We start from the raw sequence: 576716 nt of genomic DNA, 5'->3' as shown, positions 1-576716 counted from the left end.
GGGGACCTTCGTTCCTTAAAGAACTGGCGTCCGGTCTCCCTCCTCGGCACGGATTACAAAATCTTCGCCAGGGTGCTGTCTTCTCGCCTGGCCTCCGTGCTGGCCCACATGATCCACCCGGACCAGTCCTACACGGTCCCGGGCCGGAGGATACACGATAACGTCCACCTGGTCCGGGACCTGATCCATTTCTGTCGACGGGCTGGTCTGCCGAGCGCCTTCCTGTCTCTCGACCAGGAGAAGGCGTTCGACAGGGTCGATCACGAGTACCTGCTCGGGACTCTGCGGGCATTCGGGTTCGGGGCGCAGTTCGTCGCCCGGATCCGACTTTTGTACGCCGCCGCAGAGTGTCTGGTTAAAGTTAACGGGTCCCTGACGGCGCCCCTTCGCTTCGGGAGAGGAGTGCGTCAAGGCTGCCCCCTGTCCGGCCAGCTGTATTCCCTGTGCGTGGAGCCTTTCCTGCGCCTCTTGCGGAGGAGGTTGTCGGGGCTGGTTCTGCGCGGCGCGGGCACGGGGGTGGTCCTCTCGGCCTACGCCGACGACGTGCTCCTCACTTTCACCGACCCGGCTGACCTGGGGAGGATGCGCGAGTGCCAGGCCGTGTACTCGGCGGCGTCTTCCGCCAGGATCAACTGGGCCAAATGTTCCGGACTACTGGTCGGCCCGTGGCGGGTGGACTCTCTGCCGGAGGAGTTACGGGGGTTCAGCTGGAGTACCACCCATCTCCTCTACCTGGGGGTCTACCTCAGCCCGGCTGAGGAATCCTGGCCGGCCAACTGGCAGGAGCTGGAGGCCAAAGTCTCGGCTCGCCTAGGCCGCTGGACAGGACTGCTCCGAGTGCTATCTTACAGGAGTCGAGTGCTGGTCATAAACCAGCTGGTGGCCGCCATGCTGTGGTACCGGCTGGTCACTTTGGTCCCTCCTCTTGGCTTTGTCGCTGGCATCCAGAGAACGTTGGTCGATTTCTTCTGGGACAAAAAGATGCACTGGGTCGCCGCGCAGGCTCTGAGTCTCCCTATTGAGGAGGGCGGTCAGTCGCTGGTGTGCGCCCGCACCCAGGTCGCGACGTTCCGCCTTCAGACCTTGCGGCGATACCTTTACGTCGAGCCTCCTCCTAGATGGTGCGCCCTGGCGACGTATTTTTTCCGCCAGGTGCGTAACCTCAACTACGACACGCAGCTCCTGTTCGTCGACCGTGACGGTTTGCAGGTCGCCCTCAGGACGCTGCCTGTCTTTTACCAGGACCTGATCACTGTCTGGAACATGGTCGAATCGCGTCGCGCCTACCCTCCGGCTGGAGTAGCGGCTGTCGTCAGGGAGCCGTTGCTCAGGAATCCGCACCTCCGTACTCGCGGGTTCGAGTGGCTGTCGGAGGAGAGGGCCGCGGCGGCGAGGGTGACCAGGGTCGGGGACGTGCTGGGTGCCGGGGGCCTGGGCTGGACGCTGCCGCAGGACATAGCAGGCAGGGCGGCGGTAGACGTCCAGTACGTGGCCACCGCCATCCGACGCCTCAAAACGGCGGTGCTCGGACCCGACGTAGTACACCAGTTGGAGGACGCTCAGGTGTGCGGTGGGATCCCGTCCGAGCTCACCCCAGCCCGGACGGAATTTCACATTGGCCCCAAGGTCCCGTACTTCCCGCGGGAGCCTGTGCCCCACAACCTGAGCCGCCTCCGAAATTTTAACTTTGTTTCGTTTAGGGAGGTGAACAGGAGAGCCCTGTACAGACTGCTGCTGCACACCGTCCACCTCTTCTCCCTCATCCACCGTCCGGACACGCCTTGGCGTGCCCATTTGCCACCGGGCGGTGGGGATCCCCAGTGGAGGGCTCTCTACGCGGGAGTCCTCCCCCTTTCTCTCGGGGATCTGGGGTGGAGGGTGCTGCACGCAGCAGTCCCCTGCAACCGCAGATTGCGGTGGTTCACGGACTCCCAGCCCAACTGCTTGTTCTGTGGCGCTGTGGAGTCCGTGGACCACGTGTATATTGGGTGTGGGCGTTTGCACTCCCTTTTTGATTTTCTGAAAAACCTTCTCCTCTGTTTTTGGCTGCACTTCAGTCCCACGCTCCTGATCTTTGGGCACCCGGTACGGAGGAAGGAGGGCAGGTCTGAAGACCTCCTCGTGGGTCTGCTCCTGGGCCTGGCCAAACTGGCCATCAACAGGTCCAGGCAGCGGGCCGTGGAGGGGGTCGTTAGGGCCGACTGCCTGCCCCTCTTCCGCGGTTACGTTAGAGCCCGGGTGTCCTTGGAGAAGGAGCACGCGGCGTCGACCAACACCCTGGAGTTGTTCAGGGAGAGGTGGGCGCCGCAGGGAGTGGAGTGCATCATTTCTCCCTCCAATTCTATTTTGATTTAGTCCCTACCCTCCCCTTCACTGTTTTGATCACACAGCACTGTCCTTTGATGTGAAGGGCAGTGTTTGTCACTGGCCACCCGGGTGTTTTCCTGTCTTCCTGGTGGTGGAAACTGAATAAAGATTCGTGCACTTTAAAGAAAAAAAAAAAAATAAATAAAAAAAAAGAAAAAAAAAAAAAAAAGAAAAAAAAAAATAAAAAAAAAAATAAATCCCCCCCGGTCTCTCTGCCGCCTGACGACCTGAACTTGGGGCGTTCCGGGAAGGGGTGCGCTGAGGAAGGTACTGCCGGTGACCCTGGGGGTGGGGTCGCCGGGGGTTTGAGGCCGGTTGGCGGTGCCGGACCAGCCCCCATCCTCTCGGTGGGGGAGGGGTCGGTGACCGAGGGCGACCTCCCGGAGGAGGGTTTGGGATCGGTGGCGGACACCGGGGACGAGGCGGACTCCGTCTGCAGTGACATTTTTGAGTCCCAGGTGCCCCCCACCGATCTCCCCCTCATCCCCCTCGAGGAACTCCGGGAATTTGTCGAGGAAACGCGGCGATGCCGGGATAGAGCCCAACTGGTGCTCGACCGCTGGAGCTCTTTTGAGAAAGCTTACTGGTTGGCCCACGCTGCCCGCCAGGCGCCTGGGCTCGACATTAATGAGCGAAAGCAAGTCAGGAACTTCCTGGGGGTGCTCCTGGTGAGGGTGAGGGATTTCAGTGCCCCTCCCTCGTCCTCCCTGTAAATATGTATACAGGTTTGTTAGTTGTACTGGTGGTGGTTGCACAAAGCTTCCGACATGGAGACGACTATAGCCAGCCTCAACATCAACGGCAGCAGGGAGTCACAGCGCAGATTCCAGACCCTCTCGGTCCTTCGGGACGGGAGGTATGCGGTGTGCTTCCTGCAAGAAACCCACACTACCCCGGGAGACGAAGCCACCTGGCTCCTGGAGTGGCGTGGGGGGGTCTACATGAGTCACCTCACCCGCAGATCTGGCGGGGTGGCTATCCTGTTGGCCCCGCATTTTCAGCCGGAGATCTTGGGGGTCAGGGAGCCAGTGCCAGGCCGTTTGCTTCACCTGACGGTTCGGCTGGGGGGCGCGGTGCTTCACTTGGTGAACGTCTACGCTCCCTTGGCCGGGCCGAGGCAAGCGAGCTTCTTCGAAGAAGTGTCCGCTCATCTCGCTTCCATTGACGAGAACCAGTGCGTCGTCCTCGGGGGAGATTTTAACTGCGTCCTCGAGGGCAGGGACCACGGCGGTGCCCGCACTGGCTGCGCGTCGGGGAAGAGGCTGGGGGACTTGGTCAAGTCCTTCGACCTGGTGGACGTCTGGCGGAATCTCCATCCCGACTCCATCGCCTTCACCTTCGTGAGGCCTGGGGTCGGAGTGTCCAGAATCGACCGCCTGTACGTTTCGCGGGCGTACGCCTCCTGTTTCCCGAAGGCCTCCATGCGGCAGGTGTCGTGCACGGACCACCACCTGGTGTGGGCGGAACTCCTTCCGTTCGGCGCCAGGCTCGGCTCCGCGTACTGGCACTTTAACAACCTGCTGCTGGAGGACGAGCGGTTCCGGGACTCGTTTCGTCGCTTCTGGGCCGGCTGGAGAAGGAAGCGGGGAAGCTTCCCCTCCCTGAGGCTATGGTGGGACGTGGGCAAGGCTCACGTCCGCGTCTTCTGTCAGGGGTACGCGAGGGGGTCGACGAAGAGGCGGAAATCCAGGATCGGGGAGTTGGAGAGGGAGTTGCTCGACCTGGAGTCACGCCTCGGTCAGCCCGACGCGGACCCGGCCCTGCGCGGGGTGTACGAAGAGAAGAAGGCCGCGCTCCGGGACCTGCAGCTCGTCGGGGCTCGGGGCGCGTACGTGAGGTCGCGGATCCAGCTCCTCCAGGACCTGGACCGCGGCTCCCCCTTCTTCTACTCGCTGGAAAAAAGGCGTGGCACCCGTCAGCAGCTCCTTGTGCTGCTGGCCGACGACGGGTCCCTCGTCTCGGATCCGGAGGGCGTCAGGGCCCACGTCCGAAACTATTACACAGCCCTGTTCTCTCCGGATCCGTCCAGCGAGGATGCTCGCAGAGTTCTGTGGGAGGACCTGCCGCAGCTCGGCCCGGAGGACGCCGGAAGGCTCGACGCTCCCGTCACTTTGGAGGAGCTGACCGGCGCCCTCGACCGGCTCTCGAGGGGCAAAACCCCGGGGCTGGACGGGCTGACTGTGGAGTTCTTCAGGGCGTTCTGGGACGTCCTGGGGAGCGACTACGCACAGGTCCTGGGGGAGTGTTTAAATGCCGGACAGCTGCCCCTTTCTTGGCGCAGGGCGGTCATCGTCCTGCTGCCAAAGAAGGGGGACCTTCGTTCCTTAAAGAACTGGCGTCCGGTCTCCCTCCTCGGCACGGATTACAAAATCTTCGCCAGGGTGTTGTCTTCTCGCCTGGCCTCCGTGCTGGCCCACATGATCCACCCGGACCAGTCCTACACGGTCCCGGGCCGGAGGATACACGATAACGTCCACCTGGTCCGGGACCTGATCCATTTCTGTCGACGGGCTGGTCTGCCGAGCGCCTTCCTGTCTCTCGACCAGGAGAAGGCGTTCGACAGGGTCGATCACGAGTACCTGCTCGGGACTCTGCGGGCATTCGGGTTCGGGGCGCAGTTCGTCGCCCGGATCCGACTTTTGTACGCCGCCGCAGAGTGTCTGGTTAAAGTTAACGGGTCCCTGACGGCGCCCCTTCGCTTCGGGAGAGGAGTGCGTCAAGGCTGCCCCCTGTCCGGCCAGCTGTATTCCCTGTGCGTGGAGCCTTTCCTGCGCCTCTTGCGGAGGAGGTTGTCGGGGCTGGTTCTGCGCGGCGCGGGCACGGGGGTGGTCCTCTCGGCCTACGCCGACGACGTGCTCCTCACTTTCACCGACCCGGCTGACCTGGGGAGGATGCGCGAGTGCCAGGCCGTGTACTCGGCGGCGTCTTCCGCCAGGATCAACTGGGCCAAATGTTCCGGACTACTGGTCGGCCCGTGGCGGGTGGACTCTCTGCCGGAGGAGTTACGGGGGTTCAGCTGGAGTACCACCCATCTCCTCTACCTGGGGGTCTACCTCAGCCCGGCTGAGGAATCCTGGCCGGCCAACTGGCAGGAGCTGGAGGCCAAAGTCTCGGCTCGCCTAGGCCGCTGGACAGGACTGCTCCGAGTGCTATCTTACAGGAGTCGAGTGCTGGTCATAAACCAGCTGGTGGCCGCCATGCTGTGGTACCGGCTGGTCACTTTGGTCCCTCCTCTTGGCTTTGTCGCTGGCATCCAGAGAACGTTGGTCGATTTCTTCTGGGACAAAAAGATGCACTGGGTCGCCGCGCAGGCTCTGAGTCTCCCTATTGAGGAGGGCGGTCAGTCGCTGGTGTGCGCCCGCACCCAGGTCGCGACGTTCCGCCTTCAGACCTTGCGGCGATACCTTTACGTCGAGCCTCCTCCTAGATGGTGCGCCCTGGCGACGTATTTTTTCCGCCAGGTGCGTAACCTCAACTACGACACGCAGCTCCTGTTCGTCGACCGTGACGGTTTGCAGGTCGCCCTCAGGACGCTGCCTGTCTTTTACCAGGACCTGATCACTGTCTGGAACATGGTCGAATCGCGTCGCGCCTACCCTCCGGCTGGAGTAGCGGCTGTCGTCAGGGAGCCGTTGCTCAGGAATCCGCACCTCCGTACTCGCGGGTTCGAGTGGCTGTCGGAGGAGAGGGCCGCGGCGGCGAGGGTGACCAGGGTCGGGGACGTGCTGGGTGCCGGGGGCCTGGGCTGGACGCTGCCGCAGGACATAGCAGGCAGGGCGGCGGTAGACGTCCAGTACGTGGCCACCGCCATCCGACGCCTCAAAACGGCGGTGCTCGGACCCGACGTAGTACACCAGTTGGAGGACGCTCAGGTGTGCGGTGGGATCCCGTCCGAGCTCACCCCAGCCCGGACGGAATTTCACATTGGCCCCAAGGTCCCGTACTTCCCGCGGGAGCCTGTGCCCCACAACCTGAGCCGCCTCCGAAATTTTAACTTTGTTTCGTTTAGGGAGGTGAACAGGAGAGCCCTGTACAGACTGCTGCTGCACACCGTCCACCTCTTCTCCCTCATCCACCGTCCGGACACGCCTTGGCGTGCCCATTTGCCACCGGGCGGTGGGGATCCCCAGTGGAGGGCTCTCTACGCGGGAGTCCTCCCCCTTTCTCTCGGGGATCTGGGGTGGAGGGTGCTGCACGCAGCAGTCCCCTGCAACCGCAGATTGCGGTGGTTCACGGACTCCCAGCCCAACTGCTTGTTCTGTGGCGCTGTGGAGTCCGTGGACCACGTGTATATTGGGTGTGGGCGTTTGCACTCCCTTTTTGATTTTCTGAAAAACCTTCTCCTCTGTTTTTGGCTGCACTTCAGTCCCACGCTCCTGATCTTTGGGCACCCGGTACGGAGGAAGGAGGGCAGGTCTGAAGACCTCCTCGTGGGTCTGCTCCTGGGCCTGGCCAAACTGGCCATCAACAGGTCCAGGCAGCGGGCCGTGGAGGGGGTCGTTAGGGCCGACTGCCTGCCCCTCTTCCGCGGTTACGTTAGAGCCCGGGTGTCCTTGGAGAAGGAGCACGCGGCGTCGACCAACACCCTGGAGTTGTTCAGGGAGAGGTGGGCGCCGCAGGGAGTGGAGTGCATCATTTCTCCCTCCAATTCTATTTTGATTTAGTCCCTACCCTCCCCTTCACTGTTTTGATCACACAGCACTGTCCTTTGATGTGAAGGGCAGTGTTTGTCACTGGCCACCCGGGTGTTTTCCTGTCTTCCTGGTGGTGGAAACTGAATAAAGATTCGTGCACTTTAAAGAAAAAAAAAAAAAAAATAAAAAAAAAGAAAAAAAAAAAATAAAAAAAAAGAAAAAAAAAAAAAAAGAAAAAAAAATAAAAAAAAAAAAAATAAATCCCCCCCGGTCTCTCTGCCGCCTGACGACCTGAACTTGGGGCGTTCCGGGAAGGGGTGCGCTGAGGAAGGTACTGCCGGTGACCCTGGGGGTGGGGTCGCCGGGGGTTTGAGGCCGGTTGGCGGTGCCGGACCAGCCCCCATCCTCTCGGTGGGGGAGGGGTCGGTGACCGAGGGCGACCTCCCGGAGGAGGGTTTGGGATCGGTGGCGGACACCGGGGACGAGGCGGACTCCGTCTGCAGTGACATTTTTGAGTCCCAGGTGCCCCCCACCGATCTCCCCCTCATCCCCCTCGAGGAACTCCGGGAATTTGTCGAGGAAACGCGGCGATGCCGGGATAGAGCCCAACTGGTGCTCGACCGCTGGAGCTCTTTTGAGAAAGCTTACTGGTTGGCCCACGCTGCCCGCCAGGCGCCTGGGCTCGACATTAATGAGCGAAAGCAAGTCAGGAACTTCCTGGGGGTGCTCCTGGTGAGGGTGAGGGATTTCAGTGCCCCTCCCTCGTCCTCCCTGTAAATATGTATACAGGTTTGTTAGTTGTACTGGTGGTGGTTGCACAAAGCTTCCGACATGGAGACGACTATAGCCAGCCTCAACATCAACGGCAGCAGGGAGTCACAGCGCAGATTCCAGACCCTCTCGGTCCTTCGGGACGGGAGGTATGCGGTGTGCTTCCTGCAAGAAACCCACACTACCCCGGGAGACGAAGCCACCTGGCTCCTGGAGTGGCGTGGGGGGGTCTACATGAGTCACCTCACCCGCAGATCTGGCGGGGTGGCTATCCTGTTGGCCCCGCATTTTCAGCCGGAGATCTTGGGGGTCAGGGAGCCAGTGCCAGGCCGTTTGCTTCACCTGACGGTTCGGCTGGGGGGCGCGGTGCTTCACTTGGTGAACGTCTACGCTCCCTTGGCCGGGCCGAGGCAAGCGAGCTTCTTCGAAGAAGTGTCCGCTCATCTCGCTTCCATTGACGAGAACCAGTGCGTCGTCCTCGGGGGAGATTTTAACTGCGTCCTCGAGGGCAGGGACCACGGCGGTGCCCGCACTGGCTGCGCGTCGGGGAAGAGGCTGGGGGACTTGGTCAAGTCCTTCGACCTGGTGGACGTCTGGCGGAATCTCCATCCCGACTCCATCGCCTTCACCTTCGTGAGGCCTGGGGTCGGAGTGTCCAGAATCGACCGCCTGTACGTTTCGCGGGCGTACGCCTCCTGTTTCCCGAAGGCCTCCATGCGGCAGGTGTCGTGCACGGACCACCACCTGGTGTGGGCGGAACTCCTTCCGTTCGGCGCCAGGCTCGGCTCCGCGTACTGGCACTTTAACAACCTGCTGCTGGAGGACGAGCGGTTCCGGGACTCGTTTCGTCGCTTCTGGGCCGGCTGGAGAAGGAAGCGGGGAAGCTTCCCCTCCCTGAGGCTATGGTGGGACGTGGGCAAGGCTCACGTCCGCGTCTTCTGTCAGGAGTACGCGAGGGGGTCGACGAAGAGGCGGAAATCCAGGATCGGGGAGTTGGAGAGGGAGTTGCTCGACCTGGAGTCACGCCTCGGTCAGCCCGACGCGGACCCGGCCCTGCGCGGGGTGTACGAAGAGAAGAAGGCCGCGCTCCGGGACCTGCAGCTCGTCGGGGCTCGGGGCGCGTACGTGAGGTCGCGGATCCAGCTCCTCCAGGACCTGGACCGCGGCTCCCCCTTCTTCTACTCGCTGGAAAAAAGGCGTGGCACCCGTCAGCAGCTCCTTGTGCTGCTGGCCGACGACGGGTCCCTCGTCTCGGATCCGGAGGGCGTCAGGGCCCACGTCCGAAACTATTACACAGCCCTGTTCTCTCCGGATCCGTCCAGCGAGGATGCTCGCAGAGTTCTGTGGGAGGACCTGCCGCAGCTCGGCCCGGAGGACGCCGGAAGGCTCGACGCTCCCGTCACTTTGGAGGAGCTGACCGGCGCCCTCGACCGGCTCTCGAGGGGCAAAACCCCGGGGCTGGACGGGCTGACTGTGGAGTTCTTCAGGGCGTTCTGGGACGTCCTGGGGAGCGACTACGCACAGGTCCTGGGGGAGTGTTTAAATGCCGGACAGCTGCCCCTTTCTTGGCGCAGGGCGGTCATCGTCCTGCTGCCAAAGAAGGGGGACCTTCGTTCCTTAAAGAACTGGCGTCCGGTCTCCCTCCTCGGCACGGATTACAAAATCTTCGCCAGGGTGCTGTCTTCTCGCCTGGCCTCCGTGCTGGCCCACATGATCCACCCGGACCAGTCCTACACGGTCCCGGGCCGGAGGATACACGATAACGTCCACCTGGTCCGGGACCTGATCCATTTCTGTCGACGGGCTGGTCTGCCGAGCGCCTTCCTGTCTCTCGACCAGGAGAAGGCGTTCGACAGGGTCGATCACGAGTACCTGCTCGGGACTCTGCGGGCATTCGGGTTCGGGGCGCAGTTCGTCGCCCGGATCCGACTTTTGTACGCCGCCGCAGAGTGTCTGGTTAAAGTTAACGGGTCCCTGACGGCGCCCCTTCGCTTCGGGAGAGGAGTGCGTCAAGGCTGCCCCCTGTCCGGCCAGCTGTATTCCCTGTGCGTGGAGCCTTTCCTGCGCCTCTTGCGGAGGAGGTTGTCGGGGCTGGTTCTGCGCGGCGCGGGCACGGGGGTGGTCCTCTCGGCCTACGCCGACGACGTGCTCCTCACTTTCACCGACCCGGCTGACCTGGGGAGGATGCGCGAGTGCCAGGCCGTGTACTCGGCGGCGTCTTCCGCCAGGATCAACTGGGCCAAATGTTCCGGACTACTGGTCGGCCCGTGGCGGGTGGACTCTCTGCCGGAGGAGTTACGGGGGTTCAGCTGGAGTACCACCCATCTCCTCTACCTGGGGGTCTACCTCAGCCCGGCTGAGGAATCCTGGCCGGCCAACTGGCAGGAGCTGGAGGCCAAAGTCTCGGCTCGCCTAGGCCGCTGGACAGGACTGCTCCGAGTGCTATCTTACAGGAGTCGAGTGCTGGTCATAAACCAGCTGGTGGCCGCCATGCTGTGGTACCGGCTGGTCACTTTGGTCCCTCCTCTTGGCTTTGTCGCTGGCATCCAGAGAACGTTGGTCGATTTCTTCTGGGACAAAAAGATGCACTGGGTCGCCGCGCAGGCTCTGAGTCTCCCTATTGAGGAGGGCGGTCAGTCGCTGGTGTGCGCCCGCACCCAGGTCGCGACGTTCCGCCTTCAGACCTTGCGGCGATACCTTTACGTCGAGCCTCCTCCTAGATGGTGCGCCCTGGCGACGTATTTTTTCCGCCAGGTGCGTAACCTCAACTACGACACGCAGCTCCTGTTCGTCGACCGTGACGGTTTGCAGGTCGCCCTCAGGACGCTGCCTGTCTTTTACCAGGACCTGATCACTGTCTGGAACATGGTCGAATCGCGTCGCGCCTACCCTCCGGCTGGAGTAGCGGCTGTCGTCAGGGAGCCGTTGCTCAGGAATCCGCACCTCCGTACTCGCGGGTTCGAGTGGCTGTCGGAGGAGAGGGCCGCGGCGGCGAGGGTGACCAGGGTCGGGGACGTGCTGGGTGCCGGGGGCCTGGGCTGGACGCTGCCGCAGGACATAGCAGGCAGGGCGGCGGTAGACGTCCAGTACGTGGCCACCGCCATCCGACGCCTCAAAACGGCGGTGCTCGGACCCGACGTAGTACACCAGTTGGAGGACGCTCAGGCGTGCGGTGGGATCCCGTCCGAGCTCACCCCAGCCCGGACGGAATTTCACATTGGCCCCAAGGTCCCGTACTTCCCGCGGGAGCCTGTGCCCCACAACCTGAGCCGCCTCCGAAATTTTAACTTTGTTTCGTTTAGGGAGGTGAACAGGAGAGCCCTGTACAGACTGCTGCTGCACACCGTCCACCTCTTCTCCCTCATCCACCGTCCGGACACGCCTTGGCGTGCCCATTTGCCACCGGGCGGTGGGGATCCCCAGTGGAGGGCTCTCTACGCGGGAGTCCTCCCCCTTTCTCTCGGGGATCTGGGGTGGAGGGTGCTGCACGCAGCAGTCCCCTGCAACCGCAGATTGCGGTGGTTCACGGACTCCCAGCCCAACTGCTTGTTCTGTGGCGCTGTGGAGTCCGTGGACCACGTGTATATTGGGTGTGGGCGTTTGCACTCCCTTTTTGATTTTCTGAAAAACCTTCTCCTCTGTTTTTGGCTGCACTTCAGTCCCACGCTCCTGATCTTTGGGCACCCGGTACGGAGGAAGGAGGGCAGGTCTGAAGACCTCCTCGTGGGTCTGCTCCTGGGCCTGGCCAAACTGGCCATCAACAGGTCCAGGCAGCGGGCCGTGGAGGGGGTCGTTAGGGCCGACTGCCTGCCCCTCTTCCGCGGTTACGTTAGAGCCCGGGTGTCCTTGGAGAAGGAGCACGCGGCGTCGACCAACACCCTGGAGTTGTTCAGGGAGAGGTGGGCGCCGCAGGGAGTGGAGTGCATCATTTCTCCCTCCAATTCTATTTTGATTTAGTCCCTACCCTCCCCTTCACTGTTTTGATCACACAGCACTGTCCTTTGATGTGAAGGGCAGTGTTTGTCACTGGCCACCCGGGTGTTTTCCTGTCTTCCTGGTGGTGGAAACTGAATAAAGATTCGTGCACTTTAAAGAAAAAAAAAAAAATAAATAAAAAAAAAGAAAAAAAAAAAAAAAAGAAAAAAAAAAAATAAAAAAAAAAATAAATCCCCCCCGGTCTCTCTGCCGCCTGACGACCTGAACTTGGGGCGTTCCGGGAAGGGGTGCGCTGAGGAAGGTACTGCCGGTGACCCTGGGGGTGGGGTCGCCGGGGGTTTGAGGCCGGTTGGCGGTGCCGGACCAGCCCCCATCCTCTCGGTGGGGGAGGGGTCGGTGACCGAGGGCGACCTCCCGGAGGAGGGTTTGGGATCGGTGGCGGACACCGGGGACGAGGCGGACTCCGTCTGCAGTGACATTTTTGAGTCCCAGGTGCCCCCCACCGATCTCCCCCTCATCCCCCTCGAGGAACTCCGGGAATTTGTCGAGGAAACGCGGCGATGCCGGGATAGAGCCCAACTGGTGCTCGACCGCTGGAGCTCTTTTGAGAAAGCTTACTGGTTGGCCCACGCTGCCCGCCAGGCGCCTGGGCTCGACATTAATGAGCGAAAGCAAGTCAGGAACTTCCTGGGGGTGCTCCTGGTGAGGGTGAGGGATTTCAGTGCCCCTCCCTCGTCCTCCCTGTAAATATGTATACAGGTTTGTTAGTTGTACTGGTGGTGGTTGCACAAAGCTTCCGACATGGAGACGACTATAGCCAGCCTCAACATCAACGGCAGCAGGGAGTCACAGCGCAGATTCCAGACCCTCTCGGTCCTTCGGGACGGGAGGTATGCGGTGTGCTTCCTGCAAGAAACCCACACTACCCCGGGAGACGAAGCCACCTGGCTCCTGGAGTGGCGTGGGGGGGTCTACATGAGTCACCTCACCCGCAGATCTGGCGGGGTGGCTATCCTGTTGGCCCCGCATTTTCAGCCGGAGATCTTGGGGGTCAGGGAGCCAGTGCCAGGCCGTTTGCTTCACCTGACGGTTCGGCTGGGGGGCGCGGTGCTTCACTTGGTGAACGTCTACGCTCCCTTGGCCGGGCCGAGGCAAGCGAGCTTCTTCGAAGAAGTGTCCGCTCATCTCGCTTCCATTGACGAGAACCAGTGCGTCGTCCTCGGGGGAGATTTTAACTGCGTCCTCGAGGGCAGGGACCACGGCGGTGCCCGCACTGGCTGCGCGTCGGGGAAGAGGCTGGGGGACTTGGTCAAGTCCTTCGACCTGGTGGACGTCTGGCGGAATCTCCATCCCGACTCCATCGCCTTCACCTTCGTGAGGCCTGGGGTCGGAGTGTCCAGAATCGACCGCCTGTACGTTTCGCGGGCGTACGCCTCCTGTTTCCCGAAGGCCTCCATGCGGCAGGTGTCGTGCACGGACCACCACCTGGTGTGGGCGGAACTCCTTCCGTTCGGCGCCAGGCTCGGCTCCGCGTACTGGCACTTTAACAACCTGCTGCTGGAGGACGAGCGGTTCCGGGACTCGTTTCGTCGCTTCTGGGCCGGCTGGAGAAGGAAGCGGGGAAGCTTCCCCTCCCTGAGGCTATGGTGGGACGTGGGCAAGGCTCACGTCCGCGTCTTCTGTCAGGAGTACGCGAGGGGGTCGACGAAGAGGCGGAAATCCAGGATCGGGGAGTTGGAGAGGGAGTTGCTCGACCTGGAGTCACGCCTCGGTCAGCCCGACGCGGACCCGGCCCTGCGCGGGGTGTACGAAGAGAAGAAGGCCGCGCTCCGGGACCTGCAGCTCGTCGGGGCTCGGGGCGCGTACGTGAGGTCGCGGATCCAGCTCCTCCAGGACCTGGACCGCGGCTCCCCCTTCTTCTACTCGCTGGAAAAAAGGCGTGGCACCCGTCAGCAGCTCCTTGTGCTGCTGGCCGACGACGGGTCCCTCGTCTCGGATCCGGAGGGCGTCAGGGCCCACGTCCGAAACTATTACACAGCCCTGTTCTCTCCGGATCCGTCCAGCGAGGATGCTCGCAGAGTTCTGTGGGAGGACCTGCCGCAGCTCGGCCCGGAGGACGCCGGAAGGCTCGACGCTCCCGTCACTTTGGAGGAGCTGACCGGCGCCCTCGACCGGCTCTCGAGGGGCAAAACCCCGGGGCTGGACGGGCTGACTGTGGAGTTCTTCAGGGCGTTCTGGGACGTCCTGGGGAGCGACTACGCACAGGTCCTGGGGGAGTGTTTAAATGCCGGACAGCTGCCCCTTTCTTGGCGCAGGGCGGTCATCGTCCTGCTGCCAAAGAAGGGGGACCTTCGTTCCTTAAAGAACTGGCGTCCGGTCTCCCTCCTCGGCACGGATTACAAAATCTTCGCCAGGGTGTTGTCTTCTCGCCTGGCCTCCGTGCTGGCCCACATGATCCACCCGGACCAGTCCTACACGGTCCCGGGCCGGAGGATACACGATAACGTCCACCTGGTCCGGGACCTGATCCATTTCTGTCGACGGGCTGGTCTGCCGAGCGCCTTCCTGTCTCTCGACCAGGAGAAGGCGTTCGACAGGGTCGATCACGAGTACCTGCTCGGGACTCTGCGGGCATTCGGGTTCGGGGCGCAGTTCGTCGCCCGGATCCGACTTTTGTACGCCGCCGCAGAGTGTCTGGTTAAAGTTAACGGGTCCCTGACGGCGCCCCTTCGCTTCGGGAGAGGAGTGCGTCAAGGCTGCCCCCTGTCCGGCCAGCTGTATTCCCTGTGCGTGGAGCCTTTCCTGCGCCTCTTGCGGAGGAGGTTGTCGGGGCTGGTTCTGCGCGGCGCGGGCACGGGGGTGGTCCTCTCGGCCTACGCCGACGACGTGCTCCTCACTTTCACCGACCCGGCTGACCTGGGGAGGATGCGCGAGTGCCAGGCCGTGTACTCGGCGGCGTCTTCCGCCAGGATCAACTGGGCCAAATGTTCCGGACTACTGGTCGGCCCGTGGCGGGTGGACTCTCTGCCGGAGGAGTTACGGGGGTTCAGCTGGAGTACCACCCATCTCCTCTACCTGGGGGTCTACCTCAGCCCGGCTGAGGAATCCTGGCCGGCCAACTGGCAGGAGCTGGAGGCCAAAGTCTCGGCTCGCCTAGGCCGCTGGACAGGACTGCTCCGAGTGCTATCTTACAGGAGTCGAGTGCTGGTCATAAACCAGCTGGTGGCCGCCATGCTGTGGTACCGGCTGGTCACTTTGGTCCCTCCTCTTGGCTTTGTCGCTGGCATCCAGAGAACGTTGGTCGATTTCTTCTGGGACAAAAAGATGCACTGGGTCGCCGCGCAGGCTCTGAGTCTCCCTATTGAGGAGGGCGGTCAGTCGCTGGTGTGCGCCCGCACCCAGGTCGCGACGTTCCGCCTTCAGACCTTGCGGCGATACCTTTACGTCGAGCCTCCTCCTAGATGGTGCGCCCTGGCGACGTATTTTTTCCGCCAGGTGCGTAACCTCAACTACGACACGCAGCTCCTGTTCGTCGACCGTGACGGTTTGCAGGTCGCCCTCAAGACGCTGCCTGTCTTTTACCAGGACCTGATCACTGTCTGGAACATGGTCGAATCGCGTCGCGCCTACCCTCCGGCTGGAGTAGCGGCTGTCGTCAGGGAGCCGTTGCTCAGGAATCCGCACCTCCGTACTCGCGGGTTCGAGTGGCTGTCGGAGGAGAGGGCCGCGGCGGCGAGGGTGACCAGGGTCGGGGACGTGCTGGGTGCCGGGGGCCTGGGCTGGACGCTGCCGCAGGACATAGCAGGCAGGGCGGCGGTAGACGTCCAGTACGTGGCCACCGCCATCCGACGCCTCAAAACGGCGGTGCTCGGACCCGACGTAGTACACCAGTTGGAGGACGCTCAGGTGTGCGGTGGGATCCCGTCCGAGCTCACCCCAGCCCGGACGGAATTTCACATTGGCCCCAAGGTCCCGTACTTCCCGCGGGAGCCTGTGCCCCACAACCTGAGCCGCCTCCGAAATTTTAACTTTGTTTCGTTTAGGGAGGTGAACAGGAGAGCCCTGTACAGACTGCTGCTGCACACCGTCCACCTCTTCTCCCTCATCCACCGTCCGGACACGCCTTGGCGTGCCCATTTGCCACCGGGCGGTGGGGATCCCCAGTGGAGGGCTCTCTACGCGGGAGTCCTCCCCCTTTCTCTCGGGGATCTGGGGTGGAGGGTGCTGCACGCAGCAGTCCCCTGCAACCGCAGATTGCGGTGGTTCACGGACTCCCAGCCCAACTGCTTGTTCTGTGGCGCTGTGGAGTCCGTGGACCACGTGTATATTGGGTGTGGGCGTTTGCACTCCCTTTTTGATTTTCTGAAAAACCTTCTCCTCTGTTTTTGGCTGCACTTCAGTCCCACGCTCCTGATCTTTGGGCACCCGGTACGGAGGAAGGAGGGCAGGTCTGAAGACCTCCTCGTGGGTCTGCTCCTGGGCCTGGCCAAACTGGCCATCAACAGGTCCAGGCAGCGGGCCGTGGAGGGGGTCGTTAGGGCCGACTGCCTGCCCCTCTTCCGCGGTTACGTTAGAGCCCGGGTGTCCTTGGAGAAGGAGCACGCGGCGTCGACCAACACCCTGGAGTTGTTCAGGGAGAGGTGGGCGCCGCAGGGAGTGGAGTGCATCATTTCTCCCTCCAATTCTATTTTGATTTAGTCCCTACCCTCCCCTTCACTGTTTTGATCACACAGCACTGTCCTTTGATGTGAAGGGCAGTGTTTGTCACTGGCCACCCGGGTGTTTTCCTGTCTTCCTGGTGGTGGAAACTGAATAAAGATTCGTGCACTTTGTGTCTTTCACAGTGTCTTACACCTGCACACACACACCATGGGTGCTGGGGATAAAATAAGCACTACCGCACTTAGGTGGTAGTGTGGGGGTTAAATTTAAAAAAAAAAACAAATAAAGACATAAAAAAAAAAAAAAAAAAAAAAAAAAAAAAAAAAGAAAAAAAAAAAAAAAAAAATAAATCCCCCCCGGTGACCTCCTCGTGGGTCTGCTCCTGGGCCTGGCCAAGCTGGCCATCAACAGGTCCAGGCAGCGGGCCGTGGAGGGGGTCGTTAGGGCCGACTGCCTGCCCCTCTTCCGCGGTTATGTTAGAGCCCGGGTGTCCTTGGAGAAGGAGCACGCGGTGTCCACCAACACCCTGGAGTTGTTCAGGGAGAGGTGGGCGCCGCAGGGAGTGGAGTGCATCATTTCTCCCTCCAACTCTATTTTGATTTAGTCCCTACCCTCCCCTTCACTGTTTTGATCACACAGCACTGCCCTTTGATGTGAAGGGCAGTGTTTGTCACTGGCCACCCGGGTGTTTTCCTATATTCCTGGTGGTGGAAATTGAATAAAGATTGGTGCACTTTGTGTCTTTCACTGTGTCTCACACCTGCACACACACACCATGGGTGCTGGGGAAAAAATAAGCACTACCGCACTTAGGTGGTAGTGTGGGGGTTAAAGGGGAAAAAAAAAAAAAAAAAAAAAAAAAAAAAAAAAAAAAAAATCCCCCCCGGTCTCTCTGGGGAAGAGGCACCAGCCCTTGGAGGGGAGGAACTTTCCAGCAGTGCGCCGGTGGTGCTGCCCCTCTCCGGGGGATGAACCAACGGTGCCCCTCAACTATCCCGCACCATAGCCTGACTTACCAAAACCCCTGACTTACCAAAACCCTGCTGCCTCGACTCCTCCGGCCCCTGGGGAGGACCTCAATAACCACGAGGGCTGTGATACGGGCGACGACGGAGGACCCTCTGCTGGGTTGTCGAGCGGTGGAGGGTGTTATCCTCGCTCCTCCCTCACAGACTGTTTTTCCGGGGGCCTTGGCCCTGGGGGAGGACCTTTTCCCCGAGGAGCCGGGGGTCCCGGTGTCGGGAGAGGAGCGGAGCTCCGAGCCTCTGCCGCCTGACGACCTGAACTCGGGGTGTTCCGGGAAGGGGTGCGCTGAGGAAGGTACTGCCGGTGACCCTGGGGGTGGGGTCGCCGGGGGTTTGAGGCCGGTTGGTGGTGCCGGACCAGCCCCCATCCTCTTGGTGGGGGAGGGGTCGGAGACCGAGGGCGACCACCCGGAGGAGGGTTTGGGATCGGTGGCGGACACCGGGGACGAGGCGGACTCCGTCTGCAGTGACATTTTTGAGTCCCAGGTGCCCCCCACCGATCTCCCACTCATTCCCCTCGAGGAACTCCAGGAATTTGTCGAGGAAACGCGGCGTTGCCGGGATAGAGCCCAACTGGTGCTCGACCGCTGGAGCTCTTTTGAGAAAGCATACTGGTCGGCCCACGCTGCCCGCCAGGCGCCTGGGCTCGACATTAATGAGCGAAAGCAAGTCAGGAACTTCCTGGGGGCACTCCTGGTGAGGGCGAGGGACCTCTGTGCCCCTCCCTCATCCTCCCTGTAAATATATATACAGGTTTGTTAGTTGTACTGGTGGTGGTTGCACAAAGCTTCCGACATGGAGACGACTATAGCCGGCCTCAACATCAACGGCAGCAGGGAGTCGCAGCGCAGATTCCAGACCCTCTCGGTCCTTCGGGACGGGAGGTATGCGGTGTGCTTCCTGCAAGAAATCCACACTACCCCGGGAGACGAAGCCACCCGGCTCCTGGAGTGGCGAGGGGGGGCTCTACATGAGTCACCTCACCCGCAGATCTGGCGGGGTGGCTATCCTGTTGGCCCCGCATTTTCAGCCGGAGATCTTGGGGGTCAGAGAGCCAGTGCCAGGCCGTTTGCTTCACCTGACGGTTCGGCTGGGGGCGCGGTGCTTCACTTGGTGAACGTCTACGCTCCCCTGGCCGGGCCGAGGCAAGCGAGCTTCTTCGAAGAAGTGTCCGCTCATCTCGCTTCCATTGACGAGAACCAGTGCGTCGTCCTCGGGGGAGATTTTAACCGCGTCCTCGAGGGCAGGGACCACGGCGGTGCCCGCACTGGCTGCGCGTCGGGGAAGAGGTTGGGGGACTTGGTCAAGTCCTTCGACCTGGTGGACGTCTGGCGGAATCTCCATCCCAACTCCATCGCCTTCACCTTCGTGAGGCCTGGGGTCGGAGCGTCCAGAATCGACTGCCTGTACGTTTCGCGGGCGTACGCCTCCTGTTTTCCGAAGGCCTCCACGTGGCAGGTGTCGTGCACGGACCATCACCTGGTGTGGGCGGAACTCCTTCCGTTCGGCGCCAGGCTCGGCTCCGCGTACTGACACTTTAACAACCTGCTGCTGGAGGACGAGCGGTTCCGGGACTCGTTTCGTCGTTTCTGGGCCGGCTGGAGAAGGAAGCGGGGAAGCTTCCCCTCCCTGAGGCTATGGTGGGACGTGGGCAAGGCTCACGTCCGCGTCTTCTGTCAGGAGTACGCGAGGGGGTCGACGAAGAGGCGGAAATCCAGGATCGGGGAGTTGGAGAGGGAGTTGCTCGACCTGGAGTCACGCCTCGGTCAGCCCGACGCGGACCCGGCCCTGCGCGGGGTGTACGAAGAGAAGAAGGCCGCGCTCCGGGACCTGCAGCTCGTCGGGGCTCGGGGCGCGTACGTGAGGTCGCGGATCCAGCTCCTCCAGGACCTGGACCGCGGCTCCCCCTTCTTCTACTCGCTGGAAAAAAGGCGTGGCACCCGTCAGCAGCTCCTTGTGCTGCTGGCCGACGACGGGTCCCTCGTCTCGGATCCGGAGGGCGTCAGGGCCCACGTCCGAAACTATTACACAGCCCTGTTCTCTCCGGATCCGTCCAGCGAGGATGCTCGCAGAGTTCTGTGGGAGGACCTGCCGCAGCTCGGCCCGGAGGACGCCGGAAGGCTCGACGCTCCCGTCACTTTGGAGGAGCTGACCGGCGCCCTCGACCGGCTCTCGAGGGGCAAAACCCCGGGGCTGGACGGGCTGACTGTGGAGTTCTTCAGGGCGTTCTGGGACGTCCTGGGGAGCGACTACGCACAGGTCCTGGGGGAGTGTTTAAATGCCGGACAGCTGCCCCTTTCTTGGCGCAGGGCGGTCATCGTCCTGCTGCCAAAGAAGGGGGACCTTCGTTCCTTAAAGAACTGGCGTCCGGTCTCCCTCCTCGGCACGGATTACAAAATCTTCGCCAGGGTGTTGTCTTCTCGCCTGGCCTCCGTGCTGGCCCACATGATCCACCCGGACCAGTCCTACACGGTCCCGGGCCGGAGGATACACGATAACGTCCACCTGGTCCGGGACCTGATCCATTTCTGTCGACGGGCTGGTCTGCCGAGCGCCTTCCTGTCTCTCGACCAGGAGAAGGCGTTCGACAGGGTCGATCACGAGTACCTGCTCGGGACTCTGCGGGCATTCGGGTTCGGGGCGCAGTTCGTCGCCCGGATCCGACTTTTGTACGCCGCCGCAGAGTGTCTGGTTAAAGTTAACGGGTCCCTGACGGCGCCCCTTCGCTTCGGGAGAGGAGTGCGTCAAGGCTGCCCCCTGTCCGGCCAGCTGTATTCCCTGTGCGTGGAGCCTTTCCTGCGCCTCTTGCGGAGGAGGTTGTCGGGGCTGGTTCTGCGCGGCGCGGGCACGGGGGTGGTCCTCTCGGCCTACGCCGACGACGTGCTCCTCACTTTCACCGACCCGGCTGACCTGGGGAGGATGCGCGAGTGCCAGGCCGTGTACTCGGCGGCGTCTTCCGCCAGGATCAACTGGGCCAAATGTTCCGGACTACTGGTCGGCCCGTGGCGGGTGGACTCTCTGCCGGAGGAGTTACGGGGGTTCAGCTGGAGTACCACCCATCTCCTCTACCTGGGGGTCTACCTCAGCCCGGCTGAGGAATCCTGGCCGGCCAACTGGCAGGAGCTGGAGGCCAAAGTCTCGGCTCGCCTAGGCCGCTGGACAGGACTGCTCCGAGTGCTATCTTACAGGAGTCGAGTGCTGGTCATAAACCAGCTGGTGGCCGCCATGCTGTGGTACCGGCTGGTCACTTTGGTCCCTCCTCTTGGCTTTGTCGCTGGCATCCAGAGAACGTTGGTCGATTTCTTCTGGGACAAAAAGATGCACTGGGTCGCCGCGCAGGCTCTGAGTCTCCCTATTGAGGAGGGCGGTCAGTCGCTGGTGTGCGCCCGCACCCAGGTCGCGACGTTCCGCCTTCAGACCTTGCGGCGATACCTTTACGTCGAGCCTCCTCCTAGATGGTGCGCCCTGGCGACGTATTTTTTCCGCCAGGTGCGTAACCTCAACTACGACACGCAGCTCCTGTTCGTCGACCGTGACGGTTTGCAGGTCGCCCTCAAGACGCTGCCTGTCTTTTACCAGGACCTGATCACTGTCTGGAACATGGTCGAATCGCGTCGCGCCTACCCTCCGGCTGGAGTAGCGGCTGTCGTCAGGGAGCCGTTGCTCAGGAATCCGCACCTCCGTACTCGCGGGTTCGAGTGGCTGTCGGAGGAGAGGGCCGCGGCGGCGAGGGTGACCAGGGTCGGGGACGTGCTGGGTGCCGGGGGCCTGGGCTGGACGCTGCCGCAGGACATAGCAGGCAGGGCGGCGGTAGACGTCCAGTACGTGGCCACCGCCATCCGACGCCTCAAAACGGCGGTGCTCGGACCCGACGTAGTACACCAGTTGGAGGACGCTCAGGTGTGCGGTGGGATCCCGTCCGAGCTCACCCCAGCCCGGACGGAATTTCACATTGGCCCCAAGGTCCCGTACTTCCCGCGGGAGCCTGTGCCCCACAACCTGAGCCGCCTCCGAAATTTTAACTTTGTTTCGTTTAGGGAGGTGAACAGGAGAGCCCTGTACAGACTGCTGCTGCACACCGTCCACCTCTTCTCCCTCATCCACCGTCCGGACACGCCTTGGCGTGCCCATTTGCCACCGGGCGGTGGGGATCCCCAGTGGAGGGCTCTCTACGCGGGAGTCCTCCCCCTTTCTCTCGGGGATCTGGGGTGGAGGGTGCTGCACGCAGCAGTCCCCTGCAACCGCAGATTGCGGTGGTTCACGGACTCCCAGCCCAACTGCTTGTTCTGTGGCGCTGTGGAGTCCGTGGACCACGTGTATATTGGGTGTGGGCGTTTGCACTCCCTTTTTGATTTTCTGAAAAACCTTCTCCTCTGTTTTTGGCTGCACTTCAGTCCCACGCTCCTGATCTTTGGGCACCCGGTACGGAGGAAGGAGGGCAGGTCTGAAGACCTCCTCGTGGGTCTGCTCCTGGGCCTGGCCAAACTGGCCATCAACAGGTCCAGGCAGCGGGCCGTGGAGGGGGTCGTTAGGGCCGACTGCCTGCCCCTCTTCCGCGGTTACGTTAGAGCCCGGGTGTCCTTGGAGAAGGAGCACGCGGCGTCGACCAACACCCTGGAGTTGTTCAGGGAGAGGTGGGCGCCGCAGGGAGTGGAGTGCATCATTTCTCCCTCCAATTCTATTTTGATTTAGTCCCTACCCTCCCCTTCACTGTTTTGATCACACAGCACTGTCCTTTGATGTGAAGGGCAGTGTTTGTCACTGGCCACCCGGGTGTTTTCCTGTCTTCCTGGTGGTGGAAACTGAATAAAGATTCGTGCACTTTGTGTCTTTCACAGTGTCTTACACCTGCACACACACACCATGGGTGCTGGGGATAAAATAAGCACTACCGCAGTTAGGTGGTAGTGTAGGGTAAAGAAAAAAAAATATTAAAAAAAAAAAAAAAAAAAAAAAATAAACCAGGGGCGGAAAAAAAAAAAAAAAAAAAAAAAATAAATCCCCCCCGGTCTCTCTGGGGAAGAGGCACCAGCCCTTGGAGGGGAGGAACTTTCCAGCAGTGCGCCGGTGGTGCTGCCCCTCTCCGGGGGATGAACCAACGGTGCCCCTCAACTATCCCGCACCATAGCCTGACTTACCAAAACCCCTGACTTACCAAAACCCTGCTGCCTCGACTCCTCCGGCCCCTGGGGAGGACCTCAATAACCACGAGGGCTGTGATACGGGCGACGACGGAGGACCCTCTGCTGGGTTGTCGAGCGGTGGAGGGTGTTATCCTCGCTCCTCCCTCACAGACTGTTTTTCCGGGGGCCTTGGCCCTGGGGGAGGACCTTTTCCCCGAGGAGCCGGGGGTCCCGGTGTCGGGAGAGGAGCGGAGCTCCGAGCCTCTGCCGCCTGACGACCTGAACTCGGGGTGTTCCGGGAAGGGGTGCGCTGAGGAAGGTACTGCCGGTGACCCTGGGGGTGGGGTCGCCGGGGGTTTGAGGCCGGTTGGTGGTGCCGGACCAGCCCCCATCCTCTTGGTGGGGGAGGGGTCGGAGACCGAGGGCGACCACCCGGAGGAGGGTTTGGGATCGGTGGCGGACACCGGGGACGAGGCGGACTCCGTCTGCAGTGACATTTTTGAGTCCCAGGTGCCCCCCACCGATCTCCCACTCATTCCCCTCGAGGAACTCCAGGAATTTGTCGAGGAAACGCGGCGTTGCCGGGATAGAGCCCAACTGGTGCTCGACCGCTGGAGCTCTTTTGAGAAAGCATACTGGTCGGCCCACGCTGCCCGCCAGGCGCCTGGGCTCGACATTAATGAGCGAAAGCAAGTCAGGAACTTCCTGGGGGCACTCCTGGTGAGGGCGAGGGACCTCTGTGCCCCTCCCTCATCCTCCCTGTAAATATATATACAGGTTTGTTAGTTGTACTGGTGGTGGTTGCACAAAGCTTCCGACATGGAGACGACTATAGCCGGCCTCAACATCAACGGCAGCAGGGAGTCGCAGCGCAGATTCCAGACCCTCTCGGTCCTTCGGGACGGGAGGTATGCGGTGTGCTTCCTGCAAGAAATCCACACTACCCCGGGAGACGAAGCCACCCGGCTCCTGGAGTGGCGAGGGGGGGCTCTACATGAGTCACCTCACCCGCAGATCTGGCGGGGTGGCTATCCTGTTGGCCCCGCATTTTCAGCCGGAGATCTTGGGGGTCAGAGAGCCAGTGCCAGGCCGTTTGCTTCACCTGACGGTTCGGCTGGGGGCGCGGTGCTTCACTTGGTGAACGTCTACGCTCCCCTGGCCGGGCCGAGGCAAGCGAGCTTCTTCGAAGAAGTGTCCGCTCATCTCGCTTCCATTGACGAGAACCAGTGCGTCGTCCTCGGGGGAGATTTTAACCGCGTCCTCGAGGGCAGGGACCACGGCGGTGCCCGCACTGGCTGCGCGTCGGGGAAGAGGTTGGGGGACTTGGTCAAGTCCTTCGACCTGGTGGACGTCTGGCGGAATCTCCATCCCAACTCCATCGCCTTCACCTTCGTGAGGCCTGGGGTCGGAGCGTCCAGAATCGACTGCCTGTACGTTTCGCGGGCGTACGCCTCCTGTTTTCCGAAGGCCTCCACGTGGCAGGTGTCGTGCACGGACCATCACCTGGTGTGGGCGGAACTCCTTCTGTTCGGCGCCAGGCTCGGCTCCGCGTACTGACACTTTAACAACCTGCTGCTGGAGGACGAGCGGTTCCGGGACTCGTTTCGTCGTTTCTGGGCCGGCTGGAGAAGGAAGCGGGGAAGCTTCCCCTCCCTGAGGCTATGGTGGGACGTGGGCAAGGCTCACGACTGCGTCTTCTGTCAGGAGTACGCGAGGGGGTCGACGAAGAGGCGGAAATCCAGGATCGGGGAGTTGGAGAGGGAGTTGCTCGACCTGGAGTCACGCCTCGGTCAGCCCGACGCGGACCCGGCCCTGCGCGGGGTGTACGAAGAGAAGAAGGCCGCGCTCCGGGACCTGCAGCTCGTCGGGGCTCGGGGCGCGTACGTGAGGTCGCGGATCCAGCTCCTCCAGGACCTGGACCGCGGCTCCCCCTTCTTCTACTCGCTGGAAAAAAGGCGTGGCACCCGTCAGCAGCTCCTTGTGCTGCTGGCCGACGACGGGTCCCTCGTCTCGGATCCGGAGGGCGTCAGGGCCCACGTCCGAAACTATTACACAGCCCTGTTCTCTCCGGATCCGTCCAGCGAGGATGCTCGCAGAGTTCTGTGGGAGGACCTGCCGCAGCTCGGCCCGGAGGACGCCGGAAGGCTCGACGCTCCCGTCACTTTGGAGGAGCTGACCGGCGCCCTCGACCGGCTCTCGAGGGGCAAAACCCCGGGGCTGGACGGGCTGACTGTGGAGTTCTTCAGGGCGTTCTGGGACGTCCTGGGGAGCGACTACGCACAGGTCCTGGGGGAGTGTTTAAATGCCGGACAGCTGCCCCTTTCTTGGCGCAGGGCGGTCATCGTCCTGCTGCCAAAGAAGGGGGACCTTCGTTCCTTAAAGAACTGGCGTCCGGTCTCCCTCCTCGGCACGGATTACAAAATCTTCGCCAGGGTGTTGTCTTCTCGCCTGGCCTCCGTGCTGGCCCACATGATCCACCCGGACCAGTCCTACACGGTCCCGGGCCGGAGGATACACGATAACGTCCACCTGGTCCGGGACCTGATCCATTTCTGTCGACGGGCTGGTCTGCCGAGCGCCTTCCTGTCTCTCGACCAGGAGAAGGCGTTCGACAGGGTCGATCACGAGTACCTGCTCGGGACTCTGCGGGCATTCGGGTTCGGGGCGCAGTTCGTCGCCCGGATCCGACTTTTGTACGCCGCCGCAGAGTGTCTGGTTAAAGTTAACGGGTCCCTGACGGCGCCCCTTCGCTTCGGGAGAGGAGTGCGTCAAGGCTGCCCCCTGTCCGGCCAGCTGTATTCCCTGTGCGTGGAGCCTTTCCTGCGCCTCTTGCGGAGGAGGTTGTCGGGGCTGGTTCTGCGCGGCGCGGGCACGGGGGTGGTCCTCTCGGCCTACGCCGACGACGTGCTCCTCACTTTCACCGACCCGGCTGACCTGGGGAGGATGCGCGAGTGCCAGGCCGTGTACTCGGCGGCGTCTTCCGCCAGGATCAACTGGGCCAAATGTTCCGGACTACTGGTCGGCCCGTGGCGGGTGGACTCTCTGCCGGAGGAGTTACGGGGGTTCAGCTGGAGTACCACCCATCTCCTCTACCTGGGGGTCTACCTCAGCCCGGCTGAGGAATCCTGGCCGGCCAACTGGCAGGAGCTGGAGGCCAAAGTCTCGGCTCGCCTAGGCCGCTGGACAGGACTGCTCCGAGTGCTATCTTACAGGAGTCGAGTGCTGGTCATAAACCAGCTGGTGGCCGCCATGCTGTGGTACCGGCTGGTCACTTTGGTCCCTCCTCTTGGCTTTGTCGCTGGCATCCAGAGAACGTTGGTCGATTTCTTCTGGGACAAAAAGATGCACTGGGTCGCCGCGCAGGTTCTGAGTCTCCCTATTGAGGAGGGCGGTCAGTCGCTGGTGTGCGCCCGCACCCAGGTCGCGACGTTCCGCCTTCAGACCTTGCGGCGATACCTTTACGTCGAGCCTCCTCCTAGATGGTGCGCCCTGGCGACGTATTTTTTCCGCCAGGTGCGTAACCTCAACTACGACACGCAGCTCCTGTTCGTCGACCGTGACGGTTTGCAGGTCGCCCTCAAGACGCTGCCTGTCTTTTACCAGGACCTGATCACTGTCTGGAACATGGTCGAATCGCGTCGCGCCTACCCTCCGGCTGGAGTAGCGGCTGTCGTCAGGGAGCCGTTGCTCAGGAATCCGCACCTCCGTACTCGCGGGTTCGAGTGGCTGTCGGAGGAGAGGGCCGCGGCGGCGAGGGTGACCAGGGTCGGGGACGTGCTGGGTGCCGGGGGCCTGGGCTGGACGCTGCCGCAGGACATAGCAGGCAGGGCGGCGGTAGACGTCCAGTACGTGGCCACCGCCATCCGACGCCTCAAAACGGCGGTGCTCGGACCCGACGTAGTACACCAGTTGGAGGACGCTCAGGTGTGCGGTGGGATCCCGTCCGAGCTCACCCCAGCCCGGACGGAATTTCACATTGGCCCCAAGGTCCCGTACTTCCCGCGGGAGCCTGTGCCCCACAACCTGAGCCGCCTCCGAAATTTTAACTTTGTTTCGTTTAGGGAGGTGAACAGGAGAGCCCTGTACAGACTGCTGCTGCACACCGTCCACCTCTTCTCCCTCATCCACCGTCCGGACACGCCTTGGCGTGCCCATTTGCCACCGGGCGGTGGGGATCCCCAGTGGAGGGCTCTCTACGCGGGAGTCCTCCCCCTTTCTCTCGGGGATCTGGGGTGGAGGGTGCTGCACGCAGCAGTCCCCTGCAACCGCAGATTGCGGTGGTTCACGGACTCCCAGCCCAACTGCTTGTTCTGTGGCGCTGTGGAGTCCGTGGACCACGTGTATATTGGGTGTGGGCGTTTGCACTCCCTTTTTGATTTTCTGAAAAACCTTCTCCTCTGTTTTTGGCTGCACTTCAGTCCCACGCTCCTGATCTTTGGGCACCCGGTACGGAGGAAGGAGGGCAGGTCTGAAGACCTCCTCGTGGGTCTGCTCCTGGGCCTGGCCAAACTGGCCATCAACAGGTCCAGGCAGCGGGCCGTGGAGGGGGTCGTTAGGGCCGACTGCCTGCCCCTCTTCCGCGGTTACGTTAGAGCCCGGGTGTCCTTGGAGAAGGAGCACGCGGCGTCGACCAACACCCTGGAGTTGTTCAGGGAGAGGTGGGCGCCGCAGGGAGTGGAGTGCATCATTTCTCCCTCCAATTCTATTTTGATTTAGTCCCTACCCTCCCCTTCACTGTTTTGATCACACAGCACTGTCCTTTGATGTGAAGGGCAGTGCTTGTCACTGGCCACCCGGGTGTTTTCCTGTCTTCCTGGTGGTGGAAACTGAATAAAGATTCGTGCACTTTGTGTCTTTCACAGTGTCTTACACCTGCACACACACACCATGGGTGCTGGGGATAAAATAAGCACTACCGCAGTTAGGTGGTAGTGTAGGGTAAAGAAAAAAAAAAAAAAAAAAGAAAAAAAATAAATCCCCCCCGGTCTCTCTGGGGAAGAGGCACCAGCCCTTGGAGGGGAGGAACTTTCCAGCAGTGCGCCGGTGGTGCTGCCCCTCTCCGGGGGATGAACCAACGGTGCCCCTCAACTATCCCGCACCATAGCCTGACTTACCAAAACCCCTGACTTACCAAAACCCTGCTGCCTCGACTCCTCCGGCCCCTGGGGAGGACCTCAATAACCACGAGGGCTGTGATACGGGCGACGACGGAGGACCCTCTGCTGGGTTGTCGAGCGGTGGAGGGTGTTATCCTCGCTCCTCCCTCACAGACTGTTTTTCCGGGGGCCTTGGCCCTGGGGGAGGACCTTTTCCCCGAGGAGCCGGGGGTCCCGGTGTCGGGAGAGGAGCGGAGCTCCGAGCCTCTGCCGCCTGACGACCTGAACTCGGGGTGTTCCGGGAAGGGGTGCGCTGAGGAAGGTACTGCCGGTGACCCTGGGGGTGGGGTCGCCGGGGGTTTGAGGCCGGTTGGTGGTGCCGGACCAGCCCCCATCCTCTTGGTGGGGGAGGGGTCGGAGACCGAGGGCGACCACCCGGAGGAGGGTTTGGGATCGGTGGCGGACACCGGGGACGAGGCGGACTCCGTCTGCAGTGACATTTTTGAGTCCCAGGTGCCCCCCACCGATCTCCCACTCATTCCCCTCGAGGAACTCCAGGAATTTGTCGAGGAAACGCGGCGTTGCCGGGATAGAGCCCAACTGGTGCTCGACCGCTGGAGCTCTTTTGAGAAAGCATACTGGTCGGCCCACGCTGCCCGCCAGGCGCCTGGGCTCGACATTAATGAGCGAAAGCAAGTCAGGAACTTCCTGGGGGCACTCCTGGTGAGGGCGAGGGACCTCTGTGCCCCTCCCTCATCCTCCCTGTAAATATATATACAGGTTTGTTAGTTGTACTGGTGGTGGTTGCACAAAGCTTCCGACATGGAGACGACTATAGCCGGCCTCAACATCAACGGCAGCAGGGAGTCGCAGCGCAGATTCCAGACCCTCTCGGTCCTTCGGGACGGGAGGTATGCGGTGTGCTTCCTGCAAGAAATCCACACTACCCCGGGAGACGAAGCCACCCGGCTCCTGGAGTGGCGAGGGGGGGCTCTACATGAGTCACCTCACCCGCAGATCTGGCGGGGTGGCTATCCTGTTGGCCCCGCATTTTCAGCCGGAGATCTTGGGGGTCAGAGAGCCAGTGCCAGGCCGTTTGCTTCACCTGACGGTTCGGCTGGGGGCGCGGTGCTTCACTTGGTGAACGTCTACGCTCCCCTGGCCGGGCCGAGGCAAGCGAGCTTCTTCGAAGAAGTGTCCGCTCATCTCGCTTCCATTGACGAGAACCAGTGCGTCGTCCTCGGGGGAGATTTTAACCGCGTCCTCGAGGGCAGGGACCACGGCGGTGCCCGCACTGGCTGCGCGTCGGGGAAGAGGTTGGGGGACTTGGTCAAGTCCTTCGACCTGGTGGACGTCTGGCGGAATCTCCATCCCAACTCCATCGCCTTCACCTTCGTGAGGCCTGGGGTCGGAGCGTCCAGAATCGACTGCCTGTACGTTTCGCGGGCGTACGCCTCCTGTTTTCCGAAGGCCTCCACGTGGCAGGTGTCGTGCACGGACCATCACCTGGTGTGGGCGGAACTCCTTCTGTTCGGCGCCAGGCTCGGCTCCGCGTACTGACACTTTAACAACCTGCTGCTGGAGGACGAGCGGTTCCGGGACTCGTTTCGTCGTTTCTGGGCCGGCTGGAGAAGGAAGCGGGGAAGCTTCCCCTCCCTGAGGCTATGGTGGGACGTGGGCAAGGCTCACGACTGCGTCTTCTGTCAGGAGTACGCGAGGGGGTCGACGAAGAGGCGGAAATCCAGGATCGGGGAGTTGGAGAGGGAGATGCTCGACCTGGAGTCACGCCTCGGTCAGCCCGACGCGGACCCGGCCCTGCGCGGGGTGTACGAAGAGAAGAAGGCCGCGCTCCGGGACCTGCAGCTCGTCGGGGCTCGGGGCGCGTACGTGAGGTCGCGGATCCAGCTCCTCCAGGACCTGGACCGCGGCTCCCCCTTCTACTCGCTGGAAAAAAGGCGTGGCACCCGTCAGCAGCTCCTTGTGCTGCTGGCCGACGACGGGTCCCTCGTCTCAGATCCGGAGGGCATCAGGGCACACGTCCGGAACTATTACACGGCTCTGTTCTCTCCGGATCTGTCCAGCGAGGATGCTCGCAGAGTTCTGTGGGAGGACCTGCCGCAGCTCAGCCCGGAGGGCGCCGGAAGGCTCAACGCTCCCGTCACTTTAGAGGAGCTGACCGGCGCTCTCGAGGGGCAAAACCCCGGGGCTGGCGGGCTGACTGTGGAGTTCTTCAGGGCGTTCTGGGACGTCCTGGGGAGCGACTACGCACAGGTCCTGGGGGCGTGCCTAAATGCCAGACTGCTGCCCCTTTCTTGGCGCAGGGCGGTCATCGTCCTGCTGCCAAAGAAGGGGGACCTTCGTTCGCTAAAGAACTGGCGTCCGGTCTCCCTCCTCAGCACGGACTACAAAATCTTCGCCAGGGTGTTGTCTTCTCGCCTGGCCTCTGTGCTGGCCCGCGTGATTCACCCGGACCAGTCCTACACGGTCCCGGGCCGGAGGATACACGATAACGTCCACCTGGTCCGGGACCTGATCCATTTCTGTCGACGGGCCGGTCTGCCGAGCGCCTTCCTGTCTCTCGACCAGGAGAAGGCGTTCGACAGGGTCGATCACGAGTACCTGCTCGGGACTCTGCGGGCATTCGGGTTTGGGACACAGTTCGTCGCCCGGATCCGACTTTTGTACGCCGCCGCAGAGTGTCTGGTTAAAGTTAACGGGTCCCTGACGGCGCCCCTTCGCTTCGGGAGAGGAGTGCGTCAAGGCTGCCCCCTGTCCGGCCAGCTGTATTCCCTGTGCGTGGAGCCTTTCCTGCGCCTCTTGCGGAGGAGGTTGTCTGGGGTGGTCCTCTCGGCCTACGCTGACGACGTGCTCCTCACTTTCACCGACCCGGCTTACCTGGGGAGGATGCGCGAGTGCCAGGCCGTGTACTCGGCGACGTCTTCCGCCAGGATCAACTGGGCCAAATGTTCCGGACTACTGGTCGGCCCGTAGCGGGTGGACTCTCTACCGGAGGAGTTACGGGGGTTCTGCTGGAGTACCACCCATCTCCTCTACCTGGGGGTCTACCTTAGCCCGGCTGAGTAAACCTGGCCGGCCAACTGGCAGGAGCTGGAGGCCAAAGTCTCGGCTCGCCTAGGCCGCTGGACAGGACTGCTCCGAGTGCTACCTTACAGGAGTCGAGTGCTGGTCATAAACCAGCTGGTGGCCACCATGCTGTGGTACCGGCTGGTCACTTTGGTCCCTCCTCCTGGCTTTGTCGCTGACATCCAGAGAACGTTGGTCGACTTCTTCTGGGACATTAAGATGCACTGGGTCGCCGCGCAGGTTCTGAGTCTCCCTATTGAGGAGGGCGGTCAGTCGCTGGTGTGTGTCCGCACCCAGGTCGCGACGTTCCGCCTTCAGACCTTGCAGCGATACCTTTACGTCGAGCCTCCTCCTAGGTGGTGCGCCCTGGCGACTTATTTTTTCCGCCAGGTGCGTAACCTCAACTACGACACCCAGCTCCTGTTCGTCGACCGTGACGGTTTAGAGGTCGCCCTGAAGACGCTGCCTGTCTTTTACCAGGACCTGATCACTGTCTGGAACATGGTCGAATCGCGTCACGCCTACCCTCCGGCTGGAGTAGCGGCTGTCGTCAGGGAGCCGTTGCTCAGGAATCCGCACCTCCGTACTCGCGGGTTCGAGTGGCTGTCGGAGGGGAGGGCAGTGGCGGCGAGAGTGACCAGGGTCGGGGACGTGCTGGGTGCCGAGGGCCTGGGCTGGACGCTGCCGCAGGTCATAGCAGGCAGGGCAGCGGTAGACGTCCGGTATGTGGCCACTGCCATCCGACGCCTTAAAACGCCGGTGCTTGGACCCGACGTAGTGCATCAGTTGGAGGACGCTCAGGTGTGCGGTGGGATCCCGTCCGCGCTCACCCCAGCCCGGCCGGAATTTCACATTGGCCCAAAGTCCCGTACTTCCCGCGGGAACCTGTGCCTCACAACCTGAGCCGCCTCCGAAATTTTAATTTTGTTTCTTTCATAGGTGTAAAAAGGAGGGCCCCGTATAGACTGCTGCTGCACACCATCCACCTCTTCTCCCTCATCCACCGTCCCGACACGCCTTGGCATGCCCATTTGCCACCGGGCGGTGGGGTTTCCCAGTGGAGGGCTCTCTACGCGGGAGTCCTCCCCCTTTCTCTCGGGGATCTGGAGTGGAGGGTGCTGCACGCAGCAGTCCCCTGCAACCGCAGATTGCGGTGGTTCACGGACTCCCAGCCCAACTGCTTGTTCTGTGGCGCTGTGGAGTCCGTGGACCACGTGTATATTGGGTGTGGGCGTTTGCACTCCCTTTTTGATTTTCTGAAAAACCTTCTCCTCTGTTTTTGGCTGCACTTCAGTCCCACGCTCCTGATCTTTGGGCACCCGGTACGGAGGAAGGAGGGCAGGTCTGAAGACCTCCTCGTGGGTCTGCTCCTGGGCCTGGCCAAACTGGCCATTAACAGGTCCAGGCAGCGGGCCATGGAGGGGGTCGTTAGGGCCGACTGCCTGCCCCTCTTCCGCGGTTACGTTAGAGCCCGGGTGTCCTTGGAGAAGGAGCACGCGGTGTCCACCAACACCCTGGAGTTGTTCAGGGAGAGGTGGGTGCCGCAGGGAGTGGAGTGCATCATTTCTCCCTCCAATTCTATTTTGATTTAGTCCCTACCCTCCCCTTCACTGTTTTGATCACACAACACTGTCCCTTGATGTGAAGGGCAGTGTTTGTCACTGGCCACCCGGGTGTTTTCCTGTCTTCCTGGTGGTGGAAATTGAAAAAAGATTGGTGCACTTTGTGTCTTTCACTGTGTCTCACACCTGCACACACACACCATGGGTGCTGGGGATAAAATAAGCACTACCGCACTTAGGTGGTAGTGTGGGGGTTAAAGGGGATTTTAAAAAAAAAATAAAAGAAAAAAAAATTGATCACACAGCACTGCCCTTTGATGTGAAGGGCAGTGTCTGTCACTGGCCACTCGGGTGTTTTCCTATCTTCCTGGTGGTGGAATTTGAATAAACATTTGTGCACCTTGTGTCTCTCACTGTGTCTCACACCTGCACACACACACCATGGGTGCTGGGGAAAAATAAGCACTACCGCAGTTAGGCGGGGGGTAGTGTGGGAGTAATTTTTTAAAAAAAGAAAAAAATAAACAGGAGTGTCAGAGGCTCTGTTCACTCTGAGAGCTGCCTCTGAGGGTTGCCTCTGGGAAAAAAACATACATAAACAGGGGATTTAAAATCTCCCTTGTCCAAGGACTGACTCTGAGCTGCCTGGCCTTAGCCAGTGTACTTTGCATAAGTAAATAAAGGGTGACTTGGTGACGGGATAGTGGCCTTGGTACAGTTTTTTCACTCCCCAAACTTTACAAGTTCCCCATCTGGGTCCATTAATTTTCCGTGTGTGAATTTTTTACTTTCATTTACCCAGCCCCAAGCCTTCCCAATTTGCTGAAATTACCTTTCTTTCTGTTAAGCTTTTTGTTTCAAGTGCAACTTTTTTTTTCTCCCTCCTAACTAATCTAAACCATACAATACAACAATCACTGTTCCCAAAACGCTCTCTAACTGCAATATTTCCCTCTGGCACCTGGTTAACACTCTAACTATATTAGTGATGGTCAAGATTTACACAACACCAGGTTCGAATCCAATGGGTCTATTTGAAAACGCTAGCTTTGGAAGCACTGCTCCTTCATCATTGGCACCTGACAAAGGAGCAGCGGTCCGAAAGCTTGTTACTTCAAATAAACCCGTTGGGGTATTGTGTGACCTTTGACCTTGTCCAACCCAGCCCCAAATCAGCAGCTCCACCTCACACATTAGTGAAGAATGTATGGTGGTGGAACTTGATTTTGTCTAAAAGGAGCTGATAATGTGTCAGTAGTCCTGAAGGTGGCAGCAGGATAATTACCGATTCCTGATTTCTCGACCTTAACTTCACACACATACGGGCAACAGAAAATTCTGATCGCTTTCTCCGATCACGACCAAATAAAAATGCAAAACAAGGGTAAATTGATTTTTCTTCTAATTACAGACACTCAGTTCTGTGTAGATAAAATGTGTGCTGTGAGTAAAGCATTCTGCTTGGAGTAAATAGCCATTCCATGGTGAAGGTTGTGAGTCTTTGGAACTCCTTGCCACAGAGAGCTGTGGGTGCAGAGTTCTTGTGTAGGTCTAAGGCTGAGAGAGATAGATTTGTGATCAGTCGGGGAATCAAGAGTTATTGGGAAAGGGCAGGAAAGTGGATATGAGGAATGTCGAATCAGCCTGATCCTACTGAATGGTGCCAAACAGCCTATTCCTGTTCCAATTCCCTGTGTTTTTTTTAGATTAGATTCTCTACAGTGTGGAAACAGGCCCTTCGGCCCAACAAGTCCACACCGCCCCTCCGAAGAGAAACCCACCCAAACCCATTCCCCAACCTCATATTTACCCCGACTAATGCACCTAACACTGTGGGCAATTTAGCATGGCCAATTCACCTGACCTGCACATCTTTGGATTGTGGGAGGAAACCGGAGCACCTAGAGGAAACTCACGCAGACACAGGGAAAATGTGCAAACTCCACACAGACAGGTGGGAATTGAACCCAGGACCATGGTGCTGTGAGGCAGCAGTGCTAACCTCTGATCCACACATGCCACCCATAAAACAAAGGACGCAAGCAACGCTGTGTCAATCTTATAGTGGCCTCAGCAAGTGAAGGTGTTTTAATCATCACTTGAAACCAAATGCGACAAAATCATTTGAGTTTAACCACTTTCTTTTCACATGGTCAGACATATTCATAGATATGTTCTGCATGTCGTAAGTTTAATTTTCCTTTCAATTGTGTTATGACATGGAGCTGAACCCCTTTATTGATTAAACCAAACAATCAGAAAAGCTCACCTCACCTCCTAATCTGTTAAAGTATGAGTGACAGACAACTCCCAAATTCCACTATTTAAAGAAAATAACATCAATTTATTTTTAACTCTAAAACTGAACATTAAACAATAACTATTCACAACTCTAAGCCCCCCTTTCTCTTAACTGCTTACTCTCTGCCTCCAACTCTCTAACAATATGCTATTCCAATAAAACACTCATTAAAATTACATCTACTTAATTTCAAAACCACAATTGCTGTCTTCTTCTGTGTCTTCACTCTTCCGGCTAAGGATCTCCCTGGGTCATCTTCTTTCTTTTTACTGCGAGTATGTTTCATAAGTAAAGGTACCCTTGATAGAGAATATTTCCTAATTTCTTGGAGAGAAAGATGTTAGATGGTCAATTAGTTTTCTCTCCCTCTCTCAACAGCAGTTGATCTCTGACCAATTTTCAAAATGTCCGCATTTTATTTTGCCGACATCAAATTGTCTTGTTGTTTCGATGTTGGCAAAACAATAAATTCAAAAGTGATTGGGTTTTAGTATTATGGGGCATAGTTTAAACTGATTGGTTAAATTTGAATTCTTGTCAAAACAACAACCAAAACTCAGGTGTCCATTTCACAGCCAAATGTTACATATTTTCAAATTTCCAGTACACTCTGGGACTGCCATCTAGTCATATACACAGCTGCTTGTAATTTCTCAGTTCAGAATAGCATTCTCTCTCTCTTAAAAGTGCAGTACATTCCTTCAACTTCATAACAATTGTTCAGGCAAATATCACTTAAATTTACAAAAAGAACAACACAAATTAGTGAAGAGATAAAGTAATTGTTTTGGGATTGCATTAGAGGTTATATAGGTAGTTACAAGGTGGATGAGAGGAAAACTAGTGGTGTATCTGTATCTTAAAATAAATATTCAATCTGCAGTTAACTGGCCATTTTAAGGATGACTATTCCTGTCCCTTTAGTAGGTTTACTGACATGTGTGCCCAGACTAGCCTTCAGCCCTCTCAAAGTAGCCAGACATTTCTGTTGCATGGAAAAGTCGGACAAGTTGTTCAGAATCTCGCAATATGCATGTGTTGGATCAGCCAGGCACACCTTAGTGGATTTGCTGTCTTCAGTTGATACTGGACTGAGGCAGGATAGCTGGAGTCAGTACGACTGAGCTCAGCATCTATCACTTCCTGTTGATGGTGGGATGAAGGCATGCAAACATTAAAAACAGGGTCAAACTTCTCACTTTCAAACTGATTCACAAAGTGGTTCATGGAATTGTTTAATTCATTCCCAAACTGCTCCTGATTAAGTGAGTTTCTGGTGCAGGCATATTTTAAATGGGTACTGTTTATTTTTTTTTTAGCCGAAAAGTATGTTTTCTTTCTTTTTTGTTATTTAACCCCCACACTACCACCTAAGTGCAGTAGTGCTTATTTTTTCCCCAGCACCCATGGTGTGTGTGTGCAGGTGTGAGACACAGTGAAAGACACAAAGTGCACGAATCTTTATTCAAATTCCACCACCAGGAAGATAGGAAAACACCCGGGTGGCCAGTGACAAACACTGCCCTTCACATCAAAGGGCAATGCTGTGTGATCAAACAGTGAAGGGGAGGGTAGGGAATGGGTACTGTTTAAAGTGTAGTCAGCTATTGAAGCAATATTGATGGATCAAATTGAAACAAAAAAGTAATTTGTGCACTTCTGACCAAGCACAGCTTAAATTAGTAACCCAATTCCCAATATAGAGTCATAGAGTCATAGAGATGTACAGCACAGAAACAGACCCTCCGGTCCAACCCGTCCATGCCGACCAGATATCCCAACCCAGTCCAGTCCCACCTGCCAGCATGCGGCCCATATCCCTCCAAACCCTTCCTATTCATATACCCATCCAAATGCCCCTTAAATGTTGCAATTGTACCAGCCTCCACCACTTCCTCTGGCAGCTCATTCCATACACGTACCACCCTCTGCGTGAAAACGTTGCCCCTTAGGTCTCTTTTATATCTTTCCCCTCTCACCCTATACCTATGCCCTCTAGTTCTGGACTCCCCTGGGGATAAAAAGACTTTGCCTATTTATCCTATCCATGCCCCTCATAATTTTGTAAACCTCTATAAGGTCACCCCTCAGCCTCCGACGCTCCAGGGAAAACAGCCCCGGCCTGTTCAGCCTCTCCCTGTAGCTCAAATCCTCCAACCCTGGCAACATCCTTATAAATCTTTTCTGAACTTTTTCAAGTTTCACATCATCTTTCAGATAGGAAGGAGATCAGAATTGCACGCAATATTCCAACAGTGGCCTAACCAATGTCCTGTACAGCCGCAACATGACCTCCCAACTCCTGTACTCAATACTCTGACCAATAAAGGAAAGCATACCAAACGCTGCCTTCACTATCCTATCTACCTGTGACTCCATTTTCAAGAAGCTATGAACCTGCACTCCAAGGTCTCTTTGTTCAGCAAACTCCCTAGGACCTTACCATTAAGTGTATAAGTCCTGCTAAGATTTGCTTTCCCAAAATGCAGCACCTCGCATTTATCTGAATTAAACTCCATCTGCCACTTCTCAGCCCATTGGCCCATCTGGTCCAGATCCTCAGATTTTAATCTGAGGTAACCCTCTTCGCTGTCCACTACACCTCCAATTTTGGTGTCATCTGCAAACTTACTAACCGTACCTCTTATGCTCGCATCCAAATCATTTATGTAAATGACAAAAAGTAGAGGGCCAAGCACCGATCCTTGTGGCACTCCACTGGTCACAGGCCTCCAGTCTGAAAAATAACCCTCCACCACCACGCTCGGTCTTCTACCTTTGAGCCAGTTCTGTATCCAAATGGCTAGTTCTCCCTGTATTCCATGAGATCTAACCTTGCTAATCAGTCTCCCATGGGGAACCTTGTTGAACGCCTTACTGAAGTCCATATAGATCACATCTACTGCTCTGCCCTCGTCAATCTTCTTTGTTACTATGTTCAATCTCATCGCATCATAAATGCCTGATCAATCAGGGGGAGGGGGGCACAGGCTCACTTGAGCATTGTCAATTTAAATATGCAGCCAGTCTCTGGGTTGCAAATGGGTTCTATTCTTGAGTCCGCTCGCGAATCAGTTTGTACACATGTAGGAACACAACGTAGGACAATATAAAATAGCCATTTGCAAGTACAGGAAACATTTGTCTGTCAGCTTTTTAAAATGATGCCCCTTTATGGGATTGCATTTATGAGTTAGTTGGTCAATCAGGCAGTGCCTGTACTCTATTACCGATCACAATGTAGTTCTACCTGTGCTGAGGAAATTAAACACAGCTCATGTGATCGTTTTGTGAAATATGTTCTTTCAGGCCACAATGTGATCTTAAGCCTCTGTTTGCATGTCATTTTAATTCTACGCCCTATATCCACACTGATCTCTCTGCCCTTAATGTCCTATACTGTTCTAATGAAGTTCAATAGGAGCTTAAGGAACAGTATCTTTTAATTGGGCGCATCATACCCTTTGAGATTCATATTCAGTGCAACAATTCCAAATTATAACCAAATATCCAACTGTTCCCTTGGACATGCATCACTACTAATTGTTCTGCTTTTATCACTTTCAACTGAACAAAATAAGAAGGACATTGTTAAACTTGAAAGAATACAGAAAAGTTTCACAAGGATGTTGCCAAGACTGAAAGGCTTGAGCTATAGGGAGAAGCTGAAAAGGCTGGGGCTTTTTTTTTTCTGGAGCATCAGAGGCTGAGGGGTGACCTTATAGAGGTTTATAAAATCATGAGGGGCATGGGTAGGGTAAATGGAAAAGGTCTTTTTCCTAGGGTGGGGGAGTCCAAAACCAATGGGCGTAGGTTTAAAGTGCGAAACACAGAGAGTAATATATACATATGGAACGAGCCAGAGGAGGTGGTAGAAGCTGATACAATTACTACATTTAAAAGACATCTGGATTGGTGTATGAATAGGAAGAGTTGAGAGGGATATGGGCCGGGTGCTGGCAAATGGGATGAGATCAGATGGGATGTCTAGTTGGCACAGATGGGTTGGACAGAGGGGTCTGTTTCTGTGCTATATGACTCTATGATTCTATGAAGACCCAGAGCCTAGACAACTGGGATTTAGAAGATGCATTTCGAAGTGAATTAGATAGTTTTTTGCGGGAATAGATACAAAGTCTGTTGAAATTAAGTTATTTTGAATAATGAAACCATAGAGCATAGAAGACGTCCTAAAATATGCCATGACCTAAAGTAGTCCCACTTTCCTGCCCTAGGCTCATAGCCTTGAATGTCATAACATTTCAAGTGTTCATCATATATTTTTTAAAGATTGAAAGGTTTGTCACCTCAACTACCCTCCCGAGCAATGCAATCCAAGGCCCCACTTGCCCCTGGGTGAAAATGATTTCCTCAAAGTGTGAGCTAAAACACACCCATTGATAGAATTCAGGGGAACTGAAACAGCAGAAGAGAAATTTGATGGATGGCAAATAATGGATAGCTGTTAAAGGCCACAGTTAGACATGCACAGGGAGGAACTCCCGAGGGAGTGATAAAGGGCTTTTGCCCGAAACGTCGATTTTACTGCTCCTCGGATGCTGCCTGAACTGTTGTGCTCTTCCAGCACCACTAATCCAGAGTTGAATACAGCAGCCATCTTGAATCCAATTGTGTACTTACTGAAAAACAGCTACATCCCTAACTTTTTCCAGTTTAGGTAAAAAGTCATGAAGTTCAAATACTAACCTTAATTCTCTTTCCATGGAAGATGTCTGACATGTTTTCATTTTGCTTACAGTGCAACTTGAGATGCTGAATTTTCAGTATTACAAGGTTGTTTATCTCCTGGTCCAGTCAGTGGTCCAAACGCAAGGGCTGCTGCCAGCTGCTGAAGGTTGGGCATATCTGATATAGGTGAAAGACTATATTCTTTGACCTGTGATAGAGTTAGTTCCAGAACTCAGCAACACTCAGCCAAGTCTATTTGGTTGCTCACTGGCAATCCATGCAAGAACAGAGCTCAAAACTCTACTGTTGCATAAACATTCCTGTGGCTGTAATCTGTAAACAAATTCTTCAGTGGAATTTCTGGAAAGCGGGAATTGTTTCTAAAAGCTTCTCCGTTGATTTTGCAATGAAGAAATATGATGAAATGCAAAACATGGTCTTGTTAATCAACCAAAATGCAAATACCCCAACTAAGTGATCAAAGATCATTAGGCAAATGTCATATTTACTTACAAGGTGGTTCCACATGTGTTGGCATGAACAGTAAACAAGAGTAAATGTTGGCAATTCTGCACTCTGTATGAAAATTTAACCACTGAATGCATATTTATCAGTCAGACAGATAAACCCCATTACTTTCCATCCAGAATGACTCCATGTCAGGAGTGTTAAACTGGAAAATTAAAGTCAAGCAGTTTGACGCTGGCACTGTCTCTCACAGCACCAGGGACCCTGGTTCGACTCCAGCCTCAGGCGACTATCTGTATGAAGTTTGCACATTCTCCCCGTGTCTGTGTGGGTTTCCTCCGGGTGCTCCAGTTTCCTCCCACAGTTCAAAGATGTGCAGGTTGGGTGCAATGAGCATGGTAAATGTGGGATTATGGGATAGGGTCGGGGATGGGTCTGGGGGAGGATGCTATTTGGAGAGTTGGTGTGGACTAGATGGGCTGAATGGCCTGCTTCTGCACTGCAGAGATTCTGTGACAACACAAGCATACATGTACATCCTCACAAAGACAAGCACACACACCCACATATGCGCACATTCAAAATGACTGAATCTAGTTTTGCAACCATAAAGTCCGCGAGTTATTTGCAGCACAGAAGAAGGATGTTCAGCCTTTTGAATCAATTCCACTCATTGGTGGAATCTAGTCAGTCCTTTGCCCTGCTGTATCCACAGAAACCTGCAGGTTTCCTTTCTTCAGTGCCCATACAAATCCTTCTAACACCATTAATCATCTCTGTTTCCATCACTCGCGTGAGCAGTGGGTTCCAACTCCTAACCACTCACTGCATAAAGACATTCCTTCTCATATCTTTCCAATATTTCTTGCCTGAAGTATATAACTTCCCTTTTTAGTTTCTGTCAGCAAATGGGAGCAACATTTTCCTTGTCTACTTCATCCAATCCTACTGCAATTGTGTATATCATTATCAATCCCCTTTGTTCCAGGAAGAACAAACTCAACATCCTCAATCTCTGCTTTTATACTCAATGCCACTACTCCTGAAGCCCAAATTACCAGATGTTTCACTAACCACACTCTCAATATAGTCTATCAATTTCAAAGATCTATCTACATGCACTGAAAGGTCCCTCTGTTTTAGTACACGTTTCAGAACTGTGCCATGAAGTCTATATTGCCTCTTCTGGCAAGATTCATGACTCTAGCCTGCATGAGGTTCCATCTTCCACTTCCCTGCATCCTATTGCAGTTGATTAGTATCACCTCGCTATTTGTCACGTCCAAGAAACTCCAAGTTTTGAGATGTCACTCTTTATTCCATTATCCAAGTCTTTTACACGTAACAGAAAAAGCAGTGGAACTCACAATGACTTTTGGGTCTAACTAGTGTCTATGCCTACCAGTCTGAGAAGGTGGCTGGCTTAGCTCAATTAGCTGGACAGCTGGTTTGTAATCCACATTGGTGCTAACAATGTGGGTTTAATTCCATGCTAGCTGAGGTTACTAGGAAGGATTAACCTTTGAGAACTCTCCCTTTCCCTGAGGTGTGGTAGTCCTCAGGTTAAACAATTGCCAGTTATCTCTTTCTAAAGAAGAGATATTGGTGATTTTACTTAAGTCTGAAAAACAGCCATTTAACACAACTTGCTACTTTCTGTCCTTAAGCCATTTTTTTAGTTCAATTGGAAACTGACTCTCCTATTCCAGATTTGGAGATGCCGGTGTTGGACTGGGGTGTACAAAGTTAAAAATCACACAACACCAGGCTATAGTCCAACAGGTTTAAATGGAAGCACATTAGCTTTCCTTAGGAGTGATGCTCCGAAAGCTAGTGTGCTTCCAATTAAATCTGGTAAAAACAATGACTGCAGATGCTTGGAACCAGATTCTGGATTAGTGGTGCTGGAAAAGCACAGCAGTTCAGGCAGCATCCGAGGTGCAGTAAACTTGACGTTTCAGGCAAAAGCCCTTCACCAGGAATACAGGCAGAGTGCCTGAAGGGTGGAGAGATAAATGAGAGGAGGGTGGGAGTGGGGAGAATGTAGCATAGAGTTTGGCAGTAGGAGGGGCGGAAGTCACTGAGCGTGTGACATCAGCGATGATGTAAGGGGTGGAAGTGATGTCACGTGTGGTGCATGAGGAATTGTGAGGGGCGGAATTGGCTGTGGAAGCAGTCATGATGGGGGCGGAAGTGATGTCATCAATCAGCGTGGGGATGGTGGCTGCACCAGCCGCATGGCTAATGGCGTCCGAGAAGTTCCAGACGCCAGGGGAATCAGCTGGAATGTTTCTCCCCACCCCCACCCTCCTCTCATTTATCTCTCCACCCTTCAGGGGTCTGCCCGTATTCCTGATGAAGGGCTTTTGCCTGAAACGTCAATTTTACTGCTCCTCGGATGCTGCCTGAACTGCTGTGCTTTTCCAGCACCACAATTCCCATTAAACCTGTTGGACTATAACCTGGTGTTGTGTGATTTTTAACTCCTATTCCAGAGCATTCAACTGTTAACCAGCGTTTTAGGTAACACTCTGTTTTAAACTCCATTTAAACAATAGGCATTCCAATTAATGACCCTGTTACTCCACCAAAATGTCAATAGATTTGTTGTTTACAAATAATCTATCTTTTAAATATCTGTGGCATCTATCCTTAATTAAGTCAAAACTTTCCAAGTGCTGATTTTCTTATTTGCTCATGGATGTTGATGTCACTGGATACATTAGCATTTATTGCTCAAAAGGCAATGAAGTGTCAATCACATTGCTGTGGGACTGGAATTATATGTAGGCCAGACCAGATAAAGACAACAGATTTCCCTGCCTATAGGACATTAGTGAACCAGATAGACTTAAATGACAATCGGCAGTGGTTGACCCGTAGCCATAATTTTGTTCTGAATTCGGATTTCACCATTTTCCATGGTGGGTTTTGAATCAATATTCCCTGGAACATTAACTTGGCATTCTGGATTGCTAGCAATAGTGGCTTACCACTATTCATCTCCTTTATTTCTAAGTCTTATCAATCACTCTTGATAACCTGTTGTTGCTGTGACTACCCTCACAGACTTTGGTTAGCTCAGTTGGCTGGATAGTTAGTTTGCAATGGGGTAATAGATGCTGACAGTATGGGTTCAATTCATACACACCAGCTGAAGTTACCATGAAGGATTCCCCTTCCTTTGCCTGATACATAGTGACCCTCATGTTTAAGCCATCACCAGTCATCTGGAATAATGATGACTTTACTTCTTACTCTAATCACTCCAAATGTCACTCAGGATTATTTCGAAGAACCCCCAAAATCATTACCTGTTCATTCTTGTACCTCTATCTGATTTCCACAAACTGGCTCTTTTGTTTCACACGATTTTGAGGCCCAGAGAACACCGACAATGGTGTAACCATACCATTTTCAACTTGAAACAAATAGATTCTGTCCTTGCACTCTCAAGACCAGACATGACAATACTATTACCTTTAAACATTAATTGTCCAGTTCTCATCATTTTTAAGCTGTTTTCCTGCTGTGGCCATCCATCATTCTCCCACATGCTGTTTGAGCATTTTGAAAGCTTAGAAACCGCAAAGTAGTAATGTTGAATTTGTGTTAAATGAAGCTTCAAAACTTTCAAGGACCCATGCAACCTGGTTTTGCATACAAATGTGCTTGATGTCAAAAATATAAAATAGAAGCAGTGACATGGTAAATCTGTGAACACTGGCATTATTTTGCAATATGTTCACACCTTACAATAAAAGGTACTTTGTACAGGAGAAGGTACAGACAAAAGGTCAGTGTTAGCTCAGAAAAGAATCAGTGATCTTTTTCTACTTAGCATACTTACAGTCCAATATCTGCTGTCAATGCAATTAAACGCTTTTTGCATAGTTCAGTGCACATTCCCAGAGCAAGTTCCAAGGCCTTTCTGGCTTCAGCTAGGGCTAGGGTGATGTGAGCATTCATCAGTCTCCCCGGGCTCCTTGGTTGAAGGACCTACTACATTTTTGATACACTTATCTAGCAATTCCATTGTGCAGTGAACACTATTGTCCACCTCCGTGTAAGTGGCAAATATATGAAATAGGAGCAGAAGGAAAACATTTGAGCCCTCAAGCTTGCTCTGCCAGTCAACAAGATCATGCTTGATCTGTTTGTGTTTTGAATTCCATTCTCATTTCTACCCCAATAATTCTTGATTCCCTGGCCTCACAAGAACCTATTCACCTTTACACAGAGGGTGGTTCGCGTGTTGAATGAACTTCCGGAGGAAGTGGTGGATGCGGATACAATTACAACATTTAAAAGACATTTTGGATAAGTACATGAATAGGAAACATTTGGAGGGATATGGGCCAGGGGCAGTCAGGGGGGACTAGTTTAGTTTGGGATTATGGTTGGCATGGTCTGGTTGGACTGAAGGTCTGGTTGGCATGGTCTGGTTGGACTGAGTGACTCATCTCCACCATTTCAGAGACAGAGAGTTCCAAATTCTCTGAGTGAAAGAAAATCTCTGTCCCAAAAATACAACTTCTAATTTTAAAATAGTGCCAGCTCGTTCTGGACTAAAGAGGAAACATCTTTTCCACGTCTGCCTTGTCAAGACCAGTCAGGGTCTTACACGCTTCAATAAAGACAACCATCACTCTCACAAACTCCAGTAAAAACAAACCCAGCCTGTCCAGTCTGCTTTCATAAGACAGCTCACTCGTTCTGGGTATCAACTGAGTAACCCTCCTCTGAACCATTTCCAGTGCATTGACATCCTTCCATTAAAAAGATTAAAACAGCACTCAGGATGTGTTCTCACCGATGCCATAAATAACTGAAGCTAAGATCCTTACTTTTTATTCTTTTCACTGTAAAGGATATCTTTCTATTAGTTTTCAGATTATGGGCGATGCTTGCCTCGTGATTTTTTGTGACCTATGGTCCTAATTATACAATACAGTACAACACAATACAATGTAACATAGGAACAAGGCCTTTGGCCCATCAAGCCTGCGCTGATTCCTTGTCCTTATTTAGACTTATTGCCTAGACGTGATTTCTATCCCTCTGTTTGCCTCCCATTCTCAAGATACAACTTAAATGTTGCTTACATCCCTGCTTCCACCATCTCTGTTAGTATCGTTTTCCAGGCACCGTCTGTGTGAAAGACTTTCCCTGCACTTCTCCCCTTTCACCTTGAACCTCCACCCTGGTTAAAAGCATCTGTCTAACCACTTTATCGATGCCTCTCATAACTTGATTGATCTCTACCAAGTTGCCCCTCGGTTTCCATCTTTCCTGTGAAAACAATCCAAATTTATCCAACCTCTCCTCATAACTGAAACCCTCCTGACCAGGCAACATCCTAGTAAACCTTCTCTGCATCCTTTCCAAAGGCTCCCTTTTAACCACATCCACATCCTTCTGGTAGTGTGTCGAACAGAACAGCACATAATATTCCAAACATAGCCTGGCTAAAGTTTTATACAGTTGGAACATACTCACCCTCACTACCTTACACACACCACACCCTCACCCTCACTGCCCCTTACACACTCCTTACCCTCACCCTCACTACCCCCTTACACACTCCATACCCACACCATCCTTTTACATTCAGTGTCTCGGCTGATGAAGGCGAGCATACTGCATGCCTTCTTGACCACTTTATCCATCTGTGTTGGCACTTTCAGGCATCTGTGGACCTGTACAATGACAATGCTCCTAAGCGTTCTACCATTTATTGTATAATTCGCACCTGGATTTGATCTTCCAAAATGCATCACCTTGCATTTATCCGGATTTAACTCCATCCACCATTGCTCTGCCCAAATCTGCAATCTATGTGAATCTCACTGTATTCTTTAACAATCCTCCTCACTATCTGCAACTCTGCTGATTTTGGCGTCACCTGTAAACTTACTGAACAGACAACCTACGTTTTCCTCCAGATCATTTATATGTGTTGCAAATAACTAAAGTCCCAGCATTGATCCCTGCAGAACACCCTTAGTTACTGATCTCCATTCTGAAAAGCACCCTTCTGCCTCTATTCTCTGTCTTCTATGACCAAGCCAGTTTTGCATCAATCTAGCCACCTCGCCCTGGATCCCATGAGACTCTATTTTTTGTACTAGCCTGCTATGAGGGCCCTTAACAAATGCCTTACTAAAGTTGAACACCAAAATCTCTCTCTGTTATTCAGATGTTCTGCAGATGTTCTCCATTTAATAGTACTCATTTTTTATTCTACCTGCCAAAGTGAACAACTTCACCTTATCTACAGTACACTCCAACTGCCAGATTTTTACCCACTCACTCAACCTATCTATATTCATCCACAACTTTCTAATGTCCTCTTCACAACATACTGTTCTACTATTTTGATGTCATGTGTGAATTTAGTTCACGTGACATCACTCCCTTTGTCTAAGCTATTGACGTAAGTTGTACAAAGTTGTGGCCTCAGTGCAGACCCTTGTAGGAACCCACTTGTCACAAAAAACCCATTCCTGCAGACTCTCCATTTTCTGCCAGCTAACCAATCCTCTATCCATGCTATCCAAAATCAGGAATTTCTACTTTGATGTGGCACATTATCCAATACCTTCTGGAAATCTAAGTTTGGAAGAGCAACAGGCTCCCTTTTAACCACAGCACATGTTATACTTCCCAACAACTGTAATAAAATAAGGTTTCCCTTTCACAAGTGCTGACTCTTCCTGATTACATTGAGATTTTCCAAGTGCTTGGCTATAACCTTTCCAATGATCAATTCTAACACCTACCCAATGACAGACACCAAGCCTTTAGTTCCTGCCTCCCTCTTTTCTTGAATCGAGGAGTTATATTTGCCATTTCCCGGCCTCATGGGACTTTTCCTGAAAGTAGGGAATTTTGGAAAATTAATATCAATACATCCACTACCTTATCGGACACATTGTGTAACCACTTAAGGTGAAATCTAATAGATTCCTACAAAAATTCCAAACAAATTAGACCACGTTAAAACCTCAAATGTTTCTTTCAGCACCATTTTCTGCAGCCACTTGTTCACTGTAAGATGATCTGAGCCATATTGTACACCTATTTTGTGTTTTTTTGTATTTGTTCGTGGGTTGTGGGTATCGCTGCCTAGATCAGCATTTATTACCCAGAGGGCAGTTAAGAGTCAATTGCATTGCTGTAGGTCTGGAGTCACATGTGGGCCTGAACAGTAAATTTGGCAGATTTCCTTCCCATTAATGAACAAGACTTTTTTAAATGACAATCAACAGTGGTTACATGTATATAACGTTTTATTCCAGATTTTTTAACGAGTTAAAATTTCACCATCTGCCATGGCAATATTACCACGGTGTAACTGCCTCTGTTAATTAGGGATGCATTGGTTATTAGTGTCCCAACTATTTCCTGGTCAAGTTATGACACAGAACATGAAATGCACTTTAATACAAGAAGGCCATATGCAATATCCAGCAATTCTGAGCTGTTCAAGTGATAGCAACAGATAACTGGGAGAAAATAATTTGTCAAATATTAACTTGTCTTTCAATCTGGTTGTGCAAGGCTTTCTGATCCACAGAACACAACTCAAATCATAAAGTCACTTCAGTGTGGAAGTCCATCTTATCCACACGGACTCTCTGTAGAGCATCCCACCCAGGCCCACCTCCCTGTATTTGTCATGGCTAACCCACCTATCCTGTACATCTTTGCAAACAGCAGATGCTGGATCTCACAGTGGATCAGACAGCATCCATGGAGACACAGCAAACTAACATTTCAAGTCTAGGTGACTCTTCAGCTGTCTTCATCAAAGTCATCTCAACTCAAGACATCAACATACTCTCTCTCAATGAATGCTGTCTGACCTGCTGCCATATGCAGCATTTGTTGTTTTCAGTACAGATTCCAGTATCTGCAATACATTTTTCCTACACATGTTTGGACTGTGGGAGGAAACCTGGAGCACCCGAAGGAAACCCGGGGAGAATGTGCAAGCTCCACACAGAGGCTAGAATTGAACCTGGGTCCCTGGCGCTCTGCAGCAACAGCAACAACCACTGAGCTACCATACTAGTGGTCTGTCAATCAATACTGAATCTCTACCATGCACCTTTTTTATTTCTTGAGGCAAAAGTGGATGTTATTGGTGAGGCCAACACTTATTGCCTGCCCCTAATTGCCCGAGAGAAGGTGGTGGTGAGCTGTCATTTTAACAATCTTTGTATTTATTGTGTTCTAGGTGCTAGTACCAATAATCTGTTTTAAAATTATAATAGCAATTTCGGAAGGCTTTTTTTTTAATGAAGAGATGCCAAATCTAATCTAAGCAAGAAATTGAAGTGTGATATAATTGTGACAAAATGCCAGATGGTTTTCTCCCTGTTACTTGTTCCAAAGACGCAAGCCAAAAATGTTTCCATGATGACTGCACTTCTGTGTAAAGTTGCAGGAATTCAACTGATGCAGGTCTGCTGGAGGTTATGAAGGAAAAATAGTATAGCATTTATATAGCAGCTTTCACGGTCTCAGGGCATCCAAAAGCAATGCAAAGATGATAAAGGAAGTGTAATCACGATTATAACAAAGGGAGGAACGAAGCAAGATCCCACTGAGTGTGGTAATGAATAGATAATGCTTGTTTGATGTATAACAAGATAATTCAAATAAAATACAACCAGCATTTTATTAGGAAATTAATTATTAACTTAGGCTTGAACCAATAAAATCTTCCAAATGGATTTTCCTTCAAATTGTTTATTTTTTTAATCCCTCAATGAAGACAGAAGAGTAAAGTAACATCATTTTTCTGAAATAAATGTGGTTTTCCATTCCATTGAATTTACGGTGTAAATAATCAAGCCCTGTGATAAACAACACTGAATCTGACAGATCAAGGATGCCACAACAATGCCGCCCCACACTGGGGTTCTTTTAGCTCAGATATCCCCTGAAAGGAAATTGTGTGGCACACAGAAGTGTCCATGCCATTATTCTAGAAGTAGCTATCCAATTCCCACTCCAGAACTTGATGGCCAAGGAATGTGCCCTCAAAATAGGTTCGCACATGCTGAGGATCAACTTGCCATTCCTCCCAACATTGTGGATGTGATAAGAGTGCATGAGATTTCTGGTCAGCCATGTCATAGAAATAAGTTGGAGCCTCTATTGTCACTGTCTGTAACTCCAGGCTACAACATGCTTGTAAAGGTCTGACGCAGCAACTCGGATTCCTTGTCAGGGAGTGTGGTGTTGAATCGATAGGTAGTGGGGATCAGAATGGTTCCAACATCATCCATCAGGCTGCTCTCAAAACGGTTGTTGAGACTACCACACGTCTCCTGCTGGAATGTGCCTTTACAAAGGAAGTTTGGAGAGAGATGCAGGAGTCTGTGCATCCCAGGATGCACACCAAGACAAACATCGACTGAGCCTGGAGGACAATCAACTCAGTGGTAGATGCTCTTTGGTCTGCCCAAAACATGTTGGTCTTCCAGAACAGGGAGTTGACCCTGACCGAGTGTTGCAGACTGGCACATTCCAAGGTCCAGGACTGCGTGCTGAGGGATGCACTCAATCTTCTGAAGGTAAATGGAGGTCCATTCATTTATCCTAAATCCCAGTGCCTCATACGCATGTAAACACAACCTTGTATAAGTAAGAGATGACTTTGGTTCATTTGTTGGATAGAGTCAAACTCCAATTTTTGCTTGTTTTCTTTGTATGACTAAAGATTTATTTTTAATGAATAATGTATATTTTTGAAATAAAAGAAAAGATTCCAACAGCACGAGGTTCAATCAATGTTCTGACTGGGGTCAATGAAAGAACTAGATTAGAGTGGTGCTGAAAAGGCACAGCAGGTGGGCGGCACGGTGGCACAGTGGTTAGCACTGCTGCCTCACAGCGCCAGAGACCCGGGTTCAATTCCCGCCTCAGGCAACTGACTGTGTGGAGTTTGCACGTTCTCCCCGTGTCTGCGTGGGTTTCCTCCAGGTGCTCCGGTTTCCTCCCATAGTCCAAATATGTGCAGGTCAGGTGAATTGGCCATGCTAAATTGCCTGTAGTGTTAGGTAAGAGGTAAATGTAGGGGTATGGGTGGGTTGCGCTTCGGCGGGTCGGTGTGGACTTGTTGGGCCGAAGGGCCTGTTTCCACACTGTAAGTAATCTAATCTAAAAAGCAGGTCAGGCAGCATCTGAGGAGCCAGAAAATCAACATTTCCGGCAAAAGCCCTTCTTCAGGAATGAGTCAATGAATTCTCTGATCTCCAGCATCTGCAGTCCTCACTTTCACCTCAGTGAAAGAATAACCTCCGTGCTCCATCACACCACACTGCTTTGTGTGTTGTCCCTGCCTTCAGGCAGAGAACTGAAGACAAAGATTATTCTGAAATGACCTTTTATTAGCAAAGCAGAACTTTCAAGTTATGGAAGGACCTAATTTTCTGAGATTGGCTGAAACATGATGAAATTTCAGAAAGAAGAAGAAACTGATGACCTTAAATATTAAATCATTCATCTGAACAGGAAACATTACTCTCCCTGATGTTTCAGTGAGTAAATGTAAAGCCCAGAGCAGAATTCAAAATTGCAGACAGACCAATTTCTGTTTCAAGCCCTATTCTGCCAGCTAGCAAGTAAAGTCTTTTACAATTGCACTCAATGCCTGAAAGCTGCAGAAGAGAAGTATATGAATCAAGTTTCCTGATACTGATTGTTATTCAATCGCTCCCGTTGAAAACTGAACAGGTGATGGTAGCGTGAGGCTCACTAACGTCAACAATGGCCACCAGAGGACTTGACAATGTGGGCAAGACCATTCCTCAGCCATAGTCAATATCCATGAGTAGGAACACAGAAATTACAGAAGGTTATTTCTCACCATTAGCTTGTTCTGGCATTCAATTTGATTACTTACTTAATCTGCCTTCCTTGATTCAGTCATCTTTAATATTTCTCTGCTGAATTAATGTCTATCATCCTCAGTTTATTTTCAATGTATCCAGCCCCACCAGCTTTTTGGGCAAGAGAGTTCCAAAGTTTCCTGACCCATTGTGTGGGGAAGTCCTCACTGTCATCTCTCCCTAAGTGCCTTGCCCTAATTCGAAGGGTTTGCCATTTAATCTGGACTCACCAGTATAGGAAATAATTTCTGTCTTTTTCTTTCCTATCGATGCCTTTAATCCTCATAAACCACCTCAACTAGATCCCCCTTTGCTCATCTATATTCAAGGAAATATGAGCCAGTTTGTGACTTAATCAGTTTAGCTGCAGATATCTTGTTGCTCAATTTTCACAGCACCTTCCAATGGTATACATTCTCTCTGAAATACAATGCCTCCCTCTCAGCACAGTCCCCTCAGTGGTTCTCACCAGAACTTCATGTAACTGTCGAATAACATTCACCTGTTTGTGTTTCAGACTTCTGAAATAAAGAACAACGTTTCATGAGTCAATTAAATTATTTTTGTTACCTATCCAATCTTTATTTTTACATTTTTCATACTGGTATCCCTAAATCACACAGACTGAAGTGGCAGCTCAGCACCACCTTCTCAAGGGCAACTAGGGATGGACAATAAATACTGACACAGCCAGTGATGCCCATGTCCTGCAAGGAAATGAAAACAAACTGTGGATTCTCCTCAGTTTCTTACTTTAAAACATTTTTTAAAATACGCAAGTCCAAAATGTTTGACATCACACTTCCTGACGTTGAACTCCATCTGGCATTGTTGAAGAGGTGACAAATGAAGAGGAAATGTAAAAGAGAATTAAGGAAATAGCTTTTGAACTTACACATACCACTGTATTAATATGAAATTGTTTTGACAATGGTTTTGAAAACAGTTGGCTAATTCAGTGATTCCATGGGAAAATGTCAGGCACTTAAAGGAAATAAACTTACATGGCCAAGGGTATAGAGTGGGGGAAAGAGTTTAACTGGATTGCTCTACAGATGCCCAGCATAGAGTCGATGGGCCGAATAGCCTCCTGCCATGCTAGCTTGGCTCAAATTAAATGAGTTGAGGCCTTTACTCAAATCTTTCTTCCAAAATAATTTGACAAGAATATGTGACATAAAAATACTGATTCAACGTAAAATAGTCTAAGTGTTAAACATCAAATGAAAGATGTTTAAAGTGTACTTTGTCCAAAGATGGATGTGCAGAATAGTAGTAGCTTTCAATGAAGAATTGGACCACTTTTCCTGACCGTGGGTGTGCTCTGGCAGAAATAGCCAAATCAATAAAACGACATTCATCATTGCCCATCAACCCAGACTGATTTCTGCTGGGGCTGCAAATTAGATTCAGCTCTGAGGTCGCTCAGTCAATGGAATAGCCTCTTCTCCCACACTCAAAACGTGTGTGTGTGTGTGTGTGTGTGTGCATGTGTGTGTGTGTATATGTGTGCATGTGTATATATATGTGTGTGCATGTGTATGTCTGTGTGTCTGTGTATGTCAATGTATGGTTATGTCTGTGTATGTCAATGTGTGTGTATATGTCTGTCTGTGTGTGTATGTGTGCATGTGTGTGTATATGTATGTGTATGTGTGTGTGTATATGTGCATGTGTGTGTTTATAAGTTATCCTCCCTCACAATCTCACTAACTCCCTCTCTTACACACACACCCCCAGTGTCACTTCTTCTCTCTACAGGAGCTGTTCCCCTCCAGCCCCCTCCCCCTCTGCTTTCACATTCTGCTGCCAACTTGGATGGAGTTCACGAGCTGCTCAAGGCTGAAGACATTCTTTGTCATTGCTACCTCCAGCTGCAAAGTTGACCTCAGAAATCAAGTGGGTAAAAGGCCCGCTGAAATCTAAATATTAGGATGATTAATATTTAGATTTAAAACAGCTTTATCCCCTACTCCTGCATCATGGAGGGATATGTACGAATTCTAGCAGCTTCTCTGATATTCGCTCCAGTGATTATTTTGGGTCTAAGACGTGTGCAAGGCCTGTTGTATAATAATCGGTATGATGGGTGAGTAGTTTATTTTGAGTGCTGTTGAATTGTTGTTCAGCTTTCTTTGGTATCTCAAAGTTACTGGTTATTCCAAATTGCCCTGGAGAAGGTGGTGATGAGCTGTCTTTGTGAGCTGCTGAATTTATTGTGTTCTACCAGTAAGTATTTTAAGCTGTAAGTGTAGTTTTGGAAGGACTTTTTAAAAATGACAACCTGCATATGACAATTCTGTAAAAACATGTTTGATCCCTATGTAAATATAAATTAATGTGTGTCATTTAAAGTTTATGCTTGGGAAGTGCCATTAAGTTGGAAATCTGATCTTTAAGTTTGGGTGCTGTTGTAAATTGTGAGAAAGGGGTAATTGAGTTTTTAATTTCTCTTGAATTATTGGTTTAAAATTGAAAATATCTTCATATAGTTAGCTTAATGAAGTTGTTTTGCATGATTTGGTCTTCTCTGGGGCAGTAATTAATATTTGTAAATGCTTGAGATTGCTAGCATTAGAAGCAGGGCTGTTTTGTTACTCATGTATCTATGAAATTAATCAACTTAATAACTGAGGAATAGCAGAACTGTATCCCCACCATTTATTTAAATTGCCACAAAAATAAGCAACTATTAGATAAACAATTAAACAGCAAACATTTGTATACCTTACATAATGATGAGAGAGGAAAGCAGTTATACGAATACATTTGAGTTCGTATGTTACAAGTTAGGAAATATGTGTAAGTTTCTAATATTTACACATTCCAGTTTTGAAAAGTCACCATTGTATGACCAGGCCATAGGAATGCGCTCTCTCTCATTCAGAGAGATGATTGGTGGTGGTTTAACCTGAGGGTCATCACTTCTCAGGTGAGGGGAGAGATTGGGAAGAAGAGTCTTTCAAGGTGACCTCAGTCAGTGAAGGAATTGATTACAAACTGTTGGCATCAATCTGCATCACAAAAACAGCTGTCCAACTAACAGAGCTACCTGACACCATTCCAATTTATAAGAACACAGACATAATAAATATGCATCTTTATTGTACACTATTGATTGAAGCTAAGATCAAATGATAAACAATAATGACCAAATGTAACTGAAATCACCATTGTCACAAAGACCATCAATATGTCAAGTCAACCGAAAAGCTCAGTTAATCTTTGAATAATATTTTGAGCCTAATTTAGTTATTTGATGACAGATATGCTGGGATTACAATTTGTGTAAAATTGTATGTAAAACTTTATTGGATGAAGAGTAGAGCTGGAAAAAGCACAGCAAGTCAAGTAGCATCAGAGGAGGAGCAGAGTCAATGTTTCAGGTCAGAATCTTTCATCAGGATTCATGCCAAAAATTTTATTTCTAATCTTTGTAATTCCATCGACTCATTCAATAATTTAAATTAAACTAAATTAAAACAAAGATAGAAAACAACACAAAATACAATTTCACACAAAATGATTTAGACATAAAATGGACACCTGTCTTGAAAGGAACTGTGATTGTGGACTAATTATGTGATAAAGGTTCAACAGAGACTAAGAGATACTATGGATAAGTCCTTTTTATGAACATCTAAGGGCTTGTGCCAAAGTTGGAAGAGCCATCCCAAAGCTAAGCCTGATGGCTGATTTTGTAATACTCACAGAATCATAACTTGCAGACAATGTCACACGTTCTACAATCAATGTCCCTGGCTATGTTCTATGAGCAAGACAAACTCTGAAGAGATGGCAGAATTGTGACACTCAGTTGGGCGAGAGTTGCCCTGATAATATTTAACATTATCTCCAGATCTCATGGCTTCAAACCAAACATTGTCAGAGATGCCCTCTGCTGATTATCACTGACCATCCCTCACCCCCTTTGGCTGATTAATCAGTACTCCTTGACGTTGAATACTAAGGGGAAGAAACACTAAGTATGGTAAGCTAACAGAATGTACTCTAGGTGTGGAACCTCAATGTCTGTCACTGAATGTGACTTGATAGCATTGCTACTTATTAGGCTGATTGAGTCCTAAAGGACATAACTGTTGGAATTGGTCTTTGCCAGATGGTGAGTGATCCAGCATGAGAAATACTTGACCTTGCCCTCACCAGTCTATCTGTTCCTGATGATATTGGCTGGAAAGACCACTGCACAGTCTTTGTGAAAATAAAGTCCTATCTCCATGTTGAGAATGCCCCCTTCATTGCATTGTGTAGCAATATCACTATGCTCAATGGGATAGACTTTGAACAGATTGAACCACTCAAACCTGGGCATCCATAAGATGCTGTGGGCCATCAACAGCAGCAGAATTATATTCAACTACAATCTGTGACCTTGTAGCTCAACATATGCACCCACTCTAGTATTGACACCAGGTAAGAAAATCAACACTGGCTCAATGAATAAAATAGGAAAGTATGCCAGCAATAGAACCATACATGCTTATAAATGGGAGTGTCAACATATTTATGCCACAACTCAAGACTACTTGCATGCAAAACAGCGGAAGCACAATGCGACAGACAGAACTAAGTCATCCCACAACCAACAGAAGGGTCTATGCTCCGAAGAACAACCCACCCAGACCCATTCCCCTACACCTAACACTATGGGCAATCTAGCATGGCCAATTCACCTGGCCTGCACATTTTTGGACTGTGGGAGGAAACCGGAGCACCCGGAGGAAACCCACGCAGTCGCCTGAGGTGGGAATTGAACCCGGGTCTCTGACGCTGTGAGGCAGCAGTGCTAACCACTGTGCCACCATGCCACCCATATTTAAGGGCCTGATTTTCATGCAGAGGGTGGTGTGCGTATGGAACAAGCTGCCAGTGGAATTGGTGGAGGCTGGAGGATGCTCCAGAAATATCCTCACCTTCAATGATGGGGGAGCTCAGCATATCAGTGTGAGAGACCAGGCTGAAGCATTTATACCAACCTTCAGCCAAGTGCTGAATGGATGCATCATCTCAGTCTCCTCCTATAGTCACCAGTATCACAGTTGCCAACTGTTGGCCAATCTGATTCACTCATAGTGCCATGGAGCTGTACAACAGAGAAATGGACCCTTCGGTCCAATTTGTCCATGCTGACCAGATATCCGAAATTAATCTAGTCCCATTTGCCAGCATTTGGCCCATATCCCTCTTAACCCTTCCTATTCATATATTCATTCAGATGCCTTTTAAATGTTGTAATTATACCAGCCTCCACCAATTCCACTGGCAGCTTGTTCCATATGCACACCACCCTCTGCATGAAAAAGCTGGCCCTTAAGTCCCTTTTAAATCTTTCCTCTCTCACCTTGAACCTACACCCTCTAGTTCTGGACTCCCCTACCCTGGAAGAAAGACCTTGTCTATTCATCCTATCCATGCCCTCATGATATTATAAACCTTCGTAAGGTCACCCCTCAGCCTTGGATGTTTCAGAGAAAATAGCCCCAGTCTATTTAGCCTCTCCCTTTAGGTCAAACTCTCCAAACTTAGCAACATCCTTGCAAATCTCTTCCGCACCTTTTCAAGTTTAACAACATCTTCCCTGTAGCAGGGAGACCAGAATTGAATGTAGTGTTCAAAACATGGCCTAACCAATGACCTATACAATCGCAACATGACATCCTAATTCCTATACTCAGTTTGCTGACGAATAAAGGCAAGCATACCAAATGCCGACCTACCTGGGACTCCACCTTCAGGGAACTGTGAACCTGTACCCCAATGTCTCTTTGTTTGGCAATATTCCCCAGGACCCTACCATTAACTGTATAATTCCTGCCCTGGTTTGCCTTACTAAAATGCAGCACCTCACATTTATCTGCCACTCCTCAGCCCATCTGCCCAACTGGTCAAAGTTCCATTGTACTTCGAAATAGCTTCACTCCATATGATATTGAGCAATGACAGAAGGTGCTGAATACTACAATGACAATGGACCCTGACCACATTCCAATAATTCTATTCCTAATTGGCTGTGCCTCTAACCAATCTGTTCCACCACAGATACAACAACGGCCTTTGCCCACAAGTGTGTAAGGTTGCCCAGGTATTTCATGTTTGCAAAAACGAGAACAAATCTGACCCAGCAAATGACTGCCTGAGTCTATTTTCAATTATCAACAAAGGTACAGTGAAAGGAACTATTAACAGTGTTATCCAGTGGTACTTGATCAGCAATGACCTGCTCATTGATGTTCAGTTTGGGTTCCACCCAAGGCATAAGCTCTGACTGTATGTGACCCTGGTGTAAACATGATTCAAAGAGCTGAACTTCAGAGCTGGAGAGAAATTAACTGCCTGACACATCAAGGCAGCATTTCTTTGAGTGTGGCATCTAGGAGCCTGAGCAAAACCTGGAGTCAATGGGAATCTGGGTCAACCTCTCCACCACTTTGAATCATGCTTCATGCAATGGCTGTGGTTATTGGATGTCAATTGTCTCAGTTCCAGGACATCACTGCAGAAATGCCCCAAGGTAGTACCCTAGGCCCAAGCATTTTCAACTCCTTCATCAACTCCTTTCCTACTATCATAAGGTCAGAAGTGGAGATGTTGATGATTATTATTAGACAATGTTCAGCACTATTTCTGACTTCTTAGACACTGAAGCTATCTGTGCCCATCTGCTGCAAGGGCGAGACAATATTCAGGTCAGTGCTGGTAAGTAGCAAGTAAAATTCATGCCAAAGAAAAGTGAGACAATGCACACCTCCAAAAGGAGAGAGCATAACCATCACCCTTGACATTGAATGACATCACCGTCACTGAACACCCCCCACCCTGACTACCAGCATCCTTGGGGTTATCATTGACCTGAAACTGAATTCAACCAACTATGGTTCCAAGTGCAGGTCAGACCCTGGGAATTCTGTGGTAAGTAACTCACCCCTTGACTCCTCACCTATAAGGCACAAGCCAGGAAGGTGATGGAATATTCTCCAGTTGCCTGGATGATTGCAGATCCAACAATGCTCAAGGAGCTAAACCCATCAAGGTCAAAGCAGCTTGCTTGTTTGGCACCCCATCCACTTCCTCCAACATTCATTTCCTCCACTGAGGCACGACACTGAGGTACCGTCAATAAGTTTTACTGCAGCAACTCGCCAAGGCTCCTTAAGTAACACCTTCCAAATCCAGAAACACTGAAACCTGCAAGGACAAGGCCAGCAGATGCTGTCACGTGATACGTGATGTCATTCTGATAATATTTCTGGCCCTTTAATCCTGCAATCACAAACAGTAAATTGGAGAATTCATTCATTTGTAAGAAACATATTACAGTGAACATTTTACAACAGTACACAATGTTGGACAATAACAAGTTTTTTAAAAAGGGACTATACCGTGGAATGGGTTGCTAAGGTGGCACCATGTTAATTTGATCCATGCAGCTTAATTTCTGGTAAATAATTATATCTGAGGTCAGTTAGCGTCCAATTCCTGATGAGTGATATTTGTGTAGATTGACAGAGATTTGTCAAACTCAATTTTTTTTGTTTCTGAGAGGGTAGCTAATCCAGATCAGAGGAACACAATTAAACAGAAATGTAATTTATACATTTGGTAGCTTCCCTCTCTGTTCAGTTGTGACTTACTGGATTTCTTAAATTATAATTGTGTCCATCAGGTAATCGTCTATACTCTCTTGAGTTTAGGTGAATGGAAATGATGGCATTTTGAAGGCGTGATGGGGAGATGTTGAGGGGATTCTTGACCTGGTCAGGGGAAGGTATAATAAATTTGTGGCAAAATGAAAAATTTCTTCACCCAACAGGTTTTAAATCTTTGAAATTCTCCATCCCAGAGGGGTTTTGTGGATATTCCTTCATTCAGTGCATGTTTTTTTTCTAACATAGAAAGGGCAATGTATATTCAGAAGAAATGTCCTGTTGCTCACAAAGCAACAAAAACACAATAGCTGGAAACCTGAAAGGAAAACAAAATAGTTTGTATATAACCACACACACAACAAGATTGTCAAAGAGAAAAGATCAATTTACTGGAACTTGCACTTCATAATTCCAAGCTACGGACCCAAATGAGATTGATCTGTGTATTTCCAGTATTTTCAATTCTACAATGCTGAAAATGTCTCAAAACAAGTGAGATTCTTTATATAATATTGTATCTCAGTTGGATAGATGTAGGAAGGTCAGGTATGTACGAAGCCAGATACATTGAAAAAGGAAAGGGAATTTTGGATTCATGCAAAAGTGACTTACACAGGATCACAGAGGAAGATCAAATTAAAATCAGCACTAACTGGCTGATTGTCACTATTATTGTCCAGACTAAAGTGCTGCTGGAAAAGCACAGCAGGTCAGGCAGCATCCTAGGAGCAGGAAAATCAACGTTTCGGGCAAAAGCCCTTCATCAGGAATGAGGCAAGGAGCCTCCGGAGTGGAGAGATAAATGGGGGTTGTTGGGGGTGGGGAAGCTGGGGAGAAGGTAGTTAAGATAGTTGAGAGTGCAATAGGTGGATGGAGGTGGGGATGAAGGTGATAGGTCAGAGAGGAGGGTGGAGTGGATAGGTGGGAAGGAAGATTGGCAGGTAGGGCAGGTCATGAGAATGGTGCTGAGCTGGAAGATAGGAACTGAGGTAGGGTGGGGGGAGGGGAAATGAGGAAACTGGTGAAGTCCACATTGATGCTCTGGGGTTGACGTGTTCCAAGGCAGAAAATGAGGTGTTCTTCCTCCAGGCGTCGGGTGGTGAGGGAGTGGCGGTGGAAGAGGCCCAGGACCTGCATGTCCTCAGCAGAGTGGGAGGGGGAGTTGAAATGTTGGGCCACGGGGAGATGGGGTTGATTGGTGCGGGTGTCCTGGAGATGTTCCCTAAAGCGCTCTGCAAGAAGATGCCTAGTCTCCCCAATATAGAGGAGACCGCATTGGGAGCAATGGATACAATAAATGATATTGGTGGATATGCAGGTGAAACTTTGATGGATGTGGAAGGCTCCTTTGGGGCCTTGGATGGAGGGAGGGAGTAGGTGTGGGCGCAGGTTTTGCAATTCCTGCGGTGGCAGGGGAGGGTGCCAGGACAGGAGGGTGGGTTGTTGGGGGGCGTGGACCTGACCAGGTAGTCACGGAGGGAATGGTCTTTGCGGAAGGAGTGGGGAGGGAAATATATCCCTAGTGGTGGGGTCTGTTTGGAGGTGGTGGTAATGTTGGCTTTTGCCTGTCACTGTTAATGGCTATGCTCAAGAAAATGTACTTGTAATGTCCCACATGTTGTTCTATATAGCATATAGGGTTGTATGTATTGTGTTGTGGAATAATTTTCAAATTTGTTACATAAGCTTGATCTGAATTCATTGTATGAATGTTTGCATTTCTCAAAATAAAATGAACTAAAGTTGGCATCATCTCTATTTATGTTCAATTCTTAATTTAAATTTACTGTAGGATGGTTTGATTCAGTAAATAAGTGGTCTCAGTATAGACAGAGTTCTTGGTTAGTGTGGAAAGTTTCAGGCATAGCTGCATAGAGCATGCATTTATGGTAGAAATAATTTCCAATCCAAATGTGAAGCAGCAATTTTTTTGTCTGTTCTTAAACACATTAAGAACACATTAACAGCAGACAGGACAAATTTTAATCAGGCAAACCTAGTGGAACAGAGTAGCGGCTGAGTTAAAGTCAAGCTGCTGAACTTGACCCTTTGATTTCCAGCCAGGTGGAAATATATCCTTTCAAAAGATATATCCCTCAACACTCTGCAGTGGCCTTAATAAGCTGAGGGTCAGACCTCTGCCACTCAATATACATAAGTCCCACCTTCAAAAACTGCCAACCAATCTGACTGGCCAGCAGCTCTTGCATTTTCAGCAGTGTACGTGAGAGAAACTGGGATTGCAAGCATCTCCAGAGAGAAATGTTCTAGATGCCTGAGATGGGTAAGTCCTGGGCTTTTGGTCTGGACTATGGCAAGGGCTGAATGACATCACAGGTTCTTAAAAGAGACAGTGTAAGATAGCAGACGATGACATATCCATCCCAGATCGTCTCAACACCTCTATGCTCGCCTTGAGCAGAATTTCGGCGGAGAGGTAACACCTATCTGACAAGTCCTGACGAACCTATCCCAACAGTCACTGCATCAGAGGGCAGGTCAGGTTTCCTTCATGTGAATCCAAGGAAAGCGATGGGACCTGACGGAGTATCAGGATGCACACTCAGAGCATGCGCAGATCAACTGGCAGATATCTTCTCAGACATCTTCAACCTCTCCCTGCAGCAGGTACTGTCCCTGCTTGTTTCAAAAGTGACAACATCATCCTGTGCCTAAGAAGTGTCATGCTGCATGTCTCATTGACTACCGCCCACTGGCCCTAACTTCAATGGTCATGAAGTGCTTTGAAAGGATGATCATGGCATTAATCAACTCCAACCTCCCCACTACTCTTGACCCACTCCAATTTGCCTATTGGACCAACAGATCCACGTTAGATGTCATATCACTTGCCCTTCATTCCTTCCTAGAATGTCTTGATACCAAGAACAGCTACGTAAGAATCCTACCAATGACTACAGTTCAGCCTTCAACACTATTATCTCCTCAACACTGATTACTAATTAGTGATCTCAGACTAAGCCCCACTCTCTGCAACTGGATCCTCAGTTTCCTGAGCCACAGGCCACAATCAGTGAAGATTGGGGACAATATTTCATCCTCACTAACACTCAACACTGGAGCCCGCCAGGAGTGTGTACTCAGCCCCCTACTGTACTCACGGTGTGCCCATGACTGCGTCGCCAAATACCAGACTAATGCCATGTACACGTCCGCTGATGACACCACCATAGTCAGTCGAATCTCAGGTGGCAACAAAACAGAGTACAGATAGGAGGTGGAAGACCTGGAAAAATGGTGCACTGAGAACAACCCAGCTCTCAATGCCAGCAAAATCAAGAAACCCATTATTGACTTTCGGCGGGATGTTATTCATGCCCCCCCCCCCTACACATTAACAACACAGAGGTGGAACGAGTGATGAGTGTCAAGTTCCTGGGAGTGGTCATCCACAACAAGCTTTCTCGGAATCTTCATGTGGACGCACTGGTTACAAAGGCCCAACAACGTCTCTTCTTCCTCAGGCAGCTGAGGAAATGTGGCATGACGGCGAATACCCTTACCAACTTTTATAGGTGTGCCATCGAGAGCATTCTGTCTGGATATATCATTACCTGGTACGGCAATGTACCATTCATGATCGGAGAGGGTTACAGAGAGTGGTGAACTCAGCCTGGACAATCACAAAGACCAACCTCCCATCTATAGAATCCATCTACCAAGCCCACTGTCAAGGAAAGGCTGCCAGCATTCTCAAAGATCCATCCCACCCTGGCAATGTTTTTCTACAACCTCTACCACTGGGGAGAAGGTACAGAAGCCTGAACACACGCACCAGCCGGTTTCGCATCAGTTTCTACCCCACTGTTGTTAGAATACTGAATGGACTCTCAAACTCTTAACATTTGCCTGTACCTGTGTTTTTGTTTTTGCTGCTGTTTACCTATTATTTACTATCTATGCTACTTAACTCTGTGATCTGCCTGTATTGCTCGCAAGACAAAGCTTTTTACTGTGCCTCGGTACATGTGGCAATAAGTTAAATTCAATTCAATTGTTGGGATGGGCTGGGGGGTGGTACCTGCACCTTAGGGTGTTGGGTTTTGAAGACCAGGCAGGAATGGACAATTGATCTTAAGAGATTGGTGCCACAGGAGCACCCCGCCTCCCCCTGCCATAGGATGTACTCACATGTTTTCACCAGGTGGGAAACAAACAATGACTTCCTCGCTCTCATCCATTTTCCGGTGCCCAGTGAGACAGATTGACAATCTTAGTCCACTATGATTGGGCAATTGTGGGCTTCAATAGTTTTGTGGGTGCCTCACCCACCTCCTTGAATCTGTTCCATCGTTCGATGAGATTACAGCTGAGCTGTGGTCTAACTCCATATCCCTGCCTTTGGCCCATATGCCTTATTATTTTTGCTTCACAAATATTTATCGAGCTCTTGTTTAAAACTAACAATGGATCTAACAACCGCTGTCTTTTGTGAAAGAGCATTCTAAACATATACCACCCTTTGTGAGTAAAAATGTACTTAACATCTCTCCTGAAAGGTCTGGTCCTAATTCTCAGACATGCCACTTAGTTCTAGAATCCTCAACCAGTTTATCTTCATCCACCCTGCCTTTTCCTGCAGAATACAATAAAAACATGCCATGCAGTGGACAGCAGAGAAGGTTACCTCAGATTACAACAGGATCTTCATCAGATGGGCCAATGGGCTGAGAAGTGGCAGATGAGTTTAAGTTGGATAAATGCGAGGTGCTGCATTTTGGGAAAGCAAATCTTAGCAGGACTTATACACTTAATGGTAAGGTCCTAGGGAGTGTTGCTGAACAAAGAGACTTTGGAGTGCAGGTTCATAGCTCCTTGAAAGTGGAGTCGCAGGTAGATAGGATAGTGAAGAGGGTGTTTGGTATGCTTTCCTTTATTGGTCAGAGTATTGAGTACAGGAGTTGAGAGGTCATGTTACGGCTGTACAGGACATTAGTTAGGCCGCTGTTGGAATATTGCGTGCAATTCTGGCCTCCTTCCTATCGGAAAGATGTTGTGAAACTTGAAAGGATTCAGAAAAGATTTACAAGGCTGAACAGGCTGGGTCTGTTTTCCCTGGAGCATTGGAGGCTGAGGACCTTATAGAGGTTTATAAAATCATGAGGAGCATGGATAGGATAAATAGACAAAGTCTTTTCCCTGAGGTGGGGTATCTGGAACTAGAGGGGATAGGTTTAGGGTGAGCGGGGAAAGATATAAAAGAGACCTAAGGGGCAACTTTTTCACACAGAGGGTGGCATGTGTATGGAATGAGCTGCCAGAGGAAGTGGTAGAGGCTGGTACAATTGCAACATTTAAGAGGCATTGGATGGGTATATGAATAGGAAGGGTTTGGAGGGATATGGGCCGGGTGCTGGCAGGTGGGACTCGATTGAGTTGGGATATCTGGTCGGTGTGGACAGGTTGGACTGAAGGGTCTGTTGCCATGCTGTACACCTCTATGACTATGACTCTAATCACATCTGATTAAATTGTAGCACCCAGTTAAATAAGTGATGATATAGAAGGCAAACATTCTCGCTTCTTGGGCAGTAAACTTATTGGTGATTTTTTCCAGAATGAAGGAAGAGAGGGGTAAGAAATTCTGAGCAAAAATGAAGGAAATAGCAATACAATATGAAGTCATGAAGACTAATCCACGAGTAGATAATGGAATCCACTGAATCTTCAACTTAATGCATATTAAAGATAGAATTTGGAACAGTACAGCACAGAAACAGGCCCTTCAGCCCACTGGGTCTGTGCCAACCATAATGCCATTCTAAACTAATCCCATCTGCCTGCACATGGTTTGTATTCTTCTATTCCCTGTCTGTTAGTGTGTCCGTCAAAATGTACCTTAAAAGTTCCTGTTGTATCTGCTTCTACCACCTCACCTGGCCGCACCTTCCAGGCATCTACCACCCTCTGGGTAAAACAATAGGTCTACTCTTTCTTGTAAATGCTTTCTGCATTTTTCCCAATGCCAAACGGAAGTGAGCATTATGGATCCAAATCAAGGTCAAATGATTGATACCCATATTTACCCTCTATTGCTTTGGAGAGCACACAAGGCAGATAATAGGACCATGAGGTACAGGAGCAGAATTAGGCCATTTAGCCCATTGAGTCTGCTTCCTATTCCCATTTGGGACAACCTGGTGGCTCAGTGGTTAGCACTGCCGACTCACAATGCCAGGGACCCAGGTTCAGTTCCACCCTCAGGCAACTGTCTGTGTGGAGTTTGCATGTTCCTCCCATGTTTGAGTGGGTTTCCTCCAGGTGCTCTGGTTCCCTCCCAGAGATGTGCAGGCTCAGTGGATTGGCCATGCTAAATTGCCCAAAATGTGCAGGCTAGCTGGATTAGCTGTGGGAAATGCAGGGATAGTGTTGTGCGGTAGTTCTGGCTGGGGTGCTCTTCAGAGGGTTGGTATGAACCCAATGGGCTGAATGGTCTGCTTCCACACTTTAGGGACTTCATGAGTCATTGCTGATATCTTCTTACTAAGGGACAAAGCTATATTTGATGTCATAATCTCCACAATGCATGACTTAGGTATAAAAAGTGTTGCCCTATTTAGCATTCCAGGGAATCACCTCAATAAGAAAGATTTAGTGATGTGTCTTGAACATGCCTGAGATTTAGAATGAAAGGCTCTCCTGTCTTTCCCAGCCTCGCACAATGTCATACTTGCCTTTGCTGTTTGGAAGCCAGTAAGATAACAAGGAGTGTAATTCTGCCATGTATGTCCTTATTAAATGTCACCCTTGGGATATAAATCACTTGACGTGCTCTCCTTTTGTGTATGTGTCAGTGCACAACTGCTGCACAATTTTATCTGTTTGACAAATTCTGATGCTGTTCCTCCTCTTTGTCCACAGATACAATTCATAACAAAATCCATGGTCCAAATTTATAAAGGCACAGGCAAAAATGACAAATGGACAGAACCCTTTGCAAAGAAATGGCAAAGGGAGTAACATTCCTTTTTTAAGAAAATGCACTAGAGCATTTACAAAGTCATCTTCAAATACAGTATTGGTTATTTCCATGTCCTTGTAAATGAAGGTTACTGCATCTGCACAATTGTGGATGCCCATTTTGCATAGATCATACCGACAAACTAGCATTGGGAAAAAATGTGGGTAACATCATTATTATAAGGAGATGATTGTCTCTTTCTTCTAAGTGCTTCCGGCATTTATCATGATGCTCAATGGAAACAGGCACTCCGAGCAGAAATCCAGTCCAAATGATTCATACCCACTTTTTCGCTCCTAAATGAAAGTGCACAAGGCAGAGAATCTATATTTGATGTCATAATCTCCAAAAATAGTTCACATTCCGAGAGATCAAAATAAGTAACTGCAATGTGGGAAATAGACGTACGCTAAGGAATTTTTGTTTTGTAATGATGACTGCTGTTTATTGTATATTGTTAAAAATCACACAACACTAGGTTTAAATCTAAGAGGTTTATTCGGAAGTACAAGCTTTCAGAGCGTTGTCCCCCGGATGAAGGAGCAGCACTCTGAAAGCTAGTGCTTCCAAATAAACCTGTTGGACTATAGCCTGGTGTTGTGTGATTTTTCACTTTGTCCACCCAGGTCCAACACTGGCATCTCCACATCATATCTTACATTGAACTTTAAAAATTGTAAATCAAAATATTTTTAGGGTGAAAGGAGAGAGATTTTAAAAAGATATGACAGGCAAATTTTTTACACAGAGGGTGGTTCGCGTGTGGAATGAACTGCCTGAGGAAGTAATGGATGCAGGTACAATTACAACATTTAAAAGACATTTGAATTGATACATGAATAGGAAAGGTTTGGAAGGATATGGACCAGGAGCAAGCAGGTGGGGCTAATTTAGCTTGGGACTATGTTTGTCCTGATGAAGGGCTTTTGCCCGAAATCGATTTTCCTACTCCTCGGATGTTGCCTGACCTGCTGTGCTTTTCCAGCACCACTCTAATCTAGACCCTGATATCCAGCATCTGCAGTCCTCACTTTTGCCTATTATCAGCATGGACTAGTCGGATTGAAGGGTCTTGCCGTGCTGTATGACTATGGCTATGACTCTTGAGTTCATGAAGGGAAGCATGCTCAGCAATATAGATGAGGAGAAATCTCTTCACCCAGAGAGTGGTGAGTCTGGGCAATTCAATACCACACAAAATGGTTGAGGCCAAAACATTGTGTTTTCAAGATGGAGCACCCCCCCTTCCAGGAATGCCTACTCAACTGTAGTGCCTACTGTACTCCCTGTATACCCATGACTACGTCGCCAAATACAAGACTAATGCCATTTACAAGTTTGCTGATGACGCCACCATAATTGGTCGAATCTCAGATGGCAACAAAACAGACTACATACGGGAGGTGGAAGACCTGCTATGTAAGAATTGACTACAGTTCAGCCTTCAACACTATTATCTCCTCGAGACTGATTACTAAACTTAGTGATCTCGAACTAAGCCCCACTCTCTGCAACTGGATCCTCGGTTTCCTGACCCATTGGCCACAATCAGTGAAGACTGGGGACAATATTTCATCCTCACTAACACTCAACACTGGAGCCCCCCAGGGATGCATACTCAGCCCCCTACTGTACTCACTGTATACTCATGACTGCATCACCCAATACTAGATGAGTGCCATGTACAAACTCACTTATGACACCACCATAGTCAGTCGAATCTCAGATGGCGACAAAACAGACTACAGACGGGAGGTGGAGGATCTGGAAAAATGGTGCACTGAGAACAACCTCGTTCTCAATGCTGGCAAAACCAAGGAACTCATTATTGACTTTCGGCAGGATGTTACTCATGTCCCCCATACACATTAACAACACAGAGGTGGAACGAGTGGAGAGTGTCAAGCTCCTGGGAGTGGTCATCCACAACAAGCTTTCTTGGACTCTTCATGTGGACGCACTGGTTACAAAGGCCCAACAACATCCCTTCTTCCTCAAGTAGCTGAGGAAATTTGGCATGATGGCAAATACCCTTACCAATGTTTATACGTGTGCCACCGAGAGCATTCTGTCTGGATGTATCACTACCTGGTATGGTAACTGTACCATTCAAGATCGGAGACGGTTACAGAGAGTGGTGAACTTGGCCCAGACAATCACAAAGGCCAACCTCCCATCTATAGAATCCATCTACCAGGCCCATTGTCAAGGAAAGGCTGCCAGCATTCTCAAAGATCCATCCCACCCTGGCAATGTTTTTCTACAACCTCTATCATCAGGGAGAAGATACAGAAGCCTGAACACACGCACCAGCCGGTTTCAAAACAGTTTGTAAGAACTATTGTTAGAATACTGAATGGACTCACAAACTTTTAACATTCGCCTGTACCTGTGTTTTGGTTTTTGCCGCTCTTTACCTATTATTTACTTATCTATGCTACTTAACTCTGTGATCTGCTTGTATTACTCACAAGATAAAGCTTTTCACTGTGCCTCGGTACATATGACAATAAATTCAATTCAATTTAATTCAATTCAGATAGATGTAGCTGTTGTGGCTATAGGGGCTTAGTGGGAGAGTGGGATGAGGGGATTGAGTTCGATGATCATCTATGATCATATTGAATAGTGGAGCAGGCTTGAGGGGCTGAATGGCCTACTCCTGCTACTATATTCTATGAAGCTCTTTGTTTCTATGATATGATATACTGCCTATTTAAAATTTGCAATAAAATAAACTTTCCTTTTTAAAAACTAGAGATCAAGTAATTCGATTACTTCCAAAAACCGAACAACAAGTTGACGCATTAAAGAGTTTCCATGAACTGGTCAAGGTAAGAATTAATCTTTAATACATATGTCAATAAATGCTGAAGAGGAGAGAATCTTTCAATATGTGCATGGAGCTTCTTTCACAAATTTGAGTAATCAGCTAAGAGACAACTCTGTGTACACAATATATTTTAGAAAGTTCAACAAAAAAAAAGTGAAACATGTTTATCCATAATCTATTGTGATGTTTACAGGGAATTGAGACCAAATGTTGAGTTGAGAATGAGCAGCATAGTGTCTCAGTGGTTAGCAGTGTTGCCTCACAGCGCCCAGGGTTTGATTCCAGCCTCGGGCAACTGTCTGTGTGGAGTTTGTATGTTCTCCCTGTGTCTGTGTGGGTTTCCTCCCACAATCCAAGGATGTGCAAGTTAGGTGAATTGGCTATGGGAAATGAGGGGTTAAGGGATGGGGTGGGTCTGTGTGGGATGCACTTTGAAGGGTCAATGTAGATTTGATGGTCTCAATGGCTTGCTTCCACATGGTAGGGATTCTATACAGATTAAAGCAGGGCAAACTGACAGGAAATAATAGGGGCAGGGTGCAGTTGTACTTTAGCTCCTCCTTTTTGAAGTCATAAATTCTGCTTTTGTATTTAAATGTTTTGTCTTTTTTTATTATTACTGGTGAATATCTAATGGCTGAGACTTTGTGCTACTGTCAGACCATGAAGGGCTGGTGATTGAGAGTAATATTTCAGCAGAGAGAATTCACTGGAAAAAAAGCATAGAGGAGGGAGTCAGGGTAACAAAAAATGGGGAGCCTGGGTGTAGAAAGATAGAGATGGAGAAAATAAGGGGAAACAGATCAAAGCATAAAATGTACACCTCCAAGTTCTGTCACTCCAGGCACAAGCCCCACAGTTACCAATAGCACTTGGTGGATTCATAAATTCACACAGAGCAGAAAAGACCCTTTAGCCCATTGAGTCTGCACCATCATAAACACTGCTAAAAGTGCACTAATCCCAATTCCCCCCACTTGTCCCATATCCTTGAATCTTATGATACATGGAGGAGGAAGAGTTATGTTTCCACCCAGCCACATCAGTCCTGGGAAAGAAATAATTAGCTGAATGGGACTAATATTGACTGCAACAGACATTTCAAACTTAGGTCCAAAGGTAAGAAGAATTGTGAGGCCATAGATGCAAGGGTATGCTATCTGAAGGTGATGATAAGAAATGTCCATGTTTTTTATATATATAATTAAAATGAAAATTCAATTTAAAATAAATTTGAAATTCCTTGTACAGTTTCTTCCTGGTCTTTTTTACTTACCTTCACTAACATGACTGCTGGTTCAAAGACTAAAGCAGCTTCATAACAATACAGATTAGCTCAAACCTATAATTACAGGTAGGGCTCTTGTCATGAAATGGCATTGTCCTTGCCTCTGAACAAGGGGCCCAGATTTAAGTCCCACTTACTCTGGCGGTGTGTAATAACATCACAGAATAGTTTTACTCAAAACTACTGATAAATGCATGCAGGTTTCCCAGATTTTGTTTTGAATCCTGCCTTTTAACTACCTTAACAGTTAGGGACCACATGCTGAGCATCTGATTAGAATAAGGGCAGTCAGATATTCTTAAAGTACTGTTGCTAAAATTATTCAATCTGTGCATGGAACAGATATTCAAAAAATTAGATGCACATCCGGAGGTAAAAATTAGAGTCAAAACCTGTACAATCTGAATACGCCGTACAGAATGTCATGAATCGTGTAAAATGTAGGAATTCAAAAATGGAATGCCCAAAGGACAGCAATAATGTTTTTTTAGAGGGAATGCATCCTTTGGCAGAATCTTCTAAGAGTTTGAATGACAGGCTATGGCAAGATTAGTGGCAGAGTCAGATGGAAGGGCAGTTTCTTATTGTTGTTAGCAGGCCTCAGTCAGACAGGGCAATAATCTTCATTCAGAGAGACATCAGTTCAATAAGTCAAAGGGCAGCCTATGATAGCAGTCCAGGGGCTTGGATATGGTTAGTCAGACACAAGAAAAAAACTACAGATGCTGGAATCCAAGGTAGACAAGCAGGTGGCTGGAAGAACACAGCAAACCAGGCAGAATCAGGAGGTGGAGACGTCAGACTAAAGAAGGGTTACACCCCGAAACATTGAACTGCCAAGTTACCAGCATGTAAAGATTATCTATAAAATAGCTCTTTTAAAGGTACCTTTATTGCTCAGTAACCTGTGAAGCAGATTCCCAAGAAGAAGAAAAAATGACAGGAATACAGAGAAGAAACGAAAGCTGCCTCGTTTTGAGATAAGAAGTTTTGTTTTGTAAATCTTAATTAGGAGTTTTATCAGACTAATATTGTTGAAGGGGAAGGTAAAAGATAGATTAGAGGAAGGACTTGTAAATAATTGTTAGTCAATTATTCTCTGTTATACTATAAGAAATAAAGTTGTTAATTTTTACTTTAAATTGTCCTAGGCTCCCAAAGTTTCACAGATTACTGCACGGGATAAATCTTTTCTGTGTTGCTGTTTTAAATTAAACAGGAGGGTTTACCCCGTGTCGCAACAAGCATTTCATGTCACATTACAGGTGACCACCATTGCACTGTACACACACACACACACTCCTACACACACAGGCACTCCTATACACACATACACATGGACATACATACACACAGATGCGCACACAGACACCCACACACACCCTTATGGACACACACTCCCACATTCACACATGCACCCCCTCACAGACTTAAGACACTCTGCACTCACTACACACACACACACACACACATACATTTTCTCACACTCACAACCCCCAACCCAGATAGACACACACACACACACACACACACACAGGCGGACAAAGACCCACATGCGCACATATATTTTGTGGGATGAATTTGTACTTTTAGGGTTACATTGTACTTTGCTCAAAAGCTGCATGCATTCATGTAGAACTCTGAGCTCAAAAACTGCATGAATTTATGTAAAATTCCATTATCTCACTTTTTAGATTAGAATCAATCTAAACATGATGGTATAGACAGAGAACACGGGGCTAACACCTTCAACATATTGTCCAGCTATCACCATTGTTAACAGCTAACCCAAGAATGCAACTTTTTTAAAAAAAGGTTTTGTAATTTACACATGAAAGAAGTGAAACTGTCACTGTATTCTAACAGATGAAAGGCTTAACAGACAATCAATTTTTCAATGTATTAATTTCAGTTACATCACACTGTAAATTTTTGCTATAAATTCTGTGTATTAGGATTGAGCCCTCCACTATCACATGATGAAGGAGCGTCGCTCCGAAAGCTAGTGTGCTTCCAATTAAACCTGTTGGACTATAACCTGGTGTTGTGTGATTTTTAATTTCGGGTATAACTCTTCTTCAGTGCTGATGTCTCCACCTCCTGATGCTGCCTGGTTTGCTTGTTCTTCTAACCTCTTGCTTGCCTACCTTGGATGTGGTCAGTCAGCCCTTCCTGCCTGTGACATTCTCCACATAGGGGATGTGGAGCTGAATGTCAGTGCTGCCCACTACCCATCTTGAGTCTTTCTGCCCCATTAAGGAGCTGCTTTTCTCCTGGAATGAGAAAGGGACATTAAGAGAGGAAGTGGGAGATTCAAGATGGCGGCAGTCTGAAAAGCCTGCTGTGTTGGGCTCTGTGCCATACCCCAGGCAAGGTGGGCTCCTACTCCCTCCCCCATTAGCCAGCCCTGAGGAAGATTTTCAGTATAAAGCAGGCAAAGCACTTAGAACTTGTTAAATTTGGAGGTGGAGGTTCTGGAGTTGAAATGAAGCCGTCTAAACGAAGAGGAGCTAGGGGAGTGCAACTGGCAGAACACTCCCCTGCTCTGTCGAGAACACCCGCAGCCGTCATTTCAATCTCCCTGGCGGCGTCTTTACGCTCAGTGAAGCAGCAGCACCTATTCATGGAGTTTACAAAACTCCATGAAAAAATCAAAACAGCGCTGGAGCCGATTACTGCCATCCTGACAAAGCATGAGCAGGAGATTCGGGCATTGGATTGACGCGGGGAAGCGGTCAAGCAAAGGACCACAGCGGCAGAGACCACGACGGAGAACTCTCAGGGGCGGGTCCGAACCTTGGAAGGTCAGGTTCGGGCCTTGCTGGAACAGGTTGAAAATCGAGGTCAGGGAAAAAACTTACGTGTAGTGGGTCTTCCGGAGTGTGAGGACGGTGAGAATCTGGCTGAATTCCTGGAGAAGTGGCTCCCGGAGTTGCTGGGGCTGGAGATCGAGTCGGGCCGGGTGAGTGTGGAGTGGGCCTACCGGATCGCAATGAGTAGTTCCGGGTCTGATCAGCGCTCTCGGGACTCCAGCACTGTAAAGAAAAGCAGTTAATAACAGAAACATCCAGAAGACTGGAAAGAAATCCACAGGCTCTGGTAAATAAAGGTTCAAACATAATGTTTTCCAGGACTTTTCTTGGGCCATAATTAAGAAGAGGATGGTGTTAAGAAAAAAATTAAGACACTTGAATATTCCATATTCTCTGAGGTATCTGGCAATACTGCATTTTAATTATGAGGGATCTGACCATACCTTCAACTTGCTGGAAAAAAACAACAAAATTTGTGAACTCGCTGAAATAATTGACTTGGGCCAAGGGGGAATGTGGAAAATATGCTTGCGGACAATGGCATAATAATTTTTTATCTTTCTTTGTTCTAAATTTAGTTTGCTTAATATCATATCTGTTTGGTCATTATCTGTTATTTTGCTGTTCCTTTTTTTCTGAGTGAGGAGTGGTTACTGCTTTGTTGTAAAGATTTATGGGGTTGAGATATGGGGAGGGGTTGGGGAGAGGGTGTCCATTATTAACTTGCACGAGTGTATATAAAATGGGATTTCTCCATTGCCTGGATGTATGGTGCGACCATAACTGGAAGGTGCCAGGACAGCTATAAGGTTGGGAGTGAATGCCCCCTATGGGGGAAGGGGGAGATCCCTAGCGATTTGTGGTTTATGTATTTGTTCATTTAAGTTACGAGTAGTGGTTAGTTGTTTAGTTTTAGTAGCATTTGTAGGAATAATTTTTAGATTTGGTAAAATCTGTGTCTTTTCCATTCGCCATATATTGAATGGTTTCCTTCCTCATGGGGGACCGTGGGCTGTAGTGTGCGGTCATGGCTAGCAATTCATTCAGGTGGTGCACCTGAAATATAAATGGGAGTCATTCCCGTATTAAAGGGAAAAAGCTGCTTTCAAACCTTAAGAAGGAAAGGGTCAACATTGTTCTGCTGCAAGAGACACATTTAACCGGTAGGGAACATCTGAAGTTACAGCAGGGAGCGTACGATAGGGTATTCTTCTCCTTCAACTCCAAAAGCAGAGGAGTGTCCATACTGGTACGAAGGAACCTCCCATTTCAGGTAATGGATCAAATCAAGGATGAGCATGGACGGTTTATCATTCTCAAGGCTCTGGTACACGGAGAAAAGTATGGCATCCTGAATGTTTACTGTCTCCCTGCACATCCTCTCAAATTTTTAGTTGACACAGTCGCTAAATTAATGGCTCTTGGGGTGCACCACACAATTGTCGGAGACTTTAATCGTCTCATGGACCTTGGGGTAGATAGGATGCCAAGGGGTCTGTTGGGTACACCTCGGCAGTCTAGGCAGCTAGTGGACTTGTGTGAGGAGTTGGGGCTAGTGGGTGTGTGGAGTTATCTTCACCGTAATGGAAGGAATTTTCCCTTTGACTCCAACCCACACAAATGCCACCCAAGAATTGATATGTTCTTTGTTCCGTCGGTTTGTTGACCAGCAGGATTGGGAACATAACTATTTTGGACCATGCGGCATAATACTTGGATGTTAAGATCACGGGTAGTGGAGCAGACGTACGGCACTGGCACATGGATCCATTTCTGTTGAGGGGTGGTAATTTTGTCCAGTATATTACAAAAGGATTCAGAACCTTCTGGGACATCAATCGGAGTATGGCCAGTAATCCATCGGTGCTTTGGGAGACCACCAAGGTGGTCTGGTTATTTAAGGGGTCTGGTTATTTTATATTCAGCAACTAGAAGGAGGCAGAGAGGGGAGCAGCACCGGATGATTGAGGCCCTGAGTTGGCAGCTGAGTCGGCATATTATAACAACCATATTATAGTCGACCATCTATGGTTATATTACAACGGGTCACAGCTCTCCGGGCTGCTCTGGACTCAGTGCTCACACAAGCGGCAAAGAAAGGAGTCTCCTTTGCATAGCAAAGGCTATTTGAATATGGGGCTAAGCCAGGTAGATAGCGGGCTTACGTGGCAAGGAAGAAAAGTGCTCTGCAATCCATTGTGTCGATTAGGGAGCGAACTGGCAACACCACTCGAGAGCTGAAAAAGATTAATGCCAGATTGCGGGAATTCCACGCAGAGTTATACTGGTTGGACGGCTGTGGGGATGGAGTAGCGAGAATTGAATTCTATTTCAAAAACCGGGACCTCTCCGGTATAAATGCAGTCAGGCCTCCCTTTTAGATGCACCTCTGACAGTACAGGAAGTGCAAGAGGCTGTAAGGCAGCTCCAAGATGGCAATGCACCCGATCCAGACGAGTCCCCGAGTGAGTTTTACAAGGAGTTTATACTAATGTTAGCTGAACTACATCTGGGGATGTATCGTCATTCGTATAGTCAAGACTGCATTCCGCCCTCTCTTAGGAAGACCAATATCTCTCTTATTTTAAAGAAAGGGAAAGACCCCGAGGATTGCGCGTCGTACAGACCCATCTTGTTGTTGAATGTAGGCTTCAAACTTTTATCAAAGGTGTAGCTCTGAGGTTGGAAAAGGTGCTGCCCGTTGTTATAGAAAAAGACCAGATGGGGTTTATCAAGGGCTGCAGCTCTTCCAATAATATCAGGAGGGTGTTGAACATAGTGCAAGTATTTCTGGAGAAATTGATTCCAGGTTTGGTGGTCTCCCTGGACGCAGAAAAGGTGTTTGATCGGGTGGAGTGGGCGTATCTCTTTGGTGTTCTCGATCCCTTTGATCTTGGGGGGGGCGGTGCTTTGCTAGATGGGTTGCAGTGTTATATAGAGACCCCCAGGCAGTGGTTGTCACGAATGGTGTCAAATCAAATAATCTTAATGTGGGGAGAGGCAGCCGACAGGGATGTCCTCTCTTGCTGCCGCTGTTTACCTCGGCAATTGAGCCATTGGCAGAGGCCATCTGAAAGGACCCTGAAATAATGGCACCAAAGCTGGGAGTTGGGGATCATAAAATTACTCTTTATGCGGATGATGTCCTTCTGCTTCTGGCTAACCCGGGAAGGTCTGTAACCCGGTTTATACAAGAAGTTAAATTATTCGGCAGTTTTTCAGGATACAGGATAAATTTTACAAAGTCGGAGGTCATGTCCGTGGGAGGTTTGGTGGAAGTGCCAGAGCTGGAGGGGGGAGCACAGTTTCCTTTTCGGTGGTCGCAGAAAAGTTTTCTCCACCTGGGAATTTTTATTACCCCTGCCTTCTGTCAGCTGTATGGAACTAACTTTGTGCAATTGTTTGAGAGGATAAAGCAGGACTTGAAATGGTGGGAGGGACTGCCAATGTTGTGGCTAGGCCACATCGCTCTGATTAAAATGAATGTTCTCCCTCAGCTATTCTATCCTATGAGGATGCTCCCATTGCGGTTACCCAGACAGCTGCTACGGTGGTTTGCCGGTTGGCTTGGATTCTTTATTTGGTGCCGTAGGCGCCCCCTAATTAAATTTACCAAGCTGCAACTTCCACAGGGTATGGGGTTGGTGGGGGGGGGGGGGGGTGGATCTTCCAGATCTGAAGAGAGACCAAATAAGTGCCCTGCTGTCATATATGGGTGACAGGGTGCGGAATGACTTGAGGTCAATATGGTTTAATGTTCAGATCTCACAGACAAGGTGGTCCCTCGTCAATTTACTGTTTATGGACAGGATGAGATCCATGGCTGAGTAATGTGTAAGTCCAAATGGTTTAAACATGGGGAAAGCCTGGAGGATAATGCGGCAGGGTGAGGGCAATTTGCTTAAGACCTCGCCGTTCACCCCATTAGTGGGAGCCCCAGGATTTAGGCTCAATGGATTCCAGCTTCAAAGCATGGGAGGGTAAGGGAATCTCCTGTTTGGGAGACTTATTCATGGGAGAGGTCTTGATGTCTTTCAACCAACTTAGTCATAAATACAGGATTCCTAATAGGGACCTTTTCCAATACTTCCAGGTTAGGGATTATAAACAGAAGAAGGCCACACGCTTGGCACAGTTCTACAAGTCAGACATAGAGAGAAGAATGCTCCGATGTGGGGACACTCTCTCGATCAGTACCATATATCATTTGCAGAGAGGTAACGCCTTGGGGGATATGGAGGGACTCCATGGAATCTGGAATCAGGAGCTAGGGGAAGACATTTTGTTGGACACATGGGAAAAAATCTCAATATGCAATAAAGCAAAAATATGCAATTGAAGATTCTTCACAGCGCCCCCATATGGCACCAGAGAGGTGCGCAAAGTTGAAGAATGGGTCTTTTCCAGGATGTCCCAAATGTAAAATTAGCATATATACCCTTACACATTGCTTTTGGCCCTGCTACAAGATTCGTGGATACTGGAGTGCTATAGTGAATGAGCTGGAGAAGATCCTGGGAATTGAAGTTAAAGCAGACCCGATATTCCTTCTTTTGGGACTGCCGAATCTGCCCTCCCTGGGTGAGCACGGGAAAAGGTTCTTTAACATTCTTACACACTGTGCAAGGAAGAACATCCTAGTGAATTAGATAGTAGAAAAAACCCAGGTCTTATGGGGTGGTGCAGACTTGTGATGGAGTATGTCCCCCAAGATTATCTGGCAAGAATGGTGCACATTGGAACGGAGCAATTTTATAAGACGTGTCAGCCCTTCTTAAATTACTTAAACACGGATCTATCGGCGATACTGATTAGGGCCTTTATATAGCCAAGAGAGCTGTATATGGTGGTCCGGGGACCACGGGGGAAGGAGGTGTAGTAAATATGGGTGTAATAATTATTCCTCCCATGGATGGGAGCTTTGGTGGAGGTGTGCCGAGTTGACCAATGTAATGTAATTTAACTCGGTTGTAATTTGATTTAATTCTATTTATTTAATTCAAGTTTATTTTAATTTGAGTTAAATTAAGTAAATATGAAACAATTGTATCTGTAGAGTAGGTTGTTTATTGTTAACTTGACTGTAATATAACACTGTGACACCATTTCAGTATTTCTGTATCTTTTCAATTAAAAAAAAGAGGGGGTGGATGACACAGCTGTGAGGTTTGGTGCAGCTAGAGAAGTGTCCCATGTGAGTGAGTTAGCAGCATGGAGAGCACATGGTGTTCGTGGTGTTGTGGGTTGGAGTGCATGAGTGAATATGTTGCAGGCGACAGTGACAGTAGTGGTGTGTGAGTCTTGATAGGAGAGTAGCAGAGATAGAGTGAGTGTGAGGTAGCAGGGAGGCGATGGTGGACAGAATGCTGGCTTCTTATTTTTTTCCTACAGTGATGTGCATTCCTCCAGACGGTGAGGAATGTTTTAACCCCAGTGACAATCCTGGGTCAGGCTGTGCCCTTGAGTGCTAGTCTCTCCTACTAGGGGAAACATCTCCAAATCCATTCTATCTAGGTCTGTCAATATTCGGCAAGGTTTCAATCAAATCCCCCCTCATCCTTCTAAACTCCATTGAATGTCCTCAATCCTTGTAAACCTCCTCTGGACCCCTTCCAACACCCTATCTGCCCTTCCTTAGATATGGACCCAAAACTACTCACAATATTCCAAATGCACTCTGACCAGAGCCTTGGATGACCCCAGCAGTACATCCTTGGTCTTGTATTCCAGCCCTCTTGAAACATATGCTAACATTGTGTTTGGCTTCCTTACTGCCAGTAGTATTTCATGCCAACTAAACCTGCATGTCACCCTGAACAGAATCCTGAACTAAGACTCCCAAGTCCCTTGGTGCTTCAGATTTCCAAAGCTTTTCCCCATTAAGAAAATAGTCTATATATATTGTCTATTCTTCCTCCCAAAGTGCATAACCTCTCACTTTCCCACAACACTGCCCCATATTTGTGATACACAATGTTTCATTGTAACCTGTTTCCGCTGTTGCTCCACTTGAATACTTGCACAACCTTGAAGCCCTTTGAAAGTTTAGTGAACATAACCATCCAACAGTAGGTCACAACTGCAGTTTATATTGATCTGGTAACACTGCTATTTTAAACATATGTTAAGAAACACTTTGCCAGGCAGTCTATAGTATATTTGCTCCAGAGGACAACGTGGGCCAAGAAGGTCCACAATTTTTTAATCTTGTTTTTTTCTCTGGATCCTCTTCCTGACCGTTTTTGCTTCAAGCTTCCAATTCCCACCAGTCAGCCTCCCAGAGGTCAGTGTCAATGGCCTCCCAGAGGTCAGTGTCAATGGCCTCCCAGAGGTCACAGTCAACAGCCTCCCAGAGGTCAGTGTCAATGGCCTCCCAGAGGTCGCAGTCAACAGCCTCCCAGAGGTCAGTGTCAATGGCCTACCAGAGGTCAGTGTCAATGGCCTCCCAGAGGTCAGTGTCAATGGCCTCCCAGAGGTCAGTGTCAATGGCCTCCCAGAGGTCACAGTCAACAGCCTCCCAGAGGTCAGTGTCAATGGCCTCCCAGAGGTCACAGTCAACAGCCTCCCAGAGGTCAGTGTCAATGGCCTCCCAGAGGTCAATGTCAATGCCCACCATTGTCATTTCTGCAGTGGTTCATGAAGGCAACTGTCCCACTTTCTGCTGGGCAATTAGGGATAGACAATAAATGTTGGCTTAGCCTATGTAGCATTAAATTACTGCAGGTTCTAGAGTCTGTACTGAAAACAACAAATGCTGAAGATCAGGCAGCATCCATGTAAAGAGGGCAAGCTAACGTTTCAAGTCCAGATCACTCTTCATCTTTTTTGATTTTGATAACTTTAAAGAGTTCCAGCTCACTTATTTTTATAGCTGGCAATAAAAATGTTAATGCCTGAGCAACTATAAAACTGAACCCAACCCAACATAACCCAACTTATAACCAAGTAGAAGAAAAGGTCTCAGCAATATTATAGGGGAAAATGTGCAATAGCTGAATCAAACTGGAATATTGTCCATTAGGCATCAAGGAGGATTACACCATGATGGTCTTTAACTGACTCCTTTCACAGATACAACGGAATGACTCTTCTGAGGGGCACCAAGGAATAACTTTTGTCAGATTGCTATTCCACTTAGCCCTGGAGCCGTACATTTCTGGCCAAGATTTCAAAAGTGGGCCTTGTCAGGAATATAGTTTGCAACTGTTCTGGGATCACAGCACAGGATCGTTATTGGAGACCAATGCACGCACCCTTTGTACAACACTATCTAATATACTCTGGGACTCACTCACCCCAAAACCACTTTGATATGTTGACTGAGGGGCCAAGGCATGTTTGCATGTGGAGGGAGCTGGTGCATCTTAGGGGGCAGAGATAGTGAAGGGAGACAGTTGGGCAGAAAGGAAAAAGTGAGGACTGCAGGTGCTGGAGAATCAGAGTTGAAAAGTGTGGCATTGGAAAAGCAAAGCAGGTCAGGCAGCCTCCGAGGAGCAGGAGAGTCAACCTTTCAGGCATAAGTCCTTCATCAAGAATATAGAGGGGGAAGGGGACTGAGAGATAAATAGAGGGGTGAGGTGGGGTTGGGGGGGAAGGTAGCTGGGAAGGCGATAGGCGAATGCAGGTAGGAAGTAATTGCGATAAGTCAATGAGGAGGGTAGAGCAGATAGTTGGAAAGGAAGATGGACAGGTAGGACAGGTCAAGAGGGCGGTGCTGAGTTGGAAGGTTGGATCTGGGATGTGGTGGGTGGAGGGAAGATTTGGAAACTAGTGATATTGATGGTGACGACGTGTGGTTGAAGGGTTTCAAGGCTGAAGATGAAATGTTCTTCCTCCAAATGGCAGGTGGCTTTGATTTGGCAGTGGAGGAAGCTCAGGAGGGCAGAGAGCAACTGGCATGAGAGGGCAGCAGGGCAGGTGTGGGAGCATGCATGGTGAATGTGAGGAAGTGGGCATCGGGCTAGAAGCAGGTAGGCATGTGAGTAGACAATGTAGTGGGTGTGAAATGAGTGAGGTGGCATCGGGGGAGTGGAACAGGATGGTATGTGCGTGTGAGGACACCAATTTGAGTGATTGGCAGCTCAGGAAGGCACAAGAGTCATCTAGAAATCTCAAATGTAGAAACTGGGAAAAGCTCCATTGACTGTCAGTCAGCCTTTGGAAGTGCATGAGAATTGTATTTCATCGTCTTTTTCTGGACAAGGGACGGCACAGTGGCTCAGTGGTTGTTGCTGCTGCCTCACAGCACCAGGGACCGGGCTCAATTCCAGCCTCAGGTCCCTGTCTATGTGAACTTTGCACATTCTCCCTGTGTCTGCATGGGTTTCCTCCAGATGCTCCAGTTTTCTCCCACAATCCAAAAAGATGTGCAGGTCAGGTGAATTGGCTAGGCTAAATTGCCCATAGTGTTAGGTGCATTAGTCAGGGGTAAATATAGGGTAGGAAAATGGGTCTGGGTGGGTTACTCTTCGGAGGGTCAGTGTGGATTTGTTGGGCCAAAGGGCCTGGTTCCACACTGTAGGGAATAATCAATTCTAAAATATTTTGAAGTGCTTTTGTACCATGACAGTACAAACTTCTCTTTCTGTTGTGTGGCATAATAACAGCAACCATTAGGTAATTAGGCCAAGACCTAATATCAATGTACTTTTTAATCATTGATATTTATATTTTTAAGACTGTGTGACCAGTCTTAATTATCTTATTATGGTCATATTATTAAATCAATCTTATTATCTATCAGGTCCTGTCTTAAAATGAGGAATTCATTTCTCAAGAAACAGATAATTATGTTTTTGATTAAAGATCACAAAGATAACGTTAGTTAACTTTTAAGTGATGACCTAGTAACCCGGGAACAAATTCATATTCGAATACCAACATGGGAGATTAATTTGAATTCAATAAAAATCTAATGAGAAGCATTGACCATTATTGTAAAATCCCAAACTGCTGTCCTTACCTGGTCTGGCCAACGTGTAACTCTAAACCCACAGCACAATGGCTGAGTCTTAACTGCCCTCTGAAATGGCCTAGCATGCTAGTTGTATCAACCACTAGAAAGGAAAAAAAAAGTAATGAACCACCTGGTATTAATTAAGGTACTGGAAAATAGCAAAATACGTCCCCATCAAGCTTGCTAAATCCTCCTTACTAACATCTAGGCGTCCGTACAAAAATTGGGAGTAGTGTCTCCAAAGTCTAGTCACAGACAGTGTCTCAGACAACACCATCACCAACAAAAGTGGTGACACAGTGACATACAGTTGTGAGAGTTCCCCTAGGAGTCCTTAACATTGATTCCTCACCCCATGAGTCCATAGCATCAAGTCATAGAAAAGCAAACCACCTGCTGATTAACATCTCCTGCTCTCTTGACTGATAAATGAGTTCTAACTCTATGACAAACACCACTTGCAGTGAAGGTGGCATGAGTGGAGAATGTACTCTGGGTGGGGGACTTGAATATCCTCACATCCCATCCTACCAGTCTCCACATTCTCCATCATTTTTGCCATCTCCAGCATGATGCCACCATCAAACACATCATCCTCTCCCCTCCACTGTCAGAATTCTTCAAGGACCATTCCTTCCATAATACCCTGGTCCATTCCTCCATCACTCCAATTGCCTCCTCACTCCCCCACGCCAGCTTCCTGTGCAATTACAGAAGGTTCAAGTACTAACCCATTCACCTCCCCTCCCTCACTGTCCAAGGCCCCAGTCACACCTTCCAGGCGAAGCCATGCACAATGCAATCTCCAAAATATTAACACCATCAAATGCAGACTGGGTGACCCCTTTCCTGCCTCTATACCATCTGCCTTCTTGCTCCCCCACTTCTCCTGCCTAAAGTATGAGAACAAACCTATTTTCCAACACCTTTGAGTTCTGGCAAAAATTCATACCAGACTCAAAATGTTAACTGTTCTGTTCTCCACAGACACTACCAGGCCTGCTGAGTTTCTCTAGTGTTCACAGTGTTTATTATAAAAGTGTGTAACTGCTTCTCGATACCACCAAACTCCTTTTACTCTCCTTCAGCAACCCAGAAACATTTGTTGATTCTGCTTCCCAGAGAAGAAACCATTTAAACTGATGTTTAAACATAATGAGCTCCCTTTTCACAACTGTAATATTTCGCTGGGTTGTCTCTGTACCAGCACTATTGTGCTGCTGGAAACAATGATCCACCAACACTGACTTCTTAAAGTCAGCTGGCTCCTTTCATTTCTGGGTAGCAGCAGTATTTATTTAATAAAAGGACAGGTTGAGATTAAATTTTAAAATGGAATCTTCTTTTCAGAAGATGAAACTATGAACTATCCCTGTTAATATTTGCACTTGCATGGATATATAAACATATGCAAAAAAAACCTTGCATTTTAACACAGATTTCAGTTCTGTTTTTCATCACTTATTTCTTAAATTTAAGAGTTTCCAATAAACCTTGTCAACATGATCAGAAATTAAAGTATGAAAGTAGGTATGATACTTCACTGAGATTGAATGTCTGCTGGGGGAAAAAGTTATATAATTCTTTTCGCTGTTTCAGATAAGATATTTTCAAATTGTCTTACATGCATATTTAGTCAGAAGCCCACAACACCAGGTTGTAGTCCAACAGGTTTATTCGAAATCACAAGCTTTCAGAACACCGCTCCATCGTCAGGTGATGTGCACTGTGGCTTTGAATGCATCTCATTAATAGTCCATTGGTCACACTATTGTGATTGATAACTCCTGTTCGATCTGAAGTTATCATCACTGCCACTTTAGTTAAGGTAGATTTTTAAAAACTAACAGTGGAAAAGAAAGGAGTCCGACCAGTTAGGGAATAGAAATAATGATTGGTATGTATACCGTAATGTACAAATGGCCGCAGAAGTTAATGGATGGATCTTAAAGTGAAGCTTAATTTTCCCATGAATGTGATTCTTCTTAATTTTCTGTTTATTTTCAAAGATGCTCATTCCATGCATTATTGGCATCCCTGAATAAATTGCAATATACTTATACATCACAAGAGTCGTTACGTAACTGAGCGGCATTTTAAAATGCATAAACGATTACAGACTGTTTTCTGCTTGCAGGTGGATTTCTGGCAGCCCAGCAGTATTCTTTCTGTTAAACCTGGTGTTCTAGTAGATATACATGTGCCCAGAAATTGGTCTGAAAAAATCTTTCAGTCACTTCTACAGGCTGGAATTGATTTTAAGTAAGTTTACATTTTATCTTTTAAATCTGCACATTCCTCTTTGGCACTTCTATTTCACTTCAACATTGCAAACGTCCTGTCAATCAAATTTAGTAACGTATTGCCGACTAATTTATTTTGTACTTGCCAGCTTTAGGATTTGCTCTGGTTGGGAAGGTTAATTTGCTCTCAGTTACCACAATGTTGCTTTGTATCTGAAAACCAAGCAGAGTTGACCGGTCTAGTTTGTCCCTCCTTAGAATATCTTTCATGTTCCCATGTACACTGATGAAATTATGAACTTGTTGCAGGGGAGATTTGCACAATACCATATATCTGTTACTCAGCGGCAGATTAGAAAGTACCCAATGTCCACACACTTTACTCCCATTTCCACCATTTACTCCCATCTTCTTTCTAGCTCCCACATTTGTTGACATAGTTCATTCTTATTTTATTTTTTTCAATGATATGGATGTCCAAATTGCCTTTGAAGTGGGTGGCTTGTTACACCTTTTCAGAGAGTAGATTCCTATACCACTCTGCAAGGAGGAGCATGAGCCTTGCATTGACTAATGTTGTGATTTAATTTAATCATTCATGGGATGTGGGAATTGCTAGCAGGCCAGCATTTATTCTCCATCCAACTTTCTCTTCTCAGAAGGCGGTGGTGAGATAACTACTAAATCATTGTGGTGGTGAAGGTCACTGGTTTGCTGGTAAAGGAGCCTTAGTGAGTTGTTGGCATACATTGTGAAGATTGTAAAGGTAAAGATGCCATAGTTTTACCAGGCCGTAGGACTTAGACAGAGAGAGAGAAGACTGATGGTGGCTTAATCTGAGGGTCAACACACCTCAGGCAAGGGGAGAGGTTGAGAAAGAGAGTCCGCCACAATAACCTCAGCGGATATAGGAATCGAAATGAAGTTTTGGCATCACTCTGCATTTCATACCAGCTGTCCAGCCAACTGAACTAACCAACACCCTTGTGAAGACTGTAGGCATTGCAAGCACAGTGTCTGGTGGTGCCAAGGGCAAATGATTAAGGTGGTGAATGGGGTTACATTTAAGCAGATTGCTTCATGGTAAGTGGTGTTGGGCTCCTTGAGTGTTGTGGAGGGGTACTGGAGCAGGCAAGTGGAGACTGTTCCATCACACTGCTGCTGTATTGTTATTTCATTCTGAAAAAGTAGCAATGTTATTATGTGCAATTATACCCAAGAATCCAGGGTGTCATTAATGCACTACAGTTTATGTACCGAACAAAAAATGATTCTACAATATGTGTTGAGAGCTGGAAAAATGATGGCAGCCCCAGAGTTTGGGATTGAGAGTGTGAGAGGTCGCATGTGAGTGATTGACTTTGACTGGATGGGAAATGTTGATTTCTAGATGGCAGGTGGAGATGCAGCGATGACGTTCACAGAGTGTTGTGGCCTGTCAAGCTCACAATTGTGGCGGGTACTTAGTGTAATACATTTGCATGATTTAAAATCTTTTTAAATGTCTGACTCTCACAATAAAACAAACAGCACACAGAATCTTTGTGCGCTCAGCTCTTATTCGATTAAAGGTGGCGTGCACCAGTCACCAGGAGATGGCAGCATGTGTGGAGGCTTGGAGCAAGGAAGGGGCATCAGTGGCGAGGGTGGTGGGACGTGTGCAGTGGGGTCAGGGGCATGGAAGCGGGAAGGGCCTGGAACTCTGGATGTGGTGTTACTTGGTGGGAACAATCAGTCAAGTTAAGAAAATGAGATAAATTGTGCTGTTTGTGCCATTCTCATGTGAATCTGTTTCAGGGTGTTAAAGGGCTTGAATTTGTCTGTCAAGGTTAACTTATGATGAGAATGATGTCAGGATAATGTCCTACACAGGGAGGGTGAGCAAGGGCTGAGAGTTCAGGCATGATCCACAGAATAGCGCTGGGCACTAACATGAACATTCAATGAACGCTTTAAATTTATTCACAGGATGTGGACATGCTAGTTAGACCAGTATTTGTTGCCCAGGGGTGGGTCTGGAATCACATGGAGGCTAGACCAGGTAAGGATGGCAGCTTTCTTCCCTGAAGAAGATTAGTGAACCAGGTGGGTTTTTCCAACAATGGATCCATGGTCATCACTAGAATGTGAATTCCAGGTTGTTTTTCTCTGTTGAAACTATTATCTGCCATGGCAGGATTTGAACCCAAGTCCACCAGAACATTACCTGGGTCTCTAGATTAACTGTCCAGCAATAATACCATTAGGCCATACCACCCCTTTCCTTCAAAAGTAAAGGAAATAGCCCCTGTAACCATCAATAAGTTCCAACCATAAGGCATGCCAGAGGTAACCTACAGTGTCAATGAGTAACAATGGTGCACGTGTGAATAGAGTGAAATCGATATAATGTGATATATTTGTGCATGTAATTTAAATTTGGAAAAAAAATACATCCGCGGTACCTTTGTGCTCTCAGACTGACATCAAGTCTTATGTTCATGACCATGGAGTTGGGTTGTTTGTTGTAATGATGCAGGGTCCTCCAGATTAACCAGGCTGCTCTTTGCTAGTCTCCAAAGCATCATTCCCAGCTGATGGCAGGTTATGCCTGCTGCAGAGTCACCAGCACTTTGCATTTGGATTGTAACTGTGTGGGAACTGGGAAGAAAAGCAGCAGAGAGGAAATGCTACACTCTTCTCCTGCCATCAAGAATGGCATTTCACTGATAAAATTCCACCCTTTGTGTCTCAGCCTGTGATCATTTCAAATTTCTAGGAACCACAAAACAGAACAGTTGTCAAAAAGTACCTAGCTGTGAAGATAACTTCACATAATTAAATTGGAAAACTTTCATTTGGTCTCACTTTCCCTGGCACCACAAGTGCATCACAAAATTGTTGATGGATCATAGATTCACAAGATTTCACTCCAGTATCTCCCCAACTTCACTTTTTTTGAAACAGGAACAGAATTCCTGATCCAAGCCTGCGCTGCTGTAAAATTCAGCTCTACTGTAATAAGATGATGTGAGATTTCAGCTGTGTCACAGCCTGAGCCACATCTCTCCAACTGCATTCCCAATAATTACCAAAATCTAGTCCCATGCATTTCTATAATGTTGCATTATTCTAATCAGATAGAGGTTCTACATACACGATAAGTTGTGCCGTAATAATGATATTCATCATTTTTCACAGGTAAGTTTCTAGCAAGCAAAACGGACAGCACAGTGGCTCAGTGGTTAGCACTGCTGCCTCACAGCGCCAGCGACCTTGGCTCGACTCCAGCCTCGGGCAACCATCTGTGTAGAATTTGCATATTCTCCCTGCGTCTGCATGGGTTTCCTCCCACAGTCCAAAGATGTGCAGGTTAGGTGAATTGGCCATGCTAAATTGCCCATAGTGTGCAGGGATGTGTAGGCTAGGTGCATTAGTCATGGGAAATGTAGAGCAGTAGGTTAGGGGAATGGGTGAGGGTGAGATACTCTTCAGAGGGTCAGTGTGGACTTTTGGGCCAAATGGCCTGTTTTCACACGGTAGGGATACTGCTACTATGAAATATAGGTCAGTAATTGTAACTTCAGTATGGGGAAGCTCCTACACTTCATAAACCAAGAGATGTTATAAAAGGAGCTGGTGAATGCAGGCACAGTTACAACATTTAAAAGACACTTAGATAAGCACACAAACAGGAAAGATTTGAAGGGCCAGGCGCAGGCAGGTGTAACTGGTTTAGTTTGGAATTATGTTCATCATGAACTGGCTGGACTGAAGGGTCTACTTCCGTGCTGTGTGACTCAATTACTCTATGTGTTAGTCGATTGGGCAAATATGGATTAATTGAGGAACGTCAGCATGATTACTTATGGGAAAATCCTGCTTAACTAACCTGCAAGGGTGTTTTGAAGAGGTAAGAGTGTTGATAGGTATAAGTGAGCTTCAAAAAGTCATTTGATAGTGTGCTGCACAACAGACTTGAGTGACTCTTTAGAACATGGAATAAAACAGACAGCAGCAAAGTGGAAATGATATTGGCTGAGTGACAAGAAACTCTGTGTTGTAGTTGTAGGTTGTTTTTCGGATTGAATTACAGTCAGGTTCACATGTCAGTGTTAGGGGTCCTCCTGCTTTTCCTGATGTATACTAATGACCTAATCCTTCGTGTGGCAGAATACAATTTTGAAATTTGCAGGTGAGACAAAACTTGGAAGCCATGATGTGGAGATGCCAGTTCTGGACTGGGTTGGACAAGGTTAAAAGTCACACAACACCAGATTATAGTCCAACAGGTTTATTTGAAAACCCAGGAGCCATGCTCCTCCTTCAGAATGTATTGTGGACCCCACTTGCTGTTTCCTGCCCATGAACCAATTCCCCAACAATGCCTATCACCAAATCCATGTGACATTGTTCCAATGGGTGCTGTATAAGGTGCTCTTTAGCATTAACTCCCTCAGATCCTTATTTTAACAAGGGCACTCTGAGCAGAGGTTATAGCCTCGAAAGAGATGGGTCATTGAAGCATAACCTCAACAATCCAATACAGCATGGTGGCTCAGTGGTAAGCACTGCTGCTTGCAGCGCCAGGGACCTGGGTTTGATTCCCGCCTCAGGTGACTGTCTGTGTGGAGTTTGCACGTTCTCCCCGTGTCTGCGTGGGTGTGCTCTGGTTTCCTCCCACAGTCCAAAGATGTGCAGGTCAAGTAAGTTGCCCATACTAAACTGCCCATAGTGTTAGGTGCATTAGTTAGAGGGAAATGGTCTGGGTGGGTTACTCTTCAGAGGGTCAGTGTGGACTTGTTGGGCTGAACGGCCTGTTTCCACATTGTAGGGATTCTAATCTTAAAACGGGGCAATCATCTTCTCCCGTCCGAAATATTTAATTGTTTTTATGCCTCTGAGGTCTTCTGCATGTTTCTCCAAGTAGTTCTCCCACCTGCCTCAGCAGTGCCATCTCTTGGTGCAACTGCCAAGGCTCTAGGGCTGGAAATCTTGGGAATACACTGGAGGTAGCTAATTAGGAGCCCACCTCAGGATCATCCTTGTTTCAGTGTCATTGTCATAAAGTGTGGACCCGGACAAGGAACTCCATGGATTCTGCACATTAGAGTCACAAGAGCTGTGGGGAAGTTCTACCCAATGTGTAAGAAGGGAAGATGTATTGAAACTGTATGTAGTGTGGGGAGGAAGATGAGAAAGTGAGAATATATGGAACATATATTTCCAAACATATGGAAATGACCGAGTGGTCTATTCAACCCTGTCTCACATTGGGGATGCTATATATATTGTAATATATCCAGACCCAATCCACCTGAAACCATATAATCGCCAGGGTGTAAAGAGGGGAAAATTAAATTAAAAGTCAAGGCCAGTCATGGAATAGGTAAATGAAAAATGTTTCTAATTAAGCTTTTGAGACTAATTCAGGAGATTGTATTGATTCTGGTTTATATTGAAGGAAAAGAATTGTGAAGAGAAAGCAAAAGTAGACAGTGATCAGAGATTAAGGATTTTATGTTGGCAAATTTCTGTTTGGATGTGAAGGATGATTACATATTTTGACTCCTTTTTTGTATTAACAACTTGGGTCATTCTAAACATTATGAACTAGATTTGCACATTTTTCACCATCAGAATTGTCAATGTTCCCCAATTAAGCTTTGCCAATGTAATTTTCAAGGATTTAAATTACCATCATTCTATTTAAGTCTGTTTTTACCCAACTATTTGCAATGAAAATATGCTTCAAATTTCACACATTGCTCATCTGAACTGGGTGCTGCGCTGCCCATATTTTGGTTGTAAATTTAGTCCCAGATAGCAATTAATTTAGACCTGTTAAATTTCTTACAGATTGCCTTCTGTCCCTTGCCTTGAATCCTGTTTGTCTCATCAATTTTGCTCGCTTGGTGATCTTATTTGCTCTGTTCAAAAGTTAATACTGCATAAAGTTGACATTCATTGGAATGTCAATTAATTCATCCACATAGAATACACACAGTATTTGTTTCTAACACTGAAAGACCATTCATTTTGGTTATACATGCTAAAACAATTTCGCTCTTTTAGAATGATGATGGCATTAAGAACAATATGAAAATATTACGAACATTTCCAGCACAACTTGGCACATGCTTGTGTATGAAGATTCAATATTGTTGAAATGCTTTCTAAAAACTAACAAATTTAACTAAAATTTAATAATCAGCCAATGTTAGACAGTAGCAATTATCCGATTTCAAGGAACGTGGAAAAGGTTCTCCATTAATTTGGAGGTAAATTCTGACTTAAATTTGCATCACCTGCCAAGAAAGGGGTAGTATTTGGGTTGTATCGCCCAAGTCTAATTGCCATGGGTCTAAACCTGCCTTATTTCAATGGGGCAGTTTAAGTCAAATCTGAATTACAGTAAATGATGAGCCTTGACTCAGAGGTAACATTTCTGCCCCTGAGCAAGGAGATAGCTCAGTCGCTACTCAAGACATTGTTAGCAGATGATAAAAGGTTGAAGGTTGAGGGGGGGACTTGATAGAGTTGTATCATACTCTGAGAGTATGGACAGGGTGGCTAGAAAGTAGCTGTTTCCTTTAGTTGAAGAGTCAATAACAAGGGGGCATCATTTTAAAGTGAAAGGCAGGAAGGTTTGAAGAGATTTGAGGAGAGGTTTCTTTCTCATCCAGAGATTGATGGGGGTCTGGTTTGCGTTTTCTGGGAGAGTAAGTGAGGTGAGAAACCTCACAACCTTTAAAATGTACAATCAATAGATATTTTATGGTCATCATCAGACTCTTAATTCAAGACTTATATTAAATCTGATTTTCACCATCTGTTATGGTGGGTCTCAAACCTCGGTGTCCAGAACATTAACTGGGTCTTTGGGTTAATAGTCTAGTGATAATGCCATTAAGCCTTTACCTCCCTGCAATTGGACATAATAGTCCAACTGCAGTCTATCAAATGTCTTAAAAAGAATTCAGGTAATTTCATTGCCTTTGTACCTTTTCTTTAATTCACACGTGGGATATAGGCCACTGGTTGGCCAGCATTTACAGAATCTCTACTGTGTGGAATCAGGCCTTTCGGCCCAACAAATCCACGCCAACCCTCTGAAGGGCATCTCACTCAGATCCATCCACCTAACCTATCCCTGCATTTCCCATGGCTAACCCACCTGACCTACACATGCCTGAACATTATCGGTAATCCACCTAGCTTGTACATCTTTGGTTGGGGAAGGAAACTGGAACACCCGGAGGAATCCACGCAGACACGGACAGAATGTGCAAACTCTACACAGACAGTTGCCCAAGGGAATCGAATCCGGGTCCTGGCGTTATGAGGCAGCAGTGCTAACCACCAAACTACCATGTTGCCCATTGCGGCCCGTTTCAAACAAACCTCTTCCACTCACATTTATAGCCCATCCCAAATTCTTGAGAAGATGGTGGTGAGTTGCCTTCTTGAACTGCTGCAATCCACCTGCTGATGATTGACCCACAATGCCGTTAGGGTGGGAATACCAAGATTTTGAGCCTGTACATGTGTATTTATAAAGCTTGTGGTGATGGAAGTGGAGTGGTGACCGGACACTGTAGCCTGAAGGCTCTTCTGGTCAGGAATTATGTCTCAGATTAAGAAAAAGAACTTTATCACAGGAACAACCCAAGCATTTAATTGGTCAATATAGAGCAGTGAAAAAAATAAGAAAGAGTTACTTGTGCAGAGTTATGCTCAGAGGCCAGGAAAAGTGAGACAATGAATTAAAATTTTCTTGATTATTGACATACATGTATAAGTTTATACTACTTTTGGCATTAAGTAGTTTGTAGTTTCTCTTTTAGCTTGTGAAGTGGAAAGGTGCTTCTCGTATTGTAATTGTTTCTTAATGGGAGCCTTCCATCAATCCAATTGCAAGGAGGAAGAGCAGCAAACTGAAGCAGTAAATAGAACTGCTGCTCTTTCTTAGGCAGTCCATTGGAATTAAAGATGACTTGTGTCCACTTCAGTTTGTTGAGTTCTGAGGTGGTTTATAATGTATGATCTGCAGACTCTGCCACATGCTTGGAAGTTCCAGACAAGGTGTTTGGAGGTTTGTGAGTGCTCTCTGATGCATTGATGGCATCTCCCATGGCTCCCAACAGAGTGTCTCAAGGTGCTTGATTCCTTCTTGAATAAACCAGCTCCATTTGGCTTGGTCATGGTTAGGGACTCGCATGAGTGTTAGGATGTTTGACAACTTCAGAAATACTTTAATCATACCCCTAAACATTCTCATTGACCACCAGGGAGTTTCCAGTCATGATCAAGCCCCAAGTAAGCTGTTGCTTCATGAATCTGCAAGCAGATATAGGGACGATATCGCCTGCCCAGCAGAGCTGGTTTGGATTGAGTAGTGAATTGGTGCTGGACATGTTGGCTTAGGAGACAGGACATTGATGTTGGACCACATTTCTTGCCACAGGATTAAGAGGATCCCCCTTATGGCATTACTCCAGTACCTTGATATACGTGCTGCACATTGTCCAAGTCTCTGAGACATACATGAGCACAGCAGTTGTCTGTTGCCTGGGAAATCATTACCTTAGTCTCAGAACTGGAATCTTGGACCGGGAAAGTTCTTTTCCTCAGTCGCTTGAAGATTGAGCTGGCACATTGTGATGATGAGATTCATTGTCTCTGTCTGCCTTCATCAAGAGGAACCTCCCAAGATACTCCCAAAAAAATGGTTCACATTTTCCCATTTCTGGAGTGAAAGTAGAGGAGTGAAGTTATACTCTGCGAAGCAGTCATCCTGTCAGTTTCAGTTTGTGAACGCCTCATGAAAACTGTAGGGAACATGGGAGAAAGTAAGTGAACTTCAAATCGTCCATTCAAACTCTGTTGATGTCTATTGATCCAAAAAGGAAAATGTAAGAGCTATTGTAGTGAGTAAAGTTTTAATCAACTAACTTATTTCTAAGTGGCTATTTTTGCAATACTTCAGACATGCTGATTGCATAGCATTCTTAAAGACAAGCACACTGTGGGGGCACACCCACGTGCATACACACACACACACACATTTGGGCACACACAGATACACAGACACAACACGCAACACATACAGACACACGCACATACACACAACACGCACATGCACACACGCACACCGACATGTGCACATACACACAATACACGCACAGACAGGCGCACACACACACACACAGACCCACGCACAGACACATACAACACACAATACACACACACAAAACATGCACACACACACATACACACACATACACACACACACACACGTAACACACACACACATACACACACACACACACACACACACAGATAGTGTTGTTGGGAAAGCAGTTTTCTGAACTTTTTTCATGACTTAATCCCCTGATCTTAAGACTGAACCTCATGACCCATCTCTGCACTGGGTTTATTCCAAGGTATTGATACCTATTGTCTGTGTCCAAAACTCAGTACAATTCTCAAAGTATAATTATGACGCACATGATATATCTTCTCTGAAAATCGAGAAAAATGCTACTCTAAGTGTAGCAATTTGGTCTTATCTGCATTTAAATGAAGGAACAATTTCAAAATGCAGTTGTGCTCTTGAAAATGGCCTCATTTTCATGACAAAGCAGATGTTACAACAATTGGATATTTTTTAAAGAAACCTGTTCTATGAACAGCAACCAGATCATAGCCCCAAAGATATTAGTCACACAGACAGCTAGCAATCTTGTTAATTGGTTCATTTTGCTTCTGTGTAGCTTTGGTATCTGCAGAGCCATTGTTCAGCTCATCGTTCAATGCAAGTGCCATCTCTGAAGTATTCGATTAGATATGGGAGGCGATTAAACGACTCATATAAAACTTGTAAATGCAGCTTTATGTTAGGCAAGATCCACCCTGGGGTTGCTGGTCTTGATCATATTCTGGCAATTTTAGTTTTGACTTGCACCAGCTGTACACTCAGCAATATGAAGCTGAAAACGCCAGCATTGTTGGGAAGCAGGGGTGCAGTGGCGATGTCAGTATTCCAGAACCCCAGGTATATTGAGAACATGGATTGGAATTCCAGTAGGACAGACGGTTAAAATACAAGTTCAATAATAATAATCTGGAATAAAATGCTTGTCTAAGAGCAACCAGATAAACACTGTCAATTGTTCTGAAAACCCATCTGGTTTATGAAAGTCCTATAGGGATGGGCACTTCCACCCTTAACTGGTCTACATGTCACTCTAGATCAGCAGTAATGTGGTTAACTTTCAGGGGTGAGCAGTAATGCTGGCCTAACCTGTCATGCTGACATGCCATCAATAAACAAAGTTAAAAATCACACAACAATCTAGGCTTGTTCAATATATCGTATCAGTTGAGTGACACTATGATCTTGTGCTATAAATTCTATGAAGGGCTTTTGCCCAAAACATCGATTTTCCTGCTCCTCAGATGCTGCCTGACCCGCTGTGCTTTTCCAGCACCACTCCAGTCTTGACGATAAATTCTGTGTCTTATGATCCTACCCCACTAGCTACCTGATGAAGGAGCAGCGTTCCGAAAGCTAGTACTTCTAAATAAACCTGTTGCACTGTAACCTGTGATTTTTATCTTTGTCCACCCCAGTCCAACACTGGGTACGACATTCTCATCAATAAGCAAGTCATATCCTTTTATGGAGCACATGTTGAATGTTTTTTTGGAAATTCAACTACATTAACATCAATTGGTACCCTTTATATACCCTGTTTCTTCGACCTCAAGAAACCAAATTAATTTGCCAAATTCAGTTTTCATTTCACAATGTGATGTTGACTCTGCTTGATTGTACAATGATTGCCTACGTATCTTGCTAAAAACCTTTGAATAATGTGCTCCAACATTTTACCAACAATGCCTGGTAGGGGAACAAGCATTCCTGTCTCCCTCCTTGCTTGAATAGACGTTTACATTTGCTTTTTCCATTCCGTTAAGATATCTCCAGAATCGAGGGGATTACAGAAGATTATAATCAATGCATCTGCTACGTTTAAGACCTCAGGTTGCAAACAGCCAGGAATAATGCCAGTTATTGGACTCATTCACCAGGATGCGTGGTGGTGAGAGTTTTGATGGGGGATGGAATTGAAAGAGTTAAAACACACAGCCTTTCTTAGAAAAACAAAAGACTACTACAAAAAGGGAAATTGTTGAAGATACTGTAATTATTTCAGAGGAAATTAAGTTTTCTGAAAAGGAAAACATTTTTGAGAGCATATTAAATTCTGTTGCAGAGATATAGAATCCCTGCAGTGTGGAAACAGGCCCTTCAGCCCATCAAGTCCACACAGACCCTCTGAAGGACAACCTACCCAGACCCATTCCCCCACCCTATATTTACCCCTGAACACTATGGGCAATTTCCCATGGCCAATTCACCTAACCTGCAAAGTTTTGGACTGTGGGAGGAAACTGGAGTGCCCAAGGAGAAAGTGCAAACTCCACACAGACAGTCACCCAAGGCTGAAATTGAACCCAATGTCCCTAGTGCTGTGAGGCAGCAGTGCTAACCACTGAGCCACCATGCCACCCGTAGGTAGGAGATATTGGTAAAACTTTGTGTATGCTCAGGGCACAGCGAGCCTGATGTCTCTGAAAAAACAGACAAGTTTTGGAAAGACGTTTTTTTAATTATTGATTAACCCATTGCCTTCAAGAGGCTGGAGGTCTGTACCTAAAGCTCGGGAACCTAACAGTCCAGCTCAATTTGTGGGCAAGTGCCAGGTGACTACATACACACACCTTTGTCCCTTCCTGTCCCATTCAAATTAGTGATCCTCCCACTGACTGCATGGAGGGCAAAAACAGGCACAATCTGAACGAAACTAGTTGGATCAAATTTGGAGAGATAGTTGCTTAAGTGCAGATACTTATTACCCACATTTTTCTTAGGATCCTTGTTCCTGATCTACAGGGATTAATAGAAATGCAAAGTGGCTCCAGAGCTCGCATACGACGCTCAACCCATCTCTACAGCTACGAAGTCTATCATTCTTTAGAAGAGGTATGTAGATAAAGCCTCAGTAACAGCTTTACTGTTTGTCCTTTGTATGATCACTTCTGCTATTAAACCATGACCCAAATCTCAGGTTTGAGATTTATGCTTCAAAGACTTTTTCGCTTGGTCAGCTGACGACTGAACTGATACATTGTGGCAATGATGAATTTTATTACTGACATGATACCATTGTTTAAGATCGATATTTAACATACACTTAAAAGCTTCAGTAGAAACAAAACGTAGCTATGAACACTTTTTTAAAAGCATGATGTAGTCAATTCTGTGGGAACATAGCTAAGACCGGAAATTGTTAAACCTTCATGAAGTTGAACGATACACTTGAGGTGATAAGAAAGCAGAGAGGAGGGAGATAGAGAGCCACAGTGATAACGTCACTTCACGGGGTTAACGAGAACATAAAAGTGCAGTATACCTCCTGTTTATTGATAAGGGTACATTTTGTGGAAGCTAGGGTAGTCAATAATGAGGGAATGTAAAAAGTTTGTGAAACATTCTAAATTATTATACTGACTGTGTTTCCAGGAGAGAACTTAGAGCCATAGAGATGTACAACACAGAAACAGACCCTTCGGTCGAACTCTTCCATGCCGACCAGATATCCTAACCTAAGCTAGTTCCATTTGCCAGCACCCGGCCCATATCCCTCCAAACCCTTCCTATTCATACACTCATCCAGATGTCTTTTAAATGCTGCAATTGTACCAGCCTCCACTACTTCCTCTGACAGCTCATTCCATACATGTACCACTCTCTGTGTGAAAAGGTTGCCCCTTAGATGCCTTTTATATCTTTCCCCTTTCAACCTAAACCTATGCCCTCTAATTCTGGACTTCCACACCCCAAGGAAAAGACTTTCTCTATTTATCCTATCCATACCCATGAATGGACAAAATATGTCTCCGACATACGCTTGAATATAGTCTGTAATAACTGCACTAAAGATACAAGGTGAGTTTTCATTTTCCACAACATTCATCAATGCTTTGTCGAGAGAAGGTTCCCAAAGTAAAGAAAATGGTCCATGTTTTTCAGGATCTCGCTGTTAATCAATGTCGTATTTTGCTGTGGGAATTGTTTGGAAGTGAACCTTCATTTTCTTGGTGTTCAATGAAAGACCAATTTTCTCAAATTCCTTGGTAGGAGTTGACTGTGGCCTGGGCTTCAGTTTCTGAGTGAACGCATGTACCCCAGCGTCACCTGTAGAGTGGAGTTCAGTAATTGACGTTGGAATGATCTTGGCTTTGGATTGAGGGTGGTGTGAGAGGAACAGTTTTTTTTCTGATGAGGCGACTATTCTGTAAATTGTGGGCAATTTGCTGGAGGTGAGATCTAGAAACTCAATGAGATTGTACAATGTTCAGCACATTTTGATGTAGCCTGAGTCTGTATGCAACAAGATCAGTGCAACATTCAGGCTTGGGATGATAAGTGGCAAATAACATTCACGCTACACACGTGCCACGTGATGACACCTCCAGTAAGGAATAATGTAACCATCACCTCTTAGCATTCAAGGGTATTACCATGGTTCAGACACCATTATCAACTCTGGAAAGTTACTAATGACATGAAGCTAAACTGAACTGGCATAATAAATACAGTGGTTACAGGAACAGTTCCCATCCCATCCTGGCAATGTTTTTCGACAACCTCTACCATCAGGGAGAAGGTATAGAAGCTTGAACACATGTACCAGCCGGTTGCATAACAGTTCCTACCCTACTGTTGTTAGAATACTGAATGGTCTCACAAACTCTTAGCATTCGCCTGTACCTGTGTTTTTGTTTTTGCAGCTGTTTACTTATTATTTATTATCTATGCTACTTAACTCTGTGATCTGCCTGTATTGCTCACAAGACAAAGCTTTTCACTGTGCCACGGTACACGTGACAATAAATTCAATTCAATTCAGATTCGAGTTCAGAGGCTGGGAATTCTGCAGGGATTAACTCAACACTTGACTCTTCAAAGCCTCACCACCATCTATAGAGCACAAGTCAGGAGTGTGAAGGAATACTCCCCATTTACCTGATGAATGCAGCTCCAGCAACACTCAAGAGGCTTCACACCACACAGGAGAAAGTAGCTTGCTTGATTGGCACCACATCCACCACCTTCAACGTTCATACTCTCCACCACCAACACACAGTGATAGCAACACTTCATATCTACAAGATGGACTACAGCAACTCACCAAGGTTTTTTTGACAGCACCATCTGAACCTGTAACCACGACCATTGAAAAGGTCAACAGCAGCAGATACATGGAAATACCAGCACCAACATGTTCCTCTCTTTAGCCACTCATCCTCCTGACCTGGAAATACATGATTGTTCCTTTTACTGTTACTGGATCAACTTCCTCATTAACATCACTGTGAGTGTAACTGCTCTAAACTGAGCGCAGCAGTTTAAGAAGGAGGCTCAGCCACTACCTTTTCAAGGGCAATTACAGATCGGCAGTAAATGCTGACCCAGCTGGTGACACCCTCTCCTTAGAACCATTTTCTCAGTGGTTTTTGTTAGTAGTCATTTGTCATTACCTTCTGTTCTCGGGGCAGAGTGAGAAGGCAAGTCCCAAATCTACATCGGTCAGAACGGGAAAACTGCTCGCATTATTGTGAACCGGCAAGACAACTGACCCCTCTCCAGATTGGAATATCCCACTGCTATTTGCAGCAATGGATCAAAAATGAAAAATAAGAAGAAGGCACCACTGAACAGTGGAACTCTATCTTTGCAATGCACCCAGAGGAGGAAGAAGGATGGATACTCATCCATCTTTATATGTACAAGCCAGCAATATTGTTGCAGACTTTTCAAATTCCTTGATCACTCTATAGTTATACACTGGGTATGTAATTTTAACAGCTGAGGTCACTACACACTTCCATTCCTTAAGTTTTCAGTCCAAATGCATTTTGACATCTGTCTGTTACTGACCAGAACGTATCATGGAACGGGAATTGATTGTTCTGTTAGAGCATGATCTATCTGCATCTCAACTCCATTGATAATTTTCCTCCCTGTTTCTTGTTGCCAATACCAAACAAAACTCTTATCAACTTCAATATTGAAACTTTCAACTGACCTCACATTTTGTAAGGAGAGCGTTCAAGGTTTCCATCAGATTATCATGTATTCTCATCTGCCTAAAAGTATAAATGGGTTAAATTGAAACAAGCAGCTTTGAAATTCTGATGCTAATCTCTCTCCTGAAGAAAGTTTTCATACCACAATGTGGTTTTTCAGTTGTGAGTGAGCTCATATTATTGTAGTGTCTGACAGCCATTGTCATTTGACATTGTGTAGAGAATAGAACATTGTGTCATCTCCAGTCTTACAAATGCGTGTTTAAAATTCAAATTGGCCTTTCCATTGTTGCTAATTGTCAAATATTTAAGGGTGATGCATCATACTTAAGACTGACTTTTGAACCTCATGTTGTAAATGTATTCCATGCACAGTGCCTCAGTGGTTAGCACAGCTGCCTCGCTGCACCAGGGACCTAGATTTTGATTTCATTGGGTGACTGTCTGTGCAGAGTTTGTACATTCTTCCTGTGTCTGTATCAGTTTCCTCCAATTGCTCTGGTTTCTTCCCAAAGTCCAAAGATAGAGTCATAGTCATAGAGGTGTACAGCACAGAAACAGACCCTTCAGTCCAACCCATCCACGCTGACCAGATATCCCAACCCAATCTAGTCCCACCTGCCAGTACCCGGCCCATATCTCTCCAAACCCTTCCTATTCATATACCCATCCAAATGCCTCTTAAATGTTGCAATTGTACCAGCCTCCACCACTTCCTCTAGCACAGCTCATTCCTTACACGTACCACTCTGTGTGAAAAAGTTGCCCCTTAGGTCTCTTTTATATCTTTCCCCTCTCACCCTAAACCTATGCCCTCTAGTTCTGGACTCCCTGACCCCAGGGAAAAGACTTTGTTTATTTATCCTATTCATGCCCCTCATAATTTTGTAATCCTCTATAAAGTCACCCCTCAGCCTCTGACGCTCCAGAGAAAACTGCCCCAGCCTGTTCAGCCTCTCCCTACAGCTCAAATCCTCCAACCCTGGCAACATCCTTGTAAATCTTTTCTGAACTCTTTCAAGTTTCACAACATCTTTCCAATAGGAAGGAGACCAGAATTGCATGCAATATTCCAACAGTGGCCTAACCAATGTCCAGAACAGCTGCAACATAACCTCCCACCTCCTGTACTCAATACTCTGATCAATAAAGGAAAGCATACCAAACGCCTTCTTCACTATCCTATCTACCTGTGACTCCACTTTCAAGGAGCTATGAACCTGCACTCCAAGGTCTCTTTGTTCAGCAACACTCCCAAGGACCTTGCCATTAAGTGTATAAGTATTGCTAAGATTTGCTTTCCCAAAATGCAGCACCTCGCATTTATCTGAATTAAACTCCATCTGCCACTTCTCAGCCCATTGGCCCATCTGGTCCAGATCCTGTTGTAATCTGAGGTAACCTTCTTCGCTGTCCACTACACCTCCAATTTTGGTGTCATCTGCAAACTTACGAACTACACATCTTATGCTCACATCCAAATCATTTATATAAATGATAAAAAGTAGTGGACCCAGCACTGACCCTTGTGGCACTCCACTGGTCTCCGGTCTGAAAAACAACCCTCCACCACCCTCTGTCTTCTACAGGTTAGTTAGATTGGTCATGCTAAATTGCCCATAGTGTCCAGGGATGTGTAGGTTGGGTGGATTAGCCATGGGAAATGCAGGATTATTGGGTGGGTATGTGTGCGTGATGCTCTTCACATGTTGGTGTTGGACTTGATGGGTTGAATGGACTTCTTCCAGGCTGTAGGGATTCTATGATATTCAATGCACTTTATGAAAATATGTTTTTTTAATCTAGGGATAGGGAACTACATGGCAGGATCATGTGTCTATTTAAAGATGGAATTATTTCACCATCTTAAAAACTGTTGCATAAAATCTGACAGATTGTTTTGAGGTGTATATTTTAAACAATTTAGAGAATTTTCTTTCAGATTCAAAGTTGGATGCACCACATGAATCGATCACATTCTCAGCTCCTATATCTTTTCTCCATTGGAAAATCCTTTGAAGGACGACCTCTTTTTGTTCTTCAGGTAACTTACGCAGATTGTCAAAAATTGGAATGCATGAGTCATCAGTCAAATACTTCTGATGTTCACTCGAATTTTTGTTTCAGCTTGGCAAGAGATCAAAACATTTAAAGAAAGCCGTGTGGATAGATTGTGGCATTCACGCTAGAGAATGGATTGGTCCAGCGTTTTGTCAATGGTTCGTTAAGGAAGTAAGCAACCAACTACAATTGGCTGCATTTTCTCTTTGCAGCTTTGAGTTGATTTGGAACATTTAGATTTATTTAATGAGTCGATGCAAGACAATGTTATTTATTGCAACAATAATTTTTGGAACAGATAGTGCAATCATTGATGACGTGACTGAACAAGGAGAAACAAACTTACCTGATTCCTTTTTTTTATAATTCATTCACGAGATGAAGGCATCACTGGTTAGGCCAACATTTCTTGCACATCCCTAATTACTCAGAGAACAGTTAAGAGTCAACCACATTGCTGTGGGTCTGGAGTCACATGTAGTCCAGACCAGGTAAGGACAGCAGTTTCCTTCCCTAAAGGATATTAGTGAAACAGATGGATTTTCCCAACAATCAACATTGGCTTTATGGTTATCATTAGACTCATAATTCCAGATTTTTATTGAACTCAAATTCCACCATCTGCCATGGCAGGATTCAAACTCAGGTCCCCAGGACATTACCTATGTCTCTGGATTAATAGTGGTGATGAAGGGCTGATGAAGTCCCGATGAAGGGCTTTTGCCCGAAACATCGATTTTCCTGCTCCTCGGATGCTGCCTAACCTGCTGTGCTTTTCCAGCACCACTCTGATCTAAACTCTGGTTTCCAGCATCTGCAGTCCTCACTTTTGCCTCTGGATTAATAATCTAGTGATAAAGCCACTAGGCCAACCTCTCCCCAGTTTTATAGCAAGATCCTTTTGTTCCTGCTGCAGCATGGCCTGATGTTGGACCAAGTTAAAGTTAGCAGCAAAATGGACTGGAGAAACTAAAGGAAGTAAGGTCTGACCAATCTTCAGATCTGGTACCCTACATCCCAGGGTTCTAAAAGAGATAACTGAAGAAATAGAGTTGATACTTTCGCTATGATTTTCCAAAGCCCTGTGGACACTGGAATGGTTCCAGCATGGTGGAAGCTGGTAAATGTGACAGTACTATTCAAAAATAAGGGAGTGAAATTACGTCACTATAGCTAGCTCACCATTAGATAAGCACTGGAATCTAATATTCAGGAAGTATTAGCAATGCACTTATAAAATCATAATATGATCAGGTAAAGTCAACACATTTACACAACATGGAAAGCGTGCTTAACTATTTATTAGATTATAAGACCATAAGATCCAGGAGCAGTAATCGGCCATTCAGACCACTGGGTCTGCTCTGCCTCTCAATGAGATTTTGGTTGATCTAATCATTCTGATCTCCATTTTCCTGCCCTATGTCCAAAGCTCTTGATCCCTTTACTGGATTAAAAATCTATCTCGGCCTTGAATATACTTAACAATCCATTCTCCAAAGCCCTCTCTGGTAAATAATTCTACACTATCATTCCCCTCTAAGGGAAGAACATTATTCCCATATCTGTCTTAAATGGACAGCTCCCTGCTCTCTGGTCCTGGACTCATCCCTGAGTGGAAACAAACTTTCAGGATTCACCTGCCAAATCCCGCTAAGAATCTTATACATGTCAATAAGGTCAGAGGACACAGACCCATGGAGGAACAAGGAAACCTAAATATCAGATAAAGCAAACGAGCAAAATCCCTTACTCGCACGTAGAGACAGAGAGTACGTGACTAGGCCTAGAGAGACTGACCAGAAACTAGACTAAAGGGACCTTAACCATTGAGATGGGGAGAAATAGACAGGGACACACACTTTAGCCCCCAGTCCAACAAGTTTCCTCTCTGATGAATGCCTTCACTCAAGAACCCAAGCTTCCCCCTCACACTATCCAAACACACACTGCACCTTACACTGATTTTTGATTTGATTTATTATTGTCGCATGTACCTGGGTACAGTGAAACGTTTTGTTTCACGTGCATTAAAGGCAGATCATACCATACAAAGATCATAGGGTGATTGAACAGAGCAAGGAATACAATGTTATGGCTGCAGAGAAGGTGCACAAAAAGCAAGATCACCAATAGCTTTGAATTTAAGGAATTGCTATGGATTTGGATAGAAAGTAACTAAAGCCTGTGGAGGATCAGGAGACCAGTCCTGTTCCACAGCCATCACAAGCTAGGGATCTCATGCAGATATCTGAGGATCTCGTTGTCTAATTTTTCCAATGAGTTACAGATTTAAACACAAATATTTGTGAGATTTACAATCAGAAGAATATCTATTAGATTAGATTCCCTACAGTATGGAAACAGGCCCTTCAACCCCTAATAGGTCCACACCAACCCTCCAAAGAATAACCCACTCAGACCCATTCCCCTGCCCTATATTTACCCCTGACCTAACACTATGGGTAGATTAGCATGGCCAATTCACCTGACCTGCACATCTTTGGATTGTGGGAGGAAACCGGAGCACCCGGAGGAAACCCACGCAGACACGGGGAGAATGTACAAACTCCACACTGACAGTCGCCCCAGACTAGAATTGAACCTGGGTCCCTGGTGCTGTAAGCCACCGTGCTTCCCCTGTAGTTTGACCTCTGTGCTTTTGCAGAGAACGTTATGAAGTTAGTACACTAGGAAGGCTGCAATACTTTTGATCTAAGGAAGGATCTAAGAAGGAAGGTCCTACATTGAAAGGCTGAGGGAACTGAGGCTGTTTTCATTGGAGAGAAGAAGGTTGAGAGGTGACTTAATCAAGGCGTATAAGATAATCAGAGGGTTAGATAGGGTGGACAGGGAGAGCCTTTTTCCTCAGATGGTGAAGGCTAACATGAGGGGATATAGCTTTAAATTGAGGAGTGATAGGTTTAGGACAGATATCAGGGGTAGCTTCTTTACTCAGAGAGTCGTAGGGCCGTGGGATGGCCTGCCTGCAACAGTAGTAAGCTCGCAGATGCTAAGGGCATTTAAATGGGTATTGGACATACATATGGATAATAATGGAACAATGTAGGTTAGATGGGCATCAGATTAATTTCACAGGTTGGTGCAAGGGCTGTAGGGCCTGTACTGCGATGTAACATTCCATGTTCTATGTGTTATGGACTAGGCCAGACCACTCAAAACATTCTTAAGCAGGCAGCCCCAGACCATAACTTTGCAATTTGTTTCGGTAAGTGTACAGTGAAAATTACCCGGAGTAAGATAGCGAGGTTGACTACTAGATTTCAAAACAATCAAAACTTTATTCACAAAATTGCACAATGAAACACAAAGAACAGAATAAAGAACCCTTACAGAACTCAGCCTATCCAACTTGACTTAATTATGCTGTTCCAAATATACACAACAGTCCCAATAAGCAAACTCCATTTAAAAACCAGTATAAATGGAACACATGCTTACAGGTTGAAGTTGAAGGGCACAAAAAGAGAGAGCGAGTTTCCACACAACTCCCTGTTGAACTTCTCACCAGCTCAAGACTGAACTAAAAACTGCTCAGCTCAGCTAGAGAGCTGACCATTCCCTCCCCTTTCATTACACAGGTCACTTCTAAAACATGACCACTTTGGCCTGAAGTCTCATCTGTTTACAAATAAGCAAAAGGCCTCTCAAAATCCTTTTCATTTCTGTACCAAACCAGACTGATCAGAACCCATCCCAGTTTATTGCCCCTCTGAAAAAGGTCAAAGACAGAGTCTTCTTGAGCCAAGGAACAGTTTTTAAAAGAAAAGGGAGTAGCTTTGTGATATATGTTCTATTAGATTAGATTCCCTACAGAATGGAAACAGGCCCTTTGACCCAACAAGTCCACACCAACCCTCCAAAGAGTAACTCACCCAGAGCTATTTCCCTCTGATTAATGCACCTAACATTATGGGCAATTTACCATGGCCAATTCACCTAACCTGCACAAGTTTGGACTGTGGGAGTGAACCAGAGCACCCAGACATGTGGAGAATGTGCAAACTCCACTCAGATAGTCACCTGATGGTGCGAATTGAACCCGGGTCTCTGGTGCTATGAGGCAGCAGGGCTAACCACTGTGCCACTCCATGTTCTATGCTCTATGTAAGCTTTAAAACAGCTGAGGTTTCCTTTGTATACAAAGGTGAAGGACTGCAGTAAAAGTGAATTAGTTTTATGAAGTATTGGAATGTTTTTAGTATTTTGGGTATATTTTCAATGCAAGTTCTCTTCATAGAACATAGAACATAGAACATAGAACAATACAGCACAGAACAGGCCCTTCGGCCCACGATGTTGTGCCGAACATTTGTCCTAGCTTAAGCACCCATCCATGTACCTATCCAATTGCCACTTAAAGTTCGCCAATGATTCTGACTCTGCCACTCCCATAGGCAGCGCATTCCATGCCCCCACCACTCTCTGGGTAAAGAACCTACCCCTGACATCTCCCCTATACCCTCCACCCTTCACCTTAAATTTATGTCCCCTTGTAACACTCTGTTGTACCCGGGGAAAAAGTTTCTGATTGTCTACTTTATCTATTCCCCTGATCATCTTATACACCTCTATCAAGTCACCCCTCATCCTTCTCCGCTCAACCTATCCTCGTACGACCTATTCTCCATTCCAGACAACATCCTGGTAAATCTTCTCTGCACCCTCTCCAAAGCTTCCACATCTTTCCTAAAGTGAGGCGACCAGAACTGCACACAGTACTCCAAATGTGGCCTAACCAAAGTCCTGTGCAGCTGTAACATCACTTTACGACTCTTGAATTCAATCCCTCTGCTGATGAACGCTAATACACCATAGGCCTTCTTACAAGCTCTATCCACCTGAGTGGCAACTTTCAAAGATCTATGAACATAGACCCCAAGATCCCTCTGCTCCTCCACCTTTCTAAGAACCCTACCGTTAACCCTGTATTCCGCATTCTTATTTGTCCTTCCAAAATGGACAACCTCACACTTGGCAGGGTTGAACTCCATCTGCCACTCCTCAGCCCAGCTCTGCATCATATCTAAGTCCCTTTGCAGCCAACAACAGCCCTCCTCACTATCCACAACTCCACCAATCTTCGTATCATCTGCAAATTTACTGACCCACCCTTCGACTCCCTCTTCCAAGTCATTAATAAAAATTACAAACAGCAGAGGACTCAGAACTGATCCCTGCGGAACTCCACTTGTAACTGGGCTCCAGGCTGAATATTTACCATCTACCACCACTCTCTGACTTCGACCGGTTAGCCAGTTTTCTATCCAATTGGCCAAATTTCCCTCTATTCCATGCCTCCTGACTTTCCGCATAAGCCTACCATGGGGAACCTTATCAAATGCCTTACTAAAATCCATGTATACTACATCCACTGCTCTACCCTCATCCACATGCTTGGTCACCTCCTCAAAGAATTCAATAAGACTTGTAAGGCAAGACCTACCCTTCACAAATCTGTGCTGGCTGTCCCTAATCAAGCAGTGTCTTTCCAGATACTCATAAATCCTATCCCTCAGTACCCTTTCCATTACTTTGCCTACCTCCGAAGTAAGACTAACTGGCCTGTAATTCCCGGGGTTATCCCTATTCCCTTTTTTGAACAGGGGCACAACATTCGCCACTCTCCAGTCCCCTGGTACCATCCCTGGTGACAGTGAAGACGAAAAGATCATTGCCAACGGCTCTGCAATTTCCTCTCTTGCTTCCCACATAATCCTAGGATATATCCCGTCAGGCCCGGGGGACTTGTCTATCCTCAAGTTATTCAAAATGTCCAACACATCTTCCTTCCTAACAAGTATCTCCTCTAGCTTACCAGTCCATTTCACACTCTCCTCTTCAACAATACGGTCCCTCTCGTTTGTAAATACTGAAGAAAAGTAGTCATTCAAGACCTCACTTATCTCTTCCGACTCAATACACAGTCTCCCACTACTGTTCTTGATCGGACCAACCCTCGTTCTCGTCATTCTCGTGTTTCTCACATATGCATAAAATATCTTGGGGTTATCCTTGATCCTATCCGCCAAAGATTTTTCATGCCCTCTCTTAGCTCTCCTAATCACTTTCTTCAGCTCCCTCCTGGCTATCCTGTATCCCTCCAATGCTCTGTCTGAACCTTGTTTCCTCAACCTTATGTAAGCCCCCTTCTTCCTCTTTACAAGACATTCAACCTCCCTCATCAACCAAGGTTCCCTCACATGACCATCTCTTTCCTGCCTGACAGGTACATACATATCAACGACACGTCGTATCTGTTCCTTGAAAAAGTTCCACATTTCCACGACATCCTTCCCTGACAGCCTGTGCTCCCAACTTATGCTCCTCAGATCCTGTCTTACAGCATCGTATTTACCCTTCCCCCAATTGTAAAACCTACCCTGTTGCACGCACCTATCTCTCTCCATAACCAAGGTGAAAGTCACAGAATTGTGGTCACCATCACCAAAATGTTCACCCACTAACAAGCCCATCACTTGTCCCGGTTCGTTACCAAGTACCAAATCCAATATGGCCTCCCCTCTGGTCGGGCAATCTACATACTGAGTTAGAAAAGCTTCCTGTACACACTGCACAAACACCGCCCCATCCAATCTACTTGATCTAAAGAGCTTCCAATCAATGTTTGGGAAGTTGAAATCACCCATGACTACTATCCTGTGGCTTCTGCACCTTTCCAAAATCTGTTTCCCAATCTGTTTCTCCACATCTCTGCTGCTATTGGGGGGCCTATAGTAAACACCCAACAAGGTGACTGCACCTTTCCTATTTCTGACTTCAGCCCATACTACCTCCAAAGGCAGATCCCCCTTGAACTGCCTTTCTGCAGCTGTTATACCATTTCTAATTAGCAACGCTATCCCCCCTCCTTTTTTACCACCCTCCCTAATCTTACTGAAACATCTGTAACCAGGAACCTCCAACAACCATTCCTGTCCCTCTTCTATCCATGTTTCCGTGATGGCCACAGCATCGTAGTCCCAGGTACCGATCCACGCCTTAAGTTCACCCACCTTATTTCTGATACTCCTTGCATTGAAGAATACACACTTGAGCCCATCTATGTGTCCGCAAGTACTCCCTGTCATTGCTACCTTCTCCACAGCCTCCCTACATTCTTGGACATCCTGACAAACAGCTAGCCTACTTGCTGGACTACAAGTCCGGATCCCATCCCCCTGCCAAATTAGTTTAAACCCCCCCCAAGAGTGCTAGCAAACCTACCTCCCAGGATATTCATCTTCACCTTTTTAGAAGAAATCCCTGAGGAAAAAATACAATAGCTATTCTTTTCTCTTCTTTGTGCCGATCACTCAACAAATCGAGGAACAGTTGAGAACACAGGCCCAGTTTGCCCAATCCTTTCTCATATGACAGACCTGTCATCCCAGGACTAAGTCCAGTAAGCCCTTGTTGCACTCACTCTATAGCAATAATATCTTGTCTGAGATAAGGAGACTGAAGCTACACACAATATTCCAGATGCGGTCTAACCAAGCACCTCTGCGATTGAAGCAAAACTTTACTACACCTGGACTGATTCTCAAAACCACTCTCCAACTTCCTGCTCGCCCTGTAATTATCAGGCTGAACTGTTCGATTGTCCAGACCAGTTTAAGCATCAGAATGCCAGGTTAGTGACTATGTCACTTTCTGGATCCCACCTTATCTTCTGTGTTTCAGTATAAGCGAAATCAAAAGGCATTGTTTAGTGGTTTCTGTGGTCTTTGATTTTTGTCAAAAGTTTGCATCTTTCACCAAATCCCTGTGTAACTAAATTACTCCCCATCTCTTAATTTTAAATGTACCCTTCACTAACCCAACAAAATGAAACAGTATTTCCCTATTCACCAGATCAGAAGTTTAATGATTTAAAGCACTAGTATTTACTTCCTTTATCATTCACGTGGAAATAGTCCTGACAACTACAGTTTCATTCTTTTTTAGATGGTAAAGCTAAGATAAACATGTTCTGATGCTTCAGAATCATTTCTGTAATGGAGCTTACCAAGTAACATGCACCACTGTATAACTGTGGCATAGCCTACATTTTTTGATTAATTGCATCATTGCTTTATTATACTTGCATTCCATTTTATAAAACCCAAAAAATACTTTTTTAACAATCTGTATGTACTTGCAGTTTCTGTATCTGAACACACATAGGTATCCAAGGGAAAGTGTGACAATCTTCTCTCTGCTGCCTGGAGAGGCGGGACGTACCACCAGCACTTCACCGGAGGCTCACTGATGATGTTACCTAGTATGGTGATGAAGTGTCTGAAAACAAACATTCAAGCTCAGCGAGCTAACTTAAGTGCTTATCATCAACCTGAGCTACAAATCTTCTCAAAAATCCTTCTAACACTGTTACTCCACCCACCTCCTTCCAAGACTCATGGTCTACCATTCCTGCTCCACCTTCTTTCAATGGTTCTCACCAAACCCGTCTCTAAACTACTAACCCTTTCAGCCATTCCAGATTGTGGAAGGAGCAATCACTGAGTGAGTTTTATGTTGTTTCCTGACTGACTTCCCAGTAATTTCCAGATGTGTCGAATCTAAACTGCAGGACTGACCAATCCCTTTGACTGAGATTGGACAATGACCAGTATTGAACATGGCAACCCTCTCTGAATGACTTTCATCTCTCTGGACTGGACTATGGTCTTCTCCCCTTAGACTTTCAAGCATAGCCATTTGATTGTAGCATTTGTAATGTCTTCACTGTGTAACCTGTTGACATAAGCCGTGGATGTGACACTGACTTGGCATGTACCAAACATAATGAGGACATGATGACCCAATGGTCTTATTGTTAGACCATTAATCCAGAGACTTAGATAATCTTCTGGGGACCCTGGTTGAATCTCACCATGGCAGATGGTGGAGTTAAAATTCAATATTAAAAATCATCTCCATCTTGATCATTACTCCCCAACACCACAGAGCACACTCAATGGGCAGTGGCCAGCTACACTCTTTGTCCATGGAGCTTGATGTCGTCAAAGCACCAACCCAACCTCATCATCACAACACACCTCTGAATAAATTCTAATCCAGTTCAGCTCTTCAATTCTGCACTTTGAAGCTCACTGGCACTTTACATTACATTAAAAGTCTAACAGTAACCATGAAACCATTGCTGATTGTCAGGAAAAACCCAGCTGGTTCACTAATGCTCTTGATCGAAGGAAACTGCGATCCTTATCTGGTATGGCCTACATGTGACTCCCGACCCACAGAAACGTGGGTGATTCTCAACTGCCCTCTGGGCAATCAGAGATGGGTAATAAATGCTGATCCAGTCAGCGACATGCACATTCTATGGGTAAAAGAAAATATCAGACCCCTTAACTGTTCATTAAGTGACAGTGAGGAAGCAAGCTAAGAGGCCTGAGACCCTGGCATTTTATTCCAGTGCATGTGATGGGTTCCTACCCCATTGTGTGCAGTGTGCCTGGTAGCATTATTGCAATGTAAAGGCATAGTGCCTCGAGGTGACTCTTGAAGAACTGGAGCAGGCACAGCGGGCTGAAAGGACTCTTCCTGCAGCGTAACCATTCTGTGATTCTGAGCTACAATATAGATTGGATTCTAGGAAAAGCATTTGATTAGATTAATTTGTTTATTTTTCTGTGTAAGGCTTTGCAAACATACCATAGTGATCCTTCAATGCGACGGCTTCTGAAACAACTGTACTTCTACATCATGCCAGTGTTTAATGTAGATGGATACCACTATAGCTGGACCACTGTGAGTGAATCATGTTTAAAGCAAAGAGCAATTCTAACTCTAGATTTTGTTCTTGCACTTCTTAAGTAATCAGCTTGAACTCCTGGCTTAATATATTAACAAATAAGCTTGAAGAACAATAAATCTTTTACTTTTAATCATATATAACAAAAATCGAGCAGTGAAATAAGTACAATGTGGTGACATGCCTCTGTATAGTCCATTGACCTACTGTTTTATCTGTCATTACAATAAAGGTGGAGAAGTTCTTCAGAAACTTCAACTCTTATTGTGTTTTGAAACATGAACAATTTTTGCATCATGTTTAGGATCGTTTCTGGAGAAAGACACGTTCTAACAGTACCAATTTCAATTGCCATGGAGTTGATGCCAACCGTAACTGGAAGGTCAAATGGTCTGGTAAGTTCTAATGTAGGATACAATTCATCTCACTTTTGTCTTTTTAATAAAGAATTTTAGAAAAGAATTGTACTATTTGGTATGACATATTAATTCAGGCAGGACTAGATCCTTGGTCTATTTGATCTACTTACACATTTCCCACGGACTATCCGGATCTATTTGTTTCGGCACTTTATATGGTAAAAGTAAAGTCACCATAGTCATACTGCACTATCAGACTGCTCTATCATTAGGGAGAGAGATGACTAGTGGTGACTTAGTCTGAGGGTCACTGCGCCTCAGGTGAGGGGAGAGGTTGAGAAGGAGAATCCTTCACGGTAGCCTCAGGCGTGGGAACAAACCCACAGTGTTAGTGTCATTCGTTGGTCTTTCATTCTTTCATTTTAACTCCACCATCTGTCGTTCATTTATTCATTCATCCAGCCAACTGAACTGACTGACCCTCCCAGGGATTATATAAGAGAGATAACCCAGAAACTGACCATTTGACCCAAACAGTCTCATATCCATTTTATGTTCCACTTGTGCTCCCCCATCTTTCTTTGTCTGTAACTAACATTGTCACTGTCTGTTCCTTCTCCTTCATTCACCAGTCTACTTTCCCATTAAGCGCATCCATATTGTTATCTTCAACTATTCACAAGTTCCAAATTCTCACTACAATTTCAAAAAACAGTTTATTCCGTGTCTCTTCTTGGATTTCTTGCTGACTGTCTCTAGTTATGCTCTTCCCCACAAAAAGAAACATTTGCTCTTGAATCATTTAAAATGTTAAATATCTGTTTCTGCTAGTATTTTGGTTATGTCAGCATCACAATATTTTTTCTGCCAATATTTTTATTTCATTATGAATGTGGTAACATGATGGTGATGATCAGTTAAAATTTATTTTTTGTGTGTGATGTTGATTGAGGTTTAAATATTGGCCAGAACACTGGAGATATCTCCATGCCTCATCTTTGAAATAAAATCACGGGTCTTTTACATACAATGCAGTAATACAATACAATACAGGCAAATGGAGTTTAATGTGGACAAGTGTGAGGTGATACACTTTGGACGGAGTAATCAGAATGCAAAATACTGGGCTAATGGTAAGATTCTTGGGAGTGCAGATGAGCAGAGAGATCTCGGTGTCCATGTAGACAGATCCCTGAAAGTTGCCACACAGATTGACAAGGTTGTGAAAAAGGCATACAGTGTTTTGGCATTTATTAATAGAGGGATTGAGTTCCGGAACCAGGAGGTTATGCCGCAGCTGTACAAAGCTCTGGTACAGCCAAACTTGGAGTACTGTGTACAGTTCTGGTCACTGCATTATAAGAAGGATGTGGAAGCTTTGGAAAGGGTACAGAGGAGATTCACTAGGATGTTACCTGATATGGAAGGAATGTCTTATGAGGAAAGGCTGAGGGCCTTGAGGCTGTTCTCGTTAGAGAGAAGAAGGTTGAGAGGTGACTTAATAGAGACATACAAGATAATCAAAGGGTTAGATAGGGTGGACAGGGAGAGCCTTTTTCCAAGTATGGGGATGGCAAACACGAGGGGACACAACTTTAAAGTGAGGGGAGATAGGTATAAGACAGATGTCAGAGGTAGTTTCTTTACTCAGAGAGTAGTAAGGGCGTGGAATGCTTTGCCTGCAACTGTAGTGGATTCGCCAAGTTTAAGTGCATTTAAGTCATCATTGGACAGGCATATGGATGTACATGGAATAGTGTAGGTGGGATGGGCTTCAGATTAGTATGACAAGGCGGCGCAACATTGAAGGCCGAAGGGCCTGTACTGCGCTGTAATGTTCTATGTTCTATGTAATACAATACAATAATACAAGGAGGAGAAAGTGAGGTCTGCAGATGCTGGAGATCAGAGCTGGAAATGTGTTGCTGGAAAAGCGCAGCAGGTCAGGCAGCATCCAGGGAACAGGAGAATCGATGTTTCGGGCATAAGCCCTTCTTCAGGAATCCCTGAAGAAGGGCTTATGTCCGAAACGTCGATTCTCCTGTTCCCTGGATGCTGCCTGACCGAATACAATAATACAATACAATACAGCAATATAATACAATACAGTATGAAATAGCACAGGAACAGGCCCTACAGCCCATCAAGCTTACCCCAATTCCTAATCTTTATTTAGACCCACTACTTATTGCCCACTTGCCATATCTATGCCTCTGTTCACCTCACATTCATGTTGCTAACATGCCTGCTTCCACCACTTTCACTGGCAGTGTGTTCCAGGCGTTCCCCATCCTCCGTGTAAAACATTTGCCCCGCACTTCTCCTTTGAACTTTCCCCCTCTTGTCTTGAACCTGTGCCCTCTTGTGGTTGGCGTTTCCACCCTGGGAAAAAGCCTCTGACTATCCAGCCTGTCTGTGCTCTCGTAATTTTGTAGACCTCTATCAGGCCGCCTCTCAGCCTCTCCCTTTCCAGTGAAAACAATCCAAGTTTATCCAACCTATCCTCTGAAATAAAACCCTCCTGACCAGGCAACATCCTACTGGAACAGGCAGCTAAGGTCTAAGCATTATTCAAGAGACAGCCATGCCTCGGATATAACAGTAACCCCTCAGTCTTTTTTTTCCAAGAGGAAAGAGCCAGCTTATTAAATCTTTCTCTGGTGTGTACAACCATGTACTTCTGGCACTATTCATTCAAGTTCTCTCTGCACTCTCTGCAGTGACTCTGTGTGCTTTTATAAATGGTGACTAGAAATTCACACAGTACTCTGTATAGTTTACCAAGGACTACTTTTTAAATTCTAAACCTGCTGACATAAAGTCTTGTGCTAGGTTTCCAAGTTCAATAGTCATGAATAGTATTTGTTGGGAAAACGTTACTTTGGTGAATCCCATCAGTTTCCTGTACCCTACTGTTGTCCATGATCTGTTATAAATATTTCCACCCTATTAATAAAAAAAACCAGTCCAATTGGTCCAGTCTTTGATTTGGTTGCTCTTGTTCTTGAACTTCACATAAAACCTGCTCAAATCTTCTTATAACCTTTAAACTCATATCAAACTATGGCTCTGTCTTTCTTCAAGCAAGAGCATTCCCAAATGAACTATCATTTCACAACTCTCTCTTTCTCTGAGTCTCTGATATTTATGGGGAGGTGTTGAGTGGTCAGGTGGTGGCAGTGATAGTTCTGCAAGTCTGAAAACTCAGAAGAAGGGGTTTTCCTTTGGTGCTCTGCATTTAAAGACAAGATAAGATTACTGTATTTTCACCCACTTCCTAGTTGCAGCCATCCTAGTTGCTATTGGGCAGATAGGCCTTCGGCACCAGCCCAGAGGCCAGGGTTATGAGTTGAGGAACTTGGAGGAGGGAGAATCAAATGTTGGGGGTGTATTGATTATGGGGGAAGAGCTTATGGAGTGAGGTTAGAATTTAAGGGGAAGGGTTGAGCTCAGAGGTCGGTTAGCAAAGAAGGAATCAAGGTATCAGAAAGACCAGAATGAGCTGGAGTAGAGCTTAGGTGGGAGACTGGAAAGACCAACGATGAGAAATTGGACCATGGGGTCATTTTTGTTTTGAGATGGGCTGATCAGATCAAAATTGTGGGGGAGCAATAGGGGAGGTAGACTAGTTTGAAGAGCCAAATGGAAGTGAAGATGCTACTTTTTGTCTACAAACAATATTGGGAAGGTATTTCCCTCCTCGGGGATTCACCTCCTTTCACCCATTAGAACCCAGGTGACTCATCTTCAATTTAAAATAGAGTAAAAAAATCCGAAGTGTGCAGCCATATTAAGTTATTTAAATGAGCAAACCATCTCCTAGGAGCAATATGTCTGACCACCTCCATCCCTCCCTCATAACATCTGAAAAGTGGGAGAAACACTTTTCAGGTTTGAGATGTTTAACATTTTCATATGTCTCCTGAACCAACTTCACTTCCTGGGTTCCTTAATCATCACAACGCCTTTGTTTAGCATCCTTACACTATTTATATGCCAAAAGATAACTTTGAGATTTCCCTATGAGTCAGATGTCAACCTTTTCACGCAAACCTTCTTTTATTATCTCATTTTTGCTTTGTCACCACCATTCTGAACCTTCTGTATTCAGCTTGGTTCTTACTTGCTTTTCTAACTGCACTTGTCATCAATACACTTTCTCATCTTTAACTTAGCCTTAAATAGTTGACAATTTCTTTTGTCAGTTAGGGAGCTCTGGATTTGTTTAGCCTACCTTTTCCTCAAAAGGGAAAGTTCGGACATTATTATGCAATTTGAAAGGCAATCCTTCATTATCCATATTGGCTCACGAACGTTCTCTAGTTAAATATTTTTAAATCATATTGTCCCATTGACATAAAATGCTCACAACGACCTTATCCAAATGCCTTATTAACAGGCTAATTGAACAAGCTGGAAACATTGTATGCATGTTCAATTCTTCTATTTTTTTTAATTAAAAGCAGCAATAGCATAAAATCACCATCCTCCCAATTAGATTAGATTACTTACAGTGTGGAAACAGGCCCTTTGGCCCAACAAGTCCACACTGGACCACCGAAGTGTAACCCACTCCCCTCTTCACCTAACACTACAGGCAATTTAGCACGGCCAATTCACCTGACCCACACATTTTTTAAGATTGTGGGAGGAAACCGGAGCACCCAGAGGAAACCCACGCAGACACTGGGAGAACGTGCAAACTCCACACAGTCAGTCGCCTGAGGCAGGAATTGAACCCGGGTCTATGGCGCTGTGAGGCAGCAGTGCTAACCACTGTGCCACCATGCCACCCGCAAACTGTGCTTGAGCATGTTAGTAAAGAGTTGTAAAATACTTTTGGACAAATTTTGACAAGACTAACTTGTAAATATTTCCGTTTTGAAATCAAAAGTTAAAGGTATAAAATAAAATGTAGAGTTCAAGAAGCAAATAGGGGAGTTTATAAATAATGCAGTGGCTAAATACACAAAACAAATCTCCAAAGTAAATTGAATTAGAGTTTTGTTTAGAGTCATAGAGGCCTAATTTGTCACTGCTGTCCGGTTTTCACAATTAGTCTATTCCCATCTGCTTGCATTTAATCCATATCCCTCCATAGTATCCCATCCATATAACTGTCCAAATGGCTCTTAAATGACCAGAATTTGTTTTGTTATATTTGCAGTAGTTGCTGATAATTTGGGCAAGAATTATATGTTAACCTTATGTTCAGTGAATTGTGAATACAACACAATCATTTTCTTTCAGTACAGACAGCATTACACAACATGCAACGTGCTGGCCATTTATATCTGCTATGACACCCACCAACAAAAAACGAGGGGCGTAAAAAAATAAAATAAAATGTCTCTCAGAAATATAAATTTAAACATTAAAAAGATCTATGTTTATGTCGTATAGTAGATTATATAAGAACAAAGAGAACAAAGAAAGTTTACAGCCCAGGAACAGGCCCTTCAGCCCTCCAAGCCTGAGCCGATCCAAATGTACTGTCTAAACCTGTCAGTCAATTCCTAAACATCTGTATCCCTCTACTCTCCAACTACTCATGCATTTATTCAGACGCATCTTAAATGAATCTACCGCGCCTACCTCTACCACCTCTGCTAGCAACGCGTTCCAAACGTCCACCACCCTCTGTGTGCAGTACTTGCTGCGTGTATCCCCCTTAAACATTCCACCTCTCACCTTGAAAGCGTGACCTCTTGTTATTGAATCCTTCACCCTGGGAAAAAGCTTGTCTCTATCCACCCTGTCTATACCCTTCATGATTTTATAAACCTCAATCAGGTCCCCCCTCAATCTCCTTTTTTCTAATGAAAATAAACCTAACCTACTCAACGTCTCTTCATAGCTAGCACCTTCCATACCAGGCAACCTTCTCTGCATCCTCTCCAAAGTGTCCACATCCTTTTGGTAATGTGGCGACCAGAAGTGTACACAGTGTTATAAATGCAGCCAAACCAATGTCTTGTACAATTTTAACGTGATGACGATGTTACTCTGACAAGGAGAAAGAAGAATTTGGAAATTAGAGAGCTACATTCAGTAATCTGGGTGCCATGTTGGCACAGTAGTTAGCACTGCTGTCTCACAGCGCCATGGACCTGGATTCAATTCCAGCCTCAGGTGACTGTCTCTGGGGAGTTTGCACATTCTCCCAGTGACTGCATGGATTTCCTCTGTGTGCTCTGGTTGCCTCACACTGTCCAAAGATGTGCAGGTTGGGTGGATTGGCCATGCTAAATTTCTCATTGTGTGCAGACTAGGTCGATTAACTACGGGAAATGCAAGGGGTTGGGAAGCATTTCAGAGGGTCAGTGCAGACTTAATGTGCTGAATTGTCTGCTTCCACACTGTGGGGAAAATATGAATCTATAAATATACAAACATAAGTAAAGGGAATACAGTACATTATATTACAGTATTGAAGAGAATGAGAGACCCTGATTCTAGAATAAGGACAAACTAGAGATACCAGGGACTAAAAAGATTGATAAATTAATGAAAGGAATTAGCTCCTAAACGTGTATGTGTGGACACCGAGATACATAGAAATAGTATCAACGAGGGCTAGCTGTAGTGTTTGTATAAAAGCAAAGCTTAAAGCAGATTAAACCTGAAGCATTGAGTGAATTTTCTTTTCAATGTTTGAGAAAAGTTTCCCATTTGATGTGTCATTATACCTCAAACACCGTGGAAGTATTTCTAGGTGTCAATATCATCTGCTGAAAATGTGTTGCTGGAAAAGCGCAGCAGGTCAGGCAGCATCCAGGGAACAGGAGAATCGACGTTTCGGGCATAAGCCCTTCTTCAGGAATGAAGAAGGGCTTATGCCCAAAATGTCGATTCTCCTGTTCCCTGGATGCTGCCTGACCTGCTGCGCTTTTCCAGCAACACATTTTCAGCTCTGATCTCCAGCATCTGCAGACCTCACTTTTTTCCGTCAATATCATCTGCAAGGTTCAAATAATATTATTTTCATTTGATATCGTCACTTGGTTCATTGCATCATCACAATTCCTCAATAAGTTTAATGACTTTAATCACTCTCGGGTGTCTGTGTTTCTCTGGCTTTTATTTATAAATTTTTCCCTAATTGATTAGGTGAAGGAGCTTCCTTACATCCTTGTGCCGATACATACTGTGGACCTGTTCCAGAGTCTGAGCCAGAAGTAAAGGCTGTTGCAAGATTCCTGCATAAACACAAGAAACAAATTAAAGCATACATTTCATTCCATGCATATTCACAAATGTTACTATATCCATATTCCTATAAGGATGCAATCATTCCCAATTTCAAGTGTGTGGTAAGTAGAATTAACCTGAATTAGTAATTTCAATTCATTAACTCTAAGCATTGTCAAAAAATTTCTATTCAACCATGTGCAACATATTTACATAATTGTTCCTGAGAGACATGAATGCACTGATTTGGCAGAAACAGTTGTTGATATATTTGTTGCTTATTTATTAAGCAATAATTACTGGCTAGGAAACAAATTTACATAGAATTTATTTGATTTGTAGTTCATTTCACAAAGTTGAAACTGCTGTAAAAGCAATAGAAGGAGCAAGTCATAGTCTAGTACTGAGCAAAACATGACTGTTTGCCAAACTAATGTTTGAGGAGTCTTACAATGAAGATTGCATAGCTTTCGAACTATCATTTGTGCTAAATATTTTTTGGAGGAGAGTGAGTGCGGAGAATAGGATGCCACAGCCCAGAGCTTCCAAAGCAGGAATTCAAGATTGTTACTATCTGCTGTACCTCATGTTGCTGATGAGGTACTGGTCTGTACTCAATTTAAAGAGAAGCCTCTCTAAAGATGCATGAATTCAGACTTGAAACCAAGTAAAGCAATTTAGGTGTTTTCAAGGAGCAGTGACTACAATATAAGTTTTTTACATTACTTCAAGATACCAACAGTTGTGTGATGAGACAAAGGGCTTGTGTCCAGACATGGGCATAGACCCTCCATCTGGATAGTTTGCCAGTTGGCAGAGGGTCAAAGAGAGATTAGCTTAGGGTTTGTTAGAGCTGAATATCAGCAGTGTATGGGACTAACCCAATGTTTCCAGGTAACATCACAAAATATAACATGCAAATCATGAAGGGGTAAGTTTGGGGATATAGCGTTGGATTCTAACAGTGTAGTGTTTATAATACAGAACCACGCACTCTGTTCAATGGTACCCCTGCATGTTCTAAAAAAGGCTTTGGGCCAATTGATGCCACAAAAGCTCATTCACTAAGATTGATTAAGATGTTTCACACCATTCATTTCTGCTCTAGCCTACTAATGATTCCAGTCCACACAATGTGATTGACCTCTAATGTTTTCTGAAGTGACCAATCAGACTGCTCCATTGTAAACGGAGAAGGGCTTATGCCCGAAACGTCAATTCTCCTGTTCCCTGGATGCTGCCTGACCTGCTGCGCTTTTCCAGCAACACATTTCCAGCTCTGATCTCCAGCATCTGCAGACCTCACTTTCTCCTGCTCCATTGTAAACAAATGCAACAAAACAAAATGATGTGAAATATCAAGCACATCTATCAGGAATGACCCTGGCATAAGGCTATCGCGAGAAAGTTGCAGTTCCAGTCTATGTTGCAGAGTACTGGTTGCAAACATCCTGGGATTGGTTTCCTTTTTTTCTACGCTATCCCACAGATTAGTAAAAACTTTGCATGATAACATTCACAGAGGCATTACCTAACAACTAACATCCTTCATCACATTTCCTAGGTTGGGTTGAGCTCATTGACAGAATGGACTCAGCAGAGGAAGCACTGCAGTATACACAGCACCTTTGGCATTTTCACATTGACAGTGGCCCCAATGGCTTCAGGTTGAACATGGCCAAGGCAACTTCTTTCTGCTGACCAGCCGCTTCTGTTCCCTGTGTCTCTGACTCATGAGAACCGTTCCGTGTTCAAAACTAAAACTGCACCTGAATTTTACAACAGGGAAATAGACCATTTATCCAGTAGTTCATTGCTCATGCTTCTGTTCCACACTGGCCAAGTCTCACCTTAATTCATCTCACCCCACAATGAAATCCTTCTTTTTGTTTTCCTCTATGTACTTACTCAGGTTTCTCTTAAATACGTTTGTGCTGTTCAATCACAGCCAGTCTCCATCCCAGACTCTTTGCTTTTCTCATTGTGCTCTTGTCAAATTTTTATTTCCAAATCCATGAACTTTATTGGAAAACTGCGCTGCATTTCACCTTAAAACACAACTCCAGTGTCTTTGATCCCTGTTTAAATTTTAATGTAACTTTCAACCACCAGTTGAGTTCTCTGCTCAACTTAATAGTTCTGGTTTTTCAGCTTCATTTGCATTAACATTCTACAGCAAGGATTTACTTTTCTCAACCAAAATACATCTTTATGTCTCTTGACTTTATGGTGATCTTGAACCACACCATTCGTATTTACTGTCCTATCACCAATTCTCTACACTTCCTGAAAGGCATATCTTCGATAGTGCATCCTCTGATAACCTACTGTCTAAATATCTTTTGAACTTGAGTCTTATGTCAAACCAGTCTCCAAATCTGAGTGAAAATTCATCAATATCTGTATTAATGACATCCATTTTTATTTCATTACAGCACATCCGACTTTAGCATTTGACCTCCTCCTAGTGTCTCCTTCTTCTTTATTTACCACCAGGATAAATTCATCTGAATAATTATTGCATTACCAAGCCTAAGTGACCTGCATTTTATTTGTGTCCATTCAGGTGTACATTTTGTCTGTCAACCCAGACTCCAGACCATATCTCATAAAGTCATAGAGATGTACAGCACAGAAACAGACCCTTCAATCCCACTCATCCATGCTGAACAGATATCCTAAACTGATCTAGTCCCATTTTCCAGCATTTGGCCCATATCCCTCTCAACCCTTCCTATACATATTCCCATCCAGGTGCCTTTTAAATGTTGTTATTGTACCAGCCTCCACCACTTCCTCTGGCAGCTCTTTCCATACACGCACCACTCTCTGCATGAAACAGTTGCCCTTTGATCCCTTTTAAACCTTTCCCCTCTCACCTCAAAGCTATGTCCTCTCAGTTTGGACTCCCCTACCCTGGAGAAAAGACATTGCCTACTCACCCTATCCATGCCCCTCATGATTTTATAAATCTCTATAAGATCACCCCTCAGCCTCCAACGCTCCAGGGAAAACAGCCCCAGCCTGTTCAGCCTCTCCCTACAGATCACACCCTCCACTCCTGGCAATATCCTTGTAAATCTTTTTGTTCTGCCTTTTTTTCTGTTTTTCTTCTTACAACTCTGTTCTTCATCCCTCCCTGACAATGTCCCCTCTTTTTGTGCCTCCCCACATTCTCCTCTTTTGATAACTCTACCTTCTCAAATGCTGCCCCACGTTTTTGTACCACTTGACCTTTTTATTCTCCTGCCCCTGCCCTGATCTTAACTCCGAGGAGAAAGTGAGAACTGCAGATGCTGGAGATCAGAGTCAAGAGTGTAGTGCTGGAAAAGCACAGTAGGTCAGGCAGCATCCGAGAAGCTCTCCTGTTCCTCGGATGCTGCCTGAGCTGCTGTGCCTTTCCAGCACGACACTCTCGACTCTGATCTTAACTCCCTCTTGCTAAGACTATAGCTCCCCTCTCCTGTTATCCACTGAAATGTTCACCATGGCACTCATCACTCCTTCTTTAGCAACCACAGCCTCAACCGCTCAATACTGCTCCCTTGCTATCCTTCACATTTTGCCTAGGGCATGCTGGAACATCACTCGATAACCTTTACTAATCCAACTTGTTTTTATCAGTGCTGACGCTATGGTCTCCACCAGCTGGTGAACTATCACTGCCCTTCTCTTCCTCTCACTCCAGAAAGTGCATTCACTCAAGAACAAGACTCTTGCAATCCATAAACACTTCCTTTCTGAGACATCTTCACTGCTTTCCTTTCCCAGTCTCTGTACAGAATTAAATTTCATCCTCAGTGATTTCAAGCTCTATCTCAATTCATCACGTTCTCTTTCCTCAGAGATCACTTCTCCTATTTGCATTAATCTCTCTCGATCTATGTAAACTCCCCATTGCCAAAATAAAACCAACAACTGCAGATGCTAGAGATGTTAGAGATGAAGATATTAGGAGGAAGGTATAAAGGAGATGTCACAGGTAGGTTCTTTATGCAGAGAGTTGTGAATACATGGAATGCGTTGCCAGCTGTGATGGTGGAAGCAGAGTCATTGGGGACATTTAAGCGACTGCTGGACATGCACATGGATAGCAGTGAGTTGAGGGGTGCATAGGTTAAGTTACTATATTTTACATAGGGTTAAATCTCAGCACAACATCGTGGGCCAAAGGGCTGTGCTGTACTTTTCTATGTTCTATGTGAAACACAAAGAGAAATTGCTGGAGAAACTCAGCAGTTCTGGTAGCAACTGTGAGAAGAAAGCAAAGTTCACCTTTGAACCAGTGACTCTTCATCAGAACATCAGAACTCTCCTCATGAAGGGACATCGGACCTGAAACACTAACTCTGCTTTCTTTCCATTGATGCTGCCAGGCCTGTTGAGTTTCTCCAGCCATTTCTGTTTTCCTTTCGTATTCCTTACCGCTTCCTTGATTTTGCTATCTCATGTTGCCTCACTATATGTCAATCGAAAACAAGGCCATTTCTGATCACTTCCTAGGAACAGTGTCCACACACATCTACCTTCACCTGTGTCACCCTCTTTCCTTCTGTGCAGTCTGCAGGAAAAGATATTCTTCCAAATCCCTAACAGTGATACTTTCAAAATTCCAACTGTCTAACCTTTGACCCAACAGTCTCCACAACATTTCTGTAGCCACTAAATTGCTCAACCACGTCCACACCTCCAAACCTGTTCTCCACTAAAGCCACTACACTGATGTTTGGCTCATTTCCCATGGTACACCACTCCTCTCCAGTCCCTTAAATCCAAAGGAGACAGATTTGGAAAGAAATGGCTGTTTTAGCCCTTTACTGCAAGATCTGGTAGGACCACAGAATGTACCATCAGGTCCTATTTATGTCAGCTAAGATTGCTCACTCTTCTGTTATCATCCTGGAATGCAAAGATGGCCCCTCTTCTACAAACAATCTCCTCTCCCTTGGTTTCCATCGCTTCATCTCCAACGGGATGCTAAATTGCTAAGTTTGAATCACTGAGTTAACTGCTTCCCTCTCTTCTCTTCATTGTTGAGCAAAGCTTTCTCCTGCCGGAACTTTCATCTTTCTCTAGTTTCTCTCCAGACTGCTCTCATCTTGTCCATGTGACCTAGTACTTATTTGTAGGGATGCTTCTTTGGTAAGGAGATAGGAGGGAACCGAGGATAAATCTTTCAGGAACGCTAGAGGTAATCATGTTGGAGCCAAAATCCATTTTTAAAAATGTGCTCATCAGTGTCCTAATTGCCGAATTGCCCTTGAACTGAATATCTTGCCTAATAACTGGATACCCATTTCAGAGGGTAGCTAAGAGGTAATCATATTGCTGTGAGCTTGGAGTCACATGTAGGCCTGACCAGGTAAGGATGGCAGATTTCCTTCTATGAAGGATATGAGTGATCCAGATGAGTTTTTTTAAACAATAATTGATAGTGATCAGCAGGGCATCCAAAACTGCACACAGTACTCTGGAAGAGGTCTCACTAACCTCAGCATGACGTCCCAACTCCTGTACTCCTGATTTCCCTCTTAAGAATATCATGGGGATTACCATTGACAAAATATCCAACTGGGTCAGCCATCTAAATACTGTGGCTGCAAGAACAGGTCAGAAGCTGCCAATTACCATCCACTTGTCTGGATGAATGCAGCTCCATGCACACTTAAAGAGCTTGACACAAGTTGGGAAAAAATTACGCTGCTTGATCTTCAGCCATCCCCCAAGTTAAATATTAATCATTTCCTTCATCATCAGTGAACAATGCCAGCGCTGTGTACCACGTGAAAGCTGCCCTGAGCTTCTTCAGCAGCACTCCAGTGATTGCTGTCACCCAGAGGCATGAGGGCAGCCAGTGTATGGGAATGCCACCACTTGGAAATTACCCTCAATGTCACATCCATCATCCTGACTTGAACTATATCACCCTTCCTTCCCTATCAATAGCTCAAAGTCCTGGAATATCTTGCTTAACAACACGTTGGGTACACCTACACCACACGAACTAGTGCAGTTCAAGAAAGCAGTTCAGCAGGACCTCTTCAAGGGCAAATCTCAGAATCGCCTTGGTGCAGAAAGAGGCTATTTGGCCCATAATGTCTGTGCCAGCTGGTGAGCATTTTAACTTTGTGCTCATCTCTTGCTTTTTCCCTGTAACGCTGCTCACTGTTTCTGTTTAAGTAATCACCCAGGCTCTCAAGTGCCTCAGTTGAACTTGCCTCCAGCACATTTCCAAGCCGTGCAGTCCATATCCTAACTACCCGCTGTGTAAGAAGGTCTTCACATTGCTCATTTGGTTTCTCTTTTGCAAAACACTTAAAAATTATGCCATCTGTTTCTCAACCCATTTCTGAGCGATAAGTACCAGCGATAGCCATATTCGCATCAACAAATAACGTAAAATCCAGTTCTATTCCAACATCACCCCTCACACCCCTTTTTACTCATCTGATCCCACAGTTTTCTTCACTCACTTATGGGGTAAGCACCCTGGGGAAGTTCTATATTGTTTCCTCTGTATGATTTGATTTAAGGGGAATCCAACTCATGTCAACATTATTGTGGTTAGATGTATCCATCGCTAGTTTGGAAGTCGGTTGTTTTCCCTTTCGAGAAGCTGATGCATGCCCCTATTCATTGTTGTTATATTGTCAGACTGTTTGCTGAAAATCTAGTCTTGCATTTTTCTTCAAGTTAAATGTTGAAAAGACAAAACCTCTCGTTCTCAGTCCCCGTCACAATCTGTTTTCAATACTGGCATCCTATTTGATCCAGAAATGAACTTCAAACCACAACAGCACCATTATAAAGACCATCTACTTCCATGTCTCTACCACCACTCGACACTGTCCCAGTTCAAACTCATTCATTGTTGAAACCTTCATCTGCGTCTTTGTTACCTACAGACTGAAGCCATGCGATGCAGTCTTGCTCGGTCTCCTAAGATCTGCCTTTCTTAACCTTTAAGTTGTCCGTTCTCTGCCAACTATGTCCACATGTGCACCAAAGCTCATGAAAGCATTGTCCTTATGTTTGCTACTTAAATTGTCTTCCAGCTAAACCATGCCTAATTTTAAAAGTCCTCATTCTTATTTTCAAGCAATATTTTAGAACTGAGTTTAACTCAGGAATTTTAGGAATACAAGGACATTTTGATGTCTAGCTTCTGTGTGAAATTACTTCAACAAGTCCATTTGGCAGTGGGAATAGTTGATGGTAGAGATTGTAGTAAAGTCAGGAAGCTACAATCTCAGGATTGGGAACATGTTCATTATTTAACTGGTTACAAGATTGGACATGCTTTCTGAATACAGCTGGTATGGTCCAAAAGTAAAACAAAACAAGGGAAAGAAAAAACCAAGAAAAAAATTAATCCAGTAAAAACTCAAAACACAGTGGAGATCTGACCATTAGAACGGAGGTAGGCCATTCAGCCCATCAGTTCTGCTCCACCATTTAATGAATTCTTGGCTGATCCGATCATTCTTAACTCCATCTGAAATCAAAACAGAAAGTGCTGGAGAAACTCAAATGGTCCGGCAGCACATGAGGTAAGAGAAGTTGAGTTAACATTTTGAATCTCATGACTGTTCTTCAGAACATTGGATCAGACTATTGTTTATTTATAACCCCATGAAGTGAAACTATTTTGATTTATTGAGTTATATGGTGATCCTTAATATCACTCACTTGGCCTTACAATAATGTTAACAGCTTCACAAAACAATGCAAACTTTTCATTCAACTGAGACTTAAATTCTTTAAGTAACGAGCTTTATTATTTTTGTTTCATTTTTCAGGAATCTGCAGCATTTAAGGCAGTCAATGCGCTTTACTCAGTGTATGGTATCAAATACAAACATGGGCCAGCTTCAAGCATTTTGTGTAAGTTTTTATAATTAACAGTGAAGAAACAACGATATATATCTGAGTCAGGATGATAAGTGGCTTGGAGGGAACGTGCAGGTGGTGATGTTCCCATGTATCTGCTGCTCTCATCCTTCTAATGGAAGTGGGTATCGGTTTGGGAAGTGCTGTATAAGGAGCTTTGGTGAATTTCTGCAGTGCACCTTGTAGATAGCAGCAGCAGTGTGTACTGAGCATCAATGGTGGAAGGAGTGGATATTTGTGGATGTGGTGTCAAGCTGCACCCATTCAAGCAAGTGGGCAGTATTTCACCACACTCCTGACCTGTGCTGTGTAAATGATGGACAAGTTTTGGGGAATTGGGAGTTGAGTCACTTGCCACAGTATTCCTAGCCTCTGACCTACTTTTGTAGTCATTGTGTTTATGTGGCAAGTCCACTTGAGTTTCTGGTCAATGGTAAACCCCAGGATGTTGATAGTGGGGGATTCAGTGATGGTGAAACCCTTGAATTTCAAGGGACAATGATTTGATTGTTTCTTTTTGGGGATGGTCATTGTCTGGTATTAATGTGGCATGAATGTTACTTGCCACTTGTCAGCCCAACGCTTGATATTATCAGATCTTGTTGCACTTGAATATAGACTGCTTCAGTATGTGAGGGGTCACGAAAGGTGAACATTGTGCAATCATTGGTGAACATCCCCACTTCTGACCTTATGATGGAGAGATGGTCATTGACGAGGCAGCTGTAGATGGTTGGGCTTAGGACACTACCCTGAGGAACTCCTGCAGAGATGTCCTGGAGCTGAGATGACTGACCTGCATGAAACCACAACCATCTGCCTATGCGCCAGTTATGACACCAATCAGTAGAGTTTGCCTCCTGATATCCATTGATTGCACTTCTGCGAGAGCTCCTTAATGTCGCACATAGTTGAATGCAGCCTTGATGTCAAGCGCTGTCACTCTCACCTCCCCTCTGGAATCAGCTCTTTTGTCTATGTTTGAACCAAGAATGTAATGAGGCCAGCAGGTGAGTGGCCCTGGCTGTTTCATTTGGGGTGCAATCTGGGGCCAAGCAGAGTGGTGACTGTAGCAGTGACTGTAACATGTTGTGGGGCAGTTACAGTAGTGGGTAATGGAATGCCTAGTGGGGCAGTGACTGTAGCAATGACTGTAACATGTTGTGGGGGAGTGACTTTAGGAGGGACTGGAATGCCTAGTGGGAGAGTGACTATAGTGATGCCTGCACAATATTTAAAAGACTGCTGTGCACCGAGATGAGCACTGACTTTCTGAATGTGTTTCGCTCAGTCAGGGACCTTTTCTGAAGGTGTTGTGAGGGGGCGAGTGGTCTCGCTGTTCTACAGGGAGCTGGTGGACAGGGTGCAGTGAAGGAGAGTCCTGGAGGACTGGCAGAAAGAGCCGTGCTTCAGACTCTGGGTCAGTACCTGCTTGATGCTGAGAAGGAAAGGCCAGCAGTGTTGAAAGAAAGTCAGTAACCAAGACCACTGCCTCAGACAATGTGCCAGACCCTTGTTTCTGCTACTGCACCCACCTCCCACCAAGGCACATGCTTAGGCTGAAACTATCTCAAAGTTCTTTAAGCTCTGAGTAGAATGATTACAAGAAGACATGTGCACGTCAATATCTGGCAAATGTCCTTGCTTTATCTACTTTATATTCAAATCACTGAGCTTCAATTAACTTCTATTAGCTTCAACTACTTTATACAGGTTCAGATAAATGTGTCTCACTGCCTTGTCTTCTCACTGGGGACTTTGACAGCTGGCACTGGGATCTATCTCAGATTCTGTGGCACTGGTCTCATGAATCCAGTCCAATGATGGGACAGAGACCCCCGTAGGAAGTATACTTAAGGTCTCAGCGACTGAAAACAGATGAAGCTTTGGAAGAATATCGGAAAAGTAGGACCAATCTGAAACGAGGAATTAAGAGGGTGAAATGCGGTCACGAGATATCTTTAGGGTTAAGGAAAATCCAAAAACCTTTTATTCACATATAAGGAGCAAGAGGGTAATTCAAGAAAGGGTGCCACACTCAAGGACAATGGAGGAAACTTATGCATAGAGTCAGAGAAAATGAGTGAGATTCTTAATGAGTACTCTTCATCAGTCTTCACTGTGGAGAGGGACATGGCGGATGTTGAGGGTAAGGATAGATGTTTGATTACTCTAGGTCAAGTCAGCATAAGGAGGAAGGAAGTGTTGGGTATTTTAAAAGGCGTTAAGGTGAACAAGTCCCCAGGTCAGGATAGGATCTATCCTAGGTTACTGAGTGAAGCAAGAGAGGAAATAGCTGGGACTTTACCAGATATCTTTGCAGCATCCTTGAACATGGGTGAGGTCCCTGAGGACTGGAGAATTGCTAATGTTGTCCCCTGGTTTAAGAATGGTAGCAGGGGTAATCCAGGTAATTATAGACCGGTGAGCCTGACGTCAGTGGTTGGGAAGTTGCTGGAGAAGATACTGAGGGATAGGATCTATTCCCATTTGGAAGAAAATGGGCTTATCAGTAATGGGCAGCATGGTTTTGTTGTGGGGAAGGTCATGTCTTATCAACTTAATAGAATAATTTGAGGAAGTGATGTTGATTGATGACAGAAAAGCTGTAGATGTCATATACATGGACTTCAGTAAGGCATTTGATAAGGTAAGGTTCCCCATAGTAGGCTGATGGAGAAAGCGAAGATGCATGGGATCCAGGGTGTACTAACTAGATGGATAGAGAACTGGCTGGGCAGCAGGAAACTAGGAGTGGAAGGGTGTTTCTCAAAATGGAGAACTGTGACCAGTGGTGTTCCACAGGGATCCATGCTGGGACCACTGTTGTTTATGATATACATAAATGATCTGAAGGAAGGTATAGGTGGTCTGATTAGCAGGTTTGCAGATGACACTAAGATTGGTGGAGTAGCAGACAGTGAAGGGGACTGTCAGTGAATACAGCAGAATATAGATAGATTGGAGAGTTGGGCAGAGAAATGGCAGATGGAGTTCAATCTGAGCAAATGCGAAGTGATGCATTTTGGAAGATCCAATTCAAGAGCAAACTATACAGTAAATGGAAAAGCCCTGGGGAAAATTGATGTATAGACAGATCTGGGTGTTCAGGTCCATTGTTCCCTGAAGTTGGCACCATAGGTTGATAGCATGGTCAAGAAGGCATATGGCATGCTTTCCTTCATTGGATGGGGTATTGAGTACAAGAGTCGGCTGGTCATGTTACAGTTGTATAAGACTTTGGTTCGGTCACATTTGGAATACTGTGTACAGTTCTGGTTGCCACATTACCAGAAGGGTATGGATACTTTGGAGATGGTGCAGAGGAGGTTCAACAGGATGTTGCCTGGGATGGAGGGTGCTAGCTGCGAAGAGAAGTTGAGTAGATTAGGATTATTTTCATTAGAAAGACAGAGGTTGAGGGGGGAACCTGAGTGAGGTCCATAAAATCATGAGAGGTATCGACAGGGTGGATAGCAAGGAGATTTTTTCCAGATTGGTGGTCAATTACTAGGGGTCATGATTTCAAAATGAGAGGGGAAAAGTTTAAGGGAGATATGCGTGGAAAGTTCTTTATGCAGAGGGTGGTGGGTGCCCTGGAATGCATTGCCAGTGGAGGTGGTAGGGGCGGGAATGATAGCATCATTTAAGATGCATCTAGACAGATTCATAATTAGGCAGGGGGCAGAGGGATACAAATCCTTGGAAAATAAGCGACAGGTTTAGATCGAGGAACTGGATCAGCGCAGGCTTGGAGGGCCGAAGAGCCTGTTCCTGTGCTGTAATGTTCTTTCTTCTTAATAATACTATTCTGAATCTAATGCTATGTGCCTTATCACCATTTCCAAGTATTCCTCTGTGGAAAAAAAACAGTTCCAGGTGTCTCTCTGTTAACTGTCTCTCCGTTTCCTACATACCCAACCAAGGTGAATCCAGCTAAAACAGGCTGTTTTTCCACTATAGACAAGCGGGAAGTTGGAAGAACACAGCAAGCCAGGCAGCATCAGATTCAGTCCTGAAGAAGGGTTACACCCGAAACATTGACTTCTCCACCTCCTAATGCTGCTTGGCTTGCTGTGTTCTTCCAGCTCCCTATTTATCAACCTTGGATTCCAGCATCATTTTGTCTCTGTTTTTGCACTCAGCTGACTCTCCATGTAACTTTATACTTTCTTTAATTGCTCATTGTCATGTCCAATTACTCCAAAACAATTAATCCTAAACGATCTGGTTTGGAGATCTCATTTTTAAAGTCCAATGCTACAATTCTTTACCAATCTCACAGTTGCCTGTAATGTCTTCTCACATCGCTAACTCTTTGTGACCTCTTCACTGCCTCCTCCTTCCCGGGGAACCTTACTACATTTCAGTGGATGAAAGGGTACCCAACATTAGAATCCTCGGCCCTTATGAGAAGAGAATCTTGACCTTGCAGGAGAAGATTGGCATTGCTCATGTGAGGATGTTGACATATCCATCTCCCACTAACTGAGTAATTACCAGTTCTCACAGGAACTGTCTGAGTCATAGTGGTGTGCAATCACCGGCGACTATGGCAAGGACTGAATGACATCACAGGTTCTAAAAAAGAGACAGTGCAAGATAGCTGACGATGACATATCCCTCCCAGACCGTCTCAGTGCCTTCTGTGCTCACTTTGAGCAGAATTTCGGCGGACAGGTCACACCTATCTGACAAGTCCTGACGAACCTATCCCAACAGTCACTGTGTCAGAGTCAGATCAGGTTTCCTTCATGTGAATCCAAGGAAAACGATGGGACCAGACGGAGTATCAGGATGCACACTCAGAGCATGTGCAGATCAATTGGCAGAGGTTTTCTCAGACATTTCCAACCTCTCCCAGCAGCAGGCCACTGTCCCTGCCTGTTTCAAGTAGGCCAACACCATCCCTGTGCCTAAGAAGGCTCATGCAGCATGTCTCAATGACTACCGCCCAGTGACCCTAACTTTGGTGGTCATGAAGGGCTTTGAAAGGTTGATCATGGCATTAATCAACTCCAGCCTCCCCTCTACCCTTGACCCATTCCAATTTGCCTATTGGACCAACAGATCCACATCAGATGCCATATCACTTGCCCTTCACTCCTCCCTAGAATGTCTTGACAACAAGAACAGCTATGTAAGAATCCTACTCATTGACTACAGTTCAGCCTTCAACACTATTATCCCCTCGAGACTGATTACTAAACTTAGTGATCTCGGACTAAGCCCCACTCTCTGCAACTGAATCCTCAGTTTCCTGACCCACAGACCACAATCAGTGAAGATTGGGGACAATATTTCATCCTCACTAACACTCAACACTGGAGCCCGCCAGGGGTGTGTACTCAGCCCCCTACTGTACTCACTGTATACCCATGACTGCGTTGCCAAATACCAGACTAATGCCATTTACAAGTTCACTGATGACACCACCATAGTCGGTCGAATCTCAACTGGTGACGAAATAGACTACAGACGAAATAGACTAAGACCTGGAAAAATGGTGCACTGAGAACAACCCAGCTCTCAATGCCAGCAAAAGCAAGGAACTCATTATTGACTTTCAGCGGGATGTTACTCATGCCCCCCCTACACATTAACAACACAGAGGTGGAACAAGTGGAGAGTGTCAAGCTCCTGGGAGTGGTCATCCACAACAAGCTTTCTTGGACTCTTCATGTGGACGCACTGGTTACAAAGGCCCAACAACGTCTCTTTTTCCTCAGACAGTTGAGGAAATTTGGCACAACTGCAAATACAGTTGCCAACTTTTATAGGTGCGCCACCGAGAGCATTCTGTCTGGATATATCATTACCTGGTATGGCTACTGTACCATTCAAGATCGGAGACTGTTACAGAGTGTGGTGAACTTGGCCCAGACAATCACAAAGGCCAACCTCCCATCTATAGAATCCATCTACCAGGCCCACTGTGAAGGAAAGGCCGCCAGCATTCTCAAAGATCCCTCCCACCCTGGCAATGTTTTTCTACAACCTCTACCATTGGGGAGAAGGTACAGAAGCCTGAACACATGCACCAACCGGTTTCGCAACAGTTTCTGCCCTACTGTTGTTAGAATACCGAATCAACTCACAAACTCTTAACGTTCACCTGTACCTGTGTTTTTGTTTTTGCTGTTGTTTACCTATTCTTTATTATCTATGCTATTTAACTCTGTGATCTGCCTGTATTGCTCACAAGACAAAGCTTTTCACTGTGCTTTGGTACACATGACAATAAATTCAATTCAATTCAATTTAATTCAATCAATGAGAATGAATACGATACCTTGTCTCTCTATAGTCTTGTAGCCACCATGATTTACGGCCATTTCCTCAGCTCCTGAGGATGGGAATCTGGAGGCCTTGGAGAAAGTATCAGCAAGGCTGCTTCCTGCAGCATCCTTCAGCTTGGAAACTGATATCTCATTGTGCATGCAGTGGGTTTACCATGTGCACTGTTGACACATTGTGTTGGTGTGAGATTGAGATAGCTTGCTGCCTTTTAGCAAGATGTACAACTTCTTGACTGAGGTCTGTTGACCAGCAAGGCAAGGTGCTTGGTTGCCATGAATGCTCAGTGAGGCAAGGCAACACAAGGAGGCTGTAATCATGCAGGTAGGTGTTAAGTGAGCAAACCCTAAGAGAGGGAGTGAGCAGCCATAAGGTACAGCCTGGTCCAATCCATACGGTGGATGCCTATCCGAAATGCAAAAGGCCCTTCCTGCAGCCTTTCAGTGATAATTGCCCAGTGCTTCCTGCAATACAACTCTGCTTCCTAAGTAGGCTGTGATTGGATTGGAGAGATGCAATGATTGCCAATGTTGGTGGTTGAAAGGTACGTGTAGCTGGTGTCCATGGACTGGGCCATGCGATGCTGCTTGGTCTTGAGGTGGTGAGCTGAATTTACCAATGTTGAGACTGGGTTGTGTGGCACATTTGTTAAGACAGGAAGCTGAGGATTAATGAGGTGCATTGGAGCCATTATGGACAATAGACAATAGGTGCAGGAGTAGGCCATTCTGCCTTTTGAGCCAGCACCACCATTCATTATGATCATAGCTGATCATCCTCAATCAGTATCCTGTTCCTGCCTTATCCCCATAACCCTTGATTCCACTATCCTTAAGAGCTCTATTAATGAAGCATTTAGCAGGCTATAACATCTCTTAATTAGCAACTTGCACTGCTTTGTGAAAAACTAACCTCGCCGTTTAGTCGAAGTGTAAAAGATGGAACAAGAAGCTCCTGACATCAAGATAGACCTCACAGGACTTCTCTCCCAATTCTGTCACAAATCTCACTCAGCCCCACATAATATTCAATCCATGGTTTGATTGAGGTGAAAACCTTTCTTCAAGGAAACAATAATTGAGTAAATTATTGAACAAAGAGACCATACAGTGCTTTGGGAAGAGACGAGGGAAGTAGTTTTGAACAGCTAAAGACAAATGCTGTCACACGCATTATTGATGAAGTGGCTTGCTGTAGTGTAAATTAAACTATAGTTTAAATGAGACTATAAAACACAGAAACAGAATTACACCACTGGGACCATCAAGTGTACTCTGCCATTTAATTATGGCTGATATGTTTCTCAACCCCATTCTCCTGCCCTCACCCCCAACAAACCCTTCATCCCCTTACTAATCAAGAACCTATCTCTCTGTCTTAAATACACTCAGTCACTTGGCCTCTACAGCCTTCTATGACAATGAGTTCCTCAGATTCACCACATTCTGACTGAAGAAATTCACCCTCATCTCAATTCTGAACTTCCTGAGAGGCTATGTCCTCAGGTCTTAGTCTCCTGAGGACTGATCCCAAGATATTCTTTACAAGTAGTAAAGAATTGTAAAAGGGGAAGGGCTTCTGCATAGTGCACTTGTGATGAAATTTTTGGAATAATACAAAATAAAATTGTGTATGTTTTATTGACTCAATATTGGTTATATTGACTCAACTGAGTCAAGTACATTGAAAAATAACTTCTGATAATGGATTTCTCCTTTCCCTTTCAGATGTCACTTCTGGTAGCTCTATGGACTGGGCCTATAAACATGGCATCCCATATGCATTTGCATTTGAATTGCGAGACACTGGATATTATGGATTTCTGTTACCAGAATCACTCATAAAACCCACGTGTACAGAAACAACATTAGCTGTAAAAAATATTACAAACCATATTCTTAAGAAATGCCCATTGAGATAAGCTATTCATCATCACCCTATTAGTGCTTTTCAAATTAATACAAATCATTTTGCGGTGTTTTTCTTTCTTAAGTTAAATTGGCCATATGTTTACATCCCTTCCTATATTCTAGCTTCATGAGAATTATGGGATGGATAATAAACTATGATCTTCCCAGTGATAATGAATGAATTTAAAAATAAATGTAAGTATCTTGGCAACCACAAATGACAGGCGTTTATTGCCATAACATTTGTATGGTTGCACTATAACATAAGAATGGAGAGTTTCACCTGGATTTTTGTATCACGAAAAAAATTATATAGTTGTGTCCCAAATTTTGCAGGTTGGTATGGTTGGAAGATGAGGACCGGGGGTGTTCTGTCTTTGTTACGGTTGGAGGGATGGGGTTTGAGGGCAGAGGTTCAGGATGTGGATGAGATGCGTTGGAGGGCATCTTCAACCAAGTGGGAAGGGAAATTGCAGTCTTTAAAGAAGGAGGCCATCTGGTGTGATCTGTGGTAGAACTGGTCCTCCTGGGAGCAGATACGATGGACCCGGAGGAATTGGGAATACGGGAATTCTGATTGTCATTTCTGCTCTAAAATTGACAGCGCGTGTACAGTCAAAAGTAGAGATCATGAGTTGTTCCGTTATTGTAAGTTTCCTTGTAGATTGTCCTGTTCGAAGTTTCCAATACCTTAACTTACTGAAGAAAAGTTTGTGATTTGTCATATAAAGCCCATTAAGTGCGGAACCCTATTCCTTGAAGGGTAACCAAGTTTTTAGTGATGTGCTATGTTTGTAATTAAAAATCAAGCCCCAAAATTCCTAAAGTGCAACTTTATAGAATGTCTCATTTAGTTCTAATAACTATTTTAAAATCACGTTTGGATTTTTTTCAGAAATTCAGAATTTTTCAACTATTACTTTGATGCTATCCCAATTATTTAATTTGCTTTGTGTAAAACTTTAACAAAAAAATGGAGACCTCTCTATTTTACTTATTGCATTAAGGGTGGGGGTGGAATTGGTCTGTGAGAATATTTCAGTGACCTTGGCTATCACCCAGCTTGATGACACCACCGTTCTTGGATATCTGGATGACCCCTAGAATGGCTGTCAGATTCAAACTAACTTAGGAAAGGGAGAAACCACACCACCGAGATTGATAGATCTTCATGAAGAGCTTTCTTTGAGCACCAAGTGTCTGGTCAGTGACCAAAACCTTTGCTTTGTTTTAAAGGGCCCACCTGAATCTATATAGTAATGTTATAAATGCTTCCCAATATAAAGACCTTAAAAATGTTGAACTATCAAATACAAGCAATACTTCTGTCTTATTCCTATTGTGTTATTCAGATGTTTTGATATGCTGCGCAGGACTATTGTATTGTAAAAGGCATAATCAAAATGTAAATAAACTCATCAATATTTTTGTTGTTGTTACCAAGATACAAGCAAAAGAAATAGGAATAGACATAAGCCACTTAGCCCCTTGAGCATGCTGTGCCATTCAGTAAAATCATAGAATCTGAAGGTGTAGAAAGAGGCCATTCAGCCTATTGAGCTTGCACCAACTCTCCGAACTGCATCCCAACCTGACCCTCACTATATCCTCGTAACTTTGCATTTCCCATGGCTAATCCACCTAGTCTGCTCATCCCTGGAAACTACAGGGCAATTTCCCATGGCCAACCCACCTGACCTGCAGATCTTTGGATTGTAGGAGGAAACTAGAGCACCCAGAGAAAACCAACACAAACACGGGGAGAATGTCTGAATTCCACACAGACAGTCGCCCAAGGGTGGAATCAAAACCGGGTCTCTGGTGCTGAGGCAGCAGTGCTAACTACTGAGCCACTCTTATCATGCTGAGCTGGTTGTGTTATTTTTTCCACATTCCCCTTTATTTCAAATAACCTTTGATTCCTCTAACTAATCAGAAACGTTATCCCTTTGCCTCAAAACTATTCAAAGATCTCATCTCCACCACCTTCTGATGCAGAAAGTTCCAAGGTTGTACAAGCCTCTAAGAGAGAAAATAAATCCCCTCACCTCCTAATTTTAAACCAGTGTCCCCTGGTTCTGGATTCACCCACAAGAAGAAAAGTTCTTTCCACATCCATCTTATCAACATCATTCAGGGTCTTCTACACTTCAATCAAGTCATCCTTCACTTTTCTAAACTCCAATGAAAAGAAGTCCATCCTGTCCAGAGTATGGAGATGAAAACTGCACACAACGTTCAAGATGTGGTCTCATCTATATCTCATGTGACTGAAGCATAACATATTTCTATGTTCAATTCCTCTCATGATAAAGAATAGCATTCCTGTAACCTTCTTGATTGCATGTTGTGCCTGCATATTAGCCTTTTTAGAACATCTAGATCCTGAGGCACATCAGAATTCCGCAGTCGTTATTGATGTCAGTAATACAGTACTCTGTCTTTCATTCTGCTTGACAAACTTAACAACTGCACATTTTCCCACATTATACTCGATTATCAGATTTGTGGATGGTACGGTGGCTCAGTGGCTAGCACTGCGGCCCCACAGCACCAGGGTCCCAGGTTTGATTCCAGCCTCAGGCGACTGTCTGTGTGGAGTTTGCACATTCTCCCCGTGTCTGCGTGGGTTTCCTCCGGGTGTTCTGGTTTCCTCCCACAGTCCAAAGATGTGCAGGTCAGGTAAATTGGCCATGCTAAATTGCCAATAGTGTTAGGTGCATTAGTCAGAGGGAAATGGGTCTGGGTGGGTTTCTCTTCGGAGGGTCGGTGTAGACTTGTTGGGCCGAAGGGCCTGTTTCCACACTGTAGGGGATCTAATCTAATTTTCGCTTGAGTACTCAACCCATTCCTGATGAAGGGCTTTTGCCCAAAACGTCAATTTTCCTGCTCCTCGGATGCTGCTTGACCTGCTAAATTTTTTGAGGAGGTGATTATGTGTGTAGATGAGAGCAGTGATGATGAGAGTACTACCAGAAAGGATAGGTCATGCTTGATTCTGTTCTTACACATTTACCTGTGACAGATGCATCTGTCCTTGACATTATTGTACAGATGATATCCTGTCAATGACCAACATTCTATTGTTGACATCACCACTCAGTTGAATGGTGGATATTGTGAAATATCTACTGGATCAAACTGAGCATCTACGAGGCAATTTTGAGCTATTGGAAAAAGCAGCAATGTATTTGAACATAATCTGCAACTTCATAGTGTATTATAAACCTCCAGCTACCAACACCATTAAGCTAGGAAACCAATTCAACTTCAAAGAGGAGTGTAACAGAGTTTGCTACCAGGCACAGAAGGTGCCAACCTGGTGAACGCAGACAACACAGTGTTTAGGAATGTTAATTAGCACAATGGAACCCAGAATCAGCTGATTAGATCACAGATCTGCAGTCCTGTTACATTTACTCCTGACTGGACCTGGACAATTAAACAAGCATCTGAAGCAGAATAAAATTTCACTTTTCAATGATAGCTAAACCTAGCATGTGAATGCAAAAACAAAATTAAACTATTTGCAAAGAAGAAAAATACTGTGGGAACTGGAAATCTGAAGCAAACACAGACAATACTGGAGAAGCTCACGAGTTCTGGCAGCAGCTTTGGAGAGAGGAACAGAATGAATGTTTTGAGTTCAGTATGACTCTTTTATTCACTCGTGGGTTATAGACATTGTTGGCTGGGCCAGTATTTATTGCCTGTCCCTAGTTGACCGAGATCACCTACAATGCCCTTCGGGAGGGAATTCCAGGACTCTGAATCAGCGACATTGAAGAAATGGCAACATATTTCCAAGTCAGGCTTGTGAGTGCCTTCGCATGAAATGTCAGATGGTGGTGTTCCATGTATCTGCTGCTCTTAACCTTTTTGTTGGATGTGGTGCCAATCAAGTGGGCTGCTTTGTCTTGGATGATGTCAAGTTCCTCAAGTGTTGCTGGAGCTGCACCCATCCAGGCAAATTTCTTCACACTCCAACTTGTACCTTGTAGATGGAAGACAGGCTGTGGGAGTCAAGAGGTGAGTTACTCACTGCCATATTGCAAGTCTCTGTCCTGTTTTGGTCGCCACAATATATATCCAGTCTAGTTGAGTTTCCTGTCAATAGTAAGCCCCAGAATGTTGATAGTGGAGGATTTGGTGATGGTGATGCCATTGAATATCAAGGGATAGTGGTTAGATTGTCTCTCGTTGGAGATGGTCATTGCCTGGCATTTGTGTGGTGCGAATGTTACTTGCCATTTTTCAGCCCAAGTCTGGAATTTGCCCCGATACCCATTGAATTCAGTTTGGCTAGGGTACCTTGATGCCACAGTCTGTTGAATGTAGCCTTGATATCCAGGGCTGTCACCTCATCTCTCAAGTTCTTTTGTCTGTGTTTGAACCAAGGCTGTAATGAGGTCAGGAGTGGCTGGTGGAACCCAAACTGGATGTCACTGAGCAGGTTTTTGCTGAACAGGTGCTGCGTGATAGCACTGTTGATATCACCTTCTGGGTTGGATTTTAATTTTTATTCATTCACAGGATATGGGAATCGGTGGCTCCCTACTCAATGTCTGATAGTGTGGAATTTTATGATAATCAAACTCTCGAAGATGGTTGCTATACACTGTTTTTTTTTATTATTCATTCATGGATGAGAATGTCTCTGGCTAGGCCAGCATTTATTGCCCATCCCTAATTGCCCAGACGGCAGTTAAGGGTCGACCACATTGGTGTGGGTCTGAAGTCAGGTGTAGGCCAGATAAGGTGTATGGCAGGTTTTCTTCTCTAAAGGATATTAGTGAACCAGATATTTTTTCTGACAATTGACATAATTATCATTAGACTCTTAATTACAGAATTTTATTGAATTCAAATTCCACCATCTGCCAAGAGAGGATTCCAGAACTTTAACTAGGTCTCTGGATTAACAGTCCAGCAATAATACCACTAGGGAATCACTTACCCTGTTTTTTGTGAACAAGACGCACTTGGGCACTTTTCAACATTCTCGAATAAATACCAATGTTGCAGCTGTACAGGAACAGTCTTGTTAAGGGTGCAACAGGTTCTGGAACATAAGTGTTCATTTGCCAGAATGTATCCAGTTCGACAACATCATGATGTCCATGGGATGAATCCGATTAGCTGAAGCCTGGTATCTTTGATGCTGGGGACCTCTGAAGGAAGCAGAGATGGATCATCCACATAACATTTTAGCTGAAGATTGTTGTGAATGCTGCAGCCATATCTTTTTCACTGATGAGCTGATCTCTACCAACAGTAGAACATAGAACATAGAACAATACAGCACAATACAGGCTCTTCGGCCTTTGATGTTGTGCTGGCTTTCTATCCTACTCTAAGATCAAAATAACTTACATACCCTTCATTACTATCTTCCATATGCCTATTCAAGAGTTGTTTAAATGTACCTAATGTATCTGACTCTGCTACCACTGCTGGCAGTGCATTCCACAAACCCACCATGCTCTGAGCATTATGGAGTAGGCCAGACCCCTCAAAACCTTTCTTAGCAGGTAGCCCAGACTGTAACTTTGCTATTTGTTTAGCTAGGTGTATAGTGGATATTCCTGGTGTCAATTAGCTAGATCGACTGCCAAGTTTTTAAACAAACCAAACATTAAAGGTGGATAAATCCCCAGGACCTGATCAGGTGTACCCGAGAACTCTGTGGGAAGCTAGAGAAGTGATTGCTGGGCCTCTTGCTGAGATATTTGTATCATCGATAGTCACAGGTGAGGTGCCGGAAGACTGGAGGTTGACAAACGTGGTGCCATGTTTAAGAAGAGTGGTAAGGACAAGCCAGGGAACTATAGACCAGTGAGCCTGACCTCGGTGATGGGCAAGTTGTTGGAGGGAATCCTGAAGGACAGGATGGACATGTATTTGGAAAGGCAAGGACAGATTCAGGATAGTCAACACGGCTTTGTGTATGGGAAATCATGTCTCACAAACTTGATTGAGTTTTTTGATGAAGTAACAAAGAAGATTGATGAGGGCAAAGTCTTTTCCCCGGGGTCGGGGAGTCCAGAACTAGAGGGCATAGGTTTAGGGTGAGAGGGGAAAGATATAAAAGAGACCTTAGGGGCAACGTTTTCACGCAGAGGGTGGTACGTGTATGGAATGAGCTGCCAGAGGATGTGGTGGAGGCTGGTAAAATTGCAACATTTAAGAGGCATTTGGATGGGTATATGAATAGGAAGGGTTTGGAGGGATATGGGCCGGGTGCTGGCAGGTGGGGCTAGATTGGGTTGGGATATCTGGTCGGCAATGGCGGGTTGGACCGAAGGGTCTGTTTCCATGCTGTACATCTCTATGACTCTATGACTCTATTTACAAAATTACAAAATCACAAAGAACAGAAACTAGAATACCCGATAATTTATCCTATCCAAACCCGACCTAATAATGCTGTTCAGAAAATACACACGTCCCTGAGCACAAACAGTAAAACATGGCATAGGTCACTCACAATTTGAAATCAGAAGGGCAGAAGGAGAGAGAGCACCCAACCTTTCTTTACACACACCGCTGCTGAACTAAACCAAAAAACCTCAGCTGCCTGCACTGGCCACTATCCTTTCATTATACAAATTATTTCTAAAACATGAAAGCCTTTGGCCTGAGGTATCATCTGTTTAGGGGTAAACAAAAAGGGCCCCAATAAACCATTCATCTCTGCGCCAACTCAATCATTTTGGAGCCTGGGCTGTTTTATGACCCTGCTGAAAAAAATCAAGGACACAGTAACTTTGAGAAAAAGGATCAGCTTTGAGACAAAGAACCTATCTCTGACATCTCCCCTAAACTTTCCTCCAATTACCTTAAACTTATGCTCCCTCAAGATAAAGGTTTTCACCCTGGGAAAAGGTCTCTGGCTATCCACTCTATCTATGCCTCTCAACATCTTGAACATCTCTATTAAGTCACCTCTCATCCTTCTTTGCTTCAATGAGAAAAGCCCTAGCTCCCTCAACCTTTCTTCATAAGACGTGCCGTCCAGTCCAGGCAGTATCCTGGCAAATCTCCTCTGCACCGTCTCTAAAGCTTCCACATCTTTCCTAAACTGAGGCGACTAGAACTGAACACAATATTCCAAGTGTGGTCTAACCAGGGCTCTGTAGAGCTGCAGCATAACCTCGCGGCTCTTAATCACCAACTCCCCGCTAATGAAAGCCAACACACCATACTCCTTCTGAACAACCCTATCATTAAGGATAGAGATACTTGCAAAGCCTCTTCCTCCAGTGTATTGTTTAATTGTCCACCACCATTTGTAACTGGCTGAGGCAGGCTACATAGCTTAGTTCTGATCCGTCCAATGTGGTATCACTTAACACTATCACTTGCAGCTTATGCTGTTTGGCATACAAGTACTCCTGTTTATAGCTTCAACAGGTTGACACAACATTTGTAGGTATGCCTAATCCTGCTCCTGTTATGCCCTCCTGCACTCTCCATTGACTTAATGGTTGTGTGGAGGATATACTGGGCTATGAGATTGCAGATTGTGCTGGAGTACATGTTTGCTGCTGTTGATGGCCCACAGTGCCTTCTGGATGCCTGGTCTTGAGTTGCTAGATCTGTTTGAAGTCTGGTTTCTTTGCCTATGTTTGACCTGATGTCATGAGACTTCATGTGATCCAGAGTCAATGTTGAAGACTCTCAGGACAACTTCCTCCTGACTGTACATCAGTATGCTGCCACCTCTGCTGGATCTGTCCTTCTAGTGGGACAGGGCAAATCAAGCAATAATGATAGTGGTGTCTTGGACATACTCATTCTCACAGAATCGCACCTTACAGCCAATGTGAGGCTATTGCTTGACTAGTCTGTGAGGTGGCTCTCCCAATTTTGGCACTGGATGTTAGTAAGATAGACTTTACAGGGTGGACAGGGCTGATTCTGCTGTTGAGAGTGTGGTGCTGGAAAAGCACAGCAGGTCAGGGAATATCCGAGGAGCAGTAGAGTTGATGTTTCGGGCAAAAGTCCTTCATCAGGATGCTGCCTGGCCTGCCGTGCAATTCCAGCACCACATTACTTTATTGAATTATCTGCTGTGGTGAGATTCAAACTTGGATCCCCAGAACATTACCAGAGTCTTCAGATTAATAGACTGGTGATCATACTACTTGGTCATCCACTTCCTTGTAACCGTTGACAGTGTCACCATCATTGCATCCCCCACCATCAATATCCTAGGGGTCATCATTGATCAGAAACTTAACTGGACCTGTCATATTAATATGTGATGACAAACATATATCAGAAGTTAGGTATTCTGAGATAAGTGACTCAGTCCCAAAGTGTTTCCACCATTCAATAGGGACAACTCAAGGAGTTGAAAATGTGTTGCTGGAAAAGCGCAGCAGGTCAGGCAGCATCCAAGGAGCAGGAGAATCGACGTTTCAGGCATGAGCCCTTCTTCAGGAAGGGCTCATTCCTGAAGAAGGGTTCATGCCCGAAATGTCGATTCTCCTGCTCCTTGGATGCTGCCTGACCTGCTGCGCTTTTCCAGCAACACATTTTCAGCTCTGATCTCCAGTTTCTGCAGCCCTCACTTTCTCCACAACTCAGGGGAGTTCTACATTATTCCATATTTCTGTGGGCATCATCCCAAATGCAGGTACTCATGGAGTGTGGTCTGCACAGGGCCAAGGAGAACATGAATGAGAATTGCCTGCTTGTAGGTCCATTTACCAAAATAAATGCAGCTCCAACAAAACTCAAGAAACTCAACACCATCCAGGTCAAAGCACTTCATTTGATTGGCATATTGTGCACCAGTGTAAACACTCCTCCTAACAGTATACCATAAATCGTATATAGTGAAACAATCAGTTGCACTGTTACAACTCACCAGCTCTTCTTTGATGACATCTTCCAAGTGCACAACACCTACTACCTAGAATGACAAGAGCAGCAAACATATTGGATACCACCTCCTGCACATTCCCTCCAAGTAACACAACATTTTGACTTGGAAATATATTGTCACTCTTTCACTATTGTTTGATCAAAATTCTGGAACTCTCTACATAACATCAACCCCATCAACAGTACCAGAATGGGGCAGGCTCACTGATACCTTCTCAAAGGAGGCTAGGGGAATGACCAACAATACACACATCCGTGAACAAATAAGGAAACACAGTTACTTATGTTTGCAGAGATGAGAAATTTTAAATTAGGTGTAAGGCACAAAATAGTGAGATCTGAAATGGCAATATATTTGGTTCACTGAATGGAATTTATGCATTATTTTTAAGCTATTTTCAGAAATAGTATTGTTGCAGTAAATATGTTGTGTTGTTAAATAACAAGCCAATAAAAGTGTTTGCATTTCGACAAACTTCATGCATTACAACAGCAACTGCTCACTTTTTAAGATTGTCTCTAACATTGTCATAATAAATGACAACACAATATATCAGTTGTCTTCTGCACTAATAGATATTTCCTCAATTCAGCCCTGAACTATGTACTTGAACATCTCATTAAAAATAGAACTTCCCAGAGGCAATATCTGATTACAAGGAAGAGTCTGAATTTTATCGACTACAAGGAGACAGAGGTAGGTGAAACCATGGGGAGCCATGTCAGTTTAGTTCACGACTATGTCCTGATATCTGGGCATTTTTCTGAAAGCAGAGTTGAAATTGGACAAGTTGGCTGGTCCACAGAGAATGGACCTTTAAATAAAGAACTATCAACCCACTTAAGAAAGAGCTGCCAACTAAATGGAGGTGACCTCCTATCATCAACGTGGTGATGCTACAAGCTGCTGACTCTAATGATTATGCTGCTCTTGGTGGTGGATTGCTGTCCAGAACAATGTGACGGCCTCTTCACCAGCTGCTGCTCACAAAACTCAGAGGAAAATCCCAACTACCACTTGTGCATGTTGTCACGTGCATTTCCTGCTGAATTTGCAAAATTCAGGCTCCAGTTTTTAAAAAGGTGTCAATGTTGACACATTTCTACGCAGTGACCTACCAGTAGACAGAATGTATTACCATGTGTGATCAGAAATAAAACTTGCAGAAGTCTTATAAAGCCATTAAGACTTGAAACAATAAGAGAAAGTGCTGATGAAACTCAGCAGATCTGGCAGCATCAGAGTTGAGAGACGCAGTTGACATTTCAAATCCAATGACTCTTCTTTGGAATATCTGATTCTACAGCATTCACAGCATTTTGCTTTGAAGATTTGAAGTTGCAATTTCAAAGGAATGTGAAGCACCCAGTCAATGATACAATATGGCTGAAATAATGTGAACCAAAAGAGTTTGCCTGTGTTGTCAAATAACAATTGCAATGTCATAGAATTGCACTATTTGCTGTGTATAGCAACTTCAGAAGAGGATTCATGAAGAACTTGAAGTATTTCTAGAAAATAATCTTCAGCATTCCAAAAGACTTTGATCCGAAGTTGTACTGAATCAGACTGACTCAACGTCTTTTAAAAATGGCAGCTAGGACCCAACTCCAGGAGCCCTGCCAGTAGTTAGTACCTGCCAGTAGTTAGTACCTGCCAGTAGTTAGTAGCTGAAGGATGAGAGTGTGCTCTCAGTGCTACTGCACCTCAGTGCTACTGCACCTCTGGCCTGTTCCCGGAGACTGTGCCACAGCAGTTTCCCAAAGCATTTTCTATTCATCTGGAGGTCAAAAATAGTTTGTGCCTGCAGGGATGCCTTTTATAAATATCTGGACAGAGGGAGTAAAAATGTTACCAACATGACAAGCATCCTGATGACCATCTTTGTATGTAGCTTCATCAAGTTGTGCATAGACCTTCAGTACGCAAGTACCAAATGTCACTAACTGCTGTGCCTGGTGTGATGAAAAATGGATCTGGCCCTGTTGTACAGACCATTATAAGTAGTTAGACCATACTCTACCACTTGTCCTTCATGGAAAGGTTTTTTACAAAAAAAATACCCTTGACTACCTTTGACCATCAGACAGTGGTCAACATGAATGTCCTCAAGATGCTGCGAGAAAAACAGAGGGTTGATCCCACCTATGACAACATGTTCTATCTCTTTACAGATAATCAAGAGGTAGATTGATGGAGGTAATTAGCCAGGTTTTATTTGGCCTGTTTTCTTGTGGAGAGACATACATGGGCAATTTTCTGCAGTATCTGATAGTTGCAGAACAGCTGGGCTTGGGCCACAGCTAATTCTGGAGCACAAGTCCTTAGTACAATTGCTGGCATGGTCTCAGTGTCCACTGGCTTTGCAGTATCCAGTGCCTTCAGCAATTTCTTAGCATTATGTGGAGTGAAATATTTGGTGGAAGGTTAGTATCTGTGAAGCTGAAGACCTCAACAACAGGCTGAGATGGATCATTTATAAAACATAGATTATTTTATATAATGTACATGTCACCAGCAAGGCCAGCATTGTTGCACATCCCTAATTGTCCTTGAACTGAATGTTTTCCTCGATTACTCAGAATCAATTATATTGGGCGGCACGGTGGCACAGTGGTTAGCACTGCTGCCTCATAGCGCCAGAGACCCAGGTTCAATTCCCACCTCAGGCGACTGACTGTGTGGAGTTTGCACATTCTCCCTGTGTCTGCGTGGGTTTCCTCCCACAGTCCAAAAATGTGGAGGTTAGGTGAATTGGCCATGCTAGATTGCCCGTAGTGATAGGTGGGTCTGGGTGGGTTGTGCTGTGGCCGGTCGGTGTGGACTTGTTGGGCTGAAGGGCCTGTTTCCACACTGTAAGTAATCTACTGTGGATCTGGAGTCACACAGGCTAGACCAGGTAAAGAGGGCAGATTTCCCTCCCTCAAAGTGCATCAGTGAACCAGATCAGTTATTACAATTAATGAGAGTTTTGTGGTCACCATTACAGAGACTTGTTTTCAATTCCAGATTAATAGGCCCTTTGGCCCAATGAGTCTACAATGAAATAACTACCACTAAACACTTGCCAATCCCAATTTCTTGCACTTGTCGCATATCCTTGACTGTTATGATACCTAAAGTGCTCATGCAAATATTTTTTAATGGTTCTAAGGTTTCTGGCCTCCTCTACCTTCCTAGGCAGTCCATCGCAATTCCCAACGACCGCTGAGTGAAACGTTTTTTTCCGCAAATCCCCTTTGAATCTCCTGCCTCTTGCCCTTACACTATGCTGTCTTGTGATTGACGCCTCAACCAAGGGGGATAGCTGCTCTCTATTCCCCCTGTCTGTATCCCTCAATCTTATGCAACTCAGTCAAGTCCCCCCTCAGTCTTCTCTGTTCTAAAGAAAACAATCCAAGCCTACCTTAGTCTCTCATTTCAGCTCAATTTCTCCATCCCCAGCAACATCCTAGTGAACCTTCGCTGTACCCCCCTGGTGCTACCATATCCTTCCTGTAGTGAGGTGACCGGAACTGCACACAGTACTCCAATGCTCTGTGCAATTCCAATGGGCTACCTCCTTGCTCTTGCACTCAATGTCATGACTGATGAAATCAAGTGTCCCCTGTGCCTTCTTAACTATTCTACTCACTCGTTCTGCTGACTTCGGGTATGAGTGAATAATTATCCCAAGATCCTTCAGCTCCACTAAGCTGCCCATTGTCCTGCCATTCATTAAATACTCGCCCATCTTGTTTCTTCTTCCAAAGTGCATCACCTCGCACTTACCAGGGTTAAATATTACCTGCCACTAGTCTGCTCATCTGACCAACCCATCTATATTTTCCTGTAACCTACTACCAACATCTTCACTATTAACCAATCCATCTAACTTGGTGTCATTTGCAAATTTGCTTAACATTGCCCGCACATTTTCATCCATATCATTTAACAATCAATAAGCGTCCCAGTATTGATTCTTGTGTTGCGTTGCTGGATACTGGCTTCGAGTCACTCAAACAGCCTTCTACCACTACCCTTTGTGTCCTATTACTAAGCCAGTTTCTGATCCATCTCACCAAGCCTCCCTTAATTCTATGTGCTTTAACCTTCTCTATCAGTCTCCCACGTGGGATCTTATCAAAAGCTTTACTAAAATCCATATAAACTTCATCAACTGAACTTCCCTCATCCACACTACTGATCACATTTTCAAAAAATTCTAAAACATTTGTTAGGCATGACCTCCCTCTGACAAAGCCATGCTGACTGAATCTAAATTCCACCAGCAGTCATGATGGGATTTGAACTCATATTCCCAAATCATTTGCCTCTGTCTCTCAATTATTATGTTAGTGACGATACCACTATAGTACCATCTCCCCTCACTCACTTGTTCATCCACTTGACATTTCCAGTTGAAGATGGTTGCAAATGCTTCAGTCCTGTCCCTTGCACTAATGTGCTGAGCTTCACTTCCCCCAGCCTCCCCCTACCCATAATTGAGAATGGAAAAATTTTTGCACTTTGCTCCTCGAGACATAATTCAAATTCCACGACCAGCCATGGTTGGTTTTGAACTTATGTCCTAGAACTTAGCATGGCCCTTTGGATTGCTAGCACAGTGACATTACCACCGTATGACCAATCCCAGGGCAGCACCTCTTAATCCCCATTCCACATTCATGTGCCTGGACCAGCCTTCAGCCAAAGTATTACCTGTATCCTTTACAATCACATAGCCCCTCTCAGTCCTAATACTCTGCTCATAACTGGGAGAAGAGGCAGAGAACCATGAGTGGAGCTACAATAATGGTCACTCTAACATCAATAGAGAATGCCTTAATGATTACCATGGTTAGACAGTTGCTGTTAGAGACATGGTGCTGGCCCAGAGACCTAGTGAAAACATTAGTTACTTAGTTCTTCCTCGACATCTGATACAAATGTCTGTCTCCTGCAGCTGCAATGTTAATGTTACACCATGATGTGGAGGTGCCTGTTTTGGGCTGGGGTGGACAAAGTTAAAGATCACACAACACCAGATTATAGTCCAACAGGTTTATTTGGAAGTACAAGCTTTCGGAGCGCTGCTCCTTCATCCATTAGCAATGCTCTAAAAGCTTGTACTTCCAAATAAACCTGTTGGACTATAACCTGGTATTGTCTGATTTTTTAACAATGTTACACCAGGAAATGATGGAGAACAAATGGTGGTGGTATCACACTGGCCTTTCTGCCCTTCAGCATTCTTCTAGGATTTAGCCCTCACTTAGATCTGGGCTGACTGATTGGCCCAAGGAAATTCCCAGCCCTAATTATAAGTCTCTGAGATAGGATTATATTTCCTATTCTTTCACGGAGCATCTCTGGCAAGGCCACCATTTGTTCCACATCCCTAAATTCCCCTTGGGAAGGTGTTTCTGAGCTGCTAATCTGAATGTGCTACAGTTCATCTACTGTAGGTACATTATATTACTGTTGGAAAGAGAGTTCCAGGATTTTGACCCAGCAACAGTGAAAGAACAATATCACATTCTAAGTCGGGGTGTTGTGTGACTTGGAGGGAAATCTGTAGGAGGTGGTTTTCTTCTGCATCTGAAGCCCTTGACCTCCCAGGTGGCAGAGGTAGTGATTTTTGGGGCATACACAGAAATGCAATGAATGATAAAGTAGAAGCACAAGTTGAGACTTACAGAGCAGCAAGCAATTTTGTAACTTTTTTTAAAGCATGAGACTGAGTATTTTTGAACAAGGTAAAATCTGGATATATAAAATGCAAAGATGCACTGTTCTGAAGTACAGCTTGACATCAACATCAACCAAACATTTATTTATTAATAGTTCTACTGAATGTTTTGCACATGCCATGAGAATTTATTATTGTACATTTCTAATAATAACTTTAAATCTTCTAATTAACCAAGAAGTTAAACGAGACAGGATATCCTTTTTTAAAAAAAACTCAATTATGTAAGTAGTACATGGCTTTAAACTTATGCAATTATTCATTTAATACACACTCCCAGCTGAAGGACTATACTGCTTCCTTCCATATTTCAGTTTGTTTTGCTGGCTTTCCATTTCAGCAATGATACTGCGAGTGTGCTGGTTGGAGTGACACCTGCTGGGAGAGAATGGCAGAACTGTGATGACAAAGATGAAGTTGATATTTACGACAAGATTATATTTACAAAGGTATTCATTGATATAATAAAGGCAAAATACAGCAGAAGCTGGAAATCTGAAATGAAAACATAAAGTACCAGAAAATCCCATTATTGTGTGGGATATAAAAGGAAAAAATAGAATTGCGGGTGAGGTAATATCTATAGAGAACTGGAAGAAGTTGGAGATTGAGATGTCCTCAATCAAGAAAAGGTCGGGCCTGAGGGTAGATTTAATTGAGATGTATCCATTTATGAAAGCATTTGACAACACCCCTGATGGTAGGATGCTCCAGAAGATTAAGTTGCAGGAGATCCATGGGAAGTAAGTAAATTGAATACAATTTTGGCTTGGTCTTAGGAGACAAAGGGCAATTGTGGACAGGTATTTTTCTGACTGGAGGTCTGTAACCAGTATGTTCCACAAGGATCAGTGCTGGGAACCCTGTTGCTTGCAATATTTTTATACATGACTTCGATGAAAATGTAGGAAGTCTGCTTGGTAAGTTTGCAGATGGCATGAAAATTGGTGAAATTGTGGATTGTGAGGAAGGTTATCAAAGGATACAGCAGGATACAGATTGGTTGTAAAGCTGGGCGGAGAAATGGCATATGGAGTTTAATCTGGACAACTTTGTGAGGTAAAGCATTTTAGAAGGTCAAATGCAAGAGGAAAGTATACAGTTAATGGCAGGACTCTTAGGAACGTTGATAAACAGAGGGATTTTTGGATACAAGTCCATAGCTCCATGACAGTGCCAACATAAGTGGACAAGGTGGTAAAGAAGGTGGATGGTGTGCTTGCTTTCATTGGTTGGGGCACTGAGTATAAAAGTTGGCAAGTCATGTTGCAGTTGTATACAACATTAGGCTATATTTGAGTATTGTGTGCAGTTCTGGTCTCCACTGTCTAGGAAAGATGTGGATGCTGTGGTGAGGGTGCAAAAGGGTTTGGATTATTACATATAGCTATGATGTTCTAGCTATTACAGAGACTTAGCTGAGACAGGGATAAGACTGACAGCTCAACATAATGGGATTTAGATGTTTCAGGCAAAATAGAGAGGGATGGAAAAGAGATGGTGAAGATTGGCGATAATATCAGGGCTGTACTGAGGGAAGACACATAGATATATGCCTAAAGCTCAGGATTAGTAATTGTGCATTCACTTTCATGGAATTGAACAACAGGCCTCCCAACAGCCATCAGGTGGTAGAGGAACAGATATGTGGACAGATTAAAGAAAAATAGATTGTTGTCATATGATTTTAATTTCCCCCATATTGACTGGGACTTATTTAGTTCCAGGGGCTTAGATGGGGGAGACTTTGTTAGGCATGCTTGTTTAAAACAAGATGTAAATAATCCAACTATGTAAGGGACCATATTAGACTTGGTATTGGGGAATGAGCGCAGTCAGATGATCAAAGTTTAAATGAGGGAGCATTTTGAGAACAGTGACCATTATTCTGTGAGTTTTAAGTTACTAATAGATGAGGTTAAAAGTAGTCCTTGAGTGACAGTACTAAATCATGGGAAGGATAACTCCCATAATATTAGGCAAGGTCAAAAATAGAAATTGCTGGAAAAGCTCAATAGGTCTGGCAGTATCTGTGGAGAGAATTCAAAGTTAATGTTTTGGCTTGAATAACCTTCCTCAGAAACTATGAATACTCTTCAAAATGCTGCCAGACCTGATGACCTTTTCCAGCAAGTTCAATTTTTGTCTCTGATTTACAGTATCTGCAATTCTTTCAGATTTTATTCAATATTAGGCAGGAACCGAGGAATATAGACTGGGTGCAGTTGTTTGAGGGTAAATCCACATCTGGGACTCTTTTCAAATACCAATTGATTTACGTTTAGGACCATCATGCTCATATAAAAATGATGTGTAAGGATTGCAAGAATCGGGAACCTTGGATTACAAGATAAATTGAGGGCTTCGTCAAAAACAGGAGGCATATGTAAGATTTAGGTGAAAGTGAGGACTGCAGATGCTGGAGATCAGAGTCGAGATTAGAGTGGTGCTGAAAACGCACAGCAGGTCAGGCAGCATCCAAGGATCAGGAAAATCAACGTTTCGGGCAAAAGCCCTTCATCAGGAATGAGGCAGGGAGCCTCCGGGGTCGAGAGATAAATGGGAGGGGGAGGGGGGCTGGGGAGAAGATAGCTAACTGGGGAGAAGGAGAGGATATGTAAGATTTATGAAACTGAAGACAGAGTCCTTGAAAATTACAAAGATAGCAGTGAAGAACTCAAATAGAGTGCAAAACGTGATCATGAAAATGTCTTTCTCAAATAGGACAGGAAAATGAAAATCCCAAGGCATTTTATATTTTACTGAGGTGCAAGATAGTAGCTAAGGAAAGGGAAGGTCCAATCAAGTACAAAAGAGGGAATTTATGCATGGAGCTGGAGGAAGTTGGTGAGGTCCTTAATGAATACTTTGCCTTGGTATTCATAAAGGAGAAGGACCTGGTGGATTGCGAGTCTCAGGAGGGGTGTATTGATATTCCAGGGCATGGCAGTAGAAAAAAGAAAGAGGTGTTGGTAGTTTGGGAAAGCATTAAATTAGATGATTCCCCAGTACCTGATGGGATCTATCCCAGAATACTGAGGGAGGCAGTGTTAAAATTGTTAGAATCTTGTACGAAACCTTTATACCCTCTTTGGTCTCAGGCGAGGTCCCAGAGGCAGAATAGCCAACATTGTTCCTTTGTTTAAGAAGAGCAATAGGGATAATCAAGGAAATTACATGCTGGTAAGGCTTACATCAGTGGTAGGGAAATTATTGGAGAAGATTCTTAACCATAAGATTTACTCACATATGGAACAGTATGAACTTATTAACAATAGGCCGCATGGCTTTGTGTGGGGAAGGTCTTGTCTCATGAAATTGATTGAGGTTTTTTGAAAGGGACAAAAGATAATTGATCAGAGCAGGGCTGTAGATGTTGTCCACATAAACTTTAGCAAGGTACTTGAAAAGGTCCATCATAGTACGTTGATATAAAAGATGAAGTCACATGGGATCTGCAGTGAGCTGATAAGATGGATACAGAACTTGCTTGATCACAGCAGTCAGGGAGCAGCAGTGGAAGGGTTCTTGTTTGAGTGGAGACCTGTGACTAGTGCTGTTCCTCAGGAATCAGTACTGGGACCCCTGTTGTTTGTAATATATGGAATGATTTGGAGAAAAATGTAAGTGGCCTAATGATTTTTTTGCCACAGAGGACTGCAAGAGTTTAGGTCATGAAATATATTCAAGGCTGAGACAGAGCAATTTTTAATCAGTAAGGGAATCAATTTTTTTGGGAAAAGGGCAGCAAAGTGAATTTCAAATTGCCTTCTCCTCTTATAACTTATGGTCTTATAATTCTGAAGAAATTATATTGGCTTCAAAACACAAACTCTGCTCTCTCTCTCTCCATAGATGTACCAGACTTGCTGGGTTTTTCCAGCACTTTTGTTTTTATTGCTAAAAATCCATATGGAACCCATAAAACCTGGTATTTTATCACCCTTCTTTGAAAATTTCTCAAAACATTTAATCATGTCAACGCTGAAAATGTGTTGCTGGAAAAGCGCAGCAGGTCAGGCAGCATCCAGGGAACAGGAGAATCGACGTTTCGGGCATAAGCCCTTCTTCAGGAATGAAGAAGGGCTTATGCCCGAAACGTCGATTCTCCTGTTCCCTGGATGCTGCCTGACCTGCTGCGCTTTTCCAGCAACACATTTTCAGCTCTGATCTCCAGCATCTGCAGACCTCACTTTCTCCCCATTTAATCATGTCAGCCAAACATAACTTTCCGAATACAAATCCATAGCGACTGTCCTTGTTTAATTTGTGTCTTTCTGAATGAAATATCTCTCAAACGTTTCCAGTGACTTACCACCATTAGGTTGATTGCCCTGTCAATATTCTAACCTTTCCCATCTTCCCTTTTAAAACAATGGTTAAAGTAATCAGGAAGATACACATAGGCAGGTGGAATTCAATCCAGGTAAGTGTAAAGTGGGGCTGAACAAACAAGATAAAAGAATGCATAGAATGATATAATCTGTGTGGAAGCAGACCATTCAGCCCATCAAGTCCACGCTAACCCTCCAAAGTGCAGACCCATGATGAATGGTAGGATCCTCTATAGCACTGAGGATCAGCGTGTCCATTTGTCCCTTAAGACAGGAGATAGGTTGAAAATTACTTTTAAAAAGTAAATGGTATGTTTGTCTTCATTATTGTCTTTATTAGCTGAGGCATAGAGTTTACGAGCAGCGAGGTTATACTGTAACTGTTCAAAACATTGGTTAGGCCACATCTAGAGTATTGTGTACAGTTCATAGAGTCATACAGTTGTACAGCACGGAACAGACTTTTCAGTCCAACTCGTCCACGTCAACCAAATATCCTAAATTGTTTTTATTCCATTTGCCAGCATTTGGTTCATATCCCTCTAAACCTTTCCTATTCATATACCCATCCAGATGCCTTTTCAATGTTGTAATTGTGCCAGCCTCCACCACATCCTCTGGCAGCTCATTCCATACATGTACCACCCTCTGCATGAGAAAGTTGCCCCTTAGGTCCCTTTTATATCTTGCCCATCTCACCTTAAACCTATGCGCTCTAGTTTCAGACTCCTTTACCCTTGGCTATTCATTCTATCTATGCCCTTCATGATTTTATAAATCTCGCCCATCAGCCTCCCACGCTCCATGGAAAATAGCCCCAGCCTATTCAACCTCTCTCTACATCTCAAGTCCTCCAATCCTGGCAACATCCTTGTAAATCTTTCTGAACCCTTTCAAGTTTTACAACATCTTTCCTATAGCAGGAAGAACAGAATTGAATGCATATTCCAAAAGTGGCCTAACCAACGTTCTGTACAGCCGTAACGTGACTTCCCAGTTCCTATACTCAGTACACTGACCGATAAAGGCAAGTGTACCAAACACCTTTTTCACTACCCTGTCTCCTGTGACTCCACTTTCAAGGACCGATGAACCTGCACCCCAGGGTCTCTTTGTTCTGCCACACTCTCCAGGACATTACCATTAAGTGTATAAGTCCTGCCCTGATTTGCCTTGCCAAAATGCAGCACGTCACATATATCTAAATTAAACTCCATCTGCCATTCCTTGGTCCATTGGCCCCTCTGATCAAGGTCCCATTGTACTCTGAGGTAACCTCCTTCACTGTCCACTACACCTCCACTTTTGGTGTCATTTGCAAACTTACTAACCATTCTTCCTATATTTCACATCCAAATCATTTACATAAATGAGGATTAAACAGTGGACCCAGCACCAATCCTTGCAAGGTGCAGCTGGTCACAGGCCTCCAATCCGAAAAGCAATCGTTCACCACCACCCTTTATCTCCTACCTTCAAGCCAATTTTTTTCCCCAAATGGCTAACTCTCCCTGGATTACATGTGATCTAAATTTGCTAATTTGACTACCATGTGGAACCTTGACAAACACCTTGCTGAAGTCCATATAGACGACATTCACCACTCTGCCTTCATCAATCTTCTTTGTCACCTTTTCAAAACATTCAATCAAGTTCATGAGATATGATTTCCCACCCACAAAGCCATGTTGACTTTCTCTAATAAGTCCTTGCCTTTCCAAATACAGTATATATAATTCCTGTCCCTCAGAATCCCTTCCAAAGACTTACCCACCATTGATGTCAGGCACACTGGTCTGCAGTTGCTTGGCTTTTCCTTACCACCTTTCTTGAACAATGGCGCCACATTGGCCATCTTCCAATCTCCCTGCACCTCATCTGTGGCTATTGATGACACAAATATCTTGGCAAGGGACCTAGCAATCACTTTTATAGCTTCCCACTTTATGGCAAGGATGTGACTCGAGGGGGTGCAGAGAGGAGACTTACCAGGATGTTGACTGGACTAGAGTATTTTGTTGTGAAGAGCAATTGAATCAACTGGGGTTGTTTACCTTGGAGACTGAGGCAGCGGGGTGCAGTGGGGGGGGGGGGGGGGGGGGTTGGGAGCATATGATTGAGTTGTAAGGGGGCATAGATTTATCAGGTTCAGAGGGAATGTAAGGACATTTTTGTTCAGCCAGGGGGTGGTGGGAATCTGGAACTGGCTTTACTGTGAGTAATAAAGGCAGATATCATCACAACATTTAAGAAATATTCAGATGTTAACTTGTGATGTCAAGGTGTGTGAAGCTATGGGTTGAGAGTGTGGTGCTGCAAAAGCACAGAGGGTGAGGCAGCATCTGAGGAGCAGGAGAATCGATGTTTCAAGCATGTGCCCTTCATCTCCAGCATCTGCAGCCTTCACTTTCTCCTAGTTAATTTTAACCTTACTGTGAAGCCTTTCCAAGGATGCCTACCTTGAAGAAGTTCTTCTCTCTCGACAAGGATCTTAGTGAGTCCCTTTCTCACTGTCCGTCTCCCCACCCCCACCCCCACCCACCCCATCCCCATTTCCTCTGCCCTGAAGCTTTTCAGCCAGTTTTTTTTAACCTCATTCCTGATGAAGGGCTTATGTCCGAAACGTTTCTCCTGCACCCCGGATGCTGCCTGACCTGCTGTGCTTTTCCAGCACCACACTCTCGACTCTGATCTCCAGCATCTGCAGTCCTCACTCTCTCCTATGTAAAGCTAAGGGCCAAATGCAGGAAGTGGGATTAGAATAGTTAAATGCTTGTTTTCACATGCCCAGACTCGATGTGCCGACGGGTCCTTTTTGTGTTACGAGACCTCTAGGACTTTTCAAGCACCTTGCCAGAGTAGGAGAACGATGTCCCCAATTGTTGCTATGTCTTCTGTAAAACTCTGATCAGCCAGGGGATGCATAAAATCGGGCCTGGAGATTAAATGCACGCTGTAAACTTCAATATTTCCTTCCTCAATATGTACACCCCTGTTGGTTTATTGTACTCGTGATCTATAATGTCTCCTTCGCCCCCTCTTTGGGCAATAGAGATGTAATCGTAAAGAAACATGTCCATTTCTTGAACCTCCGTGTGTTCTGTTTGGCAGAACGATGAACTTCCGTTAACATGATCCGATCCATCATTCAAACCGCCCTTTTCACCTCTGTAATATCGCCTGGCACCACCCTCCTTATCTCACCGACTGGAATTTACCTCCCTATTTCCAAGATCTGTATGGTGCCCGTGCTGTCTAAGTTCCTAAATGCTTCTTCAAGAAAATTTATTTTACGTCTGACCGCTTGATCTATTTGAATTGTATTAATATTAAACAGGCTGTGAATACATGGCAGTCACTGGGGTGATATTCTAACAATGAAATCCTTCCACATACGCGAATTGACATCAGATGTTTAACAGAATGAACTGTTCCATTCGGAGATTTTCGGATTGCTTGTTTCTTACGCGCTGATGGTTATTATACTGAGTTGGTCAGGAATGTTAGGGGTAACTGTGTGAAGGTGTTGTTCTGGGGCGAGCCGCACAATGAGAACATAACACGGCAGTAGGAAGCAGCGAGAGTGTGTCCCTGCTATCGGCTTGTTCCTATCCCCGGAATTCGGGGAGTGATCCAGCAACCGGTCTGAGAGTGATCCCGGTTCCTACCCCGGGTCAGACAGTCATCCCGGTCCCAATCCCAGGTCTGACAGCAATCCAGGTTCCCACCCCGGTCCCTATCCCAGTCCCTATCCCAGTCCCTATCCCAGTCCCTTTTCCAGTCCCTATCCTGGTCCCTATCTCATTCCCTATCCTGGCCCCTATCCCAGACCTTCTTCCCAGTCCACATCCCTGTTCCAGTCCCTTTTCCCAGTCACTATCGCAGTCCCTCTCTTTATCCCAGTGTCTACCCTATCCCTAACCCACACCCTATCCTGCTCCCTATCTCAGTCTCTATCCCACTCCCTATCCATATCCTAGTCCCTATCCCATTCCTGATCCCAATCTCTATCCCAGTTCCTATCACATTCTCTATCCTGGTCCCTATCCCATTCTTTATCCTGGTCACAATCCCAGTACCTATCCCATTCCCTTTTCCAGTCCCTATCCCGGTCCCTATCCCAAACCCTTTCCCAGTCTTTATCCCCGTTCCTGTCCATCATCTATCCCAGTCCTTATTCCCCACCCACCCCATTTCAGTCCTTATCGCATTTTCTATCCTGGTCTCTTTTCCAGTCCCTATCCCAATCCCTATCCCGTTCCCATCTCAGTCCCTATACTATTCCCTTTCCCAGTCCCTATCCCTGTCCCTTTCCCATTCCCTATCCGGTCACATTCCCATTCCATCTCAGTCCCTATCCCATTCCTTATCCTGGTACCTATCGCAGTCCCAGTCCCAATTTCAGTCCCTGTCCCATTCCCAGTCCCTGCCCCATTCCCTATCCTGGTACCTATCCCAGTCCCAGTCCCATTTTCAATCCTGGTACCTATCCCATTCCCAGTCCCAGCCCCATTCCCAGTCCCTATCCTGGTACCTATCCCAGTCCCAGTCCCATTCCCTATCCCAGTCTCTATCCCATTCCCTATCCTGGTACCTATCCCAGTCCCTATCCCATTCTCTATCCTGGTACCTATCCCAGTCCCAGTTCCATTCCCTATCCTGGTACCTATCTCAGTCCCAGTCCCATTCCCAGTCTCTATCCCATTCCCTATCCTGGTATCTATCCCAGTCCCTGTCCCATTCGCATTCGCAGTCTCTATCCCATTCCCTATCCTGGTACCTATCCCAGTCCCATTCCCAGTCTCTATCCCATTCCCTATCCTGGTACCTATCCCAGTCCCTGTCCCATTCCCAGTCTCTATCCCATTCCCTATCCTGGTACCTATCCCAGTCCCATTCCCATTCCCTATCCTGGTACCTATCCCAGTCCCTGTCCCATTCCCAGTCTCTATCCCATTCCCTATCCTGGTACCTATCCCAGTCCCAGTCCCATTCCCAGTCTCTATCCCATTCCTTTTCCTGGTACCTATCCCAGTCCCATTCCCAGTCCCATTCCCTATCCCGGGAGTGATCCCGGAGCCGCCCCTCCGTAGCCCCGCCCTGCCGCCTGTGACGTTGCTTCCTCCCAAGATGGCGGCGGGCTCTGTGTGATGGAGGAGCTCGGCCTCTGGCTTCACCCTTGTCCCGGTTAGGGCCCTCACCGTCCCCCTAGTGCCCGCGGCCGTCACGCAAGGAGGCTGCAGCTCCCCGTCAGGCACCCGGACCACCCTGCCCACCCCGGCTTTACCGTCCCTGCAACCGCCAAAACAGCAGCAAAGGCACGGAATAAATTAATCATATTCGGTAAAATCCAGCAGCAGGGAGGGAGAGGGAGAGCTTCGGGCCGCTTCGAGTGGGCAGCCGCGTCATGTATGAGGGGAAAAAGACGAAGAACATGTTTCTCACTCGGGCACTTGAGAAGATTTTGGCCGATAAGGAGGTGAAGAAGGCGCACCACTCTCAGCTGAGGAAAGCCTGTGAGGTGGCACTGGGTGAGAGGCATCTTTCCTTTATTTATAATAGACACAGGGCGCGGAGGTTTCAATTTACAAGGCAGTGTGAGCAGGAACAAAGCAATTTCTAATGATAGTTTCAGTCCTGATGTACGTTTGTTTAAGTGTAGACTTGTGTCAAACAAGTGCAGGGCTCAAATCACCTGACGTCCAGGTTTTGTATTTGCAAGTATGTGTTTATCAATCATCACTGACGTTTCAGTGTATTTAAAACGTTATTTAAAAAATGGGAAAGTTGAGTGGTGGGCAAGGGCAAATTCAGACCAGGTGATACGACAAGGAAGCAAGAGTGTTTACATGTGGGATGGTCATTGGAATAGGACTCATAATAATTTAAAAAGCATTGTGGTGATAATTATCGATGGTGTCTGCCTTACTACTCTACATGTGTTAGGAGGATAAGAGAAAAAGACAAATGCTGTCAGTTGCTGCAGGGATGAGGCCTGGGCTAGGAGACAAGTCAACAAATAAATTTAATTTTGTTTCATGCAAAGTATATTTCTCAAATCTTTTATTTATTTCATAGAAGTTGACACATAAGCTCATGTATGTCTCATTCAGTAAAGTGAAATGATAATTAACAATGATTTTCAGATGTTAATGTATAAGTGATATGCTTTAGATTTATTTATTTCATTTAAGTTATATGCATTAAATTGATCCTGAATGAAGGTGCTACATAAGTTTACATTATTTTTTATTTGCTTTAGAATATAACATTGCTTTTTATGTGGTAATAACTATTCTAGCTATTTGAAAAATTGACTCTTTACTGCAAACAATAACTGTCTGGGAGAAATTTTAACTGACAATAAGGAGTGCAGCCACATTTGAAACAGAATGAAAGATGTTCATCCATGACATTTTCTATATTATACTGTATATACCTACATGAAGTCAGAGTGACTCATCTGATTCTGTGTTTCTCCTTCCAATCTGTTTAGAATTCTAGTTGAATTCATATTGCTGCTGATCACATTTGTAGGCTAGATCAGTGGTCATGTTAATTTTTGTGAAGCACTGTGAATTTTTAATGAAGAGGCCACAAAAGGCAAGATATTTATTGAGTACACTGAAATACTCATGTTGATTGCTTTCAGACTAATGAAATGAGAGTGACTAAAGATCTTGGAATAATGAGTTAAACAGATTAATTGGGAAGGCCTTGGTTGGTATGCATCTTTTTGGTATAACACGCATGTTCAGTACGTAGAAGATAATAATGCAGTTGCTGGAAACTGGGAATGGTTTTCAATTGGAAGAGTTATTTGGATTAGTTTGATTTTGAAGAACAGCTGAAATAGAATGTGCAGGTTATTTGAAGAAAGTGCTGAACTAGTATGCAGCATGTGGAAACTGTAGTAGATGTTAAATTAATTATTCATGTAATCAACCCTTCAGTCTAACACCAGAACATTGTAGAACGTGGTGCAGTTTGTTTCAGGTGTCTTGATTGCGTTCCTGAAATTTTAGATCATGTTTTGCTGAAATTATTTTTCTTTATCACCAATTGTACAAAACTACAATAGAGGCTCATCCATTAGTGAGATTAGTGTGCCCCCCAATATGATTTATTTAGCCCGGTTTTCATCATTAAGCCTGTATTTTTGAAGTTTCAGTTGTATGGAAGGAATCCATTTGATTGTGATAATAACAGCTTAAAAGTAAAAACAGCTATTTGTTGAGTCAATATTTTATTGCACTGAGTGCCTCTTTTGAAAAGTAATTATATTTCATATTCCACCTTAACTATATTGAATAGTGTAGATTTAAATCCTCATGCTACAGATGTGTAATTGTTGTCTGTCATCACTTAATATTCCTGCACATTTTGATTTTGGAGTTCAGAAATATTAAAACTGTATGCTGGTTTTGTTTTGTCCATTCAAAGTAACGTATATGCTTTTATGTTGTTAAGTGACTCCTTTGCAAAAGACCCTTGTTTATTGGAATGTATAGCTTTTCCTGCTAGGATTTAGGAGGGACCATGTCCAGGATTCCTGGAGCTAAGCAGGCAATTATGCATTGTCATATAATGATAGTGGAGGAGGGCAATGAGGTCTTTATGTGTCTGCAGCAAACTGTCTTGACAGAACAACAGCATCCAAGCATTTTGAACTGCATTTGGACTATCTCATTGACAGCTTTGACTGTATACTAAATCTGATCCAAAGCACTTGTTTAAATGTAATATTTAATTAACTGAAACTGTATAATGGAAAATATTTTTCTGTAGTTGATGTTGGTGAATCTTTATTTAATGGAAGATCTATTAAAACAGTAGAATATAGATTAGTTTAATTGGTTCATATTTTACTTCCATGTGTAGCAAACAAAAAAGGGGAAGACATCTCAATTTGTCCATTTTCAGGATTATTTGTTTTCTGTCATTTAGTTCAACATCTAGATTATGTAGATTTATGTATTTTTCTTACCTACAGTTGTTAACATCACCATTGCCCATAGAGTCTGATAGGTCATGATACTTTAGTGGTTTATCAACATCCATTTACAAAGCTAGGATCTTTCACCATATATTGTTAGACTTGCCAAGGATACAATTGCTTCAGTATGGTTTTAAAGGTAGTAGCAGCACTACTGAGTTGAGCTGGCCGAGTGTTAAAGAAAAAGCTGCCAGGTTGGGTCTGTAATGGGTGGTAAGGGAATCAACAAGAGGGAAAAACTTCAAATAACCTCAGCCTTATCAGTCCACCTGTTACATCCCCTGTCCATTATGTACTCAGGAGGAGTTACCACAGCGCAGTCATTGTGGATACCCTCTGTCATACCATGTGACACCACCACTGTTCTAACTACAACAATTTTTGAAAAGGTCTAGCAACCAAAAACAAAGCATTCATGAGGTTAAGTGGGCCATCATCAGCATTGGAATTATATCCAACCACAATCTGAAAGCTCAAGCCCAGCATATCCGTTCCACCATTACTATCTAGTGAAAGATCAATTTTGCTTCAATTAAGAGAGCAGAGCATCAGGCACACCAGCAGGCCCAACTAAGAATGAGCTAAGTTATTCCACAACTAACAAGGCAGATCTAAGCTCTGCACTCCTGCCACATTCAGTTGTGAATGAGAGTTGGCAAGTAAACAACTAATAGGAGGTAGATCCTCCACATGTATCCCCATCCTCAATGTAGGGGAGTCCAGCAAATCAGTGCAAAAGTGAAGACTGATTACTGAGTGGATGATTCTGGCCTCGTTTTGCGATCCCCACTATTACAAATGCCATCCTTCACTCACTTTGATATGAAGAAATGGCATCTATTTAGCAATGTGGAAACATTTCCAGCCATGTCCTATCCACAAGAAGGACAAATTCAAACTGGACCAGCTGGCTACCCTTGATCATGAGCTAAATGATAGAAGGGATTTTTGATAGTGACTATAAAGTAGCACTTGGCTGGCAATAACCTGCTCACTGATGCTCAGCTCCTGACCTCATTACAGCCTTGGTTCAAACTTTGCAAATGAGCTGCTGAACTCCAGAGATGAGTGGCTGCCCTTCACATCAAGGCAGCATTTGGCCGAATATGACATCAAAGACCCCAAGCAAAACTAGAGTCATCTAAAATTTTGGAGCCAACTCTGCTTATTGGGGTCAGACCTTGTCCAAAGGAAGATAGTTGTTGTTGTTGGAGGTCAGCCATTTCAGTTCCTGTATGGGCAATAAATACTGACTTGGCCAATGACATCTACATCCCCAGAATGAATAAAAAATCGAACATCACTAAAGCAGGTCCTCAAGGTAGTATCCTTGACTCAGCCATTTGTAGCTGTTTCACCAGTCACCTTTCTTCCATCTTCAGGTCAGAAGTGAAGATCTTCACAGCTGATTGGTGTCAAGCATTATACACTCACAGCTCTTCAGATACTGAGCCAGTCCATGGCCATATGCAAGACCTGGACAACATTCAGGCTTGGGCTGAAGCAGCAAGTGTGATGTAATTTAGAGTTTAGATTTTGAGTTAGTGGCATGTGGGTTTTGATGTGTGTGTAGGAGGTCTCATGATTAACTTGTGAGTCCTTATTGGAGCCATGATTCTTTTTATACCTGTGAGAGAGAATGAATCCCTGGGGTAAAAATGGCAATTTGTTTGCATTGGGAAAGTTTTATGCTTGGGTAGAGTAAACATTTAAGGAGCAGTTAACTGTTTAGAAGGAGCAGTAATTTTTCTTAAGGGAAAAACCCATCGCTTCGCAAGCTTAATTTTTTTTTAGTTTGCAGTCTTGATTGAAGTTATACATAGGAACAGGAGTTAGCCCTTCGAGTCTGCTCCATCACTCAATAAGATCATGGGTGATCTGTGACCTAACTCCATGTGCCTGCTTATTAAAATATTGTCTGTCTCAGATTTAAATTTAGCAATTGAATTAGCATTGGCTGCTGTTTGAGGGAAGCATTCCAAACCTTCACTACTCTTTGCATTTGGAAGTGTTTTCTAACATCCCTCCTGAATGGTCTGGCACTAATTCTTAGATTATGCCCCTGGTTCTAAATCTTTGAACAGTGGAAATAGTTTATCTACCCTGACTTTCCCTGTTAATATCCTGAAGACCTTGATAGAGCACCCCTTAGACTTCTAATTTCTGTAGAGTAAAGGTGTAATTTGTTTAATCAATCATAATTTAACCCCTGAAGTTCAGGTGTCATCCTTGTAAACCTGTGTTGAATTTCTGCCTAGGCGGAAGGTGCGGTACTCTGATCTGTTTTCTGTACTCTAAGTGGAGTATAACTAGGGTTTTTTAATAATTGCTGCATAATGTCTGTATCCCTATATTCCAGCCTTTTAGGTATGAATATCAGCATTCCCTAAGCCAACTTGACTATTTTCTGCACCTGTTAGTGGCATTTTAAAGAACCATACACCAAAAACCTGCAAATCCCATTGCACATCCACTGTATTTAACTTTGTGTCTTTTAAACGTACCCTGACTTTATCCGCTTTGCTTAAAAATGGACGATGTCCCACTTGTTTATATTAAAATCTACTTGCCACAGCTTTGCCCATTCAATATCAATTGTAATTTTATTCTGTCGTCAACAATGTGTACAATGCTGCCCAGTTTTGGATATTTGACTTTTAATACCATTATCAAAGCCATTAACAAATATTATGAATAATTGAAATCCCAGTCCACATCCCTGCCGAGCACCACTAGTCATGCCCTGCCAGTTTGAATACTTGCCCATTAATTCAACTCTGTTTCCTCATAATACGACCGATTTCCTATCGGTTCTGTTGACTTCCACCTTAGTGAACAGTGTGGGACTTTAGGAAGTGTCTTCTGGAAGTCAATATGAACAACGATTTACCTTTATCCATCACCTGTGTCATCTCTTTAGAAAACTGAGGTTTGTCAGGCAAGACCTACCCTCCATGAACCCATGCTGACTCTCCCTGATTAACTGAAAATTTTCAAGATGATCAGTTACCCTACCTTTGATTGTTGAGTTCAACAATTTCCCCAGCAAATGCTCTCTGCAAATGTTACACTAACTGATCTGTAATTTCTTGCTTCCCCCCGTCATCCTTAAAGACCAGAGTGGCATGAGCAAATTCCCAATTCACAGGTACAATTCCTGAATCCAAGGAACTCTGCTGATGCTCTAGCAATTCTCTTTCAGTGTGCTCTACTACCTCTCAACACTCGTGGATGAAAACCATTAGGTCTTGGGAATTTGTCACTTTTTAGATCCACTAATTTCCCCATTAATGGTGATTTACTTAAGCTCATTTTCTTTAAACCCTGTCCCTGATCCTCTGTTAATTTCTTTGGGACTTCCATTGAGCTATCCTCCTCTTTTGTTGTGAAAACTGAAATGAAATGAATTAAACAGTTCTTCCCAGAGAAAGGGATTAACTCAGAAAAGTTAAGAATTAGGTTACCTCAATGTAAAGGTTTTAATTTGAAAGTTTCAGACCAGAAATGGCTAGTTAGACCTCCTAAAGGGGTTATTCAAAGTTGACAGGGTCTAAGCTTAGTTGTGTGACTGTATCAAGGAAGACAATACCAGTCTCTTAATTTTAAAAATAATTCCAGTCTTAGGTTAAATCCATAGATGCAATAAGAAGCAAATGCTCTCTAGTCTCAGAATCATGGAGTCACAGAGATGTACAACACAGAAACAACTTGTCCAGCTGACCAGATATCCCCAACCCAATCCAATCCCACCTGCTAGCACCTGGCCCATATCCCTCCAAACCCTTCCTATTCATATACCCCTCCAGATGCCTTTTAAATGTTGCAATTGTACTAGCCTCCACCACTTCCTCTAGCAGCTCATTCCGTACATGTACCACCCTCTGGGTGAAAAAGTTGCCCCTTAGGTCCCTTTTATATCTTTTCCCTCTCACCCTAAACCTATGCCCTCTAGTTCTGGACTCCATGACCCTAGGAAAAATACTTTGTCTATTTATCCTATCCATGCCCCTCATGATTTTATAAACCTCTACAAGGTCACTTCTCAGCCCCGATGCTCCAGGGAACCTTTCCCTATAGTTTAAATCCTCCAACCCTGGCAACATCCGTGTAAATCTTTTCTGAACCCTTTCAAGTTTCACAACATCTTTCCGATAGGAAGCTGCAAAATGACTTCCCAACTCCTGTAGTCAATACTCTGACCAATAAAGGAAAGCATACCAAACGCTGCCTTCACCATCCAATCTACCTGCAACTCCACTTTCAAGAAGCTATGGACCTGCACTCCAAGGTCCCTTTGTTCAGCAACACTCTCTAGGACCTTACCATTAAGTGTATAAGTCCTGCTAAGATTTGCTTTCTCAAATTGCATTTATCTGAATTAAACTCCATCTGCCACTTCTCTGCTCATTGGCCCATCTGATCAAGATCCTGTTGTAATCTGAGGTAACCCCCCCCCCCCCCCCCCCCCCCCCCCTGCTGTCCACGACATCTCCAGTTTTGGTGTCTGGTGTTTGAATGCTATAAAAAGAAGGTTTTGGGATAAATGGGATTGTATTTATACTGTATGTTTCATACCCTTTAAATGATGTTACATGCAAATAGTTTGCATCATTCTTTTATTACTTTTTTGTGTAATACATTTCTGTTTTACTGTTGAAACAATCTGCAGCTTTACATATGCTTGTTTCAATGAAAGCTCATCTTGAGAAATAAACTATGATCTACCAAGCCAGATTTCAGTCTGGGATCATAAAAGTTGGAGGCTTTTGTGAGGTTTGACTTCTGGATTTAAGAGGGATTTGCGTCAGTCTCTTATAAAATACTGGGTATCTGATGGTTTTGGACATTAAAACAGCTGTGTTGTGAAGTTTTTGCATGGAATTTGAAAATGGCTTTGCATGTGACTAAGACTTTTCTGAAAATGGAGGATATAATGGATTATTTGAAATCTTTGACTAAATCTAAACTGAAAGAGCAGATAAATTGAAGGTGGAAGTAAAAGCAGGATACTGTAACTGCTTCTGGTAATTATCAAACATTTCGAATTGGATGAAAGGAAACCTGAAATTGGGATATTAAAGCTGGAATTAGCTAACGTCGTTAGAAATGAATAGACTTGGTTTAGAAAAACAATGCAGGATAATGAAATTTGAGGAAGGAAAGCAGAGGGTAATGGACATGGTCACTGGTAATGGAAAGGGAGGAAAAGGAAAATAGGAAATGGAATTTTAAAAAGTGAACTCCAAAGAGAAAGACATTGTAGTGAACATGAATTTGTCAAAGAAAAGCTTAGAGTAAATAAGCAAGGTGCAGGTAATATGTTGTTCGATGCTTCTGATTTCAGTGTGAGGGCTTTAAGTAACAACCTGTGTAAGTGCCTAAATTTATTGAGGGTGAGGTCAAAAGGTATTTTGCCTTATGGGGAGAGAGAGCTATTCAGATAAAGTGGTCAAAAGAGGTTTGGACTCTCTAATGTTGCAAAGTGTTTTGACTTGTACAGCAGCTATGAGTGTGCACATATTTTTCAGAATAAAAATCTGCAGTGTTTAAAGCTCTCAAAAAGGCAATACTCAATGCTTTTGAGCTGTTGTCAATTAAATCCTAATCAGACATTTGAAGACTTTTCAAGGGAGAAAGAAATGCTGTAGGATCAGTGATTTAGATCATTCAAGCTAGAGAGAAAAAAAAAACTTGAGAATGGAGGGCAAATTATGATCATGGATTAATTCAGAAATAGCATTCCTGCAAATTCAAAACTTTCTTAGCGGAGTGTTAAATATTCAAGATCAGAGCAGCAGCACTTCTATGACATCTATGATATCTTGCACAGGCAGTTGAAGTTGGGGAGATGGCCTTTTGGAAATCCACAAGGAAGATGGGGGAATAGGTAACCTGTGGATCGAAAAGGTGCTGGTTTTAGAGAACAGAGAGAAAGACACTCTCCAAGATAAAGAGAAAGATTAGAATCAAAAGGTGATATCACAGAATTGTTAGAGCATGAGCAGGCCATTTAAAACCATAGTGTCTGCATGGGGTTTTCGGGTGAGTATCATTAACTTGTGCTTTCTCCTGCTTTTTCCCTTTGTCCTTCCACAGTGGTTCAATCTAAATAATCATACCACGCCTTCTTGAATACTTCAACTGAACTCGCCTCCTCGACTTTTCCACGCAGTGCATTCTACATCCTAATTACTTGTGGTTGAATTTTTTTAAATATGCAAATTAACATGCTTCCATTGTAATCAGATGAGACGTACTAAAGCTAATTGCTAGATATTAAATGAGACGTATTACAGTTGTAGGAATGTCTAAAGAAACTTCAGGCAAGGGGCATCAGGAAAGACAATAGGTATTAAAACTGTGGCGGTAGTACAAAGAGAACTTGTTTCCTTAGAATTTACTAAAAAGGGAGACGTGGCTTAGGACAGTCATGATAATTCTTATTTCAAGGTTAACTGAAAGTTCTAGGTATATTATTATGAAAGAGAAGGTACAAAGGAGGCAAACCAACAAAGGTATTGAGAGAGACTGGAGCAAATCAGTCACTGATGCCACCTGATGGAGCTATTTACCTTCTAGAGGGTTAATGAAGGAAATAATATGAATCAAAGGTATAGAAGGGAGATACAAACTAGTCTCATTGTGCAGAGTTAAGCTAAAGAATGACTTAGTAATTTGGGAAGTTGTAGTGGGAATAGTGAAATAAATTCCGACAAAAGGAATATATTTAATTTTGGGGAAATGATTTGCTAGGTTCAAGAATATTGGCGCCTCCAGTGGAGATCAGAGAAACTGGCAGGTACCAGGAGAAATATCCTGGATTGTTTCCTGACTCTGCTGTGACTACTTCTCCAGCCCGTGAAATTAGATAGGAAGAAGAGGAGTCAGTGAAACCTTGAGATGAATTGGAAATTCGTGTGCAATACAGTTCTTGAAAATTTATCTGAACTATATGAAGATGAAGACAGTGAAGCTGTTTCTCTTATCTTTTTGAATAGAAATGCAGCAAGTTGGTTTGGTTTAGAATTGAATCAAACAGCCTCCTCTAGAAATTAATTAGAATCAATGCCTGAGTGTTATTACTTGAAAGTCGAGAGTGTGGTGCTGGAAAAGCACAGCAGGTGGAGGAGCATTCGAGGAGCAGGAGAATCGACGTTTCAGGCATAAGCCCACCGAGGGCATGTGCTTTTCCAGCACCACACTCTCGACTCTGATCTCTAGCATCTGCGGACCTTATTTTCTCCTGTTATTACTTGAAAGCAAAGTATTAATGAGAAAATGGATGAAAAGAAAAGGCTAGATATAAAACATTATAATTAGCCAGAATTACATAAAGATGTGATCAAATTTTGCCAGACATGTCATACTTGTCAGATAGTGGGGAAATCCCAATCCGCAATTAAATGTACAGCTTTAATACTGACACAGCTTTTGAAAAACTATTTAGCAGGGTCTTAAAATGTTGAGTTAAATCCTACCTGAAGCCATGAACAGAAATCTAATCTTTTAATGTTTATGGATGTTTCCCCAAGACTTCCTGAAGCATTATCTTTGGAGAAAAAAAGAAGTGCAGAAGTGACAGTGGAAATTACAGTTCAGTTTTTTTTACATAAGGTATGGATTACCCAAAAAAAGCAATCCAATCAAGGTTCATGTTTCATGTCAAAGATGTTCAAAGAAGTGATGACTTGTTTTGGAATAAACTAATTTACACTATTTGCTTATCATCCACAATCTGGAGATGCATTTAAATAATGACATCAAACTTGAAGACTGTGATTTGAGCTTATTGTCAAAAATGTGCTGATGGTTGGGATAAGGAAGTTCCTTTGCTACTGTTTACAATAAGAGACATTTCTAATGAGTCTGCACAATTTAGTCCTTCCGAACTAATATGTGGCCATAATATGAGAGAACACTTAAATTAATTAAAGAAACATTGATAAACCAACGAGTACATTTCCAACTGATTATTTCAAATTTCAGGGAGGCACTGACCAAATTTTGAGAGTTGGCTAAACAGCATTGGAAAGTGTTCAACCAAAATGAAAAATAGAGCCAAAGTTTAATATTCTGTTGCCTGAGACTAGGTGCTGGTGTTGTTGCCTGCCTGTATGGAACTATTAACAGTAAGGTTTGCTGACTGGACGTTATCAAATCAAAAAGAAATCCAGTTATGTAAATTATGTGGGAAGAAAGCAGAAGTAACATTTGGGCTGGTGACTCTTTATCATTTCTGATTCAGAGGCAAAATGTCAACTCTGTTTTCTTTCCATAGATTTCTATGTTTCTCCAGCAATTTTTGTTTTTGTTTCATATAAGACTATGAGAACTGAGAGCAGGAGTAGACTGTCTGGCCCTTTGAGCCTGCTTCGCCACTCAATAAGGTCATGGCTAATCTTTTAATGGGCTCAGCTCCATTTACCCACGTTTTCACCATATCCCTTACTTTTTTAAAAAAAAGCAATTATCTACCTTAGCTTTAAAAGCAATTACTGAAGTACTGTCAACTACTTCCCTGGACAAGGAATTCCATAGATTAACAACCCTCTGGGTGAAGAAGTTCCTTCTCAGTTCAGTTCTCAACCTGCTTCCTCTAATTTTGAGGCCATGCCCTCTTGTCCTAGTCTCATCTACCAGTGGAAACACCCTAACTATTTGTAGTTTATAGATTCCCTTGATAAATTTATGTTTCTATTAGATCCCGCCCCCGCGCCCCCCCCATTCTTCTGAATGCCAATGAATATAATCCCAGTCTACTCCGCCTCTCCTCTTAAACCAACTCCTTCAACTCCTGAATCAACTTGATGAACCTCCTCTGCACCCCCTCCAGTGCCAGTACATCCTTCTTTCAGTAAGGAGACCAAAACTGCACACACTACTCCAGGTGTGGCCTCACCTGTACCTTGTACAGCAGTAACATTACCTCTCTGCTTTTAAACTCAACCCCTTTTGCAATGAAGGACAAAATTCCATTTGCCTTCCTAATTATTTGTACCTGCAGACCAACCCTCTGTGATTGATGCACAAGGACACCCATGTCCCTTTGCAAATCAGTGTGCTGCAACTTTTTACCATTCAAGTAATTTATTTTGCTGTTATTCCTACCAAAATGAATGACTTCACATTTACTAACATTGTATTCCATCTGCTAGACCGTTGCCCACTTATTCAATGTATCTATGTTCCTCTGCAAAGTTTCACAGTCCTCTGCACAGTTTGCTCTGCCACTCAACTTAGCGTCGTTGGCAAATTTTGACACCATACGCGTGGTCCTCCAGTCCAAAGCATCTATATAAATTGTAAACAATGGTAGTTCCAACACTGGTTCCTGAGGCACAACACTAGTCACTGATTGCCAGCCAGAATAAGACTCTTTTACCCCCACTATTTGTTTCCTGTCAGTCAACCAATCCTCAATCCACGCTAATACTCTACCCCTAACGCCATGCATCCATATCTTATGCAGCAGCCTCTTGTGCGGCCCCTTGTCGAAGGCCTTTTAGAGATCTAGGTACACCACATCCGTTGGGTTCCCCATTGTCCACCTTGCTTGAAATGTCTTCAGAGAATGCCAAAAGATTTGTGAAGTATGACCTGCCCTAAGGAACCCATGCTACGTCTGTACAATGGGACAATTTCTTTCGAGGTGCCCTACTATTTCTTCCTTGACAATAGACTCTAGCATCTTCCCCATTACAGAGGTTAAGCTCACTGGTCTACAATTCCCCATCTTTTGTCTACTTCCCTTTTTAAACAGTGGTGTCACATCTACTATTTTCCAATCTGTTAGGACTACCCCAGAGTCCAGCGAATTTTGGATAATTACCACCAGTCCACTTTTTATTTCTCCTGCCATCTCTTTTAGTACCCTGGGATGCATTCCATCAGAGCCAGGAGACCTATCTACCTTTAGCTCCATTAGCTTACCTAACGCTAACTCTTCCATCATAATAATAATTGTTTCCAGGTCCTCACCTACCTTCGTCTCTTCGTTGCTTACTGGCATGTTATTAGTATCCTCCACTGTGAAGACCAATGCAAAGTACCTGTTCGATGCATCAGCCATTTCATCATATCCCATAACTAACTGCCCCTTCTCATCCTCTAAAAGACCAACAAAAACTTTTGCTAGTTTTTTTGTCATACTCTATCTAAATTTCTTTATAGCTCTTTCTGTGGCTTTCTGTTGACCTTTAAAGTTTTCCCAATCTTCTAGATTCCTGCTGTTTTTGGCCACTTTGTATGCCTTCTCCTTCACCTTGATAGCCTGCCTTTTTTCCTTAGACATCCATGGCAGATTAACCCCCCCCCCCTTGCAGTCCTTCCTTCTCACCAGAATATACTGGTGAGGGTCCCTGACTTGGTTATTAGTTATTCCTATCTCATTGCATAGGACCAGATCTAGGATAGCTTGCTCCCTTTCAGTTCCATTACATATTGTTCAAGAAAACTATCACTGATACACTCAATGAACTCCTCCTCAAGGCTACCCTGACCGAGCTGGTTCAACCAATCTACATGCAGATTAAATCCCCCCCCCCCCCCCGGATAATAGCCGTGCCATTTTTGAAGGTATTAATATTTCTTTGTTTATTGCCTGCCCCAATGTGATGTTATTATTTGGTGGTCTATAGACTACATCTATCAGTGACTTTTTATTCTTGGAATTCCTAATTTCCACCCAAACGGATTCAACCTCATGCTCCATAGAACATCTATAGTCTCTCAGCACCACCTTGATGTCAACCTTGAATATCAGAGCTACACCACTTCCCTTGCATTTCTGTCTGTTCTTCCGAATAGTCTGGTACCCCTGGATATTTAATTCCCATTCATGGCCATTCTGCAACCATGTCTCTCGTGATGACTACCAAATTATATTTGTTCATAATGATTTGTGCCATTAACTCATCAACCTTGTAACGAATGCTATGAGCATTCAGGTAAAGCGCTTTTATGCTAGTTTTCTTACCATCATGATTCACAACATCTCTAATATCTCCTGAGTTATCCTTCATTTTTGCTTCTTTCATAAACTACCTTGAACCTAAACCCTCCTTCATACATGCTAACCTGCTGCTTACCTTTTCATTTATCACCATACTTCTGTTGCTTTCCCTTTCCCTTCCCCCAACTCACAAGTTTAAAGTCCTAGTGACCACCCTATTTATCCTTTTCGCCAGAATACTGGTTCCAGATCGGTTCAGGTGGAGACCGTCCCATCGATACAGATCCCCCAGTTCCAAAATTGATGCCAATGCCCCATGAAGTAGAATCCCTCTTTCCCACACCACTCCCTTAGCCATGTGTTTTCTTCCCTAATTTTCTTGTCCCTAAGCCAATTTGCATGTGGCTCAGGCAGTAAACCGGAGATTCTGACCCCTGAGAACCTGTTCCTTAATTTTGTTCCTAATGCTCGATAATCCCTGAACAGGTCCTCTATCTTATCTTTGCCTATGTTGTTAGTTCAGATGTTCAACATCTGCAGTTCTTTGTTTCATTTCTATGTAAATTATGTACTGAGTACTCCAGACAAGAGAAAAAAAAGTCAGGAAGTCTGTCATTTTAACAATTTAAAGAGATGATAGGAATGATATTTGGGAGAAATGTGTTCTTACATAATGAAAGAGAAAGTTAGTGAAAAAAAAGATATCAGAGCCATTGAAGAATGAGTCAGAAATAGAAAATACAGAATTAACCTTCCAGCGATTAGATTGGATGATGCAAGGTGTTTAAAAGATTGTATTGCATTATGTTTTGTCTTGCAGAAAACTATTGAAGTGACTTATGAAGGCTATTCAAAAATTGTAAAGTAGCTTGTAGGAATAGGCCAGGAAAATAGATTTTGGCTGTTAATGATGAGTGAGGTAAAATATTGTGTTTATGATGGACAATGACATTATTGTGTAGAGACTTAGTAGCAAGAGGTCACATGTTGTGTCAGCGATGATATAGTGGTACTATCACTAGACTGTTAGCAACAGACCTAGATAATGTTCTGGGGATCTAGGTTTAAATTCCACCATGGAATTTGAATTTAATAATAATTTGGTAATAAAAGTTTACTGATGACTGTGAAGCCATGTCGAAAAACATCTGTTACACCAGTGCCCTTTAGGGAAGGAAATTAGATTAGATTAGATCCCCGACAGTGTGGAAACAGGCCCTTCGGCCCAACAAGTCCACACCGACCCTCCGAAGAGTAACCCACCCAGTCCCATTTCCCTCTGGCTAATGCACCTAACACTATGGGCAATTTAGCATGGCCAGTTCACCTGACCTACACATCTTTGGACCTGTGGGAGGAAATCAGAGCACCCGGAGGAAATCCACGCAGAAACGGGGAGAATGTGCAAACTCCACACAGACAGTCATCCAAGGCTGGAATCGAACCTGGGACCCTGGTGCTGTGAGGCAGCAGTGCTAACCACTGAACCACCGTGCCGCCCTATCTGCCATCCTTACTTGATCTGGCTGACATGTGATTGCAGACCAACAGAAATGTAGTTGACTCTTAATTGCCTTCTGGGCACTTAGGGATGCCTGGTGATAACACCCAAATCCAATAAGTGAAGTTTAAAAGATTGTGTAATGAGAATACCTCTGAAAGATACATTTTCATTCTTATATAAATGTTTATTTTAGAGTTTAGATTTTTAACTAGTGGCATCTGGTTTATGTCTATGTTTATGAGGGAGTTGAACAATCAACCTGTTCATATTTCTGGAGCCATGATTATTTTGCAAGCCATTGTGAGAGGGAGGTTTTGTGATAGTGGGAATTGGTTTGCATTAGGAGATTCTCACGAGTAGATAAAGTAAAAATTGAGGAAAATTAACTTGCTTTGTGTTTAGAAAAATGATTTTTTTTCTTGCTATGTATAATTCATAACATTGTGTTTTTTTGTATTCTGTTCATGACACTTGGGCATTGTAGGACAAGCAGCAATTATTACCTACCCTTGAATTGTGTTTGAAAAGATGGTGAGCTTAAGTGGTGCCTTAGCTGTCAATGTGGTGTGGATGCATACACCACGCTCTTTGGGAGGTAGTTCTGGACTTTTACCCAGCCGTGTTGAGGGAATGACAATATTTCCAAGTCAACTGATGTTTGAATTGGAGGGGAACCTACTGATGGTGTTTCAATGCCTTTGCTTCCCATATTTTTCTTTGTGGTTGATGAGTCAAGATTGAAAAGTGAGTTTGGAAGATTTTGGTGAGATGTCACACTGCATTTTTTTTAGGTGGTACGCATGGCTGCTCCTGTGCATCGATGGTGGAAAAGTGTGTGTTTAAAGTGGTGGGTTGATCTTAAATCTGAATTCACTTTGCGTGTGAGTTTTGTTTGCATACTAAAATAATAATGGCAAATATGATTTAAATACAAAAATATACAGCAGCAAGTAGTGAATGGAATAACACACGTCCAGTCTCTCAACCGTCCTTTACCCATTCAATAAAATCATGGTTGATATCTGCCTCAGCTCCACTTTGCTGCATGCTCTCCCTGTCACTTGATTCTCTCAAAGACCAAATCTTTCTATCTTGATCTTAACGAGATTCAACAGTGGGAGCTTCTCTAACTCTCTGGGTACAGAATTCCAAAGGTGGGCGGCACGGTGGCACAGTGGTTAGCACTGCTGCCTCACAGCGCCAGAGACCTGGGTTCAATTCCGCCTCAGGTGACTGACTGTGTGGAGTTTGCACGTTCTCCCCCTGTCTGCATGAGTTTCCTCCGGGTGCTCCGGTTTCCTCCCACCGTCCAAAGATGTGCAGGTCAGGTGAATTGGCCATGCTAAATTGCCTGTAGTGTTAGGTAAGGGGTGAATGTAGGGGTATGGGTGGGTTGCGCTTCGGCGGGTCGGTGTGGACTTGTTGGGCCGAAGGGCCTGTTTCCACACTGTAAGTAATCTAATCTAATTCTAAAAAAAGATTCAGTACTTTATGAAAAAATTCTCGTCATCTCAGTCCTAAATGTAAACTATAAACTGTGCCTTATGCTTTAGATTCTCCAGGCAGGTGAAAAGCTTTCTAATTCTGCCTTGTCAAGTTTCTCCAGAGTCGTGTATGTTTCAGTCTTTCTTCTAAATTTCAAAATATATGCTCTAATAAATGAGCCTGCCATCCCCAGAAACATTTTAGTGGCTGCCAACAAGGCAAATATATTGTTCTTAGATATGCAGACCTGAACTGTGAACAGCATTGCAGATGTGGTCTCACCAAAGCCCTATACAAATTTAACAGGAGTTCCTTTTCTTGGACTTCAGTTCCTTGGATTAAGGACTAGCATGCAACTTGCCTTTCTAATTGCTTGTTGTAATATTATGTTGACTTTCTATATCCTTGTGAGAGTACATTCCAAACCTGTTTGAACATTACTATTTAAAGTTTCACACGTTTCAAACAAAAAATGATTTCTAAACTAACTACCAAAAAGTGACTTAACTCAAACTTTTGTGCATTATACTCCACTTGTTATTTTGTTGCCCACTCTCTTAATCTATATTTCTTTGCAGCTTCCTTGTGTTCTTGTGACAGCTTACATTTTCATTTAGCTTTGTAGTTCTCCTTTGTTGCATTCCCGTGCGATGCCGTGTTACAGAAAATTTCTCAATAACAATAATGGGGCCTATGGAAAGAACGGGATTAGGGGCGAACCACCAGAAATACCAGTAAAAATCAAAACAAAATTACTGGTTAGCCTAACAGAAACGATTGGAGAAAGTGAGGACTGCAGGTACTGGAGATCAGAGTGGAAGAGTGTGGTGCTGGAAAAGCACAGCCAGGCTGCTGCCTGACCGGCTGTGCTTTTCCAACAACACACTCTTCGACTAACACAAAAGATAACACAGTCTAAAGAAATATTTTGCCTGTTGTATGGTACTGTATAGTACAATTCATCAGCATCTTCAACTGATTACTCTTGATTGGCATCTATACCTGCTAGCTGCATACATTCTCTCCAGTCTTCTGATCCCATTCCAATGGTGACACTCTACAAATCAGATCCCAGAATGAAACCTGCTTTGATAGATCAAGGGCTGAATCTTAATTTCTTTCGCTAAGTGTCAGTTTTGCCAAGTTTTTCTGAGGTTTCACATCATGATGCATGGGGACGTCTCTCACCTTATTTTACAAAACTGTCCTGATTAATTATCTACCCCACCCTTTGGTGCCCCCTGTCACATTCTAATACCATCATACCATGTGCCATTTCCAAAACAACTCACTACTTCTTGAATATTCCAGAATTGACCAACTTCCGTGGTGCAGCACAATCTTTAAAACAATATTATGCTGTCAGTCTGGAGCTTCCCTGCATGGTACCTGACATTAGCCGTGGATGTGACAGACAATGGAAAATTGGTGCCTGTCTTTGTGGGCAGGGACATGGAGATGCTGCTGATGGGGGTGGGGTGATGCGTAGGTAGGGCCTCCTTTTCTCCCAGGCCAGCAGAGGAAGCCATTCTACTGGAGCCAGACCAACCTGGACCAGGATTACCATTCAGGCCAGTGCGCACTCAATCATCTGAAGGAATGCACAGAATATAGGATGAAGAGCAATGACTTTTTTCACTCTGCTAGTGAAAGGGCCACCATTATCTTGTTGATAACTCACACTCAATCTATCTCTGCTACTGTACCAACCATTTCCTGCAACATCTTTTCCATGTACTCTCATCCTTGCTAACATCTATCCCCGACTAATCCTGAATCTCTTCTGCACACCCCCTATATCCACACATGCACCAGAAGTTAGTGTGCCACACACTTTTCTTTCCTCACCCATTGTGTGCAGTTTCCTGACTCTGACCACCCTGAGCAGCTGACTTACCATGTCCAACCCCTTACTGATTTTTTTTCTAGCAGTTGGTTACCATTGTGATTTGTCACTGAAACAGATTCACATGCACCTGCAGATATTCGTGACATCTAAACATTTTTTTAAAGGAAAATAGAGTTTAAAAAAAAGGTCTGAAAACAAACAACTGAGCTAAGTTTCGAACTGCTCTCAACATTGTCCTTTTACTGTTAGTCAATTCCAGTGAAATTTCACTCATCTCAATTCTCTAAGTTTTTAAATTAGCAGATTGCTTCTGGCTCCTTGTCCTCAGGTTGTAGAAACATTTTCATGATGCTTTTCCAAGTCCTCTGGCAGAAACATTTCACAATACCTTTCAAGAAGCTCTTCACAAGAAAACGCACAAGGCAACTGATCATGTGATGCTGACGTGGAGTCCAGTCCTCTGCGCACCGCGGCACCTAAAATTGTAAATTGCTTTGACTGCACTGGTACATTGCTTCTTATCAACAATAGTGCAGACCAAAGCCCTCACACGAGTAAAAGTTCCTGATAGAAAGCAGGAAAGGAGAAATATCACAGAGTAACTTTCTTAAAGTCATTTGGCATCTTCTGTGTATATGTCTACTTTTTTTTCAACCTTGCTTCTGTTATTTTCAAACTATCTGTACAAGAGGAGTTCAAAGAAAATTCTGGGTTACAGGAATGGACAATAAATTAAGATGTTCATGAACACACCATCCCAAGAATAACCAAACAAAATGTATTTCTGTGGCTAGTGCATCTGAATGATGCAATTGTGGTAAATTAAGTTCTTAGTGGTATCAGTTCACTTTTTACTTTGTCACACAAGTTTTATTGTTTTAAACAAATGTAAGGGTAGAGTGAGTTCTGGAGTAGTGGATGAAAGTTATTGTAGGAATGGCATCTCTGGTTGGGCATCAATTGATGAAAGATTTACAGAATCATAAGCACGTCAGGAGAGGATGTACAGCTGGAGAGCGCTGCAGAGGATGGAATGAGATTGGAAGAAAATGATGTACTTTTCTATATGGACTTCAGTAAGGAGTTTGACAAGTTTCCCCATGGGAGACTGATTAGCAAGGTTAGATCTCATGGAATACAGGGAGAACTAGCCATTTGGATACAGTACTGGCTCAAAGGTAGAAGACCGAGGGTGGTGGTGGAGGGTTGTTTTTCAGACTGGAGGCTTGTGACCAGTGAAGTGCCACAAGGATCGGTGCTGGGTCCTCTACTTTTTGTCATTTACATAAATGATTTGGATGCGAGCATAAGAGGTACAGTTAGTAAGTTTGCAGATGACACCAAAATTGAAGGTGTAGTGGACAGCGAAGAGGGTTACCTCAGATTACAACAGGATCTTGACTAGATGGGCCAATGGGCTGAGAAGTGGCAGATGGAGTTTAATTCAGATAAATGCGAGGTGCTGCATTTTGGGAAAGCAAATCTTAGCAGGACTTGTACATTTAATGGTAGGGTGCTAGGGAGTGTTGCTGAGCAAAGAGACCCTGGAGTGCAGGTTCATAGCTCCTTGAAAGTGGAGTCGCAGGTAGATAGGATAGTGAAGAAGGTGTTTGGTATGCTTTCTTTCATTGGTCAGAATATTGAGTACAGGAGTTGGGAGGTCATGTTGCGGCTGTACTGGACATTGGTTAGGCCACTGTTGGAATATTGCGTGCAATTCTGGTCTCCTTCCTATCGGAAAGACGTTGTGAAACTTGAAATGGTTCAGAAAAGATTTACAAGGATGTTGCCAGGGTTGGAGGATAAATAGACAAAGTCTTTTCCCTGGAGTCGGGGAGTCCAGAACTAGAGGGTATAGGTTTAGGGTGAGAGGGGAAAGATATAAGAGAGACCTAAGGGGCAATTTTTTCATGCAGAGGGTGGTACGTGTATGGAATGAGCTGCCAGAGGAAGTGGTGGAGGCTGGTACAAATGCAACATTTAAAAGGCATTTGGATGGGTATATGAATAGGAAGGGTTTGGAGAGATATGGGCCAGGTGCTGGCAGGTGAGACTAGATTGGGTTGGGATATCTGGAGGGCATGGACAGGTTGGACCGAAGGGTCTGTTTCCGTGTTGTACATTTCTATGACTCTCTAATTTCAAGATGTCCTAAAGTGGTTCACAGCTGGTGAGGTATTTTTAGTAGAAGAAAATTGGGAGCCAGTTTGTGCAGAACAGTAGTAAGACTACTTCGCTTATGCACATCAATCCCTTTATAATAAAAGCTAACAAAATATTTGCCATCTTAATGGATTTTGTCATCTCTAATGACTTGTTAATTTCTGTGATTTATGTACAAAGGCACTCTGGTCCCTCCGTAATGTGAACATTTTCTAGTTTCTCACAATGCAAAATGTTTTCTACCTTTGGTCTGCCTTGTCATATTCTTACTCTGTCTTTGAATCGGTCTACATGCTGCTGCAACTTCTTTCCATTGTCCTCGCTGCATTGTTTCTCTTAGTGGTTTTTTTCTTTGTCAGATTGGGTGAATTACATTCCATACCCTTATCTAAGTCATCAATAGAGATTGTAAATATTTAACTTGAAAGTATGCCTTAATTCCTACTTTGTTTCTGTCCATTAACCAATGCTAGCTAATGTGTGACTTACTATCCTATGGACCTTAATTTTATATAATAACTGCTTGTGTGCTAACTTGTCAAATGTTTTTAAAAATCCAAACACACTATCTACTGGTTTCATTCTATTATCTCTTCCACTATTACGTTCTCAGAATAAACTTGTAACAGGTTTGTGAAAAATGTTTTTTCACAAATCTGTTGATTGTGCTTAATTGTATTATGATTTCTAAATGCATTGTTACCATATCTACACACTGTTAAGCTAACTGGCTGATGTTTTCCTATTTCTTTCTCTCTCTCTCTCTCTCTCTCTCTCTCTCTCTCTCTCTCTCTCTCTCTCTCTCTCTCTCTCTCTCTCTCTCTCTCTCTCTCTCTCTCTCACCCCCCCCCTCTCTCTCTCTCTCTCTCTCCCCATGCTTGAATTGCATGATCTTGAAAGGGATCGGATATGGAATTTTAAGTTCAGTGCAGGGCTGGATAGAATATCAAGATTTATTTTCTAAACAGGGAAAGGCATTGGAAATGTGAAGCACAAACTGACTTGTGTGTTCTAGTTCATGGGTTCCTTAAGATTAACATGCAGGTTCAGTTGGCGTTTGGACAGTGTTAGCATTCATTTCAAGAAGGCCAGACTGCAAGAGCAGACATGTACTGCTGAGGTTGTATAAGGCTCTGGTCAGACTGCATTTGGAATATTGTGAGCAGTATTGGACCTCAAAGGAAGGATGTTCTGATATTGGAGGTCCAGAGGAGGTTTACAAGAACATACTGTGAATGAGGGGCTTGTCATATGAGGAGCAGCTGAGGACTCTGGGTCTCTGTACAATGGAATTTAGAAGGATGATGGGGGATCTATTTGAAACTTGCAAACAATGGAGAGGTCTGGATAGAGTGCATGTGGAGAATATGTTACTACTAGTAGGAGACACGAAGACATGAGGGTACAATCTCAGTGAAGAGACAATCCTTTCGAACGGAGATGAGAGAGAATTTCTTCAGCCAGAGGATGGTAAATCCGTGGAACTCACTACCGCAGAGGGCCGTGGAATCAGTTCTGAACAAGGATCACAGGACCCAAAATGTTAACTCTGTTTTCTTTCCATGGATGCTGGCAGACATACTGAATTTTTCTAGCAATTTCTATTCTTTTTTTCATCAGCAGTGACTATTCTGCAGTCTTCTGAGACCTTGCTTTTGGCTAAACAAGATAACCCTAACCCTAATCCCCTCTCAAGGATCTCTGTGAAGGACCCAGCAATCTCCTCACTTGCTTCTTTCACTGTCCGGGGATGGATCTCATCAGGTCTAGGGACTTATCAACTTTAATGTTTTTCTTGACACACAATGTCACCACCTCCTCAATATTGACGTGCCCTAGAATGTCAACATTCCTTACTCTAATCTTAGCATTGTCTGTGTCCTTCATGGTGAATACAGATGCAATGTATTCATTAATGACCTCATCCATTTCCTCTGGCTCCAAGCAGAAGTTTCCTCCTTCCTTTTCCTCCTCATACACAGCTGAAACTTTATTGCTGGAACAGCACAGCAGGTCAGGCAGCATCTAGGGAACAGAAGATTCGACGTTTCGGGCACATGCCCTGAAGAAGGGCATGTGCCCGAAACGTCGAATCTTCTGTTCCCTAGATGCTGCCTGACCTGCTGTGCTGTTCCAGCAATAAAGTTTCAGCTTTGATCTCCAGCGTCTGCAGACCTCACTTTCTCCTCCTCATACACATGTAAAATGTCTTTGGGATTCTCTTGATTCTACTTGCCGAGGACATTGCATGGCCCCTTTCAGCCCTCCTAATTTCCTTGTTTAAGTTCTTTCCTGTCTCCTTTATAGTCCTCAAGGGCATTAAGTGATTTCAGTTTCCTAAACCTTACAAAAGCTTCCTTTTCTTTGACCAAACTTTCAATATCTCTTATCATCCAAGATTCCTGAATCTTGTCATCCTTACCTTTCATTCTCACAGGTACATGCTAGTCCTAAAACCTGGTCAGCTTGGCCTATGAAAGGCTTCCGCATGTCAGATGTGGACTTACACTCAAGCAGCAGCCCCAAACTAATTTCTTCAGTTCTTGTCTGATACTAATATAACTAGCCTTCTCCCAGTTTAGCACTTTAATGCAGTGCCAATCTTATCCTTATTCATAACCATCTTTAAAGCTTACAGAGTTGTGATAACTATTCCCAAAGCGCTCCACCACTGAAACTTTGAACACCTGGCCAGACTCCTTCCCCATTACAAGGTCTGGTATGACCTCTTTGCCTGTTGGCTGATCTACATATTGTTTCAAGAAATCCTCCTGGATACACCTAATAAATTCTGCCATATCTAAACTCCTATCAGTGTTGATTAAGTTAAATTTAACCACTACAATACCTCTGTTGTTTTGCGATCTCTCCATGATTACCTATATATCTGTTCCTCTATCTCCCATTGGCTATTGGGAGGCGCTATGTGAGAAAGTCTTCCAATTATTTGCACTGTCCTTATTCCTGAATTCTATCTATATGCCCTTGCTGGATGAACCCTCCAAGATGACCTTTGTCAATACAGCTGTTACATTCTCCTTAATCGGTAATGCAACTGTCCCCAGTCCTTGTATATCCTTTCTGTAATGTCTTAAACATCTAAATTCTAGGTCGTTGAGCCATTCCCCCCGCCCCCCCCGCTCAACCATTGTATATGGAGACTTATCAGATTTACTATGATGTGATCTTGTGCAAGAATTTGATACTACTTTAACATGATAGGATGTGTTCAACAAGTATTTGTAGTGTAATGGGTCTGGAATTTTTATTACTTGGGAGGTGGATTTCAAAAGCAAAAGTTTGAGAGTCTTTTGTATGCTACTGAAAAGGTTATCTTTCTCTTCTGGTGAAAACTTGCCATCTATAATGGATCTCTCTGACACATTGAACATTTTGTCAACTACTTTTTATTTTGGATTTTTGTACACTATTTGGACAAAAAAGGAAAAAAGTTAGTCTTTTGTGAAATTTGCAACAAGTATTACTCATTCAGTCTTCAGTTACAGGATATTACAGCCCATATCAGTTTTAAAAAAGTGGAAGTAAATTTAAAATGACTCTCGGCACTTCCACAGTGGGTACTGGACAACAATAGGCTATTTTGGATGTTAGTTATTTGTGTACAACTTCAGTGTTTGAAACCTAGTCAATTTTACTTGCACTACTGAGTTACAACCAGTAATGTAAACTCAGTGCTTCCTAAACAATCTTCCAACATGACCCAAAATGCTAACAGAAACAAAATAGCAATATTCTGTATATAATCATTAAAGTTTGCACAGTATGGATCAAAATAAACTATGGATTGTGGCATATAAGAGGACCTCATTTCTTCCCAAAAATCATGATTTTACATATATATGCCATATGGCTTGTATGATTGTCTCTCCTTTACAGCTACATTATGTATGCTTATGAGTAATTGGCCTCTTTTTCATTCCATGAGTAGTTGATTTGCTGACTGGTAGGTTGTAACTAGAAGCAAGAGAACACAGGCAATAAGAGCTGTGTTGAAAAGACATGCGTGAATTTAAGACAGGCCCACACAAAGCCGATTCTGTGTGGTAAATGGCAAAGATGGTAACCACCTAAGTCAGCAATTCACATTCTATGACCTTTATACCAACATCTACAGTAATGTATCATATGAAAATAATTTTTTAAAGTAGTTTGTAAAAATGTTTTTTGTAATCGTGCTAGGTTTTAGCCCACTTCTGGGTAATGTCGCTCCCTTCACTTCCCCACACAGTACAGCTCTTCAGTTCCCTTTTACACAGGGAAATCAGCTTCTTTTTCCCAATCCTACACGAGTCAGCCTCTCTTCCATTACAAACCACCAAGCCCAGTCCCCACTGCCACCCGTTGCCATCTCCTTTGGTCTAGTTGCTATGACTTGTGAAACAGCAAAGGGGCTTGTAGGACAGGCAGACAAGCGGAAACACAGTAGAGTTTAAGCTGTCTATTCCTAGATCAGCCATTTGACCTTTCCCTGCACAGAATTCATGCCTATATCAAGTCAGCGTGTAAATGTGCCAGGCTATGTGGCTCTTGCCTACAGAAATGCTTCCCATGGTTAAGGGGTACTTTGGATTCACCATCCATCTCTTTGTTGTTTGACCACATCAATCCTGTGGATCCAGGTTTGTCTCTACAGTGTCTCCTCTCCACTGTCCCCATTGCAGTTCTGGAGGAGAAGGGAGCTCATAATCCCAAACTGTTCCTGCAGCCCTTTGGGGTCACAATGTACAATTTGGGAATTGCTCATTTAAGAAGACATACTTATGTTATTACATGAAAAATTGAGTAAATTAGTAAAAAGTTCAGCTGTGTTTTTATTTTGAAAATACAACACTCGTGTTGATGCCTACCCTATCAGTGCAAGTAGAAGTTTCAAGCACGAACATATTTTGTTGGCCACATTTTTTGCCAGCTGGCAATCATACTAGCATACCCTCTTTTATGTAGTGACTCTGATAGTATGACCCCCTTTGACTGACCTATTTCTCTGAAAGTACTCAACATTCTGAAAGCACTGTGTTTTTAAAATCATCTCTCTAGATTACTTTGGCTTTTGTATCTTATATTACTGTTAACATTGACTTTTGACTTCCAGCGTTTTCATGTGTTCATCTTTGCCTTGAGATTAAAGTAAGCATTTACTAAAGCACCTGGGGAAATGAACAAGAAAGCTTGTGTGGTAATTGCTCCATGTTGCAACTGAATAAGGTTCCATTTAGTTTTTAGATGTGATAGTGCATCACATAAGACAATTTTAACTAAAGCTACTAACTTAATTTATTAGTTGGTGTATGAATAATAATGAGGTTGGGGAAGACAAAATCAACAGATGGGCAGCCTGTAGGAAAGTGAGTTCAAGCTCAAGATCTACCCTGATCATATTAAATGGTGAAGTAGGCTTGATGAGCCTATGATTTACTCCTGCTCCTGTTTCTTACTGTTCTTGTGTGCTACAATGTGGTTTTGTATTTATGATAAAATGTTTTGCTTTGCTGATTCCATGAGCAGGCAAAATAATAAAGTCTCAGAAACAAGCTGATCCTTTGCAAATGAAACAATGTTCTTCTTTCACAGCAGAATATCAACTGGTTTCTTCTGAAATTTTTAAAGTCCCTGGAGTGTCTGGTTGCCAAGCTGCTTTTCTCATATTTTGAGCGGAATAACTTTTTGTATGCTGGAAATAAGAATGGAACATCCTTGTGCTCGAGCTAAATGTCTTTTTGAATGGCTATTCATAGCTATTGGCCATTGTTCTCACCTTCCCATCATGCATTTCAATGAGCTCTAATCAGTTTGTGGGTGGTCAATCTAAGACTGAATGTCAAGAGTGAACTATTTGCTTTCAACTATACTTCTGCTCAAAATACGCTCTAAAGTAGTTTATCTGGGCTACTCTTGTAGAGAAAACAGTTTGAGAATCACCACATTAAAGACTCCTCTTTGAAACACTGAAAAAGTAGATCAGACCGGGTAGGTAACAATCTGGAATATGGCTGTTTGGAAGATAGTGCAAAGGGTCTAACAGGGTTGGAATGTCGTCCAGTTTGTAAAATATGGCTGTGGGGACAGATGAAGTAGGAAACTGAGGAAATTTCTATGGACTGAGATGTAGTCATAATAAGATTGGGAAATGAGGAGGAGAAGTGGTGGTGAGTTTTCAGGCAAATGACTTTTCACTATTTGTTAAATGTTTTACTCACCCACTGAACAGAGGAAATACAGTGGATTGGAAAGCTATGGAACTATCTGGTGATGTGATGCAGATTCATTGCTGGTTAATGGAACTGTTTGAATTATCGTTAGAGCACTGCTACACGATGCCAAGGAATAGTTAAGTGACATTTACAACATTGAAATTTTCGTTAGGAATGTTTGCATGTGCAGCCCTACTATGGTACATGCAGCGTATGCAGGAGTTTTTAAACTCAAAACATAATTACCACAGGTGCCACCAAGGCAACTTCCATACCTTTTATGCAAAATGTATTGGTCTTTCAAATTAAATGTGAATAGCACAATTGAAAATCAAATAAATAATCCAAATGCAAACATTATTTACAACATTTTAACATTGCTCCAGATAATTCTGTTGTCAAATTTCCATAAGTTGAATCATTCAGTTTTTTTTGGGGGAAAAAAGCTATCCATGAATGGACATCAGTCATTTTAGGTACTGACGGTTTATTACAAAATGGACATGACGTTGGACTACTAATGCATTGTTAGAGATGCGCCCATCCCAACTAGTGGAGAATATTGCTATGATATTTTCTTTTCCCACTGTGAATGATTTGCAAATTCAAGGAAATGTCAGATTTTTATAACGCAGTATTGCTCAGAAAGTTAATGGATCGTGGTCTGTATAAATAACATTGTCTGCAGAGTTGTTAGATTTAAAAATATTGCAGAGCAAATATCAAACTCAGTGACTGTCTTCCCAGTGTTGAATATTTCCATTGGCATGCATTAAACTTGTGTGAAAAATAAATGATGGTTGCTTGATTTATATCTTACTGCAATAAAGCTGCATTGACATCAACATTGCTGACATCAATACGGTTTAATTGGCTTTGTGTAATCTGGTATTCCTGAAATGGTGCAGTTGTCAGTACAGTATTCAAGCAGTCAAAGACACTCTGACATTCTTGTAGCTATTTAAATTTATTTCCTTTCACCAACTTATCTAAGGGACTATCACTGTGTTGAAATTCAGTATGAGCCTCCAAAAAGGTCCACTCATCGATTAATTGGCAAATTTTCTTGTTTTGTCTTAGGAACTGGAATCTCCAAGAAAGCTCTTAATTTTGCTTATTTGGGTCCTACTTGTCCTTGTTCCACAGTAGCTCAAAAAAGTTAGGTTTGCTTTGGCAAATTGATTTTCAGCTGAGTTTCTGACTAAGTTGGCTTTAACCAAGCAAGATATTCATTCAAGTGTTGCAAATATTCTTCCCACAATTGCATAATTCTTTGGTGATCTTGTTGGTTAGTCCTTAAAATGCTGTTGTTGCATTTTCCATTCTGAACATCATAATTTTACATTTATTTATCAGGGTATTCCTTTGGCTGCATGATTTAATGGAATTTGCCAATATCCCTTCAATTATTGCATTTTTAAAACAAATTATACTTGTCCAATCACTTCAATATAATACTCCAATCATGAAAGCCGTGAACCTGCTTTCATTACTGTACTAACTTTACATGCATTGATTGTGAGTTACTTGGTTTCACCATCCTTCCAATAGGTGAGCTGCAGCAACTGTTACTCAGTTCACTGCTGTCATTGTCTGTCATAAATGTGCTGTCATCCTTCAATTAGGCTAACTCGTCTGGGTACTAATGTTGCGTTACAGGTGGTGTGTCCTCGAAATTAACGGCGCGTTTAGCCAAAGATGTTTTTCCTGATCTATGGTTGCTTTTGTAGGTCATCTTGATGGCTTTCTAGGGTATAACCTAATATTCCATACAATGTTTTAAGCAACTCTATATTATCCTTTCAGATTTACTGGAAAGTTAAATTTGGAATTTTCAATTTTGATTGATTCTCAAATTGCTAATACAGAGGAACCTCGATTACCCAGCATTGGATTATCCGAACACGATCGCCAGGTCCTGATGCTTAGCTGAGCTGTGTTGTCCGAACAAAATACTCTGTGCTCGTGTCATTCGGATAATCGAGGTTTCTCCGTAGTTGTATTTCATTGTATTACTTTAACCATAATAAATAGACTTCTGTTCTGACTCTCCTCCATTTCTAGTATCACTTCAGCATAATTATGTGGAACATTCACTACATACTTGACACCATTGCATTTATTTGTGATTTGATAAGGTCAGTAAATATCATTTTAGAATGAACAGATCTAAAACAAAGATTTTTTTCCAAACTTGGTGTGTCTTCAGATTCATTTGGGACCAACTTTTAAAAAGAACCTTCGATTTTTAGGTCTTTTCAGTTTTTGAATACGCAGATAAAGGAAACATGACCTGTAGCTGATGCCAAAATTAACCTCACTATTGATAGAAGCAAAGTAAAAAAAGTGTAAAATATATAAGTTGAATAATTTTTTGGATGTAGGTTTGCTCGCTGAGCTGCAAGCTTCATTTTCAGATGTTTCGTCACTATACTAGGTAACATCTTCAGTGAGCCTCCGGATGCAACACTGCTGATGATTCCTGCTTTCTATTTGTGTTTGGGTTTCTTGAGTTGGGGATGTCATTTCCTGTGGTGGTGTCATTTCCTATGGTGATGGCATTCACTGTTCTTTTTCTCAGGGGGTGGTAAATCGAGTCCAAGTCATGTGTTTGTTGATAGGGTTCCAGTTAGAATGCCATGCTTCTAGAGGTTCTCGTGCGTGTCTCTGTTTGACTTGTCCTCGGATGGATGTGTTGTCCCAGCTGAAGTGGTGTCCTTCCATATCTGTAAGTAAGGATATTAGTGAGAGATAATCATGTCGTTTTGTGGTTAGTTGTGCTTGTTGTGCAAACATTGCAATAAGTAAAAACTACTGTCATTTACCACCTCCTGAAAAAAAGAACAGGTAATGACATCACCATAGGAAATAACATCACCAACCCAAAGAAACCCAAACACATAAATAGCAGGAATCATCAACAGTGCTTCGTCCGGACGTTCATTGAAGATGTTCCTAGTTTGGTGACAAAACATCTGAAAATGAGCCTCCCAGCTCAGCAAGCAAACCTACATCCAGAACCTCAACCTGAGCTACAAATCTTAAAACTCACTGAGTAATCTTTCTTTATTTTAGGCACCATGACAGTTGATTCTCTTGCCTTTGATAACTAATTCAGGTGTACATAATTTACAGTTGATGAGCTCAAACTGGAATATCCAGAAATGTTTCTGGAATTTTGCTGGGTAATTGCAGTTCCGCTACTCTCCATGTGTTGTAAAATAGACTGTCATTCAAAGTGAGCGGCATCCTTGTGAAGGGGACCTCCAACCCAATTTCCATGGTGTACTGAAAGTTTACACTGTAGTAGCCCACAGAGTGAAGGGGGGGAGGGGAGAGCGGTGTATGGGAAAGGATCCAGATGTAAATGTCAGTCACCTACTAATTATGGTATGTCTCACAACTGACCCCCCTTGTAATCCCTACGGTTAACTCAAATTAGTCTGGAAAATAAAATTGGAGCATTCCTTTTCTTAATTTTTTTCTTACCTTAATCAGCTAAGTCATGGACAAAAGACCACTATTTGTACAATAGTTGTGGATGGTGGAAAAGGTTAATTTTCAGTCTGTGTTTATAACTAATTTTTGGAGAACAAAGAGCACATGCATTCGCTAGCACTGTTGAGCGTCCACAATTGTTTTGAGTGAGAGAGCAGGTTTCAATGTAGTTGGTATCTGCTTCTATTTCTAAAATTCCAGTTAAAGTATCAATAAATGCTTCATTAGTAGGTTAGTGACCACAGCCAACTTTGAAAATAATTAAACATTCGCAGTTTCTAGCTAATTACAGCAGCAGCATTAATTAAGTAATAGTTGAGTAAGCAGGTAATACTACTTAATCTGCTATTTAGACAGTTTTTAAAAATATCATTCATAGGATGTGAGCATTGTTGGCCAGGTCCATCATTTATTGCCCAGGGGACAGTTGAGAATCAATTATGTTGCTTTGGTCTGGAGTCACATGTAGGTCAGACCAGGTAAGGAATACAGATTTTAGACCATTAGCGAAACAGGGGGGTTTTTCCAACAACCGACAATGGTTTCATGGTCATCATTAATCCCTTCATATCAAATTCTTTGTTGAATTCAAATTCCACCATCTGTCATTTGAACCCGGGTCTTCAGAACACTAGCTGTATTTCTAGATTAATACTCTAGCGAATTATGCTACTAGGCCATTACCTTGCCAACAACTGTTAGTTTGTAGAAAAATATAATGAAAGACTTTAAAGATTTTATATTTTGATTATCGTCGAATAAAAATCTTGTCAAGTTAGTTCAATTTTATTTTATAAAAGGACATGTATTTTACACTAATGAAATCATGTCCCATTGTTAATCACACTAGTTATATTTTATTATGGGCTGGCTTCAAAATGTAGAAAATGGTATGCATTTCAGTGCGGAGGAGACCTGTCTTTATAGCTGTGTACGTTTTCAATATTTTTAATATGTTGAATATGTTTAAAGCATTGAATTTAAAATGGAATTTTTGAGGTATTAATGTTCTGCATTGCTATAAGATTTCGGTTGTGGAGAGTTTGTTCTGCTTGCCAGACCACTTAAGTACCAAATTGGACCATGGAGATCATCATGACATATATTTTGCAGTTTACTGTCAATCATTTAAATGATAAATATAAATTGCTCATCACTTCTGATTTTTCTACAGGGAGTTTCAATGTGATGGTTGCATTCTTGTACAACTCCGCATTATAGAAAAATCATGCTTTAGAAACCGCTTCAAAGTGTTAGCAATGTAATCAAGTTACAACCAGTACATGGTTTAATTGACTGTGCTTTAGAAACAATGTCCCCAATTTGGCAATCGTAATATAGCAAGTTTATATTAACAAAACATGCGTTATAGCAGAACAACCTGTATTAGGTATCGCTGTTTTACTGTTTCCGCATGCATTGGAGAAGACTTTTGTTTTACACATTTCTGCACGGGTTCATTCTATTAGTTCCTGCAACTTAGTCTACTCATTTCTTGGCTCAAGTTGGTCTTAAATTTGCCATTGTTATCTTGCACTTGTAGCACGTATTGTTTACTCCTGTAGTGGTATTCTGTTTGAATTGAAATTTGTCTTTGGTCCTCACCTGTATTTAATCTAAAGTCATGAGGCATTTTCAGCAACAGTATTCTCTGATGGATAAGCTTGAGTGTCATACTATCCACAACCTGCGTATTACTATTGATGAGAAACTGAACTGGACTAGCCCTATAAATACTTCAGTACAGAGAGCTGGTCAGAAACTCAGAATCCTGCAGAAAGGAGCTCACCTCCTGTCTCCACAAAGCCTATCTACCATCTACAAGGCACAAATCAAGAGTTTGAACTTTAAACCTCTGCCTTTTACCCAAAAGATAAAGTATTAGAAACTTGCCTTTTATGCAATAATTGCAGAATAGTGAAAACTAATCAAACCTAAATATAAATCTGTCATGTTTGTTAATTCTTTAACATTACTATTGCATTGGAAAGCTATCATGGAGCTTTCAGTAGATAGTTGATGAGTCTGCAAAAGATCTGCACGAGTGGGCATATTCAATCATTTGCCCTGCTAATATGCTGGTTATCTTAAGTTTGTCTTCTGGAGATAATAGATGAAGGATAGCACTCTGAATTAATACTATAAAAATGGTGGCTGTCTACCTACTTGAAACCACTTGGCAATTAATTTTAATTATTAAACTAAGTTATTGCAGGTGACTTTTCTCTGTATTGGTATTCAATGACATTGTTACCATGGATGAGCTAAATTCATAAATAATGAACTAACATCCTTTCCGTTGAGTGGTCTAGCAGACAATTGGACCGCTGGAATGTGTGCTGTACAAGCATTAATGGTTTACGGTCACTATGCATGTAGCTTTCATTTTGTGCTTCATATGCTCTGCTTTTGAGATTTTGTTTTTCATTTGCCATTTTGGTGGTGTTTTCTTTTCTGTATTTCTTTCAAGTATAGTATAGATGTATACTTGAAAGGACAGCTGTGACTGCAGGGATATAATTCCCATTTCTGTCTTGAATTACAGCATCAGTGGTTTGCATTGACTTGATTCAGATGTTATAGTATGTAATAGTGGTGAGGCTAGCATTCCTTGCCAGCATTGCAGGGTTAATCTGACAGCAAATTCTCGAACCTTGCAGGTGTGGTTAATCTCAGAAATCACACTACAAATTGTTGGGGAAATACATTCAGGAGTATGTGGGGTATTACTGGATGCTGGTTGAGCTCCCAAGATTGGAGGATCCATAAGCTACATGACCACCTGATTGAATGAGATGGTATTTGCTCATGAAATGTGTAAAATAAGAGAGTGCCTTGTGATTAAATTTCTGAATAAGATTTTTTAATCTTTTAAAAAGCCCAGAGTATCTAGACCATTTTCATGTAGTGGCAATCCTTTCATGAGATGGCTAATGGCCATAGTTGTGGCTTGGCAGCTTGATGGATTAGCAGAGAGGTATCCCCTTGGGACTGGAGCACTACCAACTCCCCCCTCCACGTCTGCTGCCAAGAGACTGACTCCATGTTCTGGCTGCTATGGGAAGTCTGATTGCCAGTTGGAAAATTCAGGTTTCTTTTGGCCCTTTTAAAGGTCTTACTTGGGTCACCATCCAACCATCAAATTCTGAAATTACCTGGAGGCAGAAACATGCTGGCTAAATAACACCACTGTATGGCTAGTTTCTTCAGTCCTCCTGCAGGGATCAATTATTCTATCTCATTCCTTGGGTCTTTCCATTATTACAATTAGTGTCAATGTAGTATCCAGTAACTTGGGAACAGTGAAAATCTTAGAGGAATGGTGGTGCATGGAGCTGGTGAAAAGTATGGAACCAAATGGTGGCACGGTGGCCCAGTGGTTAGCACTGCTGCCTCAGCGCCAGGGACCCAAGTTAGAATCCACTCTCGGGTGACTGTCAGTGTGGCGTTTGCACATTCTCCCCGTGTCTGCGTGGGTTTCCTCTGTGTGCTCCAAATTCCTCCCCCAGTCCAAAGGTGTGTAGACTAGATGGATTGGCCATGCTGAATTGTTCCCTAGGTTTCAGGGATATGCAGGCTAGCTGGATTAGCCATGGGAAATGCAGCTTTATGGGATAGGATAGAGGAGTGGTTCAGGAAGGGATGCTTTTCGGAGGTTTAGTGTGGAATTGTTGGGCCGAATGACCTGCTTACACACTGTTTGGATTCTATGATTCAAATGATTACAGTCCCATGAACTGGAAGATGTTGGGGAAGCGTTGAAGGAGTATGAGTCAAACAATGTGGTGCTGGAAAATCACAGCCAGTCAGACAGCATCCGAGGAGTTGGAGAGTCGACGTTTCAAACATGAGCTCTTCATCAGGAAGAGTTAAACTGTCAAAGGCTGCAGACATGGTCATGAATGACAAGGGAGGGAGAGCTTACCTTTATCATAGACTTGTAGAATGTCTTTTGTAACTTTAGATGAAAGCAGTTTCTGTCCTATAGGTTGGAGAGTTCCAGGGAAGAGGACTACAGATTTGGGGGGTGAAAGCATGTTTAAGGATTTTGGAAAAGAAAGGGAAGTTACGGATGGGATCTGTAGTTTCCACTATTTTATGGGTTTCTTTATAAAGAGAGGGATGAGAACAGCAAGTTTCAAGGAGACAGAAACAGGACCGAAGGCCAGAGAACCCTGAGCAATCGTAGCTAGAAGGATGGTTAACAGTTTATCGTAAATATTGACAAATATGTTGTTTTGCATTACATTAGTATTGTGAGCACGACAATACAAATAACTTTGAAACTGATGACAACTGTGTTTGTTGTTTAGGACTGCCTTTCTCAAGTAATTGGTGGAACACCATCAATTGCATTTCCTCATACTTTTTAATTGAAGAGTTAAATCTTTACCATATAAAAAGAGATCAAGTTCTTCTGTCAAGTGTGTTGCCTCTTAGCCAAGGAAATCTGGAAGTGCTGTTTGAGTGAATGATGGTGAAGACATCGTTCAAGTGTTTTAAAACATCCCAGTGTCTCTGAATTCCTACATACTAGGCATGTTGAATGTTAATCTATTTGTTTCAGCTTTAAATATGTTCCATGATAGTGCATCCACAAGCTTCTGGAATAAGCAGGTTTAAAGATTCAAACATTTTGTGAAGAAGTTTCATTTCAGTCCCAAGTGTGAACTCCAATTCCAACTATGAACATTCATGTTTCTTATTTAATACTTGTTTTGTTAGAGCATCTCCTTGGAAGCCAGTTTAGATCAGTTGGTTGGATTGTTGGTTTACAAAGCAGTGTGACACCAACAGCGTGGGCTGAATTCCCGTCAGCGGTGTGAGATTGCCATGAAGGACTTTCCTTCTCACCCTCTTCCCTCACCCAACCTTAACCTCAGGTTAAGTCACACCAGTTGCTTCTCTCTGTAATGAGAGAGCAGCCCCTATGGTCTGGTAAGACTAGTGACACAACAACAGCATCTCCTTCCATGGCACCATCATCCTGACTTTTAGGTTTCAGAAAAACATTTGCATCTTTCACTTCATCAAATACGTCTGAATTGAAATAACAAATCTGTACAATATAATTCCAGATTAAGACCATCTGGAATAGTAAGACGACTAACTGTAATATAAAAAAAACTGCTTCCTTGGTGGATAACTGTGATTCAAGTATTTGAGTTTCTTAATATCTCAGAGGAATTGGAAGAACTCTGTTTACTTCAAAGCAAAATTTTGCACTCTCATGAACATCATATACTTTGCTGGGGTAATTTTATATCTGTTATGCAGCTGAAAACCCTTCCATCTCCTGGATTTCTGTCCTTGCAGACATCATTCCCTTACATATCTGCCAATTGATGGAAACCCACAAGGTAGTTGAAACTATCCACGTTTCTCCCAATTGCTATTCTATGGTGACCTCTTGGATCGATCTACTGTTATCTTCCAGCTTGGTACCTGTTTGTTTTGAGCAACTTTTCAAGATCTACAAGCAGATGTCCTTTGGATGTTGGATGGGAAATAAATCTGCCCACCAGTTCCGTCTGACAATTCCCATTTATCAAATGGCAAGTTGGTCCTTGCTAAATTTGTTCGAGGCAAACCAGGAACCTTGCACAGGAAATCTTGATGCTTGTGCCGCAGTAAAATCCTCTTAGGCACGAAGGAGTCTATACTCTACAGACTACCATAAACTCAGCAATAAATAAGAAGAATGTTATTGTCTCAGTTGAGAGTCATTTTGGCCAAATTCAATCCCAAAGTGAAAACCTGGATTGATAAACCGTAAGTTTTATTTTTGCAATTTGTTTCCTGTTGTGATCAGTTACTGAAAATATTCAGTATGAACCTATCAATAAACTACTTTTTAAAAAAAGTTCATTATTTATTACCTTAAAAAAGACAAAACAGAATGAACTGTTTTACATAATGCAAGAACTGATTGAATTTAGAGAATTTTTTATTCTGATATTTGTATTAAAGCTGTTTCAATGAAGAGTCACCCAGTTTCTACTTGCAAGTCCCTTGTTCAGTGGGAGCAAATACAAATTTCTTATTCAGCGTCCTGCATTCACTTGATGCTATCTCCTGTGGAGCTTAAACAGGTTGTTAACACTGCTTAGTTACTACTTAATATGGGCTCCTTAGACTCCTTTTCCACACAGTTCTGTTTATTGAGTTTTTTTTCTCGCTGTGACATTAACTCACTCAGCTTCTTTTCTGATCTGACTGTTTTGGAGACTATTAAACTGTACTGCTGCAACTATAGGCCTCTTCTCTGATAGAACATTGACCTTCTGAATGGATCTGTCTTCCTGAAAGAACTTGTTTCTGTCTCTGTCACTGTACATGATCGGGTACTTTAATGCCACGTAACAGCACCATTTTTTTCCTCTCTTCTACCCTTGATTTCCAAAGCACTAAGCTACAACTTTTGTTTTTTTTTCTCAAATACAGATAAGCAAATTTCAGGTAACCAGTTATGACTTTCAGATCTTAGAAATTTAACTGAAATGGTTTGTCCCCTTCCTAACACATGATACAGATAGTCCCTGGATTGCAAACGGGTTTCATTCTTAACTATGTTTGCAAGTCGATTTGTATGTACGTTGGAACACAATGCAGGACACTATCAAATAGTTGTTCATAAGCATGAAGAAATATTGACATGACCGATCTTTAAAATTAATATCGATATGTGTCTTAATGGTATCTCCTTCACAAACTACAAGTGTTCATAAGCCAGAAGTTCGTAAATCGGGGATCGCCAGTATAGAAATACAAATCAAATGTCAATTAGTGCATGATTCCAGCTCAAGTCTACAAACAATGATAACAAATCATGAACCTTCATTGCAATTAGCACACACTTAAATGTTTGAATCCCTCCTTTTGCTTCTAGTACATGGTAACTGACGATGGCAAACCAAAATCAATTCTGAAAGCATTGTGTAACATTGGTTTGAACCTGCTTCTTTCACAGTTAAAGGTAACTTCATGATGTTTACTGAGAAATTTGGCTTCACAAACAAGAATCAATATATTGAACAGACTTTCGTTACAATAATTCATGCAAAATCTTAAGAGACATTTATCGCAACATGTATTTCTTAATGTTTGCAAAGAAAAGAATCCCAAAGCATCTCCGTCAAATTGAAAATATTGGACTCTAGGCCAGAAGTTAAGTTCTTAGGCGATAGAGTCAAAAACATGTTGAATGTGTTGCAATTTCATGAAATTAAAAATCTCACAACACCAGGTTATAGTCCAACAGGTTTCTTTTTTATAGATATTTTTGTTAGAAATTTAACATTTTAACAAGTTTACAAAAATAAACAAAACTCTCAAGTAAAAACATTGATATACAATTAAATCTTAAATATATAATAACCAAAATTTAACAAAAGAAAAATACCGAGAAAAAAAACCAAAACTCAACTAACTACTAATCTAACCTACAACTAACCAGAATGTATATTTAAGTCTCTTACATTATTCAAATAAAAAAAACAGTGGATAACATAGAAATTGGGGAGTGAGATACGTGCTCGGAATGTGTTAACATCAAATGTAACAAAACCCATATTCGTGCAGGATTCCTCTCCCAAAGGGCCCCGGACCAGCCAGGTTCGTAATCTCAATTAAATAAAAGCCGAAATATCTGTATTCATATAATTCAAGAAGGGCTGCCATATTTTATGAAATAATTCGGTCTTTCGGTGCACCATATTTTAAGGAAGTCAAGGGGAATACATTCCATAATTAATCTGTGCCAATTTGAAAGTCTAGGGGGGCCCTCAGCCACCCAGTTTACCAAAATATTTTTCCTTGCACAGAAAGAGAGAATAGAAAATAGTCTCTTGCCATGCATGTCCAGGGAGGATAAGTTCGAAAAGCCCAAAAGGAGAGATACGGGGTCCACTTTAATTTCCGTTCCTAAAATTTCTGTCAGGGCACTTGCTACTTTAGTCCAGTATATACAGATTTTATGACCGGTCCATGGACAATGTACAAGAGTGCCCACCTCTATTTTACATTTGGGATGCCCCTGCCTTAAATTTTGCCAATCGATCCGGTGCTATATGGGCTCTATGAAGTATCTTCAGCTGGATAGCCTGAGTTCTGTTACAGATGGTGATTCTTCTGGCGTTTTCCCAAATGTCATTCCACGTTTCTATAGAGATTTCTAGTCCCAATTCCTGATCCCATGTTTTAAGCAGATTGTCCATATCTCTCGATATTTCATCATGTAGTAAATGATAAATAGTACTGATGGAGGATACCCCCATTGGTCGTAGTACTCTACATTCTCTATCTGATTTATAAAGACTATCTAATAACGTAGTCTTCTTCTGTATATAGTCTCGAATTTGGAAGTATCGATAGAGGTCTCCATTAGGTAATCCGAATTTCTGATGCAGCTGTTCAAAAGATATCAGGACCCCATCTTCAAATAGGTCCCCTAGACATGATATACCCCTGGATCTCCAGAGTTTAAAAGTGGCATCTGTAAACCCCAGTTGGAATCCCCATGCTCCCACTATCGGCGCATAGGGGGATGTTTTATGTGAGTTGCCCTCATTTTGCCGCATTATATTCCAAGCTTTAATTGTATTTAGTATTATAGGGTTTTTACAGTGATCCGTAATGATTTTCCTCTTGTCTAAAAATAAAAGGTTAATAAGTGGGCATTTTACTTGAGAAGCTTCGATGTCCAGCCAGATTGATTGTGGATCAAACAAGACCCAATCAGCTATGTAACTTAATAAGGAACCTAACTGATATTTCCTAAAATCTGGGGTCCAATCCTCCCCTTGGCTGTGGAAGCTGTAGCTTCTTCAGCTTAATGAGGGGCCGTCTATGATTCCAGATAAAGGAACCCAACCAGCCATATAATTTACGTAGTGCCAGCCTCGGCAGCATCACCGGAAGCATTCTCATAGGGTATAGGAGACGGGGCAGGACATTCATTTTAATTAGTGCTATTCTACCCAGCCAGGAAATTGGAAGGTTGCCCCATCGCTGGAGGTCCTGCCTTATCCTTTCCAGTAAATGCACAAAGTTAGCCTTGTATAACTGACCAAATACTGGGGTAATAAAAATGCCTAAATATAAGAAACCCTCCAGGGACCAACGATAGGGAAAATGGGATCCGTCCACTAAGTGGAGTATCATAGCAAGGCCACCCATTGGCATAGCTTCCGATTTTGAGAAATTAATTTTATAGCCTAAGAATGCACTAAATGTATTAATAACTTGGATTAAGCGAGATACGGACATCAGAGTATTACTGAGGAATAGAAGAACATCATCTGCATACAGGGTAATTTTATGTTTACCTGTACCAATCCTCGGGGTCGTTATATTAGGATCAGCACATATAGCTTCTGCTAGTGGTTCAATTATTAGCGTAAATAGCGAGAGAGGACATCCCTGACGGCAGCCCCTACCCACACTGAAGCTATCCGAACCCAATCCATTGGTAACCACAACTGCTTTGGGATCACTATACAATGTTGAGACCCATTTGGTAAACACCTTGCCAATGCCAAACCTTTCCAATGTGTAAAACAAATATGAGCATTCCACCCTATCAAATGCCTTTTCCGCGTCTAATGAAACTACTACTCCTGGTATCTTTCCCTGATGGCAGGCTTGAATCATATTCAAAACCCTTCTAATATTATTGGATGATCTACGGCCCTTAATAAACCCCGTCTGATCCTCCTTTATGATATGTGGCAGTACCCTTTCTAGTCTCAATGCTAATGTTTTAGAAAGGATTTTAAAATCTACATTTAGCAAGGATATTGGTCTGTATGACGTACAATCTTCTGGATCCTTTCCTTTTTTAAGGATAAGTGAGATATTTGCCTCTTTCAGCGAAGGCGGGAGACAGCCCTGACTATATGCGTAGTTATACATGTCCATAAGTGGACCAGCCAATATTTCTGTAAATTCTTTATAGAATTCAGCTTGAAAACCATCTGGGCCAGGTGCCTTACCGCTCTGAAGTTGCCTGATTGCGTCAAGTATTTCTTGGACTGCTAGGGGAGCATTTAAGACCGATACCTATTCCGGAGTTAGGCCCGGAAAGGTCAAATTTTAAAAAAATGATTGCATCCTCCTAGTCCTGTCTTCACAATCCTGCGATTTATATAAATCAGAATAAAATTTTCTAAAGTTGCATTAATCTTTTTATGATCATGAGTCAAAATACTTTCCTTGATAGACGTGATAGTTTGAGGGGCCTTTTTTTTCTTTGCAAGAAATGCTAATTATCTACCCGGTTTGTCGCCAAATTCATATAACCTTTGTTTTGCAAATAATATTTCCCTCTTAGCCGTTTGGGTAAGCGTAGTGTTTAGAGCTGTCCGAAGGGCCGTAATCCTTTGCAACTTAATAATGGAAGGTCTGTCAGCGTATGCTGTTTCAGCTGCTTTTAAGCGTGCTTCGAGCAGATGCTGTTGTTCTTCCTTTAATTTTTTCTGGGTCACTGAGTAGGAGATGATCAAACCTCGCGCGTAAGCTTTGATGGTCTCCCACATCATTGATGGGTTGCTAGTCGTACCTAAATTAATTTCTAAAAAAGTTTTAAATTCTTGAGAGAAGTACTTTACAAATTTACTGTCTTTCATTAGGAAGGGGTCCATTCGCCAATGCCGAGGGGATGTCCCATTGTTCCTCGCCTTGGTTTCCATATATACAGCAGCATGGTCAGAAATTGCTATACTACCTATTTTTCAGGATGATATGGAATTTTTAAAAATCGAGGGGGCAAAAACATATCAATTCTGGTATGGCATTTATGTGGATTGGAGTAAAAAGAAAAATCTCTGCCCTGTGGATGAAGACATCTCCATACATCTACTAATCCTAATTCTTTGTTCAGATCCATCAATTGTCTAGATCTGGGAGATACTCCTGCAGTACTCTTGGGAATCCTATCTATTTCCGGATCCATAATACAATTAAAGTCTCCCCCTATAATTATATGACGGGCATCAAAAGTCATCAATTTTGAGAAGGCTTCCGTTATAAATTTAAAGGGGTGTGCCGGGGGGCAGTACAAATTTAAAATCCCATATTCCTCTCCATTTATAAGGGCTTTAATTAAAATATATCGTCCAGATTCGTCTTTTATCTGATTTAGGATTTTGAAAGGGAAATTCTTCTGAACAAGAATAACAACTCCCCTACTTTTTGAGCTAAGAGAAGAAAAAGAGGCCTGATCAAATCCACCCAGTCATAATTTTAAGTGTTCTTTATCCAACAGATGTGTCTCCTGTAGGAGAGCTATATCAACTCTTTCTTTCTTAAGATTTGATAATATTTTCTTTCTTTTGACTGGCGAATTACTCCCCTTGACATTCCAGGTGCACTACTTAACCGACTGATCAACCATAATCATCCGGGCAAATCCGAGACCCCTCTGGAGGGGAAACCCTATCCAAAATATCCCGAGCATATAAAATTCACAAAAATAAAGGCTCTCTAATACACTCACAACAGTATAATAAAAAACTATTTCTAAATAATAAAAAAAACGTATTTAAATGGAGATTTTCCCCCTTGTTCCCAGGGGGTATCACTTCCTTTCCAAAGGTCCATCGTAGCCTCTCCCAACCAATGCCCCACCCTTGACCCAGGCGCTCCTCAATAGGATGAGGAGAATTCAGATATAATACAAAGCTAGAGTTAACAGTGAGCACCCTACCCCACCCCCCCCACCCACACCTGGATATATTTGGTAATATTAATACCATGTATAAACATATATAACTATAAAATTACAACCTCAACCAATAATAATTAAATATAATAATAAGAATAGCAAGGGAAAACAACCCCGCTCCTAGAGACAGAGGTAAAATAGAATAAGGTAACCACCTCCCCCCACCAACATTAACTAAACCCCCCGGCTTATTTATATACACACACATATACATACATACATAGAATAATAAAAAAACAACCAACCGCAAGGGGGGGAGAAAATCTTAAATAGAGAACAAATAAATAAATCCCTCACCCCACCCCCCAAGATAATATTAAACAGTAAGGTAAGAAAAGAGAAAAAGGGGGGGGGGATATAAACCGGAGTGGGGGAAAGGCAAACCAACATCCATTGTCTCTTACAATTTATCTAAGAGAGTCCAAAAATTCCTTAGCCTTTTCTGGCGATCCAAAGTTATACACGGATCCTTCATGGTTAAAGAGCAGCGTCGCTGGGTAGCGTAAGGAGTACTGAATATTTAAGTCCCTTAAACACTTCTTCGCCTCATCGAATGCCTTCCTCTTTCGGACCAGAGCTGGGGAAAAGTCCTGGAATAACATGATCTTGGATCCTTTTATAGATCATGGCTTGGGAATCTTTTCCAAGATTTCTTGAGGCTTCTAGGAGTATCTGCCTCTCCCTATAGCTCTGCAGCCGGAACAGGACCGGGCGGGGCGCTGGTTCGAGCCGGGCCCGTGTATTGCGACCCAGTAGGCCCATTCTACCCTTACCTGGCCTGATCCAGCCTCCAGATTTAAAAGCTGTGGCAGCCACTGCTCGAGGAACACTGTAGGCTGGCCTTCTTCCCGTTCGGGAAGGCCCAGCAAACGAATGTTTTTTCAGCGACCTCGATTATCGAGTTCGTCAATGTGATTCTCTAAGGTCTGGATTCGCTGTTCAAGAGTCCGGACCTGATCCACGGCCGATTGCACTGTAGTTTCGGAGGTCGCGGCCTTTAGCTCCGCCCCTCCGACTCGGCGCTCAATTTCTTTAATGTCTCGGTCGTGCTTTGCAGCGCGGCCGAGAGTAAATCCCATCGACTTCGGGATTCTTCAATGAAAGCGTCAATCTTCACATCCAGTTTGGAGATGATTTCCACAAGGCTCGCCACTGTAGGTAAGTCCCCTGGGGCGGCTGCGGACGCCTCTACTGCAGCTGGAGAGGGTGGGGGAGGGGTTCCTGCTTGCTGAGAGCTGTGGGCTCCCTTCCCTTTAGTCATTTTTACTAAAGATTAGATTGTTTAAATTTAATACTAAGCAACTAATTATATTAAACAGCTATTTGAAATGATTTGGTGAGTGTGGTGGGGGTGGGTGGCCCACTTTGCCCAAGTCTTGGGAGGAGCACTATAGACTCAGATTTGCTGGGTTGCCGCCATCTTGGATCCCCCCCATAGTCCAATAGGTTTAATTGGAAACACATAGCTTTTGGAGCACCGCTCCTTCATCAGGTGGTTGTAGAGGACACAAGTGTAAGGCACAGAATTTATAGCTTGGGGAATTGGGGAACAGTTCAGCGATCCAGGACATTCAACCTCAGACCTTCAGGTGACCATCCTCCAAGGCGGACTTCGGGACAGGCAGCAGTGAAAAGCGGCCGAGCAGAGGCTGATAGCTAAGTTCTATACCCATAGGGAGGGCCTCAACCGGACCTTGGATTCATGTCGCACTACAGGTGATCACCATTGCACTATACATACATACACACGGACACGCACACGCACACGGACACGCACACGGACACGCACACGGACACGCACACGGACACGCACACGCACACGGACACGCACGCACACACGGGCGCGCACACACGGACACGCACGCACACGGGCGCGCGCGCACACACACGCGCGCGCGCACACACAGACACACACTCACACATGCAACCTCTCAGAGACTTAGACCACTCTACTCTCTCACGCACACATATACACTCTCTCACAGACACTCTCAACCCCCCCACCCCAGACACACGCGTGCACACACACACACACACGCATACAAAGACCCACATGCACACATATACGTTTGTGGGGTGAATTTGCACTTGCAGCGTTACATTGTACTTTGCTCAAAAACTGCATGAATTCATGTAAAACTCTGTTATCTCACTTTTTAGATTAGAATCAATCTAAACATCATGGCACAGACAGAGAACACAGGGGGCTAACACCTTCAGCATATTGTCTAGCTAACACCAATTGTTACAATTAACCTGAGAATGCAACTTTTAAAAAAACGTTTTGTGATTTACACATGAAAGAAGTGAAACTATCATGGTATTCGAACAAATGAAAGATTCAACAGACAACCAAGATATTTTTCAATGTATAATTTCAGTTACATCACACTGTAAACGTTTGCTATAAATTCTGTGCCTTACAATTGTGTCCTCCACAACCACCTGATGAAGGAACTGCGCTCCGAAAACTAGTGTGCTTCCAAGTGGACTATGACCTGGTATTGTGATTTTTAACTTTGTCCAACACCGGCATCTCCAAATCATGATTTCTTGAAAGATCGTGAAAGAGGAGAGGTAAAACTATTTGAGGGAGGGAATTACAAAATAGGCGACTTAAGTGGCTATAATTTTAATTACCAGCAGTGGGATGAGGGTGACAAAGAGGAGGTGAGGGTCAATGTTTAGTTAGTTCAAGAGGTTTGCATGTCTGCTGGCAGTAGACAGGAGTGATGGGTGAGAAATGCTTGGAGCTGCAATTTATAAGCAGTCTTGAGTGAGCTGACAGTGTCTGAAAAATGGACAATTGGCCATAAGAGCACAGACTTTTTAGTGAAATTTGAAAATCACTGTAGTAGAACTGAGGATTTTAGCTGCAATGTATTACAATAATGGCAGAAATACAGAAAGCTGAATTTGAGAAGTCTCTAGTGCATTCATGGATGATTCAAATTTAAACATTTATGCGTTTTACTGGTCATAGGCATGTTTTTCTCTTGACTATTGTCCTTCCTTCTATCTTTTCTTTCTTCAGTTTTAACATTTTGGAAATATTGTGCAGGCATTTTTACCAAAGACGTAACTCTTTTCCTGCCGTATTGCACTGTTTCTTTATCTGCGGTGTTTTTTTTCTTGGAATTTTCAATAAAGTTGACTCTACAGGAATGCATTATTTCTCCTTTGTGATAGCAGGTCCCGCCAGCCTATCACAGACCTTGCTTTTATTCTTGTCCCATTTATTCTTGTTCCTTACACCCCTTGCCTAAAACCCATTTAATCTTTTTCAACAATTCTGATGAAAAGTCATTGACCTGAATGGTTGATTTAATTTGGATTGATTTAAGTATTTGTCATCCTTTGCAATGAGGTTGATGTCATATAAAATATTGATATTTATTGAATTTGTTTTTTTTTTCTTTTAACAGAGGAGATAAAATCAGAAACTGAGAAACAAAGGTAAGTTATTGTTTCTTTAAAGTTTTTAATATTTGTGATATTTGTTGTAGACTTTTTCATTGCATCTAAAAGTAGAGTTCCAAAGCAAGGTATTTCCCATTATGTAAGATCTAAGGCTTCTACATGCCTGTAACATTAAAGTTTCAAAGTACAAAACAAATGCAACCATTAAAAAATACTCTTACATTTGAGATTTTCTCCTTTACGATTGGATAAATCATAATTTGCATTTTTTCCAATTTTCAAAGGGACCATCTTGAATAATTGTTGAAAGATGTCCTTTTTTTAGAATCTCCAGAAAGAACAGAGATTATGCAAGTGGTGGTACATGAAATGAACAAATTAGTCTTTGGGCAGATGTCTCAAAAGCTCATTACTGACTTCTGGATTCAACATTAAGTTAACAATTGCAAACTGTAATCTCAGTTGTTTCTTCCAAATTTATTTCCTCCGTGTTAATAGTGTTGTAACTTCTCCCAGTTTTGATTAAGAGTCAAAACTTGGATTGTTAGCTCTTTTTTTCTCGATAGTTGCTGCCAGACCTACTGATTATTTACAGCATTTTCTGCTTTTGTTTTATTTATTTCAACTTGCTTTTCTGCCTTTAATAAGGATAAAAGATGGATTAATGTCATACAACAGCCTTTCTTGGGGGAGCTTTTCAAATGTCTTTGGAAATCCAAATATATTCCTTCCACTGGTTTCTCTTCACTTTGCTGTTACATCCCTAAGAGAATTCTTAAAATCATGTTAAATGTGCCCAATTATGTTGTCACAGTTTTCTTAATCATGAATTTCAGCTTTTATTTTGATGAATATTGTCAGCCAAACTGGTTTGAAATTTCCATTATTCTCTCTCTCCCTCATTTCTTGAATAGTTGGATCTACTACCTTCTAACCTCATGTAGCCTTTCCCGAATCTACTAAGTTTGGAATATCATCACCAAGCATCCACTGTCTTTGCAGCCACCTTTTTCAAAACTCTGTAGGTTATCAGGATTTGGATTTTGTCAACACTTAGTTCCATCAATTTCTCCAGAACACACACTCCGCTTAATTTTTAAAATCAATTAGCTTTTTACATCCTTCATCTTTTTAGATCCTTGATATGCTTAGTTGTGCTCTGTGCTTTGTGTGTTCCTCTGCGAAGGCAAGCATAAAATATTTACTTAGTCTCTATCATTTGTCACTTCTGACATTCAACAGATTGCTTTCGCTGACAGGTGTATTCTGTTTGAAATCCCTAAATATGGTTAACACTGACGAAGTGCGTGTCTATGAATCTTCTTTCACTTTGGTCATGTTAGTCCTGATGGCATGGGTTTGAGAGTTTTTTTAACTGATTAACCAACAACATCTGATTCATGATCTGGTTATCTCTGATATAAACACTCAGCTCTTTTGTATTTCTGAGCAATTTGCACTGTTTTTAAGATTCAAGCTTTTTTGCCTCAATCATGTATTGTTTCCCCAAGAGTTTCTTGAGATCTGTTTGCACCTTGGTGCGGAACAGAAAACTGACTTCTTGGTAAAAAGACTCAGCATGTCTGGCAGCATCTGAGGAGCGAATGCAGAGTTAATGTTTCCAGTCCAGTGACCCTTTGTCAGAAGAGTCTGGACTCAAAACATCAACTTTGCTTTCACTCCACAGATGCTGCCAGACCTGCTGAGTTTCTCCAGCAATTTTGTTGTTTCAAATCTTCAGCATCTGCAGCTCTTTGTTTAACACTTGGTGGAGAGCTTTGTCTGCCTTTCCTTGCAAATTCTTTGTGCACAACCGCTGAAGGCAGCTGTAACTTGAAACTCCAGTATCTGTTTTATAAGCTATCATCCCCATGACCATTCCACCTAGAATATTAATTTCTCAGATGCCTAATAACTACATGGCCAGGAATTCCAATTGCATCCCATCCAGCATTCTCAATGGCTTTAGTCTGGATTTCATGAGATATCTCATGAAACAGAAACATTTGCAAAGTGTACAATTCATCACAAAATACTTCTTGTCAATAATCAAAGCCTTATCTTTTACGTTGTCCTTAACCTCATTAGGGTTAGCTGTGATTGAATAATTTTTCCCAATGAGTTTCAATTTTGAATGAGATGTATAAGGGCAGTTCAGAGTCAACCATAGTGTAGCGGGTCTGGAGTCATATGTAGGCTAGATCAGATAAGCATGGCAGATTTCCTTCCCAAAGGGATGTTAGAGAACTAGATAGATTTTTATGACAATCAACAATTGTTACATAATTACCTTCAGACTGACTTTATTACAGTCCAGATTTTTTTTCCAATTTAAATTTCACCATCTGCAGTGGAGGAGTTCGAACTCATCCAGCCAGAACATTAGCCTGGGCTACAAGATTGAATCTAGTTACATTACGACAACACCATTCTTTAATGATAGAGAATTATGATTTTTAAAAGAAATGTTCATCATTATTTATCTGTGAACCTGCCTTTTAATCTAATTTCCAAATTAGTAAGATTTTGTGATTCACTTCAATTGTTCAAAATCTATGTTAATTTTCATTATGAACAGAGTTTGAGAACCAATTTAAATGTTTCTTGGTCCAGATTAGTACAAGACTCATTCCAAATATCAATATGTCTATGGGGTAGTTGAGGCAAGAAACCTCACAACTTTTAAAAAGGGCTTGGATGAGCACTTGAAATGTCATAACATTCAAGGCAATGGGCCAAGTGCTAGGTGGGGCTGGTGTAGATTTAGAGTAGTTTATGTCAGCCCATATTCGATGGGCTGACGAATCCCTTCTGTAATGTATGATACTTTGTTTTCACGGGTTTCCCAGAATTAAAAAATAAGTAGATAATAACAAAAGAGTCCTTGAGTCAGTCCACTTCAGGATGCCAGTTCATACACTGGTTGACTGGATGTGGTGCTTTTGTTCTGTTGTGTTGACTGAATTTATTCTACTGCTTTCAATCTTCTTTACTTGGGCATCGTACCATTAGGTACAGGTGGTTCTGGGATAATTGCGTTTCGGCAGCACAATTTGGCTCTAATGTTGCTAAAGCATTAGAGAATTGTATTTTCGAGAACACTTACCTCCGTTGGCAATAGCCCAATTGGTTTGCAATCGGGGAGTGGTTCGTGTGCTTCATTCTGTGCATGCACCGATGTCTGCACCAAAATCTCAATGCTGTTCTGTGCATGTGCCAGTGTCCGCACCGAAATCTTCGTGCTGTTCTGTGCATGCGCTGATGTCTGTCTGTACTGTTCTCCGTGCCATTCTGTGCATGTGCCAATGTCCACGTCGAAGTCTCCACACGGTTCTGCTCATGCGCAGCTTCAGTGCTGGTCTTCATGCCAGTCTGCGCTTTTGCCAATGTCAGCTGCCAACAGAGCAGCTTTCTGAGAGAGGTGCTATACAGAGAGCAGCCTTTATAGATTTTTTTAAATGTACTGTGTTAAACTTACTTCTGTTTAGTTAATAAATATCATTTCAACCTTCATTCAAGCTGTGCCTTATTTTGTGTTAGACCTTTGAGCGATCGTAAGTGATTTTCTATGCTGGTCTGCCCCTAACCCCACTTCATCTATAAGCCCTATTATTTCTATGAAGCAATTTTCTATTAAGCAAGGTTACGCGGGAAAGCAACTACCGTGTTATAGGAGAACGACCCCTATGACTTTTTAAATCTTGCAAGCCTCTACCCCATGTGCTTCTCAGTGCATAAGCAATTCAAGATAGTTCTTGGATTGGCTAGGTGGTAATCTCTGCCCAGTTCCTGATTTATTTCTTTAGCAGTATTGGTCATCTTACTGATATTACTTCCTGCTGTCTTCTGACTTATTCATTGACATGCCAATTACTTTGTAGAATCATCCATTTCAATATAGCTAGTACCTCTGAGCTCACCAATATCATAGATCTTTACTAAGATAACGTGGCACCAATAAGGCCATTTATGGAGTTCTAACGAAGGGTCACTTGACCCGAAATGTTAATTTTGACTTCTGTCCACAGATGCTGTCAGACCTGCTGAGCTTTTCCAGCAATTTCTGTTTTTGTTTTTTCATTTACAGTTCCTGTTTACAGTTTGTTTGGTTTTTATTTAGGCTGTTTATGGTGTCGGCCTAGATTTATGTAGTGTCACCTCTTAGCGTTTACCTGTCATCCCAAATGTCTCAACTGATGCATCTAAATGCCTTTCAAAATCTAACTATGTTTTAGTTAACAGAATCATGTGTGACTCTGAAATAACTGTTGATAACTGTAGCAAAGCTCAAATTAACCATATAAAGCTAAATACATAGACCTGTTAAATAATTTGTTACAACCCTAAACCAGTTCAAACATGTCTTTTACTCAAAAATACAACTCTGTGTTCACTTGAAAAGCATTTTCACATTTGTTAACTAAGAATATATCACCCTAAGCCATAAAATTGCAATAGTCCACTGGCCTTACTTTTAATCTGCTTTCTGCCTTAAAAAATCTGTTTTATAATTGATCAAAATCAAACAAAATCTCATTTAATTCCTTACTGAAAAAAAACCTCAGTCTTAAAAATCTACCATGGTTGTGAGATGTTGCTCCTTTAACGAGGTTATATTGTTCAGAGAAGTCATAAAAGACAGACTTCAAAAAGTCTTAGTTGAAGGATTTTAGGGCCAATTTTGCCTCAGGTAAAAGGTACTTTGAAAAAAGCACTTGTGCAATAAAAGGGGAGTGGCCAATTCTCCCAGCTCAGGTTCGCTCTAGTTTGGTTTGTTTAGCAAGCAGTAGTGTTTTAAAGCTGCTGGACTCAAAGAAACAGGTCCAGGCTGGTACTCTCTCTCTGAGATCTCTCCTGTAAGACCCTTTGTTTGATTTTACCTTTTGTGCCAAAGGCTGTTTATGGGGATTGTTACAAGTATTTGGAAAAGCATCATTAAGTTGGGATAATATGTTGGTTTTTGGATAGGTTGTTATTCTCTTTTTTGTTCTGTTTTATTTGTGTTTCATTTAGTAATTTTGTAAATACATTGTTTGTTTAAAAGTAAGTGGATAGGCCAGCTGCATCACTCCTGGAATATCCATGTTATACCTGCTTAAAACAACTAGGTCACTTTCTTGAAATGTTTTGAGGGGGTCGGGCCTGATCCATAACATTTTTGCCATAATTATATAAATCATTTTCTGAAGTTTAATACTCTAGTTGTGCATCTTATCCTTCAACTCAAGATGAAAGTTATTAGATTATGATTGCTATTCTCTAGAGAATCTCTTAATATTAAATTACTAATTAACTCTTACGCTATTAGCACTAAGACTAAATGCAAGATTGCTTCCCATTTTGATCCCATGATGTTGTAAGAACATAGAATATAGGAGCAGAATTAGGCCATTTGACCAATCGACTCTGCTCTATCATTTGATCATAGCTGATATGTTGCCCAAATCATTCTCCTGTCCTCTCTTTTTAAGCCTTGACCCGTTTACCAATCAAGAATCCGTCTATCCCTGACTTAAATGCACAAAATGACTTGGTCTGCACAGCCCCCTGCGACAGAGAGTCCCACAGATTCATCAATCTGAATAAATGCCTCCTCGTCTCAGTTCTACAGCGTTGTCCCTTCACTGAGGTTGTGGCCTTGGTCCTAGTCTCTCCTACAAGTGTAAACATCATCTCCATGTCCCCTCTATTCAGGCCTCTCAGTATTATGTAAGTTTCAATCAGATCAGCCCCCAGTCTTTCTAAACTCCTTTGAGTACAGACCCAGAGTCCTCAAGCATTCCTATGACATTCCCTTCATCCCCAGGTTCATTCTTATAAACCTCCCCAGGCTCCCCCCACCCCCTCCAACCCGATACCTGCACGTCCTTTCTTAGATACGGGCCCCAAACTGCTCTCAATATTCCAGATGCAGTCTGACCAGAGCCATATCTCTACTGATATATTCTAGCCCGTTTGAAATGAATGCTAACATTGCATTTGTCTTCCTAGCTGCCAACTGAACCTGCACGTTAATCTTAAAATCCTGAAGTAAGACTTCCAAGTTTCTTTGTGCTCCAGATTTCCAAAGTTATTTAAAAATAGTATATGCCTCTATTCTTCCTACTAAAGTGCATAATCTCTCACTTTGCCACATTATATTGCATCTGCCGCTTCTTTTCCCACACTCCTAGCCTGTCCCAAGTCCTTCTGCAACCTCCTGGTTTCCTCAACACTAGCTGCCTCTATCTCTGTGTAATCTACAAACTGAACAACAATACCTTCAGTTCTTTTGTCCAGATCGTTAAGGTATAATGTGAATTGTAGTGGTCCAAGCATTGACTCCGGCAGAACTCCATTAGTCATTGGCTGCTCGTTCTGAAAAATGCACCTTTATCCCTAATCTGCCAATAAACCGAACCTCTGTCCATGCCAGTGCCTTTCCCCAAACAGGTGACCTTATTTATTGTTTCATCAGGAACCTGCCTCCAGTGCATTCATGAACAGCAACTCCAATTTTATTTGTTCAGTTTGGCGACCTAGGCATCTGAAATTTCCCATGCTGTGAAATTGCACATGAATATCTCTCTGCTCATAAGATGATTCTTAAAGCCTTCTTGACCATGCTTTAGTTTGCATTGTCTTTCCTTTTGACTAATGTTTATAAAGAGATGGATGCTTTCTTATATTAAAAGCAATAAATAAATGCAGTTCAATACACACAGATACTCAATTTACAATTTGACTTACGAACACTCCTATTTAAGAACACAATTCCATACAGGGGTGTAATTTTAGAGACCTTATGAATATTTCCTGTGCTTATGAGCAGCTGCTTTAGATTGTCCTGTGTTATGTTTTGTAGTATGTACAAATTGATTTGCAAACAGTCTCCAGAACAGAATCCATTTTGCAACCTGGGGACAGTCAAAAGGAATATTTAATGAAAATTTTAAGATTTCCTCTTTGAAATGGGGAAAACTATCCTATACCTTTTTAGGTTGCTTTTTCAAAAGCTTTTTCAGTGTTAGATCTCATTGTCCTCAAGTCATCCATTAGCATGTACACAGTTAATTTATTTTGCTCAGCATGACAGCATATTTTTATATACATGATTTTACTTTGGAATCTGTCACTGAACTTTGGAAATTAATAAGAGCAAGTCATACCTTTTAGGAATTGAAACTTGAATGAGAAACAAAACAGTAGAAATAAACTAATATTGAGAACAACCTAGAAGTAGTCTTGCCATCTGCCCTTTCTACTGAGAATATGTTGAGTAGACAACAGTTAAGAGAAAGTGATGTCTTTGTTTGAGAAATACATGGATGAAATACAACTCCTCTGTGTCATACCGAGTTTGATGAGTCAATGCTGTCAATGAAATATGATCAGGGAGTTGGTGGCTGTGCTCATTTAACTAGTTGCATCAAAGATATCTCATCAGCTTGCTGCTTTTGCACTTTAAATAGTAATGCAGTGCACTAAAATAAATTGCTGAAATCTACACAGCAAAAGCGACTTATTCAAATTCTCTAACTTGAAATGTTAGATGGCTGAAGTTAATAGCATGTGCATCAAACTTTTTTGTAATCTGTTCATCATATAATGATCAAACACAAAAGAGATCAATTTGCCCATCTGGCCTATGCTGGAACTGATCTTTTCCATCATATATTTATCTAAATTCTTTTTTCAAGATGTTGGCCTGATTTTGATGGTTGGTGGCTAACTAGTAGCAGTTACTATTGACTTAAGCATCTCTAGCATGAGGTAACAGTATTTTATCAACAAGCAACACAATCTTTTGAGGAATTCTCACAAACAGCAAGGCAAGAAAAGAAGTAACAAGAAGAATTTGTCATTTTTTAAATTGATGTACAGAAGTAGAATAAAAATTGGGACATACGTATGGGAATCAAGATAAAGGTGCTATAATTTTTGCAGTTTATTACTTGAAAAACCTATAGAATTTATTTTGTCATTGCATGGCAACATCTGGCATTGCACAAATATCAAATGAACCTTTTGAACTGCATGATTATTCAGTAATGGCTATGACTTTGAATGCAATTTTTTGTAAAAATTGGTATTCTTTCAACAGGATGTAACTGTTTAAAGGATTTTTTATGCTGGGAAGTATAGCTTAGTGATTTTTAATTAGCTTCCATCATTGAGGATTTCAGCAGCCTATCCTGTTAAAATCACTGACAGCAACTTCTAGATTTCTCTGTGTAACTCCGCATGTGGATGTCAAAAGCTGCTGTTAGTTGTACAGTTATTATAGTGAGAGCTGAATATTTTACTGTCATTACAGATGTAAGTGCAGAACCCAACTAAATCTGCTCCCACTATCCTTCCAAGCAGTGCATTTCACATCTTCACTTGCTTTGTCAATTTTGTTTTCCCAATGCTGTAACTGATTCATTACCTTGAATCTGTCTTTTTACCAACTGTCCGAGCATATTTCTCCTTTTATTTCCTATTAAAGAAGACTTACCATGATATTTGTGCTATCAGTTCTCCCTTTAGTTTTTCTGTTTAAAGAAGGACAACTCCAATTTCTCGTCTCATCAGATAACTGAAGTCATTCATCTCTGATGCCACCCTAATAAGTTTTCTGTGTACTTTGTCTGTGATCTTAACATTTTTCCTAAACTGTGATTGATATTCGGAGTTGGACCTCATAGTTCTGCTGGGTCTTAATGTAATAATGTACTCTTTTTGCCCCCTCTTTATCAAGCCAAGAAAAGACTGTCAACAGCTTTCTCAACTTATTCTTCCAATGTAAGGGATGAATGTCTATCTACATTCAGGTCACTGTTCCCGCAACCCCTTTTACACTCTACCATTTAGTTTACATTGCCTTTTCTCATTTTTCTCACAAAATGAATTACATTTAGGTGAGCTTAACACACACAAGACATGATTATAGACCACGCGAAACTGGTTTTTATTTCAGAAATATTATGAATATTCAATGAATCAAACATGTAATTACACTTCTAATCATTATTTTTGATTTTAATCCTTAAGTTGCACTAATGAAGTAGTCTTATCTTTCATTGCTAAGCCAAAGCCTGCATGCAAGCTTCTAATGCTGAGTGATGCTTTGACTAATTCTAATTATTGAAGCATTCATTTACTTTTCCCTCTGGTAACAGCTGTTCCAATAAATGGTATCAATGGCTATTCCAGACAGGCTTTGTCTTGTAATATAGTGGCCATCCTTTCAGTTTACTTTTCTTTCTACAGGGGCGAAGTTAGTAAAGCGTGGGCATTGACGGAAAGCCATCAATATAGTAAAACCTTTTCAGGCCACCAGATTTTTTTGTCAAGAATCTTCCTTTAAAATATGCTTTTACACATATGAAATATAAAGTGGACTAACATTATAATGCATTTGAACATTCTTTTTTGGAAACAGATGTTGATAATGAATAATGTTTGTGTTTCATGCAGTCCTCCCCATTCAGAAGGAAAGACTGTTTCTGGGACCTTGCCTCCAGTCAAATCCAAGGCAAACTTTATTGAAGCAGACAAATATTTTCTCCCTTTCGAGTTGGCGTGTCAGTCGAAGTGTCCCCGCATAGTCAGCACGTCTCTTGACTGTTTACAGGTTTGTATTGCTGTACTTGGGTCTGAAGTATAAACAAGTCGGATGGTTGAAAAAAAACTGGAAGGAAGCTGTAAATAATGGCTTGCGAAATGAAGTTTTTGTTTGATGCAATTTATATTGCAGTGTAAACTCTCTTCCATTATTATCTATTAGAAATCACTGACAAGCCACAGCTGCGAATACTAGTAGAAAGTACACTGCATACATTTTCAGGTATTACAGATATTTATGACCAAGCAGTTAGCACTAAATCTTTATCTCTTTCCCTGAGCCAGTGTGTAGAAGTTTAGTTTGAAATAGTCTCTCTCGGTACATTTTAATGTATCTTGGGTTTTTGTCCAGTAGTTGCACATAGTACAGAGGAACCCCGATTATCCGAGGGACACGGTTGGGGAGTATTTCGTTCGGTTAATCAAATTCCGGATAATCTAATGCCGGATAATGTAGTTAGCCAAGCATTGGGACCATGCGATCTTGTTCACATAATCCGAAATTCGATTAATCAAGTGCCAAGTAATCGAGGTTCCTCTGTATATGAACCTCATCAGAGTGATTTTGCAGAATGTTGACTTGCATATGATGTGCCAGCCTGCATTTCCTTCCCATCAAGGTCATGGTTGGATGCTGTTTGCCATTTAACATTACATGGCCTATTGGTGTTGCTTGTAGATGGGATATTTAATTACCCTCATCCACCGAGATTCCTCAAAACGTGGATACATAGTACAGAAGGAGGCAACTCAATCCATTAAACCTGTGTGCTGTCTCTTTGAAAAAGCTAATCCCATTTCCCCCTATCTTTTTCCAGAATCCAGATTTTCATTTTGTCTTCATGTACATAAGCAGTTTCCTTTTTTAAAGTTATATTGCACCTGCTTTCAACATCTTTTGACATACTCCAGATCATAACTAGCTGCATGAAAATTTTCATTTCCACTGTGGTACTTGGCTAATTTATCTTAAAGCAGTGTCCTCAGTAACATCATATTCTCAACGTATTGACATTGTTACCAATGAAGCTTTTCAAAATCTTTTAAAGTTTTAAAACATCTATTTAACTTCCCTTAATCACCTCTGCTTTAAAGAAAAGAATCTTAGTTTCCATAATCTCTTCACATAACAGAAATTCCACATCCCTGATACTGTTATAGTAAACATCCTTTGCATGTTCTTCAAAACCTTGACATCCTTCCTAAAATATGATCGGTAGGTTGAATGCAATGTTCCCAGCTGAGGAGTGATCAGTTTCATGCAACATGGTACTCATATCTTTTATTTACTGGACTGAATATATCCACAAACTGTATTATATGTTTTCAAGCGTAAACTTAGGATACAATAAGAAAAGAGAGGGTACTTAAAAGATTGGCACTTCAAAACACTACCATATGTTATGAATGTGTAGATGTCCTGTACCTTTAAGAGAGTTGGAAAGCTAGCAAGGCCTGCCTGACACAGCACAAAGTGTTCTGAACAAGGTACCAGTGTAATATTTGGTCGAAACAGCTAGTTGCAGCTGGGTTACCATGAGACACAAAACAAATTCAAATTTAGCCAATCAGTTTAAATGATGCCCCAACATACCAAAATCCAATCAAGTTTGAATTTAGTATTTTGATAATGTTAAAACCAATGAAACAGTCTGGTGCTTTGGGGTATAAAACTGGACATTTTTGAACAGTTGAGAGAGAACTGCCAAGCCACCAATATGTACAGACAGCCAACAGAATAGCTGTCTGAGAGGTACCTGGCTATAAGAAGTTTGCGTAGCAGAACATCGAAAAGACGACAGAGGAAAATCTGCAGAGGAAGATACAAAGAGAAGATCCGACCGCTGACTGATTTTGAAAGTTGAATTTCTTTTTAAAATTTTAATCAGGATTTCTTATTGGACCAGTATTGTAGAGTGGGAGGTAAAAGGTAGGTTGAAGAGAAAGGGGTTGCAATTAGTTGTTATTTTTAATATATTCTGTTGGACTTAAAGAATAAAGTTGTTAATTTTTACTTTAAATAGTGACCTCTGGGATAAACCTTTGCCTCTCTAATTTTAACAAATTACAGCATAAGGTGAATCTTTTCTGTATGGCTGGTTTAAATTAGAAGAGGTTTACCCCGTGTGGTAGCACACTTTTCCTGGCTAACATTTTTGTCTCGGGTTTGCTGCAGTTCTCTAGTGAAGCTTGGTGCAAACTGGAAGAACAGCATCTCATTTTCCGTTGGCCATTCTTTATCTCTCATTCTCACTCTCTCTCCCTCTCTCGCCACCCCCCCGCTCACCTGCACTGACACTCGCTTGCCCACTTGCCAGCACTCATGCTAGCTCGCCCGCTCGCACTCACTTTGGATTGCTTACAGTCACTCTCGCTCGTTCGCCCACACTCTCTCTCACTTGCCCGCTCTCGTTCGCTTGCCCGCACTCGCTCTCGCTCGCCCGCCCGCTCTCGCTCGCTTGCCCACACTAGCTCTCACTCGCTTGCCCGCACTCGCTCTCGCTCACTCGCTTGCCCGCACTCGCGCTCGCCCGCCCGCACTCGCTCTCGCTAGCCCGCCCGCCTGCACTCGCTCTCGCCCGCCCGCCCGCACTCGCTCCCGCCCGCCCGCCCGCACTCGCTCTCGCCCGCCCGCCTGCACTCGCTCTCGCCCGCCCGCCTCTCGCCCGCCCGCCCGCCCGCCTCTCGCCCGCCCGCCTGCACTCTCTCTCGCCCGCCCGCCTGCACTCGCTCTCGCCCGCCCGCCTGCACTCGCTCTCGCCCGCCCGCCTGCACTCGCTCTCGCTCGCTCGCTTGCCCGCACTCGCTCTCGCCCGCCCGCCCTCGCGCTCTCTCGCCCGCCCGCCCTCGCGCTCTCTCGCCCGCCCGCCCTCGCGCTCTCTCGCCCGCCCGCCCTCGCGCTCTCTCGGCCGCCCGCCCTCGCGCTCTCTCGACCGCCCGCCCTCGCGCTCTCTCGCCCGCCCGCCCTCGCGCTCTCTCGCCCGCCCGCCCTCGCGCTCTCTCGCCCGCCCGCCCTCGCGCTCTCTCGCCCGCCCGCCCTCGCGCTCTCTCGCCCGCCCGCCCTCGCGCTCTCTCGCCCGCCCGCCCTCGCGCTCTCTCGCCCGCCCGCCCTCGCGCTCTCTCGCCCGCCCGCCCTCGCGCTCTCTCGCCCGCCCGCCCTCGCCCTCGCTCGCCCGCCCGCCCTCGCGCTAACTCGCCCGCCCGCCCTCGCGCTCTCTCGCCCGCCCGCCCTCGCGCTCTCTCGCCCGCCCGCCCTCGCGCTCTCTCCCCCGCCCGCCCTCGCGCTCTCTCGCCCGCCCGCCCTCGCGCTCTCTCGCCCGCCCGCCCTCGCGCTCTCTCGCCCGCCCGCCCTCGCGCTCTCTCGCCCGCCCGCCCTCGCGCTCTCTCGCCCGCCCGCCCTCGCGCTGGCCCGCCCGCCAGCCCTCGCGCTGGCCCGCCCGCCAGCCCTCGCGCTGGCCCGCCCGCCAGCCCTCGCGCTGGCCCGCCCGCCAGCCCTCGCGCTGGCCCGCCCGCCCGCCCGCTGGCCCGCCCGCCCGGCCTCGCGCTGGCCCGCCCGCCCGGCCTCGCGCTGGCCCGCCCGCCCGGCCTCGCGCTGGCCCGGCCTCGCGCCGGCCCGCCCGCGCGCTCGTCCACCCGCCCTCGCGCTCCCTCGCGCTCGCCCGCCCGCCCTCGCGCTCCCTCGCCCTCGCCCGCCCGCCCTCGCGCTCCCTCGCCCTCGCCCGCCCGCCCTCCCTCGCCCTCGCCCGCCCGCCTGCCCTCCCTCGCGCTCGCCCTCGCGCCCGCCTGCCCGCCCTCACGCTCGCCCGCCCGCCCTCGCGCTCGCTCGCCCGCCCGCCCTCGCGCTCGCTCGCCCGCCCGCCCTCGCGCTCGCTCGCCCGCCCGCCCTCGCGCTCGCTCGCCCGCCCGCCCTCGCGCTCGCTCGCCCGCCCGCCCTCGCGCTCGCTCGCCCGCCCGCCCTCGCGCTCGCTCGCCCGCCCGCGCCCTCGCGCCCGCCCGCCCTCGCGCTCGATCACTTGCCTGCTCGCAGTCTTGCTCGCTCCACCCCTCACTGTCACTGTCACAGTCTCTCGCTTGTTCCTATTCTTGCTTGTCCACACTCCCTCCCTCCCACACTCCCTCCCTCCCCTCTCGCTCGCCCGCCCGTGCTCCCTCCCTCCCCTCTCGCTCGCCCGCCCGTGCTCCCTCCCTCCCCTCTCGCTCGCCCGCCCGTGCTCCCTCCCTCACCTCCCCTCTCGCTCGCCCGCCCGTGCTCCCTCCCCTCTCGCTCGCCCAACTGCGCTCCCTCCCTCCCCTCTCGCTCGCCCGCCTACGCTCCCTCCCTCCCCTCCCACCGTCCCTTCTCGCTCGCCCGCCCACATTCCTTCCCTCCCCTCCCCTCTCGCTCGCCCGCCCACGCTCCCTCCCTCCCCTCCCCTCTCGCTCGCCCCCCCCGCTCCCTCTCTCCTCTCCCCTCTCACCTGACCGTGCCCCCTTCCTCTCCTCCCCTCCCCTCACCTCTCGCTCGCACGCGCTCCCTCCCTCCCCTCTCGCTCGCCCGCCCGTGCTCCCTCCCTCCCCTCTCGCTCGCCCGCCCGCGCTCCCTCCCCTCTCGCTCGCCCGCCCGCGCTCCCTCCCCTCTCGCTCGCCCGCCCGCGCTCCCTCCCCTCTCGCTCGCCCGCCCGCGCTCCCTCCCCTCTCGCTCGCCCGCCCGCGCTCCCTCCCCCCTCGCTCGCCCGCCCGCGCTCCCTCCCCCCTCGCTCGCCCGCCCGCGCTCCCTCCCCCCTCGCTCGCCCGCCCGCGCTCCCTCCCCCCTCGCTCGCCCGCCCGCGCTCCCTCCCCCCTCGCTCGCCCGCCCGCGCTCCCTCCCCCCTCGCTCGCCCGCCCGCGCTCCCTCCCCCCTCGCTCGCCCGCCCGCGCTCCCTCCCCCCTCGCTCGCCCGCCCGCGCTCCCTCCCCCCTCGCTCGCCCGCCCGCGCTCCCTCCCCCCTCGCTCGCCCGCCCGCGCTCCCTCCCCCCTCGCTCGCCCGCCCGCGCTCCCTCCCCCCTCGCTCGCCCGCCCGCGCTCCCTCCCCCCTCGCTCGCCCGCCCGCGCTCCCTCCCCCCTCGCTCGCCCGCCCGCGCTCCCTCCCCCCTCGCTCGCCCGCCCGCGCTCCCTCCCCCCTCGCTCGCCCGCCCGCGCTCCCTCCCCCCTCGCTCGCCCGCCCGCGCTCCCTCCCCCCTCGCTCGCCCGCCCGCGCTCCCTCCCCCCTCGCTCGCCCGCCCGCGCTCCCTCCCCCCTCGCTCGCCCGCCCGCGCTCCCTCCCCCCTCGCTCGCCCGCCCGCGCTCCCTCCCCCCTCGCTCGCCCGCCCGCGCTCCCTCCCCCCTCGCTCGCCCGCCCGCGCTCCCTCCCCCCTCGCTCGCCCGCCCGCGCTCCCTCCCCCCTCGCTCGCCCGCCCGCGCTCCCTCCCCCCTCGCTCGCCCGCCCGCGCTCCCTCCCCCCTCGCTCGCCCGCCCGCGCTCCCTCCCCCCTCGCTCGCCCGCCCGCGCTCCCTCCCCCCTCGCTCGCCCGCCCGCGCTCCCTCCCCCCTCGCTCGCCCGCCCGCGCTCCCTCCCCCCTCGCTCGCCCGCCCGCGCTCCCTCCCCCCTCGCTCGCCCGCCCGCGCTCCCTCCCCTCTCGCTCGCCCGCCCGCGCTCCCTCCCCTCTCGCTCGCCCGCCCGCGCTCCCTCCCCTCTCGCTCGCCCGCCCGCGCTCCCTCCCCTCTCGCTCGCCCGCCCGCGCTCCCTCCCCTCTCGCTCGCCCGCCCGCGCTCCCTCCCCTCTCGCTCGCCCGCCCGCGCTCCCTCCCCTCTCGCTCGCCCGCCCGCGCTCCCTCCCCTCTCGCTCGCCCGCCCGCGCTCCCTCCCCTCTCGCTCGCCCGCCCGCGCTCCCTCCCCTCTCGCTCGCCCGCCCGCGCTCCCTCCCCTCTCGCTCGCCCGCCCGCGCTCCCTCCCCTCTCGCTCGCCCGCCCGCGCTCCCTCCCCTCTCGCTCGCCCGCCCGCGCTCCCTCCCCTCTCGCTCGCCCGCCCGCGCTCCCTCCCCTCTCGCTCGCCCGCCCGCGCTCCCTCCCCTCTCGCTCGCCCGCCCGCGCTCCCTCCCCTCTCGCTCGCCCGCCCGCGCTCCCTCCCCTCTCGCTCGCCCGCCCGCGCTCCCTCCCCTCTCGCTCGCCCGCCCGCGCTCCTCCCCTCTCGCTCGCCGCCCGCGCTCCCTCCCCTCTCGCTCGCCCGCCCGCGCTCCCTCCCCTCTCGCTCGCCCGCCCGCGCTCCCTCCCCTCTCGCTCGCCCGCCCGCGCTCCCTCCCCTCTCGCTCGCCCGCCCGCGCTCCCTCCCCTCTCGCTCGCCCGCCCGCGCTCCCTCCCCTCTCGCTCGCCCGCCCGCGCTCCCTCCCTCTCGCTCGCCCGCCCGCGCTCCCTCCCCTCTCGCTCGCCCGCCCGCGCTCCCTCCCCTCTCGCTCGCCCGCCCGCGCTCCCTCCCCTCTCGCTCGCCCGCCCGCGCTCCCTCCCCTCTCGCTCGCCCGCCCGCGCTCCCTCCCCTCTCGCTCGCCCGCCCGCGCTCCCTCCCCTCTCGCTCGCCCGCCCGCGCTCCCTCCCCTCTCGCTCGCCCGCCCGCGCTCCCTCCCCTCTCGCTCGCCCGCCCGCGCTCCCTCCCCTCTCGCTCGCCCGCCCGCGCTCCCTCCCCTCTCGCTCGCCCGCCCGCGCTCCCTCCCCTCTCGCTCGCCCGCCCGCGCTCCCTCCCTCTCGCTCGCCCGCCCGCGCTCCCTCCCCTCTCGCTCGCCCCGCCCGCGCTCCCTCCCCTCTCGCTCGCCCGCCCGCGCTCCCTCCCCTCTCGCTCGCCCGCCCGCGCTCCCTCCCCTCTCGCTCGCCCGCCCGCGCTCCCTCCCCTCTCGCTCGCCCGCCCGCGCTCCCTCCCCTCTCGCTCGCCCGCCCGCGCTCCCTCCCTCTCGCTCGCCCGCCCGCGCTCCCTCCCCTCTCGCTCGCCCGCCCGCGCTCCCTCCCCTCTCGCTCGCCCGCCCGCGCTCCCTCCCCTCTCGCTCGCCCGCCCGCGCTCCCTCCCCTCTCGCTCGCCCGCCCGCGCTCCCTCCCCTCTCGCTCGCCCGCCCGCGCTCCCTCCCCTCTCGCTCGCCCGCCCGCGCTCCCTCCCCTCTCGCTCGCCCGCCCGCGCTCCCTCCCCTCTCGCTCGCCCGCCCGCGCTCCCTCCCCTCTCGCTCGCCCGCCCGCGCTCCCTCCCTCTCGCTCGCCCGCCCGCGCTCCCTCCCCTCTCGCTCGCCCGCCCGCGCTCCCTCCCCTCTCGCTCGCCCGCCCGCGCTCCCTCCCCTCTCGCTCGCCCCGCCCGCGCTCCCTCCCCTCTCGCTCGCCCGCCCGCGCTCCTCCCCTCTCGCTCGCCCGCCCGCGCTCCCTCCCCTCTCGCTCGCCCGCCCGCGCTCCCTCCCCTCTCGCTCGCCCGCCCGCGCTCCCTCCCCTCTCGCTCGCCCGCCGCGCTCCCTCCCCTCTCGCTCGCCCGCCCGCGCTCCCTCCCCTCTCGCTCCGCCCGCCCGCGCTCCCTCCCCTCTCGCTCGCCCGCCCGCGCTCCCTCCCCTCTCGCTCGCCCGCCCGCGCTCCCTCCCCTCTCGCTCGCCCGCCCGCGCTCCCTCCCCTCTCGCTCGCCCGCCCGCGCTCCCTCCCCTCTCGCTCGCCCGCCCGCGCCTCCCTCCCCTCTCGCTCGCCCGCCGCCCTCCCTCCCCTCTCGCTCGCCCGCCCGCCCTCCCTCCCCTCTCGCCCGCCCGCCCGCCCTCCCTCCCCTCTCGCCCGCCGCCCGCCCTCCCTCCCCTCTCGCCCGCCCGCCCTCCCTCCCTCCCCTCTCGCCCGCCCGCCCTCCCTCCCCTCTCGCCCGCCCGCCCGCCCTCCCTCCCCTCTCGCCCGCCCGCCCGCCCTCACTCCCCTCTCGCTCGCCCGCCCGCCCTCCCTCCCCTCTCGCTCGCCCGCCCGCCCTCCCTCCCCTCTCGCTCGCCCGCCCGCCCTCCCTCCCCTCTCGCTCGCCCGCCCGCCCTCCCTCCCCTCTCGCTCGCTCGCCCGCCCTCCCTCCCCTCTCGCTCGCCCGCCCGCCCGCGCTCCCTCCCCTCTCGCTCGCTCGCCCGCCCGCCCTCCCTCCCCTCTCGCTCGCCCGCCCGCCCGCCCTCCCTCCCCTCTTGCTCGCCCGCCCGCCCGCGCTCCCTCCCCTCTCGCTCGCCCGCCCGCCCGCGCTCCCTCCCCTCTCGCTCGCCCGCCCGCGCTCCCTCCCCTCTCGCTCGCCCGCCCGCGCTCCCTCCCCTCTCGCTCGCCCGCCCGCGCTCCCTCCCCTCTCGCTCGCCCGCCCGCGCTCCCTCCCCTCTCGCTCGCCCGCCCGCGCTCCCTCCCCTCTCGCTCGCCCGCCCGCGCTCCCTCCCCTCTCGCTCGCCCGCCCGCGCTCCCTCCCCTCTCGCTCGCCCGCCCGCGCTCCCTCCCCTCTCGCTCGCCCGCCCGCGCTCCCTCCCCTCTCGCTCGCCCGCCCGCGCTCCCTCCCCTCTCGCTCGCCCGCCCGCGCTCCCTCCCCTCTCGCTCGCCCGCCCGCGCTCCCTCCCCTCTCGCTCGCCCGCCCGCGCTCCCTCCCCTCTCGCTCGCCCGCCCGCCCGCGCTCCCTCCCCTCTCGCTCGCCCGCCCGCGCTCCCTCCCCTCTCGCTCGCCCGCCCGCGCTCCCTCCCCTCTCGCTCGCCCGCCCGCCCGCGCTCCCTCCCCTCTCGCTCGCCCGCCCGCCCGCGCTCCCTCCCCTCTCGCTCGCCCGCCCGCCCGCGCTCCCTCCCCTCTCGCTCGCCCGCCCGCCCGCGCTCCCTCCCCTCTCGCTCGCCCGCCCGCCCGCGCTCCCTCCCCTCTCGCTCGCCCGCCCGCCCGCGCTCCCTCCCCTCTCGCTCGCCCGCCCGCCCGCGCTCCCTCCCCTCTCGCTCGCCCGCCCGCCCGCGCTCCCTCCCCTCTCGCTCGCCCGCCCGCCCGCGCTCCCTCCCCTCTCGCTCGCCCGCCCGCCCGCGCTCCCTCCCCTCTCGCTCGCCCGCCCGCCCGCGCTCCCTCCCCTCTCGCTCGCCCGCCCGCCCGCGCTCCCTCCCCTCTCGCTCGCCCGCCCGCCCGCGCTCCCTCCCCTCTCGCTCGCCCGCCCGCCCGCGCTCCCTCCCCTCTCGCTCGCCCGCCCGCCCGCGCTCCCTCCCCTCTCGCTCGCCCGCCCGCCCGCGCTCCCTCCCCTCTCGCTCGCCCGCCCGCCCGCGCTCCCTCCCCTCTCGCTCGCCCGCCCGCCCGCGCTCCCTCCCCTCTCGCTCGCCCGCCCGCCCGCGCTCCCTCCCCTCTCGCTCGCCCGCCCGCCCGCGCTCCCTCCCCTCTCGCTCGCCCGCCCGCCCGCGCTCCCTCCCCTCTCGCTCGCCCGCCCGCCCGCGCTCCCTCCCCTCTCGCTCGCCCGCCCGCCCGCGCTCCCTCCCCTCTCGCTCGCCCGCCCGCCCGCGCTCCCTCCCCTCTCGCTCGCCCGCCCGCCCGCGCTCCCTCCCCTCTCGCTCGCCCGCCCGCCCGCGCTCCCTCCCCTCTCGCTCGCCCGCCCGCCCGCGCTCCCTCCCCTCTCGCTCGCCCGCCCGCCCGCGCTCCCTCCCCTCTCGCTCGCCCGCCCGCCCGCGCTCCCTCCCCTCTCGCTCGCCCGCCCGCGCTCCCTCCCCTCTCGCTCGCCCGCCCGCCCGCGCTCCCTCCCCTCTCGCTCGCCCGCCCGCCCGCGCTCCCTCCCCTCTCGCTCGCCCGCCCGCCCGCCCGCGCTCCCTCCCCTCTCGCCCGCCCGCCCGCCCGCGCTCCCTCCCCTCTCGCCCGCCCGCCCGCCCGCGCTCCCTCCCCCCTCGCTCGCCCGCCCGCCCGCGCTCCCTCCCCCCTCGCTCGCCCGCCCGCCCGCGCTCCCTCCCCCCTCGCTCGCCCGCCCGCGCTCCCTCCCCCCTCGCTCGCCCGCCCGCCCGCGCTCCCTCCCCTCTCGCTCGCCCGCCCGCCCGCGCTCCCTCCCCTCTCGCTCGCCCGCCCGCCCGCGCTCCCTCCCCTCTCGCTCGCCCGCCCGCCCGCGCTCCCTCCCCTCTCGCCCGCCCGCGCTCCCTCCCCTCTCGCACGCCCGCCCGCCCGCGCTCCCTCCCCTCTCGCTCGCCCGCCCGCCCGCCCTCCCTCCCCCTCACTTGCCCGCGCTCCCTCCCGTTTACCCGCTCACCCGCACGCCCACTTGTCCTCACTCTTCCTCGCCCGCCCACACTTGCTCGACGCCCTCCTCTCTATCGCTCACTCTCACTGTTGCACTGTCTCTCACTTGCCCTCGTTGTCACTGCCCCTCTAGCTCACCCGTGCTCCCTCTCACTCGCTCGCTCGCCTGCCTGCCTCCCTTCCATTTGTTTGTCCTCCCGCTGGCTCGTCCTCCCATGCTCACTTCCTCCCAACAGTCCTTTCTCCCACTATGCCAATGATTAGCCAACTACAGTCATTTCTCAAGAAAGTTTGCTAGCCCCAAAATGTTAACTCTATTTTTTGTCCATGAATGCTGTCACTACATGAACCAGAACCACATAGAATGAAGGAAGTGAGGGCTGCAGTTGTGGAGGGTGCTTACCGTCATTTTGAGTTCTCCTTAAATTTGGGGCTGTTGCCAGAGCACTGAGGGATTGCAAACATTCTCTATTTAAGAGAAAAGGAAAACCCTGTCAATTACAACCTAATGTCAGTGAATGGAGAAAGTTTTATAAATTTTTTAAAAATCCAGCAAATGTGTAGTTTGGCAGTCAAAGGAAAGTCGGCAAATTGTGTTTGATAAACTTGGTTGAGTTTGTTGATGAAATAACAGAGAGGGTTGATAAAGGTAATTTGGTTGATGTGTGTAGGGACTTTAAAAAGGCATTTACCAAAATAGCCCACTATAGATGTGTAAGCAAAACTGAAGCTCCTTGGATCAAAGGACAGTAGCTGTATGGATGGAGCAGTAGTGCTTCAGACTGCATGGAAATGAGTAGTAGTGTTCCCCAGGGGTACAGTGGAGTTCTCCAAGGGTTGAAATGAGGAGTATTGCTGTTTTTGAAATATTAATGACCTAGATGTGGCAGACACTGCGTAGCATTGATTAAACAAAGAAATTTAAGGAAGATAGGAATAGGCATTAGAAGGGAATATATAGGTTGCTGAAATGGGCAGACACATGATAAATGTAATGTATCATGGCAAAGTATAAATAAAGTCGGAACAAGAAGGAGAGAGGTAGTATAGAGTGAATAATAGAACACTGAAGTGAGTCCAGAGAGAGACATGGCTGTGTGTATAAAATTCTTATAGTTGCAGGATAAGTTTAGAAACCTGTTTATTTTTTGAAAAACACAAATGGGAACGTTGCCTTTATTGATTTTTGTATGACATTCACTAATTAATGCTCTTGTGTTAAATATTTCTCAATGACAGGTTTGGTCTTGGCTGAAATGTTGTGTTCAATTTTGGATGCCATATTGTGGAAGGATGTCAAGGCCTGAGAGAGGGGATGCAAGAGAAAGAATAGAAACCAAAGCAAAATTATGCAGATACTGGAAATTTGCAATAAAAACAAAATGTTGGAAATAAGAGCTTCAGAGACACTAAAGCAATAAATGTAGGTCCTTTGGCAGTCTATGATGTGATATCAGGACAATTTATTAAACAACAAGTTATACTTAAATCAAGGCAATTAGGGTCCCAGTTCATATGACTGTTACTTCCCATTATCTGTAGGAGCAACAGGTGGCTTGCAACACTTTCATGTTTTTTCCTTATGTCTTCCTCCAATCTGTACAACAAAGTTCTCTGAGTACATTTTTTAAAAATCTTCTGCAGGCAGGAGTGTTCTTCCTGTGTTTTTGTCTACATTAGATAAAAACAAGGACTGCAGTTGCTGAAAACCAGAGTCTAGATTAGAGTGGTGCTAGAAAAGCACAGCAGGTCAGGCAGCATCCGAGGAGCAGGAAAATCGACGTTTCAGGCAAAAGCCCTTCATCAGGAATACATTAGCTCATCAGTCATCATCATGACCCATGGTCATGACACAAACACAGTATTGTTGATTTATTGGCCAACCATCCATTCATGTATGTGATTTAGATAAATTTGAGTGATGTAAGCAGTGCTCCCTCACACATCTAAATTAACAATTAATCTGCTAGGAACTCATACAAAATAGAAAAAAAAGGGAATTTGTAACGCATGCAAATTGTGAAAAAAACAGTATGATAAGGTTCCCAATTCCACAGCATGTTAGCAGCTTTTGTCAAGAGGGAAACTGTTAACATTTCAGGTTGATTTCAGCCTTCATTCCTGATTGAAGGGCTTTTGCCCGAAACGTCGATTTTCCTGGTCCTTAGATGTTGCCTGACCTGCTGTGCTTTTCCAGCACTACTCTAATCGAGACTTTGATTTCCAGCATCTGCAGTCCTCACTTTTGCCTATTTCAGGTTGATGACCTTAACGAGAGATTTGGTCTCGTTGATAAGGCTATCGACCTGAAATATTTGCTCATTTTCTCTCACCCTATATGCTACCAAACCTGAGTGTTTTCAGCATTTCATGTTTCTAGTAAATAGATATGAATTGAGACTGGGGCATCAGTTTTACAAATACACTAGAGACTTTGTGGTTTCCTTTGTGAAGTAAACAATATTGATAGGTGATGTGATCAAGTTTTGAAATGATGAAAGCTTTTCAAAGCACAAATAAGTAGGAGCTGGATCTGTGGAAAAATGGTTGCTAACAAAAGGACTCAGTTAAGGTGAATGTCAATCGTAATTTGGAGATGCCGGTCTTGGTAAATGTCAAAGCAGATGTGGAAATGTGTTGCTGGAAAAGCGCAGCAGGTCAGGCAGCATCTAGGGAACAGGAGAATCAACATTTCGGGCATTAGCCCTTCTTCAGGAAACGTTGATTCTCCTGTTCCCTAGATGCTGCCTGACCTGCTGCGCTTTTCCAGCAACACATTTCCATCTCTGATCTCCAGCATCTGCAGACCTCACTTTCTCCTCAAAAATGTCAAAGCAGCCTATTATTCAATCTCCTTTGAGACCAATAACCTTCAAGTTATGGTCTCCCAACATTTTTAGTTTAAATACCACCCTGGATCTACCCTGAAAAAATTACAGAATAGTTTATTTTTAGGACAATTATTATTACTCTCCATTAGCAGATATCGAGTCTCCTAGGCTGACCGTTACTTATTCCATGGTCTGTCCAACTGCTGTTATCTCAATCTCAGCTCCATCTCCACATATCATTTACTCCTCTACCCCTACTTCAACATGATATATCAACTTTTTCCTAGCTACAGTCAGTTCTGAAGAAGAGTTACTGGACTCAAAACGTTAACTCTGTTTTCTCTCCACAGATGCTGCCAGATATGCTAAGTTTTTCCAGCAATTTCTGTTTTTGTTTTAGATTTCCAGCATCCGCAGTTCTTGTTTTTTTTTAACGGCTGTATCTTGGTCTGACTTTCATCATTTTGCGTAGTAATTTTCTCCAGATAAACTCCACAGCTTGTAAATCAAATATCAAATCTAATTTAGTGGCCAACCCAACAATATCTACTCAAAGGAATAGATTTGAAACAAATCTGGTGACTTGTTCCGTAACAGCAAATTCCTGAAATCACCTGTTGAATTCCTCTGACAGCCAATTCAGAAGTGCACAGATGTTTTCTGAACCATTTATTCTTGTGCTGAATTCTTTTCTGAGTATTTTCTCCAGATTCAGGAAGTGTTGCAGCATTTAGTTATTTGACTGGGAGAGCTACAGACTCCGTTCCAATTTAACTACATTTACAAGGGGATCAGCGATTGAGGGAGAATGTAGGAGAAAATAGGTTGAGAAAAATATCAGCCATATCTGTAAAATATCAGTGGGTCGAATGGCCTAATTCTGCTCCTATATCTAATGGCCTTATGATTTTACACTATTCATCATTGGGAGGCACTAATTGGAGGAAACATTAGACGGAAAGCTGTCATTACGTTCTCTTGCTGTTGGGTTTCAAATGCCATTGAAAACATTCTACAAAGGTAATTTGCCTCTGGAGCAACTGAGCAATTTTTTTACAAGATTGATTTGAATTCGATGTTATTTATTCAAAGTGATGTGTCAAGATTTCTTATTTATAAGCCTCTTTTAAATCATTTAACTACACAGATTTTTCTTATTGTAGGCAAGTTATACTTTTAAAATATGGAAATAAACTGTTTCTTGTTACTTGTGCTTCTCCACTACTTTACTTCCCTACTTTCTGGTTCCTATAGCAAACAGTTCAGTTATCCCCAGCTAACAATCAGTTCCTTCCCCATTTTACTTTTCTGACCGGGTAACCTCTAGTACCAAAACAGTGTCAGGATTATCCCTGGGATATTCTAGCACTAATTCTAGTTTTGGAAGATTCACTATCCTCCTTTAACTCTTTTTGAATTCAGTCTGACCGTGAGCATCCATCTCTGTTGGAGTCAGCATTTACTCTGCTCAAGTCATAGACCTGACTGTTCCTGCCCATTACTCTCTCATTCTCAGTTGGATACAGGCCATGCAAGCCAAATCTGCACCTGTTGCCATTCCTGTGTTTAAAAGCAGCCCACACTCCTCATGCCTATCTATGCCGTTTTCCTCATGGCCACATGAAGCATGTCACATGTTAATCAGTTTTCCTCGATACACTAGAAGTAAAGGGTCCGCAGCAGAAAGACTTACGATTCACAGTCCAAAATACACTTCTGGAACTGGAGACTCAGGATTTACTTGTAAGTATTATTTTTCTCCCCAAAGAACTTCCACTTCCCTGTCAAATTTAAAAAAAGCTTGAGCCTCCCTCTGATCCGTAATGAAAGGCCACATTCAAGTCATGCCTTTTCCAGAGTGTGTCTGAAAATGTTTGGAGTCTTGAGCAGGGGTAGTATCTGTACCTCTGAGCTCAGAGACTTGAGTTCAATTCCACCTGTGCAGCAGGTATGTAATGACATCTCTGAACAGATTGCTTAAAAATATTTAAACTACTCTTGCCCGCTGACAGACAGAATCTTGTATAGGTCAGATGACTCCTTTCGTTTACCAGAAATTTAATATCACAGCTCTAAAATTTAGTAATCACTTAACCAAAATATGGAATTGTAAATAATATATCTTAAACCTCACAATTCTAAGTGATTTTCTAACTAATAAAGTGCCTTTCTGAGATCATCAGCATGATTGCAGTAACCAAAGGTAGACATTATATGGGTGTATATTTGTTGGCATCTGAGCTGAAACATGTGATTTGATCTAATGCTAGTTTGTCTTTATCTTCTTCCATGCAGAAATTAATTGCTTATGGACATCTCACTGGCAATGCCCCAGACAATACAACACCTGGCAAGAAATTAATTGATAGAATCATAGAGACAATATGTGGCTGTTTTCAAGGCCCACAAACAGATGAAGGCGTTCAACTACAGATAATTAAGGTAATATTTTAATATTTGAACCTTCTAGAACATAGAAGTAGACTTGCATGAACATTTTCTGCATTAATACAGAGGATTGCATTTGTGTAATAATTTGGATACAATTTAGTAAACATTCAAAAAGTTGGGTCAAGTATTAAGATGGTTAATGAACAAATAAAATGAGTTCTCATTAAGTTGGAAAAAACACTTGCTTTATACAAGTTCATTGAAAGCCCCCCAATTGTCAGTGAAAAGACAATAGGGCATTTTCAAAGTGTCTCAGTCAGGTTGTATCAGAGATAAATAATAAATCCAGTTCATTACGATTTTTACAGAGGCATTCAGGAGTTAACTTTCTGACTTCATGGATAATCTGACACCTGGATTCAAGTTCCCAGGTTTACCTCTCAGAACTTCCAAATGAAACGCTAAACAATCTATCCTTACAGTAAATACAGCAAATCTGCAAATGTAACATAATCACATGACCAACACATACTCAAATATTAGGGTACTGTTATTGACAATGGCAAGGATTATTTTAGTACTATTGGTCAATATCTTCACAAAACCTGCTTCAGATTTGTGCAATCTATTTCTGCCTGCTCCAGACCTTCCTGGTGCCAAGTATAATAATGTTTAGCTGCCACTATCTGGCCAGATAATGTTTGTTTAAAGATCTAATGTTCAATAATTTAAATGTTAGAGTCATACAGCATGGAAACAGACTGAAGATTAGATTAGATTCCCTACAGTGTGGAAACAGACCTTTCGGCCCAACCAGTCCACACCGACCCTCCGAAGAGTAACCCACCCAGACCCATTTCACTCTAACCAATGCACCTAATACTGTGGGCAATTTAGCATGGCCAATTCACCTGACCTGCACATCTTTGGACTGTGGGAGGAAACCGGAGCATCCGGAGGAAACCCACGCAGACACTGGGAGAATGTGCAAACTCCACACAGACAGTCACCCGAGGCCGGAATCGAACCTGGGACCCTGGTGCTTTGAGGCAGCAGTGCTAACCACTGAGCCACCGTGCCGTCCAAAATGTCCCAGACCTAGTCACATTTGCCAGCATTTGGCTCCTGTCCCTCTGAACTCTCTATTTATTTAGCCATCTGGATGCCTTTTAAATGTTATAATTGTACCTGCCTCCACTTCCTCTGGCAGCTTGTTCTAGACACTCACTACCCTATGTGTGAAAAGGTTACCCCTTTTTAAATCTTTCCCCTCTCACCTTAAGGAGAAAGTGAGGTCTGCAGATGCTGGAGATCAGAGCTGAAAATGTGTTGCTGGAACAGCGCAGCAGGTCAGGCAGCATTCAGGGAACAGGAGAATCAACGTTTCTTCAGGAGAAGGGCTTATGCTAGAAACGTCGATTCTCCTGTTCCCTGGATGCTGCCTGACCTGCTGCGCTGTTCCAGCAACACCCTCTCACCTTAAGTCTATGCTGTCCCCCACCCTCGGGGGAAAAAAACCTTAGCTGTTCACCCTATCCATGCCCCTCATAATTTTATAAACTTGCAGGGAAAAATGCCCCAGCCTATTTACCCTCTCCCTCTAACTCAAGCCTTCCAGTCCCAGCAACATCCTTGTCAGTCTTTTCTACATCCTCTCAAATTTAGCAACATGCTTCCTATGGAAGGGTGACCAGAATTGTACACATGTTCTAAAAGTGGCCTCACCAAAGTCCTGAACAGTCGCAACATGATGTCCCCACTTTTATACTCAATGTTTTGATCAATGAAGACAATGTGCCAAACGCCTCCTTCACTACCATGTCTACCTACGACTCCACTTTCAAGGAACTGTGCACCTGCACCCCGAGGTCTCTTTATTTGGCAACACTCCTCAGGACCCTATCATTAACTGTATAGTTCCTGTCCTGGTTTGCCTTACCAAAATGCAGCACCTCACATTTATCTAGATTAAACTCCGTCTGCCACTCTTTTGAACAGTCTCCTGTTGCAAGAGGCCACAGTCCACATTTGGCTATTATTTCAGCTCTCATTCTTAGGGACACAGTGAACATGTGCCTGCCCTATTGAATCAGATCAGAATTCCCGTTCACTACTTCACTAAGGTGACCTTTACTTCGAACACTCGCATAAACACTAACCCTGTTTTGAACCTGCACTTCACTACAAGGCACAACAAAGGGTTACAGCAAACTATCCAGAATCTTAATACACTCCAGGCACGCAACATGCCCTGCCACATCTGAACCTGGATAATTTGCATTATTTTTATTTAGCTTTTGTTTGGTGTAAGCTTTCTTTCCCGTTTTAACGCACTAACTTGTACTTAGCACAAAACACTGGACAAAAGCTTCTGATATCCAGTGGAATCAAAACTAACTGAGTAGCTTTTGATGTTGCATATACTTTGGGAACAAGCTGTTGTTGGTTCAAAAGGCCAATTACCTGAGGTTTTGAATATGGCTGCATGTTCAACCCGAAAGTACCTTTATGGAACATGCAGCTATCAGTAAATTGTGGTTTTCTTCCTGAAACCCTTTAATTATACACTATATGTACACTGATTTCAGCATTTTTTCCTTTCTTCACATCATTGTATAGGCATCAATTCAAACATAAGAAATATGCGAAAAAAAATACTTAGATCTGAAACCCCCATTTTCCATGAAATTGATTGCAAACGACACTTCGTGGAAGTGTTGGGCATTTCCAGCTGTTGTGAACAAATGGTGCGAGAAAGAGGGGTGACAATGGGAGTGTAATTTTCACTTTGTTCATTGCGCTGTAAGAAACAGATGCAAACTTTACAAAATGCAATTGAGATTTGCAATTGAAGCCACTAAGCAAGCATTATCAGTTAATAGGAATAGGTTCTCTCATGTCTTTCAGGAGACTATTCCTGAAGTGTTTTGATCCTGATGTTGTATATTGAAACTGGAATCAGCCAAATTGGTACCATGACAAATAATCATTTGTTAAGTTAATTAGAAATTCATTGATGGAAACATCTTGACAGTGTAAGGTCAATGTTGGCTCTATCTAAAACAACAATGCGCCCATGTGAGGAGTGAATTTATGTTGTTACATGTCACGTAAATAACTTGATCTTGTAGATAAAGCAAAATTATTTTAGTAGGAAATTGGAACATTTATGCGGATTAGGAATGTCGGATGAGCTCTCACATGAAAAAGATAATAAATTTCTTAGGTGCATTCAGGCTAGTTTTGTGTCCCTACCTATAGGACATCGTAGATTTTAGAATGAGCCAGACTTAGTTAATTTAATAGGAAAGAAATCATTATTGTACAGTGATCATAATGCCATTTTATTCAATGTTCATTTTTATTGGCAGATTTTAACAGGAAGATGCAGAGATAACAAACTGATCAAAATTGTTATTGAGTAAAATTACTGGTGAACAATGGAATTTATTAAGAACAGAAAATAGTATGCCTAAAATGAGGAAGAGCTCCAAAAAAGGAATGTGAAAATGGAATTAGATAGTACAGTAGCAAGCAGGACTTTAGAAGGAATAATCTCTGGATTGCTCCTGTTGAAACTTTATTGCTGGAACAGCACAGCAGGTCAGGCAGCATCCAGGGAACAGGAGATTCGACGTTTCGGGCACAGGCCCTTCTTCAGGAATGAGCTCCTGTTCTTCAGGATTGCTCCTGTTACCATACTCAAATAAGGATAGAAATAGAGAGATATATGTATATCAGGAGGGAGTTGTATATCACACAACATCAGTTATAGTCCAACAGGAAGACAGCTAACGGTCCGCATCCATGAACACCAACTAGCCACGAAACGACATGACCAGCTATCCTTAGTAGCCACACAGTCGGATGACATGCAACATGAGTTCGACTGGGACAACACTACTATTATAGGACAAGCCAAACAGAGAACAGCCAGGGAATTCCTAGAGGCATGGCACTCATCCATAGATTCAATCAATAAGCACATCGACCTGGACCCAATATACCGACCACTGCAATGGACAGCTGGAACTGACAACCGGAAACGGTAGATACAAACCGCTATAAATGCCGGAGGAAACATCACAGAAGCGCTTCACAGGAGGCTCCCAAGCACTGAGGATGTCACCTAAACAGGGGACAAAACGTCTGCAACACAAATTCCCAGCTCGGCAAACAGAACCACAACAGATTAAATGTTTCTAAGGTATAATAATAGAGGAAGATCTTGGATATCAGTTAAATGGTAATGACCATTCAGTTATTCACGAAAGTTTCTTCTTTCACCTTAAAATAATTAAGGCATAGCTATGAGATTATTCTGTTGGACATGCAGATATTGGGCATTATTTTGTTTTTGACTTTAATTACATCATGTATCAGTATCTGTTTCCAACAGATTTAATTTGTTTTGGGCCCAGAAGAAGAACAGCAATGCAATGTGGCATGTTTGTATTAGGTACTTAACGAACAATAATAATTCTTCCAACTGTGACTGTAAGTACGTGCTCTGTTGTACGTACTTAAAGTACAAAATAGCTACATGTAACAGCTACCTAAAAATGCACATGATTGCAGCAGCAGTTATAGTGAGGTGAAGTGAGTGTAACTATATTTGTCATCAAGGTAATGCTCGATTGAGTGTGGCATCAAAATGCCCCAGCAAAATTCAAAATAAAGTGAATTAGGAAAGCTCTCCACTGGTTGGGGTCATGCCTATCATCTTGGAACGTGATTGTGGTTGCTGGAGATTGATCAACTTTACCCCAGGGCATTGCTGCTGGATTCCCTTTAGAAGTATCCTAAGCACAACCATATTTAGTTTCAATGATTTTGCCCCCATCACAAGTTTACGATTGGAAATGTTCTTTGATTGCATGGACATCCTTTGTGTTTCCAACTCTCAAAATGAAACAGTTCAAGCCTGCGTAAAAGAAGACCAGGAAAACATTATGATTTAAACTGGCAAGTGGCATTCACTCCACATAAGTGCCAGTCAATGACCATTTCCAAACTTTGTAAATTTACGAATTTCCTGTTGACAATGTATGGCAATACATTGCTGAATACACCACCATCAATATCCTGGGATTATCATTGACCAGAGACTGAACTGGATCGATCATCCTGTTGCTACAAGAGCAAGCCACATGATACCCAAACCCTGCAGGCACAAGTTACGACTTTGATGGAGTATACTCGGGGGAGTTTTGAGAAATGTAATTGCACTGTGGTGTTATTAGGAATGGTGCTGAAATATGTGGATTTTCAGAACTGTAAGAGAGCCAGTCATTGAAAGAAACAGAAAGGAAGAACTGTAAAAAAAAAAAAACAAAAGCAGTCTTTTGAATCAAAACAGCTATTAGGTTTCACTCCCTGCTGCTGTGGAAATGAAAGGAGAAGTGAGACAAAATTGGATATTTTATCCATTTTCAATGGCAAAACTATGCAGTAGCTGCAGAATTAATTAAAGAATCTTAGCAAATAAGTATGGTAACACTGTTCTCGGTGAGGGAAAACTACTACAAACTCCGTTACAGACTAAATTTATCTTGGGTAGGCGAGACAAAAGATTTTGAAAGCTTTGAAAACCTGTTTTGAACCTCATTATTATAACTTGTGGTATGAGTTTAACAGCAGAGTTTAGAAAGAGACTGTTGCTCAAAGTATGACTGGACTGATAAATCTGTTTGAATCCTGAGAGCCTGCTCCACCATTTAATATGATCATGGTGATCATCCAACTCATTTCCCTGTTCCCGCTTTCTCCCCATACCTTTGCTCCCTTTAGAACTATATCCAACTCCTTCTTGAAGACGTTCAATGTTTTGGCATCAACTGCTTTCTGTGACAGAGAATTCCACAGGCACACCACACTCTGGTTGGAAAAAAATTCAATTTTTGTTCTGTAACCACAGTACTTTTATGGCTTGTTGAGCTGAGTTCCAGTTTGATGGGAGTTAATGCCACTGAATGTCAGTAGAAAATTATTATTCTCTTGAGGGTATAAATGTTACTGATCATTTGAAAGTTTAAACTTGAAAATTGTCTCAATCCTGTTGCATCCAGGTAAGGACTGTTTTATGAAAATACCATTTGTGATTTAAATACAGTTATCAGAGGGTCTTGTGGAGATATTTATTTATTTTATTGTTTCCTCCACTCTATAGGCTTTATTAACTGCAGTAACATCTCAACACATAGAAATACATGAAGGAACTGTGTTGCAGGCTGTTAGAACATGCTACAATATTTACCTGGCCAGCAAAAACTTAATAAACCAAACCACAGCCAAGGCAACACTAACTCAGATGTTGAATGTTATATTTGCACGAATGGAAAACCAAGCAGTGAGTATTGAATTTAGAGTTGATTCAAAGTTTTCAAAGAAACTCTGGTGTGAATAATAACAAAATAATTGATCAGTGAAATGTATCAAAAAATTTGAATGTTAAATTATCTACATTCAAGGACTTTTTTGTCTGTAATTATAGAATTATATACATTGATTTATTTCTGTGATTGTGGAGTTTGAGAATAAATTTGTTAGTGGTACTAAATATGTAATAAACAAAGATTTGCATGTATACATTACAATGTAATGGATGGATTGATGAATTTAAAATTACTGTAGAAGTTTTTTCATTTAATTTTAGTGCACCAGCATATTAGCCAAGTCACAAAGGATATTCTGTGATTGTATTTGTTGTAAACTATCCTTCTTTTTCTGTTAGCAAGCATTGACCTAATCATTGTAGGAGCAAATTACTGCAGATGCTGGAATCTGTACTGAAAACAGCAAATGCTGGGGATCACAGTGGGTCAGGCATCATCCATGGAGAGAGGGCAAGCTAACATTTTGAAGCTCTGATGAAGAGACATCTAGACTCGAAATGTTAGCTTGCTCTCTTTCCATGGATCCTATCTGGCCCACTGTATCCCCAGAATTTGTAGTTTTGACCAAATAATGCTCCTCTATTACTTTTGCATTGTCATCCAGCTGGTGGATTTATCCTTGGGCCTCCTCCCTTTTCCCACCCATATGCTGTCACTTGGTTACATCATCTAAAAGCAGGCTCACCTTTCAAGTGTATGCTGATGATACCCAGGCCCACCTCAATACCTCTTTGCACAGCCACCGTTACCTTCTGCCCAGCAGCCTAACTCCCCTACCATCTCTTATTTATCACGTTGTTTATTGATAAATAGCATTGCATAAGTCTTCTCCAGCTAAGTCTCAGCCACAACCTGTATCCCTTAACCATTGACTTTCACCTGATCTGAGGTTGAACCAAAAAGTAGCACCTGTGACATCCTCCTTGATCTTAAGCTGAACTGCCAACTGCATAATTGTTTCACCAACACCGACTCCTTCCAATTTTGTAACACTGCTTGTGTTCACCGCTGCTTCAGCATGTTTGCTGAAATCTTCATCTGTGCTTTTGTTATCCGTGGACTTAACAATCTGAAAGTTTTCTTGGTTGGTTTCCCACTTTGCACCTTGGTAAACTTCAAGATTTCGCTGCCAGTATCATCTCTTAAACTTAATTTGTGTGTTCCTCAATTTTGACAGTTTCTGTATCCCTGATTTTCTTTCTTATAACATTGATAGCCTTCAGCTTCCTGTGCCCTAAGTTCCGGGACAGTCTTCCTAAACATGCACATGCTCGCGCGCACTCTCTCTCTCTTTAAATCTACCTCTGATAAGTCGTTGATTCTGTGCCCAAATGATACGGTATGTGGTTTAATGTTACATTTTGTGTACTACATTTCTTCCATAAAGCTAGGTGGCAGGTCAGAAGCTTAAATACAATATCGATAATAGCAAGGAATGATAAATTTTTTCTTCCTCATTGTTCTATTAGAATATGAGAGAAGGCAAGCTAGAGATATCAAAACATATGGTAAGCATTTATACTGGTATTTAAAAAGGATGTCAGTGAAGTGAGCATTAGAGTCCTCTACAGAGAGAGGAAGATCCAGGGAATTGTGAGAAATTCATTCATAGAGCTGACAAGGCCAGCATTTATTGCCATTAATAACAATTAAAAATTGTGAAGTAGCAGAGTAGAGGGGAGATGATTGTGTTGTGGTATTGTCACTGGACTGTAAGTAAGACCCCTCTGGTTATTACTGATTTTTATTATTTATTCATTGAAATCATCTGTTTATTGTTTTCAAAGCTTTTTAAAATGTGATCATAGCACATTTGAGTTTCATAAAACTTGAATTTTTTGAAAAGCTTGTCTGATAGTGAAACAATAGGATCTGGTTAGTTAAGAAGCAAGAGGCAAGGGTGTTAAACTAATATTGACCTTAGTTCATGCCTGGTTTCTCTTACAGCACACTCCCTCCACTCCCCCCTTCTTTTCAACTCCGGTGAATACATAGAACATAGAACATTACAGCGCAGTACAGGCCCTTCGGCCCTCGATGTTGCGCCGGCCTGTCATACTAGTCTGAAGCCCATCCCACCTACACTATTCCATATACGTCCATATGCCTGTCCAATGACGACTTAAATGCACATAAACTTGGTGAATCTACTACCATTGCAGGCAAAGCATTCCATACCTTTACTACTCTCTGAGTAAAGAAACTACCTCTGACATCTGTCTTATACCTATCTCCCCTCACTTTAAAGTTGTGTCCCCTCGTGTTTGCTGTTCCCATACTTGGAAAAAGGCTCTCCCTGTCCACCCTATCTAACCCTCTGATGATCTCCTATGTCTCTATTAAGTCACCTCTCAACCACCTCCTCTCTAACGAGAACAGCCTCAAGGCCCTCAGCCTTTCCTCGTAAGACAATCCTAACCAACTCAATCTCTCCACATACATCAGTCCTACCATCCCAGAAATCAATTTGGTAAACCTTCACTGCAATTGCTCTATAACAAGAACATACTTCCTCTGATAAAGAGACCACAACAATATTCCAGATTGGAGCTTTAGCTTCCTGCATCCTTACTAATTGCTGTATAATTGTAGCAAGACATCCTTGTTCCTGTTTTCGAATCCTCTCACTATGAAGGCCAACATACAGTTTGTCTTATTGCCTGCTGCCTCTGTGCGCTTACCCTCAGTGAATGGTGCACAAGAACACCCAAGTTTTGTTTAAACATTCCCCTCTCACAATTTGCATACATTCAAACAATAACTTACCTTCCTATTTTTGCTACCAAAGTGTGCCCATATTATACTTATTACCCACATTATAATTGCAATAGAAATGTGTAGAAAAATTTCAAAGTTGATATTTGTAACAGGAAGAATGTTTTAAAAGTGTATACATGGTAAGTGCAAACTCTGTCAAATCGAACAGTGGGGTTATGAACAATCTATTGCAGCCTGAGACAGTGATAGGAAAGGGAGTAGAATTGGAGGCAATTTTACAGATTTGTTAGATTAGATTTTTTTTTAGATTAGATTACATTACAGTGTAGAAACAGGCCCTTCGGCCCAAACTGCCCCGCCGAAGCGCAACCCACCCATACCCCTACATTAACCCCTTACCTAACACTATGGGCAATTTAGCATGGCCAATTCACCTGACCTGCACATCTTTGGACTGTGGGAGGAAACCGGAGCACCCGGAGGAAACCCACGCAGACACTGGGAGAATGTGCAAACTCCACACAGTCAGTCGCCAGAGGCGGAAATTGAACCCGGATCTCTGGCGCTGTGAGGCAGCAGTGCTAACCACTGTGCCACCGTGCCGCCCACAGTTCTGGAGGAACTGTAGCCAATTTCTTCACTGTTTCTCAAGTTGAACACCAAGCACTGCATAGGTTCCTTACCTTCACCTCTGCACTTTTACACCATATCCCCACTTGAACCCTTGTGATATTGAAAATCTCATCCTTACCATTGTCTTCTCCAGTATCTGTTTGAGTTGATGCTTTCGTGGTCAGCTCCTGGAGCTTCCAAGATACTCCTCATTCAAAATCCCATGTTAGATTTTTTTTTGATCCACCATGAGTACAACATACAGTAATTTTTATACTAATTCTACTTTTGATCTCTATATTCCCTGCATGTTACCACCAAATCCCACCATATCAAGCAACATGCAGAAGTGGCATCAAAATAGCATGGAGGTAAGGAGTTACATTTCTCAGTCACTCCTAATTGCAGTTGTTAAGGTCATGTAGCGTACTTAAGCCCTTCCAATCGCTTATGTTTTCAATTATAAACACAGTTCCCTAATCAACACAGATCCCAGTTTATCAAGACAATTACTCCATCTCCCCTCTCTCGCCTTAGTTCTGCTTCAAAATATGTTCTGGTTCTGCCACTTTCTCTTTGAAGCCATTATAATCTTGGGGGAAAAAAAGCAATTCTCTATCCATGAAATAATGCAGTCATCTCAAATATCCCTTTCTTGACAAGTCATTGAGCATGTTTCCAAAAATTATGCCCAACTTTTCCAAAACTCATGTCTGAGTTAGAAAGTTATAAAACTTAATGCAGTATTTTTTAGACCTGGAAGACTGTGTCATGCAACACTCTTGTCTTTATGCATACAGCTGCAGGAAGTAAAACAAATGGAAAAGGAGAGACTTCGGCAACAGCACCATCTCCAGCAACCTAATGTGAACCAGTATGAGCCTGAATCACCACAACTGGGTCGTCTTGAGGAGCAGCCTATTCTTGAGGTGGCACAGGTACCTCAACTGGATTCAGGCCACAACGATGAAGTGGACAAGCATACTCAAGAGGATACAGAGCCAGAAAATGGAATTGACATTTGTAATACAGAAAATGAGCAAACAGAAGTTGACCAGGCCACAGCAGCTAAAAGTAAATAAATTTATTTACAGATTACATATATAAAGTTTGTGACTTAGGAAAGAAAACTGTTATTTAAGGAAAGGAAATTATTTAATTTTTCTTCAGGAATATGGTCAGTAAACATTTTTATTTCTCAGTTCAGTTTCCATATATGGTTGAATGTTGGTCAGTGTTTCCCTTCAGAATAATTCTACTCAACCTGATTAGTATGCCTTGCCCTTATTTGTATTTCAAATTCTTTGCTTTCGTTATCAGCAACAGATCCCTGTAGCAGTTTATGCAATGGAGTATTCTGAATAAGCACTTAATTTTCTGCAATTTCTGTTAATAGTTCAAAATCTGTTGAACGATGATCCTGCTGTTCATAATGTCAAAAATCTAAAAATCTTGCTGCAGGTGTGAGATGAAAAATTAGCTTTGCTGCAGTGAAGTTTGCAAGAGGATTATTTTAAAAGCTCGCAATGCAGGATCTTACACTGGGTTACACAGCTCTAAGGATGCATCATTGTCTTGCTTGCTTTGTCCAATTGTCCACTAGTTTTCAGTTAATTTTACCTTTTGGCCCAATCATGGATTCAATCTGCACAGGTTGCTGATCAAGACAAGCAGTTATCTTCAGATTAATTTTCTGATGTGGAACTGATGCGAGAAGTATGACAGTATCGGGATTGCTTTCAAGTTTATCCACAGACTGTCTCTAGTTATTTACATAATGACTGTCTTCAGCTTTTGGGAGCCTATGCCAACATATTTCAGTTGAACCGGCTTTGATTCCCCCCTCTCAGCAGTATGGAGCCATGATTCAGGTGTCATTGAAACCCAGCTTAACTTTTCCACGGTATTCAGTTATTTCAATACTGTTGATCTGGATTATTACATCATGATGGACCATAAATTGAGGATTAAAGGACTGGACTTCATTTCAAAGGCTTGTTCCAAAACTTAACCATAGCACTTAGGCTGAAATGGCACTTACTAAGTACAAACCTATTGAATTCAGTTGAACTATTCCACAATTAGAGAGTGTGCTTCAATTGCTACTTGCAGCAAGCAAAGGCATTGTACTAGGTAACATTTTCACAAGTTTTTAATTTCTTTACCCAAATAGAGATCAGAGACTATCGGCAAAAAAGGGCCTGTTCCAGTCAACTGTAGTGGTTCCTAGACCAGATAGGAAATATTATTAGATTAGATTACTTACAGTGTGGAAACAGGCCCTTCGGCCCAAAGTCCACACCGACACGCCGAAGCGCAACCCACCCATACCCCTACATTTACCCCTTACCTAACACTACGGGCAATTTAGCATTGCCAATTCACCTGACCTGCACATCTTTGGACTGTGGGAGGAAACTGGAGCACCCGGAGGAAACCCACGCAGACACGGGGAGAATGTGCAAACTCCACACAGTCAGTCGCCTGAGGCAGGAATTGAACCTGGGTCTCTGGCGCTGTGAGGCAGCAGTGCTAACCGCTGTGCCACCGTGCCGCCCACCATTATCTGGTCCAAATGACTAGTTTTCAAAACCACTCGATGGATTATTTGTGTTTATAAGTCCAAATAAAGGAGTGTGAGTCACATATTTTGTGGAGAATTCTAGTTGTTGATCATAGAGTTGTCAGAGTAACTTCCTTTGAAGTAAATGAGCAAATGCATCTTGCCGGCTCCAGTGTTCATGAAATCATGTTTTGCAAGACACTGCACAGCCCTATTGTATTTGTTCTCAACAGATTATTGCGAATAATCAAGTAGATTTCTGGCAGAAGCAGGTGGACATTGTTGATCAAGTAGGAAAATTATTCAGTTTTGCTGAAAAGGCCTTCAATAAGTAATTTAGGGTGGCTATGGAGGAAAGGACACTTTTTTTTGCCCAGCATTTAGATGGGATTAATGGAGTTTTGTGCTGTGTGTTATGGTTCCTCTTTAAGATGAAGGCAAGGTCAAATTTACAATACACCAAAAAGTTCCAATCAAACAATCTTATTGAAACTTAAAGATCTCACAGATTTGGGCCTCTCTCCAAAAGCAGTGCAGTGCAGAGCTCTGACATGATTTTCTGATTGTGATTGCTTAAAGGGAGGATGCGTTTTGTTTTGATTTATGACACATTTAGAAACTGCAGACCTCTGTGCCCTATTCTGATTCTTGAATTTGATCCTGAATAACTTGATATTGAATGGCTCAAATTCTTGGATTTTAGTAATCTTAAAAAGCTTTCCCTCTAAAGTGATTTTTGTTAAGCAAAGTGATTAAGGATTATAAGCCAAAGGCAGATCTATGAAATTAGGCCACTGATCAGCCATGACTCATTGAATAATGGAATAGGTTCAAGGGGCTGTTCCTGTGTTTGTAAGTAGGACTTTGTTTTTGCTCAACAAGTGTTATTGATAGTTGATCCAGCTTACACTGTTTCATTTGTAGGCAATTTATTTGCCTAATATTATTTCCGATCTTCACTTAGATCAGAAAATTGCAAGGAAAAACTTTTTAGACACTACCATTAACTTTGTTTAAATTTGTTCATGGGGTTTGAACATCACTGGTGAGGCAGAATTTATTGCCCATTCCAAATTACCCTCACGTAACAGGTGATGAGTTGATTGTTTTGGACTGTTGCAGTTCATGTGACAGTGAAAAAATGATATGGTTCCAAGTCTGATGATATGTAGCTTGAGCAAGATCTTGCAGGTGATATATACTTCTGTATCTTTTCAAGTTATTCATGTTGATATTCGAGTAGCTGATCTCTCTCTCTAGAAGGTGGCAAATTTGTTGAGTGTTGTTGGTGCAGTGTTCATTCAGGTAAACAAGAAGGTATTTCATTGCATTTCTGACTTGTAGACATGGAGCAGGCTTTGGGCAGTCAGTAGGGGAGTTAGTTGCCACAGAATCCCCAATCTCTGACTCACTCCTGTATCCACAGTGTTTACATGCTAGTCCATTTCCCATCAATAGATTCAAGGATGTTGATAGTGGGGGCACTAAGTGATAGTAATGCCACTGGATGTCAAGAGGTGATTAGATTTCCCTTGCTGGAGATGATCATTACCTGGCATTTGATTGGTAAAACTCTTGCTTGTCATTTATGAGGCAGGGGTATGAATGTAGTCCAGGTTATAATCAACGAGGTAAAAACAATGACTGCAGATGCTGGAAACCTGATTCTGGATCAGTGGTGCTGGAAGAGCACAGCAATTCAGGCAGCATCCGAAAAGCTTCGAAATCGACGTTTCGGGCAAAAGCCCTTCATCAGGAATAAAGGCAGAGAGCCTGAAGCGTGGAGAGATAAGCTAGAGGAGGGTGGGGGTGGGGATAGAGTAGCATAGAGTACAATAGGTCAGTGGGGGAGGAGATGAAGGTGATAGGTCAGGGAGGAGAGGGTGGAGTGGATAGGTGGCAGGGCAGAGGAAATGACCTGGGAGTTGCAGTGGGAGAGAGACTCCCTGAGATTCTTGTAGAGAGAGGAGGAAAACTTCTTCAAGGCAGGCATCCTTGCAAGAGGATTCGCAGTAGGGTTAAAATCAACGAGGTAAAAACAATGACTGCAGATGCTGGAAACCAGTTATGCTGTGTGTAAGCATGAATTACTACAGTATCTGAGGAGTTGTGAATGGCACTGAATGCTGAAAATGGTGCATCCATCAGTGAGCATTGCTACTTCTGACGTTGTGATTGAGGCAAGTTCATTATTAAGGCAGTCGAAGGTGGTTGTCCCTGACACCCTCTTCTGAATTAACTTGATGTAAGTTCCTTCAACTGATTAAAGAGTCTTGTGACACAGTGGTGTGGCCCTACCTCTGAGCCAGGAGGCCTGGTTTCAAGTCCCACCTGCTCCAGAATAACATGGTTGACCAAGTTGGATGAAAACATATCCAAGGCTACTCTGAGGAATTCCTGCTGCAATGACCTGGGGCTGAGGTGCTAGGTCTTCAACAATGAGAAACATCTGTCTTTGCACTTGCTATGAATCTTACCCAAGGGATTTTATTTTCCCCTGATTCTCATTAACTTCTATTGTGTTAGAGCTCACTTATGCTACACTCAGTCAGATGCTGCCTTGATATCAAGGATAGTCACTTTCATCTTCGCTCCAGAATTCAGATTTTTCTTTCCTTACTTGGATCAAGGTTACAATGAGATCAGGAGTCCTGGTGGGATCCACACTGAGTGTGGTGAGCATTATTTCTTTTTGGTGTTACTTGAAAACACTGTCAATGACACTTTTTATCATATTGCTGATAATTGAGAGTAAACGGATAGGACAGTAATTAGACAAATAAGCTACCTTTTGTGGAAATCTCAAATCTGAGTAATTTTCCATTTTCACTTTATCCAGTAGGTGTCTGCAGCGGAACTGCCTGACTTTCAGGACTAAATCTGAGTTGTCAGGACTGTTTCGAATGCCTTCAGTCCTTCCTTGATATCTGCTAGTGGAGAATTGTACCGTTTATTTTAGTGCATATAGGTATTGGATGAAGAGAATTCTTCAGAAAGTTATAGCTCAGTCTGAATGAGCTGGCGTTCAATGTTTGGACCAACCTGGTTTTCTTGAGGCAGCCACATAAAGAGTTAATGTCCTTTTTCTCAGACACAATGTGTTGTTCTGAATATTTGGAACAGCAAGTGATTTGCTACAGGCTGCTATGAAGATAGAAATCTTCAAAATCACTGTTATAAACTCTCACTGCATTTTTTTTTACACATGCAGGATTGAAGATGCGGAGAATTAATTTCAATATTGTTTTCATTTTGTTTGAAATACAAGCTGTGCATACAAAATTCATTCTGCATTTCGGACTGCATTACTTCTTTACATAACCAGATATAACTTTCCTATTTTCCTATTATTTTTGGTTTTCAATGCTCTGTTATTTTCAAGATCCTAATCCTGCTTTCCTGGGCTAAAAGTCTAAGGTGATTATTAAAACATTAGGAGAATAAAACTTAACAGCTCAGTTGGACAGTTTCTTGAAGAGCAAGTACTCAATCTTTTCTCGAGGTTGATGGACTGCATCCTATCATATATGGAAGCTGAACTTAAAGATTAAAAAAAATCTATCCTGAAGGTATGATCTTTTATTATTTTATCTGAAATATTTTTTACAATATTAACATCAAAAAACTTTACATCAATGATAATTCAATCATGAAAATGCATGTGGCAATGGAAAGAGCATTGCTTGATGTTTGGAATATATTCTGGAATCAATGGAGTTTTTAAAAAAATTATCATGGTAATGCAAAAAAAATTCATAAATTCCAAAAATCTAAACCACCAATAAGTTCCATGTGGTATGCTTCACATGTTCTTGAAATAATGTGTTTTATCATCTTTAGCTGTAATTGGAGAGTTGTGCCTGTGGAGAAAATCTGGTTCTTTCCCTCACTTAATGCCACAATATATTAATTCATTGTGAAAGCTACAATGCTTGTGAATTTGTCTGAGAAGACTCAAGAACTTTGTGTCTCCACTAATCCTGCCCCAAAACACGGTGCTGTAAGAGAGAAAATGAGGAACTCGGCACATTCTGCTCCATCACGTTTCATTCATTAGTTGTATTGAATAGCAAATTGTAGGAAGTGTATGTCTGAATTCCAATTATGTGCTTCCAAAATGCAAAGTTATATGCTGATAAAACTGCTGGCAAATTTGTTACCATTTCCCAATCTTAGAGGAGATCAGATTTTGAATTTGGGGATCCAGAAATCTCTTGAACCACAGTTCAAGTTCAAATTACTATTTTCTGCCTTTGACTCGTGACCAATGTAGTTTTTACCTCACTAAAGAGGTAGGTAGTGGGAGGTTTTGGGATCATGCCTCGGTGACTTCTGTTAGAAGTGAATAAAATATAATAGTTCAACTGAAAACCTTGAGGGAAAATTAAAAGTCTAATCCAATAATTTGAATGGTAATCCGAGGTGATGTTTCTTTCTTTCTTGCACCACAACAATGACTGTTGTGTTGATTTCCCAATTTGTGTTTTTGTAAAATTGTTGAATACGAGACTTTTTATAAATGTTGAGGATGCTGCTCAACTTGACTTGGTCCATAAATTCTCTTGTTGCTCATATTGCTAAGACCTTATAATGGAAGTATTTGTTTATCAGTCTTGCATTTCTCATGTGAAGCAGCTTAGTTAACTCAGTTGGCTGATCAGCTAGAGTGAGGTCAACATCATGGGTCCAATTCCTGTACCAAATGAGATTACCATGAACTTCATTTCTTCTCAACCTCTCCTCTTGTCTGAGGCATGGTGACCCTGGGGTGAAACCACCAGCAGTTTATCTCTTGCTAATGAGAGAACAGCCCTATGGTCCAGAGGGACTATGCTTTTACTTCTCATTTAAAAATCACACAACACCAGGTTGTAATCCAACAGGTTTATTTGGAAGCACTAGCTTTCGGAGCACTGCTCCTTCACGTGTTTGTGGAGTTTTTGAGCAAAATAAAATGTAATTCTGCAAGTACAAATTCATCCCACAAACTTGTGTGTGCATGCACATGTGAGTGTATATGTACGGGGGCACGCATATAGTGTTCAGGACAACACCATACAACACTGTCACAGTAAACACAGCAAGAAGTGTCAGTGTCAACACTCATACCACCGTTACATGTGGGGACACCTCCCAACATGTATATGGCAGGTACTCCATGTGACTCTGCCAACGTTGTCTGTCTCATACGCTGCAGGCAAGGATGCCCTGAGGCGTGGTACATTGGCGAGACCGAGCAGAGGGTACTGCAATGGATGAACAGACAACGCATAACAGTCACAGACAGGAATGTTCCCTCCCAGTCGGAGAACATTTCAGTAGTCCAGTACATTTGACCTCGGAATTCCGGGTGACCGTCTTCCAAGGCGGACATCAGGGCAGGCAACAACGCAAAGTGGCTGAGCAGAGGCTGATAGCCAAGTTCCATACCCATGGGGATGGCCTCAACGGGGCCCTTGGGTTAATGTCACACTATAGGTGACCCCACTGCACTATGCACACACTCCTACAGACCCATACACTCTTGCAGACCTCTCATATACGCAGGTGCACTCTCATATGTTCACACGTACGCTCCAAGACGCACACACTCATGCACACCCTCTCATAGACTTATACCCCTTTACATTCACAGACATACATACATTCTCTCATAGATGCTCATACCCCCACCACCACCACCCCATGCGCACACACTCATATAAGTTTGTGGGGTGAATTTGTCCTTGCAGAATTACATTTCATTTTGCTCAAAACTGCATGAATCCATGTAAGATTCTGTAAATTCCTTTTTTAGATTAGGATCAGTCTGAACATTGGGGCATAGACAACCTTACACAGGGCACCTGATACCTTTGATGCATTGTCTGGGCCAACATGGCACCTATTGTTAAAGTTCACTTGAGAATGTAATTTTAAAAAAAGTTCTGGGATTTACATATGAAAGAACTGAAACCAACATGTTCATTCTAAAAGATGAGACACTTAACAAACAATCCAGGTCATAAATGATCTGTTCGAAATTTTACTCCCTGCAAAAGTTTGCACATTTCAGTAGGCATGCTTCAGTCTGATGTGTTGAAGAGGCACCTTTACTGTGTGTCCCATTCATACAGGTTCCAGATTACGTACAAGATCTGACTCTGACTCCATATGTGCTGTGTGAAACTGTCCTAAAGATCTAAGATGCAGCACTAAGTAGAATGATTGGTGACCATTTGCCTGAACTCTTCATCTGATCCTGAGTGAAATTGTGACACAAGATGAGTGAAAATACAGTCAATATCTTATCGGAAGAGGAGGAATATACTGAATTAGATTTTCTCCAAAGGCACTTTATATGCATTATACAGTTTGGTTTAGCAAATCAAGGTAACAGAAAGTGTATTCTGTGTATCATAATGGGTACTGATGTCACAATATTATAATCCTTAAGACATATGCAAATAAAATTTAAATACTATTAAATATTCATAGCATAAAATCATCCTCAACTCCATTTTTTTATTTGAGAAAAAGTTGAGGCATGTTTTACCCATGCTGTTTTCTTTTCGTCCTGGCTGGCTGATTTTTTTTCTGAACATTTTATATTTTGTCGTTATACAAGGTTTTACAAAAGGGAATGCAGGCAGAAGTGATGGGGAGGGTCTTGAATTTGAGGATAATGTACATGAAATTGTACAGAACATTCTACAAGAGTTGGTGACCACTGTTGTTGGAGGTAGTGTATTCATTTTCATCTCTTCATTTAGTTTCATGATTTTTCTGTGCATGTGTTAATCTTCATGACATTTTTTGCTTTTCCTTGATTTTCTTTGATTCTTTGGTCTCATGAAAATTTTTCCCCTTATTGCCAGAGTGAGCTTTAATTTGGTTAGTAAAGGTACAATGTTAATAGCTTGTCATCGATTCTTTTAGGTTTTTTTTTGCAGTTGACTATGCAATTTACAACTCTAGTCACAAACAAATTGGCAGCAGATTGTACGTAGATATTATATTATCAGTAAAGTTCGATTGATACAATAATGTAACACTGCACCCAGAAAATGACATCTGTAAGCAAATTAAAAATTCAGGGCAGCAAAAGAATTACGGTGCAGAACTATCAGGTAATTTATGTAATGCAAAATTATTTGTTAGTTTTGGAAGTTGCTGTGATGTAATAAGGCTAAAGGGCAAGTTACAAAGCAAACAGGATATCCAGTTTCAAAACGAGTTTTTCCGCCATAAAAGACATGCTGTATCATATTTATTTACCAGTTTGCAGAGTTAACTGAATCTTATGTGTCTTGGATGAGTTAAATAATGATACGTTATATATTGAAATTATTACATATGCAAGCTCAATATCTTGAAGCTTGATTTTTAATATTGGTTTTAGAGATTTTTCTTCCACAGCACAGGTAATGCAATATTTGTTTATCTCTTACTTTCCAAGGTGCCAGTGAGAAAATCTAGATGAATAAATAGGTCAAATTTAGAACAATGTGATTTCTTCAGTGACTCAAGATGCATACTGTGGGCTAGTCCAACATTTATTGTCCACTCCTAATTGCTGTGGAAAAGGAGATGGCTAACAATTTCAGGTACACTCATAGTGCTGCCAGAAAGACTGTTCCAGGACATTGACCCAGCAACAGTAAAGGAATGGTGTTATGGTTCTAAATCAGAATGATGTGTGGCTTGGAAGGGGAGTTTGAAGGAGCTGATATTCCTTTGCAGTTACTCCCTAAGTCCTTCCAAGGTCATGGAAGCAGGACCTGGAGTAGGCCATTTGTGGGTCTCTGGTCTGTCCCTTTATTCAAGCAATCAAGGCCAATCAGTGATATAAAGCTGTCCATTGCCTCAAGCACCTTAATGCTTTCAGTTAACAAAATCATATCAGATTTAAACTTGCGTTGATCAAATATCTATTGCCATTTGTTGTAAAATTCTAAATTTTTTTTATGGAATGTGGATGTTCCTGGCAAGGCCAGCCTTCACTGCCCATCCCAAATTGCTCTTGATCTGAATGCTTATTTGACCATTTCAGAAAGCATTTAAAAGTCGACCACATAATTGTGGATTGGGCATCATTAGTTTGCCAGACTAGGTAAAGATGGCAGTTTTGTTGCCTGACAGATATTAGTGAACCAGGTTCATTTTTACAAAAAAAGACAATGGTTTCATAGTCACCACTAGAACAAGACTCACTTTCGATACCAGACTTTTCCAATTCAATGTAAGTTCCAGCAGCTGTCTTAGTAGAATTTGAACCTGCGTCCTTAAAGCATTAGCCCAACTCTCTTGATTTGAAGTTCAGTAACATTACTGCTGCACCACTGCCTCCTCATTTTCTGTGAAGAAGTGCTTCTTATTTTGACTCCTAAACGATCTGGCTCTAGATTTTAGATTATGCCCCAGTCCCTCAGAATCAATGGAGATAATTTATTTTCCTCTAACCTGTCAACTGTCCTTAATATCTTGAAATTTGCTATGATATTGCTCTGTAAACATCTAAATTCCCAGGATTACAATCCTGATTTATAGAGTCATAGAGATTTGTACAACCCTTGCTCATAATTTAACTCTAAAAGTCCAGGCGCCATTCTGGTAGATCTATGCTATGTTCCTCTCAGACTAGTATACCTATCCTAAGGTGTTATGCCCAGAACTGATCTCCAGTTATGGTCTAGCGAAGGCTTTAGATATCGGAGTCATAATATTTACCCGACTGTGAGCAAGTCTGTGTCAACCAAGATTTGTACTCATGAGGGATCAGCCTTCTCTGTTCTATCTTCTATGCCCTTAATGCCAACTATTTATGAGACTGAATCTGTCGACCTCAGAAAGTAATGAAGGTGGAGTCATGGAATGATTTTAACAGCTTTAGATAGTTTCATGTTCAGCAAGGGAACCAAAGGCTACCGAGGATAGATGAGAATGTGTCCAGTCAACCTGTCCTTAGTTATACACTATCATGCTTTGCTGAAAATAAATGTTCGGCAACTGGTCTACAATTCCCCAGTACAGAAACCTGAACACAAACAGTTTCTACCCTACTGTTGTTAGAATACTGAATGGAGCTCTCAAACTGTTAGCATTCGCCTGTACCTGTGTTTTGGTTATTGCCTCAGTTTACCTATTATTTACTTATCTATGCTATTTAACTCTGTGATCTGCTTGTATTGCTTGCAAGACAAAGCTTTTCACTGTGTCTCAGTACACATGACAATAAATTCAATTCACCCTCTCCCTTTCCTAATTGAGGACGTTGCAAACTTCTAATTTAACTGAATGATTCCCAAATGGACAGAACTTTAGATGCTTTTCATTCGGGCATCTGTAGTGATCTCACCTCTTCACACTGTTCTGGGACTCATCTGATCCTCTGGATTTGCCACTCCTCAGTACCATTTCATTTTTCGCTACAATTGATTTGCTGACACTAATTTTGGTTAATTATTTTCCTTGATTCAGTAATTACTTTCTTAGCATGTTCAGCAGAGTGACCTCTTACTGCACTGTATTTTCTGATGTAAAATGATTATTTAATACCATGTTTTTATTTCCAATTGTTTCCTTCGGGATGTACGTTATTCCTGATTTCCTTCATTTTTCTAATGTAATTATAAAAAAAGCTTTTGAGTTGATTTTGAGCTTCCTTGTAGGTTTCTATTGCATGCTTTGTTTTTGTAGCACTTACTGTTTTGCCAATCTTTTGCTGTTCTTTGTTACTTTCTTAGTTGCTAGAATCTGCATTTTTGTTTGTTTTATGTATTTTCTTAGACTTTTATGTTGTCTCCATAATTGTTTTTGTGGCATTAGAACTACTATCCCTTCAACTATACATGGTTTAAAATGAGCTTGAATTTTTTTGAACATCTCCCACTAATCTTCTGTTTGTTTACCCATTGATAGATTGCCTACAGTAAATTTGACCAATCTGTCACATTACATTGAAAGCAGTCTTTACTAAATCTTAGTAATACTTCATGCTAGACCTTTTCAAACATTGTATTGAAATTAATCACATTATAGGTAATGAGGTAATAAATGTTCATGCATCATTTGGCTGTGAACTAAATCTGATTCATAATTGGGGAGGTGTGGTCTAGTGGTATTATCACTAGACTATTAATCCAAAAACTCAGCTAATGTTCTGGAGATCTGGGTTCGAATCACAGGGGAATTTTGACTGAATAAAACAAAAATCTGGAATTAAGAATTTATTGATGCCCATGAAATCTGTCTGGAAAAAAACTCATCTGGCTCACTAATGTCCTTCAGAGAAGGAAACCTGCCATTCTCACCTAGTCTGGCTTACATGTGACTCCAGACCCCCACTAGTATGGTTGACTCTGAGCTGTTCTCTGAAATGGCCTAGCAAGCCATTGAAGGGCAGTCAGGAAGAGGAAATAACTGCTGGCCAGCCAAACGATGCTCGCATCCCACAAGTGAAATTTTTAAAAATCATCACCAAATCATATTCAGTGCTTCTTTAAACACGTTGCAGAAAATTATCCGAAACACACCAAATAAATTCCCTATGTTTTGCTTGCCTCAAATAAATCAAAGTTAAATTTTACTATTGAAATTGCCTTTCTTTGCTATATGTCTGTTTACTATCCGCATTTATACAAAAACTCTTAGGGGCTTATCAACAGCTTGCACAACATGCTTTTTCTATTTGTTAATTTTTACATATACATTCTACATTGTTTCCTCATCAGTAGAGGACATCATAAGTTATTGCATTATTAGTCAGCAAGTTTACGCCTCCCATTTTGCCATATTGCTCATCTTTCCTGTAGATCTCATCGTCTGATATACTTAGTTTTCAGTTGTGACTGTCTTGTAACCATGTGTCCATGTGTGGCTGCTGTGATGTCAGTTTTGCAGGTCACTCAGTTTATTTGATGCATTCATTCATTTGTGTGAAAAGCACTTATTTGAGTTGTGCACCCTAACACGTTATTCTGGTTTAATGTTTTACTTCAGTGTTTGTTATTTTTTCTCTGTTTAATCGTTTTAAATTATGGTTCTCCTTTTATTACTTGAGCCTAATGCATGATTTGTAACTACTGATCTACTCTCTGCTACTTTGTTTTCAGGCTGTTAATATTACTGTCATTTCACCTAAGCTCCGTTCTCCACTTAGTATTCCAAAGTCTTTGTGATAGTCATGTTTATCATTGCTGCTCAAAACCTGCTCCCAGCCTTGTTCAGGTGATGCCAGTTCTAATGCTGTTCTAATACTGACTGTTCTGAGTCTGTGTCCCATGAAATGGAATGCCTCTTTCCCACAGTAATTCATGAGGTTAAGTAATAGCCCAAAGATTATATTGTAGTATGTACTCAAATAACGGTCAGTGGTGAGTAAAAATTGATCACTGACTTGTACCCAAAAAGTCATGCATTTTTAATAAATGTTATGCATAGGTTAATCCCTGATTTTTATCCAAAACACCTATACTCCTCATATTTGCTACCCTTTGGCCACAGAAGTCACTCAATGGTGCAAGCTTACTTCATATAAAATCATTGAACAGTGTATCATGGAAGGTGACTGTTCAGTTCCTCATGTCAGTGCACCTAACTTTGACTCTATTTGCACTACATTTGGGGGTCAGGTCAGCAAGAACAGCTTTAAATTTGGGAACTCTGTTTTAGTGAGGCCATGGTAGAGATTGGATTTCAACCTCAAATTTTACTCATGCAAAGAAATCAGGGAGAAGGATTGTTCTTCACATAAAGAAATGAGCATAGATCAAGAGGAAATCATGAGTGGTCTGGCAGGCTTGAAACTCACTAAATCTCCAGCACTGGATGAAACGTATCCCAGACTGTTGAGTGAGGATTAGGAGGAAATAGCAGGAGCACTGGCAATAGTCTTCAATTCCTCTTGGCCACAGCAGAGGTACTAGAGGGCTGGAAGACTGCCAAGGCAGTACAACTATTCAGGAAGGGAGAAAGGGATAAGTCAGGTAATTACAGGTCAGTCAGTCTAACCTCAGTGGTGTGGAAACTAATGGAAGCAATTCTGTGAGACAGATTAATCTGCACTTGGAGAGGCAGGAATTAAACAAGAATAGTCAGCATGATTTTTTAAGGAGAGGTCATTCTAACCAACTTGATTGAATTTTTCAAAGAGATAACCAGTGTGTACATTTGACGTAGTCTCCTTGGACTTCAGCAAGGCTTTCGATAAGGTCCAGCATAGGAAATGGATAACAAAAGTAAGATCCCCTGGGATCTTAAGGACCTTTGGTTAATTGGGTCCAGAATAAACGGAGTGGCAGGAAACTGAGGGTGATGATCAAGAGTTATTTTTGTGACTGGAAGCCGGTGTCCAATGTGGTTCCACAGAGATCAATGTTTGCGGCCCTTCTTGTTTGTGCTTTATATAACAATTTAGACTTGAATGTAGCAGGGTTGATCAGTAAATTCACAGATTATAGGAAAATTTGTGTGGTGTTAAGTAGTGAGAAAGATCTAAACCAGCTGATCAGATGAGCTGATCAGTGTCAAATTATAATTGTTTATCTCAAGAGGGTTGGAATGTAAAATCAGCAATGTACTTCTGAGACTTTATTAGGCCCCATTTAAAATACTGTGTACAATTTTGAGTCCCACACCTCTGGAAGGACATATTGGCACCAGAGTGTGTCCAGCAGAGATTCACACGAATGATCCCTAGAATGGGAGGCCTAACATACGATGAATGGCTGAGGATCCTGGGATTGTATTCATTAGAGTTCAGCAGGTTGAGGGGAAATATAATAGAAACTTATAAGGTAATGCATGGCTTAGAAAGGGTGGACGCTGAGAAGTTGTTTCCGTTGGGCGGGGAGATGAGGACCTTTTGGCCCAGCCGTAGAATTAGGGGATGAGTTTAGAACGGAAATGAGGAGACACTTCTTCAGCCAGAGAGTGGTGGGCCTGTGGAATTCATGTCCACGGAGCGCAGTGGAGGCCGGGATGTTAAATGTCTTCAAGGCAGAGATTGATAAATTCTTGATATCGAAAGGATTAAGGGCTATAGGGAGAGTGGGGGTAATTGGAGTTGAAATGCCCACCAGCCATGATTAAATGGCAGAGTGGATTCGATGAGCTGAATGGCCTTACTTCCACCCTTATCTCTTATGGTCTTAAATGACATTCAATCAGATAAATGTGAGGTGATGGACTTTGGTAGGACAGACAAAGCAAGAGAACACGTGGTGAGTAGTACGATCTTGGTTTGCATGTCCACCAGTTTCTTAACAGATAGATGAAGTGGTTAAGAACACATCTGGTATACTTGCCTCCATTAGCTGAGGAATAGAGTTTATGAGCAGGGAGGTTATGCTGGATCTGCTTAGCTTGTCAGGGCTCAGCGAGAGCATTGTGTGCAGTTCTAGAATCCAAATTACAGAAGAGATGTGATTGTGCTGAAATGGATGTGGCGGAGATTTACCAGGATGTTTCCTACTCTGGAAAGGTTTAGTTATGATGAGCAATTGGATAGATGGAAGCAGAGGATACTGAGGGGGGAACTTGATTGAGGTGTATAAAATTATGAGGAGCAGAGACCAAATAGACAGGAACGTTTCCCTTTGTTGGAAGGATAAATGACCATAGGTTTAAAGTAGGGGGCAATAGATTTAAAGGGGATCTGAGGCAAATCTTATTCACCCAGAGGGTAGTGACAATCTGGAATTTGCTGCATGTAAGGGTAATAGAGACATGAACCTTTGCTTGAGACACTTAAAAAGTATTTCGATCTACACTTGCGATACCAAGTCATAAAAGGTTGAAAAATGGGATTAAAATAGGTGGTTGTATTTGACCAGTGCAGACTTACAAAGAACAAAGAAAATTACAACACAGGAACAGGACCTTCGGCCCTCCAAGTCTGCGCTGATCCAGATCCTCCGTCTAAACCTGTTGCCTATTTTCTAAGCATCTGTATCCCTCTGCTGCCTGCCCATTCATGTATCTGTCTAGATACATCTTAAGTGACACTATCATGTCCGCCTCTACCACCTCCACTGGCGACATGTTCCAAGCACCCACCACCCTCTGTGTAAAGAACTTTCCACACATATCTCCCTTAAACTTTTCCCCTCTCACTTTGAACTCGTAGCCCCTAGTATTTGAGTCCTCCACTCTGTGAAAAAGCTTCTTGCTATCCACCAAGTCCATACCTCTCATGACTTTGTAGACCCGCAACCTCCATCTTTCTAATAAAAATAATCCTAACCTGCCTAATAAGGTAAGTGAGCTTGCAGCATGGATAGGTACCTGGGACTTCGATGTTATGGCCATTTCAGAGACATGGATAGAGTAGGGTCAGGAATGGATGTTGCAGGTTCCAGGGTTTAGATCTTTCATTAAGATCAGGGAAGGCGGTAAAAGAGGGGGTGTTTTGGCCTTGTTAGCTAAGGACAGTATAGCGGTGGCTGAAAGAACTTTTGACGAGGATTTGTCCACTGAGGTGGTATGGGCTGAGGTTAGAAACAGGAGAGGAGAGGCCACACTGCTTGGAGATTTTGTATAGGCCTCTGCAAAGTTCTACGGATGTAGAGGAGAAGATTGGCAAAACAATTCTGGTTAGGAATGAAAGGAACATGGTGGTCATTATAGGGGACTTTAACTTCACCAGCATTGACTGAAAATGCTATAACTCTAGTACGTCGGATGGATCAGTTTTTGTCCAATATGTGCAGGAGGGTTTCCTGACTCAGTATGTCAAAGGGCTGACAAGAGGGGATGCCACATTGGATCTGGTACTTGGTAATGAACCAGGCCACGTGTTTGATTTAGTGGTAGGTGAGCACTTTGGAGAGAGTGACCATAATTTGGTTGCATTTAGTTTAGTGATGGAAAAGGATAGGTACATACCACAGGGCAAGAGTTATAGATTGGGAAAGGCCAATTATAATGCAATTAGGCAAGACTTAGGAGGCATAGAATGGGGTAGCAAAATACAGGGGATGGGGACAACGAAATGTGAAACCGATATTGCATGTCCTTGATAGGTATATCCCTGTCAGGTAGGGAGGAAGTGATAAGGTAAGGAAACCATGGTTTACTAAAGAAAATGTATCTCTTGTTAAGTGGAAGAGGAAAGCTTATGTGACGTTGAAATGAGAAGGTTCAGATGAGGCAATGGAAAGTTACAGATTGGCTAGGAAGGATTTGAAGAAAGAGTTAAGAGCGAAATGATAAGATCCTAGGGAGTGTTGCTGAACAAAGAGACCTTGGAGTGCAGATTCATAACTCCTTGAAAGTGGAGTCGCAGGTAGATAGGATAGTGAAGAAGGCGTTTGGTATGCTTTCCTTTATTGGTCAGAGTATTGAGTACAGGAGTTGGGAGGTCATGTTGCGGCTGTACAGGACATTGGTTAGGCCACTGTTGGAATATTGCGTGCAATTCTGTCTCCTTCCTACCGGAAAGATGTTGTGAAACTTGAAAGGGTTCAGAAAAATTTACAAAGATGTTGCCAGGGTTGAAGGATTTGAGCTACAGGGAGAGGCTGGGGCTGTTTTCCCTGGAGCATCGGAGGCTGAGGGGTGACCTTATAGAGGTTTACAAAATTGAGGGGTATGGATAGGATAAATAGACAAAGTCTTTTCCCTGGGGTTGAGGAATCCAGAACTAGAGGGCATAGGTTTACGGTGAGAGGGGAAATATATGAAAGAGACCTAAGGTGCAACTTTTTCATGCAGAGGGTGGTATGTGTATGGAATGAGCTGCCAGAGGAAGTGGTGGAGGCTGGTACAATTGCAACATCTCTATGACATGAGCAGTTTTTAGCAGGTAGAATAAAGGACAACCCTAAAGCTTTCTATAGATATGTGAGGAATAAAAGGATGACTAGGGTAGGAATAGTGCCAGTCAAAGACAGAAGTGGTAAGTTGTGTGTGAACCCTGTGGAAATTTTGAGAGGTGCTAAATGAATATTTCTCATTTGTTTTCACTCAGAAAAGGAGAATATTGTAGAGGGAGACTGAGATACAGGCTATTAGACTTGAAAGGACTGAGATTAGTAATGAGGAGGTGTTATCAATTGTAGAAGGTGTGAAAGTGGACAACTCCCCCATGCTCGATGGGATTTACCTGAGGATTCTCTGGGAAGCTAGGGAGGAGATAATGGAGCCTTTCGCGTTGATCTTTAAGTCATCATTGTCTACAGGTTTAGTACCAGAGGACTGGAGGATTGCAGATGTTGTGCCCTTGTGCAAGAAGGGCAGTAGAGATGACCCAGGTAATTATAGACCAGTGAGCCTTATGTCTATTTTAGGAAATGTTTTGGAAAGGATTATAAGAGATAGGATTTATAATCATTTAGCAAGCAACAATTTGACTAGAGATAGTCCCAGCACAGATCCCTGTGTTCTGAGGAAGGGTCACTGGACCCTAAACTTTAACTCTGATTTCTCTTCGCAGATGCTGCCAGTCCTGCTGAGAAGATTCTGAAAGGTTTAGCAGAGTAGATGCTGAGATATTGTTTCCCTGGTTGTGCAATTTTAACGCGTAGAGGCATTGTGTTCGGATGAGTGGTCAATCATTTAGGACTGAGATCAACAGAAGGACTTCAATTAAAGTGCTGTGAATCTAAAGAATTCTCTACCATAGAGAGTTGTGAATGCTCTATCAAGGAATGCATTTAATGCTTGAATTGACAGATTTTTGATGTCTCAATGAATCAAAGGATATGCAGTGTGTGTAGCAATGTGCAGTTGAAACCCAAGGTCAGCCATGAATGTATTAGCTGGAGGAGTAGGCTTCGTAGGCCATGTGGTATATCCTTATTGCCTAATTTTTCTGTTCTTTGGTTTACATTGAATTGCATTTGATAGTCTTTCGATCTTTGACAACACTGCATAGTTTGGACTGTTCCCTATGTAGCTTTCACTTTCTGAAGTGTTACTGCAGAAGGGTTCTGATATCGGTAAGAATAATAGGGTGGTTATGGTAGGGGATTTTAACTTTCCAAACATAGACTGACTGCCATTGTGTTATGGGTTTAGATGGAGAGGAATTTAAGAGCATACAAAATTTTCTGATTAAGTATGTGGACGTACCTACTAGAGAAGGTGCAAAGCTTGACCTACTCTTGGGAAATAAGGCAGGGCAGGTAACTGAGGTGTCAGTGGGGGAGCACTTTGAGGCCAGCAACCATAATTCTATTAGTTTTTAAATAGTGATGGAAAAGGATAGACTGGATCTAAAGTTGAAGTTCTAAATTGGAGGAAGGCCAATTCTGACAGCATTAGGCAAGAACTTTCAAAAGTTGATTGGGGGCAAATATTTGCAAGTAAAGAGACAGTTGAAAAATGGGAAGCCTTCAGAAATGAGATAACGAGAGTTCAGAGACAGTATATTCCTGTTAGGGTGAAAAGCAGGGCTGGTAGGTGTAGGGAATGCTGGATAACTGGAGAAATTGAGGGTTTGGTTAAGAAAAAGAAGGAAGTATATGTCTGGTATAGACAGCAGAGATTGAGAGAATCCTTAGAGTATAAAGGCAGTCAAAATATACTTAAGAGGGAAATCAGGAAGGCAAAAAAAGGGGACATGAGATATCTTTGGCAAGTAGGGTTAAGGAGAATCCAAATAAATATGTTAAGGACAAAAGGGCTAGGGAAAGAACAAGGCCCCTCAAAGATCAGCAAGGCAGCCTATGTGTGGAACTGCAGAGATGGGGGAGATACTAAATGAGTATTTTGCATCAGTGTTTACTGTGGAAAAGGACGTAGAAGATATAGAATGTAGGGAAATAGATGGTGACATCTTGAAAAATGTCCATATTACAGAAGAGGTGGTGCTGGATGTCTTAAAACACACAAAAATGGATAAATCCCTAGGACCTGATCAAGTATACCCCAGAACTCTCTGGGAAACGGTTGCTGGGCCCCTTGCTGAGATATTGTATCATTGATAGTCACAGGTGAAACACCGGATGTTGGCTAACATGGTGCCACTATTTAAGAAGGTTGGTGAGGAAAAGCCAGGGAACTATAAACTGGTGAGCCTGACAGCGATAGTAGGCAAGTTGTTGGCAGAAATTCTGAGGGACAGGATGTACATGTATTTGGAAAGGCAAGGACTGATTAGGGATAGTCAACATGGCTTTTTGTGTGGGAAATCATATCTCATGAACTTGATTGAGTTTTTTGAAGAGGTAACAAAGAGGATTGATGAGGGCAGAGCAGTGGACGTGACCTGTATGGACTTCAGTAAGATGTTCGACAAGGTTCCTCATGGTAGACTGATTAGCAAGGTTAGATCTCACGGAATGCAGGGAGAACTAGCCACTTGGATACAGAACTGACTTGAAGGTCAAAACAGTGATGGTGGAGGGTTGTTTATCGCCACTGTGACCAGTGGTGCACCACAAGGATCGGTGCTGGGTCCAGTGCTTTTCGTAAACGATTTTGATGTGAACATAGGAGGTGTAGTTAGTAAGTTTGAAGATGACACCAAAATTGGAGGTGTAGTGGTTAGTGAAGAAGGTTACCTCAGAGTACAATGGACCTATGGGGCGACTTTTTTAAGCAAAGGGTTGTGCATGTATGGAATGAGTTGCCAGAGGAAGTGGTGGAGGCTGGTACAATTGTAATATTTAAAAGACATCTGGATGGGTATATGACTACGAAGGGTTTAGAGGGATATCGGCAAAGTGCTGGCAAATGGGACTAGATTAGGTCAGGATATCTGGTCAGCTTGGACGAGATGGACCGAAGGGTCTGTTTCTGTGCTGTATATCTGTGACTCTATGACTTGGAGTTAACAGAATGTTGCAGTGTTGTAGTCATTGTTTTTATTGGAAATTAGTGGCTCAGTTGCAATGAGACACACTTTTTTGCAGGTGGTTTCTTTGGCAATACAAATCTTTGAGTGTATTTATGTCAAAATTCGATTTAAATCTAACAGCTGTCAGGTGGTTTAAAAGCCAATGTCAATTTGTGAGAAGGTCATATTTATTATATTATTCATAGTATTATCTAAGTTGTGTGATGTAGTACGTCAGTAAATATGGTAGTGAATAGATCATCAAATGAAATTTTACATTATTGCGACCAGTTTCATAAGTGACTTTTAACTGTAGTTATTATCACTGGAAAGGATCCTGAAAAAAGAGACTATCATTACAAAATTTTGCCTATTAGCGGAAACTTTTCATGTCATTGAGGTTTGAAAATGCCTTCACTTTATGTTCTGCAGTAACTTTACAAGTCACAACTTGGCTGTTGTGTGATGTTTTGCAGAGTCCACCTTTCCAGATAGTACAAGCTGTCAGCACAGCTCTGTATTTGAAGCAAAGGAAAAGCTGTTTTATCCATTTAGAATAAAGGAACATATGTATTTGCAATATAATTTTAACTTGAGTGATGGAGTATCGTGGGTAAAAGATTCAGTCATAATACTTTGCCAAATAATTTGTTTTATTTTTGATTTTGTACCCCCCTGTTTTCTTCCTTCCTTTAAAGGACCTCTCCCTACCACACATCTGGGAGGATGGGACGATGTGGGCTGTGGACCTCCCCACTACCATCCTCAATGCTGCTGTGATTGGCCTATAAAAAGTGCAATTGAAGGTGCGTGAGGCAGTGCCAGTTTTTCCTACCCGTCCTTCAAGAAAATGTTTTAGGAAAACAATCAGAGCCTGAAACTCATCCACAGATTTGAGTAAAAGGCAGCAGCCATCAAACCATGGAATTGTGATTGCTGCTCTTGACCTTTAGTTGGATTTTAGTTTATTGATTATGTTTGAATGTTTATTTGTGGTTGGCTTAAATATTTAGAATTGCTTTAAATTGTTTGATGCTATTTTAGCATGTTTTAAATCTTAGTTTTTAATCTGTCTGATCTTTGAAATTAACTATACGTTGTTCCTAATTTTAGTACCGTACAGTAATTTGTGTATCACTGTTGTTGCTCACTTGCTAAATTCTACAGATATGAACTTTCGCCGAAGTGGTGCCCAGTGTTTGAAAAGTCTTATTTCAGTAAAACATTTCACAAAACTCTTATCTTAAATTTAGGAGAGAAGTCAGGTGGGAATGGTTCTCCTGAAAGTGCTACTGGTCCCCTAGAAGATGAAACTGTGGCAGTGAATGACACAGACAATGTTCATTCTAATGGAATTCCAGGGACTCCAATCTCCGTGTCATATACCCCATCATTGACTGATGACAGATTGTCAGTTTCGTCCAGCGACACTCAGGTGATGCCAAATAAAAGAAATTAAATTAGTCCTTTTTATAGTTCTTTTGATAGAAATTGGCTTTTTAAATTAATATTTTGGAACACATTGTTGCATTTTATTTTTTGATGGCTTAACTTAATCAAGTATCAACTTTAAATCAATGGTAGAACATAGATTTGTGATTCATAAAACTACTGGTGTCCTACCAATTATGTGCAGTCAAGTTTTCCAGTACCCAAACCTGTCCACTCATACATTTAGAAACTTAACAGTATCTGGCTAATTAGCCTTTTGGCAGTACAGGACTTTAATATTGTTGAAAAAGACATGTTTTGCCAAAGCTTTTTTAGCTTGCACTTTTGGGATTGATTTGTGAAAGTTACCAATGTAAAGTAAAAGCAACATGGATACTATATGAGAGGACATTTCTCAGGGTGATTTGTTTATAATCAGATCAGACAACCTCAAAATATATTAAGAAGACAGCCTAAATCTTAGTTTTTTTCTTATTTTAGAGGTAAGTGTGAGGTGCTATGTTCCAGATGAAGTTTGATTGGTCAAACTACTCTGTTAATCAAAACATAATTTATTCAAACACTATGGTTATAAAACAGCATATGAAAGAGGAGCTTGGAATAACAACAAAAACTGAAAGATCTCCGGATGCTGGAAAACAGAAGCAAAAACAGGAATTGCTGGAAAACCTTAGCAGGTCTGCCCACAACTGTGGAGAGAAACCAGTGATAACGTTTCGGGACCAGTGACCTTTTACAGAACAGTTTTAAGGAAGGGTCACTGGATCTGAAACGTTAACTCTGATTTCTCTCCACGGATGCAGCTAGACCTGCTGCGCTTTTCCAGCAGTTTCTGTTTTTGCTGGAGTAACTACAATTAAGAATATGTAGATTAGTTTGATCTTGGAGTTGGATAAAAGGTCGACCCCCAACTTCGAGGGGCTGTACTGTTTTATATTCTTAACTCTATTGGAAAACGTAACACAATAATAGATTATTTTATTACTAAACAGTAACTGCTCCAAAATAGTAACATCCCATAAATATGGTCTTGGCAAAAGGCAGGTTCAGAAAACAGAATTGTCTCACATACAACTCCAGCAGCTCAGGAGGAAACAATATCCAGACAAAGCTAAGAGACAGAGTGTGTAGCAGCCAGGAGAGATTCACTGCCTTCTAACCCTGCTGAGATCCCAACAACAACTGTTGCTGAAAACAGTTAAAATCCTGGTTCTGCAAGAGCTCGACCATGCTCGACATGGGATATCAGGGGGTGGGGTTGCTCCACCCTTCCCCCTCCTGACCTGACCTAACCTTTCTATCTTTCTCCTCACGTAGCCGCTCCACCCTTCACACTGACCAATCAAAATAACTCCCTACCTGCATCCACCTATCACCATCCCATCTACCCTCCTTTTTCCCCAACCCCCCACAGTCCCACTCCCTTCCCTCTATTTATTTCTGGGCTCCCTTCCCCCTCCCTAGTCCTGATGAAGGGTTTCGAGCCGAAACATTGACTTTCCTGCTCCATGGATGCTGTCTGATCTACTGTGCTCTTCCAGTTTCACACCTATTGACCTTAACTTGAATTCCTCTTTCCAGACTCTTCCTATACTCACTAAAGTTCAAAATCTAACTAAGTTAGTTTTGAATGTATTTGATGTCTCACAAAAGAGGAGAATTCCAAAAATTAATGACTCCTTGAGGGAAGAAATTTCCCCTTATCTCATTCTTAAATATGTGGCCCTCTGTTCTGAAATAATGTCCCCACTATTTATTCCTCCACAAGGGGAAGCTTTGTCTCAGCTGTCCCAGAATCTTTTTTTTTGTTATTCCTCTTCCAATGAGTAGAAAACCAACCATTCACCCTTTCCTTTATCACAAGAATCAACTTTGTGAACCTTCTCTGATTTGCCTCTAAAATATGTATATTGCTGTGTCCTCAATAGAGACCAATAATCTTAAAAAGAAATTTGAATTCCTATTGTTAATTGAAAAAACCCAAAGCAAGGTTCCACATCGTAAGGTGAGGACCTTTTACTGACAAGCACTACTAACTTAATACTACAAACAGTAAGCACTTGAAAATTGCTAGAAGACTTCTCTCCATGCTGCTGCTATTTTCAATGAAGAACTCTTTTTTTTTTACATTATAAACCTTAAACAAAAATACTTCTTTTGTATCACAGCAGGAATTTCGCGCACCTGAACAAGACCGAAAACTTCTAAAAATAGATTTTTTGATTTGTTTTTAAAAATATATTGTATGTGAAACCTTTGTGCACAAAGTGTACCCCAGACTTTGTTTCTCAAGATATTTATTAATTAAATGTAATTGTGAAACTATGAAGTAGAAAATATTTTGAAGCAAATAGTATGATACTGTATTTTTGTCTTTGTAGGAATGTGGAATCACTCCAGGAGGTGGTTCTAGTGCTAAGTTCTCTCACATTCTGCAGAAGGATGCTTTTCTGGTCTTTCGATCATTATGCAAACTTTCCATGAAGCCACTTTCTGATGGTCCTCCTGATCCAAAGTAAGTTAGGCTTGTGAAAGTGCTAAGACAGAATGTAAGATTTTGAAATTCAAAACTATTGAAATGAATCTTAGAAATAATTTTTTAAATTTTATTTTGATCAAGTGGTCCTTGAAATTTTTTTTTAGGTTAGTTACTTCTGAATCTAAAATACAAAACAGGTAATGTCTCCTACAAATTTAGAAAGTTAATAAGTAGGGTCACTAACATTACTTAGTAGTAATGCATGGGATACTTGTGCTCAGCTATAATATGCCTTTTTGTAAGACTGACAATCTCATCTTTTCAGATTCCTTGAGAGATGCTGCCAGTTTCTTGTTCTTTTTTCCCCACGTGCGTAGCCATTATGAATGCTCTGTCATGAGGCAATAGCCTAGTGATATTGTCACAAGACTATTAATGTTGGGGAGTGACAGGTCATGTTCTGGATCCAGGTTCAAATCCTACCATGGCAAATGGTAGAATTTGAATTAAAAATGAAAACTCTAGAACTAAGAGGCTAATGATAACCAAGATGGTGTTGGAAAACCATTATCTGGTTTACTAGCGTCCTTGAGGGAAAGACCAGCATGACAGCAGACATAGTATAAGGTGGTGGACTCTTAATTGCTCAGAGGCACCTAGCCTGTGGCACCCACATCTCGTGAATGAATTTAAAAAATTAGAATATACATAGTGTCCATTCACTATTACTGTTATTATTTCAAGTTTGCATAAAAAGGTATATAAACAAGTTTGGCATATTTAGCCAATACTTCTACAACAATTTTTCAGTTACCTAATATGTAGAAGCTGAAAGGTGAAACCTTTATTTTGTTTAGCCACCGCCGAAGATGAAAATTCCAGAAATAATGGGAATCAATTGTCAATCAAGAATGAGGAACCTAAAGAAATCAGCATAAGTAAAAAGAAGTCTGAAGAAATTAATAGGACAAAGTAGTGTCAGACTCCCAGCCTGTTGGCCTTATTCTAGGGTTTTAAAGGAGGTCACTATAGACATAATGAAAGCTTTAGTTTTGATTGTCCAGATTCTGCTCGATTCTAGCTGTCACCAAGAATTAGAAGACAGCAGATGTAGCCACGGCCTTTCTAAAGATAAAAGGGTGAAGTGCACACTAGTCAGTTTGTCAATAGTAGTAGACATAATGCTTGATTCTATTATTAGAGATGTCATAAATTGAACATCATAAAAGAGGAAGCAGAAAGGAGGAGGATCACTGGACTAGAAATGTTAACACTGCTTTCTCTTCACAGATGCTGAGTTTTGGCAGAAATTTCTGTTTTTGTTTAAGCTGAACAGTCACAGTTTATGAAAGAGAAATGTGTTTGACGAATCTGTTAGAGATTTTTGGGTACATATGGAAGGATAGAAAAGAAGCAACTGGTAGATGCTGTGTATTTAGAATTAAAGAAAAGGTGTCACATATGCAAAATTAGGATTTGTGGTATGGGGGTTGTATACTAACTTGGACTGAGGAATGGTTTTTGAACAAAAAGTATGCGGGATTACCACAGGGGGCAAGTGTGAAGTACCCATATTGGCAGGAAAATTAAAAAGTAATATTTTTTGAATGGTGAGACACTGGAGGATTTTAAATTCACACCTGTCATTGTTTTAGAATGATGGAAAACTAACAGCTAAGAACAGCAAGCATTTCTGAAAGTAAATGCTTTTGTTACAATAATCTTGGAATAGAAGAGTGATCAAATCTTAATGTAGTTAGACAGGGCATTGGTGAGGCCACAACGGGCGTAATGTGCACATTTTCGGTCTCCTCATCTAATGAAGGACATAATTGTCCTTTAAGTAATGTGACACATAGGGAGATTGTCCTATGAGAGGGATTGAGCAGACAGTGGGTGTACAGGTTATACCTCTGTAATCTTCTAGGAGAAAGTGAGGACTGCAGATGCTAGAGATCAGAGCTGAAAATGTATTGCTGGAAAAGCGCAGCAGGTCAGGCAGCATCCAAGGAGCAGTAGAATTGACGTTTCGTGCATGAGCTGCGCTTTTCCAGCAACACATTTTCAGCTCGTACCTCTAATCCCACAATCTTCAAGTGACCTTTGCTGGGCCATGGGAGGTCAAGTGTATTTATTGCACAAACACTTCACAATTAAACATCTCATCTTGACATAGCATGCATATGCCAAATGAATGAATGATTTTCCAATTTGACCCCAAAATAGGATTTAGGGTATCCAAACCAGAGTAAGTAAGAAAATGTAACATTACTAAAGATCCGTGCAGAGCCATTGCAAGGAAAATCAAAGGATCACAGAGATTGCTGAACCTGAGAGTTCCAAATTAGGGTGGTGCAACCTGTATTATGCAAAATTTAGAGATGATCTCATCGAAAGTTGTAAAATGCTAAATGGGTTTACAAAGTAGATGCTGAGAAAATTATTTCCCTGGCTGGGTAAACTGAAACATCAGGTTAATCTAAAATGCAGGGATATCCATTTAGGATGGAAATGAGAAATTTCTGCAAAGAAGGGATTGCACTGTACTTGAGAAAACTATGGATTTCCAGTTGTTCTGTATATTCAAGACAGTGAATAGCTCTCTTAATGCTCAAAATTCAAATCTGTTGGAATTGAGGGAAAGCCCTCAAATGATTGAAGTCATACCCACTGCAGTTGCTGTAGAGTGCTCGCCATTGCTAATAGGCTGAGAGACAACAAGGGCTGGTTTGTGGAGGTTGGGATAAAGACATGGGAAAGCTCAAAGCCCTAGCATTATGGGACTTGGTATTAAGCCCAGAAGGCTCCAGGGTCCCAGGTGGAAAATGAGGTGCTGTTCCTCCAGCTTGTGCTGAGCTTCACTGGAACACTACAGCAAGCCGGAGACACAGCTATTGGCCAGGGAATAGGGTAGCGTATTAAAGTGGCAAGCAACTGGACATTCAGGGTCTTTCTTGCGAACAGAACACAAGTCTTCGGTGAAACAATCACCGAAGTCTATGCTTTGTTTCCCCAAGGTAGCGGAGACTATGTTGTCAGCAGCAAATGCAGTAGACTAGATTGTATGAAGTGTAGGTAAAGCATTACTCCACTTCAGTATCCAAGGCCTAGATGCACCTTCCAGGTAGTGCTAACAGACCCCATTAACAGCTGTTCACCCTCTCAGCCAAATCGTTATACATTCCTGTCTAACTTCTGTTTTTGCCCTTTGGGCTCAATTCCCATCTATCATTTACACCTTACCCCCTCCCCCACCCTATCTTCTTCATATAAACCAACATTTACCTAGTTACCATCAGTTCTGAGGAAAGGTCACTCAACCCGAAATGTTAACTCTGATTTCTCTCCACAGATGCTGCCATACTTGCTGAGTGTTTCCAGCAACTTCTGATTTTGTCATGGTAACATTCTTGTCTTGAGTCAGAATTTTAGCATATCAACTCGACTAGCATTTTTTCGGCAGGAGCGATCAACTCATTGCATTTTTAAGGTTCAGTTACTTGGATGGAACATTAAACCAAAGCCCAGTATGCTTGATGAACTTAATGTGAGAAAAATCCCTCCACTCTAATCTGGAAACCTGACCTGCACTTTTCCTCAACCAAATAAGCTTGAAACAAATCAACCAGTCATTCATCTCCATGCTTACTTGTGGGAACCACGTCCAAATGAGGTGCTGCATTTATCCACAAAGAATTGATGATTAAATATTTGGTTATTTAATTCACTTATTGTAAACCATTTGGGCATCACAAAGATGTGAGAAACTTCAAGGGTAATAATCATTTTTCCACTTGAGCAGAGAAATCTAAATTGTAATTTGATGTTGGTTTTAATGCAATGATTTAGGAGCATTTATTCTGAGAGTTTAAAATGTTATTGTCAGAGATTGAGAAAACTTAATGTTTCTATGCATTTAGTTGTTGCCAGATGGAAAAAGCAGTAATTAGTTGATATAGAGACTATTTTAATTGATATTGAATTAATTGCAGACCTGTGCAGAGAGAATGCAGTAGAATTAGTTTTGGATTGCTTGAATAAAATCCTGCAAAAGTGCAACGAATGGCTTACTGTGTTATAACTGCAGTTGTTCTCTTTGTATAAACTGAAATTGACCAGAAAAAAATCTTTCAATGACCAAAACTTGCACTACAGTGGCAGACATGATTAAAGCATTAACATTGTGAAAATCACTCAAAGAAAGTAACAGGAAGAGAAAATGAATGTAGGAACGTCAGAACAGGAATAGGCTATTCAGCTGCTCAAGCCCAGACTGCCATTCAATGAGATCATGGCTGATCTGTGGCATAACTTCCCTTAACACCTTAACTTAAAAATTTATCTAACTCAGATTTAAAACTGACAACTGATCTAGCATCAATTGCCATTTGTTAAATAGAGTTCCAAACTTCTATCACCCTTTGTGTGTATAAAAGTGTTTCTTAACATCTCTCCTGAACAGAGTGGTGCTGGAAAAGCACTGCCGGTCAGGCAGCATCCGAGGAGCAGGAAAATTGGGCAAAAGCAAATGCTGCCTGACCTACTGTGCTTTTCCAGCACCACTCTAATCTTGACTCTAATCTCCAGCATCTGCAGTCCTCACTTTCTCCTATCTCTCCTGAACAGTCCGATCATGAATGTGATCAGTGTAACCAGTTTATATTTTAGTTTGAATTTTGGAAGCATTTTAAAGAGCTTATTTTTGGAGTAAGTGTTACATTGTGTTGCCTAATCTCTATGTTTACAGGTTTGTTTTGGACCAGATCTCCAAAGGACACTATTTTCTGGCTTCATGTTGAAGGATATTAACGGCTACTTTTTCAAACATCAGATCATTTAAAATTGTGATACATTAGATTTGCTCATTTTTATGCATGCTTAATTTCATTTACAGTTCTTGACCCATGCCTTCCAAAAAGAAGTGTTCTCAATTTCACTTTTTTACTGATGATATAGGTCTCACGAATTACGCTCCAAGATCCTTTCACTACAGCTTCTTCTATCAATTCTGCAAAATGCCGGACCAATTTTTCGAACTAATGAAATGTTCATCAATGCAATAAAACAGTACCTTTGTGTGGCTTTATCAAAAAATGGTGTCTCTTCAGTGCCAGAAGTGTTTGAATTGTCACTTTCCATCTTTCTCACTCTTTTATCAAACTTCAAGACTCATCTTAAGATGCAGATAGAGGTAATGTATGAAGTTGTGCAGTTCTATGATGCGAATTTAACTCATTGTAGACTAGCAATTTGTCTTCAGAATATTCTTATGCTTATTAATATTAAAAGTGAAGATATTGTATAAATATCTTGTATATCAAGCTTTTCAAAAATATAAAATACATTAGCAACTCGTAGTTCCCCAAGTTTTGTCTTCAGTAGTTGAACAATAAGTTCTCTTTTCGGGGTGCAATTTCTTTTCTTTTCAGTTTTCCTTTCTGTCCCTTTTTGGTTTTATACCAAAGGTATCACAAGCTCACGTTTTTCTTTTGTTACATTAGGTATTCTTCAAGGAAATCTTTCTTTATATTTTGGAAACATCGACAAGTTCTTTTGATCACAAATGGATGGTAATTCAGACTCTGACCAGGATCTGTGCAGGTATGATTATTTTTGGTTGCTTACGTTTCCAGGGCATTAATGTTGACAAATTTAATATCAACATTTTAATTATTTAAATTAATCTTAATTAAACTTGCAGATGCGCAAAGTGTGGTCGACATTTATGTAAATTACGATTGCGACTTGAATGCTGCTAACATCTTCGAAAGATTGGTGAATGACTTGTCTAAGATAGCCCAAGGTCGAGGTGGTCATGAGCTGGGAATGACACCTGTGCAGGTACTGTGAAACAATTATATATATGTGAAAGTAAAAGTGAGTGAATGACAGTAAAACATAGAAACATTTATATAAATAAGCTTTAATAGAATTCACATGTTTGGCTTGACTTCAGATCTGTAACCTTCATTGTGGTGGAAACTCAGTTAGTGCAGTTCCAAACTACCTGAATTTGACAAGACTGTCACTCTTGCAATCAAAAACTGGTAGTTCCTTTGGCACATGGAGAAACAGGGCATGACTATTTATTTTAGCTAGATATGTGATGCTACATCCTTCAGGATTTTTAAAAGCAAGTTCTTGTTTCTTCCAAGGATGCATCAGACATTGTGCCGAAAATATCCTTGAAGACTATTTTTAGGTTAACTCTAGGGAGATTGGGGCTCACATATGAGAGTTGTAGAGTCATACAGCATGGAAACACACTTTTTGGTCCAACCAGTTAGTGTCAACCATGTTCTCAGACTAAACTAGCCCCACCTGCCTGTTCCTGGCACAATCCCTCCAAACCTTTCCTATCCATGTAACTCAATAGATTAGCTTCGAAGAGTAATCCACCCAGACCCATTCCCCAATATTTACCCCTGACTAATGCACCTAGAACTATGGGCAATTTAGCATGACCAATTCACCTGATCTGCACGTCTAGATTTTGGAAAGAAACTGGAGCACCCGAGGAAAACGCATGCAGACATGGGGAGAATGTACAAACACCACACAGACAGTGGCCCAAGGGTGGAATTGAACCTGGTGCTCTGAGGCAGCAGTGCTAACCACTGAGCCACCATGCTCCCATGTATTTACCCACATGTCTTTTAAAGTTGTAATTGTGCTGACATCCACCACTTCCTCAGTAAGTTCATTCCACACACAAACCACTTTAAAATTCAGAAAATCTTTTCTATCTAAAAGTGAACATACACTCTTTTCAACTTCATAGCAGTGTTTAAAAAAACACATTGCCCCTCATATCTTTTTTTTAAATGTTTCTATTTTCTCCTTAAAAATGTGCCGCCTTGTCATAGAGCTGTACAGCATAGAAACAGACCCTTCAGTCCAACACGTCCACACTGACCAGATATTCTAAATTAATCCAGTCTCATTTGCGAGCATTTGACCCATATCCCTCTAAACCTTTCCTATTCTTGTACCCATCCAGATGCCTTTTAAATGTTGTAATTATACCAGCCTCCACCCCACCTCTGACAACTCATTCCATACACGCACCAACCTCTATGTGAAAAAGCTACCCCTTAGATCCCTATTAAATCTTCCCTTTCTCACCTTAAACCCATGTTTTCTAGTTTTGGCTATTGACCTTGGCTATTCACCCTATCTGTGCTTTTATGATTTTATAAACCTCTATAAGGTCACCCCTCAGCCTCCAACGCTCCAGGTGAAACAGCCCCAGTCTCTTCAGCCTCTCCCTATAGCTCAAACTCTTCAACCCTGGCAACATCGTTGTAAATCTTTTCTGAACCCTTTCAAGTTTCACAATACCCTTTTGTTGGGAGGGAGACCAGAATTGCACACAATATTCTAAAATGGCTTAATCAACATCTTGTACAGCTGCAACATGCCCTCCCAACTCCTATACTCAATGCACTGGCCAAAAAAGGCAAGCATACCAAATGTCACCTTCACTATCCTGCCTTGAAATCCCCCATCCTAGGGAAAAGACAACCACCGTTAACTGTATCTAGACCCCTCAATATTTTATAAACTTCTATAAGGTTGTATCTCAACCTCCTACTCTCCGCTGGAAAAATGCCCCAGCCTATCCAGTCTTTCTTCATAACCCAGCAACATCCTGGTAAATCTCTTCCGAGTTCTCTTCAGCTTAATAATATCCTTCCTATTTTAGAAGAGGGCTCACCAATTTCCTGCACAACCTCAACATGACTTCCCAACTCCTATACTCAAAACGACTGAACAATGAACGCAAGTGTGCCAAATGCCTTCTTAATCACCCTGTCTGTATGTGATGTAGAACTTTTGCTGCAAGTCTCAATGCTGAATCGCTTTGAATTTTTAAGCTTTCTCTTTCATTTTGTTAGATCTTAAATATGAAGCTGTGTACACAACAGCAGTCTGCTATCATGAATAAAGATACATCGGTCACCTGAATCTCCTGGTGATCATCTTCATGTTCTGTACTCAGTGCAGCAGGTGCAGAAGTGCCGGTAGAAAGCCTCTTCATTGGAAGCAGATCCTGCTCCCCAACTGAGGAATTGAGCTTAAGAACCAATCAGAACTTGTAGAAAATCTGATGGAATAAGAGGATAGCATGGTAACATTTTTCCCCAAATAATTACCATGTTTGTTTCTGTAAAGTTCAGGTTAACAATTTGATGAAATGGTTTTATTAAGGTTAATGTAAAGTCACCATAGTCCCACAGGACCACAGACCTGTGCTCTCTTGAGGGAGAGAGATACTTGGTGGTGGGTTAACTTGAAAATCACCATGCCTCAGGCAAGAGGAGAAGTTGAGAAGGACAGTCCTACATGGTAACCCATGTTGGCGTCACTCTGCATTGCAAATCAACTGTCCAGTCAACTGAGCACACTGATGTCTATTTTAGTATTAGAACCATAGAGTCAGAGTTTTACAGTTTTGGAAAATGGCCCTTCAGCCCATTGTGTCCCTGCTGTTCATATTGCACCCCCTCTATTCTAATCCCATTTTTTTAGCACTTGGCCTGTATCCTTGTATGCTATGATGTTTCAAGTACACATCTAAATGTCTTGAGGATTCCTGCCTCTAACACACTTTTAGGTAGTGAGTTATAGGTACCCATTACCTTCTGGGTGAAAAGTTTTTTTTTCCCCTTTGATTCCCCTCTAACCCTCAAGTTCATTGCTTTAAACATAAGACCATAAGACATAGGAGTGGAAGTAAGGCCATTTGGCCCATCGAGTCCTCTTTGCCATTTAATTATGGCTGATGGGCATTTCAACTCCACTTACCCGCACTCTTCACTTAACCTGTGCTCCCTGGTTATTGACCTCTGTACATAGGGTAGATAAGAGGAAACTTTTCCTCAATCTATGACCTTCATAACTTTGCACATCTCGATCTAATTCCCCCTAACCCTTCTGCTGTAAAGAAAATAACCCAACCCTATCCAAACGTTCTTCATAGCAGAATCACTCCAGCCCTGGTGAATCTCCTCTGCCCCTTCTCTAGTGAAATCATATCCTTTGTGTAGTATTGTGACAAAACCTGGATGCTGCCTGGATGCTGCCTGACCTGCTGTGCTGTTCCAGCAATAAAGTTTCAACTTTGATCTCCAGCATCTGCAGACCTCACTTTCTCCCTGACAAAACCTGGCCTACCTCACATTATTTACAGTTCCACAATAACCTCTCTGTTCTTGCATTCAGTATCTTGACTAATGAAGACAAGTGTCCCATATGCCTTTGTAATCACTTTATTTACCTATCTTACTGCTTTCAAGAAGCTGTGAACATGCACACCAAGGTCCTTCTCTACTTCCTAGGAATCCTCTAGGAGAAAGTGAGGACTGCAGATGCTGGAGATCAGAGCTGAAAATGTGTTGCTGGAAAAGCGCAGCAGAAAGAAGGGCTTCCTGAAGAAGGGCTCATACCCGAAACGTCGATTCTCCTGCTCCTTGGATGCTGCCTGACCTGCTGCACTTTTCCAGCAACACATTTTTAGCTTCCTAGGAATCCTGCCTTGCCTTTTGGCCCTCCAGAAATGGATGACCTCTAATTTGTCAGGATTAACTTCCAGTCGCTGATATCCAACCCATCTGGCCAGTAGACTGTAAAATAATTTGTGGAGTTCTTTTTCATGGGCAAAAGCTAATTAGAAATTGTATGAGGAGATTTCCAATGCATTCAACATAAAATATAAAAAAGTGCCTTAGATGTCATAACCAAAGATGCATTACTGAGGTAAATACAAATAAATCAACATTTAAGGGACCTGATCAATGGCATGATCTGGAATTTTTAAAGTTATGGGAGAATCTATAAGGGAGGTTAATTTTGGTATAGTTCTGGGAGTTTAAAGCCAGTATAACTGAAAGCAGTCCCAGGGACAATGGAGGTAATGACACAAAAGTTGCCAAACTCCGGATACACGCATACACTAACATATGTGGATGAATCTCGTTATAGAGCTGGGTTGTGATAAGACAATGAAGGAATTTGGAAGTCAGGACGAGTTTTCACTTGAGAGCTGTGGAAGATGAGTTTAAGTTTTGAGGCCAAGTTCAATAGATAATTGATTGACTAAAGAGCCCAAGGGTTTAGAGAGTAGAAAGGAAAGTAGAGTTGAGGCTGCAATCAGATGAGATATGGAGCAAACTCCCAGAGAAAGTGATAAAGATGGGTATAATTACAAAAGGTTTAAAGGGATATGGATTAAACACAGGCAAATGGAACAGGTTCAGTTTGAGAAACCTGATCAGTGTGGACAAGTTGGATCAAAGACTGTTTTTGTGCTGTATGACTCTACCAGGCTTGAGAGGCTGAGTGGGCTAATCCTGCACCCAGTTTGTGTATACGTCGACAATGGTTATCACAGGTGAGATTAACCCTGGGGCATTACAGGAAACAAAGGTGATATTTTGGGTGACTTTGAGTTTATCCATGATGGACCTTGGAGGCTGACAGTGTCGATGTCAGAGCAGCTAATCCTGAAATTACTTAAAGAAATGAATGATGGTTTCAGCAGAGTTCCCCATGCAATCGACATGAAAGTACGTGGTTTAAATGGTGTGAGATGCAAGGTCACGCGTTTGTGAAATTGCACACAACTTCAAAAGGCAATTGAAAAGGAAAGTAGAATTAATTTTGGGTGCAGTGTGTTTGCTCAGATATCATAGCCATGGCAAAATACATTGCCTAAGTTGGAGACAGTTCCATCTCATCTCGCGTTAGCTGTTAACCAAGCTGCCACAGTGTAGTTGGAAGTGAACCATTTATGAATTTGCTATTTGGGAATGAGTTCATAATGAGTTATGGCACAATGAAGAATCTATGTCCTCATCAACTCTGTTAGTTCATGACAATTCATTGTCAGAATTTGATAAACATCTTTTTTTTCTTTTAAGGAGCTCAGTCTTAGGAAGAAGGGCTTGGAGTGTTTGGTCTCAATTTTGAAGTGTATGGTGGAATGGAGTAAGGATCTATACGTGAATCCAAACTCTCAGACTAGCCTTGGTGAGATATTTTGACTTTATTCTGATAGGTTTATAACTTGTATTTTAATATTTTATTTCCATTTGAAATGAATTGATAGAAGATATTGGACTAACCTATTGCAAGAAATGTTATAAATATACAAGCTAGATACTGTGTTACTGGAATTTTATACACTAAATTTGTGTGAATTTTTAAGTTAAATCCTGAAAAAGCTTTGGACATTTCCATTATGCTTTTGCCTTTATATCAAATCTGAAATGCATTTTTTTGAATTTAACATGTTGCAGCCTTTCAAAAAATGTCTACAGACAAGGAAGCAGAAGGCATATATATAAAAACCTCAGTGAGTTGTTGCAGTTCATCTTGCATATGTTGTACACAGCTGACTGTGTCAGTAGTTGAGGTAGTGCGTGTTTATGGTGGTTGATTGAGTCTCATTCAAAGGGTTACTTTTTGTGGATGTTGGAGCTGCACTCATCCAGGCATTCGGAAAGTATTCCATCATACTCCTTGTAGATTGTGCACAGACTTGTGAAGTCAGTAGGTGAGTTACTCGCAGGATTCCTAGCCTCTGACCTCTTCCTGAAGCTACAGTATTCATTTGGCTATCCAGTAACATATCTGATCAGTTCAAACTTCACCTCCCCCACCGTCCCAAAAGGTTTAGAATAGAGATTTAGTGATATAGTTAGGTTTTCTCTTGTTGGAGATGGTCCTTACCTGGCACCTTTGTCGCATGAATATTATTTATCACTTGCACTCTGGAATTCTGTCATTAACCTCTTCAACCTTCTGTTCACTTTTAAGATCCTTCTACCCCTTTAATTAGCTACCCAAGCACCATCTTCAACTTGGAATCCATTTTGTTGTATTCTGACTTGACTTGTTACTCCTTGCACTGTTTCTAGCTTTTCCCAATGACAAATCATAGATAACATACTTTCTGCCTCTGCAATGACACCTTACTGAGACGTAAACCATTAGGTGTGGGGAACTAGTTGACTTTTGCTCCCATTAGTTTCCTCATATTTCTCTGTCTCGAGATTAAGTTCTTCCCTCCGGCCTTTGCTTACCCATTATTATTAGGATGCTTTTAGTGTCTTCTTCCATGAAGACAAAATGCTTATTCAAACCTCTCATTCCTATTTGCCATTATCCATTCTCCAATTTCATCTAAGGGGCCAACATTTATTTCAGCTACTACTTTTAGTACTCGTGGAAGCTCTTATAATTTGTTTGTATGTTTGCTTGTTCATTCTCATTCTAATTTTTTAAAGTTATCTTTACTGATTTCTTACATTATTGTAATCTTCAAGCCTAAGGCTAATTTTCTCAGTTTTTTATGCCTTTTCTTTCACTTCACTACTATCCTGAGCTGCTTAGTTAAGTAGTGACGGGTCCTTGCTTTTCACCATCATTTTCTCAATGGGAAATAAATAAATGCTAAAGGCACTATATAAATTCAGGTGTTTAAATGCAGAGTTCGCTAAGGTTGTTGGGTTGGAAGAAGTGACAATTGTAAAAGGTGTGAGGCTATGGAGGGATCTGAATATTGGATAAGAATTCTAAAATGGAGGCATTTATGGACTGGGTCCCAATGTAGATCGATGAGTGTAGGATGAACAAGACTTCAATGTTATAACACCAAACATTTTCCACATATGCTTCTACTTTCCTCTCTTTTAAAAAATATTTTGACAGTCATATATAGTTATTGTCAACAATATTAGTAGAATGTGTTGGTGTGATCAATCAGATGACAATGTAATCATGGAAATCCTTTTGTACACTCATCTGTTGGGGAAAGTGAAATTACTACACTTATGGTCTATATAAAAGAATTTTTGTGACTTTGGAGAAAGAACGTTTTTGTATTTCTCAAGATATCAGTGCATGATGTTTCTTAATTACTGAGCTGCAGTTTTATAAAGATTAAATTGCAGGCTTTTTTGGGATGAATCAAAAGAAAATGCATAATTTGTGATTTTTCACTTTTTAAAAAGTATTTGGCTGCATTAAATGGATTGCTAATTGAAATTGATGTTATTTAAAAATAAATAGTTCTAGGGTAAAATTTGGGTTTCTAGATTGGAGGCAGTCAGCTTCCAAATGTTATTAAGAATGCAGCCTTGACCAATTGTTTTTTGATTTGATTTACTATTGTCACATGTACCTAGGTATAGTGAAAAGTGATATCTGTATTTAGTAGAGTCAGCAAAATCTACTGTCATTAAAACCTGATCCAGACCATACTGAATGAGGGGGCAGTATCTAGCACTTGTTTGATATTTTAGAGCTGTTAAATCTTAAATAGTGGTTATTATTTTTCATCTTTCATTATAACTCTTTAGAAATTCTTAATGAACTATTTTTTCATATGCTTCTTTTGCCTTGCTGTTGAATGGAATTAAATTATTCATTTAAACCAAGCTAATTTATTCTGTGAATTCAAGTGAGCAAAAATTATTGAAAATCTTAAGAATAGCATTTTTCTTTTCAACTTGTCTGGAATTTGCAGCAGTAATAACATGAGTTGATAAACTCAATATTATGCTGTTATTATTGGGTAAACCAGATGGCAGTTTCTGGCCTCTGCACATGCACAGTTAAAGGTGGAAACCTGGAACTTGCTGTCATTGAAACCATGCTCTATCACAGGCTGCCATGTTGCTGTCTTTGCCAGTGGATTCATCAAAGGGATTTCAAGCATGCTATGAGCTGATAATTGTCTACTTTTTATTGCACTGAGGAAAGTTGAAAACTTTAGCCTGTTCAATCAGTAACTTTTTTTCAAAATGCAAGGTACGTCCTAATTAATGCTGAGCAACCTCTCTGGTCCTGAAGTATTAGTTTGAAATATGGAGACTCATTCCTTCAGAAGGAAATTAATTATTGGAGATTTTATGTTCTTGCTTAAAGCTTGTACACTTCCATTAATTTTCTCCCTTCATCCCATTTCTGTGGCCCAGTTTTCGCTTTCATTTTCTGCTCAATTACTTAAATGTAAGTTATGTTTTTTGGTTTTTGCTCCCTTCACTTTTTGCGAAGTCCTTTTAATCTGACCAGTTGATCAACCTCCCTGCTGCTTGCCATTTTCACCAATACCCTGCATAGTGCCCCAAATTAAAACTGAAGCTTGAAAACAGGAAGTTTATCCTTTAAAATAAAACAAAGAACTTTGGATGCTGGAGATCAGAAACGAAAACAGAAATTGCTGACCAAGCTCAGCAGATCTGGCAGCATCTGGGGAGAGAAAGCAGAGTTAATGTTTCGAGTCCAATGACTCATCATCAGCCCTTTTTTCTGAAGTGTTAAAGGATCACAACTGTGCAGTGAGTAGAAGCTGGCCTTTCACTAATGGTACCTAGCTGAGAAGGTCCAATATGAAATAGCTCCTGTTGGTTTCAGAAAGGTTTATGCTGACAATAAATTCTCAGAACAAAACTACCTTAACTTGTTAATGATAAATATCTGATGTACAAGTTCTGTTGGGAAGCTGTAATTTCTAAAATGAAAGAGCTTATTTACAGATTGTGTGTTTTCTGAATTCTCTACTCTTCCCAAGTTTCTTCAGCATTTCAATGCAAGCCTTTTTTTAATTCACCTTGCTCAAATAAAAACAGAAGGTTGATGAGTAAAATGTAATCTGTTCCAATTTAAGAATTTGGTGTGAATTTTACCACGGTGTTTGGTTTTTTTTGTGTACTTTCATACCTACTAATAACTTGTTATAAGTGTAATCAATTATTTTGAGTTTGTATTTTTCTCTTGAAGAACCTTTCTGAAGAGGCAAACTTGTATAGTGTAGTGGCAGATTATTCAGAATTTCCACAACATGTTAACCTGGTAACTGCAAGTTAAAACTGATTATTCACACCATCTGCAATGTTTTTAACATCTATGTTCTTTAAGTTTGGAAGATTGACTGAACTTAAATATTCTTGAGGTACCTCAGCATGTCATGTTTTTGTTTGGTGGCATATTATTTTAAAAAAAAACCTCTGAACAAGAGTTAAATCAAACTCAAAATGTTGACTCTTTCTGTCTTCTCAGATGCTGCCAGACCTGCTGAGTTTCTCCAGCATTTGCTGTTTTCATTTCAGATTTTCAGTACCTGCAGTATTCTGTTTTTATTTTTGTAAGAAACCCCATGGGTGATTGCACAGTAATATTTTCTTCAGAACTTCTCAATTCATTTTTGACTGAAGCATGTTGAAATATTGAATGCTTCCTACTTGACTTTTTATCCAGCAAGTCTCTGAATTGACGATACATCTCAGAGAAAAAGGAATGATAATATTTCATTTTTCCTTCCAGAATCAGATGATAGATTAGAATTGAAATCACGCATAGAGCGTATATCTCTTACAGTGCTCCAAACGAAAACAAGAGTATTTCACATTAACAATCATAGTCAATCAGCAGGGAAGCAGAACCTTCGGTCCAAATAGTCCATACCGACCATGTTCCCAAACTAAATTCATCCGAAGAGCCTGTACTGCGCTGTAATGTTCTATGCTCTATCCCACTTACATGTGTTTGGCCCAAATCCCTCCAAAACTTTCCTATTCATCTACTTATCCATATGTCGTTTAAATGTTGTAACTGCATCCACCATTTCCTTCAGCAGTTCATTCCACATACAGACCATTTTCAGCTTAAAAAAAAGTTGCCCCTCATTTCCTTTTCATAACTTCCTCCTCTCACCTTAAAAATATGCTTTCTGGTTTTGAACTCCCACCCAAGGGAAAAAGTCCTTGCTATATACCTTATCCGTGCCACTTATAATTTTATAAAGCTCTATAAGATCACCCCTCAACCTCCTGCGCTCCAGTGAGAAAAGTCCAAGCCTAGCTAACCTGTTTTTATAACTCATACCCTTCACTCCCGAAAACATCTTGGTAAGTCTTTTCTGAATCCTCTCATATTAATAATATCCTTCCTGTAGCAAGGCGACCAGAACCACACACAATACTCCAGAAGAGTCCTCACCAACATCCTGTACAACTTCAATATGACATCCCAACTCCTATAATAAAAGGTCTGTTTCAATGAAAGCAAGTGTGCTAAATGCCTTCTTAACCATCCTATCTGAGGAGCAAGAGAGTTGATGTTTCAGGCATAACTCTAATGAAAGGTTATGCCCAAAACAGGGTTATGCCTGAAACATCGACTCTCTTGTTCCTCAGATGCTGCCTTTTCCACTGCCACATTTTATCAGCTCTGACTTCTCCAGCATCTGCAGTCCTCACTATCTCCTAACCACCCTCTCTACCTGTACCACAAATTTCAAAGAATTAAGTACCTGAACCTCTAGATCCTGTGACTGAAACAAATTCTTCCTCATCTCAGTTCTAAAAGGTCATCCCTTCATTTGAGGTTGTGCTCTTGGGTCCTTGTCTCTCCTAAAAGTGCATACATCATGTTCATGTCCACTCTGTTCAGGTCTGTCAGTATTTAATAAGTTTTAATGAGATCCTCCCTACCCCCGCATTCTTCTAAAATTCATTGAATACTGATTGAGTCCTCAACAGCTCCTCATGACAAGTTCTTCATCCCCAGGATTATTCTTGTGAACCTCATCTGGACCTCCTCCAATGCCAACATATCCTTCCTCGGATACAAGGCCTAAAACTGCTCACAATATTCAAAATGCAGTCTGACCAGGGCCTTGTACAACCTCAGCAATACTTCCCTGCTGTGGTGTACAATGCTAACATTGTATTTGCCTTCCTAACTGCCAGCTGAACTTTATATTAACCTTGAGCGAATCCTGAACTCAGACTCTCAAGTCCCTTTGTGCTTGAGATTTTCAAAGCATTTCCCTATTTAGAAAATAGTCTATGCCTCTATTCTTCCTACCAAAGTCATAACATCATATGTATTCTATCTGCTGCTACTTTGCTCACTCTCTAGCCTGTCCAGTTCCTCTGTGACCCCTCCACTTTCTCAACACCCAAGTGCGCTTTTACCGAGCTTTGTGTCAGTTGCAAACTTAGCAACAATGCTCTCAGTTTCTTCGTCCAGATCGTTAATATATGGTATGAATAGTTGTGGTCCTAACACTGACCCTTGTGGAACTCCACGAGTCACTGCTGCCACCCTGAAAAAGACCCTTTATTCCCACTCTCTGCATTCTGTCAGTCAGCCAATCCACAATCCATGCCAATGCCTTGTCCCTACCACATGAGCTCTTATTTAGCAGCCTTAATCAGGCCTTCTGGAAATCCAAGTAAATCACATCTAGTGGATCTCCTTTGTCTAACTTGATTGTTACTACCTCAAAGAATTCTAACTGATTTGTCTGGCATGACCTCCCCTTGATCAAGCCGTGCAGATTTAGCCCTATTTTTACCGTGCACTTCCAAGTACTCTACAATCTCATCCTTAATAATGGCCTCGAAAATCTTAAGAACGACTTATATTTATAATTTATAATTTCCTATTTGTACCTTCCTCTTTCTTAAGGAGGCTTGTTATATTATCCATTTTCCTATCCTCTGAGACCCTCTCTAGCTCCATTGATTTCCAAATGATCACCACTAATGACTCTAAAATCTCCTTAGCTATCTCATTCAGAACCCTGAGGTGTGGTCCATCTGGTCCAAATGATTCATTCACTTTCAGGCCTTTCAGCTTCCCCAGCGCCTTCTCATTAGTGTTGGTCATAATATTCACCTCTTGCCCCTGATTCTGTTCAAGTTCTGATATGCTACTGGTGTCTTCCATTGTGAAGACTGATGCAAAGTACCTGTTCAATTCCTCTGCCATTTCTTTGTTCCTCATCACTGCTTCTCCAGCCTTATTTTCCAGTAGTCTAAGGTACACTTTTGCCCCTCTTGCTTTTTATATCATTTTTAAAAAACTCTTGAAATCTTCCTTTAGGTTACTAGCTCGCTTATCCTCATTTAATCATCTTGTCTTCTCTGTTATTTCCCTGTTGGCCTCTGCTGGTTTTTAAAGATTTTCCAACTTTCTGGCTTCCCAATGGTCTTCATCACATTGCATTTTCTTTTGCTTTTATGCTGTTGCTGACTTCCCTTGTCAGTTTTGTCCTCCCTTAGTATGCTGCTGCTTCCTTGGGATGAGTATCTGCTGTACTCCCAAATTATCACTTGAAACATCTTCTGTGCTGAGCTCCCCTTCCAATCAATTCTGGTCAGCTCCTCCCTTATGTCTTCATAGTTACTTCTACTCAACTGTTGGATCCAATTCCAGCTTCTCCCTTTTAAACTGCAGGGTGGATTTTATAGTGTTGTGATCACTGTCCCCAAAGATTCCTTCATCTTCAGCTACTGAATCAAGTCTACCTAATGACAAATCACCAGATTCAGAATTGCTGTTCCCTTGAGGGCTCTGCCACAAGCTATTCCAAAAAGCCATCTCGTAGACATTCCACAAATTTATTTTATTGGGATTTTCTACCAACCTGATTTTCCCAGTCCACCTGCATATGGAATTCCCCCAAGATTATTGAAATAGTGCCTTTCTTACATGGTTTTTCTGTCTCTTGATTTATTTTCTGCCCCATATCCTGACCACTGCTAGTGGGCCTGTATGTAATAGGAGAAAGTGAGGACTGCAGATGCTGGAGACCAGAGTTGAAAAGTATGGTGCTGGAAAAACGCAGCAGGCCAGGCAGCACCCGAGAAGCAGGAGAAGCTTCTTCAAGGTAGGCATCTTTGGAGCTTCTTCAAGGTAGGCATCCTTGGAGCTTCTTCCTGAAGAAAGGCTTAAGCCCGAAACGTCGATTCTCCTGCTCCTCAGATGCTGCCTGGCCTGTATGTAATTCCCATCGGAGTCCTTTTTTTTCTTTATCGTTCCTCAAGTTGACACATACAGATTCTACGCCTTTGGACCCTATATCACTTCTTGCTGTCGATTTGATTTCATTTATTACTATCAAGGGATACCTGGCCCCTTTGCCCATCTGCCTGACCTTTTGATAAGATATGTATCTTTGGCTATTTAGTTCCCAGTCCTGATCGCCTTGCAGCTACATTTCTGTGGTGCCCACAATAGTATATGTGCCATTTTCTGTCTGCTCTACCAGCTCGTTTACCTTGTTTCGTGCAACTGCATGTATTTAAATACAACACCCAAGTCCTGTGTGAACCGCCGCCGCCTCCTAGTTGTTCCCTTCTCTACTGTGCCTGACTCCTGATCCTTTCTATTTAAAAATAAATCAGATCAACAGTAGTAGCCCAAATAGCCCATACCCTATAGAATAGATTGGCTCTACTGCATTTTGTATCAAGTCAACTCTCCTAATCTTGTACTTGTTTTTAATTAAGTGATTTCTAATGTCTCTTGTATGGATATAGGCCAAGAAAAGACTTCAGAACAAGACAGCAATGAAAATAAGTACCCTGACACAATAAACCGATATGGGAGCATAAATTCCTTGGATTCCACAGCATCTTCAGGGATTGGCAGCTATAGCACTCAGACATCTGGCGCAGACAACCCAGAACAATATGAGGTTTTGAAGCAGCAGAAAGAAATCATAGAACAAGGAATTGAACTGTAAGTCAGAATCCTCAAAAAACAAGTATTTAAAGTGTTATTAGTGGACTTGGAAGTTAAAACAAATGTACTTAGTTGAAACAATATTCCAGTTATTTTGTAGGGAGTTAGAAAACTTGCTCCACTGTTGAATAATTTAGGTAGTATAAATTGCATCATCAGCTACTGGGACATATATGATTTAAGGAAATGTTCCTCATGGTATTATCGCTGGACTGTTAATCCAGAGACCCAGTTAATGTTCTGGGATCCCGAGTTCGAATCTCACCACGGCAGATGGTGGAATTTGAATTCAACAGAAGTGCAGAATTAAGAGTCTAATGATGACCGTGAAACCATTGCTGATTGCCCAAAAAAAACCCATCTGGTTTACTAATGCCTTTTAGGGAGGGAAACTGCTATCCTTACCTAGTCTGGTTGACATGTGACTCCAGAACCTCAGCGATGTGTTTGACTCTTAACCTGCCCTCTGCGATGGGCAACAGTTGCTGGCCTAGCTAGTGAAACCCTCATCCCATGAATGCAAAAGCAATGTTTTGAATACTTGTATTACTTTTAAATTCCCTTGTGCATTGGATGAAGCTGGTTGGCTGGCTCCCTGTACTCTAAGAACAAATGGCTTCTGTGCTCCCTTCTTATGGGCCCAATGGTGTTAGATACAGGCTCAAATATTCTTCAGACCATTGTCATTAAAGACCAATTGTGCCCAAATATGACTGCAGATCATATGCAATGATGATTTTCAAGCCAACTATTGAAGTTGGCACAATTTCCACACCTATTAGTGTCTTAATTATCATCTTGGTATTCTAGTGTCACAAAAATGTATTTGTAGTGTTATTTAATTTGTGAAGTAAGCTAAGCAGTCTTAAAATGGGCGCAAGGTGTCTTGTAAAATAGATCCCAGAAATCTCATACCTACCCGAGTGACTTCAGCTGCTCTTAAGACAACTGTGGCAAGGAGAAACTGCAAGAGTCCTTTTGAAATTGAAGGAAGAAATTTCTGAGAATGGAGAGAAATTAATTGACAATGGCTTCCCTGAGTAGTCTTCTCTTTCCTACTAAAACCCTTACAGAATAAGAGCCATCAAACTACAGGTTCAGACAGTTAAGGAGTTAATTACCTCAACTTAACAACCATGCTATGGCATCTGTACTGTAGACCTGGCTTACGTGAGGACCTAATATGAAAGCGTAATTTGCCACTTCGGGATAGCAGTTATTTTTAATTTTTGAACTGCTGTAAAATCTGGCTGTGAGAAGTCATTTTATGCAAATGTATTGAAGAGATTACAATTCACTGAATCATAGAATTATTACAGTCCATTTGAACCATCATGCTGGATCAGCTCGAAGATCTAGCTCCCATCCCCAACCTTTTCACTATATCCCTGCACACCATTACTATCCAAAAAAAATCCAGTGCCCTCTTGAATGCCTCAATTAAATTTGCTTTCTCCACTTTTCCAGGCAGTGCATTTCAATACCCCAACAACTTGCTGTGTGAAAACGTTCTCACATCATCCTTGCTTCATATGCACATCACATTAAATCTATGCCCCCTCATTCTTGTTTCTTTTATAAATGGAAACAGCTTCATCCTACCTATATTCTGTCCAGCTAGTTCATGATTTTGAAAACCTCAATCAGATCTCCTCCGAACATTCTTCTCTGCAAGGAGAGCAGTCCCAACCTTTTCAGTCCTTTTTCATAACTGGATTTTCTGTACTTGGATCCATTCTTGCAAATTGCTTCTGCATTCTCCCCATTTGCAAATTGTCTATGATATGGCACCAACAACTGTCTGCAATACTTCAGCTAAGGTCTAACAAGTGTCTTGTACAAGTTCAACACCACCTCCTTGCTCCCATGCTCTATACCTCTATTAATCAAGCCAAGAACACCATCTGTTTGATTTAGTACACTCTGTATCTATCCTGCCACCTTCAATGTATACAAATATACACCCAAGTTCCTCTACTCCTGCCTCGCCTTGAGAATTGTACCCTCCATTTTGACTTTGACAGTGCTTTCCAAACCCATGACTGTTACCACCGAGGACAACAGCTAAGATATGTGGCATGTCCTCTTCCAAGCTACTCACCATCTAAACTCAGAAATATAGTGCTGTTCTTTCGGTGTCACTGGGTCAAAATCCTGGAACCGCTTTCCTAACAGCATTGTAGGTCGTCTTACGTTAAGTGGACTGGAGTGGTTTAAGAGATAAAAACAATGACTGCAGATGCTGGAAACCAGATTCTGAATTAGTGGTGCTGGAAGAGCACAGCAGTTCAGGCAGCATCCAAGGAGCAGCGAAATCAACGTTTCGGGCAAAAGCCCTTCATCAGGAATGAAGGGCTTTTGCCCGAAACGTCGATTTCGTTGCCTCTTGGATGCTGCCTGAACTGGAGTGGTTTAAGGCAGCTCACCGCCACTGCTTCAGGGTAACTAGGGCTATGTAATAAACCCTGGTCCAGCCAGCAGTGCACACATCCTATAAATGAAAAAGGAATTATTGTATTGAACCAGACTTCTAAGAGTTAAATATTGGATTCAAAGCAGAAGAAAGAGGTCTTCACATATTCTCAGATCTATTCTACTCATTTCACCTGTGGGGGCACCCTCCAAATATTCAATCTGCAGAAATCATTTGACTTTCTTAACCCCTTCTTTTTAGAAGAATCTTCAAGCAAGCGATGACTGTAGTGACTGTAGAAACTGATCTAATTTTCATATCTAACTTCCACCTTCCCTTGCATTAAATATTATACATTTTAGCCAATAGCTTTATCATTTTTTACTTCACAAACCTTTACTAATTGTCACTTGCTTAACCAACCTTTTAATCATGTTTGAAGTTAATGTGTTAAAGTGTAAAGCTATGTAACTGATTTATTTTTAACCACTCAAGATTCAGAGGTCTAAATACAAACTTATATAATTTAATAGCTGACACGCCACTCTGAAGGCCTGCTTGGTGTGTAATTGTGACCACCTAGGCTGTCTAGCACTTCAGTGTGTATTCTGCAGATGGAGAAATTGTCAGAATATATTAGGCTTGCATTGAGTGGATTGAAGCTATCTAAGTGTCAGTTCAGACACACACATGGAAAGCTTTTACCACTGCCTGCGCAAGAGATTGATGCTTTTTTTTTCCTATTGCCTCATACTTAGCTGTAGTTATTTGATTAAATAATAAACATGAAATAATATTTATCAATTAAGCAGTCAGTCGCCTGAGTCCTAAGAAATTGAAACAACCTTTTCTTTAAAATACAGATTTAACAAGAAACCAAAAAGAGGGCTACAGTATCTGCAGGAACAAGGAATGCTTGGGACTACACCTGATGATATTGCTCAATTTCTACATCAAGAAGAACGATTAGACACAGTAAGCAGTTAAACGTTCAGTTTTCATAAGGAAAGTCGATAAAACTATTGGGTGTCTTCACAATGTTCCCATTTATTGCACTTTTTAAAACAAATTGTACTTTTACATTGAGCAGTTTTCCAAAGGCGTACTATATCTCTCCAATGAGTTGAAGCTAGACACCGCTCCTGCAGTGGACTAAAAGTTACAAGATTAAAGTTGCTTTTTTAACATAGTCATTGGCCTGAGTCCAAGTGTAGCATTCTTTTGAATCAAAAGAATTTGCAAAAATAGGATGCAATGGTCAAGTGCAGAAAAAGACCCTTCAACCCTTATTGCTTGTTTTCGTCTTTAATGGAAAAATATGATTTGTCTTATTCATCCTTCATAGCGTGACAAGTTATATTGCCTTTAAACATTTGTCCAGTCCCCTTATGAAATGTTTACTAGTAGCCCTTAACTATCAGTTTACATTTAATAAAATCTTAACTTTGCAAACATTCGGCAGTTATCCTCCTGTGTTGCTGAGCGAGTCATCTCAGTCATAGCTTTTCTTGGAAAAGCTGTCTGTATTTCACAGTTCAAAATTACTTTCTGATCATTACTTCCACAGAACTGAGAGCTAAAATCTATTTTTTCTCCACTTTCATACCCAAATTCCCAAATAACAATATGCAACAAACCTGCATCACAGTATTCCATTTAGAACATAGAACATTACAGCGCAGTACAGGCAATTTGGCCCTCGATGTTGCACCAACCTGTGTAACCAGTCTGAAGCCTATCTAACCTACACCATTCCATTATCATCCATATGTCTATCCAATGACCATTTAAATGCGCGTAAAGTTGGCAAGTCTACTATTGTTGCAGGTAGGGCGTTCCACGCCCTTACTACCCTCTGAGTAAAGAAACTACCTCTGACATCTGTCCTATATCTATCACCACTCAATTTAAAGCTAGATCCCCTCGTGCTAGCCATCACCATCCAAGGAAAAGGGCTCTCACTGTCCATCCAATTTAACCCTCTGATTATCTTATATGTCTCAATTAAGTCACTTCTCAACCTCCTTCTCTCTAATGAAAATAGCCTCAAGTCCCTCAGCCTTTCCTCATAAGACCTTCCCTCCATTCCAGGCAACATCCTGGTAAAACTCCTCTGCACCCTTTCCAAAGCTTCCACATCCTTCCTATAATGTTGCAACCTGAACTGTACGCAATACTCCAAGTGTGGAGTTTTGTCCAGCTGCAACATGCAACATGAGTTTTTGCAGCAGAGAGCAGCAGGAGCTGGGCACAAGTGAAGTCAGAGCGCAGAGCTGGTCGGGAAGGTAAGTGATTGTTATTTGAGTGGAGAAGGAACCCGAGACACTACATGTGTAGTATCTCCCACCCTCCCTCCTCCTCTAACCTAAAAAAAAAAGGACTCAGTCGGCTGAACAGGTAAGGTACTTAGTGTTCTTGTTTTGGAGACTAAGTGTAGAAATATGGCAGCGCAAGCAGTGGAATGTTCCTCCTGCAGGATGTTTGAGGTAGGGGTGACCACCAATGCTCCTGCCGACTTCATCTGCAGGAAGTGCAGCCAGCTCCAGCTCCTCACAGACCGCGTTAGGGAACTGGAGCTGGAGTTGGATGAACTGAGAATTATTCGAGAGGCTGAGAGGGTGATAGATAGAAGCTACAGGGACATAGTTACGCCAGAGAACAGAGGTAGCTGGGTAACAGTTAGAGGTGGGAAGGGGAGGAAGCAGGCAGTGCAGGGATCCCCTGTGGTCGTTCCCCTCAACAATAAGTATACCGCTTTGGATACTGTTGCGGGGGACGGCCTAGCAGGGGTAAGCTGCAGTGACCGGGTCTCTGGCACAAGATCCGGCTCTGAGGCTCAGAAGGGAAAGGGGGAGAGGAGGAGAGCGCTAGTTATAGGAGACTTTATAGTTAGAGGGACAGACAGCGGTTCTGTGGACATGGGCGAGACTCTTGGTTGGTTTGTTGCCTCCTGGGTGCCAGGGTCCGAGACGTCTCGGACCGTGTCTTCAGAATCCTTAAGGGGGAGGGTGTGCAGCCAGAAGTCGTGGTGCACATTGGCACCAACGACATAGATAGGAAGAGGGGTGAGGAGGTCATTCAGGAGCTCAGGGAGTTAGGCTGGAAGCTAAAAGCTAGGATGGACAGAGTCATCATCTCTGGGTTGTTGCCGGTGCCACGTGACAGTGAGGCAAGGAATAGGGAGAGAGTGCAGTTGAACACGTGGCTGCAAGGATGGTGTAGGAGGGAGGGCTTCAGGTATTTGGACAATTAGACTGCATTCTGGGGAAGGTGGGACCTGTACAAGCAGGACGGGTTGCATCTGAACCAGAAGGGCACCAATATCCTGGGAGGTAGGTTTGCTAGCAATCTTCGGGGGGGTGGGGTTTAAACTAATTTGGCAGGGGGATGGGATCCAGACTTGTAGTCCAGCAAGTAGGTTAGCTGTTGTTCAGAATGTCCAAGAATGTAGGGAGGCTGTGGAGAAGATAGCACTGACAGGGAATACTTGTGGACACAGAGATGGGTTCAAGTGTGTATACTTTAACGCAAGGAGTATCAGAAATAAGGTGGGTGAACTTAAGACGTGGATCGGTACTTGGGACTACGATGTTGCGGCCATCACGGAAACGTGGATAGAAGAGGGACAGGAATGGTTGTTGGAGGTTCCTGGTTACAGATGTTTCAGTAAAATTAGGGAGGGTGGTAAAAAAGGAGGGGGTGTGGCGTTGCTAATTAGAAATGGTATAATGGCTGCAGAAAGGCAGTTCGAGGGGGATCTGCCTTTGGAGGTAGTATGGGCTGAAGTCAGAAATAGGAAAGGAGCAGACACCTTGTTGGGTGTTTACTCTCGGCTCCCCAATAGCAGCAGAGATGTGGAGAAACAGATTTTGGAAAGGTGCAGAAGCCACAGGGTAGTAGTCATGGGCGATTTCAACTTCCCAAATATTGATTGGAAGCTCTTTAGATCAAGTAGATCGGACAGGGCGGTGTTTGTGAAGAGTGTCCAGGAAACTTTTCTAACTCAGTATGTAGATTGTTCGACCGGAGGGGAGGCCATATTGGATTTGGTACTTGGTAACGAACCGGGACAAGTGATGGGCTTGTTAGTGGGTGAGCATTTTGGCGATGGTGACCACAATTCTGTGACTTTCACCTTGGTTATGGAGAGAGATAGGTGCGTGCAATAGGGTAGGTTTTACAATTGAGGTAAGTGTAAATACGATGCTGCAAGACAGGATCTGAGGAGCATAAGTTGGGAGCATAGGCTGTCAGGGAAGGATGTCGTGGAAATGTGGAACTTTTTCAAAGAACAGATAAGACGTGTCGTTGATATGTATGTACCTGTCAGGCAGGAAAGAGATGGTTGTGTGAGGGAACCTTGGTTGACGCGGGAGGTTGAATGTCTAGTAAAGAGGAAGAAGGAGGCTTCCATAAGGTTGAGGAAACAAGGTTCAGACAGAGCATTGGAGGGATACAGGATAGCCAGGAGGGAGCTGAAGAAAGGGATTAGGAGAGCTAAGAGAAGGCATGAAAAATCTTTGGCGGGTAGGATCAAGGATAACCCCAAGGCCTTTTATGCATATGTGAGAAACATGAGAATGACGAGAACGAGGGTAGGTCCGATCAAGGACAGTAGTGGGAGACTGTGTATTGAGTCGAAAGAGATAGGAGAGGTCTTGAATGAGTACTTTTCTTCAGTATTTACAAATGAGAGGGATCTTATTGTTGAAGAGGAGAGTATGAAACGGACTGGTAAGCTAGAGGAGATACTTGTTAGGAAGGAAGATGTGTTGGGCATTTTGAAAAACTTGAGGATAGACAAGTCCCCCGGGCCTGATGGGATATATCCTGGGATTATGTGTGAACAGGAGAGGAAATTGCAGAGCCGTTGGCAATGATCTTTTCGTCTTCACTGTCAACGGGGGTGGTACCAGGGGATTGGAGAGTGGTGAATGTTGTGCCCCTGTTCAAAAAAGGGAATAGGGATAACCCCGGGAATTACAGGCCAGTTAGTCTTACTTCGGTGGTAGGCAAAGTAATGGAAAGGGTACTGAGGGATAGGATTTATGAGTATCTGGAAAGACACTGCTTGATTAGGGACAGCCAGCACGGATTTGTGAGGGGTAGGTCTTGCCTTACAAGTCTTATTGAATTCTTTGAGGTGACCAAGCATGTGGATGAGGGTAGAGCAGTGGATGTAGTGTACATGGATTTTAGTAAGGCATTTGATAAGGTTCCCCATGGTAGGCTTATGCAGAAAGTCAGGAGGCATGGGATAGTGGGAAATTTGGCCAGTTGGATAGAGAACTGGCTAACCGGTCGAAGTCAGAGAGTGGTGGTAGATGGTAAATATTCAGCCTGGAGCCCAGTTACAAGTGGAGTTCTGCAGGGATCAGTTCTGGGTCCTCTGCTGTTTGTAATTTTTATTAATGACTTGGAAGAGGGAGTCGAAGGGTGGGTCAGTAAATTTGCAGATGATACGAAGATTGGTGGAGTTGTGCATAGTGTGGAGGGCTGTTGTCAGCTGCAAAGGGACTTAGATATGATGCAGAGCTGGGCTGAGGAGTGGCAGATGGAGTTCAACCCTGTCAAGTGTGAGGTTGTCCATTTTGGAAGGACAAATAAGAATGCAGAATACAGGGTTAACGGTAGGGTTCTTAGTAAGGTGGAGGAGCAGAGGGATCTTGGGGTCTATGTTCATAGCTCTTTGAAAGTTGCCACTCAGGTGGATAGCGCTTGTAAGAAGGCCTATGGTGTATTAGCGTTCATTAGCAGAGGGATTGAATTCAAGAGTCGTGAGGTGATGTTGCAGCTGTACAGGACCTTGGTAAGGCCACATTTGGAGTACTGCGTGCAGTTCTGTCGCCTCGCTTTAGGAAAGATGTAGAAGCTTTGGAGAGGGTGCAGAGAAGATTTACCAGGATGTTGCCTGGAATGGAGAATAGGTCATACAAGGATAGGTTGAGAGTGCTAGGCCTTTTCTCATTGGAATGGCGAAGGATGAGGGGTGACTTGATAGAGGTTTATAAGATGATCAGGGGAATAGATAGAGTAGACAGTTAAAGACTTTTTCCCTGGTACAACAGAGTGTTACAAGGGGACATAAATGTAAGGTGAAGGGTGGAAGGTATAGGGGCGATGTCGGGGTAGGTTCTTTACCCAGAGAGTGGTGGGGGCATGGAATGCGCTGCCTGTGGGAGTGGCAGAGTCAGAATCATTGGTGACCTTTAAGCGGCAATTGGATAGGTACATGGATAGGTGCTTAAGCTAGGACAAATGTTCTGCACAACATCGTGGGCCGAAGGGCCTGTTCTGTGCTGTATTGTTCTATGTTCTATGACCTCATAGCTCCAACTCAAAACCTCTACCAATAAAAGCTAATATGCTGTATGCCTCTTGACAACCCTATCAACCTGGGTGGCAACTTTCAGGGATCTATGCACATGGACACCGAGGTCTCTCTGCTCATCCACACTACCAAGAATCTTACCATTAGCCCAGTACTTTGCATTCCTGTTACTCCTTCCAAAGTGAATCACCTCACACCTTTCTACATTAAACTCCATTTGCCACCTCTCAGCCCAGCTCTGCAGCTCATCTATATCCCTCTGTAACCTGCAACATCCTTCAGCACTTTCCACAACTCCACCGATTTTCGTGTCATCCGCAAATTTACTAACCCATCCTTCCACGCCCTCATCCAGGTCAATTATTAAAAATGACAAACAGCAGTGGCCCCAAATCAGACCCTTGCGGCACACCACTAATTACCGAACTCCAGGATGAACGTTTCCCATCAACCACAAATAACCCTCAATCCCATGCCTCTGTATTTTCTGCAAGGTTTTGTAAGTAGAATGCACCATCCTGTAAAAAATGAATATTAAAAGCATCTCCTGAACAATGCAAATAGAGGTGAAAAGAAGGCAGGAATTCAAAACAATTATGATCACTGGAGAAAACTGTTGGAACTGAAGGCTCACAGATTTCCTGGACCTGATGGTTTGCATCCTTAGGGTCTTATAAGTAGCTGTAGTAATAGTAAGTATGTTGGTTGTGATCTTCCAGTGCTCCCTAAAATCAAAGTCAATGAGAACTGGGGGAAACCTTTTTACTGTCTGTGGTAATGTAATGCAAGGACCTGCCTTAATGTTAAAGAGGTCACTCTCATTCACCTCACCTCTTTTCTCCATGGTTGGATCTAGCTTGTAATTGGACCTGAAGCTATCATCCTGGCAAAACTGAGCATTGACAAGCATCATATTTGTCTGTAAGTGCCTCAATAAATAGCATTGTCACTGGCATCAGTGAGAGTAGGCTGATAGGGCAATAATTGCTTGGATTAGATTTTAAATGTTTCTTGGAGGCTGGGTGATTTTCTATTTTGTTAAGTAGGTCACTGTGTTGCAGCGTTGATGCAGGTGCAGCTAGTAATGGAATACAGCTCTGAACCCACAACGTAGTTAAGGTTCACAGTTCAAATTGAGGGCACTTTCAAAGTGGCAGAAGTGAGGACTGCAGATGCTGGAAACGAGAGTTTCGATTAGAGTAGTGCTGGTACTTGCAAAGTGCCCTAGCTGAAGCAGCTGCAGTTAGTTCATTCAGTGAGTAGTTTAATCAATATTTTTTAAGCTAGCACCGCTGATTCATTGTAGAACATGAGCCAGTATAATTACATGTGATTGCACTAAGTTTGCAAATTAAGCAGACCTGAAGACAGCTGCTCATCACTGTGTAGGAAGATGCAGTATGTGAACTAAGGAATTTGATGAGTAAGTAAATTCTGTGCTGCAACACAGATTCGGTCTAAACAACATAAAAACAAATGATAAAGTAGCAAAAAAAAAGTTTCCAGATGAGTAGCTAATGAGAATAGTGAAATTTCAGAAGCACCTTACCATGTAGAGAGAGCTATCCACGATTGTCTGATCCATAACTTGAAAAAATCCAGATGTGACATCACTGAGCAACAGATAAATAATTGGTTGGTGAGGTTTTGCTCATCTGTCAAAACTTCTGCACTTTTTTAGTAGTTATGATGAAGGGTAAGTCTAAAGCAAAACTATAATGTTGTGAAAGGTAATAGTTCTGAAACGGTTAATGCTGAAGACTGTCATCACGACTAGGGTGGGGATTGACACAACAGCTCTGCGTCTTGAAAGAAACAAAACTTCCAGCTAGGTCTCCTCAGTCTTTGTTTATTATGCCAATGTAACTTGTTCAGTATTGCAATTGTGTCATCAACCACATGTTGTTTAAGACAAATGCCTCTTCCCATTAGACCACCAGATGATTTTTTTCCCAATCACACTAGGCTGACAAAGGCCTGTAGATTCAAACCTAAAAGCATGATAGTGGTTACAAGTTTGTTTTATGGTGAGCAAGAATCCAGCTTGTACAAAATTGTAGGCAAAAGTGAGTACTGCAGATGCTGGAAGTCAGAGTCTAGATTAGAGTGGTGCTGGAAAAACACAGCAGGTCAGGCAGCATCCGAGGAGCAGGAAAATCGACGTTTTGGGCAAAAGCCCTTCATCAGGAATGAAGGCAGGGAGCCTTCACCACTGTGGATTTCACCAGTTTCCCCATTTTCCTTCTCTCTCCCGTCCCCCCCCCCCCCCCCACCTTACCCCAGTTCCAACCTTCCAGCTCAGCACCATCCTCATGACCTGTCCTACCTGCCCGTCTTCCTTCCCACCTATCCGTTCCACCCTCCTCTCTGACCTATCACCTTCATCCCTACCCCCATCCACCCATTGTACTCTTTGCTACCTTCTCCCCTGCCTCACCTCCCTCCCCTTTATCTCTCCACTCTGGAGGCTCCCTGCCTTCATTCCTAATGAAGGGTTTTTCCCGAAACATTGATTTTCCTGCTTCTTGGATGCTGCCTGATCTGCTGTGCTTTTCCAGCACCACTCTAATCTTGTGCAAAATTGTGCCAGTCATAGTCTAAAGATTCAGTGTAGCTGCACCATTGCAACAAGTAACATCACAGCAAATTTGGAAGTTATTGATCTGTGTGTATCTACTGTAAGAGTCTCTAATTAGTTTCTTCACTACTTTTAAGAAGGCTGTCAAAGTAGCTAGATCATATAAAAAAGTATTACATGACTTTGAAGTATCTGTCTTATCAGCACAAGAGGAGGAATTGATTGATGACTAAGGGTGAGTAATTTTATTTTCTGGTCTTCAGATTATACTTAACAGTGCATAGGTAAGCTTAAGGAATGTCTGACAGCTCAACTGGGATGGAATGCCCATCCTCTGGAATGGGCGGAGGGATAATCGTAAGCATTTTATGTAGCTGAGACGAACATGGGAAGGAAGTGTCACCCATTGAAACTTTGACTTCTGGAACTGAAGTGATGCTGAAGTCACTAGGGAAGAGTGATCTGATGACTATTGATGATCCTTTTTATTATTTGTAAACTTGACTTCTAAAGTGGATAGGACTATGTATAGAGTCATAATGTCATACAACACAGAAACAGACCCTTCGGTCCAACTCGTCCACACTTACCAGACATTCCAACCTAATCTAGTTCCATTTGGCCCCATGTCCCTCTAAACCCTCCCTATTCATATACGGATCTAGAAGCCTTTTAAATGTTGTAATTGTACCTGCTTTCACCACTTCATCTAGAATCTCATTCCATACATGCACTACCTTCTGCGTGAGAAAATTACCCCTCCTTTTTAAATCTTTCCCTTCTCACCTTTAACCTGTGTCCTCTAGTTTTCGACTCCACCGCCCCTAAGAAAAAGACTTTGGCTATTCACTCTACCCATGTCCCTCATGATTTTATAAACCTCTTAAGTCACCCCTCAGTCTCCAACACTCCAGGGGAAAAAGGCTCCAGCCTGTTCAGTCTCTCCATGTAACTCATACCCTCCAGTCGCAGCAACATCCTTGTAAATCTTTTCTGCACCCTCTCCAGTTTAACATCCTTCTGATAAAAGGGGACCAGATTTGTATGCAATATTCTAAATGTAGCTTCACCAATGTCCTGTGCAGCTGCAGTATGACATCCCAACTTCTATGTTCAATGCACTGACCAATGAAGGCAACTGTGCCTAACATTGCCTTCCCATCCGTTTCTGCCTGCAAATCCACTTTCAAGGAACTATGCATGTGTACCCTTAGGTCATTTTGTTTGGCAAAACTCCTCAGGGCCCTACTATTAAGTATAAAAGTCTTATCCTGGTTAGCCATAACAACATGCAACACCTCATTTATCTAAATTAAACTCCATCTTCTACTCCTCGGACCATTGGCCTACATGATCAAGGTTGCATTGTACTGAGATAATCTCCACTGGCCACTGTTTTGGTGACATCTGTGAATTTACTAACCATTCCTCCTATATTCACGTCCAAATCATTTATACAAATGACGCAAAGCAGTGGACCCAGTACTGATCCTTATGGTGCACTGCTGGTCATAGGCCTCCAGTCCGAAAAGCACCCTCTTACTACCACCTGTCTCCTATCTTCAAACCAATTTTGTATCCAATAGGCTTGCTCTCTCGATCCTATGTGATCTAACCTTACTTACAAGTCTACCATGTGGTATCTTGTTGAACGCTTTGCTAAAGTCCAAACCAACAACGTCTACCAGTCTCCCTTCATCAATCTTCTTTGTCACCTCTTCAAAAAACTCAATTAAGTTAATGAGACATGATTTCCCATGCATAAAGCCATAATGAGTCCTTGCTTTTCCAAATGCTTTAAGTTTACTTTGTCTTTCTGTAATGTATTTTGTTAAGAGGGAACCCATTAGTCTTCAACAAAAACAAAGTGCTGGAGAAACTCAACAGGGCTGGCAGCATCTGTGAAAAGAAAAAGTGAACAGTTCATGTCCAGAGACATTCACCTTGTTTCACTTACCTTGGATGTTGCCAGACCTGCTGAGTTTCTTCAACACTTGCTGTTTTTGTTTCCAATATTCAACATCCGTAGCTCTTGGTTTTGTTTTAGTGATATATAATTATACTTCACTGACTGAACAAGGAATTTTAAAGTAGAAACCGGTTAACCCTATATTGAAGTTTGAATGTTTTGTATGTTATTGATTTGGAGGAGTGAAATCAATAATATACAAGCTATCAGGTGACAAAGGGGCAGCGCTCCAAAAGCTAGTGTTTATAAATAAACCTATTGGACTATAACCTGGTATTGTGTGATTTTTAACTTAGTATGTTGTTGAAGGTAAAACGATTGAATCATTATTTCTGATATTTGCAGTAAGACCATCATTCTTGTATTGTGTAAAATAGTTTGTTTCTTTTCATTTTGTAATAAAATTATCAACTGTGACTCTGTTAAAAAGAATGTTGATAGGCTCTTGCGCACTTGTTCAGTGACTGACTACAACAGTAAACAAGTTGCAAAATTAAACATATGGTCTGTCAAGCCAGATTTCACTCTGGAATCTGACTTGTCCAGTATTGTCCAGTTTGCCTGGAATCATGGCAGGAACTATAGTGCAATACAATTTTATATTGTTTTAAAATTATGTAATTCAATCTGAAGCAGGGACTTAGATCCAAATAAAGGAAACTGAGAAGGTATGAAGGGCAAGTTAACAGCATTTAGGGTTAGCAAAGAGCAATGACTAACTGATAAAGAGGAAGTAATGTTTAGCAAGGAGCATTGAAAAGCTTTTTTAGGTATGTACAAAGGGAAAGATTGGTAAAGACAAATGTGAGTCTATTATAGGCAGGCAGGCAATCTGAATTGTTACAGGGGAAAAGGAGGTCCTTAGGCCTATCATCTGATTGGGCATTCAACATAGAGTTATGAAGGAAAAGTAGTGTTTGACAAGCCTGTGGAGGTTTTTGAAGGATGCTACTAGTAGAGTAGATCTTGTGTATTTTGACTTTCAGAAGGCATTTGATCATGGCCTTCATAGGGTAATAGACAAAATTAGAGCTTATGGGATAAGCAGTAATATACTGTCGTTATTTGAGAATTGGTTCGCAGACAGAAAGCATCTGGAATAAATGGGTCATTTGCAGTTTGGCAGGCTGTAATGGATGGGGTACCACAAAGATCAGTGCTTGTGACCCAGCTGTTCACAGCCTTGTGAATGGTTTGGATGTGGGGATCAAATATAATATTTGCAAGGTTGAAGACAACACAAAGCTAAGTTGGGAATGTTTTTCATGAGGGTTATGCAATGTGGGATTTGAAATTTAAAGAGGCTGAGTGAATACTATAAGAATATGGCAGATGGAGTATGTGAGATTGTCTACTTTGGTAGAGAAATCACAGGCACAGAGTATTTCTTAAACAGTGAGAGATTGGAATGTGTTGATGCCCAAGAAATGTACTTTTTTGTATGTTGTTAAAAGTTAGCATGATTTGTATTTCTATAAGTTGTGTTAAGAGGGAGAGACAGTCTTAAACAAATCAGAAAGTGCGAGAGAAATAACCACATCTTGTCAGGCACAACATGCATTCCTAATTACACATTCAACTGCAAATGATATGTCGGTCTTTATAACAAGAGGTTTTGAGTGTATTTATGAAGATGTCTTTGTTTAGTTGTTGAGTAGAACCATTGTGAGACTGCAGTTGGTGTATTGTGTGCAGCTTTGGCTCCCTTACCTAACAAAGGATATGATTTTCTATAGCTGGAGTGCACCAGAGGTTCACCCGCCTGATTTCTGGGACAGTGGGACTGTGAGGAAGGACTGGGGAGATTTGGACTGTATTATCTTTTGAAAGATTTTGTCAAGGTCAGCCTTCAAATGATAGAGGAGGAGGCCAAGTATAAATCCTTATTACACATCAGTGGTAACAATGTGGGAACAGAAGAGTTGCTTGCTAGCGATTCTCTCTATTAAATGGATAAGAAAGAACTAAGAAAGAGCTGTTCCACCCATTTATTGACATTTTTTGAGAAGGATAATGTGGTCAAATGGGTCAAGAAGGATGAAGTTATTTCTGAGACTATTAAGTGCTGTTTCAGTCCTGTGGCAGAGTGGAAACCTGATTGGAGGGGTCCAAAACTGGAGTTTCAGGATCGATGAGAACAGATTTGACAGGTGATAACACATTCTAAGAATCTTAGGGAGGAGAAGTTTGAGACTGGACAGTGGTTTGCAGGAATGTTAGGATTGAGGATTGTTTTTGAGTTGAGGGATGATGAAGTAGATTTGAAGAATAGAGAGTCATCAGCAATATCTGCAAATGGGGATCACTAGGATAAGATGTTGGATGACCAGTAGTTTAATGGGAATGGCATCGAGGTAACAGGTATTATGGATGAGATGACTTCAGAAAAGCATGAAGTGATTTAGGAGAAAACTTAGTGGCGAATATGTGTTCAGAGATAAAGTAGAGAAAGCTTTAGAGAAATATGAAGAAAAAATGAACTTCTCATGATAAATATACTGGTGAAAATCACAACAGTGATTTACTGATGTGGACTTCTCTACAGAATATTAATTTAGCTTTTCGTGTGTTTTTTAGACTCAAGTGGGTGAATATGTAGGAGATAATGACAAGTTTAATAAGGAGGTTATGTATGCCTATGTGGACCAGTTGGACTTTTCATCAAAGGATTTTGTCTCAGCTCTCCGTATGTTTCTGGAGGGTTTCCGTCTTCCAGGAGAAGCTCAGAAAATTGATCGATTAATGGAAAAATTTGCAGCCAGATATCTGGAGTGTAACCAAGGGTAAGCAGGTGTTTTATCATGCATATAAATTGGTTGTGTTGAGTAAGACTGCTCATCAAATCATAAAGTTTTGGTACGATACATTTTCTTGGTGCTTTTTTTCTCCCCAGGCAAACGCTTTTTGCCAGCGCAGATACAGCATATGTTTTGGCATATTCTATCATAATGCTGACAACAGATCTTCACAGCTCACAGGTAAGCTCATATAAATAAGAAAATGTGACGGCTTTTAAAAAGCATTTTGGGGTGCATCAAATTTTAACCTATTGTAACATTAGAAAGTTTAATGCTATCTAAATTTTGAAGAATATAGTTATTCTGAATGTAAGTTTCTCACTGAGCTGAAAGGTTCATTTCCAGATGTTTCATTACCTTACTAGGTAACATCTTCAGTGGACCTCATGCAAAGCAATGCTGAAAATTCCTGCTTTCTATTTATATGTTTGAATTTCTTTGGGTTGGTGATGTCATTTCCTCTGGTGATGTTATTTCCTGTGGTGAAGTAACTTCCTGCTCCTTTTCTCAGGGGGTGGTAGATGGGGTCTAACTCGAGGTGTTTGTTGATAGATATCCGGTTGGAATGCCATGCTTCTAGGAATTCTCGTGCGTGTCTTTGTTTGGCTTGTCACAGGATGGATGTATTGTCCCAGTCGAAGTGGTGTCCTTCCTCATCCGTATGTGAGGATGCTAGTGAGAGAGGGTCATGTCTTTTTGGTGGCTAGTTTTCTGCCTGTTTGTTCAATGTAGTGTTTGTTACAGTCCTTACACGGTATTTTTTAAATGATGTTAGTTTTGCTCATTGTCTCTATAGGGTCTTTCAAGTTCATTAGCTGCTGTTTTAGTGTGTTGGTGGGTTTGTGGGCTACCATAATGCCATGGGGTCAGAGTAGTCTGGCAGTCATTTCAGAGATGTTTTTGATGTAGTGGAAAGTGGCTAGGGTTTCTGGATGTGTTTTGTCTACTTGTTTGGGTTTGTTGCTGAGAAATCAGTGGACTGTATTCATTGGGTACCCATTGTTTTTGAATACACTGTGTAGGTGATTATCCTCTGCTCTGCATAGTTCCTCTGTGCTGCAGGGTGGGTTGGTTCGTTGAAATAATGCTCTGATGCAGCTTCGTTTGTGGGTGTTGGGATGATCGCTTCTGTAGTTCAACATTTGGTCCGTATGTGTTGTTTGAAGTTCCCCATTGGCTGTTCGTTCTACTGTGACATCTAGGAATGGCAGTTTGTTGTTTTCCTCCTCTTTAGTAAATTTTATGCCAGTAAGGATATAATTGATGGTCTTGAAGGTTTCCTCTAATTTGTTTCGTTTAGTGATGACAAAGGTGTCATCCACGTAGCGAACCCAAAGTTTGGGTTGGATGGTTGGCTGAGCTGTTTGCTCAAGTCTCTGCATTACTGCCTCTGCTATAAACCCTGATATCAGAGATCCCAAGGGTGTTCCATTGGTTTGTCTGTAAGATTTGTTGTTGAAGGTGAAGTGGGTGGTAAGGCATACGTCCACTAGCTTGCTGATTTTCTCCTTGTTGAGGAAGTTAGCTGTGTTTGGTGTATGTGTCTTTGGGTCTTCTAATAGTGTAGTCAGTGTTTCCTTGGCCAGGTTAATGTTGATTGAAGTAAACAGGGCTGTTACATCAAAGGAGACCATTATTTCATCCTCTTCTATCTTAGTGTTTTTGGTCTTCAGGAATTCTTGGGTGGAGTGATGGAGTGGCGTGAGCCTTCTATTAAGTGTTTTAGTGTTTGTTGTAGCTCCTTTGCCAATCTGTAAGTTGGTGTTCCAGGTAGCGAGACTGTGGGTCTGAGGGGGGCTCCTGGTTTGTGAATTTTGGGTAATCAGTAGAAGTGTGGTGTGTTGGATCTTTCTGGTTTCATTTTTTAGAAGTCAGTCTTCGCATGAGGTCCACTGAAGATGTTACCTAGTAAGGTAACGAAACGTCTGGAAATGAACCTTTCAGCTCAGTGAGCAAATCTACATCCAAAACCTCAACCTGAGCTACAAACCTTGTCAAAACTCCCTAATATAGTTATTCTCTTGATTTTAATAATTATGCTGTACATCTCTTATGGAAATATTCATGTGGGTATTTCTGTTTAAGCATTTAACTCCATAAATCAAATTAATTACATTGCCACCGCTATTCCTTTCTTCTCCTTTGGAGTTTTACTTAATAGGGTGGTGAATGTTGATTGCTTGCGCGTTCCTAAGTTTGCGTTTTTGATTTAATTCTTGTCCTTTACTGGAGGTGCTAGAGAGAATCTAGAATATTGAAGTGCCTTATGAGAATTGGAAATGTAAATAGGAAGGGAAATCGTCAAACATTAATTGGCTTCCTTTTATTTATATAGTCATCACTGGCTCGGCCAGCATTTATTGTCGATCCCTAGTTTCCCATAAGAATGTTGTGGTGAGTTGTCATCTCCAACCATTTGGTGTAGTTAGACCCATAATGAAGTTGAAGGGGGTTGGAGTTCCAAGAAAGCAAGTTTGACGGCTAAAAAAATTATTTTTTTTAAAATTAGGGGTTGATGAATTAGGCAGCTTTGAGGATCCATATCATTAAATGGATTTTCATGCCATTACATTTCAAGGATAGATGGGTACACTATTACTTGTTGGCAATGGTCAATGTTTGGCATTTGAGTGATGTGAAATGCATAGTGTAACAATTCCACCCAAGTATTTTTCATTACTTTGAAACTTTGAACATTGCAACTTCAAAAGTGCTTAGTGGCATTATTATAATGCTCATCCAGTTATTTTCCTGAATTTATTTCATCTCACTGCAAAACAGATTCATGCTTTAAAATGATTCAAAGGTCATTGTCAGCTGTTAGTTTCAATTAGTCCCATCATTGTTGTCTTCCCCTTGATATTTCTTGTCTCCACCAATATGGATTCTACATCTTCCAAGCTACGGTCATTTCTTGCCATTGTACTTAGTCCATCTCATTCTAACAGAGGTAGCCTGCCTACCTTACTTGCCTATGTTTTTGAAAGGTCACATACCACTGTATATTTAGTTCCCATGCTTGATCTTCTTCGTCCCACTGAATGGCTGTTCCTTGCAAGCTTAAACGATGTTCATATGTGATTCAATCCAAAGGATGTTGCAACTAAGCTTCATTATTAATCCAATCACCCACTGCCCAAACCCCTCTCAGATAAGCCTACGTATATCTTTTTCTTCCATCCTCTCTTTATTTTGCACTCTTGCATTCGTGCTTCCCTCTTCTACATATGAGTCAGCATCATTAGGTTGTTATTCAGGAAGTAACCTTGTGCCTGATTGGTATATATTGCAAGCAAGTCTTCAATAAAATATGATTTAAATTATTCTTTTCTGCTTATTGACTTGAAAAGGTTAAGAATAAAATGACAAAAGACCAGTATATTAAGATGAATAGAGGAATCAATGACAGCAAAGATCTACCTGAAGAATATCTATCCGCTATTTATGATGAAATAGCAGGAAAGAAAATTTCAATGAAGGAGACGAAAGAGCTTGCAATCAAGTCCTCCAAACAGAGTAAGTGAAATAATGACCCTCCATTCTAAATTATTCTGTTATCAATATAATTTTCTCAGTAAAGTTTCTTATGTAAAGTAATAGTAGAGCTTGTAAAACCATAAGGCATAGCAGGAGAAATAATGGCCAGCATTCCATTTGCCTTCCCTCTTACCCAATAAACTTGGATGCAACCTATTCATGCACGAAGGCTCCCAAAATCCTTTATTCTGCAACCTTCGGCAGTCTTCCTCCATTGAAATAATGTTCAGTTCCTCCATTCTTCCTACCAAAGTGCAAAACTTCACATTTCCTGTATTCTGTTCCATTTTCCAATTATTCAACCTGTCAAAAACCTTCAGTAGACTTTTGTTGTCGTCCTCCTTGCTTGTTTTCCCACTTACTTTCGTGACATCCACATGTACCTCCCTTACCTAAATCATTCGTATATATTGTGAATAATTGTTGCCCCAATACCGCTGTCTGTGGCACTCCACTAATTATAGGTTGCCATCCTGAAAATGCTCCTTTCCCAACTCAGTCTTTTGTTATTTAAGCAATTGCCTATTATATACGCGCGTCAACCATGGGCGCTTATTAATTTGCCTTATATGTGGTACTTTATCAAATGCCCTTTACATTTTTTCATTCCCCTTATTGTTTCTGTTTGTTACCACCTCAAAGTATTGTGATAAATTGGTCTGACATGATTTCCCTTTCATGAAGCCATGCTGATGTGCTTGATATATTATGTATTTATAAATGCGGTGTTACTGCATACTTTATAATAGATGTTAACGTTTGCCCAGTGGTCAGTGTTAAGCTAACTGGACAAAAATTACTTAGTTTTAGTCTCTCTCCCTTTTTGAGTAAGTGTTACATTGGCAGTTTTCCAATTCTCTGGGACTTCTTGAGAACCTAAGGATTCTTAGAAGATTATTCCCAGCGCATCCACTATCTCCTTTAATTCCTTTAATGTCCAAGGATGCACTCAGTCAGGTCTGGCAACCTGTTAGCCTTTAACCCATTTGTTTCTAGTGATTGTTATTTGTATTTATTTCCTTCCATCTTCTCCCCCCCCCCCCCTCCCCATTTTGCCCTTGATTCATTAGCATTTCTGAAATGCTATTAGTGTCTATTACAGTGAAAAATGATGCAAAGTATTTATTCAACTCCTCTGCCATTTCCTGGTTCCAACCATGTTCTCTGAGGGGGTCTATGTTCACTTTGTCCTCTTTGCTTTAAATATATTTTTTATAATTTGCTAGCTTACCCACAAAGTTTATTTTCTCCCTTTCATGGTCATCTTTTGTCATTTTTTAAAACCTTTTCCATTACTCTACACTACCAATAATGTTGGCACATTGTATGATTGTTCTTTCAATTTAATACTGTCTTTAACTTCCTTGGCTAACCATTGTTGGTTTATCTTTTCCTCCTTCCTCACAGGGATGTGTCTTTGATGTGAATCATGAACTATTTTCTTAAATGTCTGGCATCATTCATCCAGTCCACTCCAGCTAATTCTACCTCAGTATTTACCCTTATTTTAGTTCAGCACAGTTGTCTCCAACATAAGTTTCTCATTCTCAACCAGAGTTCTAAATTCAACCATGCTTTGATCACTAATTTGTAAGGGGTCTTTTACCCAGGTGATTTATTAAATCCACCTCATTACATATTAGCAGATTTAAAATAACTTGATCCTTTTTTGGATCCACCTCATGTTGCTCCAGGAAACCATCGCCACATAGACTCAATGAGTTGTTCCTCATGGCTACCTCACATTAGATTTTCCTCATTAACTTGCGCATTAAAGTTATCCATGATCAATGTACTGTCTTTTTTCCATACCCTCATTATGTCTTGATTTATTCGTTGTTTCCAGTATAGTCTTCTAGTCCAACCAGTCGTCATCCCCTTGATACTTATTTCCATAAATATTGATTCTGCATCTTCCTAAGGTCATTTCTTGTTGTATTTATTCTATCTCATACAAACAGAGCTACCTCACCACCATTTCCTTCCTGCCTATCTTTGTAAATGGAGTCATACCCCAAAATATTTAGTTGCTAGTTCTGATCTCCTTTCAACTTTGACTTTGTAATAGCCATTAACCTCTATGTATGCTGTTAATTAAATCATTTTGCACTGAATAGGTTTGAGACCACCATGTTATAGACCAAAGCAAGCTTGCACCTCAAGTAACCAACTCAAGCTGATGATGTACTGTCGAAGGAAATACTGTTTGCTTTCTTGGGACTTTGCATGCTGAGATCTGTTTGGAAAATAAATAATAATTGTCTTATGGGTACCAGTTTGCAATTTTTTATTGACTATATTTAAATCAAGTGAATTAGTGATGATAATGTCACTAATCCAAATTGTATGAGGAAAGTCAACTTGAAAACCCCATTCAGTGCTCAGTTATCTGATTTTATAAAAGATAATATTGTCATTCAAGGAAGATGTTTTAAAAGATTAGACTCTTAGTTTTGCAGGTGACCTCCAGGTAGGATTTCAGTTGATGTCAGAATCTTCTAAAACAGAATTCATGTGACCTTCATGCATATACATATTCTTTGCTTCCCCTCTTATGGCATAAAGGCTACTAAAGTACTTCATTAGGATCACAATGGACAGGGCTGTTGTCTTTTCATGCTGAAAGTTTTTGCCAGAGTTCTGTCTGAGTTTCTTTTGCCTGAGAAATCGAAAGCCACAGAAACCTACTTTTACCCTAATAAAATATCCCAACGACCTTGAGGGGAGAATTATAAACTAACATTTCATGCCAAGCCTAAAAAACAAGATTGTCAAATATGTGGATAAAAAGTTAAATTTTCACTCGTGTCTAAAGGAGTAAAGGGAAGTGAATTCCTGAACTTAATATCTAGGCATTACTACAAATGGTCAAACAGTTAAATTCAGGGAATCTCAAAAGACCAGAATTAGATGAACACCGATATTGTGGCATGAATGACATATTCAGTGGCAAGGCGAGTCGGAACAGGGGAAATTCAAATAACACTATGGAGATTTAAGTGCTTGATCTTGCTGAGACTCCAGATATGTTGGAATTTCATGTTTGAGTCAAACACAGCACCAAACTTAATCTCGGACAGTTGCAGGGAGAGGGATAGCATCAGTAACTACGCAATAACGTTTGGAGTTGGACAGAAACTGATGGGTTTTAATCTTCCCAATATTTATTTGGAGAAACTTTTTGTGTATGATAATTTTGCTACAATGGAGAATCAAGGGAGGTAGTAGTGTCATTGACATACATGCGAAAATTAACACTGTGCTTTCAGATGATGTAGCCTAAGAGCAGCTTGTAGATGGAAGTAGGAGAATATCAGGAATAGACACCTGGGGGACATCAGTAATATTGCAAGAGCAGGAGGCGAAGAGATATTCTGGCTTAGGTAGCTAAGAAAAGGAACCAGGTGAGAATGGTACAAGCCAATTTCTGAAGTATGATCCATCACAATTTCCTTCTACTGAAATGCAGTTGTGTAATTTTGTTTCTTGTAATAGGTTTTAATGTGTCGTCATCTGAGTAAGTATTTTGTAGATGCTTAAGTTAAAAAGAAAGCAAGTTAGGGTTTTTTTTCCAGTTTGTTTATTCTTGGAATGTCTACATTACTGGCTGGGCCAGCATTTATTGCCTTTCCTTACTTGCCCTTGAAAGGTGTTGGTGGGCTGCCTTCTTGAACCACAACGGTCCATTTGGTGTATGTAAATTCACAATGTCATTAAGGAGAGAGTTTCAGGCAGGGCAATATATTAACAAGTCAGAATGGTGAGTGTCTTAGAAGGGCACTTGTAATTGGTGGTGTCTTGACTATTGAGGATCAAACATATCAATCATATTTTAACAAGAGTGGCTGGCAACTATCATAATTGAAAGAGGATCAGAAACTGAACCTTTATACCATGCATATTTGTCAGAAAATTGTAATTTGTAAAACTGGCATTCTTTCTCTGATAAGTAGTTGCTTGAAAGCAGGTACTCAGAAAAGAAAACGTATGAATAGGCTCGACACCAGATAACTTTCATAACTGCATTGCAGTCAGCTAAGATAACTTTTTTCAAAATTTGCTTGTCATTCTGTAATTCAAAGGCATGCAGATGCCAGTGGAATCCCTTGATGATGTCAACTACACAGATCTCTGCATCTAGAGGTCTGAACCTGCAAGTTGAAATTAAGTCTCCTAGAGAGTATCTCTTAAACAAATATTTTGAAACTAAAGAAACACAAGTCAACGAAGAGATTATTCTACATTGTAAGCACTGCCACCTCATACCAAAAATACTGCTCTTATAAAATAGGAAGATGTGCAGAAAATGGAAAAAGTAAAAATGAGTTCTTTACCAGTATCTTGCCTTCTGTCGTAACATGTTCGCAAGTTGTTTCCATTTTCTCACTGTATCTTACAGCTTTGCAAAATGATGTGTATCGCATTGTTTATGAAATAGGATTTTTTGATTGCGCTTCTCTGATATTAGGATTCATTCTGACTATTAATCGTCAGTAATGAGCTTTTAATAAACTTAACAGTTGCATCACCAATCTCAGTATGGATGTTAGCATTCAACCTGCAATGCAACAGCAATTGGAACCCAGCATGGCACCAAGCCATGAAAAAAATATTTAAAATGAAAGCAAAACCCAAAGGGTTTCATAGATTAAAACAAAATTCTGGAGTGAACTTAAAGCTGTATTGTTACTGCTATTATATGTTACTGAAGCTTGTAATTTATTGTTTGAAATCATCAGAGTCAAAGCCTTGTTATTGCTTTTGAATATATAATTCCAAGCAGAAAATTTAGTAATTACATTAACCTTTTTTTTTAAACAAGTGAAAGTTTTTATACCTTTCAATACTTACAGATGTAGCCAGTGAGAAACAGCGAAGACTTCTATATAACCTGGAGATGGAGCAAATGGCTAAAACTGCCAAAGCCCTCATGGAGGCTGTAAGCCATGTGCAGGCACCTTTTACCAGTGCTACACACTTGGATCATGTTAGGCCAATGTTTAAAGTAAGTTATTAGTTGCTTGTAGAAATGTATTGATGATTATCTTTTAATCTCTCTTGAATAAACCTTGCCACTTTCTTATCACCACTTTTGAGTCTATGGTTTTTAAAAACCATGCACCACCTCCCAACTCACCACCTGTGCAATTTACTTGCCCAGCATCCTGGTCAACAGACTTCTTGATAATCCCCTCACTGTTGAAAGAGGGAAACTATTTGTTAGTCTGTGTATGTAAAAAAAACCCCTCAAATAATGGATCCAGGTTGCAGAAATAGGATATTGTATAAGGAAGAAATAATGTATTTTTAGCACAGATCTGAATCATGGAATCTTTTAAAGATTGGAATCTTATTAATATTGGGGGATGGAGTGAATGGAATTTTGTTCAGATTGTTATAGGATCTTTTATTGTGAGTGCTATTAATTTATTCAGATCGTTGTGGATTATATCTACTGTGGTGTAATTTTTCACAGCTGTCAGAATGCGAGCAAAGTTTTATGAGAAGGTTTTTGATGTGAATTGGCCTGAAGCTGCTCAGTGAAATAGAAACGCATAGCGTATTTTTTGCTTTAGAAGTCACAGAACATCAAACAGCCAGCAAAAAAGCCTGAAGAGAAAATCTGCGTGATTTTAATGACTTGAACATTGCAAGGTGAAGACATCCACTCTACTGGGTGCTCACTTCACTTAAAAATTGTGCTAATCTCTGATAAGTTCAGAACACAATGGAACAAGTGACTTCAAGTGATGGAATGCTCTGACCTTAGACATTGAATCATAATAGTTTCTTATCACTTGTAATCTTCAAACATTTAGTAAATTTGTAATTTGTCTGAAACTTCTGTATTAAAAAAGTCTATGTTTATAAACTGTTAAGATTTCTTACAACCTGAAAAACAACTTGTATTTTAAAAACATTATTTCATTTGAATATGCAAATCTTCCTGTCAGTTCACGAAGCACTGAGGTGGGCTTCAAAATCTTTCTGAATTTTCTCATGTATTTTCAGGTAAATTATTCTTAAATGAGAAACAATGGAGCAGTTATGCATTGCATAGGGGCATGTTACTGCAGATGCTGGAATCTGTACTGAAAGCAATAAAAGCTGAAGATCACAGCGGGTCAGACAACATCCATGGAGAGAGAGCAAACTAACGTTTGAGTTCAGATGACTCTGATGAAGAGTCATCTAGACTTGAAATGTTAGCTTGCTCTTTCTCTGTGGATGCTGTCTGACCTGCTGTAATCTCCAGCATTTTTTTTTTCAGAATAATTATGCACTTCAGCAAGCAAGTCCCCTTCCCTTCCCTTCATTTCATATGCTCCATTATGGTCTCTAGCTATCTCGCGTAACATCTGAAAGAAAGATGTTGCAATAGTATCCCTTGCTCTTAATTCTGCCTTTTCTAAACCAAATTGAATAAATATTCAGAATATTTCATCTCTTCAGTTGCACATTATTCATCTATATTTAGCATATGTATGGCTTCAGAAGCCATTGAGCATTTCATTTTCTGAATTTTTTCAACCTCGAGTTTTATTTATCCAGCACATTCGTAAAGGATTTGATGTATATGAGATAAACGCCTTTGGCTTTGAGACTGTTCCATACATGGAGTTCTGTGCAACAAGAATCAAAGCTGATCTAATGTCAGGGCAAATTTTGATTGTTTTCCAGTCAAGTCAAGATTCCTGTAATCTTTCTGCATTTGTGTCTCCATTTTGCAGCATTTTAAAGAAGTGAATTATGCCTCTTAATTTTCTCTGCAATTCCTTTTCATGGCATTTTCTGCTGTATTATGATTTACCACTGGAATCTTATTTTAAAATAACTTTTGCTCAGACACTAATACCACAGGGATTTAGCAGTAATTGGTTACAAACTGTTAAATCTCTAACTTATGTGAAATAAGGACTAGAAAGAAGCAGGTTACTTTATTGCAGTATCTTTGCGAGTTAAGTGCCTCGCATCTTAGTGATGGAAACAGTGCAGTAGAGTGTTCTCTGGAGGATATGCTGTATATTTGTTTTCTCATAAAAGCTTTTAAAAATAAAATTTCTGTTTCATAGTTGGCTTGGACACCATTTCTGGCAGCTTTCAGTGTCGGGTTACAAGATTGTGATGATACAGAGGTGGCCTTCCTTTGCCTGGAGGGCATACGGTGTGCTATCCGGACTGCATGTATCTTCAATATTCAGGTAATATCTGCACCCTTATATAAATCAACTTGTTTTATTCCAATAGCGTTTAATGACATAGGTTGTGTTTGTAAGAGTAGGTTTATCCTGTTTTCTAAATCTCCAGAGGTTGGAATTGAGTTGAACCAGACAGAAATATATGCCACAATGTTAGTGAGGTTTCTCATGTTGAGACATGCAGGTTAATCTAACATTGCCCCACTTCACATTTTGTATGTTTTTTGTTCTTTGGGGCCTGTTTTTCATTTTGAGTTGCTGTTTTTGTTTTAGCATCCAGTACAGCAGTGTCTGGATCACAAACACCCACTCCATTTTCTGGCTGTGAGAAAAGTGCCTTTTTTTAATATTCACTCATGGGATGTGTGTGTTGCTGGCTGGCCATACTAATTGCCCATCTTTAATTGCCCTGCTTTTCGTTTGGCCTTACTTCCTGCCGTTGGAGCTTCTGAGCCTTGTTTCCTCCCAACCTTGCCTCCTGGCTTGCTCACTATGGCCTTGCTTCCCTATCCTGCCGTTCCACCATCAGTAACCAACCCCTACCCCCCCAGCCCATTTTCTGCACAAGGCACCTCATTCTTAGCTTTAAGCTCCTGGTCTACCAATAGCTCCACTTAAACTGAAGTTCTTGGGACTCCATCTAGTGGCACAGTTTGGTCAGTAGAGGTAGTTTGTGGAAACCTTACAGTGTGGGAGTATTGAGCCCATGCCAGCCCTCCAGACAGCATTCCACCCATGCACCTCCTTATAACCCTGCATTTCCCATGGCTAACTCACTCAGCATGCACATAACTGAACACTATGGGTAATTTAGCATGGCCAATCCACCTAACCAGCACATCTTTGGACTGTGGGAGGAAACCGGAGCACCTCGAGGAAGCCCAAGCAGACACTGAGAATGTGTGAACTCTATGCAGACAGTCGCTCAAGGTGGGAATTGAACCCAGGTCCCTGGTGCTGTGAGGCGGCAGTGCTAACCGGGGACCTTTCAGGTGTGAGGCAAACGTGATAACCAATGCACTACAGAAACAGGTCGTATTGGGACTTCAGCTGCACTGATCAGCCTCTGCAATTAGATGAAGCCTGATCAAACTACCAGTACTGCAGAATAGTATATTATTTTCTTCTCTTTTACCAGAACTTGAAGTATAGTGGTGCAAGCATAATGTTTTAATTGTTTTCCCTCTGCTGAAGAAGTCCCTACGGAACTTAACTATGGTTCATGGAAATTAATCAATCCTTTACTCAAAGCCTTTTCACTCAGTCACAATTTTCAGGATCACATCCATGACTATTCACGAGGACACCATGTACTTTTATGTTCACCCTTTAAAAAGTTACCTGTATCAAGTATATTTGTTCTGAGTATGCCCATAGTTGTTGACAGGGAGAATTTGTGTACTTGTGTAGAGTGTTTTTCTGGATTAATGTCTCACTTTAATTTCTGAAGTTGCTCAAACTGCCTTAAAACATTGTAACCTGGATGTGGTTGTGTGAAGTATAAAGACATATGAATAAATTGTATATACTTTACCTTAATTTTTGTTTTGTGTTAGGATTAGAAGATCTATTGCAGGTTTTCTGAATAACTTTCTCTAATAGGTTACAGTGTATTCATATTAAATGCCGGTATTTTCAGGGTGAAAAATGTTAAATGTTCTAATTTAAAAACAAATTATTGACAATGCTGTGAATCAAAACAGTCAGTTTGGTAATTCATCAAACTCACTGAGCCATGATGTAGATAATACTCATCTGATTGGAAAGCATCGTTCTCTTTCTGTACAGAGAAGCACTCTATGTACTTTTTGTTTCCCGATTCAAAGGATGGTGAACTTCATTAGCTAACTATGAACATTGGTGTCATACAGTAAAATGTTATTGTATCTTTTATTGCATTTTAAATGACTAATTACAACAATTATGTTAACAGCTTGAAAGAGATGCCTATGTGCAGGCTCTTGCACGATTCACTTTGTTAACGGCCAGTTCTGGCATTACTGAAATGAAGCAGAAGAACATAGATACTATCAAAACACTCATCACAGTGGCTCACACAGATGGGAACTACCTTGGGACCTCCTGGCATGAGGTATAAATGTCTTAATATTTACTACTGTGTTTCCTTTCTGAGACTGGCATAAACTTGTTGACTTCAGTTGATAATATAAATTGTTGAGATGGAATTTTTAGGTATTAGCTTTGCATCAGTATCCATTTATTGAATTGCTGTGAATGATTTAATTATGCATTAGGCAAAATGTTTAACTCTTGGAGTATTGTAAGTATGTAAGTACTTATGTAAGTACTAATGTAAGTAATCTAATCTATTATTAAAGTTATAAAATGGTGTCCTGGCAAATGTTGAGATATTTTCATGTTTCAGACAATTTTAATTATAAAGTCATAAAGATGTATAGCACAGAAACAGACCCTTTGGTCCAACCCGTCCATGCTGACCAGATATCCCAACCCAATCTAGTCCCACCTGCCAACACCCGACCCATATCCCTCCAAACCCTTCCTATTCATATACCCATCCAAATGCCTCTTAAATGTTGCAATTGTACCAGCCTCCACCACTTCCTCTGGCAGCACCTTCCATACTCGTACCACCTCTGTGTGAAAACGTTGCCCCTTAGGTCTCTTTTATATCTTTCCCCTCTCACCCTAAACCTATGCCCTCTAGTTCAGGACTCCCAGACCCCAGGGAAAAGACTTTGTCTGTTTACCCTATCCATGCCCCTCATAATTTTGCAAACCTCTATAATGTCACCCCTCAGCCTCTGATGCTACAGGGAAATCAGCCCCAGCCTCTCCCTATAGCTCAAATCCTCCAACCCTGGCAACATCCTTGTAAATCTTTTCTGAACCCTTTCAAGTTCCACAACATCTTTCCGATAGGAAGGAGACCAGAATTACAAGCAATATTCCAACAGTGGCCTAACCAATGTCCTGTACAGCCGCAACATGACCTCCCAACCCCTGTACTCAATACTCTGACCAATAAAGGAAAGCATACCAAACGCCTTCTTCACTATCCTATCTATCTGTGACTCCACTTTCAAGGAGCTATGAACCTGCACTCCAAGGTCACTTTGTTCAGCAACACTCCCTAGGACCTTACCATTAAGTGTATAAGTATTGCTAAGATTTGCTTTCCCAAAATGCAGCACCTCGCATTTATCTGAATTAAACTCCATCTGCCACTTCTCAGCCCATTGGCCCATTTGGACCAGATCCTGTTGTAATCTGAGGTAACCCTCTTTGCTGTCCACTATATCTCCAATTTTGGTGTCATCTGCAAACTTACTAACTGTACCTCTTATGCTCGCATCCAAAACATTTATGTAAATTACAAAAAGTAGAGGACCCAGCACCGATCCTTGTGGCACTCCACTGGTCACAGGCCTCCAGTCTGAAAAACAAGCCTCCACCACCACCCTCTGTCTTCTACCTTTGAGTCAGTTCTATATCCAAATGGCTAGTTCTCCCTGTATTCCATGCGATCTAACCTTGCTAATCAGTCTCCCATGGGAAACCTTGTCAGACGCCTTACTGAAGTCCATATAGATCACATCTACCTTGTTTTGAGAATTAATCTGCTCCTCAGATGCTGCCTGACCTGCTGTGCTTTTCCAGCACCACTCTAATCTAGACTTTGCATAGACCCAGTCTCACCAGCCTTCTGTGATAAAAATTTTATAGATTCTCTCTCCTCTAAGAGAAGAAATTCCTCCACATCTCTGTCTTATATAGATGACCCCTCGTTCTGAGATTATGTCCCCTGGTCCTAAACTCTCCCACAATGAGAATAAATCTTTCTGCACTTTGAAATCCCCATAGAATCTGGTATGTTTCAAAAAGTTCACCGCTCACTCTTCTAAACTCGTATGAGTACAGACCCAATCTGTTTAATTTCTCCTCATAAGAAAGTCCTTCCATATCCAGGATCAGCCGAGTGAACCTCCTTTTGGGCTCCCTCCAATGTCACTTTATCTCTCCCTAGATAAGAAGACCAAAATTGTTCATAGCATTTCAATGAAGTGGTCAAGGGAGTCCTAGGGAGTGGTCAAGAGTTGTACACATAGTGCAAGAAAGATCAAATAATGCGAAAGTTGATAGAAATAATCTAGGGAATTATAGACCAGTGAATCTCATCAGTGGTAGGGAAACTATTGGAGAAAACTCTGAAGGAGAAAATTAATCTCTATATAGAAAGGAAAGGCTAATCGGGGGTAGTCAGCATGGCTTTGTCAGAGGAAGTCATGCTTAACTAATCTGATTGAAGTTTTTGAGGAGGTGACCAAGCGTATAGATAAAGGTAGTGCAGTTGATGTAATTTATATGGAACTCACAGCATTTAAGAAGGTACCGCGTGGGAGACTGATAAAGAAGGTAAAAACATGTGGTATCCAGGGTAACTTGGCCGATTGGATCCAAATTTGGCTTTGTTGTAGGTAAGAGGATGGTGGAACAAGGCTGTTAATGTGTCTGATGGCTGGTGTGCAGTAACAAACCATAAGGATCATTGCTGGGCCCCTTAGTGTTCATGCATTGAATTGTAGAGTGTGGAGCAGTGCTCCTGCTCTTTGTCAAGTAGAACATACAGCAAGAAGTGGGAGTCGGCATTTCAGCCCCTCACAAGTTCTTCCATTTAAAAAGATCATGGCTGATCTGATTATAACCTCGAATCCATATTCCTGTCTACCCCTGATATCCTTTCACCACCTTGCTTTCTAAGAATCTATCCTAACCTCTGCCTTAAATCACGTGAGATTTCATAGAGTTTGGCACCAAATGAAATTTTTATTCAGGGAGCCATTGCTAACACGTTAGGGAAAATGGCCACCTTCTGTGCCTTAAACTTTTAAATTATTGGTAACTGAAGACAGATATTGACAGTTCATGATTGACCTATTGTCTGATGTAATCTTTTCCTGTGCTAAAATATTAGTTTGACACCTGATAATCCAAGTCATGTTTTACATTTTTTTTTCCTTTTAGCTTAGTTTCTGTATTCCTCAATTGTAGTTCTCAATATGTACATTTCAGTGTAGGGCATTCATTTTAGCAAGGGTATTTTAGTCACGATTGCTTAAAACAAAGTCTGTCATCTTTTATGTGTCTAATATTAATTCTTAGATCTACAATTTAATAAACACGTCAGTTGTATTATACAGCAGCAAAATTCATTTCACTTTGAGATGAATCATTCAAGTGTGACAGTGTAAACCTTCAGAAATTGTTTCAGAACATTTAAATGTCCTTAATTCAATTTGTTTTCTTTTAGTTCTAATTTTGTAATATATTCAAAATATTTTGTAACTTTGTCCTTTCTTGTATCTGTAATGTTCATAGATCTTAAAATGCATCAGTCAGCTGGAACTGGCCCAGTTAATAGGGACTGGAGTAAAAGCACGTTATATTTCTGGAACAGTTCGAGGTCGAGAAGGATCAGTTTCTGGATCCAGAGACCAGACAACTGACGAATTTTTAAGTTTGGGACTGGGTAAGTTGATTTTCTTCAACAATTTATGCTTGGAGTAAATTTCACCATGGCCAAGTGCTGCCGTTTTTTGGCCTTGATGTTTCTTTTAAAATGTTATTGTTGCATGAAGCCAGCTTTTTCAATGCACAGCACTTTTAATTCAGTTTACTTGCCTGCAATCACTATATTTAACACTGAGCAGGACATACAGGCTTCTACATGGCCAGGTTCTGTGCAGGTTCTTGGGAATATAGATTATGGTAGGTTCATTCCTATCAAATTCAGCATTCTGAAACAATGTACGTCATGCAGCCTTTCGCATTTTTAGTGGTTGTCCACCACTGGTTCACTGTCTAACATTTCAAGATCTCATTTATTTTTGTATGCAGCCCCTTCTGGAGTAAGTCCCCAGCCACCAAAATCTTATCCCTGTTGATTTCGTTTTGTCTTGGTCTTTATCATTCAAGTCTTCATTCAGTTTTCCTATAAACAGTAAGATGTGAAAGCCAGCCATTTGACACTTAGATTAGAGTGCTTAAGAGGGTCAAGAAAAATGAATCATAAGAGGTTTCCAACACATTCCATCAGTGTGATTTCTGAGAAACCAAATATCAGACTTGAAGTCGAAAGTGCAAAAGGAACTGAATTGGAGGAATGGTTCAGTGAAATGGCATGGAAAAAAAAAGCTTGCATTTGTGTAACGTTTCTTAAGGCTTCAGGCCATCTTAAAATCAGGTAGAGGTGCTACCAGATGGAGTTTAATTTGGACAAATCTTCTGTGCTACATTTTACTAAGGCAAATCAGGGCAGGATGTATACACTTCATGGTATGATGCTGGAGAGTGTTGCCAAACAAGGAGACCTTGGTTCATAGTTCCTTGAAAGTAGAGTTGCAGATAAACAGGTTAGTGATGGCGATGTTTGGTACACTTGCCTTTATTAGTCAGTGCATTGAGTAAAGGAGTTGAGATGTCATGTTGCAGCTATACAGGACATTGGTTAGGCCCCTTTTGGAATGCAGTGTTCACTTTTGGTCTCCCAACTATAGGAAAGGTGTTGTGAAACTTGAAAGGGTTTAGAAAGAATTTACAAGGATGTTACCAGGGTTAGAGCGTATGAGCTAGAGGGAGAGGCTGAACTGGCTGGTGTTATTTTCTCTGAAGCATCACAGGCTGAGGAGTGACCTTACAGAAGTTTGTAACATCATGAAGGGCATGGATAGAATGAATAGCCAAGGTCTTTTCCCCAGGGTAGGGGATTCAAAGCTAGAGAGCATAGGTTTAAGGTGAGAGGGTAAAACTTAAAAGAGACCAAAGGAGCAACATTTTCATGCAGAGAGTGGTGGGTGTATGAAATGAGCTGCCAGAGGAAGTAGTGGAGGTGGTACAATTCCAACATTTAAAAGCCACCCAGACGTGTACATGGATATGAAAGATTTAGAGGGATATGGGCCAAATGCTGGCAGATTGGATTGGATTAATTTAGAATATCTGGTCAACATGGATGAATTGGACTGAAGGGTCTTTTTCCGTGCTGTACATCTCTGACACTATAACCATTCAGATGCTTTAAATTTTGCAGTAGAAACTATTTAATATGTATCCTATAATTAGGGAATCTTTAACAGAGAACATAAATGTTTGCATATTTAATTTTGTCCTTTTGGTATTAAAATATTTAATCTGGGCTTGTCTTCTTTTTACATTTGCTCTGAGATCTCAAATTGAGCCATTAAAAAGTTATTTCCATTCTGGTTATTGCTTCTTAAATTTAACATGATTGCCTTTTTTAATGGTACTGTATATTTGCAATTCCCTGTAATTGCTTCTTCTGTCTAGAATTATTTACACGTACAGATTGCATTTTGTGTGACAAACTAAAAGTCTGCACAAGAGTAAATAAAAACCCTAAAAAAATTAATCCAGTTGCATTTGTTTCAATGCCTACTCAGGTACTCTAGTCAGTGGGACTGTGGACCGAAAACAAATAGCCAGCATCCAGGAATCTATTGGTGAGACAAGCTCACAGAGTGTTGTTGTTGCAGTTGACAGGTACGGCCAGTTTGATTTCAGATTTACATTTTGTCATCCTTTTCGTTTACTTTGTCCCTTATGTTTTGACTTTCATTTACAATTTAGTGTTTGATCAAAGTAGTTTAATGGAGGAGGTACCCTGTCCTTAGAAAAATTAATTTATATTGCATTTTTATCACAAAATATCACAAGGTACTTCATTAGGGTGTTATCAAACAAAATTTCACTAAGCCACAGCATATTAGGACAGATGACCAAACACTTGGACAAAGAGGCAGATTTTAAGGAGCATCTTGAAAGACACAAGTGATGTAGAGCAGCAAGCTATTTTGAGAGATCTTGATCTGTTGAGGTCTAGGATGTATTTATGGTAACAATGTAAATTCTGGTGTCAACGTGGAAAAACTACAACACAGGATTACTTGTGTTCCAAACGGCAGAAGTGCAATCGACAGGGTGACCCCACAACTTATAAGTCAACTCAAAATTCTGAGGTTTTTCCCATCCAGTCATGCATGGTGCTGAACAGCTAAACAACACATTCAAGGAGGATGCTTACTAATATTCCCATCCTCAATGATGGGGCCCAGGAATTCAGTATAAAAGACAATGCTGAAACATTTGCAAGTACTTTCAGTCAGAAGTATGATCCATCTCTGCTTCCTCCTGACGTCCCCAGCATCAAAGATACCAGTCTTCAATCAATTCAGTTTATTCTTAGTGGCATCAAGAAAATCTTGAAGACAACGTTATACTATTTGTACTGAAAGCATCTGTTCTCTAACCGGCTATGCCCCTACCCAAGCTGATGTGAAAACTTACTCAGGTATATCTTGTCCACAAAAAAACTGTCTGATAAGTTTACTCTCTCATCTGCAAAGGGTTGAAACTGTTATTGACAGTGCTATCAAGTGACATTTGTGGTCTCTCCAACGGCTCAATTCCTGATCTCATTGCAAGCTATAGCTGAAAGTGCTGAATTTAAGAGGAGAAATAAGGGAGACATCAAGGCGGATTTGACAGAATGTAATATCAAGGAATCCTAACAAAAGTGGAGCCACTGGGAATTGACGACAAAATTCTCTGCTGGTTGGAGTTATTCTGAATTCAAAAGAGTTAGTTGTTGGAATCTCAGCCAAAAGATATCACTGCAGTGTTGAGAAGTGGCATGTGACCATTTCTAATGAGAGAATCCAACCATTGACCTTTGACATTCAATGGTGGTATCATTGCTGAATCCCTACTGTCAACAACCTGGGCATTAATACTGGGCAGAAACTGAACAGAGCCAACCATATAAATGCTGTGGCTACAGAAGCAAATGAGAGGTTGTGAATGCTGCAGCAAGTAACTCATTTCCTGACTCCCCAAAGTCTGTCCACTCTGCAAGACAGGTTAGGAGTGATTGAATGCTCGCCACTCACCTGGAGGGGTGCAGCTCCAACAACACTTAAGCTCAGCACCATCCCAGGATAAAGCAACCTGCTTAAATGGTATCTTTTCAATTCTTCCAATTTGCATTCTGATCGCCACCGATGTACAGCTACAGCAATGTGTACCACCTGCAAGGTTCATTGTAAAACTTACCATGACTACTTAGACAGCACCTTCCAAACCTGTGACCTTTACCACCTGGAAGGACAAGGCTAGCAGATACATGGGAACAGTGCTATCTGCAAGTTTTCCTCCAAACCACACACTACCCTGGAACTATATCGCTCTTCCTTTACTGTTTACAGTCAAAATCCTGGAACACACACCTTCCCTAACAGAACTGTGGGTATCCTTACACATCATGGATTTCAGGGATTCAAGAAGGCAAGAGACTGCCAACTTCTTGAGGACGAATAGAGATAGCAATGAATTGTCATTCTGTGAATGAACAATGTTACAGAACAGAGGTGGCCTTCTGCCTTTTGCAGGTGCTGGCTCTTTGAAAGATGTATCTAGCAACTTCCATTGTCCCACTCTTCTCTCAAATGCCTACAGTTTTATTTCTATTTCACATAATAATCCAGTTCTCTCTTTTATGTTATTATTGAATCTGATTCCACAACTAAGTGGTAGTGCAGTCAAGTTGCTGAATGTTTTTTAAAAAAAAAATATTCTGGAGTGTGGAGGCTCAGTCTTTGAGCAAGACGAGATCAATAGACTTCTACATATTAAAACATTAGTGGAAATGGGAATAGTGCAGCAACATGGTTAAGATGGGGGAAATCAACAGTGACCTCATCGAAAGGTGGGGTGAACTCAAACGGCTAAATAGTCCATTACCGCTCCTACTGGCCGTATTTTACTTCCTCATTTCACTGCTGATTCTTTTATCTTAATGCTCAGTCCACAGGTTACCAAACCTCTACCACCGGAAACTGTTTTCCCTCTTTTTTTTTCCCCTGTTGTCATGCTTTATGATTTTTGGTCACATTACCTTCCCTGCTGCAAGAGCAACCCTAATTTCCCTCATCTCGCCACTCTGTGAGCTATTGTAGTAAACCTTCTCTTTGCAATATCTATGTCTTTTGTCATCCTTAATGTTTGATATTCACAATTAGCCACAAAACACAATACAGTTAGCCAACCTTTCATAAAGGTTTCGTATCTCTTCCTTGCTTTCTTTGTTTAGTAACTCTATTTAAGTCAAGAATCCTTTATATCTTTTAATAGCTTTTGTAATTTGAGTTGCTCATTTCAAAGACTTGTATGCAGATATACACTGACATCTCTGTTCTTGCATTCCCTATTAGATTGTGCCATTTATTTTTTATGTTCTCTCCTCATTCATCCTAGTGAATATTTTACAGTATTAAATATCATCTAATATGTGTCTTCCCATTTTGCTCAAGAGTTCCAAAGAAGACTTATTTTGGACCAAATTTTAACTATCTTTGTATAGATGCTGTAGAGCTCGGAATTTTTACAAAGCTTTGTTTTTATTTCTGTTTTCATTGTTTTTGAGTTGGAAACATATTAATAAAGAAAATTAAAGTAAGGCAAAAACAAAGAACTGCACCTGCTGGAAATCGGAAACAAAAACAAAAATTGCTGGAGAAACTCAGGACGTCTGGCAGCATCTGTGGGAAGAAAATACAGTTAACTTTTCAAGTCCGGAGACTCTTCAAGACCAACAATCACTGGACTTGAAAAGTTAACTCTATTTTCTTCCCACGGATGCTGACAGACCTGAATTTCTGTAATCGAGAAAATTCTCTTGTATGCATTTAAGGAAATCATCCACCTCTTTTCTTATATACTTATGTCCTCAGCCAATATTAAGTTAATTGAATTCAGTTAACACCATAGCAAACTTTGCCTGTTCTGTCCCTTTTCCAGTATTTTATGGCCTTTGGTGCATGTGACTGAGAGCCATGTGTGCATTTTATGTGTAATGTTTAAAATGAAAAATCTTCTTATTGCATTCTAGAATTTTCACAGGATCTACAAGACTTGACGGAAATGCTATTGGTAAGTGCTGATTATCAATATTTTTAATATTTCTATGTCCGTTTACTCCACTGGTGCATTGGATAACATTGTAGTTATTTTTTATTTGCAGTTGATTTTGTCCGCTGGCTTTGTGCTGTTTCCATGGATGAGTTAGCCTCACCAACACATCCACGAATGTTCAGTCTACAGAAGATTGTTGAGATATCTTATTACAACATGGGGCGAATAAGGCTACAATGGTCCAGAATATGGGAGGTCATTGGAGACCATTTCAATAAGGTAATTTTAGATTAGATTCACTACAGTCTGGAAACAGGCCATTTGGCCCAACCAGTCCATACTGACCCTCCGAAGAGTAACCCACACAGATCCATTTCCCAACACTTCACCCCACTAATGCATCTAACACACAGGCAGGAATTGAACCTGGGTCGTTGGTGCTATGAGGCAGCAGTGCTAACCACTGAGCCACCGTGCCACCCTAATGTTCTGAAAGTAATTTGATCTATCATAAGCTCATTTTAAATGTGCTTATTTACTTGTCCAAATGAAAAAGTATTTTACGATGTTTGCATAACTATTTACTTCTCATGGTTCCTTAGCTCAAGTGTTGATGCAAAGAATTTATCCTTAATGCCATGTTATCAATTACATTTTTGGCATGATTGTGTTTATTATGTATAGATTTTTGTACACCAGCATTTATTCAGTCAAAAACAGCTACTACTGGACTTGCACCTTGTACATTTAAAAATGCTGTTGCATTGGGAGCTTAATGTGTCTTCCACTCCTTGATGCAGATTAACCCTGCCTACTCCCTCATAATGCTTGGTATTTAATATTAAGATTTGTTTGGTAAATGTAACCAACATTGGAAATTATATAAATTTTACTTAGTTGTTTTTTTGTTCCTCAGCCTTTTTGACCTTGTCGCCTGATCACTTCTCTCTCTTATCACTAATCATCCATAATATACTTTGTTACATTCTCCATAGAGACTAATAATTTTAAAGAGAAAATTGAACTTCCAATTCTATAAGAACTAGGAGTAGGCATAGGCATTTCAACCCCTCGAGCTTGCTCCACCATTTAATATGATCATGGCTGATCTTATCTTGGCTTCAATTCCTTTTTGCTGCCTGGCCTCCTTAACCCTGCAACTCATTATGATTTAAAAATCTGTCTATCTCCTTAAGTTTATTCAACATCCCAGTATCCACTAAAGTGAGGTAGTGAATTCCACAGATTCACAACTGAAAGAATAAGATGTCAATATTAGACCTACAGCTGTTCTCAGGATTTTTGCTGTGGTCTGATTAATACCTTGTATAGTTTGAGAAAAACTTCTGTACTCATACACTACATTACCTTTGAAATAAAGGCTAATGTTCCATTTGTTTTCCCTATTACCTGCTATGTTTAGATGCTGGCTTTTTGCGATTCATGGACAAGGACTCCCAGATCCCCCTGTTCAGTTGCTTTCTGCTTTTCCATTTGTACTAAGACAACTTATCATCTCCACCTAACTTTAGCCTTTATTTTACCATTTTTTTTGTTGTCTACCCTCTAGAGACCAGTTCTCCATCTACCCTGGTCCATTGCCTTCATCATTTAACATTCAATTGAGTTTTGTTTGCAGTGTCATAGTAGACTGTCTAATCAGATTGAAATATCCAGTGTCATTACTATAATGCACATTTATTTTGTTCACCATATATGATCTTCTCATACGAATTTGTAATATTTAGTGGATGAAATAAACCCATTGAATTGACTTTGATTAAAGTGATTTTTTATAGTGTTATTATGAATTTTGTATTGCCCATCTATTATCAGGTTGGCTGTAATCCCAATGAAGATGTTGCCATTTTTGCAGTAGACTCTCTGAGGCAGTTATCAATGAAATTCTTAGAGAAAGGAGAACTTGCTAACTTCAGGTTTCAGAAGGATTTCTTGAGACCATTTGAGCACATAATGAAAAAGAACAGGTAAAGTTACAAGTGAACAAAATTTTAAAAGAAATTGTTTCCTTTCTGTAGTCAAATTTCAATTTCATGCAGAAATTATATAGAAACTATTGTAACAGATGAGTTATAATAAAAATGGCTCATATTTGAAAAGTCGTAGATATATGTTATACAGTACCAAAATTACATTTTATTTGCTATATAATCAGTGTAATTTTAAAAATAATTTAAAAAGCAGCAAGATAAGTTGTTGAAGATGACATCTTTTTCTAATGATATTTGAATACAAAAATTGTCTTCACCTTCTGTAATTTTTAGCAAAGATATTTTAGGTTACATGTTTGGAAATCAAGTTTTGTAAACTAGGGTAGATGTTCAGGTTAGCTTAAATAACATATGTTCAAGCAATCTATGTACAAGCTCTCCCTTTCTTCACCTGTTACTTATGCTTACAAAGAATGCATGTTTCACCATACACCTGTTGATTTTACAGTTGCATATGTTAAATGCTTTCATCTGTATTCTTAAAAATTTCTTCTTTAAACCTGAAGATCGCCAACAATCCGTGATATGGTGGTTCGGTGTATAGCTCAGATGGTTAACTCGCAGGCTGGCAATATTCGTTCTGGGTGGAAGAACATCTTCTCTGTCTTTCACCTGGCCGCTTCCGATCAAGATGAGAGTATAGTAGAACTAGCATTTCAAACCACAGGGCATATTGTCAGTGAGTATACTTTCAGTGTCATCCAGTTTATGAAATTTTGGAAGTACGATTCATTTAACAGTGATGTTTTTAATAAATAATAAATTCTGACACCCCCTCCTACTCAATCTAAAGTTAGAATTTAAAATGGACAAGCATGTATACCTTCAATTTTTTGAACTGCTCCATATAAAGAAGGACCATCCTTCTTTACCTTTCACAGTCTAGTACCTGGTCTAACCACTCAGTAGTTTTCTATGCCCAACCATGAAAATCAAAGCATCATGGAAAGTTTATGTTGGGTGAATGATGTTGATTTTAACTCTCGACCTTGATGCACATCCTATTGATCTCACTTTGACCAGTCAGAGTACTACTTCACTTTTGACACTTATCCCTAATTTACTGCATGCTGCTGATATCTGTCACAATTTTGCAATTTGGATTTTATATCTAAATTATAACAATGCACAGAGATGATGCAAGTATTAATGTTTTAATATTATGACCTCAGAAATCATTTCTTTTTATGGATTTTAATGTTTAATTATAGAGTATAAAATTACTTTTATAGCGTGATCACTTGACTTCTCATCAGCAATTCTTGATAATTGAATTTCAGCAATGACAATTAAATGTATTTGTATTTCTTAACAACAGTATTGGACCAATTTAAATAGTCCAACTCTTCAGTTTTGAACTTACTGCTTCTTTTCATCTCACCCTTTAGTATCTTAACACATGAGAATCTCCAATTGTCGTTGTCATATTTGAGGAGTTGGTGATATAGCAGTCATGTCACTAGACTAATAATCTAAAGGACCAGGCTAATGCTCTAGATGCATGCGTTCAAATCCCTCTACTGCAGCAGGTGGAATTTAAACTCAATTAATTAATCTAGAATATAAGGCTGGTAATCATGACCATGTCAGGTATCCCCAGTTGCTGTTCTAGTTCTCTCATGTATTTTATGAAATCTGCCATCCTTGTCCAATGTGACACCAGACCCACAACAATATGATTGGTTTGAAACTGCCATCTAAAATGCCCTAGTATGTAAGTACAGTTGGGAATGAGCAGCAGATGCTGGGCTTGCCAGCAATGCCCAGGCTTCATGGAAGTACAAAGAAGATACAATTGCTTATTTTACAATTAGAGAGTCCTGATAGGATAAAATTGCTTAAAGTATGTATCTATAAAACCCAACAGAATTATTAACTTCTGTGTTGATTTCATACCCTTCCAGCTCCCTGTGTCCATATTTGTAACTTGTCACATTGTAGTTCCTCTTCTGCAAGTTCCTTTCATTTCTTATCTTTGCTACAAAACCCCAGTGTCACAATCATGTCAGTTTCTGTTCTTGCCAACTTGTTCTAGATTTTCATTGAATTTTGCACGAGTATGGAATATGCCCTTAAAAAGATTCTCTTGCAAGCCCAGATCTAAATATGCGCTGTCTTTTAACTGCATGTTTTGCCTGAGGCCAGCAATCAAATTGAACTCGATGCAATTGGATTTTTCCTTTTAATTGAAATGGAAATTCTCATGCTTTGAAATGTAAAATTTGATATTCATTATGTTTTGTGTTCCATTAAATGAAACATTTAAACTAAGTGTTGTGGCATAGTTGTTAATAAAGCTTCAAGGATCTTGTCTTAAAGCACGAAACTTGTTTTGGGGGGTGAAAATAACAAGCAATTACTAAACCGGATTTAAAGTTTGACCTCATTCTCAAAGTAAACTAGGAAAGAAGGCTATGGGATAAAACTAATGAATATAATCGAAATAGGATGGAGTATTGCTGTGTAATTTTCTCCAACTAATAAACTAATAGACTATTTATTGTAAGTTACAGCTATAAATCAGGTTTAATGAGAAGTTAAGCAAAAGTTTAAATAAAACTCAGATTTCACTCAACTCAATTCCTACTTCAACATTGAACAAAAGTTGTATTTTTAAGTAGATTACATAGGAACAGCTTTCAGCAGTTGTATGTGGAGTAAAACTTTATCTTCAGCATCAATGTTCATAGTTTTCCAACAGCCTCAGTTTGTTAACTGCCTGCTGAAGTTGTAGGTTACTGAAGTAATTTTGATATTCTAGCTTCTCCTTACATTGAAATTCAAACTGGGACCAGTGAAGTGCATCTCAACAGCCCAGCTAATAAAAATAGTGCCCAAGAAAATTGGATCTGACCGATGTAATGCCTAACAAAGTGATAGACAAAAGTGAAATGGAAAAGTATCTATAAAGTCCAAGTTAAATGGCCCAAGCACAAGCAGTAATCCAGTAATATATGGAGATAAAGAATATGATAAGAGGTGTTATACTTTGGCACCGTCTTGTAAGAAAGCTTATATTTTCAAATGTACTTAATTGTTTGATGTAATATTGTATCACATTAGTTAATATGATGAAAGCTATGCCTGTAAATTGTTTTGCACAGCTAGTTGATAAGTTGGGATTCAAAGGAAAATGGCAATTAATGCCTTTCTCTGAATGTCTTGTGATAGCTGAAACAGCATTTTCTGTTGTAATACAAGCTAACATCAAAGTGTGATCAATGGAGGGTTTGTTGAATAAGTGGATATATTTTGAAGAGTAAGAAAAGTTTATACAACCTGAATACCTTAACAGAAGCGACATTACTTCTGATCCTCAGAACAATCCCTCTTATTTCCTTTGCAAGTGTAATTACACATTTAATTCGCAATGATTAAACTTTAGTTCATATTGAATGTTTAGATCTTAATGTGGATTTTGAATCAAAAATGTCAATTGTTAATTTGAAAGCTAGTTAATAATAATGAGTTTTAATATACTTCATCTTTCCAAATTCTATTTTCTCAGTGAATGTATTTGCAAAGTATTTTCCAGCAACAATAGATTCTTTTCAAGATGCTGTGAAATGTTTGTCGGAATTTGCCTGCAATGCTGCTTTTCCTGATACAAGTATGGAAGCAATCCGCCTCATTCGGCATTGTGCAAAATATGTTTCCGAGAGACCACAGGTGAAATATTGATTACTATATATTTACATCATTTATATATTTCTAGTAGAAATTTTGAAACATAATCTATTGAAGGCGCTGCAATATGATGTAGCTAATTGTGTGAAAATGTTCAACATCACATCAGTGAGTTGGCAGTGGTTATTGAACATGGAACATTACAGAGCAGTACAGGCCTTCAGCCCTCAATCATGCACCGACCTGTGGAACCAATCTGAAACCCATCTAATCTACACTATTCCGTTCTCATCCATATTCTTATCTAATGACCATTTAAATGCACTTAAAGTTGGCGAGTGTACTATTGTTGCGTGTAGTGTATTCCATGCCCCTATTGCTCTGAGTAAAGAATCTGCCTCTGACATCTGTCCTATGTCTATCCCCTCAATTTAAAGCTATGTCCCCTCGTACTAGCCATCGCCAACCGAGGAAAAAGGCAGTCACTGTCCAATCTATCTAACCTTCTGCTTATCTTATATGTCTCAGCAAAGTCTCCTCTCAACCTTATTCTCTCTAATGAAAACAGCATCAAGTCCTCAGCCTTTCCTCGTAAGACCTTCCCTCCTTACCAGGAAACATCCTTATAAATCTCTGAACCCTTTCTAAAGCTTTCACATCCTTCCGATAATGCGGTGACCAGAACTGTATACAATACTCCAAATGTGGCCGCGTCAGAGTTTTGTACAGCTGCAGCATGATCTATGGTTCTTAAACGTAATCCCTTGACCAATAAAAGCTAACACACTGTATGCCTTCTTAACAACCCTATCAACCTGGATGGCAACTTTCAAGGATCTATGTGCATGGACACCGAGATCTCTCTGCTCATCAACACTACCAAGAATCTTACCATTAGCCCAGTACTTTGCATTCTGGTTACTCCGACCAAAATGAATCACCTCACACTGAACTCGATTTGCCACCTCTCAGCCCAGCTCTGCAGCTTATCTATGTTTCTCTGTAATCTACAACATCCTTCATCACTATCCACAACTCTACCAACCTTAGTTTCATCCGTAAATCGACAAACCCATCCTTCTATTCCCTCCTCCAGGTCATTTATAAAAATGATAAACAGCAGTGGACCCAAAACAGATTCTTGTGGTACACCACTAGTAAGTGAACTCCAAGATGAATATTTTGCATCGACCACCACCCTCTGTCTTCTTTCAGCTAGCCAACTTCTGATCCAAACTATTAAGTCACCCTCAATCCATACCTCCGTAATTTGTGCAATAGCCTACCGTGGGGAACCTTATGAAATACCTTACTGAAATCCATATACACCACATCACCCACCTATTTGGTCACCTTCTCAAAGAACTCAATAAGGTTTGTGAGGTATGACCAATCCTTCACGAAACCATGTTGACTACCCCTCATCAACTTATCCCTATCGAGATGATTATAAATCCTGTTTCTTATAACCCTTTCCAACACTTTACCCACAACCAAAGTAAGGCTCCCAGGTCTATAATTTCCAGGGTTGTCTCTACTCCCCTTCTTGAACATGGGAAAAACATTTGCTATCCTCCAGTCTTCTGGCACTATTACTGAAGACAATGATGACATAAAGATCAAAGCCAAAGGCTTGAGAATCTCCTCCCTGGTCTCCTAGAGAACCCAAGGATAAATCCCATCCGGTCCAGGGGATTTATCTATTTTCAGAATTTCTAACACCACCTCCTTGTGAACCTCAATCCCATCTAGTAGCCTGTTTCTCAGTATTCTCCTTGACAATATTGTCTTTTTCCAGTGTGAATACTGACGAAGTTCAGTATTCCCCTATCTCCTCTGGCTTTACACACAACTTCACACTTCTGTCCTTGATTGGCCCTAATCTTGCTTTGATTTTCTTTTATCCCTGATATGCCTATAGAAAGCCTTAGAGTTTTCCTTGTTCCTATCTGCCAACAACTTCTCATGTCCCCTCCTGGCTCCTCTTAGGTCTCTTTTTAGGTTTATCCTGGCTAATCTGTAACTCTCAAGTGCCCTAACTGAGCCGTTACATCTCATCCTAATGTAAGCCGCCTTCTTCCACTTGACAAGAGATTCAACTTCCTTAGTAAAACACAGCTCCAGCGCTCGACAACCTCCTCTTGGTACATATTTATCAAGGACCCGCAGTAGCTGGGCCTTAAATAAGCTCCACATTTCTATTGTGCCCATTCCTTGCAGTTTCCTTCCCCATTTTATGCACTTAAACCTTGCATAATCGCATTGTAATTGCCTTTACCCCAGCTATAGTTCTTGCCCTGTAGTGTATATCTATCCCTTTCCATCACTAAAGTAAACATAACTGAATTGTAGGCACTATCACCAAAGTGCTCACTTACCTCCAAATCTAACAGCTGGCTGGGGTTCATTACCCAGTACCAAATCCAATGTGGCTTCGCCCCTTGTTGGCCTGTCTACACACCATGTCAGGAAACCCTCCTGTACACATTGGACAAAACTGACCCATCTAAAGTACTTGAACTACAGTATTCCCAGTCAATATTTGGAAAGTTAAAGTCCCCCGTAACAACTACCCTGTTACTCTCACTCCTATCGAGAATCATCTTTGCTATCCTTTCCGCTACATCCCTGTAACTATTTGGAGGCCTCTAGAAAACTCCCAACAGTGTGACCTCTCCTTTCCTGTTTCTGATCTCAGCCCATACTACCGTAGTAGATGAGTCCTTAAACATCCTTTCTGCAACCATAATACTGTCCTTGACTAACAATGCCACACCACCCCCCCTTTTACCATTTTCTCTGTTCTTACTGAATCCCTGAACCTGCAATAACCATTCTTGTCCCTGCTCTACCTATGTCTCTGAAATGGCCACAACGTCAAAATCCCAGGTACCAACCCATGCTGCAAGTTCACCCACTTTATTCCAGATGCTCCTGGCATTGAAATAGACATCCTTCAACTTCTTACTTGCTGGTGCCTTCTTGTGATCTTGAAATCTTAGTTCTGACTTCACTATTCTCAACCTCCCGTATACTTGAACTATAATTTCAGTTCCTATCCCCCTGATGAATTAGTTTAAATCTACCCAATGAGCATTAGCAAATTCTTCCCCCAGGATGTTGCTACCCCTCTGGTTCAGATGAAGACCATCCAGTTTGTAGAGGTCCCACCTACCCCAGAAAGAGCTCCAATTATCCAGGTATCTGAAACCCTCCCTCCTGCACCATCCCTATAGCTACATGTTTAACTACTCTCTCTCCCTATTCTTCGCCTCGCTAGCATATGGCACGGCAACAAACCAGAGATAACAATTCTGTTTGTTCTAGCTCACTTAATTTCTGCCTTAAATCCCCATCTCTCTTCCTACCTATCTGGTCCACGACTTTGGGCTGCTCTCCCTCACCCTCTCCCACCCCCTCAAGGATCCCGAAAACATGATCAGAGACCTCATGAACCCTGGCGCCTGGGAGGCAACACACCAACCATGAGTCTCTCTCGTTCCCACAGAACCTCCTATCTATTCCCCCAAACTGTGGAGTCCCCAATGACTAATGCTCTGCTCCTCCTCTTCCTTCCCTTCTGAGCAACAGGAACAGACTCTGTGCTAGAGATCTGTACCCAATGCCTTACCCCGGTAAGTCATCTTCCCATGCCCCCCCTCCCCCCTCCCCCCTCCCTCCTCCACTCCCACACCCCCTCCTCCACTCCCCCTCCTCTCCACTCCCCCTCCTCTCCACTCCCTCCTCTCCACCCCCTCCTCTCCACCCCCTCCTCTCCACCCCCTCCTCTCCACCCCCTCCTCTCCACCCCCTCCTCTCCACCCCCTCCTCTCCACCCCCTCCTCTCCACCCCCTCCTCTCCACCCCCTCCTCTCCACCCCCTCCTCTCCACCCCCTCCTCTCCACCCCCTCCTCTCCACCCCCTCCTCTCCACCCCCTCCTCTCCACCCCCTCCTCTCCACCCCCTCCTCTCCACCCCCTCCTCTCCACCCCCTCCTCTCCACCCCCTCCTCTCCACCCCCTCCTCTCCACCCCCTCCTCTCCACCCCCTCCTCTCCACCCCCTCCTCTCCACCCCCTCCTCTCCACCCCCTCCTCTCCACCCCCTCCTCTCCACCCCCTCCGCTCCACCCCCTCCTCTCCACCCCCTCCGCTCCACCCCCTCCGCTCCACCCCCTCCTCTCCACCCCCTCCTCTCCACCCCCTCCTCTCCACGCCCTCCTCTCCTCCCCCTCCTCTCCACCCCCTCCTCTCCACCCCCTCCTCTCCACCCCCTCCTCTCCACCCCCTCCTCTCCACCCCCTCCTCTCCACCCCCCCCTCCTCTCCACCCCCCCTCCTCTCCACTCCCCCCTCCTCTCCCCACCCTCCTCTCCCCACCCTCCTCTCCCCACCCTCCTCACCCCCCACCCCCACCCCCCCCAACAGTATCCAAAATGGTATACTTGTTATTGAGGGGAATGGCCACAGGATCCCTGCACTATCTGACAGTAACCCAACTACCTTCTTTAAACTGAGGTGTGACTACCTCCCTGTAACTCCTCTCAATAACCCCCTCTGCCTCCCGAATGATCCGAGCATCTGTGTTATTAGATCCTAATTGAGGAGGATAGTGTGGGTTTGAGGTCTAATTTGGAGAGGGAGGTGGGAATGGAAAAGTATCGATGCAAAGATGTTCTTTCTCATTACCATTTTCATTTTGTTTGGAGCAAAATGTTTCCCATGCACTGTTCAGGATTGGTACCTACACAAGTTACTTTAATTTCAAAATATATTGCAGGCATTCAAAGAATACACCAGTGATGATATGAATGTAGCTGCTGAGGATAGAGTATGGGTGCGAGGATGGTTTCCAATTCTGTTTGAGTTGTCATGCATAATTAACAGATGCAAATTGGATGTAAGAACTCGGTAAGAATCTCTTTCCTCTGAGTAATGAAGCAGTATTTTCAACAGTGCAGTGTGCAGTAAAATAATAAAGTCGATAGGCAGCATATACTTTTCATTTTTATGTTTTATATGTGGTATAGCTACTAAAATGTTTTTTTTTGTTTATTGTGTACTTAGCTTGTCAGTTGCTTTGTGTAATTTAATCAATTTTGCCTCCACCCTTGACTTTAATTATCTATATTGATTACCATTTTAAATCATTTTATTACAAAGGATAAAAATTAAGCAGCAGAGGTCAATACCAACAAAATAGTTTGAATTGTACCAGTATGTGAGAAGTTAGGCTTTTTGTCAATGTTTCAGAATGTTTTGTTGTCCTGTCTCAGAATTGTTCTTGTTCAGCTGAGGTATCGGAGACCGTGTAATACAGAATTGGAATCTCTCAAACCTAACCTAAACATTAATGAACTGAAGCTGCTTTCATACCTGTGCTAGTGGGATGTGCTGTTAGTCCCTGAAATGTTGGTCCTGTGCAGTATCCAGATTCACTGTGGATACTGTCAACACAGACTTTGTTTACACAAAAACTGGGCTTCCAGTTTTAATGAATGCAGCACGTTTTAACTGGGGTTGCTGCCATTTCTACAAGGGAGGAGTTTAGTGTCTTTTTAAGTACACATCAATTACATAGGTTTTGGAAAATTAGGGGCAAGTAATAGTACTCCGTTCTCATGTTGTTCAGCAGCATTATGATACACTAAAGCTCTCAGTAAATGTATACTTTCAGGTTCATTTTAAGTAAAGATACCCAATACAAAGTATTCAATACTTAATAAGTGCTTTTATTAGCAATCCTGTTTGTTTGAGAATTGGTTAAATATTAGAACATAGAATATATTTTACCATGATTTCCTCGCACTTTTTGAGGGGGAGGAGACATCATTGTGGTATTGTCACTGGGCTAGTAATCCAGAGACTCAGGTGATGTATATTTGTTCACAGGATGAGGGCTTCACATTTCTTGTCCATCCCTAATTGACCAAAGGGCAGTTAAGAGTCAACCAAATTGCAGTGGGTTTGGAGTAATATATCGGCCAGAGAAGGTAAGGATGGCAGTTTCCTCCCCTAAAGGACGTTAATAAAACAAGTGGGGTTTTCCTACAATCGACAATGGTTTCATGGTCATCATTAGACTGTTAATTGCAGATTTTATTGAATTCAAATTACACCATCTGCCGTGGTGGGATTCGAGCCCGCGTAGTCAGAACATTACCTGGTTCTCTGGATGAACAGTCTACCGATAATACCTCGAGGCCATTGCCTCCCATGTTCTGGGGACTTCAGCTCAAATCCCACCACCATATATGGTGAAATTTGAACTCAGTAAAAATTTGGAATTGAAAGTCTAACGTTGACCATTGTTGAATGTTATTAAAATTCTAGCTCATTAGTGTCCTTTAAGGAAGGAAAAACTGCTGTCTTACCTGCTGTGGTCTATGTGTGCCTCCAGACACACAGCAATGTGCTTAACTTCCCCCTAGCAATCCATTCTCTTGAAAGCCTCAAAAAAATAACAAATGAAACTGGATGTTTCACTTAGACTCAATCTCAGTACTGGAAATAATAAATCTAGCCCTGTCATTCGAACAAAGCCTTTCTTAAAAAGCATCTGGAGACTAGAGGGTAAATATGAGAGGTATCTCACAGACTGCTTCTGTGCTGTATATCTCTACTCTAGAAGGAAAGAATTGCCCTGGGTATCCATAGCATTGACTCCAAACCCCATGAAGTCTCCTGCCATCAGGAAAAAAAGGCACTTGGATGAGAAAACCTCCTGCTGATTACCATCGTGCACCCTCTTCCCCATCCACACTTTCAGCGTCCCTCACTGACACTCACTGTGCATCCCCATTACTGCTTGAGCTGATGGATTTCTAAAGGTCATAGGTGCTAGCCTGGGTCTCTGAGAAGCCAATAAGAGAGGTAGAGTACACATGACCTCATCCTCACCAGAATGCTTCCCACAGGTGCATATGTTCATCATGGTACTGGTAATAGTCATCTCTGCATCGTCCTATTTGGGATGAGCTCCTACCTTCTCATTGAGAATTACTATCCATTGTGTTGTCTGGCACTCTGACCAGCCTTACTGCAGTAATAAAGACTGGCTTAGCCACATATTATGAATGGATTTTTAAAAAAATTAACAGTCTAGTCTTTACAAAATCCTCAAACTGGAAAGGGAAGTTGTTTGATTTGGAGGGGTGGAAATCTGAGGCTTTGTGGTGGAATAAACAATAAGCCAATTTGGATTGTAACTTTCTTGTAGATTCTGCTACATTGCTCTGGCATGATATATGGGATGCACAACTAATTCTACTGTCATTAGTGATATTCACACTGTGACTAAGGTATAAGAATATCGTTGATGTATGTTCAGGACTGGCATGAGGCTGCTTGTTTTTATCCTGCTGCAGGGGATTAACCGTGATGTTTGAAATAATGAAAACTTATGGTCATACTTTTGAGAAGCACTGGTGGCAAGATCTCTTCAGGATTGTTTTCAGGATCTTTGACAATATGAAACTTCCAGAACAGCAGACTGAGGTAAGGAGTTGCAGTTACTCTTGAGTGTAATGAAGCTGACCCACCCAAGATCAAATGATTAAAAGTATTCATATTTATAATGATTTATAGAGGTAATCTAGTAGACATGTACAATACAACAAATACAGAAAGATATTGCAGTTGTGGTGGCAGGTTGAAGTTTGGGATACAATATTAACATCAGAATATTCTTATTTTTCAGAAAGCTGAATGGATGACCACCACTTGTAACCATGCACTTTATGCTATTTGTGATGTATTCACACAGTACTTTGAAGTACTCAATGACATCCTCTTGGATGATACATTTGCACAATTATATTGGTGTGTACAGCAAGGTAAGGTTAACAGAGAAATATTTTAACAAGAGCACAAGCAATGCAGTTTTTGCTATCTTTCATACTAACATCACGTACTTTATAAAAATACGTTAAGATTTTAGCGAGTTTTGAGAAGATTTGTAACTCAGGTTGAGGTTCTGGAATTAGGTTTGCTCGCTGAGCTGGAAGGTTCATTGTCCAGACGTGTCGTCACCCTACTAGGTTACATCTTTAGTGGCATAAAAATCATTAAAGAGGAGACAAACAACAACAAACTGCCATTCCTAGATGTCACAGTAGAGCGAACAGCTAATGGGTAACTTCAAACCAGCGTCGACAGGAAAACAACACACACAGACCAAATACTGAACTACAGAAGGAATCATCCCAACATCCACAAACGAAGCTGCATCAGAACATTATTTCAATGAGCCAACACACACTGCAGCACAGAAGAACTACACAGAGCAGAGGAAAATCACCTATACTGTGTATTCAAAAAGAATGGGTACCCAATGAACACAGTCTGCTGATTTCTCAGCAACAAACCCAAACAAACAGACAAAACACATCCTGAAACCCTAGCCACTCTCCCCTACATCAAATACATCTCTGAAATGACTGCCAGACTACTCTGACCCCTTGGCATCACGGTAGCTCAAAAAACCACCAACACACTAAAACAGCAGCTAATTAACTTGAAAGATCCTATACCGACACCAAGTAAAACTAATGTCATTTACAAAATACCGTGCAAGAACTGTAACAAACACTACATTGGACAAACAGGCAGAAAACTAGACATCAGGATATATGAACACCAACTAGCCACAAAACAACATGATCCCTTCTCACTAGTATCCTTACATACAGATAAGGAAGGACACCACTTCGACTGGGACAACACATCCATCGTAAGACAAGCCAAACAGAGACGCACGAGAATTCCTAGCAGCATGGCATTCCAACCGGAACTCTATCAACAGACACATCGAGTTAGACCCAGTCCACTACCCCTTGAGAAAAAGAACAAGAAATGACATTACCAATCCAAAGAAACCCAAACATATAAATAGAAAGCGGGAATCATGTACACTGCTTCGCCTGAGGCCCATTGAAGATGTTACCTAGTAGGGTGACGAAACGTCTGGAAATGAACCTCCCAGCTCAGCAAGTAAACCTACACCCACTTTGATTTTAAACAGTACAGCACAGGAATAGGCCCTTTGGCCCATCAACCTTGTACCAATTCCGAATCCTTATCAGACCCATTGCTTATTGCCCCCACACAGTTTCTATCCTGCTGTTTGCCTCACTTCATTCTGGCTGATGAAAGGTGGTCATGCAATTTGTGAATTTTTTTCAGATGACCGTCCAGCCTGTGCGAGAGATATTCTGGCTTGTAGAAAATAAATTCTTAGGTTGAAGCCTGAATTTTCACAGCAACTGTGTTGTCAGTTCAGACTGTTATCACTTGGACCAAAGCTAAAACAGTAACGTAAACTCAGTCCGTACCTAACATTTCTGTGCAATGAATCAGTATGAAACTTCCTGTTGTACGTTTGCTGTATTTTCTTTCGAGGTACTGAAATTGCCTTAAAACTCTTATAGCTGTACTGTTAAATTGCTGAAGTCTTTTATTAATAATTCTATTATTAAGTCTTTTTTTCCTCCACAGATAATGAACAGCTGGCTCGATCTGGTACTAATTGTCTGGAGAATGTTGTCATTCTGAATGGGGAAAAGTTTTTGCCAGAAACTTGGGACAAAACTTGCAACTGTATGTTGGACATCTTCAAGACTACAATTCCTCATGCGTGAGTTGGAAAAAAGTTCTTTCTTCACAAAGAGTTCTATGTCATGAGGTTTATAACAATCCTTTAAAAATTGATAACACATTTTATAAAGTATCACTTCTTAAAGGTTTCAGTACAATATTAGGTGTCAGTTATATTTTAGTAAAAGGTGATGTACTCGTACAGTCTTGAGTGTCTGCAACCTTTAAATATTGGCTTTTAGAGAATCAATTCTTTCTCAGTATTTTATTCCCTTTTCCATTTCTGAAGAAATCAATGAATTGGCATCACTGCCATTGGTATCCATTAATTAATTAAGAAGGTTGATGGAGAGATGATGGCCTAATGGTATTGTCACTGAATCTAGAGACAGGTAATGTCCTTAGGTGCGGCACAGTGATTTAGCATTGCTGCCTCTCAATGATCTGCCAGGAACTGGGTTCGATTCCAGTCTTGGGTGACTGTCTGTGTGGTGTTTGCACATTCTTCCTGCGTCTGTCCTCCAGGTGCTCCAGTTTCCTCGCACATTCTAAACATGGCTGAAAATGTGCTGCTGGAAAAGCGCAGCAGGTCAGGCAGCATCCAAGGAGCAGGAAAATCGACGTTTTGGGCATGAGCCCTTCTTCAGGAACCTGAAGAAGGGCTCATGCCCGAAACGTCGATTCTCCTGTTCCTTGGATGCTGCCTGACCTGCTGAGCTTTTCCAGCAACTCATTTTCAGCTCTGATCTCCAGCATCTGCAGTCCTCACTTTCTCCTACATTCTAAACATGTGCGGGTTAAGGGGATTGGCCATGCTAAATTGTCTACAGTGTCCAGGAATGTCCAGGTTAGGTGAACTAGCCGTGGTAAATGTGGGGTTTACGGGAATAGGTTTGGGAGTGGGGTGGTGCAGGCTCATGGGCCTCTTTTTGCACTGGAGGGATTCTGTGATTCGAGATCACAAAATTATTGTGGTAAGCAAGTAGGCCATTCAGCCCACTGTGTCTGCACTGTCTCTTCAAATAAGCATCGTTATCTCATCTCCTGTTTCTTCCCAGTACCCTTGCACAATCACCCAGTGCCCCTTTAAATGCCTCAATTGAACCTACATCCACTACATTTCCAGTGAATTCTACACCCTAACTATTCAATGTGTGGGGAAAAAAGGCCTTGCTCACATCACACTTGCTTCTTTTGAATCCTTTAAATCTCTGGTCTCCTGCTCTTTTATAATGAAACAAAACAAAGAACCATGGACGCTTGAGATCGAAACAAACAAAAACAAAAATTGCTGGAGAAACTCAGCAAGCCTGGCAGCATCTCTGCAGAGAAAACAGTTAGTGTTTCAAATCCACTGACCCTAAATTACAGTCAATGGACTTGAAATGTTAAATCTGTTTTTGCTCCCATTCTTATTCATTTTACAAGTGGAAACCAGTTCTCCCCCTCTATTCTATCCAGCCCATTCATGATTTTAAAAACCTTTATCAAATTTCTCCTTTCGCCTTCTCCAAGGGAAACAGTCCCAACTTACTCATTCTGTCCTCATAGCCCAATGTTACTTGTTCCTGGAGCCTGTAGATCTGATGGGTCAGTTTTAGCACTTCATTCAGTTGTGGTTGCATCTCAACCAAACTCACTGCTGGCATCAATGCACTTTAGTGTGAACTTTTACACTTCATGCACTTTTTGTATCGAAATCATGAGCCAATTTTCCTGTTCCTCACCGAGATATTTTGAGGTCATTTTATAGAATGACTACCTCCAACTAGCTCAGACCAGATCACCCAGCCAGGGTGGGGTTTGAACCTAATGTTGCTTTGGTCTGCAGTTTAGACCCTCATTGAGGATGAGTAGAGTGAGGGAGAAACTTATTTTGATAGAGTAAAGCTTACATGCGTGAGGGTAATACTCTTTAAATAAAACTTTAAAATATGTTTGAAGACTTCATTTTGTGTTGTTTTCTCCTTTCACATCTGTCTATGTTAAAGCTAATATCTACATTGCCACTTAAGCTGATAATCTGGATAACTCAGGACAATCAATGTTGAGACATAGGACCTTCATTGTTTGTACAGCTCACTGTCACACCAGCTGGTGCATTTACCCATTGAATTGTTATTGCATGTTAACTCAAATAGGACATTTCATTGCTTTTAAACATTACTATTTGCCAATAATGCATTACCTGATAGATATGACATTGGGCTAATGACCCCATCATTTCTGGTTTGATCATATGATTCATTGAATTTGACAGACATATTAAATAACTGAGATCAATTTGCATTTCACTCTGATTTGGAATTTTGTTGGAGTGTGAGCACATCTATAGGCAACGACATTGAGTCCTGCTGTAGCATGGCCTTAGAAATATTGTGATATGATTGTGAAAATTTCTGTATTTCACGATTCAGAGTTTGCATTTTGTTTAAATTCTGGATTTAAATGATGCTAAAAATGCTAGTTCACACTACAGGAGGTATTGTATCTGGAGTAGATTAAGTGAGTTCTGTCATGAGAGCATTGTTTAAATTTTATTTTTTAAGTGCAGCAGAATTCATTTTTGAATAATTTATGTATTTTAGATTATTATCGTGGCGACCCTCTCACGCTGAAAGTGATTCTTCTTTGCAAGCTGATACTGGAGAAAAACAGTTGGTATGCATTTCATTATTTCCCTAATTAGCATATTAGCGTCAACTTGCAAAGGGAATATTGCTGACAACCGATCTTTGAAATATTAATATAGGCTTCAAAATATCTTGGAACTTTTTTTTATAGATATTTTTATTAGAAATTTAACATTTTTACAAGTTTACAAAAATAAACAAAACTCTCAAATATAAACATTGATATACAATTAGCTCAAATATACAATAGCCAGAATTTTAAAAAAAAACAAAACAAAACAAAACCGAAAAAAAAAACTATCTACTAATCTAACCTACAACTAACCAGAATGTATATTTAAGTCTCTTACATGCTCGGGATGTATTAGCATCAGATATAATAAAACCCGTATTCGTGCGGGATTCCTTCCCCGAGGGGCCCCGGACCAGCCAGGTTTGTAATCTCAATTAAATAAAAGCCCTTGTTAGGATAGCCGAAATATCTGTATTTATGTAATTCAAAAAGGGCTGCCATATTTTATGAAATAATTCGGTCTTTCGGTGCACCATATTTGTAAGGAAGTCAAGGGGAATACATTCCATAATTAATCTGTGCCTATTTGAAAGTCCAGGGGGGCCCTCAGCCGCCCAATTCACCAAAATATTTTTCCTTGCACAGAAAGAAAGAATAGAAAATAGTCTCTTCCCGTACGTGTCCAGGGAGGGAAAGTTCGAAAAGCCCAAGAGGAGAGATACAGAGTCCACTTTAATTTCCGTTCCTAAAATTTCTGTCAGGGTACTTGCTACTTTAGTCCAATATCTACGGATCTTATGACAGGTCCATAAGCAATGTACAAGAGTGCCCACCTCTATTTTACATTTAGGACACATTGGAGATGCTCCTGCCTTAAACTTTGCCAATCGAACCGGTGCTATATGGGCCCTATGAAGTATCTTCAGCTGGATAGCCTGGGTTCTACATAGAACATAGAACATAGAAGAATACAGCGCAGTACAGGCCCTTGGGCCCTCGATGTTGCGCCGATCCAAGCCCACCTAAACTACACTAACCCACTATCCTCCATATACCTATCCAATGCCCTCTTAAATGCCCATAAAGAGGGAGAGTCCACCACTGTTACTGGCAGGGCATTCCATGAACTAACGACTCGCTGAGTGAAGAACCTACCCCTAACATCAGTCCTATATCTACCCCCCCTTAATTTAAAGCTATGCCCCCTTGTAATACCCGACTCAATACGCGGGAAAAGGTTCATACTGTCGACCCTATCTAACCCCCTAATCATCTTGTACACCTCAATCAAGTCACCCCTAAACCTTCTTTTCTCTAGTGAAAACAGCCCCAAGTGCATCAGTCTTTCCTCATACGATTTTCCTTCCATACCAGGCAACATCCTGGTAAACCTCCTCTGCACCCGTTCCAATGCCTCCACATCCTTCCTATAGTATGGCGACCAAAACTGCACACAATATTCCAGATGCGGCCGTACCAGAGTCTTATACAACTGCATCATGACCTCAGGACTCCGGAACTCAATTCCTCTACCAATAAAAGCCAGTACGCCATATGCCTTCCTCACCGCACTATTTACCTGGGTGGCAACTTTCAGAGATCTGTGTACATGGACACCAAGATCCCTCTGCTCATCCACACTACCAAGTATCCGACCATTAGCCCAGTACCCCATCTTTTTGTTATTCTTCCCAAAGTGAATCACCTCGCACTTAGCTACATTGAATTCCATCTGCCACCTTTCTGCCCAGCTCTGCAGCTTCTCTATATCCTGCTGTAACCTGCCACATGCTTCCTCACTGTCAACAACTCCTCCGACTTTCGTATCATCCGCAAACTTGCTCACCCAACCTTCTAACCCCTCTTCCAGGTCATTTATAAAAATGACAAACAGCAATGGTCCCAAAACAGATCCTTGCGGAACACCGCTAGTGACGGCACTCCATGAAGAAACTTTGCCATCAACTACTACCCTCTGTCTTCTTCCATCCAGCCAATTCCTAATCCAAACCTCTAACTCACCCTCAATGCCATATCTCCGTATTTTCTGCAGTAGCCTACCATGGGGAACCTTATCAAACGCCTTACTAAAATCCATATATACCACATCTACCGCTTTCCCCTCATCAACCTCCTTCGTCACCTTTTCAAAGAATTCAATAAGGTTTGTGAGGCACGACTTGCCCTTCACAAAACCATGCTGACTATCCTTGATCACATTATTCCTATCTAGATGTGCATAAATCCTATCCCTTACAATTCTCTCTAAGACTTTGCCCACAACAGAAGTGAGACTCACCGGCCTATAGTTACTAGGGCTATCCCTACTCCCCTTTTTGAACAAGGGAACCACATTTGCTATCCTCCAGTCTTCTGGGACTACTCCTGTAGACAAAGAGGACATAAAAATCAAGGCCAATGGCTCTGCAATCTCCTCCCTTGCTTCCCAGAGAATCCTAGGATAAATGCCATCAGGCCCAGGGGACTTATCTATTTTCACCTTTTCCAGGATTTCCAGCACCTCTTCTCTACATACCTCAAAGCCATCCATTCTACTTATTTGTGCCTCAGTATTCTCATCGACAACAATGCCCTGTTCCTGAGTGAATACTGAAGAAAAGTATTCATTCAGTGTCTCCCCAATCTCTTCCGCCTCCACACGCAACTTCCCCCTACTATCCTTGACTGGACCTATTCCTACCCTCGTCATTCTTTTATTCCTAACATACCTATAGAAAGCCTTAGGGTTTTCCCTAATCCTATCGACTAAGGACCTTTCATGTCCCCTCCTTGCTGCTTTTAGCTCTCTCTTCAGGTCCTTCCTGGCTACCCTATAACTCTCAATCGCCCCAATTGAACCTTCACGTCTCATCTTGAGATAGGCCGCCCTCTTCCATTTAACAAGGGATTCCAATTCCTTATTAAACCACGGCTCCCTCGCACGACCCTTTCCTTCCTGCCTGACAGGTACATAATTATCAAGGACACTCAATAGTTGCCCCTTGAACAAGTTCCACATATCATTTACACTCTTGCCTTGGAGTCTACTTTTCCAAGCCACACATCCTATGTCATGCCTCACCGCATCATAATTTCCCTTACCCCAGCTATAATTCTTGCCCTGTAGTACACACTTATCCCTCTCCATCACGAGTGTAAAAATCACCGAATTATGGTCACTATCCCCAAAGTGCTCACCTACCTCTAATTCTAACACCTGGCCTGGTTCGTTACCCAGAACCAAATCCAGTATGGCCTCACCTCTTGTTGGCCTGTCTACATATTGTGTCAGGAAACTCTCCTGCACACATTGAACAAACACTGACCCATCTAACGAACTTGAGCTATAGCTTTCCCAATCAATATCAGGAAAGTTAAAGTCCCCCATAACAACCACCCTATTACTGTCACTCATCTCCTGAATCACCTTCCCAATCCTTTCTTCAATGATTCTAGGACTATTAGGAGGCCTGTAAAAGACTCCTAACAGGGTGACCTCACCTTTCCTATTCCTAACCTCAGCCCAAACTACCTCAGATGGCAAGTCCTCATCCATCGTCCTTTCCACCGCTGTAATACTATCTTTGACAAGCAATGCCACACCTCCCCCTCTTTTACCCCCACCTCTGACCCTACTAAAACATTTAAATCCCGGAACCTGCAACAGCCAATCCTGTCCCTGTTCTAGCCATGTCTCCGTAATAGCCACAACATCGAAGTCCCAGGTACCAACCAACGCTGCAAGTTCACCTACCTTATTTCGTATACTTCTTGCATTGAAGTATACACACTTCAAGCCACTTCCCTGTTTACAGGCACCCTCCTTGGAAATTGATGCCATGTTCCTCACCTCCCTACACTCCAGGCCCTGCACCCTGAAGCTACAATCTGGGTTCCCATGCCCCTGCCGAGTTAGTTTAAACCCCCCCCAAGAGCACTAGCAAACCTCCCCCCAAGGATACTGGTTCCCCTCAGGTTCAGGTGTAGACCATCCTGTTTATAGAGGTCCCACCGTCCCCAGAAAGAACCCCAGTTATCCAAAAACTGGAACCCCTCCCTCCTGCACCATCCCTGAAGCCACGCATTTAATTGTTCTCTCTCCCTATTCCTCGAATCTCTATCACGTGGCACGGGTAACAAACCAGAGACAACAACTCTGTTTGTTCTAACTCCAAGCTTCCAACCTAGCTCCCTGAAAGCCTGTCTAACATCCTCAGCACTCCTCCTACCTATGTCGTTGGTGCCAATGTGGACCACGACTTCGGGTTGCTCCCCCTCCCCCTCCAGGACCCGGAAAACACGATCAGAGACATCACGTACCCTTGCACCTGGGAGGCAACATACCAAACGTGAGTCTCTCTCGTTCCCACAAAACCGCCTATCTGTGCCACGAACTATCGAGTCCCCAATTACTACTGCTCTGCTCTTCTTCACCCTTCCCTTCTGAGTAACGGGGACAGGCTCCGTGCCAGAGACCTGAGCCCCGTTACTTACCCCTGGTAAGTCATCCCCCCCACAAGTATCCAAAACGGTATACTTGTTCTTGAGGGGAATGGCCGCAGGAGGTCCCTGCACTGGCTGCTTCCTCCCAGTCCCCCTCACTGTCACCCATCTATCTGCCATCTTTGGAGTTACTACTTCCCTATAACTCTGATCTATGACCCCCTCTGCCTCCCGAATGATCCGAAGTTCATCCAACTCCAGCTCCAGTTCCCTAACACGGTCTTGGAGGAGCTGGAGATGGGTGCACTTCCTGCAAGTGTAATCGGCAGGGACGTCGATGGCATCCCTCACCTCATACATGTTGCAGGAGGAACATTGCACTGCCTTCACTGCCATCCCTCTAAAGCTAACTGTTTAAACAAAAACTGTGTCTAAATAATACAAGCAAAATTCAGCACTTACCTGCTTGCCACAACAGATGTTATTATTAGGTTAGAGGAGGAGGGCGGGTGGGAGGCACTACCCGTGTAGTGCCTCGGGTTCCTCTCCTTCACGCTTTTAAAGGGGGAAAAAAAAACTAACCCAGCTAAGCTTACACTAACTGCTTCCGGGTCTCGGCTGCCCCTCTGCTTGCCGTCACTTCCTCTGCTGCTCCCGCTCTTTCTGTGAAGGAGAGAGAAAACAAAACACCGATGCCCGCTACAGGTAAGTAATTTTGAAAAAAAACTCTTACCTTAGCTGTAGTCTCCCGGGTTCACCTCAACTCGGCCGCTGCTCCCACTCAAATGACCGTTGGTGGTGAAACAGTGAGTATTTATACTCACAGTTCTCCTTCCCGGCTGCCCCTCTGCTTGCCGTCACTTCCTCTGCTGCTCCCGCTCTTTCTGTGAAGGAGAGAGAAAACAAAACACCGATGCCCGCTACAGGTAAGTAATTTTGAAAAAAACTCTTACCTTAGCTGTAGTCTCCCGGGTTCACCTCAACTCGGCCGCTGCTCCCACTCAAATGACCGTTGGTGGTGAAACAGTGAGTATTTATACTCACAGTTCTCCTTCCCGGCTGCCCCTCTGCTTGCCGTCACTTCCTCTGCTGCTCCCGCTCTTTCTGTGAAGGAGAGAGAAAACAAAACACCGATGCCCGCTACAGGTAAGTAATTTTGAAAAAAACTCTTACCTTCGCTGTAGTCTCCCGGGTTCACCTCAACTCAGCCGCTGCTCCCACTCTGTTACAAATAGTAATTCTTCTAGCATTTTCCCAAATATCATTCCATGTTTCTGTGGAGATTTCTAGTCCCAGATCCTGTTCCCATGTTTTAAGCAGATTATCCATATCTCCCGATACTTCATCATGTAGTAAATGATAAATAGTACTGACGGAAGATACCCCCACTGGTCGTAGGACACTACATTCTCTATCGGATTTATAAAGACTATCTAATAACGTAGTCTTCTTCTGTATATAATCTCGAATTTGGAAGTATCGAAAGAGGTCTCCATTGGGTAATCCGAATTTCTGGCGCAGCTGTTCGAAAGACATCAGGACCCCATCTTTAAATAGATCCCCTAGACATGAGATACCCCTGGATCTCCAGAGTTCAAAAGTGGCATCTGTTAACCCCGGTTGGAATCCCCATGCTCCCACTATCGGTGCATAGGGGGATGTTTTATGTGAATTACCCTCATTTTGCCGCATTATATTCCAAGCCTTGATTGTATTCAGTATTATAGGGTTTTTACAGTGATCTGTAATGATTTTCCTCTTGTCTGAGAATAAAAGGTTAATAAGTGGGTATTTTACTTGAGAAGCCTCGATGTCCAACCAGATTGATTGTGGATCAGACAAGACCCAATCAGCTATGTAACTTAATAGGGAACTTAACTGATATTTCCTAAAGTCTGGGAAGTCCAATCCACCCCTTGCCTGTGGCAGCTGTAGCTTCTTCAGCTTAATGAGGGGCCGTCAATGATTCCAGATAAAGGAACCCAACCAGCCATATAATTTACATAAAGCCGTCCTCTGCAGCATCACCGGAAGCATTCTCATAGGATATAGGAGACGGGGCAGGACATTCATTTTGATTAGTGCTATTCTACCCAACCAGGAAATTGGTAGGTCTCCCCATCGCAGGAGGTCCTGCCTTATCCTTTCCAATAAATACACAAAATTAGCCTTATACAACTGACCAAATACTGGAGTAATAAAAATGCCTAAATATAAGAAGCCTTCCAGGGACCAGCGAAAGGGAAAAAGGGATCCATCCGCTAAGCGGGGTATCATAGCAAGGCCACCCATTGGCATAGCCTCCGATTTTGAAAAATTAATTTTATAGCCTGAGAATGCACTAAATGTATTAATAACTTGGATTAAGCGAGGTATGGACATCAAAGGGTTACTGAGGAATAGAAGAACATCATCTGCATAAAGGGTAATTTTATGTTTACCTGTACCAATCCTTGGGGCCACTATATTAGGATCAGCTCGTATAGCTTCTGCTAGTGGTTCAATTATTAGCGTGAATAACAATGGCGAGAGGGGACATCCCTCACGGCAGCCCCTACCCACACTGAAGCTATCCGAACCTAACCCATTGGTAACCACAACTGCTTTGGGATCACTATACAATGTTGAGACCCATTTGGTAAACACCTGTCCAACGCCAAACCTCTCCAATGTGTAAAACAAATATGACCATTCGACCCTATCAAATGCCTTTTCCGCATCTAATGAAACCACTACTCCTGGTATCTTTCCCTGATGACAAGCTTGAATCATATTCAGAGCCCTTCTAACATTATTGGATGACCTACGGCCTTTAATAAACCCCGTCTGATCCTCCTTTATTATATGTGGCAGTATCCTTTCTAGTCTCAGTGCTAACGTTTTAGAGAGGATTTTAAAATCTACATTTAGCAAGGATATTGGTCTGTATGATGTACAATCTTCTGGGTCCTTTCCTTTTTTAAGGATAAGAGAGATATTTGCCTCTTTCAGCGAAGGTGGGAGACAGCCCTGACTATATGCATAGTTATACATGTCCATAAGTGGACCAGCCAGTATTTCTGTAAATTCTTTATAGAATTCAGCTTGAAAACCATCTGGGCCCGGCGCCTTACCATTTTGAAGTTGCCTAATTGCATCAAATATTTCTTGGAGTGTAAGAGGAGCATTTAGGACCGATACTTGTTCCGGAGTTAGGCCTGGAAAAGTCAAATTTTTAAAAAATGACTGCATCCTCTTCGTCCTATTTTCACAATCCTGTGATTTATATAACTCAGAATAAAATTCTCTAAAGATCGCATTAATCTTTTTGTGATCATGAGTCAAAATACCGATACTTTCCTTGATAGACGTAATAGTCTGAGGGGCCTTTTTTTTCTTTGCAAGAAATGCTAAGTATCTACCCGGTTTGTCACCATATTCATATAACCTTTGCTTTGCAAATAATATTTCCCTCTTAGCCGTTTGAGTAAGCGTAGTGTTTAGAGCTGTCCTAAGAGCTGTAATCCTTTGCAATTTAATAATAGAAGGTCTATCAGTGTATGCTGTTTCAGCCGCTTTTAAACGGGCTTCAAGCAGACGCTGTTGTTCTCCCTTTAATTTCTTCTGGGTCGCTGAGTAGGAGATGATCAAGCCTCGCGTGTAAGCTTTGATGGTCTCCCACATCATTGACGGGTTGCTAGCTGTACCTGAATTAATTTCTAAAAAAGTTTTAAATTCTTGAGAGAAGTACTTTACAAATTTACTATCTTTCATTAAGAAGGGGTCCATACGCCAATGCCGAGGGGATGTCCCATTGTTCCTCGCCTTGGTTTCCATATATACAGCAGCATGGTCAGAAATTGCTATACTACCTACTTTACAGGATGATATGGAATTTTAAAAAATCGAGGGGGCAAAAAACATATCAATTCTGGTTTGACATTTATGTGGATTAGAGTAGAAAGAAAAATCTCTACCCTGTGGATGAAGACATCTCCATACATCTACTAATCCTAATTCTTTGTTCAGATCCATCAATTGTCTAGATCTGGGAGATACTCCTGCAGTACTCTTGGGAATCCTATCTATTTCCGGATCCATAATACAATTAAAGTCTCCCCCTATAATTATATGACGGGCATCAAAAGCCATCAATTTTGAAAAGGCTTCCGTTATAAATTTAAAGGGGTGTGCCGGCGGGCAGTACAAATTTAAAATCCCATATTTCTCTCCATTTATGAGGGCTTTAATCAAGATATATTGTCCAGATTCGTCTTTTATCTGCTTTAGGATTTTGAAAGGGAAATTCTTCCGAACAAGGATAACAACTCCCCTGCTTTTTGAGCTAAAAGAAGAAAAAAAGGCCTGATCAAATCCGCCCTGTCGTAATTTCAAGTGTTCTTTATCTGACAGGTGTGTCTCCTGTAGGAGAGCTATATCAACTCTTTCCTTCTTAAGATTTGATAATATTTTCTTCCTTTTGACTGGCGAATTACTCCCCTTGACATTCCAGGTGCACCACTTAACCGACTGATCAACCATAATCCTCTGGGCCAATCCGAGACCCCTCGGGAGGGGGAAACCCTATCCAGAACATCCCGAGCATGAACCCTATCCAGAACATGTAAAATTTACAAAAATAAAACCTCTTTAATACACCCACAACAATACAGTAAAAAACTATTTCTAAATAAAAAAAATATAAAACGTATCTAAGTGGAGACTTTCCCCCTTGTTCCCAGGGGGTGTCACTTCCTCTCCAAAAGTCCATCATATCCTCTCCCAACCAATGCCCCACCCTTGACCCAGGCACTCCTCAATAAAATGAGGAGAATTCAAATATAATACAAAGCTAGAGTTAACAGTGAGCACCCTACCCCCACCCATACCAATACCTGGGTATATTTGGTAATGTTAATACCATATATAAACATATAACTATAAAATTACCAGCTCAACGAATAATAATTAAATATAATAATACAAAATAACAAGGGGAAAACAACCCCGCTCCTAGAGACAGAGATAAAATTGAATAAGGTAACCACCTCCCCCCACCAACATTAACCAACCCCCCCAGCTTTTATATATATACACACACATATACATACATCCCTCATATATACATAAAATAATAACAGAAAACAACCCCAAGGGGGAGGGCAGAAAATCAAATTCCTCTCCCCACCCCCATGATAATATTAAACAGTAAGGTAAGAGAAAAAAAAAGTGGGGGGATATAAACCAAAGCAGGGGGGGGAAAGGCAGACCAACATCCATTATGTCTTACAGTTTATCTAAGAGAGTCCAAGAATTCCTTAGCCTTTTCTGGTGATCCAAAGTTATATACGGATCCTTCATGGTTAAAGTGTAACGTCGCTGGATAGCGTAAGGAGTACTGAATATTTAAGTCCCTTAAACGCTTCTTCTCCTCGTCGAATGCCTTCCTCTTTCGAACCAGAGCCGGGGAAAAGTCCTGAAATAGCATGATCTTGGATCCTTTGTAGATCATAACTTGGGGGTCTTTTCCGAGATTTCTAGAGGCTTCTAGGAGTATCTGCCTCTCCTTGTAGCTCTGCAGCCGGAACAGGACCGGGCGTGGGCGCTGGTTCGAGCCGGGCCCGCGTATTGCGACCCGGTAGGCCCATTCTACCCTTACCCGGCCTGATCCAACTTGCAGATTTAAAAGCTGTGGCAGCCACTGCTCCAGGAATGCTGTAAGCTGGCCTTCCTCTTCCCGTTCGGGAAGGCCCAGCAAACGAATATTTTTTCGACGACCTCGATTATCGAGGTCGTCAATATGATTTTCCAAGGTCCGGACTCGGCGTTCAATTTCTTGAATCTCTCGGTCGTGCTTCTGCAGCGCGGCCGAGAGAGAGAGTCCCAACGATTTCTGGGTTCTGCAATAAAGGCATCGATCTTCGAGTCAAGCTTGGAAATCATTTCTGCAAGGCTTGTTACTGTTGGTAAGTCCCCCGGGGCGGCTGTGGACGCCTCTGCTGCAGCAGGAGAGGGTGGGGGAGGGGTTCCTGCTTGCTGAGAGCTGTGGGCTCCCTTCCCTTTCGTCATTTTAACTTAGGATTAAATTGTTTAAATGTAATATTGCACAACCAATTAAATTACACAACTATTATAAATGATTTGGTGAGTGTGGTAGGGGGTGGGTGACCCACTGTACCCAAGTCTTGGGAGGAGCACTATAGACTCAGTCTTGCTGGGTCGCCGCCATCTTGGATCCCCCATCTTGGAACTTTAACAGTAATGTAAAACATAAGAACTGTGCAGCACAGATACAGGCCCTTCAGCCCATGATATTGTGCTAAATGTGATGCCAAATGAAACTAATTCCTTCTGCCTGTCCACGGTACATATCCCCCTATCTAAAAGTCCCTGAAACCACTCCCCCCAACCCCCCCATCATTATCTGCCTCCACCTCTGGCAGCACCTTCCCATCTTCGACCACCCTGTTTAAAAGAACTTGCCCCTCACGTTCCCTCTCTTAGCTTAAATGCATGCCCTCTAGTATGAGACATAATGTTAGTCATTTTAATGTGCTTCTACTATTGCATTTTTAAGTGCAGTTATTTACTTGAAAATTCTCCCATTTTTCTTCAAATCTGCCAGTGGCACCCTCTGATCCAAAGACAAATAAACTACAAGGGCAAACCAGCGAGGAATGTAAAAACTGACAATGTGTTCCTTTAAACATATAAAAAAGGAGAGGTCCAAATGAACATTGGCCCCTCAGAACATGAATCTGGGGAGACAGTTTTAATAACAAGAAAATGGCAGATGAGCTAACAGATGTGTTGTATCAATCCTTAAGGTGGAAAATATTCCGAACATCCAATTAGTGTTAATGAATATAAGGGAGGAATTAGGTGCCATCGCCATCACTAAAGAATGTTGTCTGGATTAGAGCAGTTTCAGTGGACGCTTTCAGTACAAAGCAGCCACTTGATTGCCATCCTACTCAAACCTTCAATATTGATTCCAAACACCACTGATACTATTGCAATAGTGTGTACTTTCTACAAGATGCACTGCAACAATTCACCAAGCCTCCTCTGAAGACACTTTGCAAAACACCAGTCGTTTTACACCTAGAAAGACAGAAATAGTAATGAAGAAAGTGATGGTATGCTTGTCCTTATTGGTCAGAGCATTGAGTGTAGGAGTTGGGATGTTATGTTGCGACTATACAGGACATTGGTGAGGCCCCTTTTGGAATATTGTGTTCAATTCTGGTCTCCTTGTAATAGGAAAGATGTTATGAAACTTGAATGGGTTGAGATAAGATTTGCAAGAACGTTGTCTGGGTTGGAGGAATTGAGCAATAGGGAGAAGCTTATAAACCTTGTAGAGGTTTATAAAATCATGAGGGGCATAGCGAGGGTGAATAATCAAGGTTTTATCCTCCGGATAGAGGAGTCCAAAGCTAAGGGACGTAAGTTTAAGATGAGAAGGGAAAGATTGAAAGGTACCCAAGAGCCAACTTTTTCACACAGAGGGTGATGTGTGTGTGGAATGAGCTACCAGAGGAAGTGGTGATAATTGGTACAATAACAACATTAAGGCGGCATCTGGATGAGTACGTAAATAGGAAGGGCTTGGAGGGATGTGGGCCGAATGGTGTCAAATGGTCCTAGATGAATTTAGGATATCTGGTCAGCATAGACGAGTTGGACCGAAGAGTTTGTTTCTGCTTCTATGCTGGTAACTCTGACTCCAGATAGTATTAGAGAAACTAATGGAGTTAACAGTATTATGATTCCTGGCCCTGATTGGTTTACATCGCATTGCCAGTGGAGGTGATGGAAGCAGGCATGTTAGCAATGTTTAAGGCATATCTTGATAAACACATGAACAGGAGGTAAACAGAGGGATAGAAACCTCATTTGGGGAAAAAAGTAGTGGGTCTAAATAAGGATTAGGAACCGACACAGGCTTGGTGGGCCAAATGGTTGTCTATGCTGTACTCTTCTTTGTTCTACATAGTAAAAGAGGTAGCTGCAGAAATAGTGGATGCATCGATTGTGTTTTTCCAAAAATCATTGGTTCTGGAGAATTACAAGAGGATTGGAAAGCTGCTAATGTGACATCCCTATTCAAAAAGGGAGGGAGGCAAAAAGCAGGTAACGATAGGTTAATTAGCCTAACAACTATTGTTGGAGAGGTATTGGAATCTACTATTAAGAAAATCATAATCTCATCAAGCAGTGTCAGCATGGTTTCGTTGAAGGGAAATCGTGTCTGAATAATTTATTAGAGTTCTTCGAGGAAGTGTGAACCAGAGTGGATAGAGGGGAACAGTAAACGTTATAATTGGGCTTCCACAAGGCGTTTACCACAATCCCTCACAAAAGGTTAAGTCATAAGATAACACCTTATAGTGTTGGACATAGTAAATTGGCATACATAGAGAATTGGCTCATGGGCAGGAAACAGTGAATGGGGATGAGGAGTTATTTTACAGATTGGTGACCCACAAGCAGTAAGGTTCCACTAGGATCAGTGCTGGGACTACACATGTTCACAATATATATTACTGACTTGAGAAAAGAAAGCAAATGTACTATAACCAAATTTGTAGATTTCACAAAAGTAAGCGGAAAGAGATGGTTGTGAGAGGGGTGCAAACAGTTCAGTGAGACTTTGACAAAGGGTCAGTTAGACTCGAAACGTCAGCTCTTTTCTCTCCTTACAGATGCTGCCAGACCTGCTGAGATTTTCCAGCATTTTCTCTTTTGGTTTCAGATTCCAGCATCTGCAGTAATTTGCTTTTATCCAGTTTAAGTGGGGAAAAAAAGTTGGGAAATGGAATATAATGTGAGAAAATGTGAAGTTCCTTATTTTGGAAAAGAGAACAAAAGAGCAGAATATTATTTAAATTGAGAGAAACTGCGGAAAGCTGCAACACAAAAGGACTTAGAGGAGGTAGGACTAGTGCACGAAACAAAGTTAGCTCAGCTGCAGCAGGTAATCAGGAAGCCTAGAGTAATGTTGGCCCTTAGTTCAAGGGTGTTGGAGTAAAAGAGTAGGGAAATCTTTCTTCAACTGTGAAAGGTGCTGGAGATGTCACGTCTGGAATGCTATGAGCAGTTTTGATCCCCTTATTCAAGGAAAGATGTAATTTTACTGGAGTCAGTTCAGAGAAGATTCACGAGGATGATTCCCAATATGGAGGGATTGTTTATCAACAAAGCGTAAACAAGTTGGGTCTCTACTTAAGTTTAGAAGAATAGGCTGATCTCTTTGGAGCATAGATGATTCTAAGAGGCTTAACAGAATAAATGCAGAGAGAATATTTCCCCTCATGGGAGAGTCTAGGACCAGAGGGCATAACCTGAGGGTTAAGGAGCCTAATTAAAGATTGAGATGAAGAGGAATTATTCCCCTACAGGGTTGGAGCTCTTTGCCACAGAGAGCTGTAGGGACAGAGTCTTTGTAAATATTTAAGGCTGAGGTAGATTGTTAATCAGTATGGGAACCAAGGATTGTGAGGAAAAGGGACACAAGGAATGTTAGATCAGCCATGATCCTGTTGCATGGTAGAGTAGATTCGAGGAGCCAAATAGGCTACTCCTATTCCTATTTCTTACAGTGTTATGGTCTTGCAAACCACCAAAACATCCCATTTACACTTTGTTTTGGCATCAACATGCTGTCACCTCACCTTGAAGCTCATCTGTTTTAGAACTCCATGTTTGAATCTCTTCCGTGATATTACTACCCCAGCACAATGTTCAAATGAATTTCATAAAGGTCACAAATCCATTCGTTCTGACTGTAATAATCATAAATGATCACTCAATGTCCTCTTTGAGCTTCTTACAATATTTGGCATAATTGATGGTATGATCCCTTTTTTACGTTTCTCCATACAAGATTGCAATCATTTGGTTCCTTTCTCACCTACCCATACACACGGAGTGAATCAGTCTTTCTCCAGCTAATACCCATCATACCTCCTGAATGTATCAATTCTGTCACCAGGTCTACCTCACCATCACATTACTCAACCCATTTACTCTGGCTAGATTGTCAGATTCTATCCGATCTCTAGTACTGAATGAAAAGAAACTTGCTCCAACTGTGTTTAAGGTGAAAGCCATCGCCTCAGTCTGTCACAAGTGCCATTCCCATAGCACTGGTTTCTTCCCTGTCTTTGGCAGGGCTCAACTGAACTAGATTGTTTGTAACACAGGTATCACATTTGATCTTGAGATGAGATCTGACCCATGTATCTGGGCAATCATTGAGACTCCCTATATCCACTCTAAAACATGACCTGTTTCCACCCTGACCTGTGCTCACCTTTGGACTTAACTGTTCCCTCATGGTTCTGGCTGGCCTTGCCTTTTCTACACTGCAAACTTTAGATCAGCCAAAAAATCTATTGCAATGTCATTCAAACAAATAGTTCCCCATAGGAATTAATTTGCCACTCAACTATGTACCCTTTGTCATTCACCTCATTTTTATCATTCTGTACACTTTCCATACTCTCCTTGATTCCCTGCAAGGGCTGGTTACAATAAGACAGGGCCCCAATATATACATATTTTTGCCCTCCCCTGCACTTCTTTGTTTCCTGGGATAAAAGGCATCAAAATGCTTTTTTTTTTAAATGCAGACACATTAGAAAAGGAAAGAAGTTGCCTTTGTAACTTTCTTCCTCTGAAGTTTATTAGAAATTCATATATCACCAATGACATGCAATTAGTCCTCACCAATCTTTAGCTCATACAGCTAGAAATAATTAGTTTGTTTCAAAATACACCTTTGTAAGAAAAAGTATTCGGTAAGGTTAAATGAAGACAAATTGTCACTGATTTATTATTTTTTTCTCTCTCCCTTTCTGCTGGGCTTTCTCCTCCGCACTCCAGCTAATACACTTTCTAAAGTTAACAGAAAAAATCTTCAACAGGTACATAATCACTGGGCACTGTTGTTACACTCACATTCATATAGTCTTTCCGTCTCATAAAGTAACAGAAGTTTTATCTGACTGAAGTTCAGTTTTTTTTTCATCCAGCCTTTCTCCAGTAGCTGAAAAACATTTGATTGAGAAGTTGGAAAAATTATCTCATTGACAGCTCTGGTTGAGGCTGGGAAAATTGCACAGGGTCAAGCTGCAAAATGCTCATCTTCCGCCTTGGAACACTTCAACACCAGGGCATCAATGTGGACTTCACCAGTTTCCTCATTTCCCCTTCCCCCACCTCACTCCAGTTCCAAACTTCCAGCTCAGCACTGTCCCCATGACTTGTCCTACCTGCCTATCTTCCTTTCCACCTATCCACTCCACCCTCCTCTCACCTTCATTCCACTCCCATTCACCCATTGTACTTTTTGCTACCTTCCCCCACCCTCCTCCCTGACCTATCACCTTCATCCCCATCCCCACTCACCTATTGTACTCTATGCTACTTTCTCCCCAACCCCACCCGAAACGTCGATTTTCCTGCTCCTCGGATGCTGCCTGAACTGCTGTGCTTTTCCAGCACCACTCTAATCCAGAATCTGGTTTCCAACATCTGCAGTCATTGTTTTTACCAAAATGCTCAGGTTCACAGGTGTAGGCAGAAATGTCAAGTCCAAGCACAGTAAAAGTTATAATTAAGGCCGTCTATTACAAATCACTGTTATAATAAACAATAAAATTGATGAAAATGTGTTTATGCTTTTACTTTGAACACAACTGCAGGTTCGATTGTGAGATATACTTCGTGAAATATGATAATAGATAATGTGCATTGAGATTATCTCTCAAACAATCTAAATTATTGGCATTCTTCCTCAAGGGTGCAAGACTAAACCATTCAGGTTTTAACAAAACTATTGCCAGTTGTTTCGGAGAAGATATTTTGTTCCTGGTAAAGTTGCTGAAGATCAGCTTGTGTGAAAACCTGAGTAGTAATTGTGCCATGAAGTGTAAATTTCAAACTCATATGTAATAAATTGAAGCTTAGAATAATATTGCTTTTTTTGATTATTTAATATAAATCCAATGATACAGATTTTTCTATTGTCTGTTTCCTTTCCTAGGATGCCATTTCTCAAAAGTCAGTTGACATTCTGAGTAAAGGTGATGACCAACAGTCTGTCACCAGTGCAGAGAGGAACCCTTCAGACTGGCGTCAGAGCCAGTTTAGTCTGGTATCCAATACCAGTGATGATGCTGCTAAAGCTAAGACACCAACAAGTAAGTTTTTGACAACAAAAGTAAAAATATCACACTTTTCCAAATATTTCACAACATATTTCTTGTAGGATATTGAAATCAAAAAGCATCCAAACCTCTGTCGGCCTTTAGCAACATTTGCAGTAAGGATATAAAAGTAACTTTTCCTGGGCTAGTTTTCTGTTCATTTAACTTCACTTCCACCTTCTCCAAATTAGGAATCTATTTTACCAAAAGGAAATTCTTGAAAATATAATGGTCTAAAATGAGTTTGTTTATGTAATTCGAGTTTTTAATCTGTAAAAGATACATGCTCTTAGGAATGTGAGAAGTTCAGTTTCTGTTTTGTGCTAAGTTAGTGAATCTAGATTGACTTAATGTTTAGGCACAATGCATGTGACCTCATCAGTCCCATGCTGAATAACTACGATTTGACTATCCATGGATCTGTATTTGTATAGAATGTGTAGGAATTTGGCAAGGGCAAGATCAAACTTGTCTTATGTTACCATCCAGCTCTGAGTAATAGACTCAAGGATTGACAAAAAAAAATTAAGAGTTGAGAAAAAAAAAGGTTACAGTGACAAAATCTGAAAATCCCTTAAGTTAATAAAATGCAACAACAATATTTTCATCAGTCACTATGTTTTTTATACTTGCCCGTGTGCAGCTGTAATTATTTGAAACAAAGAATCAAATACTTATAGAATTCATGTCTTAAGCCTTATGTTACTTTTATTTATTTCGATAAATTTTATGATTCACTGTTAAATTATTTATATTATTAGTATTTCTGAGTAGTTTATTGATTGTATTTTGAATTGCACAAGTTCGAAAATAAAGACGATGATCGATTTCTTTCTTTCTTTTATTTCTTTCAGAACTGTCAGAGCAGAAGTTGTTTGCTGCACTCCTCATTAAATGTGTTGTCCAACTCGAGTTAATTCAGACAATCGATAACATTGTGTTCTTTCCTGCAACCAGCAAAAAGGAGGATGCTGAAAACTTGGCTGCAGCTCAGGTATTGACCAGTTATGTGATTTTTGTTGAGTGTAAACCTTTTTTACTTTGTGGATTAAATAAGTGGCTTAAAGGTTCACAGCAGGTAACCTCCAAAAAAGCACATTCAACATTTGTTAGAAGCTGTCTTCTTAATGTGTCCTAGTTTTAAAGCAACAGTGCAAGATAATATTTGACATTTTTGAAATAACAAAGTATTCACTTGTATTTCCGATTCTGTAGCAACGTTGTTAGTTTCGAAAAATATATATCTAAGACATATGGCACTGAGGTAAAAACAATGACTGCAGATGCTGGAAACCAGATTCTGGATTAGTGGTGCTGGAAGAGCACAGCAATTCAGGCAGCATCCAAGGAGCTTCGAAATCGACGTTTCGGGCAAAAGCCCTTCATCAGGAATAAAGGCAGTGAGCCTGAAGCGTGGAGAGATAAGCTAGAGGAGGGTGGGGAGAAAGTAGCATAGAGTACAATAGGTGAGTGGGGGAGGGGATGAAGATGATAGGTCAGGGAGGAGAGGGTGGAGTGGATAGGTGGAAAAGGAGATAGGCAGGTAGGACAAGTCCAGACAAGTCATGGGGACAGTGCTGGGCTGGAAGTTTGGAACTAGGGTGAGGTGGGGGGAAGGGGAAATGAGGAAACAGAGACTGGCCATTCAGTCCACTTGTTGATTGATCTATGGATTAGTGACTGGTTATCAATGGCAGATACCTGTTTCATCTGTCAACAACTGTGTGATTGGTTCGTGGATAATTGAACAGCTGGGGCTAGGAAAAAGTTATATAGAGAGAAAAAAGTTGTCCAATTCTTCCCCAGCTTGGGTGTGGTCTCTCTTCTCTCTCTCTCTCTGTGTTCTGAAGAGTTCAGTTCATCTTGTTAGCTGTGAATTTTAACTAACAACTCAGAGAATTTTTGAGTGAACCAGGTACATAGTGTGTCTCACCAACCAGTGGAAGCATCCAGAGAAAGGTGACTTGAGCAGCTTGCTGGCCAGCAGAAGAGTTATAAGGATCATCTCAACAACAGGACCTGTGAAGCAAAGACTTTCTTTGTCTCTCCAGTTTTCCCCTGTCTGTTATCTCTGTGTGTCTGTGTAAAGGAGAGTTTATAAAGGGATTAGAATTACAATTAATAATATTAAATGACAGTGGTTTATGACTGCTTACATGTAGCTAGTCTAATTACAAGGACTGATTCTTGTTCAGTGCAGAAATCTGGTCCGTTCTTGTTTTTAATCAATCTAGTCTAAAAGCAGGTAAATTGGGGAACTTGTGCACTTTATAAAAACTTTTAAGCTTTGTGATGGCTTTGGGAATAATGGAGCTCAAATTCCAGCATGCTACCCCATTAACATGTGACTGTGCAAAGGCAGGCATTTCATTAGCCATTGTGATTATTTTCTGAACTATTTTATAGCATTTAAATGAATAGTTATCCCTTAATGCATCTTGCTAACAAAAATCTGTTAATCTGTTTAAGATTCATAATTGATTTAGTATTAATAGCTATTTGCAGAAATGCCTTCCAACCTCTGTCCCTGATTGAAGAAGTGTTGCTAATTTTACCCCTGAGAGTTTTGGCTTTATGATTTTGCCTTGTGATCTCAGTCCTGAACTTCCCAAACAGCAATAGCAGTTTATCATAATTCTACCCATCTTGCCTCAATATCTTGAACATCTCAATTCAATCGACCTTAACCTTGTACATTCCAGGGAATGGAATCCCACATTTTGTAATTTCTCTGTGATTTAACCCCATTAGTCCAGATGTCATTCTATGTCATAGGTAAACCTATGCTGCATCTCTCCAAGGCCGGCATCCTGGGCATGTCCCAGCAAGACAATGTCCAATGCAGTGGTCTATCACATGCTGGCCATCCCAGCATGTACACTCTGCTCAAGCAGCGGAGACTGCGCTGGCTGGGTCACGTCCACTGCATGGAGAATGGCTGCATCCCAAAGGATGTCCTCTATGGAGAGCATGCAGCCGGGAAGAGACCCTCAGGTCCATCACCCCCATGCTACAAGGACGTCTGCATGAGAGATATGAAGGCGCTTGATATCGTGATGGAGTCCTGGGAAAGGTTTGCAGCTGACTGCACTAGATGGAGAAGCACCCTGAACAAACACCTCAAAACAGGGGAAAAGGAAGCTGATGAGTGCTGCAGCAGACAAGCGGGCACCAAGGAAGGAGTGCAGCGGCTCGAGCAGATCAATGACCACATACAGATGTGACCTCTGGGACTGGGACTGTCACTCCAGCATTGGTCTCTTCAGTCACAAGCAACGTTGCTTCAGGGAAGCAGAAATCCAGAACGAGGATGTGACCCATGGTCAGCCATGACCAAAAGGGCCTCACTCACCAAGGCCGGTATACCCAGAACCTCATGTGGTACACCAGGTGTCAATGGACCAGGGCTTAATATTACTGAAGTGTGATTTCAGTACCCCTTTCACTGTGCATCTCCAAAAATAAAGATTAGCATTCCATTAGTCTATTCATTTTCTGTGCCTCTTCATGATATTTCTCTTCAGAGTTCTATTTACCCAGCTTTTCTTTATTTAGAATTTTGCATTTCCTATTTTAAGTCCAAAATGAATAACATCACATTGTGCCATTTAGACAGCGTGGAGTGTGGTGCTGGAAAAGCACAGCAGATCCGGCAGCATCTGAGGGGCAGGAAAATCGGTGTTTCAGACAAAAACCCTTCATCAGGAAGAATACCAATAAAAACATAAAAACATAAAAAATAAAATAAGTAAAAGCTTGAATATATAAAGCGTTCCTGATGAAGGGCTTTTGCCCTAAACGTCAATTCTCCTGCTCCTTGGATGCTGCCTGACCTGCTGTGCTTTTCCAGCACCACACTCTCGACTCTAATCTCCAGCATCTGCAGTCCTCACTTTCGCCATTTAGATTGGCTTGTCTGTTATTCCAATTCTGTTGCTTTCTGAACAACAAATTACTTGACTGCTTCTTCCCATGGTAGTAATGATGATCAGAATTTAAACTTTTGAGAAATTTGAGAGCAACTAGTTTTACCAGACTACTAGTATCTATCTTGGATATGCAGGGTATCAAACAAATACGAAGTTCAGTGTTTGCTTGTTAAACACTGCAAAACAATGAACATGGTTCCAGTATGCACATCGAGAATCCTTGTTCCAGTCACTTAGCCCATGAGAACAGTAGGGTTTCCACTCAACCAGTTATAAACAAAGTATACTTGGGAAATCTTGAGGATTTGAAGAATGCTTTGTATGTTCAGGTTTTTACTTATTTTATTTTTGTTTTTAAGCTTTAATTGGTGTTCTTCCTGCAGCCATACATCCAACCGATGTATAACAAAGGTAGCGACAATGCCCACATTGTTATTAATTAGTCGATTGTACTGTAACATTGATACGCAGCTAGAATTTGTAACTTGGCAAGAACTATTGGCTGTTTGGATTTTGTAATCTACTTTCATTCTGCTGGTCAGGTTTTGTACGTTATAATTCCATGTGGCAATAATTTATTTAAATTGAGATTATGGGGAACAGCAGCATTGATCCAGAAATTTGGCATGAACTCACTGAGTATGAGTACATGTCTTATGAAATAGCTTTATTACATTTTTGCCGTATACCCACCACATCTCACCCCCCCCCACCAAAATAATGGTCTTAGTTTCCAGCTTAATGGTGTGACTCAGTGATGTAAAATAGAACAATGAAGACATCAGTCATTGGTATGTCAGTTTGTGTTGCTGTTCGGGCTTGCAATGTACTGTATTAACATGTAAGGTCAGAACTGCTAACTTGAATACGCAAATTCATTGCTTTCCTTTACCATTTGCAGAGAGATGCAGTCAATACTGATGTGCATGTTGAAAAACAAGACCAGGGAATGTATCGCTACCTAACTTCAAAGCAGCTTTTCAAGTTGCTGGACTGCCTACTCGAGTCTCATCGATTTGCCAAGTCCTTCAATTCTAACAATGAACAGAGGACTGCACTGTGGAAAGCAGGTATATGTCTAATAATTATCATGAGGTTAGCTGTACAGGATTATCATCACAGGAACCGTAGAGAAATTAATCCACACAATGCTGTGTAATTCCATGTTGGATGCAATTGTTAAGGCCAACTGTTTGAAAACAAGGGAGGCATCTCTGGCACAGTATATCCCAGTCTGGCACAGTGATGAATCCTTGAGTTTATTTAGCAATTCTTTGTGAAATTAGTTTCAATCAAATTCAATTTTAATTTTAGTAAAAACATAACTTAAGGAATAGGAGCCAGTGTAAATCTTTACTGCAGAGAGCTCTGGAGGCTGGGTTGTCAAGATAGAGGATTTTTAATCAGTCAGAGTGTCCAGGATTATGGGGATAAGGCAGGAAAGTGGCGGTCTTACACCTTATGCCAGCTTCTAATCGTTATTTATGTGCTGCTTTGTGACATTTTTAATATCCATACAGACAATATCCACCATATTCCCCTCAATCATCTTTTCTGCTAAATAATCAAAAATTGAAATGCATTAATTAAACAGTATATTCATATCCCTTATCTGAGGAATACTTTATGCTAGATGTGAATATATCATCTCTCATGGTGATCCAGGCAATAACCTTGGGAATGATCATGTTCTCATATCCCACATTAGAAATGTTAAACACACCACATGTTAATATCTGTGAGACCAGTGTTACCAGCAATACACCAACTAAATAATCTCTTAAATGCTGTGATAATCTTTCAAACAATGGTAGATATCCAATCATGACAGAGCAAAGAGAAGCTTTATTGTCTGATGGTTTGCTACTGGTTTGAAGTCCATAATAGAGATTTAACCACGTTGCATACAATTTTCTGCTCAATAAATTAGGTGATCAGAACACTGTGTGTTAGGTATGTCCAGGTATCTTATACCTTTTTCTTGCAATGTCCTTGCTTATTACACACAGTTAATAAATGAGCTATAAAATCTTCAAATTAGCTGAGTTAATTTTTTTTTAAACTTTGCTTCTGTGGTTTCCAATGTTATACATCTAAACTATGCTCCCAAAATTTGATATGTCTTACCAACTGAATTTCAGACTCCCATGCCCATTCAGACTGGGCATGACTCAAACTCTGCTTGATTAGGAATCATAGGACTTATTTTTCTTTAAGTCGTTCACCCCAGTTTTTAGTGGGAGTGGAGTAAACTGTGGGCATTGATTCATGAACAGATGTGCTCTAGCATTTGTTTTTTCCTTATTACATTATTTCTGCCAAAATGTATGGAGTTTAAAGTATAATTTATTTAATCACACCATTGGTTCTACATATAATTTTGTTCGAAATCATTTTGTGGAAGTAATTGATTTATTTTAGAATAGTCAACTTTTCCAGTTTGTAATTGTGATTCCCTTCACCAAAATGTTGCAAGTAGAAGTAAACAGCCAGATCTTTGTATAAGAAACATTAACCACAATGGGACACGTATGAAACGTATGCTATTTGAGAGAATACTGTGATTGGAAAATATCAATCATCTTTGCAGAACTGAATTGTTTTTATTGACAATTTCAGAAGGTTTGTTAAAACAAGTGTTTCTTTTCCTTCTACTAATCCAGGGTTCAAAGGTAAATCAAAGCCTAATCTTTTGAAGCAAGAAACCAGTAGTGTTGCTTGCGGCCTGCGTATTTTATTCCGAATGTACACAGATAAAAACCGTCGTGATGCTTGGGTGGAAGTTCAGCAGCGATTACTAAAGTAAGTAGCCATTCCTGTGACTGTAATTGGATAGCACAGCTTTCAACTTTGAGGGTTATTGTTCTAACAATATTACGCTGAGAGCTAAAGGTGTGATGGGAAATGCATCAAGCTGAACAGTTTGGGTTCTGACATTATTAAGATAATGCATTTGTAATTTTCAGGCTTTCAATATTTCTTTGAGGATTTGATTTGAGGGTTTGATTTGAGGGGCGATTAATGTAGACTGAATTTTCAGGCAGATTGCAACCAGAAGTTGATTAGGTACAAAAGAAGGAAGATAGTTTTTAGTGTAGTTCTTCACTAATTCTCCTTCAGATATTGATCACTTTATATACATTTTCAGAACATTCCATTCTTTCAAAATTCTACATTTCTTTAACATTAACCTTGAATTTTGCACAAAAATTGTCATCCCAAAGCAAACTTCTAACTATCATAGTGGGGGTGCAACTCAGTCGTGACCACACAGGCTCATTGCATGTTGTGTTTTCTGTGTGATTGTTTATCTTATCCAGGTGTTATGGACCAGACCACACCCCTTAAAATACTTGAGGTAACCTAGAGCCTAAGTACTACTAATTTTCAAGGCAAACGTAAAGTGTCGTGTCCCAGACACAATCCGACCAGTCAAACCACTCGACATTAAGCAAAAGACAATTTATTTAAACACTGTTGTTAAAATACAACCAAAGAAAGAGGAATTTAGAATAACTTTACTGGAAAACTTAAGAGAATAATAGATACAGTACTTACTATTAATTAACTGCTCCAATATAGTAACATCCCATAAACACAGCCTTTGGCAAAAAGGCAAATTCAGAAAACCGATTTTGTCTCGGGTACAATCCAGCAGCCTAGGAAGAGAAGCTCCAGCTTTTGGGTGTAGCTGGGAGAGGGAGAAATACCTTCCACTTCTTCAAGGCCACCGCAGCAACTGCTTAAAGCTAAACCTAAAAACAAAAGAAAAACTAAAAATCCTGGTTTGTGAGAGTGGGCCATAACCATCCAGGCTGCTGTTTACTGCAATGGTTTTGGTAGTTAACTCAGCACCTCTGCCTTATAACCTCTCTTCAAAAAACAACCACAGTATCGTCACATATGTATTTGTCACTTTCAGACTCCGATGTTCCAATTATCTATCTGTTGACTGGTTCCTCATCCTCCATGCTTTGTCATCTTCAGTTCTAAAAGTCTTCTGCCAGTATCCTATCTCTCTCCAAATCAAATTCACTCATCATTGACCTTGTAGATCTACATTGGCCACTGGTTTTCTTCAATGTAAAATTCTCACTTCACTCCTCTGTATTCCAATAACATCATCCAATTTAACAGCTGGTGGCAGGGAAATAAGTGCACACATACCTTAGCAGATTCCAATAGCTTTGTGTAACCATAATAATATTGACTATGTCGTAACATTCTCACCCAACCTTGCATTGCAGCCCTGTTTTCATTGCACCAATGCATTGACAATAGAGGATATTTGCTAGTATCAGCTATCCAACCTGTCCAATCTAGTTTTAATATGTTTGATTTTCCATGGTCCAGACTATGGACCAATTTTTTAAATCAACGCTGGTTAATTATTCTATTTATTTTTTCCTTCAGATCGATAATAAGCTGGGAACATTCCCAAGTCCTAGCAATAAAATCACATTGGAAATTTAAAACTAAGGATTTACTTAAGGATCTTTGGCCAATTTGGGATCTCAATGTCCCTGTCAGTATGTAGGGAACTAATTTTAACAGTTTCTCTCACATTACACTCAGGAAGCATTTTCTAAATCCAAGTAAGTGATATTCAGCTGGTTTGGCGTAGTGTGAGAAATCACCAAATGTGTCAGACACAACTGCTATTTTCTGAAACAATGGTCAAGCGTACCCCAAGCATGCCAGGTGACTGTTTAATTATGGTTAGTGATACTTCTCATCTGTTTTCCTGTTCATAAGATCAGCAAGCTATTGTCACCGGGTTATAATTTAAGCTTTTCAAAAATCAGGGAATCCAATCATCCAGCATTTTTTTGAGTATTCCATGAAATATTAAAGTGCTTACTGTCATCAAGAACTCCAACTATTGCCTTCTGTGCCCCAGGGTAAATTCAATATGTCCTTTGTTTTTTTACCCCAACTTTTGAATCCCTTTAATTTAGTCTGAACCATTTCTGCTGAAATGTTTTACCAAGCCTGTTTTATCCATTGTACAAGTGAGCAGATTCATTTCTCGCGTAGTCCGAATCAAAATCTGAGATTAGTTGGACTGTTAGCCTTCAGTATTGAGAGGTATGGGCAAAAATGGATCTGTAGAGTTTGAGTACAGCTTAGCCATGGTCTTTAATGAATGATCTTTCAGACTCAAGGAGCCAAGTTTCTTCCTGTTTTTAATTTGCTTTAACTAAAGCAGAAAATACTTTCCAGTAATTTAGCTAGAATCAACCATCCTAGTTTCTAAAATTGTTTTTGTTGATTATTTTTACTTTTAATTACTTTTAATTGATGCAAACAGTTTTTTATAGTTCTGTACTTGTAAAGAACTGTTAATCTTTTCACAAAGTATAAAGCAATACAAGTTTCCCGTGTCTTCACACAGCCACAGTGAGGGCTGTCTTTCATCATTCAGTGGAAAGTGTCCCCGTATTCTCAGGTCTGCAGTGGTTCAAGAAGAAAGCTCATCATTACTTTCAAAAGGCAAGACCCACGTCCCATGTCGGGATATAAAAAGAAGGCACACGTACCCCCTCCTCCTCATCACAGGCATGTGTGAGGCTTCAGAGCCAATAAGGATCTTACTGGAAATTGCTCCATTTTCTTTGTCATACACAAAAACAGAAATTACTGGAAAACCTCAGCAGGTCTGGCAACATCTGTGCAGAGAAATCAGAGTTAACATTTTGGGTTCAATGACCCCTCCTCAGAACTTCATTTTCTTTGTATTCTGCAATGATTCTTGTTCCCTTCCCTATTTTAACCACTGCTAGTTGAATATTAATTTTTCATAAACAACTTTCTGAAATTATTGCAGTTTTTGTCTTTCAAACTGCTCCAACCCCACAATCAACATAGAGTCATAGAGATGTACAGCATGGAAACAGACCCTTCGGTCCAACCTGCCAATGCTGACCAAATATCCCAACCCAATCTAGTCCCAGGAGTGGACAGCGAAGAGGGTTACCTCAGATTACAGCAGGATCTGGACCAGATGGGCCAATGGGCTGAGAAGTAGCAGATGGAATTTAATTCAGATAAATGCGAGGTGCTGCATTTTGGGAAAGCAAATCTTAGCAGGACTTATACACTTAATGGTAAGGTCCTAGGGAGTGTTGCTGAACAAAGAGACCTTGGAGTGCAGGTTCATAGCTCCTTGAAAGTGGAGTTGCAGATAGATAGGAGAATGAAGAAGGCATTTGGTATGCTTTCCTTTATTGGTCAGAGTATTGAGTACAGGAGTTGGGAGGTCATGTTGCAGCTGTACAGGATCTTAGAAAGATGGTCTAAGTCAGTCAGGTATTGCTGCATCTCCACATCATCTATGAATTGTAGCTTGTTCATATAAAATATTTTTAAAGATGTTATCCCCTTTAGTTTTAATTTTCACATGCAGATATTAACTCTGTTAATCAACGGAATATCAGATGCCTAAATATCAGCTGCTTACCATAGATACTGTTTGGCATGAGGAAACTTTGGAGACAGGAGGAGGAGGGGACGGCTCGATGGCTCCGTGGTTAGCACTGCTGCCTCACAGCACCAGGGTCCCAGGTTCGGTTCCAGCCTCAGGTGACTGCCTGTGTGGAGTTTGCACATTCTCCCCATGTCTGCATGGGTTTCCTCCGGGTGCTCCAGTTTCCTCCTACAGTCCAAACATGTGCAGGTCAGGTGAATTGGCCATGCTAAATTGCCCATAGTGTTAGATGCATTAGTCAGAGGTAAATGGGTTTGACTGGGTTAGTTCTCGGAGCGTTGGTTTGGACTTGTTGGGCCGAAGGGCCTGTTTCCACGCTGTAGGGAATCTAATCTAATCTAAAATCTTTAATTTTAAAATGGTATATAATTTTACCTGGTTAAATGAGTTAAAGAGCTAAGAAGAGTATTGGATTTATAATTAGGTTGCTTAGTTTTTTTGAAAATTACAGAATACTGATTTGATGTAACTGATACCTGCAATTTTCTTTTGATAGTGTTTGCAGTGAAGCTCTCAGCTACTTCCTGACACTGACCTCAGAAAGTCACCGGGAGGCCTGGACCAATCTACTGCTACTTTTTTTAACTAAAGTCCTCAAAATAAATGATGAAAGGGTAGGATTGAGAATTAAAATTGCCTGTTTGTGCAAGCGCTAGCGTGAGTTATTTGTTTATGTTGAGTCTTTTTAGTGGATGATCACAAGGCAGAGATTGTTAAATACAAATTAAGCATTTTTCTCAATATATGTTTGTACTGTCTTATGATTTTCTTATTTACTCTGACAAATTGAAGCTGTTTTATGCAATTTTTTCCTTTTTAAATAATTTTAAAAGGACTAAATTATATCGAGCAGAGTTGTAGTTAGCAGTGAAGTGCATTTGACTGGGGACTTATACATTTGAAAATTCATCCTATTGTTATGCAGTTTTGAAGTTTTAAAGCAGTTTACAGTATTTCTCCACTGAGTTTCCTAATGAGAGCTTGCAGTAACGTATGTCTAGGTAAAAGAGCTGAGTAACAAATACTTGATACCTTTTTTCCTAGAATTACTTCAGTCTTGTAAGTTCAGATTGACAGGAAACCTAAGTGCTAAATGCATACTCACTGAACTCGAATCATTTTGATAAAGCCAGTTTATTAAATGCCTGGATAACAGAATCTGAAATGCCCACTGAACAGAAAATCTACAAAATTTAAATGCATTTAAACCAATGTTGTCTATACAGAAAGGGATGGTCAGAAGATCTGACGTGTGTTGGAAAGTAGCGTGAGGTATAATTACATCAGACTTTGTTCCAAAGGGAGAAGCTGTAATTAAAATAAAAATAATGGTAGAGATTCAGCCATGGTGAAGCACTAAGGACATGGATTATATCAGTTTAAAATATGGATAGTAATATCATGCAATTCTTTGTTTCGTTATTTTAATTATCCTTTTGTCTTTTTCTTTCCAGTTCAAGGCCCATGCATCAAAGTACTACCCTCTTTTGTGTGAAATTATGCAATTTAATCTGATTCCAGAATTGAGAGCTGTTCTACGCAAATTTTATCTCCGCATTGGTGTGGTCTTTAAAATATCTCATCCTTCAGACCAAGAGCATGGACCCATCAAGCTGCAATGATGATCAAGGTCTTGGCTAAGGCATTCTGTTATAAATCGGAAAAGGACTAGCCTGCGGTTGGTTACGTTGACTCACTCACTCCTGCCTCGATCCTTTCTTGATCTTTTTGTAAAGGATGGTGCTTTAACTCTGTTGGTTTGTAACCTGCCCAGAAGATGCAGATGGGTGAGCTGTAATATTAGTTTAAAATGCTCTATTTCATTGAATTAATTATCCGAATGATTCAAGGTAATGATTGAGTGCTGACCCGTGCTGAGCATGGAATCAGCATTTTGTGGTACAGTCACACTTTGAAATGCAATTTAGTGTGGAGAAGGCTGTGACTCGAACACAAACATGGACAGGATGCAGTGCATATTGTAAAGTAGAGAAAATATTTAAATGCATACTGTAGTTTAAACTTCTGGGCAGAAGAATTTGGCACTATGAGTAATATATATGTTATAAGGGAAATCTAATCGTGTAGCATCTTACAGGCAGGTTGGAAGATATAATTAAATTACAATTGTTACAGATACTAGCAAAGATCAGTTGAACATTGTTCAGTAACTATTTTTTGTTTGCACAGCTCATGACCATTAAAATTACAATGACCATCCTTCTGTGAATCTGTTGTACAGAAATATAAATCTGTAAAGTATGATATTAACACTATGTAGTTCTTCCAGAATGGGTTTCTTTGATTTCAGTATTTTATGTTGATTTTCTGCTGTTACAGCTATTTTATTGTTCATTGTGTGCACTGGGTTGTTTTGCTTTTGACTTTGTGATTTATTTTAAATTTTCTTTAATGTTGCTCATGCAGTTGTAATGGAAACTCCGATGTATGCACAGTTATTAGAGGAAAGAGGCACTAAGATTGTTGTGTTAATGTAATTAGCAGACTGGTTACCCTGTCAATAAAGGTGAGTTTTCCCCTAACTGTATATTACAGACTAGGGCCTGTTATTAAAAAAAAAAGGATTGATCTTATCAACTGGAATTTGAATCACTGCAGGTTGATCTGAGGTGCATTTGCACTGACATAAAACTGTCTCCATGTTTGACATAGGTTATACTGTCTGTGTATAAAATTTGATGTTAAATTAAATATATTGAATAATGAATCAGTTTAGGGTTGGGATGAGGAAATATACTGAAATCTAATTATTAAGAAGCTGTGAAATGGGCTTTAATTAAAAAAAATGGCTACACAGAGTTCCAAGCATTCCTAGTCACTGTGGATGTAGAAAATAAATATTTGGAGAAGGTTAAAATGTATATGGTACAGACATGTAAAGTTTTCTATGTAAAAATATGTACAACTTTCTGTACAATATTGGTTATCATCTGGCGTATTCTAATCAGGTCATGGCTCAATAAAGTTTTTGAACTCTCTTTTACCAGTGCAGTGGTTCAATGAAAAGTGCAGGAGGGTTTCCCAGGAGCAACACTAGGCGAAGTTAAAAATGGATGTCAACCTGATTAGACTGCAATACCAAACCACCTGAAATCTCCCTCCATTGCAACCCCAACCTCACTATCAAACCAGCAGACAAGGGAGGCGCGGTAGTAGTTTGGCGCACCGACCTTTACAACGCTGAGGCCAAACGCCAGCTCGCAGATACCTCCTCCTACTGCCCCCTTGACCATGACCCCACTCCCCACCACCAAACCATCATCTCCCAGACCATCCATAACCTCATCACCTCGGGGGATCTCCATCCACCGCCTCCAACCTCATAGTCCCACAACCCCGCACCGCCCGCTTCTACCTCCTGCCCAAAATCCACAAACCTGACTGCCCCGGCCAACCCATTGTCTCCGCCTGCTCCTGCCCCACCGAACTCATCTCCGCATACCTTGACACCGTCCTGTCCCCCTTAGTCCAAGAACTCCCCACCTACGTTCGGGACACCACCCATGCCCTCCACCTGCTCCATGATTTTCGCTTCCCCGGTCCCCAACGCCTTACTTTCACCATGGATATCCAGTCCCTGTACACCTCCATCCCCCACCACGAAGGACTCAAAGCCCTCCGCTTCTTCCTTTCCCGCCGTACCGACCAGTACCCTTCCACTGACACCCTCCTTCGACTGACTGAACTGGTCCTCACCCTGAACAACTTCTCTTTCCAATCCTCCCACTTTCTCCAAACGAAAGGAGTAGCCATGGGCACCCGCATGGGCCCCAGCTATGCCTGCCTCTTCGTAGGATATGTGGAACAGTCCCATCTTCCGCAACTACACTGGCCCCACCCCCCACCTTTTCCTCCGCTACATCGATGACTGTATCGGCGCCGCCTCGTGCTCCCACGAGGAGGTTGAACAGTTCATCCACTTCACCAACACCTTCCACCCCGACCTCACATTCACCTGGACAGTCTCAGATTCCTCCCTCCCCTTCCTCGACCTTTCTATTTCTATCTCAGGCGACCGAATCAACACGGACATCTACTACAAACCGACCGAGTCCCACAGCTACCTGGACTACACCTCCTCCCACCCTGCCCCCTGTAAAAATGCCATCCCATTCTCCCAATTCCTTCGTCTCCGCCGCATCTGCTCCCAGGAGGACCAGTTCCAAAAACGTACAACCCAGATGGCCTTCAAGGACCGCAATTTCCCCCCCCGACGTGGTCGATGATGCCCTCCACTGCATCTCTTCCACTTCCCGCTCCTCCACCCTTGAGCCCCGCCCCTCCAACCGCCACCAGGACAGAACCCCACTGGTCCTCACCTACCACCCCACCAATCTCCATGTACAGTGCATCAACCGTCGTCATTTCCGCCACCTCCAAACGGACCCCACCACCAAGGATATATTTCCCTCCCCTCCCCTATCAGCATTCCGTAAAGACCACTCCCTCCGTGACTCCCTCGTCAGATCCACACCCCCCACCAACCGAACCTCCACTCCCGGCACCTTCCCCTGCAACCGCAGGAGGTGCAAGACTTGCGCCCACACCTCCCCCCTCACCTCCCTCCAAGGCCCCAAAGGAAACTTCCATATCCGCCACAGATTCACCTGCACCTCCACACACACCATCTATTGCATCCTCTGCACCCGATGTGGCCTCCTCTATATTGGGGAGACAGGCCGCCTACTTGCGGAGCGTTTCAGAGAACACCTCTGGGACACCCGGACCAACCAACCCAACCACCCTGTGGCTCAACACTTCAACTCCCCCTCCCACTCCACCAAGGATATGCAGGTCTTTGGACTCCTCCATCGCCAGACCACAACAACACGACAGTTGGAGGAAGAGCGCCTCATCTTCCGCCTAGGAACCCTCCAACCACAAGGGATGAACTCGGATTTCACCAGTTTCCTCATTTCCCCTCCCCCCACCTTGTCTCAGTCAAATCCATCGAATTCAGCACCGCCTTCCCAACCTGCAATCTTCTTCCTGACCTCTCCGCCCCCACCCCAGTCTGACCTATCACCCTCACCTTGACTTCCCTCCACCTATCGCATTTCTGACGCCCCTCCCCCAAGTCCCTCCTCCCTACCTTTTACCTTAGCCTGCTGGACAAACTTTCCTCATTCCTGAAGAAGGGCTTATGCCCGAAACGTCGATTCTCCTGTTCCCTGGATGCTGCCTGACCTACTGTGCTTTTCCAGCAACACATTTTCAGCACCTGAAAGCTAAGCAGCATAAGCGGAAAGGGATTGACAGGCTAGGCAGTTTCTCAGCCAATGGATCAGTTGGACAATTAAATCAGTGGAGGAGATTGCTCCAAAAATATCCCTTTACTCAATGAGAGAGGAGCCACACATATCAGGGCAAAAGCTACATTTTAGCATTTGCAACAACCTTTAGCCAGAAGTGCTAAATGAATAATCAATCTCTGCCTCCTCCAGTAGTTCCCAGCATGGCAGATGCCAGTCTTCAACCAATTTTATTCACTGTGTGCTATCAAGAAACAGCAGAAGTTACTGGATATTGCAAAAGCTATAAACTCTAAAGTTAAAAAATCGCACAGCATAAGGTTATAGTCCAACAGGTTTATTTAGAAGCACTAACTTTCGGAGCATTGCTCCTTCATCAGGTGGTTGTGATGGATAAGATCGTAAGACAGAATTTATAGCAAACGTTTGTAAGTGTGATACAACTGAAATGATATATTGAAAAAGACCTGGATTGTTTGTTAAGTGTCTCATCTTTTCGAATGACCATTGGTTTCAGTTCTTTCATAGGTAAATCCCAGAAATGTTTTTTAAACAAATTTGAAACATTTCTCAGGTATGTGCAGCAGGATGCATCCAACCTGGCGATTACTGCCTGCTCAGTATAGACTACATCTGGAGTACACCGTGTAGTTCTTGTCTCCTGACTATGTTTGTTCCTGTCATATGAAGAAAGTTTGAGTATCTGAACCTTTATTTTCTAGAATTTCAAAGAGTGAGAGGTGATCTCATTAAAACTTACAAAATATTTAAATGGATACACAGAGTAAATGCAGCTGAGTCATTTCTTCTGGCTGGAGAGCGTAGAACCAGGGGCATAATGTAAAAATAACTAAAGGGGGTGCCACTTGGGATCGAGATGAGGATTGTAAATCTGGAATTCTCTACCCCTACAGATTGTGAACGTTCAATCTTTAAGTATGTTTAAGGTAGAGATTGACAGATTTCTGGTTACCAGTGGGGTGGTGGATTATGGGGATAATATTGTCAAAGGGGTTATGATTTTCTATCAGCCATGTTCGTATTAAATGGCAGAGCAGGCTCAATGGTCTGAAAGTCCTGTTCCTATGTTCATTGGTACGCTTTCCTCTAACATAAAGCTGAAGTACAGATGTTTGCTGATGATTTCACAATGTTAGCAACCAGATTAGACCATTCAGTCCCTTGAGCCTGTTCTGCCATTCATTGAGATCATGGCTGATCTGTGGCCTAACTCCATATCCTTGGACATTGTGGAGATTGCAGAATCCTTGCAGAGATTTTTGCTTCATCTTTAGCCACTGGTGAAGTTTCAGAAGATGGAAGGTGGTTAATTTCATTCCATTGTTTAAGAACCTTGTTTCTAATTTTTATCTGAAGGTACATCCAATTTTGTAAATATTCTATAATGGAGAAATTCCAGAACTTGCGTGACAGTGTATAGTCTTGTCATAGTCCTATGTTCACTTGTAATTTTTCCCATATTATCTCTTCTAGCCTATTTTCTCCAGTATTGGCTCTGGATAAATCTCACATCTTTACTATCAACTTCACATTTCAACAACACGTCTATTAACCTTTGGTGATGTATATGATTGAAAGTTTTTACATAGTCTATAAAGCATGTGTAAATATTCTGTTTACTTCTAGATAATTACTGAACTATGTCCCAATATTCCAATCACCAGAGAGTAATTTCTACAGCATAAACTGGAGTTGCACCTTGGGACCTTGCAGAATTCCCGATTCTTCTGATTGTGGGTCGAGAGTGTGTTGCTGGGAAAGCACGGCAGGTCAAGCAGCATCCGAGGAGCAGGAAAATCAACGTTTCGGGCATAAGCCCTTCATCAGGAATGAAAATGAGAAAGATCGGGAATATCATTCCTGATGAAGGGCTTATGCCCAAAACGTCAATTCTCCTGCTCCTCGGCTGCTGCCTGACCTGCTGTGCTTTCCCAGCAACTCTCGACTCTGATCTCCAGCATCTGCAGTTCTCACTTTCTCCTCTTCAGATTGTGGGATGCCCAGGTCATTTATGTTAATAACTGTCTGGGAAAGCTAAGAGAATTTAGAAGAAATACTCTAACTCTTAGGTAACTGTTAAACTGAACACCAGATTAGAGATGCATGCCCTCCACTTCAATCTCAACTCCTTAAACACCCCAGCCAAGATGATTCTGTGACTCCAAGAACCCCACCCCAAATCCGATAAACCTGCAGCCAACCTGGATCCTTAGATCAAACATCATCCATCCCTAAAGTACCCTAAGCATGCTATCACTTTGCTAGCACTTTAACCACTTGACTAACTGGCATCCTAATTCTATACTTGCCTTCCATACTGCCAAAGCTATACTACTGGACATCTAAATTATTGCACACAGCAACTGACTGCTGTATAAAGGGTGACTTATTGCTACTCCAATTATCTTCACCTCTGGATTAGTGGATTACTGGACAAGTTTGCAAAAGGAGGTCCCTGTCAGGAATTTCCTGTACAGAAGACATCTTAAAGGTAGGTGGGTAAATTCTAATTGGATCAGGGAGAGAAAAAGAGTTTTGGAACCTGATCAAAATATCTCTGCCTATGTTCTCAGTAGATTATAGTGAATCTAGAATTTCCAGGCAAGTATAGTCTAAATGTTATTTTAATATTTTTAGAAATACAGTGTGGCTTATCCAAAATGGCCCATGTCTGTTCACATCAGATGAGAAGTAAGCGAAGCTTACCAACCTGTTCACATAGTGAAACATAATGGTACCTTTGAACATAACTACTCCAAGGTTTGCATCTGAGACATGTGATAAGGGGATGCCTAAAGTCAGAGAAGAAGATGCCTAAGCATAGACAAGTGATTGATTCTAGCCTCACGAATAAAAGGATGATTGTCCCAGTAAATGAGTAACACCAGGTATGAGTCATAGCCCATGAACCAGCCAGTCCAGCAGGTGCAGAAAACAACAGCTAAAGTTATTTTATAATAAATAATTGTTACTTTGAAATTGCTTGCATTATGAAGAAATAGATTCTCATTAAAAGGTTCTTCAGATAATCATAGAGGTAGTTTTAACATAAAGGATAGATACACATATAACCAAAAGCGTGATTGAAGCATTAGTGGAGAAAACATTTAAACATAGGTGTGAAAGTTAATCAACCTCAGGAAATGCTTTCTTTTATCTCTTAAAACAAAATGCCCACAAAACAGATTATTCACTCCCCATCAATTACAAAAGTGGTAACAGTAGAAGGAGCTGTAAACTTTACTCTTTATAACTAATTTTGACATAAGTCAATATTACAAATCTTATCGCAAGTAGTTAAAACTAACTTTTTTTGTTTTATTTACATAATTTACATATAATTAGGACAACGGGAAATACAATCCAATCAGTTGCTTGAATAAAAGTCTGCCACTTGCCTGCCTTCTGAGTCTTCATCCCCAGTCCGGGGGGGGGGGGGGCGCTACGTTCCTACAGCAGGAGCTGGTTAGCTTCACTTATTTCTCATTGGGCATTTTGTATGAGCAGCCATGGGCCATTTTGGTCTATGCATGTATGGGGCCACTCTTACATCAATAAAGATATTTTGTTTGTTAAGAATGTGTAAATTTGTCTGTGTTGCAAGTTTACATCCAGGGCTGTTATGGAGGTATTCATGGTCTTGGAAATATATTGCCAAAACCTTTACTGATTCAAAGTTGGGTAGTGCGCAGGAAAAACAGAAATTCTGGAGAAATTCGGGACCAGTGGCATCTGTGCCCCACACCACCACCATCACCCTTGTCATCAACCTAGATATCACTTTCCTAGATGCTGCCAAATCTGAACTTCTCTAGCAATTTTTGTTCTTGTTTCAGATTTCCAGTATCCGCAGTTCTTTGGTTTTATTTTATTGGGTGGTGTGAGACTTGGAGGGGACTGTCACCACGTACAAATTCTCATGCACTTGCTTTCCTTTTTCTGCTAGCTGTTAACTATCATGGGTTCGGAAGGTGCCTTGGTGAGTTGCTGCAAGGCATCTTGTAGATATACACCTCATCTATGGAGGGTGCCAATGAAGTTGGCTGCTTTGCCTGGAATGGTGCTGGTATCTTGTACCAAACAATTGGCGTAATCTAATAGAATCATGAATTGTATCTTGTAGCAGTGCTTTGGGAGTTGGCAGATTAGTTATTGAATGTTCAAATCAGATCTTACAACTACATTTCATAGATGTAATTCTTAGGATGGAGGTGTTTCAGCAATGGCAATCTGATCTCTGGGAAGGGTGGATAGTTAGATTCTATTTGATGGAGATGGTTATTTCAAGTGGTCAGTAATTAATGGTGGAGCTGAGAGGTTGCAACTGGAACTGAATACTGTGAAATCAAACATTCATTCTCCTGATCTTCCGTTGATGAAGCAGTTCAAGTAGAAACATCTTTTATTGTGAGGTTTTTGTCAATATCCACAAATTAGGGTTTAAGGCAGACTAATCAAGGAGGATGCAAGGTCAGGAACTGTTTTCAAACTTGAGCTTCTCTCTAATATTTTATTATATTTAGACTAAATACTATCATATATATGGGAATCAGTTTAGCTCAGTTGGCTGGATTGTTGCAGAGCAGTGTGATGCCAACAATGTGGGTTTGAAGTTACCATGAAGGACTCTCCTTCTCAACCTCTTCCCTCACTGGAGATCTGGTGGCCCTCAGGTTAAATCACCATCAGTCGTTTCTCTCTCTAATGAGAGAGCAGGCCCTATGATCTGGTAAGACTATGGTGATACAACAACAAATAATGGGCTCTGATCTTCCTGGTGCATTACTTTTCGAACATCCACAGCTAGACTTGAAGCACTGCACAGCATGGGTGAAGTTAGTGTTGTGATATTATTGAAAAAAATTGCTGCAAAAGCCCTTGTGCAATAAATGAGCTCATCATAAACCTGGAAGAAATGTGGAAACTTAACCTTGAAGAATTGGCACAAATTATGTTAGCTGGAATTAAGAAACAATGTGCTGAAGGGATTAGAGAAAGTCCCTTTCCTTCAGTTTGTATTGCTGGTGCCTGGTTTAGTGAAAATCTTAATGTACAATTGTCTCTTTCTGTCCCAACCTGGGGATTGTAAACCAATGCACTTAAAAGGGCAATTGCGCGCACCCCCCCCCCCCCCCCCCCCTAGATTTTAACTTTTCAAAATACTCAAGACACAACTTAAAAACACAATTTTATTACGTTTTGTACACAACTACATACAAATCTGACGGTTATGAGGAACAATGGTACATAAATAATACATTCAGCTTATCAGCACTGATTAATGCTAGATCTAGCAACCAAAATACAAATTTTGTTTCAAGTTTTACCAGTGTCTACTTTGGAAAATTATGATTAATGTGATATTATCTAGCACACTTCAGTATTAAAAAGATCCAAGATAATTTATGGGTTTTTTTTGCATTTTGTTTATTCAAGGCCACATGCTGGTTTACAGACAACATCCTGAATTGAAGTATCTAAATGACAAAGTGCATCAAGAGTTTACAATAAACATTTTTTCCTAGTGAAGGCACAAATAATCTTTTACTAGTTCTACCAATTTGGTCACTGACTGTGCAATTACCTTGCTTCCAACTAAATGGTAAGTTAGCTGAAGATCCTCAATAAAGTAGCGTACGATCAGCCATAAACCTTTTTAATGTTTCTGATGTCCCTGGTCGCAGCCAGGCCTCTGTAGCCAGTGTTTCATTAGAGCTTGATCTTTCCTGATCTCTTGAAAGGAACTGGTTTAAAATGTCAACGTCTTCCATTGTGAGGTCATTACCTGGCAGTGAAAACTAAAAGTCAAAGCCATGCACAATAATCAAACCTTTTCCACAAATTTAGGAGCTTAATTCAAATAAGAATTATAGCTAATTGTTCCTCAAGAGAAATGGCTAGAGACAAAAGTAAAGAATGGTACTACAACTGCAGAAGATTTACCCTTTCCACCCATATCTATCTAATGTCATAACCAAGATTAGGGGATTGTAAGTTTTAAAATTTAACCAGCATTATGATATAAGCGGCTCAGTTCATTGTAAGAAACTAATTATTCTTTGACGAAACAATCAAGAAGCTTGCAAAGATTACTGACAAACAGTTAGAAAATGCCATCTATTTGCATAGACTAACAACCAAAACTGGTGATGTAGTAGACAGTGAAGATAGGCTGAGGAGTGGCAGATGGAATATAATTCAGATAAATGTGAGGTTTTGCATTTTGCTAAAGCAAATCAGGACTGGAATTATACACTTAATGGTAGTGTCCTGGAAAGTGTTGCTGAACAAAGATCTTGGGGTGCAGATTCATAATTCCTTGAGGGTGGAGTTGCATGTAGCCAGGGTAGCAAAGGTGGCATTTGCTACACTTGCCTTTATTGGTCAGTGCATGGAGTATAGGAGTTGGGATGTCATGTTGCAGCTATTGGTTAGGCCACTTTTGAGATTCTGCTTTCAGTTCTGGTCTCCCTGCTTTAGCAAAGATGTTGTTAAACTTGAAAGGGTGTAGAAAAGATTTACAAGGATGTTGCCAGGACTGGAGGGTTTGGGTTACAGGGAAAAGCTGAATAGGTTTGGGTTGGAGTGTTGGAGACTGAGGGGTGACCTTTTGGAGGTTTATTAAACCATGAAAGGCAACCTCTTCCCTCTGGTTGGGGAGCCAAAACCGACAGAACATAGATTTAAGGTGAGAGGAGAAGAGTTAAAAGGACAAGAGGGGCAACTTTTTCACGCAGAGGGTGGTGCATGTATGGAATGAGCTGTCAGAGGTGGTGGTGGATAAAATACAACATTTAAAAGGCATCTGGATGGGTATAGGGAAAGTGTGGTGTTTGAAAAGCACAGCCGGTCAGACAGCATCTGAGGAGCAGTAAAATCAACGTTTCGGGCAAAAGTTCTTCATCAGGAATACAGGCAGAGGGGTGGAGAGATAAATGAGAGGAAGGTGGGAATGGGGAGAAAGTAGCATAGAGTACAATAGGTGAGTGGGGGAGGGGATGAAGGTGATAGGTGGAAAAGAAGATAGGCAGGTAGGACAAGTCATGGGGACAGTGCTGAGCTGGAAGTTTGGAACTGGGGTGAGGTGGGGGAAGGGGAAATGAGGAAACCGTTGAAGTCCACATTGATGCCCTTGGGTTGAACTGTTCCACGGTGGAAGATGAGCCATTCTTCAGGCGTCTGGTGGTGAGGGAGCGGCAGTGAAGGAGGCCCAGGACCTCCATGTCCTCGGTAGAAGGGGAGTTGAAATGTTGGGCCACAGGGTGGTGTGGTTGATTGGTGCGGGTGTCCCAGAGATGTTCCCTAAAGCGCTCTGCTAGGACATGTCCAGTCTCCCCCATGTAAATGTGCATGTGGATGTGCAGGTAAATCTTTGATGGATGTGGAAGGCTCCTTTAGGGCCTTGGATGGAGCTGAGGGAGGAGGTGTGGGTGCAGGTTTTGCAATTCCTATGGTGTCAGGGGAAGGTGCCAGGATGGGAGGGTGGGTTGTAGGGGGGCGTGGACCTGACCAGGTAGTCACAGAGGGAATGGTCTTGGCGGAAAGGTGTGGGGTAGGAAATATAACCCTGGTGGTGGGGTCCGTTTGGAGGTGGCGGAAATGTCGGTAGATGACCTAGCTTATTCCACATGCACACTATCCTCTGTAAGAAAGTTGCCCCTCAGGTTCCCTTATATTCTTTTCCATCTAACCTTAAACTGATGCCCTCTAGTCCTCGATTCCCCAACCCTGGGAAAAAAGACAGTGTATTCACTCTATCCAAACCTCTCCTGATTGTATACATTTCTCTCAGATGCCTTCTCAGTCTCCTGTGTTCTAAAGAAAACACTCCTAGCTTGTCCAACCTCTCCCTATAAGCTCAGACCATTGAGTCCTAGCAACATCCTTGTAAATTTCTTCTGCACTCTTTCCAGTTTATTAACACCCTTCCTATAGCAAGGTAACCAAAACTGAACATAATACGTCTCACCAATATCCTGTATAACTGCAACATCACTTCCCAACTTCTATACTCAGTGCCCTGACGGATGAAGGCGAGTGTGCCAAAAGTTTTCTTCACTGCCCTGTCTACCTGTGATTCCACTTTCAGAGGACTGTGCACTTGAACTCCAAGGTCCCAATGTTCCACTACACTTCTAAAGGCTTTACCATTCACAATGAAATTTCTCCCTTGATTTGACTTGCCAAAATGCAAGACGTTACACTTATCTATATTAGGCTCTGTTTTCCATTTCTCAGCCCACTTCCCCAGCAGATCAAGGTCCTGCTGCAATTTCTGATAACCTTCCTCCCTGTCCACTATACCTCCTCTTTTAGTGACATGCTATGGCTGTTTTCCCTGGAACGTCGGAGGCTGAGGGTTGACCTTATAGAGGTTTACAAAATCATGTGGGGCATGAATAGGATAAATAGCCAAAGTCTTTTCCATCGGGTGGGGGAGTCCAGAACTAGAGGACATAGGTCTCTCCCCTCTCACCCTAAACCTGAGAGGCAACCTTTTCATTCAGAGGGTGGTATGTGTATGGAATGAGCTGCTAGAGGAAGTGGTGGAGGCTAGTAGAATTGCAACATTTAAAAGGCATTTGGATGGGTATTATGATTTGGATGGGTTTGGAGGGATATGGGCCCGGTGCTGGCAGGTGGGACTAGATTGGGTTGGGATATCTGGTCAGCATTGATGGGTTGGACCGAAGGGTCTGTTACCTTGCTATATGTCTCTGACTCTACTTGTTCAGTTCCTCAGCCATTTCTTTGTTCCCCACTACTACTTATCCAGCATCATTTTCCAGCAGTCCAAATGTCCATATGCCTTTCTTTTGCCCTTTAGATATCTAAAGAAATTTTTACAATATTCTTTTATATTATAGGCGAGCTTACCTTCATATTTAATCCTCCCTCTTTTTATTTGTTGTACTCTGTTGTTCTTTGTAGGCTTCCCACTGCCCTTCGCCACATTATATGCTTTCTCTTTTGCTTTTATGCTGTTCTTGACCTCCCTCAACTAACATGGTTCTCTCATCCTCCTTTTAGTATGCTGCTTTTTTCTAGGGATGAATTTTTTCTGCGTCTCCCGAATTACTTCCAGAAACTTCTATCAATTATTGTTCCACTGTCTTTCCTGCTAGACTCCTCTCCCAGTCAATTCTATAGTTGCCTTTAGTTAACTGTGTTACCGTTACATCTCAGTCCACCCTCTCGAATTGCAGAGTAAATTCTATTATATTATGGTTATTGCCTCCTAAGGGAGGTTAAGGTGAAGGAACCCTTATCAAATCTGCCACATTTCACAACACTAAATCCAGAATTGCCTGTTCCCTAGTGGGCTCCACCAGAAGCTGCTCCAAAACATCATCTTGTAGTGATTCCATAAATCCCTCTCCCTGCAAACCAACCCGATTTTCCCAGTCCACCTACATATTGAAATCCACCACGATTAATGTAACCTTGCCTTTCTTACACATCTTTTCTATCTCCTGGTGTATCTTGTGCCCCAATGCCTGACTACTGGTTGGAGGCCTGTACATTACTCCCATTATAGTTTTTTTGCCTTTGCGGTTTCTCAACTCTACCCATACATTTCTACATCATCTGACTCTGGTTTATTTCTTATTATTAATTTCATATCATTTTTTACTAATAAGGCAATCCCACCCCATCTGCCTGTCTTTTCAATAGGATGTATATCTTTGAATATTTTGCTCCCAATCCTGATCCCCTTGCAGTCAGGTCTCCGTGATGCCCACCACGTCATCCCTGCCAATTTTGATCTGCACCACAATCTCATTAACCTTATGCCTTATACTGTGTGCATTCAGATACAACACCTTGAGTCCTGTATTGACTGTCAATTTTCTCATCGTCATTTTGTTTATCCAGTGTACTTGAAGTTTGTTTGGAAAGGGTTCGGAATCACTCTGTCCTATTGTATGTGCTGGAGACTTTAATAACCTCTCCTGAGTTGTTCTTTCATTTTGTTCAATTTTTTCCATGCACTAAATCCACCTTGTCAGATGAAAACTTGCTGCTTTGTTTCCAATGGCCATTTATATTTCTTGGAGTTTTACCATTCCCTTCCCCCCTACTTTCTAGTGTAAAGTCCTGTTGACAATCTTTTTTATCCTTTACACTAGAACATTGGTCCCAGCTTGGTTCAGGTGAAGACCGACCCACCAGTACATATTCCTCCTGATGCCATTCTAATACCAGTGCCCCATGAAAAGGAACCCCTCTTTTCCTGCATCAATCTTTTTAGCCACCTGTTAATTTCCTTATTCTTGCATTAGATTCCAATTTGCCTGTGGTTCAGGCAGTAATTCGAAGATTATAACCAGAGATCCTGTTCTTTAATTGCGTGTCATTACTACATCTTAGTGATAAAAAGAACATGCTAAAAATGAACAACAGAAGTAAGGATACTGCTATAGTTCAACAGGAAACGGTGTGAGCAAAGGGATTTATTTTCCTTTCAAAATAAGCTTAAACAACCACGTACATCATCAGCAGACTACCAGTTTTAAATCATCATTACATTTCCTCATTTTTGAAACCTGTACGTGATAAACAGAGTTGCTGTAAATTTTTACCACGTGCTTTGAAAAGACTTCCACTTAAATTCTGATAAATAAAAGCCAGTGCTCATGACAGTTTAAAAGTATACATATTGTAAATTAGTAAGAACTAACAAGAGAAAGTTTATATCAAGTTTACTGACCTCTCATCCACACCAAAACAATCTCAAAACATTATTGTTCAAGTACAAATTAACACAGATCCAACACTGATAATTATTGAAGGTGAGGAAGGGCACTGATCAAACTGTTATTATCCAGTTTCAAGCTATTAGATCTAATCCGAAGCTATTCCATTTCCTACTCCATTGTATGGGAGGGTGGAAGTGGTTCTGCAGTGTTCAAGACTGACTCTGGACCTCATCAAATCTCATGGCATGTTGTTAAACATGAGCAAGTAAACAATGTACTGACTGTGACATACACTTCCTCAGAGATGCACAGATTCATCAGCTATGATAAAATAAACGTTTTTTGCAAACTGGTTACAAGGGCATAAAATGTAGTCTGAGTACTTCAATGTCTGTCACCAAGATAAAATGTGAAAGAACCGTGGATGCCACAAATCAGAAACAAAAACTGAAACTGCTGAAAATGCTCAGCAGGTCTGGAATTTACAATCATGGTAGTGCCACACAACATGAAGAGGATGACTTCAGTGTGAAGACAGAACTTTGTCTCCACAAGGACTGGTACATTTGTCTGCGAGGTAAAATGCATTGTGCAAAATGGCAAGAATAAATCCTTGTTTTGGTTCTCTCATTACATGGTGAGATTTCAGTCTGAGAGTTATGACCTTCAGGACTCAGTAGCAGTGCTATATTAGATTAGATTCCCTACAGTGTGGAAACAGGCACTTCAGCCCAACCAGTCCATACCGACCCTCAGAAGAGTAACCCACCCAGACCCATTTCCCTCTGACTAATTGACCTAACACTAAGGTGAATTGGCCAAGCCAAACTGCCCCAAACCTGCACATCTTTGGACTGTGGGAGGAAACCGGAGCACCCGGAAGAAACCCACGCAGACACAGGGAGAATGTGCAAACTCCACACAGACAGTCACCCGAGGCTGGAATCGAATCTGGGACCCCGGTGCTGTGAGACAGCAGTGCTAACCACTGAGCAACTGTGTCGCCCTAGGTGACAGACCCTAAAGCAGAAATTGCTGAATTCCAGGGAAGGGCACTGGATGTAAAATGTTAACTGATTTCTCTCCACAGATGCTGCCAGACCAGCTGAGCTTTTCCAGCACTTTCTGTTTTTGTTTCTCATTTCCAGCATCTACAATTCTTTTGTATTTTATCTCGGTAACAGAGATTGAAGTACTCAAACTACATTTCATGTCCTTGTAATTACTGTTTCCAAAAACGCTTATTTTAACATAGGGGTGCACAGATTCATCAGTTGAGGAAAAGTGTAAGTCGCAGTTGTTTGCTTGCTCATGTTTAACAACATGCCGTGAGATTGGGTAAGGTCCAGAGTCAATCTTGAAGACTGCAGATTCACTTACTCCCTCCATTGCAAATATTATTCTGTAATTTCTGGTAGATATAGCAGCAGAACATTACAAATCCAGGGATGCTGATAGTCATACATTTTAGCCAGTGTTCCATATTGTTCTAAGTAAGTTATTTCAAGTTATATGTCGATTTATGTGTCAATACCTCCCAATTTTGGCACAAAACCCCAAAATATTATTGAGGAAGGCTGTGCAGCATTGAGTACATTCAATATGCCTTTATAATGCTGGTGGTCCATCTAGTTTTATTATTACATTTTTTTTAATTATTGAATTTTGTGACTTGCTAACCCATTTCCAATGACAGTAAAGAGTCAACTACATCACAGTGGATCCGGGCTCTCACTTGGCTAGAATGGGTAAAGGTAACAGATTTCCTTCCCTTAAAGGACATTAGTTGAATCAGTTGGGCTCTTATGAAAATCCAGCTGTCTCTTTTATGGCTAAATGCTTTTTAATTCCTGATTTTATTTAATTTGAGAGAATACATTAAGTATGATTCTATTTTATTTAAAATAAAGAAATAGTACCTGAATGCTGAATATCATCCAAACGTTTCATACGCTGTACAGTCCTGGCTCTTACTTCATCAACATTAAAACTGGATGCAGAGATGCTGTCTGCTTTTGGTATTGGTTGCATGCCCTTCATCGATTAAAGAAAAATGATAATTAGATTTTATTATCAATGAGCATACTGAAAAATATTAAACCATTTACCAATTGGTGCAAAATATGAAAAGATTAATTTTTTTTGTCAATACTCACAATTCTTTTTCAACTAAATGAAAATTATAATTTGTAGCTTAAACAGAAAATTGCTAAAACAACAAAAAGTAACTGCCATTCTAATTTTGCCCCACAGTACATACAAAAGTATATTTTCTTATTATGTTGCACTTAAGTTGTTTCCAATGTGGCCTTCATTTGTCAGTTGATTATCTATAGCAAAACGTCAGTCAGTGGGCTACACAACTTGCTTAAACAATTGTGTCTTGATGCTGACAAATTTCTAGCAACCTAAGAACAATTGCCTAATTTCTCTCATATGATAAATGCCCTAAGAGGAGAGCAAATTTGAGCAAATACATAAGAAAACTGTCTACAAAAATAACAGGAATACAGACTTATTTCTGAGATGCATAGCGTCAAAGTATAGTATCTCAGTTTGTGCATACAACATTGCAAAAAGAAATTAATGATGATATGTTGGTTATAAATTGGTTTTGCAACATTATACCACATTGAACAATAAATATACTTCAGATATGTCATGGAACACTTGCAAAAGTTGTTGCAATGCAAAATGGGTTCAGTTCAAAGTTCTGTTAAAGAGAAGGAATAAAGTAAGACAAAGTAATAATAAAATAGGCAACATACAGAATCAAGGTCTAATCTACTATTATTTTGGCGACGTCTCTCTCGCGGAGGTAGTTCAGAAGATGTTCTCCCAACATCCGCTGGAAAAGGGAATGTTTCTCCATGGCTTCCTGTTCAATAGAGGTTCAAATAACTTTAACATACACTCTGAAAATGCACCTTTGCAAGAATTTCAGAGATTATGAATATAACATTTACCTATAAAGGCACTTTCAGATTCAAGCAATGAGTTCTTCGTCAAATCATCATGTGAATCCTTGGTGGGAGAAATGTCCATGTAACTAATATAGGAAACTCACATACAGCAGGAAACATTACATGTGCAAGCAGAACAGAATGAACAATACATCAACATACTGAACCCTACAATCAGAATGTGATTTTCAACAATTCACCTTATAAAGGAGGAACTTGGCAAAAGCTTTTCTTACATATAGTTACATTTTTAACCCAAATGTGAAAGAAAATTTACAATTTTATTTAAACATGATAAAAAAAACAATCTTCTTTCAATCTCTTGTGAGACACCTGAAGTAAACGTAAGTGAATTCAATTTATTTGCATGCAATGTTATGAGCAATAATCGGATAGTGTTAAGATGTTGAACCATTCTGTCTGTGGGACAGGTTTACTGATCAAGATTAAAGATTATAAAATTGAATATTAAAGGAAACAGATTTAGAAACGTTTCAAATTAGCCCACTGTGTAGAGAATCCATAAACTGCACAAACAAACACTTCAATTAACTTCAACTCATTTTTGCGAGAAAATAAGTAAATTCAATGAGAATGTCCAAAACATTTGAACTGAACAACCCTGAATAAAGAGAAGTAGGTGGTATTCTTTTATGTTGAAACTATTGGTGTTATTCATCTATCGTCAGTGTTTAGAGTTCTCAAATCCTTTTGAATAGAACTACAGGCACAATATTGCTTATGGCATGATTTTCCTTACCAGTCCAACATCATGTGGATTCATACGAGCAACTAGTAAAACAGAAAAAAAAATGTAAAATTTCTCAATGTTTGGTTAAAAAAATAATTTATTAAGGCATTAATATGCAAAGACCATTACTGAATTTTCCTTGTTGATCTTAACAAGTAACAATGTCTAGAGTACAATGTAAGCCAAGTCACCACTGCCACTGCCCTATGTGGAAAATGTAAACACTCAGTTACTAACCAGTGCTAGTACCCCTAGCATTGTATCTTTTTCTTGAAAGAAATTCAATTTCCACATAAGACATATATCTCCAAGTACACAAACTTGTGTGATGGCTTCCAGATAGGTTAGTTTCTTGCCTCTGTTTGTTCCTGCATACAGAACAGCTTGACAGAGCACTAGTACATTGAGTTTAAACTCTTAAAATGTATACAGTAGGTAATTTAGCATTCATCAGTTATTTTATTTCAAAATAAATATCTACCGAGGATGGAAATCTTAAATAAAGTCACAAAATACTGGAGAAACACAACAGATCAGTCAAATATGGCATTACATTTTGAAGATATGTTAAAGATCTTTGATCTAAAATGTAGCCCTATGTTTTTCTCTCCAGATGCTGCTTGACTTGCTTAGGCTTATTAGAATGTTGTGGTTGTTATTCTTAATCAGTTTGAAAATAAATTACTATTTTACCAAGATTGTAAATATTCTTGTGGTGGCACTCATGTGTAATAGGTTGTCAGAGTGATTATTAGGGCAACGCTGTACCTCAGATCAGGAGTTTTAATTGAAGTTTATACAATAAAAGAAGGGAAGAGTTTATGTAGACCAATTATTTAAACTGGAAAGGTTTGGGAGGAGGACAAAGAGTGTGTAAGTGTAGAGCTAGGTTGTTAAGTTGTTCTTTCTTTCCCCCAAAAGAATAATAGGTCTAAAAACAGTTGCTGGATTGTGGGGTCAAGTCTATTTGTGGTAATAATTCAACTGAAAACCAAACCTGTTTCTGCTAGTGCAGAAACCACAAATCTCATTCTAGAAATAAAAACAATGGGATCTCCCCTTCATTCAGGGGTTTTTAAATCTGTTTTGTAATATCTACTAGGTGATTGAATGGATCCAGACTGATAGGGAAACATTTAACTGAATAAATTACCATAACTTATGGACAGACTGAGTGGACCAGCAGGTGTTTTTCTGTGCATCTTTTTTGTACATTCATTTGTTCTCTCCATGGATTGTTGCAAAAAAAAAGCTGAGCACAAGGGAATACAATGACAAATGGGATGAGCAAATACAAGTCTGATGCATTTTACTCAAAATAATTGCAAATAAGTACAAACAACTACTTGGAAACACGAAGGTGCCAGTCATTAACAGATTGTTCCACAATAGTGCATACGTAAAGATGAAATGTAAAGAAATTATTAAGATGGAAAAAATTATAAAATTGTTATAATGGGGCAACTTCAATTATTTTAGTATAGATTGATTGACAAAAAGGGGCAGAGCCAGCAAATATTTCTGGAGAACTTTCTACAGCAGTGTGCATTACCGATCCACTGAGAAAAGGGGGAAAACTGGACCTGGCTCTGTGAATGCAGTGGATCAAATGGATCGAATGTCAGTATAGAACATTCAGACAACAACAATCATAATGTTTAGATTTGCTAAGAAGTAGGACAAGAAACAATCCAGAGCTTTAAAAAAAGATAACTGGTAGAAGATTAACTTCAATGTGGTAAGAATGAATCAGGCCAAGGTAAGATGGAATCAAAGTTAGCAGAAATTATAAAAGAACTAGGAATAGGCTGCCTATGATGGAGAAACCATTCGCGATTAGTCCCTGGATGACAAATGAAGCTGAGATGACATATGTCAAGTGATTAATATAATTGAGAACCAGTGAAATATTACATTCAGAAAGGAAGAGAAAAGAAACAACTGAAAAACAAAGGCACTAGTAGCTAACAGAGAAGGGAAGCTAAAAGCCTTCCGTAGGCTTACATGTAGTTAAATAATGCCAAGAGGAGTGGGGCTGATTAGGAACCTAGAGGAGGATTTAAGCAAGGGATGCAGCCAAGGAACTAAATGGATTCTGGACCTGCCTTTACCAAGTCATAATGGAAGTAAAAGAGACACTGGCTATGCTAAGAACTGGAAGAGGAAGTGGCTGTACTTTCTGGCTGTGCTGAATGAGATGCAGTCAATGATACTGAGAGAAGTTAAGAATGGAAATTTCAGAGGCACTGATTATCACATTCCAACATTCCTTGAATACAGTTCTCCATCTGGAGCACTGCCATGCACAGGCTTGTTCAAAAAAAATGGTACAAGGAGAAGAACTGCAATTACAAACTACTTTGTTTAAGTTCAAGTGATGAGAATGAGATTATACATTGGGATCAAACATAGCATCACATTGATAAAAGTGGATTAACTTAGTAAAGCAACAGATTTGCTAAGGGCAAATTTTGTTAATGAACTTACTTGAATATTTTAGCAAGTTAAGAGAATTGATAAAAGTGACATTGATGAGGTCTACATAGTTTTCAAAAAGCATTTGATCATAACAGATTTGTCAGTTAAGATACAGCCATGCAATAAAAAGGATGGCGCAGTTCCTCAGGGGTCAGCATTGATATCAGGAATATTAGTAATCTGACAGGTGCACTGGTAATATAGAATACAAAGCAACTAACTTGCATGCAGCAAAGTCCAATAAACAATAATAACCAGAGAATCTTGTTTTTAGTTATTTTAATTTGAGGCCAGTTTACTCAGAAGATTTGCTATGCTCTTCATTACTACATTTTGTGACCACTATATAGGGCTTGTACATATCTCAGGCAGTACAGCATTCCCTAAATCTTTGGCTGAATTAAAAACCAAGGACATTCTGCTAATGTCTCTGGAATGAACTCAGTTTTGATAAAAGGTTATCAATCTGGGAAATGTCACCATTCCAGCAGTTTCTGCTTTTATTTCAGAATTCCAGCACATGGGAGTATTTGGCTTTTGTTCAATGAACATGCTGTCCTTCTTGCAGCATTTCTGACACAGTAACTAATAATGCCAAAAATTATTTAAATGCAAAATCCACCAAGCGCAACTATTTTAATCAAAACTCATTTGTAAATATCACACTAACTTCTTAATCCCATTAAATAAAACAAGTCGAGAAATAGCAAAATGGAGTTTAATACAGTTAAGTGTGAGGTCTTGCATTTTGGAAAGTCAAATCAAGGTAGGAGTTTCATGGTAAACGCCTGTTACTTGAACCGTGTGAGTTTCGCGAGTGTATCGGTATGAGTAGGTGCAAGATACAGAACAGAACACAGGACCATTACAAAGGAAAGCTGCCCAAGGAGACATTGCGCAATAGCGGAGGATGGTTTCGATCTATCGACCTCTGGGTTATGGACCCAGCACGCTCCCGCTGCACCACTCTGCTCTGATTAAGATTCCTGATGAAGGGCTTTTGCCCGAAATGTCAATTTTACTGCTCCTCGGATGCTGCCTGAACTGCTGTGCTCTTCCAGCACCACTAATCCAGATTCATGGTAAACGGTAGGGTCTTAAGGACCCTATTCTTTGGAACAGAGGGAACTTGGATTTCAGGTGCACAGTTCTCTGAAAGTGGAGTCAAAGGTAGTGAAGAGGCCTTTTGGTATACTGGCCTCTTCAGTCAGGGCAGTATTGAAGTTGGGAAGTTATGCCACAGTTGTACAGGATGTTGGTGAGACTGCACTTGGAGTATTGTGTTCAGTTTTGGTCACCTTGCTATAAGAAGAATGTTACTAGAGTGCTGAAGAAATTTACAAGGAGGTTGCCAGGACTCAACAGTCTGTGTTATAGGGAGCGATTGGACAAGCCAGGACTTTATTTCTTTGGAGCATAGGAGACTGAAGCGAAATCTTATAGAAGTGAATAAAATCATGAGAGGCATGAATGCATTCAGTCTTTTTCCCAGGGCTGGGGAATCGAGGACTAGGGCGCATCAGTTTAAGGTTAGAGGGGAAAGAATGGAAGGGAACCAGAGGGGCAAATTCTTTTACACAGAGGATGGTACACATATGGAATGAGCGGCCAGCGGAAGTTGTTGAAGCAGGTACATTAACAACATTTAAAAGGCAAAGGCAAGGACAAGTACACAGATAGGAAAGGTTTAGAAGGATATGGGCTAAGTACAGGGAAATAGGGTTAGCATAGATGGACATTTTGGCCAGCATGGATCAGTTTGGGCCAAAGGGCCTGTCTCTGTGCTGTAGAACTCTATGAATCTTTGACTAAGCAATTTTAAATTTCATAAATATTACGCACAGCTCATTGTAAAGAACATGTTACCATTACTGGTTAATATTGTATCACACTGACCTGTTTCTTTCCTCTTCATTGTGTCTAGTTTTTTTTTCTGTTCTCTTAATAATGCCTCCTGTTGAATCTCCAATGTATTACTATCATTTGGAGGATCTGGGTACACTTGTCTTATTTCAGCACGTGTTGCTGAATCTGTTATAATGGAAAAAATGTTATAAAATTAATATCTTAGTTACAAATTACACAGTAAGCAGATTTAAAACACATCCCCCATTTAAAAACAAGTCTTTCTGACATTTCTGTTGCAAAGTCAATAGATTGGAATTTTGCCCAGTATAAAACATTACAGTGCATACAGGCCCTTCGATGTTGTGCTGACACTCTTTTAAACTTCTAAATTATAAAAGTACTTACCACCCAAACTCCCCCATCACATTTTAAATGTAACTAAAAATGTGTATTAATGCAATAAAAGCAATCAACGTGGACTAAAACAATTCGCCTTTAGGAAGAAAAAATCAAACAGGTTACATAGGCGAATCTGAATTACCAGGGCAAGTAGTATACAAGCCACTAATTTTGGACTGCACTACATTCTCCACTGAAACGGCGCTATGTCTGCTGAGAGAGAAAAAAAACAGCATCTTGCTATCCTGCATCAAGCAGCCAGTATTCCGAACTTCAGCTCCCAACAACATCTACGTTGTCCACTCCTGACAAAGAAGAATGAAGCAACAAGATGGGTTCTATTATTTTAAGTATTGTGTGTCCTGAATGCAGAAAAGCAGACAAAATTGGTTAAAGAAATAGGTATACTTATGAGCAGGAATGATATGGTAGAATAATGATCTAATAAGGCCATATGAGTTGAAGTGAAGAATTGAAAAAGTACAATAACACTACTGAATGTATATTATAAAGGCAGTCCACGAGTTGTAAATGAGTTCCATTCCAGATTCTGTTCACAAGTCACCATGGCAGGAAAATACTAGTAGCTATTAGTAAGTACCAGAAATATCCATATATTTAGAATAACACATGTATGAGATTGTGTTCATTAGTAGGACTTGTGTAAAATTTGGGATGTCCTGTACACCCTCAGTCAGAGGAGATGAAGACCAAATCTCAGGGATGTAAAAGCAATAACAAAGTACTAAGTATAATGGTTATTTCACTACTAACTTCATACTAACTGTTATAAAATTAGAACGAAAAATACAGAACGAACAGAATTCCTAAAACAAATTTAGGTGCACTTTTTTTAAGCCTATACAAAGCAAATCCGAAGAAGGGAGCATGGCTCTGAATTTAGTAATAAAGAATGAACCTGGGCAGGAAGAAATAACATCAGTTGGGAGCACTTTTGTGAAATTGAAAATAATTCACTTAAGTGCAGCAAAGCTGTGGAAAAGGACAAAGATGGAGCACCATAGTCACAGAATAGAACAAATCCAACATGACCAGCTGCCCTATCAATCTACAATCAATCATCAAAGCTATGGAAGATGTCATCAACAGTGCAATCATACACCACTTGCTGAACAAGTGAGTTATAGCTCACTGATGCTTAATTTGGGTTCCAACAGGACCACTTGTCTGCTGACCTCATTTATGGCCTTGCTCCAAATGTGGACAAAAGAAACTAAATACAGAGGGCAGATGGAAGTGACCGCCCAACATCAAGTAGTACTTTACCAAGAGTAGCAAGAAGGAACCCTAGCAGAAGTGAAGTCAATGGAAATCACAGAGGAAACTTTCTGCTGATTGGAAACATATCTAGCACAAAGGAAGACAGTTGTGGTTGTTAGAAGGTCATTATCTCAGTCCCAGGATATTACTCAGGGTGGTGTCCTACATCCAGAAAAAAAGTTTCATCAATGATCTTCCTTTCAATTACAAAGTGAGAAGCGACAATAATGTACAAATTTCAGCATCATTTGTCACTCCTCAGAGTGGCACAGATGGATAACTTTAAAGTAACATTGTACTAGACAATGACCATCTTCAAACAGACAGAACTTAACCATTATCTCTGGCCAAGTCCCTCACTATCAACATCCTGGGAGACTGACCAGAAGCTGAACTGGACCAATCATACAAACATTGAGAACAGATCAGAAACCGAGAATTCTGCAGTAAGTAACTCAACTCCTGACTCCCCAACGTTTGCCCACAAAATACAAGTCAAGAGTGTGTCAGCTTTCTTTCACACCTGTCTGGATGACTGCTGCGCCAAGAATACTCAAGAAGCTCAACATCATCTGGCAGTCATCTATGACCGATATGCAGTTGGTCATGCTATTAGTCATGCCTGTTACATGTAGAGCTCATTTCCTGGTTTGAGAAGAGCAGACTAATTCTGGTGGTGAAAAGACTTTAATCATAATTATTCAGATGAGATGGGCAGACGAGTTGTTTATATTTCAAACCAACTGAAGGGTTTAAGTTAGTTAAGCATTAAAGCTTTAGCCATATAGTCAATAATATGCAAAGCATGTGGGAACTACTGAAGTACAGAAAAACTCAAGCAGATCAACCATGATCTTACTGAATGCTGTAGCAGGCTCAAAAGGTTGAATGGTCTTTCTCCTCTACCATTTTGTATGCTCATATGAGTATCAGGTGATTGAATAGGAGCTATCTGCTGTTTTCCTTTTCCTTTTGTCTGTGTCTGCTCCTCTTAATTCTCATCTGAAGTCCATAGTAAAATTGCATAAACTGTTGTGATGCTGCCTTGAAGGCATACAGGTAGAAAGTACAAATCAAAGGAAAGAAAACTTGATGTAAAAGAAATGACTTTCAAAGCAGTGAAAGCACGCTCTCAGAACACGTCCTGGGAGGAAAAACTATTCACTTGGCCAAAGAACAGACATGCTGGTTTACATTAGATTAGATTAGATTACATTAGATTACATTAGAGTGTGGAAACAGGCCCTTCGGCCAACAAGTCCACACCAACCCGCCGAAGCGCAACCCACCCATACCCCTACATTACCCCTTACTTAACACTACGGGCAATTTAGCATGGCCAATTCACCTGACCTGCACATCTTTGGACTGTGGGAGGAAACCGGAGCACCCGGAGGAAACCCACGCAGACATGGGGAGAACGTGCAAACTCCACACAGTCAGTCACCTGAGGCGGGAATTGAACCCGGGTCTCCGGCGCTGTGAGGCAGCAGTGCTAACCACTGCGCCACCGTGCTGCCCACTAAACCTTTAGTTTTAAAGGTTCAACCCGACAACTTCATAGTACCAACAAAACTGGTGAAACCCATGCAGATGCAGTGCAAGCTAAATACTGAATTAAATCCTCAATCAAATAACATTTTACATATTTACACTGCCTACTGGCCTGCCCCATGAAAGCTATCCCATGAAATTTGTAGTGTATGACAGTTTAAAGCGAACATTAGCAGGTTAACATAAAATTTCCAGAATGCAACCAAATCTGTCCCACTCATTACAAATTCACATTCCTCTTTTTATGTCGGACTGGTATATTATTACACAAGTAGATGTTTATTTCCTCAATGTCAGTAAATCAACATGAATAGTGGACCAAAACCCTGAAGTCAAATAAGATATTCAGAATCAGTACTGAAAATGTTACTTAGCAAGATATTTAGTTCATCAACTGTTATATCTGCGCCTACCTCTGTATTTCAGGTCATTGAAATCTCTGACATTTTGTAAATTAACAAAATCTCTCTCTTTTGATGAAGGTCGGTGTACCAAGGTCTGAATACGTTGCCTAGCCAAATCAAAGACATCAACATGATTCCTCTCCCGCTTCCTTTTGAGAAACATTTGAAAATAAAGAATATTAGCACAAACTTACAGAATTCACTTCATATTTCACCCCAATTAAATTTACAGATTCATTTACTATTGCTATCAAAGTAAAAATTGTCCTTACCATAGCATATTTGCCCTGAGACATTTGCACCATTTAATTATGACAATAAATGACAGCCACTTGCAAGAAACTCAAATTTCAAAACTAAATGTTCACAGAATTATGCAGAAAATTACTGATTCTGGAATGCAGAACTAATTGAACACCTCAACAAAAGAATTGGGAATATAAAGCACACCCATTCACTCTGTTTTAGGCCAGCCAGGTGAAAGTGAGTACTGCAGATGCTGGAGATCAGAGTGGCACTGGAAAAGCACAGAAGGTCAGGCAGCATCAGAGGAGTAAGAAAATTGGCGTTTCGGGCAAAAGCCCTTCATCAGGAATGCCAGCCAGTCAATCATCTATCCATGCTAATATATTATGCCCTATAACATCAGCTGTTATTTTCCACAACAACATTTGATGTGGCATGTTATCAACTGCCATCTGAAAATCTAATTACAATACAATTATAGGTTCCCTTTATTCACAATGCACCTAACTCCTTCAAAGTAAATTGAAGGAATTTCAAGTAAGTTGAAAGTAATCTGGTAAATTATTTAACATGACTTTCCTTGTGGGGTTGACTCTCCCCATTAACCATAAGCTTCCTTATGTGTGCAGCTCTTTAATGATCAATTCTATCACCCTCTCTTGCCAGACATCAAGTACAGTTTCCTGTTTGCTGCCTCTCTTCTTTTTTTGATTACATAATTATATTTGCTACTTTGCAATCCAATGGAAACTTGCTCAAGTCTAGGGAATTTTTGAAAATTAACATCAATGCAACTAATATTTCATTAGCAACCTCTTCTAAGACCCCAACATGAAGTTTATCTGGAACATGCAGCCTGTAAAGACTTAAAAAGGACCAGGGGGTACATTTTTCACACAAAGAGTGGAGCATGCATGGAACATGCTGCCAGGGGAAATGGTAGAGGTAGGTACATTAAAACACTTACAGGGCATCTGAATCAGTAAATGAATAGGGAGTGTTTACAGGGATGTGGGTCAAATGCTGGCAAATGGGACTGGGTCAGATTAGGATGTCTGGTTAGCGCAGATGAATTGGACTGAAGGGTCTGTTTCCATGTTGTATGACTCTGATTCTATAACTCCATCAGTTTGCCTAATACCATTTTATTCATGATTGTAATTTTGCTAAGTTCTTCACTTGATTCTACCTCCTGTTTTATAAGTATTACTAGAATATTTTGTATCTTCTATAGTGACAACAGAAGTAAGATATTTGTTCATTACATTCACCATTTCCTTTTAATGTACTATTAACTCCCCATTCTCAGTCTCTAGAGGGCCAACATTTGATCTATTCTTTTCCTTTCTATATACCTGTAGAAACTCTTGCTAGTTGTTTTTACATTTCTAGATATGCAGGGAGGTAAGGAAGTGAAAAAGTATAGATGGATTCCTTGGCCTGAAGGCCTTAATTGCTAACAGTGTAGTCACCAATGGTGAAGAACTGAAAATCATAATTCTTAAACTACCAGGAGCACAGATAACCTGAATAGTTGCAGGGCTGAAGGATATTACAGTAATGGACAGCAACAAGGCAATGGAGGGATCTGAAAACAAGAATGAGAACCCAGCAGCCATTTTCTAAGATCCCCAATAAATTTTGACAGGATTTTACATTAGAGGTCTGTCCATAGAATAGCAATTATATTGAGAACTATGTGGAAATCAAAAGGTAAAAAATTAGTAGATAAATTTAGGTCTGAATGGAAACTAGTCACCTGGCCTGCAGGGATTGGTGTAGGATCACTACTCTCCAATACTCTTATGAATGATCTGGATGGCAAAGTAGAGAAGATAAATCTTCAAGCTTTAAGATGTTGAAAAAACGCATGAGTGTCAAAATATGGATGATGCTCAATTACAACAGTTGGGGTCTGGGTGCATGACTGCCAAATCGTACAGAAAATTGCAGCACTATGTATTTGAGCAGTTAAAGTAACGAGCTGTCCTTCTTCCATATCCTTTAAACATAATTCTTTATTTTACAACACAGATACTAAGGTTATTTGCCATGCTGGTGAATCTTAGAACATGGGGAAACAGTCTCTGGATATTGGATAATTTAGGGTCTATTTAGAACTGAAGAGGGAGCAAGTTTCTTCATTCAAAGGATTGTGGTTCTTTGGAGTTCTCTAACCGGCAGTGTTGAGGATGCCCCATCTGTAAGCATAATCAAGGACGGAGCAGATCTTAGTATTTCAGGGAATCAAGAAATACAGGCAGTGGAAGGAAAGTGGATTTGAAGCAGAAGATCAGCCATGATCATACTGAAGGCAGGGCAGGCACAAAGAGTCACATGGTGTGCTCCTATTTCTTATGCTGTGGGTCTATTTTACTGAAGCAAGATAGTTTCCATTACTTGGACATAGGAAACACTTCATCTTCCTTTTCAGCACTTTGAAATTGCCCTTCCAAGCGCCGTTCTTCACTTCGTAGTTGATTCCTCAATGCCGACAGTTCACTAATTATATCTTTCTTCTCCTCTGTCAAAATATAGGTAGAAAATGTCCAAATTACAAATTAAATAGAAGAACTTGCATTTTTATAGACTGTTACCACAAACTCAGAACTCCCAAAATAATGGGTTATAATAAAGTGCAATAACTGACAGACATGCACAGAAAGGTCCAGTAAACAGCAAATTAATTAATTGCTGTTTTAGGTGTGTAATTGAAGGAGCAATGTAGCCAGAACTCAAGGTTTCAATTATGTGCTCCAATTTCATAGTGGAGGTTGAATCTACAACTTCTAAATTAGAGGGGAAAATAATGCCAGAAAGGTTTAAATTTGTCAAAAAATGAAGTTGTATCATAGCTGCATTTAGACATATAGCTAACAATAAGATCAGCAATGATCTCCTGTGAAAAGTCTTGATTTCAAAACATTTCCTTTGAAATCTTATCAAAGGAAAAGGCTTAGAATTTTTAGACATATTTTGGCAATAGTTTTAGTTTAAGTGATACATATAGCAGATACTTGTACGTTACTATTAAAATCACATCAAAAGATGTTGCATTTGTTTGTAATTTAATAAATTAGAAGAGTTAATCAAATATTTATTCTAGATTTCTTCTCCTACTCTAAGCACCAATCCCAGGAAACATTGGTTGCAGATTTCATGCAGCTAGATGCTAAGAAGTAATCACATTGACAGGAATACTTAATCCCTTAAATATAGTAAAGAGGATTATATACTACTCTAAAATTAGTTTATCTTCCAATACTCTATATGATTTCTCAGGGTAATTCCTCTTTATTTCTATATGAGTAACTTTGACAAGTCCTGACAAACCTATCCCAACAGTCGCTGCATCAGAGGTCAGATCAGTTTTCCTTTGTGTGAATCCACGGAAACCAATGGAAGCAGACGGAGTACCAGGCCGTGCACTCAGAGCATGCGCAGATCAATTGACAGAGGTTTTCTCAGACGTCTTCAACCTCTCCCTGAAGCAGGCCACTGTCCCTGCCTGTTTCAAGAGGGTCAACATCATCCCTGTGCCTAAGAAGGCTCATGCAGCATGTCTCAAGACTACCGCCCAGTGACCCTAATTTTGGTGGTCATGAAGTGCTTTGAAAGGCTGATCATGGCACTAATCAATTCCAGCCTCCCCACTACTCTTGACCAATTCCAATTTGCCTATCGGAACAACAGAACAATGGCTGTGCTAAATCACTTGCCCTTCACTCCTCCCTAGAATGTCTTGACACCAAGAACAGCTATATAAGAATCCTACTCATTGAATGCTGAACTGTAGTCAACACTATTATCCCCTAGAGACTCATTACTAATTAGTGATCTCAGACTAAGCCCCACTCTCTGCAACTGGATCCTCAGTTTCCTGACACACAGGCCACAATCAGTGAAGACTAGGTACAATATTTCATCCTCCCTAATACTCAACACTGGAGCCCCAGTGTGTGCACTCAGCCCCCTACTGTACTCACTGTACACCCATGACTGCATCACCAAATACCAGACTAATGCCATTTACAAGTTCACTGAAGACACCACCATAGTCGGTCGAATTTTAGATGGCGACAAAGCAGACTACAGACAGGAGGTGGAAGACGTGGAAAAATGGTGCACTGAGAACAACCTAGCTCTCAATGCCGGCAAAACCAAGGAACTCATTATTGACTTTCGGCGGGATGTTATTCATGCCACCCCCCCACCCACCCCTTACACATTAACAGCACAGAGGTGGAACGAGTGGACAGTGTCAAGCTCCTGGGAGTAGTCACCCACAACAAGCTTTCTTAGACTCTTCATATGGGCGCACTGGTTACAAAGGCCCAACGTCTCTGCTTCCTCAGGCAGCTGAGGAAATTTGGCATGACGGTGAATACCCTTGCTAACTTTTATAGGTGCGCCATCGAGAACATTCTGTCCGGATGTATCATTACCTGGTATGGCAAGTGCACCATTCAAGATTGGAGACGGTTACAGAGAGTGGTGAACTCCGCCCGGACAATCACAAAGGCCAACCTCCCATCAATGGAATCCATCTACCAGGCCCGCTGTCAAGGAAAGGTCGCCAGCATTCTCAAAGATCCATCCCACCCTGGCAATGTTTTTCTACAGCGTCTACCATCAGGGAGAAGGTACAGAAGCCTGAACACATGCACCAGCCAGTTTTGCAACAGTTTCTACCCTACTGTTGTTAGAATACTGAATGGACTCAAACCTTTAACATTCACCTGTACCTGTGTTTTTGTTTTTGCCACTGTTTACCTATTATTTACTTATTTATGCTACTTAACTCTGTGATCTGCCTGTATTGCTCGCAAGACAAAGCTTTTCACTATGCCTTGGTATACCTGACAATAATTCAATTCAATTCATTATTAAGTCTTATTAGACCTCACATTTACAACAGGATAAAATAATTGTTGGAACATAGAAACCAGAATAGGTGATTCAACTGAATACGTCTGCACTACCACTCAGTACGATCATGGCTGATCCAACACTCCAAAGCCTTTGACCTATCTTGTCCCCATAATCCTAGGTTCAAGTAATTACTCATGATAATCAGAAATCTGTCAATCTCTCAGTTAAACATACTAAAAGACTAAGCTTGCAGAACTCACTATGATAACAAATCCCAATAGTTCACAACCCTGAGTAAAAGAGTTCTCCTCATGTCAGACCTAAGTGCTACTCCCTTCATTTTTAAATTATACCTTCTGGTTCTAGAGTCCCAGCCAGAGGAACATTTTAACCTGCATCCATCCCATTTATCCCTTCAAGTAGGTTGTACATTTCAATGAGATCAAATCTCATTCTTCGAAATTCTAGAGAATACAGGCCTACTTTTCCCAAACTTTCTTCACAGGACAGTCCAGTCTTCACAAGAACGTCATTGCACTTCCTCTATAGCACATTCTCTATTTTTCCTGAGATAAAGAGATCTAAAAGGCTAACCATATTCTAGGTGACCTGCTTTCCTACAGAATTTAAGCAAGACTTCATTGCTCCTGTATGCAAACCCTCATGTATAAAAGCTAATGTTCCATTAGCTGTCCCAAGAACTTGCTGCAGCAAGTATGTTAGCTTTCAGTGACTTAATAACAAGGCCACCTAGATCCATTTGTATGTCTATACTTTCCAACCTCTTACCATTTAAGAAATACTATGCACATCTGTTTTTCCTATCTAAGTGGATAACTTCACATTTTTTCACATCATACTTAGTCTGCCATGTTCTTGTCCATCCATATAGAATGTTCAAATCCTGCAGAATCCCTTTTACATCTTCCTCACAATACATATGCATGCCTTTTTTTTAAGTCATCCACAAATTTAGAAATATTACATTTGGTCCTCAACTCCAAATCATTGATACATATAGTCAATAGCTGGGGCCCAAGCACTGATCCTTACAGTGTCCCAATAGTCACAGCCATCAACCTGAGAATGACCCTTTTTTCTTTTTTTCACCTGTTCGCCAATTGTCAATCTGTACCAGTGCATTACCTCCTAATCCCGTTTGCTTTACTTTTGCTAAGGAGGTGGGCTTTATCAAAGGTGTTCTAAAAATCTAAGTATAATATATCCAATGACTTTCTTCCTTCAATTTTGCTTGTAACACCATCAAAAAACTCAGAGTTCATTAATCTCCAATGCTTCTAAATTTTGTATCAACCACAAATGTTGAAACTGCTCCCAGTTCACAAAGAAAAGCAAAGGTCACAATACAATACCCTAAGGACTTCCATTACACATCTTCCTCCAGCCCAAAAAACATTCAAATTGAATTAGCTTTATTGTCACACGTACTCAAATGAGTACAGTGAAAAGTTTATAATTCAACACTTATAGCCATTGACCATTATTCTGTTTGCTATTACTCAGTTTGTTAAGCTGCAACTTCTCTCACAAATCTGTTGTGTGATTCTGTAACTAATACATCACCCTTATTCACCCTTACTATTACATTTTCAAAAAAACTCCAAGTTAGTTACAGATGATTTTGCCTTTAGAAATTCATGCTGGATCTCTCTAATCAATTCATCTTTTTCCATGTGACTACTAATTCTATCCCAAATAATTGTTTCTGTAAGCTTCTCCACCATTAAAGTTGAACTGACTGGATTGTAACTGACCTTATTCTTATAAACATTTTGAACAAGGGCATGTTTGCAAGGCCCTGAATTTAGGGAACACTGAAAATTAGGAGTAGTTCCACTCTCACTCCTTCAATATCTCTTGGTCCAATTTTAAATTTATTAAGGAAGGAGCTATGATATTTAGATTGACACAATACATGGAAAAGGCAACTGGTTTCTTTCAACTTACTGTTTTGTTTGTTTAAAAATGCTGTGAATAGTAAGGGAAACAGCTCAATAAATTGTTCACATTAGTAAGCAAACAAGAAAGGTGTCTTTATGAACCACAGGGGTGGTTCTTGTGACCTGAAGGTTTAAGCTCAGAGAGAGAGACAGTGTCCCTGTAAATGAATTGAATTGAAGGGAGAAAGTACATCCAGGAAATTGGGAAAAGTACACTATGACGAAGAGAGAATAGAATCAAAGGAGGAAGAATGACTTCAAGCAGCTTTTGGAAAGAAATGGTATTCCACCTAATTCCACTTAACATTTTAATCTGAAAAAAACTATGAATTGTGAAGTAACAAAATGGTTTACACTTTACAAGATCACTTTACAAGAAAATAGTCTCTTACAATGAATACCACAGTGATTTGGGGAGAGATTAAACAATGTCACATGTACTCGAATGAGTACAGTGAAAAGTTATGCAACTAAATTATACAATGAGATAAATTTTGGATTATTATTTGGAGATATGGGACAGGAATTCAGAACTTCTCACCAACACCCAAGAAATAAATGTATTAAATATCTTTGAGATCAATCTCCTTTCATAAATGGGATATGGACCAGGTGCTGGCAGGTGGGACTAGATTGGGTTGGGATATCTGGTCAGCATGGACGGGTTGGACTGAAAGGTCTGTTTCCATGCTGCACATCTCTATGACTCTATAACTGTAGCAGCATGACAAAATCAGTGGCCTTAAATTGGTCCAAAGGTGCTCTTTGTAAAGACACATGCAAAGTATTCATTGAGTACCTCAGCCATATTTTCTGTCTCCATGTAAAAATCTCTTATTTGGTCCCCAATTGACCCTCCTCCTCCTTTTATGGTCTTTTTAATTATTTATGTGCCTACAGAGAACTTATGGTTTCACTTTAAGGCAGGCTATAGTCTTTTTGTGTACTCTCTCTTTGCTGCTCGTGTTTCTTCGTTCATGACCCTTCTAAATATCCATATTTAGCCTGGTTCTCACTTATATTATCCAACAAACATCTTACTCTCTCTTTTTGGTCTTCCAAGGAAACCTCACTTTTCTACCCCAAACCATTTTCCATCTGCCACAGTTAAACCAATCACGTGTAAATCAGTGTCACTCTACAGCACTTTGCTCCCGCCTACAGATTCAAATGTATTGAGTAAACATTCAACAGGATCAAACAACTTTTAAGCAAATTCATATTTTTGTATAACGGGTCTTCTGACTTCTGATTAAACTTGAGTCATAAACCTATTTCTATAGTAAAAGTTGAGATATACAGCACAGTACAGGGCGACCCCCATATCCGTGGAATCATTTTCCGTGGTTTCTGTTACCTGCGGTGTCCTGCAGTCTGAACATATAAAAGGGGCGGCATGGTGGCTCAGTGGTTAGCACTGCTGCCTAACAGCACCAGGGACCTGGGTTTGATTCCCACCTGTCTGTGTGGAGTTTAAACATTCTCCCAGTGTCTGCGTGGGTTTCCTCCAGGTGCTCCGGTTTCCTCCCACATCCTCCAAAGATGTCCAGGTCAGGTGAATTGGCCATGCTAAATTACCCATAGTGTTAGGTGCATGATTTAGGAGTAAATATAGGGTTGGGAAATGTGTTTGGGTGGGTTTCTCTTCGGAGAGGCGGTGTGGACGTGTTGGGCCAAAAGGCCTGCATCCACACTGTAGAGAATCTAATCTAAAGAAAAGGGGAACGTTCCAGAATCAGGGATCAGGAGGCTGCCAGGAAGGTAAGGTTCCCAGTTAAGTGACAGGGTTCGCTCCCATCCACAGTAGGTCATGGAATGTATTCCCCGTGGATACGAGGGGACTACTGTATACAAAATATATATACATCCATGTGAAAACTTTTACCAAATGCTCGAAGCTGGTTTCGTCTAGCAGGAACTGGTGGTGACTCGGTTCCCAACTGTGGATGATCCTATAAAGCAAGATCATTTTTAAGAAAATTCAAGATTGCAAAGTGATCAAAGAAACATAGTTTAACATTTTACTTTAATTGAGTGAAACAATTAGTCAAAATGTTCCCAAATTAAGTTCATGGTCTTCCCAATTTTGAGTTATGGCTTTTGGATCTAGTGTGTATTAGTCTCCACTGCCACAATTAAATTATGCAGTTTTTACTGAAATAATCTTGATACAATGAGCTCCAGTAGCAATTACCTTAAAGTTACATTGAGGGGACATAAGCATCGATAATTTTCACAAATAAATTGGACATTTTTTAAAACAGATAAATGGCGCACACTACTTCGACTATTAATCCTCAACAAATCTTTACAATAAAATTCCTCGTGTTATTTATATCTTGGTTACTGTCTGCATATGCTCTGTAGATTTATGTCCTCAATGGTTAAGTACCAACACTTCTTCCTTATCAATAAATGTCCGAAGAAGAATATAACCAACGAGAAAAATCTTTGTTCCCAATAATTAGCTATCACATTGTAAATAAAACTTAACTGTTACAGGGTAGAGCTAGTTTCATGCATCTCTTTTTAAAGTATTTTTGCTTTGAATTGGCACTTCTCTTCATTTGAAGTGCTAGTCCCATTTAAACATCTCATTTCCGGAAAAGGATGGGATTCATGAGATTCATCTCAATTGCCTTTAAGGCGGTGGTAGAAGGTAGTGCCAGTACTTTGATCATGGATGTCTGCAGGAAGACTTGAACTTGTCTTTGTGGCAGAACAGTGTGTTGGTGATAACCAGTTGGTATTCTACACATTTGGTGAGCAGGAGAATCTTGTTGGACTTGCAATTCTAAATTCCTTCCTTTCCAGTATTGGGCAATCTTTCTGTCCCTGGTGCTTAAGTCCCCTAGGAGGATCTTCCTTAGTGATGTTGGGTGAATGACGTCCAGATACGATAGCAAAGTGGCACAGTGGGAGCGCACTGGGGCTATAACTGGGAGGTCATGGGTTGAAGCCATCCTTTTCTATTTAGATTGGCCTTTGCTGCAGTAGAAGCTATTTTTCAAAAGGTTAGGGAGAGAATAGGGCCCCTTAAAGATCAGCAAGGCAGTCTTTGTGTGGAACCACAGAAGATGGGGGAGATGCTAAAGGAGTGCTTGCATCAGTGTTTACTGTGGAGAAGGACATGGAAAATACAGAATGTGGGGAAATAGATGGTGATATCTTGAAAAATGTCCATCTTATAAAGGAGGTGGTACTAGATGTCTTAAAAGATATCAAGATGGATATATCCCCAGGATCAGGTGTACCCTAAAACTCTGTGGGAAGCTAGGGAAGTGATTGCTGGGCCCCTTGCTGAGATATTTGTACTATCGGTAGTCACAGGTAAGGTGCCAGAAGACTAGAGGTTGCCTTCTTTAAGGAAGATGGTAAAGACAAGCCAGGGAACGATAGACCAGTGAGCCTCACATCAGTGGTGAGCAAGTTGTTGGAGGGAATCCTGAGGGACAGGATGTACATGTACTTAGATAGGCAAGGACTGATTATGGATAGTCAATATGGCTTTGTGAATGGGAAATCATGTTTCACAAACTTGATTGAGTTTTTTGAAGTAACAAAGAGGGTTGATGAGGGCAGAGTGGTGGATGTGATCTATATGGACTTCAGTAAGGTGTTTGACAAGATTCCTCATGGTAAATTGGTTAGCAAGGTTAGATCACATGGAATTAGAGAGAACTAGGAATTTGGAAACAGAATTGGCTCAAAGGTAGAAGACAGAGGGTGGTGGCAGAGGGTTACTTTTCAGACTAGAGGCCTGTGACCAGTGATACTGGATCCAGCTTTCTGTCACTTACATAAATGATTTGGACATGAAGTTAGGAGGTATACTTAGTAAGTTTTCAGATGACACCAAAATTGGAGGTGTAGTGGTCAGTGAAGAAGGTTATCTCAGAGTACAATGGGATCTTGACAGGTGGGCCAATTGGCTGAGTAGTGGCAGATGGGGTTTAATTTAGATAAATATGTGAGGTGCTGCATTTTGGAAAGGCAAATCAGAGCAGTACTTATACACTTAAATGGTAAGGTCCTGGGGAGTGTTGCTGAACAAAGACACCAATTATCTTTGTATGGCCTCAACTTCTACATTCATCACAGAGAGAAAGAATTCCATCCGAACACACCAAGTTAGTATTATCTTATTTCAACTCTAAGCAGTTTGATATCTAACTTTTATTTCTCTCCCTAAACATCAAAGTTTCTAACAGCTCTTCTAAAATTGTGCAATTCTATTTGAATTGCATTCAACTACCAGTAAGACCACACAAAAAAAATAGCATACTTGACCTAAGTCACCATACAAAGCACAGTATCTTATTGAACATAGTAAGAACAATTCAAATAACTTACCACGTTTAATTCCTGAAGAGAGTTGCTAACAGCAGGAATATCATTTTTCTGAACATCAATCTGCTTCTTCATGGTTGGAATAGGTGGCGAAGGAGGTCTCTGGAATAAGGAAATTTCTTCAACAATTATTTTTTGTGAACTTGCTATTCATCAACCTGGATAACATTATGCTCAAAATCAAAGATATTAAATGGAATAGCTGTGAAGCTTTTAGCCCAATGAGCCTCTCCTGGGAAGAGAAAGTAAACAGATTAGGTTCCTTACGTTTACCAATTAAAAAACAGAACATGCCATTCTGCAGACCAGCTTTGCCATAGTAGGTGAAGAGGCAATTTCACCAGATGCTTTAGGTGATAAATATTGCTGAACTGAGGTCTTAAATTGAAACACTGTTATATAAAAAGACTCTATCTTGGGAAAGAGCGAAGTATGTTCTAGAAATGGCTACATGGAGACTTAAGGGGCTAAGAATTTCTTAAAATATCTGCCAGCACTCATTAAAGAGACTGTAGAGCATCTTAGTGGCTCATGTTGTCTCAAACACCTTTCCCAATATACAGATGTTTTGAATGTTAAAAAGGTTAGTGATGTGGATTTTACCCACAAATTAAAAGGCTACTCATCACTCCATGTTTATTTGCTAGCGGGACTTTGAACACGTTCTTGAACATATTGGAAGACTTTCTGGGATACTTGAAAGACTTCACCAATATACTACTTTATTCCCAGGCCTCGGAAGGTTTTACTAATAATTCTCTTGAGGCATATTTACACACTAATTTCTCTCCCAACACTGCATTTTACACTGTATAAAATTAGGCAATGCAGGCTACATATACCACTGCTGGAAAATTGTACCAAATCCACTCGTGTGTGCTAAACCTCTAGTTTTGTTTGATGCATGTTTCACTCACCATGATTATCAATTAACCCAAAAATAAGTTGGCCAAATTAACCACTTAATCTCCGATAATAAAAAAACGCAAATAAATTGCCAGCATCTAGACTTCAATGGGAAATTGCAATGTAAACTTTGGGGAAGGAATCGGGAGCAAGTTGGTAAAAGTGAAAATTTTGGGTTATCCAAGAAGGGGGATCCCAAGGGTGGAGTGACTGGAGGTAGGGGAGTAGTGACAAAGAATTGGGGTTGGGTATGATTATAATAGGTAGTTAGCAACCAGTATGAAATTGTAACTGTGTCAAGATGAGCAACAAGGGGACCAGGCCAACAGTGCCTCCAAGTTTACACATTATACACAGCCTATATACTTAAGAGAGTGGTACCTTCTAAATTACTTGTGCACTGTTTCAAAGGGAATGAGACCACAAAACATAGGAGTAGAAACTAGCCAATTCAGCCCATCAAGTCTGCTCTGCCATTCAATCATGGCTGAAAAGTTTCTCAACTGAAAATGTGTTGCTGGAAAAGCGCAGCAGGTCAGGCAGCATCCAAGGAGCAGGAGATTTGACGTTTCGGGCATGAGCCCTTCTTCAGGAATGAGGAAAGTGTGCCAAGCGGGCTAAGATAAAAGGTAGGAAGGAGGGACTTGGGGGAGGGGCGTTGGAAATGCGATAGGTGGAAGGAGGTTAAGGTGAGGGTGATAGGCCGGAGTGGGCGTAGGGGTGGAGAGGTCAGGAAGAAGATTGCAGGTTAGGAAGGTGGTGCTGAGTTCGAGGGTTGGGACTGAGACAAGGTGGGGGGAGGGGAAATAAGGAAACTGGAGAAATCTGAGTTCATCCCTTGTGATTGGAGGGTTCCTAGGCGGAAGAGGAGGCGTTCTTCCTCCAGCCGTCGTGTTGCTATGGTCTGGCTATGGAGGAGTCCAAGGACCTGCATGTCCTTGGTGGAGTGGGAGGGGGAGTTGAAGTGTTGAGCCATGGGGTGGTTGGGTTGGTTGGTCCGGGTGTCCCAGAGGTTTTCTCTGAAATGTTCCGCAAGTAGGCGGTCTATCTCCCCAACATAGAGGAGGCCACATCGGGTGCAGCGGATGCAATAAATGATGTGCGTGGAGATGCAGGTGAATTTGTGGCGGATATGGAAGGATCCCTTGGGGCCTTGGAGGGAAGTAAGGGGGGAGGTGTGGGCACAGGTTTTGCATTTCTTGCGGTTGCAAGGGAAGGTGCTGGGAGTGGAGGTTGGGTTGGTGGGGGGTGTGAACCTGACGAGGGAGTCACGGTTCACACCGCATCTCCTCCACTTCCCGCTCCTCCGCCTTTGAGCCCTGCCCCTCCAATCGCCACCAGGACAGAACCCCACTGGTCCTCACCTACCACCCCACCAACCTCCATATACATCGTATCATCCGTCGTCATTTCCACCATCTCCAAACAGACCCCACCACCGGGGATATATTTCCCTCCCCTCCCCTATCAGTGTTCTGAAAAGACCACTACCTCAGGTGACTCCCTCGTCAGGTCCACACCCCCCACCAACCCAACCTCCACTCCCAGCACCTTCCCCTGCAACCGCAAGAAATGCAAAACTTGTGCCCACACCTCCTCCCTTACATCCCTCCAAGGCCCCAAGGGATCCTTCCATATCCGCCACAAATTCACCTGCACCTCCACGCACATCATTTACTGCATCCGCTGCGCCTGGTGTGACCTCCTCTATATTGGGGAGACAGGCTGCCTACTTGCTGAACGTTTCAGAGAAAACCTCTGGGACACCCGGACCAACCAACCCAACTACCCCGTGGCTCAACACTTCAATTCCCCCTCCCACTCCACCAAGGACATGCAGGACCTTGGACTCCACCATCACCAGACCATAGCAACACGACGGCTGGAGGAAGAGCGCCTCCTCTTCCGCCTAGGAACCCTCCAACCACAAGGGATGAACGCAGATTTCTCCAGTTTCCTCATTTCCCCTCCCCCCACCTTGTCTCAGTCCCAACCCTCGAACTCAGCATCACCTTCCTAACCTGCAATCTTCTTCCTGACCTCTCCACCCCCACCCCGGCCTATCACCCTCACCTTAACCTCCTTCCACCTATCACATTTCCAACGCCCCTTCCCCCTACCTTTTATCTTAGCCCACTTGGCACACTTTCCTCATTCCTGAAGAAGGGCTCATGCCCGAAACGTCGATTCTCCTGCTCCTTGGATGCTACCTGACCTGCTGCGCTTTTCCAGCAACACATTTTCAGCTCTGATCTCCAGCAAGTGCAGTCCTCACTTTCTCCTGATAAGTTTCTCAACCCTATTCTCCTGCTTTCTCCCCATAAGCCTTGATCCTCTTTATAATCAAGAACCCCATTTATCTCAGTTTTAAATATACTCAATGACCTGACCTCCACAGCCTCTGTGGCAGTGAATTCCATAGATTCACCACTCTCTGGCTGAAGTTTCTCCTTGTCCAAATTCTAAAAACGTCTTCCCTTTACTCTAAGGCTGTGCACTCAGGTCCTGCTCTCTCCTACCAATCTTCCCAACATCTACTCTGTCCAGGCCATTCAGTATTCTGTATGTTTCAATTAGATCCCTCCCTACATCTTCTAAACTCCATCGAGTATAGACCCAGACTCCTCAAATGTTCCATATATATTAATTGTTCATTGTTGGGACAATTTTCACGAATCTCGTCTGAACATGCTCCAGGGCCAGTACATCCTCCCTGAGATATGGGGCCCAAAACTGCGCACATTACTCCAAATGTGGCCTGACCAGAACATTATAGAGCCTCAGAAGGACATCCCTGCTTTCATATTAAAGTCCTCTCAAAACAAATGCCATCATTGCATTTGCCTTCCCAACTGACTCAACCTGCAAATTTACCTTGAGAGAATCCTGGACTAGAACTCCCGAGTCTCTTTGCACTTCAGACTTCTGAATTTTTTCCCCCGTTTTGAAAATAGTCAATGCCTCTATTCTTCCCACCAAGGTGAATGATCTCACACTTTCCCACATTGTACTCCATTTGCCATTTCTTTGCCCATTCTCCTAATCTGTCCAAATTCCTCTGCAGCCTCCCACCTCCTCAAAGCTACCTGACCCTCTACCTATCATTGTATTATCCACAAACTTAACCAGAATGTCCTTAGTTCCTTCATCTAAGTCACCAATGTATAAAGTGAAAAGTTGTGGTCCTAACACTGAGCCTTGCGGAACACCACTTGTCACGGGCTGCCATATTGAGAAGGACCCTTTTATCCCCACTTTCTGCCAGACAGCCAAGCATCTATCCACGCTAGCACTTTGCCTCTAACACCATGGACCCTTCATCTTCTCCCTCCTTATTTCCTTTTTTGTTGCCCTCTGTTGGTCTTTGTGAGCTTCTCAATCCTCTGGTTTACCACTGTTCTTCATTCTTTTATTTGCTTTCCCTTTTGCTTTTATGCTACCCCTGACTTCCCTGATTAGCCATGGTTGTCTCATCCTCCCTGTACCGTGGCTCTTTTTCCTCAGGATGAATCTCTGCAGTGTCTCCTGAATTATTCCCATGAACTCCTGCCTTTGCTGTTCCACTTCCTTTTCTGCTAGGCTCCTCTCCTAGTCAAATCTATCCAGCTCTGCCCTCATGCCTCTGTAGTTGCCTTTGTTCAGCTGAAATACCATTACCTCTGATTCTAACTTCTCTCTCTCGAATTGCAGAGTAAATTCAATCATGTTATGAACTCTGCTTCCTAAGGGTTCCTTCACTTTAAGCTCCCTTATCAAGTCTGCTTCATTGCACAGCACTAAATCCAGAATTGCCTGTTCCCTCATGGGCCCCAAAACAAGCTGTTCCAAAAAGCTCTCTCACAGACATTCCACAAATTCTTTTCTTGTGAACCAATACCAAACAGATTTTCGCAGTCTACCTGCATATTGAAATCCCTCATGATCCCTGTATTTTGCCTTTCCCACACAACTTTTCTATCTCCTGGTGTATCTTGCACCCCAACTCCTGACTACTGTTTGGAGACCTATACATGACTCTAACCATGTTTTTTTTTAAACCTTTACAGTTCCTCAATTCTACCCACACAGATTCTATACCCATCTGACCCTACTTTGTTTCTTACTACTCATTTAATTTAATTTATTACTAATAGGGCAGCCACACCCCCTCGGCCCACCTGTCTATCTTTTCAATAGGATGTACATCCTTCAGTATTCAACTCCCAATCCTGATCCCCTTGCAGGTAAAAACAATGACTGCAGATGCTGGAAATCAGATTCTGGATTAGTGGTGCTGGAAGAGCACAGCAGTTCAGGCAGCATCCAAGGAGCTTCGAAATCTAGCAGTATTTCGAAGCTCCTGATCCCCTTGCAGCCATGTTTCTGTGATGTCCACCACATCATATCTGCCACAGGTTAATTTACCATATTCCTTATGCTGCGTGCATTCAGATATAACAACTTTAGTCCTATATCAACAGTCCCTCTTCTCATTGTCACTCATTTGTCCAGTATACTTGAAGTTTGATTGCTAACCCTTTCCAGATACTGTGTCGTATTTGGGTCTGTGCTGGAGATTTTAATAACCTCTTCTGAGGTCTGCACTCTTACCTTCTCATTTTAATTTGGGTTTTCTAATCCTCCACTCCCGACCAAAGAATAGATTATTTCTTCCCCAGTACTGGTGCCAATGTCCAATGAATTCAAATCTATTTCTCCCAAAACAATCTTAAAGCCACACATTTACCTTCATAGTCTTACTGACCATGTGCCAATTAGCTTGCGGCTCAAGAAGTAATTCATGGTACTGAAATGGACCCCGACCACTGTATCTTTCCCCTCCCACTCCAAGTTCCTCTGCAACCCAGATGAGATATCCTTAACACAAGCATCAGGCAGGTAACACAACCTTCAGGACTCTCGACTCTGGTCGCAAAGAACAGTGTCTATGCCTCTAATTATTGTTATGGACTAGACCAGACACTTCAAAACATTTCAAGAAGGTAGCCCTAACTTTGTTAGTTGTTTTAAGCAGGTGCAAAGTGGTATTCCAGGAGAGAATCAGCTCATCAAACCACTTAGTTTCAAACAAAACAGATTTTCTTTACAAGATTACTGAATGAAACACTAACAACAGAAAACAGAACACTGAATAACTTAACCTATCCAAAGACCCAACAGATCATCCCAACTTAATGATGCTGTTCCAAATACTTGCAACAATCTCCATAAACACCCCTTCGCACAAAAGGTAAAACCAAACCCAGGTTCTTACAGGATAGAAGTCGGAGAAAGAGTATCAGCTTGGACCTGCTTCTTTGGTTCCAGTACCTGCTTTTCCCCAACACTACTTTTAAAAAAAAACCCAACTAGAGTAAAACTGAGCTGGGATAACTGGTCACTTCCCTTTCATTGTACAAGTGTTTTTTTTTTAAACTTGAAAGCCTTCTGTGTGAAGCAGTATGTGTCAGCTATTATCAAACTGGCCTTAAAACCCTTCACCTCCAGACTTTTTGGAGTCTGTTTCGTTTATGACTTCTCTGAAAAAAAAAGCCAAGGACAGCATAACCTTGTTAAAGGATCATCTTCATCAAACTATACTAACCCAATTACTAACTATATTAATATTTCTCTTCTCTCCCCCCATTTAAATGGTTCCCTGCACCACAATGCTGTGGTCAATTCGTTCATCCTCCCTCCAGTCCCCATTCGCTTCCACAGAGGGAGCAATACTCTTGAACAAGGATAAGGGCTGAGGCTCATGCAACTCTACCTCCTGGATCCCTCCACCTGCTTCACTCACAGCCACCTCCTGCTGTTCCTGACCACTGGCCAAATTAGAGTTAGTTAGTGGGTGTGATTGTCTCATGAAACACAGCATCCAGGTAACTCTCCCTCTTCTTGATTGTCGCAATCTTTGAAGCTCAGACTCTGAGCCAAAGTTCTTCCAGCAACCAACATTTACTACAGACATGGTCACTGGGAACCACAATGGGGTCCATAATGAGCTCCCACCTCATGTAGCAACAGCACATCACCTGACTCTCCATCCTTATTTTATTTAATTAGATTGAATTTTTTAAAAATTTTGAACCGTTTTTGTATCTCTGCTTATGCAAGTTGCAACCAAATTAACAAAATTCAATTTAGTACAGATTCAAATTTAGCAGACCCCTTATTAGCCAATCAAATCACAGCCCTTCTATGATATCACCTTTCAGTTTTCGACTCAGATTCAGAAACAGAATCACCCACCCTCCCAAGTTGCTCTCCGCTCGGCTGCTCTCCCAAAGTGAAGGCCCCAAGTCCACATGATAAGTTTTTATATCACTTACCTTTCCAAGTTGCTCTCCGCTCGGCTGCTCTACTGAAGTGCCTTTGCAGTAACTTCCCAACAAGCACACTCAGTTTAGATGGAACATTTTACCAGGCAGCTCAGGGCAAACATTGTTGCAGCAAGAAGTTCCAGCCAAATGCCTGCATTAGGCATGGATAAAGGACACCTCTTATTTGACCTTATGTAAATTTGCACTTCCCTGAATAATATTTGCAATTTTAGGAGTCCATGTTAAGCCTGAGAAGCAGCCCAAATTTCAAAAATATGAGCTAAAATAATGTGATGATCTTTACTGTGACAGTGTATTAAGAGCTCATTCGGAGCTTCATACTTGTTTGCCAGTGAAAAGGAGATCTAATATTCTGGTAATATAATTGGTGGGGAAACCATCTGGGTAGAATTAAGAAATAGGAAATGGCATAAACATTGATGTATATTACAAACTACAAAACAGTGGAGATGAATTTGTAATGGAATTTAGTTAGTTGGACAACGTGTTCACATATTCCTTTGACACCTAGTTGTGGTGAATTATTTGCATGCTAACCAGGTGAATTATCATAGATCTTGCACAAACTTCAATGAGCATGCATGAGAACGTGGATATAAACACGAGGACGTATACTCTGCATTTACGACCTCTAGGTCCATTGCTTCTGTGATTTGGACCATTTCCTTCTACAAAGATTTGCCATATTTCGTCAACACTTGGAAGAAAATCACTGACATGGTAGGGAATTGTGCAAAAACCTACGTGAAGTTCAAGAATTGAACTTGCTATATCTGAAAAAGGACTGCAAATATATTTTCTTCATTATTTTGTTTTAGACAACGTGTATGGCTCGATGTTAGAAATCTCAGGAAATACAATTAAAATTATCTTCAAGATTGTTATGACTTGCCCAAACATATTCCCCTACTAGTTGAGAAACAATACTGGAATTATATTTCTTAGATGCAGTATGGAAAGATATTTTGGATCAATGCAATATGGCCTCGATAGAAGGCTCTTGAAAATGGGCCTGTTCTATATAAAATCACTCTCCCAGTTTTTCAATGCTAAAGCTACCATGATATTGACATGAAGGTTGGAAATTATGAATAAATGTTTGTAAACAAACATATACGACCAATTTTCTCCCATTAAAAGGCAGAGGTCACTTTCAACATGCCCTTGGAAGACATTTTTAAAAATCTAAGGCAGGGTGATTTAGTGTACCTTCTCATCTATCCTTGAAGATTGTTCACTCTTGAGTAGATGTTGAAACATCATCTCCTGTTTATCTTCTTCCTCCTTTCGTTTTTTTTCTGCTATTTTACGACGTTCTTCAGCCAACCGTGCAATTTCTTCATTTTTAATTCTTTGCTGGAGATGCATGGAAAATATTAAATTTAAACTTACATTTAAAAGTTGCTTGTATACTGTTGCATAGGCTTCTTACACCAATTATTTTTCAGCTCTCAAATTTTACATTTTTCTCATAAGCAGGTCCCACTGACTTTGAGAATAACTTCATTAAACTTCATAAGTAGCTTTTGTTTCAGCAACATGTCCAAGATGACAAAACTGATTCATTAGTTAATAACTTTTGGCTACTACGATTATGCCATTCTTCAATGATTTTATGAAGTAAGAGTGCACTTCATGCTTACCTAGTCTATTTCAACCACCTTAACTGCTAGTCATTCCAAAGCAACTAATAACAGCAAGGCTTTCTGTACTTGCTATTATTACTGCGTAAAACTAACATTTTCTGATGGTAGTATATGCACAGCAAAATGCAGAAATCAGAAGATGCTGACGAGTGTGATATCTTGGTCCTTCACAGACACAACACTTGTACACTTTTCTAATGGAATCTACATGGGAATTACTGACATAGTCATAGAGTCATAGAGATGTACAGCACGGAAAAGACCCTTCGGTCCAATTCATCCATGTCGACCAGATATCGCAACCCAATCTTGTCCCACCTGCCAGAACCTGGCCCATATCCCTCCAAACCCTTCCTATTCATATACCCATCCAGATGCCTTTTAAGACTTGTTGGGCCGAAAGGCCTGTTTCCACACTAAATAATCTAATCTAATCTAATCTAAAAAAATGTTGCAATTGTACTAGCCTTCACCACTTCCTCTGGCAGCTCATTCCATACACGCACCACCCTCTGCGTGAAAAAGTTGCCCCTTAGGTTTCTTTTATATCTTTCCCCTCTCACCCTAAACCTATGGGCTCTAGTTCTGGACTCTCCCACCCCAGGGATATAACTACACCCAGAATAATAGTCTCTTATAATTACTCCCAAAGACCTGAGAAACTTGGATAAACTGCAGAATTGGGCCGAGAGATGGCAAATGGAGTTCAATGCAGCTAAATGTGAGGTGGTGCACTTTGGGAAGAATAACAGGAAGGCAGAGTACTGGGTCAATGGAAAGATTCTTGGTAGTGTGGATGTGCAGAGGGATCTTGGAGTCTTCATACATAGATCCCTGAAAGTTGCCACCCAGGTTGATAGTGCTGTTAAAAAGGCATACGGTGTGTTAGGTTTCATTGGTAGAGGGATTGAGTTCCAGACCTACAATATCATGCTGCAACTATACAAAACGCTAGTGCAGCCCCACACTTGGAATGGTGCGTACATTTATGGTCACCATATTTTGGGAAGGATGTGGAAGCATTGAGAAAAGTGCAGAGGAGATTTACCAGGATATCACCTGGTCTGGAGGGAAGGTCTTATGATGAAGAGCAGACACACTTGGGTCTGTTCTCACTGGAGAGAAGAAGGCTAAGAGGGGATTTGATAGAGACATACTAGGTTAGATAGGGTAGACAGTGAAAGTCTTTTTCCTAGGCTGATGGTGTTAGCTTGTACGAGGTGGCATAACTACAGATTGAGGGGTGATAGATTTAAGACAGATGTTAGAGGCAGGTTGTTTACTCAGGAGTGGTAAGGGCATGGAATGCCCTACCTGCCAATGTAGTTAACTCAGCCACATTAGGGAGATTCAAACAATCCTTGGACAAGCACATGGATGATGAAGTGATAGTGTAGGTAGACGAGCTGAGAATAGTTCACAGGTCGGCGCAACATCGAGGGCCGAAGGGCCTGTTCTGCACTATATTGTTCTATGTTCTATCTTAAGAACGGCCTCAGATGCTGCCCAGCTCAGTCAGTAATAACTGAATTTTTAAAAATGCATAATATTTCATAAGTATTGAGCAACTCTCCAACCCTGAAAAACAAATCTAACAAATATAAGGTCTCTTTCCTCAGAAGTCAATTCACGTGCAGATTTTTAAACATGTATTGATATTGTGTTTTGCTTTTAAATGTTTAACCTAACCATATTCATATGACTCAGTGTATATTTCACTTCCTACACAAAGTATACAAACGTAATTTACATTTCCAGCTTTTTATCTCTGATTTTGCTGCCTGTGCCTGTCTGTTGGTCAGGAGTCAAATTAGATCGTTAGGGGTGCCTTTGGGCCATTAGGGGTGGGAAATTAATAGCCAGCAATGCTGTCATCCCCCGTAAATGAATAAAAAAGGTTTGGGGAACATAACAGCCATGATCAAATGGCAGAGTAGACCTGATGAGTCAAATGGTCTAATTTGCTTCTTGTATCTTATAGTCTGTGACCTGACAAAAAGATGTTCAAATCTATGACGAGATGCTGGATTTTCATGAAAAATAATTTTTGGGAGGTGTAGAAGCATACCCCTGACAGGGGACAAAGAGGAGGCAGACAGATTCAGGCAAGTGGAAGAATCTTAATCAAGCAAACACCGGTTGATGCAGTGAGAGGGCCAAAGGATCTTCCCATAATCTGGCCTCAATGTATGAAAGTAAGTTTTCCCCATAATCTTTGGATCAGATTGAGAGATCAATGACATCCTCTGATTTTTATTGTAAAATACAGCATTTTTATATATTTTGTGTTACAATAGTCAAATACAATGTAGTCACTATGTCCTCCCTTCTTATTCCATATACCCAATCATGTGAAATACCTAATCAATGATGGACATCCTCGAGAAAGTGAGGACTGCAGATGCTGGAGATCAGAGTCAAAACGTGTGGTGCTGGAAATTCCTGAAAAAGAGCTTATGCTCGAAATGAGACTCTTCTGCTCCTCAGATGCTGCCTGACCGGCTGCATTTTTCCAGCACCACACTCACTTCAATTCCCATGGACAGCCCCAGGTTCCCATGGTCTCACAAAAATTATAATCTCCAGGCTTTGGGATCTTGCTAGGCATCCTATCAATTCGCATTCTAAAGATATTGGTTATACTCCTTTAGATCTGTCCCAGGCATCCTTATCTCTAAAGACTGCTTGAATTCTATTATTCATTGTATTCAATGTTTTATCTCGATCAAATTCAGGTATTCCTCTTATATTTTCCAATTATCCAATTATACATAAAAAACAGTTGGTTTTAAATAACTACTATAAGATTAATAATTTCTGTTGTAAAGTTAGTTATAAAGTGTGAAGTTATTTAGCTACTTTTGCTGTTAACACTTTGTAATTAATGGGCTGTGAACAATCTATTTTGTTCAAGGCATAAGAGAAGGCATTTCTTATGACTAATTAACTTTCATATCTATATTTAAGTGTTTTTTTTCTAACACTTGTATTATACTTTGGTTATATGTGTATCTAACCTTTATGTTAAAAACTACTTTTATGATTATCTGAAGAAGCTTTAACTAGAAACTATTTCTTAATATTGCAAGTAACTTCAAAGAAACAACTATTTACTATAAAACAAAGCAGTTGTCTTCACAGCTTAAGAAGTCAATCTGACTGGTTTAGAATCAGATCACTTGTGTGTGTTTAGGCTTCCTCTTATCAAACCGTCTTAGATGGTTGCTCGCAAGGCCCCTCCATTGGCCTTGGAGAAACTCTGTTCAAAAGGAACCATTTTGTTCCACTTAAAGTCTAGTACAGGCTGTGTGTTCTATTTATCACTTGTCAGCCACTTTGGTGGGACAGGCTGCCTCATTCTATTTAACCATTGTTGGCCATTTTGTGTCTTTCAAACATGGGCCGCTCTTACAGGGAACTTAAGTAACAGTATCCCAGAAGTAACCTCCCAACCCCGTTTCAAACGGTTTCCATTTTCATCAGTTGTTTGCGTGGGGGGGGGGGTTGGTGTATTAAAAAGGATTATCAAATTTGTATTTTTGTTTTCAGCAAGTGCAAATATAGTTGCTTTATAATTCATGACTACAGCATTTCTAATATGTTGTCAGAGATTTTCTATTTGCCTTCATCAGGTCTAATCACATGAAATACCAAAGTAAAGGGGATTTGCTGCAGTTTTGAGCCTCAAAATAACACCCACCATGTTAAATAACATCCACATGCTAACTGATACCATGATTTTGCCTACTCTGTAGACATCCAACATATGTTCCAGCACCTTTGATAGCAATCTGCTAGATTCACAAGAACCAGTAAAATTAGGTTTTATAATTAAGTTGTCAGGTTAAGGACTGGAGTAGACCACTGAGCAAGTTCCATCACCCTACTTGGTTATCGCTGGTACGCATTTTCACTTCTCCAGCCCATCTTGGTTCTATAATCATTAATGATTCAAAAATCATTTTACTTTTTGTTATAAACGTTACAAATAACTTTGCCTCTTCAGCTATTTAAGAGGAGAGACTATTACCTGACATAATTCATCAGAAATTAGCTCTACTTGTAAGGTTATGCATCCATACTTGGGACATCAGCAGCAGAAATCACTTCTCTCTATCAACTTCTTTAATTGCCCTAAACTCCCTAATTAGATGAGTCCTGAATCTTTTATAGTAATAAAAGACAAGTTCTACTCCACATAGCATCTCCTCATAATTAACTCCTTTAGCCCAAATATCATTCTGGTGAATGAGCATTATACCAAATCCAAATGCAAGTATAGCCTTCCTTAAGTGTATGCCTGAAAGTGAGCTAAAACTGACATAGTTGCTTGAGTAGAAGCTTATGAAACAAAGAAATGTCCAATCATATCTCCAATTTGAAAGCAGAATACCTCTTCTTCTTTACGCCGTTTCTTTTCTTGTTCTTCTTCAAGCTCTTTAGCAATTCGTGCCCTCTGTTCAGCTAGGCGTTTCTCTTCTTGTTGCTCTTCAAGTTTAGATCTTTCACGTTCTTCCTCGGCCTTGCGTCGCTTCTCTTCAATCTGGAATACATTTAAAAACTAAATGAAAGCTCCAAAATTGTATGTTTGTAGTTTACAGAAATCTCTATTTTCTGGAGGTGGTGGTGGGGGGAGGGGTGTTGGAAATCACACTTAAGGATGTTGTCACTTAGATTTTCGAATTGCTAATTCATTGATCATTTCAATTTTGCTGCATCAAATCCTCATAGTTATCAAACCTTCAATTCTTTGATTCATTTATCATAGGTTCTAAAACATTCAGTTTTATTTCTGAAAACTGAACCAAAAAGAATCTCAAGTATCCTCCATAATGTTAAGAACTTCCACAGCAAATAGCAAAATCTGTAATAATAATTTCCCTTGCACAAAATGAATATACTCTGCCTTTAACATTCCTCTCCAGACCTGTGGTGCAAGGAGGAGCGTTAATGCTCAAGTCAGTTTTGTGGCAGGCTCAGTGACCATTTCCATTAATAGGTGGAGTTGTAAGCTTTAAATAAGCTGCCTGAACTCCCATTGTACAGATCATCTTCAAAAACTTAATTAGCAATCAGACTGATTGAGGTAGCAACCAAGCAATCGATTCACAATATAATCAAGTTTTAACATCACTTCTAACTTTTCCATTAAAAAGCAGCAGCATCTTTGTACCATTAATGTTTCACATGAACATTTATCAGTCTAATTCTGTTTGCTAAAAAAAAACAAAAGAAATACAGATGCTAGAAATTAGAAACAATCAGAATCAGAACTTGCTTGGAAAATTCAGCAGGTCCAGCAGCATCTGTGGAGAGATTCAGGAGTGTCACTAGACCCGAAACATTAACTCTGCTTTCTCTCCACAGATGCTGCCAGACATGCTGAGTCTTTCCAGCTATTTCTGCTTTTGCTTCAACTTGTAATTTACTTCTTGTTAAACAAAGAGTATGGGAAATCCATATTTAAAGAGAAATTAGAATTTATTGAACATTTTCTTGTCTAACTCCTTGGCTGACAAAAAGTCACCTAAGAAAGTTGGAGCACACTTGTATTTTGCAGAGATCAATTTCTGAATCAGAGTAGAATTCATGGTATAGTATTAGTAATATATCTATTCAGAACAATCAGCAGGTTGTTTTAAGATCAGTCTTAGGTAGTCTCTCAGGATCAAGGCTTACTTCCGTCCACATGCAATGTTTGGATCCTAAGGTGACTAATATTCCAACACTGGAGCAGAGGTTGGTGGCGTTGATGAATGAGTGGGTGGGGTGCTCAGGTTTTCACAAACTACTTCCATTGTTTACACTTGGCCTCTACCCAGAATGGCTCAAAATGATTGGCATTTTCTTAGATTTTGCCTGTTTGAGTGGTCTTGGGCAAGAGATTTTTACCAGTCAATGAAAATGCTACATTTTCTCAGGGAGGTTTTGAAGACATCTTGAAGCGCTTCATCTATTCCCCTGATAACCACTCGATGGAAGTCAGAGTAGGTAGTCTGTTTGGGGAGTCTTGGGTTGGGTAGGTGAATGATGTAACCCATACAATGCTGCTAATTGACAGGTACTAATGCCTCGATGCTGGAGTTGATGTCGTGAGAGAGGACACTGATATTGGAGCATGTATCCTGCAGTGAATTTGCAGAATGTAGTAGAGGCAGAGGTAGAGGTATCGGTGGTGACATTTCTGTTAGAATGTACATTGTCCATACATCCAAAACAGAGGAGACCAAGTGACATTGCTGCCCTGCAGACCAAAAGATTGGTGCCGTCAAACACTTTTCCTCAAATGACTGAAGGCTGCACTAGCATACTGGAAGGGATGCTGAGTTTCATTGCTGGTGTCTTCCCTCACTAACAGGAGGCTCCGAGATGTGATAACAGATCCACATTGTACAGTGGCTCACCGTGGATCTTGATAGATAGGGAGCAAAAGTGCACAAAGGGAGCAGGCTGGTAGAGGACCTTTGTCTTCCAGATATTTGCCATTCTCTCACAATACTTTCTGAATGCACCTAGAATGGTTTGGAGTTAAGCCTCTGAGGATGCACAGTATAAGCATCATCTCTAGAGTGCAGCTTGTTAACAAGCCATCTTGTTTCTGGTCCGGAGGAATCAAAGGTTTCTCACTCGTAATGTTTATTGGCTCCTTGGCGATGGAGATAGTGGCTCAGCAAGGAAGAGAGTGAAGGGTTTCTCAGCTTTACTTGAACCCAGCTCACACAATCAGGAGGTTTGTGCGTCTGGGGTGTATCCATTGGCAAGAATCACAGCTCGTACGGTGGAGAACAGTGTTGACTTTCTGCAGAAGCCAAATTTAAGGAGAATGCTCTATCATCCCTTCAGGTTGTGTAGGTCAAAGATAAAGGCGAAAGTGGATACTGCAGATGTTGGAGATTAGAGTCAAGATTAGGGTAGTGCTGGAAAAGCACAGCAGGTCAGGCAGCATCGGAGGAGCAGGAAAAATTGACATTTCAAGCCAAAGCCCTTCATCAGGAAACATCAATTTTCCTGCTCCTCGGATGCCGCCGGACCTGCTGTCCTTTTCCAGCACTACTCTAATCTTGACTCTAGGTCAAAGATATACCTGAGGCAAAAGTGAGGACTGCAGATGCTGGAAATCAGAGTCTAGATTAGAGTGGTGCTGGAAAAGCACAGCCGGTCAGGCAGCATTCAAGGAGCAGGAAAATCAACGTTTTGGGCTTTTGCCAGAAACGTCGATTTTTTTTGCTCCTCGGATGCTGCCTGACCGGCTGCGCTTTTCCAGCACCACTCTGATCTCGACAAAGATATACCGGAGGCAATGGAAGGATATATCGAGATTGTTACTGCTTTCTCACTTATCTTGGACTTGTCCTGCTGTAAAGACCACAGTATTTATTCACGCTACTCTCTGACTCGGGAAGCTCTTCAGCCATTGCAAGAAGGTGATTGAAGAGGATTCTTGCACTGATCTTCCCCATTACTGTAAATCAGGTTAATCTTCATTTTTAAAGATGGTCATAATTACACCATCTCAGATCTCCTGGCAGATGAGGTCATGTATATCAACCAAATGTGCCTCCCTCCTATTGGATGGATTTTGCAACCTCATGTTGGCCTAGGTTGCACTGAAATGGCTGCAAGTAATGTTTTGACATGAGATCAAGGGTACTCATGTCAAGGACTAAGTCTCAGTTGAGGAAACCATCAAAATGCCCCTGTCAATGAAGCTGACTGTCTCTGCATTCTTGGAACATAGGAACTAGGAGTGGGAGCAAGCAATTTAGCCCTTCGAGATCATTCCACTATTTAACATGATCACGGCTGATCTTACCCTGGTCTCAACTCCACTTTCCTACATGCTCCCCACAGTCCTTTATCCTGCATTTCATCAGAAACCTATCTATTTCTCTCTTGAATATGTTGATTGATTCTGTGTCCACTGCACTCTGGGGCAGTGAGTTCCACAGATTCACAATCCTCAGAGAAGTAGTTTCTCCTCATCACAGTTATGAACCTAGCTCTTCTCACCCTATGTCTATGACGTCTTGTTCAAGACTATCTCACAACTTAATAAGTACTGCTTCATTCTAAGGTCTCAGTTGGAATATATGCTTGGCTAGTAGGTGGTCTTGACTGCTCTGAAGAAACCACATGTCATGGCTGGCATCCACTGATGTTTGTTTTGCCACATTTTCCTTGCTAATCTGTCTGCCATTTTAGCCCACTCTCCTCCTCTTCCTTTCTGTCTCTGCTGTTACTCCTGCTCTATTCCCTAAACCCCATTGTCTCACCCTCCTTTGCATTCCTGCTATTTCTCCTTCTCAGATTAGGACTAAGACTGCAGAGGCAATGGACAATGTTATTTTCTAATCAAGATATTAAAAATATCAGGAAGTGGTAAATTATTTACAGTGGTAGTGAATGCCTTACACTTTCATTCTAAGTACATTGCCATCTAAATGTCAAATGAAATGCAACAGATTGATAACCAATACAAGAAGTTTGACAGTCAGTTAGCTGAATTGGCTTGCAATGCAGAGTGACGCCAACAGAGTAGGTTCAATTCCCACACTGGCTGAGACTTGTTATGGACCAAGCCAGAACCCCCTCAAAACATAAGGAAGTAGCTCAGATCCTAACTTTGCTAGCTGTTTGAAGCAGGTGTATCGTGAATATTCCAGGAGTGACACAGCTGGTCCAACCACTTAGTTTTAAACAAAACAGAATTTATTTGCAAGATTATCAAGTGAAACACAAACAATAACTTAACCTATCCGAAAAACCCAACAGATTATTCCAATTTAATGATGCTGTTCCAAACACTTGTGACAATCCCCTTAAACACCCCTTTGCAAAAATAAGGAAAAATTCAACACAGGGTCTTAGAAGACAGAAGTCAGAGAGAGGGAGGATCAGCATGGACTTGCTTCTAATGGTCCAGTAGCTTCACAATGGACTGCTTTCTAAAACCAAACCAAACCTAAACCAGAGAAAAGCTCAGCTGGGAGAACTGGCCACTTAAAAGCTTCAAATAGATCAACCCCAGACATTTCAGAACTTGTGTCTTTAAGATCTTTTGAAAAAAAAACCGAAGGATAACATAATCTTGTTAAAGCAGCAGCATCATCACACCTCCCACCCTTAAAAAAAACCCATCAATATCCAAAGAAGGCTTCATTTTAAAACCATAATCTTAAATTGTTAGTAAACGTCAACAGCCATATACATTACCTTGACAATAATCATGCAAACATGCACTGCTACTCTGTTTCAGTCTGTTTTACTCCTGCCACTGAACGTCTCCATTGCTCATTTAAGTCTCGACAATGCATCAGCAATCATGTTTTCGTGCACAATTTTCAAAGTGAATGGCTGTAACGCCAACACCAAGCTCAAAGTCTCCTTCTCAACTGTCAAATATTTCTGCTGATGAATGTTCAATTTCCTGGAGAAATACCTGATCTATCTTTCTATTTTCTCATCATCTTATAAGAGTACAGCACCAACACACACATCACTCACATCGATAGCCACCTTGAATGGCTTTGTGTAATTCGTGTGGCTAATACTTGGGCAGTGGTTAATACAGCTTTCAAGCTGTCAAATACCTTCCAACAGTCCACTGTCCACTAATGTTTCTTGCCTTTCTTTAGTAATTCAGTGCCACACTGCTAAAATTTGGTAGAAAGTTTTGATAAAATCCACTCAATCCCAGGAATCGTAGTACTGCTCTGTCTGTCGATGGTATGGGAAACTCACTAATTACTTTTGATTTTGCATTCCATAAGGTCATTTGTCCATGTCCAATAACATGGCCCAGGAAGCTTTGGCAAATTCACTTTTAGCCAGGTTTATCACCAAGCCTGCCTCCCAAAGTCGATCAAACAATTCTGATAAATGTTGCATATGTACCTTCCTGTGTGACTAAAAATCACCAGGTCATCTATATAAATTACACAATGGAGCAATCCAGAAATGACCTTATTGTTTAGTGTCTGAAATGTGGCTGACGCATATTTCATATCAAATAGTATGACTTTAAACTGATACAGTCCAGTCGGCACTACCAAAGTCAAAATTGTCGTCATGCTCTGACAGAGGTATCCTCTGAGCAAGTCCAAAGGATAACTATAAGTTATCCCACCTTTTCAACACACTATTCCAAATGCAGAATTGGATATGCATCACTCTTGGTAACTGCACTGGATATGTGTGGACTATCACAAATCATTTTCTACCATCTGATTTTGGCACCATTACAATGGGTGAGCTCCAGTCACTGTAACTCACTTCGATTATGTCATTTGGAGCATGTATTCAATCTCCTTTTGAACCTGTGCCAACTTTAGAGGGTTAAACCAAAAAGGATGTTGCTTAATTGGTACAGCATCTCCTATATCTACATCATGCATAATTAGGTTAGTACTTCCCAGCTTATTTCCACATATCTCCCCATGCAATAGTAATAACTCTTTCAGGAGAAAGTGAGGTCTGCAGATGCTGGAGATCAGAGCTGAAAATGTGTTGCTGGAAAAGCGCAGCAGGTCAGGCAGCATCCAGGGAACAGGAGAATCAACGTTTCGGGCATAAGCCCTTCTTCAGGAGTCCTGAAGAAGGGCTTATGCCCGAAACGTCGATTCTCCTGTTCCCTGGATGCTGCCTGACCTGCTGTGCTTTTCCAGCAACACATTTTCAGCTAATAACTCTTTCAGGTCATTTTGATTTTTCCTCTGGAAGGTAACTCAATTTTTGACAACTTCCTCATTGTCCAATTTAATTCGAGGAATATCCAATTCAGAATCCTCTGAGCTTGGTTCTTCACTATGTGTGGTAACAAATAACAGTCTCCTTCTTCTTTCCTCCCCCTGTCAAAATACTTTTTGAGCATAGTCACATGAGACACACGCATTTCTTTCTGTCCTTATGAAATAGTTCACCTCACTCAATTTCCTTTTGACTTGATAAGGTCCACTAAAGCTTTTAAAGCTTCACATATGAAGTAACACTAACATCTTATCCCCACTAACAAAATTGAGAGTTTTTGATATCTTGTCTGCTTCCTATTTCATTGTATGCTGTGATATTTGCAAATGCTGTCAGGCCAATTGCCCTGCTCTATTTAATCATTCCTTAAAATTTGACACATATTCCAAATATGTGGTCTTTGAATTCTGACTTACCAATTTCTCCTTAATCAACTTTAGTGGTCCTCTCACTTCATGCCCAAAAACTAATTCAAATGGACTGAATTTGGTCAATTCATTTGGTGCTTCTCTGATCGCAAAAAGTAGAAATGGAATTATTTTATTCCAATCATCTGGATAGTCTCGACTGTAATCCCTCAACACTGTCTTTAATGTCTGATGCCACCTTTCTAGCACTCCCTGTGACTCTGGATGGTATCAATAGACTTGAATTGCTTTATTCCTCAGCGATCCACAACTTCCTTCAATAATTTCGAGGTGAAGTTTGATCCCCCGATCTTATTGTCTCTCTGTGGGTAGTCTGTATCTCGTGAAATATTTGAGTAACTCCTCTTTAATCCTTTTAGCTATGAAATTGTGTAATGGAATGGCTTCTGGAAATCTAGTGGACACAACCATTATTGTTAACAAATACTGATTCCCACTTCTTGTTTTAGGTAAGGTTCTTGTAAAAGGTTCCTAAAATACAGGAATAGGTACTAAAGGCATTGGTTTTATTACTGCCTGGCAAAATTCAATTATGTCCTTGTGCAGTTCAGGCCAGGAAAAATGTTTTTGTATTTTAGCTTGGGTTTTTCTTACCCCTAAATGACTGGTAGTTCATACGCCACTCGCGATACCTCCACTCTATAACCCACTGGCAACGTGACTTAGAGTCATAGAGATGTACAGCACAGAAACAGTCTACACCGACCAGATATCTCAACCTCAATCTAGTCACACCTGCCAGCACCCGACCCAAATCCCTCCAAACCCTTCCTATTCATAAACCCATCCAGATGCCTTTTAAATGTTGCAATTATATTAGCCTCCACCACTTCCTCTGGCAGCCCATTTCACACAAACACACCACCCTCTGCGTGAAAAAGTTGCCCCTTAGGTCTCTTTTATATCTTTCCCCTCTCACCCTAAACCTATACCCTCTAGTTCTGGATATCCCTACCCCAGGGAAAAGACCTTGTCTATTTACCCTATCCATGCCCCTCATGATTTTATAAATCTCTACAAGGTCACCCCTCATCCCACGACATTCCAGAGAAAACAGCCCTCTTCTATTCAACCTCTTCCTATAGATCTATTTTTAGTGCCCTTATCCACTATCAAAATTACGCTGTTTGATCCTTTAAAACTCAATGTAGGTTTGACCAGGTCCCTCCTTAGATTCATGAAATGTTGTCTGTCAGCTGCTGGCACATGCTCATATGCATTCAAGATGGCTTCCTTCACCTCCTCATACACCCCAGATACCTCCTCTGATTGTGATGCAAATACCTTACTAGTTCTACCTACAAGTTTTGTTTCGATCATCAAAATCCATCTGGTCACTGGCTACTGCATTTGTTTAGCCACCTTTTCAAATGAGATGAAAAAGGCTTCTACATCCTTCTCATCAAATTTAGGCAATGAAAACAGATTCTCACCATGCCTATGGGTCAAATGGGTTTGCTCATCCTCACTCTCTTCCTCTCCAAGCTTAACTTCAGCCATCATCTCCACTCTTTATGCTGACTTTCCAGAAAGTCAATTTCTGAAGTTCAAACTTCCTTTCTTTCTTCCTTTTCTCTCTCCTTTTCTGTCTCTTTGCTCTGCAAAAGCGATTCATTCTTTTTCTCTTTCCTCTGCTTTGAATCGTACGGTTTCATTTCTGTTGCCCTTTCCTTGACTTTTGCTTCTAACTCAAGCTGCTTAATTTTCAATTGAATTTTGGCTGTTTCCAAGATTCTGATGGCATTTCCAGCAAATTTAAATGCTGAGCTATTGCTGTAATTATCTCTCCTTTTCTCATGGAAAGAGATAGCTCCAATTCTAGCTTGTCTGGTAATTCTAGCAGCTTGGCCTTAATCACCTTTTGTAAAACCCCCAACGTCACTTTGTCGCTGCCAGAAAATACTTAGTGACTGGAAGAGCCATTGCTATCCCAAGTGCTGTTTATGCCAACTGAATTCAACACCTGGAACAAAAGACACTAACACCTATCACTCTCTGTCTTCAAGTCCAGCAACCCTAATCCCAATTTGGAACTACTGAACAAATCCTGCAAAGAGTCCCAATCTGTTATGGATCAGGCCAAATCCCTTCAAAACATTTCAAGAAAGTAGCCCAGATCCTAACTTTGGTCGTTGTTTTAAGGAGGTGTAACACAGATATTCCAGGAGTGATATAGCTGGCCTAACCACTTAGTTTTAAATAAAATGGAATTTATTGGCAAGATTACCAAATGAAACACAAACAAAATACAGAATAATATAGCCGATCCAAAAACTCAAATTATCCAAATTTTATTATTGCAACAATCCCCATAAATACCCATTTACAAAAAAAAAAGGAAAAATCCAATACAGGTTCTTACAGGAGAGAAAACAGAGAGACGGAGAATCAGCATGGACCTGTTTCTTTGGGCTCAGCAGCTTCACAACTGACTGCTTCCTAAAACTAAACCAAACCCATGAAAAACTGAGCTGGGAGAACTGGCCACTCCCATTTCATTGTACAAGTGTTTGTTTTCAAAACTTAAAAAGCTTCTTCAAGTAGATCAACCCCAGACATTTCAGAACCTGTTTTTTTTTCATGACCTCCTGAAAAAAAACAGGGACAACATAGCCTTGTTAAAAGAGCATCATCATCACAGGCTACCGTAGAAGTGCTGCATTCTCAACTTCACCACTTTCCTGAGGCATGGTAAACTCATTCATCTCTCTCTTTGAGAGGGCAGCCCTATGGGTGTCTAGGACAATAGCAACTTAGTCTTTACAAGAAGTTTAGTAACATGGCAAACAAGATGATGCACAGGAGTAAAAGAGTTTTAAATAATGTGTCTAGATCAGAGTTGAACACGTAGCAGTCTGGATGTACTGAAGTTTCAAACCAAATGAAAGAAGAATCTATACTACTTCACTCCTAATATGAAGTTATTGAAGTCCGGGTTTGGCACAAGATGACTATCAACAATTAACTGAGCCAAACAGAAACATCTCATCCTGATTTCAAGTTTATGATATGTTAAGTAGCAAAAGCAGCAGTGCATGTGGTAAGACTGGGCACAGGATCAGACTGACAGCAAATCAAAACAAAAACAGCCTGAGTTTTCACTCTTAACATTGTCTAAAGAGCCACAGCTTAAACATGTACATGCATATCTCATACAAGAGCAGAATTTGGGTTTGTGACTGAAGTGCATCATGATTAATTTGTACACCAAAACTCACCCTTAACATTCATATTTGAACAAAAACCAGTAACATAAATTACAGAGGGCAAATTACAACTAAGATCTATAACTCAGTAAGAAATCAATATCTTCAGGAATAGAGAAGGATAAACACTGCCAAGAAAATGTCAAAGAAAAATCATTTTGAAGCTTGTATTCTATTTACTATCAGCAGTTGCATTTCTTAACTTTAAATAGCGCGTAATTTTCAGAAGACATCCTTGACTACTTATATAGATAAAGCAGAACACTGATATTTTTGAAATGAAGCAGAAAAGAACAATTGTTTTAAAAAAATAAACTGCATCTACTTGTAAGCGTAGGTACTCTTTGTATTTCTGTTGCTCATCAACTTTTTTTTCAAATTCTCGTTCACAGACAGGATTTCCTTGGAAAAGCTGTGTCGTATTTGCAAATGTAAATCCTACAAAAAAAGAAATATTAAAATGACGAAATTTGTCTCATCTTCAAAACATCTGGAAACAGTTAAAGTGTGAGAACAAATGATTTGCATAATTTAAACTGATTCAAGATACTTTCAGCAACAGAGTCATTAGGGACATTTAAGTGACTACTGGACATGCACATGGATAGCAGTGAGTTGAAGGGGGAGTAGGTTAAGTTACTTTATTTTATATTAAGATTAAATCTCGGCACAACATCATGAGCCAAAGGGCCTGTTCTGTGCTGTACTTTTCTATGTTCTATGTTCTAACACTCCCTAGGACCTTACCATTAAGTGTATAAGTCCTGCTAAGGTTTGCTTTCCCAAAATGCAGTACCTCACATTTATCTAAATAAAACTCCATCTGCCACTTCTCAGCCCATTGACTCATCTGATCAAGATCCCGTTATAATCCGAGGTAACCTTCTTCGTTGTCCACTACACCTCCAATTTTAGTGACATCTGCAAGCTTACTAACTGTACCTCTCAAACTCACATCCAATAGGATAGTGAAAAAGGCATTTGGTATGCTTCCCTTTATTGGTCAGAGTATTGAGTTCAGGAGTTGGGAGGTCATGTTGCAGCTGTACACGACATTGGTTAGGCCACTTTTGGAATACTGCATGCAATTCTGGTCTCCTTCCCATTGGAAGGATGTTGTAAAACTTGAAAGGGCTCAGAAAAGATTTACAAGGATGTTGCCAAAGTTGAAGGATTTGACCTATAGGGAGAGGTTGAATAGGCTAGGGCTGTTTTCCCTCGCGTGTCAGAGGCTGAACCCTCTAAACCCTTCCTCTTCATATACCCATCCAGGTGCTTTTTAAATGTTGCTATTGTACTAGCCTCCACCACATCCTCTGGCAGCTCATTCCATACACGTACCACCCTCTGCATGAAAAAGTTGCCCCTTAGGTCTCTTTTATATCTTTCCCCTCTCACCCTAAACCTATGCCGTCTAGTTCTGGACTCGCCCAACCCAGGGACAAGACCTTGTCTATCTACCCTATTCATGCCCCTCATGATTTTATAAACCTCTATAAAGTCTCCCCTCAGTCTCCATCACTTCAGGGAAAACAGCCCCAGCCAGTTCAGCCTCTCCCCATAGCTCAAACCCTCCAACTTTGGAAACTTGCCTGTATATTGTTTTCCTGAACCCTTTCAAGTTTCACAACATCCTTCCTATAGGAGGGAGACTAGATTAGTCCTTTTAGAATTTTATAGATTTCTCTGAAACTGCCCCCCCCCCCCCCCCCCTTATTCTTCAAAACTCCAGTGAATCCAATTCTAATTGACTCAATCTCTAGTTGATGGCAAATTGTACATGAATGCATAAACTTGAAAAAGTCAAACAAAGTTTATTTTGCTTGCTCAATGCTGTGGAAAAGTGTGGTTTTTGACTGCTATTGTGTGTCTGGAATTTCAAACCTTGTTAACTTCAAAGAAGTATGCTACTGGTCCATATTCAGATCAAAATACAGATGTATTGGTTATGATGTAAGGTATCTGTTTTTGCATATATCATTTATTTTAGAGTTTTGAACTAGTGGCATGTGGACTTTGCTTTAGCTGTATGAGCAAACTTAAGAATTAACTTGTCAGTCTTTCTGGATCCATGACTTTTTAAAACCAGTATAAGAGTGAGTGGTGCAGGAGTGTTAACGAGGACTTGTTCTTGTTGTGAGAAGTTTTCACTCCGTGAGAATAAACATTGAAAAGCATTAGCTCGTGTTCAGTTTGGAAGATTCAGGGATTCATTTCTCTTTTTGCTTGGGCAAGAACCCCTTTGGATTCAGTTTGCTAAAGTTCTGGCTCAGATGTGAGAATAGTTTCTGGTGGAGAACTAAGTTAGATCTGAAAACAGTTAAGTAGTAGGTTACCTCAGTAAAGAACCACTCACACCTTTCAAAACTAACACAGCCACATTTGACAATGCATAAAGTACTTGCTGTCCATTTCAGTGTGATACTTTTTGACATGATTAAAAAATATTACAATGCAATTTAATTGCAAAGACACTACTCAAGGGCCTCTTTACCCATGACACGTAATTTTAGACTTGAGGTACTTTCTCACAGTACATATCTTTGACCAATACAATCGGCATGCCATTGTTCTTTACACAACCAATCTGTGCCATAATCTGCTGAACAGCAAGCTAATTTGTAGCAAGCTTAGGTTTGTGTTGAGAAGTCCTTAGTCAATTCTACATTGCTGCAGAACAACCACTTTGCTTAACATACTATAAATTTAATCTGTAAATGGTTAAGTGAAAAGCATGATACTCTCCTTCATTACTGAACTGTCATCAATTGTCATCCTTCAGTGCTGCATTCCAATGCTAGTCTAGGTTAAGTTCTCAAACCATTGAGTTGGCTTTGAAACAAAGAGGCCACAACTTCTTATGAACTCTGTAGTTTTGCTGCAAGGATCAAACACAGGACCCATCCCCTAAGATGGAAAGCAGGACCCTGGGTGGCATTTTACAGGCAGTGATAAACTAAGAGACATTGTAGGACTGCAGTCCAGTTAAGGAAGAAGGCATATCTCTAAGAGCTGTCAGTCTTTCCCAAGAGTCAGCAGCATAATCAACCCAAGGAAGAATAAGAAGGACATCAGAATAATTAGATCAGAAAGCCTTAAAGGTAAATCTTCCTTTTGCTGCTTCCTAATGACTATTTATGCCAGTAGAACAGAATAATGATAGAGAATATTTAGGAATTAAAAAGAAAGAGGAAGTTTTCCCACCACAGAAAGTGAATCTTCCAAACGCATTTATTTTCAATTATTACTACCATGTGAAATTACCTCGGATTTTCTCTTGAGGTGCATTAGCATCTGGTCTAGCTAAATTCTGGTTAAGAGAACCCAAAACTTTGAAATCCTGATTTCCTTGATGAGGATAATCCCTGTAAGCATCTTCATTCTGCTTATGCATTTTCTTTAGATCGGCTGTAAGATAACACCAAATAATTAAAATAAATCAGTTCAGAATATAGTAAAACAGAATCATTAATTATAAATTTGCCATGCAACTTGAACTGGAAATCAAAAGAGGAATTAATGATGGAATTATTAACTTGCACCTCTTGAACCTGGATTCAAATCCAGTTCAAGGTGAAAGAATACAAGAGTCCATTCAGTTGCACATATACACAAATGGTAAATTTTACTCCAATTTTTCAGGGTATATGTCTATGTATCCATATATAATTCAACAGCTTCACTCTAAGTTACATGCTGATAGATTTCAGAAGTCTGCAGTAAAACTAGTTTCCTGTGTAGATTAAGGCAGTTTATTAGCAAAAGTATAGGTAACTTCCTTCATATTTAAGCTATACCTGTATCCAATTTAAGATGCTCAATGCTAGGACATTTATATGAGATGGCCAAGTGCACTAATGCTTCGTAATTATACGCCTCAGCTTATAAAGCACAAAGCTGTACCAAGAAAAAAGTAGAATTCATACTGAGAAGATTTCCTTCTGCATCCCTTAGAGGTGCACCACCTCCCCCTCTTCCCCATGGATTGTAAATTCTCATTTCCTCTTCAAGTTTCGCGTCATATCTTTCCTTTTCTTCTTTTTCTTTTCTTTTCCTCTCTTCCCTTTCTTGCATCTGCATAAATGTGTATCAAGTAATAATAATTATCTAATCTTATTTTTTTATAACAGCTAAACACAGGTTACAAACAGGAACACTCCATTGTGAAATTTGCAATTTTGAAAAGAAATGGGCAAACACCTAAAACAGGAGTTAGGGACAATCATTTAAAAAAAAACTGCACTAACTACATAAACTACAAACTATTAGTAAAGTTAAGTTTGTTAACTCATTGAAGTGCTTGAGCTTTACTCTGACATACAATATTCCAACCCAGAGTTGCTATCAATGGACAGATAACTGTCATTGGATGTCAGCTCTGAACTCAGCTCTTAAATAATTCAATTTTGAATTTTTTATGTCAATCTAAGGGGATGCAGAGAGACTGTCATCAAGGAGAGGTACGTGTAGTTTGCAGTTTGGTTCATGTGGAAACCCAGTAGAGGGGAAAGAGGTGCTTTTATTTCCCTATGTTTTCTCAGCCTGTCAAGATGACAGAGATCACCTATGAAACAGATGAGGATGAATGGACTGAGGGTACTTGCATGTCTGAGGATCTCCTGCAGTGATCACCTGTGGGTTTGCAATAACTACAATCATGTGTCTCTACGCTAGATATCAAGCAAGTAATTCAACAGATGGCTAATGCAATACAGCCCATTGAATACTATCATTCAAAATTAATTTCCATTCCAATAATCTCCCTTTATGAGGCCAAGAGGACTGCAAAGCATTTGTACAATGTTTTGACTTATTTTTACTTTGAGAGTCAAAACAACTTAATTGATCAAAGGCATTTATTCTAAATTGGTATTAAATTTATCCATCTAACTTTTCATACGTATAGTAGTAAGAATGTTTTTCGTTTATATATGCTTTATTCTCATTTCTGGTAAACACATCACTTTTACTAAGTTACATGCGATTCTGGCTAACATGATGAATATATTAATGGGATTTAATTAGATACAACGTTTACCTATGCTTTACTTGTCTATATGCCATCATTTATTCTGATGCACTCATCATTGTTTTGGCACTGAGAAAAACTGAATTAATCCAAAATGCAACCACTTGTATCTTATTCTGCAGTAAATCACATATTCCACCACATTCTACTGCTCTAAATATTAAATTCAGATTTGAGAATTAAGCTAGATTCTACAGTTGAAAATTAGTTTTTGTCTTGAGCATCGCAATGTACTGCTTTTGGCTAATAGGATAACACAAATAAAAATGTGTGCGTGTTTGTCAATTATCTTAAAATTTTGTACCAAATCACATATGCAAAATCTGTCAAATTAATAGTTTTTTTTTAATTATGTGCATCTCACCTGCTTTTTCAGTGATTCCTGGTAACTTTGTGTACCTTCTTTTGATAAAACTGGCTTTTGTTCTGGTAGAGATCCAGCTATGTTTCTCACGTTAGTAGCATCACGTGCATTTGTTGTACTGCAAAACAATTTAAGGCTTAATGTTGTGTTTGTCTATTAAACCCTCAAACTTCTACTTAAATATCACAGGATGACAATATCCAACTTATCCAATATCCAAGTTAGCAAGTTTGGCAAAGTAATTCTGTCTTATTGTATATAGCACCAGATTTATACATTACCATTCAATATGTGACTACAATTGTATCAGACTATCAAAGTAAAATGTACAGTCTGTGCCTTCAAGCTGAATGGACAGCAGTAATTAAGCATTTAAAATTAATTCAAAGAACATATTGTTACATATGACCTGGATGAGGGAGTAGAAGGATGGATTAGTAAATTTGCAAATGACACAATGGTCAGTGGAGTTGTGGATTGTGCCAAAGACTGTTGCATGTTACACAGGGACATAAATAAGCTGCAGAACCGGGCTGTGAGGTGGCAAATGAAGTTTAATCCGGAAAAGTGTGAGGTGATTCACTTTGGAAGGAGCAACAGGAATAAAGTGTGCTGGATTAATGGTAAAATTGTTGATAGTGTAGATGAGCGGAGAGATCTCAGTGTCCATGTACACAGATCCCTGAAAGTTGCCACCCAGGTTGATAGGATTGTTAAGATAGCCTATGGTGTGTTAGCTTTTATTGGTACAGGGACTTGGTTTTGGAGCCACGAGGTCATGTTACAGCTGCATAAAGCTCTGGTACAGCCGCACTTGGGGTATTGCATACAGTTCTGCATTATAGGAAGGATGTGGAAGCTTTGAAAAGGGTTCAGAGGAGACTTACTAGCATGTTGCTTGGTATGGGGGTGGGGGGGGCGTCTTATGAGGGGGGCCTTGAGGCTGCTTTCGTCAGAGAGAAGGTTGAGAGGTGACTTAATTGAGACATATTACATAAGCAGAGGGTTAGATAAGGTGGATAGTGAGAGGCTTTTTCCTCGGATGGTGATGGCTAGCATGAGGGGACATAGCTTTAAATTGAGGCGTGATAGACATAGGACAGATGTCAGAGGTAGTTTGTTTACTCAGAGAGTAGTAAAGGCATGGAACACCCTGCCTGCAACAGTAGTAGACTCGCTAACTTTAAGGGCATTTAAAATGGTCATTAGATAAACATGGATGAAAATGGAATAGTGCAGGTTAGATGGGCTTCAGATTGGTTGCACAGGTCGGCACAACATCGAGGGCCAAAGGGCTTGTACTGCGCTGTAATGTTCTATGTTCTATATTATCCATGTTACACTACTTTTGATTTATCTTTGGTAGACAGGAACAAAGATGTAATTAGGCAATTTGTACAAATTGCAAGATGCATAATACAAAGATCAAAGTTATAAATTTCTAAAACAAAGTTTGAGTGTGGGAATGGAACTGGAGAAAAATACCAACAAAAAGTAGATTAACAGTGGACAATATTTAAAAGGGGGCCAATAGAATTCAGATGTACTCTACTAAAAAATAACAATAAACTAGCTAAGAATGAGGTTACATAAAGATGCAAGGATAAAAGTAAATCCAAAGAAAATAAATACACAAAATGCAGAAATAATAGAGGACAAGATGGCAAAAAAGAATATTTAGCAGAGACCAACACTTAGCAACAAAAAGTGTATATCTGAAATTAAAACATTAAAAGTACAGAAATGGAATGGTGGTATTAATTAAATCATCAAATAAATAATCAATAATTAGTTCAGAGGGTCAAAGACAAAATCTATTTGGCTAGAACGAAGGAACAATATGAAAGCTATTATGCTACAGGGGTGTATACAATAGGTCAGTACTTCCCAAATGTTTTCCCCACTATGAGGCCATTTTGAGACCTGAAAATAGTTGCAATCTCTCAATGAGAGCTGAGAAAGCAGGTTCTGGTGGAGAGGAAGCAAAGATGGTGTAACAATGTCAGCTCCATGGCAGCAAATATTGCATCAGACCTCACACAATTTTAGCTTGCAACACAATTTGGGGTCCTGGCCATCACTTTGAGAAGCTCTGCTATAGGCTACCAAATACCAGAAAGGAAGTAGAGCAGAAAGGCAAAGAGACAATGCACACAAAGATACTCTTAATCCAAGGACTATGGAAGCAATGCTGGATGTAGAGCTACCAGAGCAGCATTTGTGGAATACTATTGATAATTATATTGTCTCTTTGCCTTCCTGCTCTACTTCCTTTCTGATATTTGGTAGCCTATAGCAGAGCTTCTCAAAGTGGTGGCCAGGACCCCAAATTGTGTAGCAACCTAAAACAGTACGAGGTCTAATGCAATATTTGCTGCCATGGAGCTGACATTGTTACACCAACTTTGCTTCCTCTCTATCAAGACCTGTGTTCTCAGCTCTCACTGAGAGATTACAACAATTTTCAGGTCTCAAAGTTAAGGAAAAGGAGCAAACAAATGTAAAAGCATGCAACTGGATGAAAAGGGATGTGACCAAGATGGATTGAAATAAACAAATGTCAACAGAATAATGATTGAACACTGGTAGACTTCAAACAGTTTCAGTAAGGAACTGGGACATTAACGCTGGGGTGTAAAAAACAACAAAAGCTCTCTGGATGACTAAAGATAGTAAGAACTTAATGAGACAGAGAAGGTACGCTAATGACAAGTAGGAGAATTAGCTATATTCAAGGCCAAGATAGACAGACTTTTAATCAGTAATGGAATCAAGAGTTTGGGGAAAAGGCAGGTATGTGGAGTTGATGATTATCAGATCAGCAGTTGTCTCATTGAATTGTGGAGCAGACTTAATAGGTTAAATGGCCTATTTCTGCTTCTACATCTGTGGCATTGTAAGTGTAAATACAGAACTAAGCTGAGTGTAGATAGTACAGAGAGCTGAAAAAGGAAACAAGAGGATTAAAGAGAGAGTAAGAGAACAGATTGATGGCTAGCATAAATGCAAATGAAAAAGTCTTGTATAGGTATGTTAACAATAAAAGGGTGGCAAGAGGAAGAAATGGGACCAATTAGGGATGATAATGCAATCCTCTTATAGAGACAAAGGGTGCAACTATGACACTAAATTAGCACTGTCCATCTCTCTTCATTAAATAATTAAGTTAGTGACAAGTTTATAGTAAATGTGTTGAGTGCAGGGGAGGAAATAGAAAAATTAGAGAGGAGCAGAATAGAAAGATGGCAAATTGGGTAACACTTCAATCCAAATGGGATCCATCCTAGATTTCTAATGAATTACGGACATCTAGCCAAAACAGACATGTCATAATATTAGTTTACAGACTATTGATGAGATCAGAACTGAGGTACATTGTACAGTTTTGATCACCTTATCTAAGGAAGCATATACTTGCATTGGAAATAGTTTACCCAGCTGATTCTTGACATGAAGCATTGAAAGAATGCACCTATAATCATTGGAGTTTAGAAACTTAAGTTAAGATATTTATGATTTTAATCAATTGACCTCCAAAACGTATCCACTATCTATCAACAAGACACAAGTGAGGAATATGATGGAATACTCTTTTCTTGCCTGGATTGGTGCAGCTCCAATAATGCTCAAGAAACTGACACCATCCAGGACAAAACAGCCCGCTTGATTGGCACTACATCCACAACCATTCACTCCCTAGACCAATGATGCTCCGTAGCAGCAGTGTGTACTATCTACAAGATGTACTGAAGAAATTCACCAAAACCACTTCCATCTAGAAGGACAAGAGCAGCAGAAAACATGAGAACACCACCACCTGCAAGTTCTCCTTTAAGCCACTCACCATCCTAACTAGGAAATATATTGTTATTCCTTCACTATTGCTAGGTCAAAATCCTGAAATTCTCTTCCTCAGGGCCTTGTGGGTCAACCTCCAGCATGTGGACTGCAAAGGTTCAAGAAGGTAGCTCACCAGCGCCTCTCAAGGACAATGAGGGATGGGCAATAAAATGTTGGCCAGCTAGTCACATCCACATTCCATGAGTCAATGAGAAAAAGATGTGACAGAGTAAGATAAGTGCATGAATTCTTAAGTGAGCAAAAGCTCATCAGATTAGATTACTTTTTCTGGAACATCAGTGGGTCAGAAGACTTTGTTGTCTTTCCTCTGTTTAATTGCACAAGCAAAGGAATTATATGTGTCACCTGTACAAGGTGGTCCCAGTAACTGCAGTTCAACAGGTCAACAAAATCTAACCACCAACTCATGGAGATCATGTGGACAATGACAGAGTCACAAAATATCCAAGTTAAAGTTAGGCACAGACATCTATCAAGTTCCAATTTGTCAGGTGTCCCTCAACTCAAGGACAATGTCTACTCAGTTATGCTTTTACTCTTCTATATTTACTTAGCAATATTTTGCGATCAGATCCAAATAGACTTGAAAAATATATTGTTACTATTTCCTTGTCCCTACTAAGGAAATTCAAAAGTATACCTGCCATGTTTTACATTTATAATAAAAGGAAAATACCGTGGATGCTGAAAATCTGAAAGAAAAAAAAGGAAGTGCTGAAGAAACTCAGCTAGTGTGGCAGCATCTGCGAAGACAGAAACAGAGTTAACACTTTGAGTCCAGTATGATGCTTCTTCGAGACCTCATCACAAATGCTGCCAAACAAGTCAAGTTTCCATAGCACTTTCTATTTCATTCGATAATCGAGTTTCCACTGTATTCTCTTCCCCCTTGATTAAGTCCTAGTTTTCACTTCCTGGGTGCAACTATTAAGCAACATGATCATATATTCTTCCTCGCAATGGTCCCAAATTTTCAATCCAGCTATTTTTAAGCACTTTGTGTTGTCCCTTGTTTTCACACTTAATATCAGTCATCTAGGAAAAAAGGTCTCCTTTCAGTCATTCACTTTTAACACGTCCAGTTGTCTTTAATTTTGACATTAATTCCCTTAAGACAACACATTTCATAGAAATGTGGTTATCTCATCAGAAAATGTGGAATTAAGAAAGTAACTCAATGTCTATCTGCATCATTAAGGAATTCACTGAAGTACTCATAATAGCAAAAAGCAGCATTACGAAGCAGCACTAATATCTATTCAATATTCCAGGAACTTAGAGATAAATGACCAAATGTTAATGTTAAACAATGCTGCAGTGAGCAATGCTTTGCTTGTGAAAGCTTCCCAACTGCTATCAGGTTGAAATTTTCTCGATTGTATCAAGGACAGGTGAAGTGAGACCGCAGGTTGCTCAGTGTTAAACTAGTAGTTAAATGAATGCGTAAAGCCATTCAAACACCAAGATCTGGTGCATTTTCCTTTTGCCTTCCCTTGAAATCTCAGAGGAATCTTATTGATTCTGTCTTGGTGAGTATAAACTCAAAAATAAATTTTCCAGGTCAAGCGCAAAGAGGTGCCATACTTGCACACTGCTCATTACAATTATTTTGACAGTTTCCTTTTTCTATTTTATTTTATGCTAATCATCTCTAGAATACAGAAGGAGTGCAGTTAATCTGTTCTCAGAACTGTACCCATGACGCTCAAAATCAAAATTTAGAACATATGCAAAACCAAACTCTCTTTCTGCAATCAATTCCACATTTTCTGATGAGATAACCACATTTCTATGAAATGTGTTGTCCTAAAGGAATTAATGCCAAAATTAAAGACAACTGGGTGTCTTAAAAGTGAATGACTGAAAGGAGACCTTGTTTCCTAGATGACTGATATTAAGTGTGAAAACAAGGGACAACACAAAGTGCTTAAAAATAGCTGGATTCAAAATTTGGGACCATTGCGAGGAAGAATATGTGTTCGTGCTGCTTAATAGTTGCATCCAGGAAGTGAACACTAGGACTTAATCAAGGGGGAAGAGAATACAGTGGAAACTCGATTATCCGAACAAGATGGGCGGGCACTATTTCATTCGGATAAACGATTATTCAGAAAATAGATTTAAATGCTTTTCCTCTGGGGCTCGGAGTTTTAAAGTCTGCTCCCCATTCAGGAGACTGCAGCAGCACAGCGCGCACGGCCCCGCACCTAACCCACCTCCCGCCCCAACTCAGTCCAAACCCACCCCCCCGCCCCCAACCCGGTCCAAACTCACCACCACGCCCCCAATGCAATACAAAACCAACATATAGTCTGTCATTCCAGACTTAAAGGATTCAATCATTGCTATTCATTGTGGTTAACTCATTAAAAACAGAATGGATGGTGCCAATTAAAAACTTACAAGACTTGATCAAAGGAAGATACTTGCGGATAAACTTGCATTGGGATGTTAGTCAGTCCAGTGGGAGAGTTGACCAAAGACATAGGTTGTACTCCCATAACTCCTGGGCTGTCTATGTAATGAAGTAAAAACAATGTTTCACTACAGTATTTGTAATTAAACAAAATATAAATCATTAGTTCTATAGAATAACTAATAGGTAAAATACACAATTATTTTTTGAAAGTATTCATCAGATAGACAAATCTATTGATTAAATACTGTATTGTTGAAAATTTTAAACTCACATCAGAAAACTACAGGCTAATCTCCAAACTTACATACAATAAAAACATGTAAAATCTAATTTGATAAACTATATTCTGAACAAAAATCTATAATTTCTAATGGAGTCATAAAGTTGTACAGCACAGAAACAGACTCTTCGGTCCAACTCATCCACGTTGACCAGATATTAATCTAGTCCCATTTGCCAGCATTTGGCCCAGATCATACTAAACCATTCCTATTCATATACCCATTCAGATGCCTTTTAAATGTTATAATTGTATTAGCTTCCACCACTTCCTCTGACAGCTCACTCCATACACGCACCACCCTCTGTGAAAAAGTTATCCCTTCCGTCCCTTTTAAATCTTTTTCCCTCACCTTAAACCTATGCTCTCTACGTTTTGGACTCCCCTATACTAAGAAGAAGATTTTGACTATTCATCCTACCCATGCCAGTCATGATTTATAAACTTCTCTAAGAGCTCCCCTCAGCCTCCGACTTTCCAGGAAAAATGCCCCAACCTATTCAACCTCTCCCTATAGTACAAACTCTGCAAACCTGGCAACATCCTTGTAAATCTTTTATGAACCCTTTAAAACTTAACATCTTTCCTATAGCAGAGAGACCAGAACTGAATGCAGTATTCCAAAAATGGTCTAACCAATGTCCTGTATAGCCTCAACATGACATCCCAACTCCTATCCTCACTTATCTTCTGAACATGATCTACGCTGTGAAAGTAACCTCACATCCAAGAGATGCAGCTTTGGGGTATGTCACAGGGCAACATCGATCTCAGTTTCATCACCCGACACTTCAATATAAGTGATTTAACAATATGAAACATTTGCTGTTTGATCAAGAGTAATTTAATAATAATGGGGATAACCCATGGTTCACATCTAGTCCACATATTCTTGAAAAGGTTTTTCATTATGCTTTGACACATTGTCAGAAATGATTTCTTTAAGCGCACCAAATAGACTGAATATGGCACTCATTTCTGTCACAGTCATGATTGAAGTGTCATAATAATTGATTATTTCTCCAAATTTCCAGTGTCTAAAATACAGTAGTCCCCATTTATGATAAATAGATCAGTGGCTACTTTGGACCAAGGGATTAATGGAATTTCACAACTGTGTAGAGGTTCGCCATATCACTGTGGCCAGTGTCTGTGGCTTGCCTCACAGTGAAAGATTTCTTGTATGTGAATGCTGCAACTCCTGAGGTACAATAAAGCATCATCTTTGAAACTTCTTTTGGCAGTGAAAGAGTCGAGGTACAATCCTGGACAAACTATGTGTTCTTAGTCTCTTCTGCTGATCTCATAAATGATCATAATGGGGAGATTGTGACTTGATAGTCAGAAGGAGACCTGCAGTGGTAGGACTATCAGTTAAATTATACGTAGTTTCCATGCCAAATTGCCATAACTGCATTACGTCAATACACTAAAGATGGTGAAGGAAGCAGGTCAGGGCAGAGATCAGAAGTGGGGATGTGGAGAAAGAGTCATGTCTGGGAATGAAAGTGTTGGGGGGAATCCAGTTGTATAGTTCCCCATGAGTTAGGCTTGCCTATATTTCCTGGCTAACAACATAACTAACCATACATGGCAGCTCCATAGAACAAAAGGAACAGCCAACTTTCCTCCAAACCCATCACTGTAAAGGTAATCTAGATTTTATTGAATAGTGGACACTTAGTTGAAACACGTGGCAACTGATGAGATAATACTCTGAGCAAAGCAAACAGAAAGGTTACATACAAGAATCACACACCCTCCTTCCAGAGGTTAATTGTCATCTTCTTGCAAACTTCGTTCTCTTTAGACAGGAGTGTGACATCTGTTGTTAACAACTAGTCCCATGCTACTCCTTCACTTTGTCCTATCTTCATCACCCCTCAATGTTGTGTTAAGAGATGAACTAGTGTTACAATGTTTGTAAAATACAATTCAGTGCGATGTAATCACAATTTATAGTACTACAGCTAAGGGGCTATTAACAACAGTTCTTTAGATAGTTTTGAGACCAAAACCCAACATTACAGTAACACAAAATTTTATTTCTAGCACCTTTATTAAGGAATTCACCAGATTTGAGAATATTCTGTATTACTTTGATGTCATTGCAATATTATGTTCTAACATCCCATTTATCCTTCAAGAACTGGTATAGTTCTTATACTGAATTTTTATTTTGCTATTTAAATGTTTTCCAATTTTATCTTATCTACAATTGATAATTGCTAAAGATAGCAAAATCATATTTATACAACATTCAAGTATAAGAGTATAAATTGTAAGTATCAATTGAAGAATACAAGAGTATCAATTTAATCTCAACTGTAATCTCAAATGTGCAACAACAAACTGACATTAACTGGTGAAATAGAATTCAATTAAACATCCAACAAAAGAAAAATCCTTCAGTCTAATATTGCTCAAGTACACTCACAGTATGCCAGGTTTGGATCCAAAGGATTTCTAGCACCATAAAAATAATAAGCATTATCGTAAGGTGTTTGATAATGTTCCGTCAGCACAGGTGGAGGAGGAGGAAAAGGAGGGGGAGGATTCGCTGTGATCCTGCAAGTAGAAAGACATCTTTATCAAATTCTACATGGTAAAGAGATATTAAGATTAGCTTGTTTTCACTTCTTTGAATTGGGTCTTCAAATATGACGACTATTATGGGCAACTTAATTAGTTTTGTTCTCAGACATACAATAGCAAAGTAACATTAACATTGAATAAAATTGAAAAAGTTACAATATATTGCTGCTGCTAATTACTGTGCATTTGCAAAACTCTGAACCTAGTTGAGCAAAATAATCATTACTCCAAAATTGCACTTAATAGTATGAATTGTAACATTTGATATCTCTATTTAATCAACCAAATAAATTACCGAAAAATTTATATCCAGTATTTGAATCTTAGGTTACAACAAACTCCACCCACCTAACACAGAATCGTAGAATCCCTATAGTGTGGAAACAGGCTATTTGGCCCAACAAACCCACACTGACCCTCTGAAGAGTAACCCACCCAAACCCATTCCCCTACCCTATTACTCTTTTATATTTACTCCTGACTAATGCACCTAACCTACACATCCCTGAACACTATGGGCAATTTAGTATGGCCAATTCACCTAACCTGCACATCTTTGGATTGTGGGAGGGAAACTGGAGCACTCAGAGGAAACCCATGCAGACAGGGGGAGAATGTCTATGTGGAGTTTGCACAGTCGCCCAAGGCTGGAATCGAACCTGGTTCCGTGATGCTACAAGGCAGCAGTGCTAACCACTGAGCTACTGTGCCTCTCCTTTACACAGATTTTACTAATTTTTGAGACACACAGTAATCAAGTACAGAAAATTACACACAGAAACAGGCGGTTTGTTTCAAATAGGCAATGCACTGCATATACACTATAGGTAGTAACCTAAACCCTGAAATAATTCAACTACTTGCTAACAAATAGCTACAGTTACTAGCACAGCAGAAAAAATGCATGCATAGCTATTCCAACAAACTGACCTAAAAAAAAAAGAAATAGGAGTATTCTGAGAATCTTTTAAAACTCATTAAGATTATAGCTGATCATCTTTCTCAATTCAATCTTCTGATGTTCCCCAATGTTCTCTGCTTCTGGGCACTGGGCTCAAAATTCACAGCCTGCCTGCACCAGTTCCAAAAAGATGGACACATTTATAATTAGTGAACTTACTTCATTTCCATGGTATTAGCATAATTCCAAGGTGATCCCATGCTGCACTTCTTTTAGTAGCATTGTCAGTACAGAGGATTAACTACATTGTGAATATGTGCTCCAGGCAGTCTTCCCTTTGTAAAGGCACAATCCCTATGAATGAGGAGCTACACTAATGATGTAATAAATCTGGACAATCTGGATAATCCTGCTCAGGGACTCAGCTGATGGGAGCTCTGCAACACACCAGCAATAGGGTTTACCTATTTAAATTATGTCAACTAGTCAAAGTCAGGGAGCCACCATGTATCCACTAATGGCAAGACGTCTTTGAGGCAGACCTCAGAAGAGAATGAATAGAATTGTATGATTTATTTTCATGGCATTTTACAATAGATAATAGTGAAACAGTGAAAACTGTAACCACAATCGAGCGCCATTTTGAAGGGTTTAAGAATTTTAAAAAGTGAAAAGATATAACTGAAAGACAGTCCATCTTCATTCTGCCATTTTCACCATGAGTCCTGGAGTCAGCTCACTAGCAACACTGCACTGCCACAATTCTCCCACCGCTTCGCTGCTGCCTGCCCCAGGCCCATCAACATAGGAGTCACCATTCTTGAGCTGCCATTTCTCTGCTGCTGGGCCCACCTCGTTGAGCTGTCAAGGCCCATGTTGAACCCACACTCGCCCTACAACCAAGGATCCTTGGCTCCACTGCTGCCTCACCAATAACCAGGAGTCCCTACTCAGGCCTACCGCGACCACAACCAAGAGTTCCTGGCTCCACTGTTTCTCAATAACGCCAGGAGTCCCTGCTGCAGACAAACCATGCCGCCGCAGCTGCAACCACTGCCTCACCAGTGCCAGGAATCCCCACCCTGGGCCTACTGCAACTAGGGATCCCTAGCTCCACTAACAGTCCAGGCTGCTGTCACACCAAGAGTCCCAGCTGAATGGAGGCAGGCAGCAAGAATGAGTAATTCCCAGACTATCAATCTGCCATAGCAACAATGCAGGAAAAATCTGATCATTTTGCTTGATTCAATGAATAGATACTTTTCCACATAACATCTCCACACTGCTTAACACATCCTAATTCTATCACACATCAAACAGTACAGCCCACTGTTCAAGGTCTGTGCCTCACATGCTTTTACAATGTTCGTCCTACATAGTGTTTCTAATATGGCAACTGTGCACAGACATTTCAACATCTCTATAAATCAACAGCTTACCCACTACACAGACACGTCATCTAAGAGTTGCAACACAAAGTCAATGACTTGCAGTAGCTGCCTACAAGAGGTAGGACAGTCAAAGGACTAGTATAGTTGCACCTCTAAGCCTGAAGGAGATGCTACACTGAATAACTGGGACAGATGTCACAGGTTCAGTGGTCTTGGCAGTGAGAGGTTCCATAGATAATGATGTTATTGCTTCTTTATGCCAACTTCTCCATTTATTCCTCATCTTCCTTGAAATGGAAACTACACTGGCGCAACCATAGAATCACTGAATTATTACAGTGCAGACAGAAGCCATTTGGCTCATTGTGCCTCGGCCTGCTCTATTGCCAACCTTCTGCCTTCTTCTCATTTCCCCGCTCACCATTTCTAAGAAAAAAACAATTCCCTCCTGAACATCTCAAGTGAACTTGCCTCGAGCAGATTTCCAGGCAGCACATTCTATACTCTAACAACTCACGGAAAAAAAACTTTGCCTCAGATCAGCATCGCTTCATTCGCACATCATTTCAAAAGTTATGTCTTTTCATTCTTGTTTTGTTTATAAATAGAAACTGCTTCACCATATCTACTCTGACCAGTCCTCTCATGATTTTGAAAACTTTAAATCAGATATCCTCTCTGTCGCATTCTCTCCAAGGACAGTCCCACCTTCTTCAATCTGTCCTCATAGCTAAAGTTTCTCATACCTGCACCATTCTAGCAAATTACTTCTGCACTCTCTCCAATGCATTTGCCTTGTCAATAATGTCACATGCATAGCTCTCCACAATACTCCAGTTGAGGTCTTCTACAACTTCAACATCACCTCCTTTCATTTGTACTATATGCTCCTATCAATTAAACCAAAACACCATATGCTTTAACTTACTGCTCTCACTATCTGTCCTGCTACCTTCATAGGTCTGTGCCAATATACCCCCAGGTCCGTCTGCCCCTGCACCTGCTTTGGAATTGTAAATATTATCACTCAATGTTCTTCCAAACAAACCTCATATTTTTCTGCATTGAACCTCAACAGCCATCTATCCCATTCACTCCACCAACTTATCAATATTCTTTTGGAGTTCCACTCTATCCTCCTCACAGTTTCCAAGGTTAGTACAACATCTGCAAACTTGGAACTGATCTCTCCAGAACCAGATCTTTAAAAATATCAGGAAAATCTCGGGTCCCAATACCAACTACCAGGGAACTCAACTACAAACCTCCATCCAACCCAGAAAATATCCAATGACCATTATTCTCTGCTTTCTCCAACTCAGCCAATTTTGTATTGATGTTGCCACTGCCCTTTATATAGCATTGCTTCTGGAAATCCATGTCTATCACTTCAGAAGCAATATCCACATTAATTCTCTCAGTTATCTCTTCAAAAAGTTAAACATAATTTCCTCTTTACAAAATCCACACTGACTCTTCCTAATTGATTCATCTTTTTCCCTGTGACTTCTGACGCTATCCCGAATAATTATTTGTAAACATTTTCCCATACAAAGTTTAACTGGTCTGAAATTGCTAAGATTAGCCTCTCAAACATTTATTTTTAAATCTGTATTGTTGTCAATTCTCCAGTCTGCTGACACTTTCCCAGAGTCCAGGGAAGTCTAAAATATTATGGCCAGTACCCCCACAACTTCTATCCTCACTGCCTTCAAAATTCTCAAATGCATTTCAATCAGTCCAGATGTCTTGCTAACTTTAAGTACCAAGATTATTTCTTCATTAACTTTTACCCTTTCTAGTGACAGAGTTTCTTACTTTGTCACCAGTGTCTGGGCAGCATCCTCCTCTTATGATGCAAAGTATTAATTTCTCAGCTGTGCCACCAGCCTCTATCTGTAAATCCCCTTCTTGATCTTTGATCAGCCTTCCTTCTCCTTCAGCCATTCTCTTACTGCATACATGCCTATAGAAGACTTAGGAATTTCCCTTTTATGTTACCTGCTAATCTTTTCTCATAGTTCCTTTAAGCCTTTCACCTCCTCATGAAACCTTTGACTGTCCTGTTGATTTCCAATTGCCTTCCAATTTCTGCCTTCCATCAGTCATAAACACAACAGTTTGTTTTAAAGTCAATGTATACCTTTTGGTCATCCAAGAATCTCTGGCTGTTTGCCCTACCTTTTGCATTACACGGATATACATCAACTGTATCCAAATTATCTGTTCCTTAAAGGTGGCCCATTGTTCAATTACTAATGTTCCAACCAACTTCTTATTCTAATCAATCCTGCTAACCCAGTTCTAGCCCCATTGAAGTCAGCACTCCACTAACTGGTCTTCTAACTCTGGATTGTTGCATTTCATTCTCTAACATCAATTTGAATTTTATGTTACAATGATTACTGTCACCTAAGTAGCTCCACCTCCAACCCCACTTGACATCTGACCCACTTGGCCCACCTCATTTCAAAGGATCATCTCCAAAAATGTATTCTTCCTTGCTGAACTGGACACATGCTGCTGTTGGAAAAATTCCCTAAGTACAATTTAGGAACACTTGACTTCTGTTGCCAGTTACATTAAAAGTACCCCAAGTTTATATTTTGTTAATTGAAGTCCCCCATAATAACTGCTTTATAATGCAAGATTTTCTGTATAATTTCCCTGCAGATTTATTCCTCTATGTCCTTTCAACGAGTTCGAGGTCTGTAGATTACACCAAACAATGTAACATACCCCTTTTATTCCACAGCTCCAGCTAAGTTGATACTGTCCTTGAACCGTTGAGGCAATCTCCTTCTCCATCATTGCAATTTCTCCTGAATCAACACTACTACCCCTCATCCTTTCTTTCCCTAAACAACTTATACTCAACTTATACTCAAGAATATTGAACACCCAGTGTTGCTCTTCATTAAGCCAGGTCTCCACCACTGCTACAGCATCATAATTCCACAATGCAACCTGCATCTGTAACTCTCCAACCATATATGCATATTTACAATGTTTTGGACTTTATTTCTTTCCCCCCGACTGCAATTTTACATATTATCTTTACCATTCCCTCACCAGTGCCAAATGCATCCTTAAGTATTTTGTGAGCCCTGCTGAGCCTCTAATATTCTCTTTGTTCTCACACCACTGCCAAGTTAGTTTAAATCCCTCTCGAGGGCACTAGCCCTTGTGTGGGGCGGCATAGTGCCTCAGTGGTTAGCACTGCTGCCTCACAGTGCCAGAAACCCGGATTTGATTCCAGCCTCAGACGACTGTCTGTGTGGAGTTTGCACAGTCTCCCAGTGTCTGCGTGGGTTTCCTCCAGGTGTTCCGGTTTCCTTCCACAATTCAAAGATGTGCAGGTTGAGGTGACTTGGCTATGCTAAATTGCCCACAGTATCCAGGGATGTGTAGGTTAGGTGCATTAATCCGCGGTAAATGTAGAGCAATAGGGGAATGGGTCTGGGTGGGATACTCTTCGGAGGGTCAGTGTGGACTTGCTGGGCCAAAGGGCCTGTTTGAACACTGTAGGGATTCTATGATTCAAAACACCCTACAAAGATTTTGATCATATTTTTAATTTTCTAACCCCATTCCTCACCTCAACCTTTTCCTAGGCTATTTACTTCCACATAGTGAACAACTATGCCTGCTAAACCTCCTGCATGACTGAAGAAGTTACACTCACTCGACCTGATATCAGCATCCAACCTGGATACAATCATTCTGTAAACTTTAGAACCTAGTGTAACCAAGTTGGGATCAGCACCTGGTAAGTCTTCAGGCATGACTAGGTGCAGCCAGCAGATAGGAAAACATGTATGTAAATGTGCTTGAGTGAGAGGTTGTAGAAAGGCTCTGCTATAAGAGACAATGAAGACAACTTGTTTGGGATGCCTACAGAACATGCTGACATCATGTTTGGTACATTGACAAGCCTGGCAGACTGTCTTCATTCACTGACAAAAAGCACAGTCATTGAATTACATCATGGCACAGCATACAAAGCTTGGATCCCAACCTATTAATTCAGAAGTCATGGACAACTCCAAGGTAGTACTGAAAACAAAAATACTGGAGATCACAGCAGGTCAGGCAGCATCCATGGACAGGAAGCAAGCTAACATTTCGAGTTGAGATGACTCTTGATCAGTTCTGATAAAGTGTCATCTAGACTTGAAATGTTGACTTGCTTTCTCTCCATGGATACTACCTGACCCACTGTGATATCCAGCATTTTTTGTTTCAGTTCAGATTTAGCATCAGCAGTAATGTGTCCCCTCTCTCAGCTTTCACTATAAGACAAACAGGGGCTCTTGATCTTTCAAATGGTCCCATGGAAGCTCAAAAGTCATATGATTGCTGGTTACTGAGATCAGATGGCTATTATGGATGTGGATGCCCATTAGGGAATGCAAGCTCTCACAGCAGTTTGCACTCCAGCAGATAACTAGGATCTCGGAGGTACTACTCTGTGGAATTGACAGTGATACTATGGAGAGTTACCATCCTGTCATTTCTCAGGATGACAGCATTCAGCAGCCCACAACTGGTGCCTTTGATTTGCCTTTCAGCCAGCCAGTTGTCTCACATGCCACAGTTCAAAGCTGTGCCCCTAAGGCTGAGCTATTCAAGGGAATCTTGCAAGACATCCCTATTCTTCCCGAGTGAAAGACAATAATCTTTCACCAACTGTGCTGCAACCATCGGGTAATACCACATAGCAGCATGAGCAAAGACCTACGCATAACAAGCATCCATAAGAGGACATCTGTGTTTTGCTTTATACTTTGATGTTGGGTAAATTTTTCAGCAAAGACTTTTGCTATTGGCCCTTATTCATTTGTTAGCCAAAAGGATTTTGTGATGAGGAAATTCAATATGAATGTTTTGTGAATTGTGGGATCCAAGTTGCTGTGAGGAAATTCTTTTTAGCTCACAACACGAACCTTTAAATACATCCAATTACAAGTTATGAATGGAACATCCAAAGACACTTCTGGATCCCAGGAGGTATTGATTGGGCATGGAGAGGTTATAATTCCCAGCACAGCATCAATAAATGGAGGGGTTCTCAGATCTACGCTCTACAAAATCCCTTAAGGGATTCAGAGAGTGAAACCATTGCTTGACTAGGCTTTTGGTTTACTCCAGTGTTGCAGATTGCTCTAGGACTGTCATTAAAGTCTCTCTGACATCATTTGGTTGAAGTCATATGTAGAGACTGAGTCCAATCACCGACCAAACCCCTTCCAGTGCATTTTGCAAAGTGCAGGTTAGTGTAAGATAAATGTATTGTGTGCTCTACGATAACAGGCACTCACCAAACTGGACTTTTTGGTGCAATCAAACACTATTTAAACTACTATTTAAATGAATAGAGAGACTCCAAAACATTGCAGCAAACGGTGATCTGGGTGTTTATATGTGTACAACTGAAAACGTTACCATACAGGTTCAGCAATTAAGCAGCAAATGGAATTTTGATCTTTATTGCTAGTAAGTTGGGGTTTAAAAACAGGGAAATCTTTTCCACAGCCATACAGAGTGTTGGTCCCTGTGCTAAAGAAAGAATATATTAGCATTGGAAGCAGTTCAAAAGAGATTCACAAGGCAGATTCCTGGGGTGAAATGGTTGACCTTTCAACAGTGACTAAACAGTTTAGGCCTTTTCCCATTACAGCTGAGAAGAATGAGGAGTGATCTATTGAAAGAGACAAGATTCTGATGGGGCTTGACAGATGGATATTGGAAGATATTTCGACTGGGGGAGTTCCAAACTGAGATATTTCCCAATTGGGAAATCTCAAGCTAGGGACTATCATTACAATATAATGGGACACTCATTGAAAATTGAGGTGTAATGGAATTTCTTTTCCTTGAGTATAAAGAATGTCTGGAATTCTCTATCCCAGAAAGTTATGGGGGTTAGATCACTGAAAGCATTTAAAAAAGATTTGGATCCATTTTTAAAATAGTAGGGAGTTAAGGCTGTTGCCATACTAATCGGAGAGTCAAGAGTGTGGTGCTGGAAAAGCACAGCAGGTCAGGCAGCAGCAGGAAAATCAACATTTTGGGCAAAGGCCCTTCATCAGGAATTGATGATAAGCCCTGCAGAAGGGCTTTTGCCTGAAACGCCGATTTTCCTTCAGAGGTTGCCTGACCTGATGTGCTTTTCCAGCACCACACTCTCAACTCTAATCTAATCTCCAGCATCTGCAGTCCTCAGTTTCACCCAGACTAATTGGTGAGACAGCTCCCAATTGTGGCACAAGCCCCCATATGTGGCTCAGGAGTATTTTGCAGGATCAGCTGACTTGAGTTTGCCATTGTTGATTCTGATACATTAGATGACACCAAATGGTCTGTCTAGTTTCAATCTTTTTGATTAGGCTTTTCAATAGCTGATCTAATTGAATGTGCACTTCCAAGGGCAGTTAACAATTAACCACCAAACTGTTGGTCTAGGGTCATATGTAGGCCAAACCAGGTAAGGACAGCAGTTTTAGACAGACATTAGTGAGCCAGATTGGATTTTACAAATGTTACATATTGACAAATGTTTCACAGTCTTAGACTTAAGTTTTTTTATTGAGTTCAAATGTCACCATCTGTCATGTTTGTTTTGAGCTGAAAATGTGTTGCCGGAACAGCGCAGCAGGTCAGGCAGCATCCAGGGAACAGGAGAATCGACGTTTCGGGCATAAGCCCTTCTTCAGGTTTGTTTTGAGCCAAGCTCCCAGAAAATTGTCCTGGTCTATGGATTACTAGTCAAGCAATAAGATGAATATCCCTAAATCTCTTGCCAAACTTCGAGGCACTGAAATCTGTAGCAATTTTTTAACTACAAAGTAACTTGCTCGGCAATCAAGAATCTTTATAGAGCATCAAGAACAAAGTAGGTAGAAATGAACTGGAGTCTATGATCAAATAGATCATTCCAGGAAGGTAATTAGTGAAGAAAATGGATTTTTAACACAATGGCAGTTTTCATAAGTTTGTCTTGTGCTTCTTTAAACTACTAGGTTAATTGAGTTTAATAACCAATTGCCACATTGAGCTTTGAATGCATAATATCAAATACATCAGGGTATAGCCTTACCTGGACCACAGATCAAAATTTCTCTTCTTTTTCTTTAATACACTGCATATTACAAGCAGGGTTAATTAAAATTTAAAAGATGCATAACTTTTACCTAGGAACCATTATATTCCTATACGGATTCCACACTCCACTGCTGAGACCACTATTAGGAGCCCTTTCTTCAACTGGAGGATTTTGGAAAGCTACCCTGGGGTGCTCTGGAGGTAGTCTCTCATCCACAGAAGATCTTTCGTCACTTGAATGTTTTGCAACAGGGGTTTCACCTTCTTTGTCAGAGGCATCATACCTGTGAGGATCGTGTTGTAGTGTCACTGCACCAAATTCCCTTATTCGATTTGGCTGTAAATTTGAATCAAAACTTATCAATCTGGTCACCAAATGTCATTGTCTTCTTTAAGAGCAACAGCCAAAAGTCACTTACAGAATGTCTTTATTAAGGGAAATATTGCATCTTAGTTTAACAATGGAAATAAAGTAAAACAAATGCTACATACCAAACAAAGTAAGAATTTTGATAAGTTACTACAAATTCAGTTAATGAAATCAATCTTGCAACAGTGTCTAAAAATGGATATTCTAGAAGGGTGTCCAAAGAGAAGGATCAAAGTAACTGAATGCTCTATCAGTAATGATGGTATGAAAGGAATGAGACCCAAGTCAGAACAGTAGTGCATTTGGGTGACGAAAATTAAAAACATAGGGTGAGGAATGCTGTTGAGGAACAGGAAGGGATTTTAGAGTGGGGGTGAGGAACATAGGATGTCATGACCAGTTGAGGAGAGAAGAATCAACTCTTCTTAAAAAAACCTTTGAGGTTAACCACAACAATTAGACATTAAAAAAGACAGAACAAAAAGAGTCTCTAAATGATGCAAAACTGAACAGTAGAGTTCCAAAACAATGGAGGTCCAGATACATGGATCATTAAAATGTAACAAACAGGTACAGAAAATAAGAGGCTAATGAACACTGTATTTTATGTTTAGAGGACTAAAATAGAAAAAGGTATATGTTACTCAAAGGTTATACATGTCCTTAGTTAGACCTCACCTGAAAAATAATTTTAAGGCGGCTACATTGGCCTTGGAGGAGTGCAGCATCAATTTACCAAATGATACCTGGATTCAAAATGTTAAATTAAGAGATATTGAGAGGTGATTTCAAAATCAGGTGAAACAAATAGGATCTTTAAGGACTTGACAGGGTAAATGCTAAGCAGCAGTTTCCCCTCATGAAACAGACCAGCACAAGAGGATCATAGTCTCAGAATAAAGGGAAGCCAATTTAAGGCTGAGAAGTTGAGGAATTTCTTCTGAGCGTCGAGTGTCTTTGGAACTCCTTGCCACAGAGAACTGTTGGGACAGAGTCCTTTTGTATATTTAAGGCTGAGATAAATAGGTTCTTGACCAGTTTGGCAACTCAAGAAGAAAGAGCAGGAAAGTGGACAAGATCCTATTGAGTGGCAGAATAGTAGACTCAAGAAGCAAAACTGCCTGTTCCTATTTCTTATGGTCTTATTACATACATTAAGATTATATTTCCTTGAACTTTGAAAGTTGAGGGGTGACCTTATTAACCTTTCAAGGCACAGTGGCTCATTCGTAGCATTGCTGCCTCACACCACCAGGAAGCCGCATTCGATTCCAGTCTTGGGAGACTGGATGGAGTTTGCACATTATCCCCGTGTCAGATCAGCAATGAATGACACAACAGGCTCATGAGTTAAAGTTAATAATATTTGATGACGAGATAAATTATGAAAATAATTAATGAGAATATTGGGAACAGTAGAAAATAAAGAGCTTTGAGCGATAACTACGCAAATCAGTGAAGGACAGATGTAAAAGAAACTTAAAAGGAATACTGCCCTTTACCTTAAGGAGGCTGGATCAAAAAGAAGTTGTGCTACAGTTGGGCAGAATAGCCTTGGTTAGGCAGCATAACGAGGTAGGCACTAATGTTTTGGCACTCTCGTTCTGAAAAGACGACATGTAACATTGCCTTGGACGACATGTAACATTGAGAATGATATTAAGAGGACAATAAGGACAGGTAGCCTAAGATTTTCTTGCATTGTCTCTAGTATAAAGATTTGAGGGGTAATTAAATTAAATTGTTAAATTGATTCAATACAGAGGATAAAGAAATTATGATCCTGTTTTTCTCAGTTACAAGGAGAAATAATCTTAAAATTAGGACTTTGCCATTTAAGAATTTAATCAGGAAATACATTTTCTTTTAAAAAAATAGTATAAATCTGGAATTTAATTGTCCAAAAGGCTTTGGATGCTAAGTCAAGACTAAAATAAAAATTAGTTGTTGAGCTACAGATCAGCCATGAATTTTTTGAATGGCAGAGTAGGCTCAAAGAAAATATTATCCTACTCTTGTTTCTGTTAGAAATTGTCGATATAGAAACTGCACCTTGGAATCTAACCTTAGAGGTATGAAGTGGGAGTCTGGAAAATTCCCAGCTGGCTGCTACAGGAAGTGGCTCTGGAGGCAGAAGCTTTGTCATAGGACGCTGGTGAGGGCTGGAAGCTTTTTTGTTAACACAGGAAAGGAGTTGGATGCAGCTGGGTGCCAAGCTGGACTACTGAAAAAAAGCTTTCTTCAATGCTGTGAGAATTCCTTCCAGTTTCATTGAAAGCAGTAAGGCACTCTGGCACTCAAACACATTCCCCATGATGAATTCATGCAACCTCACCCACCTACCTACGCCACTATGGCCTCTCATGCCAAGCTAAGGCACTTACATATCTATTAAGCAAATATACATAACAGCAAGGAACTTAACAGTGACAATGGAACATGTGGAAAAACCAACTTTAAAAAAACAGTCATCCACAACTTCACACTTTCTTTGCAGGCCAATTCAAATATCAATTGCAGACACTAAGCATTTGAAGCCACTTAATCTTGTTTAAATAAACATTGTAAGGGTTGACTGATGAGATCAAAGAGTCAGAGTCAATTAACAGAGTTTTCGCTCGGGTCAGCTGTTTCAACACACTAATGGATTTTGGAGCTTTCAGCCAAGAATGTGTAATAAAGATTGGCTGAGAGCCGAGCAATCCATTGGACCACTGAAACAGCATCAGGGCAAACAATGCTTTAACGACAGCTTGGCCCTCTTATCTCTTTTGTCATTTGTACAACATTTATTTACAAAAGATTAACAAGTTTCAAATACACACAGTTTCAGCTACTGATATTTCAAAAGGTCTGGATGATTGGCACTTTTATTGGCTTATAATAAAATGTGTTTTATTTTAAGTAATAGAAAGTAACGGATGAATTACAACTTCTAAATTTGTTTTAACATATCCAATTGTCACTACTTGGTGCATTGTTTCTATACACAGTGGGTGAATAGACCTGGAGGTATCATAGCTTGGCATGGGAACATGATGGAACAGGGCAGGAAGAGGATCTTTTGAACACACCTTTGGACATGTTTTATATAGGCAATGGCTCCTCAGATGCCATGAACCAGGACCCTGAAAAGCTAACCTAACTATAAAAATTGTTTTGGACTAAGACATGCTTATCTCTACAATGCAGCTAGCCAGTTGGGAGTATGGGCTGTGGGCTCAGGATCTGAATCAGCAGGCATTCTACAAGGGACTGCTGAAAATCAGATTGAGTTCAGGCATCCTGGAAATGGGACCAGTCTGAAGTTTTTGAAGTACTCCCAAGTGGGCCAAATTCACCAAAAACCTAGGCCTGCTGACTTAAACTTCTAAATTTGATACCCTCTTTATTGCACCCTCCCAATAAATGCAGCAATGTTGCAACTCAATGCATCTTCTGGCTCCACTCCCTCATCCCTTTACCCAGTGTTCATTTATTTTTCAAACATATATCCAGTTCCCTTTCAAAATGTATTATTATTTGATCAAAACGCTTCCATTCTTCCACAGTCTTCAACCACTATGTAGTGTGAATCTACTATACATCATGCTTACATTTAGGAACTGATCAATGATTAATTGCTTTGCAACCTTAGGGAGCATAAAGTTTCATTTTCTCTTCTGTCTAAAAGATAGTAAGATTAAAGGAACATTTCTCATTGCATTATTTGGAATTTTTGGTTTCCACTGCCAATAACAAACACATGTTTACAGTTCCCCATGTACAGTGAAACCCTGAGGACTAGCAAAATAAATGATATCCATACTGAAGGTGCAGAAGGATGAAAGCTCGACATAATGTATAGAAAAAAAAAGTTCTTACTTCTTTTTCTGGGTCTACAGCTCCTGAAGCAGCAACTCTGAGCTCAAGCTCTTTTTCCCTGAGGCAGAAAGGAACTATTTAAATCAATAGTATTTTTCTCTTTCAATTTTGTACATTTACCCTTTTCCAGGAAAATCATGGTGTATATGATCAGCAGTACCTGAGCCAGGAACTGAAAAATAGTAGGTTACCTTTACCCAATATAATGAAATTTAAAACAAAGTCCTAAAAAAGTCATATTGGACTTGAAATGTTAACTCTGTTTCTCTCTTCAGTAATAAGACCAGATCAGTTTCTTACAAATTCTGTGTTAGTTTTAGGTTTCCAGCATTTGCAATATTTTATTTTTATTATATTGAAATGTAACTTGATTCTTATCAAATGTTGCGTGCGCGCACACACACACACAAAGTGGGAAGTCTCGATAAATTTTCGAGGAGAAAGTGAGGTCTGCAGATGCTGGAGATCAAAGTTGAAACTTTATTGCTGGAACAGCACAGCAGGTCAGGCAGCATCCAGGGAACAGGAGATTCGACGTTTCGGGCACAGGCCCTTCTTCAGGAACTTTCAGGGATATTGAGCCTAATTCCAACATTCCACTATCATTGTGACTTTGATCATAAAGCTTCGTAAATACCAGAATTTAGTGGATGAGTAAGGCTCCATTTCACACAGAAGTGAGTGATGTTGTAGAGAATAAAGTGCAAGTTCTCTACCAAACCACTCACCATCCTGATTTGGAACTACATCGCCATTTCTTCAATGTCAACGATCAAAATCCTGGAACTTACTCCCTATACTTTGCAGCAGTTCCAGGAGGCAACTCACCATTACCTTGGTAAAAACAATGACTGCAGATGCTGGAAACCAGATTCTGGATTAGTGGTGCTGGAAGAGCACAGCAGTTTAGGCAGCATCCAAGGAGCAGTAAAATTGACGTTTCAAGCAAAAGCCCTTCATCAGGAATACAGGCAGAGAGCCTGAAGGATGGAGAGATAAGTTAGATGAGGGTGGGGGTGGGGAGAAAGTAGCATAGAGTACAATAGGTGAGTGGGAGAGGGGATGAAGGTGATAGGTCAGGGAGGAGAGGGTGGAGTGGATAGATGGAAAAGGAGATAGGCAGGTAGGACAAGTCCAGACAAGTCATGGGGACAGTGCTGAGCTGGAAGTTTGGAACTAGGGTGAGGTGGGGGGAAGGGGAAAGGAGGAAACAGAGACTGGCCATTCAGTCCACTTGTTGATTGATCTATGGATTAGTGACCGGTTATCAATGGCAGTTACCTGTTTCATCTGTCAACAACTATGTGATTGGTTCGTGGATAATTGAACAGCTGAGGATAGGAAAAAGTTATATAGAGAGAGAGAGAGAGAGAAAAAAAAGATTGTCCCTGGATAAGTCGGGACGGTGGGGGGGTGTGGGGAAGATGGTGGAGTGGATAGGTGGAAAAGAAGATAGACAGGTAGGACAAGTCATGGGGACAGTGCTGAGCTGAAAGTTTGGAACTAGGGCAAGGTGGGGGAAGGGGAAATGAGGAAACTGTTGAAGTCCACATTGATGCCCTGGGGTTGAAGTGTTCCGAGGCGGAAGATGAGGCGTTCTTCCTCCAGGTGTCTGGTGGCGAGGGAGTGGTGGTAGGAGGCCCAGGACCTCCATGTCCTTGGCAGAGTGGAAGGGGGAGTTGAAATGTTGGGCCACAGGGCGGTGTGGTTGATTGGTGCGGGTGTCCCGGAGATGTTCCCTAAAGCGCTCTGCGAGAAGGCGTCCAGTCTCCCCAGTGTAGAGGAGACCGCATCGGGAGCAAAGGATACAATAAATGATATTGGTGGATTTGCAGGTAAAATTTTGATGGATGTGGAAGGCTCCTTTAGGGCCTTGGATGGAGGTGAGGGAGGAGGTTTGGGGGCAGGTTTTGCAATTCCTGCAGTGGCAGGGGAAGGTGCCAAGGTGGGAGGGTGGGTTGTAGGGGGACATGGACCTGACCAGGTAGTCACGGAGGGAACGGTCTTTGCGGAAGGCGGAAAGGGGTGGGGAGGGAAATATATCCCTGGTGGTAGGGTGTGTTAGGAGGTGGCGGAAATGTCGGTGGATGATTTGGTTTATGCGAAGGTTGGCAGGGTGGAAGGTGAGCACCAGGGGCGTTCTGTCCTTGTTACGGTTAGAGGGGTGGGGTCTGAGGGCGGAGGTGCAGGATGTGGACGAGATGCGTTGGAGGGAATCTTTAACCACATGGGAAGGGAAATTGCAGTCTCTAAAGATGGAGGCCATCTGGTGTGTTCTGCGGTGGAAGTGGTCCTCCTGGGAGCAGATACGGCGGAGGCGGAGGAATTGGGAATACGGGATGGCATTTTTGCAGGAGGTAGGGTGGGAAGAGGTGTAATCCAGGTAGCTGTGGGAGTCGGTGGGTTTGTAAAAAAATGTCAGTGTTAAGTCGTTCGTCATTGATGGAGATGGAGATGGAGAGGTCCAGGAAGGGGAGGGAGGTGTCAGAGATGGTCCAGGTAAATTTAAGGTCAAGGTGGAATGTGTTGGTGAAATTGCTCACAATTATTGTGTCAAGAGCAACCCAGGATGGGCAGCAAGTGCCAGCCTACCCAGCGATGGCTAGATCTTATGAATTTCATATCCCCAATTTCAAGACAGGAGTTTGGGATATGGATAATTTAGATCAAACTGGATCAAGTGGTGTCAAGAGTGTGGCACTGGAAAAGCACAGCAGATCAGACAGCATCCTAGGAGCTGGAGAATTAACGTTTCGGGTAAAAGCCCTTCATCAGGAATAGTATTAAGGAGCAAGAGATATAGTGGCAAGCAAAGCCAGTAATGGTCACCATGTCAGTACAGGACCTAACTGAACTGAACAAGCAATTGTACTAATTAAAATGGTACACAAACTGTCTGGTTTTCAGACAAATCAGGTTTTCAGATAACTAACTTTGGAGTAATCAGGTGCACCCTAGAACTCTGTGGGAAGCGAGGGAAGTGATTGCTGGGTCCCTTGCTGATATATTTGTATCATCAATAGTCACAGGAGAGATGCCAGAAGACTGGAGGTTGGCTAACGTGGTACCATTATTAAGAAAGGTGGTAGGACAAGCCAGGGAACTACAGACCAGTGAGCTGACATTGGTGGTGGGCAAGTTGTTGGAGGGAATCCTGAGGGACAGGATTTACACATATTTGAAAAGGCAAGGACTGATTAGGAATAGTCAACATGGCTTTGTGCATGGGAAATCATGTCTCACAAACTCGATTGAGTTTTCTGAAGAAGTAACAAAGAGGATTGATGAGGGCAGAGTGGTGGACATGATCTATATGGACTTCGGTAAGGCGTTCAACAAGGTTCACCATGGAACACTGGTTAGCAAGGTTAGATCTCATGGAATACAGGGAGAACTAGCCATTTGGATACAGAACTGGCTCAAAAGGTAGAAGACAGAGAGTGGTGGTGGAAGGTTGTTTTTCAGGCTGGAGGCCTGTGACCAGTGGAGTGCCACAGGATCGGTGCTGGGTCCACTACTTTTTGTCATTTGTGTAAATGATTTGGATGCGAGCATAAGAGATATAGTTAGTAAGTTTGCAGATGACACCAAAATTGGAGGTGTAGTGGACAGCGAAGAAGGTTACCTCAGATTACAACAGAATCTTGACCAGATGGGCCAATGGGCTGAGAAGTGGCAGATGGAGTTTAATTTAGATAAATGTGAGGTGCTGCATTTTGGGAAAGCAAATCTTAGTGTGACTTATACACTTAATGGTCAGGTCCTTGGAAGTGTTGCTGAACAAACAGACCTTGGGCTCATAGCTCCTTGAAAGTAGTCGCAGATGGATCGGACAGTGAAGGTGGCATTTGGTGTGCTACCCTTTATTAGTCAGAGTTTTAAGTATAGGAGTTGGGAGGTCATGTTGCAGCTGTACAGGACGTAGGTTAGGCCACTGTTGGAATACTACATGCAATTCTGGTCTTCCAAGCAGAAGGGTGTTGTGAAACTTGAAAGGGGGCTCAGAAAAGATTTACACTGATGATGCCAGGGTTGCAGGATTTCAGCTATAGGGAGAGGTTGAATAGGCTGGGGCTGTTTTTGCTAGAGCATCGGAGTCTGAGGGGTGACCTAATCGAGGTTTATAAAATAATGTAGTGCATGTATAAGGTAAATAGACAAGGTCTATTCACTCAGGAGAGTCCAGAACTAGAGGGCATAGGTTTAGGGTGAGAGGGATAAGATATAAAAGAGACTTAAGCTGCAACTTTTTCATGCAGAGGGTGATGCATGTATGGAATGAGCTGCCAGAGGAAGTGGTGGAGGCTGGTACAATTGCAACATTTAAGAGGCATCTGGATGGGAATATGAATAGGAAGGGTTTGGAGGGATACGGGTTGGTGGGCAAGTGGGACTAGATTAGGTTGGGATATATGGTTAGCATGGACAAGTTGGGCCGAAGGGTTTGCTTCCGTGCTCTACATCTCTATGACTCTAATTTTAATTCAAACAACCACCACCTTTAGGTGCTAATACTGTAATAATGCAACCAGCAAAAGTGTGAAATCACTGGGATGTAGCTAAATGTAGCTTTAGAGTATAAATCTTAACCTTTTGCTTTCTTAAAATTTAAATCTGTGGGTAAAGGAGGGGTAGACATTTAAGGGTTGTATATTTTTTCTTTCAGGTCTAAGGGAAGATTAAATAATTTCTCTTAGTTCTGTAGCTACTTAATCTAACAAAGCTAGTTCAGTGAATTGGTTAAGATCTGGTCCTGCAGACCTTATATTATTAAAGGTAGGCTAACTGCGCTTCAGGCACAGAGTACAACCAGCAAGAATGTACAATCACTGGGAGTTGAATTAAATGTGGGAGGTTAGACAAGTGAGGGAGGGAGGCATAACTGTGTCTTGTTTCAGCCATTTTTACAAGAGGCTGCTTTGTGGTTGAGGTGCTGCTGTTTAGATCTAACACCAGGCCTAGATGAATAGAAGGCTTTGCTGAAGAGCACAAGCAGCATAAAGGTAATGGCAAGATCTTTCTTTTCCCCCTGCCTCCAAGTCCACGAGCTGTTAAAGAGACAGAGATGGCAGTCAGTGCAGTGGTATGCTCCTCCTGTTGATTCTTGGGAGATCAGGGAACAGTCTACTGTCCCTGATGACTATGTCTGCGGGAAGTGTGCTGACTGCAGCTGCCTTCGGATGACATGAATTGGTTGCAGCAGCAGTTGGAACCACTGAAGAACGTACAAGAGGTAGAGAGTGTGTAGATAATAGCTTCAAGGAGGTGGTCACACCACAGGTACAGTCAGGTAAATGGGTGAACGGCACGAGAGGTAGTGTCCTGTGCCTAACCCCTCTTAAACAAGTATACCAGTTTGGATATTGTTGGGGGGATAGCCTCTCAAGGGAAAATACCAGCAGGAACCAGGTCTTTGTCACCATGACTGGTTCTGCTGCAAAGCAGGGTACGGCAGAGCCCAAGCAAATAATTGTGATGGGGACTCTCGACTTAAGAGCACAGACAGACGTTTCAACAGCCACAAACGTGACTTTAGTACAGTGTGTGTTGCCTCCTTGATGCCAGGGTCAAGGATGTCTCAAACCAGTTGCAACATGAGCAGCTGCAGGTTGCTGTACACTGGCACCAACTGCAAAGGTAAGGGATGAGATCCTGCAGAGTGAACATAGGGAGTTAGGCAAGAGGCTAAAAAGCAGAACCTCAAAAGATAGTAATCTCTGGATTACTCCCAGTTACACATGCTCGTGACAATAGAAGGATAGGATAGATGAATTTTTGCCTAAAGAACTGGAGCTTAGCGGGGGGGGGGGGTGCGGGATTCAGATTTTTGGCTCATTGGGATCTCTTCTGGGGCAGATATGATCTGTACAAGAGGGTCGGTTGCACCTGAACTGAAGTGGGACCAATGTCCTGTCAGGATATTTGCTACAGCTACTTGGGAGGGCTTAAACTAGTCTGGCAGAGATGTGGGACCCTAAACAGTTGTGAAGCAAGAGAGAAGTTAAAGACAGCAAGTTAAATGGACAAGGCAAGCAAGAGCTCGGCAGAGAACAAGGGAAGATTGATGAAATAAAATGCATTTATTTCAATGCAAGAGGCCTGACAGGTAAGGTAGATGAACTCAGGGCATGGATGGTACATGGGACTGGGATATACAGAAATATAGCTGAGGTAGGGACAGGACAGACAGCTCAATGTTCTGGGGTATGAATCTTATAGGAAGGATAGAAGGGAAGGCAAGGCAAGAGAGGAGTGGGAATTCTATTTCTGATTAGTGAAAACATCATGGCAGTACATAGAGAGAATATACCTGGGGGATCATCCAGTGAGGCTACATGGAACTGTGAAATAAGAAGGGAGTGATCAATTTAGTAGGATTGTACTATAGCCCTAGCAATAGTCAGCAGGAAATTGAGGAGCAAATATGTAGGGAGATCGCAGATAACAGTATTGTAATAGTAGGAGATTTTAACTTTCCAAACAGACAAGGACTACCATGGGGAAGAATTTGTTAAGTGCATTCAAGAAAACTCTCTGAAATCAATATTTTGGTGGCCTTATTAGAGAAGGGGCAAAACTCAAACTCCTCTTGCGAAATAAGGCAGGGCAAATGACTGAGGAGTTAGTGGGGGAGCACTTTGAAATCAGCGATCACAATTCTGTTAGTTTTAAAATAGTTATAGAAACTGTTTAAATTAGGAAAAGGCCAATTTTGATAAAGTTCAAAAGTTGATTGTGGGGGGTCAATTCGCAGATAAAAGCACATCTTGCAAGTGGGAGGTTTTCGTAAGTGAGAAAATGAGAGTTAGGAACAGCATTCTCCTGTTAGCATGAAGGACAAAGCTAGCAGGAGTAGGGAACACTGGATAACTAGTGATAATGAGGCTCTGGTCAAGAAAAAAAAGAGGCATTTGTCAGGTATATACAGCTGGGATCAAGTGAATCCCTTGAAGAGTATAGGGCATGTAGTGAAAAGGGAAATCAGGAGGGAAACAGGGGACATCAGATAGCTGTATCAGGTAAGATTAAGGAGAATCCAAAGAGATTCCACAAATATATTAAGGGCAAAAGAGTAACTAGGGAGAGATTAGAGCCCCTTAAAGATCAAAGAGGCAGAGGCTATGTGTTGAACCACAGGAGATGGGTCATATTCTTAACAAACATTTTGCATCAGTATTTACCATGGAGAAAGACATGGAAGCTGGAAACTCTGGGAAATAAATAGTGATGTCTTGAAAAGGGGTCCACATTATAGAACAGGAAGTGCTGGTGTCACAAAGGTAAATCTGATCTGATCAAGTGTTTCCTAGGACATTGTAGAAGCTAGGGAAGAAATTACAGGGCCCTGACCAGAAATATTTATATTAACAACAACTATGGGTGAGGTGCTGGAAAACTGGAGGGTGGCTAATGCTGTACCATTATTTAAGAAAGGCTGCAGGACTAGCCAGGGAACGATAGACCGGTGAGTCTGACATCAGTGGTGGTTAAGCTGTCAGAGGGGATGCGGAGAGAAAGAATGTACATGCATTTGGAAAGGTAAGGACTGCTTAGAGACCGTCAACATGGCTTTGTGCGTGGGAAGAGACAATCAAGAAGATGGATAAAGACAGAGTGGCAGATGCTTCCTAAATGGACTTTAGCAAGGCATTCAACAAGGTTCTGCATGGTAGACTGATTTCACTAGAAACATTTTTAAGGGAGAGGTTGAATAGGCTAGCGTTGTTTTTCCTGGAGCGTCGGAGGCTGAGGGGTGACCTTACAGAGGTTTATAAAATCGCGAGGGGCATGGAAAGGGTAAATAGTCTACGTCTTTACCCTGGGGTGGGGGAGTCCAGAACTAGAGGGCATAGGTTTAGGGTGAGAAAGGAAAGATAAAAAAGAGACCTAAGGGGCAACTTTTTCACGTAGGGGATGGTGCGTATGTGGAATGGGCTGCCAGAGCAAATGGTGGAGGCGAGTACAATTGCAACATTTAAAAGGCACCTGGATGGGTATATGAATAGGAAGGATAGGAGGGATATTTGTCTGGTCCCGGCAGGTGGGACTAGATTGGACTGGGATATCTGGTCAGCATGGACAAGTTGGACTGAAGGGTCTGTTTCCATGCTGTACATCAATGACTGGTTAGTAAGTTTAAATCACGAGACCCAGGGAGAGTTAGCCAACTGGATATAAAATTGGCTTGATGGTAGGAGACAAAGGCTGGTGGCAGAGGGTTATTGTTCTGACTGGAGGCCTGTGACCTGCGGTGTACTGCAAGTTTCAGTGCTGGGTCCAGTTTTCGTTACGATTTATATAATACAGAAAGCATGGTTAGCAAGTTTACAGATAACACCAAAATTGGACAGCAGAGAAGGTTATCTAAGATTACAAAGGGATCTTGATCAGCCAGTGAGCTGAGGAATGGCAGATGGAATTTAATGTAGATAAATGTGAGGTATCACAATTTTATAAGACAAACTAGGGCAGGACCTAAATAGTTAATGGTAGGGGGCCCTACCAAGAGTTGTTGAATAGAGAGATCGAGGAGTACAGGTACATAGTTCCTTGAAAGGGGCATCACAGGTAAACAGGATGGTGAAGGTGGTGTTAGGTATGATTGCCTTCATCGGTCAGAGCACGGAGTACAGGAGTTGGGATGTCATGATACAGCTGTACAGGACATTGGTCAGGCCACATTTGGAGTACTGCCAATAATTCTGGTTGCCTTGCTATCAGAAGGGTATTATTAAATTGGAGACGGTTCAGTAGAGATTTATAGGGATGGTACTGGGATTGAAGGGTTTGCATTATAAGGAGAGGCTGGGACTATTTTCCCTGGAGCATAGCAGGCTGAGGGGGTAACCTTTTAGAGATTTATTAAATAGTGAGGGACATAGCCAAGGTAATAGCTAAAGTCTTTTCCCTGTGGTGGGGGTGGAGGGAAGGGAGGGAATGTATCCAAAACTAGAGGGCATAGGTTTAAGGAGAAAGATTTAAAACAGACCCGAGAGGCAACTTTTTCACAGAGGGTGGCGTGCAAATGAAAAGAGCTGCCACAGCAGCCACAACACTTGAAAGATATTTGGACCAATATATGGATAGAAAAGGTTCAGAGGGATATGGGCCAAATGCGGCTAATGCAACTAGTTCAGTTCAGGAAGCTTGGTCGACATAGAAACATTGGGCCGAAGGGTCTGTTTCCATGCTATATGACTTATGACTCTATAATCCTTGATTGCAAGTTTGAAACTTTTAAAAAATAATTTCATTCAACATTAAGTTACCGTATCTTGCTTTTCTGTTTTTCTGATATTTGTTCCAATAGTTCCTGTCTGTATTTTTCCCTCCTCCTTCTTTGGGCACTCTCTCGTTCATAGTTACCTAAAGATTGTGATTTAATATTTAAGTATCATCAATCTGTCCCCCAAATTTTAATGGAAAGCAAAGATTATCCAAACAACTAGTTTATAACAAGAAACAATCCTCTAATTTGAATTGAACAACAAATACTTAAGAGTTGACCATTTTATAGTAAAACTGGTTTTGTACATGGCTTTGGGATTCAAAGGAAGATATAACACCCCATGTTTGAGATCCATACAAGACCAGCAGCATTTTGGAAGTAAAATGTTTTAAATATTTTGCTCTTATGAATCCAATTCATCATTATAATAATGGCAGTAACAATTATCACCAAAAGTAACAGCAGAGGTTCAATTTGAAACTTATTCAGGATTCATTTTTTCACTATCTCTATTCTGTGTAATTCCAAGAACAAATCGCTACACTGCCCTGAAGACAGAATATAAGTTATAATTTTTGTATAATGCATAAGGAAATTCTACATCACTATAATTATCTGTCAGGACAGAATAGATTTATCTTGGATTTGATAATGGTTGATTATGCTACTGGACCAAAGTTTGACCAGCAATCCATCAAAATTATGTGGACAGAGACAGTGTCTCAAGGTCCAAATGTTAAACAAAGTAATGTGTGGATTTCTACCAGGGCTCATTTGCTAACTACTATAGCATCTCCATTGATGATGGAGACAGGACTGTGTCTCATATCAGCTCAAGGTACTCATTCTACAGTTTTGGAAGGCAGGCAAACATTAACATCAAGAATACAATTGTAACAATCTTCAAGAAGCAAGATAAATCATACACTGGAGACGACTGAGATGATTCCCACATGTCCATAGTAGAAAAAGTCCTGACAGCATTCTCCATTGCCTAATTGCTCCCACAGAGGAAGGTGTGCTTAGGCCTTTCAGATGCTCAGTCTTTGTTACCAGATAAATCCAAGAAAACATCAAAAATAACATCACAAACTCTTCATTAAATTAGTCAAACTGACAAAAGTATTTAATTCAGTTACTCACAAAGCTCTGTGAATTGTGGTCCAAAATTGGATATCCAAGAAACTTTATCACAATCCTGCACTACTTCATAATATCTTGCCTGTAACTGTCAAGTGGGAGACTTGAAACAGCTTCCTTCAAGGTGGTTCAATAGTCACCATACTGCTTAAAATCAGCCAGTGGTTATTCAACTCTTCAAAGGTCAATTACCTTCTGAAGCAAATTTCAAATACTCCCTTGCTGGAAAACTAACATTAGTCACCTCCATGCCAAAATGAAACTAACCACTATAAAAAAACATGATCAATGTTTGTGAGAAGATTTGTAGCTCAGGTGCTCGTTGTTGTGGTTCTGTTTGCCGAGCTGGGAATTTGTGTTGCAGACATTTCGTCCCGTCTAGGTGACATCCTCAGTGCTTGGGAGCCTCCTGTGAAGCGCTTCTGTGATCTTTCCTCCGGCATTTGTAATGGTTTGAATCTGCCGCTTCTGGTTGTCAGTTCCAGCTGTCCGCTGTAGTGGTCGGTATATTGGGTCCAGGTTGATGTGCTTATTGATTGAATCTGTGGATGAGTGCCATGCCTTATAGGAATTCCCTGGCTGTTCTCTGTTTGGCTTGTCCTATAATAGTAGTGTTGTCACAGTCGAATTCATGTTGCTTGTCATCTGCGTGTGTGGCTACTAAGGATAGCTGGTCGTGTCGTTTCGTGGCTAGCCACACACGCAGATGACAAGCAACATGAATTCATTCCATACCCGTACCACCTTCCCATGAAAAAGCTGCCCCTTAGGTCTCTTTTATACCTTTCCCTTGTCACCGTAAACCTATGTCCTCTAGTTCTGGACTCCCCCACCACAGGGTTGAGTCTTTGCCTATTTATCCTATTGATGCTCATGATTTTATAAACCTCTATAAGGTCACCCCTCAGCCTCCAACGCACCATGGAAAACAGCCCTAGCCTGTTCAACCTCTCCCTATAGCTCAAATCCTCCAACCCTGGCAACATCCTTGTAAATCTTTTCTGAACCCTTTCAAGTTTCACAACATCTTTCCAATAGGAAGGAGACCAGAACTGCATGCAATATTCCAAAAGTGGCCTAACCAAAGTCCTGTACAGCCGCAACATGACCTCCCAACTCCTGTACTCAATACCAATAAAGGAAAGCATAACACACACCTTCCTCACTATCCTATCCACCTACGACTCTACTTTCAAGGAGCTACGAACCTGCACTCCAAGGTCTGTTTGTTCAGCAATACTCCCTGGGACCTTACCATTAAGTGTATAAATCCTGCTAAGATTTGTTTTCCCAAAATGCAGCACCTCACATTTATCTAAATTAAACTCCATCTGCCACTTCCCAGCCCATTGGTCCAGATCCTGTTGTAATCTGAGGTAACCCTCTTCGCTGTCCACTACATTTCCAATTTTGGTGTCATCTGCAAACTTACAAATTATATTCGCATCCAAATCATTTATACAAACAATGAAAAGTAGTGGACCCAGCACCGATCCTTGTGGCACCCCACCGGTCACAGGCCTCCAGTCTGAAAAACAACCCTCCAACTGTATTTGAGTTATTTCAGTATGCCTTTTCACCACTTTTATGAAGTGCTAAATATATGCTTTATACTGCACTACATAGTAAAGTCCTCACTACCAAAAACCTTGTCAGTGTTCAACATTTCCAATGTGATTTTGTTCGACTGCAAATAAAGCCTCTACCAGTCATCAAATTGTTCCATCAACTTTGACAAAAAGCTTTAACTGCTGCACAATTAATGTGCAGTTAGTTATCAACAAACAAATAGGCAAAGCAAGACCACAGACAGAATTATACTTGCACTCTTAATCCAAATAACTATTGTCCTTAAATGCTGTTCAGTATTTTTGGGCAGTTTTCATCACACACTAAATTTATGACAGAGTTATGATAGCCTCAGATATTTAAATAAGGTAATGCATAAAACATTAATAGTGGTATGAAGCTACTTCAATTTTTATTTTGAGGATTGAAATATTACAAACTATTTTATACAGAGGGCTCATAAAAAGATTACTTCTGAAGTCACATGGCTTAAGTTAATTGTTCGGTTGACTGGAAATCACATGCCTAGATTTATTGCTGCCAAGTGTTTTTTTTTGGAAATTGTATGGAGTTCAGTCGGTATCCAGCCTGCTGAGAATGAAAAGATATCAAACTCATCATCTACTCTCAGAAAATTCTTGTGGAGAGTTCAGTGGAAGACTTGAAAACCGATGCATCTATTCTCCTGAAAAATCTCAATTCTCAACACATCCTGAACAAGTGGTGAATGCAAAAATCCTAATGACAACTTGCTTACGTTTAGTAATGTCCATGAGTGCCAGGGCGCCAACTGAAAGGCATTTTGAACATTTCATACATTGTTCTTTTCTCCTTCAAGAACCAATAATTACTGGCCAGAGTTTTTTTCTTACGTAAAGGGCAGGGCAGGGAGGTGAGGATGAAAGTTGGTGGAGACTGTTGCAGGAAGAGCTAACCATACTCAGGATATCATTCTTTGAGAAGAATCAATATCTTTAGGAAAGTCAAAAAGAGTTGAAAATAGGAGGGAAACAATTAAAAAAAAGAAACTTCAACTTGGATTTAGGTTTTTTTTATGCAGGAGAAGTTAAAGTATTGACCAAGAACTGGAATATTCATGCAAAGCAAATATTCAGATCATGGTTCACAGTATTACAAGTCAAATACTTGCTTCGAACATTTTTAACTTACCCACCAACAATCCTGTTGCAAACATAACTTCATCTTTCACTGAAGCAGATTTTGAGCGTAGTTTCTGTGAGTTATGCACTTCGTTTATCAAATATCTATGGATGGAACGAAAAGACAAGAAAACAGCAACAATAAATACATCATAACTGTGCAGTTTTCTTATGTATCAAAGGCCAATAAATCCTCTAGACCTGATAGGACACATTCTAGGATATTAAAGGAAATAGTTACGGAGATAGTGGATGCACTGGTAACAGTTTTCCAAGAATCCTCAAAATCTGAAAAATTCCTACAGTATTGAAAAATTGCCAATGTAACAGCTTTATTTAAAAAGCGAAGGAGACAAAGAAAAGCAACTATAGGCCAGTTAACTTCACATCAGTTATTTTGGCAAATGTTATTCTACTATAAAAAAATGTAATAACAGAGCATTTAAAAATGCATAATACGATCAAGCAGAATCAGCATGGCTCTCTGAAGCATTTCTTTTCAGTATTTTGCTGCAGAAATAGCATGCCCTCTGTTATGTAGAGACTTTTCTTGCAGACAATCATTTCTACAACAGGTTATAAAATTCCAGAATGCACATGAGGTATTTATTGTTGATTTTGAATTCTGAGAAGCTTCTTCAAGGTTGCTATTGAGCCTAGTCATGTTTAATGTGTTTTTAAACAGAGACATTAAATTGGTTTTCAATTCCCTCATGTCAATTAAGAAATTGATGTTAACGCATATCACTTGGAAAATAAGAAATAAATTGGGGAGAACAGCAAACCTCTACATACACAAATCACTAAATGTTGCAACATAGATCCATAAAGGCCATTACAAAAACAAGCCCTAAGGTTTATTTCTAAAATTGAAAAGTATAAGTTATAGCACACTTGTATCAAACCATGTTTAAATCACTCTGGGGAGTATCATATGCTGCTTTGGATACCATATTACAAAAAAGGATATAGAGTTAAGACTGTAAGACTATGAGATGTAGAAGCCTTTTCTCCATAACCCTAGATTCCCTTACTAAATAAAAATCTGCCCATTTTAGCCTTGAATATACTTGGTGAAATAGCCGCTGCAGCCCTCTACAGTATATATTTCCAAATTCACTAACTTCAGAAGAAATTTCTTCTCACCTCTGTCTTAAATAGGCAATCCCTTTATTCAGAATATGTCATCTGGTCCCAAACTCTGCCACAAAAGGTAAACAACTTCGCAGCCTCTTTTGGTGGAAAGACTACAAAACAGATTACATGAAAACTACAAAGTTGTTTCAATCAGGGGAAAATGAAAAAACTAAGTCTTATTTCTCCCCAACAGAGAAAGCAGAGAAGTCCTTCAGTAAAAGCCTTTTAGGAAAACGTTTCAAGAGTGTTCATGTACCGAAGTAAAATTGAACTTAGATCCCTGTTTTATAAGGTCCGTTATTGTCCAAAAACACATGTATACAGACCTTTGCTACAAAAACACTCTGGATTCAATGATGCTAAAGGGGTGAAGCCTGCGCGTTTTCACATGCATACACACGCACTTAAAATTCTGTACAAGGGATAGAGTATGACGTCAGTTTATCCCCGAGGACCTGGATATAGTACCACAAGAGTTTTAATGATATATATATATATATATATATTACAACAGTCCAGCATTTCTCCTTTAATAGTTTATTAGGATTTTTGATGTGCCATCTTAGGTAACATTTCATGATGCAAGAACATCCCATCCTCTCTCAGATGACAGGATTCATTTGTCTATATTACCACTCAACCTGTACTCTTGTTGTTGCCCGAAAGCCAAACAGAATGCTACCACCCATTGCTAGAAGTGGTGCAGTGCAGAGCCCGGCTTTTGATGGCCAAAGCCACATCAATATCCAAGGCTAACTGCATTCCTCCTCTACATTTGTAAATCATGCTGCAGCCACTGGGATAGCATTGCTTATGAACACTTGTCGTCATCATCAGCAGTCCCTCAGATCAAAGATGATGTCTATCAGACTAGATGATTCTTCAGATAACTAAGGAGCCCAATCTTGGATGCTCAGGTTTTTTTCTACAGTTGGGGTAGGTTGGGTAGGGTAATTGAATTTTCAGGCCCTGGTTGACTTCCTTATCCTCCCTCTGCTGCTGACATTCCACTTTGCAGTTGAATCATAGAGTCATAGAAATAGACCGTTTGTTTCAACTTGTCTATGCCGACTAGATATTCTAACCTAATCTAATGCCATTTGCCAGCACTTAGCCCATACCCCTCTAAACCCTTCCTATTAACATACACACCAGATGCCTTTTAAATGTTGCAATTGTAACAGCTTCCACTTCGTCCTCTGGCAGCTCATTCCATGCACGCTCCACTCTCTTCGGTCCCTTTCCCCTCATCTTTCCCCTCTCACCCTAAACCTATTCTGGACTCCTCCGACCCAGGGAAAAGACCTTGTCTATTTACCCTATCCATTCCCCTCATGATTTTATAAACCTCAATAAGGTCACTGAGTCTTATAGTGGTTTGTATGATCAGGAGGTGTCATGATGAACCGTTGTATTTTTCACCCCTCAGTGGTGTCAATGTCTCCTTGCTTCAAGTTGATCTTGAGCATATCCTTATAACTTATTTGGTTGGCATTTATGCACTGGGAGACTAGAAACTGCCAAAGGTAGTGGCTTTTCAGCATCTGGACTAAATGGCCCATCCATGGGAATTGTTCCTTCAGAAGAAGGGCTTCAATGCTGGCAGATGTAGCTTCATGGGTATGTTTGCATTAGTCTGATGGTTCTCTCATTTGACCCACAGGATTCGACATAGGCACTGCAGGGGGAAGCTCTCAGAGATCTTAAGAATAGAATAGAGGAGAATATCCTTTAATGTCATATAGAATATCCAACATGTACTCCATTTCAGAAGTACAGCGAAAAGCTTTTACAATGGCTGCCTTTAATGGTGCCATCTTAGGTACAAGTACCTGCGTACAAATCTTAGAGTTAAAAAAAAACTGTTGTTTTACAGAGTAAAAAAAATAGATTAGCATGGAACAGTGAAAAAGTCTAGAATGTTAATAAAATCAATGAATGGTCCAGTTTTTGTACAATAGAGAAGGGTGTTCAACACAACAACCTTATAGACCAAGACCTCTGTCAAAAGATCTTTTCAAAATAAATAAAGACACAATGGTGCAGCTTGAAGACGACAGTGATGGTCCAATTGATTCAGTGCTGAGTGCCTTCAACATCAGTAACCCCTTACATGCACTAGGCATGGGACACACAAAAGGCAGCACCAAGACAGTGCACAAAGGTGATAAAATGATATCTGTATGTAACATTGGAAAATTTGATTGATAAAGCTGGTTTGTGAAGTTCAATTTTGATTGCTTTTATTTCGGCATTGTAATTACAAGGATGCTGTAATTGTCAGTAACAGATGGCAAATAAGATGCATGTCTGTTGAACAGCAAGCTGGAGCTACATTCACTGAAGCTGCAGTAACATTGCCAGACCTTGAAGAGAGAACGTGTTAATTGTGAACTCCATTTCTCTTCACTGCACACAGATGCTGGCTGTAGGACTATGTTCTCATGATGACAAGGCTTTGCAGGATGCAGTAGACCACAACAAATTGTGAAAATCACTCAAGTTCTTCCAGAGCAGTCTAGACAGCAAAAGCACTGATCTGGTCAATGCCATTTCATCTGGCATGGACCTTGTTACATGCATGCTGCCTACCAAATTCACAGATAGACTTGATACTGATCAGCATTTGTTAGATTCTCGTGGTGTCTAAAATACTGATGTTCCAGCAGACTGGTGCAAAATAAGGACATCATGATGATGCAAGAGTTACTGGCCTGTTTGTTACAATAACTCATGGTCCTTACAATAACTCATGGTCACGCACATTGAAGAAATGGAACACTTTGTGGTTGTAATATATCTTAATTTGCTTGAAAGAACAGCAAAGCAACATGCGCAAGTTAAGAGTATCCTACATCATAGGGAAGCTTGTTAACAAGTCAAAGTTGCATACTTGTTCCATTTGCATTTCTCTGGGACGAGTGTTAATAATGAATTATTTGGACACAGTGTCAGTAGCCTTCTTTATTTCAAACAAATTAAGAAGAGACAAAAGGCCACTTGGCCCTTTGAGCCTGCTCCCCCAAGCAGTAAGCTCATTTGATTTTAACCTCAACTCTACATTCCTGCATATCCCTAATATGCAGGAATCTTTCATTCTTTTGGTAATCAAGAATCTAACTCTGCCTTAAAAATATTTGAAGATTCTGCATCCCTTCCACAGGGACATCCAGAACACACTGCATCTCAGAACTCTGCAACCTGTCACCATTTAGACAATACGCTTTTTTGCACACTTTCTGCCGTACTTTTTCACACTTTCACAAATTGTACTCCATTTGCCAGATCTTTGCCCACTCACTTAAACTATCTGTAGCCCTTTGTGGGCTCTTAATATCCCACTCATAACTCACTTTCCGGTCTATCTTTGTGTCATCAGCAATTCAAAACTAATACCAATGCATTATATAAGGTAATGTGGGTAGTGTGTTGGGTCATGGCATGTCCTTGACACATTTTCTGTCTGCTAAGAATGTGCAGATGAAGTTGTAGGGACATCCGTTCTTGGCAAAGACTTTGTAGATGTGCTCTCCTTCCTCTCTTCGCAGATCAGGAGTGCTGCAGTGTATTGTAGTCCTTTTGAACAGGGTCCTAATGCAGCTTCTGTTTTAAAATGAAATATATCATAGAATCCCTACAGTGTGGCAACAGGCCATTTGGCCCAACAAGTCCTCTGAAGGGTAACCTACCTAGACCCATTCCCCTTTCCTATTACTCTACATTTCCCCTGACTAATGCACCTAACCTACACACCCCTGAACACGAAGGACAATTTAGCACGGCTAATTCACCTAACCTGCACATCTTTGGACTGTGGGAGGACACCAGGACACTTAGAGGAAACCCACGCAGACACTGGGAGAATGTGCAAACTCCACACAGACAGCCACCAAAGGCTGAAATTAAATTCGGGTACCTGGTGCTGTGAGGCAGCAGTGCCAACCACTGAGCCACAAGCATCTCTTGTGTGTATTTGGGTGGATGCTGTTATAATTCAGGATCTTGTCAGTGTGTGTGGCTTTTCTGTAAACTTTTGTTGTGCCATCGCCGTTCTGTGTTCTTCTACCATCACACACCTAGGAATGAAAGTTGGTCGTTAGATTTCCTAGTCTCTCTCAAATTTGATCCCGGTGAGCATGGTGTTCATAATTTGGTGTGTGCTCTCCATCTTAGTTCATAGAAAAGTGTCATCCACATGTCTGATCCAAAGTATATAAGCTTATGTAAAAAAAAACACTCAGAACTGACAGGATTCATGTCAGCACATAAATTGACAGTCGCACTCAGACAACACTCATCAGAGCAAAAGACCCAAACCCATCATGTGCAGGACAGATGTGGTGCACAAGATTCCATTCAGGGACTGCACGAAATCCTGTATAGACAAACAGGTAGGCAACTTGCAATCCGCATTCATGAACATCAACTAGCCACTAAACGCCAAGACCAGCTGTCCCTAGTAGCTACTCTCACAGATATCAAGGACCACAAATTTGACTGGGACAACAGTAATAGGACAAGCCAAACAGAGGACAGACAGAGAATATCTAGAAGCATGGTACTCATCCATCAATAAACATTGGTCTAAATCCAATATACCAACCACTGCAACGAACAACCGTAACCAGCAACCATAAGCAGCAGGAACGAAACCAAATAAATTCCAACCGACATGGTACATCAGTCCTCCACAGGAGGCTGCAAACACTGAGGATGTCACCTAGAAAGGGGAAGAAATGTCTGCAAACCAACTTCCCAGCTCAACGAACATACCCACAACAACTGCAACTGGTACCAGAGTTACAAATCTTCACACAAAGCTTGAGCCAATAGAAAGCAATCAATAACTATTTTGAAAGTAGTTAATGACTCCTTTAAAGTGCAAGCTGCTTGACATTTTGACAAGATTGGAAAAGCAAAGGGTGCTGATAATATCACCCAAGGGCAGCAGTGAAGAAGAATATTAAACCAAACGAGCAGGAAACAAAATCAGTATGAAACAATAAGGAACACTGATGAGAGCTGTTTATAACCAACACCCCACCCCCAAATAGTTGTTGTGTCAAGAAGAGTATAAAGCAGAATTTAGAGATGGTATGACAAATATAACAGAGTAAGAACGGGTTACAGCAAACTGAGCAAAATTGCAGTAACAGCGTTGAAGATGAGTTCATGGAATGTATACCACAACTTTTTAGATCATATCAAGAACTCCAGGGAAACAGGCTGTTTTAATTATACATTTGGACAATAACAGAATGTTAATGAACAGCCTTACAATAAAGGGGACTCTTAAAAAATGAATACAATAGGATTTTAGTGTGTTTCAACGTGATTTTTTAAAGTCAGAAACCAGGTTCTTAAATTTGAACAAAGCAAACTTCAAGGGTATAAGGGGTGGTTTGAATAGAGCAGATTGCAAAACTATGTTAAAAGGCATAATCGTCGATAGTAATATAGACATTTAAAGAATTAGTTTAGAATTTTAAATATATTTTCCCTTAAGAAATGAACACCCCATGAAAGTGATTCAACAAGAGGAATTAAGGATGGTATTCGATTAAAAGGAAGAGATTAATGATGCCAGCCAGAATAGGAAACCTCAGCATTGATAGATTTTAGAATTCAACAAAAAGATTACTGCAAAATTAAGAAAGAAAGAAAAATAGAGACTAAACCAACAAGAGGCAAAATAGATTATAATAATTTCTATAAATGTGAATAGGAACAGATGAACAAAAGTAAATGCAATCCTATTAGAGTTAGAGATGGTAATTATAACGGAGAATAAAGAAATCACAGATATTAAACAAGACAGAAGTCAGAAGTCAGAAAACATTCTGGAAATCAGGACATACTTGAACAAAAATAAAAGACTCGAAGGTAGCAAATGTTAACTTCAAAAGGATAAAAAGAGGTGGAAGAAATAGGCGGGTTAGCTTCATATCAGTTGTTTACAAAATTGTGGATTCTATTAATGGAGACTTGGTAACAGGATACTGACAAAATCATAATGATTAGACAGAATCAACATGAATTTGTATAAGAAGAATTCATTTTTGATGAATATATTGGAATTTGTTTTGAGGATGCAACTAGCTGAGTACATAAAGAGAGATGTATCTTATTGAATGATTCTTGAAAATCTGAGTCAGTTGCTAAATAATAATTTATTGCATGTCATGAGACTACTCTAACCATTCTTAAGCAGGCAGCCCCAGACCATAACTTTGCAAATTGTTTTGGTAAGTGTACAGTGAAAATTACCGAGAGTAAGTTAGCAAGGTTGACTACCACATTTTAAAACAGACAAACATTTATTTAAAAAATTACACAATGAAACAAAAAGGCAGAATACAGAACCCCTACAGACCTCAGTATATCCAAACTAGACTTAATTATGCTGTTGTGAATATACACAACAGTCCCATTAAGCAAACCCCTTAAACACAGAAAAAATGAAATGAAGGCTTACAGTCGAAGTTAGAAGGAGAGATGGAGAGAGAGTTTAGTAGCCTGTTTCCACACAGCTCCACAGCTGAACTCTCCAACTGCTCAACGAAAGAGCTGGCCACACCCCCTTGACTTGTACAGGTTACTTTAAAACATGAAAGTTTTGGCCCAAAGACTAATTTGTTTACATACAAACAAAAAGGCCTTTCATCTCTGTACCAAAGCCAGCCGTTTCAAAGCCCAGCCTGTTTACAACCCCTCTCCAGGCTTTTAAGCTGACTTTCCTTTTTAAGTGTCAATTTCTGAAGCTCAAACACTCTGGCTTTTTCTCTCTCTTTTGCTTTTTTTTATAATATATTTTTATTAAGAAAAAATAGATTTTTAAATATTACAACAAATACAAAACAATGCAATTCAAAACAGTATAAAAATAGTACAAAACTAAACCCAAATAATAAAACAAAATTCCCCAACCCACCCTCCTATATGAATGTATGAACATATATAGAGAAATATAAAATTAAAATAAAACCTAAACTAGCTATTTAACTAAATAAATAAATACCTAACAACAAACAAATAAATAGTAATAACTCAGCCCAGCCAAACAAAACACTCATACATTCGCAGTTCCTCCTCCCTGGATATTGGACTCATGAAACACAATAGTTACGGTTATATAAAAGCCCTTGTTAGTGTGGCAGATAAATCTGTGTCCAGGTATTTCAAAAAGGGTTGCCATGTCTTGTAAAAATTCTCAGTTATGTGGTGTACCAGATTTGTGAGAAAATCCAGGGGAATATGCTCAATCTTCCACCAACCCGACAGGCCTGGGGGGTTTTCTGATATCCAACCGAGCAAGATATTCTTCCTTGCACAGAATGTAAGAATATTGAAACGTTTTTCCTTATGCGAGTCTGCAGGAAATACAATGGGTAGGCCCAAACCGAGCAAAGTAGGGTCCTTCTCCACCCCTACACCTAAAATCCTCTCCACTGCACCCACCACAGGGGTCCAATATGTTTGAAGCCTGTCATAAGACCAAAGACAATGGGTTAGAGTACCCGTACAGACCTTGCACTTGGGACATGCTGAAGATACCCCTGGTTTAAATTTTGACAAATGGTCTGGGGCTAAGTAGACCCTGTGGAGAATCTTCAACTCCTGAAAATGTGTTGCTGGAAAAGCACAGCAGGTCAAGCAGCATCCAAGGAGCAGGAGAATCGACGTTTCAGGCTTGAGCCCTTCTTCAGCCCTTCGCCTGCTCTTTGGATGCTGCCTGACCTGCTGCGCTTTTCCAGCAACACATTTTCAGCTCTGATCTCCAGCATCTGCAGTCCTCACTTTCTCCTAGAGAATCTTCAACTGGAAAGCATGGGTCCTATTGCAAATTGATATCTTCCTTGCATTCTCCCAAATATCCTCCCATGCTTCTGAAGAAACTTCAACACCCAGCTCTCTTTCCCACATCTTGCTGAGTCGATCAGACTCATCTGAGGTGGCACCCCCCAATTGGTGATATAGAGTACTGACAGAGAGTGTACTCTTAGCCCTTAGACCCCTCTTTCTATGTCAGATTCGTAGGGATCAGTCAAAAGTGTGGTCTTTTTTTTAAATAAAATCCCTAACTTGAAAAAAACGAAAGAGGTCTCTCTATTAGGTAACTCGTACTTCCGTACTAACTGATCGAAGGACATCATTACATCTCCATCAAATAAATCACCCATGCAAGATATACCCCTATCTGCCCAACGTTTAAATCCTGAATCTATCATACCTGGTTGAAAACTCGGCATACCCACTAAAGGTGTAAACAAAGATGTTTTGCCAATATTACCTTCCCTCTGCCGAATTGCCCTCCATGCTTTAACAGTATTGATGACTATTGAGTTATGGCAATATTCCCTCACTGTCCTCACCTTGTCCAAAAACAGCAAATTGGTAAGGGGCACCTTGCCTGGGAGACTTCGATATCTAGCTATATTGAAAGAGGGTCCCCACAAACCCAATCACTCATGAAGGTCAAAAGCGAGCTTAATTGGTCATTTTTAATGTCCGGAAGGTCTACTCCCCCAATCTGTGAGGCAACTGCAGTTTGGCTAATTTAATGAGGGGCCGTTTACGGTGCCAGATAAAGGAGCTGAACCAACTGTTCAGTCTCCTGAGTGTTTGTTTATTGAAAATCAGGGGGAGCATCCGTATAGGGTATAGCAAACGAGGGAGAATATTCATCTTAATAAGCACTATCCGACCCAACCATCAGACTGGAAGTGCCTCCCATCTTTGGAGATCTTGTTTAATTTTTCCAAATAATTGAGTAAAATTGGCTTTGAACACCCTATCCAGAACTGGAGTAATGAATAAGCCCAAATACATAAAACCCCCCTGTGACCACCGAAATGGGAATCTATAGTCACTCTCAAGAGCCAACTCTTTCATAAGACCACCCATAGGCACAGCCTCTGATTTAGCAAAATTAATCTTATACTCTGAAAAAGCGCCAAACGCGTGAATGCATTGTATCAGGCAAGGCACTGAGACTGCTGGATTTGTCAAGAAAATTAGAACATCGTCTGCATACAGCGAGATCTTATGTAATTTTGACCCCACTTCTGGAGCTGATATATTGAGATCCCACGAATGGCCTCTGCCAACGGTTCAATCACCAACCTAAAAAGTAATGGTGAAAGGGGACAGCCCTGCCGGCTGCCCCTAGAAATATTAAAAATGCTTGATCGTACCCCATTGGTATTGACCGCAGCGAGAGGTACACTGAAGAGAACCTTTACCCATCTTATGAAAACTTCGCCCAGACCAAACCGGTCTAGAGTATAGAAAAGGTACGGCCACTCAACTTGGTAAAATGCCTTCTCTGCATCGAAAGAAATCACCAATCCCTGTATTGACTGATGTTAGCATCTTGAATTACGTTATGCAGCCTCCTAACATTATTGAAGGATCTGCGACCCTTTATGAAGCTCGTCTGATCCTCTTTAATAATAGAGGGTAACACAGTCTCCAGCCTTAATGTGAGAGCCTTAGAGAGGATCTTAAAGTCCACATTTAAGAGCGAGATGGGCCTGTGTGAAGCAGTCTACCGGATCCTTTCTTTTTTTAAGGATAAGTGAAATATTGGCCTCTCTCAGAGATGGTGGGAGACAATCATGACTATAAGAATCATTAAACATATTCAGCATCAAGCCTGACAGTATACTTATAAATTCCTTATAGAATTCACTGGGAAGTCCATCAGGACCGGGCACCTTTCCACTCTGAAGCTGCCTCACAGCTTCCTGCACTTCTTGCTCTGATAATGGGGCATTGAGAAAGGACTGTTGTTTGGGAGTCACACCCAGGAGCTTCAGATCTCTAAAAAAGGATTCCATTTTGGCCTGCCCCTCTTCACAATTCTCAGACTGATATAACTTAGAGTAGAATCTCTGGAACGCCACATTAATCTTTTTAGAATCACATGTTAGGTTCCCAGACCATTCCCTAATCGCTGTAATGGTTTGTGGGGCACTTCTCTTTCTGGCAAGGTATGCTAAGTATTTGCCTGGCTTGCCACCATGCTCGTATAACCTTTGCTTTGCAAAAGCCAGTTCCTTCTTTGCCGTCTGTGTGAGCACGGAATTTAGTGTAGACCGCAGTGCCATAATCCTCTGTAGTATGACCAACGAGGGTCTGTCAAAATAGGCCTTCTCGGCTGCCTTCAACTGTGCTTCAAGGAGACATTGCTGCTCACCCTTCTGTCGCTTCCTACTGGTGGAATATGAAATAACTAACCCTCTGGCATAAGCTTTGGCAGTTTCCCAGAGAACAGATGAGCTATCAACCGAGCCTATGTTGATGTCTAGGAATGCCCAAAATTCCCTAGAGAAATACTCCACAAACTTCCTGAGAATATGAGAATTCCATGAGAATAAAGGGATCCATTCGCCAGTACCTTGAATCCACTGTAACATCCTTAATTTTAACCATGAGGTTCACTGGAGCATGATCAGAGATGGCAATATTACCAATCATACAGGATGCCACCAGATCCAGGGTTACCACAGGGGTCAGAAAAAAAAAAATCAATCCTCGTGTGACATCTGTGCGGATTGGAGAAAAACGTGAAATCCCTACCTGTATGGTGGAGACACCTCCAGACGTCCACCAATCCTAATTCCCCACACAAACCCAATAACTGTTTAATTTGTGCAGAGGGTATCGAGGGACCTTTAGGCAACCTGTCTACTGTGGGGTCCATGAGGCAGTTAAAATCTCCCCCTATAATGATGTGTTGAGACTTGAGACTTATCAGTTTAGAAAAAGCATCTACCAAGAATTTAAGAGGATGAGCTGGGGGACAATAAACAATTAAAATACCATATTCTTCCCCATTTATCAAGGCTTTAAGAATTACAGACCTCCCGTATGTGTGTTTAACACATTCCAACAATTTAAATGAGAGATTTTTCCTTACCAATATAGCCACTCCCATCCTTCTGGTATTAAATTATGAAAAATAAACTCGGTCAAAACCATTCTGCTGTAATTTCAGATGTTCCTGGTCATCCAAATGTGTCTCCTGTAACAAAGCAATATCCACCTTCTCCTTTCTAAGACTCAAGAGTACCTGCTTCCTCTTAATTGGTGAGTGACTTCCCTTGATATTCCAGGTACACCAGTTAATCAAATCATTAGCCATAATCTTCTGCAATTACATTTAAATTCCAGAGAGGAGGAACCCGAACTGCAAATTGCTGAGCCTTAGTGTCACATGGTCCACCAAATATAAAAACTACATAAACTAAAACCACTACACTTAACAAACATACAAAATTATTAAAAATAAAAAACAACAAAAACCAGAAAGCAAATCAACATATAAAGCACCAATAGCGCTGAGTAGGGGAACTCACCCCCTACCCGGAGGGGGCAACTACCCGGTCCGAACTGCCCATAAATAGGCATCTAACCATCTCAACCACCTTCACTTTTCCCAGCTAGAGCCGCATCGCAAGCACAAGCTAAAAAGAATAAACACCCCATAGAATATCAATATGAATAAAAAAAAATTCTTTTATATAAAAAAAGGGGAATAAATACCCCACCCATCCTTTGGTATGTCCTAACTTAGAAATTTAAAATGTACATCTTCACCACCGCCAGACACCGTTTGAACCATCAATAGAGGAAAAACAAAACTCCAAACGGATTTCCTCTACTTCTTTTACAGAATGATAAACACATACCCAAGCAACAATATTTATACATACTACAATTGTTTAAATTAGATTAGTTTGTCCACAAAGTCTCTTGCCTTCTCCGTTGTGTCAAAGAGATGCATGGATCCATCTAAGGTGATCCGAAGCACTGCCGGATATCTCAGGGAGTACTGAATCCCAAGCTCCTTCAATCTTCTCTTGACACCATCATACGATTTTCGTTTCTGGATCACCACCGCTGAAAAGTCCTGAAAAAACATGATCTTAGACCCCTCGTAAATTAGGGCCTTTGGATCCTTCCCTGGAGTCTGGAAGCCTCCATGACTCTCTCCTTATCCTGGTAAAGATGGAACCGCATCAGGAAAGGACGAGGGCGTTGACCCAGACCTGACCTCTGTGCTGCGACCCGGTGAGCCTTCTCTACCTTCAATCCTTTCATGCCAATCTCCAAGTCAAGGAATTTCGGAAGCCAATCTTCAACAAATTCCACAGGCCGCTCACCTTCCTTACCCTCAGGCAGACCGATGATCAGAATGTTTTTTCTCCTGCCTCTGTTTTCAAGATCATCCACTTGGTCACGCAAATTACGAACCTGCGTCTTCAGGGCTTGGATCTCTTCCTTGAATGAACTGGCATCAGTTTCCACCACTGTAACCCTGTGCTCCACCTCATCCATCCTCTTCTCCAGGTCTCCCAGCTGCTGCTCATGCTTCTGCAGCATGAGAGAGACTGAAGCCAGCTTCTCTTCAATCTGTTTCCCCAACATCTTGCGAGATTTTGAGAGCTGGTTCACCAGGTCCTGGAGTGTAATCAGCTCTGAGGCTGCTGCAAGCCCAGCCTCAGATGCTCCTCCTCCCTTTTTAGGCATTTCTGGACAGCTGAAAATAAAGGTAAGTCAATTTTTAAATGTTTCCTGGGGCTCCACAATCTTTCCAACGCCCCAAGAAATCCTGATGACCTGGGTTGGGTGGGTTAAAGGACCGTCCTGTTCCTGCTGCGATATGAAGCTCTGCAGTGTAATCTTCTCAGATCGCCGCCATCTTAGATCCCCCCCTCTTTTGCTTTTAATCATAACTCAAACTGTTTCAATTCTACTGTCTTTTCCTTATCTCTCCCTCTAACTCAAGCTGTTTCATTTGCAGTTGAATTCTTGCCATCTCTATAGATCCTGATGGATCTATATCTTGTTTCCAACAAGTTTAAATGCTGAGGTACTGCTGAAATTATCGCCTTTCCTCACAGAAGGAGGCAGCTCCAACCCTAGCTTGTCTGCTAATTCCTGCAGCCTGGCTTTATTCACGTTTTGCAAAACTTCCAAAGTCACCACATCCGCCTCCAGAAAACTCTTGGCAACTGAAAAAGCATTGCTATCCCAAGCTTTGTCTACCCAACACCCAAAATAATGACACCAGCACCTACCACTTGCTGTTTACAAATACCACAAAGAGCCCCCAACCTGTTATGGACTAGGCCAGACCTCTCAAAACATTCTTAAGCAGGCAGCCCCAGACCATAACTTTGCAATTTGTTTTGGTAAGTGTACAGTGAAAATTACCGAGAGTAAGTTAGCTAGGTTGACTACCAGGTTTTAAGACGGGCAAAATTTATTCACAAAATTATACAATGAAACACAAAAAACAGAATAAAGAACCCTTACAGAACTCAGTCTATCCAAACTAGACTTAATTACGCTGTTCCGAATTACACAACAGTCTCAATAAGCAAATCCTTTAAACACAGTAAAAATGAAATAAAGGTTTACAGATCAAAGTTAGAAGGACAGAAGGACAGAGTCCAGCAGCCTGTTTCTACACTGCTCCACAGCTGAACTCCCTAACTAATTCTGGACTGAACCGCTCAGCTAGAGAGCTGGGGATGCCCCCCCCCCCTTGTTTTCAGAAGTAACCTGTACAAGACGTTAAAGCTTTGGCCTAAAGACTCATCTGTTTACATACGAACAAAAAGGCCTTTCATCTCTGTACCAAAGCCAACTGTTTCAGAGCCCAGCCTGTTTATGACCCCTCTAAGAAAAACCAAGAGTATAGTATCCTTGAGGATAAGATCAGCTTTGTGACATACACAAAGTTAAGATTCATGTGATTGGAAGTAATAAGTAGCAAAAATTGGGGATTGGATAATAGAAAGAAAAATTAAAAATCATTATCAGGCTAACAGACGATAATAATGGAGTCCCACAGGATCAGCTATTCAAAACCAATCTCAGTATCTTAGATTAGGGATACTGCAGTACAGGGCTGAAAATGTGTTGCTGGAAAAGCGCAGCAGGTCAGGCAGCATCCAAGGAGCAGGAGAATCGACGTTTCGGGCATGAGCCCTTCTTCAGGGTTAGACTCATGCCCGAAACGTCGATTCTCCTGCTCCTTGGATGCTGCCTGACCTACTGCGCTTTTCCAGCAACACATTTTCAGCTCTGATCTCCAGCATCTGCAGTCCTCACTTTCTCCTCAAAGATACTGCAGTACAGCCAAACTTTCTTACAATAAAAAAAAATTCGGTGGGAAAGCAAGTTGTAGGAATGATACAAAGGATTGTATATAGGTCAATTTGGAAAAAGGACTGCTTTGTCTGCGGTCAGCTGCTGTATGTTACAAATTCTTTTGAAGGAATATGAAAAGTATAAAATCATGGACATTTACCTAGATTTTCCTGCTGCTGAAACGGGTCGCTTCCGGTAGTCTTCCTTGTAACCCTCTTCAATGTACGCTGTTGGTTTTTGATCTCTCCTTTCTTTATAGTTCCTGTAGCAAATGGTTTAGCCAATGTCATTTAAAAAAAGAGACACTTAAATGTTTTTCCCACTGTTCCTGATGAAAATGAGTTTCAATACTGGAGAAAAATTACTTGGTCATCACATGAACTTAATACAGAATCAAGAGAGTTGTGACCGCATATCAACATGAGCAATACCAAGTGATAGTTTCTGAAGTACAATTGAGAAGTCATAAGAACTTAGTTAAGTGAGCCAGATAAAGTTAAAGTTCAAGTTCCCAAGTCAGTTCTATTCCAGTACACACAAGAACTAGAGAGATTATTTCAGTGCATCAAAGTTCAATGCATAATCGCTGAATATAGTTCTGAGGAAATACTGCACAGCTGAATGTATCCACATTTTAACATGGATCCAACAAAGCATTTGTTTACCACACGTCTTTCAAAGTACACCATTACAAATTAAAATAAATTATTTACCTCATAGACAAGTGTTGAATATTACAGATGCAGGTTGGTTGCCACCAGTGCCTACATATTGGCCTATCTACTTCAAAAGAAAATCATGCTCTAAATAGTCATGAAATGTTTTAATATATTACAGCAAGGTCAAGAAGTATATATTTATTAACACAAGACAAAACAACTACAATTAAGAAGGCAACTTACTATCTAAATTAAGAGGAACTTCACAGTGCATGAGTGCAGAGGGATTTGGATATTCCTGTGCACAAATCAAAGAAAACTAGAATGCAGGTACAGCATATAATAAAGGAGACAAACCAACAGCAATGTGGTTGAATCTTAACCACCCTGTGAGAAATTAAAGATGGGCAATAAATGCTGGCCTAGTCAGCTGCCCTCACACTGTGAACGAGTAAGGGGAAAAAAAATGAATTTTGGCATTTATTGGTAAAGGAATAGAGTAGGAAGTATTGCTGCAACTCTACAAGGCATTTGTGAGACTGCACCCGAAGTACATGTATGCAATTTTGATCCCCTTACTGGAGGAGGAATGTAGTTGAATTGGAGGTATCCGAAAGAGGTTCACTAAAATGATTCCAGAGATAAGGATTTTGTCTTATGAACAGAGATTGAGCAATTTAGGCCTCTCAGGAGTTTTTAAGAATGAGAGGAGATCTAATTGAGGTCTAAGATGATAAAGACGATTGACAAAGTAGAGATAGAAAGGATGATTTGATATGTGGAGTAATTTATAACTACTGGTCAAAGTTTTAGGATAAGGAGTAGCAGATTTAAAACAGAGGAGGAGAAATTACTTCATGAGTCATGAATCTGGGGAATTCACTAACCCACAGTGTAGTGGACGCTGGGACATTGAGGAGATCAACAGTTTTTTTTAAACTTTTTTTAAAGCAATGAGTTGAATGGTTATGGAGGGCAGACAAGCAAGTTCAAATGAGTTCAGCCATGATTGTATCAAATAACAGTACAGGCTGAAGGGGCTGAATTGCCTACTTCTGCTCCCCTGTGGCTGAACATTTCAGCTTCCCCTCCCACTCTGCTGAGGACATGCAGATCCTGGGCCACCTCCATCACCACCCGACACTTGGAGGAAGAACGCATCATCTTCCGCCTCGGTACCCTCCAACTCCATGGCATCAATGTGGACTTCACCAGTTTCCTCATTTCCCCTCCCCCCCACCTTACCCCAGCTCAGCACCATCCTCACGACCTGTCCCACCTGTCAACCTTCCTTCTCACCTATCCACTCCACCCTCCTCTCCAACTTATCACCTTTACCCCCACCTCCATCTACCTATTGAACTTTCAGCTACCTTCTCCCCAGCCCCACCCCCTCCCATTTTTCTCTCCACCCCCGAGGCTCCCAGCCTCATTGCTGACAAAGGGCTTTTGCCCGAAACATCAAATTTCCTCCTCTTCAGATGCTACCTGACCTGCTGTGCTTTGACAGCACCACTCTAATCTTGACTCCAATCTCCAGTACCTGCAGTAACCACTTCCACCTACTTCTGCTCGTAGATATGTACTGCCTTATTGGCATGCACTGAGATATGCAAGTCATGAAAATTTCAGGTTTAGTCCCTGAAATTTGGTTTATTTATCACAATTAAGGCATCAATTAGTATCCTATAATTAGCTTCAACAGCCCTCCAGAGAAGAGTAAACAGTAATCAGATAGGATCACTAGATACTAAGAGAATCCTAAGTAGAAAAGCCCTGTATTTGGATTTGGCGATGCCGGTGTTGGACTGGGGTGTACAAAGTTAAAAATCACATAAACCTGTTGGACTATAACCTGGTGTTATTTGGAAGCACTAGCTTTCAGAGCACTGCTCCTTCATCAGACGGTTGTCAGTCACCTGATGAAGGAGCAGAGCTCTAAAAGCTAGTGATTCCAAATAAACCTATTGAACTATAATCTATATTTGGATGTCCTGTGAAGGCAAGCTATGATATGCACAAATTAAATAGCCTCTGGATGTAGGTTTTCTCACTGAGCTGGAAGGTTAGTTTTCAGAAGTTTCATCATCATACTAGATAACATCTTTAGTGAGCCTCCAAATGAAGTATCGGTGGTTTAGCCCACTTTCAATTTATATGCTTGAGTTTCCTTGGGTTGGTGATGTTATTTCCTATGGTGATATCATTTCATATGGTGATGTCATTTCCAGTTCTTTTTTTCTCAGGGGGTGGTAAATGGGATCCAAGTCAATGTGTTTGTTGATAGAGTTACGGTTGGAATGCCATGCTTCTAGGAATTCTTGTGCATGTCTCTGGTTGGTTTGTCCCAGTCAAAGTGGTGTCCTTCCTCATCTATATGTATGGATACTAGCGAGAGTGGGTCATGTCGTTTTGTAGCTAGTTGATGTTCCTATGACCTGGTGGCTAGTTTTCTGTCTGTTTGTCCAATGTAGTGTTTATTACAGTTCTTGCAAGGTATTTTGTAAATGACACTAAATGAAACAAATTAGAGGAAACTTTCAAGACCATCAATAGTACCCTTACTGGCATAAAATTCACTAAAGAGGAGGAAAACAACAACAAACTGCCATTCCTAGATGTCACAGTAGAGCGAACAGCCAATGGGGAACTTCAAACCAGCGTCTACATGAAAACACCACATATGGACCAAATATTGATCTACAGAGCAATCATTCCAACAAAATACCTTGCAAGAACAGTAACAAACACTATATTGAACAAACAGGTAGAAAACTAGCTACCAGGATACATGAACATCAACTAGCCACAAAACGACATGACCCATTCTCACTGGTATCCTTACATACGGACGAGGAAGGACACCACTTTGACTGGGACAAGCCAAACAAAGACACATATGAGAATTCCTAGAAGCATGGCATTCCAACCGGAACTCTATCAACAAACATATTGACTTGGACCTCATTTACCACCCCCGAGAACAAGAACAGGAAATGACATTACCAATCCAAGGAAACTCAAACATACAAATAGAAAGCGGGCTAGACCACCGGTGCTTCATTCAGAGACTCACTGAAGATGTTACCTAATATGATGATGAAACATCTGAAAACAAACCTTCCAGCTCAGCAGAACCTCAACCTGAGCTACAAATCTTCTCAAAACTCATTAAACAGCCTATCAACATTCAATCATGGATGAAAGTGGCAACTTATACAAATCACCACATATTCTTGGAATCATAAATAAGTATAGCACTTCAAGCAGCAAATCGAGCAAGTAGAGATTAGAAAGCAAGTGATCTAAAACTCTACCTCATTAATACACCAATTTGCATTTAAACAATACTGCAGACACTGAAAGCAACTTGAAGGGCTGAATGTAAATGACGACTTGAAACACTAAACTAGCAGATCGTGCCAACATAAAGTATCCAAATTACTTCAGCTAGCAGCATTCCAGATAATACTAAGAAAACCAAATTGGCCCAATGGATACAGACGTCATCTTCCCCACTCAACTCCTGCTATGGCAGAGAACAGGTATTGCCCAAAATGTATCACCCAATTCAATTGTGGTTTACTTCTAAGCATACAAACAGGCAGAAATATAACTTTAGAAAGATGAAGCAGAAATTTACCACAGGAGCATGCAGTACAACAAACTGATAAAGACTGATCAACTTGTGCAATTAAACAACATTTCCAGTTGCTTTTTCCAAAATAGCCTGTACCAGTATTTAATATATCACACAAATCTTCCTCCAATGCACAACATTATCTGCACATCCTTCTATTCCTTTCACTGTCTGAAGTACTTATCTGTCAGACATCAGTTAGCTCAGTTGGCTGGACAGCTGATTTGTGATGCAGAGTGATGCCAAAAGCATGTGTTCAATGCCTACACCAGCTGAGGTCACCATGAAGGTACTGCCTTCTCAACCTCACCACTCACCTGATGTGTGGTGACCCTCAGGTTAACTCAAGAGTTCTGACAAAGGGTCACTGAACCCAGAATATTAACTCTGGACTTCTCTCCATAGATGCTGTCAGGCTTTCCAGCAATTTCTAACTCACTAGTCATGTCTCCCAAAACAGTGCTGCCTCTAGTCCTGTGAGATTATGTGACTTTACCTTTATTTGTCTATCTTCCCTCTAAACGGATCTACACCATTAAACTCAATCCTACCCATTCTGTGAGTTAAAAAACTTCTCATGAATTACTTGTTTGATTGATCATCCTTTGCTATGGACTCCCCATAAGTGGAAACAACTCTCCATGCCTAACCTATCAAAGCCCTTCATGATTTAAAAAATTTTGGCAAAGTTATCCTCGAGCTTTCACTTGAAGAGGAAAGAGTTCAAGCCTTCAGTCTTTCCAGATCAGTGCAACTTCTCAATTCTGGAATTATCTTTGTAAATCTCTATGTCCTTATCATGACAAGAAAGCCAGAACTGTCCATACAGCTTCCAATCTCCTCAATTCTATTCTTTTATAAAAGAACCCTAATGCTTTCTTTGAATTATTTATGACTTTGTTAACATGCACTGCTACTTTTAATGATTTGAGACCATGTTCCAATTCAATAACCATGGTCAATAGGAAAGTGAGATACACAGTATGAGTTTGATACAATATACATGTTAGGGTCCAGGACATGAGACTGTGTTACAGCTGGGGCATGGAGTTCCATTTGTATATAACATACATCCCTGTATAAAGTTACTTAAAAGTCACTTTAACCAACAGCTGGTTGGCTAAGCATAACCCTCATCTACTGTGTCCTTTGGTCTCGATGTGGTTTCCTTTACTTGGGGAGACAGAACACCAGCTCGCAGAGTGTTTCAGAAAACACCTCTGGGACACGTGCAACCACCAAACCCACCGCCCTGTGGCCGACCACTTCAACACCCCCTCCCACACCACCAAGGACATGCAAGTCCTGGGCCGCCTCCACCGCCAAATCAAAGCCACCTAATGACTGGAGGAAGAATGCCTCATCTTCCGCCCTGGGGTCTGAAATCACACGGCCACACCTTGCTCCTCACCTCCATCCCAGGCCCCAAAGGATCCTTCCACATCCGACAGAGATTTATCTGTACTTCCACACACATCATCTACTGTGTCCATTGCTCTCGGTATGATCTCCTCTACATTGGGGACAAGACGCCAACTTGCAATACATTTCAGGGAACATCTCTTAGACACGTTCACTAAATAACCCTACCGTCCTGTGGCTGAATACTTCAACTCCCCTTCCCATTCCCATTCCGCCAAGGACATGCAAGTGCTGGGCCTCCTCCACTACCAAACTCTAGTCATGCAATGCCTGAAGGAAGAATGCCTCATCTTCCGCCATGGGACCCTTCAACTGCATGTAGATGATGTAGATTTCACCAGTTTCCTCACCTCCCCTCCACTCCACCTTATCCCAAATCCAACCTTCCAACTGGGCACCACCCTCCTGAACTGCCCTACCTGTCCATCTTCCTTCGCACTTATCTGCTCCACCCTCCATTCCAACCTATCCCCATCACCATCCACCTCCACCTACCTATTGCATTCCCTGCCACCTTCTTCTTCCCACCCCACCCCAGATACAGTCCCCTCCCATTTATCTCTCAGCTCACTCGGGCCACCCCTCATTCCTGATGAAGAGCTTATGCTCGAAAAGTCGACTTGCCTGCTGCTCAGATGCTGCCTGACCAGCTGTGGTTTTCCAGCACCACACTGTTCGACTCTGATCTCCAGCATCTGTAGTCCTCACTTTCTCCATATAATTGTGCATATCATCAATTCAAATGTCAAATATCTGTTGTAGAACAGGAGCTCAACTGAATAGTAATATATAGTTAAAAATTTACCTCATTTGGCACCTGCAAGACCCTCACACTATTAGCACATTTAGAATGTGCAGTCTGCAGAAATCAGGCTTCCAACTGATTATAAAACTAAAAGAAAAGGTCTTAACTGAATACTTGTCCAGCCACCCACATTCTATCCTCCATGAATCTGATAAAATAAAAAATGTTGCTGCCATATCCTAACACATACTTCTCTATTCACCCATCACCCCTATGTTCAGTGATCTCTATTAGTTTCCCCGTTAGGCAATGTCACGATTTCAAATTCTTATCCTGTCAAATTCACCCATGGTCTAATCCACTTAACCACCAGTCTTATTCAGCCCTGTAATCCTACAAGATATCTGTATTCCTACAATGCTCGCCTGTTGTACATCCTTATGGATGACCCTGCCTTTATTTTCCTCAAGGTCTGGAATCCCTTCCCTGAACTTTGCACACTTATATGGTTTGATATTTTTTTTAATAAAACACTCCTGTGAAACACCACCAGATGTAATACTAGATTTGTGTTATTTTAAGATGGCACTCAGAGTTCAAGGAATGAGAAAATGCTTGCAAGGGATATCCAAGGAAAAATTAAAGATCTTTATAAATATATAAAGAGAAAGAGGATGACTTCTAGTACAGTTGGTTCCTTAACTAAACGTGCAGGTGATATTGTAATTGGAAATCAGGAAATTATACACTTAAGAAATAGTGATTTTTTTGCATCAAATTACACAATATAGAATGCAAACAAAATGCCATTGACGTGAAAGTCAAAAAACAAAACTGAAGAGAAGAATTAATTCAGTTCAATAGAAGTAAAACTTGGCGTTGGACAAATTTCCTGGACATAACTGCTTCCATCTAGGATATGTCAATGCATTTATCATTATCTTCTGTTATGGACTAGGCCAGACCACTCAAAACATTCTTAAGCAGGCAACCCTGGACCTAACTTTGCAATTTGTTTCGGTAAGTGTACAGTGGAAATTACCCAGAGTAAGATAAGTAGGTTGACTACCAGATTTTAAAACAGAAAAACTTTATTCACAAAATTACACAATGAAACACAAAAAAAAAGAACCCCTACAGAACTCGATCATTCCAACTAGACTTAATTATGCTATTCCAAATACACACAACAGTCCCAATTAGCAAACTCCCTTTAAAAACCAGTATAAATGGAACACATGTTGAAGGTTGAAGTTGAAGGGCAGAAACGAGAGACAGTTTCCACACAGCTCCCTGTTGAACTTCTCAGTCCAAGACTGAACTAAAACTGCTCAGCTCAACTCACCAGAGAGCTGACCACTCCCCTCTCTTTATACAGGTCACTGCTAAAGCAAGACCACTTTAACCTGAAGTCTCATGTGTTTACATATAAACAAGAAGTCTCTCAAAATCCTTTTCATCTCCATACCAAACCAGACTGATCGGAGTCCGGCCCAGTTTATTGCCCCTCCGAAAAAAATCAAGGACATAGTTTCCTTGAGCTAAGGTACAGCTTTTAGAACAAAAAGGGGACTAGATTTGTGACATTCCTGAAATATCTTTGATTAGAAATTGTTTCCTGGTTTGAAACAAATTGACAATATTACTCCATTAAACTTTAAACTTTAAGACATAAGCTAGGAAATTATATGCAATAAGGCTAATGTCAGTTGAGGGTAAATTGCTAATATCAGGAAGGATAAATCAGTATTTGGTCAGACATAAGTGGTAGCAAACATGAGGTAACCAGTAAGGATCTTTAAAGGATAGGACCCTTCTAAATAACCAAATTAATATACTTTATTTGAGATTAAATGTGGTAGATAAGGGAGTTTCTATGTATGTTAATTATATGATTTCCACAAGGCATAGAAGCATACAGTACAGAAGAGGCACTTCGGCACATCAAGTTTGCACAACCTAAACTAGTCTCACTTTCATGCACTAGGCCCATTGATTATAATGACACTTCAAGTGCTCATCCAAGTACTTTTTAAAAATTGAGTTTACATGCTACACCCTCCACAAAAACAACTTTCTTCAAATCTCCTCAGTCTCGTGCATTTCATGTTAAAATATGTCCCTTGTAATTGACCCTTCAATTAAGGGGGTTTCCTATCCATTTGGCCAATGCTCCCCACCATCCCCCCCAACCTTCTCTGCTCCGAAGAAAACAACCTGAGTCTATCCAGCCTTTCTTCACAGCTAAACTGCTCCATCTCGGTGGATCTCCTCTGCACTCCCTCCAGTGCAATTAAGTCCTTCCTATAGTACAGAGGCCAAAACTGCACATAGTACTCCAGCTGTGGCCTAATCACAATCCTGTACAATTCTAACGTAACCTCCATAACCTTATAATCTAAGCTTTGACCGATAAATGTATGCGTCCCATAGGCCTTCTTAACTCCTGTGCTTCCTACTACCTGCCATTCAGACAGTCCTCCCTTTTGCTACATCTTGCTACATCTTCCACCTCAGAGAGCTTGCCAATTGTATAAGAGAATTGGTTTGACAGTAGGAGACAAAAGATACGGGTGGAGAGTCCAAAGCCAGCGGGAATATTTTTAAAGTGAGAGAAGAGAGATTTAGAAAGGATCTGAGGGGCAATTTTTTCGACACAGAGAATGGCTCATATGCAGAATGAACTGGCAGATGAAATTACAGATGCAGGAACAGTTACAACATTGAAAAGATGTTTGGACAAGTACATGAATAGGAAGGGTTTCAAGAGATATGGGTGAAAGGTAAGCAAGTGGCTCTATTTTAGTTTGGGAAGCTTGGTCAGCATGGATGAGTTGGACTGAATGGTCTGTTTCCATGCTGTATGACTCTCAGGGGTAAATTCCATCTGCCACTGATTTGCCCATCTGATCAATCAATGTATTTCCTCCTTTTACTTAAGACTTCTTTCCCAATGCCAACCACCCAGCCAATATGCGTGTCCACGCAAACATATCATCCTCTCCCACATTTTCATCTACATTGTTTATATCACAAACAATAAGGGACCAAGTGCCAATCCCGGTGTATACCACTAGACATTAATCTCCAGCCAGACAAAAACAAGAAAAACAGGCCTTCTATTATCACCCTGTCTCCTGCCACTGAGATAATTCTGATCCAACTTGCCAAGCTAACCCAGATCCCATGTGTTTGCACCTTATTTGTTTCCCATAAGGGAATTGGTAAGGTTCAATGAAGAGACTTTTAACAGAAGTATGCATGCTTTGGATGCAAGTTTGCTCGCTGAGCTGGAAGGTTCATTTTCAGACGTTTCATCACTATACTGGGTAACACCATCAGAGAGTCTCCAGTGAAGCACTGGTGTTAGTGACCTGCTTTCTATTTATGTGTTCAGGTTTACTTGGGATGGCGATGTCATTCCTTGTGGTGACATCAGCTCCTGTAGTGATGTCATTTCCTGTTTTTTATTCCTCAGAGGATGGTAAATCAGGTCTATGTGTTTGTCAATAGAGTTCCGTCACGATCATCAATAATACCTTTACTGGCATAATATTAACTCAAGAGGAGGAAAACAATATATTGCCATTCCTAGATGATAGAGTAGAGCGAACAGCCAACGGGGAACTTTAAACCAGCATCTACAGGAAAACGACACATACAGACCAAATATTGAACTACAGAGGCAATCACCCCAACAACAAAGCTGCATCAGAACATTATTTCAACAAGCCAACACACTGCAGCACAGAGGAACTACTCAGAGCAGAGGAAAATCACCAATACAGTGTATTAAAAAAAGAATGGGTACCTACTGAACAAACCCAAACAGGCAGACAAAACACGTCAAAAACCCTCACCACTCTCCCCTACATCAAAGACATCTCAGAAATGACTACCAGACTACTCCGACCTCTTGGCATCATGGTAGCCCACAAACCCACCGACACACTAAAACAGCAGCTAATTAATTTGAAAGACCCCATACAGACAACAAACAAAACTAATGTGATTTACAAAATGTTTTGCAAGAACTGTAACAAACACTACATTGGGCAAACAGGCAGAAAACTAGCCACCAAAATACATGAACATCAACTAACCACAAAAAGACATGACCCGCTCTCATTAGTATCCTTATATACAGATGAAGTAGGACACCATTTCGACTGGGACAACACATCCATCCTGGGACTAGCCAAACAGAGACATGTACGAGCATTCGAACCCAAACTCTAACAACAAACACATCAACTTGAACCCCATATACCACCATCTGAGAAAAAGAACACAAAGTGACATCACCACAGGAAATGATGTCACCAACCCAAGGAAACCTAAACACAAACAGAAAGCGGGTCACTAAAACCAATGCTTCACCGGAGGCTCACTGATGGTGTTACCTAGTATGGTGACGAAATGTCTGAAAATGAACCTTCCAGCTCAATGAGCAAACTTACATCCAGAACCTCAACCCGAGCTATAAATCTTCTCAAAACTCACTAATTAGTGTGGTTTGAATTGAAAGTATCAGGTTAAGAGGTAGGTTTCAAACCGAAAACAAGGTTAATCTGTATACTCAACAATCTATGATGACACTACCCTACACATCAATCTGTATTGGGTCCATTTCACTATAATAATATGACTTGGATGAAAAGTTAGAAAAACATATACCTAAGGTGCTCATGATACCAAATTAGGTGACACAGTAAATAACTTTAACCGGTGTCTAATTAAGTTCAATTAAGTGGACAAAACTCTCCAAGACAGTTCAACATGGAAAAGTATGAGGTCATCTATTTTGGACTGCAAAAAGCTAGGTCAATAGATTTTTATACATAACAAGGTCTCGCCGTGAATAAGTAGAGTTAATAGGTAAATAATTTAAACATCAGTGAGTTGGAAAACCTTGGCAAAATATGGCACATGAGGATATTTGGCCCATTTGTTCCATGCTCCCTCTCTGTAAAGTAATTCTGTTCATTCCACTTGGTGTCGCATCTAACCAAATGTTAATATACATTAAAAATAATCACCTGGACAACAAAACATACCCACACACTCAGGTCAGCTTTTCGCAAAAAACAGCAATGCTGCTGCAACTAATTGTTGGATCCCAATTCCTGCAGTCATTCCTCAAAAGTCATGAGTGTCAATGGAAGTTTCAGAGATTTGTATGCCTGATCTGATGCTTCGTCTGGATTAGAAAGATCGAAGCAATAATGAATTTATTTTCAGATCTTACCATTCATAAACAGGATGGATATCTGCACTTCATAAAACAAATAATCTATGCAACAAAGGAAGGGAGTTTAAAATTGTAGGAATCCTTACTCACCAGACCATACAAGGCCCCTGAACTAACTGCAAAAAGCATCTTCTGAGTTGAGGATTCCATTTATGTGGTAGGAGCTTACATTACACAAAGCTTCCAATTCATTATTCTCTGCCTGTTTGGCTGACAGAATCATACCATTGACTCTGTACATGCCGTATTAAAAAAAACATTAAAAAGCATAGGGAGTAGGACTTCAGCCCTCAAACCTGCCCCAAGATCATGGTTGATTTGCCCCAGGCCTCAACTACTCTTTTGAGCTATCTCTGATATTTATAAATTCTATTTACCTCCTTTTTAAATACTTCCAGTGATCTAGAGTAGAGAATTCTAGACATTCAGTAATCGAAGGGAGAAGAAATCCTTCACATCTTAAGTTTTAAATGAGTGTCCCCTTTATTCTGTAATGTCCCCTAGTTCAAAATTCCACAACTGATGGAAACGTCTTCTCAACTCTATCCTGTCAAGCCCACTCGGAATCTTGCATATTTCATCCCTTACTTTTTTAAACTCTAACAAATAAATTTCTAACCTGCTTAGTCATTTTTGATACGTCAATCATTTCATCCCGAATCAGCCTTTTGATCACCTTCCAATACCACTGTTTCCTTTCTGAGATGAAGAGAATCAAACTGTTCACTGCATCCCAGGTTCCACCTCCCCAACAGGTGTAAGACTTTCCTGTTTTTTCCTGTTTCCACCTCTCCGAAGCAATAAAGGCCAAAATTCTATTTGCCTCAGTGATTACTTGCTGCAATTGAAGGCTAATGTTTTGCGTTTCTGCACAAGAACACACAGCTCCCTCTATTCTGCACATTTTGTTTTAAGAGTTTGGATGCATTCGACACAAGGTGGCTTGCAGAGTCAAAAACTGGTTACCAGATTTCTCCAGAAGCAAGGAGCAGATTACTATTTTCTGGCTTTGGTTTTGAGGAAAATCCATGACTGCGAGAAATTTTCCACGTCACAATGTAACTAGAATCCATGTCATAACAGACAATAGATGCAGGAGTAGGCCATTCTGCCCTTTGAGCCAGCACCACCATTCATTATGACCATGGCTGATCATCCTCAATCAGTATCTAACACAGGATCATGTCTACAAGAACAGTTCTGCAATATGATCAGGGTCCAAGAAGACCAATATGGGAACAATAAATCTGAACAAACATTCACCTGTTTTCATTTCTCAATTGCTGGAAGTGGTTGCCAGAATTAGCAAAGTTATTTTCATAAGCCTCTGATAGTCTGTCTGTTTGCGTCTGAGCATTTCTGTAAGGGAATAATCCACAGTTTAAATATTTTGCAATGCCTTTTAATTGAGGAAACCAATGACATCATACTACTGCAAAAGTATTAGAAACATTTTGTTCCAGTAAATGCATATATTTTTGCACTGACAGCACATTGCCCCAGTGAGTTGTGATATATAAATAAACGAATCTTAAAGAAAATAGAAATCAGAAAGAATGGGCCACTTGGCACCTCAAGCCTGCTCTGCCAATCAATAGTTAATGTTTGAGCTTATTATTCCATGTTCCTGCCTATCCCAATAACCTTTCACACCCCTACTTTACAAAAATCTATCCATCTTAGCCTTGAAGATATTCCAGGATTCTGCTTCAATCACCTTTTGACAAAATGTTTTTCTGATCTTTAGGAGCTATCACAAGACAGCAAATTATTAAAATATTTAATAATATGGTTTAGATAGCAGTTTTCCATCAGCATTTGAGAGCCTCAAGAGATTATATTCACAAATTATGTGAATCAGAATAATTTAGATATAGCCATTAAGCAGATATTTCATCACAATATTATGAAAATGATCTGCATTAATACCATATACTTCCCATCACATTTTTCCAAAATGTTCAGCATTTGTAATAATCTATTATCATTACCTTCTCTGACCAATCTCAGGATCATCAGATTTTCGATATCGGTCCTCTTCTTGTCGCTTTTGATTTAACAATTCCTCATAAGCTTCCATTGAAGTATATGCATCTCTCCTATGAGACACTGGATTGAGCGGACCAGTTCTTATTTGAGTTGTATCCTGAAAACTGGTGTCATCTGAAGGATCAATATTCTCCTTATAGTACTGGTTACAATTTTTAAATAAAATCAATTAGTATTCAAATAAATACTGGTTCTAAAATGTCAAAGTGCATATTACAGTTAAAATATCTGTATATTTAATGTGCATTTTCGACACAGGTCACAACTTATGGTGATACATAACATTTTAGAAATCAGAATTAGAAATAGAAAATACTATAGAGCAATGAAGGAGAAAGGAATGAAATAAATTAAGAGGGAAAGATGAAATAAGTTATGTTTATTTCATTTGAAAAATTGGCTAGGCAGGTGGAGTGGTCCGAAGATTTATGATTAGATTACCTACAGTGTGGAAACAGGCCCTTCAGTCCAAAAAGTCCACACCGACCCTCCAAAGAAAAACCCACCCCCCTATATTTACCCCTGACTAATCCACCTAACTGGCAATTTACATGGCCAGTTCACCTAACCTGCACATCTTTGGACTGTGGGAGGAAACCGGAGCACCCGGAGGGAACCCACGCAGACACAGGGAGAATATGCAAACTCCACACAGACAGTTTCCAGAGGCGGGAATTGAACCGGGGTCCGTGGTGCTGTGAGGCAGCTTGCTAACCACTGAGCCACTATGGAAGAACAGAAAGTTCAGGAAGTGTGAAGGGCTGCAGAATTAGATGAGTACATGCTGGTGCTTAAGACAAGAATTTTGTTCTGTGCGGGATAGAAGTTGGGAGAAGGGGAGATACTACACTTCTAAACCAAGAGTAGAGAGCACTGGTAAGATTTTAACAACAGGTTAAAAAAGAAACCAAAGAGGATGGAAAGGAGGTGAAAGGCTTCAGGTGTTTCCACTATGGTAAAAGAAAGGTGCTGTGGCAAAAGAGGTGGTAAAAGAAGCTAAGCCAGTGGCATTAGAGAAGGCAGACCCCAAGAAGAGCTGAGGAGCTGCAGGAGAATGCACAGCCTTGGCAGGGGCTGGGTAAGTCGTTAGAACCTGATCTCTACGAAGAATTCACCTCTGTGGGTAAAGTTTACTCAGAAAGAACAGGGAGAGGAGGAAAAGAAGTTGTAATTTTGAGAGATATAGGATCTAGCCAGTCAATGATAGTAAGGGATGAATGAATATGCAGCCTTTCTGATCTGTTACTCGAGAGTGTGGTAATTTGTGGGATAGATGGACAGAAATTTAGCATTCCGCTATGTAAGATCAGGTTGGATTGCCAACTCAAGACTGGGGAAGTTACAGTGGGAGTGATTGACAGAGTGTCAGTTCCAGGAATTCAGTTTATTCTTGGGAATGATTTGGCAGGATCCAAGGTGGGAGTGACACCCCTTGTTGTGGAGAAGCCCAAGGAAGACCAAGAAACTGATGAGTTAAAACAGAAATATCCTGGTATTTTCCTTCCTGGTAACTAGATCCCACTAAGTCACAGCACAAAGTGAAAAGTAAAGAGAAAGATGAAGGAGTTAAAGTTCAGTTAGCGGGGAATCCAAGATGGCAGCGACCCAGTAAGACTGAGTCTATAGTGCTCCTCCCAAGACTTGGGCACAGTGGGTCACCTACCCCCTACCAAGCTCACCAAATCATTTATAAATCATTTATAATAGTTTAGTAACTCAATTAGTTGTGTAATATTATATTTAAACAACTTAATCCTAAGTTAAAATGACTAAAGGGAAGGGAGCCCGCAGCTCTCAGCAAGCAGGAACCCCTCCCCCACACTCCAGCTGCAGCAGAGGCGTCCACAGCCGCCCCAGGGGACTTACCTACAGTAGCAAGTCTTGCAGAAATGCTTTCCAAGCTTGACTCGAAGATCGATGCTTTTATCGTCGAATTCAGAAATCGTTGGGAGTCGCTTTCGGCCGCGCTGCAGAAGCACGACCGTGAGATTGAAGAAATTCAACGCCGAGTCAGAGGGGCGGAGCTAAAGGCCGCGACCTCCGAGACAACCGCTCAATCGGCCGTGGATCAGGTCCGGACTCTCGAGCAGCGAGTCCGGACCTTGGAAAATCATATTGACGACCTCGATAATCGAGGTCGCCGAAAAAATATTCGTTTGCTGGGCCTTCCCGAACGGGAAGAGGAAGGCCAGCTTACAGCATTCCTGGAGCAGTGGCTGCCACAACTTTTAAATCTGCAAGCTGGATCAGGCCAGGTAAGGGTGGAATGGGCCTACCGGGTAGCAATACGCGGGCCCGGCTCGAACCAGCGCCCACACCCGGTCCTGTTCCGGCTGCAGAGCTACAAGGAGAGGCAGATACTTCTAGAAGCCTCTAGAAATCTCGGAAAAGACCCCCAAGCTATGATCTACAAAGGATCCACGATCATGCTATTTCAGGACTTTTCCCCGGCTCTGGTTCAAAAGAGGAAGGCATTTGACGAGGCGAAGAAGCGTTTAAGGGACTTAAATGTTCAGTACTCCTTACGCTACCCAGCGATGTTACGCTTTAACCGTGAAGGATCCGTATATAACTTTGGATCACCAGAAAAGGCTAAGGAATTCTTGGACTCTCTTAGATAAACTGTAGGACATAATGGATGTTGGTCTGCCTCCCCCCCCGCTTTGGTTTATATCCCCTCCCTTTTTTTTTTCTTACTTATTCTTGCTTAATATTATCATGGGGGGGTGGGGAGAGGGATTTGATTTTCTCCCCCCCCCTTGGAGTTGTTTTCTGTTATTATTTTATGTATATATGAGGGATGTATGTATATGTGTGTGTATGTGTATATATGTGTATATATATATATATATATGTGTGTGTATATGTGTGTGTATATATATATAAGCTGGGGGATTTGGTTAATGTTGGTGGGGGGAGGTGGTTACCTTATTCGATTTTACCTCTGTCTTTAGGAGCGGGCTTGTTTTTCCCTTCGTTATTTTGTATTATCATATTTAATTATTATTTGTTGAAGTGGTAATTTTATAGTTATATGTTTATATATGGTATTAACATTACCAAATATACCCAGGTGTTGGTATGGGTGGGGGTGGGGTGCTCACTGTTAACTCTAGCTTTGTATTATATTTGAATTCTCCTCATTTTATTGAGGAGTGCCTGGGTCAAGGGTGGGGCATTGGTTGGGAGAGGATATGAGGGACTTTTGGAGAGGAAGTGACGCCCCCTGGGAACAAGGGGGAAAGTCTCCACTTAGATACGTTTTATATTTTTTTTATTTAGAAATAGTTTTTTACTGTATTGTTGTGGGTGTATTAAAGAGGCTTTATTTTTGTAAATTTTACATGTTCCACGCTCGGGATGTTCGGGTTCCCCCTCCCGAGGGGTCTCGGATTGGCCCAGAGGATTATGGTTGATCAGTCGGTTAAGTGGTGCACCTGGAATGTCAAGGGGAGTAATTCGCCACTTAAAAGGAAGAAAATATTATCAAATCTTAAGAAGGAAAGAGTTGATATAGCTCTCCTACAGGAGACACACCTGTCAGATAAAGAACACTTGAAATTACAACAGGGCGGATTTGATCAGGCCTTTTTTTCTTCTTTTAGCTCAAAAAGCAGGGGAGTTGTTATTCTTGTTCGGAAGAATTTCCCTTTCAAAATCCTAAAGCAGATAAAAGACGAATCTGGACGATATATCTTGATTAAAGCCCTCATAAATGGAGAGGAATATGGGATTTTAAATTTGTACTGCGCCCCGGCACACCCCTTTAAATTTATAACGGAAGCCTTTTCAAAATTGATGGCTTTTGATGCCCGTCATATAATTATAGGGGGAGACTTTAATTGTATTATGGATCCGGAAATAGACAGGATTCCCAAGAGTACTGCAGGAGTATCTCCCAGATCTAGACAATTGATGGATCTGAACAAAGAATTAGGATTAGTAGATGTATGGAGATGTCTTCATCCACAGGGTAGAGATTTTTCTTTCTACTCTAATCCACATAAATGTCATACCAGAATTGATATGTTTTTTGCCCCCTCGATTTTTTTAAATTCCATATCATCCTGTAAAATAGGTAATATAGCAATTTCTGACCACGCTGCTGTGTATATGGAAACTAAGGCGAGGAACAGTGGGACATCCCCTCGGCATTGGCGTATGGACCCCTTCTTAATGAAAGATAGTAAATTTATAAAGTACTTCTCTCAAGAATTTAAAACATTTTTAGAAATTAATTCAGGTACAGCTAGCAACCCGTCAATGAGGTGGGAGACCATCAAAGCTTACACGCAAGGCTTGATCATCTCCTACTCAGCGACCCAGAAGAAATAAGGGAGAACAACAGCGTCTGCTTGAAGCCCGCTTAAAAGCGGTTGAAACAGCATACACTGATAGACCTTCTATTATTAAATTGCAAAGGATTACAGCTCTTAGGACAGCTCTAAACACTACACTTACTCAAACGGCTAAGAGGGAAATATTATTTGCAAAGCAAAGGTTATATGAATATGGCGACAAACCGGGTAGATACTTAGCATTTCTTGCAAAGAAAAAAAAGGCCCCTCAGACTATTATGTCTATCAAGGAAAGTACGGGTATTTTGACTCATGATCATAAAAAGATTAATGCGACCTTTAGAGAATTCTATTCTGAGTTATATAAATCACAGGATTGTGAAGATAGGACGAAGAGGATGCAGTCATTTTTTAAAAATTTGACTTTTCCAGACCTAACTCCGGAACAAGTATCGGTCCTAAATGCTCCTCTTACACCCCAAGAAATAGTTGATGCAATTAGGCACCTTCAAAATGGTAAGGCGCCGGGCCCAGATGGCTTTCAAGCTGAATTCTATAAAGAATTTACAGAAATACTGGTTGGTCCACTTATGGACATGTATAACTATGCATATAGTCAGGGTTGTCTCCCGCCTTCGCTGAAAGAGGCAAATATCTCTCTTATCCTTAAAAAAGGAAAGGACCCAGAAGATTGTACATCATACAGACCAATATCCTTGCTAAATGTAGATTTTAAAATCCTCTCTAAAACATTAGCACTGAGACTAGAAAGGATACTGCCACATATTATAAAGGAGGATCAGACGGGGTTTATTAAGGGCCGTAGATCATCCAATAATGTTAGAAGGGCTCTGAATATGATTCAAGCTTGTCATCAGGGAAAGATACCAGGAGTAGTGGTTTCATTAGATGCGGAAAAGGCATTTGATAGGGTCGAATGGTCATATTTGTTTTACACATTGGAGAGGTTTGGTGTTGGACAGGTGTTTACCAAATGGATCTCAACATTGTATAGTGATCCCAAAGCAGTTGTGGTTACCAATGGATTAGGCTCGGATAGCTTCAGTGTGGGTAGGGGCTGCCGTCAGGGATGTCCCCTCTCGCCATTGTTATTCACGCTAATAATTGAACCACTAGCAGAAGCTATACGAGCTGATCCTAATATAGTGGCCCCAAGGATTGGTACGGGTAAACATAAAATTACCCTTTATGCAGATGATGTTCTTCTATTCCTCAGTAACCCTTTGATGTCCATACCTCGCTTAATCCAAGTTATTAATACATTTAGTGCATTCTCAGGCTATAAAATTAATTTTTCAAAATCGGAGGCTATGCCAATGGGTGGCCTTGCTGTGATACCCCGCTTAGCGGACGGTTCCCTTTTTCCCTTTCGCTGGTCCCTGGAGGGTTTCTTATATTTAGGCATTTTTATTACTCCAGTATTTGGTCAGTTGTATAAGGCTAATTTTGTGTATTTATTGGAAAGGATAAGGCAGGACCTCCAGCGATGGGGAGACCTGCCAATTTCCTGGTTGGGTGGAATAGCATTAATCAAAATGAATATCCTGCCCCGTCTCCTATATCCTATGAGAATGCTTCCGGTGATGCTGCCGAGGACGGCTTTATGTAAATTATACGGCTGGCTGAGTTCCTTTATCTGGAATCATAGGCGGCACCTCATTAAGCTGAAGAAACTACAGCTTCCACAGGCAAGGGGTGGATTGGACTTCCCAGATTTTAGGAAATATCAATTAAGTTCCCTATTAAGTTACATAGCTGATTGGGTCTTGTCTGATCCACAATCAATCTGGTTGGACATCGAGGCTTCTCAAGTAAAATACCCACTTATTAACCTTTTATTCTCAGACAAGAGGAAAATCATTACAGATCACTGTAAAAACCCTATAATACTAAATACAATCAAGGCTTGGAATATAATGCGGCAAAATGAGGGTAATTCACATAAAACATCCCCCTATGCACCGATAGTGGGAGCATGGGGATTCCAACCGGGGTTAACAGATGCCACTTTTAAACTCTGGAGATCCAGGGGTATCTCATGTCTCGGGGATTTATTTAAAGATGGGGTCCTGATGTCTTTCGGACAGCTGCGTCAGAAATTCGGATTACCCAATGGAGACCTCTTTCGATACTTCCAAATTCGAGATTATATACAGAAGAAGACTACGTTATTAGATAGTCTTTATAAATCCGATAGAGAATGTAGTGTCCTACGACCAGTGGGGGTATCTTCCGTCAGTAATATTTATCATTTACTACATGATGAAGTATCGGGAGATATGGATAATCTGCTTAAAACATGGGATCAGGATCTGGGACTAGAAATCTCCACAGAAATGTGGAATGATATCTGGGAAAATGCTAGAAGAATTACTATTTGTAACAGAACCCAGGCTATCCAGCTGAAGATACTTCATAGGGCCCATATAGCACCGGTTCGATTGGCAAAATTTAAGGCAGGAGCATCTCCAATGTGTCCTAAATGCAAAATAGAGGTGGGCACTCTTGTACATTGCTTATGGACCTGTCATAAGATCCGTAGATATTGGACTAAAGTAGCAAGTACCCTGACAGAAATTTTAGAAACGGAAATAAAAGTGGACCCCGTATCTCTCCTCTTGGGCTTTTCGAACTTTCCCTCCCTGGACACGTACGGGAAGAGACTATTTTCTATTCTTTCTTTCTGTGCAAGGAAAAATATTTTGATGAACTGGGTGGCGGAGGGCCCTCCTGGACTTTCAAATTGGCACAGACTAATTATGGAATGTATTCCCCTTGACTTCCTTACAAATATGGTGCACCGAAAGACCGAATTATTTTATAAAATATGGCAGCCCTTTTTGAATTACATAAATACAGATATTTCGGCTATCCTAACAAGGGCTTTTATTTAATTGAGATTACAAACCTGGCTGGTCCGCGGCCCCTCGGGGGAGGAATCCCGCACGAATACGGGTTTTATTATATCTGATGCTAACACATCCCGAGCATGTAAGAGACTTAAATATACACCCTGGTTAGTTGTAGGTTAGATTAGTAGATAGTTGAGTTTTGTTTGTTTGTTTTTTTTTCTTTTCGGTTTTTTTTTGTTGTTTTGTTTTTTTTTGTCAAATTTTGGCTATTGTATATTTGAGCTAATTGTATATCAATGTTTATATCTGAGAGTTTTGTTTATTTTTGTAAACTCGTAAAAATGTTAAATTTCTAATAAAAATATCTATTAAAAAAAAAGGTTCAGTTAGCAGATACCCTGTTTGATGTAATGGTGCAGGAAAAATCTGAACAGGCAGAGGGTCAGACATAAGTGTTTAGTCCTGAAAGGCTAAGAGACTTGCAACAGCAAGACAATACGATAAAAGATATATATGTGGATGCATATTCTGAAAAGGAGGCAGAGAATATTCCGGAGGGTTATTATCTGAAAGATAGAATCCGCAGATGGAAATGGAGACCACGGCAGGTTAGTGCAGAAGAGAAATGGGCGGAGGTGTACCAGATTGTGTTGTCAGTAGCATACAGACAGAGGTGTTAATGGGTAGGACATGAACTACCTGCAGGAGGTCACCAGGGTTAGGGAGGATGCAGACTAAGGTACAAAAACATTTTTATTGGCCTGGAATGCACAAGGCTGAGGTTAACTTTTGTCATACATGCCAAATGGTAGGTAAGCCACAGGTATTAATAAAACCAGCACCTTTGTTGCCAATTCCCGCATTTGAAGAATCTTTCATGTGGGTTACAATTGATTGTGTAAGTCCCCTCCAGAGGGCTAAAAGTGGGAACCAGTACTTGTTAAACATAATGGATGTGTCTACCAGATTTCCGGACGTAATTCCATTACAGAGTATCAAGGCAAAAAAGGTGGAAGAGGAGTTAGTAGCTTCCTTCACATTGTTTGGGTTACCCAGAGAGATTCAGTTGGACTTAGGGTCAAATTTTACTGCTCGGCTGTTTAAGGAGGTTATGGACAGCTTAGGTATACAGCACTTTCACTCCAATGTGTATCATCCTGAATCCCAGGGAGATTTAGAAAGATGGCAGACCTTGAAGACCATGTTAGATGTATACTGTCAGGATTACCCAAATGATTGTGATAAAGTAGCCCATTTGTATTGTTTGCCATTAGAGATGCCCCAAATGAATCTACTCATTTCACTCCCTTTGAAATAATATTCAGTCATGAAGTGAGAGGCCCTTAGAAATTAATTAAAGAAAAATTGACAAGACCAAAGTTGGAGATCTCGAACTTAGACTATGTATCGGAGGTGAGGGGGAGACTAAATCGAGTAGGTGAGTTAGCTAAACAACACCTAAAGAGGGCAGTGTAGAATGAAGCAGGTGTCGAATAAACAGAGACTCAGACATTTTCCCAAGAGGATAACGTGTTAGTACTGTTACCAATGATAGGAGATCCCTTCGAAGCCAGGTTTAATGGCCCCTGTCTGAGAAAAAGTTGAGTCAGGTGAACTATCTAGTAAAGATGCCAGATAGAAATAAAGTATCAAGTAGATCATGTGAACATGTTGAAACTGTATTGCACTAGAGAAAAAGAACTGGAGAAACAGGGTGTTAGTTACTGCTCCACAGAGTGAGGAATCAAATCCAGATGATATGGACTTTGAGGTGCCTCAAAATGAAGTAGTCCTTGAGGAGTGGGATTTGTAAGCCATCTGTCTCAGGAGTATAGAACGGAGTTGAAAGATTTATTACTGTGGTATAAGGACATATGTAAGAATCAGATGGGGAGGACTAATGCTATTGTACATGAAGCAGACATAGGGAATACTGCTCCAATAAAACAACACCCCTATCGGCTTAATCCTCTCAAAGCCAGACAGGTCCAGATGGGGGTGGAAGCCATGCTCAATGAGAACACCATCGAACCAAGCCAGAGCAAGTGGAGCTCACCGATCATCTTAGTTCCCAAACCAGACAGGACTCAACAATTCTGTGTCAACGCCATTACAAAATTGGACACATATCCAATTTCTAGATTGGAGGACTGTATCGACCAAGTCGGACAAGCCAGTTACATCACCAAGTTGGACGTAATGCGTGATTACTGGCAGGTACCTTTATCAGAGTTGGCGAAAAAGATTTCTGCATTTGTCACCCCAAACGGGCTATATCAATTTAAAGTGATGCCCTTTGGAATGAAGATCACGCCCGCCACATTCCAAAGACTCTTGAACAGAGTTGTGGCTGGGTTAATAAACTATGCAGTCTAGTTGGACGATGTAGTGATCTTTAGCAAATCCTGGAAAGATCACATGGTACAGTTGGGCAGAGCTCTTTGGATGACTACGAGAAGCAAAACTGGTGATAAACTTAAAATGGAATTTCCAAAAGTAGAGGTGACGTTCTTGGGACATAACATCAGTCATGGAAGGTTGACCCCACAAAATGCAAAGACGAAGGATATCGAAGAATTTCCATGGCCAACCTCGAAGGAAGAGGTGCTTCGATTCTTAGGACTCAGCCGATTCTATTGGAAGTTTGTTCCAAACTTCAGCAGTGTAGTGGCACTGATAACCAATTTGCTGAAGAAGAACACAAAGTTTCGGTGGACAGAGCCATGCCAGGAGGCAGTCAACCATTTGAAATCGATATTAACCGCCAAACCAGTTTTAGCTACACCAAACATTTGAAAAACCTTTTAAAGTCGCTATCGATGGTAGTGCCATTGGAGTTGGAGCTGTACTGCTGCACAAAGATGAGGATGGGATTGAACTGCCAGTTGGTTACTTTTCGAAGAAAATCAACATCCACCAGAGGAAATACTCCACAATCGAAAAGGAATTATCGAGTTTGGTACTGGCCTTACAACATTTTAATGTGTATGTCACGAACAATGTGTCGGAGATGGTGGTGTACACTGACCACAATCTGCTTACATTCTTAGAATGTTTTAAACATAAGAATATGAGACTTTTATTGGTGTGTTATGAGGGGGGGGGGGAAAGAGAAGAGAGAGAGAGAGATGGAAAAAGAGAGAGAGAGAGAGAGAAAGAGACAGACAGAGAAAGAAAAGCAGGCAGAGAGACAGAGAGAGAGAGAGAGAGAGAAAATATATGGGAAGAGGTTAAGGTGAACCTATATTAAACGTTATCTGTATGTTAGGGTAGTGTGTTTAAAAAGTAGACAAAATAATGAAGCTATCTTTTCATGATGGTGGCTCATTTTTTAAGGGGGGAGGTATTATTGAAGATGTGGGTGTACTTTAAGAGAGTTAAAAGCAGAACTACTGGACACAGCACCAAGTGTTCTCAATAATGCAACAATATATGTAACATTTGATCAAACAACTCAGTTAGCTTGTTGCCCGGAGACAAAACGAAAAACAAAGTTGAGTTTGGCCAATCAGTTTAAATTATACCCTGAAAAATATCAAATTAAAATCCAGTTTGAATTAAATATAATGACAATCTTAAAAGCCAATAACAATCCGATGCTTTGGGGGTATAAGACCGGGGTAAATTGAACAGTTGAGAGGAGAACTGACAAGCCTAGCATATATACAGACTGCCTAAAAATAGCTCTCTGAAAAGTACCTTTTCGATTAGTAACCTGTGACACAGAAGTTCCTAAGGAAAAGAAGACACACACGAATACCCGAATAGAAGAACGAATGCTTCCTTGTTTTGAGATACAAGTGTGGTTTTGTAAATCGTAATTGGGAGTTTTATCGGACTAGTATTACAGAAGGTAAAAACAATGACTGCAGATGCTGGAAACCAGATTCTAAATTAGTGGTGCTGGAAAAGCACAGCAGTTCAGGCAGCATCCAAGGAGCAGTAAAATCGACGTTTTGGGCAAAAGCCCTTCATCAGGAATACAACTGTATTCCTGATGAAGGGGGCTTTTGCCCGAAAAGTCGGTTTTACTGCTTCTCAGATGCTGCCTGAACTGCTGTGCTTTTCCAGCATCACTAATCCAGAATCTAGTATTAAAGAAGGGAAAGTAACAGATAGGTTAGAGTAAGGACTGGTAAATAGCTGTTAGTTAATTATTCTTTGTTATACTTTAAGAAATAAAGTTCTATATATTTATCTTAAATAGTCCTTGGCCACTCAAACGTTTTCAGATTACTGCACGGGATAAATCTTTTTTGTATTGCTGGTTTTTAAATTAAGTAGGAGAGGTTACCCCGTTTCGTAACAAAAGTTCACTATCTTAATATGGCAAGCATTAGCTGTGAATTATTGTTTTGAAAATTCAAGTGTACAACAGTGATCACGGGTCAGTATTACAATCCCAGCTCTTTCCAATGCATACTAATGTCCTAGACAAAGGTACATAGGGCAAAATATCACAATTGCTTACTATACAAAACTCAAAAGTAGAAAAAACATTTAGGAGGAAAGTAGCACTCGAGGAGAATGGAGACAAAATAGTGAACCAAACAAGTAAAACAGCAAGTGATATAACTTGAAATGCAGAATGAGAAGAATTAATACAAACTAAATTATACATCTTTTTTTATGGACAACAGGAACAAAGACCTGGGTTTTACATGCTTGTGAGTGGCATTTGAGTGGCAGATCAGGTGAAAAAGCTTTCACAAATAAAAGCATAAGAAAATTTTAGATTCATAAATGGAGACAAAATTCATCGCTAGGGATTTTTGTTCAACATTTATGGGTCAGAAGTTAGGCCACAGCTAGAATATTGTGTTTGGTTCTGGGTATTACAGTCTGGGATCTTGAATAAGATACAAACAGAATTTACTAATATGCTACCAGAAATGAGCAGTTTCAAATCTGCTGGGGGAGAGAGAGGGCAAGACAGGTGGGCACAGAAACAGGCAGGCACAGAACATTCAAAACTTTGAGGGGTTTTGATAGAGTACAAAGGAACTTTTTTTCAAACTGACAGGAGGATGAATAAGGAGAGGAAATTGATTTATGGTGTTTGGAGTGGAGATGAAGATGAAAAATAAAAATGCTATACGAAGACTAGTATTGAGAAATAATTATATTTGGAAGAACAAAATATGGAATCAGTTTGAATGAAGATGAGAAACAGCAAAGGAAAAATATTAACGGTGGAAACAAAACAAGAAATAATACTGGATTATAAGAAAGGTACACAAATCATGGTGATTTTAATCTTCACATGAATTGGACGAATCAGATTGGCAAAGTTAGCCTAGAAGAGGATTAGCAAAAAGATGGCCAAGAGGAGGAGGTCATAGACAGGCTTTTGTTATTGAGAACAATACATTGTGGAACCACAGAAGTTATTTTAGACCTGGTAATTAGATAAGATTAATTCATGAATTCAGTAAAGAATTTTCTGGACAAGAGTGATCATAACATAATAAAATCTCACGTTCAATTTGAGAAATGCAGGGCAAAATGAATGTCTTAAACTTAAAGGGAATGACAACGCTATGTAGACAGCGTTGATTAAAGTAGACTCGGAAAACAGGTTAAAAGATAATATTGTAGAGATGCACTGAGACATTTAGGCAGATATTTTGTAGCTTTCAACACATATTTACAGGTGGCCTCCCGATTTATGAACATCCAATTACAGGTGCTTGTACTTACGAACAAGATCCCATATAACTATTAGCATTAAGGATCCAACACACAAGTATTTGGCCGTACTTACAATTAGAATTTTATACTGTACTGTATTGTGTTCTGATTTGCACACAAATCATGTATGTATGTATGTACAGTACTCAGGAACAGAACCTGTCTGTAACCCAGGTACTGCTGGTACTCCATTGAGAAAGAATATCTCTACAAAGATATACCATCTAGGCCTAACCAAGAAAATTAAAGATGGTAGAAGAATTAAAAGGGATACAACAGTATCAAGGTTAGAGGAAGGCCAGGAGACTGGAAAGATCTTATAAACCAGCATAAGGTGACTTTTTCAAAAAAATGACAGAATTTGGAGTTTGAGAAAAAAACTAGCATAAAATGTGTACAGACAGGAAGAATTCTTCTACAAGTATATAAAGAAAGAAAAACGTACCTAAAGTGAGCAAGCAATAGCAGCTTAAAGAATGAAGGTGAAAAAATAAACACGTGAAACAAGGAAATGAGAGACTTCAACCAAGTATATTTTACATCTTCACAACAGATGACATTTAAAATATCCCAAGAGCTAAAAAGAATGAATAGCTAAAAGGAGGGAAGGCATAAAATGAAACGGGAAAACAATTCATTTTGCAAAGGGATATAGAAAGATTAAATGCTTGAGCAAAAATCTGGTCAATGGAGTAAAATGACCATGTAAAATACATGGGTGCTCACTTAACAGAAGGTTTTTTTAAAATGGAGAAATACTAAAAAACGCTGGAATGCAGAGGGATCTAGTTATTCTCGTACATGAATCTTTAAATAGTCAACATGAAGCAAAAGTAATTAGGAAGACAAATATATTAGCCTTTATTGTAAAGAGGCAATCTAAAAGAAAGTAAGTCTAATTGTAACCTTACAGCACATTTTTCAGAGCAGAACTGTGTAGTATTTTTCTCCTTACTGAAGCATTGCAAGCAAGTTAATGAGGGCTCACTATGCTGATTCCTGAGATTAGGGCTTGTGTTATTAAAATATGCAGAAATTTAAGGAGACTCAAAAGGGTAGATGCTGAGAGAACGTTTTCCTTTGTTGGGAAATATTTAACTATATGACATAGTTTAAAAATAAGAAGTCAAATGGAATAAGAAAAAATGTCTTCCCTTGGGTAATTTTCAGTCATTGCAATTGCTGTATACTTTTCCATTGAAAGCAGTGGAAGGTGGATCATTGAATGTAATCAAGGCTGAGTTAGGCATATTTTTTGATATATAGGGAGTCAAGGGTGGGGAGTACAGACAGAGAAGTGTAGGTAAGGCACAGTTAGATCAGCCTTGATCTTTCTGACTGGCAGAGCAGGCTTGAGGTGCTAAATGTCTACTCCACTCCTATTTCTTCGAATTCTATAGTTTTATCAAATAGTTCTGAATTGGAATTCCCTGCCTGAAAAAGAGTGGTGAAAGCAGATTCACTGGTGATTTTCAAAAGATAGCTGGGTACTTCAAATACTTTCCAAGGAAATAAGTCTGCTGTTTACAAGAGAGGAGTATAGCAGGACTAACTGGATAGCTCTTTTCAAGAGTCAGCATGGGCACAATGATCCACTGCTCTCCTACGATCACTATACACACGCACATAATATATACCATAAATAGCATTTTTGATTTGAACGTTAACTTTCTGCCAGATTATGATTATTTTCTAGGTAAAAACAAGGAATGCAGATGCTGGAAACCAGAGTCTAGATTAGAGTGGTGCTGGAAAAGCACGGCAGGGCAGGCAGCATCCGAGGAGCAGGAAAAGCAGCGTTTCGGGCAAAAGCCCTTCATCAGGAATAGAGGAAGAGTGCCTGCAGAGTGGAGAGATAAATGAGAGGGAGGTGGGGGTGGGGAGAAAGTAGCATAGAGTACAATAGGTGAATGGGGGTAGGAATGAAGATCGTAGGTCAGAGAGGAGGGTGGTGTGGATAGGTGGAAAGGAAGATAGATAGGTAGAACAGGTCATGAGGGCGGTGCTGAGCTGGAAGGTTGGAGCTGGGGTGAGGTGGGGGAAGGAGAAAATGAGGAAACTGACGAAATCCACATTGATGCCATGGGGTTGAAGTGCTCTGAGGCGGAAGATGAGGCGTTCTGCCTCCAGGCATCAGGTGATGAGGGAGTGGCAGTGGAGGGGGCCCAGGACCTCCATGTCCTCGGCAGAGTGGGAGGGGGAGTTGAAATGTTAGTCTACAGGCAGTGGAGTTGATTGGTGCGGGTGTCCCGGAGATGTTCCCTAAAGCGCTCTGCTAGGAGGCATCCAGCTTCCACATCGGTAGCAACGGATACAATAAATGATATTGGTGGACGTGCACGTAAAACTTTGATGGTTATGGAAGGCTTCTTTGGGGCCTTGGATGGAGGTGAGGGAGGAAGTGTGGGCGCAGGTTTTGCATTTCCTGCGGTGGCAGGAGAGGGTGCTAGGAAGGAAGGGTGGGTGGTTGGGAGGCATGGACCTAACCAGGTAGTCATGGAGGGAATGGCCTTTGCGAAAAGTAGAAATGGGTGGGGAGGCAAATATATACCTGGTGATGGGGTCCGTTTGGAGGTGGCGGAAATGTCGTCGGATGGTGTGGTTTATGCGTAAGTTGATAGGGCAGAAGGTGAGCACCAAGGGGGTTCTGTCCTTGTTACGGTTGGAGGGGTGGGGTCTGAGGACGGAGGTGCGGGATGTAGACAAGTTGCATCGGAGGGCACCTTTAACCATATGGGAAGGGAAATTGCGGTCTCTAAAGAAGGGGGCCATCTGGTGTGTTCTGTAGTGGAACTGGTCCTCCTGGGAGCAGATATGGCCGAGGCGGAGGAATTGGGAATACGGGATGGCAACTTTGCAGGAGGTAGGGTGGGAAGAGGTGTAATCCAGGTAGCTGTGAGAGTCAGTGGGTTTGTAAAAAATGTCAGTGTCAAGTCAGTCGTCATTAATGAAGATGGAGAGGTCCAGGAAGGGGAGGGAGGTGTCAGAGATGGTGCAGGTGAATTTAAGGTCGGGATGGAACGTGTTGGTGAAGTTGATGAATTGCTCAACCTCCTCGCGGGAGCACGAGGTGGCGCCAATGCAGTCATCAATGTAGTTGAGGAAGAGGTGGGGAGTGGTGCCGGTGTAATTACGGAAGATGGACTGTTCTACGTAGCCAACAAAGAGACAGGCATAGCTAGGGTCCACATGGGTCCCCATGGCTACCCTTTTGGTCTGGAGGAAATGAGAGGATCCAAAGGAGAAATTGTTAAGGGTGAGGACCAGTTCAGCCAAACAAATGAGAGTGTCGGTGGAAGGGTACTGTTGGGGACGTCGGGAGAGGAAGAAACGGAGGGCTTGGAGGCCCCGGTCATGGAGGATGGAGATGTAGAGGGAGTGGATATCCATGGTGAAGATGAGGTGTTGGGGGCTGGGGAAACGGAAGTCTTGGAGGAGGTGGAGAGCGTGGGTGGTGTCTCGAACTTATGTGGGGAGTTCCTCAACTAAGGGGGGGGGTAGGACAGTGTCAAGGTAGGTGGAGATGAGTTGGGTGGTGCAGGAGCATGCTGAGACATTGGGTCGGCCAGGGTGGTCAGGCTTGTGGATCTTGGGAAGGAGGTATAATCAGGCGGTGAGGGGTTCCCGGACTATGAGGTTGGAAGCTGTGGGTGGCAGATCTCCCGAGGTGATGAGGTTCTGTTTAGTCTAGAAAAAAAAAGAGTCACCTTCGGTAGCCATCTGTCATTTCTTCTCAAACGCTCATATTTGTCTTGCTCCTTAAGAAACTGATTGTATTCCTTGTTTCGTTCTGTTCTCAGTCTGTCCTGAAAAAATATACGAAACAACACATTAATGATAAGCATCATAGTTGACTAAACATTTCAATTCTATTATCATTACAAAGTCATAGGGGAAGCAACTGAGGTATTAGGTTGTATAGCAAGAACAACTCAATTGTGAATGTCATAAGATATATCTTATATAAGGCATGGCCAGAATTTCAGCTTGATGATAGTGTCTAGTTTTATTTATATGGCAGTCAGTAATAGTGAGGCCCTTGAGAAGGTCAAGTCTGAGATAACTAAAAAGAAAGCTAACAGCCCCAAGACTGTGGCTGGATTTCACCTAAGAGGAGAAAGTGAGGACTGCAGATGCTGGAGATCAGAGCTGAAAATGTGTTGCTGGAAAAGCGCAGCAGGTCAAGCAGCATCCAAGGAGCAGGAGAATCGACATTTCGGGCATGATTCCTGAAGAAGGGCTCATGCCTGAAACATCGATTCTCCTGCTCCTTGCATGCTGCCTGACCTGCTACGCTTTTCCAGCAACACATTTTAAGCTCTGGATTTCACCTAAACTTGATTAAACATCTATTTAGATACATTTCATGAAGGGTTTCTCTCCATGAGGTTATCCTGTGCAATTCTCTGCAGTTCACTTCATTATGAACATGCCACACCTTTATGGCATTGTTCTCCCACTCATCAGTGGCAAAAACATTGTGTGCACCTTCCAGGATTTTGGCTACTGGCAACACATATTAAGTCCAGCACTGGGTTAATCTCTGCCAGTCCTGAACAGCTCTTCACAATGCATATATAACAAGACAGAAACGAAAACAAAACTTTGAAAGGACACGTAGGTGATGCTTCATTGCAATTAGAAACTCACATCCATTAATATATTGCTTCTTTACATCATCACCTGCCTTGTCAACTGTCAGTGCAAATGCAGCTACAAGAATATACTCGGGCTATCCTTTCTTAGTGTCATACCACATCACAACACATCTAAGCCAGTGTTGTTCTAACATCCAGAGTCACATAACATCTCACCGTTGTTCAGGACTGACTATGTCTGACCAACTTGGAAGAACAAGGTCAACTGATAAGCAGCCTGACCCTTGGCGGATCTCTTGCAGCTCCCCAACTGACTTATTATTTTGTCTGGTTAACAGGACCTGCAGGACTGATCATTGCTAACTCCCTACACTAAGATTATAGAACCCCGAACCCTGACCACCCAAAGCCCCAGACTGATATTGAATATTGCCCTTGACTTATCATGCTAGAACCCATCAAGTGACGACAACAGCCCTCTTGACTAAGAGCAACTCTATTTAGACCTTGGTGCACTACCATTTGGTTGAAAAAGCAGGGTGCTTGCTGCGTAAACATCCACGCAAATTGGCATAAGCAAAGCACCAGCCTCAAAACACGTTTGCGTGTTTCCAAGCACAACGATTTCAAGTCTTTAGCAAGTATTTTGGGAGTTGATGAACATATACGACTTGCAACCCACTTTGTGCTGATGGACTGCCAGGTATCTTACCTATGCAGGAATTTTAGCACCGACAGAGAACCATGCAGCTTCTATGTGTCTTGGCCTGCTTTTTTTGCAAGCAAGTTATTCAGCATCAAGTTAGAGACAAACAAGCTCTTGTGTTCTAACCTGTCTTTTCAGTGCAGAAGGAGGGGCAAGCAGCTTGTGGCAGATGGAAGCACTGAAGAGTAAATGTACCTATGAGCAACGGAATGGCCATGTTGCAGTCCATGCTATATCAACAGCAGAGATGCAACATGTGTCAGCATCTTACAAAGCAAACACATTGCATGTACTTTAAATAAAAGAGCAATGCATGAAAATTAAAGGGGGCGAGTGTTTAGTATGCTGAAAGTGGACTCCAGTCAGTCCAGGGATAGTATCAGCTAATCAAGGGGCTGATCCAATTGCAGACCAAATTTGGCCACTGTCAGTCAAGTCATGGATCTGACATGAGTTCACGATCCGAACTTTGTAGCGTTTGGGCGTTGGTCAGTCAAGGTCTTGCCACAGTTTGGGGATTACATGCAGATCAGTCAGGTTGTTGTTGAGACACCAGTCTGGGAGATGGGCTTTAGTCAGTTGAGCTCTTCTACCAAAACCGTCAGGGAAGGACGTCATGGGATTCAGTCATTAATAGCAAGTGGCTTATTAGCATCCAATGCATGGAGTTCTTGGGAAAGTGGACAGCTCAGGAGCGGAGGATTGGCCTGAAATGTATTGGGTCACTGAAGGAATGGGGACAGTGATGGGTGATAATTAAAGATTATATGCTGGGATCTCAGTTCATTGGAGTGGGAAGCAATAGTAGGGAGATGTGTGCCAGCAGGGGTATAGGTTCATCCAGTGTTCAGGGAAGGAATAAATTTGAGTTTCATTGTTCATGATGTGAGAGCTCAGACATCCCATCATCGACACTGTGCGATTTCCTCACAGATCATCTTATAACAAATCTAAAATGGCAAATGGTATGTTTACCTTTTTTGTGAATTTACTCCTGGTGAGAAAGAATTGAAGAACAAAAACAAAAGCTTCTGCAAGCCCAACAAGAACAGCCAACTCCAGCAGGGGAGGAAGAAGATTGGCAGAGCTATGATGATAGGGCATTCAACAGTAAGGGAAGCAGTTAGAAGTGAATTAAACAAAGAACCGTAGAACTGTAAAGAACTGGATATCTGAAACAAAAATAAAAAATTGCTGGAGAAACTCAGCAGGTCTGGCAGCATCTGTGAAAGGAGAGTTAACGTAGCAAGTCCAGTGACTCTTCTTTAAATTTCTGTTTTTGCTCTAGGATTGAATGTTGCCTGCCTGGCATCAGGGTCAAGGATGTCTTGGAATAATTGAAAAGCAAGGAGAGGGTGAATAGTCAGTGGTTGTGGTACATATTGGTACCAATATCATAGGTTTTTAATAAAGGATGATGTCCTACAAGCAGAATATAGGGAATTAAAACACAAATTTTAAATAAGTAGGACTTCAACAGGCAGTAATGTCAGAATTACTACTAGTTCCATTTGCTATCACATGCAGAAATAACAGGATAAATGAAGTTCATATATGGCTGAAGAAAAGGCAGAGGGATGGGAACTTGAGAAGGGAAAGAAAGGATGAAACAAGAATTGAAATGAAAACAAATGCAGCATAAACGGCAGAAAAATACTGGAGAAAAACAAATGTGGTCATCGTACAAAAAAGTTCAGATTATTTTCCAAGTCCAAAAAAAGAAATCTAAAGGCTGTGTGTCTTCATGTACAGAGCATTTGCAATAAAGTAGATAAATTAGCAGCGCAGATAAAAACAGGCATAGAATGGTTGCAATTACAGTTACATGACTGCAAGGTACCAAGGATTGGAACTGAATATCCAGGAGTATTAGTTATTTAGGAAGGATGGACAAACAGGTTAAGAAATTAGGATAGCATTGTTAGTAAGGGAAAAATCAATGCAATAAAAAGCTGGATATTGGCTCAGACAACCATGATGTAGAGATTAGAAACATCAAAAGGGCAGAAAACATTGTTTGGAGTTGTACCCAAATTGTAATGGAGATGTAAGAAAAGATTTTAAATGAGATCAGAGATGTTTGCAATAAGGTTACAGCTGTAATCAAGGGCAACTTTAATTTACATATATGCTAGACTGGGTACTGTGCAATGAAAAGGATTAATTAACAATCTTGTTCTGTAGAGTCCCTTGGGAAAGAGTGACCATAACATGATCACTCTTAGCATTCTGCATTAAGTTAAGTAATCAAATCCAAAAAAAGTGTGTTCTGGTACAAGGTGCAAATTGGCAAAGATTGATTGGAGTAGTTTATTAAATGGCTGACTGTGGATGGACAATGTGCTACTTTGAGAACATACGCATGAATTTCAACAAATAGTCATTCCTGACTGGTACAAAAATAAACAAAAAGGAAAGGTGGCTCAATCATGGCTTCAAAATAAATTTAGGATAGCATTAAATTCACAGCCAAAATTTTCAGAAAAAGCAGCAAGCCTGAGGATTTTAGAATTCAGCAGGTTTGGTCAATAAAAGGAAAATAAAGTCTAAGAATAAAAATTTTGTAGGTAACATAAAAACTGATATAGAACGTTTCTACTTCTACATGTGGACAGAAAATGATTTGTAAAGACAAACATAGGTCCCTTACAATCAGAAACTGGGAAAATTATAGTGGGGAACAAAGAAGTGGCAGAAGAATTGAACATGTATGTCCATTCTTCACAACAAAGGGCACAAATAACCTCCCAGAAATATTAGGAACATGATCTAGTGAGAAGGCAAAAATCGAAGAAAATCAGTATTGGTAAGAAAATAATGCTAGGGAAATTAGTGGAGTTAAAGTCTGATAAATGTACATCCCAGAGTACTAAAGGAAATGCCCTGGAAATATTGAATACTTTGGTGGTCATCTTCCAAAATTCTATAGACTCTGGAGCTGTTCCTGTAGATTAAAAGGTGACAAATCTATTATTTAAAAAGGAAGGGAGACAGAGAAATAAAAAGAGAATAACAGACCAGTTAGCTGACATTGGCAATGGGGAAAATGCAACAGTCTATTAAAAAATGTTAACATAACATAAAGCCAATATATGGGTTTATGAAAGGCAAACCATGCTTTAAAAATGTACTGGATTTTTCTTGGAGGATGCAAGTAGTAGACATCCTCCAAGAAAAATCCAGATAAGAATGAACCAATGGATTCTGATTTTCAGAAGGCTTTTGATAATATGTCTCAAAAGAAGCTAGTGGGCAAAATTAAAGCATATAGGATTGGAGGTAATATATTTATTGACAGACAGAAAACAGAGCGGCAATAAACAGGATGGGATTGAGAAGTGTGAGAGAATGCAAGAAAGTTTCAAAATGATTCAGGCAAATTGAGTGAGTGTGCATGGCAGCTGCAGTATAATGTGACTATATATATGAAGTTATACACCTTGGTCTGAAAATCAGAAAGCCAGAGTTTTATTTAAATGGTAATATATCGGAAACTGCAGATGTACGAAGGGATTATGGTATTCATGCACACCAGTCTAATGAGAAAAACACCCTATGGTCCTTTAGGACTACAGCAACTTTTACCAGGAATAGAAGAACTATCCAATGAGAAGAGATTAGTTCGACTGCGCCTATATTCCCTAAAGTTTGGAAGAAAGAGGGGAGAAAACAGATAATAGAGATGGACAGCCTCGACGCTTTGAGGATGTTTTCCCTGGTTGGGAATTCAAAACTACAGGTCACAGTGTCAGGAAAAGGGGTAAGCCATTTAGGGCTAAGATAAAGAAACATTCCTTCATTCAGCAAGTCGTCATCCTTTAGAATTCACAACCAAAGAAGGCCATGGAGGCTAAGTCACTGAATATATCCAAGGAGATTGATACATTTTTAGATATTAAAGACATCAAGGAGTATGGTAAGAAAGCAGGAACATGAATAGAGATAGAGGATCAGCAATGATCATACTGAATTACACAATAGGCTTAAAGGGCCAAATGGGACACTTTTGCTTCTAGTTTCTGTGTTTCTTTTAAAACAACTCTTCAAGGGGATCAAGAACCAACTCTTCAAGGATCAAGTTGAGGGGATTAACCATGGGCTTTTGAGGGTTGGGGGATTGGCATCCATAAGGAAGGACAGAGTATGTTTCACAGATATCAGAAACATAGATAATGTGCCTCTATTCTACCAATATGGATGAACTGGATTCAGACTTTGGTTGACTGCACCTCAAAATTGCTCCTCTGGTAACTTAGTGTTAAGGAAATGTCAAAGCTATTGGTTTTCTAATCTTCATTTATTGTGTGGCAGATCAAATGTTATATTATCCACATTTGTATCCACATACACCAGGCAATGAAAGTAGACAAGCTGGTGCAGCAAGCAATTAGGAAGGTAAATAGAAATTGGCCTTTATTGCAAGAGGATTTGAACTCAGAAATAGGGATAGGTTACTGCAGTTATACAGGGCCTTGGATAGACCACACTTGCAACATTGCATGCAGTTTACCTTTCCATAATTCAAAGAGGATATAGTTGCCTTAGAGGGAGTGCAGTGGAGGTTCACTAGGCTGATACCACAGATGGTAGGTCTGTATTATTAGAAAACAATGGTTCAGCTGGACCTGTAATCACAAGAATTTGGAAGGATGAGAAGGAATTTGATCGAAACATAAAATTCTAACAGAGCTGTACTGGCTAAATGCAGGGAGGAGTTTTTTTTCCCAGTTTGGAGAGTCTAGAACCAGGAATTAAGATTAGGAAATGTTTCTTCACTCAAAGGGCAGTTAACCTGCCAAATTCCTGAGCTCAGAAGGCTATGGAAGCCAAATCACTGAACATATTCAAACAAGTGCTAGATACAGTTCTAGATTTTAAAGACATCAAGGAGTATGTGGAAAAAGCAGAAAAATAGTATTGGGATAGAAAATAAGCCATAATCCAATTTATAGGCAAAGTAGTCTCTATGTTTCTGCGACAGAAATTAAAATGCGAGAAGCAGCACTTTGCACAGCTTTTCAGCAGGCTGCTGAACAGTGTACTTGGACATGTCAGCTGCTATCAGAACAGTCACTGGATTCAAAACATCAACTCTCCTTTCTCTCCACAGATGCTGCCAGATTTGCTGAGAAATTCCAATAATTTTTGTTTTTCTAACATATTTAAATGATCTGTGTTCAGAAGGACTGAACCTTTCCAAAACAAAAAGGCAACATTATATACCAATAGTTGGCAATTATAGCTCACGTATTTATTCAGGAGCTAATATGAACAAATTTACATTATAATTAGCATGAACTTGTTTTATACACATACCTTAGCTGATTTTCTATCAGAGATAGGAAGCGAAAGCTTCTCAACTTTCAAATCTTGTTCCTTTGTGGTCCTAGAATTTTTCTGCAACAAGCAAAAGTATAAAATCAATACTGAACATAGAATCAAAGAATCCCTACAGTGCAAGTAGAGGCCATTTGGCCCATTGAGTCTGCACCAAACCTCTGAATAGCATTCCACCTATCTCCATATGTGCACATTTACCATGACTACTCCACCTAATCTATAAATCCCTGGACACTAAACAACAATTTAGCATGGCCAATCCACCCAATCTACACATCTTTGGACTGTGGGAGGAAACTGGAACATCGGCAGTAACCCATGCAAACACAGGGAGAATGTGCAAACTCCATCCTCCTTAAAGCTGGAATCGAACCTGGGTCCCTGGCGCTGTGGGGCAGCATTACTCACCACTGTGTCACCCATACAATTCTTTGTTTACCCTGTTAAGGAAATGGTTCTCAAGTTTTTTGGAATCCAAACAAAATAAGTCACAGCCTTCTACAACCAGTCAACTTACAAATATTAGCTCAAAGTCGCCATATAAAATGTAAACTCAAAATTATTGGTATTGTCAATCTCCTGTGTTTGTATTTCCAATGTACACCCTAATCCATTTTCCTTCAGGGTTCTGAGGAAGAGTTATATTGGACTTGTAACATTAACCCTGCTTCTCTCACACAGACACTGCCAGACCTATGGAGTCTATCCAGAGCCTTCTGTTTTATTTAAAATGGTAGCATCTGCAGTATGTTGCTTTGATTTGATGGTAGCCTCATCTATCACAGTCACTGCACTTAAGTGTGCCACGTGGCCCTGCTATAAAGGGCCTAAAAAGTCTACACGCTTTGACATTGGACATCAGTAGAAAAGAGGAGACAATAAATTCTAGCATTGAATAATTAGAGTATGAATTAGAATAGTGGCAGTCCAATTTGAGAATGTGTGTTGTTCAGTGACTTGGTTTTCATACACTGGGGCTAGAATATTGAAGCATACATGACATTTAAGAAGAACATGACCTCCAAGATGGAGGTGTGGCTTGGTTCAAGAAATCAGCCGGTAGAAGCAGTTTGCATATCGCAGTGTGACATCATAAACTTCAGAACTTTAATAGGTTCATGGATTTAAAGAATCACCCATAACTCTCCCTGGAATTAATTGTTTCAACATAAAAGAGACAAGGACAAACTGTTATAAAGGAATTTAGCAACCTTCTAATTAACCAACCCTGGGAAGAAGGAATCAATACAACATAAACAAGCCGTTTCCTGGGAAGTACAGTTAACACTGCTTGATAAGCTACTGTCATGTGACAAACGGGCAATTAAGACTGCCTGCTGAAGGAATATCCTGAAGTAAAGGGGTTAATTGCAGGACAGACTGTTTCAAACAGATAGTTAATATCAAAAAATTAATACCAAGGAACAGGCAAGGTACCTCTGATGAGAAGGCAAGCTACAAACTTGAAGTCTCTGAAAGAGTAATCAATGTTGGAGATGAAAAAAAACATAATAGAATCAACAATAATGTCACACCATAAACTTGAAAGAGAGAAAATTGTGTACGAATCATGCACCAGATCAAATCAGCAGCAGAACTTCGAAGAACAACAATGCACAAGGATCAAACCCTGGCCATATCCAGAAACAGACATTGTTGGTTGCAATCTTATCTAATTTCCACCACCAATCGGGTAATAGCCAAGTTGGATTGTGAGGCTTAACTTGCTTACTTCAATGGTCTTATTTTTGGTGCTACATGCAATAACATTTAAATCATTGTTCCAGTACTTAATTATGTGAGATTTCTAAATAAGTAGCTGAATTAAAGGTAACTTGTGGTGATTTATCCACAACGGAAGAGAAACAGTAAAAGCTAGAAGAGGTATATAGGCCAACTGACAGTAAATATATGATAGGATGGAATAGAAATCATGGGAGTCTCTAATCTCCATATAAACTGAAAAAAGGCAGCCTAGATGAAGAGTCCATAGAACGTTTCACGATAGTTTCTTAGAACAGTGCACTTTGGACCAACCAGAAAGCAGGATGTATTAGACCTGGTATTATACAAGATGGAATTAGTGACTTCATTGTGAAGGCACCTCTTGGTAGCAATAACCAAAATCTGATTTAATTTTACATTCAGTTTGAAGAATAGGTCTAAAGCTGTACTTTAAATAAAATAAGGGCAATTACGAAGATATGTAAGCCGTGTTAGCTGAAGAGAATTTGCAAACTGGATGAAGAGATAGATAGATCAATGGATAGGCAGCGGCTGACATTTAAAAAGGCTGTTTCAAAATACACAGAACAAATACATTCCAATGAGAAAGTAAAATTCCAAGGGGATAATCTAGCAGCCTTGGTTAACTGAAAAGGTTAAAGATGGTATCAAATGCAAGAAATAATATATAACTACATGAAGATGGATAGCAGGTGTTGGGGAGATTTCACTGGGGTGTTTAATGTAGGGCTAGGGAGGGTGACACGAGTTCTGCAACAGACACTTCTAGTTCCAGCCCTGAAATGGTTAACAACAGTCAAGCGAGCTGCTGCTGGTGACTGCATGACTACCTGGCTGGAGCTTGTAAGGGATATGCATAATGTTAATTAAATCTTGGAGCCTGTAAATACCAGCCAGTATCAATTGCCCCATCGAAACTCGGGATTAATAAAGAAACCGATCGGAATCTGTAACTGTTAGACAAGTGTGAATTGCTCTATCGGAACCTGTAACTGTTAAGTGTGAATGGCTCTATTTAAGTCTAAAGTTGATAAGTGTAATTGTCAATTTAGTTAAACTGAAACTATTGAAAATGGCTAGCCTGTCAGACGCATAGTAATTCCTTGAAACAATGAACTATTGAATACGGGATCGGAACCGCTCCCGGGGATGGCTGAGCCATTGTCAAGCACAGCAGGAGCTGGACAGGCACTTCGATGCGGCCAATAGGACGGATCCCCAGCGCACGCAGATGAATGGACCAATGGGGAAGGCGAACTGACCGGGGACTCCAGGCAGCGCGAAATATAATTGTGTCAAGTTTGAACGAGAAGGGAGAACGCCTTCTCCAACGAATGCATGCTTGTAGATTCGTTGTACCAGTTAAGATTCTGTGAATAAACGGCTGTCTGCGTCTAACCATAGTTGCCAGTGTGAGTCTCTCCTTCCGAAAGAACACGCAAAGACGGGACCCCGCGGGTCCGTCTTAACACAGGTCAGAAGATTAGACAGAATATAAAAAACAGCAAAAGACAAGGAAAAATTAGAGTATAATACAAAACTAGAGAGGAATAGCAAAACAGATAGTAGATACATATTCAAAAGAGACAACAAAGTAAGCATCGGTCCTATAGAAAGTGAATCTGCGGAATTAATAATAGCCAACAAGATAATGAACATGTAGATGAATTGATAAGAGAGTTCTGATCACAGAATAGACAAATACCATCCCAGAAAGAGCTATAAATGAGGTAATAGAAGAGAGGGAAGAACTCAGGACAATTAAATCACCACACAGGGAGTACTGAGCAAATGTTCGGAGCTGCGAGCTGAAAAGTGCCGGGGCCCTGATGGATTTCATAAAAACGTATGATTTAGGAGGAAACGCAGACCATTCAAACCCTCAAGCCTGCTCCACCATTAAACTGGATCATGGCTGATCTGTTAGCGTTACAGAGCAATACAACACAGAAATTGATCCTTCTGTCCAACTCAATCGCACTGACCAGACACCCCAATCTGGGCTTTTGCCCGAAACGTCGATTTTGCTGCTCCTCGGATGCTGCCTGAACTGCTGTGCTCTTCCAGCACCCTAATCCAAAATCTGGTTTCCAGCATCTGCAGTCATGGGGGTAAAAACAATCTGGCCTAGTCCAATTTGCCAGAATTTGGCCAAATTTGGCCCAAATCCTTCTAAACCTTTCCTAATCATATACCCATCAAGAAGACTTAAATGTTGTCAGTGTACCCGCCTCCACCATTTCCTCTAGCAGCTCGTTCCATATACACACACACCACCCAGCCATGGACTCCATTTATACTTCTGATTGCCGCAGAGAAGCTGCCAACAACATGAAAGATCTCTCCTTCACCGGTAACCTACACCGGTAATGCTCTCCTACAATCTCTTCTGTCAGTGAGAAGATACAGAAAGTTGAACACACGCAACAAGAGGTTCAACAACAGCTTCTTTCTTGCCATTATTAGACTGATGAATGCACTCTCGCTTCAAATAATGTTTATCTTACTATGCACACCACCTGTGCGGTGTAATCTTATACCTTGCTCAGTCTAAGCACTTTTTGATCTTTATGTCCTTGTTTGCGATGATCTGCCTGTACTGCTCACAAAACAAAGCTTTTCACTATATTTAGGTACACGTGACTACAATAAATCAAATCAAACCAAACCCCCTGCCTGGAAACATTACCCCTCAGATCCTTTTAATTCCTTCCCTTCTCACCCTAAACCTATGACCTCTAGTTTTGGATACCCCCAACCTCGGAAAATGATCATGGCTATGCCCCTCATGAATAAACCTCCATAAGGTCACCCCTCAGCCTCGGACGCTGCAGGGAAAAAAAGCCCTAGTCTATTCAGCCTCTCCCAAAAACTCAGATCTTCCAGTCCCAGCAACATCCTAAATCTTTTCTGCACCCTCTCAAATTTAACAGCATTCTTCCTATAGAAAGGCGACCAGAATCGTATGCAGTATTCTAAACATAGCCTCACTAATGTCCTGTGAAAGCACAATAAGACACTCAAATTCTACTGGTCACAGGCCTCCAGCCTAAAACACTACCACCACCCACTATCTGCTTCCTTCAAGCCAATTTTGTATCCAATTGGTTAGTGCCTCCTGATCCCATGGGATTTAACATTACTAACCAGTCTGCCATACAGGATCTTGCCAAACACTTTGCTGAAGTTACCTACATATGCTAGTGAAAGTAGGAATTGAGGGAACAGTCTCCCTCTTTATTCTTTTTCCTTTAACATACATATAGAATCTCTTTGTATTCTCCTTAAATCTACTTGCCAAAGCGATCTCATGTCCCCTTTTTGCCCTCCTGATTTCCCTGAGTATAAAGAAAAGTAAGATGGATTATAAGGAAAAACTAGCTCAGAATATAAAGACATATATTAAAAGTTTCTATAAATACATAAAACAAGAAAGAGCAGCTAAAGTAAACATTGGTTCTTTAGACGATGAGAAGGGGACTTAGTAGTGGGCCAGGAGGTGTTGGCAAAGGCATTGAATAGGTATTTTGAGTCGGTTTTCACAGTGGAGGACACGAATAACATGCCAATAATTGACAGAGACGGAATTAGGTGAGGACCTGGAAACAATCATTATCTTGAAAGTAGTAGTAATTAGGCAAGCTAATGGAGCTAAGGTTAGACAAGTCTCCTGGCCCCGAAGGAATACATCCCAGTATGCGAAAAGAGTTGGTGGGAGAAATAGCAAATGCACTTGTGGTAATTTTCTAAAATTCACTGGACTCTGGGGCAGTTCCAGCAAATCTGATGCCACTGTTTTAAAAGAGAGGTAGACAAAAGACGAGGATAGACCAGTTAGCTTAACTTCTGTAGTGGGGAAAATGTTTGAGTTTATTATCAAGGGAGAAGTAGCAAGGCACCTAGATAGAAATTGTCTTGTAGGGCAGACACAGCATGGGTTCATGAAGGACAGTTCATGCTTAACTAATTTTTTGGAATTCTATGAAGACATTACGAAGAGATTGGACAACCGGGACATTGTAGATGTGGTGTATCTGGATTTCCAAAAGGCATTCGACAAGGTGCTGCACAAAAGGCTACTGCATAAGATAAAAATGCAAGGCATTACCGGCAATGTATTAGCATGGATAGAGAATTGGTTAACCAACAGGAAGCAAAAAGTGGGAATAAATGAGTGCTATTCTGGTTGGCAATCTGACTAATGGTGTGCCTCAGGGATCAGTGTTGGGATTGCAATTTCCACAACTTATATTAGATGATTTGGAGTTAGGGACCACGTGTAGTGTGTCAAAGTTTGCAGATGAGACGAAGATGAGTGGTAGAGCAAAGTGTGCAGAGGACTATGAAACTTTGCAAAGGGATATCGACAGTTTAAGTGAGTGGGCAAAGTCTGGAAGATGGAGTACAATGTTAATAAATGTGAAGTCATCCACTTCAGTAGGAATAACAGTGAAAAGGACAATTACTTGAATAGTAAGAAATTGCAGCATGCTGCCTTGCAGAGGCACCTGGCTTGCTTTGAGCATGAAATTACAGAAGGTTGGGCTGCAGGTGCAACAGATAATTAGGAAGGCAAATGGAATTTTGTCCTTCATTGCTAAAGGGGTTGAGTTTAAAAACAGAGATGTTATTTTGCAGCTGTACAGGGCAATGGTGAAGCCACACCTGGAGTACTTTGCGCAGTTTTGGTCTCCTTACTTGAGAAAGGATGTACAGGCACTAGAAGGGTGCAGAGGTGATTCACTAGGTTGATTTCAGAATTGAGGGGATTGGCATATGAGGACTGAATGAGTAGACTGGGATTATATTGATTGGAATTTAGAAGAATGTGGGGGGAATCTTATAGAAACATATAAAATTATGAAGGGAATAGATAAGATAGAAGTAGAAAGGATGTTTCCACTGGTGGATGAAACTAGGTCAAGAGGGCATAGCCTCAAAATTAGGGGGAGCAGGTTTAGGATTGAATTGAGAAGGAACTTCTTCACCCAGAGGGTTGTGAATCTATGGAACTCCCTGGCCAGTGAAGTGGCTGAGGCTTCCTCAGTAAATGTATACTCCTGCTGCCATTATATTCCTCTAAGGACTTGGTCAACCCCAGTTATTGATACCTGATATATGTCCTCTACTTTATCTTTACTAGAGCCTCAATTTCTCAAGCCATCGAGCATTTAGTACACCTACAAGCCTTGCCCTTCACACTAACAGGAACATTCAGTCTCTGAACTTTCAATACTTCATTTTTAAAGACCTCCAACTTCCTAACCGACCCCCTACCTGTAAATAACATACCCTCTCCCCCACCCAATCAATTTCTGAAAGCTGAAATAACTGCAGATATTGTAAATCAGCATCTGTGAAGAGAAATCAGAGTTAACAGTTCAGGTCTGGTGAGTTCCAAGGAAGGGTCACTGGACCAAAAACGTGAACTCCGATTTAACTTCTCTAATTAGACTCGACAGTTTTGGATTTCTTGTTATTTTCATTAGAAACTCAGCAACGCAACTCTTGTACTTGTCTTGTCATTCCAGTTATTTGCTTTGTCTCCAGCACCACCTTACTTTTTTTTGGTAATGATCTCTCTGCCTCAATTAATTGGATTATAGATCATCCCCTTCACTTATTATTTGGCTGTTGACACTTTACTCACACCATCTGATACTTTTCATCACCCGCAGAGACTTATTTTTCAACACTTCACTCAACATTTGTATGATCTTTTGATCTCTCTGCCCATAAATTGTGAGCCTGTGTTTTTCTGCACTTCACCTGACAAAGGAGCAGTGCTCCAAAAGCTTTTGATTTCAAATAAACCTGTTAAATGAAAGCCTGATGTTGAGAGACTTCTGGCAATGAAGATAGGAGCAAAAGTAGGCTACTCAACCCCTCAAGGCTGCTCCATTTATTATGATTATGGCTGATCATGCTCAATACCCTAATCCCACACTCCCCTATACCCAATCCCTTTAGCCACACAAATCATACCAACCTTCTTCATTAAAACACAATGTTTTGGTCGTGAATTCCACAAGCTCACCACTCTGAGTAAAGAAATTTCTCACCTCAGTCCTAAAAGGTTTACCCCTTCGCCTTAAACTATGACCCTTGGTTCTGGACTCCACAACCATCAGGAACATTCTTCCTGCATTTAACCTGTCTAGTCCTGTTAGACTTTTATTAGTTTCTGTGAGGTAGAATACAGAACAATACAGCACAGTAGAGCTCCTTTGGCCCACGATGTTGTGCCAACCTTTTACCCTTTTCGAAAATCAAACTAACCGACATGCCCTTCATTTTACTATTTTCCATGTGCCTATCCAAGAGTCACTTACATGTCCCTAATGTATCTGAGGAGAAAGTGAGGTCTGCAGATGCTGGAGATCAGAGCTGGAAATGTGTTGCTGGAAAAGCGCAGCAGGTCAGGCAGCATCCAGGGAACAGGAGAATCGACGTTTCGGGCATAAGCCCTTCTTCCTGAAGAAGGGCTTATGCCCGAAACGTCGATTCTCCTGTTCCCTGGATGCTGCCTGACCTGCTGCGCTTTTCCAGCAACACATTTCCAGCCCTAATGTATCTGACTCTACTACCACTACTGACAGTGCATTCCACGCACCCACCACTCTCTATGTAAAGAACCTACCTCTGACATCTCCCCTAAACCTTCCTCCAATCACCTTAATTTGTGCCCCTTATGATAGCCATTTCTGCCCTGTAAAAAAGTCTCTGACTATTCACTCTATCTATGCCTCTCTTTAGCTTGTTCACCTCTATCAAGTCACCTCTCATCTTCTTCACTCCAATGAGAAAAGCCTAAACTCCAAAACCCTTTCTTCATAAGACATGCCCTCCAGTCCAGGCAGCATCCTGGTAAATCTCCTCTGCACCCTCTCTAAAGCCTCCACACCATTTGAAAAGGAGGCAACTAGAACTGAACACAATATTCCAAATGTGGTCCAACCAGGGCTCTATAAAGCTGCAGCATTACCTTCCAGTTCTTAAACTCAATCACCCTGCTAAATGAAAGCCAATACACCATATGCCTTCTTAACAATCCTATCAACTTGGGTAGCAACTTTGAGGGATCTATGGACATGGTCCCCAAGATCCCTCTGTTCCTTCACACTGTCAAGAATCCTGCCTTCAATCCTGTATTCTGCATTTAAATTTGACCTTCCAAAATGAATCACTTCACACTTTTCCAGATTGAACCCCATCTGCCACCTATCTGCCTAGTTCTACATTTTGTCAATGTCAAAGAATTCAATAAGACCTGCCCCCTACAAAGCCATGCTGACTATTTCTAATCAAACTATGGTTTTCCAAGTAATCATAATTCCAGCCTTTCATTGAATCCCTACAGTGTAGAAACAGGCCATTTGGCCCAACAAGTCCACACCAACCCTCTGAAGGTAACCCACCCAGACTCATTCCTTTACCCTATTGCTCTACATGTCCCCTGACTAATGCACTTAACCTACACAACCCTGGACACAATGGGCAATTTAGCCTGGCCAATTCACATAACCTGCACATCTTTGGACTATGGGAGGAAACCCATACAGACACAGGGAAAAATATGCAAACTCCACAGTCGCCCAAAGCTGGATTCGAACCTGGGTCCCTGGCACTGTGAGGCAGCAGTACTCACCACTGAGCCACCATGTCTCTCAGATTCCACCCCCCTCATCCTTCTAAACTCCAACAAATACAATCCCAAACAACTCAATCTCTCCTCATATGTCAGGACTGCCATCACAAAAACATACTGACTCTTCTCAATTATCTTTAATTTTACCAAGTGCGCATTTATAACCTCCTTAACTAACAATTCTAACGCCTTTCCCGCAACAAACATCAAGTTAACTACCCTACAGCTTCTGCCTCCCTCCCTTCATGCAGCTTTTCAGTCTGATAGAACCTTGCCAGAGTCTAAGGAATCTTGGAAATTTAACACCAACATATCCACAATCTCATTAGCCACCTTTTTCAAATCCAAGCATAAAGTCTATTCGGACCCAGAGAAATCAACTCTCAGTTCCATCAAGTTACTCAGCACTACTTCCCTAATATTGGTAATGTTACCAAGCTTGTTTCTTCTTTCAAAGATCAGACTTACAGGCATTACTGGAATGATTTTGTATCTTCTACGGTGAAGACAGAGCAAAATATTTATTCATTACAACCACCATTTATTTATTTACTATTAACTCTCTATCCTCACACTCTAGAGCATTAACACTCATTTTCCTTATGTTTTTCCCTTTTTAATTAAACAGCAGATATTCTTATCTGCATTTTCATTTCTAAGTCTCTCTCTCTCTCTCTTTAGCTCCAATTTGTTTGGCCTGATTGATCTTTTAATGATTCTTTGCCATTCTTTGTATTCTAACCAATCATCTGACATGCCAATAATCTCTGCACAATTATATGACTTTCCTCAATTTTGATGCTCCCCTTAACTTTTTTTCTTTTCCAAATTAAATCACAATAGTGGGCCCTCCCTTTGGAATTTTTCTTTAGAATAAGAATGTACTCAAAATAAATATAACACTTCAATAACACACAGCAGTGAGACCAGTGTACTGTATACAGTACTGATCTAATTTCTGGCAAGTTGAAAATGCAACTGATAGCATTTCAGAAAAAGTATATAGGCTAATACCTCAATCGTCTTACAAGGAAAGGTTGGACGGTGTAGGCTTGCATTCACTGCTGTTTAGAAGAGTAAGATGCAACTTGATTGAAATGTACAATATCCCAACAGTTTGTGAAAGAGTTATGTGGAAAGGATATGTTCTGTTATGGGAGAATCCAGAATCCAAGTTCACATTTTCAGAATAAGGTGCCACCAATTTAAGAAATAGATAAGGAGGCATGTCTTGCTCAGAGCTGTGAATCTTTGGAATTCTTGCCCCAAAGGTCAATGGAGGAGATTCTTTGAATATTTTTAAGACAGAGACCAATTCTTTTGATAGGGGAAAGATTATCCAATATAGGCAGAAATATATAGTAATCATGTCAGTGATGTTCTGATTGAATGGTGTAGCAAGCTGAAAGGACCAAGTGGCCCACTCCTGCCCATAGTTCGTATGTTTGTTTAGACGTTCGGTCAATGGGAGAATAAAACAGAGGGAAGAAAAGTGAATTTCAATACTAAAATCCAATAAATCGATGGGCAAAATATTCATGGAATCTCTAGCTCAGTTGTGAATCTCTTCTTTCTGCTTCACATCCACTGCATCTCTCCTCCCAAAAGCCTACAGACAATCAACATCTAGTTTCTAGTGAAAAATAGGAGTTACAAGATGTATAGGCATTTTTTATAAACAATTTTTATAAACCACCTTGTTAAAATATGGAAAATGATGAAAAGAAAGCATTTTACATCTTTATAGATTTATTTGTCCTCACATTGGTACTGGCAAAGTAAAATCATAGCAAGACTCTACCTCTGCCATGTAGCGTCTGTAATCTTGTCGCAGTTCCTCCTTCAGTTTCTGTTTCTTCAAATCATATTCTAACCCAAGTGGCAGGCTTAACCCATAGTTTTCTTCTGAAAAGTGAGCATTTTTTTTAAAAAAGATATGATTTTAGTAATCATATTATTGCATCTTAACGAATACTTCATATTTGTAGGTAAACTGAGTATGTCAGACTGTTGCCTTGTGGAAGATGGGGAAATACATTGTGGGTTTTCGTGAGTGGTCTGAACAGAGCAAAAATATTAAATCAGATTTGAGGTAATTGGTGAGATGAAGAGCAAGACAGCTTTATATAGGATAGTGTTTATTAATTACTCAGTCTTACAACTCCTTCCCCACATTAGTTCAACCTGATCCCCCTTTATCATTTAACTAGTCAACTAATTAATAAATTAATCCCAATAATCTGTTATAACAACAAAAACTACCCAACTGTCTGATGTATTGAGAGAATGATGGCACAGATTGAAGGTAACAAAGTACTGGAGAAACTCAGCAGGTTTGGCAATATCTGCAGAGAGAAACACAGTTAAAATTGACCCTGTCATTAACGGTTTTCCTCTCTACAGATCGTGCTGACACAAGTTTCTCCAGCACTTCCTGTTTTGGTTTCAGATTTCCCAACATTGCAGTTTTGTTTCTATTTACAGATTATAAGGTAATTGGCAAAACAGTAAATTAACACTTAAGGAAAGCATTTTTTTCACACAGCAAGTGACTGGAATCTGAAATACACAGCCTTGGTGTGTGCAGGAAGCAGGTTCAATCAAGCCATTCAAAAGGAAATCAGATTAATATCTGAAAAGAAGAATGTGTAGAGCTATGGCAAGAAGGCTGGTGAATAGGCAAACTATGTTAACTGTGTTCATTCCTCTTTTTGTGCTGTAACAATGCTTTTGTGCAAAATAACAAACCTAAAGATTTCAGAATACCTTTATAAATAATAGACTTCAGGATTGAAACTGTATTCAAATAAAAGTAAACAACTATTCAATGAAAAGTACACAAAATGTTATGTTATTAACTCAATCTACAATAGGCTATTAAATCCAAAAAATTAATTATATAAAGAAAATGGAGTTTTAGTGCAACGATCAACAGCAGCATAGACTAATTCAAATATATATTTGGTTTCTGTGTTGTAATTTCAGTGAAATACTAATTAACCATTTAATTGTATTGAATCAGATTACATTGAAGTAGCTTACACACACAGTTTAAAATGGTATCTGAATAACAACTGGAAGTTCTGTCTGGGAATTCCTATTCAGAGCAACTCAGTCAAACAGCAGAGCAACATTTACCCAGTAGGCCACGAAGCAGCGAGAAGAGTTATTTTAATACTAACATTTTACATGCTATCACCTACACTGTACCTTCAGATCTGCCAGCTTGTAGATTTTCTTTCACAGAATGAATACCTGCAAAGATATTTCCTTTAGCTATGGTATCTGCAGTTTGATCGGTCTTATTGGATGGCTGTGCAGAATTTATCTGGGAAAAAAAAGGACAAGTTAAAAAAGAGTTTGAGACTGTTCCAGTTGATGTATCAGGCAGGCAATGTAAATTGTATATTAATTGTGTTCAATTGTATGCAAATGGAGGACAATAACTGGGGAGTCACTTTTGCTCCTATAAATCGGACTCAAGCTGTTGTAGTGCAATTAAAGACATAAGTGAATAAAAATTGGACATTCAATTCTTCACTGCCAGGCTTTTTGAAACATGCTAGCAGAGAATAGCTGCACAGCTATGAAGATTGAACAAAAAAAAATTAGATGTGAAACTAAAATCCTAGCAGCCATTGTAGTAAATAGCTGAAAGCAAGCTTGAACGTTCAAGTATAACCCGGTCTAGACTATATGTGACACCACACAAACAGCAATGTGATTTTGACTCTCATCTGCCTCTAAAGTGGTTTGGAAAAAAGAATACAAGCATGGACTACTTTCTAAACGGTGAGAAAATTCATAACGCCAAAGTACAAAGGGATCTGGGAGTGCTAGTCGAGGATTCTCTAAAGGTAAACATGCAGGTTGAATCCATGCTTAAGAAAGCAAATGCAATGTTGTCACTTATCTCAAAAGGGTTGGAATATAAAAGCAGCGATATGCTACTGAGACTTTATAAAGCTCTGGTTAGGCCCCATTTGGAGTACTGTGTCCAGTTTTGGGCCCCACACTTCAGGAGGGTCATACTGGCACTGGAGCGTGTCCAGCGGAGATTCACACGGATGATCCCTGGAATGGTAGGTCTAACATACGAGGAATGGCTGAGGATCCTGGGATTGTACTCATTGGAGTTTAGAAGGTTAAGGGGAGATCTAATAGAAACTTACAAGATAATATATGGCTTGGAAAGGGTGGACGCTAGGAAACTGTTTCTGTTAGGCGAGGAGACTAGGACCCATGGACACAGCCTTAGAATTAGAGGGGGTAAATTCAGAACAGAAATGCGGAGACATTTCTTCAGCCAGAGAGTGGTGGGCCTGTGGAATTCATTGCCGCAGAGTGCAGTGGAGGCCAGGACGCTAAATGTCTTCAAGGCAGAGATTGATAAATTCTTGATGTCACAAGGAATTAAGGGCTACGGGAAGAATGCGGGTAAGTGGAGTTGAAATGCCCATCAGCCATGATTGAATGGCAGGGTAGACTCAATGGGCCGAATGGCCTTACTTCCACTCCTCTGTCTTATGGTCTTATACTTCAAATCTGACAATGACAACATACTGAAATCACCAAGAATTTTATTTACAAAACTCATGCTAACTATTGTAAGCACTGATACAATCTCTAGCAAATTATCTACGCTGTTGAGTAAACCGGGTGTAAAAAGACAACAATGGAGTGTGAAATCAATTACATTTGGATAAATAGGGGCATTAAAGTCACATCCATAGGTAATCCTAAGAATACAAAACTCGTCATTTTTCGAGATGCTTCACACAGATCCTGATGTGTATTCGCGCGCACCTGATTTCATAACAACTCCAATCGGAAATGTTGCTCTTCAGCTTGAAGGCCACAAAAATAAAATTGTTTTTTTGAAAATAACTGACTCTTGTGGTAGTGTATATGGGATTCTACTTCACAAAAAATGTCCAAAAAAAACAAAGATAGTATACCTATTGAATTTTATGTAGATATTTACTCTGGGATCATGTACACTCTGTGAAAAATGAGAGCAAGGAAAGATTACAAACTGACTTTACGGGCTTGAAAAAAAAACTTAAAGGAAATTGCAAATTAAAATCAAGTTATCACTTACCAAATTGTTCATGCATTTTTTGTTAACTGTTAGGAAGTACCAAGGAGCGATATCACAAGTGTATAGAATATGAAAGTCTTAAACTTCCCTAATTTTGAAATTGATTTGTACATGGAACATCAGGCACACCATTTATTTTAAGAGGAGATGGTGGTGTCATGGTAATGGTCATGGTAATGTCGCTGGATTAGTATTCCAGAAGCACCAATTAATTCTCTGGAGGAATGAGTTCACATGTTACAATGGCAGCTAGTGAAATTTGAATTCCATTAATAAAGAAATCTACAATTGAAAGCTGGACTCAGTAATACACACTTCAAAATTATCATCAGTTGTTGTAAAAATACATCTCGTTCACTATGGCCTTTTATGGAAGGATATCTGCTATCCTCACTTGCCACTCCATCAGCCTCCAAATCCAAAAGATTATAAACCACCATTTCAGTCACGTCCATCACCATTATTTCAAATAATAATGTCATCAACCTGTGCACCCTTCCATAATCCCACCTTTTCCATCTCCACAACCGTTGCACTGTCCCATCTATGCTGTCTCGAGCACAGGAACACCTACATCCACTCACTACCACTGATGCAACTCATCTCACCCTTACAGCTTTTTTTAATCCTCAAAGAATAGATAGCAAGAAACTAGCATATTCTTATCATTATTTTTAATATGTACCCTAAGAGGTCCATTTGCTTTGAAAATGCAATTTACATACGTACGAACATATAAATTAGGAGAGGCAATAAGCACTCAGCTCCTCAAGTCTGCTCAGCATTCAATAAGATCATTGCTGATCTGATTGTGACCACAACTCCAAATTATGATCTACCCCGATAACCTATGACTCCCTTATTGGTTAATATTTATCTATCTCTACTTTAAACATATTCAATAACCCTGTCTCTATCACCTCTTGGAGTACAGAGTTCCAATTATTCTCAATCCTCAAAAAATTCTACTCATCTCCATACTTCACTTTATTTTTAAATTGTGTCCCCTAGTTTTAATTTTCCCCTAAAGGGGAAATCTCCTTTCAACACTCACGCTGTCTACACTTAAGAGTCATAGGGATGTACAGCAAGGAAACAGACGCTTCAGTCAGACTCATCCACGCCAACCAGATATCCCAAACTATTCTAGTCCCATTTGCCAGAACCTGGCCCAAATCCCTCCAAAACCTTCCTATTCATATACCCATCCAGATGCCTTTTAAATGCTGCAATTGTACCAGCCTCCGCCACATCCTTTGGCAGCTCATTCCATACACACACACCCACTGTGTGAAAAAGTTGCCCCTTTTATCTTTCCCCTTTCACCCTATACCTATGCCCTCCAGTTCTGGACTCCCCCACCTTGCCGATTTACCCTATCCATGCCCTTCATGATTTTATAAACTTCTATAAGACATCCCTCAGCCTCCAGTGCTCCAGGGAAAACAGCCCCAGCCTATTCAACCTTTCCCTACAGCTCAAATCTTCCAACTTGACTTTGCGTTCATTCATATAATCAAATTAAACTAAGTGTGTACAAATATTTTTTTAAAAAATCAACTTACTCTCATCTCCATGTATGGTGGGTCATGGTCTAATTTAATTTTATCTTGTGCTAACTTGGCCTTCTGTTCTTCAAGGAACCTTTCCAGCTCATCTGCCATTGTCAGCAAAATACCTTTAAAATATTCAATTTTATGAATTAGAACATTGGCTCGATGACTAAGCACAGTTCAGCTAAAGAGGAAGTAAGTTTTATCTGAATTTCAGCTACTCAGATTACAGTCTATATGGTAAAATAATCAATTGGCCACCAAAATTATAAACAACATAATTCTGCCTCAGACAAAAGCTGTTGGGAGAGAATGGAGCCAGCAGCAAAGTTATGCAGCTTGTGACAACCTTCCGAGTGCCTTGTTGGAGGATACTGCAGCTAATCCAAGTTTGGATGTCAGACATTAATGACAATACAGAGATGTTAATCAGAGCAGTGGACAGCAAATTAATAAATTTATCCCCTTTAAAACTTTCCATTAAAAATGACATGCAGCCTAACTACATATAGCTAGCTTTGTCCTACATCTCTATGTCTTTGATAATCTTAAAAAGGTGTTTGATAGACTATCAGGGACCCTAGCTTATTGTGAATAAGATCCCAAATGTTTATCTATTTAATTACTGAAAGGTCTGGCTCTAGTTTTTTTTAAAATCTCTCTCTCCCTATTTCGCCCCTTCCTCTGTCCCATCATAGCACCCTCCAACGTGCTCATACCACCCTCCCCAAGTCCACACCCCCACTTCCCCATCTCTGCAAGTGACACCCCACATCATCTATAGCTAAGTAAGGAAATTAAGGATAGTATTCAATTGAAAGAAACCTTTGCAGATTTGTAGTATTGAGTACAGAAGTTGGGAGGTCATGTTGCAGCTGTACAGGACATTGGTTAGGCCACTTTTGGAATACTGCGTGCAATGTCATGAAACTTGAGAGAGTTCACAAAAGAATGTTGCCACAGTTGCCGGATTTGAGCTATAAGGGAGAAGCAGAATAGGCTGGGACTGTTTGCCCTAGAGTGTCAGAGGCTCAGGGGTAACCTTATAGAGGTTTATAAAATCATGAGGGGCATGGATAGGGTAAATAGACAAGGTCTTTTCCCTGGAGTGGGGGAGTCCAGAACTAGAGGGCACAGGTTTGGAGGGGGGGGTGGGAGAGAGAAGGATATACAAGAAATCTTTTTCATACAGAGGGTGGTGTGTGTGTGTGGAATGGGCTGCCAGTGAAGTGGTGGAGGCTAGTACAATTACAACATTTAAAAGGCAATTGGATGGGTATACGAATAGCAAGCATTTGGACAGATATGGGGCGGGTGCTGGCAGCTGGGACTAGATTGGGTCAGGATATCTGATCGGCATGGACCAAAGGGTCTGTTTCTATGCTGTACATCTCTATAACTCTATGTAGAGTGCTAATGGATAGATCAAAAGGCTGGACAGACTTTAAGAGCTAGCGAAGAATGATTAGAAGATAATAAAGAGTCAGAAGGCAGAGAATAAGATAAAACTAGCTAGTACTAAAAAAAAATCAGGGAACATCCAGTCTGTCAGATGGCTTGCAATAACAGGAGGTGCTTCTAATACCCGATACACATTCATCAATAATAACACAACTTTGGTCATCAAAAACGCACAGAAATCAGATTCTGGCATATACGGTTGTTTCATACAAAACCCGTTCAGTGAATCCAGCGCCTTTTATGAGCTGACAGTCAAATGTGAGTATGTCAAGCTTTTCTCTCTATTGTGGAAAGGTGTCACTTTCTTGTAATGCACTGTTTTTATATCAGAATTGAAAAATGGAATGATTTCTCCAAAAGCGTATGTAATTCAGCATGCGTCCTAAGTAGACAAAAAGCTGGAAGTACACAGCAAGCCAGGAGGTGGCGAAGTCAGTATTTCTGCTATTAACCCTTCTTCAGGACGAGATGTGGGTGTAGGGGGAGCGACAGATAAAGGCAGTGTGGGGGAGGGATGTGGGGAGAGTGAGGTAGCGGAATGGTGAGGTAGTGATAGATGGACACAGATGGTGGGTACACGCTGGTCGGTTGATGGGAGGGATGGATCCTGTTGATCACTGGAAGGGAAGGTTGATAGATGGAATAGAAAAGAGGAGTTGTGGCTGGAAAGAGAGCTGGGGGATGGGTGGTAATGTTATTTGAATTTAGAGAACTTAGTGTTAAATCCTTTAGGTTGTAAGCTGCCCAGGCGGAAGATAAGGTGTTGTTCGTCCGAACTGCAGAGGAGGAGACCAAGGATGAACATGTTGGATGGGGAGTCGGAGGGAGAATTGAAATGGGCAGTGACCGGGAGGTTAGGTTAGCCATTTCAGACCAGGCAAAGATGCTCGGCGAAACAGTCACCTAGTCTACATTTGGTCTCACTGATGTAGGAAGCGAGGATATGCTGGAGATCAAAGTCGAAGAGTGTGGTGCTGGAAAAGGTGTGATGCTGCCGTTCAGGCAGGACCTGAGGAGCAGGTTAGGGTTCGGACTCCTCGGATGCTGTGCCTTTCCAGCACCCCACTCTTCGACTCACCAATGTAGAGAAGACCACATTGGAAACACCGGATGTAGTAGACAAAGTTGGAGGAGATGCAGGTGAACCTCTGTCTCACCTGGAAGGACTGTTTAGAGCCCTGGATAGAGTTCAGGGTGTTGGTGTACAGACAGTTGTTGCATCTTTTTTGGTTATGCGGAGTGAGTGGAGCACTACTGCACATTCAGAGGGGTGAGTGTGGAGCGGGGAAAGGAGGAGATGCAGTGAGGGCTGTCTGGATGACAGAGGGGGGAAGAAAGTGTTGTTTGAAATAGTAGGACACCTGGGATGCTTTGCAGTGGCATGTCTCCCTGTCAGAGCAGAAGTGATTGAGGCAGAGGAATTGCGCTCCACTGCACTCTCTCCACACCAATCCCTGCTTCACTATTAAACTTGTGAGGCGATGGTAGTCCAGAGGACAGACCTCACTGTTGCAGACGCCGAACGCCAGCTCTCCAACACCTTGACCATGGCTGCACCATCGCCCATCAAGCCACCACCTCCCACACTGTCCATGGTCTCATCGCCTTCAGTGAGCTGTCCTCCACTGCCTCCAACCTCACAGTTCCCCAGCCCCAACTGCCCAGTTCTACCTGCTCCCCAAGATCCACAAGCCCAACTTCCCCAGCTGACCCATTGTCTCCGCACGTTCCTGCCACACCAAACTAATTTCTTCCTATCTCAACTCCATTTCCTCTCCATTGGTCCAGGCACTTGGCACCTATATCCAGGATGCAAATCATGCCTTCCACCTCTTCGGAACATTTCCAGTTCCCTGGCCCCAGCACTTCATCTTCGGAATGATGGCTTGCAGGCCCTCAATTATTTCCTCTCCAACAGACCCATCTAGTTCCACCCCCACTCATACCCTCCTCCACCTCACTGAAGTAGTCCTCACCCTCAATAACTTTTCTTTCAATTCTTCTCACTTTCTCTAAATCCGGAGGGTGGCCATGGGCATCTGCCTCTTTGTCGGTTATATTGAGCAGTCTGTCTTCAGTACATACACCTGTACTGTCCCAACTCTTCCTCCATTACATTGATTACTGCATTACATTGATTACATGCATTACTGCATGGGTGACTTTAACTTCCCAAATATTGATTGGAACTTTCTTAGTTCAAATAGTTTAGATGGAGCAGTTTTTGTCAGATGTGTCCAGGAAGGGTTCATGATTCAATGTGTAGAAAGACTGACTCGAGGGGAGGCCAAATTGGATTTGGTGCTTGGCGACGAACCATGTCAGGTTTCAGATCACTTGGTGGGAGAGCATTTCGATGGTAGTGATCACAACTCCTTAACCTTTACTATATTCACAGAGAGGGATAGGAGCACATGGTGTGAGGAAGGTATTTAATTGAGGGAGGGAGAATTGCAATGCTATTAGGCAGTAACTGAGGTGCCTCAATTGGGAACAGATATTCTCAGGGAAAAGTACACAGAAATTTGGAGGTTGTTTAGGAAGCACTTGCTGACAGTGCTAGACAAGTTTGTTCACTGAGGCAAGGAAGGGATGGTAGGTTGAAAGAACCTTGGGTGACAAGGGATGTGGAACATCTAGGCAAGAGGAAAAAGGAAGCTTACTTTAGGTTGAGGAGGGAAGGATCAGTCAGGACTTTAGAAGTTACAAGGTAGCCAGAAAGGAACTGAAGAATGGACGTAGGAAAGCGAGAAGTGGGCATGAGAAAGCTGTAGCAGGTAGAATTAAGGAAAACCCTAAGGCATTCTACATTCATGTGAGGAACAAGCAAACATCCAGAGTGAGGGTAGGTCCGATCAAGGAGAGTGAAGGGAACTTGTGCCTGGTGTTGGAGGAGGTAGGGGATGTCCTTAATGAATACTTTGCTTCAGTATTCACTCCTGAGAGAAACATTGACATTTCTGAGGACAGCGTGAAACAGACTGATGTGCTCAAACAGCTTGATGTTAAGAAGAAGGATGTGCTGAAAATTTTGAAAAAAACATAAGGATCGATAAATTCCCTGGGCCAGATGGAATATACCCAAGATTACTAAAGGAAGCAAAGGAAGAGTTTACTGTGCCATTGACAATGACCTTTGCACTCTCACTGGGCACTGGAGTAGTGCCAAATTATTCCCTTGTTCAAGAAAGGGAATAGGGATAATCCTGCGAATTACAGACCACTCAGTCTTACGTCTGTGGTGGGCAAATTATTGGAGAGGATTCTGTGGGACAGGATTTATGTTTAATTGGAAAACCATATTTTGATTCAGAGATAGTCAGCATGGCTTTGCAAGAGGCAGATCATGCCTCACAAACCTTATTGAATTCTTTGAGGATGTGATAAAACACATTGATGAAGGTAGAGCAGTGGATGTGGCATGCATGGATTGTAGCAAGGCGTTTGTTCAGGTTCCCCTTGGTAGGCTTATCCAAAGTTAAGGAGGCATGGGACACAGGGAAATCTGGCTGTCTGGATACAGAATTGGCCAACCAATAGAAGACATAGATTGGTGGTAGATGCAAAGTTTTCAGCCTGGAGCTCAGTGATCTGTGATGTTTGGCAGGGATAGGTTCTGGGACCTCTGCTCTTTGTGATACTTATAACTGACTTGGATGAGGAAGTAGAAAGGTGGGTTAGTAAGTATGCTGGTGATATGAAGGTTGATGGAGTGGTGGATAGTGTGGAGGGCTGTTGTAAGTCGCAGCAGGATATTTATTGACAGGATGCAGAACGAGGCTGATAAGTGGCAGATAGACAAAGGCAAAAGTGAGGGCTGCTGATGCTAGAGATCAGAGTCTAGATTAGAGTGGTGCTGGAAAAGCACAGCAGGTCAGGCAGCATTCGAGGTGCAGGAAAATCGACGTTTCGGGCAAAAGTGGCAGATAGAGTTCAACCTGGAAGAGTGTGAAGTGATCATTTTGGAAGGTTGAATTTGAAAGCACGATACAGGGTTAAAGGCAGGATTCTTGGCAGTGTGGAGCAACAAAGAGATCATGGGCTTCATGTCTATAGATCTTTCAAAGTTGCCACCCAAGTTGATAGGGTTGTCAAGAAGGTGTATGGTGTATTGGGTTTCATTAGCAGGGCGATTGAGTTTAAGAGCCATGAGGTTATCCTGTAGTGCCATAGAGCACTACCTGGTTAGGTCATACTTGGAATATTGTGTTCCATTCTGGTTGCCTCATTATAGGAAGAATGTGGAAGCTTTAGAAAGGTGCAGAGGAGATTGAACAGGATGCTGCATGGACTGGAGGGCATGTCTTGTGAAGAAAGGTTGAGGGAGCTAGGACTTTTCTCTTGGAGCAAGGAAAGATGGGAGGTGTACAAGATGATGTGAGGCATAGATAGAGTAGTTGGCCAGAGACATTTTCCCATAGCAGAAACGGCTATCTCGAGGGGGCGTAATTTTAAAGGTGATTGGAGGAAGGTTTAAAAGAGGTATCAGAGGTCTTTCCTTTACACAGAGAGTGGTGGGTACGTGGAATGCACTGCCAGTGGTGGTAGTAGAGTCAGATACATTAGGGACATTTAAGTGACTCTTGGATAGGTGCATGGAAGATAGTACAATGAAGGGTATGTCGGTTAGTCTGATCTTAGAGTAAAATAAAAGGTCTGCACAACATTGAGGGCCGAAGGGCCTGGACTGTGCTGTACTGTTCTACGTTCTAAGATAGGCTATTCAACCTTTTCAAGTCTCTCCGCCATTCAACCATGGCTGATAGTTTCTCAACCCCATTCTCCTGCTTTTTCCCCATAACCCTTGACAATCAAGAACCCATCTATCTCTGTCTTAAATATGCTCAATGACCTTGTCTCCACAGCCTTCTGTGGCATTGAATTCCATAGATTCACTCTCTGTCTGAAAAAAATTCTCCTTATCTCCATTCTAAAAAGTCTTTCCTTTACTCTAAGACTGTGGCCTTGGGTCCTTGTCATGCACTTTACCAATGGAATTGCGTTTAGGAACTGGGGGACAGAATTCCCACGACAGGGTGTTTTCCCCATATATCCTTTTGGAATGTGAGTTTGGACATTAGAATGCCAAGTCATTCCTCTGGCCTTCAACTCCACCCATATCTACCACACATTAAAGTTCAGTCCCAACCTGATCTTTACTAAAGACTGTGTGGTGTTTGCACGTTCTCCCCGTGTCTGCATGAGTTTCCTCCGGGTGCTCCGGTTTCTTCCCACAGGCCAAAAATGTGCAGGTTAGGTGAATTGGCCATGCTAAATTGCCCCTAGTGTTAGGTGAAGGGGTAAATGTAGGGGAATGGGTCTGGGTGGGTTACTCTTCGGAGGGTCGGTGTGGACTTGTTGGGCCAAAGGGCCTGTTTCCACACTGTAAGTAATCTAATCTAATCTAATCTAATCTAATCTAATAAGTATTTGATTGAGGGGTAAGTAAAAAGTAATATTTTCCCTCTAGAGCACAAGTTTGGAAATTGATAATAAAATCTAAAGAAATGGAAGAGCTTTGAACTGACATTTTGTATCCATTTCCACAGTAGAAGACTTAGAAAACATCCCAAAAGAAAGTGAAAATTAAGAGGTGATGAGGAGGCATGAATTTAAAATAAGCATCACTGGGAAAAGATGCTAGGAAAGCTAGTGCACGTAAAGTTCGAGGCCACCAGGACAGTATTGTAAAATAAGTATTGGTACAAATATGGATGCATTGGTTAAAACCTTCCAAAATTTATGAGATGCTGGAAGAGTCACCTCCTACCTGCATCCACCTATCACCATCCCAACTACATTTCCCCTAGCCGCACCCCCAACCTCCAATTTATCTCTCAGCCCCCTTCCTCCTCCACATTCCTTATGAAGGGCTGATGCCAGAATAATCAACTCTCCACTCCTCAGATGTTGCCTGACTTGTTGTGCTTTTTCCAGCGCCATGTTTTGGGAGTCCCAGTGGATTGAAGAACAACAAGTGTAACACTTTTATTCAAGAAATGATGGAGAAATGAGGAACTACAAGCTAGTTAGTCTGATATCTGTCACAGTGAACTTGCTAGGTTCCATTCTTAAGGCTATTGTAGTGGATACTTAAATCACAATGTGCTCAACATGGCTTTATGAAAACAAAACCATAGTTAACTAATCTATTAATGCTTTTTGATGAAGAAACATTCCTTGTAGATAGACAGAAACTACTAGTTATTAGGTACTTGAGTTTCCAAAAGATATTTAACGAGGTAGATGCCACAAAGGTTGCTGTACAAGATAAAAGCATGTGGTGTATGGGATAACATATTAACACGAATAAAAGATTGGCTTGCTAACAGGCAGTAGACAGTAGTATTTGAATTTGAGGAGCCTTTAAACCTGTGAGTATTCCATATTTTCTATTTCCTGTGCAGCATGAAACCTAGTTAACAGTGTTAAATTAGCAAGTAGCTTTCCATAAGCATTAACAAAAGATTTTTTGGGGATCACATTGCCCTACTGTGAGTGCAATGCTTTCAAAAATGAGATTGGATTTGAAATTTGGCCTTTGAGTGGAAGCGAGGAAGGGGACAACAGTCATCATGAATATCTGGTCACTGATTGATATAGCATAGATGGTCAGCCCCCAAATTAAAATATATCAATAGGTACAGATGGGGTGAGAGGGTACAAGAAAGAGCAGAGGAAATGAGTCAAACTTGAGGTAACATCAGGAGTTCCTCTCTGTCAGCCTGAAAGAAGAAAAACAGCTGCCAAAGACTACCACAAAAGACTGCAAGACATCTGGGACACAGGTAACAACAATGACTGCAGATGCTGAAAACCAGATTCTGGATTAGTGGTGCTGGAAGAGCACAGCAGTTCAGGCAGCATCCAAGGAGCTTCGAAATCGACGTTTCGGGCAAAAGCCCTTCATCAGGAATACAGCCTGTCTTTCTGTATTCCTGATGAAAGGCTTTTGCCCGAAACGTCGATTTCGAAGCTCCTTGGATGCTGCCTGAACTGCTGTGCTCTTCCAGCACCACTAATCTGGGACACAGGGGCCAACTGGCTTACACTTCTCCATTGGAAAGAACAGTGTAGATCGGTGAAGCATTCTTATCTATCACCAGTCATGCATTTCCTTTCTTAATCTAATTAAACTATTGTATCATTTCTAAACTGCTGTTTCTCAATAAACTACCAGAAAATATCTACAATCATCGACTGCCTTTATTAGGCAACAGAGACTGCAAGCACCCACCCCCATTAAAATCCACAATAGGGATAAGTTGGCCTTTTTCATTTTTCCATGTCCTTTGCAGCCTTCAACATGTCATCGATGATAATTATGAATGTCTCACCTCCAATTCTCTCCTTCAAACCACCGCCAAACCTTAAACAGAACATTGTTTGCCTGAAACTACCCAGCCTTCAGAACAACACAAGACAACACTGCCATGGCAACCTCAGCAAGACATGTCAGATCATCGACATGGATACTACTATCACATGTGAGAATACCACCCACCACGCACATGGCAGATACCCCTGTGACTCAGCCAATGTTGTCTCTCTCCTGTTGCAGGCAAGGGTGCCCTGAGACATGATATACTGGCAAGAGTATGCAGACGCTACAACAATGGATGACTGGATATCGCATAATTGCCAGACAGGAACGTTCCCTCCCAGTCGAGGAACACTTCAGAGGTCAAGGACATTGAGCCGCCGATCTTCAGAGTAAGTGTCTTACAAGGCGGATTTCTAGATACACAACAATGGCAAATCGCTGAGCAGAAACTGGTAGCCAAGTTCCGCACCCATGAAGATGGTGTCAAATGGGAGACTGGGTTCATGTTGTGCTACATGCGACTCCACCATACTGTTCTATATCTTAAGATCTTCCTTGCTGTCCTCTTTTGACCCCATCGCCTTGATAAATTGTTATGGTCTCTCTACATTAATTAGTTTGTACAGTTTTGGATTACTTATTGTTATGGACTAGACCAGACCACTCAAAACATTCTTAAGCAGGCAGCCCAGACCACAATTTTGCAATTTGTCTCAGTAAGTGTACAGTGAAAATTACCCAGAGTAAGTTAACTAGGTTGACTACCAGGTTTTAAAAACAGACAAAAATTTATTCACAAAATTACACAATGAAATACAAACAACAGAATAAAGAACCCTACTGAACTTAGTCTATCCAAACTAGATTTAGTTATGCTATTCCGAATTACACAATAGTCCCAATAAGCAAACCCCCTTAAAAAAAACAGTAAAAATTGAACAAATACTTACAGTTTGCAATTAGAAGGACAGAAGTTCAGAGAGTTTAGCAACCCGTTTCCACGCAGCTCACTGTTGAACTCCTAACTAGTTCTGGACTGAACTGTTCAACGAGAGCTGACCACTCCCCTTTCAATATACAAGTCACTTCTAAAACATGATTACTTTGGCCTGAAATCTCATCTGTTTACATTTAAACAAAAGACCTCTCAAAATCCGTTTTCATCTCTGTACCAAACTAGTCACCCTGGAGCTGTTTATGATCCCTCTGAAAAAAAACAAGGACACAGTATCCTTTTGAAAAAAGGACCAGCTTTGCGACATTACTACTTTCGTTATACCCTTGGCATGCAACTCTTATATCTATCATGTTATTCCAATTATTTAGTTTGTCTCCAGCGTCACTTTATTTTTAATTTTTTGTAATTATCTCTCTGTCTCACTTAATTGGATTATAGGTCATCTCTTCACTTGTTGTTATTCAGCTATTGACACTTTATTCACACCGTCTAAGTCTCTTAGTCATCTGCAGAGATTTATTATTCAACACTCCACTCACACTAGTTGTATGACCTTTTGAACTCTGCCTATAAATTCTGTATCTGTGCGCTCTTCTTTCTTACTTCACCTGACATTGCACTATGAAAGCTTGTGCTTTCAAATAAACCTGTTGGACTATAACCTGATGTCATGTGGAATGAGGCATGAATGAGGATTTCAGCAACAGGGAAGCTGTGGATGGTGGAATTGAATAGTATTATTAGAGGCAGAAATAGGTGATCTTAGTGATCATGCAGGTGTGGTCAGAAACTCCTACTTCAGATCAAATATGATGATTCAACCACAGATAGTTGTTAGGCAGAAGGATTCAGCTGGTGACTAGGGAATAGAGTTTGTGCCAAGAACCAAAACTCCCTGTAAATCTTTCTTATTGTGCAGGAATTGCATTAAGTGCACACCCATTTAATTTGTTGAGTGTAGCATTGCAATAAATTAACGCAGTCAACTTATGTGTTTTCTGTATGGAAAATTTTAGGTGCTGCACAACCATGTAACTTACACTGAACGAAGAAAGCCAAAACAAAAACAGAAGTTGCTGAAATAGTTCTGAGAAAGGGTCACTGAACCCCAAAACACTTCCTCTTTACAGATGCTAGGAGAAAGTGAAGACTGCAGATGCTGGAGATTAGAGCTGAAAAATGTGTTGCTGGAAAAGTGCAGCAGGTCAGGCGGCATCCAAGGAGCAGGAGAATCAACATTTCGGGCATAAGCCCTTCTTCAGGAATGAGGAGGGTGTGCCAAGCAGGCTAAGATAAAAAGGTAGGGAGGAGGGACTTGGGGGAGGGGCGTTGGGAATGCGATAGGTGGAAGGAAGTTAAGGTGAAGGTGATAGGCTGGAGAGGGGGTGGGGGCGGAGAGGTCGGGAAGAGGATTGCAGATCAAGAAGGCGGTGCTAAATTTGAGGGTTGGGACTGAGAAAAGGTGGGGGGAGGGGAAATGAGGAAGCTGGAGAAATCTGCATTCATCCTAGGCCTAGGAACCCCCCAACCACAACTCAGTCCCAACCCTCGGACTCAGCACTGCCTTCTTGACCTGCAATCCTCTTCCCGACCTATCACCCTCACCTTAACCTCCTTCCACCTATCACATTCTCAACGCCCCTCCCCCAAGTCCCTCCTCCCTACCTTTTATCTTAGCCTGCTTGGCACACCCTCCTCATTCATAAGACCAAAATCTTTATCCTCCTAAAGTGATAACAAGGAGTCAAACCCAAAACAGTGACTACCAATCTATAGTACCACTTGGTCTCTGTCTTACAGCATTTACTGTTTTTATGACAATATAATGCATGCCTAATCAAAAATAATACAACTCTCCAAGTCCTGCTTTAGGTGCAAGTAATTTCCATTCAAGATCTTATTTCTAGTTTTCACATCACTATAAAAGCAAAATAATTCTGAGAACAGATTTTCAGAAAAAATAATCCATAAATCTGATGTGAATTGTCTTCCACATAAAACAACTGAATTTGTTTTAAAACAACCAGATTTAGCAGATAAGCAAGTGCTAATATACAAAAAAAAAGTTGGTCTAATTCATTAGGCTGGAAAAGTGAGCTTAAACAGGAACAATTTTGTTTGTTTCATATTTGGTACTTTCTTTTTCTAATTCATAACTGGTCACCCATATTTATGACCAAGACTTTTCCTCCAACTGCCCACTAGTGAAATACTTCTCGTGCCATAATATCAAAAGCTTCACCCATGTCCTTCTCACCTCAGGGGTCATTATTTCTAGCAGGATCCTTGCTAATGTTCCACGGTCCGAAAAGTTCCAACTTCTCCAAAGTTCAACCTGTATCTATATAACCTGTCTTGCACTGAATCCAGCTTGAACATCGATTCCTGATCTTGCTGACCTGCACTACCCTTGCGCATCTGTAACTCTCTGGACCATTCGATTGAGCATTCTGCGCGATTTGGAGCTATTGAGGCTGCATCAGTTAAGGGTGTCAAGGATATGGTGGTTGAATGAAGTTGAGACACAGTTTAACCATGACTGAAATCAACTGGCTCAAGGTAGTGTATGGTTTGGCCCTGTCCCATCAGTGTTTGGGTCCACCTTTCGCCACTAATACTCGTTCTCTGAAACCTTGTCTAGGATACACGTATCACTGGATTCTAAACGTTCTCGCCACAGATGCTGTCAATCTGCTGAATTTCTCCAGCAATTTCTGTTTTTGTTTGTTTCACTTCGCTCATTCTGGAACTGCAATCTTCCATGCATCTCAACCTGATATCATTGGTAACAGAACCTCCAAACACATTAACGCTAAAATCTTCAACTCTACTGCCCTCCCTATCCAAGGAAATATCCAAACCCCCTCCCCTCCGAGTAAAGTTTACCCTAACCTCACTCTATAGCATAGTGTATTTTCTTTTACCACATGTGTTCCGCCCACATCAACACCTATGCCAACTTTGCACAATTGTCCAAAAAGCCCCGTTTAAACAGCTCCGAACATCGAGAAAGGAAGGAGATGGTGGGGGATGGAAAACATAACATAGCTCCACAAAACGGCGTGCTGGTTGTCAAGTAACTTTACTGCACAAACTTAATCTGTACAGCAAACGTCCTCGGCCGATTGACAGGAGCCTCTGCGCAGGACGCTCCCACAAAACGTACTTAATGCGACAGAAAAGTAAGTATCTTCAGCTCCAGACCAAACGAAACATTAAATGTACAGCCTCACGGTTGTCAAGGTGATGTGAAACGCGTATCGCGCGGATAGAGCTCGGCTTTTTCCGAGTTGAAACAACACCGGCCCCGGCAACCGGCGCCCCCACACACAACACAACACAACACCGGCCCCGGCAACGGATGTCCGCCCCCCCCCCCCCCAACACAACACCACACCACACCGGCCCCGACAACCGGCGCCCCCACACACACACAACACAGGCAACGGGTGTCCGTCGCCGCCCCCCCCCACCACAAAACACAACACCGGCCTCGGCAACGGGTGTCCGTCCGTCCCCCCCCCCCAACACAACACCGGCCCCGACAACCGGCGCCCCCACACACACACACACAACACCGACCGCAGCAGAGGGAGTCCGTGCTCGCCACCACTGCCGATCAGTACGGTGTCTTATCAACCTGAGAGAATCCGGAGGTGGCCAGAAATTGTAAATCGGGAAGCCGTGGGACGGGTACGGACAAGTTTGGGGGGACTGGCTCAAATCCTCCTCTTGGGTAGGGGGTGGGGGCGTTGTGTCAGCAGGATATCAGCGCCTAAAGAGGAGCGAAGTTTACTTACACTCTCAGCCGTCGCTCGCGCCTTGGATTGAAGATTCAAACCAGGCTGCACGAGAGCCTGCCGTTACCAACGGTTCGCCGATTCCTCCGGCTCTGACTCCTCAGGACCTTCATGCATTGCGGCCAGCCCAGCAGCAACCAGCCTGCGGTTACCCGTCCGCTCGCCTAACAGGGGCTTTGGCAATCGGAGGGCCAAGAGTGAACCTTAGTGACACCCGCCTCCCCGTCTGCGTGGTGCTTCCCTCTGGGCCGGATGATCACCCGCTGAAGAACTCGCCGTTTAAAGATTCAGATTCGACGTTTGTATTTGTCTCTGTTCAGTCACATTCCATTCACTTTTATACCTCGTCACTTTTTGTTTTAATTTCCCAATTTTTAATGCTTATTCTATTCGAATTTTGTGCCTGTGTTCCGCAGTCACTGTTAGTTGATTTTTCTCCCCAGCTGTTGGCTTTTTATCTTAAACGACAGCAGAAAATGCTAGAGAAACTCACGAAGTCTGGCAGTCTCAGTAGAGAGATAAATAAAGTTAATAAAACTTTCTGTTTTTGTAGTGATAGGAACCAAGGGGTAGGTATGGACTGCTATCCATTGGGGTGCTGTCCAATTCAATACGTCTGTTCTTGGCTGCAGGTGTGTTCTGAACTGGCCCAAAGACTGGGCATCAATGGAGCTCTGTGAGCTATCCACAGCAAAATCGTACTCGAGCACAATTTAAAACCTCATGGCCCAGCATATATGCAATTTAAACCATTACTATCATGCCAAAGGATCAACACTGATTTGATGGTGAGTGCGGGAGGGCATTCCAGGAGCAGCACCAGGCAACCAAAAAATGAGGTCTCAACTTGGTGAAGCTACTAAACGGCACCACTTGCATGCCAAACATCATAAGCAGAAAGCATTAGATAGAACCGAGCGATCCCACAACCAATGGATGAGATCTAAGCTCTGCAGTCCTGCTACACCCAGTCATGAATGCTGGTGGACAATTAAACAATTCACTGGAGAAGGAGGCTCCACAAGTATCTCTGTCCTTAACAATGGAAGAGCCCAGCACGTCAGTGCAAAAGTTAAGGCGAAAGTGTTCACAATAATCCTGAACCAAAAGTGATGAGTGAATGATCTATCTCAGCCTGCAGCAGAAGTCCCCAGCATCATAGGTGCCAGTCTGCAACCAATTTGATTCTCACGTGATTTCAAAAAATGGGCAGAGGCACTGGATACTGCAAAGACTATGTGGCCCAACAACATTCAAACAACAGTACTGAAGATTTCTGCTCCAGAACTTGCCCCACCCTTATGAAGCTGTTCCAGTACAGCTATAACACTGGCATTTATCCACCAATGTGGAAAATTGCCAAGGTATCTCTTACATACAAAAAGCCGGACAAATCTAACCCAGCCAACTACTTCCCCATTCATCTACTCTCAAACATCATCATAAGTGATGGAAGGTATCATCAACAGTAAATTTGGGTTCTGCCAGGGTCACTCAGTTCCTGACCTGTTTTATAACCTTGGTTCAAAGATGGACAATAGAGAGGGGTGAGAGTGACAGCCCCTTGGCACATAGGAAAATGGTTGTGTTTTTGGGAGGCTAGTCAGCTCCAGGACATCTCTACAGGAGTTCTTCAGCTTGGTGCCGTGGGTCCACTGCCCTCTCCCCCCCCCCCCCCCCACTCCCAACCATCTTCAGCTGCTTCATAACAACCTTCTCTCCATCATTCAATCAGAAGTAGGGCCGTTAGATGATGACTGCACAATGCTGAGCACTATCCATGATTCTTCAGTTGCAGAAGCAGTCTATGTTCCAAGTGCAACAAGATCTGGACAATATTCTGGCTTGTGAATAGAATAAGACCATAAGAGATAGGAGTGGAAGTAAGGCCATTCGGCCCATCGAGTCCACTCCACCATTCAATCATGGCTGATGGGCATTTCAAGGAGAAAGTGAGGACTGCAGACGCATTTCCCCTCCCCCCACCTTGTCTCAGTCAAATCCCTCGAACTCAGCACTGCCTTTCTAACGTGCAATCTTCTTCCTGACCTCTCCGCCCCCACCCCACTCTGGCCTATCACCCTCACCTTGACCTCCTTCCACCTATCGCATTTCCAATGCCCCTCCCCCAAGTCCCTCCTCCCTACCTTTTATCTTAGCCTGCTGGACACATTTTCCTCATTCCTGAAGAAGGGCTTATGCCCGAAACGTCGATTCTCCTGTTCTTTGGATGCTGCCTGATCTGCTGCGCTTTTCCAGCAACACATTTTCAGCTCTGATGGGCATTTCAACTCCACTTACCCGCATTCTCCCCGTAGCCCTTAATTCCTTGTGGCACCAAGAATTTATCAATCTATCAATCAATATATATTTCTGTTCACAAATGAAAAATGACATTTGTGCCACGCAAATGCCAAGCAATGACCATCTCCAATAAAAGGCAACCCAACCATTATCTCTTGACATTCAATGGTATTATATCACTGAACACACATTATTAACATCTTGTGGTTACCATTAACCAGAAAGTCAACTGGATTCACCACGTACAGTGGCTACAAGAGTAGTCAGAAGCTAGGAATACTGCAATGACTCCCCAAAGCCTGTCCACCATATATATATGGCACAAGTCAGGAGTGTGATGGAATACTCCTCAGGTGAGTGCAGTTCCAACAACACACAAGAAATTGACACAAAGCAACCCACTTGATTGGCACCATATCCACAAGCATCTATTCCCTCCACTGCTAATGTTCACAGTGGTGTGTCCTATCTACAAGATGCACCGCAGAAATTCAGCAAAGGTATCCTTAGATCCATGAACACTTCCACTTAGGACAAGGGCAGCAGACACATACCTGCAAGTTCCCCTCCAAGCCAAGGTTTTCTACTGCAACACTGCTACATTTAAACTAAGTAGCGGGGGGGGGGGGGGGGGGGAGGGGACAAGCTGGATGTTTAAAAAGGAAATTGAAAGGAAAGTTAGAACAAGAGAAGTCAAGAAAGACAACTGTATCAATGAGGCAGAAAACTCAGAAAGGCATCATGCTGTAAGGTTGAGTGAAATAAAGGTTGATGGGAAGGGTGAGAGCAGTAACAAATTAAAAATACTACACATGAATGCACGAAGCATTAGACATAAGATGGATGAGCTTGAGGCTCTTTTGGAAATTGGCAGATACGATATTGTGAGGATAACTGAGACGTGTCTTCAAGTGGACAGAGCCTGGGAAATGAATATTCAAGGATACACGTGCTAACGTAAGGACAGACTGACGGGCAGAGGGGGTGGGGTGGCCTTGTTGGTAAGGGACGATATTCAGTCCCTTGCGCGGGGGGACCTAGAGTCAGGGGATGTAGAGTCAGTGTGGATAGAGCTTTGAAATACTAAGGGTAAAAAGACCCTCTTGGGAGTCATCTGCAGGCCCCCAAACAGTAGTCTGGATGTCGGATGTAAGTTAAATCAGGAGCAGAAATTGGCCTGTCGCAAAGATGTCACTACAGTTGTTATGGGGGATTTTAACATGCAGGTAGACTGGGAGAATCAGGATGGTATTGGGCCTCAAGAAAGAGACTTTGTGGAGTGCCTCAGAGATGGATTCTTAGAGCAGCTGGTGCTGGAACCGACCAGGGAGAAGGCAATTCTGGATCTGGTATTGTGTAACGAACCAGAATTGGTCAGAGACATCGAAGTGAAGGAGCCATTGGGAAGTAGTGACCATTATACAATAAGCTTCAATCTGCAATTTGAGAGGGAGAGGGAACAGTCGGAAGTGACAGTACTTCTGATGAATAAAGGGAACTATGGAGCTATGAGGGAGGAGCTGGCCAAAGTTCAATGGTATAATACCTTAGCAGGGATGACAGTGGAGGAACAATGGCGGATATTTCTGTGTATAATGCAGAAGTTCCAGGATCAGTTCATTCCTAAAAGGAAGAAAGATCCCAGGAGGAGGCATGGGCGGCCGTGGCTGACGAGGGAAGTAAAGAAACATATAAAGTTAAAAGAGAAAAAGTGTGTTGTTGTGGTTCTGTTCGCCGAGCTGGAAGTTTTTGTTGCAAACGTTTCGTCCCCTGGCTAGGCGACATCATCAGTGCTTGGGAGTCTCCTGCGAAGCGCTTCTTTGATGTTTCCTCCGGTGTTTATAGTGGTCTGTCCCTGCCGCTTCCGGTTGTCAGTTTCAGCTGTCCGCTGTAGTGGTTGGTATATTGGGTCCAGGTCGATGTGTTTGTTGATGGAGTTTGTGGATGAATGCCATGCCTCTAGGAATTCCCTGGCTGTTCTCTGTCTGGCTTGCCCTATGATAATAGTGTTGTCCCAGTCGAATTCATGTTGTTTGTTGTCTGCGTGTGTGGCTACTAAGGATAGCTGGTCGTGTCGTTTCGTGGCTAGTTGATGTTCATGTATGCGGATTGTTAGCTGTCTTCCTGTTTGTCCTATATAGTGTTTAGTGCAGTCCTTGCATGGTATTTTGTACACTACATTCGTCTTGCTCATGTTGGGTATTGGGTCCTTCGTTCTGGTGAGTTGTTGTCTGAGCGTGGCTGTTGGTTTGTGTACTGTTATGAGTCCTAGGGGTCGCAGTAGTCTGGCTGTCAGTTCCGAGATGCTCCTGATGTATGGTAGTGTGGCTAGTCCTTTTGGTTGTGGTATGTCCTCGTTCCATGGTCTTTCTCTTAGGCATCTGTTGATGAAGTTGTGCAGGTATCCGTTTTTGGCGAATACCTTGTATAGGTGTTCCTCTTCTTCTTTTTGCAGTTCTGGTGTGCTGCAGTGTGTTGTGGCCCTTTTGAATAGTGTCCTGATGCAGCTTCGTTTGTGTGTGTTGGGGTAGTTACTTTCATAGTTTAGGACTTGGTCTGTGTGTGTGGCTTTCCTGTATACCCTTGTAGTGAATTCTTCGTTCGGTGTTCTCTGTACCATCACGTCTAGGAATGGGAGTTGGCTATCTTTTTCTTCTTCTCTCATGAATCGGATTCCTGTGAGTGTGGCGTTGATGATCCGGTGTGTTTTCTTTGTGGAACGAGGACATACCACAACCAAAAGGACTAGCCACACTACCATACATCAGGAGCATCTCGGAACTGACAGCCAGACTACTGTGATATTCATAAATGGTGTAGCTGAGAATGTGGGGAAGGATGTTAAATAAGTTTGTGGATGGCACAAAGATAGATTTGATTTTATTATTGTTACATACTGTAATAAAGTGAAAAGTATTGCTTTGCATGCTGTCCAGGCAAATCATACCTTACATAAGTACATCAGGGTAATAGAGTAGAATGCAGAACATAGAGAAGAACATACAGCTACAGAGAAGATGCAGAGAAAGAGCAACTCCAATATATGTGAGGTCCATTCAAAAGCGGGGAAGAAGCTGTTCTTGAATCTGTTGGTATGTGTTTTCAAACTTTTGTATATTCTGCCTGACTGAAGAGGGTGTAAGAGAGCACAATTAGGATGGGAGGGGTCTTTGATTATGTTGATTTCTTTCCCAAGGCAACAGTGGTTGATTGGACAGGTGGTTGACACTAAGGAGAAAGGGGTTAGGTTACAGGTGGATATAACTGGGTTGGTTCCTTGGAGAAGGAGCACGCGATGTCGACCAACACCCTGGAGTTGTTCAGGGAGAGGTGGGCGCCGCAGGGAGTGGAGTGCATTATTTCTCCCTCCAACTCTATTTTGATTTATTCCCTACCCTCCCCTTCACTGTTTTGATCACACAGCACTGCCCTTTGATGTGAAGGGCAGTGTTTGTCACTGGCCACTCGGGTGTTTTCCTATCTTCCTGGTGGTGGAATTTGAATAAAGATTCGTGCACTTTGTGTCTTTCACTGTGTCTCACACCTGCACACACACAAAAAAAAGACAAACAGGAGTGTCACATAGTGTCCACCAACACCCTGGAGTTGAAGAAGAAAAAAAAATAACTGGGTTGGTTAGATTAATGATAGATGGAATTTAACCCTAATAAATGTGAAGTGGTGCAGTTAGGAAGAAGTATCGAGATAAGAGTGTAGTCAATGAATGACAGGACACTAGGAAGCTCAGAGAAATAGAGGGATCTGGGAGTGCTTGTTCACAATCCCTGAAGGTGGATGAACAGGTTAGCAATGTAGTTAAGAAGGCATATGGGACTCTTGCCTTTATCAGTGGAGGCACAGATTATAAAAGCAGCAAGTTTATGTTGGTTAGGCCAAAGCTGGTGTACTGTGTGCAGTTTTGGTCACGATGCTATGATGGATGTGATTACACCAGAGGGAATTCACCAGAATATTGTCTGGGCTGGAGCATTTCAGCCATAAAGAAAGGGTGGATAAACTTGTGTTGTTTTCTCTGGAGCAAAGAAGATTGAGGGGGAACCTGATTGAATTGTTTAAGATTATGAGGAGCATGGACAGGATGGATAGAAAACAGCTGCTTTCCTCAGTCAAAGGGTCAAGAAGAAGTGGTTACACATTTAAAGTGAAAGGCAGGAGGTTGAGACGGGATTTGAGAAAAAATATTTTCACCCATGGGGGTCTGGGATGACTGCCTGGGAGAAAGGTAGAGGCATAAAACCACATAACATTTAAAAAGTATTTGGATGAACACTTAAAGTGTCATAACATTCAAGGCTATGATCCTAGTGTGGGAAAGTGGAACTAGTATAGGTTAGATTAGATTACCTACAGTATGGAAGCAGGCCCTTCGGCCCAACCAGTCCACACTGACCCTCCAAAGAGGGACCCACCCAGACCCATTTCTCTCCCAATAATGCATCTGAAACTATGGGAAATTTAGCACTGCCAATTCACCTGACTTGCACATCTTTGGACTGTAGGAGGAAACCGGAGCACCCAAAGGAAACCCACCAGACACGGGGAGAATGTGCAAACTCCACACAGACAGATGCCCGAGGCGGGAACAGAACTTGGGGCCCTGTTGCTGTGAGGCAGCAGTGCTAACCACTGAGCCACTGTGCTGCCCCGTGCTTTGGTGGTACAGATGTGATGGGCCAAAAAGCCTCCTTTATACTAAATTATTCTACGTAACAACAATTAGCAGTTCAATGGGCACTTCTAGAATTCATGAATCCAATATTGTTGTTCAAATTTTGTCTACTATTGTAACAACCAGATCCACTAAAATGTTTTCATTATTATTCTATCTGTCTTTAATTTGTCTGTTGTATTGATGCCTGATTTCAGTACCTGAACAATATTAAATTGTTAAGTATTCTATTCTTTGTGTCACTGCAAAATGTCTCATTTGTTCTATCACTATCTCTCAAAAGGAAATACAAATCTCCTGGCAATGGTTAAAGAATAAGTAAATTGTCTCAGTATGTCCTCTAACATTTATTCCTCAACCATTGCCAAATAAACAAATTATCTAGTCATTTATCTCATTTCATTTTTGACAGAGGAAATTTCATTGAAAAAGAAGAGGTTTTTTTTAAAAGAGTCTATTGGGCAGCAGATGCAAGAGGAAGAAATGGAAGCTGTTTTTTTTTAACGCAGTGAGTGCTAATGACCTAGTCGCTGCCTAAGAGGATGGGAGCAATAGAGATGATCAATTGTTTTGAAAGAAAACAGGATGGGCACTCAAGGCAAATAAACTTTCAAGGCTATGGGCATAAAATAGGACTCTGTCTCTGAGCACAAAGTATTCTTATAGCAGCATTATGATGCTAGTTGCTGGTGGAGCAATTAAGTGTAGACTATCCTGTGGTAGTTCTGAAATATTCCATGAGGGTTTTTTAGAGGCAGACACATATCAGATGTCTGTTGATGAGGAGTACATGGCAATGGAGCTTCCCTTGAGATGTTATTTGAAGCAAGCAGCAAATTTAACCTACCAAGAACCCACTCTGGTTTCCATGTCAAGTTTTGCCAACAACTAATTTGTATGGAAAATTTGATAAGATTGCATCACAAGTGGGGAAATCAAGAATGCATTAACAAGCAATAACATATAGCTTTTTGATTTGGAGCTAAGTAATTCATTTTGTTTCTGCTTAAGAGTCCAATTGGTTAATGTCAAATAATTCTACCTCTTAATTTAGAAAAATGACACTTAATAATGTCTTATATATATTTACATTCTCTAATACAAAGATTGTTGAACAATGAGCTAACTCAAAAATCTATCAGGTGATAGGTGAACTTTTCTGCAAGAAAGAGTAAAACATTCCCAGGTATGCATAATTGCACCATTTCACATGATTTCTTTTGAAAACTTTCCCAATAGAGAAAAAAACATTTTTTTCCCAATGTCTTCGTAGTCTTTTTTCAAAAATCTTGAACAACTACTTAATACTTACACTGGAAACCAATGAAATTAACAGATATTATTTATTATTAAATTCTAATAAAATGAGACACACTGTCAAAGCTTTTGTTTTGCACTCATCGGGAAGGATTCACAAGAATATTAAATTTCAAAGGGAACAACAATTAAACTGCATGAGAAGATGGTATAGATTCTGATTTTGAGTCATAGAGATGTACAGCATGGAAACAGACCCTTCCGTCCAACCCGTCCAAGCCAACCAGATATCCCAACCCAATCTAGTCCCACCTGCCAGCACCCGGCCCATATCCCTCCAAACCCTTCCTATTCATATACCCATCCAACTGCCTGTTAAATATTGCAATTGTACCAGCCTCCACCACTTCCTCTGGCAGCTCATTCCATACACGTGCCACCCTTTGCATGAAAAAGTTGCCCCTTAGGTCTCTTTTATATCCTTCCCCTCTCACCCTAAACCTATGCCCTCTAGTTCTGGACTCCCCAACCCCAGGGAAAAGACTTTGCCTATTTAACCCATCCATGCCCCTCATAATTTTGTAAACCTCTAGAAGGTCACCCCTCAGCCTCCGACACTCCAGGGAAAACAACCCCAGCCTGTTCAGCCTCTCCCTATAGCTCAAATCCTCCAACAAATACAAATTAGTGGGCGGCACGGTGGCACAGTGGCACAGTGGTTAGCACTTCTGCCTCACAGCGCCAGAGACCCGGGTTCAATTCCCGCCTCAGGCGACTGACTGTGTGGAGTTTGCACGTTCTCCCCGTGTCTGCGTGGGTTTCCTCCGGGTGCTCCGGTTTCCTCCCACAGTCCAAAGATGTGCAGGGTCAGGTGAATTGGCCATACTAAATTGCCCATAGTGTTAGGTAAGGGGTAAATGTAGGGGTATGGGTGGGTTTCGCTTCGGCGGGTCGGTGTGGACTTGTTGGGCCGAAGGGCCTGTTTCCACACTGTAATCTAATCTAATCTAATCTAATCTAATCAACCTTGGCAACATTCTTGTAAATCTTTTCTGAACCCTTTCAAGTTTCACAACACCTTTCCGATAGGAAGGAGACCAGAATTGCACGCAATATTCCAACAGTGGCCTAACCAATGTCCTGTACAGCAGCAACATGACCTCCCAACTCCTGTAGTCAATACTCTGACCAATAAAAGAAAGCATACCAAACGCCTTCTTCACTATCCTATCTACCTGTGACTCCACTTTCAAGGAGTTATGAACCAAGGTCTTTTTGTTCAGTAACACTCCCAAGGACTTTACCATTAAGTGTATAAGTCCTGCTAAGATTTGCTTTCCCAAAATGCAGCACCTCACATTTATCTGAATTAAACTCCATCTGCCACTTCTCATCCCATTTGCCTATCTGGTCTAGATCCTGTTGTAATCTGAGGTAACCCTCTTCGCTGTCCACTACATCTCCAATTTTGGTGTCATCTGCAAACTTACAAACTGTACCTCTTATGCTTGCATCCAAATCATTTATGTAAATGACAAAAAGTAGAGGACCCAGCACTGATCCTTGTGGCACTCCACTGGTCACAGGCCTCCAGTCTGAAAAACAAGCCTCCACCACCACCCTCTGTCTTCTACCTTTGAGCCAGTTCTGTATCCAAATGGCTAGTTCACCCTGTATTCCGTGAGATCTAACCTTGCTAATCAGTCTCCCATGGGGAACCTTGTCGAATGTCTTACTGAAGTCCATATAGATCACATCTACAGCTCTGCCCTCATCAATCCTCTTTGTTACTTCTTCAAAAAACTCAATCAAGTTTGTGAGACATGATTTCCTACGCACAAAACCATGTTGACTATCCTTAATCAGTCCTTGCCTTTCCAAATACATGTATATCCTGTCCCTCAGGATTCCCTCCAACAACTTGCCCATCACCAATGTCAGGCTCACCGGTCTATAGTTCCCTGGTTTATCTTCTTAAACACCCTTCTTAAACAGTGGCACCACGTTACCCAACCTCCAGTCTTCTGGCACCTCACCTGTGACTATCAATGATACAAATATCTCAGCAAGAGGCCTAGCAATCACTTCTCTAGCTTCCCACAGAGTTCTAGGATACACCTGATCAGGTCCTGGGGATGTATCCACTTTTATGTATTTCAAGACATCCAGCACTTCCTCCTCTGTAATCTGGACATTTTGCAAGATGTCACCATCTATTTCCCTACAGTCTATATCTTCCATATCCTTTTCCACAGTAAATACTGATGCAAAATACTCTTTAGTATCTCCCCCATTTTCTGCGGCTCCACATAAAGGCCGCCTTGTTGATCTTTGAGGGGCCCTATTCTCTCCCTAGTTACCCTTTTGTCCTTAATGTATTGGTAAAATCTCTTTGGATTCTCCTTAATTCTATTTGCCAAAGCTATCGCATGTCCCCTTTTTGCCCTCCTGATTTCCCTCTTAAGTATACTCCTACTTCCTTTATACTCTTCTAAGGATTCACTCGATCTATCCTGTCTATACCTTACGTATGCTTCCTTCTTTTTCTTAACCAAACCCTCAATTTCTTTAGTCATCCAGAATTCCCTATACCTACCAGCCTTTCCTTTCACCCTAACCGGAATATACTTTCTCTGTATTCTCATTATCTCGTTTCTGAAGGCTTCCCATTTTCCAGCCATCCCTTTACCTGCAAACATCTGCCCCCAATCAGCTTTTGAAAGTTCTTGCCCATGGGGAATGCACCAGGGAACAGTCAGCCTTAAGCTTGTGCTTAAATTCAAGCAAGACAAGTCAACTTTGATCAGCCAAGACATTGCCATGGGAAAGCATCATGGAGCAGTTATACTCCAAGTCTTTGTTTCATTGAAAATGCAAGATGCACACATTTTCTTTGTTTATGAAAGACAGGGCTCTAAGTGTGAATCTATGTAACTTCTAACAAGCATAACTGAGCTACATGTGGACCTGACCAATAATCCTAAATTAGTTGTCAGTGTAATTCATAACACAATTGGGATTGATTAGAAAATATTGTCCAATCACAGAATCAAATCTAATGTTGGACACTCCTGAATTTTTCAGGCATGGTCTGATTAAGTATAGTTAATACTTTGCCTATTGAAAGCAACAAAAGGGACATGCTGTTTGAAATGATCCATTGATTGTTGGGATTTACAGCCTGCGTACAATAACACATAGGCACTGAAATTCACATACCACATGACTCATTTGTATGGTAGGAAAAACAGCTTTTTGGCTTGATATCTGCTTCTTCCTAGTAGAAAATGCTTATCATGTAGATATTCTGTATTAGCAGCAGTGAGTCCTGAACCTCTGAATGGTCAGAGTTTTGGACTTACTGCAGACACCTCAGAAGACTGGAAAAGTCTCATTAGTGGTGCCTTCACAAGATCCTCCAAATCTGCTAACAAGAAAAGCAGTCCAATGGCTGCATCCTCTTCTAAATCAAAATATGCAGCATTGAAGTGTTAACTATTTAAAACCAGCTCCACTGGGTCGGATCCTTTGATTATACAAACTCCCAAAGACCCCTGAAACAAATATTCTACTCAAACTAAGTCACTGCTATCCACTATCACTGAATAGGATGAACCACCCAACCAAACCATGGGAGTTCTCAGTTTCTGATTGATCAAAATTGAGAGGACTTATTCAGAAAAGCCTCAAACATATTAAGACAGTTCATTAGGAGTATGCTGATGCTAAGTGTCAGAGACAGTACAAAACTTCCCGATACCATATTAACTTAACCCCATAAACACCACCTGCCTTGAATGTGTCAGAGCCTCCAGATCACAAGTTAGACTTATGAGCACTCAGAGCTGATTGAACTAGAATGGAAGCATGTCATCATCAATCCCAAGGGACTGCCAAAGACAAAAACTTTCCTTCACTTGGAGAAATAGTCAATAAGATCTTGTATTTTTAAGTTTAACTATATAAAACAAAGGCAATCTTACATAAATTCTAGCCTAATTCAAGCAATTTGAGAGTTCAAATTAAATTTTTACCAGATATTCTAGCAAAAAGTAACTTTAAGACTGAAGCTAATCTTTGAAAAAAAAAGTACTTCGTACATTTCACAAGTGAATTTTAAACAACATAAGTCTATCCCAGCATTTTCAAGTTAAAATGTAATTCAATCTTCTTTTAAATCCCAATTCTGATACATAATATTCAATGAACCAAGTACACTTGATAATAACATTTACTTTTTCAGATTTAATTGCAACTTAGAAATATTTATCCCTTTATTGGGGTATGGAATTCAAGCGTTGATTATTATGATATTCCCAGATCCCACCCAAAGAAAAGTGCACAACCAGTTTAACACCAAAACCAAGCAACACACTCAAGCATACAAGCAGAGAACAAATTTAAATCAGTAGACACCAGAATTCTCCTGCCATTAAATGTAAGATCATAAGCATTATATAATGTGCACAGAGAACAGAGCACCAAAACATTGACATCCTTTTTAAAGACAGTCTTTCAATCAAAGGAAATAGGTCAGAGCAGTAGACCATAAGACATCGGAGCAAAAGTAAGCCATTCAGCCAGTCAAGTCTACTCCACCATTCAATGAGATCAGGCCTAATCTGATTGTCCACAACTCCACTCTTCTGTCTTATCCACATCCACTGCCCTTACTGATTAAAAATCTATCAATCTCAGTTTTGAATACACTTAATGACCCAGTTTCTATAGCTCTCTGTAGTAAAGAATTCCACAGATTCACTATTGTCCAACGGAAAAATATTCCTCCTTATCTCTGTCTTAAATGGGTGACTTACTCTGCATGCTTACTCCACCTTACTCTGACATTATGCTCTTAGGTTTTAGACACTCTAAACATGTATGTCCCAATAAGGTCTCCTCATTCCTCCAAACACCAATGAGCACAAACCCAATCTACTCAACTTGTCCCCACAAGAAAACCCTCCACAACCAGGATCAAAACCACGAATGGTCTCTGGACCACACTGAATGCCAATATATCCCTCCTAGGTAAAGAGACCAAAACTCTCCACAGCACTCCAGGTGTTGTTTGATTACAGCCATTCATAATTCTAGAAGATCTCCCTATTTTTATACTCCATTCTCCTGAAATAAAAACAATCCCTGTTAACAAAGCAAAATGGCACTTTCCCTGACTGACATGGCTGGGGAATATAAAGCAATCCATGCAGGGCACCTGCAGATTGTTTGTGCTTGACCAATTGCACAGCTGGGATTTAAAGTTGGCTTCTGCTCCAGGAATCCCAGGAGACCCAAGGACTGGCCAAGACTTCAGCCTGTGGCAAATGATAGGGTTAGCTGAGCAGGGAGCTTTAGGGGCATGAGCTGGGTTTGGGAAGGTAGTGTAAGAAAAGTCACAAAGGGCTCATGGAGAAAAACCGTCCATTAAACCTGCCAAAAATGACACTTGGCTGGTTTCTAGTAAGATTCATCCCATTATCTCTGCACATGACTCAAATTTCCTTTGCTAATGTTCCTATGAAGTGCATTGGAATATTTTACTGTTAAACTGGAATATCGATGTACATTGTTTTTTTGCTGTGCTGTGTCTATGGTTGTTTTTAAAAGCAAGATCAAAAGAATTTTCCTGTGCATAACCTGCAACAATTCTTATTAATCTACTTTTATAATTATTTGTAAGAAACAGGAGATAAAATAATTTTAGGCAGTTCTTGGGTGATCTGCAACATTTTCTATGACCAGGTGAGGAAGGGAATTGACTCCCCTCTTTTAAAAGCCTCTCAGCTGGTTGTAACAATTTTTTGTTTTAGTACACCCTTATTACATTTGAGTCAAAATTTAATGAAGGAGCTAAATTACAATGTTTTCTTAAGTGAAAGAAAGAGGAATTTGAATACCTACCAATTCTTAAAAAGATTGACATCAAACCCATGCAAACACAAAAGCAGGGTTAATACGCTCAAAAGGAAGTAGATGGAGGGAATAAGGATGTCTAGTACAGACAGAAAGATAAAGAAATTGCACTTTAAGGTTCTTAGAATCCTTGATTTATGAGATACTCCTGAGTCCTAAATGTCGACTGAATGGTTCCTGCCCTTTTCAGTAAAACAGCACAGTTCAATGAGACAAGCAGCACCATGGCACACCCACTTTTTTTAAAAACTAAATTGATTGCTCATAAACGTCACATTTACTATGGTTACGGTCTTACAAGAGAGAAGTGCAACACAGTCAAGCTAAAGAAGAATCAAATGCATTAATATGTCAAAACCATTGCACTGGTAAAAATATACCTTCTTTGATTGCAAGCACTGTCACATTTTCAGAATCTGCTCAACTCAACTATTTTTAGCTATTTATTTAAATAAATCTGCTCCTGCATTTGGTTCTGAATTTTACAGTTGACATTTGATTATGTCAACAATATTTTTAAACTATACCTTTCATAAAATAATTGAACTGATTCATAATTGAAATTCAATGGATCAGAGCAAAAGACAAAATAGAGTAAATTGCAATTTACCGGTTTCATGAGAAACCTGGGCCTTCTGGTGTGTGCAGAGCCTTTTGATCCAGGGAGGAATTGAAGAGAAGGCCACCCACAAATTTAGACCACAGTCAAGTTTCTTGTTTTTTATGTAGTCCAGTGTTGAAAATGCTAGCTCGCAAAGGAATGCAGTTGGTAACAGCAAGGGTACAGCAACAGCATGGTCAGAGATCACAGAATCCCTACAGTGTGGAAGCAGGCAATTTGGCCCATTAAGTCCACACCAACCATCCCGAAGAGCATCCGCCTGAGACCCACCCCTACTTTTTCCCTGTAACCCTGAATTTCCCATGGCTAATCCACCTAGCCTGCATAACGTTTGGCTGTGGGAGGCAACTGGAGCAGACAGAGGAAACCCATGCAGACACAGGGAGAATATGCAAACTCCCCACAGATATTCATGTACAACAGTCAGACAAAATACATTTAAAGACACCTGTCCAACAGCTTCATTGTACAATCCATCCGTAGCTCTGCATATTCCTCTTTCTCTTTTAATGTCAGCTTTTGTGGTGAATCAGATGAAAGTGTACTAAATGGATCACATATCAAGTCATAGTCTTCCATATTTGTGAGGGGAGGTAGAATTGAAGCTTTTCTAGCAAATATTGAGATGCTTGAACATAAGATTGTGTGTCTTGACAACTGGATCTGCTGCTGACGAACCTAATGAAACATCTCATGAAAATCCCCACAGCAGTCTATTGCCAAATGTCAGTTTTGACCTGAAACTTTGACATTTAATTATGATTATCAGGAGCATCTCATTCTTCCCCTGCATTTTAGTATTCAATTCATTCAAATGGCTGACAATGTCTGTGAATTATGCCAGCTAAATCCACCAATAATCATCAGATAGTAACTCTTTATAAAGCAGTTCACACATTGTTTAAAACTCTTGTCAGTTCTCTCCAGAGCTCATAAACATGGGATAGAACCTTTCCTCGCAATAACCCTTGCACCTTAATGTGTAAGTGAAAGCTCCAATGCTCAGCCCCAATCTCTGTATCCAAAATAGTAAATAAGTACGAATTTATGCAATTCATAATTTTGAAAGCTTTCTCTAATACTGCAGCTAGTACTGCAGAATCTAGCTGTAGATTTATTTCCCCAGCAGTTGCAAAGTGTATAGATATCCCTGAGTTCTGAGTGGATGATTGTTTTCCAACGTTCCTTTTTCACCGGGGCACTGTTTTTGAGGTTGAGAGAGAGGCTTCCAGGTTCTTCATGTCATCAATTTATATTTCTTTTTATCCGTGCCTTGCTGTTCAAAGCAGCTGCTAATATAAATCCTTATGTATATTCCTGAGTCTGCTCCCTTGTCCTTGCAGGTTTCACGTAATCCTTTCAGGTACAATATGTGCAACGTATCATGGATTAAACAGAAAACTCGATTTTTACTGACCTTGACTCAATTGGCCACTTTCAGTCTTAAAATAATATGGTAATTTCAATGAAGCCATGGAACCTTTATTCCAAATGGGTTTCCTTGTTTCAATCTGTGGTCAGGTGACACAGCAGCATTTTTAGATTCATTTTTGTTCTTTTACAGACCATTCTTAGTTAATGTAAGGTCTCAGGAACGACAATCAGATGATGGAAGTTGAATATTGATGGTCCACCTTTACTATAATCATAACACACGGTACTTATAATATTAAACAGAACATACTGATACTTGTATGGTTAGAAAGATTTCACATTTAATATTTTTTGAGGATGTGATTGTTAGAGGATTGTGAAAAATTGATTTATTTCATGTTCTGTGGTTGCCTGGATTGTTATCTTTTTCTAAAACGAAAGGTCACATTGAAACCTTATTTTTAAAATGAGTTATTTATTGGATACCAATCAGCTAAATGATGGGTTTGTTTGCTGGAGATCATTAACTGATTATTGTAAATACCAAGGTGCTAGTTTCTGTGTAAACAGTATTTTGCATACAGTTGGTGTCCAGCCTGCTGAAGGAACATTTAACACAAAGAACCACAGATGCTGGAAATATGAAACGGAAATAGTGCTAGTAATACGCAGCAGTTCTAGCAGCATCTGTTGAGAGATAAAAAGAGTTAATGTTTCAAGTCCAGTGACACTTCATGAAACTACACATTCCTATTTATTCAGTAATGTACTGTTGATTTGAATTACTGTGGATTTTGAGATGCTGGAATTCCCATTTTACTGGTGTAAGGGAACTTTCAGAATTTTGACCCATGGCAGTGAAAAAATGGTTACATACTTCCAAGCCAGGATGATGTGTGGCTTGGAATGGAACTTGCACGTGATAGTCCCCATGCATTTGTTGCCCATGTCCTTCGAGAAAGATTTTGGGTATGATGGTGCTGTCAAGGGAGTCTTCGTACATTACAGGAGTATATCTTCTAAATTGTTCACGTTGCTGCCACTGCATTGGTGGTGATGAAATGAATATTGTGGATGAAATGTAAGTCAAATTGGCTGCATTGTCCCAAATAGTGTCAAGCTTCTGGAGTGTTATTCCAGCTACTCCCATTCAGGAAACTGGTGAATATTCCATCATACTTCACAATTGTGCTTTGTGGATGCTGGGTAGACTTTGTGGAGTTAGGAGGTGAGTTAAGTCAAAACAGAATTCCTGGTCTTTAACCTAGTTTTGTAGCCACGGTGTTTCTATGGCTGGTATGTTTCAATGTCTGGTTTATGGTAACCTGTACATTGTTGATAGTAGCGGATTCAGTGATGGAAACGCTATTGAAAGTTGAGTGATAGATTCTCTCTTGTTGGAGATGGTCATTGCCTAGCACTAGTGTTGTGCAGCTGTTACTTGCTACTTACCCAAGACTGAATATGTCAGATACCAAGAACTCAAAATTCATTAGCTCCATCAGTAATTTGAACATTATGCAATCATGATCAAAAATCCTTCTTCTGACCTTATGATGGGCAACCAATGGTGGCTGAGCATAGACCATTACCATGAAGAACTCCTGCAGTGATGACGTAGAACTGAGAATGATTGACCTCTAACAATCCTTGTCTTTGTGTTAGTTATGACTTTGACCACCATGGCTTCTTGTTGCCACACTCAGTCCAATGCTCCCTTGATGTCAAGGGCAATCACTGTGATCTCATCTCTGGTGTTCAGCTCTTTTGCCCTTTTTGAGCTTAGGCTGTAACAAGTCAGGAGCTCAGTGACCCTGGTGGAATCCATACTGAACATAAATGACCAGGTTGTTCATTTGCAAATGCTGCATGGTGGCCTTTTCTCATGGCCCCTCCACCACTTCACTGATGACAGAGCAAATTAAAAGGGCAGTAAGAGGCTGTATTGGATTTGACCTGCTTTTCGTGAACAAGACATACCTAGTTAAAAATGACACAACACCAGGTTATAGTCTGACAGGTTTATTTGGAAGCACCGGCTTTCAGAGCGCTGCTCCTTCATCAGGTGATTGTGGAGAACAAGATTGTAAGACACAGAATTTATAGCAGAAGTTTACCGTGTAATATAACTGAAATTATACACTGAAAAAGACGCAGATTGTTTGTTAAGTCTCTCATCTTTTAGAATGACCATGTTGGTTTCAGTTCTTTCATGTGTAAATAGCAAAACATTTTTTTAAAGTTACATTCTCACGTGCACTTTAACAATTGGTGTCATGTCGGTCCAGATAAGGTATTGAAGGTGTTAACTCCCTATGAGGCTGCCTGTGCCACAATGGTCAGACTGATTCTAATCTAAAAAAAATGGATTTACAGAATCTTATGTAGATTCATGCAGTTTTTGAGAAAAGTAGAATGTAATTCTGCAAGTACAAATTCACCCCACAAACTTATATGTGTATGTGTGCATGTGGGTGTGTGTGTGTTTGGGGGGTGGTGGGGGTGGGGTGGCGGGGGGGGTTTATGAGTATCTGTGAGAGGGTCTGAGTGTGTGTGTGTGTGTGTCCACCTGTCTTTGTGTGTGTATAGTGCAATGTGGTCACCTGTAGTGCGACATGAACCCAAGGTCCCAGTTGAGGCCATCCTCTTGGGTACCGCTCTTGGCTATCAGCTTCTGCTCGGCCACTTTTCGTTGTTGCATGTCCCAAAGTCTGACTTGGAGGACGGTCACCCGAAGGTCCGAGGTCAAATGTACCGGACCGCTGAAGTGCTCTCCGGCTGGGAGGGAACATTCCTGTCTGTTGATTGTTCTGCGGTGTCCATTCATCCATTGCCGCAGCCTCTGCTCTGTCTCGCCAATGTACCATGCCTCAGGGCATCTTTGTCTGCAGCTTATGGGATAGACAACTTTGGCTGAGTCTCATGAGTACCTGCCACGTACATGGTGAGAGGAGTCCCCACATGTAATGGTGGTATGAGTGTCGACATTCTGACACATTTTGCAGCATCTACTGTGACAAGGTTGTATGGTACTGTCCTGAAAGCCAAGCAGTTTGCTAAGAACAATGATCTGTTTGTGGTTGTTTAAAGGCGAGAAGTGGAGATATGGGGAAGGTCTTGGCAAGGTGCTCATCCTCATCGACAATGTGTTGCAGGCTGCGAAGAACATGGCATAGTTTTTTGGCTCCTGGGAAGTACTGGACAACGAAGGGTACCCTATCTGTTGCAGCTCGTATCTGTCTCCTGAGGAGTTCTTTACACTTCCTTGCTGTGGCACTTTGGAACTGGTGGTCAGTGAGTTGAGCATCGTACCCCATTCTTAAGAAGGGCATCCCTGAGTACTTCCAAGTGCCCGTCACGTTCCTCCTCATCTGAACAGATCCTGTGTATGCTTAGGGCTTGTCCATAGGGGATAGCTATTTTAGTATGTTTTAGGTGGAAACTGGCGAAATGTAGCAGCGTGAAGTTATCTGTGGGTTTGCGGTAGAGTGTGGTGCTGAGGTGCCCATCCTTGATGGAAGTGCATGTGTCCAAGAATTAGACAGATAGTAGAGAGTAGTTCATGGTGAGTTTGATGGTGGAATGAAACTTATTGATATCACTGTGTGGTTTTTTCAGTGACTCCTCTTCATGGGTCCAGAGGAAGAAAATGTCATCAATGTACCTGGTGTACAGTGTTGGTTGGCGGTCCTGTGTAGCGAAGAAGTCTTGTTCGAACCTGTGCATGAAAATGCTGCCATATTGGGGTGCAAATTTGGTCCCCATGGCTGTTCCATGTGTCTGGATGAAGAACTAGTTGTCAAAGTTAAAACATGGTCGAGGATAAAGTGGATGAGTTGTAGCATGGTGCTCGGAGATTGGCAGTTGTTGATGTTGAGCACTGAGGCTGTTGCCGCGATGTCGTCATTGTGAGGGATGCTGGTGTAGAGTGCTGAAACATCCATGGTGATGAGGCATGTTCCTGGTTTGAATGGTCCATGGATGCTGAGTTTCTGTAATAAATTTGTAGTGTCATGACAGAAGCAGGGATCCCCTGTACAATGGGTTTCAAGATGCCTTCGACATGACACTCAAGTGTGAAAGTGCACTTGAGAATGTAACTTTTAAAAAAGGGTTTGCAATTTACATATGAAAGAACTGAAACCAACATGGTCATTCTAAAAGATGAGAGACTTAACAAACAATCTGGGTCTTTTTCAATATATAATTTCAGTTACATCACACTGTAAACTTTTGCTATAAATTCTGTGTCTTACAATCTTATTCTCCACAGCCACCTGATGAAGGAGCAGCGCTCCGAAAGCTAGTGCTTCCAAATAAACCTGTTGGTCTATAACCTGATGTTGTGTGACTTTTAACTTTGTACACCCCAGTCCAACACCAAATCAAGACATTCCTAAGAATTTTTCCACATTATCAGGTAGAGGCCAGTGTACTGCAACAGCTTGGCTAGGTGCCAGCTAGTTCTCGAGCACAAACCTGCAATATAATTGCCAGAATGCTGTTAAGGCTCATTGCTTTTGCAGTATCTAGTGTCTTCAGCCATTTCTTAATATTACTTGAATACATTTAATTGGTTAAAGATTGCCAACTGTAATGCTGGGGGATGGGGCATCAATATGGCACTTTTGGTTAAAGATGGATTCTTCTTTTGAACAGATGTTGAAGGTGGGAATATTTGTGAAGCTTTGTCCAGCTGTTAGTTGTTTAATTGCCCACCGTCATTCAGAACTGGAGATGGCATGACCAGAGAGCTTAAAGCTGATCTATTGGTTGTGAGATCACTTAGCCCTGTCTATGCTTCGCCATGCTTCTTCTTCTGTTTGGTATGTAAGTACTCCTGTATTGTGGCTTCACAAGATTGACACCTCATTTTTAGGTATGTCTGGTGCTGCTCTTGACATTCCATCTTGAACGCTTCATTGAACCAGAGGTGATTTCCTGATTTGATGATAAGGATGGACCAAGATGGTGGCAGAGTAGGACAGTTCAGCTGGAGCTCATCTGCTCCATCTGTTTACTTTTCTTTCCTTTACCCTTTTTTTCTATTTTGTGCTTTTCTTCTTCTTCTTCTTTCTTCCTTTTTCTTGGTCTCAGACTCCCAGATTTGGACCCAGCACAAACCCAGCGAAGTCTAGCAAAGCATCCTCTGGGCCTGACATGGCAGTCTCTCAGATTGGGAGGAAACACTCCTGTCTGTTGATTGTTCTGCAGCGTCCATTCATCCATTGCCAGAGCCTCTGCTTGGTCTTGCCAATGTGCCAGACTGCCGTGGCATCCTTGTGGCCCAGCATGGTAATCTCCCATCCTGGCATGGCAGTCTCTCAGCGGTCAAGTGTGGCAGTCTCTCGACCCGGCAAGGTGGTCTTTGAGCTGCTCATGGTGGTCCTTTGGCCCAGCGCGGACTTCCAGTCTTGAAGTGATTCTAGAATGGTCTCCTGGCCTTGAGAATCTTGAAGCCTGGCATGATTCAGAGTCAAGGCACGCCGCAGACTGTATACTAGATGCCAATGTGTACTCAGTTGGAAGGACCGTTGTTCTGAAATTTTTATTTCTCTATTTTCTAATTTATTCATACAATCTGCAACGGTAGACTTTTTATTCCTTTATTTTCTTTTTTTTCGTAAAAGCTTGTTCTTAGGCATCTGTACCTAGGTACCTTTGTACCTAAGATGGTGCCGTAAGTGGCGACTTGTAAACTTTTCACTGTACTCATTTGAGTATGTGTAACAATAAAGCTAATTCGATTAATGTCAGAGTTGGAGATGTGCCAGGCCATAAGTTATAAATTATGGTCAAATACTATTCAGCTACTGCTGATGGCCCACAGTGCCTGATGGATACTCAGTTTTGAGTTAATGGAATCATAGAGTTGCTTCATGTGTTCAAAGTCTCTCCTATTTAGCACAGTGTTAGTGCCACACAATATATTGCTGGGTATTCACAGTGTAAAGATAATACATTGACTACACAAGGACTGTGGAATGGGCATTCCTACCAATACTGCCATTGATAGATGTGTTTGCATGGTAGATTGGGGAGAATTAGGTCAAGTGAACTTTTCCCTTGTTGGTTCCCTCACATCCTACTTCAGACAAGTCTAGCAGCCATGTCATTTAGCACTCAAGTCAGCAGTGATGCTATTGAGCCACTCTTGGTCACTGTAAGTCCCCATCAAGAATGGTTTTGGAGAGCTGGAGGTGAGCTACTCACCACAAAATTCCTAGTCTCTGACCTGCTCTTGTATTCACAATGTGTATATGGCTGGTCCAGTTCAGTTTCTGATAACAATAAGGTGGTTGATAATGGGATATTCAGTGATAATAATGCCATTGAATGTTATAGTTGGATTCCCTCTTGTTGGAGACAGCCATTGCCTGGCACTTGTGTGGTGCAAATGTTACTTGCCATTTAACAGTGCAAGCCTGAATGTGTGAGATAACAACAAAACATTGTACATTGTACATGGTGGTGAACATTAACCAATCATTAGGAAATGATCTTATGATGGATGGAAAATAGTGTGCCCTTGCCATCTTGGCGCTTCCGCTAAATGATGTTCAGTGTGGCAGAATATTGATTCATCAGCCAAGGGGAGATGGTAATCAGCAGGAGGTTTTCTTGCCCATGTTTGACCTAATACCATGAGACTTCATGGGTCCCAGAGTCATAATGAGGATTCCCAGGAGCACTCTCCCTGGATCTGTGATGCCTCCTCTAGTGAGTCTGACCTTCCAGTATGACAGGGCATAACTCAAGTACAGTGGTGGTGGTTGTGTCTAGAATATTGTCTGTAACGTTTGATTTTTTGAATATGACTATGTCAGGTTTTTGCTTTACCAGTAATTTTGGCACTGGTATCAGTAAGAAGGTCTTTGCAGGATTGATAAGTATCGATTTACATTGTTGCTTGTGTTTTAAGGTGCCTAGATCCCTGGTTTCATTCCTTTCTTTTGACTTTGTAGCAGCTGGATAAACGACATGCAATTTGATACAACCAACTACTTTGCCAGACCACTTTCAGAGGGCAGATTTGAGCCAGTCATGTTGGTTTGAGTTACACGTCAGCCAGACCAGATACGAACAGTGGACTTACATACCAAAAGACCAGAAGCATTTGAATGCTACCAGTGATTTGCTATGTCCTAATTATATTTTAACATAACCAATGCTCTCAAGATATTTTTCTATTCCTATGTTTTGATCAAGATGGTCACCAATTTAAATTAAAAGAATCAGGAATGCTTAAATTATAGTAACAGAAGAATCAGGAACAGATTCTGGAGCCTGTTCTGCCGTTGCTTCTTATCATGGCCCCAACTCCACTTTGCTACTTAAGAGTCATAGAGACAGAGATGTACAGCATGGAAACAGACCCTTCAGTCCAACCCGTCCATGCTGACCAGATATCCCAACCCAATCTAATCCCACCTGCCAGCATCCAGCCCATATCCCACCAAACCCTTCCTATTCATATACCCATCCAAATGCCTCTTAAATGTTGCAATTGTACCAGCCATCACCACTTCCACTGGCAGCTCATTCCATACACGTACCACCCTCTGCGTGAAAAAGTTGCCCCTTAGGTCTCTTTTATACCTTTCCCCTCTCACCTTAAACCTATTACGGTTAAAAGTGGATAAATCCCCAGGATCTGATCATGTGAACCTGAGAACTCTGTGGGAAGCTAGAGATGTGATTGCTGGGCCTCTTGCTGAGATATTTGTATCGTCGATAGTCACAGGTGAGGTGCCGGAAGACTGGAGGTTGGCAAATGTGGTGCTGCGGTTTAAGAAGGGCGGTAAAGACAAGCCAGGGAACTATAGACTGGTGAGCCTGACCTCGGTGATGGGCAAGTTGTTGGAGGGAATCCTGAGGGACAGGATGTACATGTATTTGGAAAGGCAAGGACTGATTAGGGATAGTCAACATGGCTTTGTGCATGGGAAATCATGTCTCACAAACTTGATTGAGTTTTTTGAAGAAGTAACAAAGAAGATTGATGAGGGCAGAGTAGTTGATGTGATCAATATGGACTTCAGTAAGGCATTCGACAAGGTTCCCCATGGGAGACTGATTAGCAAGGTTAGATCTCATGGAATACAGGGAGAACTAGCCATTTGGATACAGAACTGGCTCAAAGGTAGAAGACAGAGTGTGGTGGTGGAAGGTTGTTTTTCAGACTGGAGGCCTGTGACCAGTGGAGTGCCACAAGGATTGGTGCTGGGTCCTCTACTTTTTGTCATTTACATAAATGATTTGGATGCGAGCATAAGGGGTACAGTTAGTAAGTTTGCAGATTACACTAAAATTGGAGGTGTAGTGGACAGCGAAGAGGGTTACCTCAGATTACAACAGGATCTGGGCCAATGGGCTGAGAAGTGGCAGATGGAGTTTAATTCAGATAAATGCGAGTTGCTGCATTTTGAGAAAGCAAATCTTAGCAGGACTTACACACGTAATGGTATAAGAAATGGTGAAGTGTATTGTTTTTGCAGATATAGAAAAGCAAGAGTGTGTATGTGCAGAAAAGGGGTACAGGGAAAAATATCAGCTAGGCAAACATTGGGAAATGTATCTTTATCTTTAATGAATAATTGTGGATAATTAAATACTAACTTTAGCGCAGAATTATTAAAACAAATAATTCTTTTAAATAATAGTCTCAGCAAAATAGCTGAGACAGCTGAAACGCATAAACCAAGCATGAAAAGAT

The 576716-nt window shown here is 42.6% G+C and overlaps 3 protein-coding genes across 10 annotated transcripts; 2 read left to right on the top strand and 1 right to left on the bottom strand.

Moving 5' to 3' along the window:
* The first annotated feature begins 52518 nt into the window (after positions 1 to 52518).
* Positions 52519 to 135457, top strand: cpa6 (carboxypeptidase A6). Of its 3 annotated transcripts, XM_043689378.2 has the most exons (11): positions 52519 to 52712; positions 68031 to 68106; positions 83300 to 83424; positions 95325 to 95436; positions 100489 to 100590; positions 100674 to 100778; positions 110277 to 110387; positions 110696 to 110786; positions 117861 to 118063; positions 125741 to 125825; positions 133856 to 135457. In XM_043689378.2, exons 1-11 carry the CDS (start codon positions 52606 to 52608, stop codon positions 134047 to 134049), a joined length of 1311 nt encoding a protein of 436 aa, XP_043545313.2. In that variant the 5' UTR covers positions 52519 to 52605; the 3' UTR covers positions 134050 to 135457. The 3 variants fall into 3 exon arrangements, 2 of the variants coding, with proteins under 2 accessions (XP_043545313.2, XP_087842079.1); XR_015756900.1 differs by lacking the exon at positions 117861 to 118063 and having other exon boundaries at positions 133856 to 133900; XM_087985953.1 differs by lacking the exons at positions 117861 to 118063; positions 125741 to 125825.
* Positions 135458 to 158144: 22687 nt separating this feature from the next.
* Positions 158145 to 369038, top strand: arfgef1 (ARF guanine nucleotide exchange factor 1). Of its 2 annotated transcripts, XM_043689239.2 has the most exons (40): positions 158145 to 158527; positions 203802 to 203832; positions 213238 to 213394; positions 228700 to 228846; positions 234965 to 235144; positions 239321 to 239594; positions 247691 to 247804; positions 260542 to 260649; positions 261097 to 261278; positions 263677 to 263810; positions 268731 to 268965; positions 269276 to 269375; positions 269476 to 269615; positions 274697 to 274805; positions 283112 to 283313; positions 286593 to 286704; positions 299185 to 299390; positions 299501 to 299585; positions 302756 to 302921; positions 307796 to 307947; positions 310016 to 310144; positions 312075 to 312233; positions 315503 to 315653; positions 317584 to 317683; positions 321087 to 321127; positions 321219 to 321388; positions 322946 to 323097; positions 323628 to 323800; positions 326630 to 326790; positions 331527 to 331657; positions 334114 to 334243; positions 334446 to 334581; positions 336242 to 336380; positions 338929 to 339001; positions 355461 to 355617; positions 356478 to 356617; positions 360454 to 360622; positions 362216 to 362354; positions 366536 to 366653; positions 367494 to 369038. In XM_043689239.2, the coding sequence occupies exons 1-40, from the start codon at positions 158404 to 158406 to the stop codon at positions 367659 to 367661; spliced, it is 5694 nt and encodes a 1897-aa protein (XP_043545174.2). In that variant the 5' UTR covers positions 158145 to 158403; the 3' UTR covers positions 367662 to 369038. The 2 variants fall into 2 exon arrangements, with proteins under 2 accessions (XP_043545174.2, XP_043545176.2); XM_043689241.2 differs by lacking the exon at positions 260542 to 260649.
* A 7470-nt stretch (positions 369039 to 376508) lies between these two features.
* Positions 376509 to 552028, bottom strand: cspp1a (centrosome and spindle pole associated protein 1a). 5 transcript variants are annotated; one of them, XM_087985950.1, is made up of 31 exons: positions 551838 to 552028; positions 538307 to 538419; positions 534851 to 534968; positions 533442 to 533545; positions 522223 to 522303; positions 515310 to 515408; positions 498683 to 498882; positions 497955 to 498050; positions 485135 to 485236; positions 469685 to 469779; positions 465846 to 465942; positions 456577 to 456634; positions 452627 to 452679; positions 442789 to 442919; positions 440056 to 440167; positions 433792 to 433909; positions 432325 to 432472; positions 431663 to 431806; positions 428724 to 428836; positions 418412 to 418561; positions 413582 to 413728; positions 405144 to 405242; positions 402676 to 402742; positions 396358 to 396481; positions 393721 to 393860; positions 390122 to 390256; positions 385757 to 385788; positions 385000 to 385057; positions 384802 to 384911; positions 383953 to 384067; positions 376509 to 377118 (listed from the first exon to the last, which is right to left on the bottom strand). In XM_087985950.1, exons 2-31 carry the CDS (start codon positions 538403 to 538405, stop codon positions 376955 to 376957), a joined length of 3309 nt encoding a protein of 1102 aa, XP_087842076.1. In that variant the 5' UTR covers positions 538406 to 538419; positions 551838 to 552028; the 3' UTR covers positions 376509 to 376954. The 5 variants fall into 5 exon arrangements, with proteins under 5 accessions (XP_087842076.1, XP_043545178.2, XP_043545180.2 ...); XM_043689243.2 differs by having other exon boundaries at positions 452432 to 452679; positions 551838 to 552015; XM_043689245.2 differs by lacking the exon at positions 485135 to 485236 and having other exon boundaries at positions 452432 to 452679; positions 551838 to 552025.
* Positions 552029 to 576716: the final 24688 nt, after the last annotated feature.

Source organism: Chiloscyllium plagiosum, unplaced genomic scaffold, assembly GCF_037043375.1.
Source record: "Chiloscyllium plagiosum isolate Xiang-an unplaced genomic scaffold, Cpla_swu_hap1 HiC_scaffold_4, whole genome shotgun sequence".
NCBI lineage: Eukaryota > Metazoa > Chordata > Chondrichthyes > Orectolobiformes > Hemiscylliidae > Chiloscyllium > Chiloscyllium plagiosum.
The sequence above is the reverse complement of the archived record's forward strand: the minus strand, read 5'-3'. Positions and strand labels throughout refer to the sequence as shown.

Coding starts and splice junctions, on each gene's coding strand:
- arfgef1 (XM_043689239.2), top strand. CDS start 158,404: ATGTATGAGGGGAAAAAGACGAAGAACATGTTTCTCACTCGGGCACTT. Junction 315,654..317,583: donor ATTTTTAAGTTTGGGACTGG/GTAAGTTGATTT, acceptor ATGCCTACTCAG/GTACTCTAGTCAGTGGGACT. Junction 356,618..360,453: donor AAAACTTGGCTGCAGCTCAG/GTATTGACCAGT, acceptor TACCATTTGCAG/AGAGATGCAGTCAATACTGA.
- cpa6 (XM_043689378.2), top strand. CDS start 52,606: ATGGAGGGATATGTACGAATTCTAGCAGCTTCTCTGATATTCGCTCCA. Junction 52,713..68,030: donor TATAATAATCGGTATGATGG/GTGAGTAGTTTA, acceptor TTTAAAAACTAG/AGATCAAGTAATTCGATTAC. Junction 68,107..83,299: donor GTTTCCATGAACTGGTCAAG/GTAAGAATTAAT, acceptor TTCTGCTTGCAG/GTGGATTTCTGGCAGCCCAG.
- cspp1a (XM_043689243.2), bottom strand. CDS start 538,405: ATGGCAGATGAGCTGGAAAGGTTCCTTGAAGAACAGAAGGCCAAGTTA. Junction 418,562..428,723: donor AAGAGTACCTACGCTTACAA/GTAGATGCAGTT, acceptor AATGTATTCCAG/ATTGAAGAGAAGCGACGCAA. Junction 385,058..385,756: donor ATCCACATGATGTTGGACTG/GTAAGGAAAATC, acceptor TCTCCCACCAAG/GATTCACATGATGATTTGAC.